Genomic DNA, 576,716 nt, shown 5'->3' on the forward strand with positions numbered 1-576,716 from the left:
GTTGAAAAAAGAAACTATCTAAAATATTTTGAGCGTTTTCTTGTTTGCTGGTGGTTTTAAAGGCATTTTATTGACAAGTTTGAAAATATCACCTCAGGCCCTGTTCACAGTGCTCAGTTGCATTGCAGAATAATTCTGCACATCCATATCTCCCAACTTTTTGAGATGAGAAAAAGGAACACTTAAGCCACGCCCCTGCCACACCCCTGGTCACACCCTCACCACACCTCTAGTCACGCACGCTATAAAGATTTCATAAGAAACATATGTTGTTTTATAATACAAACCACACTGGTCCTTTCTATCCTGGTTCATTTTTCTTGATACTGACATTTTAAAATGAGTAATATATCAATTTAAAGGTTGGGAATAAAGTTTAGAGTCAATCAAACACATTTTTAGTATAGAAATATATATTTACATAGAAAGAGGGACAAAGTCCTGAAAGAGGGACAAATGAGGAGGAAAGAGGGACACGGGGACAGGGCTCCCAAAAAGGGACAGTTGGGAGCTATGCATATCAACTCACTGCCCATTCAACTCTATGGGCCTGTTCACAGTAACGGAACGCGTTTTTCTAACTCGCTGCATGCAGGTTTTGTATTAAAGTCTATGGCCAGTCTTTATTGCTGTTCACAGTCATTATAATGCGTGAGTTCTGCATCTGACCACTATGAACCTAGCCTAGAAGAAAAGTGAGGAGAAAAAGTGAATTGCATGTGGCAGCGTTCCTCAGACCTGTCCTCGTGACTCCCTAACGGTGCATGTTCTGCAGGCAGCCTCCCCTACACCTCAGGTGGGGTAATTAGTGTCTCAGTTACATGGAATCCACCTAGCTGAGACACTTATTACCCACCTCAGGGGGTAATTAGTGGCAACCTCAGCTATGTACTTTTGTCAGTGCTTTTCCAAGCGCTTTCTGCGCAATTTTCGCTTAGAAAAGCGCTTTTATAAACGCTTTTCTAAGTGCTTTTGTTGAGCGATGATTTTTTTTCACTTCCTGCCGTCAGTCAGGAAGTGAACTCTTCGACCCGGAAATGAATAAATACAATGTATTTATGCATGAAAGCCCTCTGGAAATCGCAATTCAAATCGCTTTTTCAAGCCCTTAGCGATTTCCCTATACTTTCTATTGAATCACAAACATTTAAAAAATGGTGCAGGAGCCGTGTTTGCGATTCCATAGAAAGTGCATCGCTCATGTGACAACAATCATATTGAGCATCATTGCACGAGCGCTTTTAAGGGGATTTTCAAGAAAACACATTGTGTGTACCTACCATTAGGAAACTTCAGTCACAATCAGAGCAGGGACAAGGTCCTCCAGCACCCAAGGCTGAGACAGCAAAGTGCGCCCCTCCATCCCTCCCACCCCAGCCGTCACACACTGATTGCTATTAGACTAAGAGGGCCACAGGGCCCACAACCTCCCCAACACCTTAATATCTAGTTATCTGGCTTGCAGTAACTGCTATGTATCCCCTTTTCTTATTTCTTTCTGCTTCATACACAATTAGGAATGACAACTGAATGAATTGTGCGCCCCCTCCTACACTGCGCCCTGAGGCTGGAGCCTCTCCAGCCTATGCCTCGGCCCGGCCCTGGTCACAATCTATGCAAAAGAGCTTATCTGAGCTCCACGCCCAAAAAAGTTATGGACAGCACTGGCTTTTAAGCCCTTATCTCAAATGTCTCTTATTGTATCTTGTTTGTTTATGGTTTTCCTGCAGAGGAAAGTTGAAAAGATCATTATCTCTGCTCTGTGAAATCATTTAAACTGCTGAAGCCCCCACACGATCAACAGCGGTCTTTTATGCAGCACAATTATCAAACAACTTTTGTTGTGAAACAAGTTGAAACAACCAGAAAAAAAGTTGGTTGCTATTGTTCAAACAACTGATAAGGCATCAATCCAACAGTTGGATTGGTGTCTTTTTGCTAAATTGTACAAATGTCTGCATGCAATTACCAATGTTACCAGCAGAGGTCAGCAAAGACCACTAAGATCATGAAATTCAAAACAGGTATAAAGAAATTCAATCGAGATATTCCAAGTAAGCTTCCTATTGTCAAGTTCAGGATGTAATTCTATATTAACTGAAAAAATGTAAAGAAAATCTGTAACGAAAAAAACCTCCCCTGGGGGGGTACTCACCTCGGGTGGGAGAAGCCTCCGAATCCTATTGAGGCTTCCCCCGTCCTCTTCGGTCCCACAGCGGCAGTGATAAAGCTCCCTGAGCAGCGGGGATGGAAATATTTACCTTCCCGGCTCCAGCGCAGGCGCAGTATCGGCTCTCCGCTCGGAGATAGGCGAAAATAGCTGATCTCTGTCGGTCCGCTCTATTGCGCAGGCGCAAGTCTCCTGCACCAGCGCAGTAGAGCAGACCCGACGGAGATCGGCTACTTTTGCCTATCTCTGTGCAGAGAGTCACAACAGCGCCCCCCGCTGGAGTTAGAATAGGTAAATATTGCACAGCCTGACAAATTGTCGGCTGTGCGTTCCGTGGGCTGCAGCGAGACCGCCGTTGGACGGAGGAGGACGGGGGAAGCCTCAATGGGATCCAGAGGCTTCCCCCTCCCGAGGTGAGTACCCCCCAGGGGAGGTTTTTTCAGTACAGGTTTTCTTTAAAACTCATCTAATAAGAAATTGCTTATTCAGTTTTTTTAGTGCTTGCTGTCAGATTTAATAAGAGCATGTGATATGAAAAAATAAAATAATATTTCTGATGGTTTCCATCTTTACTGTTTATCTGTGTTGACATCACTTCTGCCCTTTTTACAGCTGATTTTACATATTACTGTCCCTCCCACAGCAAACATCACTTATGCAAGGAATACACCATGAGGTTTCTTTGGCAGATAGATGGCTCGATATATAATTTCCAACAGGTCCGTTCTGATTTTGATTATTTTTCTAATCGATTTTCTCATAGAAGCGAATGGAAATGGATAAGAAACAACGATTGAAAAAAACATCGGAAAATCGATCAGACCTGCCGAAAAAACTCATAGTGTATTCCCAGAATTAGATGACAGGCTTGCATCACTATGTAAACTCTTCAAAGAGTGATGGGGATTCCTTATCTTCTGGTCATCATAGTGTGCTTATCTTATTTAAAATGGGAAGTTTCTGTTATTTGCATTTTAAGATAAGCTTGTTACTGCAGCTAAAAAAAAAAAAAAAAAGATTTAGCACAACCCTGTTGGCACTGCAAAGTTCAGAGCAGTTCAGCAAAGGTACATAGACCAGAACAAAAAATTAGGGGACGTTCAGGGACCTATTTTAGAAAAAAAGGGTTTACCTATATATTATAATTAGGGGAACTACCGGTAACTATTTTTAGGCAATTTTGTATTTTTGGATGTTACAACCCCTTTAACCACTTCGCCATATCTGGACGCATATATCCGTCCAGATAGGCAGTGGTGCTGCAGCCGTGTGTTGCGCGCGATCGGGCGCGCGCCCGCGCGCGCCCCCGCTACCTCCCGCTGCCCTCCCGATCAGTGAATGGGAATATAATTCCCATTCACCGATCCAAGTCCCCGGCAGAAATACCGACGCTTTCTCATCAGAGAGCGTGGTATTTCTGCCCCCAGGAAACAACTTCTCTTCATTTTAGTTCCTAGATGCGACATCGTTCGCATCTAGGAACTTTTTGAATGTGGCCATCTTGTGGCCAAATAGTAAACTGCACCCACATACCTGTATTGAATAAAAAATACATTATTTTACATCTAAAATTGGCTATTTACCTCCCAAACTAAAATTACCCAAATACATTTTTGTATTAAAAAAAATAATAAAAAAAATTACAATAAAAAAAAAAAAACTACATAAATAGTTACCTAAGGGTCTGAACTTTTTAAATATACATGTCAAGAGAGTATCTTATTACATTTTTTTAAAATTATAAGCTTGTAAATAGTGATCGACGCAAATTGAAAAAATGCACCTTTATTTCTAAATAAAATATCGGCGCCATAAATTGTGATAGGGACGTAATTTAAATGGTGTAATAAGCGGGACAAATGGGCACATAAAATGCATGGGTTTTAATTACTGTAGCATGTATTAATTTTAAACTATAATGGCTAAAAACTGAGAAATAATGTTTTTTTTCCATTTCTATCTTAATCTTCCTGTTAAAATGTATTTACAGTAAAGTGGCTCTTAGCAAAATGTACTACCTAAAGAAAGCCTAATTAGTGGCAGAAAAAACGAGATATAGATCAATTAATTTTGATAAGTAGCGAATGAATGGGAGGTGAACATTGCTTGGATGCATAAGATTTTCGAAGCTGTAGGCTGAAGTGGTTAAACTACTAAATGTATGAGGCTTTGATGAAATGACTTTGGTAGGACATTTACATGTCTATGTACTCTGTAAAGTGCTGCAGAAGGTGTTATATACAATAAATACATAATAATAATAATAATAATAATAATAATAATAATATGGTAGGACATTAGACTATGACTATGATGGGATTAGATTGTGAGCTCGTCTGAGGACAGTCAGTGACATGACTATGTACTCTGTACAGTGCTGCAGAAGATGTCAGTGCTATATAAATACATAATAATAATATGGTAGGACATTAGACTGTGACTATGGTAGGATTAGATTGTGAGCTCCTCTGAGGAAAGTCAGTGACATGACTATGTACTTTCTGTACAGCGCTGCAGGAGATGTCAGTGCTATATAAATATATAATATGGTAGGACATTCACATCTTTCTCTCACCCTTTCAGCATCCTGCGGCCCAACCAGTAACCAAACCAAAGCGCCACCGGCTGGTGAAAGCGCTGTATGACTTCAAGGCTTTGGAACCGGATGAGCTCAGCTTCTACACCAACGACCTCATAGAAGTGCTGGACAGTCCCAATGATTTCTGGTGGCTGGGGAAGCTCGGCGAGAAGACTGGACTCTTTCCTGTTAACTATGTAATGACGAGCATGAACCGGTGACAGGCGGGGAATGTGTCCCAGAGGCGGAGTTTCCTTGCCCCAGAGGCGGGGTTTCCTTGCCCCGGAGGCGGGGTTTCCCCAGAATGGACTGATTTCTGCCCACACAGAGAATTTAGAAAACTTTATCATTCTGACAAACAAAATACAAAACAGCTAAGAGTGTCTACGAGAGAGGAGAGTTCCTGTGTTGTCATTGTGCTATTTATTGGGGTGGGTGGAGTCTTTGACTGTCACCTCATTTTTTTATTTTTTTAATGGATTTTTATTTTTTGCTGACCTGCTGTAATTGCATTAAATAAAACAGATACTCCAGACACAGAATTCTTGGATCTAGTTTATGCGCAATAATTATCGATATTCTATTCTTGGGCAGTGGTATTGCCAGTGGCGTAGCTAAGGAGTTGTGGGCCCCGATGCAAGTTTTACAATAGGGCCCCCCAAGCACTCTTTATATAACAATTGATAAGGCGCACCAAAACCTTCCAATGGCACCTACAGTGTCAGAGGCGCAAGAAGACGATGGGGATCAGTTTGTTTATGATTACTACTATTCAAAGAATCTATAGAAGTGATTATTATGAGCACAGGACCAATAGAGAGCTAATACTGTAGTTGAGGAAGGGCCCTTTGGGGCCCCTCTGGCCCAAGGGCCCCGATTCGGTCGCAACCCCTGCAACCCCTATTGCTACGCCCCTGGGTATTGCTAAACCTAACCGTATTGTCACACGACCCCTCCATCTACCCATGCCTAATCTAACAGACCCCCCACTAATGCCTAACCCTAACCAACCCTCCACTGTTGCCTAACCCTAACAACCCCCCACAGATGCCTAATTCTAACCAAACCCCCCCCCCCCCCCCCTCCCCAGATGCCTAACCCTATCCAACCCTCCACTGTTGCCTAACCCTAACAGCCCCCCACAGATGCCTAATTCTAACCAAACCAACCCCCTGCCAGATGCCTAACCCTAATCACCCCCCCCCCCCCCCACACACACACACACACACAGATCCCTGACCGACTCTAGCCCTTGACCGATACCTAACTGACCCTCCCACACATTTAGATATAAGGTATGTAAGTGGCTGTCTCAGTCCTGACAGGAAGTGACTACAGTGTGACCCTCACTGATAAGAAATTACAACTATGAAACACTTTCCTAGCAGAAATTGGCTTCTGAGAGCAGAAAAGAGATACAAAGGGTCAATAGTTCATAAATTTTAGCTCTGGCATACTTCTATGAATGTGTCATTGAGCAAAAACAATAAAACTGTTAAAAACTTAAAAAAGTAGATTTAAACATAAAATAAGACTGTGCAGGAGATATTTTTCTCTTTTTTATCTTCAATTTGCAAAAACTGCCACTTTTATTTTTACAACACCGTGCAGACAGCGAAGTCAGACTCAGTCCAAATTTTTACTACTGTTATTATTATAGTTATTACACATTTATATTGCGCTGACACATTAACCTCCGCGCTTCACAGAGAACACATAGCAGCAGCATCTCTAGCCGTCTTTCTTCGAGGCTCGCCATAAAATATACTTAAAGGGTACCAGAGACGAAGCACCCTTGTGTATTTTACCATACATATCAGTAAGAACATTAGAGAAAACACCTACCCTGCTCTCCGTTTCACCCTCACTGCTAAAAGTGTCTGTTATCAGCTGTGATAAGAATCCCGGATTGAGCATTTAGTCTGGCTTTGCTGGGAATGATTATAGCTGAGTCATTATAGCAGAGCCACAAGGGGGCAGGCTTGGGCTTGAAAAGACACCAGAGAAGACAGACTCCACTATAATCTTTCCGTAGCAAAGCTAGACTGAGTGCTCAGTGGGGGATTCTTATCAGAGGTGATAACAGTCTGATTAAACAGAGAACAATGAAACAAAGAGCAGATTAGGTGTTTACTGTCATGTTCCCACTGATTCATAAGGAAAAATACAAGAGGGTGCTTCTTCTCTGGTTCTCTTTAACATGTTTTATGGCCAATGTTTGGGGAGAAAACAACTTACCTGTAAATTTTTGGACTGTGGAAGGAAACTGGAGCAAACTCATGCAGTAAGCGGGAAAAGTACCAACCCCCCATGCAAATGGCCCCTGAAAGGCAGATAATAAGGACAACTGTAGAGAGAAGAATATGGAGGCTGCCATATTTATTTCCTTTTAACCACTAAGCGACCGTGTCACGCTGATGGGCATGCATGCAGCGCCAGCACCAGTACCACCTAATGCTGATCTGCATAAAGTCCTTGGGGGCGTGGTTTGCAGGAGCATCGGCGCACTCATCTCCGCTTCGATGACGCAGCTCCGTCTTCAGTCTCTGCTCGGAGACTGTTAGCCAGCGAAACCGCCGCCGTCTATTAACACAGTACAGTGCTGCGATCTAAGGCAGTGCTGTATTGGGGACAGCCGTCCTGGGGCTTCTCTCAGCCCCCTGTAGCTGTAATGTCCCACGCCGTCCTCCTCCAATCTGCCGTTCCCAATTATTTGTCTAACAACACGAATAGTGCGCGCTCCCGCTCCCGTCATCGGAAGCTTACTGAGCAGTACGAAGTTTTCTTATACTGTGCCTGCGCAGTAAGCTTCCAATGACACGTGCAGGAACGAGTACGTGTGCAGCCATGGCCGCGCAGCAGCAGTTGGATGGGATGCCGCGGTAAACCGGGGTGGCGGCGAGGAACGGCGGATTAGAGGAGGACGGCACGGGACATTACAGCTACAGGGGGCCGGTAGAAGCCCCAGGTAAGTGTCAGATTTTATTTTCAAACCCTCCCCAGAGAACCCCTTTAAAGCCAGAGGATCAAAAGCAGATGGATTAATATGTAACGAGGGCCCTAAGCAAGGTAGTAGATTTGGGGGTCCTTTTGGTAAACTGAAAACCTGTAACATAAAAAACCTCCCCTGGGGGGTACTCACCTCGGTAGGGGGTAGCCTATGGATCCTATTGAGGCTTCCCCCGTCCTCCTCCGTCCCACGCCGGTCTCGCTGTGCCCCTCCTAACAGCGGGGATGTAAATATTTATCTCCCCAGCTCAAGCGCAGGCGCAGTATCACAGATAAGTGGAAATAGCTGATCACTGGCGGGCCGCTCTACTGCGCAGTGGCTTGCGCAATCTCCTGCAAAACCCCGCCCCAGGACTTAATGCCGATTGGCATTACGCGGTCCTGGGGCTGCCACCCTCCCGACGCCGAATGGTGTTAGGCTGTTGGGAGGGGGTTAAAGTATACCTGAGACAAGTACACTTTAAGATTTTATATTTACCCAGGGCTCCCTCCAGCCCCATGAGCACTGAGGCCAGGGGCGGCGCCAGGGGGGTGTTTGGGGGTGCTCGAGCACCCCCTAGAATTGTCCAAGCACCCCCAAAGCACCCCCTGGAGTGAACTGACTTCAGGCGTCTAAAAGACGCCAAGTCAGTTCACACAGCGGCAGCACGGAGCAGCAGGCAGGGCTACGGTAAGATGGCCGCCCGGAGCCCTGTTCTGCAGACTTCGAGTCTGCAGTGCATGGCTTCGGGCGGCCATTTTCCCGTAGCCCTGCTCTCTGCATGCAGGCAGGAAGTCTCGTTGTGACGTCGGGAAGGAAGAGGATCGTGGGCGCGCGGGCGCTGCGCGCCACAATGAGGTCGGGACTCGGGACAGGAGGTCGGGAAAGAAGGTCTTCTGGCTGTAGGTGAGTAAATGGGTTTTTCTTTTCTTTTTCAGGTGATGCTGATTGTGCATATTGGGGTCATATCTGCTACGGATTGTGCATATTGGGGTCATATCTGCTACGGATTGTGCATATTGGGGTCATATCTGCTACGGATTGTGCATATTGGGGTCATTTCTGCTACCGATTGTGCATATTGGGGTCATTTCTGCTACCGATTGTGCATATTGGGGTCATTTCTGCTACCGATTGTGCATATTGGGGTCATTTCTGCTACCGATTGTGCATATTGGGGTCATTTCTGCTACCGATTGTGCATATTGGGGTCATATCTGCTACGGATTGTGCATATTGGAGTCATATCTGCTACCGATTGTGCATATTGGGGTCATATCTGCTAGCGATTGTGCATATTGGGGTCATATCTGCTACCGATTGTGCATATTGGGGTCATATCTGCTACCGATTGTGCATATTCGGGTCATTTCTGCTACGGATTGTGCATATTGGGGTCATATCTGCTACCGATTGTGCATATTGGGGCCATATCTGCCACCGATTGTGCATATTGGGACCATATCTGCCACCGATTGTGCATATTGGGACCATATCTGCCACCGATTGTGCATATTGGGACCATATCTGCTACCGATTGTGCATATTGGGACCATATCTGCTACCGATTGTGCATATTGGGGCCATATCTGCTACCGATTGTGCATATTGGGGTCATATCTGCTACCGATTGTGCATATTGGGGCCATATCTGCCACCGATTGTGCATATTGGGACCATATCTGCCACCGATTGTGCATATTGGGACCATATCTGCCACCGATTGTGCATATTGGGACCATATCTGCTACCGATTGTGCATATTGGGACCATATCTGCTACCGATTGTGCATATTGGGGCCATATCTGATAACGATTGTGCATATTGGGGCCATATCTGATAACGATTGTGCATATTGGGGCCATATCTGATAACGATTGTGCATATTGGGGCCATATCTGATAACGATTGTGCATATTGGGGCCATATCTGATAACGATTGTGCATATTGGGGCCATATCTGATAATGATTGTGCATATTGGGGCCATATCTGATAACGATTGTGCATATTGGGGCCATATCTGATAACGATTGTGCATATTGGGGCCATATCTGATAACGATTGTGCATATTGGGGCCATATCTGATAACGATTGTGCATATTGGGGCCATATCTGCTACCGATTGTGCATATTGGGGCCATATCTGCTACCGATTGTGCATATTGGGGCCATGTCTGATAACGATTGTGCATATTGGGGTCATTGGACGTGTTTTTTGTTAAAATCTGCTCACATTACGTGTATTTTCTTGAGAAAACCTGCACAATTATGTGAATTTTCTGGGAAAAGGGTCACCAAAACTTGGGCCCTCTGTCTTTGTGTTGCACTTTTAAAGGGAACCCGAGGTGAGAATAATATTGAGGCTGCCATATTTATCTCCTTTTAAGCAATACCAGCTGCCTGGCTGCCGTGTTGGTCCTCTGCCTCTTATTCTTTCAACCATAGACCCTGAACAAGCATGCAGCAGGTCAGGGGTTTCTGACAATATTGTCAGAACTGACAAGATTAGCTGCATGGCTTGTTTCTGGTGTAATTCAGTTCACTACTACAGCCAAATAGATCAGCAGGGCTGCCAGGCAACTAGTATTGTTTAAAAGGAAATAAATATGGCAGCCACCATATCACTCTCACCCTGGGTTCACTTTAAATTACAGTTAGCCCCGCCCTCATCCGGTCATGACCACGCCCATTTCTTCGCCGCGGCGCGTTTCGCGCGCCGCAGGTTGTAGCCACACCCATTTGTTGCCACGGCGCGCTTCGCGCGCCGCAGGTCGTCGGCTCCCCCGGAAATTGGTCCAGCACCTGCATAGCACCCCCTAAAAAAATTTCCTGGAGCCGCCACTGACTGAGGCGTTTCTGGCCGTCCTCTCAAGTGACTCCATTCGCCTGGTATTGGTTCCGGTAATCTGACTTATTGCGTTTGGGTAGGCAGACCTATGCCCAGGTGTGAAATCCCCAGATTTTTTCCTGGTTGTGCATTAGAAAAAAGCTGTTTCTTGTGTTGTGAAGTTTATTCATTCGCATTGAGTATTGCCTGTTTTGTTGGAGTTGACCAGCAGGGGTCGCAATTGCATATTCTGTATGTTTTCAGTTGCTCCTGTTCCAATACCACTGTTTCCTGTTTTCTTGCCATGGATATTACATGGTGTATCATGATAGGGACAAATTGATATCAGTCAGATTCGAACAAAATAATCAAATTGCCCCAAAAAATCAGTATGTTTGTGCCTGGCTTTAAATCAGACCTTAACTCAGAACTTTCTCTCTGCTCTAAAAGATAAGTAACAACATCATAAGAAAAACATTTCTTTGTTACAGCGGATACAAATCCTGCAATAAATCTGTAGTGTGTCTACTTCCTGCTTTCATGGAAGCAGAACTATTATTAACAGCCTGTGTTTTCAAATTAGCTGCTCTGCCAAGGCAGCCAGCTGACACAGTTAAAGGATCAAATTACAGTTGTGATTAGTCACAGATGAGGGGGAATTAGACAGGCTAAACTCTCTACATACATACAGGGTCTCTATGCTTTCCTTCTGTCCTGTGCAAGAGGTTAGGTCCACTTTAATGTCACTGAGAATTATGGGTCATGTCAGGAAATAGAAGCATGATATATACAGGACACTCCCTGTTTCTCCATAGTGATGGGAATTCCGGCTCTTCTCGGAGAATCGGATCTTCTGAATTGGCTCCCATTAAAGAGCCGGTTCTTACGGCTCTGAATCGGCTCTTCATTAAATATCAACAGACACCACTCAGAATCGGAGTAAAAGCCCCGCCCCAGTCTCCATGACAACTCCAGACTGCTTCTCTGACTGGGGCAATCCCTCCTGCTACTGCTCTGCTCCGCCCCATACACTCCTACAAGCTGTAAGAGGAGGACTACATCTCCCAGCATGCCTCAGCGCCCTTTATTACACAGCAAAGCAGAGCTGTGTGGGGCGGCTGAGGCATCGGCTCTTTCAAAACTGAGAACCGGCTCTTGTCGTTCGCAGCAAAGAGCAGTGTTGCCAACTCATCCCTTTAATTACTGACACACATGAATTATACAGGTTTTGTGGCTAGGTAGATGCAGTTAAGGCACTGATTATGTGCAAATAGCCCCAGAACCTGTATACGTTAGATGTGTCAGTAATTAAAGAGATGAGTTAGCAACACTGGCAAAGAGCCGGCTCGTTCGCGAACGACCCATCACTATTTCTCCAGTCTCAAGGGAAGACTGATTACTGCTGATAGACTTTTATGGCTGAGCATGCTTGTTAAGATAAGTCCAGCTCCAGGTAAACATGGTTGTTTGGCCAAAACTAAAGTTTGTTTTGATGTCACAATTGTACATGATGTCTAAGCAAGCATCACCTCTTCCCAGTCCCAGCTGGCAGTGATTATTCTGACTGATATGTTCACCGGTGTCACTTAACCCCTTCGGGACCTACACCCAGGCATTTTCCATGCGGGGTGTTTGTGGGGGACGGGCAGCCGGATCCTGCCTGGGGTTTGCTGGGCTGTGTCCATACTGCCTCCAGATGTCCCCCCTTTCACCAGCAGCCTTTACTCACCTCCCAGGCTCCAGCGATGAGCAGCTGTAGACACCTCCGCTGTCGCTGGCTTCCCGACTCGTACTGACACTAAGTTCTGGGTCTCGGCTTAAAGACGTCATCAACCTGGGACCTGGCACTTAGCGTCAATACGGCAGGGATGCCGGCCAGAGAGGAGGGGAGTGCCAGGATGGTGAGTGGATGCTCTTCCCCCCCCCCCCCCCCCCCCCTACTGCCGCAGCTCTATAAGTGATCACTATGATCCGCCGGCGATAGTAGTGATCACGTGATCAGCAGCCATACACGATGGGTCCCTTCACCCCCAAACCCACCCCTGCAAGACTTGGTCGTCAACTTGGTCGTAGATATTCTCTTCCTGGAGGCAGGGCCAACGGCTGCAGCCCTGCCTCTAGTCGCGTCTATTAGACGCGCATCGCCGCCTCTCCCCCACCCCTCTCAGTGAAGGAAGACTGAGAGGGGCGGGGGAGAGGCGGAGGTACGCGTCTGATAGACGCGCGGGAGGCAGGGCTGCGGCGGTTAGCCCTGCCCCAACCAGGAAGCGCTCCCCCGCTGCATGTAGGGGGATTTGGGGGTGAAGGGACCCCCGTTAAGCCGCGGGATAGCAGCGTTTTAGCAGGGGCACACATGCCCCTGCTATCTATGAGGTCTGAAGCGAGATTTATTCTCGCTTCAGACTCTCTTTAAATCTACGTCCAGTCAGGGCGGCAGCACCACCTGCTGGACGTAGATTCAAACTACGTCGTTCCCCAAAAGGTTAAGGTACCTATACATCTCTCGACATGGCGGCCAATCAACCATCCGATTCGAAAATCAGTGCCACTAGGTGCATGCCTGATTGACGATGCGACCAATTGCAGGCTGAAACTGGTGCATGTATCGATCGGACATGCAAGATGCCGGTCTGATGTGCTCAATCGGGTGTGCGGTGGTAACAGCAAACAATATTTGGTCAATCGACAAATGTGACAAAACCCGCTGTGCTGTTCCCCCAGTGTATAAATCTGCCCCCCGTGTTTTCATTTATACATTACCTGTCCTGTGTCACCCACCGCATTGTGCCCTTCCGTCTTCCATGTGCGCCTCACACGCTATCGGCATATATCGCACGACGCGTGTGTGACGTCGCATGTGCTAAACACTGGTGCAAATAGCAGAGGAAGAACCGGAATATGGATGGGCACTACACAGTGAGCGACACAGGACAGGTAATGTATAAATGCACACACAGGGGTACACGCGGGGCCCTGGGCCCCCTGCACCTGCATATGCTGTTCCTCCAGTAGTTTTTTTTTTTTTTTTTTTAGCTTTATTGGCTCCTGTTGCGCACAACAGGAGCCCGGAGTAAGCAAGGCTTTATGTACATGCACGGAAAAAGTGGAAGTGCATAAACGCCCCACAAAAATGTGCATGAGCAGCCCCGGGCCCCACAAAAGCAGGGCCCTTTCCGTTGTTCCCCCGGAGGGGATACTCCCCGTTTGCCTCCGGCGCAGGGGGCTTTGGGGTCCACCGACACCCGAAGGATTGGAGGACCCCGACTTGCCACGTGGTTGCCCACTGGCCAGGGTTGGCTCCCCCAAGAGGGAGCCTCTAGTCGGGGACCGAAGTCCCAAGGGGACTAGTCACCAGTGCCAGCAAGCTGGCCCCGACCTTGCGGCCGGCGTTATAAAAATTCCGCACTCTCCCTAGCCAAAAGGCCGGGGAGCTGTGTTAGTTGGCTAAGCATACTGGTAGTACAGACCTTAGCGCCTTACTCCGCCACGGGGTTCCTCCAGTACTTACCCCTGTTATCGGAGGGGTTCTGAACCAAGGCAGCAAGAGACCCCACTTCAGTGATAACAAGCTGCCCCCCTCCTTATCTACCCAGTATTCTATCTATAGCGACGGGACTGTTGCATTGATCAGTTCTCGGGGAAAGCGTACAGCCTACACTCCAAACAATCACAGCCACGCCACCGTAAGCTAAATATACAACAGCGAGTTTATTTAATAGGGAAGTACAAAGAACACTGGCAATAGCTCAGGAATCCATTCCACCCAGATTAACAAAAGGCGAAATCTCCCCAACTGTTCCAGATCCCAGAACTGATCCATGACTTATTAAATATGCAAATCTCTCTTGCCAATCTGAATATCACTACTGGAGATGGAGGACATGCAACTTGCATGCTAATTTAATGCAAATCCTGTGCAGCTTTAAACTGGGTCAATTGTGAATTTGGCTGGCATGATTCCATGTTGCATACAAATTGCATTAAATTTGCATAAGAATTTCTGTACCTTATTAGCCATGTTAAGGTGCCCATTAACAGTACAATTTTTTCAACAAATGTGATCTTTCGATGCGCTTTTAATGACCGAATTGTATCGAAAATTTGCTGTTTATGATGCAATCGACAAGGAACGATTCTTTGGTCGATTGCTAAATAGGATAAAATCGATCCGATGGTTGGATTTTATGATCCAGTTTGAAGAAAGAATCATTCAGTAAAAATGTAAACAGTCGATAATTGCCTTCCGTTAGTTACAATCGTTCAAATTGCGTCAAAAGATCGTATCTGATGAGAAAATTGTACCGTTTATGGGCACCATTAGGCCTCTTTCACAGTGGGACGTTGCGTTTGATGCGACGTTAAAGTCGCACAACGTGCCCCTAACGCAGCGCATGTAGGTTATGAAATTGGACGTTATTCTGCACTGAGTTATGTGTCTCTTGATGCGCCGCTTTCATCACATACTGATGGAATGAAAACGACGCATGCGTTACATTTACAAAAAAACAAAACCTTACTGAGCATGTGCAACACACACAACGCAGCAGATTTATTGCTAAACACACAGCATGCAGCACTTTCTAAATATTGCTACACGCTACACACAACGTAACGTGTGCACTGTGAATGTCGCACAGACTAAAATTTTATAACGTGCGACTTTAACGTCCCACTGTGAAAGAGGCCTGAGTTTTCTAGGTAGAAGAAAACAACATTTTGTAAAAGTAATATCTTTTAGTGGTTAACTGATGAGGTAAAAATTATGCAAGATGTTTTCAGGGATCTAGTCCCCTTCTTCAGGCATATTTCCAGATGTTAACTCAAGTAACACACTGTATGCAGCACAACTCATCTACCTGATTACTATTCACCTGCATACAGTGTATTAGTTCAGCTAACATCTGGAAATATCCCTAAAGAAGGGGATGGTTTCCCTGAAAACTTGTAAATTTTAACAATCAGTTAGCCATTAAAAAGGTATTACGGTTTACAAAACTTTATTTTCTCTACAGTGGCATAGCTAAGGAGCTGTGGGCCCCGATGCAAGTTTTACAATGGGGCCCCTCAAGCACTCTATACATAACAATTGATACGGCGCACCAAAACCTGCCAATGGCAACTACAGTGTCAGAGATGCAAGAAGGGGATGGGGAACAGTTTGTTAATGATTACCACTATTCAAAGTATCTATAGAAGTGAATATTATGAGCACAGGACCAATAGAGAGCTAATACTTTAGTTGAGGGAGGGCCCTTCGGGGCCCCTCTGGTCCAAGGGCCCGATGCGGTCACAACCTCTGCACCGCCTATTGCTACGCCCCTGTTTCTCTACATACATATTGCATTTGCATGAAAGCCAAAAGGGCTCCTCTTTGGGAGCCCTGTCCCTCTTTCCTCCTCATTTGTCCCTCTTTCTGTGTAAATATATATATTTCTCTACTAAAAATGTGTTTGATTGACTCAAAACTTTATTCCCATCCTTTAAATTGATATATTACTGATTGTAAAATGTTAATATGAAGGAAAATGAACCAGGATAGAAAAGACCAGTGTAGTTTGAGTTATAAAACAAAATATTTTTCTTATGAAATCTTTATGGCATGCGTGACTAGGGGTGTGACTAGGGCATGACCAGGGGTGTGGCAGGGGCATGACTCTTTCTCATCTCAAAAAGTTGGGAGGTATGAAAAAGGGAGGAGGGAAATGTGGGAGGAAACCAAGAGTTAATATAGTGTAGTAGGTTTGTGACATGGGAATTAAGACGACATGAATAATTATACTCACATCTGGGTGCCACAACAGTAGGCAGGTGAGGAGACCATACCTGACCTCACACGGGTTAAAAAGTCGCTCTCTGCAATTATGGACAAAACAGCAAAGGGATATACCTTCTGCACGAGGTGGTGTGATTATGTATATACCCGTCTTTCCCCGAAAATAAGACACTGTCTTATATTATTTTTTCCTTCAAAAGATGTGCTAGGTCTTATTTTTGGGGAGGTCTTATATACAGTATTTTGTTAAGGCAGCAAGATCCCCATTCCGAGATCCTCATTCCCCCACCTCCACTTTACCTTCTGATGACCCCTCATCCAAAAAGACAAATCCCCGCTCTCCACTGCCCGCAGATCAGCGGTGAAGGCAGCTCGTTACACTGTAACAGCACTTCCATGTACAGGAAGTAAACAGAGATGTCACTTCCTGTACACGGTAGTGCTGTTACAGTGTAACGAGCTGCCTTCACCGCAGTTTACCACTGAAATGCGGGTTGAATTATGCCGGCGGGCAACGGAGAACAGGGCCAGCAGACGATAAAGCAGTGGTGGGGGAATCATCAGCAGTTTACCGCTGATCTGTGTCTTGAATTACTAGTATGTCGGCGGGCAGTGGAGAGCGGGGATGCGTTTTTATGGATGAGGGGTCATCAGAAGGTAAAGTAGGGGGGGTGCAGACGGACGGGCTTTCCGCAGCCACTAGGGCTTATTTTAGGGGTGAGGCTTATAGTTCGAGTATGCTCGAAATGTGTAATAGGTCTTAGTTTAAGAGGATGTCCTACTTTCGGGGAAACACGGTAGTTTAGAGGTGCCAAAGTTAACTAAAATTATAGAAAACAGTTTAAAAAAAGAGAATATAAAGATAAACGTAACTCCTCTTTGCGTAAAAAAAACTCAATGCTTAGGTTTAGGCCCAGTTCACATTAGTGTTCTGAGCCAAAAGGATCCGGTAAGCGGTCTCAATCAATCAATGATTGATAGGATCCGTTTTCACTCAGCAAATACATACCTAATCTTCCACAGCAGGCGGCGGTAGAGGCTTCCTCTTCTTCCGCTGTGACTATTGTCATTTAGTCACATGACGCGGAAGAAGACAGAAGCCTCTACCGCCGGCTGCTACAGAAGATTAGGTATGTATAAACCCTCGCTCACCCACCTGCCGGCTGCTGCACCCTCCCCTCATCCTCCCGTCATTAGATTTGCGTCGGCCCATGCCCCCATCCCCTGTGGAATGGTCCGTTAATCTTCACTAGTGTGAAGAGACGTTCTGTTTCCATTGCCCCAATGCTGCTGCATTTTTTGTCCGGATCCGTTCCGCTAAGCACAACAATCCGGAAAATAAGGGCCTGCGGCAATTTTTAGGTCCGGGGATCGGAACGTATCCGTACCAGCGGACGCATGTGAATGGATTCATAGGTTAACATTGGATCCTTTCACATCCGTTCTGTTTGTACAGTATACGTTCCGGTTCCGATCCGCAAACAAAACGCTAATGTGAACCGGGCCTAAGAGCTGTCATTTGATTGATCCAAGTAAACAAAAACTCCCATCGATCTAGTTCAAACTCTTAACTTGTTCACACTACGAGAGCTTTTCTAAGCGCTTTGTGATTTTATAAGCTATGACTAATGTTTTCCTATGTGAGTGTTCTCACTAGAGTAATGTGATTTTGTAAAAATCCCCATAGCATTGCATTAGCAAGAGCTTTTAAAATCTCTAGCTTTTTAAAAGCTCTTGTAGTGTGAATCAGCCCTTAGGGCCCATGCACACTAGAGCGTTTTAAAGCGCTAGTGCAATGAAACCCTATGGGCAGAGAAAGAAAAAAAGGAACACAGCATAGCTATTTGTGTGCTAGGCACTGTCCATACCCATGTCTATCTCATTATGCCACATGTCACAGGTCACCTTGGGTATCCTTTAAAGGTTATGATGCTGTTGCATATCTTTTAGAGCAGAGAGGATGTTGTGAGTTCAGGTCCACTTTAACCCTAACCTACAAAGCTCTCCACAATCTCTGTATTCTATACTTCTGAAGACGGGTACATCTGTACTGTGCATGCTCAAGCCTGGACACACACTGCGCTGTACAGATCTGCTCATCCTCAGAAGTACTCAGGGACACGAGTACTTCCATAGTCTGCCCAAGGTGGGCCGAAGACATATTCCATCTGCTGGTTGAATAATTTCACTGGAGGGACATCGGGGGAACAAGAGGAGGGAGAGAGGACCGTGAATACTCTATGGGATCCTGAGCCTTCCCTCTTCTTTGATGAGTATCTAAGTTTTGTTTTGTTTTTGGTTTTTTTGAGGTCGCTTCAGGTTCAGTTTAAGGGCTGGTTCACACTTGTCGCTTTTTCAGTGCTTTGCAAAGCGTATCTCTATGGATACATTCACACTGCGATCAATCGAGTGAGTGAAGGCTCATACACACATCAGACCATAGTCTTTGAAAAATGAAAGATCACAGACCAATTTTACCCCCTTCCATGTAGCATGAGAGCCATACCTACACAGTCTATTCTATGGAGCTGAACTCCCCATCAGACAGAAATCTTTGCAAGATGCTGCACATAAAGATGCTGTACACATGCAACAGATCAGTATCTGCAAAAGATCAGTATCTGCAAAAGATCTGTTCCTGCAAAAGATCCGTTCCTGCAAAATGCATTCATAGTCTATATCTGCAGATCCTCATATACACCTTGTTAAACAGACATTCATCTGCAGATCAGACAATCATCTGCAGATCTGAAGATCCATCCTGGTGGATCTGATCTGCAGATGAATGTCAGTTAAACAAGGTGTGTATGATGATCTGCAGATATCATAGACTATGAATGCATTTTGCAGCAACAGATCTTTTGCAGGAACAGATCTTTTGCAGGAAAAGATCTTTTGCAGATACTGATCTTTTGAATGTGTACAGCATCTGTGTGTGCAGCATCTTGCAAAGATTTCTATCTGATGGGGAGTTCAGCTCCATAGAATAGACTGTGTAGGTATGGCTCTCATACTACATGGAAGGGGGTAACATTGGTCTGTGATCTTTCATTTTCGAGAGAGAGAGAGAGAGAGAGAGAGAGAGAGAGAGAGAGAGCGAGAGAGAGTGTGTGTGTGTGTGTGGCGGTTGGTGGTACCGGGCCTAGGGCACTAGGAAGTCCAAATCCGGCCCTGAACAGTGCAGCCACCATAACTCCACCCATAAAAAGTGTGACCACAACATCTGCTACGTGGGGGGAGTCTGTAGCGAAGGGATGGAGGGGGTGTAGCTGGGTCTTCCCCCAGAAGCTACGCCTCTGTCCGTGACACGGCAGACAAGGCCGAAGACTTACTGAACCGCCTCCAAACTAGGTCAGGCAATTTATCTTGGCAAGAAGCTGCCTTCTTGTCATTGTTAAAAAAAGAGAACTGCTCCAACAAGAAAGCTATTATCAGGGCACCGCATGTGCAAATTAATGTTCAGCTACCGTGACATCAGCAGAAATTAATAATGCTCTATAATAGATATCTCAAGTCCAGCAGGTTTGATTACTATTTCCGAGGAATAGCTCAAGGACAGAGTTCCGGTTTTAACATAGAACCAAGCGGCGGCGTAATATAAGGTCTGGTTGATGGCCATTCCATCTCAGCGGTCCCCCTGTGTGAATCCCTCCCCTGGCTTCCCGTTCAGTTTAGAATCACCTTCAAGATAATGTGTTAATTTTCCATAAGGCACTGTAGGCACGAGCCTACAGGCGCCTCATGATGGAAAGGCGGCTTAGTCCCCTCCCCAAGAGCCTCCTTCTCTCCTTCCATATGTCCCGAGCGGAGTGTAAATGGCAGGTTACTCACCCGGGTCTTGGCATTCTACTGACCAGATGTCCCTTTAGTCAGGGGGCACCTCCAGCTACTTAATACGGAGGTTCCTCTAGCTAACTACTACTAAGGGGCACCTATAGATACTTAAAGGATACCCGAAGTGACATGTGACATGATGAGATAGACATGGGTATGTACAGTGCCTAGCACACAAAGAACTATGCTGTGTTCCTTTTTTTCTTTTTCTGCCTGAAAGAGTTAAATATCAAGTATGTAAGTGGCTGACTCAGTCCTGACTCAGACAGGAAGTGACTACAGTGTGAATCTCAATGATAAGAAATTCCTCTTTTTATCTCTTTCTTGCTCTCAGAAGCCATTCTCTGCTAGGAAAGAGTTTTATAGTTGGTATTTCTTATCAGTGAGGGTCACACTGTAGTCACTTCCTGTCTGAGTCAGGACTGAGTCAGCCACTTACATACCTAATATTTAACTCTTTCAGGCAAAGAAAGAAAAAAAGGAACACAACATAGTTATATGTGTGCTAGGCACTGTACATACCCATGTCTATCTCCTCACGTCACTTCGGGTATCCTTTAATACTGAGGATAGACCTCAGATACCTATGACTGGCAAGGGAAATAGGGGAGAAGTGACAGCTGGGCCAGCCAGCACACTTGCGGTGCAGTTTAGCAGGGGTTTGCACATGGAGGGAGAAGTCTAGGGTGCCAGGACATTTGTGCCTATAGGCTCCTGTGATGTAAATCCAGGCCAGGTTTGGCCTACAAATCCCTTCACAACACCTCCCCGGCCTACATCTCTGAACCTGTCCACAGGTACACACCTGACCGGCCGCACACATCCATCCTATAAATGTCCTGTGTCTGAGCACTCACCCCATTACCATGCGAGTCTCCAGGATTTCTCAAGAGCTGCCCCTACTCTCTGGAACGCCCTGCCACTCTAATCCTCCCCTTCAAGCAAGCCCTCAAAACACACCTGCTCCTGCTGGCCCTACCATTCCTTATCAATGCCCTAAACCCTGCTGCTAAATAACGGCACATTGTCCCGTCCCCCCCGCGCCCCGATTGTGTGCCTACCCCTCAACCCCTGTATGTTTTTGTATAGGGTTCCCCTGCCCCTTCTGTTTCCTACTCGATCATGCACTTATCCCATTGAATGACTAAACTAGCTGGAATATTGGATCACCACTCCATGGACTTCATGAACCTAGCCTCTAACATTACTGTCCTCCAGCCATGCGTGATCGTATTGGTGTATTCCTGTGCTCCATTTTATTTTTTGTGACCTTAATTATTGTCCAGCACTGCCCAATAAATTGGCACTTAATAAAATTAATAATAATAAATTCACACGAGCGATTGGAATAACACCCAATTAAGGTATTTATGCAAAACAGGACATTACAGTATATACATAATTCATATCAGAAATAACTGTTGTTTCTCCCTTTCCCTGCTTACTGTAACTGCTTATTGGGGACAAGTGTGAATGTTGAATTTGGTGGCCTACGTCACACATCGGCCTATGATGGGGAGGAGTGGATTTGCGAAAGAGCGAATCACATTCACTAAACAGTTCATGAAACGACCCCATCTTCACAAAGCTTTGCAAATCTATAGACGAATACACACCCGGGCTTATTTATGCCAAATCATTACGGAATGCCTTTTGCAAGCAAACCATTTTGGAAGCTAACATCCACCATTAAGCTTGCAAAGAGAACAAAGATAGGGACAGCAAGAGCCAAATATAGTGTAGTATGTACTGGTGATCTGGGATGAAGTTGGTAGAGTAAATACAAATATACTCCACAAAGCAGGGTTACCTCAAAGGCAACCACTGTATAGGCAGGTGGGGAGATTAGACCTGACCCCACTCAGGATTAAAGCGGATCCGAGATGAAAAACTAACTATAACAAGTAACTTGTCTATATATGTTATCTAAAGTTTAGATAGTTTACACAGCATATCTAGCTGCAAACAGCTTCAAAAGTTTATGATGATTTATTCCTGTGATACAATGACAGCAGCCATGTTCTGTTTGTCACATTGTCACAGGCTGAGGGCTGGAGATGCTATCAGCTTGCCTGTGTGTGTAAATTCACTCCCCTCTCCTTCTCCCTCCTCCCCTCTGCCTCTGAAATCAATGGCTAGTAACCTCCTCCTGTCCAGACTGAGCTCCCATAACCCCTTGCTACAGTGCCAAGGCACTGTGAAAAGCTGTGGTTGAGGCTTGTTTGGTTTATAGGGAATTAGAGTATTATAATAAAACAAAAAAAGTATTTGGCTTGAGGAATGCCCTATAAACTATATGTAAGGAACGCAATTATGCAATGAGTAAAAGTTTATCTCGGATCCACTTTAAGAAGTCAATCTCCGTAGATCAGGAAAAGGATGAACAATGTAACAGGGATACAGAGGCGCCAGAAGAATAAAAATGTCTGAAAAGTATACAATTTGTGGAGTAGTGGTGGACTTACCTGCTCCAAACAGACACAAGATATGCCAACAAAGATTAGCAGAACAAATTTATTTATATACTCCAGGGGAAAGGCAACACGTTTCGCAGCTATGACCCCGCTTCATCAGGCAATAGGTAGGAGTAGGAACAGTGCAGGTCTGTAGCTGGGCCAAGTACCCCTGGAATATGTAAATCAATTTGTTCTGCTAAACTTTGTTGGCTGATCTTGTGTCTGCTTGGAGGAGGTAAGTCCACCACTACCTCCACAAATTGTAAACTTTTTAGACATTTTTATTCTTCTGGCGCCTCTGTATCCCTGTTACAACATCCAACATTAGTTCAACTGAATGCAAATTGCATGCAAATTAGTGCAACTGAATGCAAATGTTTATGCAAGTTGTTTTATCATTACTAGGGTTCCAGCTTGTTGTGAGTGTCTGAGTGCAGAGGGTTAATCATTATTTGCATGTGCGCGTAGCACAAAACAGAGATAAAATGTTCATAATATCAACCTGTACAATAGCAGTAAAGCCTTATTATGTGCAAATGTGCACACTATCAATCTTCACAGTAACAGTACTAATGCAGAATTGTGTGCAAATGTGCATAACATCAGCTTTTACAGTAACTGTAACAATGTACAATGTGGGAATGTGCACACTATCCATCTTAATGCAAACAATACTTAATGCACAAATGTGTACACGATTGGTACACACTACTATGCTGTCTAGACATCACATTAGGGTTATGCAGGGCTGTTTTTAGGCACAGGCAAACCAGGCAGATGCCTAGGGTGATAGCTGCAGGAAGGGGCATCACAGAGCAATTCTTAGCACACAGAACTTTATGGAATTTTTAAAGAAAATCTGTAATGAAAAAACCTCCCCTGGGGGTTACTCACCTCGGGTGGGGGAAGCCTCCGGATCCTATTGAGGCTTCCCCCGTCCTCCTCCGTCGCACGGCGGCAGAGAAAATCCTCCCAGAGCGGCGGCGATGTAAATATTTACCTTTTGGCTCCAGTGCAGGCGCAGTATCCGCTCTTCCCACAGAGATAGGCGAAAATAGGCGTGCTCCGTCGGGCCGCTCTACTGCGCAAGCGCAAGTCTCCTGCGCCTGCGCAGTAGTGCAGACCCGCTGGAGATCGGGTATTTTCACCTATCTCCGTCAGAAGAGCCGCAACAGCGCCCCCACTGGAGCCTGGAAAGGTAAATATTGCCCAGGGGAACTTTTTTTCAATACAGGTTTTCTTTAAGGCTAATTTCACACCAGGACGTTGTGTTAGAGGGGACGTTAAGGGCGCATAACGTCCCCCTAACTCAACGCCTGGTGGTGCTGAATCTGGACGTCAGAGTGAGCCGCGTTGTGCAGCTCACTCTGGCGTCAGTGATGCCGTGATGCGCACTCTTGTGCACATGCGGCATCACGTGGTCCCGCCGGCCAATCGCCGCACAGAGCGGCTGCTCCAGGAAGTAAACACTGCCAGTCATAACGTGCAGTGCATATTAATTAGCCATGTGCCTGGCCGCTCTCCGCTCCTCCCAAACATTACTGAGCATGTGCAAGCAGTCTAACGCGGCTCAGCCGCGTCCAAAGTACTGCATGCAGTACGTTGTCTTGTGACGCAGCGTTACAATGTAACGCAACGTCCGCACTGTGAACAGCCCCATTGATTTTTCATTACTGTGCGGTGGGCTGCGTTACAGGCTGCTCTAACGTGCGCCTGTAACGTCCCACTGTGAAACCAGCCTTAGTCTGGTACACACTTTCAATTGTGATTGGCCAATCACAGACCAATTTTACCACCCCCATGTGGAATGAGGGTTTACCTACACAATCTGCTCATGGAATAGTTGGTGGGTTCACCAGGTTTGGGTCGGTGAGGTGTGTCTGGCTTGGAACACAATTATGCAATGAGTAAAAGTTTATCTCGGATCCACTTTAAGGCTGCATTTCCACTTGTGCGGTGCGAATTGCCGTGGTAAAAATTCACATGCGGATGCAAATTTCACATGCGGGTCCATGCAAATTTTCATGCAAATTTTCATGCAAATTCGCATGCATCAAGATGTATGCAAATTTAACCATGGCAGTGCTGGTGTGCTTTTCCATTGTTTCTATGCGAATTTGCATGAAAATTCGCATACCCAAACCGCATGCGAATTTCCTATTAAATACAATGTATGCGAATCACATAGCGGTATGCGGTATGCGAATTCTGATGGCTCTGCCATGCAAATTTTTTCTGCACAGAAAAACGCAAAGGAATCCTGACAAGTGGAAACAGTCCTATTCAGTTGTATTGCTATGCGAATTTGCATGCGGAAAAACGCATGCGAATTCGCGATAGTGGAAATGGGCCCTAAAAGACTATCAAACTCTCACAACTGCTTGCTGCTGCCTGGCAACTGCTCGGCAGCGATTTTTGGGGCGTTTTTATTTTCCCCCATCCCGGTGCTCCACTGCGCAGGTCGATTTTGTGCAAAGCACTTTTGTAAGCGCTTTTGCAGAGTGATTCTGTTTTTTTCGCTTCCTGACATCAGTCAGGAAGTGAACTCTTTGACCCGGAAAAGAATAAATACAATGTATTCATAAAAGGGTGAACACAATCACCGGATAAAGCGATTTTGTGAGCGTTTTGCGTGTTTCCTATACCTTTAATTGAGGCAAAATTGCCTCAAAAATGGTACAGGCAGCGCTTTGGTGAGCGATTTGGAAACGAACCGCTCAGCTTTGAACTCTCATAAGGAATCATTTCACAAGTGTTTTTAGGGCGATTTTAAAAATCGCCTGCGCTTAAAAAAAGGGCAAAAAAACCCTAACGCCTCATCTATATGGTACAATTTTCCATCAGATCGACGGATCTATTAGAGCAAGGGTCCCCAAACGTTTTTGGTGGAGGGCCGGGTCAACATACTTCAGACTGCTGGGGGGCCGGAGTATACATAAAATTATGTAGAAGTCTTTGTGGACTAGACAGTGAAGTCAGTCCAATTGGACAGCAGTGTCACCTGCTGTGGAGTTGGATTGGAAACAAGTGAATTACTACTTTCTGGCTTCCATGTGGATGGGTGGAGAATCGGACATGTGGGAATCTTATCATCGAAGGCTTCTATCGGAATGATTCTCCGCAAAAAATGTAAAGGTACCCATACACTTACTCGATCTCCTGCCGATAGACAGCAGATTCGATCACTGTGATCGAATCTGCTGTGAAATCGATGCGCAAACCCTGACCGATTTCCGTCCGAAATCAATTTATCTCGTCGATCTGTCCACGCAGAAAATTTTGTTCAGTTGGCGGCGGGTCGGGAGTGCGTCGATAGCGGAGTTCGAATGTCCGACGACCAACTCTAGCGGCAATACATTACCTGTTCCGCGTGTCCCTGCTGTCTCTTCACCGCGCTGGGCTCTGGCTGGCTTCACTTACTTCCTGTCGGGGGAAGTTTAAACAGTAGAGCGCCCAGAGCGGAGTAGAGACAGCGGAGACCGGGGGACTCGCGCTGGCCGGATCAGGTAATGTATGCGGGGGACAGCGGTGGCAGCGGCAAGCTCCACAGATTGTGAATCGGTTTCATAGTTTGCAGTGTAGGCAGCCAATAGATCCCTCTTTGATCAGATTGGATCACAGAGGGATCTATCTGCTGGTCGGTCTGGTGGCAATCGACCAGTGTATGGCTGCCTATATGTGTATTCCCAGCATAAGGTTATTTTCTGTAAAGGTCATTATCTCCGCTGCATTGTCTTCTGGTCATCTCCTGCTTAGTAGAACAATGCTTAATTGCTAGGCAGATAGATAGTTTGATAGATAATTTCCAACATGTTGCAAATTATCTATCTGGCAGGTAAATCTAACCAAAAATCTAACAGGAAATTGTATGAGTACCTACCATAATAAATCCGACTAATAGATCCGAACTGATGGAAAATTGTACCGTGTAGATGAGGCTTTAGTGTGAAGGAGCCCTGACTAAATAGGAAGAGCAGAGATTTGAACTCTGGTCTCCTGTGGCATTTGCATGTGAAGTCTAGATAGTGACACAGCAGCAGCAGCAGGATGCAGCCTTGCTACGTGTTCTGTTTGGCTGCAGGAATAGGAGCAGCAGCAGCAGGCAGGATTATCAGGTGAGGGCAGGACTCAGGTGATCCCCGCCTGTCTGTAGAAATCAGCAGAGTGACAACATACAGCCGGGCAGAGCAGCGGCAACCATGGCCGAGTCACAGCAGCTGTGTCTGCGAGACGACCACATCAACGAGAGGACCATCGAGAGCATGGCCCACTTCTACTACAGCGAGAACCAGCGACGGTGCCTGGAGGTTCTGATGAGAGACGGGGTCCAGTCCTACCGAGAACACGTCAAGGAGAACAAACTCACAGACTTCCTCTCCACCAAGGAGCTGACGGACCTGAAACACGACTTCGAGAAATATGATACCCAGGAGAAGACAGAGAAAGTCAAAGCAACGAGCAAGCCTGGGGAGAAAGAGGAGTCCTTGCAGTACTGGCCGGCTCTGTCCGACACCGAGATCCCACCGCTGGACCTGGGCTGGCCGGAGAATGGCTTCTACAGAGGGGTCAACCAGATGCTAGTCTACACCCACCCTCCGAAGGAGAACGCGCCCACCATAAAGGCCGTGGTCAGGGAGCTCATACAGAAAGCCAAGAAGGTAGGTTCGCTTTTCTCTTAATTCATTGATTGGGGTATATTCACTAAACTGCGGTAAGCAAAATAATGTGCGTAAAGTCTTATAAATAGAGCGCAATGCATTGTGCGGTATCGGTCGGTTCACTTTGAGTCATCGTTTTACCTAATCAAATGTACCGGTACCAAGAAACCGATTTGTGAGATTCTTGTGGATTGTTCTGAAGTTTGCAGAAAATCTTGCAAACTGAATCTGCGTTTCAGTTGGGATATCAGTCGAAAGTTGATCAGGTGAAGGAGCAGTGAGAGATTGATGGTTGCATGGTATCGGTAGCAGTGTTTCCATCGCTTTAGTAAAGATTTGTGCTGAAAGGTGATTGATATTGAACTTTGCTCCGCAGTTAAACCATTATGATTCCCCATAGTTTTCCAACCAGGAAGGTATTGAATGTGTACTCCGTAAAGTGCTGCAGAAGAGGTAAGTATTGTATTAATACTAAATTACTATTATTATTTGCCACGCTTGGTTGTGAGTTTTTATCTGGCTTAAAGGATAACTGAAGTGAGAGGGATATGGAGGCTGCCATATTTATTTCCATTCAAGCAATACCAGTCAGGGCCGGTTCAAGTAACAATTGGGCCCTAGGGCAAGATTAGCCTGGGGGCCCCCCAACAGACACCCCCCCCCCCCTACCAAAAAGCGTCATTAGAGGCCCTTTGTTGCAGCCAAACTTCCCTCCTGGGCCCCTGAGCTGGCTGCTGACCCTCCCAACTTAACAGACTCTGCAGAGTCCCTGGGGAGCAACAGTTAAGATGGGGAGGGACAACTTGGGGGCCCCTACAGGCTCTGGGGCCCTGGGGCAATTGACCATTTTTTACTATGGTAGCTCCGGCCCTGATACCAGTTGCCTGGCAGCCCTGTTGATATATTTGACTACAGTAGTGTCTGAATCACACTAGAAACAAGCATGCAGCTAATCGTGTCAAATCCGACAATAATGTCAGAAACACCTGATCTGCTGCATGCTTGTTCAGGGGCTATAGCTAAAAGTATTAGAGGCAGAGGATCACCACGGCTGCCAGGCAACGGGTATTATTTAAAATGTAATAAATATGGCAGCCTCCATATACCTCTCACTTCAGTTGTCCTTTAAATATGCGCATGTGTGTAACAGGGATGATTCAATTGTTGCTTCAAAAAGGCCATTTACGAAATACCGATTATATTAAAAGTGTAAAGCCTGGTACACACTTTCAATTATGATTGGCCAATCCCTGACTAATTCGACCACCTCCATGGTGCTATTGAATACTATGAGCAGATTGTGAAGGAAAACCCTCATACTACATGGAGATGGTTAAATTGGTCAGCGATTGGCCAATCATAATTGAAAAAGTGTGTAGCGGGTTACGTTTACATTGGTGTGTTTCAGTGCGGTGTAACCGGCACTTTGTAATGCACCGCACTGCAATGCACCTCCTACGTGACAATCGCAGTGCGGCGGGGGCATTTTGGTATAACGGCATGCGTCATTATAACATACTGCATGCAGTGTGCTATTGCAAAACGTATGCGTTGACTGTGGCTAGAATCACAGTGGGACGTTGCGTTTTGATGCCACGTTAAAGTCGCACCGCAAGCTTACAACGCAACGCGCCCAAAAAGTGGCAACGCAGCATTACCGTCGCATACAGCAGATACAGTAAAAAATACAGGCAATGAAAAGTATGCTTCCAAGTCAGTACTGAGCATGTGCAAACAGTCCAACGCAGCTAATAACGTGTATAACGCACTGCATGCAGTACTTTTACTTAACGTGCAGCGTTAGACACCAACGCAACGTGTGCACTGAGAACGGGGCATTGATTTTTTATTGCAGTGTTATTCTGCGTTAAATGTTGTTTTCCCACTGTGAACTTAGCCTGACTCATACTTTTCATTGAATGTATTCGTTAAAATGAAACTTAAATGACAACTGAAGTGAGAAGAATATGGAGGCTGTCATATTTCTTTGCTTTTAAACAATACAAGTTGCCTGGCAGTCCTACTGCTGTATTTGGCTGCAGCAGTGTCTGAATCACACCAGAAACAAGCATGCAGCTAATCTTGTCAGATCTGACAATAATGTCAGTAACACCTGATCTGCTGCATGCTTGTTCAGGGGTTATGGCTAAAAGTATTAGAGGCAGAGGAGCAGCAGGCAACTGGTAGGAAATAAATATGGCACCCCTCATATACCTCTTACTTCAGTTGTCCTTTAAAGTGTCCTCCCAGGCTCCCTGGATCTTTTGCTAGGTGGCCCGGTAAATCAGCCATTAGGCGCAGTCCTGCCACGCACGCTCTTCCCATTCGTACCCACATGGCTGGGAGCGTTCTACATCTGCACATGTCTATCTCATACTGTCACATCATGTCACTTAAGCTTCTCTTTAATGTGTGCAACGCCAGTTTCCTGTTTCTGCTGTTACAGTCAGGGTAGAAAATAAAACGCCCACTGTGAACTTCGCCAAACTCCATCTAAAACGTGTCCCTGCTTAGTTCAGGCTAGCATAGGGCAGTGTTAGAACCAGTCTGTTGTGATTGTTGTCTGTGTCCCTGTTGAAGATCTTTGGATTTACTTCCAGGCCCTGTAATAGCTGGCAAGGGAACAGAAAGCCGGGGGAACGTCTGAAAGTTTATTGCTGTCACCAGAACAGGTGTTAGGGATAAATCTCACATTAGGAAAGCCGCCTCTGTGACAGCTCTGAAAACTGGGACGCCCCCCTCCCCCTGGAGAGCTATCGTTACTTCCTCGTGTCTGTGAGATGTGAGGATGAAACTCCTCAACAGATACACAGACAGCAGGAAAACCCGGCTTCTAAGCTTTCCGTTACTTTGTCCAAAACTTTAAAAAAAAGAAATAGTTTTGGAAGATTTTGTGCTTTCATTTTCATATTAGATTTTTAAGCTCTGTACATATGCAATATCGCGGTCGTTGGAAAGCAAGCGATCCCCGATGGTTAGCAATGAGCAAACATGAATTTAGCAACGACTGTCTCCCAATTCAATTGTCATCAGAAGGAGAATGAGGACCCGAAGGTGGGAAATTCGCAACGCGTGAGTCGTTTGACTGGATCAATCCTTTACCATAGTGCAGTACGAACACTCAGAGCTGGGACAAGGTCCTCCGGCACCCAAGGCTGAGACATGAAGTGCGCCCCTTCAGCCCGCGTACGTACGAAAAGGGCGTCGGGAAAAAAGGGCGCGTGGTATAAACGATAAATGGAAATATCGTTTATAGAAATATTGTGTAGAATTTCGTTTATAAATAGTGTTTTAAGAATTTATAAATCACTAAATAATGTGTATGAGATCGGCAATTCTTAAAACGTTAATCTTCCCTGTTTGTAAAGTGAAACTTATATTTACGTTTATTAAAAACCCTCCCTGTGCCTATCAATAACCCCTAGACCCCCTGTTGGTGCCTAAACCTAAGACCCCCCTGTTGGTGCCTAAACCTAAGACCCCCCTGTTGGTGCCTAAACCTAAGACCCCCCAGTTGGTGCCTAAACCTAAGACCCCCCAGTTGGTGCCTAAACCTAAGACCCCCCAGTTGGTGCCTAAACCTAAGACCCCCCAGTTGGTGCCTAAACCTAAGACCCCCCAGTTGGTGCCTAAACCTAAGACCCCCCAGTTGGTGCCTAAACCTAAGACCCCCCAGTTGGTGCCTAAACCTAAAACCCCCTATGGATAATAATGTTTTACAGACATTAATAAATAAAAAATGTAAAGAAAAAAATGTAAATTATTTTTGTGGGTGGATAATAATGTGTTAGAAATGTTTTAGAAATAGTGATTTAGTATCTTCATAAACGTTATTCGTCACGGGCTCATTTTGTAAACTTAAATCATCACAAACATAGTTATAAATCCTTAAAAATCTCCGGGCGCCGTTATAAATCCTTAAAAATCTCCGGCGCCTTATTTTCCCCGTTCAGCGCCCATTAAACGATATTTATAATGGAAGTGAATGGGGCGCCCTTTTTGTCCACTTGTCTCATGCGCCCAAATCTACTGCTTCCCTTCAGCCCTCCCACCCCAGCTGTCACACACTGATTGCTATTAGACCAAGAGGCGCCCCAGGTCCCCAAACTCCTCCAACACCTTAATCTCTAGTTATCGGGCTTGCAGTCACTGCCATGTATCCCCTTTTCTTATTTTTCTCTGCTTCAAACACAATAGGGGAATGATAGCTGAGTGAGTTGTGCGACCCCTTCAACACTGCGCCCTGAGGCTGGAGCCTCTCTCGCCTCTGCCTCGGCCCAGCCCTGCACTGATTGTCATCCAATCCGATCTTCCAGGATGGCTCGGCCTACATGGACAATGATGACTGCCTTTTACTGTTGTTGGGACAAATTTTTGAGACGATTTTCTGCTGACCTGTCGTTTATTGTTTGTTTCTGACAACAGAGTTATAGAGTTTGTACTGTGCTTTAGTAGTATTTTTGGGCTTGGTACGGCTAGCGGTGTTGAGTTCGTCTTGCACACTGCGATATATATGTCATGTCCAGGAGTAAAAGGTTTATTCTCGTCTCCATTAGCCAAGGACTCGGTATGCGCAGTACTAGTTTTAGCAGACATGCAATCGCTCTACTTATAAACTGCAGAAGGCAGCACAGTTACAGCAGCTCATCAAACATTTTTTCTAAATATTTTGTTGTTATTTTGTTGTGCGTTGCTACGCGCCTTTTGATTTATGTGCAATCATTTTTTCACACCTCTTTGTTTTATTGCATTTTAATATACAAACAATTCACACTGAAGCTATGTGAGCGATTCAGTATAACTGCTTGCTACAGCTGTGATGTCCTGTACATGTAGCCTATGGAGGAGGATGTATGCTTTAGGCTGCTTTCACAGTGGGACGTTACAGGCGCACATTAGAGCAGCCTGTAACGCACCACAACGCACAGCAATGAAAAATCAATGGGCTGTTCACTGTGCCCACGTTGCGTTACATTGTAAAGCTGTACGTCAGTTGAATGTGCTGCATGCTACGGCATTATGCGCGGCTAAGCCGCCTTAGACTGTTTGCACATGCTCAGTAGTGTTGGAGGAGGAGGTCTCCCCTCCTCCTCTGCCAGCCACGTGGCTAATTAATATTCACTGTACGGTGTGACGTGCAGTGTTTACTTCCTGGAGCGCCGCTCTGTGCGGCGATTGGCTGGCAGGACCACGTGATGCCGCATGCGTCCAAGAGTACGCATTACGGCATCACAGGACGCGTGAAGAGCCGTTTAACGCGGCTCAATGTAACGTCCAGCTACAACCCCGCTATGCGTTGCGTTAGGGGCACGTTATGCGACCTTAACGTGGCATTTAACGCAACGTCTTAGTGGGAAAGAAGCCTAACACACATTGCAACACCTGCATGTGCGCAGCAAGGCCTGGTGCCCACTAGGGATGATCAATGAGATGCAAATATTTCTGAGTTTATGCTAATTTATTGCACATACTGTATATGCAGTTTGAAAATGGACCAATCAATTTAAACCCAGGTTCAAATCGATTGGGCCATTTTCAAACTGCATATATTTGCATAAAAATGTGCATACATTTGCATAAACTCTGAAAAATTTGCATCTCATTGATCATACTAGTACCCACCAGTAGTGATGAGTGAAAAGTCAGATGTTCTTTTCTCATTCATTTCTGCAGAAATAATGTAAAATTCGACTTTCGAGTGAAAATACCATCGAAAATCATTTTGATTTTTGTATTTTCGTGAATTTTTTTCGCTAAATTAAACAATTTGAGTGCTTTTTGCAAATTTTTTACCTAAAAAAAAATAGCAATTTTTGGAATTTTTCACAGATTTTTCCCATTGGCCTATAGGCACAGGAGCCTATAGGCACAGATGCCCTGGCACCTTAGGCCTCGTAGGCCTCGTTCACATCTAGTTAGCCGAACGTAACGCATACGATCGCTGCGCTGCTGATCCCATCCATTGACAGTGATGGGATCAGCTCTGCCCTTGCGGGCAAAATGCAGGCAGCAGTACGCAAGCGTATCATAGCGCATCGTACTGCTGTGCAGCGCAGTAGATGTGAATGGTAGAAGGACTGTCTATGCCCTTCTGCCGTTCCTGCGTTTCAGCACATCATACGCGCTTCCATATCCACACGGAAGCGCGTATGATTTGAACGAGGCCTTAGACTTTGCTCTCCACGCACATACAAACCCCTGCTGAACTGCACTGCACGTGTGCTGGCTGTCCCAGCTGTCAATTCTCCCTTACTTCCCTTGCCCATCATAGGTAGCTAGAGGTGTTCATTTAGCATTAGGTAGCCAGGGGTACCCTGAGAATTAAAGAGAACGTCAAAATAACCATATACAGGTCATACTTACCTCCTGTGTAGTCTACTCCTCAATCTCTTTCTCCTCTCCTGCGTCCCATTTGTCCACTGTGATCAATGGATTTCTCCATACTTCATTTTAAAAATGGCCATAACCCCATTAACAGCTTCCTGGTCAGCACACTGTTAAACTCTAATATCACCCACTTGAGCCATAGGCAAACATGGACATTACCTTGCACATTCAGTTGTAACTGACAGCGGCTGATATATAACTGACAGCAACTGGTATATTTCAGTTCTGACAAAATCTTGTCAGAACTGGAAGTGATCACTGTAAGGAGAAAATGGTGAGCTTCTGAGAGGAACTGATGGTGAGGTAAGTATGTGATATTCATTTGCAGCTACGTCATGTGTTTATTTTAAATAATTTTCCTGCTTCAGGTTCCCTTTAAGTAGCTTGGGGTGCTTCTGACTGAAGGGAGACCTGGTGGGAGTGGAATGCATAGAGCTAGGTGAGTAACCTCTCATTTACGCTTTGCTCAGGACTCTCCATAAGGAAGGAGGGAGAGGAGTGAGCCGCCTTCCCATCATCAGGCGCCTGTAGGCATGTGCCTACACTGCCTTATGGTAAATCCTGCTCTGGCCATCATCATCTTCACACCCGTAACAAGTGTACTCACAAAACACCAGACCTGGAGGACCTCTGGATTGTTTTGTAGAAAGAGAATGTTAGAAATTGGAGGCCCTCCCACAGCTCTGCCCCTCAAACCACCACAACAACCCCCCAACACCCACTTACATCAGTAAGCCTTAAGGTGGTCACACACCATACAATTTTTTAAATATCTGTTCAATTTAAGAATTGCAATCAATTTTTTTGACTGATTGTAACATCTCAAAAATATGACCAATGTACCACACACCTATGTTCAATTTTTCACAAATTATGATAAAAAAATTATTGGAAACTGACAAAATTGCTGGGGTGTGAATATTAATAAATTGATAATCTAACACACACCGTACAATCTTTAAAAAGATTGAAGAAAAATATCTGGCATTCCTAAAAATGGAAGAAAACGGGAAATCCTATCGGATTTTTCAGTAGAATGAAAAACAATCGTTTTTATCGAATTGCCATCAAATCTGATCATTTTATTGTATCGTGTGTGGCCACCTTCAGGCGCCCATGACCCTGCCAGTGTTTCACCGGTATTTCCCCAGGCACCCAGTTGATTTTCATCCACTGCTCAGGGTCCTTTTAAACAATGTTTTGTGATATTGCAAAAGCGATTGTTGATCGCAAAAAAGTCAGCCGACAAAAACCTGCTGCTTTGGAATTCTTCTGATTTCGTTGTCCAATTATCCCAATCTCTCCCTTGTCAAAGTCACCCCTATCTGCGTTCGTCACCTTTTTTAATACTCCAAGCACATCACCTACATGAACTGGCTGCTGGTTCGCCGCACTGTATCCCACCTCTTGACAGGTGCCGCTGTAATGAGATAATTAACGCTACTCATTTGGCCTGTTGTAATACTGCGGTGGATCAGTGTGACTTTCCGTTGTGATAAGATAATCATTAGATGAATAAGCCTCTCCATCCGTCCGCCATCAGATTCACTCTGTTATTGTAGCGGTTGCGAAAGGTGTTAATTAGGTACAGTCATAGCTGCATGGAAAGTACCAACGCAGAGAGAGACACTTCCTCCTAGATTCATGCCTTCTAACTTTTTGAGATGAGAAAGAGGGACACTTAAGCCACACCCCTGATCACGCCCCCAGAACACCCCTAGTCATGCATACCATAAAGATTTCATGAGAAAAATATGTTGTTTTATAACTCAAGCCACACTGGTCTTTTCTATCCTGGTCCATTTTCTTCCATAGTAAAATTTGAAATTAAGAAATATATCAGTTTAAAGGATGGGAATAAAGTTTAGAGTCAAACACATTTTTCAGTAAGGAAATACATATATTTGCATAGTCAGATGGCGAGAGAATTGACAGAATGGATATCACATAGAGAACTTCCTTTACCTGTTTACAGGGAACCCAAAGTGAGAGTTATAAGGAGGCTGCCATATTTATTTCTTTGTAAACAATGCCAGTTGCCTGGCAGCCCTGCTGATCTTTTGGTATAAGTAGTCAAAGCCCTGAAACAAGCATATCGAGTAAAACCTGAGTCAGCTGAATCAGAGTACCTGATCTGCTGCATGCTTGTTCAGGGGCTGTGGCTAAAAGTATTAGAGACAGAGGATCAGCAGGACTCCCAGGCACCTGGTATTGTTTAAGGGCTTGTTTCCACTGTTGCGACGCGATTTCGCCGGCATTCCGACGCTTGTAAAAACGCATGCGGATGCGTTTTTACCCGCGATTTCGCATGGCAGGGTGCCATGCGAAATTAACCATGACACTGCCAGGGCAAAATAAAATTGAAAAAGGTGCGAAATCGCGGGTAAAAACGCATGTAACAAACGCATGCGTTTTTACTATTAAATACATTAGCGGCGATTCGCATGCATTCCACTCGCAGGCGAATTCGTTGGCTCTTTTGTGCGTTTTTTTACCGCTGAAAAAAACGCACCTCAACAACGCTACAGTGGAAACAGGCCCATCCACTTGCATTACATGTGCGAATCCGCATGCATTGGACGCATGCGGATTCGCGATAGTGGGAACGAGCCCTAAAAGGAAATAAATATGGCAGCCTCCATATCCCTCTCATCTCGGTTCCCCTTTAATATGTGCGCCTGCCAAGCAGTTTTGCAATACCTCTTCAGGGTCATGTAAATTTAACCATGTCCTGTAGTTATTTGCTTTACAGCCACTTGTCAGTTTCGTACAATGGTGATAAAATGTGGGTCATGTTTAGCCTGGCGGAACGCCCAGACTTTTTACCATGGAAATGATGTTTGGGTAAAGAGCTAAAGTGGACTCGAACTCTAGCCCAGCACACAATGAAGAGTCTTTATTACACATATAGCTGCTGAAGAAATTCACTGCTCTGTGTTCTGTGGCTGTTTAGCCAGATCAGCTTGTCTAATTAGTTTTTATCAGGAGCTGTGAATAGACTGCTGGAGCTCTGCAGAGGCAGCTCTTCCCATACAGTAAACACAGAGGCTTAACCCTATAAGTGACTTGATAGTGTAAGAGTGAAGGGCTCTGACACAGGAGGCCAGGGTTTGAATTACTGTTCAGTAAGCCAGCACCTATCCAGTGAGGAGACCTTGGGCAAGACTCTCTAACACTGCTACTGAGCATGCCCTAGTGGCTGCAGCTTAAAGAAAACAGAGATGTCGCCTTCCAAAAATGTTTTACTTACCCAGGGCTTCCTCTAGCCCCATAAGCATGGATGCGTCCCTTGCCGTCCTCCCGTGATCAGCCCCGGTAACTGGCTCAGTCGGGTCCAGTCTGGGTCTGCTGCTCATGCGCGGACCTCCTGCGCATTCACAGTAGACCCTGAGTGACGTCACTAAGCCAGATACTGGGGCTGATTGCCGCTAAATGGAGGCACTCGGGAGGACGGCGAGGGACGCATCCTTGCTTATGGGGCTGGAGGAAGCCCCAAATACGTAAAAAACCTTTGTGAGGCGACGTCTCTGGTACGCTTTAAGTCCTTTGAGTCCAATATAAAAGTTATTTGTCTTTCAGTGCAATTATTGACCGTGGCTTTATTTTTAGTTATTTTAAACACACTAAGGTCTCTTTTCCTCGAACTGTTGAGCTGTGTGCTCAGCAAGCAGTTGCCAGGCAGCAGTGAGCAGTTACCAGGCAGCGACAAGCAGTTGCCAGGCAGCAGTGAGCAGTTACCAGGCAGCAGCGAGCAGTTACCAGGCAGCAGCGAGCAGTTACCAGGCAGCAGCGAGCAGTTACCAGGCAGCAGCGAGCAGTTACCAGGCAGCAGTGAGCAGTTACCAGGCAGCAGTGAGCAGTTACCAGGCAGCAACAAGCAGTTACCAGGCAGCGACAAGCAGTTACCAGGCAGCAGTGAGCAGTTGTGAGAGTTTGAGAGGCATTTCACTGCCTAGAAACAGTTCGTGGAAAAGAGGCCTAAGTAAACCCTGGTACACACCTGCAGTTTTGATTGGTCAATAATTGGCCAATGTTATCACCTCCACATAGTATGATAGCTTGCCTACACAATCTGCTCATAGTATTCAAAGGGCCTGATTCACAAAGCTTTCCTGTTAAATTATCTCACCTTATTTATTAACTCCTGATTTACCTCTCCTTATTTGAAATAACTCATGGATGGTTTAGCTCTCCTTATCTATTTATCTCATGCATTAGCACTCCTTACAGTTAGGTCTCTTTTCCACGAACTGTTTCTAGGCAGTGAAATACCTCTCAAACTCTCACAACTGCTTGTGGCTGCCTGGTAACTGCTCACTGCTGCCTGGTAACTGCTTGTTGCTGCCTGGTAACTGCTCACTGCTGCCTGGCAACTGCTTGCTGAGCACACAGCTCAACAGTTCGTGGAAAAGAGGCCTAAAAAGGTGAAAAATAAGTAACCTTTGTGAATCAACCCCATAATCTGTCGGCCCACATACGACATGGAGGTGGTAAAAACTGGCCGATTATTGGCCAATCAAAATTGAAGATGTGTACCAGGTACACTTTGTGGATCCAGACCCCCTCTATGAGGTCAGAGTTTAGAGTTGTTTGCAGTTGTGAATTCGCACCTCGCTCGTCAGACTCACAGAGTACAGTTCAGGACTCAGGAAGAGGAAGTGTCAGGAGTTATTTTCGCTACAGTCAATGTTCGCTTTAAATACTTCAAATTCTGTTTGTTTAAGAAGAACTAAAGTCACATAAAGGAAGCGGAAAGTTCCCTGTAATTATAATTTGTAAACCCCCACCTTTCACAGTGGTGATTTAATAAACAAGCAAAAAAAAAGCAGATACCTAAAGGCGCGTAGACACGCCATACCGCCACAAACGACTGGTCTGTCAGACCCTCCCGCTGGGCAGACTTTCAGTCGACAGTAGTACGTGTGTACGCTCTGTCGGCAGACTGATAAGGCTGTTTCTGAACGGTCCGCTCAGCGAATAGTTCAGAAACGGCCTTATCAGTCTGCCAACAGAGCGTACACACGTACTACTGTCGACTGAAAGTCTGCCCAGCGGGAGGGTCTGACAGACCCGTTGTTTGTGGCGGTATGGCGTGTCTACGCGCCTTACGGAAAGGGAAGGCTCTGGGTCCTATAGAGCCTTCCCGCTCCTCTCCTGGCTCCCCCGGCAGCAGTCTCCAACCGGTGGGTCAGAGACTGCTCTCTGCTGCTGCTGTAGGCTTTGGAGATCTTGGGGAGCCTGTTTTGCCTCACGGGAAGGGTGTTTAAAACCCTCTAACTTCGCTCCCCACTGTAGTGGGTAAAATGAATTGCAGCAAAACATGAAAGGTTCAATAATAATATTTATTGAGCGACAATCCTGTTATAATAATTATCTAGGCTTGCAGAAACATAGTTACATTGTATTTGAGTAATTAGTGAGTACCAATATTCTTACCAGGTATTGTAACATCACCCAGAGAAGATCGGGGGACCTCAGCGACCTCGGAGGGGAAATACCTGGCTACACCAACAGAAGGCATGTCTGCTTGTCCTTCGAGAGTCCCCCCAACTCAAAAGCATCTTCCCTCCTTTATATAGACAGAATTCAACGCCTGCGCAGGCGCAGAACATGTTTCATCCATGCACCTGTGCAGATAAGGGTGCGTGATCACCATGTGCTTGTATCAGTGCGCCTGTGCAGACAAGGCACACGACTGCGTGATCACAACGTGCTTTAGAGGCGTCACAGAACACGTCTGACTATTTTTGTTTATTTCAGAACTTGCACATCATCTCATATTTTGACTAACATGAGAATATTATCTTTAGATAGCAACACTCTCATGGTCAATCTTCCATAAGAGTGTTATGATTAGAAATATCTCATAGCCAGTTTTCAATGGGAATGAACAAATGTGTTATTTTGAATTATAACTGCCAGTGTTGTAATGAACTATCATAGAACATCCAATACTAAAAGAAGCTAACATATATACCGTGAACAGTAATCTCCAATCAATGAATCAATGAATCAGACATTCATGTCACTTTTGTATCTCAGAGCCGGAGTGCTCCTGAAGATGGGCGGCTCCGTACCACGCATGTGTGAGCACGCTCTCTCACGTATGTGCAGAACCGGGCCGCCCATCTTCGGGAGCTCTTGGGTTCCTGGAGACTTCTGAAGCCTCCCGCGGAGGGATATTTGAATGGAGGAGCCTGCAGTGGAACGAGGGGATCAGGAGAGGAACGGGAGTGCTCTATAGAGCCCAGAGTTTTCCATTAAAATTGTAATCGTAATTATGTGAAATTTCGCAAAACCGTAATTAACACATCACAATTAACACTAATCAGATCTTTTCTAGATCTGTTTTACTGGCTTTAGAACTTTCAGTAAAGGAACATTCCGCAGAGATCACCTGCCAGAACTAAAGATGTCACCGCCTGTCATAAATGTCAGAATGTATATCTGACTGAGGAAAGATTTTACATTGGCCAAACAGTGACTCATTTATAAATCAATACTGTAAAAAAATAAGCAGCGTTATTTTGACTACAGGTCCTCTTATAAGGTGCGTACACACGTCAGGTTTTTCGAAACGACCGGTCGTTTGGACATCTGAACGACCAGTTGTTTGGACGTCAAATGGGGCGTGTGTGCAAACGGTCGTTCAGTTGATAACGCTAGTTTTGACGGATCCGCTTGGCGGATGGGTCAAATCCAGCCTTATCAGATGAACGGTTAATGAATGGTTAATAATCAGGTATATATCTGTATTCTTGGTGATACTGCAGATCACCAATAATCAGATTCTCTCTGTGTGCTGACACCGATCGTTACAGCAGTCCTGTTGCTCTTCTGGCATACGTAGTGTCTAAATCAAAACCCTGGAACACGCATATGGCTAATCCAGTTAAACCTGAGTCAGCTGAGTCAGAGTACCTGATCTGCTGCCTGCTTGTTCAGGGTCTATGGCTAAAAGTATTACAGGCAGAGAATCAGCAGGACAGCCAGGCAACTGGAATTGCTTAAAAGGAAATAAATATGGCAGCCTCCATATACCTCACACCTCGGGTTCCCTTTAAAGATTTACCTGTTTAATTGCCTGATATATTTCACCTCTTGACAGCTGTCCTCTTCACGAGATAATAATTGTTATTCATATTACCTTTCAGTGGTTTTGATGTTGTAGTTGATTTAAGTGGATTCATAAAATGCGAACAAAAACTTTGTGAATAAGGCCTCTTTTCCACGAACTGTTGAGCTGTGTGCTCAGCAAGCAGTTACCAGGCAGCAGCAAGCAGCAAGCAGTTACCAGGCAGCAGCGAGCGGTTACCAGGCAGCAGCGAGCGGTTACCAGGCAGCAGCGAGCGGTTACCAGGCAGCAGCGAGCGGTTGCCAGGCAGCAGCAAGCAGTTGCCAGGCAGCAGCGAGCAGTTGCCAGGCAGCAGCGAGCAGTTGCCAGGCAGCAGCGAGCAGTTGCCAGGCAGCAGCGAGCAGTTGCCAGGCAGCAGCGAGCAGTTGCCAGGCAGCAGCGAGCAGTTGCCAGGCAGCAGCGAGCAGTTGCCAGGCAGCAGCGAGCAGTTGATAGGCAGCAGCGAGCAGTTGCCAGGCAGCAGCGAGCAGTTACCAGGCAGCAGCAAGCAGTTACCAGGCAGCAGCAAGCAGTTGTTTGAGAGGCATTTCACTGCCTGTAAACAGTTCGTGGAAAAGAGGGCTAAGTCAGCATGAAATGCTTTAGGGCAGTGTTCCCCAGCCCTGTCCTCAAGGCCCACCAACACTGCATGTTTTGTGGAAATCCACAGAGGTAGTTAATCATAGACTTTAATGACCTCACCTGTGCATGTTTGTGTTTTTCTGCAAAACCTGTACTGTTGGTGGGCCTTGAGGACAGGGTTGGGGAACTCTGCTTTAGGGGGTACAGAATACATTCATCTTCATCGTGAACTTGGGAGGGGTTCTGCAGACCCCCCCACCCACAGGAAACATTCTTACTGTGTATAAGCTGACAGTGCAAGGCCAGCTTTAGGGACGCGTTTCATGAAGTGTATTTAGGCTTGAAACGCGATCTCTCCAGCTGAGGACTTTCCAGGCGCTGACTCATGTGACGGCTGAAATCACATGACGGCTATTTTAACTGCAGAAATAAACTGAGCTTACATCGCCTTTTGTTGTGCTGATGACGGAGGAACAAGGAAAGGGTCTCAAAAATGAGAGTTAAAGTTCACTGACGCTTTGGAAATTTTTCGAGTGATTTGCCTTCTTAAAGTGACCCTGAACACAAGAAGAAAATGCCATAATGAACTTACCTGGAGCTTTCTCCAGCCCCCCGAAGTTCAGGAGGTCCCCCGGCATCCTCTGGGCTCCTTCTGTTCTCCTGCTGGTGGCACTGTTAGCTGCGCAACCTTGCAGGGAGTCATGCGCAACAGTGCATGCTTGGCCCGTCTGCGTGCCCGTCACTGTCAGCGTTCTGCACATGTATGGTTCTCAAAAGAATGGGCCAGGCATGCGCAGAAAGCTCACGGCAATGGGCTTGCGAGCGAGACAGGGGCACAGACAGGCCACGCATGCGCAGTTGTGCACAGCTCCTGGTCGGGTTACACAGCTAATAGAGCCACCAGTGACAAAACAGAGGGAGCCCAGAGGATGCCATGAGACCTCACAGACTACGGGGGCTGGAGGAAGCCCCAGGTACGTTCGGTATGGCATTTTTAGTTGTGTTCAGGGTCCCTTTAAGACAGAAGGTATTTTGTGATGCTCACAATGAAACAATTTGGTCAACCAATGAAATTTGAAGGAAGGTCTTCCTGCTTCTGCGTGGCTCAGATCGCTGAGACCCATTCAGTAATTTACCTCATACGATATTTTTTCCAAATTCACTACAGTTTTAACACATGCGGTAATAGTTTAGTAATTTACCGAAAACTGCAGTAAGGTTTTTTCCTCATGTCATGAGTTATTTCCTTCGGTATTTGCTGGATTATTGCCGTGCAGGGAAAATGGGTGAAAGATGAGATACAGACAGCATGTTTTTATACTGACAAGTAAAGAGCAAGAAAACTGTCATTTGCCTGAATGTGAAGCGAGAGGGATATGGAGGCTGCCATATTTATTTCCTTTTAAGCAATGCCAGTTGCCTGGCAATCCTGCTAATCCTCTACCTCTAATACTTTCAGCCATAGCCCCTGAACAAGCATGCAGCAGATCAGGTGTTTCTGACATTATTGTCAGATCTGGCAAGACTAGCTGCATGCTTGTTTCTGGTGTTATTCAGACACTACTGCATTCTAATAGACCAACAGGACTGCCAGGAAACTGGTATTGTATAAAAGGAAATAAATATGGCAGCCTCCATATATTTCTCACTTCAGTTGTCCTTTAAAGGTGGCCAATGGCCATACATCTGTCGACTTGGCGACCAATCAACCGAGGATGTCGTTCGGATATGCTGCATGATGTCGTGCCACCGTGGTCGGTTGGTTGCACGGCGGTAATGACGAGCGCTATCAGGGCGAGCAACGAACATGACAAAATCTCCAGCGCTGTTCCCCCTAATGTCAAATGTTCCTCCCCCCCCCCCCCCCCCCGGTGCACTATACGTTACAGTCTGTGTCCGACCCAGGCTCCGGGTTCCGTCCTTCACACATGCGTCCACGTTACTACGTTACTCCGGCAACCATATGAGGCACATGTATGGATGAGGGACGCAGCCTGGAACCAGCAGCGGACACGGACAGGTAAAGTATAGTTCACCGGGGGGGGCACATTTGATATTGGGGGACAGTGTCAGCCTAACAAGGCCGATTCCTGAATGTTTTCAGCATGAAATCAATCGGGAATCGCCCTGTGGTGTATGGGCTTGCATACCTCCCAACTTTTTGAGATGAGAAAGAGGGAGACTTAAGCCACGCCCCTGCCACACCCCTGATCACACCCCTAGTCCCGCATACCATAAAGATTTCATAAGAAAAATATGTTTTGTAATACAAACCATCCTGGTCCTCTCTATCCTGGTTCATTTTCCTTCATATTAACACTTGAAAATTAGAAATCTATCAATTTAAAGGATGGGAATAAAGTTTAGAGTCAAACACATTTTTCAGTAGAAAATTACCCATATTTATATAGAAAGAGGGACAAAGTCCTGAAAGGGGGACTAATGAGGAGGAAAGAGGGACAGAGGGGCAGGGCTCCCAAAGAGGGACAGTTTGGGGCATGGGCAGATCTCTCTCTATTCAGATTCGATGAGAGAGATTTGTCTCTTGGTCCAATCTGCCCATCATCTCCTGACATACACGTCTTCTATCTCATCATGTCACATGTTGTCACCTCAGATACACCTTAAGGAAGCAAAATTCCCCTGGGCGAAACAGGAATTTTCAATAAAATATGATAAATGAGATTAAAAAACCGTGGGATTAATTACCCGACAGACGATTAATAAAACGTTGTTTGGTAGCAATCGTTAATCTTGCAAGTCAGGTTAGCCCTATGCAAAGTTCTGGTTCAGCCCAGGGGAGTTCACGTTTATCGTAAAGCGAAAGAAACTGACAACCTGGAATGCAGATAACATCAATACCGTGTCATCGGCTGCTCAGGTGGTTTTTCACAGAACTATTTCCTGAATGTACAGAAGAGAAACAGGAAATGCAGCTCGCAGCAATGCCTCTGGCTTTACTGTTAGAAAAAAAACATTAATAAAGCACTACTCCAGCAAAAAAAAGGTTTTTTCTTTGTTTCAAAAGCGTTCCCTGTGACTCCCTGAAACGCAGTTTAACTGCCAAAATAGTAGGAGGATACCAGCCAGCCTCCCTGCTTGCTATTTTGGAAGTTAGAGCAAAAGAGGAACTCCAGTGAAAATAATGTAATAAAAAAGTGTTTCATTTTTACAATAATTATGTATAAATGATTTACCGGTAGTCAGTGTTTGCTCATTGTAAAAGCTTTCCTCTCGCTGATTTACATTCTGACATTTTTTTCACATGGTGACATTTTTACTGCTGGCAGGTGATGTCACTGGAAGGAGATGCTGGTTGCCTTTTTGGCAGTTGTAAACCGCTGTTATTTCCCACAATGCAACAAGGCTCCCGCAGTATGATGTCAGAACCATGGTCCTGCCATCACCCTGTGGGAGGGGTTTCACCACAATATCAGCTATACAGACCCTCCTGATGATCCGTATGAGAAAAGGAAGAGATTTCTCATGTAAAAGGGGGTATCAGCTACTGATTGGGATGAAGTTCAATTCTTGGTTACGGTTTCTCTTTAAAGCAGCAGGGACAGCCATACTATCCCAGGAAAAAAAAACACATATATAAGTAGATAAGTACTTGTTTTACTTACATAACATGTATATTGTACTGTCCACTTTTTATTTCAGTGAATTTTAAATAGTAAATAAAGAGAATTCCGTTTCAGGCATTTGACACCTTTGTCTCTGATTGAATCCAATCCTGATGTCATTTCCCCCTTTACTATTTTTCTTCTCCTAGAAACTGCACTGTCATACCTAGCTTGCTTTGTAAACACATGTGAGCACAGCACAGATCAGATTACATCAGCTCACTGAACTGCCCACAGCCAATCAGTAAGGTGCAGGGTTGATGACAAGCTTCCTTCTTGTTGGCAATGGCAAAAATCGAGCCAGGCTGACTGAGATAAGATTTATTACAGCAGAAACATTTCTGAATAGATTGGAGTGCTTGCAATGCAGAGTGAGCTTGCAGGCTGAATATTAAACACAGAGCAGTGGGTAAATGGAATTTGATTTTGTGGCTGACAATCTCTCTTTAAAGTGGACCTGAACTCTTGCACTGGACAGACAGGAAGCACAGAGAAATGCACACTGTATGTATTTAGAGAGTTTAGCCTCCCTAATTCCCCGCTCATCTGTGACTAATCACAAGTTGTAATTTGATCTCAGCCGAGTCAGTTGGCTGCCATGGCAAAGCAGCTAATTGGTAAACACAGGTTGTTAACCCCCATGTCTGCTTCCACGAAAGCAGGAAGTAGACACACTGCAGATTTATTGCAGGATTTGTATCTGCTGTAACAAAGAAATATTTTCCTTTAAAGCTTATTATGCTGTTATTTATCTTTTAGAGCAGAGAGGAAGTTATGAATTCAGGTCCGCTTTAACAACTGCCGTTCAGGGAATGCTTTTGAAAACAAAGCAAACCCTGAGAATCTCCCATGAGCACATGGACTAGTCCAAAACCTGTCGGTTCTGTCAGATTTTAGCTGCCTCCTTTTTTTTCTGGAGTGGTCCTTTAAGAGAAAGTCGAGGAGTAGAGGACGCAGGTAACTGACACACCTCGCCCGCAGACTCAATGGCACGGATATGAATATTCATTTCATGCTGGTACTTGTGCTGTGCCGGCATCATAACAGACTCAGCAAAAAAGCTTTGTAAAAAGTCCTGAAGCATGAACTCCTAATCCCGAGTGTGGAGAGCGAGGAGAAATCCTTGGATGCGTCACTCCCTGCAGGCTACCTATTATTATTACTATTCAGGAACTAAGCAGAAGGTTATAATTACTTTCATATTCCTCTATGGCATCAGAATCTTTCCAAGGAAGAGGGTTATTTAGTAGTCATGTTTCACTTATTACTGTATATACTCGAGTATAAGCCTAATTTTTGGGCCCAAAAAAGTGGCCTAAAAGTGGGAGGTCTCGGCTTATACTTGAGTCACTACTCTTTGAGTAACCCCCACAGCGCTGTGCATGCACAGCCTATCCGCACGCCTATCTCAATTGTGCACCTGGTGCTGTGAGTGTTCTGTGCATGCGCGGGTCATTCTTTCGAGAACCCTGAATGCGCAGAACGCTAACGGTGAGGGGCACGTGATCGAGGCTGGTGCATGAATGGCCGTGCATGCGCAGTTGTGCACGACCCTTGGCTGGTGGCACAGGTAACACAGACGCCAGCGAAAGAATGGAAGGGGCCCAGAGGACAGCGAGGGACCTTGCAGGCTACAGGGGGGCAGGAGGAAGCCCTAGGTAAGTTCAGTGTTGCATTTTTTTAGTTCTGTTCAGTGTTTCTTTACATCTGCTTTGTAAATGTTTAAACATAAAATAAAACCATGGGGTATCTAAAAAATAAAGAATTCATTTTTTGGAGTTGAAGGCTGTTTATTGCATCAGTGTATTTTCCCCTCGGATTCACTTTAAGCCCACATTTCTTTCAGGGGATCCAAAGATTTGGGTGTGAAATCCAAATCACATAAAGGTAGTAAGTGTGTGAGCATCGTGTATAAAGATCCTTTAAAATCTGTGGGAAACGAGGACATTTCTAGCTATAGTAACATTTCTGGTTTGATACTCCAACTTTTTCCCAGAACTCATTCATAACTTTGTGCTTCAGGCAAAGCGTATGTAAAGCAGCTTCTAAGAAGCGTGTTTAGAATAACTACTTGCCATTCACATTCACTCATGTATAAGCAATCGAGATACAAGTTGTGAAAGCGTAGGTGTGAAGGTGTGATCGTGTGTAGGGCATTTTCACAACGTGTCAGATTCAAGGGGCTAAGGGTGCGCCTACGTTACTGAATCTGAAGATTTGGCATTTCCGCCAATGCTAATTACCGATTCTGCAGATTTCCGTTTTCTGAGTACTGTTTTTTTTTTGGGGGGGGGGTATTTTTTTTTTACTCTCTGATTGGCCAAATCCTTTCAAGTTGACTCTGCATTTTCCAATTGGTCCAATGCTTCCGAGTTCTGTGATTGGGATAAAATTACAGGATAATGCAGTGTTTCCGCAGAAAAACGTTTTCTGTTTTCCGATTTACAAGTAGTTGGGGGGGGGGGGGGAGGGGGTTAGTAATTTTTTGCTCTCTCTGATTGGCCAAATATTTCCAATTGGAAATGTGGAAAATTCATCTCCGCAAAATCCGGATGAGCATCTCTAACAAACACCAGAGAAAGCCATGAGTTGCACCGCGGAGAGGTGAATCTTTACCCTGAGCACGGGCAAAAGCCCATGGGCGTAACAATAGACCCTGCAAGGGATGCCTCCGCAGGGGGGCCCAGAAGCCACAGGGGGCCCCGTGGGGGAAAAGTTTGAGAGACTGACAACTAAGGGCATTGAGAGAAAACATATTCTGCTCTCGTACCATCTTTATATTGACTGCATGTGTCCACCACACAGATAAGGAATCATACACACTTTGGAATTTGTACACTGTTCCTGCTCCCTAGGGTTCGTAAAAAAACATCTGCTTCACACTGCAGCAAAGTTCTGATGACTTCATATACAACGTTACAAACAAAGGAGTCACAGGTTGAAAAAAAGTTGTAGGCCCAGTGCACACCAAAACCGCTAGCAGATCCGCAATACGCTAGCGGTTTTGGGAGCTGATTTCAGAGCGATTCTAGGTATGTTTAGAGAGGTTTTCTAAACATACCTAGCGGTTTTGGGAGTGTTTTTGTGTAGCAGATTTCATATATTGTTACAGTAAAAGCTGTTACTGAACAGCTACTGTAACAAAAATGTCTGGCAAACCGCTCTGAACTAGCATTTTTAGAGTGGTTTGCGTTTTTCCTATACTTTACATTGAGGACGAAACGCTTCCGAAAACCGCAAACGCGCAGCAGGAGGCGCGTTTGCGGCTTGGCAAAAACCGCAAACCGCCGGTGTGCGCCATCCCATTGCGATACATTAGACAAGTGCTTTTAGAGGCGGATGTGGCCGGCGGATCGCTCCAAAAACCGCTCGGTGTGCACTGGGCCTAGACTGGCCCTTATACAGCAATCCCTCAGAAGAGATTCCTAGATTCTTATCACACACAGGCTAGTGACCTTATGGTTTCTGATTACGGACACAGTGGAGTGGGTAAGATTGATGTCTGACTGTCGCTGCCTCATTGAGAGCTTGTTGTCTCCTACAGAGTCCACGATCCTGTAATAACAGTATCACTCAGTGACATTCTGAATGGTTTGCCAAAGTTACAGTGAATACTATATCTTATGTTCAGCATGACGTTGTTCCTCCATATAGCATGTGCTCTCATGTAGTAAAATAATACAGCTGTGTGTGTATGTATGTACTGGGAGCAGAGCTGCGACAAGGGACTTGTCGGCTTCAAGAGGCTGGAGGAAGCTCCCGGTAAGTAGATCTGGGGGTAGCATAGATTGCCTGATATTTCCTTTAAGTCTAAGTGTTTTATCTGCATGGGGAAAACACAATGGTCCTCAGTTTTCCTGTGCAGAAAGCGAGGGAGGTGGGAGTGGGGGGGACCATCCAAAGCTTCGCAGGGGGGCCCAGTGATGTCTAGTTACGCCCCTGCTTTTACATAGATACTAATTCCAGAGCATGGTTCTGCTCACGCAGGGCCTAATGCAGTGAAGTCGGGTAAAGTTGATGTGCGCAGGGGGCTAGCTTTCTATCTCTCACACGCTATTCTGGAATGATGGTACAAAGTCCTATAATTAAAACAACAAATCTGTAGATGAAGACGCCAAACAAGAGGCGGCATGCATTGAATCCCGCATAAAGCTTGGCTGTCTGACACAGATGATGTCAGGTAGTATAATCCCTCCTCAGTAAAAGAAGCTATAACAATTAGCCCTGGCAACGACGTGTCTCCCAGCGGTTACCGGTGCCCCGACATGCCCGTCTCTGTGGCAGCTTCCTGTTCTGCCGTCTCCAGGAAAGTCCCGTACCAGCCGGGCCTAGCAGATCAACCGTTCTTTCTCTATGCCTGGGAAGAATCTGAGCGATGGAGGAATGAGGGGCCGATCACACTTATTTGAATTTGCGAGCGGCGTGCGAAATTGCAATTATCAGAATTGGGAGAGAAGGGTCACACTTAGCAGAATCACATGAGTTTTCCCCATAGAACACATTGGAAAGCTCAGAAAATTGATCCAATATGGCCACCGAAACTGCTTTTTGATAGAAGGGTGGGGGGTCCAGGAAGGGGTGCTAGCTGATTGGCTGCTGACTGTGAGGTAAGGGGTCAAAGTTTAGCTCAATGATGATGTATAGGGACGAATCGAACACGCCAAATGTTCGCTGTTCACCGCAAATGCGAACAGCCGATGTTTGCAGAATACTTCTCGCCGGCGACCTCTTCGGGCCATCTCTAATGTACGCCTGCAACCACGTGGGGGGCGTGTATGGGCCGAGGACAAAGCCCGGAGCGAGCGGTGGACGAGCAGCGGACACGGACGGGTAATATATAGTGCAGAGAGAAGGCGCACAGCGCAATATGGAGTTGGAGGGATAAGGAGGAGAGCAATGCGCTTGGCCAAGATGATCCGGCAATCCAGATCATTCAGCAACACATCGGGGGTCAGATGTACACACACTCGATTCTCTAGAGGTTTCTCTGATTGGTCACCTTGTCTGGGAATGGGGGGGGGCGTAACAATAGACCCTGCAAGGTATGCAGCCACAGGGGGGCCCAGAAGCTGCAGGGGGCCCCATGAGGAGTAGATTCTTTTCCCTGTCCTGAAAAACTGAAGACTAAGGGCATGGAAAGAAAAGGCTTTCTGCTCTATGCACAATTTGTTCAAATGATGGCATCTGCTCAGCCACTGATAAGTAATCAAACAAAGTTTTGCAGACAAAGATTTGCAGACAGTCCCTATTCAGTGTGCAGCAGGCTCTTGTGTACGGTACCCTGCCCCCCCCCAGCCTCTCTGCCCCCTTCCCAAGTGCTGTGTACTGTAGTGATGCTGGTGAAGTCTGCAGAGCCAGTTCTGCTCCATCAGAGATGGACAGAGTGAATGTAATAAGCTGGGACTGGGAGCACATTCATCTGTCAGGTTTCTGCCTGCATTTTTCTGTAGTTTTCTGCACACCATGTGCGTCTATATGTGTGATAACATGCACGTTTTATCACAGAAGCTAATGTAATTGATACAAAAAATGCGTGCAGTGCTTCACTGCTGTCTGTAGCCAATTGAAAAACATTGGTTCTCAGTTTACCTGTGCAGAAAGCAAGGGTGGGTAGGGGGCCCCATCCAAAGTTTTGCTGTGATTTCTAGTTATGCCTCTGCTGAGAACCATCGGGTGTGTGTAATATAAGGGCAGCTTTCCTATCTAGAGATCATACTACACTAACATACAATGAATGCAATCAGCCTTGCGTAAGCAGAACCTACAATCCCCATAATAGAAACAAAATCATATCCTGTAATGCTGGGAATACACGGTTCGTTTTTGCCTTCGTTTAAACCTTCGATTCGTTCGGTAAACGAATCGAGTGTTGAAAACGTATGTGAAAATAGTCATAATCTCATTATAGTTTCGATTAATAGACCCCAAAAACGAACGACTAGTGATCGAACATGTTTGATATTATCTCTCTTTATCCATCTAATCGAGCCATTGGTAGGCTTGATGGCTGTTCAGATCGATTATATATTCGTTTATGCTAGTCCGTCCCTGTAAAAAGGGATTTTCGTTTCGTTTCTTTGCAGCCTTCGATCATTGGAAAAACGAAACCATCAGAATCGAAAAAAAAAACGAAACCGTGGGTGGTGATATTAACCGTATGACCGATTATTTCGGGATCGAAAAGGACAAAAGGCACAATCGAAACGAAGGTTTAAACGAAGGCAAAAACGAACCGTGTATTCCCAGCATAACACCAACAAATCCTATGCAGCAATTACGTTTGGTATTCAAATTGTGTTCCTAGAAAAAGGAATCAGATAAGAAAAACAAGTTTCACCAGATCTTAAGAGTAAAATGAGCACCTGGGCGCTCCTGGGTTAAAAAAAAAAGGAATCAAATAAACCTCCCCCTCAATACAAACGTCAGTCATCAGCTTTTCTCTTTGTAGATTCGTCACCAGATCTGTAAGAATGAAACTGATGACAGACAGGGGACTCTAGACAATGTAAACACATCATTATTGTCTATAAGATGATTTCTTTCAGAAATGGTTACATTTTTAAACATTTTACCCCACAGGCTATTTTACCTTTGCCGCCAAGAGCCATTTTTCCCCTGTCAGTGCTCCTCCCATTCATTGGGCCATAACTTTGTCACTGTTTATCACACCTAAATGATCTATACTTGGGTTTTTTTTCGCCACAAATTAGGCTTTTTGCAGGCGCTACTTGTTCTCAGTTATTACTTTATTTTCTTTTATGCATTTTATAGGGAAATTAAAAAAAAAAGAAAAAATACACTCTTTTTTCAATGCCATACCCTATAGCTTTGACCTCTTCCCGACCGCCTAACGCTGAAAGGCGTCAATTCCTGGGGTGGTGTTTTGTAGAAGATCGAGTGCGCCATTGCATGCGCATCCGCTCTGTCATCAGTCTCCCAGTGGCGATCGCCGCTAGGAGACTGTTAGACGGCGAAACCGTCTATTTACAGCGTACAGCGATGCGATCTAAGGCAGTGCTGTACTGGGGATAGCCTTGTCACTCGGCTGTCCCCTGGGGAGGCTCGAGCGATTGGCTCTCATAGGCTGATGGCAGGCGGGGGGGGGGGGGGGAGGGAGGGGAAAAAAATACTTGTTTTGAATGCAGTCATGTCGTGCAGTCCGTCATTCTGCTTGCATGCGCAGTATGCAAATGAGTTGGTTGTTTAGTTGGTTGGCGCACTGAAAATAAGTCCTGTAAACAGTTGGTCATGGGGTGGGTCATGTCATGTAGTTGGTCGTGCACTTTGTTGGACGTGTGTACGCGCTTTTGCAGTTAAAGAGAAACTCTGACCAAGAATTGAACTTTATCCCAATCAGTAGCTGATACCCCCTTTTACATGAGAAATCTTTTCCTTTTCACAAACAGACCATCAGGGGGCTCTGTATGGCTGATATTGCGGTGAAACCCCTCCCACAAAGAAATTCTGAGTATGTACTCTTGGCAGGTTCCTGTCTGTGAACCCTGTTGCATTGTGGGAAATAGCGGTTTACAGCTGTTTCCAACTGCCAAAACAGCAAGCAGCAGCTACATAACTTGCCAGCAGTAAAAATGTCACCATGTGATAAATGTCAGAATATAAATCAGGGATAAATCCTCCGCTGCCTCTATCCGCTGGTACCGGGTCCCGTCACTTCCGCCGGGCGCGGCCAACTGGCCCTGACTGGCCAAAATGACGGGACCCGGTACCGGCGGATAGAGGCAGCGGAGGACGGCGGCGTGGGAGCGATCCAGGCTTATGGGGCTGGAGGAAGCCCCAGGTATGTATAAATCTATTTATTCTTCGTCTCTGGTTCTCTTTTTGAATCAGCCCCATGTCACTTTAGGCGGGCTTTAAATAAGGGAAAGGCGGGCCAATCTCAGGAGGCGGGCACAGAATATTATATTACGTACCAACACAGATTACCGCTTGCTGGATATGTTTAGAGGGCGCAGAAACGGACGACGAGGGACGCATCGCTGCTCATGTGGCTGGAGGAAGCCCCATGACTACAATGACAAAAAAAAAATCACAGTTTGTTCAATCACGAAAGTCTACAGGGCATAGGCCTGAAACCTGATATGATTTGCTTAAAATCTCATACAAGACGCTGAATTACCGCCACCCAGAGTGATTGTCATCGATGGTGATTGGTTTAGATGACGGGTCTGAACCCTGTACAGACACGCTGTTTTTTATGATCTGTAGGAGAGAGAGGGGAATGAACAAGTGAAAACAATAGTGCTTGTACATCAATCATCATTCAGACATCTATCATGACCAATGGCTAAATGACAGCATGGGACAACTGTACTGACATTAGATTTTCACCCGAGTCAATCACAAATTATTCTCTCCTCGTTCCCACCAAAATCTGCTGCCTGAAGTGCAATCCGTGTGCAATTTACATGCAGCCGAGCTGCAGCGGTTGTAACGCCATGCGTGTCAAGCACTGACGTGCGGTGGTGTTACCAGGCGGCAGAGGACTGCCACATTTCGCATCTGAGCCTCAGGTGTGGCTCCATGGGAAGGGTGCCTGTACAGCACTGGTACCGAGCTCTAGCAAGCGCCCCTTCAGGAGAGCAGCTGGCAGGTGGTGAATTCACTTCCTGTCAGCTGCCCCGTCTAAAAGAGCCCTAACTTAGGCTGTTTAGATATGTGGATTGCTCCTCCCAGAGCATTCTGGGAAACCAGGTATATATTTTACTGGCTTCAGAACTTTCAGAAAACAAACCTTCCACACAGATCACTACACAGGACTTAAGCTACCCATACACTACTACGTCAATTTCCTGCCGATATACAGCAGATCACGGTGATTGAATCTGCTGTGAAATCAATAACGCAAATGTTGACCGATCGATTTCCATCCTAAATTGATTGATTCAGTCGATCTGTCCTGCTGGAAAATTTTGCTTGATCGCGGGCGTGTCGGGAGCGATTTGTTAGTGGCGATCAATTCAGAGATGGGGTCCATCTGAAAATGGCGCCTGCGAATAATAGCGCACAGTGTTGCTGCTAATTCTTTTTGCGCTTATCGTTATTTAACGATTAGCGGTTATTGGTTTACAGCTTATTGGTAATTAACGTTAAAACGTTATTGTGTTTCACCGTTATTTAGCTTTTTGCTAATTAACGGTAATAGCTTTTCGTACTTTTAACCTGACTTATCTACTTTCAAATCAGTATAACGTTGATCATATTTAATAAAACTTAACGTTATGCGAGGTAATTAAATTTATATGCTGCGTGTATAGTTAATTAACGTCCATAATATGTACGGTTATTTTATCGTTAATAACATGATTATATTTTCGAAATTTTTAATGACCTCTGATTTAAGTTACAGGAATTTCATTAACTTAATTAGCGTTCATTTCGCAATTATGATGGGTTAATTTAATAATTAAGTGAGATATAGGTACAATAATAGTTCTTCCCTTGGCGCAGTGCACATTCAAACTGTGTGAAAGTTATTTAACGATAAAAGCAATGTGCATTACACAGGAACCAAATAACATTAAATAACGTTAATTTTTTGTAAAAGAAATTTACAGATTACAACACGCACAGAACATTAGAAATTACATAACTTTTTTTTTTTTTTTAGAATTCTCGATCTATTGTGTCAACGTTATTTACCGTTTAGAGAACAGATCAATAGAAATATGTTTGCCGTACTAACAGTAAATAGCAATAAAACTGGCCGTCCTGATGGTAAATAACAATAAAACTTTGTTTAACCACTTTACCCCAACGCGTATGCATTTCTCCGTCCCTTTTTCCATCCTTTCACCACCAGGGACGGAGAAATGCGTACTTTCCTTTCCTGCTCGCTCTAGCGCGCACTCCCGCGGGTAAACACGCCGCCGCCCGCTCGAGCGGAGATCAATGAACGGGAAAATCCATTCCCGTTCGTTGATCTAAGCCCCGCAATGATCCGCTGCTTCTCCGATAAGCAGCGCGATAATTGTAAAAAAAAAAAAAAAAGTCCCCAGCCTCTTTGTACTTCCTGCAAGCATCCTTCCGGACGCTTGCAGGTCGCATAAACAAAATGTTACTGTGGCCATCTTGTGGCCAAATAGCAAAACTACAACCCTAAAGCATTTTTCACATACAAATAAATTAGTTTTACACACAAAAATTATGCAAATCGGCCCAGCAGGGCCTGAGCGGCACCCTCCGGCGGCTTACCCCGTGTCACACACGGGGTTACCGCCAAGGAGGTTAAAAACTATAAAGGCCAAAAACTGAAAAATAATACATTTTTTCCCACATTTTTTCCTATTTTCCCATTAAAACACATTTAGAATAAAAAAAGGGGGAAAATTGCTCTGGTGGTCAAGGGGTAAAACCCTCAGTTGTGAAGTGGTTAATAGTAGGTACTATTGATAAATATAGACACAGTGCACCCTCTTTAAAAAATGTCTTCTGTGCGCCATTATTATACCCTACTAACGGTAAGTAACGTTAAGCCTATCTATTACATGCGGCGCCATTATTATGCATAGGTGCTAGGCGCCATTTTCCTCTGATCCGTCAGAGATGACCAACGCAGCATAGCAGCAGCAATACATTACCTGTCCGCCGGTGCGAATCCCCGGTCCGTGCTGACACTTTCTACAGCTGGCCTGTCTTCTCTTCACTTCCTGTCTCCTCCTGTTACCCATTCGAAGTTCAAACAATAGAGCGCCCTCTACTGTTGTACTTCCGCTCGTCACAGGACAGGAAGTGAAGAGGAGACAGGCCAGCCAGAGAAAGTGTCAGCACGGACCGGGGATTCGCACCGGCGGACAGGTAATGTATTGCTGCTGGCCGGGGGAGCGGTGAGCAGGCGGCAGCTCCACAGGTTGTGAATCGATTTCAAGCTGAAATCTATTCAAAATGTGTGTGCCGTGTATGGACAGCTATTAGATCCCTCTGTGATCAGATTCGATCAGAGAGGGATCTATCTGTTAGTTGATCTGGTGGCAATCAACCAGTGTATGGCTTCCTTAAAGAGAAACCGTGACCAAAAATTCAACTTCATCCCAATCAGTCGCTGATGCCCCCTTTCCCATGAGAAATCTTTTCCTTTTCACAAAAAGATCATCAGGGGACTCTGTATGGCTGATATTGCGGTGAAACCCCTCCCACAGGAAACTGTGAGGACCATGGTCCAGGCAGTTTCCTGTCTGTGAACATCGTTGCATTGTGGGAAATAACAGCTGTTTTACTATTAAGGGCCCATTCACTCTTGAGCGGGAATTGCGCGATTCTCGCTCACCGCAAACCGCTTAGCACATGGTTTGCTATGGCATTGTTCTCACTGCCTCGATCGCAGGCGTTTTGCGATTAGCAATAATCGCAAACTCATTAGAACCGCTTATCGCGATCATTCTCAATCTCGTTAATCGCGGAAAAATCACTCCCACAAAACGCTAGCGGTATTCGCTAGCGTTTTGCGATTTTAGGTGTGAACGAGGCCTTACAGCTGTTTCCAACTGCCAAAAAAAAATCAAGCAGCATCTCCTTCCACTGACATCACTGGCAGCAGTAAAAATGTCACCATGTGATAAATGTCAGAATGTAAATCAGGGAGAGGAAAGATTTTACAATGAGCAAACACCGACTAAATAATGTATACATAAATACAGTATAGTTAAATAAAAAAATAAGCAATTTTACTATGTTATTTTCACTACAGATCCTCTTTATAAAATGCATACAGCAGTGTGTTTGTGTTTTAGAAAGAATGCCACAAACCGCTCAGAACGGGTATAATGCAGATACAGTACAGTGGGAAGGAGCCCTAAGGGCTCATGTACATCGAAAGTGCATAGAAAAATGTACATGTTTTTATGCTATTTGAATGCATAACCTCTTCAGGACCACAGGTTGTACCCCCCCCCCTGCCCCCACTGCAGCCTTAAGGCCTAGCTGCAGGGCCGCACAACTCAGCACACAAGTGATTCCCCCCTCCCCTTTTCTCCCCACCAACAGAGCTCTGTTGGTGGGGAGAAAAGGGGGGGGGGGGGAATCACTTGTGTCTGATCGCTCCCCAGATGTTTGTTTGTTTTTTAATAAATATTTATTTCCTTTATTTCATAATATTTTTCCCTATTTGTTATTTATTTTGTAATCCTCCCTCCCACAGCCAGCCAATCAGCGTGATCGGCTTTCATAGGCTTCGGCCTATGACAGCGGATCACTTTTGTGCCACCCAATGTCCCCTGTACATCGCTGCCATAGATCGCGGCGCTGTACGCTGTTAGGCCCCGTTCTCACTTGAGCGGGAAACGCGCGATTTCCGCTCAAGGCAAACCGCTAGCGGTTTTAAAAAAAAACGCTACAACATGTAACACATGGCAGTGTTCTCACGTTAACCGCAAACGTCATACATGCAGTGGTTTGCCGGCGGTTCACGATTAGCGATCACGATTAGCATGCATAGCACCGCTAATCATGATCGCTCCAAAACCGCCGCAGTGTCCAGTGATTTTTATACGTAATCGCAGGAAAATCACTCCGACAATATTACCACCGGCGTTTTGCGATTCTAGATGTGAACGGGCCCTTAAAAGATGGTGGTTTTGCCGCTGGGAGACTAATGGCGGAGAGGAGCTCCGTCATCCATGCGGAGATGCCTGCGCATCGGCAGGCGCGATCTCCTGCAAATCCCCGCCCCGGGACTTGACGCCAATTGGCGTTAGGCGGTCCCCAGGAAGTTAAAGTACAACTGAAGATAGAGGGATATGGAGGCTGCCATATTTATTTCTGTTTAAGCAATACCAGTTGCCTGGCAGCCCTGCTGATCCTCTGCCTCTAATACTTTCAGCCATAGCCCTTGAACAAGCATGCAGCACATCAGGTGTTTCTTAAATTATTACCAGATCTGACAAGATTAGCTGCATGCTTGTTTCTGGTGGTGTTCAGACACTACTGCAGGCAAACAGACCAGCAGGGCTGCCAGGTAACTGGTATTGCTTAACAGGAAATAAATATGGCAGCCTCCATATCCCTCTCACTTCAGTATTCCTTAATTAAAGGGGAACTGAAAAGAGCGGTATATGGAGGCTGCCATATTTATTTCCTTTTAATCAATGCCAGTTGCCTGGCAGCCCTGCTGGTGTATTTCTCTGCAGTAGTATCTGAATAACACCAGAAACAAGCATGCAGCTAGTCTTGTCAGATCTGACTTTAAAGTCTGAAACACCTGATCTGCTGCATGCTTGTTCAGGGGCTATGGCTAATAGTATTAGAGGCAGAGGATCAGCAGGGCTGCCAGGCAACTGGTATTGCTTAAAAGGAAATAAACATGGCAGCCTCCGTATACCTCTCTCTTCAGTTCCCCTTCAAAGCAGTAGGATCAGCCATACTATGCCAGGGAAAAAAAACACACATATAAGTAGATAAACACTTGATCTACTTACATAACACATGTATTGTACTGTCCACGTTTTGATTTCAGTGAATGTTATATAGTAAATGAAGAGAACTCGGTTCCTGGTGGGAACCATGTCTTTTGCCCACAGTTTAGGCTAAATCCTGATGTCATCTCTGCCCTTTACTTTTTTCTTTTCTCCTCCAATCGCTGAGTCACCTCAGCCTTGCTTGTAAACACAAGTGAGCAGGGGATCATGTTTCAGCTCAGCGGATCTCTGTCCCCCTCCCCACCCACCGCGCTATAGCTCCCCGAGATTAGCAATATTTGTCGCTATCTTGGAGGTAAACATAGGGCAGAGGGATTCCCTGTTCAAAATGCCCGCCAGGGGCGTTCCTGCAGGCTTTCCAGAGCTGCCATCAGGCATCTCTCTCTCCCTGGCCACGCCCCTGCTGCTCCCCCGCCTCCCTGCATGCTAAGAGAAATCTTCCTGCTTCCAGGGTCATGACCCAGAGGTCACAAAAGTGAAAGTGGGGCAGTGCGGCCCACAGGAGCGACGGGGAGCAGCGTGTATGGCGGCTACCTGATCCACTCAGCCCCCCGGATCAGGTAGCCTAGTTTTTTTTATGAGCCCACCTCAGGCTCTCTTTAAGGATGAGCAAAATTGCTGATGGAAAGTTTGTGATTTCTTTGCTTAACCTCCAGTTGTCCCTGATTTGTGGCCACAAGGATTGTTTCCCAATCCCCAACCGGCAATGATAATTGCATGCCTGTGCCGAGCTCCAGACATGTAGAGGCATTATTTAGCTAATCGGGTCACCTGAGGGTGTCCCTTTCTTTGCTGGTTTTAATCGGCTGTTTTTGGATTCAAGCAGATGGTGAAAAACCGGTCTGACATCTGATATAATCGTTATATCTCCAACAGTAATCTGGTATTGGCAAAGTCTTGTTTACTATCAGGTTTACAAGAAGCAGTACAAGACATAAACAAGGTCACTAGGTCAGCAATGACAGAAATAGCTATGCAAATATACATGATGCTATCAAATTACTGGTCAACTAACCTACATCAATCCAATCACTGTCATCATTCGTTATCCTAATTAAAATGCATCTTTTCAGATAAGCAACTAGGCAGGGAAATAAATGGAAAAGGAATATATTATAGATAAAAAGAACCCCCAGCATGCAACTGTTTGGCACTGACTACTAAAGGGCCAGTGCTCCTTAAAGGGAACCTTAACTGAGAAGGATATGGATTTTTCCTTTTAAAATAATACCAGTTGCCTGACTCTCCTGCTGATCCTCTGTCTCTAATACTTTCAGCCACAGCCCCTGAACAAGCATGCAGATCAGGTGCTCTGACTGAAGTCAGACTGGATTAGCTGCATGCTTGTTTCAGGTGTGGTATTCAGCCACTACTGCAGCCAAAGAGATCAGCAGGGCTGCCAGGCAACTGGTATTGTTTAAAAGGAAGCATCCATATACCTCTCAGTTAAGGTTCCCTTTAAGTATGTGATAACTCTAAACCATAACAGCAGAAAAAGTTTTGAATGCAGGATTAGCATCTTAACACTTAATACACTCAGACCAGTTGTTGCTGAAATTTTTGGTACTTATCCGTTAGCCGGGCGCATCCTCTAGGTGGCGACAAAACTCCACCAGAGTTAGGGCTGGTTCAGACGGACGTTTGCAGAGCGTTTACAGCCAGCGTTCAGGGCTTGGTGTTAAACGCTCCCATTCAAGTGAATGGGAGCGTTTGTACCAAGCTTTCAAGCGCGTTTACACAAACGCGGCGTTTGGGTCCCGATTTTCCCTGGCTTTCAAGGAGCCCCTGGAAGCTACATGTAGCTTCCAGGGGAGGTTAACCGCGACGGCTAATGTCCCCCTAGGGGAAGAAAAAACGCGACCGCATCCAAACGCACACGAACGCTGCTGAACGCGACGCCAGCAAACGCAACGCCTCCAAACGTCCGTCTGAACCAGCCCTTACATCTTTCCCTACTATCCATGTCGGCCTGGAGGGGGAATAGTAATTAGCGCCACCTGCCGGATGCGCCCGGCTAACGGATAAGTACCAAATTTTTTTATGGTGACAATCTCGCTTTAAGGGCCCATTCCCACTTGAGCGTTTTGCTGGCGATTTCAACAAAACACTCAAACGCTAGCGCTTTTCAAAGCGCTAGGGTGATAAGTCTATGGGCCTGTTCTCATTTGGGCGATTTGCGCTAATCGCCGCAAATCGCCTAAAAACGCTAAACGCAAACGCGTAACCTGCACCCTTTTTAGGCGATTTCCCGGCGATCGCGTTTTACTGCTATAGAAGCGCAAAACGCGATTGCTAAAAAATCGCCAGGTGTGAATGGTGATTTTTTGGCGTTAATTGCAAAAAAACGCCAGAGCAAAAGGCTAGCAAAATCGCTAGCGTTTTGCGATCAGCAAGTGTGAATGGGCCCTCAGTCACTTGAAAAAAAATTGGATTTGCATGTTCTAATCTGTGTTGTTTGAGAATTAGGAGGTTGAATTACATCAGCAAACACATGTCTGTTGGCTCAGTAAACAAAACTCTTTTGTTCTCACCCAGGTGAAAATATGTAGACAAACTGCAGTGCAGATGAGATGTGACATGTATCTGTTTGTGGAATAGAGAACACTCTGCAAAGCTTGTATAGCAGTGACAATGTGAAGATTCTGCAATTCACCTTTTATAATGCAAACTCTCTGCTTTGCCTCAAGCTGAGCTTAGGGCCCGTTTCCACTGTAGCGTTACGAAATCGCCGGCGAATCACCGCAGGCAAATCGCATGCGGGTGCGATTCCGCATGCGTTTTTTGCCGCGATTTCGCATGCGATTTCGCATAGGTAAGGCTGTATGCGATTTTAACCATGTCACTGCCTGTGTGAATTAACATGGGTACCTATGCGAAATCGCATGCGAAATCGCGGCAAAAAACGCATGGGGAAAACGCATGCGATTTCCCTATTAAATACATTGTGTGCGATTCGCCTGCATTCCACACGCAGGCGAATTCTGAGGCCCCTACCCTGCAGATTTTTTCTGCACAGAAAAACGTGCGGGGAAACGCACAAGTGGAAACAGTCCCATCCACTTGTACTGACTGTGCGGATCCGCATGCGTTGCCCGCATGCGGATTCGCGATAGTGGAAACGGGCCCTAAAAAGAACATATTTCTCTCCAGGGCAGCTGTGGATTTGCATAACTAAGTGCAGAGTGTTGTTCTGGGACTGCCTGTCACTCTGCACACCTCCTGTCAGCGGTATCGTCACCATAAAAATCAAATTTCAACAGCAACTGGTCTGAGTGTATTAAGTGATAAAGATGCTAATCCTGCATTCAAAACTTTCAAAACGTTTTCTGCTGTTATGATTTGGAGTTATCATATACTTTAGGAGCACTGGCTCTTTAGTAGTCGGTGCCAAAGAATTGCATGCTGGGGGTTCTTTTTATCTTTAATATATTCCTCCTCTACCCTTTATTTCCCTGTCTGCTGCTTATCTGAAACCTGATCCCCTACTCACTTGTGTTTACAAGCAAGGCTGAGGCGTCTCAGCGATTGGAGGAGACAAGAAAAAAAGTAAAGGGCAGAAATGACATCATGAGTTAGCCTTTACTGTGGGCAAAAGACATGGCCCCCACCAAGAACAGAATTCTCGTCATTTACTATATAACATTCACTGAAATCAAACGTGGACAGTATAATACATGTGTTATGTAAGTAGATCAAGTATTTATCTACTTATATATGTGTTTTTTTTCCCTGACATAGTATGGCTGATCCTACTGCTTTAAAGGACAACTGTACTGAGAAGAATATGGTGGCTGTCATATTTATTTCCTTTTTAACAATACCAGTTGCCTGGCAGCCCTGCTGGTCTATTTGGCTGCAGTAGTGTCTGAATGAGGGCTGTGGAGTTGGTGCAAAAATCATCCAACTCCGACTCCTCACTTTATGGAACCTCCGACTCCAGGTAGCTAAAATTGCTTCGACGACAACTCCTTTGTCTACTCTGACTTTAACTCCTCAGTTTATTTAAACCACAGACTCCAACTTCAGGTACCCAAAATTGCTCTGACTCCGACTACACAGCCCCGGTCTGCAGCACACCAGAAACAAGCATGCAGCTAATCTTGTCAGATCTGACAATAATGTCAAACACCTGACCTGCTGCATGCTTGTTCAGGGGCTATGGCTAAAAGGAGTACATTTGAAATCGGCGCCGGTAGACTTGGGCGCAGGATACAGCGGTATATGGCTGATCCTGCTTCTGCACAAGTCCGGGCCGATGTAATTACTATTCCCCCTCCAGGCCGCCATGGATAGTGGGGGAATGAAATAATTCGGCTTCCAGCGATTGCTGGAGGCCGAATTATTATGTTTTTAAGCAACCTCGGCTCTGTCTTCTGACGGAGCCGATGTTACTCACTGAGCACTGCAATAGGAGTGATTCCTATTGAAGTCTATGGAGGCGCCGGCTGCACCTAAATCTAGCAGCGCTGAAAAGCACTGCTCCGGCTTAAAGTATTAGAGGCAGAGGATCAGCAGGACAGCTTTCAGGTTTCTGGTGTGATTCAGACACTGCTGCAGCCAAATAGATCAGCAGGGCTGCCAGGCTACTGGAATTATTTAAACGGAAATAAATATGGCAGCCTCCATATTCATCTCAGAACAGTTGTCCTTTAAGAGACCAAAGTGCCATAATCCTCTATCATATTTCCTACATTTTCAAAGGTAAAGACTAGGGACACCTTTAAGACACTCCGTCTGCCACACCTCCAGCCACACCCCATGAAAAAAATGGGGTGATAAAAAATTTGCTCTTTTTTATTAATAAAAAAAAAAATTTTGCAGCAGTAATCAGATACCAGCAAAAGAAAAGGCTATTAGGCCTAGTGCACACCAAAAACCGCTAGCAGATCCGCAAAATGCTAGCAGATTTTGAAACGCTTTTTCTTATTTTTCTGCAGCGTTTCAGCTAGCGTTTTGCGGTTTTGATTAGCGGTTTTGGTGTAGTAGATTTCATGTATTGTTACAGTAAAGCTGTTACTGAACAGCTACTGTAACAAAAACGCCTGGCAAACCGCTCTGAAGTGCCGTTTTTCAGAGCGGTTTGCGGTTTTCCTATACTTAACATTGAGGCAGAAACGCTTCCACAATCCAAAATCTGCAGCAGCCCGGGAGTATGCGTTTCTGCAAAACGCCTCCCGCTCTGGTGTGCACCAGCCCATTGAAATACATTACCCAAGCGTATCCGCAGCCGCAAGCAGATCGCAAACCGCAGCGGAAACGCTCCGGTGTGCACTAGGCCTTAGTGACAAGAAAAGGAGGTAAAATTAATTTGGGTGCTAGGCTGTATGACCGAGCAATAAACAGTGATGGCTTTTTCACACTGCGGGCGATTTTTCAAAATCGCCCTGAAATCGCTTACACGATGATTCTGTATGAGATCGTTCACATATGAGCGGCTCGTTTGCGTTCTGCTTTGTAAAGCGATGCTTGAGCCATTTTTGAGGCGATTTCGCCTCAATGGAAGGTGTAGAAAAAAACGCAAATTGCTCACAAAACCGATTTGTGGAGCGATTGCGTTCGCATTTCTTTTCCGGATCAAAGAGTTCACTTCCTGACTTGCGTCAGGGTCCAGGAGTGAATTACCAAAACGTTTGGGAAAAATGCGTCGGAAACCGCTAACCACAAAAACGAATCGCCCACCCAAGCGCCGGGAATTGGAGAAAAAAAACACCTCAAAAAAAGCCCACCGTGGACGGACACGCGAGAGGAACGCAATGTGAACAAGGCCTTAAAGTTGTGAAGTGGCGAATTGTAAAAAATGGCCTGGTCACTAGGGGGGTATAAAGCTCTGGTCCTCAAGTGGTTAAAGAAACTCTGAAGGCTCCCTCAAAAAACCTGTTTTTACTTTAGAGCCATCTTTAGCATTAATGCCCTAGCTGAAATGCTTCATCCCCGGGGATGAACACTCAATCACCCCAAACTCCCCGGGGCAAATTACAGGGCTCCTTCCAGGTAGAGGCAGAGATTTGCGCAGTAGCTCCGTCTCTACTCACGTCAATCAGCTTGGATCGCCGCCTCTCCCCGCCCCTCTGTCTTATTTCACTGAGAGGGGCGGGGGAGAGGCGGCTTAGAGTTGGGCCGAACCTCCGATTTTAGGTTCGCGAACCGGGTTCGCGAACTTCCGCGGAAGGTTCGGTTCGCGTTAAAGTTCGCGAACCGCAATAGACTTCAATGGGGATGCGAACTTTGAAAAAAAAAATAATTATGCTGGCCACAAAAGTGATGGAAAAGATGTTTCAAGGGATCTAACACCTGGAGGGGGGCATGGCGGAGTGGGATATACGCCAAAAGTCTCCAGGAAAAATCTGGATTTGACGCAAAGCAGCGTTTTAAGGACAGAAATCATATTGAATGCTAAATGACAGGCCTAAAGTGCTTTAAAACATCTTGCATGTGTATACATCAATCAGGTAGTGTAATTAAGGTACTGCTTCACACTGACACACCAAACTGTTCACTGAACAGAACAGGTATGCAGTGGCGGGTTCACTAAACAGGTATACAGTGGCGGGTCCACTGAACAGAACAGGTATGCAGTGGTGGGTTCACAGAACAGGTATGCAGTGGTGGGTTCACAGAACAGGTATGCAGTGGTGGGTTCACAGAACAGGTATGCAGTGGTGGGTTCACAGAACAGGTATGCAGTGGCAGGATCACTGAACAGGTATGCAGTGGCAGGATCACTGAACAGGTATGCAGTGGTGGGTGGGTTCACAGAACAGGTATGCAGTGGCAGGATCACAGAACAGGTATGCAGTGGTGGGTTCACAGAACAGGTATGCAGTGGCAGGATCACTGAACAGGTATGCAGTGGTGGGTGGGTTCACAGAACAGGAATGCAGTGGCAGGATCACTGAACAGGTATGCAGTGGTGGGTGGGTTCACAGAACAGGTATGCAGTGGTGGGTTCACAGAACAGGTATGCAGTGGCAGGATCACTGAACAGGTATGCAGTGGTGGGTGGGTTCACAGAACAGGTATGCAGTGGCAGGATCACAGAACAGGTATGCAGTGGTGGGTTCACAGAACAGGTATGCAGTGGCAGGATCACAGAACAGGTATGCAGTGGTGGGTTCACAGAACAGGTATGCAGTGGCAGGATCACTGAACAGGTATGCAGTGGTGGGTGGGTTCACAGAACAGGAATGCAGTGGCAGGATCACTGAACAGGTATGCAGCCAGGAAAAGCTAAGCCTAACTAATCTTTCCCTATGAGAGACACACAGCAGCTCGCCCTACTCTCTCTAATGCAGGCACACGAGTGGCCGTAATGGCCGCCGCTGCCTGCCTTATATAAGGGGGGTGGGGCTCCAGGGGCTAGTGTAGCCTAATTGGCTACACTGGGCCTGCTGACTGTGATGTAGAGGGTCAAAGTTGACCCTCATAGTGCATTGTGGGGCGAACCGAACTTCCGGAAACGTTCGCCTGCGGGAGGCGAACGCGAACCACCGAAGTTCGCCGGGAACCGTTCGGCCCATCAGCGTAGATTGACGTGAATGGGGGCAGAGCTAGAGCCCAAAGCTCTGCCTCCCCTGGGCAGCAAAATCCAGACCTGGAAAGTTGTGGATTTTTGCCCTGTGAGTTTGGGGTGATCAATTGAGTATTCAGCCGCTGGAATGCAGCGTTTCAGGTGGGGCATTAATGCTAAACAGGTCTCTAAAGTAAAAACAGTCTTTTTGGGAGGCTTCAGAGTTTCTTTAAAGAGAACCCAATGCAGCCTGGAACCCAAAAGAGAGATACTTACCTAGGAAGACAGAAGTCTCTTGTTCCTCCTGATCCTTCCCATGTCTGCCTCGGGCTGACAGGCTCCAGAGGATTTCTTCTTCCTAGGTAAGTATCTTTTTTGGTCCCGACCTGCCTCGGGTGCACTTCAAGGGTATTGCCTTTGATGCAGGGTTTGAGCTTTTGACCAGGGTTCGAATCCTGGCTTAAGCCTGTACATAAAACAGTAAGGAGTCTGTGGGCAAGGCTCCCTAATGATCCTGGTAGTCCATGGAGCGCGCCCAAGTGCCTACAACTCTGAAGCGTTTTGAGCGCGCCAGGAGAAAAGCGCAATATAAATGTTCTGCGTCTTGTCGAATAGTAGAGGGTAGAAGGTGGTCCCTCGCTGTAAAGGCCGTACCCACTACGCAAATTTCCTGACGATTTGTCTGACGACAAAGCGACAAGCGATCTTTTCCACTATCTCGCAACGTGGGTACAGGCGGGCGATCTTGCGAACGTTTAGTGAGACGCGGCGATAACAACCATCACAATTGCATCTTTAAGATCCCCTACGGCCCCACGCAAAGCACCGCGATCCCATGACTTCACATTCTGGCCTGTGGTGCGACGTCGCAAGTACCCACCAGCCGGAAGATGGATTGTGGAATGTTCGTCACTACGTCCATCTTCCTCCGTCAGGTGGTGAGTATTTAGCTTTAGGCAGTGACCCCCCCTCTGCTCCTCCCGAGTGGTGATTAAAGAGAACTCACGGCGGTTCCTCGGGGGGGGGGCCTGATGTGACACAGAGGCGTGTTCTCTGCCTCATGACATGCTGCTCCCACTGCTCTCTGCCCCCCCCCCCCCACCACCACCACCACCGCGCTATAGCTCCCCGAGATTAGCAATATTTGTCACCATCTTGGAGGTAAACATAGAGCAGAGGGATTCACTGTTCAAAACACCCGCCAGGGGCATTCCTGCAGGCTTTCCAGAGCTGCCATTGGGCAGCTCTCCCTGACCACGCCCCTGCCGCTCCCCCGCCTCCCTGCATGCTGAGAGAAATCTCCCTCCTTCCAGCGTCATGACCCAGAGGTCACGAAAGTGAAAGTAGGGCAGTGCCGCTCACAGGAGCGGAGGGGAGCAGCGTGTATGGCGGCTACCTGATCCGCTCAGCCCCCCCCTGGATCAGGTAGCCTAGTTGTTGTTTTTTTTTTATTTAATGAGCCCACCTCAGGCTCTCTTTAAGGATGAGCAAAATTTCTGATGGAAAGTTTATGATTTCTTTGCTTAACATCCAGTTGTCTCCGATTTGCGGCCACAAGGATTGTTTCCCAACCGGCAACGATAATCGCATGCGCGTGCCTAGCTCGAGACGTGTACAGGCATTATTTAGCTAATGGGGACACCTGAGGGTTTGCTGGTTTTAATCGGCTGTTTTTGGATTGAAGCAGATGGTGAAAAACCGGTATGATATAATCATTATATCTCAAACAGTAATCTGGTATTGGGAAAGTCTTGTTTACTAACAGGTTTACAAGAAGCAGTACAAGACATAAACAAGGTCACTAGGTCAGCAATTACAAAAATAGCTATGGAAATATACATGATGCTATAAAATTACTGGTCAACTAACCTACATCAATCCAATCACTGTCATCATTCATTATCCTAATTAAAATGCATCTTTTCAAGAACAACAGAACACAGAACTGATTCTCCTATTTTTTCAAAACAGCAGCCTGTGACAAATCTGCCTTGCTGATCTGAAAAGCAAACAGAAGTAATGTTTGAACTTTCCAGCACTAAAACTTTATCTTTTCGCACTCTTTTTCAGCTGTATTGACTTCTTTTACACCTCAGGAAATTACTGAATTTGACAAGCCTTTCAACAAGCTCATTTGCCTAGATTTTTTTTTACCACTCGCTCTACAGGAAAACAGAAAGGAACTTCAGACAGTTCATTAGTAGGACAAGTACTACACGAACCTACTTATCTCTTCATGGGCCTGATCCATGTAGTGCCGTGAGCAGGCAGCACATGGCAATATTACCCTTCCTAGTGATGATTCATTCTATCTCTCTACTCTTGCTGTTTCCTATTTAACTTCTCCCTTCCAATGAGTCATGCTGTCTGCTCTCCTCTCTGCCAACTCCCTCCTTACGACTCCCTTCTAATGAGTCATGCTGTCTTCTCTCCTGTCTGCTAACTCCCTACTCACCCCCCTTCGCTTCTTATGAGTCATGCTGTCTGCTCTCCTCTCTGCTAACTCCCTTCTCCCCCCTCCCTTCTAATGAGTCATGCTGCCTGCTCCCCTGTCTGCTAACTTCCTCCTCACCCCTCCCTTCTGATGAGTCATGCTGCCTGCTCTCCTCTCTGCTTTCTCCCTCCTCACCCCCTTCCTAGTGACGAGTCTTGATGTTTACTTTCCTGTGTGCAGCGCTCTGTTCTTCTCAGGTTCACTCTGGAAAACACTGAACACACAGAGCAGCTGTCTGGTCTCTGCACACAGAGAGTAGACAGCATGAATAATAAGAAACGAGGAAGCATGGAGGGAAATAGTAGAGAGGCTGGACAGAGCAGAAGATCTTGCCATGGCTGAATTTCACAAGTTTTAGGGCTCATTCTCACTTGAGCGGGAATCGCGCGATTCTCGCTAAAGGCAAACCGCTAGCAGTTTTTAAAAACCGCTAGCACATGTAACACTATGGCAGTGTTCTCACTGTCGCGTTTGCAGTTAGCGTTAACCGCAAATGTGTTACATGCAGCCGTTTGCCGTCAATTCCGGAGTGATCGTTCGTGATTAGCAGTATAAACCGCTAATAGCGATCGCTCCCAAACCGCTACAGTGTCCAGTGATTTTTCCGCGTTACACGCGGAGAAATCACTCCCACAAAACGCCAGCGGTATTCGCAGGCGTTTTGTGGTTTTAGGTGTGAACAGAGCCTTAAGCAGGCTGAATAAGGAAGAGGATAATAAACGGCAGCAGTACTTTTAGTAAACACTACTCTGGATATAGCAGGGCATTCGACACTTGAATCCATTCCATAATAATGAAAAAAAAATATCTTTGCTTGCACTATATTTAAAGCGGACCTGAACTTCCGCTCTACTCTAAAAGATAAGCAACAGCATAATAACCTTTCAAGAAAAAAAACATTTCTTTGTTACAGCTGATACCAATCCTGCAATAAATCTGCAGTGTGTCTACTTCCTGCTTTCATGGAAGCAGACATAGGGTTAACATGCTGTGTTTACAAATTAGCTGCTCTGCGGCCAGCCGACACACCTGAGAGATCAAATTACACTGGTGATTAGTCACAGGTGAGGGGGAATTAGGAAGGCTAAACTCTCTGTAAATACATACAGGGTGCATTTCTCTGTGTTTACCTTCTGTCGTGTTCAAGAGTTCAGGTCCACTTTAATCAGTATTAGTGACAGTACTTCTATAAGAGTTCTATACTGTAGCTCCACTTAGCATACTGTATTAGGACATCCAGGCTAATATTGATTTATACGTTTGTCACCACTCCCAGTTTAAGCCGTAGAATCAATCAGCACCAGCACTTTTATCTCCCACATTTATCTGCCTATTTATTGTCTCTCTTGATCTTTGTCCCTTTTATGATGATTGTCATTAACAGGCTTCAGACTTTTGAACTGGCTATCATCTGGGGAATTTATGGAGTGACAGTCTATGATGCTGTTTGCATTGTAAAGTAACTTACAGGTAGAGTTATATGTTAAGCTGCAGCTATAAAAAATAAATCTGAAAGCAATAATAAACCACAAAAGCTAAACCTGAACTCTACGGACCACGCCCGCTATATTAATACTAAGGTGTCAGCTATGCAAACCTGTCCCATAACTAACAATAATAAGTGATAAAACTAGAGAAATGCAAAAAAAACTGTACGTATACCAATTATCAATATACCAAGGTAAATAGAGGGTAAAATCTCCTACCTTGAAGAAGTAATAGTCAGAGAGTCGGAGTTAGAATAAAAACATCTAAAAATTTTATTGTGCACATTCGACAACGCGTTTCACGGCTACAGACGCTTCCTCGGGTCAATAGTTGTGCCTTTTGCTAGGTACAGTTAGTCCTGGGCACCATTCGTCATTCGGCGCCCAGGACTAATTGTACCTAGAAAAAGGCACTACTATTGACCCGAGGAAGCGTCTCTCGTTGTCGAATGTGCACAATAAAAATTTGAGAAGTTTTTATTCTAACTGACTATTACTCGTTCAAGGTAGAAGAGTTTAACCTCGATCTACCTTGGCATATTGATCATTGGCATACGTACAGTTTTTTTGCTTTCACAGGCGCCTCCAGCTTTTCTCCAGTTTTACTAGTTACCAGGGCCGTGCCGAGGCAGAGGCGAGAGAGGCTCCAGCCTCAGGGCACAGTGTAGGAGGGGGGGCACACAACTCACTCAGCTATCATTCCTCTATTGTGTTTGAAGCAGAGAGGAATAAGAAAAGGGGATACATGGCAGTGATTGCAAGCCAGATAACTAGAGATTAAGGTGTTGGGGGCGCCTCTTAGTCTAATAGCAATCAGTGTGTGACGGCTGGGGTGGGAGGGATGGGGAGGGGCCTCTTAGTCTTATAGCAATCAGTGTGTGACAGCTGGGGTGGGAGGGTTGGAGGGGCGCACTTTGGTGTCTCAGCCTTGGGTGCTGGAGGACCTTGTCCCGGCTCTGCTAGTTACACCTACCTAGAGGCAGATACTTTTGGAAGACCTCCAAAAGTATTGACCTTTTTTGGAGCTGCGACCAACACCCTCACAAGGAACTAGGTCTGACAAAATCTTGTCAGAACTGGAAGGAATCGTTGTAAGAAGAAAATGGTGAGCTTCTGAGAGGAACTGACTGTGAGGTAAGTATGTAATATTAATATTCATTTGCAGGGACATCATGTGTCTATTTTAATTAATTTTACTAGGTTCAGGTTCACATTAATGGCTCTGAATTGTACCTCAATGTGTGTATGGGAATGTATCTGCTGAGGCCCATAAATTATAAATAAAAAAAAACGCACAGGGAAGTTGCTGGAACAGAGCACAGTGTTTGCATTCCCATTGGTTCCTTCTGCTGTGTCATGTGACCAGTAACAGAAGAAGACACCGCTCAATGACACAGCCTTCTTCCCTGCGTGACTCTGCGCTCCATCAAGCTGGCAGCAGGCTATACCGGCACCTGACCTGGCATCTGTTTTGTTTATATTCTAACTCATTCGAAGCTGACCCAAATATTGCATAATCTGCAATTACCCGGCCTGAGGAAGGACTATAATCATTTTCATTTACGGTACAGTCAGCTGTGCTGCTTCCGTTCAACCTTTAGATTTAATGCATATAGGATTGTAAACCTACATTTAGGCTCATGCACATCCAGGGGAGTAACAATAGCAGGATCATCCACCAGGCAACCTAGGCAGGTGCCTGGGGCCTAATGGCTGCCCCCCCCCCCCCTGCCACCTTCTCTGGCCGGTCTTTATTTCAGGTTACAAAAAGGACCACAAGTTGGTGCTAAATCAATTACCTTGCCTAGAGCCCCATTACATTTTAATCCATCTGTGATCATAGGGGGGGGCCCGGGGGCCTGTTCCAGTATGTAATTTACTCCAGCTCATTATTGCACATGTCATGTGACATAGAATCAAGAGCTGCATGGTGATTGACGGAACTGCACTAAAGAGGACCTGTCCTGCTGTCGAGAGCAGGTAACATATAACGCTCTGCTGCTGCTGCTCTGCATTACGTACAGAGGCAACTTTGGTCACCTAAAAAGATCATTACTGAGAGATTCAGACACCTTTCCTAAGTGTTTACAGGCGTCACTGGACCCTGCTAACTGGCGGAGAGCAATTGGGTATGTAGATAAACCATTCCTGATCGGTCAAAGGGGGTAAGATGGGCCCAGGAGTGAATAAAACGGAGATAAAAACAAATAAAAGCGAAAACAACAAACTCCTATATATAAATATAATGAATTGTTAATAAGCACAGGCAACGCATTTCGTGGTTCTCTGCCCACTTCATCAGGCCAAATAAAGTGCCAAAGGGCTTCAAAAGCCAGGTGCAGAGCTCCTTATCGCTGCTGCTATCTCCTGCCTACTTATACTCTCCTCTACCCTGGACATAGGACATAATGCACTGAAATATGGCCAGATAATAAGCTTGTGGAGGGAAAAAAAACACCCTAAATTATTAAAACTGGACATTCTGGCAGCCAGTACTGAAGATCAATCTGGGGCCTTAATGTGAACCTCCAGACTAAAAATCTTCTCAGCAGCACTGAAAAGGCTTGGTGTTTCTTTGACAGTTTCACAGCATCAGAACTTTATTTTTCTTACCCAAGCCTCATTTTTAGCTGCATGGAAGCTAAGCTCCGCCCCATCAAAGAAAACTGCCCGGGCATTTTTCCCATGATGCTGTGCAAAGTATGATGGGATTTCTGATGTTGTTGTTCTCGTTCTGCTGTTTTGTTTTTTATTTTTTTTTATTTGAGATTTGAAGCCTAGCATGTGCAGCTGGGAGGGGTGATCAGGACACAGGACAGTTGGAACTGTGTCTCATGCTCCCTGTTACCTCCTTTCAACTAAAAAGATGGCTGCCCCAATGAAAAAGATGGCTGCCCTTATGAAATCACAAACATTTGCCTGTTCTTTTAAAACAGGCCAGGTAAGAGATTATATTACCTATCTATTTTAATTAACATAACTAATGTAACTTAAAGCGGTATTGTCACCATAAAAATCAAATTATTAAGTGATAAAGATGCTAATCCTGCATACAAAACTTGCAAAACGTTTTCTGCTGTTATGGTTTGGAGTTATCACATACTTTAGGAGCACTGGCCCTAGTGCCAAAGAGTTGAATGCTGGGAATTATTTTTATCTACTGTATCATATATTCCTCCTCTTCCATTTATTTCCCTGCCTCGCTGCTTATCAGAAACACACTCTGATTACTTGTGTTTTCAAGCAAGGCTGAGGTGACTCAGTGATTGGATGTGTAAAAAAAAAAAAAAAAAAGTCGGTGCAGTTGTTAGTAGACACCTCAGTGGGAGTGTCTGAAGACTCTGGGAGGAGGGCAGATAATGAATACACAATGAGCAAGAGAAGGGAGGGGGGGAAACAAGAGTCAGGGAGGATATGATGTCAGCATTAGCTTGGCAAAATGGCCACTGCCTAGAATAGGATTTTCTGCTTTTACTTTGTAAAATTCACAGGAATCATTACGTGGATAGCACAATACATCTGTTATGTAAGTAGTAGTAGCATTTATCTACTTATATATGTGTTTTTTTTATTTCTACATTAGCATGGGTGTCGCTTGTTCTTTAATGACAGTATGTTTGTTTAGGCTGAAGTTCATCTTTAATGCTTTTGAGACCAGCTGGATACTCAAACAGCAGATCACAGAGGGGGGAACGGAGGATGGAGTAAATCTAGCTTAAAATCTCATTCACCCCAGAGCTTTTGAGGAATTTTCCAGGGCCGATTTTGGGCACAGACTAACCAGGCCTGGGGTGACATCTGCGACCTTTTGCAGCCTGTCCGATCGATACAAGTGACCGATATTGGTCATATCGTCTATCGGGCATGCTCTAGGAGGCACCAATTTTCATCTAATCGGATGGTCCATCTGTGGCCAAGTTGCCTGGTGTATGGCCACCTTTATAAGACTTTACCTTATGGAATACTTATAAACAACTGCTAGTGCCATTAAGACATAGATGAATGGTAATTTTCAGGCTGCATTTCCACTGCGAATCGCCGCGGTAAAAATTCGCATGCGGATGGATGACGATGTATGCGAATTTAACCATGGCAGTGCTGGTGTGCTTTTCCATTGTTTCTATGCGAATTTGCATGAAAATTCGCATGAACATTCGCATACCCAAACCGCATGCGAATTTCCTATTAAATACATTGTATGCGATTCGCATAGCGGTATGCGAATTCTGATGGCTCTGCCATTCGAATTTTTTCTGCACAGAAAAACGCAAAGGAATCCTGACAAGTGGAAACAGTCTTATTCGCTTGTATTGCTATGCGAATTTGCATGCGAAAAACGCATGCGAAATCGTGATAGTGGAAATGGGCCCTCACTCATAAATGATAATTACTGATTAACATAACATTCAGGTTGCCTGAATAGTATAACAATGAATGGCAGGTACTGTTCATGTACTCATTAAGCTGTAATTGTTTTGAATTGCTCTGTATGGACAGTCACAACTCTTCTGGATTTTCAGGACAATATTCCAACCTGTAAAACTCAGGCTTCACACAAACATTTAAAAAAAAAAAGTGGCCACACACCTTTCTTAACCAGGGCCGGATTTACCGTAAGGCACTGTAGGCATGTGCATACAGGCGCCTGATGAGGGAAAGGTGGCTCGCTCCCCTCCCTAAGTCCCGCCCTCTCTCCTTTCCTATGCAGAGTCCTGAACAGAGTGTAAATGAGAGGTTACTCACAAGGGTCTCGGAATTTTCAACAAAGAGATCTCCCTTCAATCAGGGGCACTGCTAGCTACGTAATACTCGGGGTACTCCTGGCTACCTAATGCTAAGGAGCACCTGTAGCTACCTATGATGGGCAAGGGAAGTAAGGGAGAAGTGACAGCCGGGCCAGCCAGCACGCTTGCAGTGCAGTTCGGTGGGGTCTGTAGGTACATGAAGGGCGGAGTCTAGGGTGCCAGGACATCTGTAGGGTCCTGTGATGTAAATCCGGGCCTGCTCTTAACATTTATATGAAGTATTTCTGGGTTGAGCCAGCGAGGTGTATCTGGCCTGGCAGTAATGCGTATATCGCCATAGACTTGTTTTGAGAAACAATATTTATGTATGTACAGTAACCTATCATTTGTCATTGCAGTTTGCAAAGCCAATTAATGTAGGCTACAGACTTCCTATTCATAAGTTGGGGGAGGGGACAGGCAACAGTCGTCTAGCCTAGCCGCGCCAAAATAGCCAGAAACGGCCCTGCATTTTCCAATTATGCAAATAGGACAAAGTCATATGAATAAATCGGGGAGAAATATTTTTTGCAGTGTAATAACCAGTGATTGGCACAAATTTCGCATCACCATAATTTTGCATCCTAATTCGCAATCACGATGCAAAATTGTAATACAAATTTTGGAGTAAAATCGTAATTAATTTCATTTGTAAACATAACAGGGGCAAACCCAGGATATTCAAGGGGGGTATTCCTGAAAGGTCTTCCTCAGCCACGCACAATACAGTATAATAATACGGTAGGACATCATGCTGGGTACACATACTGTAATGCAATTTCTCGTCTGACAGGATCTGACAATTATTTCCTAAATTTCTGATCAGCTCCCGATCGACAAAGAGATCGATCAGGAGCAGTTTGGATACAGATAATAATGAGGACAGTTGACATTGGTAAAGAGGGGGAGCAGGGCACAGTGCTGTGGTGTGCTCATACCTGGCTCTGTGCTTTGTCAAGTTTCTCAGAGCTGCTCCATGCTCTGTAAACCTGCTGCTGCTCCATCCAAAGTCAACTATGGTGGCAGGGAAAGAAAGTGCAGGCAGTAGAATGGTGCTGCGAGCTGCAGGATGCATGCACATATTCTGGTGTCTCAAGTTATGCCTGTCACCAGGCACTGCACCGGCCCTGGTCTGAGGGGGGATTCTGGGCAGCTGTAACCCCCCCCCCCTGCGTTTGCCTATGCATAATCAGGAATCAGAATTTTACAATGTTGCATCATTTTCGAGTAATTTTGTGTAGACTTTAGCTCTTAATAGCAAAACCCCCCATACATGCTATCATCACCAAAATTGCAACATAACAGTAAAAAAAAAAAAAAAAAAAAAAAAGATAGAAACTCCAGTGCTGGATTTAGCATAAGGCACTGGAGGCACAAGCCTACAGGCGCCTGATGATGGAAAGGCGGCTCATGCCCCACCCCGAGAACCTCCCTCCCTCTTTCCCTATGCAGAGTGCTGATGAGAGTATAAATGAGGAATTACTCACCTGACTCTGCATTCCAGTTGGGGGCAACTTAAAGGGATACTGTAGGGGGGTCGGGGAAAAATGAGCTGAACTTACCCGGGGCTTCTAATGGTCCCCCGCAGACATCCTGTGTTGGCGCAGCCACTCCCCAATGCTCTGGCCCCGCCTCCGGTTCACTTCTGGAATTTCTGACTTTAAAGTCAGAAAACCACTGCGCCTGCGTTGCCGTGTCCTCGCTCCCGCTGATGTCACCAGGAGTGTACTGGGCAGACACAGACCATACTGGGCCTGCGCTGTGCGCTCTTGATGACATCAGCGGGATCGAGGACACGGCAACACAGGCGCAGTGGTTTTCTGACTTTAAAGTCAGAAATTCCAGAAGTGAACCGGAGGCGGGGCCGGAGCATCGATGAGCGGCTGCACGGGCACAGGATGTCTGCAGGGGACCATTAGAAGACCTGGGTAAGTTCAGCTCATTTTCCCCCGACCCCCCCTACAGTATCCCTTTAATACTGAGGGTTCCTCTGGCTACCTAATGCTAAGGGACATCTGTAACTATAAGGAGTTAGGGCTCTTTTCCACTAAGGCGTTTGCGATGGCTGAATCGCAAAAACGCAAACTGCAAGTGGTTTTCCAAATTGCTACAGTTTGCTTTTAACATAGGAATCGCGGTAGGTCATTTCCACTACCGCAATTCATTTTTTGCCTGATTGTGATCTCGCGGCGGAACGATTATTGCCACGATTTTGCTATGCAATGCATAGCATAGCAAAATCGCGGTCGCAAACATCGGGAAATCGCCGGTAATTTTTTACCTTTTGCTGAATCGCAATCACTAGCGTTCAGCGTGAACGCTTGCGATTGCTAGTGGAAAAGAGTCCTAAGGGAAGTAAGGGAGAAGTGACAGCTGGGCCAGCCAGCACATTTGCAGTGCGGTTCGGTGGGGGTTTGTAGGTTCATGGAGGGCGGAGTCTAGGGTTCCAGGACATCTGTGTCTATAGGCTCCTCTGATGTAAATCCGGGCCTGTCTAACTCACTGCATGCAGGCTTTCTATTAATGTCTATGCCCAGTCTCCTTTACAGTTCACAGTCATTATAATGCGTGCGTTGTGCACTTAGTCTAAAAATATTTTTCCTTTGCATTTTTTTTAAATCCATTTTCTCAAAAACTACAAGGTCTTTTTGAAAAAAAATGGTGCCTCTTTCCCACCCTTCTCCTAAACATGTGTAGCAATATTTGTGACACTAGCAGGTATTATGTGCTAAAGATGGCCCAAAATTACACAACAATTAAGAATGGATTACACTAAATCAGTTGAATGTCCAAATCATAATTACGTATAGCCATAATTGCAAAAATGTACGCAAAATTTTACATAATCTTAATTAGCACAGTTAAGGATCATCACTAATAATCACTACACTAACGTCTCCTATACGGTTTCTCTCTCCGCAGGTCATCGCCATCGTGATGGACTATTTCACTGACCGGGAGGTGTTCAAGGATGTTCTGAACGCGGCGGACAAGAGGAGGGTTCCTGTCTACATCATCCTGGGGGAACACGGAGTCAAGCACTTCCTGGAGATGTGCGAGTTCATGCAGGTGTCCGGATTCATGTTCCGGGTAAGTGGAAATCCTACACCAGAGAGAAGCCAATAGGCTGCTGATGGGAAATTATAACCACTACAAAACAAAAATATTTCAGCAGCTTGCACTGGTTAAAGAGAATCAATCTGTAAGCTTAAAAACATCCCCTGGGGGTACTTACCTTATCTGGATCCTGATAAGGCTTCCCCATCCTCCTTTGTCCCAGGGTGGCACCGCTAGAAGCCCTGAAATGGTTGGCATGTAAATATTTACCTTCCCCGCCTCCAGCGCAGGCGCAGTAGTGTTTCTCTGCGCTCGGGCTCAGATGGAAATAACCGAGCCTGATCATGTCCGATCTACTCGCACCTGTGCAGTACCCAACTGGGTTTGGCTGTTTCCACATGAGCCCGATTGGAAAGCCACTGCTGCACCTGCGCTGGAGGCGGAGGAGGTAACTATTGCAGGCGCTACTGCACCACAGCTGACATCCGATGTTTTCTGAGGTTTTGGGGGAGACAGCACTGGATGGGGACGAGGACGGGGAAAGCCTTATTAGGATCCAGAAGCTTCCCCCTCCTGAGGTAAGTACCCCCCCCCCCCCAGGGGACATTTTTAAGTTGACAGATTCTCTTTAAATATTGATCAGAGGAGCTCTTTCCACAAATAAGGTCCTGTATTTTCTTATCTGACACGAATGGTAGAGCAGACCTACACTCAAAACTATTATTTTACTGTTGACCCGAGTAGACTGTGTTAAAGGACACCAGAAATCAGAGGTATACAGGGGCTGCCATATTTAATACATGTACATATTTAAAGGAATACTATCGATTCACATATTTTTTTCAATTGACACAGGAATTGTTTGGTAAGCGCTGCTAAGTACTGGTGTATACATTTTAGTAGCAACTTCTTTGTTTACTGTTAGCAAAATACATTCAAACTTTACTGAGGCCAAAACTGACGGCAGACTGAGCCACGAGGAGAGGGGAAATTCCCCTCACACTTGATCAGTTAACTCTGTGTAGCTCTGTGTGTGACAGAGAAGAGAGCTCCCAACAGCTGCAGCTCCTGTGTCCTGTGTTTCTGACTGACCTGTCTGAAGAGAGCAGAGGAAATGTAACTAATTGTCACAGCTTTTCATACTGTTTTTGCTTTCAGAGTTTGATATGTTTGATATTTGCTTTCTGTAGTCTGATATGCAACTCTGGCTTTGCATTGAAGCAGACACCCCTTCTGCAATTGATTTGTCCCAATATAGCTAAATCCAACCCTTAATAAATTACAGCTTTTGCCTCTGATATTTAACATGAAAAGTAGGAAAATGTTTACACAGCTACTTGGACATTATTTGCACACTGTCATTTTAGAACACTTGGGTATCGATAGTATTCCTTTAATACAGTAGTGGCTGGAAAGTGTAATGGTTAAGGGCTCTGCCTCTGACACAAGAGACCTGGGTTCAAATCGCTGCTCTGCCTGTTCAGTAAGCCAGCACCTATTCAGTAGGAGACCTTGGGCAAGTCTCCCTAACACTACGACTGCCTATAGAGCGCCCCCTAGTGGCTGCAGCTCTGGCGCTTTGAGTCCGCCAGGAGAAAAGTGCGATATAAATGTTCTGTGTTTGTTTGTTAAACAATACCAGTTGCCTGGCAGCCCTGCTGATCTATTGGGCTGCAGTAATGTCTGAATCACTCCTGAAACAAGCATGCAGCTAATCTAATCACACTTCAGTCAGAGCACCTGATCTGCATGCTTGTTCAGGGTCTATGGCTAAAAGTACTAGAGGCAGAGGAACAGCAGGACAGCCAGGCAATGTGCATTGTGTAAAAAGTAACTGTAATGAGAGTGATATGGAGGCTACCATATTTATTTTACTTTTAAACAATACCAGTTGCCTGGCAGTCCTGTTGATCTATTTGGCTGCAGTAGTGTCTGAATCACACCAGAAACAAACATGCAGCTAATCTTGTCAGATCCGATAATAATGTCAGAAACACCTGATGTGCTGCATGCTTGTTCAGGGGTTATGGCTAATAGTATTAGAGGCAGAGGATCAGCAGGACAGCCAGGCAACTGGAAATAAATATGGAAGCCTCCATATCCCTCTCGCTCCAGTTGTTCTTCAAATCTTGTGCACGCATACAAGGCATGACGCCAGAGAGGGTTTGGGACTCTGTATTTTGTACCCCATGTTTGTTTCTTACTTTGTACATAGCCACAGAATATGTTGGCGCTTTATAATACTCAGGGCCGGATTTACCATAAGGCACTGTAGGCTCGTGCCTACAGGCGCCTGATGATGGAAGGACAGCTCCTTCCCTTCCCCTAGCCCCTCACTCCTTCTCTATGCTGAATCCCGAGCAGAGTGTAAATGAGAGGGTACTCACCCAGCTCTCTGCATTCCACTGACCAGATCTCCCTTCAGTTGGGGACAGCTCTAGCTACTTAATACTGAGGGTACTGCTGGCTACCTAATACTAAGGAGCACCTGTAGCTACCTATGATGGGTAACAGAGAAGTTACAGCTGTCCCAGCCAGCACACTTGCGGTGCAGTTTAGCAGGGGTTTGTGGGTTCCTAGAGGGCAAAAGGTGTAGGACAGTAGTCCTTAAACTAAGGCCCGCGGGACGAATGTGGCCCCCTGTGGCTTTTTTACTGGCCCCCCATGCATAAAATGTATTACAGATGCGGTCAGCTACATCGTTAATTATTGGTGGTCTGCATACAGAATGAAGCCAGAAAGCAGTAATTTGCTGATTTCCAATCAAATTCCACATCAGGTGACACTGATGTCCAATTGGCTGCAGGTTGTCACCTGGGTATGCTTCAATGTCTAGTGCACAAAGACTTCTACATCATTTTATGTATACTCCGCCCCCCAGCAGTCTGAAGTATGTTAACCCGGCCCTCGATCCAAAACGTTTGGGGACCCCTGGTGTAGGACATCAGTGCCTATAGGCTCCTGTGGTGTAAATCCGGGCCTGATAATACTATAATAATAATACAAAGTCTTGGGAAAGTACTCTAGAGGTACACGATACACCAGCTATGCCTCCTAATCCAGCTGCTATAGTGAGAAGCCTGTGTGAACTTTGTATGTGCTGTGTTGGCTGTTGCTGTGGATTTTAAGGAAGTGGAAGTTATTTTTTACTGGAAGTCATGACACGTTCTATAATCTCTTATTCTATGAATTGCTGCGGTGGACTTTGCTTTATGGTGATAGCTGAGAAATGTATCAACACTTTCATTTTTCCAGAAGTCGACTTAAAGTGACCCTGGCTGGAGTGCAGGAGAGCGCAGAGAGCGCCCTCTGCTGTATTTGAAGAAAACTATAACGTCTTCCTGGGCTTCCGGGCACTGTTTCGCTAGATTAAAAGACGCTTACAGTGAGAGGGATATCGAGGCTGGTAGATACAGTATGTATCCTTCTAAACAATACCAGTTGCCTGGCAGTCCTGCTGATCTATTTGGCTGCAGTAGTGTCTGAATCGCACATCTGAAACAAGCATGCAGCTAATCCAGTCACACTTCAGTCAGAGTACCTGATCTGCTGCATGCTTGTTTAGGGGCTATGGCTAAAGGTATTAGACGCAGAGGATCAGCAGGACAGCCAGGCAATCTGCATTGTTTAAAAGGAAATAAATATGTCACCCTCCATATCTTTCTCACTTCATGTGTGCTTTAAAGCCTCCTACACACAATAGATTTACGGCCAATGCAGCTGGTTGGGGCCATCTCGAGGATCTAGCATATAGCGTATGTACAGGTGTCCCCCGAGGTTTGCCGGGTGTTTAAAGGGGAACTGAAGCGAGAGGTATATGGAGGCTGCCATGTTTATTTCCTTTTAAGCAATACCAGTTGCCTGGCAGCCTTGCTGATCCTCTGCCTCTAATACTATTAGCCATAGCCCCTGAAGAAGCATGCAGCAGATCAGGTGTTTCAGACTTTAAAGTCAGATCTGACAAGACTAGCTGCATGCTTGTTTCTGGTGTTATTCAGATACTACTGCAGAGAAATAGACCAGCAGGGCTGCCAGGAAACTGGTATTGGTTAAAAGGAAATAAATATGGCAGCCTCCGTATACCTCTTACTTCAGTTCCCCTTTAAGGGCCCTTTTCCACTAGCGGCGATTGCGATGCTGAATGGCAAAATCGCAAACCGCTGGTGATTTTTAAATCGCTACGGTTTGCCAAATAACATAGGAATCGCGGTAGGTAATTTCCACTACTGTTATTCATTTTTTACTTAATTGCAATTGCGCCGCGGAGCGATTTTTGCCGCGATTTTGCTATGCAGTGCATTGCATAGCAAAATCGCGATCGCAATTGCCGGGAGAATTTGGAAATTTGCTGAATCACAATCGCTAGCGTTTAGCGCGATTGCTAGTGGAAAAGGGTCCTAAGTGACAATCGGAACTATTGGTCCCCGCTACCCGGCCCTCAGATAATGCTCCATCGTTCCAGGCGCCATCATCCATTCTTCAAAGACACAGAACAGGAAGCTGGGCGGTTGCCTAGTAACACATCTGTACAGCGATGGGGTCCTGCAGGGTCAGGGCTGAACTGTGGGTGTGTTATGTACACACGTTTACTCGGTGCCTTACCAGTCTGTAGGGCTCAAGCACACGGCAAAGTCTGTGGATAAATCCACTAGATTAAACCACCAGGTAAGCTTTAGTGGGGGGAGGAGGGGGAACCACTAGGCCACCAGCTTTATAGGGAGCACATCGTATGTAAAATTGGGGCATGACTAAAGGTGTGGGGGTGGGGCTTAGTGTCCCTTTTTCCTGGCTCTAAAAGTTGGGAGGTATGTGTAATAATGGTAATCAGTGACTTTCATAACTTTTTGATAGTATGATTGTAGATTAAAAGAAGCCAGAATAGCAGAACAGTGGTGCTTGGATTACAACTGTTATTTTCTCCCCCTGCAAACACAGAATATACGAGTGAGATACGTCACAGGAGTCGGATTCTACCTGCCGTCCGGGAAGATCAGTGGCTCAATCTCACATAAATACCTCATGGTGGATGGAGATAAAGTGGTTTTCGGGACCTTCAGGTAAATTTTGTAAATCTTTAACGATAATATCAAACTCACACCTATAGTTTTTTTTGTTTTCTTATTTTCACTACGTTTGTTAATGCTGGACTAAATAAGTGGCCTTTGATCTGGATTTAAACACCTACAGGGGCAGAGATGTCCTGACTGAGGGCTGGTGCACACCAAAAACCGCTAGCAGATCCGCAAAACGCTAGCAGATTTTGAAACGCTTTTTCTTATTTTTCTATGGCGTTTTGCTAGCGTTTTGCGGATTGCTGCAGCGGATTTCAGTATAGTAGATTTCATATATTGTTACAGTAAAGCTGTTACTGAACAGCTTCTGTAACAAAAACGCCGGCAAAACCGCTCTGAACAGGCGTTTTTCAGAGCGGTTTGCGTTTTTCCTATACTTAACATTGAGGCAGAAACGCATCCAAAATCCAAAAAATGCCTCACAAAACGCCTCCCGCTCTGGTGTGAACCACCCCATTGAGATACATTGACCAAGCGGATCCGCAGCCGCAAGCGGCTGCAGAAACGCTGAAAAAGCCGCTCGGTGTGCACCAGCCCTGAGAGCTGGTGCACACCAGAGCGGTTCTGGAGCGTTTTTTAAAATGCTAGCTGTTTGAAAACCGCTTGGCTAATGAAACTGAATGGGCTGGTGCACACCAGAGCGGTTCGTTTTTTCCCCCAAACGCAAACTCGGGGGCTGCAGCATTGTTTAGATTTCTGTGGCGTTTCCGCCTCAATGTTAAAGTATAGGAAAGTGGAAAACTGCTCTGAAAAACGCTAGATCAGAGCGGTTTTCCAAGCGTTTTTGTTACATAAGCTGTTCAGTAACAGCTTAAGGCCCCATTCACACTTGAGCGGGAATTGCGTGATTCCCGCTCAGCGCAAAACACTATCGGCTTTTAAAAACCACTAGCCCATATAAGCCTATGGCGTTAACCGCAAACGCGTAACATGCAGAGTTTTGCCGGCGATGTCCTGTGACTTTTCCACGTTAATCACAGAAAAATCATTCCTGCAACACGCCGGCGTTTTGCGGTTTTAGGTGTGAATGGTGCCTTACTGTAACAATATATAAAAATCTGCTACACAAAAACGCTGCAAAAAACGCTAGTCATGTTTAGAAAACCTCTCTACACATGCCTAGAATCGCTCTGAAAATCTGCTTCAAAAACCTCTAGCGATTTGCGGATCTGCTAGAGGTTTTAGGTGTGCACTAGGCCCTGAGGGTGGTAAGGAGTTCCAGAGAGTAAGGGTAGCATGACAGAGGAATTCTGATTCCAAAAGTGATGAAGTGGACTCTGAGGCCGACCAAGTTATTAGAGCCTGCTGATCTGAGGTTGTAGGAGGTGTGGTGTGGTTGTCACACAAATCCTTCAGACAGTCAGAGCCTACGTTATGCTGCCTCTACCCTTTGGAAGGCCTTGCTAATCTTAATCAAGACAGCTCCAACCCTGGACATGTTTAAATCAAAACCGAAAAGTCACCTGTTTAGTCTGGTATTTATGTTAAACTTCCAGATGAGCTAAAAGTGAACCAGAGACGAAGCACCCTCCATGTATTTTACCATATACTGTATATCAGTGGGAACATTAGAGAAAACACCTACCCTGCTCTCTGTTTCATTCTTCACTGCTCGGCCTGCTTGTTATCAGCCCTGATAAAATCCTTGACTGAGCATTCAGTCTGGTTTTGCTCAGGAATCATTATAATTGAGTCAATATTGGTGAGCCACAAGGGGGCAGGCTTGGGCTTGAAAAGACATCAGACAAGACAGACTCAGCTATAATGATTCCGGAGCAAAGCCAGACAATGCTCAGTCAGGGATTTTATCAGGGCTGATAACAGGCATACTGAGCAGTGAGAGATGAAACAGAGAGCAGGATAGGTGTTTTCTCTAATGTTCCCACTGATATATATGGTGAAATACATGAGAGTGCTTTGTCTCTGGTTCACTTTAAAAGCGTTCAAGCATAATTAGTTGAACCCAGTCCCAAATGGGGAACAATGGTAAGAGAAACTGGGTCCTCGACCTATACACTAACCTGAGACCAAATACAAAGAAAAAGGTATTTTGAGTCTTAAGAGGACACAGAGGCATGCCCTGTGCACAATCACATGCTTCTGTGTCTCTGTATTGCCGCCTCTAGTCCCCCCGGGGTCTGCTGTGCCCCCCTGTCAAAAGCGCCAGCTAGCGACAATCTGCTTGTCACTAGCCTTCTATTTACCTGCAGCCTGTCATTCAATCCATGCTCCCCGCCTCTGTCCCTGCCACTGCCCGCCTCTGTGAGCTTCTTCTAATCGGAAGCTAAGCCACGACCTGGGAGGTACTTCCTGAGTCGTGGCTTAGCTTCTGATTGGAGGAAGCTCACAGAGGCGGGCAGTGACGGGGACAGAGGCGGGGGAGCACTGACTGAATGACAGGCTGCAGGTAAATAGAAGGCTAGCGACAAGCAGATTGTTGCTAGCCAAGCGCTTTTTACAGGGGGGAACAACAGACCCGGGGGGGGGGGGACTTCAGAAGAGAAGCTCTTTACAAATGTTTCGTTGTTGTTGTGGTGGTGGTGGTGGTGCAAGGATTTAAAGTTTAGGTCAATCTTGAAGGGGAGTTTTTTGAGTGACCAGTGAAGTGAACTGTGTTCCGTGGCAATAGTGGGGTTGATTTGTTAACAGCTGGCCAGTGGCATTCTGAACTAGCTGCAGATAGCGAAGGCCCTTCTCAAGGACTGTGTAGAGGATATTGCAATAGTCCAGTCATGATGTGATGAAAGTGTGCACTGGGAGGGTGAGAGCTTAATTTTTCTCAGAGATTAAAGCTGTTATGTCACTGAGCACTGACCTCCGATTATAAGAACTTCAGCAAACAGCACTTAACTTTCTACAGTCCAGAGTGTTTTAAGCTGCCTTCTGCATAGTCTACTTGGACTATTTGGAGGATGAGCACAACCAGTCTCTCTCGAGATTTGAACACCTGGTCTTGTTGGCCACTGAAGGCCCGTACACATGCCCAATGCATGTCGCCCATCTGGTGGGATCAGGAGCTGATATCCCTTGGGTGACATCGCTAAGCCCTGTTGCACACACATGCATTAGCTGTGTAGCTGACATTGCGCTGTGTTGCTATGCCGGGGGGTAATGGAGGGAGGAGAAGCGGCGCATGCATGACATCACATGGCTGCAGGGGAGCGGCGTGAAAATGGGATCGCAGGGAGGATCATCGTTGCTGAGGTTGGGTACATCTGTCTAGAGGATCACTCATGGGTTGGGCGTTGGGTGCCCAGTACACACCTGATTGTCGGCTGTGGTGGTCATTATCAGCCGTCTCAGCCGATTAAAGTCTGGAGTGCATTCGAGGCTTCAGAAAGTGATTATTAAGCGATGATTATCTCCTTCTCTTCCTACGATATCCATGATTCAAGAGATGCTGGGCCATCTTTTGCACTTGGAGAATTTGATTGTCGAGAGAGATAAAAAGCTCTCTAAAAGCTTTTTAGAACATGGAAACCTTTTATGGAAAAGCTATGCTCTAGGGAGAAGAGTGTCCATATTATGACTCCTCTGCAAGATACTACATGGTATTTGACTGAGAAGATAGCGGGATGGAAATCTGAGGATGTGAGATGAGGGAGGTTGGATGTGTGATATGTGCAAGTTGAATCGGTTTGGGATCAGGTGGGGCAACCAAAAGTTGGGCGTTAAGAGGTATCGCTAATGTCCATAGTTTAGTTTTGATCTTAATAAAGATGAAGACCACTGAAAGGGTTGATATGTACATTAAAATAACTAATTTATCACGTGTTTTTTGGAGGGGGGTTTTTTGTAATGGTTCAATTTGTGGACAACTATGATGACACTGTAACTTGCTTTGTAGGTTCACCTGGTCATCATTGCGGATTGATCGCAACATCATGACATACTTGTCCGGACAATACACAGAGCCCTTCGACTATGAATTCCGAGAACTCTACGCAATATCAGAAGAAGTCAACCTTTACAAAGAGTTGTCCTTAACTGATGTTCGGCCTAGCCCCATGGTGGGTTTGGCGGGTGCTAGAGCCCGTTCATCGACCGTGGCTCGTAAACTCATTAACCCTAAATACCAGTTAGTGGTGGGCAGGAGTCCAGCTCCCGGGGAGTTGTTAAGGTTTGGTTCTACAATACCCCCAATGGCTGGAGAGGACGAAGTAAGTGAGGGAGATCGGAGAATGGAAAAATTCCTTGAGGACCTGATAACTATAAAACAAGATGTCCCGGAAATTGTGAACCTAGATGACATTCCAAAAGGATCTCCCCTCCCGAAAAAGAAAGACACGGACAATCGGACTAAGTCACCCAAAAAGTTTAGCTTTAGCTTTCCAAGAAAAAAATCAGCCGTGAAGGAAGAAGAAGAAGGCTTTGTAATAGTGCCCAAGGCAAAGCCGTCGGGTCTAAGTCGGAGCAGCAGCTTCTGGAGTCAACAGGATGTGCGGGGATCAGGTGAGAAGTTGTTGGGTCACACTGGAGGCATGTGAATGTTGGTGGTGGGAGGGGTTCAGCCTTCACTTACCGCTCCCTCTGTTCAAAGATGTGTGCCTCCGTTCTCCCGTTACAGTCCACTTTTGCGGCTCCCAACCAGACCGTCCAGAATTCAAATATTGCACCCTCTGACATCGCTTAGACGCGCACTCTCGCTCCCGTCTCCACAGCATGAACTGCAGAGCGCACGCTGGGACGCCATCAATACTGGAGCGCGCGCACCTCTAAGTAATGTCAAAGGAGCATGGTCACGGGAGCAGAAAGCAAATACTGTGCATGCGCGGTGCAGTATTTCAATACTGGACGGGCTGGTCGGGAGCCGCAAATGTCTGGTCGGGAGCACAACATGTTTTTTAATCAATACAAGTTGGGCTCTGGTATCCTTCAAGCTCTGTTAAAGAATGGTAAGGGCCTATTTCCACTGCGTTCCACGTCCGTTTCTGAATCAGACACAGCACCCGTGCCGCTTCGCTAAAGTCATGCCATGCGGGGAAACATTGCTTATTCCATAGTAGTGGAAATGGGCCCTAAAGTAGAATTCAAGGGAAAAGTGACGCTCATGCTAACAGGCAAATAGGTGGTGTGCCTCTTTATAAACATACAAACAACCGTTAACCCTCTGCACTCACTCACAACAAGCAGGAAGGAACCTCTAGTACTAAAAACAACTTGCACAAATTTGCACTCAGTTGCATTATTTTGCATGAAATTTGCATTCAGTTACATAAAGGAGGATATTTACTTCCAAAAGGTTTTCATGCAAAAGCATTTCTTACTAAACCCTTCCACCAGCGAAGAGGTTCCTACGGGTTGAAAGGGTCCCTACTCTACTCACGCCAATCAGCGAAGCAAGCAAAGATTTCTTGCCCTCAAACTGGACATTCACACTGAGGCCTGTCAGGTTCTTCCACTCTAGGGAAGGGAACACGTGCATGCACATAAATCATTGTAAGATATCAAGGGAGCGACAAAATGCTATTGTAGAAATGGGCTGTGTTGGTAGAGGAGCAGGAGAGCTAAAGCATGCAGACAGATCACAATGGCTGCTGAAATACACACAAGCATTGGCGTAACAATAGGCCCTGCAAGGTCTGCCATCGCAGGGGGGCCTACAGGCTAAGAGGCCCAGCAGTGGCAGCTCCTTGTGCTAGTAGGCTGCACGTTGTGGCTACACAAAGTAGTGAAGAGGACCTGCCCTTCTGGAATTAGGTAAAGTATATGCTCGGTTGTGGCTGCCTTTACTCTGCATGGTCACAGTGGGGAGAATAGGCGTGTGGGGGGAGGGGGGGAGAAGAGGTTTCAAATTTTACTGGGGGACCCAGGCTGTGCAAGTTACACCCCAGCACACAAGCCAGGGAAGCCATGCTGTCCTCCTTAAAAATAGGCTCGAAATAATAAAGCCTCTGGCATATCTAACAAAAAAACGGCAACAACATTTTTCTTAAAAAAGGCTAACAATGTCTATTTTTTCCGCAATAGGTACCATCAGTCCTCTATCTACTACGAGCGAGAAGACCAAGCAAAACAAGTGCATTATATCCTGAAGGAAGCAGACTCTCGAGCTGATGCTACAAACCTATGGACTTCATTTCAGAAGGGTTGAAAATAGAAATTGAATGTTGGCACTTTCTGGAATCTCAGGAATAAAACCGCGTGAAAATACCAGCGTCGGTAATGGCTCTCCGAGGGTTCTGCATTTTACAGGATTCTCCCAGAAAACCAACAGCGGGGAACGTCAAGACAAACTGGTCGCAATCAGGAAAACCGCGGGACTCTACCATGCTGAAATTGCTACAAGTTCCACTCCCGTCCACGAGAAGGTCATCTTCTATAGATTGCAGAAGATACTCTTTGATTCTTTAGCCATACGGCACAGGAATATGTTCCATATTTGTAAACTGAATCAGGGAGAAGTAATTTAAGCGAGCCTGTTATGACAGAGACATATACTGTATACTGCCATTAATACATAAGGGTTTCGGTTATCCGGCACCGACAGGGAATGGATAGTACCGGATAAGTGTGTTTTCTGGTTGCTTGAGACACCAACTTCCAAGTTAACAATAGTCCTAGTTAAAGAGAACCCGAGGTGGGTGTGAAGAATATTATCTGCATACAGAAGATGGATCTGCCTATACAGCCCAGCCTCTGTTGCTATCCCAAACCCCCCTAAGGTCCCCCTGCACTCTGCAATCCCTCATACTTCACAGCCACGCTGCTGACAAACAGCTTGTCAGAGCTGGCTGTGTTTATCTCTATAGTGTCAGTCTGCTGCTCTTCCCGCCTCCTGCAGAACTCCAGTCCCCGCCTGCATCCCTTCCCTCCCTGCTGATTGGAGGGAAGGGACGGGGGCAGGGACTGGAGCTATGCAGGAGGCGGGGGAGCAGCTGAGACTGACACTACAGATGTAAACACAGCCTTACAGCACGGCTGTGATTTATGAGGGATTGCAGAGTGCAGTTGGACCTTAGTGGGGTTTGGGATAGCAACAGAGGCTGGGCTGTATAGGCAGATCCAGCCTCTGTATGCAGATAACATTCTTTAAACACACCTCGGGTTCTCTTTAAAAGTAGGCCTAGTTAATACGGTACTATACCCCACTCTGTATACAAACCATGAACTCTGTGTTAAATGTTGAAATACAGTCATTGAAAGTATATTTAAAGAGAACCTGAGGCGGCATCACAAAAATAAAAAAAATAAAAATACTACCTGCTCGATGCCGCCTCCCGGATGCATCCGCGCCAATCCACGCCGCTCTCCGTGGCTCCCGCTCATTCTCCGCAGACTCCGACCACCAGCAGACAAATCCAAGATGGCCACGACTTGGAAGTATTTCCTGGGTTATGGCCTAGGTGCCAATTGGAGGAGGTGATGACTAATTTCGTAATGAACCGTAATTTCATGTAATGACGAATTTACGCAAAGTTTCGATATATAATTACGGTTCACACGTAATTTATTACGCATTCTCCCATAAATTTTGCATTACGATTACGATGAAAAACGGCAAATTTTGATGCGAAATTTCGCAACACCACTGGGGGTGACAGCAGAGCCCGGGGGGGGGGGGGGGGGGGGGGGACGACTGGCAGCGGCATCAGAAGGACACAGAGGCATGTAACTGAGCAGAGAACATGCCTCTGTATCCTATAATGTATTATGGGATACACCTTGGGTACTCTTTAAAGGAGTGATCCAAGGTTAAAAAAAAAAAAAGATCCACTTACCTGGGGCTTCCTCCAGCCCGGGGCAGCCGTCCTGTGCCCTCGCCGCAGCTCCGATGGCTCCCGGTGCTCTTCGCCGGCGCAGCCGACCTCGCCAGGTCGGGTTCCGGGTCGGCCTCTTCTACGCTCCACCGCGCGGGTCACATGGTCCGGCCGATCTCATCAGGACGGTACTGCGCAGTAGTGTCCAGATGACGTCGGCCGGACCACGTGACCCGCACGGTGGAGCGCAGAGGTCGGCTCCGCTGGCGAAAAGGAACAGGAGACACAGGAGCTGCGGCGAGGGCACAGGATGGCTGCCACGGGCTGGAGGAAGCCCCAGGTAAGTGGATCTTTTTTTAAAAAAAAAAGCTTGGATGTGTCCTTTAAAGACCTCTATCACAAAGAAATGGTAAAATTTTAAATACACGTGAACACATACAAATGAGAAGTGTGTTTCTCCCAGAGTAAAATGAGCTATAAATTACTTTTCTGCTATGTTGCTGTTACTTGCAGCAGGTAATACAAATCTGACAGAACTGACAGATTTTCGGAGTAGTTCATCTCTTCATGGGGAATTTTCAGTATTTTGTTTATCTTTTACAAAAGCACTCCATGGAAAGGATCTACACAAAGATGCAGGCCGCCCCCATAAACTTCTCCCCTACCTGTTTGCACACTATTTTGGCCAACTGCTAATCACCAAGAACTTTTGAGAATAAAGAAAACCATGAGAATCGCCATGAGGAGATGGGCTAGTCCAAAACCTGTCAGATTTGTTGAATCTTTACTACCTTCTGTAAGTGACAGCAACACAGGAGAAAAACTATTTAAAGCTCATTTTACTCTGGAATAAATGTACTGTACTTCTTATGTATATGTGTATGTATGTACTTTAAATGATGTAATTTCTCATGATAGTGATTCTTTAACCTTGGGGGAGCCGTGAAATCCAGTCTTTACGCACAGCAGAGGCCACAAACAGCCTAAGAAGTTGCCCTCCACCTCTGCGAGTACTGCCGGCGATTTGAGCTGGTTGGTTGGGACCAGAGCAGGATCATCCACCAGGCAACCTAGGCTGGTGCTTGGGGCCAAGTGGGTGTCAAGGGGCGCACCGGCCACCTTCTCTGACCTCTGTTCACTTCAGCTTACCAAAATGACCACAGGGGGCACTAAATCTACTACCTTGCCTAGGGCTCCATAACATTGGAATCCATCTCTGTTAGAGACTGCTGGTTAGTTGAGTTATGGGTAACAGAGACTCTACTGTATTATTAGTTATTTATCCCCATGCCTTTATTGTTTAATAATCAAAAGATCAGGACAAGCCTATGGGTCTAGATCAGGCATGGGCAAACTTGGCTCTCCAGCTGTTAAGGAACTACAAGTCCCACAATGCATTTGCCTTAATGAGGCATGACTGTGGCTGTCAGACTCCTGCAATGCATTGTGGGACTTGTAGTTCCTTAACAGCTGGAGGGCCAAGTTTGCCCATGCCTGGTCTAGATTTACAGAACGCAGAACTAAAGGAAAAATGTTGTGTTTCTAAGCTTAAAGTGAACAAGCACCATTTTTAGCACCCAAGCCATCTCAATAGCACATTAAGTATGCATGTCAACTATGTGGTTCATTGATAAAAACAACTGTAATTTTACTTCTTTTTACATTTAAAAGTTTTTTGCAGAGGCGTTTATTACTATACTACCCGACCACTGAAGTCTCAGGCAGATAAGGACTCATGGAATTACTTTATTGCACTCATTAGCACAGCGCAAACAAAAGCTTTCATCAGTAGGGGGTGGGGTGGGTAGATTGTATACTGTGCTTCAAAGGGTTTACAGAAGTCACAGATGCTATTGTTACACCTTCCCCTGGATAAATAGGAAGCTTTCAGGGGAGGGGGGAACATGGCAGCTCCTATAGCTATTAGAAACCAGGAAAAAAAGTGGTGCTTGGTTCCCTTTAGATTGCGGTTTATAAAGCTGCTGTTTCACTTCCTTTGTACACCATTCACCTGATTGGATGGCTGGATGTCTTAGTCTTATGTAGCATTGAGTGCCATTTTGTTTTTCTGTTTCGTAAGACAATGAGGCTCAGTTCACACCGCGTAGCTCCGCTGCCCTGTGTTTTGAAGGGCCCGGCAGCGGTAGCAGCGTACAGTCAGCATTTCTCAGGATTTTGTACCTCTCTGACCAATACAAAGACAGCGGCCAGATCAGCTGATCTGATGTAACCTCAGGTGGTGCGTCAGTCAGACATCGGTGGTTTATATGGTCTTAAAGAGACTCTGTAACAAAAATTGCATCCTGTTTTTTATCATCCTACAAGTTCCAAAAGCTATTCTAATGTGTTCTGGCTAACTGCAGCACTTTATACTATCACTGTCTCTGTAATAAATCAATGTATCTCTCTCTTGTCAGACTTGTCAGGCCTGTGTCTGGAAGGCTGCCAAGTTCTTCAGTGTTGTGGTTCTGCTATGAACTCCCCCTTCTAGGCTCCGTTCTGCACACTGCCTGTGTATTATTTAGATTAGTGCCTCTTCTCTCTTATATTTTACAAGCTGGATAAATCGTCCTCTGACCTAGCTGGGCTTTCACATACTGAAGAATTACAAACAAGGGCAAAGCTGTTTGCAGGAAGAAAAGAGCAGCCTGACACTTCAGTGCATGAGAGATGCAGGGGGAAAGAAACACACAATGATCTCTTGAGATTCAAAAGGAATGCTGTATACAGCCTGCTTGTGTATGGATGTATTTTCTATGTGTGGACATACTGTACATCAACCTACTTCCTGTTTTGGTGGCCATTTTGTTTGTTTACAAACAAACTTTTTAAAACTGTTTTTAACCACTTTTAATGCGACGAGGAGCGGCGAAATTGTGTCAGAGGGTAATAGGAGATGTCCCCTAACGCACTGGTATGTTTACTTTTGTGCGATTTTAACAATACAGATTCTCTTTAAAGCCACATCTAATGATATATAAGGTGGCCTTCAGAGAGAGCTGCTGGAGTGAAAGCAAGGTAAACTGTGAACAATTTCTTGTACAAGTGACTATATATACATCCTACCTCACTATCCGCTTCCTGTATAGTTTCTGTTTCTGTGAAATTAGTATTCCTCTTTCAAAGTTTTCATTGGACTTTGAAACAAACAAATAGGGCTGATTCTAGTTGGATTGGTGTCCCAATTGGTGTTTGGTCAGCATTTGCGCACTGATTTCATAGCAGATTCGCAGTGATCGAATCTGCTGTATATCGGCGGGAAAATCGTTAAAGGATACCCGAACTGAAATGTGACATGATGAGATAGACATGTGTATGTACAGTGCCTAACACACTAATAACTATGCGGTGTTCCTTTTTTTCTTTCTCTGCCTGAAAGAGTTAAATATCAGGTATGTAAGTGGCTGACTCAGTCCTGATTCAGACAGGAAGTGACTACAGTGTGACCATCACTGATAAGAAATTCCCCTTTTTTACCTCTTTCTTGCTCTCAGAAGCCATTTTCTGCTAGGAAAGTGTTTTATAGTTGGAATTTCTTATCAGTGAGGGTCACACTGTAGTCACTTCCCGTCTGAGTCAGGACTGAGTCAGCCACTTGCATACCTTATATTTAACTCTTTCAGGCAGTGAAAGGAAAAAGGAACACAGCATAGTTATTTGTGTGCTAGGCACTGTACATACACATGTCTATCTCATTATGTCACATTTCAGTTCGGGTATCCTTTAAGTGTATGGGACCCTTTAGAGCATGGCTCTGTGCAATCCCCATCTTTGCAGCCTCCATGACACGGTGCATGTTATTACGCTATAACATGGTGTGGTTTATAGAGAAGATGCAGCCAGAGGTTGCACTCTGACAAAAGCTTTGCAGGGCCCTCAGGGAAACACAAGTTGAGGGGAGGCTTGGGGGCCTGTCAGCTAGCTTCTTTGCCATGGGGCAATTGTCCAGGTTGCCACAATGAGCCATAAAATAAATATATAAATGACCATATTGGTGCCAAGAGCTGTGGGGCGTTCCACTTACTTCCCTTCCCTCCGATACAGAGGCCCGCTTCCAGATCAGGTATTGTTGTGGCCACACGTTATGGATGATGGGATGGATACTCCTTATATGACCCCAGGCAAATGGGCCCAAAGGCTATCACCAAGCGGGGTCCAGGAAAGGGTTGTGACTCTTGTGAGGGCCCGTCAACTTTTTGTAAGGGGTCTTTGTGATTTGTAGTACAACCAGTCCAATTCAAGTGCAATATAAAGAAACAACACTTCAAAACTAAGGCAGCAGGGCCGTAACTAGAGGGGAGCAGCACCTGCTATAGCAGGGGGCCCCAGAGCTGTAAGGGGGCCCAACTACTACATCACTCCCTCTGATACAGGGGTCTATCCTGCAGATCATGTGTTTTGTGGCTACACGTTATGGGTGTGAAGAGCATTATGGCCACACTTGTTATATGACCCTTGTGAGATGGGTGTGGACATTAAGGGGCCCTACCAAAGTTTTGCTGGGGGCCCCGTGAATTGTAGTTACGCCCCTGTAAGGAAGATAAAAATTGAACTTTATCCCAATCAATAGCTGATACCCCCTTTAACATGAGAAATCTATTCCTTTTCACAAACAGACCATCAGAGGGCGCTGTATGACTGATATTGTGGTGAAACCCCTCCCACAAGAAACGTACGTACTCTTGGCAGTTTTCTGTCTGTGAACCTTGTTGCATTGTGGGAAATAGCTGTTTACAGCTGTTTCCAACTGCCAAAAACCATGCAGCAGCTACATCACCTGCCAACAGTAAAATGTTCACTGGAGTTCCTCTTTAACTTCTATTCAAATATGTAATTATATTAATAGCTTACTGAGGTATACCATCCATATACACACATCAAACTATTTCCTTGTCTAAAATTGCTTTTTTTTTTTTTTACAATGTTCATCAATGAATTATTTAGTCAGTGTTTGCCCATTGTAAAATCTCTCCTCTCCCTGAAATGTTATATATTAAAATGTACCACAGGTGGCGACGTCTTCTGTCCTGTCAGGTGCAGCTCTGCAGAATGTTTGCTTAGGCCTGGTGCACACCAAAACCCGCTAGCAGATCCGCAAAATGCTAGCAGATTTTGAAACGCTCTTTCTTATTTTTCTGTAGCGTTTCAGCTAGCGTTTTGCGGTTTTGTGTAGCGGTTTTGGTGTAGTAGATTTCATATATTGTTACAGTAAAGCTGTTACTGAACAGCTTCTGTAACAAAAACGCCGGCAAAACCGCTCTGAACTGCCGTTTTTCAGAGCGGTTTGCGTTTTTCCTATACTTAACATTGAGGCAGAAACGCATCCACAATCCAAAAAATGCCTCACCTCGGGAGTATGCGTTTCTGCAAAACGCCTCCCGCTCTGGTGTGAACCACCCCATTGAGATACATTGACCAAGCGGATCCGCAGAAACGCTGAAAAAGCCGCTCGGTGTGCACCAGCCCTGTCTGAGAATTCCGAAACCAGTGAAAAGAGTGCCTGGTCTCCCAGAATGCTCTGGGAGGAGAATGCCACATAGCTAAACAGCCTAGGCTGTGACATCACACGGAGGGCAGGGCTACATACCCACTTACAGCAATATATACTGTAGATATAGGAAGGGTTTCAGCTACTGAAACAAAAAAAACAAATACTGTAAAAGAGGTTATCCTGAATAATTGTATATGTCACTACAGTGCCTCTTTACCTATTTTCCTTTTTATTCCCCTTCAGTTTTGTAAATGTTGCATATTTCTGTTTTTATGTTTTTTTGTGTAAATAGTACGATTACGCAGTTTTTTTTTCTTTTATGCTTTAATAAAACAATATTTAAAAACTGTGAAGATGAATCTCTGAGTACTCTCATTTGAAATGAAAGAGACTTTTGATTGTAAACTCTCATCTGGGCATGAGAATTGGCAATACATACTTTGTGAAATCTCTACTTGGTTGTTCTGTTTTCTAAACATTTTATTAGAAGGTATAACAAATTAGAGTTATGCAGTAGTCAATAGGGAATCACAACACCTTAAATGTTTTATTCCAATAAGAACTTAGATCACAAGCTGAGAAAAACAGTATGTTCTGTTCACCTATCTTGTATTTATGGTGAATAGAGTTGTTTTAAAGGACGTATAGTTCCCATAAAATATGTGGTGTACTGTATGTGCAAGGGCTTAACTGATTTATTTTGCTAAACACTCTTCACAATCAAAATAATGAGTTTTCTACCCAGAGCCTTTTAGCCAGGCGTTCCGCCCAGTTAAGTTTGGCGAGCGCCCGCCTGTTTCCGCTGCCTGCCCGCCCGCATGCCTCACGATGCTAAGGAGAGACATGCTCCGCTCTCCTCCGCAAAGATCCCCCTACTCACTGCAATGTACACAGAGACCGTCAGATCAATCAGCGGCGCTGGTTGCGGACAGTGGCGAGAGCATGCAATGCCCAGTAACCAGGCCGTATACAGGAAGTGACATCACTGCTCACTTCCTGTATTTGAAGTACTGTACATGGCACGGCTAGCGGGCACCGCTCGCTCCCATCACCACTGTCAGCCACCAGCACTGCTGATTATTCCCCCCGCAATCCCCCGAGGTACCCAGTATGACCCCCGAACAACCCCATGTGACTTTCCCCACCCGGCTACTTTTCCTGGGGAGAACACTGAAAATATAAATCAAAACCAGGAGCTAGCCAGACGGCTTACGATGGAGGTTGAGGCCGTAAAAACTCAGATCAATTCTTATGGTCTTACTATGTGAGTGTGCACTTTTAATAGTATTACATTTTTGATTTGTTTTTACACTATGGAGGCTTTGAATCTTACTTGTGGAGGGGAGTTGCATCGGAAAACACAGTGGCGTAACTACAATTCATTGGGGCCCCCGGGAAACTTTGATGGGCCCGCCAGTGCTCCCACCTCTTCCCTTGCCTCCCCTTGGTGCCCTTCACAGCCTGGAGGCCCGTCTCACAAGGGTCATAAACCAAGTGTGGCCATAAGGATCTTTACACCCATAACAAGTATAGCCACAAAAACACCAGATCTGAAGTATAGTCCCCCTGTATCCGAGAAAGGGAAGGCTAGTAGTTGGGGGCCCCCACAGCTCTGGGCCCATCTGCAATAGCAGGGGCGTCTCCCCTCTAGTTACGCCCATGGCCGTATTTGAGGCAAGGCAATGAAGGCCATGGCCTAGGGCGTCAGCAAGCAAGGGGCGGGCAGTGGGCTGGCACACTAAGGCAAACATGTTAACTGCATCAGTCACAAAATATAAATTGATAAACAGGTTTAAAGAGAACCCGAGTTGGGGATATGAGGGGCAGATGGGACAAAGAGCCATGTTCTCTGCCTAATGACAAGGCTCTGTGTCCCCCAACTGCCGCTCTCTGCCACACCCCACCCACCACCGCTCCGCTATAGTCCCCCCCCCCCCCCCCCCCAGAGTTTAGCAACAAGATTTGTCGCTAACTCGGAGGTAAACAGAGGGGAGAAGAATTCCCTAATTAATACGCTTGCCAGGGGCGTGCCTACAGTGTTTCCTGAGCTGCTCCCTCCCCTGGCCACGCCTCCTGCCGATCCCCCGCCTCCTATGTGAGAGACAACACAGTCTCTCAGCGCAGCATTGTGACCCAGAGGTCACGCAAGTGAAAGTGGGCCATTGCAGCCCACAGGAGCGGCGTTTTTTGCGGCTATCTGATATGCATTGCTCAGCCCTGCGGATCAGGTAGCCTACTTTTTTTTTTTTTTTTTTTTTGAGCCCACCTCGGGCTCTCTTTAAAGTAGACCTACTTTAAAACTATTTATCGATTTATATCACAATTATATGATTATTCTTGTCTGTGGATGAAACTACAGATTGAAGACTTTTGTATATCGTTCTGCACTGTTTTGGAACATTAAAAGAAAAAATTCATTGCTATTTTTTGGATCTCTGATGATTTTTTTCCTTCATTTATATATCCTTGTTATGCAATACAGAGGGCCTTGATCACCCCAGAAGCGCTGTGGACCCAATCTTGCAGAGGGTCATACTAGAGGTCCATGTCCCATTGAGGGTGAGGGATATTTCACTGATAAGGCTTTCCTGGGTGTCACGGACTGTTCCTGTAAAGCTAGGAGAAAGTGAATGCACAGTTTGAAGCTGCCTTTCCAGTCACAAGAGACTATATGCATATGCGCTCTTATAAGTTAATTGACATAGCAGAGGCCGCTCTTCACAGGAATGCCCGCATTTAAAGTTGCACGCGTTGCTATGTGAGCAATGCGCCTAAGGCACGATTCTTACATAGCAACGAGTGCTGCTATGTACGGCATGCAAAGTGGCTGCTCCTTTGCATTAAAGGATACCAGAACCCAAAGGGTCTGGTAAAATGAAAGCAGCAATGGGTAGGGAGAGAAAATTAGATACTTACCAGTCTGTCGTTCCCCGCCGTCACCCGTGGGCCTTCTCCAATAGATGCCGGTGTCCGGGCGACTCTCCTGATCTCTAACCCAAACATACTGCGCCTCGCTTATGCCGTCGCATAATGATGGGCAGAAGTACGCACACTCCCCCGCCTCCTCCGTCCTAGCGTCTGCGCTCCACTGAAAAGCAAGCGTCAGACGCTAAGTGATTAGTGATGCTAAGTGACGCTTGCTTTTCAGTGGAGTGTAGACGCTAGGATGGAGGAAGCGGGGGAGTGTGCGTACTTCTGACTGTCATTATGAACGCAGGGGAAAAAATGCAGCATGCAGGACTTTTTTTAATCACATCAAAAATTGGAAACCCGAATCGATTCTGTAAAATTGTATCTGAAAATAAATGCAATAGTCATGCGACGTGCAGTAGAAAAGTCTTAGTAGAGGTGAGATTGTGCTGGTAGAGGCGCACAATGACTAGAGCCATGAAAATAAATCCCTTTCACACACCAATACAAACATAAACACATCACTATAAACACACACGCACGCACGCACGCACACACACACCCACACCCACACACACACGCACGCACGCACGCACACACACACACCCACACCCACGCACGCGCACACACGCACGCACACACACGCACGCACACACACACGCACACACACACCCACGCACGCACGCACACACACACCCACACCCACACACCCACGCACGCACACACACACGCACACACACCCACACACGCACGCACACACACACCCACACCCACACGCACGCACACACACACGCACGCACACACGCACACACCCACACCCACACGCACGCACGCAGACACCCACACCCACGCACGCACACACACGCACGCACACACACGCACGCACACACACGCACACACCCACACCCACGCACGCACACACACGCACCCACGCACGCACACACACACCCACGCACGCACACACACACACCCACGCACGCGCACACACGCACGCACACACACGCACGCACACACACACGCACACACACACCCACGCACGCACGCACACACACACCCACACCCACACACCCACGCACGCACACACACACGCACACACACCCACACACGCACGCACACACACACCCACACCCACACGCACGCACACACACACGCACGCACACACGCACACACCCACACCCACACGCACGCACGCAGACACCCACACCCACGCACGCACACACACGCACGCACACACACGCACGCACACACACGCACACACCCACACCCACGCACGCACACACACGCACCCACGCACGCACACACACACCCACGCACGCACGCACACACACCGACACCCACACCCACGCACGCACGCACACGCACACCCACACGCACGCACACACCCACGCACGCGCGCACGCACACACACACGCACGCACACACACACGCACGCACGCACGCACACGCACGCACCCACCCACACCCACACGCACGCACGCACACACACGCACGCACACACACACCCACACCCACGCACGCACGCGCGCACGCACACACCCACACCCACGCACGCACACACACACCCCCACGCACGCGCGCACGCACGCACTCACACACACACGCGCACGCACGCACCCACACACACGCTCGCTCGCACGCACGCACGCACCCACACACACACACATACACTACACACACTGTACACACACACGCACGCACGCACGCACGCACGCACGCACGCACACACACACACACACACACACACACACGCTCCTGCCGTTTACTTAGCTCCTTATCGCTCTCTGTGCTTGGATAGCCACCAATGTTTTCTGAACAAGCGAGAGTGTTGCAAGTACAAGTGATCCGCACGTTACAAAAACAAAGTGCCCCGCCTCCATGACGATAAACGGAGCTGGCCAATATCACTGCCTCGTATGCAAATTTAAATCAGATTTTATGCAGCTCGGAATTTGCCCAATCAGACGCACTTCCTGCTGCTTTTGACTGGCCCAGTGCCAAGCTGCATACAGGTTGGAATTAGTAATCCTTCATTGACCATCTCCACTGATAACTAGAGTCTGGCGTCAGTCAGGAAGTGAACTCCTTGCCCCGGAAATGAATAAATACAATGTATTTATTCATTAAAAGCACTTGGAAAATCGCTTTTTGCTTTTCCACTTTCTATTGAATCACAAAAGTTTGCTTTCCTAAAACAGAAAGAATTTGCGATAATTCAGGTTGGAGTGAGCTCGAGATGTCTCCCAGGCACCACTGCTGAATATATGCAAATTAACCATTGTATTTGCATTTGCATATATTCAGCAGTGGTGCCTGGGAGACATCTCGAGCTCACTCCAACCTGAATTATCACAAATTCTTTCTGTTTTAGGAAAGCAAACTTTTGTTTTTCTTAACATCTTAGTAAGGGGGCTTTTAGGACCATTGTAGTCCCTTACACACCCCAATGAGTTCTGGGTCACCATGAGCTTGCTGGTTAGTCTGTGCCTATTGAATCACAAATGCTCAGGAAGGTGCAGGAGCTGCGTTTGCAATTGGATAGAAAGCTTATCGCTCATGTGAACATTTTGCAGATTAAAATCGCGAGCGCTGAAAAAAAAAAGAAATCGCCCATAATGTGAAAAGCCCTAAGGGTACATATTACTCGATATTGCAGGCCAATCGACCTTCGGATTTGATAATTTTATCGAATCAGAAGAGTATCGGTACTGCAACACATCCAACCAATCGATATTTTGAGGGCAGGAGTGTCTTTCTTTGCTTCTTATTTTCAAAATTTGGACCAAACGCCCATTCCAACTTGCTTCCACATCACATGCGGCCAGCAGGAGCGGACAGCGCAGGTTTGCAGTGATCTGGTGCGTTCCCCATAAGCTATAATGGGGAAACGCATCCGCCTGCCCGGGATTATCGCGGACTGCACAGAAGTGCGCCCCACTTACCGCAATGGATCCCACGGATCCGCTGCAGAGTGACAAGTGTGAATGGCTCGTATATATACCATAGGAGTCATTCACTCTCCGCTTAGTATTGAGATAAAAATGTCCATTCTCCGCTCTAGTGGGAACCGAGCCTCAGCCACTGACTGACAGCAAAACAAAGCAATCAAGATTACACTTTTTCAACAAAAGTGGAACCACCTTGTGCTGGGAATACATGTTATGTTTTTCGCGTTTGATTCGCCGCACGATCTATTAGCCATTCGATCCTCTGCTCAGTTCTCTTATCTTCCGCTCGTTCTTCTTATCTTTTTCCCATTCACTTCTATGAGAAATCGAACGGAAAATCATACATGTCGGAATTTTATCATCGAAGGCGTCTACCGGAGCGATTCTTCGCAAAAAACGTAACGTGTATTCCCAGCATAAGGGCCAGTGCACACCAAAAAACGCTAGTGGATCCGCAAACGATAGCAGTTTTTGAAGCTGTTTTTCAGAGTGATTCTAGGCTTTGTTTTAGAGCCCAGTGCACACCAAAAACCTCTCGCAGATCTGCAAAACACTAGAGGTTTCTAAAGCAGATTTTCAGAGAGATTCTAGGCATGTAAAGGCCCCATTAACACTACAGCCAGGGCCGGCCCTTGACTTTTTGCCGCCTGAGGCAAACTTAGAAAAAATTGCCGCCGCCCCCTCCCTCCTCAAGCCGTGGGTGGGGGGCCGTCGAGCTGGAGGCGGTAGCGGGCAGGAAGGGGGTATTGGGCAAAGTGGCGGGGAGGGGGGTCGGATCCCCCTCCCTCGCCTGGGTCCCCCGATCTGCGCTCCCCCTCCAGCTTTAAAAAGTTAAGTAGCAGCCGCTACTAGTAAGAGGTAATGGGCAGGGATCACTCACCTCTTTCACGTTCCAGCGTGCGTTCCACTGTCGTCACTTCCTGCAACGCCACCCACTGTATTGTAAGTGGACGGCGTTGCAGGAAGTGATGTCCGTGGAGCGCATGCTGGAACGCGGAAGAAGTGAGTGATCCCCGCCCATTGCCTCTTACTAGTAGCAGCTGCTACTTAACTTTTTTAAGCTGGAGGGGGAGCGCAGATGGGGGACCCAGGTGAAGGAGGGGGGGTCTGACCCCCCTCCCCGCTGCTAGGCCCAATACCCACCTTCCTGCCCGCTACCCCTCCAGCTCGGCAGCCGCCCCCCCCGCACCCACGGACAGGCGGGTGCCGCCCCCCCAGAAGTGCCGCCTGAGGCAAATGTTTCACCCCGCCTCATGAGCGGACCGGCCCTGACTAGAGCGCTTTTCAGTTGATTTCAGCATCGCTGGAAATCACTAGTGTTTTGAAAAGCGCTTGGTCAATGTTAAAGAGGAACTCCAGTGAACATTTTACTGCTGGCAGGTGATGTAGCTGCTGCAGGGTTTTTGGCAGCTGTAAACAGCTATTTCTCACAATGCAACAAGGTTCACAGACAGGAAACTGCCAAAAGTTTGAACTTTTCTTGTGGGAGGGGTTTCTTGTGGGAGGGGTTTCACCATAATATCAGTCATACAGCGCCCCCTGATGGTCTGTTTGTGAAAAGGAATAGATTTCTCATGTAAAAGGGGGTATCAGCTACTGATTGGGATAAAGTTCCATTTTTGGGCGGAGTTTCTCTTTAAGTATATGTGGCTGTTCTCACTTACGTGTTTTGTGTTTTTCAGCGATTACCTGAAACGCAAACTCGTAACCTGCACCATTTCTGAGCGATTTTGAGCGATTAGCGCTTCAATGTTAAAGATAGGAGCGCTTCAAAATCACCCAAAAGTGCTGGGCTGTTCACAATAATCAGCGTTTTTCCAGCGCTTCTACTCAGTAAATATAGCAGATTAGCCACAAGACAAAGCAGATTACCCATAAAACACCTCTGTTTCCTGGCTAGCAGCCAACTCCTGGCTAGTGGCCATCTCCTGTAAAACGCTGAAAAACGCTATCCCATACAGTGAAAAGACACACAAAATACTATTGAGAAAAATGCCAGAAAACGCTTCAGCGTTCCCTTTTGCGTTTAGCGATTTGTAGTGTGAACATAGCCTTAGAGAGGTTTTCTAAACATGCCTAGCGTTTTCTGGAGTGAGTTTGTGTAGCAGATTTTATATTTTGTTACAGTAAAGCTGTAATTGAACAGCTTCTGTAACAAAAACACCTGGAAAACAGCTCTGATGTAGCGTTTTTCAGAGCGGTTTGAGCTTTTCCTGTACTTTACATTGAGGCAGAAACGCTTCTGCAAACTGCAAAAATGCTGCAGGAGGCACGTTTGCGGTTTGCTAAAAACATCAAACCGCCGGTGTGCACCATCCCGTTGAGATACATTAGCCAAGCGGTTTCACAGGCGGCAGCGGTTTTGAAAACGCTACCAAAAACGCTTGGTGTGCACCAGGCCTTAGAGAGAGTTTCTAAACATGCCTAGCTGTTTTTGGAGCATTTTTGTGCAGCAGATTTTATTTTTTTATTACAGTAAAGCTGTAACTGAACAGCTTCTGTAACAAAACCGCTCTGATCTAACACTTTTCAGAGCTTTTTTCCACTTTCCTATACTTTACATTGAGGCAGGAACCCGTCAGAAATCTCAAAAATGCTGCAGGACCCGCGTTTGCGTTTTAGGGAAAACGAGCAGCTCTGGTGTGCACCAGCCCATCGACTAACATTAGCCGAGCGGTTTTACCCCCAAAAGTGTTTTTAAAAAACGCTCAGGACCTCCTTGGTGTGCACCAGCCCTTTAGGGCCCAGACACACTATAAGCGCTTTTCTGAGTGCTTTGCGATTGATTTGAGCTTTTTAAAAATTTCTTCCATTCACTTTCATTAAAATCGCGTTAAAAATCGTGCAAAAACTGCCGCGATTTTTCACGTACGCGTTTGCGCGATCGTGGTGATTTTAATGCGATTTTTATGAAAGTGAATGGGAGAAATTTTTAAAAAGCGCTCAGAAAGCACTAATCAATCGCAAAGCGTTTAGAAAAGCACTTATGTGGATCCGGCCTCAATGAGGCTCGTATGGTATGGTATAAGTTACTGAATGCTGCCCTCTAGTGGGAACTGGAGGTAATAGTAAAAGACTTGTCACAGTCAGAAACTACTGAATCAATATTTTATTTTCGTGTATAAAGGTCTGTAATTACTTCAGATCTCAGTCAGTTAAATGTGCATGATATACCCTTAAAGAGGCCCTGACATATAATAGAATGAAGTAAATTATTCAGAATACCCACTTTTACATTAGTTATCCTGATTTTAGAATCAGAAATTCTTCCTATATCTATAAATAGCTTTATATTGTTAAAGGGAACCTTAACTGTAAAAAAAATAAAATAAAAAAAAATATGAGTTTTACTTACCTGGGGCATCTACCAGCCCCCTGCAGCCATCCTGTGCCCTCGCAGTCACTCCTGGCTCCTCTGGTCCCCCGCTGCCAGCTAGTTTCGTTGTTGCCGCCATACGTACGTTTTTACGCATCGCTGCTGATGCAGGAAGCTATTGCAGACATCAACTAGTACATTTTTATGCATTACGGGTGTAATGCGTAAAATTTTACGTATTACACCCGTAACGCGTAAAAATGTACTTGTTGAATTCTGCAATAGGTTTATGCACCAGCAGGGATGCCTAAAAATGTATGCATGGCGGCTGGCCGACTCCCAGTCGGCAAAAACGAAACTAGCTGGCAGCGGGGGACCGGAAGAGCCATGAGTGACTGCGAGGGCACAGGATGGCTGCAGGGGGCTGGTAGATGCCCCAGGTAAGTGAAACTCATTTTTTTCACAGTTAAGGTTCCCTTTAAGTATTTATTTGTAGTATCTGTTCTTGAAATTTTTGGGGGGACCTGGAGGGATGGCACAGTGGCAGTGTGTCCCGCCTAGTCATAATTCCCAGAGGCTGGTGGAATGGTTCTATACCATGGTCGAGGCTGAATGGCTGAGGGCTTTGCTTAGGCGTACTGCCCCTGGAAGTGGCACTCCAGGTGCACCTAAAAAAACCTGAGATGTGGCAGATCTCAGGCGGAAGTAGGGTGCTTTGGTCTGTACTGCCCATATGCATCGCCAACTAACGCAGCTCCCCGGCCTTTTGGCTAGGGAGAGTGCGGAATTTGTATCACTCCGGCCGCAAGGTCGGGGCCAGCTTGCTGGCACCGGGGACTTCGGTTCCCACCCGGCTCCCTCTCGGGGGAGCCACCCGGACCATGTGGGATGCCACATGGCCAGGCCCTTTGGGTAACCACTGGGCGCAGTAGGGGTCCTCCTCGGAGGACCCCAGGATCCTCCAACCCCTCGGGTGTTGGAGGATGCCACCCCCTGAGCCGAAGGCAAAGGGGGAAGGTTCCCTTCGGGGAACAACCGGAAGGGCCCTGCTGCATTGTGGGGCCCGTGGCTACTCGTGCACGTTTTGTGGGGGTGCTTTAGGGCACTCACGCTTTTTCCGTGCACGGGGCAAATAGCCTTGCTGACCGGGACTCCTGTTGCATGCAACAGGAGCCAAGACAAGCTAAAAAAAAAAAAAAAAAAAAAAAAATTATTTATTTATTGTATTTATAAAGCGCCAACATATTACGCAGCGCTGGACATTAGTTTAGGTTACAGACAATATTTAGGGGTGACATACAGCAATATGACAATACAGGAATACAAGAAAGACCAGATCACACAGCACAGTATCAACCTACCTTCCTTTCACATGCCATGCCCATGATGACGTCACAGCCTAGGCTGTTTAGTTAAGCAGAATTCTCCTCCCAGTGCGCTCTGTGGGACCAAGGGCCATATGCAATTAACAATTTCTCCAGAGTTTTCTCCTAGGTGATATATTCATACCTTGTTAATAAGATGCTTTTAACCTTCCTGGCGGTAACCCCGGAGGTTTTCTCAGGCCCTGCTGGGCCGATTTGCTTAATTTTTTTTTTGCTGCACGCAGCTAGCACTTTGCTAGCTGCGTCAGCATACCAATCGCCGCGGCCCCGCGCTCGATCGCCGCTATCCGTCGCGCCACGCCGCCCCCCCCCCCCTGCAGACCCCGTGCGCTGCCTGGCCAATTAGTGCCAGGCAGCGCTGAGGGGTGGATTGGGACTCCCAATGACGTCACAACGTCACTGGCGTTCTTTGAACGGGATTTCCTTATCGGAGATCGCCGCAGGCGATCGAAGTGGCCGCGGGGGGGGTGTCGCTGAGCAGCCCTGGGCTCGCTACATGATTTAAAAAAAAAAACAACAACAAAAAACTGCTGCGCTGCCCCCTGGCGCAAATTATTAGACCGCCAGGAGGGTTAAAGCTATAAGCAAGTAAGAAAATATTCAAAATCATTTTGACAGTACTTTTTCACCTACTTTTCGGTACTTTTTGAATTGTTGAAAAGTCATTTTAAAGTGAACCTTTAAGCCAGAAAAAAAAATGAGTTTTACTCACCTGGGGCTTCTACCAGCCCCCTGCAGCAGTCCTGTGCCCTCACAGCCACTCACTCATCCTCTGGTCCCCCGCTGCCAGCTAGTTTCGTTTTTGCCGACAGGCCCGTCACGACTGGCCATGCGTAGCTTTTTCCGCATTCCTGACTGTAATTAGCGCTATTGCGGGACGCAACGCGTACAAAAATACGCGTTGCCGCATATCTATGCGTGCGTAATGCGGCAACGCGTATTTTGTACATTTTTGTAATTACAGTCGGGAATGCAGAAAAAGCTAGTCCTGACGGGCCTATCGGCAAAAACGAAACTAGCTGGCAGCGGGGGACCAGAGGATTAGTGAGGGGCTGCGAGGGCACAGGACTGCTGCAGGGGGCTGGTAGAAGTCCCAGGTGAGTAAAATTAATTTTTTTCCCCTGGCTTAAGTGTCCCTTTAAAAAGAAGTTGAAAAATTATCTCTTTGGAGAAAATTCAGGAGAAAAAGTGAAATGCCCTGGGCCCATATGCAATTCCATTTTTCTCATGAGTTTTCTCCTAGGTGATACAACTTGTCATAAAATGTCTTTTAAGCCACCAGCAAGCAAGAAAATACTCAGAATAATTTTGGTAACACTTTTCCCACCAACTTTTGGGTATTTTTCAATTGTAAAATTGTAAAATGCTGAACATTTAGTTTAAAGAGGTTAAAATTATCTCCTAGACCTAGAAGAGAACTCAGGTGAAAAGGTTGATTGCATATGGGCCCGGATGTTTCTGCTCACTTTGGGACACACAGCATAGGGAAACATGGACATTACCTTGCACATTCAGTTGTAACTGACAGCTGCTGATACATAACTGACAGCAACTGGTATATTTCAGTTCTGACAAAATCTTGTCAGAACAGGAAGGGATCACTGTAAGAAAAAAATGGTGAGCTTCTGAGAGGAACTGACAGTGAGGTTAGTATGTAATATTCATTTGCAGCTATGTCATGTGTTTATTTTAAATAATTTTCCTCACTCTCCCTCCCTTTAAAGAGAACCTGAACTGAAAATGAAAAATCAAAATAAACATACACGCGTCATACTTAGTTCCCATATAATCTGCTCGTCGATCTTTTTTTCCTCTCCTGCGTCCTGTTTGTCCACTGTGATCAATGGAATTCTCCGTCCTACATTTTGAAAATGGCGATTACCCCATAACAGCTCCCTGGTCAGCACACTGTTAAACTGTAATATTGCCTACTTCAGCCATAGGGAAACGTGGATATTACCTTGCACATCATTTGTTCTTTCAGTTATAACTGACAGCAACTGATGTATAACTGATGGCAACTGATACATTCCAGTTCTGACAAAATCTTGTCAGAACTGGAAGGAATCCTTGTAAGAGGAAAATGGTGAGCTTCTGAGAGGAACTGATGGCAAGGTAACTATGTAATATTAATTTGCAGGAACATCGTGTGTTTATTTTAAATAATTATACTTGGTTCAGGTTCCCTTTAAAGAGAATCTGTACTGTAAAATTCTTACAATAAAAAGCATACCATTCTATTCCTTATGTTCTCCTGGGCCCCTCTGTGCTGTTTCTGCCACTCCCTGCTGCAATCCTGGCTTGTAATTGCCAGTTTTAGGCAGTGTTTACAAACAAGACATGGTTGCTAACCAGAGTGTGATAGGCTGAGAGGAGCTCAGTTTGTGACTCATGCAGAGCCTGCAGGGGGCCTGGAGAGGGTGTGTATAGCTTCTATCCTATCACAAGCAGAGCTGCACATTCCTGCCTGAGTGCCTGAGCCTGACAAAGCCGGCAGAGGAAAGAAGATTATATAACAGAGATAACACAGCCACTGTGCAACTAGGAAAGCCTGCAGTAAGACAGAGCACATTAGAACAGGTATAGGAACTTACAGTATAGGATAGAAGAAATAAGGCTGAACATTTTGTTACAGAGTCTCTTTAGGAGATTTGGGTCATCTGAGAAGATGGCTGAACCAATGTCAGATACTGGAATTATTTCTGGGACTTTTTAATCTGACTGTGCGGAAATTCCTGGCCTAATTAATGGTCCCTTTGTCCGCTTGTGATGAGGTAATGCCAGTGGAAACCATCTCACCAGAGGTGTGAGTTCCGTGGCCTTCTCTAGTGTCGTTAATTTATGTGTGTGAGAAATCGGGGAGATTTGTAAAGGTCAATAGTACAATCAACATTGACAGTGCAATCTTGATTGTAAAATCTTATTAAATTTCTGTAGTAGAAGGGAAGATACAATTAGCGTGGATCGAAAAGAGAAGTGCTGTATTGTGCTAGGTACACACCATACAATTTTCTGTTATGCTGGGAATACACGGTGCGTTTCTGAGGTGATTAGATGGTTCGATAGATAGATTCCGACATGTCCGATCTCCCTTTCCATCCTTTCGCCGCTCGATTTCTGATGAAAGTGAATGGAAAAAGAGAAGAAAAAATGAGCAGAAGAAAATAGAATCGACTGCAGAATCGAGCGGCAAGAAGAATCAAGCGACAGAAACAAACCGTGTATTCCCAGCATTAAGCCCAATCTGCACGATACGATTCTTTGTGCGATTCGGTTACGATTCTATTTACGATCCGATTAAATCCGACATGTCCGATTGGGATTCAATTTGATTCAATTCGATTTACCATTGCAAAACAATGGCAAATCAAATTGAATCGAATCCCGATCGGACATGTTGGATTTAATCGGATTGTAAATAGAATCGTTATTGAATCGCACAAAGAATCGTATCGTGCAGATTGGGCTTTAGATTTTCTGTTAAGGTAGCCATACACTGGTCGATTTGCCATCAGATCAACCAACAGATAGATCCCTCTCTGATCGAATCTTATCAGAGAGGGATCGTGTGGCTGCCTTTACTGCAAACAGATTGTGAATCGATTTCAGCCTGAAACCGATCACAATTTGTGGAGCTGCCCCCCCCCATACATTACCTGATCCGGCCGGTGTGAGTCCCCCAGTCTCCGCTGTCTTCTTCTCCACGCTGGTCTCCAGGGCTGCAGCTTCACTGTGCTTCCTGTCCGGGGAAGTTTAAACAGTAGAGGGCGCTCTACTGTTTAAACTTCCTCTCGGGACAGGAAGAAGTGAAGCCTGCCAGACTCGGAGCCCGGCCGGATCAGGTAATGTATTGCCGCTAGCGTTGGTCGTCGGACATTCGAACGCCGCTATCGACGCACTCCCGACCCGCCGGCAATCGAGCGAAATCTTCCGCATGGACGGATCGACGGGAACGATCGATTTCGAACGGAAATCGATCGTTCGGTCAGCGTTTGCACAACGATTTCACAACAGATTCGATCACAGTGATCTAATCTGTTGTATATCGGTGGGAAAATTGTATGGGCCCCTTTAGATTTACCTGCCAGATAGATAATTTCCAACATGTCGGATATTTTCTATCTTACCACCTATCTGCCGAGCAATTAGGCATTGTTCTACTCAGCAGGAGATCACCAGAAGACAATGCAGCAGAGATAATCACCAGTCTCTACCGAAAATAATCTTATGCTGGGAATACAAGTTACGTTTTTTGCGTCGAATTATTCCGATAGATGCCTTCGATGATAAAATTCCGACATGTCCGATTCTCCGCTCGATTCTGTTCTGCTCGATTTCTCATAATGTGTATTCCCTGCATAACAGAAAAACAGAATAATCAGAAAAATGTATGCTGGGAATACATGGCTCAATTCTGAGCCCTTTAGATGTCTCGATAGATTGTGTATGCCCAGCATTACAGAAAAATCGAACAGAAAATTGCCTGGTCTGTACTAGACATTATGCTGGGAATACACGATGAGATTTCTCAGTCGATTTACTGTCCGATCTTATTGCCGATTGATTTTCTTATCTTTTCTTATCAATTTCCATTCACTTCTGTGAGAAATCGATCAGGAAAACGATCGAACATGTCGGAAATGATCTATCGAACCATCTATCTAGCACAAAATCTAATGGTGTATTCCCAGCATTAGGCTTCCATAAAAAAACAGAACAAATTAGAATAGTTGAACAATAATCTTAAAAAGGAAATTGATCGACTTCAGAAAGAATGAAAAACTGTAAGGCCTGCTTTCCACTTGTGCGTTTTGTGTCAGATTTTTCTCTCAGAAAATTCGCATTGATTTGGCAACTATTGGAAGTGAACGGCGCTGTTTCCATTCAATGCGAATTTTCGTACACGTGAAAAAAATCTGAGGTCCTGCATCATTTTTCGGACATCGCGTATGATTCGCTACAATGCTTTGTATAGGCAATGCGAATTTTTGCGTTATTTGCCCGAAAATTCGCATTAGATCCATGGTTCCAGGAAGTTGTCAGCAGTCATGACTAAGCTGTTACTAGGCAGATTATTTTATATTTAACTAATGCGTAAACAATTACATGCATTCACCAAGCAGAAAAATCTTATACGATTATTTTGCAGGCAAAAATATCACGCTACAGTGGAAACGTAGCCTCAAACAAAATAAATATCTGAGCGATAAAGAGGATTGGGCCAGGGACATAACAATAGCCCTGCGACCTCCGCAGCCACTGGGGGGCCCGGGGGCTGTGGGGGACACTCCTCCTCCTTACCCACAGGCAACGTCGGACCATCAACTAATAAGTGATTTCCAGAGGAGGGGTGAGGCACATGAGAAATCTTGTATATGTAAATGTGAAGGGGAGGATAGATCCTGTGCAGATCTATTGGGGAGAGATACAGGGGAGACCCGGGAGAGAGATTGTGGAGAGAGGTTAGGGTTAAAAGTTTAACCACTTTGGTACCAGCAGCCTCTGCCCCCTTAATGACCAGAGGCTGCTGGTACGGTAAAACGGCGTCTCTATGACGGCAGAGCACTGTGAGCCGGGCAGGAGCCACTTTCATTGTCAATCAATGTAAGCCAATGGGATTGGCTTACAGTGATGATAGGGCCAGGAGCCAATGAAAACAGCCCCTGACCGGCTCACACATCTTTGCCGTCATAGAGACGGCAGAGCGAGCAAATTGCGGCGGGGATAGAGAGGCGAGAGTGGCGGTAAACGACGGGTACGCGTGGTCAATGCGACGTAGAGTCTACGTCCAGTCAGGGGTGCAGCACCACCTGCTGGATGTAGATTCGTACTGCGTCGGTCAGGATCCGGTTAAAGTGCATCCTTTGGTTGTTGGTAGCCAATGAAGAGCATGACAGAGAGGAGCAGCAGAAGAGGAGTGAGAAGAAAGATTCACGAGTCAAGCAGCTTTCTGTGCAGATTGGAGGGGTGCCAAGCTGGTAGTTAGTAGTCCACAAAGTAGTATATTACAATCCAGACAAGATATTATAAAAGCATGCACTAACATTTTAGTAGTGTCCTGGATGATAAAAAGCCAGAAGCGAGATGTTTTTGAGCTGGAGATGACAGGATCTGGTTAAAGAGTGAATATGAGGAACATTGTTATGTTATATTTTTTTTCATTAAAGGGATACTGTAGGGGGGGGGTGGGGGAAAATGAGTTGAACTTACCCGGGGCTTCTAATGGTCCCCCGCAGACATCCTGTGCCAGTGCAGCCACTCCCCGATGCTCCGGCCCCGCCTCCGGTTCACTTCTGGAATTTCAGACTTTAAAGTCACAAAACCACTGTGCCTGCGTTGCTGTGTCCTCGATCCCGCTGATGTCACCAGGAGCGCACAGCGCAGGCCCAGTATGGTCTGTGTCTGCGCAATACGCTCCTGGTGACATCAGCGGGAACAAGGACACAGCAACGCAGACACAGTGGTTTTCAGACTTTAAAGTCTGAAATTCTAGAAGTGAACCGGAGGCGGGGCCGGAGCATCGGTAAGTGGCTGCGCGGGCACAGGATGTCTGTGGGGACCATTAGAGGCCCCAGGTAACTTCAACTCATTTTCCCCCGACCCCTCTACAGTATCCCTTTAAGTTATACTCTACAACAATTCATGACTTATTTATCAGATCAATCTATCTCAATCTGCATAATTCCATAGCACATCTTCGTATACTGTAAAAACCTAACAGCGCTTTTCTGCCTACTCAGGAAAAGTGGACAAAATGATGAGAAATCTACGCGTTCTGCGAATGCACAATTCCCTGCTCCACATATGAGAACTGAATCGTATGAATTCCTGTTTTAATTATGAGATTTAAAATGCTGATGTTCAAAGAATGAAAGGTAGCGATGATTCTAGTAAATGTACATCTCTATCCCATAAATGCAATCCATTCCCAGCAACTTAGAATATTAACAAGTACACAACATGCAGGAGGAATTGACTGAAATGTTTGGTAGGAAATCTAAACGCTTCCCGGCAAATAGCATCCGCTCTCAAGTCCACACTGTTCTTTCTTTGATGGCAGTAAATAACCCTGTACTGGAGGAGGGGACCTACTGATTCCTTTACCAGTTTACCACTTTATAGCTAATGGCAAGCCAAAAACAAAACAAAAACAAAACACAGATACTCACCTAATAGACCTCTGTCGCTAAAATCTCAAAATTTAAAATACATGTAAACATATTCAAAGAAGTATGTTTCTTCCAGAGTTTCTTCCAGAGTAAAATGAGCCATCAATTTATTTTCTCCTATGTTCTCCTATGTTGCTGTCATTTACAGTAAGTGGTAGAAATCTGACATTACCGACAGATTTTGGACTACCCTATCTTCTCATGGGTGGTTCTCAGGGTTTTCTTTATTTTTAAAAGCACTTTAAGAGACTCTGTAACAAATTTTTCAGCCTTAGTTCTTCTATCCTATAAGTTCCTATGCCTGTTCTAATGTGCTCTGGCTTACTGCAGCTTTTCCTAATTGCACTGTCTCTGTAATTAATCTTATTTGCTTTCCTCTGTCCTGTCTGTCGGGCTAATGCTTGAATGTGTGGAATGTGCAGGGCTGCTTGTGATTGGTTAGAAGGGATACACACCCTCTGCAGGCCCCCTGCACACTCTGTATGACTCACACACTCTGTTTATGTGAGCCTATCACAAGCTGGTTAGTTTGTTTGTAAACACTGCCTAAAACTGTTAATTACAAGCCAGGATTGCAGCAGAGAGTGGCAGAAACAGCACAGAGGGGCACAGAAGAAAATAAGGAATAGAATGGTATGCTTTTTAGTGTAAGAATATTAGAGTACAGATTCTCTTTAATGAATGACAGTTGCTCTGTCCAACTGCCAAAAAAGTGTGCGGCGAGCAGGGAGGCTGGCCAGCATCTTTGTATAAATCTTTTTCAGAGAATGTCTTTATAAAGAATAAAGGCCATGCTGCGAATCCCCCATGAAGAGATGGACTAACCCAAGACCTGTCGATAATGTCAGATTTCTACTACCTACTGTAAGTGACAGCAACATAGGAGAAAAGTAATTTATGGCCCGTTTTACTCTGGAAGAAATGTACTTCTTATTTGTATGTGTTTTAAATTTTAAGATTTTCACGACAGTTCCTATATTGTTTATAGGGCATTCCTCAAGCCAAATACTTTTTTGTTTTTGTTTTAAATACTCTAATTCCCTATAAACTAAACAAGCCACGCCCATAGGTTTTCAGAGAGGCTTGGCAGTAGCAAGGGCTCATGGGAGCTCAGTCTGGGCAGGAGGAGGGGAAGGTGTTACTAGCCAGAGATTTCAGAAGAGAGGAGGGAGGAGGGGGGATTAGGTTTTTTTCACAGGCTGAGTGCTCAAGATACAGATAAGCCTGCCTCTGTGTAATGTTTACAAACAACATGGCTGCTGTCATTGTATCACAGGAATAAATAATCATATTCTACTAAAGCTGCTTGCAGCTAGATATGCTGTGTAAACTATCTAAACTTTAGATAAGATGTATAGACAAGTTACTTGTTATAGTTAGTTTTTCATCTCAGATCTGCTTTAACCTCCTTGGCGGTAATCCCGAGCTGAGCTCGGGGTATGCCGCCGGAGGTCGCCGCTCAGGCCCTGCTGGGCCGATTTACTTTCTGAAAAAAGCAGCACACGCAGCCGGCACTTTGCCAGCCGCGTGTGCTGCCCGATCGCCGCCGCTCCGCGGCGATCCGCCGCGTGCAGCGGCGAAAGAGGGTCCCCCCAGCCGCCCGAGCCCAGCGCAGCCGGAACAAACAGTTCCGGCCGGCGCTAGGGGCTGGATCGGGCGGCTCTGACGTCAGGACGTCGACTGACGTCCATGACGTCACTCCGCTCGTCGCCATGGCGACGAGGAAAGCGAAACAAGATAGGCCGCTCATTGCGGCCTATCTTGTTACTTTCGATTGCCGGAGGTGATCGAAAGTACGCTTCCGAAGCGCCCTCTAGTGGGCTTTCATGCAGCCAACTTTCAGTTGGCTGCATGAAATATTTTTTTTTTAATTAAAAAAAAACCACATTGCAGCCTCCCTGGCAAAATAAATAAACCGCCAGGGAGGTTAAGGACTGGGAAGGCCAAACATAAGGGCCTTTTCCCACTACACAGCTGAATCGCAAAATCGCAAATCGCTAGTGATTTTTAAATCGCTAGGGTTGCTACTTTGTCATAGAAAGCATGAGAAGTATTTTCCACTATAGTGATTCGATTTGGAAATCGCAATCGCTTTCCGGAGAGATTTTAAGAGTGATAATGCAATGCAAATGAAAAATCGCAATCGCATAACTGAAAATCGCAATCGCTGGCATTTGTGATTTGTGATTGCTAGTGGAAAAGGGCCCTAAAAACAGATACTCACCTAATGAGAGGGAAGGCCAAACCCCCCCCCCCCCCCCCCCCAAAAAAAAAATAGATACTCACCTAGGGAGAGGGATGGACATAAAAAAACAAAAAAACAGATATTCACCTAATGAAAGGCTCTAAGTCCTATAGAGCCTTCCCGCTCCTCCTACGGTCCCCGCGCTCCAGCGCTGGCTCCTTTGTTTGAAACCCCCACCGCTGGAGGCTTCGGAAATCTTCAGGAGCCCAAGTGCACCTGAACGCGGGCGGCTCTGTACTGCGCATGCATGAGTGCACGAGAGAGGGTGCCAGGACGGAGCCGCTCGTCTTTGGGAGCTTCCGATGACCTGGGGTCCTGATGACTTCCGAAGTCTTCTGTGCCGGTAGAGAGCAGCATTCGACCGATTGGTGGGATGCTGCTAACGGAGGAGCCAGTGCTGGAACAAGGGGGCCAAGAGAGCAGCGGGAAGGCCCAGAGCCTTCCCTCTCCATAGGTGAGTATCCGATTTTTTGGCTTCCCATTGACTTTAAGAGGAACTACAGTGGAAAAAAACGTAATGAATAAAATTCCTTTTTTTTTCAATATACATTTTTTAAATTATTTTGCCCACTGTAAAATCTTTCCTCTCCCCGATTTACTTTCTGAAATCACAGACGGCGCCGCCTTCAGTCCTGCCAGGTGCAGCTCTGTGGATTATTTTGTTTCAGAGAATTCTGGAGGCAGCGAAAATAATGCCTGGTTTCCCAGAATGCCGGAGGAGAATTTTCCATAGTTAAACAGCCTAGGCTAAACATCGCTGAGAGGGCGGGGCTACACACCAATATACAGAAATACATAGATATAGGAAGTGATTCTGATGCTGAAATCAGGGAAATGACTGGTTTCTGCATTCTGAATAATTTACGACAATCTACTATACTGTATGTCCCTGCAGTGCCTCATTCATTTGCAGCAAACTATTGTGCCAAGTGTATTATCAAAACCAAAATAAATAAATAAATAAAAATAACTTTTCACATTTCTTGCAATAGCAGAAGTTGTGAGGCCTGGCAGCCATAAATCAAATATAAATACAAAATGTCCAAGATTATTATCACATATCAGACCAGATCTCCCATGTTTTGTTTATAGATGAACCGTAATGAAATATATTATTAGATTATTAGGGATACTCATTTTTACCTTAATTATCCTGGTTTCAGTAGCCAATATGTGTCTTTTATCTGCATATTGGTATGCAACCCCACCCTCCAGTGACATGTAGCCACACCCTCCAGTGACGTGTAGCCCCTCCGTCCAGTGACATGTAGCCACACCCTCCAGTAATGTGTAGCCCCATCATCCAGTGACATGTAGCCCTCCCCTCCAGTGACGTGTAGCCCTCCCCTCCAGTAACATGTAGCCCTCCCCTCCAGTGACGTGTAGCCCTCCCCTCCAGTGACATGTAGCCACACCCTCCAGTGAGGTGTAGCCCCATCATCCAGTGACATATAGCCCCTCCCTCCAGTGACATGTAGCCCTCCCCTCCAGTGACAAGTAGCCACACCCTCCAGTGACATGTAGCCACACCCTCCAGTGATGTGTAGCCCCATCATCCAGTGACATGTAGCCCCTCCCTCCAGTGACATGTAGCCACACCCTCCAGTGATGTGTAGCCCCATCGTCCAGTGACATGTAGCCCCTCCCTCCAGTGACATGTAGCCACACCCTACAGTGATGTGTAGCCCCATCATCCAGTGACATGTAACCCCTCCCTCCAGTGACATGTAGCCACACCCTCCAGTGATGTGTAGCCCCATCGTCCAGTGACATGTAGCCCTCCCCTCCAGTGAGGTGTAGCCACACCCTCCAGTGATGTTTAGCCCCACCATCCAATGACGTGTAGCCACACCCTCCAGTGATGTTTAGCCCCACCATCCAATGACATGTAGCCACACCCTCCAGTGATGTGTAGCCACACCCTTCGGTGATGTTTAGCCACTCCCTCCATTGATGTGTAGCCCCACTGTTCAGTGACTAGTAGCTCCACCCTTCAGTGATGATGTGTAGCCCTTCCCTCCAGTGATGTGTAGCCCCACCCTTTAGTGACGCATAGCTTAGGCTTCGATTTCACACAGCATTCTGCCCAAGAGCATTCTGGGAGGTAATTTGATGTTCCTGCTCAGTTAGCTGAAGAAAGAAAAACATTCCGCAGTGATTCACATTGCTAGTCGATGCTGGTACCTCTAACTAAATCATTTCTAAATTAATATCGTTAAAGAAAAAAAAGCAATTTCAATCAATAGGGAGATAATTAAAATCGGCTGACAGTTTGCTGCTGTCAGTACAGAAATCACTCAGCCTCTGCATGCGCCAGTATTTTAGGCTCCCCCAAGTCCAGAGGCCTCTGCTAACTGAGGAGTGAGAGTAAGAAGGGTCAGGGGTCAGCCATTAGTGTCAGGGAGGTGTCGGAAATAACTGATGAATGGGGCAACAGATGTACAAAGTAAAGGTATGTGTCTGATCACATGTATGAGAAGAACAAACCCATACATTTTTATTTAAAAAGACATTCAGGGTTCTGGAACAGTTTTCGTCATCCACGATTGTCACACGCCGTTACATCTAAGCTCCTGATCAAGCACATTAGCCCAAGATTTCCCAGCAGCCAGCATGTACGATCGATCAATACATTCGGCCAATTTCATCCTAAAATTAGTGGATCCCGCATGCTATTGGTGACACTGCTTTTCATACGATTTGATAATAATTAATTGGATGGTTGATGGGCTGGAAAGTTGACAGTATGTGTGTCCACCTTTCTAATTACAATAATAGTGGATTCAAATTCCTTTGAAACCAGATTCAAAATAGCAGCACTCCTATGATACAGAACATCATAAAACAATAGGTCGCCATCTAGTGGACAAAGGGTAAAACACAATGAGGACAAAAAATCTACAAAATGGCACACACAAAAATTAAGAATCCTTAAAGGGAAGACCCGGGTTGTTAAAAAAAAAAGGAAAATCTACTTACCTGGGGCTTCCTCCAGCCCCTGGCAGCCGTCCTGTGCCCTCGCCGCAGCTCCACTCACAGCCAGTGGCCCGGGGTCCACTTTGTTGCAGATGCCGACCGGCATTTACTACACATGCGTGAGCGCGCCTGGAGCATTCTGCGTAGACACAGAATTATTGCACTTGAGCAGAACAATCCAGCCCACGGCGCAGCACTCGCACAGGAGCAGAAGATGCCGACGTGGCGAGGTTGGCATCTGTAACAGAGGGGACCCAGGACCACCAGCGGTGAGCAGAGCTGCGGCGATGGCACAGGATGGCTGCCAAGAGCTGGAGGAAGCCCCAGGTAAGTAGATTTTCTTTTTTTATTCTGCTCAGACCTTACATTAACCCCTTCCCGACCACCTAACGCCGATAGGCGTCGGGAAAGTGGCAGCCCCAGGACCGCCTAACGCAGATTGGCGTCAAGTCCTGGAGCTGTAGTTTAGCAGGGAACGCATGCGCGTTTGTTCCCTGCTGATTCACGGAGCTCCGCCATTAGTAAATGAAAAGGAAAGAAATCCCCTTTGGTTACATTCATACAGCACTGCTATCTAGTGCAGCGCTGTACAAGGGGCACTCGGCTGTCCCTTAGAGTGGCAGGGGAGAAAAGCCCTCTCTTAAGCTGATGCCTATGAGAGGAATTGAAGAGGACGGATCGCCATCCAGTGCTAGTTTAGGAAGTTAGAAAGTTCTCCGGTCCGGGGTCAACTGGGCATGCACGGCCCGGCGCCGTCTCGTTCACGTTGCCTGGAGCGTTCTGTGCCTGTGCAGTAGTACTGCGCAAGCACAGCCCACTCCTGGGGGCGGGATCAGGACAGAGGAGCCTGCCTGGCTAGACTGCACCAACCCCCAAATGTTTATGTGCCCCCCTCCTGCATTTATACATAACCATCACGTCATCCCCTGAGTGTCTGTGTTGTATTTCCTCATTGATGCCCCCTGTGGTTGCCGGCGTTATAGCATGTGGGGCACATACCTACCAACTTTTTGAGATGAGAAAGAGGGACACTTTAAGACACGCCCCTGCCCCACCTCTAATCATACCCAGCCACACCCCTAGTCACGCACATCACTAAAAATTCATAAGCTACAGTCTACAGATATTTTATTGTTCAAACCACACTGTTCCTTTCTATCATCACTAGATTTTCTTCATGTTAACAAATACAGTGGTTTGCAAAAGTATTCGGCCCCCTTGAAGTTTTCCACATTTTGTCATATTACTGCCACAAACATGAATCAATTTTATTGGAATTCCACGTGAAAGACCAATACAAAGTGGTGTACACTTGAGAAGTGGAACAAAAATCATACATGATTCCAAACATTTTTTTACAAATAAATAACTGCAAAGTGGGGTGTGCGTAATTATTCAGCCCCCTTTGGTCTGAGTGTAGTCAGTTGCCCATAGACATTGCCTGATGAGTGCTAATGACTAAATAGAGTGCACCTGTGTGTAATCTAAGGTCAGTACAAATACAGCTGCTCTGTGACGGCCTCAGAGATTGTCTAAGAGAATATTGGGAGCAACAACACCATGAAGTCCAAAGAACACACCAGACAGGTCAGGGATACAGTTATTGAGAAATTTAAAGCAGGCTAAGGCTACAAAAAGATTTCCAAAGCCTTGAACATCCCACAGAGCACTGTTCAAGTGATCATTCAGAAATGAAAGGAGTATGGCACAACTGTAAACCTACCAAGACAAGGCCGTCCACCTAATCTCACAGGCCAAACAAGGAGAGCGCTGATCAGAAATGCAGTCAAGAGGCCCATGGTGACTCTGGACGAGCTGCAGAGATCTACAGCTCAGGTGGGGCAATCTGTCCATAGGACAACTGTTAGTCGTGCACTGTGCAAAGTTGGCCTTTATGGAAGAGTGGCAAGAAAAAAGCCATTGTTAAAAGAAAAGCATAAAAAGTCCCGTTTGCAGTTTGCCACGAGCCATGGGGAACACAGCAAACACGTGGAAGAAGGTGCTCTGGTCAGATGAGACCAAAATGGAACTTTTTGGCCAAAATACAAAACGCTATGTGTGGCGGAAAACTAACACTGCACATCACTCTGAACACACCATCCCCACTGTCATATATGGTGGTGGCAGCATCATGCTTGGGGGTTGCATCTCTTAAGCAGGGACAGGAAAGCTGGTCAGAGTTGATGGGAAGATAGATGGAGCCAATTACAGGGCAATCTTGGAAGAAAAACCTCTTGGAGTCTGCAAAAGACTTGAGACTGGGGCGGAGGTTCACTTTCCAGCAGGACAACGACCCTAAACATAAAGCCAGGGCAACAATGGAATGGTTTAAAACAAAACTTATCCATTAGAATGGCCCAGTCAAAGTCCAGATCTAAATCCAATCGAGAATCTGTGGCAAGATTTAAAAAACTGCTGTTCACAAACGCTGTCCATCTAATCTGACTGAGCTGGAGCTGTTTTGCAAAGAAGAATGGGCAAGGATTTCAGTCTGTAGATGTGCAAAGCTGGTAGAGACATACCCTAAAAGACTGGCAGCTGTAATTGCAGCAAAAGGTGGTTCTACAAAGTATTGACTCAGGGGGCCGAATAATTACGCACACCCCACTTTGCAGTTATTGATTTGTAAAAAATGTTTGGAATGATGTATGATTTTTGTTCCACTTCTCACATGTACAGCACTTTGTATTGGTCTTTCACGTGGAATTCCAATAAAATTGATTCATGTTTGTGGCAGTAATATGACAAAATGTGGAAAACTTCAAGGGGTCCGAATACTTTTGCAAACCACTGTATATCAATTTAAAGGCGTCATCAATTAAATTATACTACCCTTAGTACTACTTACCCAGGGCTCCCTTCAGGCCCTGACAGCTGCTGCGCAGTACGTTCCGGACCAGGTGGAGGTGATTGACAGCGGTGCTCGCACAGGCGCAGTAGAGGATGACCTGGAGGTCGTCCTGCGCACCATTGGGGAACAGAGACCAGTGGAGATGCAGCAAGGGACATAACGGCTGCCTGGGGTTGGAGGAAGCCCCGGGTAAGTAGTACTGGGTGTAGCATAATTTAATTGATGACTCCTTTAACCACTTAAAGAGACACTGAAGTGTCAAAAAAGCATCTTTCTATTGAATAAAAGTGTTTAACATAATAACTAAACCGCCGGATTCCCAACGCTGTAAACTATCTAAATCCCCCCTTCCCCCCCCCCCCCCCCCCCCCCCCTCTCCCCCACAAAATCCACGACTTTCTTGGTCATGGATTTTGCTGGATTTTGCTGCCCTGTGCGCTTCCGTGTGAGGCAGGGCTATGAGCTGCAGCCCTGCCTCACACGCGTCTGTCAGCAGCGGATCTCCGCCTCTCCCCCGCCCCTCTCAGTGAAGGAAGACTGAGAGGGGAGGAGGAGAGGCGGAGATCCGCCGCTGACAGTCGCATGTGAGGCAGAGCTGCGGCTCATAGCTCTGCCTCACACGGAACGGATTAGAGCGGCGGGGATGCGGTGGTTTAGGTAGGGTTATTATGTTAAACACTTTTATTAAATAAAAAGAAGATCGTTTTTTTTGAGACTTCAGAGTTTCTTTAACCACTTGAGGACTGCAGGGCTAAACCCCCCTAGTGACCAGGCCATTTTTAGCAAAATTGGCCACTGCAGCTTTAAGGCCTCGCTGCAGGGCTGCACAACTCAGCACACAAGTGATCCCCCCCCCCCCCTTTTCTCCCCACCAACAGAGCTCTCTGTTGGTGGGGTCTGATCGCTCCCCCCATGTTTATTTTTTTTAAAATAAATATTATTGTTTGTCTTTTTAGTTTAAAAACCCCTGTTTCTTTAAGACCCTTCCCTCCCTCCCTCCCTCCCCACAGCCAGCCAATTATGGCGATCGGCTGTCATAGGCTTCTGCCTATGAGAGCCGATCGCTCTCTTGTCCCCCATGGGGACAGCCGTGTCACACGGCTGTCCCCAGTGCAGCGCTGCTGCTCATCGCAGCGCTGCGCCGTGTAAATAGACGGCGATTACGCCGTCTAACAGTCTCCCGAGCGGCAATAGCCGCTCGGAGACTGAAGGCGGGGCGGAGCTCCGCCCTCCGAGCATGAGATGCGCACGCACCATGCGCGCGATCTCATGCTAAACAGAGCCCCAGGACTTTACGCCAATTGGCGTTAGGCGGTCCTGGGGCTGCCGCCGCGGCCACGCCTACTGGTGTGACGCGGGCGGCAGGAGGTTAAGAACCAGCGGTCTCTGCCAGACCGCTGGTACCAGAAACAGCGGAACATTGACGAGTAACGACAAATCGCCGCAAATACCCACCGCAATCGGCGTCACCTCCACACGTCGGGAACCAGGGGTGCAGCTAAGGTTTTTGTGGCCCCATGCGGACTGTAGCAAGAGGCCCTATCCTGCGGCGCGCAAAGCGCGCCGTGGCAAAAAATGGGTGTGGTTATCCTGCATAAGTGGGCGTGGACATGACATGTGGGTGGAGCAGGAGGGCGGATTGGGGCGGGGCTGTTTGCGGGGGAAAAATGGATGTGGGGGTGATTGAGGCGCGCGTAGCGCGCCGAAAGATGGGCGTGGCCATGACATTGTATGGGCGAAGCTTAACCGTAGCACAGCAAATATAGCCAAATATGACCATTAAATAATAAATGCAGCAACAGTTACCCCAGACACCAGAAAATAAAAACGCAATTTGGGCCACATTTCAGCAGAAATCAAACGCAATTAGGGCACATTTTCAGCAGAAATCAAACGCAATTAGGGCACATTTTCAGCCGAAATCAAACGCAATTAGGGCACATTTTCAGCAGAAATCAAACGCAATTAGGGCACAGTTCAGCAGAAATCAATCGCAATTAGGGCACAGTTCAGCAGAAATCAAACGCAATTAGTGCCACATTTTCAGCAGAAATCAAACGCAATTAGGGCACAGTTCAGCAGAAATCAATCGCAATTAGGGCACAGTTCAGCAGAAATCAAACGCAATTAGTGCCACATTTTCAGCAGAAATCAAACGTAATTAGGGCACAGTTCAGCAGAAATCAAACGCAATTAGGGCCACATTTTCAGCAGATATCAAACGCAATTAGGGCACAGTTCAGCAGAAATCAAACGCAATTAGGGCACAGTTCAGCAGAAATCAATCGCAATTAGGGCCACATTTTCAGCAGATATCAAACGTAATTAGGGCACAGTTCAGCAGAAATCAATCGCAATTAGGGCCACATTTTCAGCAGATATCAAACGCAATTAGGGCACAGTTCAGCAGAAATCAATCGCAATTAGGGCCACATTTTCAGCAGATATCAAACGCAATTAGGGCACAGTTCAGCAGAAATCAATCGCAATTAGGGCCACATTTTCAGCAGATATCAAACGCAATTAGGGCACAGTTCAGCAGAAATCAAACGCAATTAGGGCACATTTTCAGCCGAAATCAAACGCAATTAGGGCACATTTTCAGCAGAAATCAAACGCAATTAGGGCACAGTTCAGCAGAAATCAATCGCAATTAGGGCACAGTTCAGCAGAAATCAAACGCAATTAGGGCCACATTTTCAGCAGAAATCAAACGTAATTAGGGCACAGTTCAGCAGAAATCAAACGCAATTAGGGCCACATTTTCAGCAGATATCAAACGCAATTAGGGCACAGTTCAGTAGAAATCAATCGCAATTAGGGCACAGTTCAGCAGAAATCAAACGCAATTAGGGCCACATTTTCAGCAGATATCAAACGCAATTAGGGCACAGTTCAGCAGAAATCAATCGCAATTAGGGCCACATTTTCAGCAGATATCAAACGCAATTAGGGCACAGTTCAGCAGAAATCAAACGCAATTAGGGCCACATTTTCAGCAGATATCAAACGCAATTAGGGCACAGTTCAGCAGAAATCAATCGCAATTAGGGCCACATTTTCAGCAGATATCAAACGCAATTAGGGCACAGTTCAGCAGAAATCAATCGCAATTAGGGCCACATTTTCAGCAGATATCAAACGCAATTAGGGCACAGTTCAGCAGAAATCAATCGCAATTAGGGCCACATTTTCAGCAGATATCAAACGTAATTAGGGCACAGTTCAGCAGAAATCAATCGCAATTAGGGCCACATTTTCAGCAGATATCAAACGCAATTAGGGCACAGTTCAGCAGAAATCAATCGCAATTAGGGCCACATTTTCAGCAGATATCAAACGCAATTAGGGCACAGTTCAGCAGAAATCAATCGCCATTAGGGACACATTTTCAGCAGATATCCAACGCAATTAGGGCACAGTTCAGCAGAAATCAATCGCAATTAGGGCCACATTTTCAGCAGATATCAAACGCAATTAGGGCACAGTTCAGCAGAAATCAAACGCAATTAGGGCACAGTTCAGCAGAAATCAAACGCAATTAGGGCACATTTTCAGCCGAAATCAAACGCAATTAGGGCACATTTTCAGCCGAAATCAAACGCAATTAGGGCCACATTTTCAGCAGAAATCAAACGTAATTAGGGCACAGTTCAGCAGAAATCAAACGCAATTAGGGCCACATTTTCTGGAGATATCAAACGCAATTAGGGCACAGTTCAGCAGAAATCAATCGCAATTAGGGCACAGTTCAGCAGAAATCAAACGCAATTAGGGCCACATTTTCAGCAGATATCAAACGCAATTAGGGCACAGTTCAGCAGAAATCAATCGCAATTAGGGCCACATTTTCAGCAGATATCAAACGCAATTAGGGCACAGTTCCGCAGAAATCAATCGCAATTAGGGCCACATTTTCAGCAGATATCAAACGCAATTAGGGCACAGTTCAGCAGAAATCAATCGCAATTAGGGCCACATTTTCAGCAGATATCAAACGCAATTAGGGCACAGTTCAGCAGAAATCAATCGCAATTAGGGCCACATTTTCAGCAGATATCAAACGCAATTAGGGCACAGTTCAGCAGAAATCAATCGCAATTAGGGCCACATTTTCAGCAGATATCAAACGCAATTAGGGCACAGTTCAGCAGAAATCAATCGCAATTAGGGCCACATTTTCAGCAGATATCAAACGCAATTAGGGCACAGTTCAGCAGAAATCAATCGCAATTAGGGCCACATTTTCAGCAGATATCAAACGCAATTAGGGCACAGTTCAGCAGAAATCAATCGCAATTAGGGCCACATTTTCAGCAGATATCAAACGTAATTAGGGCACAGTTCAGCAGAAATCAATCGCAATTAGGGCCACATTTTCAGCAGATATCAAACGCAATTAGGGCACAGTTCAGCAGAAATCAATCGCAATTAGGGCCACATTTTCAGCAGATATCAAACGCAATTAGGGCACAGTTCAGCAGAAATCAATCGCCATTAGGGACACATTTTCAGCAGATATCCAACGCAATTAGGGCACAGTTCAGCAGAAATCAATCGCAATTAGGGCCACATTTTCAGCAGATATCAAACGCAATTAGGGCACAGTTCAGCAGAAATCAAACGCAATTAGGGCACAGTTCAGCAGAAATCAAACGCAATTAGGGCACATTTTCAGCCGAAATCAAACGCAATTAGGGCACATTTTCAGCCGAAATCAAACGCAATTAGGGCCACATTTTCAGCAGAAATCAAACGTAATTAGGGCACAGTTCAGCAGAAATCAAACGCAATTAGGGCCACATTTTCTGGAGATATCAAACGCAATTAGGGCACAGTTCAGCAGAAATCAATCGCAATTAGGGCACAGTTCAGCAGAAATCAAACGCAATTAGGGCCACATTTTCAGCAGATATCAAACGCAATTAGGGCACAGTTCAGCAGAAATCAATCGCAATTAGGGCCACATTTTCAGCAGATATCAAACGCAATTAGGGCACAGTTCCGCAGAAATCAATCGCAATTAGGGCCACATTTTCAGCAGATATCAAACGCAATTAGGGCACAGTTCAGCAGAAATCAATCGCAATTAGGGCCACATTTTCAGCAGATATCAAACGCAATTAGGGCACAGTTCAGCAGAAATCAATCGCAATTAGGGCCACATTTTCAGCAGATATCAAACGCAATTAGGGCACAGTTCAGCAGAAATCAATCGCAATTAGGGCCACATTTTCAGCAGATATCAAACGCAATTAGGGCACAGTTCAGCAGAAATCAATCGCAATTAGGGCCACATTTTCAGCAGATATCAAACGCAATTAGGGCACAGTTCAGCAGAAATCAATCGCAATTAGGGCCACATTTTCAGCAGATATCAAACGCAATTAGGGCACAGTTCAGCAGAAATCAATCGCAATTAGGGCACAGTTCAGCAGAAATCAATCGCAATTAGGGCCACATTTTCAGCAGATATGAAACGCAATTAGGGCACAGTTCAGCAGAAATCAATCGCAATTAGGGCTGCAAAAAGAAAAGAATTTACTCATCTGGCAGGCTGGCACTGGCAGAAGTCTTCTCTCCCCGTCTCCTCTCCCGGCCGGCTCCTCAGGCGCGCAGTTCCCACGGAGCTCCCTCCCTGGCTCCCTCCTCCAATCTCCCATGCTGATTCATGCAGGGCTACGGGAAGATGGCCACCTGAAGCCCTGTCCAGAGCAGGGCTTCGGCGGCGGCCATCTTCCCGTAGCCCTGCTCTGCCAGTGCCAGCCCCGCGGGGCTGCGGGGAAAAAGTGACGTCACGCCGACGTCACGGAGCCGCCGAGGCCCCTAAGATCTTGAGGCCCCAAGCGACCGCTTGGTTCGCTTTATGCCTCGCGGCGCCCCTGTCGGGAACCTGGGCCACCCACTCTGCCATCTCTATTACGGCAGAGTCATGTGAGCCGCTCAGGAGCCGCCTATCAATGTAAGCCTGACCTGCTCACAGGGCTATGCCGTTTTAGAGACGGCAGAGCCAGTGAGCTGCAGCGGGAAACAGCGCGAGATCATCAGGAGCGACGAAAGCGGCGAGAATGCGCGGCGCGGGTGATTGAAATCTATGCCCTGCCAGCCAGGTAGCCACCAAAACAGGGAGTAGATTTCAATCATTGTGGTTCTAAAGTAGTTAAATCAGGGGTCCCCAAACGTTTTGGATCGAGGGCCGGGTTAACATACTTCAGACTGCTGGGGGCCCGGAGTATACATAAAATGATGTAGAAGTCTTTGCGGGCCAGACAATGAAGCATACCCAGGTGACAACCTGCAGTCCAATTGGACAGCCGTGTCACCTGATGTGGAATTTGATTGGAAACCAGCTAATTACTGCTTTCTGTCTTCCATGTGGATGGGTGGTGCCAGAACTGCTATTCCATAGGCAGACCACCAATATTTAAAGATGTAGCTGACCGCATCTATAAGTAATACATTTTATGTGTGTGGGGGGGGGGGGGCAGTAAAAAAGCCTCAGGGGGCCACATTCGGCCCACGGGCCTTAGTTTGAGGACCACTGCGTTAAAGGATACGAATAAAGTTTAGAGCCAGTTTGCAGTCAGTAGAAAAATACATATATTTCCATAGATCTGTACGAATCCTGAAAGAGCGACAAATGAGGGAGAAAGTTGGATTTGATTTCCAAAGAGGGACTGTCCCTCCAAAAAAAGGGACAGTTGGTGAGTTATGCATGTGACATCACACGATCCCCGCGTGCTAAATGCTGGTAGTCATGTAGGACCTGAATGTGGAAATACAGCACGGACACTCAGGGGACATCGTGACAGGTGAAGTATAGATGCACAGTCACCGGGGAACACATAAAATATTTGGAAGGGACAGGGGGGGGGGGGTTTGAGTTGCGTTCGTATTTCACGATTATTGCACCCTGGTCCAGCGCACACCCAATTAACTACAACAGCCTGAGATTTCCCATCGAATATCCAATGTTTCAGCACCAAAGGGGATGATGATGTGCAGGGACGACCCCTTGAGTCACAGGGAATCTTCAATAAATCCCAAAGGTCCGCAACATCTAAAATAAAATTCTTCATTAAAGCGCTTTACAATAAGGGCATCACCATAAAAACAATGGGCCAGATTTATCAAGAGTGTCTGAGACAAAATATTGGTAGGTTTTTAGAAATTGATGCAGAACTGTCTCAGGCATCTTACGAAATTGCTAGATAGTGCAGATTCCTTCTTAAACTGTTGTATAATAGGAGGAGCTAGTAAGGTCTCTCAGACAGTGCAGTGTGTGAGGGGAATTGCTGTTGCTGAGGTAACCAATACATCTGCTGTATTGATAACAGCAGGCTCTGAGGAGGAATTCAGCAGGGGGGAGGAGCCCTTCACATATCATGTCTAGCCTGCACTCTGCAATCATGTCTATCCTGCAGTTCTACACCTGTAGAACTGCTATCAAGCACTTCTTAAAGCCAATGGGTACCACTTTAAAAATAAAAAAGTCAGATACTCCCCTAAGGAGAGGGAAGGCTCGGTCCTAATGAGCCTTCCCTCTCCTCTCCCGGTGCCCTCGGTGCTGCGCTGGCTCCCCCGTTCGCGTCCGCCGCCGCAGGGACTTCGGAGGTCTTCGGGAGCACTCGGGCTTCCGAAGACAGGCCGCTCCATACTACGCACGCGCGAGTGCGTCACAGAGGGCGCTCGCGCATGCGTAGTTTGGAGCGGCCCGTCTTCGGGAGCCCGAGTGCTCCCGAAACCTCCCTTCGGTGGCGGAAGTGGCAGTATTTGACCGAACTGGTTGAATACTGCCACGGGGGATCCTGAGCGGGACCGGGAACCGGGAGAGGAGAGGGAAGGCTCATTAGGACCGAGCCTTCCCTCTCCTTAGGTGAGTATCTGACTTTTTTATTTTTAAAGTGGTACCCATTAGCTTTAATCTGTGCCAGTTTAGGGATGGATTTGCACTTTGCTTAGCTGTAGTGCAGCTCTAGAAATTCATGCTAAATTGCCACTATTACCTAGGATTTAAGAAGGTTCTTATTATCATGCAGAATTGTTCTCCCTGCTGGTTGAAACAGATTAAGAAGAAAAAACTCGGTAATGCGTTGATAAATGTCCCCCATTGTTCAGTCTGCTTGATGACGCACAGGCGTGTTTTTTCTCAAATCATCGCAGAGTATAATGAACATATCACACATCTCACCTTGTAAAGCTACTAGGTGGACGAGATGGAAGACTGCATCTTGCATGATGCGATTAGCATACTGAATATTCACATGTCATCATCCACCAATTAGGAGCAGATTGGAAAACCTGAAATCACAATAAAGTATAAACAACAAAATGCATTTAGGTCACAAAGATCAGTGTGCATACATAGAGATAGTACGTGTATACAGAACTCCAGTACACAGCGCTTCAATCCAATTTAATGGAGAAATCGCTGTATTGATGTCATAGTATCCGCCTACGTCAACCTCTAGTGTGTGGACAGTCAGTAAAACCAAACCGCCACACCCACAAATCAAGGGGATTCGGAGGGGACCTTCAGAGTCTCTTCTGCATCTCTTCAGCGCAGTGATCGGCTTAGACTGTGCATGTGCACGAGTCTCTGCCTCAATAGGTGCCCCCAGCAGTGCCTGCTCAGACAGAACTCTGAAGGTCCCCTCCGCAGGCTTCCAGTGTGTAATGCGGTGACGTCACCTGTCAATATGACAGGCGCTCCCGCTGAGTGTATGAGCGGCTGTGTCAGCACTCGTGTAATGCGGACGATCAAGGCAGGGGTCAGAGCAGTTTACATACTTTGAAACTGCCATTTGTACACCCCTATTCAGGTTAGTTTGTCCCACGTCGCCAATACAGTAGGGGGGGGGGGGGGGACTGAATGAATAATGTAAGTTTTTATTACTCATACTGCACATTATATAAAAATAACTGCTGGTTACCTCTAATCTTATTACACCAGCACTTAAGGTAGCTATTTAAAAAAATAACGATTCGTGACACTGGTCCTTTAAGACTAAAAAAAATAAATAAAAAAAAGAGTTTTACTCACCTGGGGCTTCTACCAGCCCTCTGCAGCTGTCCCGTGCCCTCGCAGTCTCGCTCGGATCCTCCTGTCCCCACCTGCAGCTACTTCCGTTTCCAGCGACAGACCTGGGAACGCGATTGATTCTTCACATTCCTGGCCGCAATAGCAGTATAGAGGGCGCTATTGCGGCCAGGAACGCGAAGACTCACTCGCCTTCCCAGGCCTGTCGCCAAAAACGGAAGTAGCTGCCAGTGGGGACAGGAGGATCTGAGCTAAACTGCGTGGGCACTGGACAGCTGCAGGGGGGCTGGTAGAAGCCCCAGGTGAGTAAAACTCATTTTTTTTAAGCCTTGGTGGGGTTCTAAGAATGATATCCGCACACAGAGGCTGGGTCTGCCTATACAGCCCAGCCTCTGTTGCTATGTAGTGTCCCCCCAGATCCCCCCTGCTCTCTGCTATGCGCCCATAAATCACAGCCGCGCTGTCAACACGCAGCGGGCTGTGCTTACCTATGTAGTGTCAGTCTCGACGCTCTCCCCGCCTCCTGCATAGCTCCAGTCCCTGCTCGCGTCCCTTCCCTCCCCGCTGATTGGAGGGAAGGGACACGGGCGGGGACCGGAGCTTTGCAGGAGGCGGGGGGAGCGGCGAGAGTGACACTACATAGGTAAACACAGCCCGCTGCGACACGCTGCGTGTCGACAGCGCAGCTGTGATTTATGGGGGCATAGCAGAGCGCAGGGGGGGCCTCGGGAGACACTACATAGCAACAGAGGCTGGGCTGTATAGGCAGACCCAGCCTCTGTGTGCGGATATCATTCTTAGAAGCCCCTGCTAAAACGCCGCTATCCCACGGCTGAACGGGGGTCCCATACCCCCAAATTCCCCCCCTGCAAAATATACGACCAAATTGGTCGTAGATTTTGCTGCTCCTAGAGGCAGGGCTAACGGCTGCAGCCCTGCCTCACAGCGCGTCTATCAGCGGCGCATCGCCGCCTCTCCCCCGCCCCTCTCAGCGAAGGAAGACTGAGAGGGGTGGGGGAGAGGCGGAGACACGCGCTGACAGACGCGCGTGAGGCAGGGAAGCAGTGGTTAGCCCTGCCTCTATGCGGAAGAGATCCCCGGCGAGGACGGAGGGGATTTGGGGGGTAAGGGACCCCCGTTGTGCGGCGCGATAGCGGCGGTTTAGCAGGGGCACACATGCCCCTGCTGAATATAAGAGAAGGAGCGAGTTTTATACTCGCTTCAGTCCTAACTAAACAGCCGCATCCCTGCGGCTGTAAACTATCTAAATACCCCCAAACTCCCCGGGGAACACTACGGGGGTCGCTTCCGTGTGAGGCAGGGCTGTGAGCTGCAGCCCTGCTTCACACGCGTCTGTCAGCGGCGGATCTCCGCCTCTCCCCGCCCCTCTCAGCGAAGGAAGACGCGTGTGAGGCAGGGCTGCAGCTCATAGCCCTGCCTCACATGGAAGACTAGAGGGCAGCAAGATCCAAGACCAAGAAAGTCATGGATTTTACAGGGGAGAGGGAGGGAGCGTTAGGGGGGATTTAGATTATAGCCACGGGGATTCGGCGGTTTAGTTAAAGAGTAACTGTCAGGCAAAAACAAGTAATTTTGATCTATGTTCCCCTGTGTTAAACAGTGTGGAAGGAAGCCAAATATCAATACTGAAGTTAAAAAACTCTCTTACTTTATTGTGGGCTGAATAGCAGCATTCCTTATCTCCAGGCTGATTAGGAGGACGCATCAGACTGAAAAAGCTGCAGTCAGCCTGCAAAGCAGTATGGGAAGGTCTTACTTCCTCTCTACTGCCCTCCCTGCACCACCCCTTCATCTCCCTATCCAGCCCTGCTGCAGCCTCATTGGCTGGTCCCTCTCTCCTTCCCTCCCCATCCAGACACCCTGAGTGACAGCTGCAGGCTGCCGGCGGCAACCCCCCCAAATCCTACCCAGCGTGTGCCACCCACGATCGGCGGCACCCCCCCCCCCCACGATCGGCGGCTCATCCACCCCCCCCCCCCGAGTGAGGCCCGCGATCGGCGGCACAACCCCAAACCCCCCGCGAGTGACATCAGCGATCGGCGGCACCCGCGTGACTGACATCTGCCCCCCTCAAATAAAAAACCTTTTTTTAGAGACTTCAGAGTCTCTGACCCTTTAAGCCATGCCCCTGATCACGCCCTCACCACACTCCTAGTCACGCATACTATAAAGATTTCATAAGAAAAATATGTTTTATAATTCAAACCACATACCTCCCAACTTTTTAAGATGAGAAAAAGGGACATTTAAGCCACGTCCCTCACACCCCCATCACACCCCTAATCACGCATACCATAAAGATTTCATAAGAAATAATGTTATTTTATAATTCAGACCACACTGGTCCTTTCTATCCTGGTTCCTTTTCCTTCATAGTAACATTTTAAAATTAGTAATATATCAATTTTAAGGATGGGAATACAGTTTAGAGTCAATCAAACACATCTTTTAGTAGAGAAATATATATATTTACATAGAAAGAGGGACAAAGTCCTGAAAGAGGGACAAATGTGGAGGACTGAGGTACATAGGAATAGGGCTCCAAAAGAGGGACAGATGGGAGCTTTGCTGCTCTCCCTCCACTTCCTGCCTCTCTCTCTCTCTCTCTCTCTCTCTCCCCTTCTTATTCCCTTCCCTCTTGTTTCCCTCCCCCTTCTCTCCACCCTTCCTCTCTCCTCCCTCCCCTATGGCCCCTTAGTCGCTCCTCCCACCTCTCACCTCCTCCCTCTCTTTTGCGGTTGGCAACTAAAAACACTCTTGCAATGACGTCACTCCCGCAGTAACAGCCCACAGAGAGGCTCGGAACGCACACCCCCGTACGTCATGGCGTCAAGCCACTCTTTTAGCGCTCAGGCCTACGTCGCGACGGGCGTGACCTCCGTACAGCCAATGAGACGCGGCGGCGAATGAAAACGCTGGCCTCGGAGAGTGACTTGCTGCTCAGCCAATCGGAGGCACAGGAGCGGCCGCCTGTGGCCAATGGCAGCGGCGGGCGGGCGTGACCGCGGCGAGTCATGTTGTGGTGTTGCTGCCAGAGGGCGGGGCGGCTTGTGGTGCAGTCCGGCAGGGAGCGCGGAGTTGGCGGAGGTGAGAGCGGCTGTGAGGCTGCAGATGAGGCCTGTGTGTGTGGCTGCGGGCCCGGGGAGGAGCGGGGTAGGAGGCCCCGGAGTGTGTGGCGGGGGGAGAGCTGGAGGGAGGCGAAGTGTGTCTGACTGGAGAGACGCGGCGTTCTGGAAGCATCTTCGCTGCAGCCCTGCGTGTCCCTCTGCACCCCCCTCTACACCCTGCGTGCCCCTCTGCAGCCCCATATATACCATGAATAGCCAGATATCCTTCTGTATTATACCTCACAGCTGCCTATATACACCCTGCATAGCCAGACATCATGCAATATACCCTACAGCTGCCTATCTACACCCTGCATAGCCAGACATCATGCAATATATACCCTACAGCTGCCCATCTACACCCTGCATAGCCAGATATAATGCAATGTACCTCATATCTGCCAATCTACACCCTAATATGCAATATATACCCTACAGCTGCCCATCTACACCCTGTATAGCCAGATAGCCTGCAATGTACCTCATAGCTGCCCATCTACACTCTGCATAGCCTGCAATGTACCTCATAGCTGCCCATCTACACCCTGCATAGCCTGTAATGTACCCTACAGCTGCCCATCTACACCCTGTATAGCCAGATAGCCTGCAATGTACCTCATAGCTGCCCATCTACACCCTGCATAGCCTGTAATGTACCTCATTGCTGCCCATCTACACCCCGTATAGCCAGATAGCCTGTAATGTACCTCATTGCTGCCCATCTACACCCTATATAGCCAGATAGCCTGCAATGTACCTCACAGCTGCCCATCTACACCCTGTATAGCCAGATAGCCTGCAATGTACCTCACAGCTGCCCATCTACACCCTGTATAGCCAGATAGCCTGCAATGTACCTCACAGCTGCCCATCTACACCCTATATAGCCAGATAGCCTGCAATGTACCTCACAGCTGCCCATCTACACCCTATATAGCCAGATAGCCTGCAATGTACCTCACAGCTGCCCATCTACACCCTATATAGCCAGATAGCCTGCAATGTACCTCACAGCTGCCCATCTACACCCTGTATAGCCAGATAGCCTGCAATGTACCTCACAGCTGCCCATCTACACCCTGTATAGCCAGATAGCCTGCAATGTACCTCACAGCTGCCCATCTACACCCTGTATAGCCAGATAGCCTGCAATGTACCTCACAGCTGCCCATCTACACCCTGTATAGCCAGATAGCCTGCAATGTACCTCATAGCTGCCCATCTACACCCTGTATAGCCAGATAGCCTGCAATGTACCCTACAGCTGCCCAGCTACACCCTGCATAGCCAGATACCCTGCAATGTACCCTACAGCTGCCCAGCTACACCCTGTAATGTACCCTACAGCTGCCCAGCTACACCCTGCAGTGTTCTCCCCAGACTCTTTTAGCCGGGTGCTCCACCCGGCTAGATTTGGTGACCACCCGGCTGTCATCGGCTCACCGCCTCACCTCCTCCTATGCTGTAAGCATAGTTGCCCCGCATTTTCATCTCTCCCCACCCGGCTAATTTTTCATGCCACCCGGCTACTACTTCATGCCACCCGGCTGGAAAAAAATTCTGGGGAGAACACTGCCCTGTAATGTACCCTACAGCTGCCCATCTACACCCTGTATAAGCCTGTAATTTACCCTACAGCTGCCCATCTACACCCTGTATAAGCCTGTAATGTACCCTACAGCTGCCCATCTGCACCCTGTATAAGCCTGTAATGTACCCTACAGCTGCCCATTTACACCCTGTATAAGCCTGTAATGTACCCTACAGCTGCCCATCTACACCCTGTATAAGCCTGTAATGTACCCTACAGCTGCCCATCTACACCCTGTATAAGCCGGTAATGTACCCTACAGCTGCCAATGCAACTGCCCATACAGCTGCCCATCTACACCCTGTATAAGCCTGTAATGTACCCTACAGCTGCTCATCTACACCCTGTATAAGCCTGTAATGTACCCTACAGCTGCCCATCTACACCCTGTATAAGCCTGTAATGTACCCTACAGCTGCTCATCTACACCCTGTATAAGCCTGTAATGTACCCTACAGCTGCCCATCTACACCCTGTATAAGCCTGTAATGTACCCTACAGCTTCCCATCTACGCCTTGTATAAGCCTGTAATGTACCCTACAGCTGCCCATCTACACCCTGTATAAGCCTGTAATGTACCCTACAGCTGCCCATCTACACCCTGTATAAGCCTGTAATGTACCCTACAGCTGCCCATCTACACCCTGTATAAGCCTGTAATGTACCCTACAGCTGCCCATCTACACCCTGTATAAGCCTGTAATGTACCCTACAGCTGCCCATCTACACCCTGTATAAGCCTGTAATGTACCCTACAGCTGCCCATCTACACCCTGTATAAGCCTGTAATGTACCCTACAGCTGCCCATCTACACCCTGTATAAGCCTGTAATGTACCCTACAGCTGCCCATCTACACCCTGTATAAGCCTGTAATGTACCCTACAGCTGCCCATCTACACCCTGTATAAGCCTGTAATGTACCCTACAGCTGCCCATCTACACCCTGTATAAGCCTGTAATGTACCCTACAGCTGCCCATCTACACCCTGTATAAGCCTGTAATGTACCCTACAGCTGCCCATCTACACCCTGTATAAGCCTGTAATGTACCCTACAGCTGCCCATCTACACCCTGTATAAGCCTGTAATGTACCCTACAGCTGCCCATCTACACCCTGTATAAGCCTGTAATGTACCCTACAGCTGCCCATCTACACCCTGTATAAGCCTGTAATGTACCCTACAGCTGCCCATCTACACCCTGTATAAGCCTGTAATGTACCCTACAGCTGCCCATCTACACCCTGTATAAGCCTGTAATGTACCCTACAGCTGCCCATCTACACCCTGTATAAGCCTGTAATGTAACCTACAGCTGCCCATCTACACACTGTATAAGCCTGTAATGTACCCTACAGCTTTCCATCTACACACTGTATAAGCCTGTAATGTACCCTACAGCTGCCCATCTACACCCTGTATAAGCCTGTAATGTACCCTACAGCTGCCCATCTACACCCTGTATAAGCCTGTAATGTACCCTACAGCTGCCCATCTACACCCTGTATAAGCCTGTAATGTACCCTACAGCTGCCCATCTACACCCTGTATAAGCCGGTAATGTACCCTACAGCTGCCAATGCAACTGCCCATACAGCTGCCCATCTACACCCTGTATAAGCCTGTAATGTACCCTACAGCTGCTCATCTACACCCTGTATAAGCCTGTAATGTACCCTACAGCTGCCCATCTACACCCTGTATAAGCCTGTAATGTACCCTACAGCTGCCCATCTACACCCTGTATAAGCCTGTAATGTACCCTACAGCTGCCCATCTACACCCTGTATAAGCCTGTAATGTACCCTACAGCTGCCCATCTACACCCTGTATAAGCCTGTAATGTACCCTACAGCTGCCCATCTGCACCCTGTATAAGCCTGTAATGTACCCTACAGCTGCCCATTTACACCCTGTATAAGCCTGTAATGTACCCTACAGCTGCCCATCTACACCCTGTATAAGCCTGTAATGTACCCTACAGCTGCCCATCTACACCCTGTATAAGCCGGTAATGTACCCTACAGCTGCCAATGCAACTGCCCATACAGCTGCCCATCTACACCCTGTATAAGCCTGTAATGTACCCTACAGCTGCTCATCTACACCCTGTATAAGCCTGTAATGTACCCTACAGCTGCCCATCTACACCCTGTATAAGCCTGTAATGTACCCTACAGCTGCTCATCTACACCCTGTATAAGCCTGTAATGTACCCTACAGCTGCCCATCTACACCCTGTATAAGCCTGTAATGTACCCTACAGCTTCCCATCTACGCCTTGTATAAGCCTGTAATGTACCCTACAGCTGCCCATCTACACCATGTATAAGCCTGTAATGTACCCTACAGCTGCCCATCTACACCCTGTATAAGCCTGTAATGTACTCTACAGCTGCCCATCTACACCCTGTATAAGCCTGTAATGTACCCTACAGCTGCCCATCTACACCCTGTATAAGCCTGTAATGTACCCTACAGCTGCCCATCTACACCCTGTATAAGCCTGTAATGTACCCTACAGCTGCCCATCTACACCCTGTATAAGCCTGTAATGTACCCTACAGCTGCCCATCTACACCCTGTATAAGCCTGTAATGTACCCTACAGCTGCCCATCTACACCCTGTATAAGCCTGTAATGTACCCTACAGCTGCCCATCTACACCCTGTATAAGCCTGTAATGTACCCTACAGCTGCCCATCTACACCCTGTATAAGCCTGTAATGTACCCTACAGCTGCCCATCTACACCCTGTATAAGCCTGTAATGTACCCTACAGCTGCCCATCTACACCCTGTATAAGCCTGTAATGTACCCTACAGCTGCCCATCTACACCCTGTATAAGCCTGTAATGTACCCTACAGCTGCCCATCTACACCCTGTATAAGCCTGTGATGTACCCTACAGCTGCCCATCTACACCCTGTATAAGCCTGTAATGTACCCTACAGCTTCCCATCTACACACTGTATAAGCCTGTAATGTACCCTACAGCTTCCCATCTACACCCTGTATAAGCCTGTAATGTACCCTACAGCTTCCCATCTACACCCTGTATAAGCCTGTAATGTACCCTACAGCTGCCCATCTACACCCTGTATAAGCCTGTAATGTACCCTACAGCTGCCCATCTACACCCTGTATAAGCCTGTAATGTACCCTACAGCTGCCCATCTACACCCTGTATAAGCCTGTAATGTACCCTACAGCTGCCCATCTACACCCTGTATAAGCCTGTAATGTACCCTACAGCTGCCCATCTACACACTGTATAAGCCTGTAATGTACCCTACAGCTTCCCATCTACACACTGTATAAGCCTGTAATGTACCCTACAGCTTCCCATCTACACACTGTATAAGCCTGTAATGTACCCTACAGCTTCCCATCTACACCCTGTATAAGCCTGTAATGTACCCTACAGCTGCCCATCTACACCCTGTATAAGCCTGTAATGTACCCTACAGCTGCCCATCTACACCCTGTATAAGCCTGTAATGTACCCTACAGCTGCCCATCTACACCCTGTATAAGCCTGTAATGTGCCCTACAGCTGCCCATCTACACCCTGTATAAGCCTGTAATGTGCCCTACAGCTGCCCATCTACACCCTGTATAAGCCTGTAATGTACCCTACAGCTGCCCATCTACACCCTGTATAAGCCTGTAATGTACCCTACAGCTGCCCATCTACACCCTGTATAAGCCTGTAATGTACCCTACAGCTGCCCATCTACACCCTGTATAAGCCTGTAATGTACCCTACAGCTGCCCATCTACACCCTGTATAAGCCTGTAATGTACCCTACAGCTGCCCATCTACACCCTGTATAAGCCTGTAATGTACCCTACAGCTGCCCATCTACACCCTGTATAAGCCTGTAATGTACCCTACAGCTGCCCATCTACACCCTGTATAAGCCTTTAATGTACCCTACAGCTGCCCATCTACACCCTGTATAGCCAGATAGCCTGAAATGTACCTCACAGCTATCTACAGTCTCTATATCCAAATATCATGCATTATACCATATCATGCTCTACAGCTGCCTATATACACCTTATATCATGCATTATACTTCACAGCTTCCTGTATACACTATATATAACCTATTATACCCTGCATCTGCCTGTATACTCCCTATGTCTTACATTATACCGCATAGTTGCCCATATAAGACAAATACAAGACAAATAACATTTATATTGCGCTTTTCTCCTTGCGGACTCAAAGCGCCAGAGCAGCAGCCACTATGGCGCGCTCTATTGGCAGTAGCAGTGTAAGGGAGACTTGCCAAAGGTCTCCTACTGAATTAGTGCTGGCTTACTGAACAGGCAGAGCCGAGATTCGAACCCTGGTCTCCTGTGTCAGAGGCAGAGCCCTTAACCATTACACCATCAGCCAACTGCTGATTATATAACATTATATATAATCTATTATACTCCACAACTGCCTATATGCAGCCTATATAATCCATTATGCCTCACAGCTGCCTGTATACACCCTATATCATGCATTATACCCCACAGCTGCTTGTATATATACTATTATTGATATATAAATCAATAATAATATACTTTATATAATCTGTTTTATCCCACAGCTCCTTATATACTATATATATCATGCATTATACCGCACAGCTGCCTATATGCACTATATATAACCTATTATACCTCACAGCCCCCTACATATCCTGTATTGTACTTTGCAGTTACACAGGCACCCTACTGCTGCTTATATTATGCATTATACCGTACTGCTGCCTTTATACACTCTATATAATCTATTATACTCCACAGCTGCCTATACACAACATATATCATGCGTGTTATAACCCACTGCTGCCTGTATACACTCTATATAAACTATTATACCTCACAGCTGCCTGTATACACCCAATATTATGCATTCTACCTCACAGCAGTCTGTATACACTATATATTATCTAATATACATCACAGCTGCTTATATACACCCTATTTAATCTAATCATATATCCTAAACCAAAACTGCCTTTATACACTATGGTATATATTATGTTATACCCCACAGTTCCCTATATACACACTTTATAATTCATTATATCCTACTGTTGCCTGTATATAATCTGTTATACCCCACAGCTGCTTTTATACACTATTATATTAATCTGTTATATCCCACAGCTCCCTATATACACCCTATATCATGCATTATATCCCACAGCTGCCTGTATACGCTATTTATAATCTTATACCCTACAGCTGTATAAATGCACCCCATAGCATGCATTATACCTCACGGGTACCTATATACATGAAATATAATGTATGTGATAATTCCTTGCCAGAAGACACTCTCCGCTTGTGTCTTGATTCTGCTTCCACCTCCCTCCGTTTGCTGAACAGACACGTCGCCCTGGCAACAGCTGAGTCACTTCAGCAGAGGGAGGGGCAGAGTGAAGACACAGGCAGAGAGGGTCTCTAGGCTCGTACACAGTAAAGTCGACTGGGGCAGCCGATAAAGACCACCTCAGCCAACAATCAAGCGTGTGTACGGCAGCCACCAACCCCAAGTGATCACCCGGCCGATCTAGTAATGTATATGCTGCTGCGGCTGATCTACTTGCCCGATTGGCAGCTAACTGGTTTGAAGTAACCGCTCCCCCGCCCACTGTGTGACGTCGCTCGTGCCCCACTTTGTTGTCCCTCTGCACATCTCCCTCCCTCCCCCCCCCCCCCCCCCCCCCCGCTCTACAGCTCTCTGAACTGAAAATAATCACTTTAACACAAATGGAATACTTGGGGATGCTGTCAAATGTTTTGTGTACTTGAGAGTAGTTACTGAAATGTTCATGTTGAGTTTCAGAGTGTGGCATTGGTGTCAGAGGGGGTGATGAATACAGTATAGAGTATGTACATATACTGTTGTTCTTTTTGGTAATCTTCTATGTTCAGGTAGGCATCTCCAACCAAGAGTCTTTGTTGTACTTGTCGTGGCGCGTACCCTACCTGACCTCTAGAGGCTTCCACTATTTGGCCTCTTACGTTTGTTACGTCACACAGGCGAGAGGAATATGGAGGCTGCCATTTGTATTTCCTTTTAAACAATACCAGTTGCCTGGCAGCCCTGCTGATCAATTTGGCCGCAGTAGTGTCTGAATTACACCAGAAACAAGCATGCAGCTAATCTTGTCAGATCTGACAATGTCAGAAACACCTGATCTGCTGCATGCTTGTTCAGGGGCTTTTGCTAAAAGTATTAGAGGAAGAGGATCAGCAGGGCTGCCAGGCAACTGGTACTGCTTAAAAGGAAATAAATATGGCAGCCTCCATATACCTCTCGCTACAGTTGTCCTTTAAAGGACATCTGAAGTGAGAGGGATATGAAAGCATGTCAGGAAGGGAGTCTAACCATAAGTCGTGATAGAAGCTATTCAATAGGTAAGACAGATGCAGGGTGCCTTATATAAATACCGCTGTGAAGGCTCACATAAAATAAAAGCAGAGGAAATAAGAGATTCCTAAGTCAACATAACCTGATACACAGAATGCGGCAAATAAGCCGCCCAAATATTGACAATTGTGAACTGGCTCTATGTTTCACCCCTCCTTTCAGGCAGAGTGCTCCTCTTGTGAAACTTAAAGGTAACCTGAGGTGAGAGGGATATGGAGGCTGCCATACAGTGTTCTCCCCAGCCTCTTTTAGCCGGGTGCTCCAACCGGCTAGTTTTGGTGAGCACCCGGCTGTTATCAGCTCACCTCCTTCTGAGCTGTGAGCAGACTAGCGCACAGAAGCACCAGCCCTGCATTCTCTCATCACTCCCCACCCGGCTACTTTTTCTTGCCACCCAGCTGGAAAAAATTTCTGGGAGAACACTGCCATATTTATTTCCTATTAAGCAATACCAGTTGCATGCCTGTCCTGCTGATCCTCTGCCTCTAATACTTTTAGCCATAGCCCCTGAACAAGCATGCAGCAGATCAGGTACTCCTGACTCAGCTGGCTCAGGTTTTACTGGATTATGCTTGTTTCAGGGTTTTGACACTAATGACAGATCAACAGGCCAGGCAACTGGCATTATTTACAAGGAAATAAATATGGCCGCCTCCATTTCCCTCTAACTTCAGCTTCCCTTTAAAGAGAACATAAAATAGAGCCGGACATGACAGACAACCCGAGGTGAGAGGGATATGGGGGCTGCCATATTTATTTAATGATGGACGGTTTGGGGAGGGGGAGTGTTAGGGTTAAATACTTACCTGTTCTGGCATCCTCTCTCTGGCCAGGAGATCTCTCCACCCCTTCGGAGGTGTGGCCCTGGTCACTTTTTTCCCCACAATTGCTGCAGAGGCTCAGGCCACTCCCATCTGTGTTGCCCCCGGCTTGGCAGCTTAATTGGTGGTTACCGAGCTGAGGGCGGGCCACGGTAACACAGACTAATATTTCTGACCAGCTTCAGAATGATCAGTGTTCTCCCCAGGCTCTTTTAGGCGGGTGCTCCACCCGGCTAGTTATGGTGACCACCCGGCTGTCATTGGCTCACCTCCTGCTATACTATACAGCAGACTTGTGCAGAGAAGCACCAGCCCTGCATTCTATCATCTTGCCCCACCCGGCTACTTTTTCCTGCCACCTGGCTGGAAAAAAAAAATCTGGAGAGAACACTGACCATGGCTGTGACTTTGTGCCTGAGGAAGAGGGCGGAGCATCACTTGTGCCCCAGTTATGTTGGATCAGACAAGTAATTACCCCTGAGACCCCTTCATCCTGCAGCATTAAAGGACCTCTGAAGTGAGAGGGATACGGTGGCTAAATATGGCCCTGCCGAGGAGAACTCACGGAGAAGCATGTGATCAGCTGATAGATTTGTAAGGCTCTGATTGCTCGTTATCATGTGTTAAACCAATAAGTCATCACAGCAAATCAGAACGGAGCAGTTATATTCAACGCAGGAGATTTTGGTGCAGCCGGCGCCTCCATAGACAGTAATGGGAATTTCAGCTATAGCGGCGCACAGGGAGTAAGTTCAGTGCCGTCCGAATACGGAGCTGAAGTTACATTTTAAAACGCTATAGTTCGGCCTGCAGCTGTAGCCGGAAGCTCAAATATATAATACCCTGCTATCCACATGGACCTGGAGGGGGGATAGTAATTTACGCCCCTGGGACTTGTGCAGCAGCAGGATAAGCCATATCGCTGTATCCTGCTCCCAAGTCTCCCGGCACCGATTACATATGTACGCAATCAGAACCGTACAAATCTATCAGATCAAGCAGTATACCGTGCCACCCGCAAAATCTGTTTAATATGACGAGCAAAGTCAATCAGTTCTTGATATGAGGTTTTGCGGCAGATGGGGTTCCAATGAGTAAAAAAATGTGAACACAATTTCTGCTGTGCTCTCCACTGTGTTAGGTCATATCTAGATGATAAAAAAACAGCACATAACGATACACAGCTGTGTTCCCTCAGGTCTATCTGGGCAGGTTATGGCGTTCAGTCTCATGCTGGGCATACATGGGTCGACCCGGCAGCTCGATTAGCCGCCGGATCGACTCCTGCCTCGTCCCCGCGGGCGCTTCCTTATCTTCCGCTCGACTCCCCACTATTGTCCATCCGCGGGGATCGAGCGGGGTATCGATCCGACGGGTCATCGGACCTGTCGGAAATTATCATCTGGGAGCATCAGCGGCTCGATACACGGTACAGAAACGTACCGTGTATCCCCAGCATCATCCAGCAGGTGCTTAGGTTGTGGCCGGCAAGTTCCTTGTTAGTGACATCAGACACGCCAACTCTGCCCAACACGTTTAATCCAATGGACTCATCAGGGGCTAACGTGGCTGGTGCATCAATACTACTGAAATCTATCAGCTGATCCCATGCTTCTCCTGGAGTTCTAGGCAGGACCATCCCTAAAGTCCCATCTACACCATTCAATTTTTGGTCCGATTCGATTCATTGATTTGATTAGATTCAATCCGACATGTCCGATCGGGATTCAATTTAATTTGCAATTCTTTCGCAATGGCAAATTGAATCGAATCCCGATCGGACATGTCGGATTGAATCGAATCAATGAATCAAATCAGTCAAAAATATGTATGAATTAGACGGTGCTTAATGGTGGCTGCCATATTTATTTCCTTTTACACACCAGTTTTCTGGCCGTCCTGCTGATCATTCCGGCATCCTTAGTATCTGAATCACACACCTGAAACAAACATGCAGCTAATCTTGTCAGAAACCTGATCTGCTGCATGCTTGTTCTGGGTCTTTGGCTAAAAGTATTAGAGGCAGGGGATCTGCAGGACAACCAGGCAATGTGCATTGTTTAACCCTCCTGGCGTTATAAAAAAATTCGCCAGGAGGGAGCGCAGCAGTTTTTAAAAAAAAAAATTTTTCCTATATCATGTAGCGAGCCCAGGGCTCGCTACATGATAGCCGCTGCTCAGCGGCATCCCCCCGCCCTCTTCGATCGCCTTCGGCGATCTCCGATCAGGAAATCCCGTTCAAAGAACGGGATTTCCTGGTGGGCTTCCCCCGTCGCCATGGCGACGGGGCGACGTCACTGACGTCGGGACGTCATTGGGAGTCCCGGGCCACCCCTTAGGCGCTGCCTGGCACTGATTGGCCAGGCAGCGCACGGGGTCTGGGGGGGGCGTGCGGCGCGACGGATAGCGGCGATCGTGCGCGGGGCGGCGGCGATCAGGGTGCTGGCGCAGCTAGCAAAGTGCTAGCTACGTCCAGCAAAAAAAAAAAAATTAAACAAATCTGCCCAGCAGGGCCTGAGCGGCACCCTCCGGCGGCTTACCCCGAACTACGTTCGGGGTTACCGCCAAGGAGGTTAAAGCAGGAGGATCAGCCATACTATGTCAGGGAAAAAAACGCACACATATAAGTAGATAAACACTTGATCTACTTACATAACACATGTATTATACTGTCCTCATTTTGATTTCAGTGAATGTTATATAGTAAATTAAGAGAATTATGTTCCTGATGGGAACCATGTCTTTTGCCCACAGTTTGATGCTAAATCCTGATGTCATTTCTGCCCTTTACTATTTTTTCTTTTCTCCTCCAATTGCTGAGTCACCTCAGCCTTGCTTGTAAACACAAGTGAGCAGGGGATCGTGTTTCAGATAAGCAGCTAGGCAGGGAAATAAATGGAAGAGGAGGAATATATTATAGATTAAAAGAACCTCCAGCATGCAACTGTTTGGCAATGGTTATTAAAGAAACTCTGAAGCGAGAATAAATCTCGCTTCAGAAACCGCCGCTATCGCGCCGCTAAACGGGGGTCCCTTCAACCCCAAACCCCCCACTGCAACACTTGGTCGCAGACTTGGTCGCTCCTGGAGGCAGGGCTAACGGCTGCAGCCCTGCCTCCAGTCGCGTCTATCAGCGGCGCATCGCCGCCTCTCCCCCGCCCCTCTCAGTGAAGGAAGACTGAGAGGGGCGGGGGAGAGGCGGAGATACGTGCTGACAGACGCGCGTGGGGCAGGGCTGCGGCGGTTAGCCCTGCCCCAACCAGGAAGCGCTCTCCCGCTGCACCGAGGGGATTTGGGGGTGAAAAGACCCCCGTTTAGTGGCGCGATAGTGGCGGTTTAGCAGGGGCACACATGCCCCTGCTATCTATGAGGTCTGAAGCGAGATTTATTCTCGCTTCAGACTCTTTAAAGGGCCAGTGCTCCTAAGGTATGTGATAACTCCAAATCATAACCGCAGAAAACTTTTTGAATGCGGGTTTAGCATATTTACCACTTAATACACTCAGGCCAGTTGGTGTTGAAATGAAATTTGATTTTTATGGTGACCCTCCCGCTTTAAAAGGAAATAAATATGGCAGCCCTCATATTCCTCTTACTCCAGCTCCCCTTTAAGGCAGAGCCTTTTTATATATATAGATAGATAGATTGATAGATAGATAGATAGATAGATAGATAGATAGATTCAAATCCACTTTTCGCCAACCACTAGCAAGCAACGCTGGGATTTAGATTTCCTCAGCAGGCGATAAGCTGGACTGCAGAAATCTGATAAAATGTCAGGAATACAATCTGAAGCACGAAACCAAGAGGGCAGATCAGTATACCGGCAATTTAAAGCTGTACTAAACCAAAGTTTCTGTGTGACTAGTTCCCATCTGTACACTAAATTATAGGGCTTGCTGCATTTCCCTTTGCAGTAATGTGCGTTTTGAGGTCATGCCCTTTAATTAGGGTCTATTCACACCATGTTTTTGCCACCTCACTCAGTGTAAATGGGTTTTGAAGCTCACCTGAAGTTACACTTGGTATGATTGGGTAAATCTATTCATGTAGTACCAGTCCTGCCTAGAGCTTGCCTGTGTTCCTTAGTTTTTCATTTTTCACTGCAAAGGGTTAATAAAGCAGTTCTGCCCAGTAGCACGCAGCTGCTCGCACAGAAGCCACTTCGGCTTACTGTGCAGGTGCAGCCATACCAGACATGGAATCACTGTGCGCATGCGAGGGGGAGCACGGCCCTGATCAGATTACTGTCAAAGCATTGTCGGTAATGTTTGGAGGGGGTGCGAGAGGTAGCGGGGGACTTTGGTATGCCGAGGGAAGCCTCATTAGGAACCAGTGGCTTCTATTGCCTTAGGTATGTATGTGAATATATTGTACTTAAAGTAAACCCAAGATGAAAAAGAATAAAAAATATATACATAATTAAGGCTTTCTTCAGCCCCCTTCAGGCTCATTGGTCTCTCCCCGTCCTCTCAGGCTGTCTTAATCCTCCGCCAGGGGGCCCAGTCATTCTGCCGGTCGGGGGAAACTGTGCATGCTTTACCGCGCATGTACCCCATCACGCTCCCGTCATCGGACTGCGCTTGGGCCGACATTCCCCCACTGTTTTAATTACCGGGCTGCCTAGCGGAGCATCCAGGTGGCCTGGGAGGACAGAGAAGGACCAATGAGCCTGAAAGGGGTATGGGTATTTATTTTTGGAAAACATATGGGGAGGGGACAGCACTAGATACCAGGGAACTGTATAGGAGAGGGAGGAGGGCACTAGACATAAGGAAACTGTATAGGGGGGGAAGGGGGCCACTAGACACCAGGGAACTGTATAGTGGAAGGAGGGGGCCACTAGACACAAGCGAACTGTATAGGAGAGGAAGGGGGCCACTAGACACCAGGGAACTGTAAAGGGGAGGGTGGGGGGCACTAGACACCAGGGAACTGTAAAGAGGAGGGAGTGGGGCCACTAGACATCAGGGAACTGTATAGGGGAAGGTGGGGGCTACTAGACATAAGGGAACTGTATAGGGGAAGGTGGGGGCTACTAGACATAAGGGAACTGTAAAGAGGACCACTAAACATCAGGGAACTGTATAGGGGATGAAGGGGGGCTATTAGACACTAGGGAACCTTATAAGGGAGAGAGGTGGCCACTAGACATTGAGGTCGGCCCGCGACTTGCTCTCAGAGCTCAATTTCGGCCCACTTTGTATCTGATTTCGACATCCCTTTTCTACCGGAATTGGCACTTGTTAGTTTGAGATGTTGTTCAAGGTTAACACTGGACCATACCTCGCTCGCTCTAGAGCTATGTACATACATATACAGATACAGTCCTGTAATGATAAAATTCCTGGAAGCTACAGATCCATTTTTTTAAACCATAGTTATTGGTAAAGTTTGAATAGTGAATTGTCTGCTTGTAACCGGAAAAAGATCGATCATGTTGGTGAAATGGTTAAATCAGTGAGCGCATGTGTATTGTATGGGCGCTCGCATGTTTGTGTGTGTGTGTGTTTCTGCAATCAGCATCCTTTAGGTCACCCTCCCTATTCTCTGGCAGGTCACAGGCTTGTTCCATTGCTTAGCTTTTGTTTTCTTTCTGTCCCCAGGGCTTTTGTCTCTTGCTCTGTACGCTGACTGTACCCAGGGATTGTCACCTTGCTGGCTGTTGTCACACACAGAACTGGTGAGAGGTATGATCACGCACTCACACCCCACGGGGCACATCAGCAGAACCATTCATCCCAGCGCACAGATACACAATGTCACTAGCAGGGTGGTGTTTTTATGAGTATTTCTAGAAGACTTCGACATGACTACCGAATAGAAATAAAAAGTCTTGTGTTACCATCACTGAAACAATTGTTGTGCTGATCCCTTTTTATTTTTTCCCTTTTCTAGTCAGGTTTCCACGTGTGTGTTTTTGTGTCAGATTTTTCTCTCAGAAAGGGCCTGATTCACAAAGCGGTGCAAAGTGTTTGCACGCCTGTGAAAAGCCCTTTATCATGCCTAAACTCAGTTTAGGCGTGATAAAATGAAACTCGCGCGAAATCCTGCGCGCAAAGTTTTGCGCGCACGGTGCAGTGCGCGCGATGCGCCCATTAAACCCTATGGGCGCTGCGCGTGGAGTTGCGCGATTGAGCGCGCAAAACTTTGCACGCGATAAAGAGCACAAAACGGTGCTAACTCAGCGGTGCAAAGCTTATCACGCCTAAAGTCTTTTAGGCGTGATAACTGAGTTATCACCGCTTTGTGAATCAGGCCCAAAATGTGCATTGATTTGGCAACTAATGGAAGTGAATGGGGCTCTTTCCACTCAATGCGAATCTTCATACGTGTGGAAAAATCTGAGATCCTGCATCATTTTTCGGACATCACGTACAATGCTTTGTATAGGCAACGCAAATTTTCGCGTTATTCCAGCGAAAACTAGCATTAGATCCATGATTACAGGACGTTGTCAGCAGTCATGACTAAGCTGTTACTAGGCAGATTGTTATATTTAACCTCTTGACGACCAGCTAACGCCGATCGGCGTAAACTGGTAGTCTGCGGGTTACCATGGAAACGGAGCGGCCTTTCCATGTCAGTTCACGGAGGGTGTCTCCGTGAACAGCCGGAGAGCCGCCGATCGCGGCTCGCCGGCAAAATGTAAACACGCGGGGAAGAAATCCCCGCTGTTTACACCGTACGGCAGATCGGCGATCCCCGGCCTCTGATTGGCCGGGGATCGCCGGCATCTGATAGGCGGAAGCCTATCCTTCAATGCGCAGGACGGAACTCCGTCCTGCGCATTACGGAGAGAGGGAGGGAGCGAGCCCCCCGCAAAACGCAGATGGCCGGCGGCGATCAGACCCCCCCGGCAGGACATCCCCCTAGTGGGGTAAAAAGGGGGGAAGTCTGATCGCCCTGGCATAATACTGATCTGTGCTGCGGGCTGGAGAGCCCACGCAGCACAGATCAGCCAATACAGCCCTGGTCGGCAAGTGGTTAACTTACACATATGAAAATTCGCAAAAAAAACGCATACAAATTTACGTGCAAATTTTCACCAAGCAGAAAAATCTTATAAAAAATTTTTTTGCAGGTTTTCATGCTACAGTGGAAACGTAGCCTTAAAGGGAACCTGAAGTGAGGATAATGAGGCTGACATGTTCATTTCCTTGTAAATAATGCACATTGCCTGGCTGCCCTGCTGATCCTTTGCCTCTAGTAATTTAAGCCATAGACCCTGAACAAGCATGTAGCAGATCAGGTGACTGAAGTGTGACAGGACTAGCGTCCTGCTCGTTTCATATGTGTGATTCAGACACTACTGCAGCCAGAAAGATCAGGGCAGCCAGGCAACTAGTATGTAAAAGGAAATAAATATGGCAGCCTTCATAGGTCTCACACCTTGGGTTCCTTTTTAAAGTGGACCTGAACTCTTGCACAGGACAGAAGGAAAATAGAGCAATGCATCCTGTATGTATTTAGAGAGTTTAGTCTCTAATTCCTCCTCATCTGTGACTACTCACCACTGTAATTTGAACTCTCAGCTGGCTGCCTAGGCAGAGCAGCTAATTTGTAAACACAGGATGTTAACCCTGTGTCTGCTTCCATAAAAGCAGGAAGTAGGCCCACTGCAGATTTATTGCAGGATTTGTACCAGCTGTAACAAGTTTTTTTTTTTTTTTATCTGTAAAGGTTATTATGCTGTTGTGTATCTTTTAGAGCAGAGAGGAAGTTCTGAGTTCAGGTCCACTTTAAAGAGCACCCAAGCCGATGCTAGGGGTCAGAAATGCATATGTGTCTAAGGAGAATGAAGCATCTGGGTCCTAATGAAGCTTCCCACAATGTCCTCCGGCCCCCTGACATTGCCTGGGACCCTCCAGCTGATCGGGGCCGCCCTTCCCTTCTGGCACCATGGAGCCGCTCCTGCTTTACGGCCGTGCTGGTGCTTGAAGAGGGGCCTGGCCCGATCACATTACAGGCAAGCGTTGTCGGTAGTCTTTACAAGGTCCACACTTGGCAATGGGGGTCCGGAGGACGACCAGATAAGCCTCATTATTCCAGAGGCTTCAGCAAGTATGCGATTTTGTACACATTAAAGCAATCCTGTGTCTAAAAAAAATTAAACGTACGAAACTGCATGTACAGATGTAACGAATCCTAATAAGGATGTGTCTGCTGGTTTTTTTTTTGTTTTTTTTTAATATGTAGTCTGTGTATTGTCCTAAAGGAAATCTGATGTGAAAATAAACTTATGATTTGTACGTGTAATACAGCTAAGAAATAGAACATTAGCAGCAGACACATATACGTCTAATACTGTATTGTTTCCAGTACAGAAAGAGTTAAAGGGAACCTAAACCGAGAAGGATATGGATTTTTCCTTTTTAAAACAATACCAGTTGCCTGACTCTTCTGCTCTTCTAATACTTTTAGCCACAGCCCCTGAACAAGCATGCAGCAGATCAGGTGCTCTGACTGAAGTCAGACTGGATTAGCTGCATGCTTGTTTTAGGTGTGTGATTCAACCACTACTGCAGCCAAAGAGATCAGTGGGACTGCCAGGCAACTGGTATTGTCTAAAAAGAAACATCCATATCCCTCTCAGTTTAGGTTCCCTTTAAGAAACTCCAGTTGTTATCTATGCAAAAGAGCCACTGATCTCTCCAGGACTTTCAAAGTTACAGAGAGCTCTGTCTTCTGAAGCTTATTATCGCAAGTGTCTGTCACTGTATTTTGTTTGCAGGAATATAAAATACAGTGACAGACTTTTGAGATAAGCTTCAGAAGACCGAGCTCTCTGCGACTTTGAAAGTTGGAGAGATCAGTGGCTCTTTTGCATTGATAACTGGAGTTTCTTAACTCTTCCTGTACTGGAAACAATACAGTCTGTGGTGCTGTATATTACTGTGTTACTCTGCCCTTCCAGTGAAGTTTTGCTTAGGCTATTTGGTTATGCAGACTTCTGCCCCAGTGGACTCTGGGAGACCAAGTGTTGTTTCTGCTCACTTCGGAACACACTGATTGTTGCTCTGTCCTGCTAGTCTTCTTCCCACAGAATAAAAATGCAGCACAACTGACAGCCTGTGTTCATTACGTCCGATGCTTTTTCAGCTCTAGGGAAAAGAGGTTATAGCTGTGTTTGTTTTTTTTTTTTTTTTTTTTTTCTTCTTTTTTTCTGTTCTACTCATTATAATATTACAATGTATTATTTGTGAGTATTCGTACATGTCTTAGAGCAGTGATGACTAACCTTGGCACTCCAGCTGTGGTGGAACTAAAAGTCCCATGAGGCATTGCAATACTCTGACAGCTCTAAGCATAACTCGGGGAGGCAGAGGCATGAAGGGATTTGTAGTTTTGTCACAGCTGGAGTGCCAAGGTTAGCCATCACTGTCTTAGAGTAACTATAGTGAATATTGCATTATAAATGTAATCCTCATAGTAGCTCATACTACTCTAACACAGGACTGACTGGGTAAATAATTTACCAGTTTTCCGTGTAAAACCTCAATCTTTAAACCCCGCCCATCTGTCAAAACCTAAACTTCACGGATGAGTCTGGTGCTGTCTGGCCACACCCAGCTCGGCGGCCATCTATCAGGCCTCGGCTGCTGAACTGGGGGCGGGCCATGGCAACACAGGTGGGGGTGGCTACAGAGCTCTAAATCTCATGCAAGGCTTAAAGAGAAGGTCTAGGAGGATTAAAAAGCAAAAATCTACTTATCTGGGGCTTCATCCAGCCCATGACAGCCGTCCTGTGCCCTCACTGCAGCACCGCTCCCCGCCGGTGGCCCGGAGTCCCCTCCGGTACAAAATATCTCCTGCACTTCAGCGTTCGGGTCATGGGGTCGCACTGACATCTCCTGGACTGTACTGCGCAGGTGCAGGTGAGGTCGGCATCTGCACCGGAGGGGATCGGGGGCCACCGGAGCTGTGGCGATGGCACAGGACGGCTGCTAGGGGCTGGAGGAAGCTCCAGGTAAGTAGTTTTTGTTTTTTAATCTTCCTGGACCTTCCCTTTAAGCTAACAGGGGGCGGCATTTAAGATTAATGTCTGTTTCACAGCGAACGGGTGAGTTGATTACCTGTTTCATCGCTAGGGTCATTTAAGGATTACCTTAACTGTAATAGATTGCCCAGCAAGCTCATGGTGAACCAGAACTTCTAGGAGTTTGTAACGGGGCTGAAAAGGACCAAAAAGCCCTCCTACATCAGAAGGTATTTGTGATAACTCAGGTTGGAGTGAGCATATGTCTCCCACAATGGATCACTGCTGAATATGCAAATCATCCTTTGTTGTCCCTGAAAGCTAACCACACCTCCAGAACCCCTGGAATGCAATGATGTGTCAGCTTTTTAGTTTTACAGAGCCACAATAATCCAACATGCATACAGACTGTTTCGGATTGGTTGATCCTCATCAGTGGAGGGCATGGATTATTATGGCTCTATGGAGTAGAACTTGAAACACCCAGAGTGACAGATTTGCCCAGCAAGCTGAAGGCGAACCAGAAAGGGGCTGAAAAGTGCCAAAAAGCCCTCTTACTAAAATGCTATACAAAACAAAAGTTTGACTTCTTAAAACAGAAGGTATTTGCGATTATTCAGCTTGGAGTATGCTTAAAGAGGAGCTGTCAGCCATACTATCTCAGGAAACAAAAAACGAATATATAAGTAGATAAATACTAGCTCTACTAACATAACATATGTATTGCACTGTCCATGTTCCGATTACTGAGAATTTTGTAAAGGAAAAGTAGAGAATCCTATTCTAGACAGTTTCCATATTTACTGTGGCTATTTTGAAGCCAGTCGAAAGCTAACCACCCTTAAGGTGGCCATACACTGGTCGATTTGCCATCAGATTCGACCAACAGATAGATCCCTCTCTGATCGAATCTGATCAGAGAGGGATCGTATGGCCACCTTTACAGCAAACAGATTGTGAACCGATTTCAGCCTGAAACCGTTCACAATCTGTTGTGGTGGTGCTGCTGCTGCTGCCCCCGCCCGCCCGCATACATTACCTGCTCCGCCGGCGCGACTCCAGTCCCCCGGTCACCGCTGCTCTGTCTGCGCTCTGGTCTCCAGGTCCGGCATGCCTCACTTCTTCTAGCCCGGCAGGAAGTTTAAACAGTAGAGGGCGCTCTACTGTTTAAACTTCCTGCCGGGCTAGAAGAAGTGAGGCATGCCGGACCTGGAGACCAGAGCGCAGACAGAGCAGCGGTGACCGGGAGACTGCAGTCGCGCCGGCGGAGCAGGTAATGTATGCGGGCTCTATTGCGTCGGTCGTCGGGCACTCGAACGCCGCTAGCGATGCGCTCTTTACCCGCGGGCGATCGACGGTTATTTTCCGCACGGCACGATCGACGGGATCGGACGAAATGGATCGAAATTCGGCGTGTAGCGTGAACGATTGGCAGCAGATTCGATCCCAGTGATCGAATCTGCTGTCGAAACGGGCGCAAATCGGGCCAGTGTATGGCCTGCTTTAGTCTCTTCTGCCTGATCTGCCGCCCTTCACTATAGAAAGTACATTGTTTCAGCCTGAGAAATTTTGGCCAATCAGAGAGGAACAGAGGTGTGGGAGGGGAAAGCAGGAGGGAAAGAGGCTTCCGCCAATCAGGCTGCATTAGTTAAGTCTGAGGGGAAGTAGAGAAGCAACAAAGGACAACCCAGCATGCCCTGCAACTTCTCTTTGTGTACCAAATTTTCTGTGTACCAAATAAGTCGGGTAAACTGGGGAATGATAATTAATCTACAAGAAAAGTAATAGTGATTTTAGCTTTTGGATTGCCTGGTTAGCATCCTTATTACGTGTTTACCAGATCAAAATAAAGAATTGATTTTATGCCCGACAGTTGCTCTTTAATGTAATCTTCACTGTACGTACTCCTTTAAGGCATTCAGATGACCATTGTTAGTGTCTTAAACCTGCGTACGCAAAACACATCACAGAACAAAGTTCCATATAAGCCAATGACCCAGAACCAGGATGTAGACTAGGTGCCCTGACTGAAGTTGGGACACGCTGACCGCAGGTCCATGATTCAGATATGAAGACAAACGATCAGCAGGACAGCCGGACAACCTACGTTGTTTAAAAGGAAAGTAAATATGGCAGCCTCCATATCTGTATATGGCAAATGCTATCTCACAATAAGCCACCCCTATTATAATCAACCAATACAATGTAGAAAACAAATCTATGCAGGGATTATAGGCCAGTCAGCAATACTATCAATATATTATAAAATATATAACATTTATTGAACACCACTGAAAGCCAGGTACATCAGTAAAATATGGATTCCGTAATCATGTAAATGAACTGTACAATGTGCAGCCTAACGCACGTTTCGTGGATTCACTGCTACTTCTTCTGAGGCATGGCATTGTGAGTAGATACCCATGAAGATGGAGATAAAAACCATAGTATCATACAAACATTGCACTGAAGTATCCTCCCAGATGCTCTCCATGTAGGGTAGGGCAGAGAGGTCGAGGTCCAGAAAGTAATCGGCAAATTGCTAATGAGTATCCTATAGATGGTAGCTGTCTGTGTCCCAAGGTGGAGTGCAGCATGAGTGCTTTAAAGAGAACCCGAGGCGGGTTTGTCAAAGCACATTAGGACACAGAGGCTCGTTCCGTATACAGTGACCTGCCTCTGTATCCTTCCATTATGCCTCCAGCCCCCCCTCCCCTCGGGCTCTCCTGTCCCCCACTAAAAAAAGTGCCAGGTTAAGCCCCGGGGCTTACCCTAGTTAGCTTTGCCCGGGTCAGGTGTTCTCTAAGTTCAGAACTTTAGCAGACAGGGCTGGGTGTAGAACTGTATAATTTTTGTTAATGACTTGAAGGTGACGCTTGTCATTATCCAGCAATAGAGACTGTCCTGAGAGTTTCCTGGCTGCACTGCTGGTTTTGTAGCTGTTATGCTTTCTAGTGTGTTCACATAGAAGGTGCTCTGACTTTCCACACATACACCTTTCTGTTTGCACCTCGTGCTATTTTCAGAAGGTAATCTGTCAGTTTCTATAGTAAAGAGTGTCGACACTGCTGGCTCACCGCTTAAAGAGAACCTGAGACTGGGGGATTAAAAAAAAAAAATAAATGTACATACCTGGGGCTTCCTCCAGCTCCCTCCAGGCTGATTGGTACCTCGCTGGCCTGCTCCGCCTGGTTTTTCTGCAATTAGCCCCAGAAAGTCCTCTGGGGAGTTTGGGGAGTATTGTGCATGCGAGGAGCGAGCCGGCCGGATTATGCCTACGCCAACTGGCCCAAACCGGGGCAAATTGCGGAGGATCCACACTGCGCAGGAGGACAGCAAAGGAGCAATCAGCTGGGGGGGGGGGGGGGATGCGTGGGTTGGAGCTGGAGGGAGCCCCAGGTATGTATAATTTTTTTAAATAACTCCTCCCCTCCCTTCCATGGTTTCAGGTACACAGACCATGATCACAAAAATAGTTACATTTATAATGCATATACGATGTACGTTTGTCCCGGAGTTCAATGCACTATAAAAATGTTTTTCTCTATGTTGCTGATACAGTAGGTGGTTAAAATCTGAAAGGTTTTGATTAGGCCATCTCCTCATGGGGGATCTCAGGGTTATCTTAGATTTCAGGAGCTCTTAGGCCTAGTGCACACCAGAGTGGTTCGGCTGCTTTTTGCGATCCGCTTGCCGATGCGGATCCGCTTGGGTAATGTATCTCAATGGGGTGGTGCACACCAGAGCGGGAGGCGTTTTGCAGAAACGCATACTCCCGGGCTGCTGCAGATTTTGGATTGCGAAGGTGTTTCTGCCTCAATGTTAAGTATAGGAAAAACGCAAACCGCTCTGAAAAACGGCACTTCAGAGCGGTTTGCCAGGCGGTTTTTGTTACAGTAGCTGTTCATTAACAGCTTTACTGTAACAATACATGAAATCTACTACACCAAAACCGCTACACAAAACCGCGAAACGCTGCAGAAAAAGAAAAAGCATTTCAAAATATGCTAGCGGTTTTTGGTGTGCACCAGGCCATACTAAATGGCAGTTGCATGCATGTGAGTAGGGAGGTCATCCCACATCTTTGTACATCCACACAGTAGCCGAGTGAGAGAACAGGTTTCTCCTTAAAGGGAATTTAGCACCTGTCATTACATTTTTATTTTTTTAAACAGGCCTCCATATAAGGATATATTGGTAATAGTGTGTGGTGGCGGCGTGGCACAGATTGGGGTGAGCATCTTTTCTGTATGTAGATGCAGGTGAACAGAGGCGCCAATAGGATAAAACAATATAAAAAAAAGTTTAAAATATGGATGAGGTGGAGGTGGACTACCAGCCGCTCCAAAGGATACAAACAGACATCCTTTAGATCAGGGGTCTCAAACTCAATTTACCTGGGGGGCCGCAGGAGGCAAAGTCAGGATGAGGCTGGGCCGCATAAGGAATTTCACAATCGCGGCGCATCGCCGCCTCTGCCCGCCCCTCTCACTCTTCCTTCACAGAGGGGCGGGGAGAGGCGGCGATTGACGTCAGGAGGGGCAGAGCTGAAGCTGAAAGCTCTGCCCCTTCCAGGAAATGCCGGCGGATTGCCCCCCCCCCCCCCCGGGCGATTTAGGGGCTCTGCAGCCCTCGTTTAGCGGCGGGGATGCGGCGGATTACTTGGGAGCACTGAAGCGAACTACAAAGAAGCTTTTGCCGGCAAGGGCCACAAAATATTGTATCGAGGGCCGCAAATGCGCCGCGAGTTTGAGACCCCTGTCTTGGGGTATAACACACAAGGTTTTATTTATTGCACTCGACTCTAATTTTCGTCAATGCCCTTCAAGTGTTCTCCAATTTTTTATCCACCACTACAAACCCTCCCATCCCTCCTATACCCCAATCTAATACCCACATTTCACCTCCCTTAAGGTGCGTACACACGCACTACTAAAGAGGACGGGTCCGTCAGACCCTCCCGCTGGGCGGTTGTTCTCCCGACAGTAGTGCATGTGTACATTCTATCTGCAGACTGTACACGCACTACTGTCGGGAGAACGACCGCCCAGCAGGAGGGTCTGACGGACCCGTCCTCTTTAGTAGTGCGTGTGTACGCACCTTTACCCAGCTGGATCTGGTTGAGACACCCCCCGAGGTATAAACAATACCTGAACCCCCCACCTCCAGTACCCGCATTCCCCACTCCTTAACCTGCTTGGTTCATTTAAAACTCTCTCCTGGGTATAAACAATGCCTTGAATCCTCCCACCTCCTTTTTAACGCCACTAGCACTCATATTACAATATGCTTACAATACACATAGGACTCGATTCATCAAGACTTATCGAATCCATTACCGACAGCTCGGTAAAATACTGAACTCGATAAGTTGATTTCAGGATTCAGCAAAGTTATCTACAGCTGTTAGCGAGCATTCGGTAATGATGCGGTAAAACGGAGGAAAGTGCAATTCATGAAAGTGGGTGTGGTTTAGCATTACATTTAGGATTAGTTATCTCCTTCACTGCTCTGTCGTTATTCCTGTCAGATCATTGCTGACAGAGAAGATGGAGCCATTTGAAGTAGTTATGTATCAGCTGAGAGTGATTCAAAGGTGCAGAAGGGCAAGAATAAGGTCTAGAACATATCAATTTGCAAGAGAATGGATTTGTTTGCTATAACAGGACATCTGCATTTCTCTTGAATCATCTTGTAAGAGAACACAGGCAGTGCCAGGGTAACTAATTTGCTAGCTGCACTATATTTTTTCTGAAAAGGCTCCTATCAAGCCGTAGCTGGTGAAATTGTGGGATTGTTTCTCGCCACTCCCAGAATCCTGGTCCAGGTGTTACGCCCTATTCAGAATGTTGCTACGTAGTGTTCAAAGGACTGCCTTTTTACCCACAATTCCACGGGAATCTTATGGCCTTGTGTAAAATTATTGCTGTAAAATGGAAAGATTGACACGTTACCGTATGGTTATCGATATTTTATCGAAGTCACACCGAATGCGGAAAAACCTTGATGAGTACCACTAGAAATCGATAAACTTCGAATTCGGTAATTTAACGAACTGGAAAAAGTTATCGCAAAGACAATGATGAATCGAGGCCTGAGTATACTATACCATCGCTGCCAAGAGTATAGTACTTTATATCCCAATACCCTTATACACCTACCAAATTTTATTTTTATTTTTTAATAACATTTTATATAATTTTTAAATGTATCACCATATTGCATTTTTGCGAGCAATTCTTACTATAAAACGTGCAACAGTAGACATCTATTTGCGTATTTATGTATTTTTCTATTGATTATATGTACTATTATAGCTCTGAACTATCACAAATATTATACGGATGATCATCTGCAATTGATTATTAATATACGTATATACAGTGTTGGCTGTGTCCAAAACTAAGCTATGTCTGTCCCACAGCTTTATACTCCTAACTGAACTGCCTGATGAAGTGGGGTCACGCCCACGAAACGCGTTGCAATATTGTGGAGTGTAATAAATACATCCTTGTGTGTTATACCCTAAAGGGTGTCTGTTGTTAGTATCCTTTGGAGCGGTTGGTAGTCCACCTGCACCATGTCCATATTTGAAACGTTTTATTGATTTCTCCTATTGCACCTCTGTTCTCCTGCATCTGGTTCCAGTCCACCCTTGGTGGAAGGGCGGAAAACGTTCCACGTTTCTTCCTGATCTACAGAGAGCGACTTCTTAATCCTGAGTGGGGACAGGTTTGTTCTCCCCACCTGTCGTTACAGTGGTTGTCTAAGAGGTAACCCTGCTTTTGGGGTATCGCTTACGTTTCATTCTTCCTTTACTGATCCAAACATACTGCACTATATTGGGCTCTTGGTGTCCCTTTGTTTATCTTTTCTGTATGGGATACACCATCTTCTCGACTGTGCTGCACTTTCGATTTTCATGGAAGACGTGTGCCCACCACAATGCATGCTGGGGGATGTAGTCTCTGAGTATGAGTACATCTCTGTACTCGCATCCACTGACCACATCTCCTGGTATGTTTTGGGGTATGTGTACGCATGAAAAGTTTGGGCTGTCCGTGGAGGCCAGAGGTGAAGTCCACTGCAGGTAAGTATTGACGCTCACCTTGGTTCGCTATCTTAGTGGACCTGCATGAAATGGCCCTGGCCTTTACTATATCTTCCAAAAAAAAGGCCTCTGCCTTTTCTATATATCTGGTATAGAAAAGGCAGAGGCCTTTTTCTGCAAGGTGGCAGGGCTACACACTGAAACACGGCTGATACAGGGTTCCGGTGTATATTATTATACAGACGACATGATGGGACATTCACGTTGGCAATGACCGGCCGAGATGGCCGACTGGATAGTGTCTGCTTCCTAGCAAGGATCTTTTGTTCCTAAAAGCAGATGCCATCTTAAAGAGGATCTGTCACATTAAAAAATTCCCTTGGGGGTTACTCACCGCAGGAGGAGGAAGCCTCTGGATCCTATTGAGGCTTCCCCCGTCGTCCTGTGTCCCACGGTGGTCTCGCTGCTGCCCACTGAACAGTGGGCGTGTAAATATTTACCTTCCCTGTTCCAGCGGGGGCGGTGTTGCGGCTCTCCGCTCCGAAATAGGTATAAATAGCCAATCTCAGTCAAGTCTGCTCTACTGCGCAAGTGCAGGAGACTTGCGCCTGCGCAGTAGAGCGGACCCGACTGGGATCTGCTGTTTCCGCCTATTTTCGAGCAGAGAGCCGATACTGCGCCTGCGCTGGAGCCGGGAAGGTAAATATTTATACGCCCGCTGTTCAGTGGGCAGCAGCGAGACCACCGTGGGACACAGGACGACGGGGAAGCCTCAATAGGATCCGGAGGCTTCCCCCACCCGAGGTGAGTACCCCCCAGGGGAGTTTTTTTCATTACAGATTTTCTTTAACATTCCTAAGATTTGGCTATCATCAAATGCCTTTAAAGAGTAACTGTCAGGCTGCAGAAGCTAATTTAAACCTCTATTCTCCTGTGTTAAACAGTTTAGAAGGAAGCCCAAAAGCAATTAGTGAAGATAAAAATCTCAGTTACCTTTGATGTGTGCTTATCAGCAAGTCTGTTATTCTTAAGAAGACGCAAGCCGCATACCATACTGCAAAGCATTCTGGGGCTCTCCCCTCGGCTGCTAATGAGACGTTACAGCAGCTTGTAATCGCGTAGCACTGATAAATCTCGGGCAGAGTACACTGCAGGAGTCAGCTATTGTTCCTAGCCACATGGCTCATTAATATTCACTGCACACTGTTATTTAGTACAAGCTTATCTGTGATCAGGAAGCAGGCATGACATGACGACACATTTGACAGAAAAACATGGAACCTGCCATGAGCTGTCAGGAGCATCTATCTCTGCATATACTATATACAAATTCTGTGAAATCCAAACGTGGACAGTGAAATGCATATGTAATGTAAGTACAGCCAATCTTTAGCTACTGATATATGTGTTAATTTTCTCTGAGACCTTATACCTAACAGCTCCTCTTTAATGTTACATACATTCTATCAACACTATTATTATATGCAAATTAGAGGAGGTGGAATCAGAAACTCGGCGTTTGAGCCGGATCATTTTTGTACTGACTGCGCAGCACAGCTACAGGGGCACGAGGTATTGGAACATTACTACTAAAGATAAGCAAGATGATATTTTTATAATGTGACATTTTCCTGGAGCATGCGGGTAAGTTAACACTTGCTTCTGCTGCCAGTGGCCCCCACAGGTTCTGGGACAATTTCACATTTTACAAAACTGACCTCGGTCATCCCTCATTACTACTACATGTATAGTCCAAGCTGCTTAGTTGAAATGTAGATTTATTCAGATAACGCAAGCCATTGCGTCTTTTCTTACAGAATTGAGTTGCCATAAAATGCTCTTTATGAGATGATTTGGTCATTGTTTGGTTTATCACATTTATGCACCATTTTTAGTATCGGGATAATGTGAAGGTCATGTAGCCGGCCTTGATTCTGTTCTTTCCATGGAGATCTCTGAAAAGCCGAGAATGACGTACTGAGCTCTTGTTAGTTACGAGTTAGTCTCATGGAAACCAAACTGACTGTTGGCGAGATTTTTGATTGGTAGGATGCTGATGGATTTGGCCTCGTTGACATTACACGCATTGCCGTCCGTATTTTGGCAACGCGTGTAGGAGGCAGATACGCACAAACATCAGAGGTGCATGGACTGCACTGTCTGATCACACTGTATGCGCTCCTAACCAGTGCGGTCCGCGAATGCATGCTGCACGCACTTTTTTAGCAAAATGCGCGCCTGACCTATTTTACTACAGTGAATGGGATCAGCCACACAACGCATACAAACGCAGATGGTGTGCGATCGTACGCGTTGTGTTCTGATCGCATGGTCATCTGCGTGTGATAATGTGAACGAGTCCTTTGTGTTTGTTAAAGAGGATCTGTAACATCAAAACATCCCTTGGGGGGTACTCACCTCGGGTGGGGGAAGCCTCCGGATCCTAATGAGGCTTCCTACGCCGTCCTCCGTCCCTCAGGGGTCTCGCTGCAGCCCTCCGTGCAAGATGACGTCAATATTTACCTTCCTGGCTCCTGCGCAGGCGCTCTGATGGCTGTCGGCTCCGAACTACACGGAAATACCCGATCGCCATCGGGTCTGCTCTACTGCGCAGGCGCAAGTTTCCGGAGCCTGCACAGTAGAGCGGATCCGACTGAGATCGGGTATTTCCGTGTAGTTGGGAGCCGAAAGCAGCCACAGCGCCCCCGCTGGAGCCAGCAAAGGTAAATATTGAACTGACAGTCGGCACAGTCGCCGGCTGTTCGGAGGGCTGCGGCGAGACCCCCGTGGGACAGAGGACGGCGTGGGAAGCCTCATTAGGATCCGGAGGCTTCCCCCACCCGAGGTGAGTACCCCCCAGGGGATGTTTTTGATGTTACAGAGTCTCTTTAAAGAATGTTAAAAACACACTTAGGAAGTGATGAAGGTTGGTTGTGTCGGTTGCAGGTATTTTGCTTAAGGGCCGGTTTACACTAGAGCAGACGCATATTGGACATGCAGCAATTTCACCATCCGCTTCAGTCGCATGTCCTGCGTCGATCACGTCCGCCTGTACGCATCGCCACTCACGTGTCCAACCTCTTCCTAGGTACACAGCACAAAAACCAGTTCATAAATTGCAAAACACTGACGTCAGCGATTGCAATTTATGATGTGATCAAGGCCTAATGGACCATCTCATTGGTGCTGACCATGTGCCAGTTCATGAACCGAACAGCTCGCGCACAAGTGGTTACTTTTACCGGGCATGCACAGCAGTGATGCGCTTGTACACAAGTACTTGCCAGTATGTGACTGCGGCGCCCACCTGGAAGCTGCTCTGGGGTCTGCACCATTTAAAGTTGGTGTGTGGAAACATGCTGACTGGCAAAAGAAAAGCAGCGGCAGGGCGATTCTAGCATGTCCTATTTTAGTTGGGGGAAATTTTTTGTAAAGTCCAAGTTTGGCTTTAAAGCATACCTGAAGTGGAAATAAATACTTTCCTCAGTAGAGGAAAGCCTGTGGATAGTCCAGAAGCTTCCCTGATCACCCTGTGGCTCTGTGTTCCACTGCTGGGCCCCTCTAAGCATATTCGACAAAAGCATAATGCATAATCTTTAGTGGCTGCGCTCCCATTGGTGTATGATCCTGCTGGTACTGCGCAGGCATGAGTACGGTCAGCACATGCTCAGCAGCACCAAGCCACTCGTGGACTGCTTTTTACTACTTTCACAAGTTTCTCTGTGCCGCTGGGCATGCATGGACTGTACTCAAGCCAGCGCAGGACCATTACGCTCGTACACAAACCGGATCATGGCCAGGGAGGTCAGGAGAGTCCGGGCCAGTGTTGGGCTCGGGAAGATCAGAGATGCCTCTGGAGCAGGAACCTTTTGTTAGTAGTGTTCTCTTAAAGAGGAGCTGTCAACCATACTATCTCAGAAAAAAAACATAAGTAGATAAATACTTGCTCTACTTGCATAACATATGCATTGCACTGTCCACATTTTGATTTTAGTTAGATTTATTTTTTTTTTACAAAAAAAAGTCTTTGAATTCTCCATTGTAACTGGCTATTTTGAAGCCAATCCTGATGTCATTTCCTCCCTTACTCTCCTCTGCCTGATTGTGTATGCATTGCCCACCCTCCACTATAGACAGTGCATTGTCTCAGCATGAGAAATATTGGCCAATCAGAGAGGAACAGAGGTGTGGGAGGGGAAAACAGGAGGGAAAGAGGATTCAGCCAATCAGGCTGCATTAGTTAAAAGAATACTGTGGGGGGAGTCGGGGGAAAATGAGTTGAAGTTACCCGGGGCTTCTAATGGTCCCCCGCAGACATCCTGTGCCCGTGCAGCCACTCACCGATGCTCCGGCCCCGCCTCCGGTTCACTTCTGGAATTTCAGACTTTAAATTGTGAAAACCACTGCGCCTGCATTACTGTGTCCTCGCTCCCGCTAAGGTCACCAGGAGCGTACTGCGCAGGCCCAGTATGGTCTGTGTCTGCGCAGTACACTCCTGGTGACCTCAGCGGGAGCGAGGACACGGGCGTGCAGGCGCAGTGGTTTTCTGACTTCAAAGTCTGAAATTCCAGGAGTGAACCGGAGGCGGGGCCGGAGCATCGGTGAGTGGCTGCGCCAACACAGGATGTCTGCGGGGGACCATTAGAAGCCCCGGGTAAGTTCAACTCATTTTACCCCCCCCCCCCAAAACCATAGTATTCCTTTAAGTCTGAGGGGAAAGTAAAGAAGCAAAAAAGACAACCCAGCATGCCCTGCAACTTCCTTTGTGCAGCAATGTACCAAATAAGAGTCAGGTAAACTGGGGAATGATCATTTATCAACCAGAAAGGTATGTGATTTTTAGCTTTTGGATTGCCTGATTAGCATCCGTATTACTTGTTTACCAGATAAAAATGAAGAACTGATTTTTGATTTTATGCCCGACAGTTACACTTTAATACAATTTATAAAAAACATTATTTTATAGGTGTAATATACGTTTTTATTGTGCCCGATCAGGCATCTTATCAAATTGTCTACATAACTGATAGATTTGTCAGTCAGGAGAAAAGATTTAGATTTTTATTTTTTTTTTTAATTGATCAGTTTGTCCAATAAATCTAAAAATGAAAGTTTTTGGTTGTGCCATGTTATGCAACCTTAAAGTGATGCTGAAGTGAAAAAAAAAGTATGGTGTAATGATTTGTATGTGTAGTGCTGATAATTAACAGAACATTAGTAGCAAAGAAAATAGTCTCACATTTTAATTTTTAGAGATATAACTTTTACTTTAACATTGCATAATTCTGTCACATTGGCAATTACAAGCCACATTGGATTGTAAACTATGAAATAAGCAGAGCTAATGACTTTCAACTTCGTTGCAGTAACATTCTTATCTAAATCTGTGTCTTAAGGGGCCCATACACCTAACTATTTTCCCGCCGATATACATCACTGTGATCGAATCTGCTGTGAAATCGTTGCACAAACGCTGACAGAACGTTTTCCGTCCGAAATCAATCGTTCCCGTCGCTCCGTCCGTGCGAAAGATTTCGCTCGATCGCCGGCGGGTCGGGAGTGCTTCGATAGCGGCGTTCGAATGCCCGACGACGGATGCTAGTGGCAATACATTACCTGCTCCGGCCGGCGCGCGTCCCCTGGTCTCCGCTGTCTCTTCTCCGTGTTTCGGCTCCTGCAGCTTCACTGAATTTCCTGTCCCGGCAGGAAGTTTGAACAGTAGAGCGCCCTCTACTGTTTAAACTTCCCCGGCAGGAAGTTCAGTGAAGCTGGAGGAGACGAACACTGAGAAGGGACAGCAGAGACCAGGGGACGCGCGCCGGCCGGAGCAGGTAATGTACTGGGGGGCCCGGGAGGCAGCGGCAGCTTCACAGATTGTGATCAGGCTGAAATCTGTTCACAATCTGTTTGCAGTAAAGGCAGCCATACGATCCCTCTCTGATCAGATTCGATCAGAGAGCGATCTATCTGTTGGTCGATCTGATGGCAAATCGACCAGTGTATGGCTACCTTTACTGTTTCTTTGATGTATAAGTTCTCCAGAAAACAGCCTCAGGGCCCTTTTCCACTAGCAATCGCTAGCGTTCACGCTGAACGCTAGCGATTGCTGAATCGCAAAACCGGCGATTCCCCGACGTTTTGCGCCCGCGATTTTGCTATGCTATGCACTGCATAGCAAAATCGCGGCAATTATCGCTCCGCCGCGCGTTTGCGTTCCCGGCAAAAACGAATCGCGGTAGTGGAAATGACCTACCGCGATTCCCATGTTAAAAAGCAAACCGTAGCGATTGTAAAATCGCTAGCGGTTTGCGTTTTTGCGATTCAGCCAGCGCAAACGCGCTGGTGGAAAAGGGCCCTTAGAGAAGCTCTTTTGAATACATAACTGAAGTATCTTAACTCTTTCTGTACTGGAACCAATATGAGACGCATATCTGTGCCACTAATGTTTTGTTTCTTAGCTGTACTACCCATATAAGTGATTATCTCATCAATTTATTTTCACTTCATGTTCCCTTTAAAGTGTGTGACACAAACACAATATGCTGCGTCAGTTAAAGGAAACCAGACACCAAGGATACTTACCTTTTTATACATACCTAGGGCTTCCTCCAGCCCCATCCGCATGGATCGCTCCCGTGCCGCTGCCCGCTCCGGTATCGGGTCCTATAACTTTCTCCAGTCGCGGCCAGTCTGCGTAAGAGAAGTGCGCCCTGTACGTATCTCTCCAGCCGCTGCTGCTAGAGACAGACGTAAATAGCGCACTTGTGTCAGACTGGCTGCGACTGCAGGAAGTTGCGGGACCTGCTGCGGGCAGGCGGAGGACGGCAATGTGGGAGCGATCCATGCGGATGGGGCTGGAGGTATGTATAAAAAGATAAGTACAGTATATTCTGGCGTATAAGACCCCCCCCCCCCTCAACTTTTACAGTTAAAATATAGAGTTGGGGATATACTCGCCGTATAAGACTACCCCTCTTCCAACGCATACCAAATAAAAAATTTTAAAAAAATCCTATACTGGTGCTATGTATGAACGGATGCTGGTGCTGCACTGTATGTGGTACCCAGTATATAACCCTATACAGGTGATTGATTGACTGGTTGGATTGGTCAGCTCTCCCTGTCTCCCTGCATCAGAGCGGTATGGAAGAATAGGTCGCGCAGTGCCCATAAAACACGCCTCTTTCACTCTTCTGGCCCCACCCTTGTATCCTTCTCTGCCTCTCAGATCTCGCACATGTGCGCCTGCGCCGCTTTACTACAGTCCTCAGCAGCGAGATCTAAGAGGCGGTAACAGGATAGGGCGTATCTCCCGGCATCAGACACCCGGCGTATAAGACGACCCCTGACTTTTCAGAAGATTTTCAAGGGTTAGAAAGTAGTCTTATACGCCAGAATATACAGTATGTTTCGTCTCTGGTACACTTTAATATGTTTATTGGCATTCCATTTTTATCACCTTTGAATTGTTTGCATCTTACTGACCGTCTCATCCTGTGACTTATTGTTTACTTCTTGCACGCTGTAACTCGTCTTCTCTGCTTTGTGTCCGCAGACAACATCCGCGTGTGATTCTGCGCCATTTTGCACACCGTTTTTCTTTCCCATGCAGACGAATGAGGGAGAAACACTTGAAGAAAGCTGTCCCAAGGTCAGTGTGTTGGAGGAACTGTGTGCCGTGCATTCCGCTGATAGCTGAAAAAGAAACCCTCCCTGCGCAGCCTATGGACGCATAGTCTCAATTTGTGAAATAAACCCTTAAAAATTCATTACTTATTCACCATCATAGCCAGTGTTCTGTAATGTCAAATATGTTTATGGAGGAGGCGTCTGTTTCTTTTTTTACCTTTTTGTTGCATTAGAATAAAATATTCTCGTCACTCCTGCTCAGGTTTGAAGTAAACCAGAGACAAAGTAAATAAAAAAATTGATACTTATCCTCCCGCCCCATAAACACGAGTCCCACGCCATCCTCCCGTGGTCTGCCGGTCAGCTGCGATCAACCCCGGTAACTGCGTCAGTCTTGATCTACTGCACATGCAAGGTAGGTCCGCGCTTGCGCAGGAGACCCAGACTGGACCCGACTGAGTCAGTTACTGTGGCTGAACGGCAGACCGTGGGAGGACGAGTTTATGCTGCTGGAGGAAGCCCTGTGTATCATTTTTTTTTTCATTTACTTTTCTCTAGTACACATTAATGTTGCTCCAATGATCTGAAAGAGCACCTGAAGTGAGAGGGATACGGAGGCTGCCATATTTATTTCCTTTTAAAGGGGAACTTCAGCCTAAACAAACATACTGTCATTAAGTTACATTAGTTATGTTAATTAAAAGAAATTATGTAATATAATCTCTTACCCACCGTTTTAAACAAACAGGCAAATGTTTGTGATTTCATGGGGGGCAATCATCTGTTTCATGATGGCAGCCATCTTTTTGGTTGAAAGGAGGTGACAGGGAGCAGGAGACACAGTTCCAACTGTCCTGTGTCCTGATCACCCGTCCCAGCTGCGCTCGCTAGGCTTCAAATCTCAAATTCAAAATAAATTTGCACCAAAACAGCAGAACGAGAACTACATCAGCAATCCCATCATGCTTTGCACAGCATCAGGGGAAAAATGCCCGGGCAGTTTTCTTCTGTGCAGCTAAAAATGAGGCTTGGGTAAGAAAAAGTTCTGATGCTGTTAAAGAAACACCAAGCCTTTTCAATACTGCTGAGTAGATTTTTAGTCTGGAGGTTCACTTTAAACAATACCAGTTTCCTGGTGGTCCTGCTGATCTCTTTGGCTGCAGTAGTGTCTGAATTACCCATGTTTGTTTCAGGTGTGTAATTCAGTCATACTTCAGTCAGCCTGCTTGTTCAGGGTTTATCGCTAAAAGTATAAAGGTGGACATACATCAGGCGATTTGGCGGCTCATTGACTGGGGGGGCGGGGCACATTCACCATTATGGGGGCAGCATCAGGGCAGCGATTTCAGATTTGATCAGAGAGCGATCTGTCTCTTGGTCGATCTTCTGATGTATGGGCACCTTTAGAGGCAGAGGATCAGCAGGACAGCCAGGCAATGTCCATTGTTGAACAGGAAAAAACATATAAGGCAGCCTCTATTTCCCTCTCCCTTCAGGTTAACTTAATTGTGCAAGAAAAAATGAAATCGTCACTCGAGCGTCTCAACCAATTCAAAAAAATGTAGAAAAATCGTTATTCATGCAAACGCACGGAAGCACATTAGGGAGGAGCTTTTGCAGGGCTTGAGGCCGGCCTCCTGGTATGCTTATCTACAGGAAGGGATTATGAGCCTAGCGGTTTGAGCGCAAGGTTTGCATCCTGATTGACAACATGCGCGCTGCAGCTACTGTATAGATGGATGCGAGGAGGTTTTGCAAACCATACCAACTGTAATTAAAGGGGCACTACAGCAAAAAAACTGTAAAATATGTGCAAACCTATACAAATAAGAAGTACGTTTCTTCCAGAGTAAAATGAGCCATAAATTACTTTTCTCCCATGTTGCTGTCACTTACAGTAGGTAGTAGAAATCTGACAGAAGCAACAGGTTTTGGACTAGTCCATCTCTTCATAGGTGATTCTCAGCAAGGCTTTTATTCTTTATAAAGATATTCCCTAAAAAGGATTTAAACAATGATGCTGGCCAGCTTCCCTGCTCGCTACATAGTTTTTTGGCAGTTGGACAGAGCAACTGCCATTCACTAAGTGCTTTTGAAAATAAATATATCCCTAAGAATCCCCCATGAAGAGATGGACTAGTCCAAAACCTGTCGCTTCTGTCAGATTTCTACTACCTACTGTAAGTGACAGCAACATAGGAGAAAAGTCATTTATGGCTCATTTTACTCTGGAAAAAACATACTTCTTATTTGTATATGTTTGCACATATTTTACATTTTACAGTTTCTCGCTGTAGTGCCCGTTTAAAGAGGAACTTCAGCCTAAACAAACATACTGTCATTAAGTGACATTAGTTATGTAAATTAAAATAGATAGGTAATATAATCTCTTACCCACCCTGTTTTATACGAACAGGCAAATGTTTGTGATTTCATGGGGGCAGCCATCTTTCTTCATGGGAGCAGCCATTTTTTTTGTTGAAAGGAGGTGACAGGGAGCAGGAGACACAGTTCCAACTGTCCTGTGTCCTCCTTTCCCCTCCTAGTTGCTAGGCAACGAGAACATCATCAGAAATCCCATCATGCTTTGCACAGTATCGGGAAAAATGCCCGGGCAGTTTTTTTTATGGGGCGGAGCTTAGTTTCTGTGCAGCTAAAAATTAGGCTTAGGTAAAAAAAAACAAAGTTCTGATGCTGGGAAACTGTTAAAGAAACACCAAGCCTTTTCAGTGCTGCTGAGTAGATTTTTAGTCTGGAGGTTCACTTTAACTGAGGAGACCACCCAGCTTGTGTGACACTCCAGAATACAGGACTTGGAGGAGTCGTTTGTTTGCACGGCTCTACTTTCTGCCGTTGGTTTAGGCCTTAGACACACTGCAGAGAACTTTTTTATCCGTCACCGCTGCATTTGCTTATTTAAACAAAGCGCTCCCATTAACTTGCATAAGAATCATGTGAAAACCGATATGATCACGATTTTCCCCCCCAAAAAAATCTGTTGATGCAATTTTTATGCAAGTCAGTGGGAGCGTGTTTTTTTGTTTTTTTTATAAACGCGAATGCATGGCTGACGGATCAGAAAGCGCTCTGCAGTGTGTATCAGGCCTAAGATTGATGTGATGTGGACTTTGTGCTATTGAGGTGCTATGCTTATAGGCAAAACCTAAACCTTAGCCAAGTATAGAGTTTAGTCAGCTCTGCATTGGAACTTCCATACTGTGCTAATTAGTAATTACACCAGAAAGGAAATGTGTGCATCAACCAAGTGAACCTGACTAATCTGGCTTTGCAAATTTGGCCTATTGGCTAATCACGAGACATTGCTCATGCAAATATGCATTTGCTTTCGCATGCCAAAATATGCAGGGTCAAAAACCAACACCGCAAAGCAGTCGCCCTGCGGGAATTAGTTCATGCTACATTAGCACTATCCAGGGGCGCCACGAGGAGGCTTCCCAACTTCCATACTGTAGCATATTTTGAGCTTGGCAAAGCAATTCTGTTTGTGCTTAGTGGATTAGTCTAGTCACTGCGTTTCCCAAGCCTGTGACAGAATATACCGTACAGCGACATTAGATATTAGAGACACTGAAGCGAAAAAAATTGATATAATGAATTGTATGTGTGGTATGGATAATTACTAGAACGTTAGTAGCAGGGCGTTGGAGTTGGAGTCGGGGCAATTTTGGGCACCCGGAGTCCGAGTTGGAGTCGGAGTCGTGGTTTTAGAAACTGAGGAGTCAGGAGTCGGAGTCGCATGATTTTTGTACAAAATCCACAGCCCTGTTAAGTATTAGACTAAGGAGTCGGAGTCGAGGAGTCGGAGCCTGAGCAATTTTGGGCACTCGGAGTCGTGGTTTCAGAAACTGAGGAGTTGGAGTCGGAAGCTGCTGCAAAAGACCCCCTTCTTTTTTTTTTTTTTTTTTTTTGTGGCCCGCTGCTGTCCGCGTATAAGCCCATCCGTACTGTGCATGCTCCGCAGAGGAGAAAGCCCTGCATGGGTGGACTTGTGCTTCTGGGCAGGAGGGACATATCCTTGTACATGTGCATTTTGGTTGCGCTTGTACACTGACTTGAGCCACAGGCAAGAGCGGGTATCCAGCAAGCTGTTGTCGGGCTTCTTTCACACTGTAAATCGCAATTCTGATTTGCAATTTTCACTGGATGCTAGCAACACTAGAAGAAAAATGCAGGAAAAAAACTCAGCATGCAGGACCATTTTATTGCACCAGACTCGGAATTGCATGTAGCGTAAAAGAGTCCTAAAATATGCTTAGAGGGTCCCGGCACTGGAGCAGTTTGAGCCATTTGAAGCACAGAATTGTGACACTGCCAGAAAATAATACTGTAGGGGGGTTGGGGGAAAATGAGTTGTTACCCGGGGCTTCTAATAGTCCACCGCAGGCATCCTGTGCCCGCGCAGCCACTCACCGAAGCTCCGGCCCCGCCTCCAATTCACTTCTGGAATTTCAGACCTTAAAGTCTGAAAACCACTGCGCCTGCGTTGCTGTGTACTCTCTTCCGCTGATGTCACCAGGAGTGTATAGCACAAGCCCAGTATGGTCTGTTTCTGCGCAGTACGCTCCTGGTGACATCAGCGGTAGCGAGGACATAGCAACGCAGGCGCAGTGGTTTTCAGACTGTAAAGCCTGAAATTCCATAAGTGAACCAGAGACGGGGCCGGAGCATCGGTTAGTGGCTGCGCAGGCACAGGACGTCTGCGGGGACCATTAGAAGCCCCGGGTAAGTTCAACTCATTTTTCCCCGACCCCCCCCCCCCCCCCCCCCCCCTACAGTAGTCCTTTAAGTTTTTGTGATATATGTTTATATACGTTACTATATAATAGACCAAATGAAAAGTTTTCTGATTCATTCATGCAGTGCTGAAGTGGTTGGTATACAAAGTAAGAAAAGACACCAGTAAGGTCATAAGTTCTTATGACGCTGTAATAAATGCAATGTTGATTTTTAGACTCTCTAGTCTCTTTATTTAAAGCGGTATTGTCACCATAAAAATCAAATTTCAACAGCAACTGGTCTGAGTGTATTAAGTGATAAAGATGCTAATCCTGCATTCAAAACTTTTTCTGCTGTTATGGTTTGGAGTTATCACATACTTTATAAACACTGGCACTAGTGCCACACAGTGCCAAAGAGTTGAATGCTGGGAGTTCTTTTTATCTATAATATATTCCTCCTCTTCCATTTATTTCCCTGCCTAGCTTTCTTATCTGAAACACCTCTGCTCACTTGTGTTTACAGGCAAGGCTGAGGTGACTCAGCAATTGGAGGCTAAGACAGTGTAGTTCCTAGTATACATTTCAGTGGGAGTGTCTGAAGACTCTGGGAGCAGGGCAGCTAATGAATACACAATGAGCAAGTAAAGGGAGGGGGGAAAACAAGAGTCAGAGAGGATATGATGTCAGCATTAGCTTGGCAAGATGGCTACTGCCTAGAATAGGATTTTCTGCTTTTCCTTTATAAAATTCACAGGAATCATTACGTGGAAAGTACAATACATCTGTTATGTAAGTAGAAGTAGTATTTATCTACGTATATGTGTTTTTATTTCTAGGCTAGAATGGGTGTCGCTTGTTCTTTAAAGGGCGTGAATGGGGCGGGTAAGGAGAGGGTGATGGGAGGGAACATAGCAGCAAGTCCGCCTCTTCCTGTCTGAAGAATTGACTTTACCCAAAAGTCAAATTTTTCAGGCAGTGATTACAGTGACTGGAAGAAAGGAGGTGAGTAACTGGCAGCATACAGAGGTATGTGGCTCCAGAAGGAACATACCTCCTTGCTTCCCTTAGCTAGCTTTGGCTCGGGTCAGGTGTGCTTTAAGGGGGAATAAACCATTCCTCTCCTGCAGCATCCAGCCGGCAGCCCCAGCTCTGTTAGCCGCATGAATGGCGAGTTAAATCCTCTGCGCTGAGCATGTGACTTTGTGTAGTGTAATTAGCAGCCTTGCTGGGAGTATTGGGCTTTCCCATCCCCGGCAGATTGGAGTTCGCTCAGGCGTGTAATCTTGTTTGGCTGACATGATATTTTTGAGTTACTTAAATATGTTGTTCAGGCTTTACCGTGTAACGTCCGGAATGGTGTTTACTCTCTCGCTGTGGCAATGATCTGCGCAAGAGGAAAAGGGTTTCGCTAAACTCTCATTACGTTCTATGCAGCCTTGTATATTTACGATGAATTGTTGGTGTAACAATCAATACCTGCTCAAACACTGACGGGGAATCTCTGCTGAGCTGTCAGTCACAGCTTTTATTTTTAAAAAGTATAAAAAAACAAAACTGAGGCCTCAATTCACTAAGCTTATCTCCTGTCTTTAAAGAGACTCTGTAACATGAAAAAGATCCCCTGGGGGGGTACTCACCTCGGGTGGGGGAAGCCTCCGGATCCTAATGAGGCTTCCCACGCCGTCCTCTGTCCCACGGGGGTCTCGCTGCAGTCCTCTGAACAGCCGGCGACAGACCCGACTGTCAATTCAATATTTACCTTTGCTGGCTCCAGCGGGGGCGCTGTGGCTGCTTTCCTCTCCGAACTACACGGAAATACCCGATCTCAGTCGGGTCCGCTCTACTGCGCAGGCGCCGGAAACTTGCCCCTGCACAGTAGAGCAGACCAGACGGCGATCGGGTATTTCCGCGTAGTTCGGAGCCGACAGCCGTCAGAGCGCCTGCGCAGGAGCCAGGAAGGTAAATATTACGTCACAGCTGCACGGAGGGCTGCAGCGAGACCCCCGTGGGACAGAGGACAGCGTGGGAAGCCTCATTAGGATCCGGAGGCTTGCCCCACCCGAGGTGAGTACCCCCCAGGGGATTTTTTGAGGTTACAGATCCTCTTTAATAACTCTTCTAGAGTTGTTACCATGGTGATAAGGCATGTAGTATTCAGGAAACATTTTACCTCAGGCAAACCTAAAGTTAACTCTTCTGTCTTTAAGTTAACTCTTCAATCCTTAAAATAACTCCAGAGTTAAAGACAGGCTGTTTATTAACTGCATGTGAAAATAACTACAGAGGAGGTAAATTAACTACAGAGGAGGTAACGTACGGAATGAAGAGATAAGATAACTCTCTCTTATGTGGAGGTAAGTTTTCTCTTGCCTTATTATCTCCAGCATGATCTTAGTGAATTGAGGCCAATGTATGCGGTCATGCTGAGTGACAAACCCAAAACAAACGTGCAGATCATTTATTCTTGCTTTTTCATGACTTAAAGAGAACCTGAACTGAAAATAAAAAGTCAAAATAAACACACATAGGTGATACTTACCTCCCATGTAGTCTGCTCATCAATCTCTTTCTCCTCTCCTGCGTCCTGTTTGGCTACTGTGATCAATGGAATTCTCCATCCTCTATGTTGAAAATGGCCATTACCCCAAAACAGCTTCCTGGTCAACACACTGTTACGTCGCCCACTTGAGCCATAGGGAAACATGGACACTACCTTGCACATTCAGTTGTAACTGACAGCAGCTGATATATAACTGACAGCAACTTGTATATTTCAGTTCTGACAAAATATTGTCAGAACAGGAAGGGATCACTGTAAGAAAAAAATGGTGAGCCTCTGAGAGGAACTGGCGGTGAGGTTAGTATGTAATATTCATTTGCAGCTACGTCATGTGTTTGTTTTAAATAATTTTACTCAGTTCAGGTTCCCTTTAAAGTGGATCCAAGATAAACTTTGTCATTGCATAATTGTGTTCCTTTTCTATAGTTTATAGGGCATTCCTCAAGCCAAATACTTTTTTCGTTTTAATCCTCTTCCCTATAAACTAAACAAGCCTCGCCCACAGCTCCTTTTTGCCTTGGCACTGTAGCAAGGGCTTATGGGAGCTCAGTCTGGGCAGGAGGAGAAGGAGGAGGTTACTAGTCATTGATTTCAGAGGGAGGGGGGAGGAGAGGGGACTGAATTTACACACAGGCAAGCTGATAGCATCTCCAGCCCTCAGCCTGTGACAAACAGAACATGGCTGCCCTCATTGTATCACAGCAATAAATAATCATAAACTTTTGAAGCTTTTTGCAGCTAGATTTGCTGTGTAAACTATTTTTGATCCGCTTTAAAGTGAGCCTGACGTGAGAAGAAACGTATGAGATTATTCATTCTAAATGTAGTTTGGTTGATAAATGGAACATTAGTAACATAGTCGTTTTTTAAGATTTGTATTTTTGTTTTAATGGCTTAATTTTTAGGATTGTGTCAGGCTGTCACAGTTGCGGTTTTGTTTCCACATTCTGTCTTATTAAAGTGAACTCTAAGTGAGAGTTTTTTTTTCATGGAGGCAGCCATATTTCCTTTTGAGCATAACCAGTTGCCTGGCTGTCCTGCTGACCCTTTCCTCTCAGCCATAGCCCCTGAACAAGCATGCAGCAGATCAGGTGTTTCTGACATTATTGATCTGACAAGATTAGATGCATGCTTGTTTCTGCAGAGAAATAGACCAGCAGGGCTGCCAGGCAACTGGTATTGCATAAAGTGGACCTGAACTCTTCTATTGGTCCATTTCCAATCTGACATTTGCATAAGACTATACTTCGCTCAGAATCTATTGACCGTCACTACTAGGCAGATTGGGGAACATCTACACTTTAGATTTCAAGCCAAAACAATCTTCCACCCTTGGAAAGCTTAACCACTTTATCGACCTTTACAGTATATCTACGTCCTCTGGGACTTCATCTAAGCCACGAGGACGTAGATATACGTCTTGTAGCTGAAGCAGTGCTGGATTGGGCTTGTTCCTATGCACTATTTGATGCAGTACTAATTTTGTGAATGGGAGTAAATGTTCCCTGAACCAATAAGATTGATTTTTACTATTACAAATACTTTGTATTTTTTTTTTACTATGAACTGAAAAAATAACACTGGCGTTATTTCAGAATCCAATATCTTTACCATAAATTGTGACAGGAACATAATCTAAGTTTTGTGATAAACATTAGAAATACCTGAACAAAATTTGTTTTTTTTATTTACAGTTGTACTTTTTATTTTTAAATCGGAATTGGTAAAACTGAGAAATGTTGTTCTATTTTTTTTCCCTCTTTTTCCCATTAAAATGCATAGAAAAAAGAACTTTGAGAGAAAACATGCCATACAATGAAAGCCTAGTTTGTAATGAAAAAAATTGTATTTAATTTAGGTGTCATAAGTAGGGATAAAGTTATTGCTGATTAATAAGGGCCATAGTTAAAATGTAAAAACTGCTCCGATCCATAAGTGGGAAACGAGGTCTGGTTGTGAAGTGGTTAACATGTGAATGCAGCATTATAGATGTGCAAACGAGTTGTAATGCTAGGCACAGACTGAGATTTTCTGTCAGATGTCCGTCAAATTGATTATTTCCGTCACGTCTTATCTGATTTTCCGTTCACTCCTATGGAAAATCGATTGGAAATCAGATCAGACCTGTCGGGAATAATTGTTCTGGCAGTAAATCTGACAGAAAATCTCATTGTGTGTGCCTAGGTATCTGCTGTTTTAACATTTTTAATTTGCAAAATTGTAATTTAAATGAAGTGTTTTCTGTGCCTTTTTAAAACATGTTTAAAGTGCATCCGAGATAAAAAACTTTTACTCATTACATATAGTTTATAGGGCATTCCTCAAGCCAAATACTTTTTTTGTTTTGTTTTAATACTCTAATTCCCTATAAACTAAACAACCCTCACCCGCAGCTCCTTTTGTGCATTGGCACTGTAGCAAGGGATTATGGGAGCTCAGTCTGGGCAGGAGGAGGAGGTTATATTGAATTCAGAGGCAGAGGGAGGAGGAGAGGGGACTTAATTTACACGCAGGCAAGCTGATAGCATCTCCAGCCCTTAGTCCAGGCATGGGCAAATTTGGCCCTCCAGCTGTTGAGAAAGTAAAAGTCCCACAATGTATTGCAGGAGTCTGACAGTCAGTCATGACTCATAAAAGAAAATGCATTGTGGGATTCGTAGTTCCTTAACAGCTGGAGGGCCAAGTTTGCCCATGCTTGCCTTAGCCTGTGACAGTGTGACAAACAGAACATGGCTGCCCTCATTATATCACAAGAATAAATAATCATAATCTGTTGAAGCTGTTTGCAGCTAGATTTGCTGTGTAAACTATCTAAACTTTAGATAAGATATATAGACAAGTTACTTGTTATAGTTAGTTTTTCATCTCGGATCCGCTTTAATTTTTGGGAATATATAAAAAAGCACTCTTTGCTGTGATATAAACCCAATAATAAGTGAGAGAATTGTCAGTGAATTACTCCGGAGGACAGGATGCACAGATTGCTGTTGTGAAAAAGACACAGATGGATATATTCATGTCTCACTGATCTGCTTCGAGATACCTAATGCCTGTCACAGAGCATAATCCATTAGTTTAACCCAATGTGTAAGTGCTAATCTGTTAGCACATTTGTGGCCATTCTCTGCAGACCCAGAACAAACCTCACTCATGTCCAGTGCACACCAAAAACCTCTGCAAATCTGCTAACGCTAGAGGTTTTTGAAGCAGATTTTCAGAGGGATTCTAGGCATGTGTAGAGAGGTTTTCTAAACATGCCTAGCATTTTTTTTGGAACATTTTGTGTAGCAGATTACATATATTGTTACAGTAAAGCTGTTACTGAACAGCTTCTGTAACAAAAACGCCTGGAAAACAGCTCTGATCTGGCGTTTTCCAGAGCGATTTGAGCTTTTCCTATACTTCACATTGAGGCAGAAACGCATCCGCAAACCGCAAAAGTGCTGCAGGACCCACGTTTGCCGTTTGCTAAAAACCTCAAACCGCTGGTGTGCACCATCCCATTGAGATACATTAGCCAATCGGTTTCACAGGCGGCAGCGGTTTTGAAAACACTGCCAAAAACGCACCAGGCCTCATGTTTTTTCAAGTTTTCAATTTCACAGAACTTTAATTCGCCTCAAAAAAATATTTTTATGTTTACATTGATCAACTGAAATAGTCTTGTGTGCCAAACTGAAAAACAGATCTTTGCGTAAGAATTTAAAGCAAATCTCAAGCGAAAACAAACTTACGAGATGATGAATTGTATGTGTGTAGCGATTGGTGTAGCAAACAGACGTCTGGTTATTGTGTGATCTGCAGTATCACCAATAAATCAGACACTATACCTGATTATATGGTGATCTGCAGAATCACCAATAATGCAAGTATAGCTAACAAGGTAATAACAAGTGTTTGGTGCTTGGTGCAACAGTAATACTGATTAGTTTTGGCAGAACCTCACCAGAGGAGCTGGTGGGAACTGACAGCAAGGAACCTCACCAGTGACAAGGGCTCACTGGTGAGTGGAGTGGTCAGACAGATCGGTTCGGCAACAGACAGGAGGATACAGTACAAAATCGGCAGGCAAAAGAATAGAGATATTTCAGGCAGAATCAGCAACAGGATCAGATGGGCAAAGGTACAGTATCAGATAGCGTAAGAGTAGTCAGGAGAGAGCCAGAGTCATACACAGATAATCAAGCAATAATAACAGTAGTAATAATAATTTCTAGTCTTGTGTGATATCCCTGGTTTCCTCCCAGATCAAAGCACACCAGAACTATCTAAGGTCTGAGTGCTCACACTAAGCATTCGCAACAGCAGACAGTGTGCAAGTAATTCCCGGAGGCTTAAGAAGCGGAGGAGACCCCCTCGGCCACGCCCATCAGCCAATCCAAGCTGCCAAAAGTCTCCTCTGACGTCAGCCGACCGGCAGGTCAGCTGACGCGCCTCCTCCCCGCATAAAGGTCCTGTCTGTGTGCATGCACGCGGCAAAGCCACTCTATGAGCCACTGACAATCCCCTCGGCGTGCTAGACGCCGGGGGGACAGGCGAAACGCCCGACAGGGAAACCGAAGCAGCTGCGGGGGCATCCTGACTGCCCGCAGCTGCATCTCCACAGAATGTTACAATGCGTAGTACAGATAACGAATAGACCAATAGTAACATAGAAAAAGTTTCATTGTTTTCCAGTACAGGAAGAGTTAAAACACTTGAATAGTTATCTATGCTAAAGAACTTCTCTGAGCTATCCAACCAACTTGGTCAAACTCGGTCCGGTTTTCTAAATAAAAGTTCCCATACACTTACTCGATTTTTCGCCTATACACAGCAGATTCGATCACTGTGATCAAATCTGGTGTGAAATCGATGTGCAAACGCTGACCGATTTCCGTCAAAAACCGATCGATCTGTCCGCATGGAAAATTTTGCTTGATCGCCGGCAGGTCGGGAGTGCGTCGATATCGGCGTTCGAATGTCCGACGACCGATGCTAGTGGCGCATGTCCCTGCTGTCCCTTCTCCGCGCTAGGCTCTGGCTGGCGTCACTTCCTGTCGGGGGAAGTTTAAACAGTAGAGCGCCCTCTACTGTTTAAACTTCCCCCTGATAGGAAGTACAATGAAGCCCAGAGCGGAATAGAGACCGGGAGACTCGCGCCAGCCGGATCATGTAATGTATGCTGGGGGCAGCGGCAGCTCCACAGATTGTGTATCGATTTCATAGTGAAAACAATTCAAAATCTGTTTGCAGTGTAGGCAGCTAATAGATCCCTCTTTGATAAGATTCGATCACAGAGGGATCTATCTGCTGGTCGATCTGGTCAAATAACTACAAAACTGAGCCAAAAAGCCAGAGAACAGTCAGACACAAGTGGCTCAAAAATTCTGGAGAGGTAAGCCAACCATGTATTTTTGGTGTAGAACAGGAGTGGAAATCCCCCCGCAAGCCTTATTGGTGGTTGTAGATCTTTTAACCTGAAATTTGTGAGTGACGCTCTTAAAGGACTACTGTAGGAGGGGAAATGAGTTGAACTTACCCGGGGCTTCTAATGGTCCCCGGCAGATGTCCTGTGCCTGTGCAGCCAGTCACCGATGCTCCGGCCCCGCCTCCAGTTCACTTCTGGAATTTCCGTCTTTAAAGTCGGAAAACCGCTGTGTCTGCATGGCTTTGTCCTTGCACCCGCTGATGTCACCAGGAGTGTACTGTGCATGCCCAGTATGGTCTGTGCCTGCACAGCATGCTCCTGGTGACGTCAGCGGTGTGCGAGGGTACGGCCGCACAAGCGCAGTGGTTTTCCGACTTTAAAGTCTGAGATTCCAGAAGTGAACCGGGGGCGGAGCATCGGTGAGTGGCTGCGCGGGCACAGGACATCTGTGGGGGACCATTAGAAGCCCTGGGTAAGTTCAGCTCATTTTCCCTATACCTCCTTACTGTAGCCTTTTAATTTCACATGATTTTGGTGTTTTATTAATTTTCACTGTTGGCTCCTGTTTTTTTCGTTTTGTTTTTTGTTTTTCCCCCTTGTGTCTTTTTGGTCCACTTATTTCATTGACCACATCTCTCGAGTGTAGCTAACATTGCGTTTCGGTTCCTCTCTCTTACATAAAGCTGGGACGGTAGTGCATGTCGTTTCATATCTCGGCCACAGAGGCTTGTAACTCCCTCAGAGCTGTCATTGGACTCTCTCTGTGGCTTTCCTTACTCATCCTTTCCTTTGCACAATCGCTCGTTTTTGGTTGGCAGCCGTAGAACCGTCGCCTACTCTTTCTGTTGGTTAATGATTGACTTCGCTCTACTCTAAGGGTTATTCAGTGACTTGGATATTGTCTTGTTTTTATCCCTTGGCTTGTGTTTAAATGGAGTAGTTCGGAGTGCATTTTGCCACCTTGGTGTAGGTTATACCAAGACACTGGCTCACCATTCAGTGAGGCTTATTTGTGCTACGGTCAGATTGGACCAGATTGGCGAGTTTTCTCTCTCTAGGCACATTAATAAGGTTTGGGCGCCCATTTCCCTGTCAATAGGGAAGGCCATTCCATGGAACGCTTTTCGTACCACAGCATGCCTAGAACAACTCGTAAGACCCGACACTTTGGATTCTGACACAATGGCCCCAATTCCACAAGCAGTTTAGACTAGTCTACTGATGGTTTGGTGTCATGTTTTAGACCTGGTCTAAAACATTCGGTAATTAGGTCGGTAAAGCAGGGGAAATGATCAAAAGATGCAATTCACAAAGGCAAACAAGGAGTAACCACACCCACTTTTTCTGACCGAGATTAGACCAGCTGATTTCTGGCGGTAGAGTAATTCTGTGAGGTATTTTATACGTGAGGATGGAACCTTTTGAATTAATTATGCAGGAGATTAATTGTATCCAGAGGAGAGCTCATCAGAAGGATGTCGGTCATAGCTACTCGTTTGGGAATTGCATCTTTTGATAATTTCCCCTGCTTTACCGACCTAATTCCCGATTGTTTTACACCAGGTCTAAAAACAGGTCTAAAACATTTGGTAGTTATTAGTGAATTCCCTCTTGATGCAACTGATTTACACCAAACCATCAGTAGACTAAAAACCATCAGTAGACTAGTCTAAACTGCTTAGTGAGTTGAGGCCAATTTGTCTGTTTTCAAGTCACCCAAGGTTTCGGAGTCACATTGAGTTTATGTCCGGTCTATAAGGAGTAACTAAACTGAAAAACAAGAGCAGTTTAACTTACCTGGGGTTTCTTCCAGCCCCCTGCAGTAACGTGCCCGGTAGTGACATCACACCGTGGGTGGGGTAAGTTGGGAGACCCATGCTCTTAGACATTTGCCATGACGGTCGCTGGTGGTGAGTGGTGGAGAGCTCGGCCACCTCAGCAGAGCTTCATCTGGCGTATGTTCGGAGCTTTACCCTTGCCCATTTTAGTTGCTTCCAATACACAACTATCAAGAACGAATTGTTCCCTTGCTGCTTTAACCGTCTTGGGACCCTGCGGTAGTTAGAATCTACACCGTGTCTGTGGCCAGATACTGTTAGAGACTCGGAGATGACAAAATTTACAGCTCGGATACTTACCCTGGGCTTCCTCCCCCCCCCCAAAAAACACGTCTAAGTCCCACGCTGTCCTTCCACGGTCTGCCGTTGAGCTGTGGTGAGCTCCGTTATCAGGCACAGCATCAGCAGTCCGGGTCTACTGCGCATGCCCGGGAGGTCCTCGCATGCGCAGTAGACCCGCACTGGCATCGACTGAGCCTGGTAATGGAGCTCACTGCAGCTGAATGGCAGACCACGGGAGTACAGCGTGGGACTTAGACGTGTTTATGGGTGGGAGGATGCCCGGGTAAGTATCAGAGCTGTGCCTTCTTTGTCTCTGAGCCTCTTTAAGGGCTTTACCTCTGCCACAGGAGACCTGGATTCAAATCTTGGCTCTTCCTGTTCAGTAAGCCAGCCCTTATTCGGTAAAGAGTCCTTGGGCAAGACTGACACTGCTACTGCCCATAGAAAGTGTCCTAGTGGCTGCAGCTCAAGTGCTTTGAGTCTGCCAGGAGAAAAGTGCATTATAAATTGTCTTGACCTATTATTTGTTCATATTTTAATCTGTGACAAACCCACAGAACTGTGATATTTCTTAAAGAGAACCCGAGGTGTGTTTAAAGAATGTTATCTGCATACAGAGGCTGGATCTGCCTATACAGCCCAGACTCTGTTGCTATCCCAAACCCCCCTAAGGTCCCCCTGCACTCTGCAATCCCTCATAAATCACAGCCGTGCTGTGAGGCTGTGTTTACATCTGTAGTGTCAATCTCAGCTGCTCCCCCGCCTCCTGCATAGCTCCGGTCCCTGCCCCCGTCCCTTCCCTCCAATCAGCAGGGAGGCAGGCGGGGACCGGAGTTCTGCAGGAGGCGGGGAGAGCAGCAGACTGACGCTATAGAGATAAACACAGCCAGCTCTGACAAGCTGTTTGTCAGCAGCGTGGCTGTGATTTATGAGGGATTGCAGAGTGCAGGGGGACCTTAGGGGGGTTTGGGATAGCAACAGAGGCTGGGCTGTATAGGCAGATCCAGCCTCTGTATGCAGATAACATTCTTCAAGCCCACCTCGGGTTCTCTTTAACTGATGAGTTGTGTAAAGCAATGCCATGTTGCTGGACTAATGTGGATGGAAGTTGAAGAACTCTCCTTCGTCTTCAGTAAATCTAATATGTTCGTAGTATGTTGTATGTGGTGCTTTGCTGTACAATGATCTTACAGCAATCAAATTTAACAAACTAAAGCGGTGTAGGCACTTCCTTGGATGAAATAGTGATTATTTTGGGAGAAATTCTCACAGACGTACAAGTATAACCCTGAAGTTGAGTAAATCATTAGTGATCAATAGTTCTACAATACTGACGAACCATTATTTTTCCGGAAGGACCTTCTATTGAAGTTCCCAAAGACCCTCCAGTTTGTTCTTTACCTTGGAACCAAAGATTCTGGGTTCCCCGCCATTGAAAATAACAAGCAGGTCAGCCAAGAGCTGAGCAGAATGCTTGTACAGCTCTTGCTGCAAAACAGTCATGTGAAACTATCATTTGAGGCGAGGGGAACCTCAAGTGTGTACATATCTCTATCTCCAACGCTCAGTTTACCGTTGCCGAGAGAGAGAGCAACACGGGCCTCTCTTTGGTCATCGTTTTGTTTTAGTTTTAAGCTTCTTGCATTGACAACTTAGTTAATGATTGGTTACCTGTTGCCTTCATACAGGTCTGTACAGGTCCTAAAAGTAAGTAGTCAGGCCTTTGTTAAAAATGATTGCCTGCTCCTAATATTTTGTCAACGAAGGTGGCTTCTAAAGCATTCCTTACTGGCTTCTGGAGTGGACCAACTGTCTTCCGAATTCTATAGGAATGTGTTCTTTCATTGACACTGACTTCAGGTATCAAGAATAACTAGTCAGCATTTGAAAATTTAGCTTTAGGTAGAATTTAAGGTGCTAGTTTAGTTGAGGGAACTCAGTGGGGAATCTCGTAGACCAATGGTGCTCCCTGCTTGTGGCAATTTGGTCGCAACAAATTTGTAATGGGTTTGGTTTACCATGAGCTTGCTGGTTAGTCTGTGCCTCTCGGATTTACAAGTCCTACTCCATAGAGCCAAATTAATCCATGCCATGCACTGATGAGGATCAAACAATCCGAAACAGTCTGTATGCATGTTGGATTATTCTGGATCTGTACTAATTAACAAGCTGACACATCATTGCATTCCAGCGGTTCTGGAGGTGTGTTTAGCTTCTAAGGGTAACAATGGTTAATTTGCATATATTCAGCAGTGATGCACTGGGAGACATCTCGAGCTCACTCCAACCTGAATTAGGGCCCTTTTCCACTAGCAGTCGCTAGCGTTCACGCTGAACGCTAGCGATTGCTGAATCGCAAAGCTAAAAAATTACCGGCGATTTCTCGACGTTTGCGGGCGCGATTTTGCTATGCTATGCACTGCATAGCAAAATTGCGGCAATAATCGTTCCGCTTCGCGTTCCTGTAAAAAAACGAATCGCGGTAGTGGAAATGACCTACCGCGATTCCTATGTTAAAGAGCAAACCGTAGCGATTGTAAAATCGCTAGCGGTTTGCGACTTTCAGATTCAGCCAGCGCAAGCGCGCTAGTGGAAAAGGGCCCTTATCGCAAATTCTTTCTGTTTTAAGAAAGCAAACTATTGTTTTCTTTAACAAATTTGTAAGAAATGGAGGATCGAGAGAAACACCAGGACTTCCGCCCCTTCAGACACGGCACTCTCTTCATCTTCTACCTCTGCTCATACAACTTTTGTAAAAATATTGAGTTAGTGGCATGGATCCTGTTTTATGCTGGGTCGCCTATTTTCTACAAATTACTGGTTGTTACCGAATTGTAGCAAGCAGGTAGTGCCCACTGGGTTCCCTCAACGAGACTAGCGCTGAAAGTCATGTTGGTTAGAATAGCTTTACTAAGGGAAGGAATGTGCTACTCCAACTTCTTAAAAGGGACCGTGAACAGTGGAAGGAAAAAAAACAAATGTGGACTTACCTGGGACTTCCTCCAGCCCCCATAGCCAACGAGGTCCTTCAGCTTCCTCTGGGTCTCCTCCGTGGTCCTGCTGGCGGCTCTGGTAGGTGCACGTCTTCGGCCAAAGTCATTCATGCGCATCCCGTCCATGCGCCGGTCACCGTCAGGGTCCTGAGCATGTGCGGTTCAGTCTTTTGAGAACCACGCATGGGTGACTTTGGCCGACGTTGAGCATCTACTGGAGCCGCCAACGGGACCACGGAGGGAACCCAGAGGAGGCTGTGGGACCTTTCGGGCTAATGGGGGGCCCCAGGTAAGTCCAGATTTGTTTTTTCTTCCACTATTCAGGGTCCCTTTAATATGCTCGATTTTTGGTTATAAAGTATTTAGTGAAAAAATTAATGATGGGGGGCGTGGCTTGCTGATGGCGCGAGCAGGACGCTCATGAGCTGAGCTCCGCTTCACCGTCGCTCCCAGGCTACAAACAAGCACGTTTCAGCTCACTATTTCGGTCCCACATGGGCGGTAGGAGAAGCAGGAAGGAGCGGAGACACTCTGGACACTCTCGTTCCCCCAAAATCCAAAGTTACTTTCGTCCAACCACCCGCTCGCTGAGCGCCACTGAGGGCTCCAAGATGGCGGAGGGGCCTCCCATACAGAACAAGGCCGCAACCATGCCTAACACCGAGCAGATACCGGAGGATGACATTCCGGACCCTCCCTCCCCTCCACGGTCTGAGGGCTCGGTCTCATCTGTGGACGCGGACCTCCATGATTATATCCGCTCTCTCCCGACCAAAGACGACCTGGAGAAATACGTCAGCAGAATCGAGGCCACCTACCGCAGGGAGTTGGAGGAGGTCAAGACGGAGATACGCCATATTGGACACAGAGTGGAGGAATCGGAGAGAGAGATTGAGAAGTTGGCAAAGAAACAGAAAGATCAAGATGCAATCTTGGAGAGACACACTAACCAAATTAAAGATATCTACATGAAGATCGACGACCAGGAGAACAGGCAGCGTCGCAACAACCTCCGGGTCAGAGGGATCCCGGAATCCACCAAGGTACAGGACTTAATTCCTACACTAACGGGCATATTCAATATGTTTCTCGGAAACCCCAGTGACTCCCCCATTGAAATGGACAGAGCTCACCGCACTCTGGGCCCCGTGAGCACAAACCCCGACCGCCCAAGAGACGTAGTATGCCGCTTGCACTACTACAAGATAAAGGAAGCTATCTCGCTGGCTGCAAGGGATAAGGGTCACGTCGACTTCGATGGCGCCAAAATCTCCATCTTGGCAGACCTCTCTCGCCTCACTTTGCAACTACGCAGGGCGGTTCGCCCGCTCTTGGAGGCCCTTAGGGCAAAACATATACCTTACCGTTGGGGATATCCTTTCCAGCTTCTGGTGCACCATGCAGGGAAATCAGCTGCCTTTTCCTCGCCAGATGACCTTACGAAGTTCCGGGAGATCCTGGGCCTACCACCGGTAAAGTTGCCTGCCTGGCCCCTGGACCCCCCGTCTCCTGAGACGCCCCCGGAGGCTCTACAACAGAGAAGCGAATGGCAGACTGCTGGCCGCAACAACAGGAGAAGACGTAGATCCTCAGATAGAGGCTCCGGTCCAAGCCATCCTCCCTCACCGCGTCAGGGGACGCCATAAGGGCCTTGCTGCCTGAGCTGCCGCCATCTCGGAATTCCGGGACAAGATAAGTACTTTGGCACACTACGTGCGTTTGTCTGTTTATCTGGCCTTTCCCCTCCTATATGTTTCTCCATACAACCCGATGGTCCCCTGGACCGGGCCCGTACTATATCATCGGCTATTCTATAGGAGGATGGTCTCACAGACTCAAGGCTCCAACAAACAGTCACTGCCTGTCCTACCAATAGGCCTCTTTAGGCGGACTCATCCCATTGAACGGTTAATCAACTAGGGCCCTTCTGTTCAGACTCCTTTTAAGTATACATTAGAAGGTTCCACTACGTTTGGTTTTTCTTTTGCTTTCCCTCTTACCTTCACGGCCACAAGCATTACCGGGCCTGATGTTTAGACTCTCGGTCCTGGCCTCCACCCCACACGGACTCACCGTTTGAGCTGTGCGAACTTTTCCACTATCTCGCTTGCCTGGGAGCTCAGGTGTCGTAACCTTGTGTGTTATCGGTCTCCTCGCTCCCAACCATTACAGTCTGGTCTATCTAGACTTTCCACTAATTGTGATTTCTAATCTCAATATGTTCATTATGTTGTGCATTTTGATATTCTACGTTGCTCTTGTTTTATATATATCTCATTTTCCCTCAGGAAACAGGTTGCTTACACTAATTATGCTCTGTACATGGAGAGGTCTTAGACCCCACATGGCCAAACGGTACAAAGAGGTTCACGAGTGCTACACTAAGCTTCATATATCCCAGAAATGGCAGCTGATGTGAGAGGAGCTTCAGGGGGGGAGATGTGTGGATGTGCCTCCTTTAATGTGAAAGGTTTTAATAACCCTACCAAAAGATCCCAGATATTACACAGTATGCATAAAGCCAAATTTAAGATCTTAATGTTACAGGAAACTCACTTCAGATCAGATAACTTTCCTATGATTAAGGACCGGAACTACACCACATGGTTCCACAGCACCTTTCCAGACTCCAAATCTAAGGGTGTCTCTATTGGCCTCCACAGATCTCTCCCCTTCTCAGATGTTGAAACTCTAATAGACCCCTTGGGCAGATATATCTTTGCCCACCTGAAAATATGCAGCAAACAGTACACAATTGCATCCCTCTATCTGCCTAACCAGAACCAGGGCCAGACCCTCCTGAGATACCTTGCCAAACTAGAAGGATTCGCCAAGGGCCAAGTGATCTTAGGAGCAGACCTGAACCTTTGCTTAAACCCTGACATCGACTCTTCTGGGGGTCACTCGAGCATACCCTCACACATAAGCACAAAAATTAAAAATAAACTACTGGCGCTCAGGCTGGTGGACTGTTGGAGAGTATTTCATCCCAGGGATAAAGACTACACCTTTTTTTCAGCCCCTCACGGGGCTCTCAGTAGGATAGATGTTGTCCTCCTCTCCCACAGTCTACTAGACAAAGCCGTCTCATCCCATATTGGGGTTAGATTATGGTCTGATCACGCTCCGGTCTCATGTGTGCTGGACCTGCTGGGAGGATCTAGGAGCTCATTCACATGGAAACTAAACCCCAATCTTCTGAAGGATCAGGAGTGCCTAGATGATGTAGGTAGAGCAATAAAAGACTTCATTAGGGTCCATGAGTCTGATGACACCCTGGATACCTTTAAATGGGAAGCATTGAAGTGCACCATTAGGGGGGTCCTTATATCCCATGGGGCCCGATTAAAGAAGGTAAAGGGGGCTAGGTTATCTCAATTGTTTGCTGAAATCACGGATCTAGAGGAGAAACTTAAAAAGGACCCCGCCAACTCTCAACACTTGACCCTACACCTTAACGCTTGTAGACAATCGGTCCTATCCATACTCGATGAGCGTACATTGGCTCAAAGGGAGAGATTCAAAGGGGTCCTATACGAGAGAGCTGATAAGTGTGGCACTATTTTGGCAAGATATCTCCATCCTAGAAAAGGGGCTACATATATCCCTTCCATTGCCACAAAACGAGGTCCCCAGGTACACAGGGCTAACCAAATTGCAAACACTTTCAAAGCCTACTATGAGGAGCTATACAACATCAAAGGGAAGTTCTGTGATATGAGTCCACAAGAACTGTCCCAAAAACTGATAGCATACATACAGAAAACTGCACTTCCAACTCTGGACGAGGCCACCGCTAAAAGCTTGGAGGAGCCATTCTCAGAGGCAGAAACCCTTTCTGGTATTGGCATGCTCAAGCCCGGAAAGTGCCCCGGACCTGATGGCTTCTCTGCTGTCTTTTACAAACGTTTTGCCTCTGACCTGGCCCCCCTGATGACTAAGGCGTTTAATGCCATTTCTGAGCACAATCCCTTCCCATACCAAGCCCTACAAGCACACATCGTGGTTATCCCTAAGGAGGGCAAGGATCCCAATTCCTGCAGTAGCTATCGCCCCATCTCCCTTATTAATCTAGACATTAAAGTGTTCTCCAAGATAATAGCTGAAAGGCTGAAACCCAGCTTACCACACCTCATACACACGGACCAGGTGGGCTTCACACCCTTCCGTGAGGCAAGAGACAACACCTTAAAATCTATCTCAGTAATTCACAGAGCCCAGAGGGACAAAATTCCCCTGTGTGCCCTCTCAGTCGACGCGGAGAAGGCGTTCGACAGGATTCATTGGGGATTTCTGAAAGAGACTCTTAAACAAATAGGCCTGGGCCCTTCTCTCCTTCACAAGATCATGGGACTATATAGCTCCCCCTCTGCTAAGGTCAGAGTAAACGGAATCCTGTCGGACGCCTTCCACATTGGCAACGGAACAAGACAGGGATGCCCCCTATCCCCTCTGCTATACATACTGTGTATGGAACACTTTGCCAACGCCTTGCGAGCCAATCCTGATATTAGGGGCCTACCCTACGGAGGCCATGAGACCAAACTTTCTTTATACGCAGATGACCTGCTTCTCTACATATCAGAACCCTTAACTACGCTACCCTGTTTCCTCAAAGAGGCAAGAGAATTTGGGGCCCTTAGCAATTTTAAGATTAACATCTCCAAAACGGAGGCTCTTAATATTTCCTTGTCCCCGGATACACTGCAGCATATCAAAACTTCATTCCCTTTCAGGTGGGTCTCAGGAGCCTTGAAATACCTGGGGATCCTCCTCCCATCTGACCTCACAGCCATCTTTGAGCTAAACCTGCCCCCTCTAATGGATAAAATAAATAAGGATTTAACAACATGGAGTAAACTTAACCTTTCCTGGTTGGGACGGGTTAACGTGATCAAAATGGATGTCTTGCCAAGATTGCTATATGTTTTCCAAGCCATCCCGGTTGAGATCCCAAGATCCTTCTCCAAAGGCCTTAAACAAAAAATTAGCTCTTTTCTCTGGCAGGGCAAGAGGCCTAGGACTAATGCCAATCTTCTTTTCAGGGCCAAAGAGGATGGTGGGGTGGGGCTACCTAACCTTACCGCATATCATGACGCTGCAGTCCTAACACTGGTACTCGACTGGTTCTATGGTAGGGACCAAAAACAGTGGGTTAGCCTGGAATCCAGCTTAGACTCATTTGATCAACGGGCTCTCCTATGGACCTCCAAGGCTAGGAGGCCTGCCATTAATACGCTCCAATTCTGGTCGGGGAGGGTCTTCAGCAGATGGGATACCCTGTCCAGAAAGTATAATCTATCACCCACCCCCAGCCCCCTTACATCCATCCTAGATAACGCAGATTTTGGCCCTGGGGTGCTCAGGAAAGATTTCCTAGGTAGGGGACGAGATGACTGGCCGCAAATCAGACATTATTTGGAACCCACCTCCCTACAACTACCAGAGAAGTGGAGAAGTTCCGAGGAGGCCGCACCCCCAGATTGGCTCCTCGTTATTCAGCTCCGCCACTTCTACAACTCCTTATGCTCCCAAGGAAACGTACATAGGCGACTATCACCGTTTGAGGAGCTTTGCTCCAGGGCCTCCAAGCCCCTTCACATGCTCTCTCAAACTTATAAAATTTTAATTGCCGACTGTGGGGACCTGGCTCTCCAAAAACTACAGGAAACCTGGCATAGGGATATTGGTAGAGAAATAGATCAAGAAGACTGGGACAAGGCGTATGTCTTATCTCACAAAATGTCTCCCTCGGTACTAGCCCAAGAAAGAAATTTCAAATTATACACCAGATGGTATAGAGACCCAGCCAGACTAGCTAAATTTGATACCAATACCCCTGACACATGTTGGAGATGTGGGTTGGAGGTGGGCACTTATTTCCACATATGGTGGCAGTGTCCTTCCATACGTCCCTTCTGGCAGAAAGTATTCGACATGCACAAAATCCTATATCTACAACCTATGCCCTGCACCCCTGAGATTGGTTTACTTTCCATTATTCCAGGGTCACTTGCAGTAGCCAAAAAATCCATATTTAGATACCTTCTGATCTGCGCTCGGCTGCTTATTGCCAGAAACTGGAAACGCCAATCTGCCCCCCCGATTTCAGATCTGATCAATCAGATGAACCACATAAAGAGAATGGACGACCTCCTCTTGTCTGCCCAGGACAAATATCACGTCTTTACCTTAAGATGGTCAGTATGGATGGACTTCTGTGACACAGACGCCCTCCCCACCTTCCTAGCATAAGCACTGTCCCAATCTAGCCCCCCTCTCGCTGATGTCATACAGACAAACCTCCCCTCACTCATTGCATTAAAGCACAGTGTTCCTCTGTTCAACTCACACAGTTTTCCCTTGCAACAGTACCATAGGTCTTAGTTCATAAGTTATGCTATGTATATTTTTCATTCATCTGCTTCCTGAGATGACCCTGCTTTCCCCTTTTTCCTTTTTCCCTTTCTCTCCCCTCCCCTCCCCTCCCCCCTGTTACCTCCCTCCCTTACCCCCTTACCCCCCTCCCCCCCTTCAATTGAAATATAAATGTTAAATGATGACGGTGACAATATGTTACACACCAGATACATTTTATTATGCAATTTTATATGCAAATTGTTGTCATTTGTATTTTGAAACTTTAAGCTTAATAAAACTGATTGATGAAAAAAAAAAAAAAATTAATGATAAAAATGAAGACCATGTTGGTTGACAGTATTGCCAGTGTGGGGATCACGTGATGTAGAATGGGTGTGAATGCTGTTGTAGGTTTTAAGCAGCATTGCTGATACTAAGTTAGCAACAGTGCTTTGGTTACTGGATCAGATCCGAGAACCCTGAGAATCCCCTTTGAGGAGGTGGACTAGTCCAAAACCTGTGTTTGAATATTATTGGGAATGAGCTCCGGACAAAAGGGGAGCTCTAATTGATATAGCGATCCACACACTTAAGCACATCACTATGCTCAGAGTAGTACCAGGTTTCTGTATAGAAGGATCGATTTAGATAAAGTGAAACCACAAACCAGTGATTTGTTTCCAAAATGTAAGTTTCACTCTTTATGATATTCAAAAATAACTTTTATCTTCAAAGAGGTAAAAAAGTTTTTTTTGTAGACAATAGTAAAAATACTTCATGTTATAGACATAGATGATCAATGAGTTGAGCAGATTGTAGAGACTGTATGATTTGTTTGATGAAATAAAGTATTTCAGCTATTTTTGATTTAGGCTACGACACTGGTCCGTTTCGGGTAATTAACCCTTCGTCAGGCCTTTACAAAGCAAAAAAGAATATCTTAACCAAAAAATATGCACAGTCTAGAAGACCATAAATAAATAAATATTTTGATTTTGGGGTATCCCAACCAGACACAACCCGGTACCTGACTGATGGCTGGCATAGAGAGGATCAGCTGCAAACACTGTGTATATGAAATACTTTATTTTATCAAACAAAGCATACAGTGTCTATGATCTGCTCAACTCATTGATCATCTATGTCTATAATGCGTAGTATTCTTACTGTTTACAAAAAAAACTTTTCTACCTTTTTGAAGAAAAAAGTTATTTTTGAATATAATAAAGAGTGAAACTTATATTTTGGAAACAAATTACTGGTTTGTGGCTTCACTTCATCTAAATCGATCCTCCTATACAGAAACCTAGTCCAAAACCTGTCAGTTCTGTCAGATTTTAACTGCTCACTTGTTTTGCTACAGCGAATCTTTTAGCTGATTTGGAAAGGCTGTTCTTTATCTTATTGAAGCAAAGTAGTTCTCAAACTGCCTCACGAGCCCAAGATGTGTTGTAATATTGACTGGACACGGCAGGCAGGTAAATGATCAATATGAGGGAGATATCAATACTACTGACATTGTTTTGTACTTCTTGGACAGCACACCTATCTTGCTTCAACGGCTGTGCCAGGTCTAGCCTGTATGGCTGATACAGACTTAATGCAAACAAAAAAGTGAAGATGACCAGCACTTGCCAATTCTTAAAAAGCAGGGTATTTATTCACAAAAAAAGTGAACAAAAAATAGCCATGACATCTGGACTCCCAGAATGTAACTATAGCTCTTGAGAGTAGATATAGCTCTTAGCTGCAAATAGTAGCATGAGGACTTCCTCCAGAATAGGTTACGCCTCCATTGCAGCCCAATTCCAATCACAACGGACTGTCGCCGTTTCGAACGGATAAACCGCTCTTTGTCAAGTGAAAGCATGCTACTATTTGCAGCTAAGAGCTATATCTACTCTCAAGAGCTATAGTTACATTCTGGGAGTCCAGATGTCATGGCTATTTTTTGTTCACTTTTTTTGTGAATAAATACCCTGCTGCTATAGTGCCAGGCACCTCTACACTACCCCAACACCTGCTGCTACAGGGTCGTGCACCCCTACACTACCCCAACGCCTTCTGCTACAGTGCTGTGCTCCCCTACACTACCCCAACACCTGCTGCTACAGTGCCAGGAGCCCCTACACTACCCTAACACCTGCTGCTACAGTGCCGGACACCTCTACGCTCCCGCAACACCTGCTGCTACACTGCCAGGCACCCCTACACTACCCCGACGCCTGCTGCTGCAGTGATGGGCACCCCTGCACTACCCCGACGCCTGCTGGTACAGTGCCGGGCATCCTTACACTACCCCAACACCTGCTGCTACAGTGCCAGCTACCCCTACGCTTCCCTGACGCCTGCTGCTACAGTGCCGGGCACCCCTACAGCACCCCAACGCCTGCTGCTACAGTGCCGGGCACCCCTACAGCACCCCAACGCCTGCTGCTACAGTGCCGGGCACCCCTACAGCACCCCAACGCCTGCTGCTACAGTGCCGGGCACCCCTACAGCACCCCAACGCCTGCTGCTACAGTGCCGGGCACCCCTACACCACCCCAACGCCTGCTGCTACAGTGCCGGGCACCCCTACACCACCCCAACGCCTGCTGCTACAGTGCCGGGCACCCCTACACCACCCCAACGCCTGCTGCTACAGTGCCGGGCACCCCTACACCACCCCAACGCCTGCTGCTACAGTGCCGGGCACCCCTACACCACCCCAACGCCTGCTGCTACAGTGCCGGGCACCCCTACACCACCCCAACGCCTGCTGCTACAGTGCCGGGCACCCCTACACCACCCCAACGCCTGCTGCTACAGTGCCGGGCACCCCTACACCACCCCAACGCCTGCTGCTACAGTGCCGGGCACCCCTACACCACCCCAACGCCTGCTGCTACAGTGCCGGGCACCCCTACACCGCCCCAACGCCTGCTGCTACAGTGCCGGGCACCCCTACACCGCCCCAACGCCTGCTGCTACAGTGCCAGGCACCCCTACACTGCCCAAGCACTACCCCAACACCTGATGCTACAGTGCCGGGCACCTCTACGCTCCCCCAACACCTGCTGCTACAGTGCCAGGCACCCTTACTGTACCCCAACACCTGCTGGTACAGTGATGGGCACCCCTACACTACCCCGACGCCTGCTGGTACAGTGCCGGGCATCCCTACACTCCCCGACGCCTGCTGCTACAGTGCCAGACACCTCTACGCTCCCCCGACGCCTGCTGCTACAGTGCTGGACACCCCTACACTACCCCAACACCTGCTGCTACAGTGCCAGCTACCCCTACACTCACCTGACGCCTGCTGCTACAGTGTCGGGCACCCCTACACTACCCCAACACCTGCTGTTACAGTGCCTGACACCTCTACGCTCCCCGATGCCTCCTGCCACAGTGCCAGGCACCCCTACACTATCCCGACGCCTGCTGCTACAGTGCCAGGCACCCCTACACTGCCCCAGCACTACCCCAACACCTGATGCTACAGTGCTGGACACCTCTACGCTCCCCGATGCCTGCTGCTACAGTGCTGGGAACCCTACACTACCCCTGCTGCTGCTATAGTGCTGGGCACCCCTACACTACCCCGACGCCTGCTGCTACAGTGCCGGGCACCCCTACACTACCCCAACGCCTGCTGCTACAATGCCGGGCACCCCTACACCACCCCAACACCTGCTGCTTCAGTGCCGGACACCTCTACGCTCCCCGACGCCTGCTGCTACAGTGGCGGGAACCCTACACTACCCCTACTGCTGCTACAGTGCCGGGCACCCCTACACTACCCCAACGCCTGCTGCTACAATGCCGGGCACCCCTACACCACCCTAACACCTGCTGCTTCAGTGCCGGACACCTCTACGCTCCCCGACGCCTGCTGCTACAGTGGCGGGAACCCTACACTACCCCTACTGCTACAGTGCCGGGCACCCCTACACTACCCCAACGCCTGCTGCTACAATGCCGGGCACCCCTACACCACCCCAACACCTGCTGCTTCAGTGCCGGACGCCTCTACGCTCCCCGACGCCTGCTGCTACAGTGGCGGGAACCCTACACTACCCCTACTGCTGCTACAGTGCCGGGCAACCCTACACTACCCTGACGCCTGCTGCTACAGTGCCGGGAACCCCTACACTACCCCAACACCTGCTGCTACAGTGCCGGGCAGTCCTACACTACCCCGACGCCTGCTTCTACAGTGCCGGGCACCCCTATGTTCCCCAACGCCTGCCGCTACAGTGTCGGGTACCCCTACACTACCCCAACGGCTGCTGCTACAGTGCTGGGCACCCCTACACTCCCCCAACGCCTGCTGCTACAGTGCTGGGCACCCCTACACTCCCCGACGCCTGCTGCTACAGTGCTGGGCATCCTACACTCCCCCAACCCCTGCTGCTGCAGTGCCGGGCACCCCTACACTACCCCGACGCCTGCTGCTACAGTGCCAGAAACCCCTACACTACCCCGACGCCTTCTGCTACCGTGGCGAGAACCCTACACTACCCCTACTGCTGCTACAGTGCCGGGCAACCCTACACTACCCCGACGCCTGCTTCTACAGTGCCGAGCACCCCTACGCTCCCCAACGCCTGCCGCTACAGTGCCGTGTACCCCTACACTACCCCAACGGCTGCTGCTACAGTGCCGGGCACCCCTACACTACCCCGACGCCTGCTGGTATAGTGCCAGGAACGCCTACCCTACCCCAACGCCTGCTGCTACTGTGCCAGCTACCCCTACACTACACAAACGCTTGCTGCTACAGTGCCAGGCACCCCTACACTACCCCAACGCCTGCTGCTACAGTGCCGGGCACTCCTACACTACCCTGACGCCTGCCGCTACAGTGCCGGGTACCCCTACACTACCCCAACACCTGCTGCTACAGTGGCGGACACCTCTACGCTCCCCGACGCCTGCTGCTACAGTGGCGGGAACCCTACACTACCCCTACTGCTGCTACAGTGCCAGGCACCCCATACACTACCCCAACGCCTGCTGCTACAGTGCCAGGCACCCCTATACTACCCCAACGCCTGCTGCTACAGTGCCAGGCACCCCTACACTACCCCGACGCCTGCTGCTACAGTGCTGGGCACCCCTACACTACCCCGACGCCTGCTGCTACAGTGCCGGGCACCCTACACTACCCCTGCTGCTGCTACAGTGCTGGGCACCTCTACGCTCCCTGACGCCTGCTGGTACAGTGCCGGGCATCCCTACACTACCCCGACGCCTGCTGCTATAGCGCCGGGCACCCCTACACTACCCCGACGCCTGCTGCTACAGTGCCGGGAACCCCTACACTACACCGACGCCTGCTGCTACAGTGCCGGGAACCCTACACTACCCCTGCTGCTGCTACAGTGCTGGGCACCTCTACGCTCCCTGACGCCTGCTGGTACAGTGCTTGGCACCCCTACACTACCCCGACGCCTGCTGCTACAGTGCTGGGCATCCTACACTCCCCCAACCCCTGCTGCTACAGTGCCGAGCACCCCTACGCTCCCCAACGCCTGCCGCTACAGTGCCGAGCACCCCTACGCTCCCCAACGCCTGCCGCTACAGTGCCGGGAACCCCTACACTACACCGACGCCTGCTGCTACAGTGCCGGGAACCCTACACTACCCCTGCTGCTGCTACAGTGCTGGGCACCTCTACGCTCCCTGACGCCTGCTGGTACAGTGCCGGGCACCCCTACACTACCCCGACGCCTGCTGGTATAGTGCCAGGAACGCCTACCCTACCCCAACGCCTGCTGCTACAGTGCCAGCTACCCCTACACTACACAAACGCTTGCTGCTACAGTGCCAGGCACCCCTACACTACCCCAACGCCTGCTGCTACAGTGCCGGGCACTCCTACACTACCCTGACGCCTGCCGCTACAGTGCCGGGTACCCCTACACTACCCCAACACCTGCTGCTACAGTGGCGGACACCTCTACGCTCCCCGACGCCTGCTGCTACAGTGGCGGGAACCCTACACTACCCTTACTGCTGCTACAGTGCCAGGCACCCCATACACTACCCCAACGCCTGCTGCTACAGTGCCAGGCACCCCTATACTACCCCAACGCCTGCTGCTACAGTGCCAGGCACCCCTATACTACCACAACGCCTGCTGCTACAGTGCCAGGCACCCCTACACTACCCCGACGCCTGCTGCTACAGTGCTGGGCACCCCTACACTACCCCGACGCCTGCTGCTACAGTGCCGGGCACCCTACACTACCCCTGCTGCTGCTACAGTGCTGGGCACCTCTACGCTCCCTGACGCCTGCTGGTACAGTGCCGGGCATCCCTACACTACCCCGACGCCTGCTGCTATAGCGCCGGGCACCCCTACACTACCCCGACGCCTGCTGCTACAGTGCCGGGAACCCCTACACTACCCCGACGCCTGCTGCTACAGTGCCGGGAACCCCTACACTACCCCGACGCCTGCTGCTACAGTGCCGGGAACCCCTACACTACCCCGACGCCTGCTGCTACAGTGCCGGGAACCCCTACACTACACCGACGCCTGCTGCTACAGTGCCGGGAACCCTACACTACCCCTGCTGCTGCTACAATGCTGGGCACCTCTACGCTCCCTGACGCCTGCTGGTACAGTGCTTGGCACCCCTACACTACCCCGACGCCTGCTGCTACAGTGCCGGGAACCCCTACACTACCCCGACACCTGCTGCTACAGTGCCGGGAACCCCTACACTACCCCAACGCCTGCTGCTACAGTGCTGGGCACCCCTACACTACCCCGATGCCTGCTGCCACAGTGCCGGGCACCTCTACGCTCCCCCTGCTGCTGCTACAGTGCTGGGCACCCCTACACTATCCCAACGCCTGTGGCTACAGTGCCGGGCACCCCTACACTACCCCAATGCCTGCTGCTACAGTTCTGGGCACCCCTACACTATACCTGCTGCTGCTACAGTGCTGGGCAGCCCATCTATCTCCCCCCTCCCCTGCTACAGTATTGTTTTTTATCTCATTGAAGCAAAGTAGTACTCAAACTGCCTCATGAGCCGAGATGTGTTGTAATATTGACTGGACACGGCAGGCAGGTAAATGATCAATATCAGGGAGATATCAATACTACTGATATTGTATACCATTGTAAAATCATCCAAAGAAAAAAAACCCAGGGAAATATAGTTCACCCCATTTAATATGGTGTATCTGGCGTCCCTGTCCTGACCTGCACCTTGTGGTTCATTTACGCTGTACGCGTTTCTGAATCCAGAAATCCATTATGACAGCCCATGTTGGGATTAATGCTTGCGTGCCAGTTTCCTACCGCCTGACATCGCCCAGGAGTTACCTGCGACTGTTCTCCTTGGTTAAGTATATCAAGCCTGAGTACCCCCTGGAACCATTAGAAGTACCCCCTGGGGTACGCGTACCACATGTTGAGAACCTAGATACTAGAACACCCTACACATAACATGTCCATTTCACCAGAGTCCTTCAGCTCTGGTATCCTTGAAGGGCCCATTCACACTCAAAAGCGCAAAACAGTAGCGCTTAGTACTACCGTTTTGCGCAAGTGATTTTACCACGATTAGCGCAGTAAAATCGCTGTACACTTCTGCAGTGATCGCGATCAGAGCTTATTCAAGCACTGTACCATGATCACTCGAGAATAGCGGCAAAAATGCTGCAGGTAACGCATTTTGCGATTTCCGTTAATCGTGAAAAGCCCACCATAGACCGCAATCGCGGCAGTGAGATCACTGCTATTAGGTTACTATTGCGTTATCGCTTTGGCTATTAGTGGGAGTCGCCCACTAACCGTCCTATTGAGAACGGGCCCTGGTGAATGTGAGAACGCGCATTCATTCAAAAATTGCACTGAAAATCGCTATGCGGTAAATATTGCGTTTTATGGTGCAAACCGTGGTGCTACAGAAAATGTCAGAGCTATAAAAATGCATCATGATAATAGTGGAAACTAAGAAATTACAGAATTTAACTTTATTTTTTAATTTTTTTAAACATTGTAATTGCGTTACATTTTTTATTTTATATTGTCACCTTAGATTTTGTCATTTTATCTGCTTTCTATACATAAATTTTCTATTGTCAGTCTGTACAAGTGGAGCTTGGTAAAGTCAATGCAGAAATCCCTAGCAAACAGCTGAACACAACAGTGGTAAAAAGCCGGTCTCTGTCTCTTTAAGTCTGGCCAGCCCCTCCTCCTCCTCTGCTGGCCCTCCTGATTGACAAGTCTAGCCCTGGTCACATGACCTGCCTCTATTTGAAGGTCACAAAAAAAGCAGCTTCCTTCAGAGAGAGGGAGAGAGAAGCTAGAGGGAGGAGGAGAGAGAGAGATCAGAGAACGATCAATGCAAAATGGCTGCCAGTCCCTGGTTTATGCACACTTACCTTTAACGAAAAAGAAGCAAAAGCGCGTTTGGAATTTGTTGTTGTTGTTTTTGAATTTACGTCTATTTTTATTTCGTGTATTTTTCATTATTTTTTTGTACTGGATTTACCTTGTATGCCTCAAATCGCTGGATTATAGCACAGTTGCACTTTATAAGGTCAGTGCTGCTTTTAATTCTACATTTTGCTGCGTCTCTCTCTCTCTCGATGTTCTGTATTTCGTGCTTTGCTTTTCAGGCTGGGTTTTCACAAAGCTCGGAGAGAATCCCGTCTTGTAACCGTCCGCGGTGTATTTATGTCGGGTTTTCTGTCACCGTACACATTGTTTATACAGCAGATCCCCGTAGCTGTGTAGAAACCTCCCGGTAGCCTTGCTGCAGTCTAGATCTGCCTTCAATCCTGTATTTAAAAAACACACACACACAAAAACAAAAACTTTGTGGTATTTGCAAAAAAAAAAAAAATGTAATTTTATAATGTACACATTTTTATTTTTGTCTCGTCACTGTAAAAATATTTTTGTTTAATTATAACTTCATTCCTGTGCTACAGTATATATAGAAATATTGATAGCGCTCACCTTGCAGCTATTTTTGCATCAGCTATTTTTTTATTTTTATCATTTATATGTATATTTTATACAGCAATTTTTTTTTATTTTTTTTGCTGCCGAGAATTAAGCGTCTTCTCGGTTTCAGACAGGTCCTCGCCTGCCACACAAACAAAAGCATTCTGTTATTTTTATTTTTTTATTTTTCCCCCCTTCCATTCCAAAAATGAAAATTGCACCAGTGAAATCTTGCTGAAAATATCAACGGATTTGCATTTTGAAAGCCACGGAAGGCCTAACAGGAGGGGAGAGGGAAGGAAGGAGGGGGGGAGGAGGGAGCGAGCTTGAATACAGTGGGGGTTGGGTGCTTTTCTCTCCCCCCTCTTGAATGCGTACAAGGCTACTGTATATATGCAAGCTGCAGTCATCTGCAATGTTTTTGATCTGCATCTACTCCGGTTTTTATTTTTAAAAGCCTGGATGGGTGTGTTTGTGCTCAGAGCTTGGCAAAGGTGCTAATTATTGTTTGAGAGCAAAGTGTCACATAGGATTACATTTCTCCTCTCTGTGTGTGTACTTTAACCCTTCGCTTTCTGACAGGGATCTCCTTACTGCATTTTCTTTTCCCGTAGATGTACAATTACGTAAATCCGTTGCTGCGGTATTTATCTCTGAGAGCGATTAGCGATGTGAACGGTTTTCTTATTTTTTTGTATGTATTTATATGGTACTGAGACGACATTTTCTGTAGGGCTAGGGAGAGTAGGCCACGGGATATGTCGTGTCCCTCAGAGGAGCTCACAGCCTAATCCCTGCCACGGGCTTAAAGGGAACCTGAGGTGACAGGGATATATGAAGGCTGCCATGTTTATTTCCTTTTAAACAATACCAGTTGTCTGGCTGTCCTGTTTCTCTAATACTTTTAGCTATAGCCCCTGAACAAGCATGCAGCAGATCAGGTACTCCGACTCAGCTGACTCTGGTTTTGCTGGATTAGCCATATGCTTGTTCCAGGGTTTTGACTCGGACGCTAATGAGGGCTGCCAGGCAACTGGCATTGTTTACAAGGAAATATGGCAGCCTCCGTATCCCTTGCACCTCGGGTTCCCTTTAAGGCAATACAGACTTGGAACCTTGGTGTGGACTGGTGTTTCTGTTGTATGTCAATTCTTCATTACCAATTACCGGTAATAAAGCATCCTGATAAACTGGTATTATTATGTACCTCGTTGAAGGCCCTGCCAATTGCAGCACTGACTGGCAGACATTCAACGTGTTTGTAAGGGGAAAAAAAAACACTGGGAACTATCATCTTGTATAACCATTGCTGGAAGTGTTACAGACCTTTCAGCTGATTATAGATGATACAACTGAATCTATGATGTACCACTTGCATTTAGTTAATGGGCCTGTTGACTTGAATATACATTTAACTCCCTATTATTATTATTTTGTATTTACTGTATATAGCGCCGAAATTTTCCACAGAGCTGTACAAAGTATATTTTCTTGTCACTAACTGTCCCTTGCAGGAGCTCACAATCTAATCCTACCATAGTCATAGTCTAATGTCCTACCATATTATTATGTATTTATATAGCACTGACATCTTCTACAGCACATTACAAAGTACATAGTCATGTCACCGACTGTCCTCAGAGGAGCTCACAATCTAATCCTACCATAGTCATAGTCTAATGTCCTACCATATTAGCGCTGCGTAATATGTTGGCGCTTTATAAATACAATAAATAATAATATTATAATTATGTATTTATATAGCACTGACATCTCCTGCAGCACATTAGAGTATATAGTCATGTAACTTTCCTCAGAGGAGCTCACAATCTAATCCTACCATAGTCATAGTGTATTGACCTACCATATTATTATTATGTATTTATATAGCACTGACATCTCCTGCAGCACATTCCAGAGTACATAGCCATGTCACTGACTGTCCTCAGAGGAGCTCACAATCGAATTCTACCATAGTCATATGTCTATGTATCGTGTAGTGTATGTATTGTAGACTAGGGGCAATTTAGGGGGAAGCCAATTAACTTTTTTGTATGTTTTTGTGTTATGGGCAGAAACTAGAGTGCCCGGAGGAAACCCACACAGACACGGGGAGAACATATAAACTTTATCATCGTGTCTCCATGGCAAAAGGTTGTCACATGTCTGGCAGCCATCATGTAATATGCTGCCCCGTCCCGACGATATGTCATGTGACGCCCTGTTGCCATGGAGGCGTGATGATGGACGGGCGATCAGGTGAGTTTTAAGTCTCCCCCGTTACCACCCACTTGCTACTTTGCAGAGAGGGGAAGTGGGGAGGTCCGGCCACCTGTCAGCAGGCCGGAGTAACAGCACAAGTGAGCCTAATCCAGTTCGCCGGCCGTAGTTTGCCCAGCGCTGGGCTAGAACCAATTTTTTCCTAGGGGGTATTTTGGATGGAACCATGTGAACATGTATAGAACATACAAACTCAATACAGATAGTGTCACGGTGGGGTTAATTTACAAAATATCTTGTGAATTATCTCTATTACTTTTCACATAATATATCAATTGACTTTTTAGCACCTTTGAAGCCAAAATATTACTTATAAAAGTTGGGGAAGGGAGGGAAGGTTGGGGAAGTGGGGAAGGGAGGGAAGGTTACTTGCCTCAGTAGTTGGAAGGTAAGCCTTGTAAAGTCCTCAGTTCCAGCGACGAGCCCCTTTTCATCTTCTGGGCCCTCTCCCGCTTGTGAACACGCTCACCTTGACTGGACTTTCGCGAGTAAGATCAGCGCATGCCTAGTAGAACGAAACCAGTTGTGTGCAGCTTTTTACAGCACTTCATTCCACCGGGAATGTGCGAACCATGTCCATGGCTAAGAGCGAGGCCACAAGAGACCTATTCAACAAAGCTGTAGCTAGAAAGACCCTGCACTGGCATGGTGGGCTGTAGGAGGATCCAGGAAGCTCTTGGCCCATCCAGACACTTCCCACCACTGTGAATAGGGAGATGAGGCACTGTTCCTGCTATTGGTTTCCTTTAATCCCAGGTCACATAGAGGTATGCAGTGGGGGTGACAGCCCGACAGCTGTTTCGCCACCTATAGCCTCTGAGGAAGCCTATATTATGCGAAACCGCTGTCACCCCCACTGCATATCCCCATGTCTGTGTGAACCGTGATTAAAAGCAACCAGTAGCCGGAACAGAAAAGTCTTGTCTTCGGAGTACAAGTCTGGATTGATAGCCATCCTTCCCCAGCTGCATCTTGTGCCGGTCTTTTTCTCTCCTCTTTTGACTTCCCACTACCGATGCAAGTATCTAAATTTTTTTTACAATTTACTTCCAGTTTCCTTTAAAGCAAACCCGAAGTCAGAAATTCACTTTAGTATTCATACATGCCTATATAGAGGAAAAGCCCTGGATACCATACCGCCTTCACGGTCCTCTGTCCGTCCCGTCGTTCCTGTGCTGCTCCTGGCTGAATTTACTTGTCCTTCTAGGTTTCCGGCATTCATCAGGCAGCCTACGGAACCACTTGTATTCCCGAGTCGTTCCAAAGAGAAATGTATCAGTACTGCGCATGTACATGCCCCGGCTCACACGTGCGCAGCATGGATGCGCTGGTCTTCAGAATTACTCAGGACGTGAGTACCGGTAGTTCCAAAGCCTGCCCTAGGAGTGCCAAAGACCTAGGAGGAGGAGTAACTTCAACCGAAGGCAGGAAGGACAGCATAGACCGGGAATGCTCTATACCAGGGGTGTCAAACTCAAATACAAAGGGGGCCAAATTTGTACACTGGGGCCTAGTCACGGGCCAACCTCAATGTCTACTAGCCACCTTCCTCCCTTATAAAGTTCTCTGGTGTCTAGTGGTCCTACCTTCCTTATACAGTTCCCTGGTGTCTAGAGGCTCCCACCTTCCCCTTTACAGTTCCCTAGGGTTTAGTGCAGGGGTGCCCATTAGGTAGATCGCGAAGGACTCCTTGGTAGATCCCGACCGCACTATATTTTCCATTCTGTATGTACAAGTGTGCCCCTAAAATTGTACATAGGTAGATCATTTTGACTTGCTAATTTTTCGAAGTAGCTCACAAGCCAAAAAAGTGTGGGCACCTCTGGTTTAGTGCTTTCCCCCTACCTCCCCCATATGGGTTCCCTGGTGGTCTAGAGTGGGGCAAACATAATGCAAAGTGGGTAAACCACTTGAGGGCCAAATTTAATGGCTCTGAGGCCCAGATTTGGCCCACGGGCTGGAGTTTGACATGTATGCTCTATACTATCCAGAGCCTTCCCTCTACCCTCAGGTGTGTATGAAGCCTGAAGTCTGTTTCCTGACTTCAGGGTCCTTTTGACATACTTCTTGGTCGCAGGTCGCTTAAAAGGTTTTATATAGATAAAATGAGAATTCATGAAATACTGTAATTGTGACTCTACTTCGATAATACTTGAATTTAGTAAATTTACGAGCGGCACTTGGGCTCTCTAAAAGCGGCATTATTGCCACGACACGTCTGGCCGCTCGGTGGACTCCCCATTACCTGCGGGCAATCTTCAGTTTCCAGCTATATCCTGTATACCCCGGGGCGACGTATCTTGCGGTTTACTATTGCTTGTGCACATTGCACTATACACTTGGTTGGCACTTTACTTACGAAACACTGCCATTGTAAACCTACATCATATACAGTGTTCTCCCCAGGCTCTTTTAGGCGGGTGCTCCACCCAGCTTGTTTTGGTGAGCACCCGGCTGTCATCTGCTCACCTCCTCCTCTGTTGTAAGCAGAGTTGTGCAGAAAAGTGCCAGCCTTCCATTGTCTCCTCTCACCCCACCCGGGTATTTTTCTATGCCACCCGGTTACTTTTTCATGCCACCCAGCTGGAAAAAAAATTCTGTGGAAAAAACTGATATGTTTGGTACTGCAGATACCGGTACTCTGAAACCCGGGTTACCTAGTCAGAGCAGGGTCAGATCAGGAACTGCATGACTAGGTATATAGTTCAAATCTCGGCTCTTCCTGTTCCGTAAGCCAGCACCTCTTCAGTAGGAGACCTTGGACAAGATTGACACTGCTACTGCCTATATAGCGCGTTCTAGTGGCTGCAGCTCTGGTGCTTTGAGTCCGCCAGGAGAAAAGTGTGATATAAATGTTTGTCTTATCTATTATTAACGGATATACACTATTGAATTGTGTCCTCTTATTATTGCTCCTTGCATTATATATCATTATGCAGGCAGGTGGTTACTAACAGGGCTGTGGAGTCGGGGTTGGAGGCGGAGTCGAGGAGTCGGAGTCGGGGCAATTTTGGGCACCCGGAGTCTGAGTTGGAGTCGGAGTCGTTTATTTCATAAATTGAGGGGTCGGGAGTCTGAGTCGGATGATTTTTGTACAAAATCCACAGCCCTGTTAAGTATTAGACTAAGGAGTCAGTCTGAGCCATTTTGGGTAGTCAGTCGGAGTCATGGTTTCAGAAACTGAGGAGTCGGAGTTGGAGTCGGAAGATTGTTGTACCGACTCCACAGCCCTGGTTACTAATATGCTTTTTAAAGTGTACCAGAGATGAATAATACTTACCGTTTTATACATACGTGGGGGTTCCTCCAGCCCCATCTGCATGGATCGCTCACAAGCCACCGTCCTCCGCTGCCTGCAGCTGTGCTATCTGGTCCAGTTGCAGCCAGTCTGCGCAAGAGGAAGTGCGCTCTTTACATGTATCACCAGTGATCACCGGAGAGATACGTAGAGTGCGCACTTCTCTGGCGCAGACTGGCCTACGACTGGAGTAAGTTACAGGACCAGATACCGCAGCGGAGGACGGCGGCGTGGGAGTGATCCGTGCAGTTGGGGCTGGAGGAAGACCCAGGTATGTATAAAACTAATTACTTTACAGTGTTCTCCCCAGAATTTTTTTCTAGCCGGGTGGCATGAAATAGTAGCCGGGTGGCATGAAAAAGTAGCCGGGTGGGGCGAGTTGAAAATGCAGGGCAACTGTGCTTACAGCATAGGAGGAGGTGAGGAGGTGAGCCGATGACAGCCGGGTGGTCACCAAATCTATCCGGGTGGAGCACCCGGCTAAAAGAGCCTGGGGAGAACACTGACTTTAGGTGTTTTTATATTGATGTATACTGTATTATGAATCTTTGGCTATGACAAAGTTTTGTGACTGTTTCTGGATACTCAGTGATGCTATTTTGTTTTTGACCCCTTTTTGGGGCACTGAATTGAACTCATTCTCTGTACACCTTGGCTGCAGTGTGGACAGGGGGTTGCTGGTGGTGGGGACTGGTTTGGTTCGTGTGACGTAGGGCAGCTGTGAAGGTTGTGCTGAGTAGTAAGTACAGATTAAGAAGAAAAGGGCCTCATACCAGGTCCATTCCGGTTCCCAAGCTGCTCTGCACTGGTGTTCAGAGAGAGACCTGCTGAACAGATCTCATTAGGTTTGCCCGGAATGTACCTTCCAGTGTAATCTAGCTTGTCAAACACCCACAACAATCCGCTTCCAGGGCCGTCTGCTGCGGCTTTCTTTTTAAGGTTGATTTTTGTCCATAATTGTTCCGTGACGTGTGTTTTCATGACTTGTGTAAGCAGTTTGAACGCAGCAACGATGGAGCGATAATATAGCTAATTAACTGGCTTTTGTCGGGTGAACATGCAGAGTCCGGGGTAGAACGGGCTTGCCAATTTCACTCTGTGAAGAGAAAGTGGTGCCAGCATGGGTGAAGTTTATCAAGTACTGTAAATGTAGGATTTCTTTATGCTCGGTGAAGAGGGTTCTTGGAGTGCGTTCCGTTCACCTGCTGGGTGCTGAAAGGATGTGCTAAGCTCAGTGACTCGGTACACGCCAGTGCCAAAAACACGCCGTCGCAAAGAAAGGTGCCTATGGTGCGTAATGAGCTCCGGCACTTGGCGTCAATGGCGGGGCCAGTGTCTACAAGAACATTTTTTTAAAAATGCATTTATTTTTTTTAATTGGCGTAAGGCAAACCTGAAGTGAACTAAAAACTTATGATAAAATGAATTGTAAATGCAGCATGGGTAACGAATAGAACATTAGAAACAAAGACCAGTGTCTCAGAGTTTCATTTTCAGCTGTATAGCTTTCTGCATCATTCTGTCATAGTTGCAATTTTAAAACCACACTCTGTATTTTAAGCTTTAAAACAGAGCAGAACTAATGACCCTTTGAACTTCCCTGCAGTAAAACCTTATCTCAATCTCTCACTGTTTCTTGGCGGTTTATAGTGAACCAGAGACGAAGCACCCTCATGTATTTTACCATATCTATCAGTGGGAACATTAGAGAAAACACCTACCCTGCTCTGTTTCATCCTTCACTGCTCAGCCTGCTTGTTATCAGCCCTGAGAAAATCCCCGACTGAGCATTCAGTCTGGCTTTGCTCAGGAATCATTATAGCGGAGTCATTATAGCAGAGCCAGAAGGGGGCAAGGTTAGGCTTGAAAAGACATCAGAGAAGACACTCCGCTATAATGATCCCTGAGTAAAGCCAGACTGAATGCTTAGTCGGGAATTTTATCAGGGCTGATAACAAGCAGGCTGAGTAGTGAAGAATGAAACCGAGATCAGGTAGGTGTTTTCTCTAATGTTCCCACTGATATATACGGTAAAATACATGACAGTGTTTTTTCTTTGGTACACTTTAAGTGTGTCAGAAAACAGGACTGTATTGGACCCAGAATAACTCAGAAAAGCTCTTTTGGATAGATAAAAACTGATTTATTTTGTTTTAACTTCCTGTACTGGAAAACTGAGACTCTTATTTGCTATCAATGTACTATTTCTTAGCAGATTTACACATACAATCGATTATCTCCTACGTTTTATTCTTGCTTCAGGTTTGCTTTAAAACAAGACAAATAACATTTATATCGCGCTTTTCTCTTGGTGAACTCAAAGCGCCAGAGCTGCAGCCACTAGGGTGCGCTCTATAGGCAGTAGCAGTGTTAGGGAGACTTGCCTAAGGTCTCCTACTGAATAGGTGCTGGCTTACTGAACAGGCAGAGCCGAGATTCTAACCCAGGTCTCCTGTGTCAGAGGCAGAGCCCTTAGCCATTACACTATTCAGGCTTAGTTCCAGGGGTGTTTTCAGTGGTATTTCCCAGATTGTATGGTGAGAGAACAGAACCTCCGTTGAGTCTTTATTGCTTTCCTGTGTACCAATGTGGGACTATTTCCCCCACTACCTGTCCAGACAGGATGATGGGACATTTCTCCTAGATTGGCAGAGACTACAACAAACTGAAACATGTGGAGGAAAGAGTTAGGCCAGTTCACACGGTTGGCTGCTGGGGTCTGTGCACGATGTTTACCACCAGGGTCCACCACGTCCAACATTGAGATGAATGGCAGGGTTTATCTCGATTTGTTTGCTGTCCTCTGCAAGTGCTGTGTTTGATTGAATTTTCTGAGACAGTGCAGGTAGCTTTTGGCGTCGACTGCAATCACGGTTCAGTGTCTTGCTAGAGGCTCAAAATGTGACGAGGAATCTTCAGAAAACGATGCTCTGTAGCAGAAATGTGTTCTACATCGGCAAATCGAGTAGCTGGAAGCCCTGCAGCTTCATACACACGAGGACTGTGTCCTAGCAAGTTTAAGGAAGTCTGTTGCCTGACAAGGATCGGGACTTGTTCCTTCAGGCAACAGTCTCTAGCGCACCGCACTGCCATTGGTGTGTCAGAGTGGGCGTGGAGAGTGGGAAGACTAATGTCCTCAGCTAGCACTTGTCCACTCGATCTGCCAGGCAGATTGCTCGCTGAAGGGCATTGCGGGTTGCTGATTTGCAGTACACACTCTATATTCTCACCCCTGCAGAGTTTCATCTCTCATGTGTACATAGATCACCAGCTAGTTTGCATGTTTGATTTTGTTTGTGTAGGTTTCCTGTTAATCCCAGTTTCCTCCCCTCTCATAATAGTAGGTTTATTTTCTTCTGTAAATTGTCCATAGATGATAGTAGGGACATTAAACTATGGTGTGTTAAGGAAATTGTAGTACAGCAGTGGTGGGGACATTAGGCTGTGACCACGGTCGGGGCATTAGGCTGTGACCACGGTCGGGGCATTAGGCTGTGACCACGGTCGGGGCATTAGGCTGTGACCACGGTCGGGGCATTAGGCTGTGACCACGGTCGGGGCATTAGGCTGTGACCACGGTCGGGGCATTAGGCTGTGACCACGGTCGGGGCATTAGGCTGTGACCACGGTCGGGGCATTAGGCTGTGACCACGGTCGGGGCATTAGGCTGTGACCACGGCCGGGGCATTAGGCTGTGACCACGGCCGGGGCATTAGGCTGTGACCACGGCCGGGGCATTAGGCTGTGACCACGGCCGGGGCATTAGGCTGTGACCACGGCCGGCGCATTAGGCTGTGACCACGGCCGGCGCATTAGGCTGGGACCATGGACATGTCATAGGCACATTAGGCTATAACCATGGTGGGGGCATTAGGCTATGGCCATGGTGGGGACTTGTGAGCTCCACTGAAGAACAGTGATAGGAGTTATTCAGTGTATCCTGTAAAAAAGCACTGTGCAACATGTCCGCACAACATACATACAAAATAATTTGCAGTTCCCAGGACTAGTGATTTGCAGGTTAAAGACAAAAAGTTCCAGAAACAGGAAGTGAGGTTCATAACAAAATTCGCTCTACACTCCCAACAACTTACTAACCATTTCTACTTGGCAGGAAATCAGATGTGCGTAACCTACTATTGCATAAGGATAACACATTTCTATAGGCGGTAGAACCTGTAAGGTACCACATGCTGCCCCTGTGTCTTTAGCAGGGATGAGCCTTCCACCTATTAGCTCTGATTTTATCGTTATTTGGGTTTTCGTTTTCATTCAGGGCTATAAATGGAGTGTTGTTGTATTGGTCATATAATTGTATTTCTGCTTTTTAGGAAATAGTCTTGCCAGAGACTTGATATTGTCAGACATCTAAGACTTACGGTGGTTTGAGAACCACAACTCTCGCCCATGTCAACATACTAAATGTTCTGCTGTACAAACCACAGAGGGGAGGCGGAGAGAGCTTTCAGCACCTCGCGTTACCTCCTCCTCCTCATTCCAGCTCTGTAATATCGCAGAAGCACATTTCCAGACCTGATGATTGACAGCGTTCAGTTCAGCTGTAATTCATGACTCAATTTTTATCATCCCCCCCCCTTGTTTTTGCCCTTCTTCGTGTTATTTTCGGTAGCACAGAGCAAGGATCAAAACCGCTTTCAGGGGCAGGGCTGTGGAGTCGGTACAAATATCCTCTGACTCCCAACTCCTCAGTTAAAGTGGACCTGAACTCGGAACTCCTCTCTGCACTAAAAGATACACAACATCATAATAACGATTAAACAAAAAACATTTCTTTGTTACAGCTGATACAAATTCTAAAATAAATCAGCAGTGTGTCTACTTCCTGATTCATGTTGTTTACAGCCTGAGCTTTCAAATGAGCTCATCTGCCATAGGCAATCTTGTGACACGGGGGATATAAGGGAAGACGCCGAGAGCCCAGTAGAGTGTAGTATGTACTGTAAATTGGGTATGGAAGGTAAGTATAGGTAGGTTATACTCACAGACAAGGGTTACCGTCTAGGCAAACACTATGAAGGCAGGTGGGGAGATTAGACCTGTCCCCACACAGGATTAAGAAGTCGCTCTCTGTAGATCGGGGGAAAAGGAAGAATTCCCCTCCACCAGGGGTGGAAACAACTGCAAAAGTAGTACAGAGGCGCCAACAGGGTAAAAACAATATTTCTTTAAAATGGACAAAATGAAGTAGTTAGCGGTGGACTTGCCCCTCCAAAACAGACACAAAAAATGTAAGCAAAAATCAGGTTATTTACATACTCAAAACTAGGTGCAACAAGTTTCGCGGGTATATCACACTTCCTCAGGCAATACATAGGAGCATATCCCCAATGCGCTGAGGCGCCAGGCTACGTACCCGACCGCATTGGTGATATGCTCCTATTTATTGCCTGAGGGAATTACACAGGCTAAAGGCTTTAACCTCCCTGGCGGTAAGCCCGAACTGAGTTCGGGCTATGCCGCCGGGAGGCACCGCTCAGGCCCCGCTGGGCCGATTTGCATAATTTTTTTTTTGTTACACGCAGCTAGCACTTTGCTAGCTGCGTGTAACCTCCGATCGCCGCCGATCCGCCGCTATACGCGTCGCCGCAGCCGCCCCCCCCCCCCAGACCCCGTGCGCTGCCTGGCCAATCAGTGCCAGGCAGCGCCGTGGGGTGGATCGGATTCCCCTTTGACGTCACGACGTCGATGACGTCATCCCGCCCCGTCGCCATGGCGACGGGGGAAGCCCTCCAAGAGATCCCGTTCTTTGAACGGGATCTCTTGATCTCTGATCGCCGAAGGCGATCGGAGGGGCTGGGGGGATGCCGCTCGGCAGCGGCTATCATGTAGCGAGACATTGTCTCGCTACATGAAAAAGAAAAAAAAAAATTAAAAAAAAAACGTATTTGCTGCCCCCTGGCGGATTTTAATAAACCGCCAGGGAGGTTAAATACAGTCATGCAGGGTACATTTCTGTTATGTTTTCCTTGTGTCCAGTGCAAGAGTTCAGGTCCACTTTAATGAAACTTCCAACTACAGGTACCCAAAATTGCTCTGTCTCAACTCCAACTCCTTCTGCTGGGAATACACCATGAGATTTTATGGCAGATAGATGCGGAGCAGTGCTTTTCAGCGCTGTTAGATTTGGGCGCACCCGGCGCCTCCATAGACTACAATAGAAATCGCTCCTATTGCAGCGCTCGGTGAGTAACGTCGTTGCTTAAAAACACAATAATTCGGCCTCCAGTAATCGCTGGAAGCCGAATTATTTCATTCCCCCACTATCCATGGCGGCCTGGAGGGGGAATAGTAATTACCACGGCCCGGACTTGTGCAGAAGCAGGATCAGCCATATACCTCTGTATCCCAAGTCTACCGGCGCCGATTTCAAATGTACTCGATAGATGGTTCGATAGATAATTTCCAACATGTCCGATCTATGAGAAATCGAAAAACGTTCAGTAAATGTGCTGAAGAATCTCATCGTGTATTCCCAGCATAAGTGTAATACCAACTAGGGCTGTGAAGTTGGTACGAAAATCATTCGACTCCTCAGTTATCTGAAACCACTGACTCCAGGTACCCAAAACATTTTCAGACTCCACAGCCCTCGATACGGTGAACCGCTATGTATTCTGCTCAAATAAAAACCGGTCCGAATATTTCAGACTTTAGAAACCTCCTTCTCCCCTCCCCCCCCCCCCCCCCTCCTTCTTCCCAAAATCTGAACCTTCTCCAGCAAATCTGCCTTCTTGCTGTGTGGCCAGAGAATTTGCGGTTTATTGTGTCTCAGTTCTTCTAGAGAACTTTAATATCCTGAAGTATTGACGGGTTTGATCTTCCGCACTTCAGAAATCTGTGGTTTTCTTTAGCTCCACAACTCGAAGGCTTCCAATCTCCAGAGCACGGTGTGCTGTGTGGTCCAGTTGTTGCAGCCATGTTACTGCTGGAAGGACCATAGCGCCGACCTTACAAGCATAGTGCCAATGGAAATTGTGAAGTAATCACCCGTCCTTTCCGGGGAAAGAAATGCTGCATTTTTTTACAGAACGTCATCCATGTCAAGTGCTCCTTGTCTCAGACTCTGCATACACAATGCAAATTCTGATTATTTTTCTTTAGAACAGTATCCATTTCAGACTTCAGAAACCTTTTAAAACTTAAAAAAAACACATATATAAGTAGATAAATGCTTGTTCTACTTACATAACATATGTGTTGTTACTGTCCACGTTTTGATCTCAGCAAATTTTATATAGTAAACAAAGAGAAAATGAACACTTCCCGGCATTTCCAATCTCTGATTGAAGCCAATCCTGATGTCATTTCCTCCTTTGCTTTTTTCCCCCCATCCCATAGAAACTGCACGGTCATATCTAGCTTGCTTTGTAAACACATGTGAGCACAGCCTAGATAAGGGGTCAGGAACCATTTTGGCTGAGAGCCATGAACCCCACATATTTTAAAATGTAGTTCCATGAGAACCCTACAATATGTTTCAATACAAATAAATGTGCATTTTATGTAAGACCCAACACTTTTAACGTACAATAAGTTTCTGAATTCTTTTTAATAACGTTATTGCTGTTGCTAACCATTGATGAATAAAGTACTTCTTATTGTTAATAGGACTTCTGGTGCTGCATGGTTTTGCTAATGCCTTTGTAGTCTGGTTGATACTGACGTGGGGGGGGGGGGGTCTGATTCAGTTTGTAGGGTGACAGGCAGCCTATTGGGCCAATCAAAGTGTGGGGCTCTCATCCCACAGTCACTGGCGACGGGCTAGAGCAAGACAATTGGAGTGGCTGTTAGTTTTGGGGGGAGCAAGAGTAAGTTAGTAGTGCATGCTACAGCAGTAGGGTGCTTACTTTGAAAATCTCACTCCCTCTGCAACACTCAAGCTCAAGCAGTGTAGCTTAATTAATCAACCTTCTACTGATTTGTCTGCAAGCCAAATGCAGCCATCACAACAGCCACATCTGGCTCCTGAGCCATAGGTCCCCTACCCCTGGCCTAGATCGTATTTCAGCAGCTTCTGCAAAGGGTTCAAGTGTATTTCCCTTCTCAGCCTCCTGTCACACTGAACTGCCCTCAGCCAATCAGTGAGGAGCAGGAATGTGGGAAAGCATAACAAGCTTCCCTCTCCCTGAAAATGTACCAGAAAGAAGCCAGGCTGACTGAAATGAGATTCATTACACCATTTATGATTATTTTGGAATGCTTGCAATGCAGGGTCAGGATGTAGACTACCTAATAAACACAGAGCAGTGGGTACATGGAATTTAATTTTGTGGCCGACAATCCTGCTTTAACACAGGACAAAGATCTCAAAGACTGATTAGGACAGGAGATGAGGGCAGATGGGGAACCCCTCAAAGTAAATACTTGACCAGGGAAAAAAACATGGAGGCAAAAGTTACAATTAGGAAGCCTGCTTGATGTCTCCAACTTGTAGCTAAAGTGCTTCTTGATTTAATGAAACATAATGAGATATTTTTCTGATTGACGACGTGGGAAAAACTTTCTGAAGCTCCCCATTATGCAGGTTTATAAAAAGATCCCTCATCTGTGTGATGGGGAGGAAGCCAGCGTAGGCTTAGCAATTATTGTGAAGTTGGTGGCCTCCATCTGTCGTAGTAAACATAGTTGTGAAATACTGTGGAGCGCATACATCGTATGTGGAAAAACAGTGACGTGGATGCTTCCTAACTGATGCCTCCACAACACTTGGAGGCACTCTTTTTTTTAACAATTCAATTTTGAGTTTTCAAGAAAACACGTACAAACAAGTACACGCAGGTACCCAAAAGGACAGTAAGTAGATGAACTACAGTTGTATACAATATGAACGTACAAGGGAATTAAATCGTAAAAGGAGGATAGCTGTAAGTATCTTATGCAGTATATACATACATTCAATACAGTATGAACAAAGCAGGATTACATATTAAAGTCTTTGAGACATACACAAGGATATCCAACATTATTACATCCCTTGAGTTGGTCAGAGTTGCTTGAACTATACCAACTGCAGAGACAAGTTGAGAGGAGTTAGGGAGAGAGACATTGGCCTCAATTCACTAAACTTATCTCCTGTCTTTAATAACTCTTCTAGAGTTGTTACCATGGTGATAAGGCATGTAGTATTCAGGAAACATTTTACCTCAGGCAAGCCTAAAGTTAACTCTTCAGTCCTTAAAATAACTCCAGAGTTAAACACAGGCTGTTTGTTAACTGCATGTGAAATTAACTACAGAGGAGGTAAATTAACTACAGAGGAGGTAAATTGACTACAGAGGAGGTAAATTGACTACAGAGGAGGTAAATTGACTACAGAGGAGGTAAATTAACTACGGAGGAGGTAAATTGACTACAGAGGAGGTAAATTGACTACAGAGGAGGTAAATTAACTACAGAGGGGGTAAATTAACTACAGAGGGGGTAACTTAAAGGATACCACAACTGACATGTGGCATAATGAGATAGACATGGGTATGTACAGTGCCTAGCACACAAACAACTATGCTGTGTTCCTTTTTTTCTTTCTCTGCCTGAAAGAGGCAAATATCAGGTATGTAAGTGGCTGACTCAGTCCTGACTCAGACAGGAAGTGACTACAGTGTGACCCTCACTGATAAGAATTTCCCACTTTTTTATCTCTTTCTTGCTCTCAGAAGCCATTTTCTTCTAGGAAAGTGTTTTATAGTTGGAATTTCTTATCAGTGAAGGTCACACTGTAGTCACTTCCTGTCTGAGTCAGGACTGAGTCAGCCACTTACATACCTGATATTTACCTCTTTCAGGCAGAGAAAGAAAAAAAGGAACACAGCATAGTTATTTGTGTGCTAGGCACTGTACATACCCATGTCTATCTCATTATGCCACATGTCAGTTGTGGTATCCTTTAAGGAATGAAGAAATAAGATAACTCTCTCTTAGGTGGAGGTAAGTTTTCTCTTGCCTTATCTCCAGCATGATCTTAGTGAATTGAGGCCAAAGAGAGGAGAAATAGGGGGGAAGAATTAGGACAGGAAAGTGAAGATAGTAGTATGTTTCCAGTGCTTGCCTCTGTAACCAGGACTAGTAAACATTACATTTAACCTAGTTCCTTAGTTTGAACAGGAAGAATACTAATTCGCTAGTGAGGTCAGTCCTCTGGGCCGGAGGGGAGGGCTTCCATATTGTTATACCAAGGGGCCCAGATTTTCATTTGGAGGCACTGTATTATTATAAAGTAGCTCTTACCCACTCTGGCGTGGTTCATGGAGTGTTGGCTGGCAGTTGTCTTATTACATGCGCACAGCTCACAATACCTTTCTTACTTTCTTTATACTGTTTTTCACTCTTGACTACCGCACTGGCTAATCAGGTATTGCAGAGAAATGTTTAACCCATTATTAGCTTCAATAGAGGTATCTCGTGTGAGATAAGTGCACTGCTTTTCACCTCAGTCGGCAGAACACGTCGTGCTGTAAATTCTTGGAATGCTTTGATGTCTCTCTGCTAGCAGAAAATATAGAAACAAAGCAGAAGTCATATGTTATTGTCTCACACTGCCCCCTAGTGACAAGTGGCCATAAATACACATTGCAGCAGTACTAATTAGAAGCAGGGAAATGTAACAAACAAGAAATAAAATGTCTAAAATAAATTGGCTTGGAACACTTGCAAGCCTCTAAACAAATTGGCTGCTAAAGGGGCTATATGATTGATGTCAGTTTTCAAGTCCAGACCAAATATTTTTGATAGTTAGGAATAGTCAATGAGATGCAAGTAATTGATGTGGGGTTATCTAAAATGCATGCATCTTATACATTGACCAATTGAATACCACATTGGTGGTATTTGATTGGTCCATTTACAAGCTGGAGACATTTGCATAATCCTGGATTTCTATGATAATCATTGGAATGGTGGTGTAAGAAATTAGTTCCCCCTCTCCCTTTTTATCTCCTAAACTGTGCTCCCTACAACCCAGCCCACAATGGCTTTGTATTTTACCGGGTGATGTTTAAAGGGATACCGTAGGGGGTCGGGGGAAAATGAGTTGAAGTTACCTGGGGCTTCTAATGGCCCCCCACAGACATCCTGTGCCCGCGCAGCCACTCACTGATGCTCCAGCCCCGCCTCCAGTTCACTTCTGGAATTTCTGACTTTAAAGTCAGAAAACCACTGCGCCTGCATTGCCGTGTCCTCGCTCCCGCTGATGGCACCAGGAGCATACTGCGCAGACCAAAGACCATACTGGACTTGTGCAATACACTCCTGGTGACATCAGCGGGAGCGAGGATGCAGCTGCGCAGGCGCAGTGGTTTTCAGACTTTAAAGTCGGAAATTCCAGAAGTGAACCGGAGGCGGGGCCGGAGCATCAGTGAGTGGCTGCATAGGTACAGGATGTCTGCGGGGGGCCATTAGAAGCCCTGGGTAAGTTCAACTCATTTTCCCCCGACCCCCCCCCCCCCCTACAGTATCCCTTTAAAGCCAACAGTACCTGCAACAGTGTTCTCCCCAGGCTCTTTTAGCCGGGTGCTCCACTCGGCTAAAGCACCCGGCTGTCATCGGCTCACCTCCGCCTATGCTGTAAGCAGAGAAGCACCAGCCCTGCATTCTCTCCTCTCGCCCCACCCGGCTATTTTTTCATGCCACCCGGCTGCATTAAAATACTGGGGAGAACCCTGTGCAAATGATTAAAGCAGTCATGTTTATTAGATTCAAGCACTTTATTGTCATTGTGCAACACTGCAAAATTACTTTTCATGACAGCCGCACGGTGCATATAAGGAACATGATGATAGTCATAAAGGTAGAAATAGAGGAACTATACAGGTATGCCAGGTATTTCAAATAAAGGACAACTGGAGGGAGAAGAACATGGAGGCTGCCATATTTACTTCCTGTTAAACAATACCAGTTGCCTGGCAGCCCTGCTAATCTATATAGCTGCAGTAGTGTCTGAATAACGGGGAAAAAATATTCTACCATCTTGCTTCAATACAGAAAATATTCACTTATCTGGTTTTAGAATTGACTTTATTTTGGAGCGTTGGTTGGGCTTTAAAAAGTTGCCTGTAAAAGTTTTTTGGCCGTAGGGGCGGGAGACAACTTTTAGCGATTAGGATCTGAGAGCATCCTGTCCCTGTCTGGGCCTCAGCACATGATGACCAGAGTTCATTGGATTTCCCAATGGTCCCCTGGTGACCTCAACCTGCTATTGTGGCCGCAGTAGTTGGTGTACTCTGTGATTTCCTGTGTTGTGGCCAAATTCCACATTTAATCCTACCTTGCAGAGCACAAGCACAAATGCACATTGGGAAGAGAACATCAGTTACTCCGTGCTTGTATGAAACATTGCTAATCTCAATTGAGTGAGTATACTGAAAATATGTGCCATAGCATAAGCCCCACCCACCGAGGAAGGAAAAAATCTGTAATTAAGCCAAGCACTTTGCTCCTCGCATATCTATTCTTCTTCCTCTGCCTGTACGGGAAGTATGAGCTTCACTGTGCCACATCCCTGATGCTAGAGTTAATCAAAAATTCTAAAAACAATCAGCACAAATGATCAAATCTGTCTTAAAGGACACCTGAGGTGAAAATAAACTAATGAAATAGACAATTGTATCTATCTTCCTTCTCCTAAAAAGGACAAGCTCAATGACACATTCATTGAAGTATGCCAGAGCTCAAAGCTATGAACTGTTGATCCTTTTTATCTCTTTCCTGCTCTCAAAAGCAATTTTCTGCTAGGAAAGTGTTTCATAGTTGGAGTTTCTTATCAGTGAGGGTCACACTGTAGTCACTTCCTGGGCTGAGTCAGCCACTTACATACCTGATGTTTAACCCTTTCAGGCAGAGAAAGAAAAAATTGGAACACAGCCTAGATATTTGTGTGCTAGGCACTGTACACGTGTCTATCTCATCATGTCACATGTCACCTCTGGTATCCTTTAAAGAGAAACTTAAAGGGAACCTTAACTGAACAGGGGGTAAAGAGTTTCACTTACCTGGGGCTATTACCAGCCCCCATGCAGCAGTCCTGTGCCCTCAGCGCCGCTCTGGAATCCTCTGGTCCCCCGCTGTCACTTAGTTTCGTTTTTGACGACTCACCAGTCGCCGGCCGCCATGCGTATTATTGGACACATTCACCAATGCAATTAGCGCTATTGCGGACCGCACTCCGCACGCGTAGATATGCGGCAACGCGTATTTTTGTACGCGTTGCGGTCCGCAATAGCGCTAATTGCATTGGTGAATGCGTCCAATAATACGCATGGCGGCCGGCGACTGGTGAGTCGTCAAACGAAACTAAGTGACAGCGGGGGACCTTAAGGTTCCCTTTAAGTGACATAAGATAGACGTGTATGTAAAACGCCAATTACACAGATAGGCTGTGTTCTTTTTCTTTTTTCTCTACCTGAAAAAGTTAATATTCAGATATGCAACTGACAGTTTCTCTCCAGTCAGAACCTAGTCAGACTATAGTGTGTCTCATTGGTACAAAATTACAACCATAAAACACTTTCCTGGCAGGGAACTGGGCTTCTGCGTGCAGGGGATAGATAAAGCTCAATAGTTCATATATTTAAACTTTGTTAAAGAGACACTGAAGCGAAAAAAAAAATATGATATTATGATTTGTATGTGTAGCACAGCTAAGAAATAAAACATTAAGATCAGATACATCAGTCTAATTGTTTCCAGTACAGGAAGATTTAAGAAACTCCAGTTGTTATCTCTATGCAAAAAAGCTATTAATCTCTACGACTTTCAGAGTCGTGGAGAGGGCTGTTTTCTGACTTTTATTATCTCAACTGTTAGTTAATTTTTTACTTTTTCTCTGCCAGAGGAGAGGTCATTAGTTCACAGACTGCTCTGAAAGACTCATTTTGAATGCTGAGTGTTGTGTAATCTGCACATATTATAGAATGATGCAATGTTAGAAAAAACACTATATACCTGAAAATAAAAATGAGAATATTTTCTTTGCTGCTAATCTTCTAGTAATTATTCATAGTACACAACCAATTCATTATATCATATATTTTTTTTTTCGCTTCAGTGTCTCTTTAAGCACGGCACAGACTGCATCATTGAGCTGAGACAAAACAACAAATCTGCATTTTTAAACATAACCTAAAACTGTGGGGTATCTAAAAGTGGTTTTTAGGCCTAGAATGATAGATAAAATTGTTTATCGAATTCGTCTATTTTCGCTTAAAGGACAACCAAGGTGACCTAATGAGACAGACATGTGTATGTACAGTGCCGAGCATGCAAATAACGATGCTGAGTTCCTTTTTTTCTTTTTCTGAAAGAATTAGAAATCAGGTATGCAAGTGACCGTTTCTGTCCAGGTCAGACTATAGCATAACCCTCACTGATAAGTTATTACAGCCATAAACCACTCTCCTGTTTGTAAATGGCTTCTGAGAGCAGGAAAGTCATGAAAAGGGTCAATAATTCATATATTGGAGCTCTGGCATACTTCAATGAAGATGCCATTGAGCAGAGACCATGAAACAGTAAAAACTTAAAAACTAGATTTAAATATAAAATAAAACTGCGGGATATCTAAAAAGTCATTTTTAGGAGGAGGAGGATAGATGCAATTGTTTATCTTATCTCATCAGTTAATTTTCACCTCGGATGTCCTTTAAGCATTACTTTTAAAATGATTGGGGCTAACTATTAAAGTTCATGCACACACGTTGTTAAATTAGGCGAAGGTGGCCGCTCAAGACCGCCTCTGCCGAGAACCTAGTTTTTGTGGGACAGCTCTCCTCGATGTGTCACGAGAGGTCCAGATCATCTTGGCTGAGCGCTGCCCGTCAACATTATACTTCCTTCTCACCCCCTCCTGCTTATCGTTTCTCTGCACCCTTCTTACATAACTGTCTGTACAGAATTGGGCCTCAAACTATCGTAGGAGGGATCGACTTCCTGGCCCTGTGGACAACAATACTGTCATGAGTGAACCTAGCATTAGAGTATAGACCCCTTAAAGCAAGATTGTCAGCCACAAAATCTAATTCCATTTACTCACTGCTCTGTGTTTATTATGTAGTCTACATGAAGTCTGCATTGCAAGCATTCCAATATAATCATAAATGTTTCTGCTGTAATGAATCTTATTTCAGCCAGCCTGGCTCTGTTCTGGTACATTGCCGGGTAGAAGGAAGCTTGTTACCTCCCACATTCCTGCTCCTCACTGATTGGCAGTTCAGTGTGACTTGAGGCTGAGAGGGTAAATAGTCTTCACCCCCTCTACAGAAGCTGCTGAAATACAATTTATGCTGTGCTCACATGTACAGTATTTACAAAGCAAGCTAGATATGACAGTGCAGTTTCTAGGGTGAAAAAAAAAGGGTAAGGGAGGAAATTAGATCAGGATTGGCTTCAGTCAGAGGCAGTAAAGATGGAAAATGCCAGACAGAACTGGGATCCAACAAGTATGCCGAGTGTTTCATTATAAAGCGCCTGTTCTGAGTGTACTGCTGTTGACACTAGAAACTGTCTTTTCACACCCCCTGTGCAGGTCAGAATGACAGTTGTGTACAGCCGTGTGCGCGCTGATCTTGCAGGTCATTTGTAAAAATGACAAGATGTGTCTACGGACAGCTTCCAATCTTTATTGATTATGTGTATAAAGCTTATCCATTTATGGTTCCTGGACAGGAGTCCAGCACTAAAATCATGCACGAGCTTGTGCACTCTTCTAATAGTGAATTATTGGTGCTACCAGCAATCATTCACATAAAGTTAGGAGGAAAAAAAGTTTTTTTTTGTTTTTTTTTAAAGTGACAGTGAGACCATTTAGAAATGTTTTTTTTTTTTTTTCTTTTTTAAGTTTTAACCCCTACCAGACTAATAAAACCCCGTTGTGTCGCCTATACTTGGCCTTAAGATTGCTTGACACCTGTAAGGGCTGCCACATATAGCGATCGGACGTGATCACTAGGGCAATAGCTCGGAGGCCCAACGCTATATAGAGGCATCAAAATGTTTTTGCCTAGCAATGCATCTATACAGCACTGGGGACCCCAAGCTATGCGCACTGGAGATCGCATGCAATCGCTAGACGCACAGGATGGCAATAATGGTGCGCTACATGCCCAGTGATGAAATATGCCATGTACGGTATTGTTTTAACTGGGCCAAATGTATTTTGAGGTGTTTTACAACTGTGGCATGAAATTAGGAAGGGGAAACATGAAAAATGCGTAATTTCTGCTTTTACGCCTACTTTTCCTCGCTAAAGCACCTGTGAAATTAAAGAGGAACTCCAGTGAAAATAATGTAATCAAAAAAGTGCTTCATTTTTACAATAATTATGTATAGATGATTTAGTCAGTGTTTGCCCATTGTGAAATCTTTTAAATCCCTGATTTACATTCTGACATTTATTACATGGTGACATTTTTACTGTTGGCAGGTGATGTAGCTGCTGCATGCTTTTTTTGGCAGCTGTAAACAGCCATTTCCCACAATGCAGCAAGGTTCACAGACAGGAAACTGCCAGGAGTACGTACTCAGTTTCTCCAGTTTCACCACAATATCAGCCATACAGCGCCCCCTGATGGTCTGTTTGTGAAAAAGGAATAGATTTCTCATGTAAAAGGGGGTATCAGCTACTGATTGGGATTAAGTTCAATTCTTGGTCGGAGTTTCTCTTTAAGAAATATTTGGATAAAATATTACCGAAAGAAAGCCTAGATTGTCCTGAAAAACCTAACAATGTATGTATCACATTAATGACATAAGTAATAAGTTACTGCTGTATCAATAGTGATACAGCTGATAAGCCAAACTTATCAGGAACATTAAAGGGGTTCTGTGGAATGCTGAACAAAACAAAAACTGACACCTGTAGCTGTCATGTCCCGCGCCGTCCTCCCACGATCCTCCGTTCCCCACCGCCGCTGCCGGTCTAATGATTCCTCTAACGAGGCTGTCGCTCGTGTCTCTGGAAGCGTGCTGCGCAGGCACAGTATGTGAAAACTTTGTACTGCCCCTGCGCAGTAAGCTCCCGGAGACGCGAGCCGGAGCGCGCACTATTTGTCTTGTAAGACAAATAATTGACCGGTGCCGGCGGGGAACAGGTGATCGGATGAGGACGGTGCTGGACATGACCGCTACAGGCGGCTGGTAGAAACCCCAGGTAAGTGTCAGGTTTTTTTTTTTGTTCAACACTCCACAGAACCCCTTTAATCCCCGGAACCTGAAGTGGTTAATGTTAGCTGGCTTCCCAGGAACCTTATCAACACCTAATGTTGCTGCCAAAAAATGTTCACTTCTTATCTGGTGTCAAAAAGTATACGGTGCCCAGAAGATAACCACAGAGCTGACTGGCTTCCCATGCAAAACAGCTGCATGAAGGGAAGAAAAATGCAATCTGTTTGTTTTGCCGATGTGTTTGTACCTTGCAAGTATTGTGGAATTCTTTTTGTATAGTACTGTAACCTGCATGCTTTAGTTTTGTGTCTAATGTTCCAGCGTGCTGCAGTAGGTTAAAGAGGAGCGGTCAGCCATACGATCTCAGAAAAAAAACATAATTTATAAGTACATAAATACTTGTTCTGCTTACATAACGCATGTATTGCACTGTCTGCATTTTTGATTTTAGTGATTTTAATATAGGGGAAAAAATGAGGCGGAGAAAAAATCCTTCTTAGCATCTTCCATCTTCACTGTGTCTGTCTTGAAGCCAATCCTGACATCATTTCCTCCCTTACACTTTTTTTTTTCTCCGTTTCCTCCTCTGCCTGATTGTGCATGCATTTCCCACCCTCCTCCCAGTCTTCAAAAACTCCCACACAGGGTCCATGGGTTCCTATTCCACACAAAAGCACGGTCCACAGGTCCTCTTCCTCCCGACAGCAGCGTGCATTCGACCTGGGCTTCTTCCCTAGAAAACACTGGCAGCTAGAAATGTCAGTGTCCCTCTGAAGTGGCATGATACATTTTGGCCAATCAGAGAGGAACAGAGGTGTGGGAGGGGATAACAGGAGGGAAAGCGGCTTCAGCCAATCAGGCTGCATTAGTTATGTCTGAGGGGAATAACGATTAGAAGGGGAGGAAAGTAAAGAAGGGAAAAAACCCAGCATACACTGCAACTTCCTTTGTACAGCAATGTACGAAACAAGAGCCAGGGTACCTGGCGAATTATATTCTGTGGGAAAAAAAAAGTAAGCATGATTTTAACTTTAGAATTGCCTGGTTAGCATCCTTATTACTTGATTAACAGGTAAAAACTGTATACACCTACCGATTTGGCGGCCGATTGACCGTTAGGCTGATTTGGCGATTCCATAATTATTGAATCGAACGAAAATCTGCACTGCAACAAGCATGCTGAATCTAAGGACGAAATTGTTTGAATTTATCGATCGGACATGCGGGTAAATCTGGGGCTAAAATCAGGTGGACAGCGGTAAAGGGGTGCGATATTGCAAGCAATGAAACCCCCGTCCCCTGTCCCTCCCAAATGTTGTTTGTACCCCCCCCCCCCCCAAATGTCCATACATTAAAATACTTTACCTGCCACGCCTCTCGCTAACTCTACCTGCCAGGAACCATGAATGTAGATACTTGTAAGTCGGCAGCAACTGCGCCTGTGTGCCCAGGGCGACGTATAGCTTTCTTCGTTTTCCAGCCCGCGATAAGCAGCTGCGCTAATTGCGCAGTACGCTATAGCGAGCCGGAACTCGACTGCTGCTCAGGCCGTCTACTTGCAAGTCAACGGTAATGAGAGTAGCTGGCGGCGACAGAACGGAGGACCGGCACAGGACTGGACGGCTGCTGGGGGCTTGGAGAAGCCCCAGGTAAGGGAAACGGTTTGTTTTTGTAGGACTCTTCAGTTCCGCTTTATTGAAATGTTTTCACTATTTTGGCACCCATTCAGTCCGTACCCCTTAGAGGCCTCTGAGGCCAGTTATAAGCAAGCGCTAGACTTCCTTCCAAGTTGGAAATTACACACCATGCGTGTCTGATTTCAGTTAGCTTCCAGCGTGTTTAGGAGTGACTTTATGCAGAGGAGGAATAGTTTTAAACTTTCAAGAATAAGTTGTTTTGATTTTTTATTTTTTTTTATGGGTGGTGGGGGTTGCTATTAAGTGTTTGTTTTTATTTAAAGCCTTTGCAATGGGGACAGGTTCACTTTAAGGTAACTTTTAACTCTGTGTCCAAAGTTTTTACGAAGGACAAATGTCTGTGGGATTAGCTGACAGAATGAGTGTTTGGGAACATTTTTGTGGCTTTGGGAAGGCATCGGTGGGTATAGCGTTTTGAGTCCACCGCAGTGATTTTCCTTGGGCAATCTGCATCCAGGTTTTGGGAAAGTGCAGATCATCCATAGCATTAGGCGACGGCGAACGCATGGAGTTAGCTAAGATGTATAGGACTTGCGTCTTCAGAACACACAATGAGTCATCGGCCTCCCACAGATCTAGAACTAGGCAAAAGAGCGAGGAGAGATGTTGGCTGGCTGTGGATTGTTCTGTAGAATATGTTTTTGTGCTTTAATGTAAACATGTGGTTATTGAATTAAGTTTGAAAAGGTTGAAGAAACCAGTGCCGAGCTCTATTCTGCAAGTGACTCTGCGGGTCTCTAATGCTGTACTGACGATATGTCCAGTGATGGCTGAGAAATGCTTTCTGTGCCTTTTTAAAGTGGATCCAAGATAAAAAACTAACTATGGCAAGTAACTTGTCTATAGATTGTATCTAAAGTTTAGACAGCAAATCTAGCTGCAAACAGCTTTCAACAGTATATGATTATTTCTTCCTGTGATACAATGACAGCAGCCATGTTCTGCTTGTCATCATACACAGGCAAGCTGATCTGCATCTCCAGCCCTCAGCCTGTGAAAACATCACTCCCCTCTCCTCCTCTCTCTGCCTCTGAAATCACTGGCTAGTAATTTACTCCTCCTGCCCAGACTGAGCTCCCGTAAGCCCTTGCTACTAAAGCTGAGTGCTAAGGCACTCTGGAGAAGCTGTGGGTGTGGCTTGTTTAGTTTATAGGGAATTAGAGTAGTAAAACCAAAACAAAAGTATTTGGCTTGAGGAATGCCCTATAAACTATATGAAAGGAACACAATTATGCAATGAGTAAAAGTTTTTCTCGGATCCACTTTAAGGTTGCTTCCACACAGGGACGTGCGCCTGTAACGCTCCCCCAACGCACAGCAATGTAACACAAGTGGGCTGTTCACACAGCCCACGTTGCGTTACATGTAACTCTGCACGTTGTTGGGAAAGTGCAGCATGCTACGGCGTTAGAGTGGCTATAGCCGCGTTAGACTGTTTGCACATGCGCAGTGGGGGGCGGAGAGGAGGCGGGGAGAGCCAGCTACAGTAGCCGCGCACATGGCTACTTAATATTCACTGCACTGGCGGCCGCTGATTGGCTGGCGGGACCACGTGATGCGGAGTGTCTCGCTCCGCATCACGTGGTCCCGCCGGCCAATCAGCGCCGCTCTGGGAGACCTTATAGGGATAGAGCCGCCTAACGCTGATCATCACTCAGGGCTACGGCCTACTACAGTGCTCTTAGCCACGCAGATGCGCTCCAATACAAGATACGAACGCTGCAAAATCGCTTTGCAATCAGTGTGCAAAAGCAAATTTTCAGCTTTTTTTTTTTATTTATTTTTTTTTTTTTTCTACCTGAGCAAAAAAATCGTAATTGCTGTGCAAACGCAAGCACTAAAACAAACTGCTTCAAAAATCACTGTACAAAACAAGTGATTAGCGTCCTGTAGTAGGCGCCGAGCCTAAACGTAGCCATTCACTGTACAATTTTTTGCCCAGTTAGACGTTGGAACACCGAGAAACGTCTAACCGATTATGAGTTGAAGTGGATTTCAGCATTTATGATAATTACGATTGAAAGAATGAACTACAATTTTGTTATTTGGACAATCGGATATTCGATTGTAATATTGATCAAAAATAAAATTGTAGAGTTTATGGCCAGCTTTAGATCCCACGTGCCGGATCAGTAAGCGAACTCATGGTTGGGACACCTGTACAAACGATAGATTCTTGGCCAAGAGAGCCTAACCGAGAAAAGTCTAGGTTTGGTAGTTACGGTAACACTCCCATATTCATGTAAACGTGAACTCTGACCTCTCTGCAACAATGTAACAAATTCTACTCCCCATAAGGTCACACGGCAACCTGTGTAACGAAGGATGAGTTGTATACAGGCAGGATAAGATGACTATATGCTAGTATTATCCATGAGTAAATATAGAGCACTCAGACAATGCTGGCCTCCCAGAAGGCAGCATACAAATATGACATTCTGACTTCAGGGGATTTAGGACTTTCTACCACTAAGGTCAGGAGAGCGTCACCACAGCCAGACACTCGACAGTACATAGACTGAGGAGAAAGCTTCATCTTACAGATAGTTCTCTTTTAAGTGGATCTGATCTCTTGCACAGGACAGAAGGAAAACAGAGAAATGCACCCTGTATGTATTTAGAGAGTTTAGCCTGTCTAATTCCCCCTCATTTGTGTCTACTCACAACTGTAATTTGATCTCTCAGCTGTGTCAGCTGGCTGCCTCAGCAGAGCAGCTAATTGGTAAACACAGGATGTTAACCACTATGTCTGCTTCCATGAAAGCAGGGAGTAGACACTGCAGATTAATTGCAGGATTTGCATCGGCTGTAACAAATGTTTTTCTGTAAAGGTTGTCATGCTGTTCTGAGTTCAGGTCTGCTGTAAGAATATTCCCCTGTGCCAGTAATGGGATGTTTAAGTTAATAGTGTTGATAATCACACTATAGAAGGGTTTTTTTTTCATGTTTTTTAATAATTATGCATAAATGACATCTTCTACAGCACTTTATAGAGTACATAGTCATGTCACTGACTGTCCTCAGAGGATCTCACAATCTAATCCTACCATAGTCATAGTCTAATGCCCTACCATATTACTATTATGTATTTATATAGCACTGACATCTTCTGCAGCACTGTACAGAGCACATAGTCATGTCACTGACTGTCCTCAGAGGAGCTCACAATCTAATCCCTACCATAGTCATAGTCTAATGTCCTACCATATTATTATTATGTATTTATATAGCTCTGACATCTTCTGCAGCACATTACAGAGTACAGAGTCATGTCACTGACTGTCCTCAGAGGAGCTCACACTCTAATCCTACCATAGCCATAGTGTAATGTCCTACCATATTATTATTGTTATGTATTTATATCGCACTGACATATCCTGCAGCACTTTACAGAGTACATAGTCCTGTCACTGACTGTCCTCAGAGGAGCTCACAATCTAATTCTACCATAGCCATAGTGTAATGTCCTACCATATTAATATTATGTATTTATATAGCACTGACATCTTCTGCAGCACATTACAGAGTACATAGTCATGTCACTGACTGTCCTCAGAGGAGCTCACACTCTAATCCTACCATAGCCATAGTGTAATGTCTTACCATATTATTATTATGTATTTATATAGCACTGACATATCCTGCAGCACTTTACAGAGTACATAGTCCTGTCACTGACTGTCCTCAGAGGAGCTCACAATCTAATTCTACCATAGCCATAGTGTAATGTCCTACCATATTAATATTATGTATTTATATAGCACTGACATCCTCTGCAGCACATTACAGAGTACATAGTCATGTCACTGACTGTCCTCAGAGGAGCTCACACTCTAATCCCTACCATAGTCATAGTCTAATGTCCCACCATATTATTATATATTTATATAACACTGACATCTCCTGCAGCACTGTACAGAGTACATAGTCATGTCACTGACTGTCCTCAGAGGAGCTCACACTCTAATCCTACCATAGCCATAGTGTAATGTCTTACCATATTATTATTATGTATTTATATAGCACTGACATATCCTGCAGCACTTTACAGAGTACATAGTCATGTCACCGACTGTCCTCAGAGGAGCTCACAATCTAATCATACCAGAGTCATAGTCTAATGTCCCACCATATTATTATTATGTATTTATATAGCACTGACATCTTCTGCAGCACATTACAGAGTACATAGTCATGTCACTGACTGTCCTCAGAGGAGCTCACAATCTAATCATACCAGAGTCATAGTCTAATGTCCCACCATATTATTATTATGTATTTATATAGCACTGACATCTTCTGCAGCACATTACAGAGTACATAGTCATGTCACTGACTGTCCTCAGAGGAGCTCACAATCTAATCATACCAGAGTCATAGTCTAATGTCCCACCATATTATTATTATGTATTTATATAGCACTGACATCTTCTGCAGCACATTACAGAGTACATAGTCATGTCACTGACTGTCCTCAGAGGAGCTCACAATCTAATCATACCAGAGTCATAGTCTAATGTCCCACCATATTATTATTATGTATTTATATAGCACTGACATCTTCTGCAGCACATTACAGAGTACATAGTCATGTCACTGACTGTCCTCAGAGGAGCTCACAATCTAATCATACCAGAGTCATAGTCTAATGTCCCACCATATTATTATTATGTATTTATATAGCACTGACATCTTCTGCAGCACATTACAGAGTACATAGTCATGTCACTGACTGTCCTCAGAGAAGCTCACAATCTAATCCTGCCACAGTCATAGTGTAATGCCCTACCATATTACTATTATGTATTTATATAGCACTGACATCTTCTGCAGCACTGTACAGAGTACATAGTCATGTCTCTGACTGTCCTCAGAGGAGCTCACACTCTAATCCTACCATAGTCATAGTCTAATGTCCTACCATATTATTATTATGTATTATATAGCACTGACATCTTCTGCAGCACATTACAGAGTACATAGTCATGTCACTGACTGTCCTCAGAGGAGCACACAATCTAATCCTACCATAGTCATAGTCTAATGTCCTGCCATATTATTATGTATTTATATAGCACTGACATCTCCTGCAGCACTGTACAGAGTACATAGTCATGTCACTGACTGTCCTCAGAGGGGCTCACAATCTAATCCTACCATAGTCATAGTCTAATGTCCTACCATATTATTATTATGTATTTATATAGCACTGACATCTCCTGCAGCGCTGTACAGAGTACATAGTCATGTCACTGACTGTCCTCAGAGGAGCACACAATCTAATCCTACCATAGTCATAGTCTAATGTCCTGCCATATTATTATGTATTTATATAGCACTGACATCTCCTGCAGCACTGTACAGAGTACATAGTCATGTCACTGACTGTCCTCAGAGGAGCTCACACTCTAATCCTACCATAGTCATAGTGTAATGTCCTACCATATTATTATTATGTATTTATATAGCACTGACATCTCCTGCAGCACTGTACAGAGTACATAGTCATGTCACTGACTGTCCTCAGAGGAGCTCACACTCTAATCCTACCATAGCCATAGTGTAATGTCCTACCATATTATTATTATGTATTTATATAGCACTGACATCTCCTGCAGCACATTACAGAGTACATAGTCATGTCACTGACTGTCCTCAGAGGAGCACACAATCTAATCCTACCATAGTCATAGTCTAATGTCCTGCCATATTATTATGTATTTATATAGCACTGACATCTCCTGCAGCACTGTACAGAGTACATAGTCATGTCACTGACTGTCCTCAGAGGAGCTCACACTCTAATCCTACCATAGCCATAGTGTAATGTCCTACCATATTATTATTATGTATTTATATAGCACTGACATCTCCTGCAGCACTGTACAGAGTACATAGTCATGTCACTGACTGTCCTCAGAGGAGCACACAATCTAATCCTACCATAGTCATAGTCTAATGTCCTGCCATATTATTATGTATTTATATAGCACTGACATCTCCTGCAGCACATTACAGAGTACATAGTCATGTCACTGACTGTCCTCAGAGGAGCTCACACTCTAATCCAACCATAGTCATAGTGTAATGTCCTACCATATTATTATTATTATGTATTTATATAGCACTGACATCTCCTGCAGCACTGTACAGAGTACATAGTCATGTCACTGACTGTCCTCAGAGGAGCTCACACTCTAATCCTACCATAGCCATAGTGTAATGTCCTACCATATTATTATTATTATGTATTTATATAGCACTGACATCTTCTGCAGCACATTACAGAGTACATAGTCATGTCACTGACTGTCCTCAGAGGAGCTCACAATCTAATCATACCAGAGTCATAGTCTAATTTCCCACCATATTATTATTATGTATTTATATAGCACTGACATCTTCTGCAGCACATTACAGAGTACATAGTCATGTCACTGACTGTCCTCAGAGAAGCTCACAATCTAATCCTGCCACAGTCATAGTGTAATGCCCTACCATATTACTATTATGTATTTATATAGCACTGACATCTTCTGCAGCACTGTACAGAGTACATAGTCATGTCTCTGACTGTCCTCAGAGGAGCTCACACTCTAATCCTACCATAGTCATAGTCTAATGTCCTACCATATTATTATTATTATGTATTATATAGCACTGACATCTTCTGCAGCACATTACAGAGTACATAGTCATGTCACTGACTGTCCTCAGAGGAGCACACAATCTAATCCTACCATAGTCATAGTCTAATGTCCTGCCATATTATTATGTATTTATATAGCACTGACATCTCCTGCAGCACTGTACAGAGTACATAGTCATGTCACTGACTGTCCTCAGAGGGGCTCACAATCTAATCCTACCATAGTCATAGTCTAATGTCCTACCATATTATTATTATGTATTTATATAGCACTGACATCTCCTGCAGCACTGTACAGAGTACATAGTCATGTCACTGACTGTCCTCAGAGGAGCACACAATCTAATCCTACCATAGTCATAGTCTAATGTCCTGCCATATTATTATGTATTTATATAGCACTGACATCTCCTGCAGCACTGTACAGAGTACATAGTCATGTCACTGACTGTCCTCAGAGGAGCTCACACTCTAATCCTACCATAGTCATAGTGTAATGTCCTACCATATTATTATTATGTATTTATATAGCACTGACATCTCCTGCAGCACTGTACAGAGTACATAGTCATGTCACTGACTGTCCTCAGAGGAGCTCACACTCTAATCCTACCATAGCCATAGTGTAATGTCCTACCATATTATTATTATGTATTTATATAGCACTGACATCTCCTGCAGCACATTACAGAGTACATAGTCATGTCACTGACTGTCCTCAGAGGAGCACACAATCTAATCCTACCATAGTCATAGTCTAATGTCCTGCCATATTATTATGTATTTATATAGCACTGACATCTCCTGCAGCACTGTACAGAGTACATAGTCATGTCACTGACTGTCCTCAGAGGAGCTCACACTCTAATCCTACCATAGTCATAGTGTAATGTCCTACCATATTATTATTATGTATTTATATAGCACTGACATCTCCTGCAGCACTGTACAGAGTACATAGTCATGTCACTGACTGTCCTCAGAGGAGCTCACACTCTAATCCTACCATAGCCATAGTGTAATGTCCTACCATATTATTATTATTATGTATTTATATAGCACTGACACCTTCTGCAGCACTGTACAGAGTACATAGTCATGTCACTGACTGTCCTCAGAGGAGCTCACAATCTAATCCTACTATAGCCATAGTCTAATGTCCTACCATATTATTATTATGTATTTATATAGCACTGACATATCCTGCAGCACTGTACAGAGTACATAGTCATGTCACTGACTGTCCTCAGAGGAGCTCACAATCTAATCCTACCATAGTCATAGTCTAATGTCCTACCATATTATTATTATGTATTTATATAGCACTGACATATCCTGCAGCACTGTACAGAGTACATAGTCATGTCACTGACTGTCCTCAGAGGAGCTCACAATCTAATCCTACCATAGTCATAGTCTAATGTCCTACCATATTATTATTATGTATTTATATAGCAGTGACATATCCTGCAGCACTGTACAAAGTACATAGTCATGTCACTGACTGTCCTCAGAGGAGCTCACACTCTAATCCTACCATAGCCATAGTCTAATGTCCTCCCATATTATTATTATGTATTTATATAGCACTGACATCCTCTGCAGCACATTACAGAGTACATAGTCATGTCACTGACTGTCCTCAGAGGAGCTCACAGACTAATCCTACCAGAGTCATAGTCTAATGTCCTACCATATTATTATTATGTATTTATATAGCAGTGACATCTTCTGCAGCACATTACAGAGTACATAGCCATGTCACTGACTGTCCTCAGAGGAGCTAACACTCTAATCCTATCATAGTCATAGTATAATGTCCTACCATATTATTATGTATTTATATAGCACGCCCAACTTTTGTGGTTGTTGTTTTGGCTTTAACAAATACTTTTCCGATGACCGTTGCATTTGCCTACTTGTGAGGATTTCACAGAAATGTCACACTGTACAGTCCCTACACTCAGATTAAATCCTGCAGTGCCAAAGAGAAAATAATTCTTGGCTCATTTGTGATGACGTGCCGCGCGTATACCTTCTGTGCTTGTATATAAAGACATTGCTTGCTTATCAAGTTGCTTTTCTTGCAAAGCGCACTCAGTTCAAGGTTTTACTGTATTATTTTGGGTTTGTATTACCTGGTTTTCATCCCCTAGTGTTTGGATCTTGAAGTGGCAGCTCAGGACATATACTTGTAGATATGTGAAAGACTCACAAACATTCGTCAGCCCAGGAAAAGTCAGGGAATTTGTGGGGAATAGTTGCGTTGGCGGTGTCCTAGCAGCAAGAAGAAAGATTGACGGCAACAAAAGTTCTGGTTACCGCAGCTGAGATTTCACTTCTTCCCAGGCCCCCGGCCGCTTCACGAGGCTGGCAATCACAAGACGCACACTGCGCTCACAGGCAAAAAAAGGCTGGAGGATATGTGCATTGCATTGTCTCTGCCTCCCCAGTGTCCTGCAGCCTCTGTTCTGAGTCTGCGTATCCTACGTGGTACTGCAGACGGGCTGAGAGATGGCACTTGGACTTATTAAAGTGGACCTAAACTCAGAACTTCCTCCCTGCTCTAAAAGATAAGCCACAACATAACCTTTAAAAGAACATTTCTTTGTTACAACTTATAGAAACCCTAAATAAATTGACTTCCTGCACATTCCTGGGAGCACAGAAAGAGTTAACCTTCAAAGTTTACATATTAGCACAGAACCACAGCTCACAGCCATGATTCACACTTGCTGATAATAGCTAATTAGACAGACTGATCTCTCTAAACACTTACAGAGTGAATATCTTAGCAACTATGTGTTGGTATGCTGTGCAAGTGTTTGGTTCCACTTTAACCACTTCAGTACCACTCTTGCCCCTTTAAAGGGAACCAGAGAGGATTCAATATACATACCTGGGGCTTCCTCCAGCCCCATACGCACGGATCGCTCCCACGCCGCCGTCCTCCGCTGCCTGGATCTGCCGCCACCGGGTCCCGTCATTGCCGCAAGTCGGCCGGCGGACGCGGCCAATTCTCCGCATTACAGGGTGCTCTCTCTCCATACAGATACGCATGTGGCTGATTACTGCGCTGCCGCATGCGTACATGTATGGAGGGAGCCCCTGTGATGCGGACAATTGGCCGCGTCCGCCGGAAGTGACGGGCCCGGTACCGGCGGATCCAGGAAGCTGAGGACGGCGGCGTGGGAGCGATTCAGGCTTATGGAGCTGGAAGAAGCCCCAGGTATGTATAAAATCATTTTCTTTTTTCAACCCCCCGTTCCTCTCTGGTTCCCTTTAAGGACCAGAGACTGCTTGTACCAAAAATGGGGCTTACTGACATCACGCTGCACGGACCTGTCGCTCTCACCGTTCACCCGTCCCTGAAGCCCACTTGCTCTGCTGTCGCTGGGACAGCAGAGCTCGGTGAGCCGGTCAGGAGCTGATTTCATTGGCTCCCGACCCTGTGGTGATCACAGGGTCAGATTGGTTCACACTTATCACAGGGTCAGGAGCCAATTAAATCGATCCTGACCGGCTCACTGAACTGCTGGCAAGGGCGAGTGTGGTTCAGCAATGGGAGAGCGGCGCGATCTGTGGTAGTGGCAAGTCCGTGCGGTGGGCTAATTGAAATCTACGCCCTGGCAGGTATAACAGGTCCCTAACAGATCGTAGGTTTCAATTAGCCTGGTCCGGAAGCGGTTGTATAGAACACAATTTCAGTAGAAAATAAGCCTTGTACACGCCACTCAATTCTCACTTCCTATTCGAGCGAGGGGTCAGATTGATGACATCCAGATTGAAGGAAGCGTGTTCGCATTGCGATTTTTGTATGCAATCGCTCCTAGTGGAAAAGCACCCGAAGTCTTTTTGCGAAGACCAAACTAAACCCACATACGAACGCTTCGCCCCCTGCTCAGTGAATATTTGTGTGTTGTCGCTTTTAGTACAATCATTAACATTTGATGTGTTAGGAATAATGATTCCTTTTCTGCACCTTTCAACGTTTCGGGGGATTTTAAACTATTCAGTGCATTGTTTATTACAGCTTGGAGAGCGACTCTCTAATTATAGTTCTGACGTGCTTTATTTTGTCGGGAATTGAAGTGTAAGCAACACCTTTGTTTGTGCTTTATATCTTGATTGCTTTTTTTCATACTCTTTTGTTCAGCATCATCAGCTACTCTTTTATTGCGTTCAGCAATGTAGTTTTGTGGTTAAGACATGTGGATCAAATTCCTGTTGTATTTATTCAGATGAAGTATTGCAGAATAAATGACATGGGGAGCCGTGTACATCTAGATGCTTGTAGTACCGTATATTCCGGCGTATAAGACGACCCCATAACTTTTCCAGTTAAAATATAGAGGTGGGGATATACTCGCCGTATAAGACTACCCCTCTTCCAACGCACAGCAAATTAAAATAAAAATAAAAAAAATCATGTACTGGTGCTGTGTATGAACAGATACTAGTGCTGTACTGTATGTGTTACCCAGTATATAATAGTATATAGTCAATTGACTTGTTGCATTGGTCAACTCTCCTTAAAGGGATACTGTAGGGGGGTCGGGGTAAAATGAGCTGAACTTACCCAGGGCTTCTAATGGTCCCCCGCAGACATCCTGTGCCCGCGCAGCCACTTACCGATGCTCCGGCCCCGCCTCCAGTTCACTTCTGGAATTTCTGACTTTAAAGTCAGAAAACCACTGCGCCTGCGTTGCCGTGTCCTCGATCCCGCTGATGTCATCAAGAGCGCACAGCGCAGGCCCAGTATGGTCTGTGTCTGCGCAGTACACTCCTGGTGACATCAGCGGGAGCGAGGACACGGCAACGCAGGCGCAGTGGTTTTCAGACTTTAAAGTCAGAAATTCCAGAAGTGAACCGAAGGCGGGGCCGGAGCATCGGTGAGCGGCTGCGCGGGCTCAGGATGTCTGCGGGGGACCGTTAGAAGCCCCGGGTAATTTCAGCTCATTTTCCCCCGACCCCCCTACAATATCCCTTTAAGTAGACTGGTCAGTTCTCCTTGTCTACCTGTTCAGCAGGGAGATCTAAGAGGCGGTAACAGGATAGGGCATATCACCCGGCATCAATGACACCCGATGTATAAGACGACTCCCAACTTTTCAGAAGATTTTCAAGGGTTAAGAAGTAGTCTTATACGCAGGAATGTACAGTATATGTACAGAAGTCTATATATAAGATGTCGCCTAATCCTTAACATGCAGTGGTCAGTAGGGGTGATCAGTGAAATGCAACTGAGTTTATGCAAATATTTGTTAGCTATTTACTTGCAAATGTATGCAGCTTAAAGGACAGTTAAAGTGAGAAGTATATGAAGGCCACCATATTTATTTCCTTTTAAACAATACCAGTTGCCTGGCAGTCCTGTTGATCTATTTGGCTGCAGTAGTGTCTGAATAACACCAGAAACAAGCATGCAGCTAATCTTGTCTGACAATAATGTGAGAAACACCTGATCTGCTGCATGCTTGTTCAGGGGCTATGGCTAATAGTATTAGAGGCAGAGGATCAGCAGGACAGCCAGGCCACTGGATAAATATGGCAGCCTCCATATCCCTCTCATTACAGTTGTCCTGTAAGAACGTTCATTTCAGCCAAGGAAAATCTGAAGTGTATATAACAGGGCTGTGGAGTCGGAGTCGTGGAGTCGGAGTCGTGGAGTCGGGCAATTTTGGGTGCCTGGAGTCGGAGTCGGGAAAAAATGCACCGACTCCGACTCCTAATGAATTTGTAACTGTAATTAAAATAGAAAATAGGATAAAATGTTCTATTTCTCAGATAATAGTCATTAAAAATAATGTATATATACAGTATATATACAGTAATAGCTGTGCTTAGTCCACAAAAATGAAATAAACCAATCAAAATTAGTTACTTGTGCTGCTTCAAAAAAAGCAGTCACCGTATTTTTAAGGACAGATATACATATCTGATTGTGACTGTATATATGATGTGTACACAGGAATCTCTTATATATGTTACGACCAGAACCCGAAGTGTGGCCACTTCGCGTTCTGGCCAGCCACTTTGGGTTCTGGCCGGCCAATGTGCGAAGTGGCCGCAGCGCAGCGGCCACTGTTAGAAATGGCATGATGACACATAAGTTACAATGTATTTTATGGCCGTCTTGCTGCGGCCAAATGTATTAGAAGTCTCGCACTGCCTCCTCTCCTCCTCCCCCCGCCTCTCTCTTCTCCCTGCCTCCTATACCACATACAGAGCAGCCGGCGGGGACACACGCGGAAGTTGGTCAATTTCCTCTCCCTGCCTCCTATACCACGTACGGAGCAGCCAGCGGGGACACGCGTGTCCCGGAGAGTCGTTCGTTGCAGCAGGGCAGCAGAGCGGGGAGGCTGCAGACATTGCTTCTGCCAGCACCCGCTCTGCAGGAACGGCAGGATTCCCCTGCCGCGACAAACGACTCTCCGGCTGCATGTCCCCGCCGGCTGCTACGTATATTGTATAGAGGCAGGGAGATGAGAGAGGCGGGGGGAGGAGGAGAGGAGGCAGTGCGAGACTTCTAATACATTTGGCCGCAGCGTGACGGCCATAAAATACATTGTAACTTATGTGTCATCATGCCATTTCTAACATTGGCCGCTGCGCTGCGGCCACTTCGCACATTGGCCGGCCAGAACCCGAAGTGGCTGGCCAGAACGCGAAGTGGCCACACTTCGGGTTCTGACCGTAACATATATACTAAATAACATCTATGCTGTAAGAATAAAGCCTGATGTGTAGCCCTGTCACTAATAGAGATGGTCAACAAGATGGAAATAATTCTGCATTGATGCTGATTTATGCAAATGTATGCACTACCTTTGCTGATGAAATCAAATAATTTGATGTGTTGTTAAAATTTGGTTTGGTGACTACAAATTAAAGGGTAACTGAGATGGATGAAAAGTAAAGTTTTATACATACCTGGGGCTTCCTCCAGCCCCCTTCAGGCTAATCAGTCCCTCACTGTCCTCCACCACCCGGATCTTCTGCTATGAGTCCTGGTAATTCAGCCAGTCAGCGCTGTCCGGCCGCATGCTGCTCCCACAGCCAGGAACATTCTGCACCTGCGCAATAGTGCTGCACAGGTGTAGTATGCTCCTGGCGGCGGAGTGTGTGCATACGCACTACGCCTGACTGGCTCAAGTACCTGGACTCATAGCAGAAGATCCAGGTGGTGGAGGAGGACAACGAGGGACTGATTATCCTGAAGGCGGCTGGAGGAAGCCCCAGGTATGTATAAAACTTTAATTTCATCTGTCTCAGGTTTACTTTGTTACACAGTAGTACTATACTCTACATATGCACTCCCCACAGAGCTGCAGGGAATCCACTGAGAATGCTGTGCACATTGAACACAGAGGTGTTGTCTGTTTACAATCTCCTCATTCCCCTGCAGAGTACCTGCACATCATTCTTACATGTACCCACGCTTACATTGCCTAGGGCCTGATAGATGTTCTTTGTTCCGGTTTGTACCTTTTACAAGTACTCTTACCAAGGACTAGTTTTAGTCTAAAGGGAATAAATATAGTAGTCTACATATCCTTCTCACATCAGTTGTCTTGTAAAATTCCTAAGCGTTGGCAGTTAAGAGACGAATTTCATGTTACATACTTTTAATCAACAAAATTGTAATATGCAAATTAGAGGAGTCGGAGTCGGTGGAATCCTAAACTGAGGAGTCGGAGTCGGTGGATTTTTGGACCGACTCCACAGCCCTGGTATATAAAGCTCTGGATCAGGCATACAACGAAGGAGAATAGCTCTGTGCCATTCAGTGACGGAGATGATGGGTGACATGCAAATGCTCCAGGTTTGCATGCAGCTTTGATTTCACTCAAGCGATTGCAGGAGCTGAAGGTTGTTTTTTTTTTTTTTTTTTTCGGATGAGTTCCAAGTGGTTTGTAATCCCGGACTATTTGCATTATCATCAATCATATATTTTTTTTTTTACACTATTGTAAAACTTTATTAGGCAAGAAGAGGGCATACAGAATGAATAACCGCATCCAAACAAGAAGTGACTAAAATTACATACAAAAAAAGTAGAATACGAACAGTTAATCAGACTAGATGGCAGCAAATATCTTATGATGGGCGCTGCTGTCCAAAGCATGTCCAATGCCTTACATATAACACCCCCCCCCCCCACCCCCACCCACACCCCCCCGTCGTGCATCCTGCAGCTGCCCGCGGATGTGGGCGTGGCCAGTACCTTAGGGCCTGAGCCCACTAACGCAGTTGTATCCGCCTCTGTCCTCTTTTCTGCATCTGTAACATTGATGTGTAACTGAAAAGCAGACACAACTGTGTCAGTGGGCTCAGCCCCTTACAGATAAACTCCCCCTCCTCAGAGTGTCTCCTGCAGCTGCCTGTGCATGTGGGCGTGGCCAGTACCTTACAGATAACCTCCCCCTCCTTGGAATGTATCCTGCAGCCGTCCGTGGATGTGGGCGTGACCAGTGCCTTACAGATAAACTCCCCCTCCTCAGAGTGTCTCCTGCAGCTGCCTGTGCATGTGGGCGTGGCCAGTGCCTTACAGAGAACCTCCCCCTCCTCGGAATGTATCCTGCAGCTGTACGTGGATGTGGGCGTGGCCAGTGCATTACAGATAAACCCCTACTCCTCAGAGTGTATCCTGCGGCTGGTTGTGGGCGAGTGAAGTTAGGCCCAGTTCACATTATAAATCGCTAGTGCGGAGCGCTTTAGAGCTTTTGTAATCTATTTTGTGTGGCGATTAGAGCTTTTTTTTCTGCAGTCAATCAGGAAGTGAACTCTTTGACCTGGAACTGAATCTCTTTTCCAAGCGTTTAGCGATTTTCCTATAGCAGTGATGGCTAACCTTGGCACTCCAGCTGTGGCGGAACTACAAGTCCCATGAGGCATTGCAATACACTGACAGCTCTAAGCATAACTCGGGGAGGCAGAGGCATGATGGGATTTGTAGTTTTGTCACAGCTGGAGTGCCAAGGTTAGCCATCACTGTCCTATACCTTGCATTGAATCGCAGATGCTCAGGAAATGGTGCAGGAGCCGGGTTGGATAGAAAGCTCATCCTCATGTGAGAACACTTACATAGAGCAACATTGCAAACGCGCTTTTAAAGCGATATTAAAAAGCGCTCATAGTGTGAACCAGCTCTTGGGCCCCATTCACACCGAAAACCACAAATGGAGTGATTTTTCTGTGATTAAGGTGTAAAAATCACTGGACACTGCAGCGTTTTGGGAGCGATCGTGTTTAGCGGTGCTATGCATGCTAATCGCAAATCGCCGGCAAAATGCTGCATGTCACGCGTTTGCGGTTAACGCTAACCGTACACGCGGCAGTGAGAACACTGCCATAGGCTTACATGGCTTACACTGCCATAGGCTTAATGTTCTCCCCAGAAATGTTTTCCAGCCGGGTGGCATGAAAAAGTAGCCGGGTGGGGCAAGATGAGAGAATGCAGGGCTGGTGCTTCTGTGCGCAACTCTGCTTATAGCATAGGAGGAGGTGAGCAGATAACAGCCGGGTGCTGACCAAAACTTGCCGGGTGGAGCACCCAGCTTAAAGGGCCTGGGGAGAACACTGGGCTTACATGGCTTACACTGCCATAGGCTTTGCGCTGAGCGGGAGTCGCGCGATTCCTGCTCATAGTGTGAACCAGCCCTTATTCTGGTTTGTGATAAATGTGTGTTTTGTGTATGTTGCTGGTTTTATTTTCAGTGGACCCAAACATATGCTCATCTCACTTCCTAGAGACACGCCATGGCAAATTACCAGCATAATGGTAATCTCATCCATTTACTGCAGCAACCTTGGCCTCTCTTAGTAAAGAGAAGAAAACAAAACGCTGCAGTAAATTGACAGATTATTCTGCAATTTTGTGTAAACATCATTTACACTCACAATTCTGTGCTTTGCCGTGAGAGCTCACAGGAAGACAAGTGATAAATTACCAGCCGAAATTCACTCTCTTCTTCTCACTAGCCACAGCTCCAAAATTATATTCAGACTCGATTTTTGAGGTTTCTCTGCATCAGTTTAAAGCGGACCTGAACTCAGGACTTCTGCTCTAAAAGATAAGCAACAGCATAATGACCTTTAACCAGCTGAGCGGTCTGGACGAGCTCAGCTCGTCCAACACCGCCAGCGGCTGCCGCTCAGGCCCTGCTGGGCCGATTTTAATGAAATAAAAAGCAGCACACGCAGCCGGCACTTTGCCAGCCGCGTGTGCTGCCTGATCGCCGCTGCAGCGCGGCGATCCGCCGCGTGCAGCGGCGAAAGAGGGTCCCCCCAGCCGCCCGAGCCCAGCGTAGCCGGAACAAACAGTTCCGGCCAGCGCTAAGGGCTGGATCGGAGGCGGCTGACGTCAGGACGTCGGCTGACGTCCATGACGTCACTCCGCTCGTCGCTATGGCGACGATGTAAGCAAAACAAGGAAGGCCGCTCATTGCGGCCTTCCTTGTTTATTATGGGCGCCGGAGGCGATCGGAAGAACGCCTCCGGAGCGCCCTCTAGTGGGCTTTCATGCAGCCAACTTTTAGTTGGCTGCATGAAATAGTTTTTTTTTTATTTAAAAAAAACCCTCCCGCAGCCACCCTGGCGATTTAATCAGAACGCCAGGGTGGTTAAACAAAAAAAAATCTTTGTTACAGCTTATAGAAATCCTGCAATAAAGCTGCAATGTGTCTTCTTCTTGCTTTCATGGAAGCAGACATATTGTTAAAGAGACTCTAAAGGCTCCTAAAATTCCACTTTTTATTTAACAATCCCCCTCTACACTATCACCCCATGTAAAATGCCACTATCCCACAGCAGAACACTGTTTAACCACCCCAAATCCCCAGGGCAATGTTGGGGGAACGCTTCCTTGTAGAGGCAGGCTCTGCCTCTACTCATCAATCCCCGCCTTTCCCCGCCCCTCTGTCTTCATTCACTGAGAGGGGCGGGGGAGAGGCGGAGCTCAGCGCTGATTGATGCTAATGGAGGCAGAGTTACAGCAGTAGGCTCTGCCTCCCCGGGCAGCAAAATACACCACCAGGAAAGCTGTGGCTTTTTACCCTGGTGTTTGGGGGGTTAAATACAGCATTCTGCCGCGTGGATAGTGGCGTTTTACATGGGGTGATAGTGTAGAAGGGGATTGTTAGGAATTTTAAGAGGCTTCAGAGTCTCTAACATCCTGTGCTTTCAAATGAGCTTATCTGCCATGGTTGTCATGTGACACAGGGGAGAGATCAAATTACAGTTGAGATTAGACACAAATGAAGGGGAATTAAACAGGCTAAACTCTGTAAATACATACAGGGTGCATTTCTCTGTTTTCCTTCTGTCCTGCGCAACAGTTCAGGTCCACTTTAAGTGTACGTTTTTTTTCCTCCATTCATTGCATAAACGTCCCGTGTTTGTTTGACATCTTGTTTCTTGGTTTGAGGATGGTGACTGCGTTGGGTTGCTATTTGCTAACTAGCGAGCATTCCATGGCATTCTGAGTCACTCCGTTGGCAACACACTGTATACAAATACTGACAGACCTCAGTGGCTGAGCATGTGCTTCATCACAGAGCAGGCCTCAGGCAAGCAGCACTGGAATCTGCACTTTGCCTCTTTTCTACTTAAAGGACCTCTGTCACAAAAATCTTAGAAATGTTAAATACATGTAAACCTATACAAATAAGACGTACAGTTCTTCCAGAGTAAGATGAGCCATAAATTTCTTTTCTCCTATGTTGCTGTCACTTATAGTGAGTAGTAGAAATCTGATACTACCGACAGGTATTGGGCTAGCCCATCTCCTCATAGGGAGGGGGGGGGGGGGGTTCTCAGGTTTTCTTTAATTTTAAAAGCATTTAGTGAATAGCAGTTGCTCCATCCAACTGCCAAAATAGTGTGCAGTGAGCAGGGAGGCTGGCCAGCATCTTTGTTTAAATCTTTTTCAGGGAGCGTCTTTATAAAGAATAAAGGTCATGCTGAAAATCTCCTATGGAGAGATGGACTAGCCCAGAATCTGTTGGTAATGTCAGATTTCTACTAACTACTGTAAGTGACAGCGACATAGGAGAAAAGTAATTTATGGCTCATTTTACTCTTGAAGAAATTAACTTTTTATTTGTATGTGTTTTTAAATTTTAAGATTTTCGCGACCGTTCCTCTTTAAAATACACAATCAGTTTAAGGCCTCTTGCACACTACATGCGATTAAGATTTCGATACTTAATAGTTTTTCACATGCGCTTCCGATTTTTAATCGGTACTGCATGTTGCGTTTTTTTTCTGCATTTTTCTTTTGATTGCATCCAGGGAAAATCGGAATGGCAGATCAGAATCGCAGATCGGATTTGCAGTGTGCAGGGAGCCTCAAGGAGATTTTTTTTTTTCATTTCTTTTTGGCTTGATTGGTTATAGGAAGTGTAATAGAATAACATGAAATGATCTCTCCTCCCAGCCCTTATCTTTTGTTACAGTTGTCACTACACTAGAATCCAGGCAGTTACATTTGACGCTACTAATTAAAGGGGCCCATACACTGGTCGATTTCAGCGATTGATCGATTCTATGGAATCGATTGATCAGAAATCAAATTAATCGATCGATCGGTTTGTGGCCTATTTCGATGGATTTGATCTGTCTGACAGAATGGAAAATCTAGGTCGATTTGCTGCTGCCAGCAGACCGATCGTCCATAGAGTTGCATTGGATCTAATGGTCAAATAATGCATTTAGATCGATTTCCAATAGATTTCATTCTAAAATGTATTGGAAATCTGTTCCTAGTGTGTGGCACACATCAGATAGATTACTGTCAGATTCCGACTTGACAGGCATCTGACACACATCTGATGGTCAAATCTGCTGATAATCTGTGTATGGCCACTTTAAAGCTGGCCATACACTGGCCCGATTTACCGCCGTTTCGACAGCAGATTCGATCACTGGGATCGAATCTGCTGCCAATCGTTTGCGCTACACGCCGAATTTCGATTCATTTCGTCCGATCGCGCCGTGCGGAAAATTACCGTCAATCGCCCGCAGGTGAAGAGCGCATCGCTAGCGGCGTTCGAGTGCCCGACACAATAGAGCCCGCATACATTACCTGCTCCGCCGGCGCGACTGCCCCCGCTCGTCTCCGCTCTTCTCCGCTCTGGTCTCCGGCATGCCTTCACTTATTCCTGCCCGGCAGGAAGTTTAAACAGTAGAGGGCGCTCTACTGTTTAAACTTCCTGCCGGGCAGGAAGAAGTGAAGCATGCTGGAGCCGGAGACCAGAGCGGAGACGGAGAAGAGCGGAGAGAGACCCGGGAGTCGCGCCGGCGGAGCAGGTAATGTATGCGGCGGCGGCAGCACCACCACCACAACAGATTGTGAACGGTTTCAGGCTGAAATCGGTTCACAATCTGTTTGCAGTAAAGGTAGCCATACGATCCCTCTCTGATCAGATTCGATCAGAGAGGGATCTATCTGTTGGTCGAATCTGATGGCAAATCGACCAGTGTATGGCCACCTTTAGGCTAGGTGCACTTTTGTATGCGTGGAAATCGTGCATATTTTCACATGCTCGTTCATATTCATCCACAGAAGCAAAGTCTAAACAATGGAACATGCGCAATGTCTCAGAAAATGCTGCAGGCTGTCCAAAATGTTTCCATTGTTTCCTGGTCACTTCGGGTTCTGGACAGTCAAAACTAGAGGTGTCCGTCTCATTGCGGCCAATGTTAGAAATGGATTGAATCCTGGCGGCTCCTGCTTCCCCGGCTCTGGCTCCTCCCTCTGCCCCCCTCCTGTTGAGTTCTGGCAGGTGATGTCACTGGAAGGAGATGCTGCTTGCTTGGCAGTTGGGAACAGCTTTTACTTCCCACAATGCAACAAGGCTCCCTCAGTGTGATGTCAGTACCTCAGGGCTATGCTGACATAATTTGTGGGAGGGGTTTCACCACAAAATCAGCCATACAGCGCCCCCTGATGGTCTGTTTGAGAAAAGGAATAGATTGCTCAGGGATCAGCCACTGATTGGGATGAAGTTCAATTCTTGGTCTGGTTTCTCTTTAAAGCGGATCCGAGATGAAAAACTAACTATAACTTGTCTATATATCTTATCTAAAGTTTAAATTTAGTTTACACAGCAAATCTAGCTGCAAACAGCTTCAATGGTTTGTTTATCCCTGTGATACAATGAGGGCAGCCATGTTGTGTTTGTCATCCATTACACAGGCTGAGGGCTGGAGATGCTATCAGCTTGCCTGTGTGTAAATTCAGTCCCCTCTCCTCCCTCCCCCCCTCTGCCTCTGAAATCTCTGGCTAGTAACCTCCTCCTCCTCCTGCCCAGACTGACTCCCATAAGCCCTTGCTATTGTCTGAAAATGCCAAGGCACTGTGAAAAAGCTGTGGGTGTGGCTTGCTTAGTTTATAGGGAATTAGGGTATTAAAACAAAACAAAAAACGTATTTGGCTTGAGGAATGCCCTATAAACTATATGAAAGGAACACAATTATGCAATGAGTAAAAGTTTATTATCTCAGATCTACTTTAATGCATTGCATCCCATTTTGGCAAATGGGACACAATACAACTCAATGCAACACAATTAACTGGACCTGAACTCAGAACTTCCACCCAAAGGGGTTGTGATGCCTTACCATGCCATCCAAAAGGGAAATATAAATTGTTCCTGTAGTTGAAGAATACGCACCTACTTTACACCGGTATAGTGGCCTACTTTTCAGACAGGAGTGAAAGAGGCTTCAGCCAATCAGGCAGCATTAGTTAAGTCTGAGGGGAAACAGAGAAGCAAAAAACCCAGCATGCCCTGCAACTTCCTTTTTGTGTACCAAATTTTGTGTGTACCAAATAAGAGTCAGGTAAACTGGGGAATGATCATTTATCGACAAGAAAAGTAATAGTGATTTTTAACTTTTGGATTGCCTGGTTAGCATCCTTATTATTTGTTTACCAGATAAAGATAAATTGATTTTATGCCCGACAGTTACTCTTTAAAGGAGCTCTGTAGTGAATATATGAAGGCTGCCATATTTATTTTATATTAAACAACGCACATTGCCTGGCTGTCCTGCTGATCTTCTGTCTCGAATACATTCAGCCACAGCCCCTGAACAAGCATGCAGATCAGGTGCTCCGACTGAAGTGTGACTGTATTAGCTGCATGCTTGTTTCAGGTGTGTGGTTCAGACACTACTGTAGACAGACGTCAGCAGGACTGCCAGGCAACTGGTATTGTTTAATTGTAAATAAATATGGCCGCCTCCATACTCTTCTCACCTCAGATGTACTTGGGTAATTTAAATCGTCCTGCAGCAGAAAAACCCGAGGCAGGACGAATGCGCTGCAACTTTCCGCCGTGCGGTTTCTGCTGGAGCTCTGAGCCGACTGACATTTTCTCAGAAACCTTTGCAGCGGGACGACATGAATGGCGACGGCAGCAGCTGCCAGCGGGCCGAATGCACAACGCTGATGAGTGCGAAGTGTTTGTGTAACGCACTGTTGTGCATCCGGCGTGAGCCTGAGGATTATTATATAGAGAGACTGTACAAATGACTGGAAAGGTCATCTCAAAAATGGCATATTTTGTTTTTGAGAGGGTCACTTTAACAGTAAAGTTACTGGACTCTTCTGCCCGCGTGTTCAGCTGAGTGTTTAATATTTCCTCAGGGTGACATTTCAGACTGCTGTCAGTTGCCAAGTGGTAACCAAAGCCTGTGTGCGAGCCGCTTCTCCCGGCCTGTCTGTCTCAACAGCTTTCCAACCACATCACCACACTGCTAGGAGACCGCTCCTCTGCCTGGGCTTAGTGCTGTCCCTTGTGTCAGGGGGCTGTGTAGGCTGTGATATATACTGCTAGTCCTTATACTTCAGAAGTTAAGGCGCTTTGGTGTGTTTGTTTGTTGTTTTTATTTTAGTTGTCCTGTTTATGTAGATTACGAAATATCGGATTGTTCCTGTGGAGTTGTGGCAAGACTTTAAACCATACTTAATGATCTAGCACTTTTTCTTTTGCCGAGATTCAAACTAGTCTAATAACAGGCGCCTGCCTCATCTCCACCGAATGTGTGATCCTGTAGATGCTTTCTGGATTGTCACCATAAAAATCAAATTTCAACAGCATCTGGTCTGAGTGTATTAAGTGATAAAGATACTAATCCTGCATTCAAAACTTTTTCTGCTGCTATGGTTTGGAGTTATCACATACTTAAGGAGCACTGGCCCTTTAATAGTCTGTGCCATTCATTTGCATGCTGGGAGTTCTTTTTATCTAGAATATATTCCCCCTCTTCCATTTATTTAGCTGCCTAGCTGAAGCACGATCCCCTGCTCACTTGTGTTTACAAGCAAGGCTTAGGGGACTCGACGATTGGAGTAGAAAAGGGAAAAAAAGTTCAGGGTAGAAATGACATCAGGATTTAGCCTCAAACTGTGGGCAAAAGACATGGCCCCCACCAGGAACCAAAATATCTTTATTTACTATATAAAATTCACTGAAATCAAAATGTGGACAGTACAATACATGTATTATGTAAGTATATCAAGTATTTATCTACTTATGTATGTGTTTTTCCCTGGCATAGTATGGCTAATCCTACTGCTTTAAGGTGTCCATACATCCAGCGATGATGGGCAGATTCAACAGACAAATCTCTCTCTGATCAAATCTGATTAGAGAGACATCTGTCACCTGCCCATATACCGTAAGCCGTTTCACAATCCATTTCATGCTGAATTCAATCCGTAATCCGGCTTGTGATGCCGTATCCACCGCCTCGCCGGCCTGACTCCTCTCTAGGTGCACTACCTGTCCACGTGCACTGCTGGCTCTGTCCATACACGCACCCCATGTGACTTCACACGCGACCACGTTACTCCAGCAACCATGTGGGGTGCGTGTATGGATGGAACCAAGAGCCAGCTGTGCACGTGGACAGGTAATGTGTAGTGCACTGGGGGGAGCACATTAGGGGGGACAGTGTCGGGTTTTCATTGCATTCGTCACGATATCGCTGTGCACTGAATCGACCACGATGGCCAGACATCTTTAGGGAAACTTTTTAGCCACCTCCTGCTGCCAGGCTGCCCTCCCAGGTCTGCCCCATATAATGTGGCATTTTTAGGGGTTGTCCAGTGCTGTCTGCTAGCCAGGCAGTCAGTATGTATTATCTAAAATATACAAAACATATAAAAGCGCTCACAAATATTAATGATGCAGTACAAAACGTTGTTAAACAGTAAAGAAGCCCGTTAGAGCAAATAAGGACTGGATTAACACCAGCAAAGTTTGGCGGAGCGCTAGCCTAATTAGGCAGTTCGAGGTATAGATCAATTTAGGAAAACAGCGCTTCAAAAGTCCAGTCCCTCAGGCCTTAATAAATCTTCACAATAGTAGATATGCAATTCATAGGAAAGGGCGAGTAGTAGATTAGTACCACTCCCCCCCCAAAGCAAAACTACTCACCAGATGGAGCGGCCTGAACGGGCCCATCTACGCTTTAGGGATATGGGCCACCCCTCAGCCTCTCCCGGCAAGTCTCCTCCGCTGCGTCCCCCAGAAGTGCAGTGGCTTGAAATAAAAGCAAAAAACCGCTTCACATAGCGTAAAAGGGGGGGAAGATGTCCCGCATTTATTCAATAAAATTGAGTTTAAAAACAGAGCCAGCAGAAACTAATGCGGTGTGGGGCTAGTCAGTGATCGGCAGGAGTATGTCTACATGCCGCAGACCGATCGCATAAAACCCGAAATGGAAACCGCCATTTCCATTTCGGGTTTTATGCGATCGGCAGGAGTATGTCTACATGCCGCAGACCGATCACTGACTAGCCCCACACCGCATTAGTTTCTGCTGGCTTTGTTTTTAAACTCAATTTTATTGAATAAATGCGGGACATCCTCCCCCTTTTACGCTATGTGAAGCGTCTTTTTGCTTTTATTTCAAGCCACTGCACTTCTGGGGGACGCAGCGGAGGAGACTTGCCGGGAGAGGCTGAGGGGTGGCCCATATCCCTAAAGCGTAGACGGGCCCGTTCAGGCTACTCCATCTGGTGAGTCGTTTTGCTTTGGGGGGGGACTGGTACTAATCTACTACTCGCCCTTTCCTATGAATTGCATATCTACTATTGTGAAGATTTATTAAGGCCTGAGGGACTGGACTTTTAAAGCGCTGTTTTCCTAAATTGATCTATAGTATGTATTATCTGATCACCAGATCCTAACATCAGTACCGGGCAGTAACACGCAAACCTGCCCTTTACATAAAGATTGACAGGCCTGCTTCGGCATCTCAGAAATGTGCATTAGATGTAGTTTCCGTCATTCCTCATCTCTACATACTGCAGCGAGTTAGCTGCGCTGAGGCCTGCGCCGCTCTGTTTGCTATCAAAACCAACCAATCCGTCTCCAGCTGCTAAACAGGAATTCTGAGCAGTCATTCTGAACAAAATGGCTCCATATTGGCTACGAGTCAGACCATAGCCGGGATATCGGTATCGGTGGATGAATGTTCTCTTTATAAAATAAATATAGCAATTTTTAGGTCCCTCCCAAGTTGTTCTTAAAGTGGACCTGAACTCTTGCGCAGGACAGGAGGAAAACATAGAAAAATGCACCCTGTATGTATTTAGAGAGATTAGCCTGTCTAATTCCCCCTCATCTGTGACTAATCATAAGTGTAATTTGATCTCAAAGCTGTCAGCTGACTGCCTCGGCAGAGCAGCTAATTGCTAAACACCGGATGTTAGCCCTATGTCTGCTTCCATTAAAGCAGGAAGTTGACACACTGCAGATTTGTTGCGCGCCAATATTCAGAAATATAGCCCTGCAGAAAAGCGACTCCTGCTGTTATGCAGATGGGGGGAGCAAGGAGGCAGGGAGATACTACATGCCAGTGTTCTAAAAGTTTAAATTTCGTTTTGGTTTGTTTAGATGCTTTTGAGGTGAGCGTCTTATTCATAGCAGAGACATAATGCAACTCCTAGAAGCCAGACCATACTAGCTGCTAGAGCTGCACAGCTTTACAATCCTCAGACCATACTAGCTGCTAGAGCTGCACAGCTTTAAAATCGTCAGACCATGCTAGCTGCTAGTGCTGCACAGCTTTACAATCCGCAGACCGTACTAGCTGCTAGTGCTGCACAGCTTTACAATCCGCAGACCACACTAGCTCCTAGAGCTGCACAGCTTTACAATCCTCAGACCGTACTAGCTGCTGGAGCTTCAGTGTTACAATGGTCAGACCATACTAGCTGCTAGTGCTGCGCAGCTTTACAATCCTCAGACCATACTAACTGCTAGAGCTGCACAGCTTTACAATCATCAGACCGTACTAGCTGCTGGAGCTGCACAGTGTTACAATGGTCAGACCATGCTAGCTGCTAGTGCTGCACAGATTTACAATCCGCAGACCATACTAGCTGCTAGAGCTGCACAGCTTTACAATCCTCAGACCATACTAGCTGCTAGTGCTGCACAGCTTTACAATTCTCAGACCATGCTAGCTGCTAGTGCTGCACAGCTTTACAATTCTCAGACCATGCTAGCTGCTAGTGCTGCACAGCTTTACAATCCTCAGACCATACTAGCTGCTAGAGCTGCACAGCTTTACAATCCGCAGACCATACTAGCTCCTAGAGCTGCACAGCTTTACAATCCGCAGACCATACTAGCTGCTAGAGCTGCACAGCTTTACAATCCGCAGACCATACTAGCTGCTAGAGCTGCACAGCTTTACAATCCGCAGACCATACTAGCTGCTAGAGCTGCACAGCTTTACAATCCGCAGACCATACTAGCTGCTAGAGCTGCACATTCTATACAAGCCGCAGTGAATGAAATGCAGACCGGATCTTCTGGCCTCCTGGGCTTTGAGTTATGATCTGGTTTGGCGTGTGGTGACCTCAGACGATGCTAAGTAGAGCGAGGAAACTTCCGTGTCTGCCCTGCACATTCGGGTGTGGTTACTTCTGATTCCTCTGTAATCTGCACTCTACAGACACATCTGTAGCAGCCGTGATAAGATGAACTGGGATCCCAGAATATGAACGGAGTGGGCAAGTCGGCGTCTAATATTAAAGCCCCATACACACGCTCAACAGCGGTCTTTTATGCTTTCACAACTTTTGTTGTGAAACGAGTTGAAACACCTAAAAGTATTTTGCTATTCAAAGAGCTGATAAGACTGATAAGTCAATCTAAAGGCAGCCATACACTGGTCGATTGCCACCAGATTGACCAGCAGATAGATCCCTCTGTGATCGAATCTGATCAAAGAGGGATCTATTGGTTGCCAACACAGCCGATTGAAACCTATTCACAATCTGTGGAGCTGCAGCTATCACCCCCCCCCCCCCCCCCCCCCCCCCCCCCCCCCCTGCATACATTACCTGATCCGGCCGGCGCGAGTCCACCGGTCTCCGCTGCCTCTTCTCTGCTCTGGGCTCCAGCTTCACTTCAATTTCTGTCCGGGGAACTTTAAACAGTAGAGGGCGCTCTACTGTTTAATGAAACTTCCCCCGACAGGAAGGGGAGCCATGGAGCGCAGCGCGGAGAAGAGACGACAGGGACACGCGGAACCGGTAATGTAATGCCGCTAGCGTTAGTCGTGGACATTCGACCGCCGCTATCGACGCACTCCCGACCCGCCGGCAATCGAGCGAAATTATCGACGGGAACGATCGATTTCGGACGGAAATCGATTGGTCGGTCAGTCAGCGTTTGTGCTATGATTTCACAGCAGATTCGATAACAGTGATCGAATCAGCTGTATATCGGCGGGAAATAGTATGTGTATGGGCCCCTTTACTGTTGGATTGATTCTTATCAGTCTTATCAGCTCTTTGAACAATAGCAAAATACTTTTGTTAGGTGTTTCAACTTGTTTCACAACAGTTGTGAAAGCATAAAAGACCGTTGTTGAGCGTGTGTATTGAGGCTTTTAGGTGCACACCATACAATTTCCTGGCAGATTTACTTGCCAGATCGATTTCCAAAATTTCCGATCTGAAATTCAATAGATTTTTCTATTTTCCAACTTTTTAAAATCATTTTTCGATCCTTATTTTTTATCGATTTGCGTTCAGTTCTATGAAATTTGATTTAAAAAAAAATAAAATATCGGGTAATTGAAAAATCGATCGAAATTCAGATCGGGCGTGTTGGAAATCGATCTGGCAGGTAAATCTGCGAGAAAATTGTATGGCGAGTACCTAACATAAAGGCCGGTACACACCATGCAATTTTATAATCGATTATGTCCGATCGATAACTGGGTTGATTTTCATAATACTACTGCACAAAATTGATCCTGATTTTGGTCTGGAGCAGAATAGACTTGCCGGAAGTCATCGGGCGGGAAATTGCTTGGTGTTTATCTAGGGCAGGCAATGGGCAAACTTGGCCCTCCAGCTGTTACAGGGGAACTTCAGCCTAAACAAACATACCGTCATTAAGTTAGATTAGTTATGTTAATTAGAATAGATAGGTAATATAATCTCTTACCCACCCGTTTTTAAAAGAACAGGCAAATGTTTGTGATTCATGGGGGCTGCCATCTTTGTCATGAGGGCAGCCATCTTTTTGGTTGAAAGGAGGTGATGGAGCAGGAGACACAGTTCCAACTGTCCTGTGTCCTGATAACCCCTCCCAGCTGCACACGCTAGGTTTCAAATGTCAAATTCCAAATGTAAAAAAAAAAAAAAAAAATTGCACCACGATAGCAGAACGAGAACAACATCAGAAATCCCATCATGCTTTGCACAGCATCAGGGGAAAAATGCCCGAGCAGTTTTCTTCTGTGCAGCTAAAAATGAGGCTTGTATAAGAGAAACAAAGTTCTGATGCTGTGAAACTTAAAGAAACACCAAGCCTTTTCAGTGCTGCTGAGTCGATTTTTAGTCCGGAGGTTCACTTTAAGGAACCACAAGTCCCACAATGCATTTCAGGGGTCTGCCAGCCACAGTCATGACTCATAGGCAAATGCATTGTGGGACTTGTAGTTCTGTAACAGCTGGAGGGCCGAGTTTGCCCATGCCTGGCTAGGGTAAGGCCGGTACATGCCATGCAACTTTTCCCTCCGGTTGACAAAACGATCAAATAATTCCAGCATGTTCAATCTGTTTCCAATCAAGAAAGGGATCGATTTTTGCGCACTATCCATCTCAAAATTGATCCTTTCTCAATTGAAAGCAGATCGGAAATGGTAGAAATTATGGATCAATCCATTGATCGTCTGGCAGGAAAATTGCATCGAAATTTCCTCCCAATGCCGCTAATCTCTGCTTTTATAATGGGCGTCTATGGAGGGCTTCCTTCTTTACGCCCTTTTGTACCGGCAACGCCGTTCACATTCTGCAATTTTCACTTCAGATCCCGTTTCAGATTGAGAAAATGATTGGATCGGCCCACAAAAAATGTGTACGTCTCTATATTTTCCACGTGACCTTAGAAGTCGGCCAGACCACATTTGAATTTATATTTTAGTCATGTGATGCTGCCGAAAATGTTGTTGTTTAGGAAATGAATCTGCATTTTGTATCTAATGAAATAATTTCTTGTTTTCCTGTTTAGAGAGAAGGAGCCAGACAGGGAAGAACAGTTAATGGAAGACAAGAAAAGGAAGAAAGAGGATAAGAAGAAGAAAGACGCTGCTCAGAAGGTGAGCTGATTCTGATGGGTCCTATCAGCAGGCTTGCTAAGTGAGGCCATACGCATACGTATTGACCCCCGGCATTCTCACTGCATATCGGCCACCAGTGCCACCCGCTCACAGTTGCCATGCCGTTGTCCCGGGCTGGGGGGGGGGGGGAGGGGTTGACACCTGGGCATAGCGGCCACCAGTGCCACCCGCTCACAGTTGCCACGCTGTTGTCCCAACTTGGGGGGAAGGGGTGACACCTGGGCATAGCGGCCACCAGTGCCATCCGCTCAAAGTTGCCACACCGTTGTCCCGGGCTGGGGGGGGGGGGGTGACACCTGGGCATAGCGGCCACCAGTGCCACCCGCTCACAGTTGCCACACCGTTGTCCCAACCTGGGGGGAAGGGGTGACACCTGGGCATAGCGGCCACCAGTGCCATCCGCTCAAAGTTGCCACACCGTTGTCCCGGGCTGGGGGGGGGGGGGGGTGACACCTGGGCATAGCGGCCACCAGTGCCACCCGCTCACAGTTGCCACACCGTTGTCCCAACCTGGGGGGAAGGGATGACACCTGGGCATAGCGGCCACCAGTGCCATCCGCTCAAAGTTGCCACACCGTTGTCCCGGGCTGGGGGGGGGGGGGGGGGGTGACACCTGGGCATAGCGGCCACCAGTGCCACCCGCTCACAGTTGCCACACCGTTGTCCCAACCTGGGGGGAAGGGGTGACACCTGGGCATAGCGGCCACCAGTGCTAACCGCTCACAGTTGCCATGCTGTTGTCCCAACCTGGTGGGAAGGGGTGACACCTGGGTAGTAGCAATCGAGGCTCCAGCCAGTGGGGCCGATAAGCGTTTGGGATGCGGAGAGGTGGCTGGCGACACCCTCTCCATGACCCCACCCCATGCCAGCATGCTCCTCGGCAGCCAGCCGCTCGCTTTACTTCCTGTTTCCTGCATGTCGCGTAATGACATGCAGAGGTTGAGCAAGCGGAGAGCAGCTGCTTATTAGTATGGATGCATCAGGGTCAGGTGAGATTCACTCACAACACAAACCGCACAGCAGAGGGGCCCATGGAGAGAATGGGAGGAATGTCGGCCCCCCTCCCTGAGGGATACCATCAGGCAAGCTATATGGGTGGGGAGGGGGGGTACCACCAGGGATGCCACATGGGGGGCGGGGTACCACTAGCGTGCCACCGCCTCAAACCGGCAACTTGGAAATATTCCAATCAAATGCAGCAGCTACATTTGAATTGTACAAGAGGAGAGAGAACCGAGAGCCCAATATGGTGTAGTAGGTTTTGGCAATTGGTAAATGTGAAAGAGTAAAAGTTATACTCACAAGCCAGGGTTACCTCCAGGCAACCACTGTATAAGCAGGTGAGGAGTTTGACCTGTCCCCACTCAGGATTAAAAAGTCGCTCTCTGTAGATGAGAAAAAGGGTATCCCCCTCCACCAAGGGTGGATGTAAAGTGCAAAATAAGTAGAACAGAGGCGCCAACAGGATAAAAACAGTAGTTAAAATGTTAAAAATTCGCTGAGGAGGCTATGGTGGCTCCGCCCCCTCCAAGCAAACACAGAAAACTGTGTAATGTAATCAGAACAAATTTATTGGTACACTCCAGGGTATAGATATACAACGCGTTTCGCGGGTATGAGCCCGCTTCCTCAGGCAGTAGAAGTAGGAGTACACTAATGGGGGGAAAAAAGGAAAACAAAGGCACGTGTTGGTGTGTGGTAAGACAAACATGCTCAAGTGATGATTGATCTGCTTGTTATTAAATATGCGTTATTCGCTAACAAAAAGACTATAGTGGAGCATTAACATGGTTAATATGCTGCGGGGAATTTGGGGTTAAGGAAGTACGTATGGATTGACAGGGGATTTGGGGAGGGGTGGGGGTTAGGCAAACTGGGAATGGGAAAGGAGAGGCTGAGACAGTGTGGATTATGATGGCAAGGCGAGGTGTGAGAGGAGAGGAACATATGTTAATCTGGTGGGTAAACATGATTAGGAAAGAACAAAACAAGAAGCAAAAATCTGAAACAGTCTATCTCTAGGGGAGGGATGGGGCCTTTTAACCCCCCCCCGTTCGCATCTGAACAGTAAGTGTGAGGGTAAACATGAATAGAAAGGCACAAAGGCCTTTGTGCCTTTCTATTCATGTTTACCCTCACACTTACTGTTCAGATGCGAACGGGGGGGTTAAAAGGCCCCATCCCTCCCCTAGAGATAGACTGTTTCAGATTTTTGCTTCTTGTTTTGTTCTTTCCTAATCATGTTTACCCACCAGATTAACATATGTTCCTCTCCTCTCACACCTCGCCTTGCCATCATAATCCACACTGTCTCAGCCTCTCCTTTCCCATTCCCAGTTTGCCTAACCCCCACCCCTCCCCAAATCCCCTGTCAATCCATACGTACTTCCTTAACCCCAAATTCCCCGCAGCATATTAACCATGTTAATGCTCCACTATAGTCTTTTTGTTAGCGAATAACGCATATTTAATAACAAGCAGATCAATCATCACTTGAGCATGTTTGTCTTACCACACACCAACACGTGCCTTTGTTTTCCTTTTTTCCCCCCATTAGTGTACTCCTACTTCTACTGCCTGAGGAAGCGGGCTCATACCCGCAAAACGCGTTGTATATCTATACCCTGGAGTGTACCAATAAATTTGTTCTGATTACATTACACAGTTTTCTGTGTTTGCTTGGAGGGGGCGGAGCCACCATAGCCTCCTCAGCGAATTTTTAACATTTTAACTACTGTTTTTATCCTGTTGGCGCCTCTGTTCTACTTATTTTGCACATTTGAATTGGTCTGTTTCTAAGTTGTAATGTGCTTGGGCTGAGTTATTAGCATGTTGGTGAGTATGCCCTAGTGACATTGTCTTCTGCCTCTTTTTTTTTACCTTTTTTGTTGTTTTTTTTAGCATGTATGTGATAGCTATTACCTCAGAGGAATATTTCCAATTTCTATATACGTATAAAGTGTCTCCTCGTGTTCAAGCTCTTCATACTCGGACATGCAGGAAATGCTGCCACCAAACAAGCAACTTCACCAAAAGATAATGGTAGAGGGCGGGAGAATATTCACAGCATAGCAAAGTGAGCAGTTAAAGCGGATCTGAGATGAAAAACTAACTATAACAAGTAACTTGTCTGTATATCTTATCTAAAGTTTAGATAGTTTACTCAGCAAATCTAGCTGCAAACAGCTTCAACAGTTTATGATGATTTATTCCTGTGATACAATGAGGGCAGCCATGTTCTATTTGTCACATTGTCATAGGCTGAGAGCTGGAGATGCTATCAGCTTGCCTGTGTGTAAATTCAGTCCCCTCTTCTCCTCCCTCCTCCCCTCGGCCTCTGAAATCAATGGCTAGTAACCTCCTCCTCCTCCTGCCCAGACTGAGCTCCCATAAGCCCTTGCTACTACCAAGGCACTCTGAAGCTGTGGGCGGGACTTGTTTAGCTTTATAAGTAATTAGAGTATTAAAACAAAAACAAAAAAAGTATTTGACTTGAGGAATGCCCTATAAACAATATGAAAGGAACACAATTATGCAATGAGTAAAAGTTTATCTCGGATCCACTTTAAAGCACATCTGAAGCTCGTTCCCTCCAGTGCGGAAGACAGAACAGCCTAACAGGACTGAGCAGTATCTGTGTACATGAATTATCGGTAGAGTCTCACCAGAGTGCAGTAGATATATAGATATCACTGCGAGGTCAGATGATGGCCTGTCTGAACACGCCTGCAGAAAATGCAGATCTGCTGCCTCCTAGTACATTTTTCACCTGTGGCAACAGGTTTTTACGGCGTTAGTGACGGACAGGCCTGGGTTTAGGCAGCCCATCTCTCAGGATGTGTTGCACAGTAGTGTTGTCCGGATCATGAACGATTCGGATCTTTGATCCGAATCTATTTTATGAGTCGATCATCCGAATCATCAAAATGAGTGATTCGGATCGCAAAAGGGGCGGGGCCAGGAGCGACACGCCCCCTCTCAGCGGGCAGCGGGGTCTTGGAAGCAGAGCAGAGATGGATCGCTCTGTTGGAAGGGAGCCAGCCTTGCAGGGAGACAGATGAGAGAGAGGGGACATGGGTGCCACTGCCAGATCTGTGTAGAGCACACATACTGGCTATAACGTGCTGCCCATTATAGGCTGGCTGTTCCGTAGTGCTGCACAGTGATCACATTGGAAGCTTTTGGCTCAGCACAGCTCAGTAACTTTGCAGGCACTGTGATTGAAAGGCAATATAATCCTCCTGCACTCGGCACTAAACAGCTGCACTTATCTTCTGGGAATGCTTTCTTTCACTGTGCGACCTTTTCTTTCAAAGTGTACAGATGAACATATAGGTGAAATATATGTAAAGCATATGACTTCAGCATGTGGGTATTACGTGCAAACATTTCTGCTCTCTGCTCGTCCCTCCTCCTTTCTCTGTCCATCTTCTCCCCTTCTCCTGTCCACAGACCTGTCCTGCTGTTCATTTCACCCCCGAATGCTTCCGGTAGTAAAATGATCCGAGATTCGGATCAAAGATCCGGATCTCTTCAATGATCCGATTCGAATCATCCGGATCATTGAAAAGATCCGAACTTCCCATCTCTATTGCACAGTTGAGACAGAAGGTGTGGCCTCTACTGATGGGCGGGTTCCTCACAATGCAATGAGGTTCAGAGATAGGAAACTTGTCAGGACCATGGTCATGACATCACTCTGTGGGAGGGGGGGGGGTATCACCACAACATCAGCCATACAGAACCCCCCCCCCCCCCCCCCCCCCCCCTTTACATGAGAAAATAGACTTCTTATGTAAAAGGGGGTATCAGCTACCGATTGGGATGAAGTTCAATCAGTTCCTCGTTAAATGTGATCATATTTTAGAAGCTATATAGGGCAGAATGAATATTGAGAGAAAGCTATGGCTGTGCAAGTTTGCATCAACTTATAGTTATTAGCATCTCATTGCCTATTGAAAGGTTGAATCCCCCCTTCCCTTAGGCGCCAACATCTGGTTGTGAACCCCATTGGAGGACACTTGTTGGTGTACTCAGTAAAGAGCTGTGTCATTTCAGTATAAGAGTACTGGAATTAATGATAATAGCATGAGGGTTATCGCTGGCCATGACTAGTATTGGGGTTTGAATTATCTGGAACTCTGCACTTCAGCCCCATGCAAGTGGGAGGGGTCACGGGGAGTTTGTTCGCGCTGCGCAGTGCGCTTACCCGGATTATGATACTTCCTCCTCCTGGCTTGGAAGGAGGAAGTATCAAAGGAAGCATCGTAGTCACATGAAGCGCATGTAAGTGACCTCCCCGTGACCCCATCCAGCGCAGTGCTCCAGATAATTTGAGTTTCTTAATCAAACATCCCAGTTTTGAACACCAATACTAGTCATGGCCATACTGAACTCTCTGTACCGCAAACTCCTTACCAGGGATAAGTCGTTTAGCCTTGCACTAAATGCTGCCGATTACCTTCTCGGCTGTGGAACTGGTGGTTATTGTATTATTTATATAGTGCCAACATCTTCTATACCGCTGTACATAGTGCAGAACAATATTGGGGAACATATATACATGAGAAGTTCAAGACCCTTTACAATAATGACATCCAAGTACAGACATAGTTAATATGTAGTTTTAGATGTCACTAGAATTAGTACACATATGATAAATTATAACAAAATAAGAAACAATATGAGGCTGTCCCTGACCTTTTGAGCTTACAATCTACAGGGTAGTGTGTTATGCTGGGAATACACGATAAGTTTCTTTTTTGGCAGATTTACTGCCTGATCGATTATCCGATCTATTTCCATCCACTTCTATGAGAAAATCGACCAGAAAAACGATCGAACCTGTCGGAAATTATCTGTCGAGCCATCTATCTGCCAAAATAACTCCTGGTGTACTCCTGACGTTAGTGAAGAAGTAAGCAGATGAAGCTGTTAGCCTCCACTGCAACCTACAACAAATGATAGGCTTGTCTGAACAGGTGTGTTTTGGGAGAATGTTTGAAGGTTTCTAGGCTTGGAGCATGATAGGCTGTCGGAGAGTTTGAGGAGAGGGGAAGCTCATGAGAAGTCGTGGGATTGAAAAGAGTTGACCAAGCTAGAGGACAAAAGGGTCTCCTGGGAGAAGCGAAGGTTTTGGGCGGGGGAGAGATCTGGAGATTGAGGAAATCTATGCAGGCTACTATACAGGCTCGTTCTGTATGATAGGATGAGGAATTTAAACGGGATACTTTGGGTAATTGGCAACCAATGGAGAGATTGGCAGAGGGGCAGCCTCAGAGAAGCGGTAAACACCATTTGCAGTCCAGCGATTAAAGGGGCACTACAGCGAAAAACTGTAAAATTTAAAATATGTGCAAACATATACAAATAAGTACTTTTTTTCCAGAGTAAAATGAGCCATAAATTACTTTTCTCCTATGTTGCTGTCACTTACAGTAGGCAGTAGAAATCTGACAGAAGTGACAGGTTTTGGACTAGTCCATCTCTTCATAGGGGATTCTCAGCAAGGCTTTTGTTCTTTAAAAAGATATTCCCTAAAAAGGATTTAAACAATGATGCTGGTCAGCTTCCCTGCTCTCTACACAGTTTTTTGGCAGTTGGACAGAGCAACTGCTATTCACCAAGTGCTTTTGAAAATAAATAAATCCCTGAGAACCCCCTATAAAGAGATGGACTAGTCCAAAACCTGTTGCTTCTGTCAGATTTCTACTACCTACTGTAAGTGACAGCAACATAGGAGAAGAGTAATTTATGGCTCATTTTACTTATTTGTCTGTTTGCACATATTTTACATTGTACAGTTGTTCGCTGTAGTGCCCCTTTAACTTTGGATCCTGGCCCAAATGTACCACTGCGTGCAGCTCCAGAGAGAGAGAGAGCAGCAGCCTGACAAATACAGATGACACGCCTGTCACACTGTGTATGTGTCACCCTTTTTAAAACATGGTCAAAGAAATTGTGCCTGCCTGGGAGATCTATTGACCTCATGACACTAGAACTGTCCAGGCAGCACTCTGCGCTCACAGCTCTGAAAGCATTAAGGACATTTTCCATGACTCCACACTATTTGTCTTCACTTGTGCTGGCTCAAGCCGTTTTCTGTGCTGGTCGTTCAGCTGCTGCTTCTAAACTACCGTTAGACTTTATATTTGGAGGGTTTTTTTTTGTTGTTTTTCATTTGGAGGTTTGTTTTTTTGTTATTTTTCGATTTTAATTTGTTTTTTTTGTCTTCCCAGGTCACAGAACAAAAAACCAAAGTGCCCGAAGTGACGAAACCAAGTTTAAGCCAAGCGACGGCCGCCAGCCTACCTGGCAGTTCCCCCTCGCCACCAGTCAATGGTGGCAACAATGCCAAAAGGGTGGCAGTGCCGAACGGACAACCGCCCAGCACCGCCCGCTACATGCCTCGGGAGGTGCCACCGCGATTCCGCTGCCAGCAGGACCACAAAGTGTTACTGAAGCGTGGGCAGCCCCCTCCGGCATCCTGTATGCTGTCGGGGGGAGGAGCAGGGACACCCCCCTCCTCCACTGCACCAGGGGCGGGCCCAGGCAACGCACAGCTGGGGACGGGGGCACTGCTGCCGGGGGAGAGTGGACCCACAACAGGTGAGCTGGCTATGCTGTCTTACAGGGGCTGCTCAGGGTCACAGGAATGTATGAAAATGAAGTGTTAGGACCTTCGTTAAAGTGTAACTGTCGGGCATAAAATCAAAAATCAATTCTTTATTTTTATCTGGTAAACAAGTAATAAGGATGCTAATCAGGCAATCCAAAAGTTAAAATCAATATTACTTTTCTTGATGACAAATGATCATTCCCCAGTTTACATGACTCTTATTTGGTACACAGAAAATTTGGTACACAAAAAGGAAGTTGCAGGGCATGCTGGGTTGTGGTTTTTTTTTTTTGTTTTTTTTTTTTTTTGCTTCTCTACTCCCCCTCAGACTTAACTAATGCAGCCTGATTGGCTGAAGCCTCTTTCCCTCCTATTTTCCCCTCCCACACCTCTGTTCCTCTTTGACTGGCCAATATTTCTCACGCTGAGACAATGCTCTTTCTGTAATGGAGGGCGGGCGGATATTAGATCACGACTGGCTTCAAATTAGCCACAGTAAATATGGAAACTGTCTAGAATAGGATTCTCTACTTTTCCTTTATAAGATTCACAGGAATCATAACATGGGCAGTGCAATACATCTGTTATGTAAGTAGAGCAAGTATTTATCTACTTATATTTTTTTTTTTCCTGAGATAGTATGGCTGACAGCTCCTCTTTAAGGTTCCTGATGCCTTGTGTGTTTCTGTTTGAAAGGAACTTGAGGTGAGACATATGAGGTGAACCTAGGTAGAGGGAGTTCAGGGAGGGTTTGGAGGCGCCGGTAGGAAGGCAGTATAAATGACACTCTACACGGCAGTAGCAATAGTAGGGGTAAAAAAAGTGTGGTCCTACCTTTATAGGTGTCCCATTACGGGAAGTATACAAATGGAGGTATATAGTTAAAAATTTGATTTTATTGGTGCACAAGACAACGCGTTTCGCAGCTAAAGCCGCTTCCTCAGGTCAATAGCTGTGCCTAAACTCCTGAGATGCAAAGGACCCGGGTGCCCGTGGAAAGCAGTGAAACGCGTTGTCTTGTGCACCAATAAAATCGAATTCTTTTAACTATATACCTCCATTTGTATACTTCCCTTAATGGGACACCTATAAGGTAGGACCACACTTTATCCTTACTATTGCTACTACCGTGTAGAGTATAATTTATACTAACTTCCTACCGGGCGCCTCCAAACCCTCCCTGAACTAGCCAGTACCTCTACTCTTAGGGGAAGATCGATGTCGGAAGGTTTTCGACAGATCTATTTTTTCGGAGTTGGGACCAGTAACAAAGGCTGAGAGGGGACGATACTTCCCCATATGCGAGAACGAGTGGTTGCCTCACCCAGCAACCCACTTTTGTGAGTATTCTACTTTCTGTACTTGCAAAATGTCCTTGTCTACTAACGATATTGCACCAGATTGGGCTCCCGGACCTCCCTGTGTTTCTTTTCCTCTACCTTTCTAGGTAGAGGGAAGCCCCTGTCTACTCCCATGTCCTCCTCATACCCATCGATGCCGTGCACTGACCCTCGGAATATATTCTACAAGACTCTGGCCTCAATTCACTAAGATCATGCTGGAGATAATAAGGCAAGAGAAAACTTACCTCCCCACAGTAAGAGAGAGTTATCTTATCTCTTCATTCCTTACGTTACCTCCTCTGTAGTTACCTCCTCTGTAGTTATTTTCACACGCAGTTAATTAACAGCCTGTCTTTAACTGTGGAGTTATTTTAAGGATTGGAGAGTTAACGTAAAGACAGAAGTTAACTTTAGGTTTGCCTGAGGTAAAATGTTTCCTGAATACTACATGCCTTATCACCATGGTAACAACTCTAGAAGAGTTATTAAAGACAATAGATAAGCTTAGTGAATTGAGGCCATTGTCTGTTTTCCAGGCCAAGCTCCCCTTTGCCACAAGTGGCTCTGTGCTACTGCACAGTCACTCGCCACCATACTCCCGCCTGTGCAGTACTGCTACACTCATTCACCAGGGGTAGAGGAGCTGTGGACTGTCAGAGGGCCCAGCCAGCAGTGGTGACGTGGAGGAGGAGATGAGACCCCTCACTATCCAGAGTACTCCCTCTACCTAGCAAAGTATTTAAAGGACAAATGAAGTGATATTTATTTCCTGTTAAACAATACCAGTTGCCTGGCTATCCTGCTGATCTCTTTGGCTGCAGTAGTGTCTGTATAACACCAGAAAGGGCAGCACGGTGGCGTAGTGGTTAGCACTCTTGCCTTGCAGCGCTGGGTCCCCAGTTCGAATCCCAGCCAGGTCAACATCTGCAAGGAGTTTGTATGTTCTCCCTGTGTCTGTGTGAGTTTCCTCCGGGCACTCAGGTTTCCTCACACATCCCAAAAATATACAGATAAGTTAATTGGCTTCCTCTAAATTGGCCCTAGACTACAATACATGCACTACACACCATATATACACAGACATATGACTGGTAGGGACTAGATTGTGAGCTCCTCTGGGGGACATTTAGTGACCAGACAATATATACTCTGTACAGCGCTGCGTAATATGTGGGCGCTATATAAATAAATAAATAATGCAGCTAATCTTGTCAGATATGACAATAATGTCCGAAACACCTGATCTGCTGCATGCTTGTTCAGGGGCTACGGCTAAAAGTATTAGAGGCAGAAGATCAGCAGGGCTGCCAGGCAACTGGTATTGCTTAAAAGGAAATAAATGTGGCAGCCTCCATATCCCTCTCGCTTCAGTTGCCCTTTAACTTTTTGGTTATGGCTGTGTGTGGCTTTAAGATTTCTGTTTTTGGATGTCAAACTAATCACAACTGTGCACGGCACCATAGACTGTCTGTTACAGGCTGCGATCTTCTCAGACCGATTCTGTCTGTGCCACAGCCTCGTGCACTCTGACTTTGCAGTAGAAGCCACACTTGCAGAGCCTGAAATGAACTTTCTCTGCTTCACTATTTTGCTTAAAGGAGTCATCAGGCAAATAATAGGAAAGCCTATTTACTTACTCGGGCCTTTCCTCAGCCCCTCGCAGCTGTCTGTCCCACGCTGAGAGCTCCATTCGCAGCTGCCGGCCCGGGGTCCCCGCGCGGTGCAGAGGACGACCTTGAGGTCCTCCTTAATGCACCTGCGTGAAGCGCCGCTGTCAATCCAGCCCATGTTGTCTGCGGCGTACTGCGCAAGCGCAAATCTACAACTTTCCTATTATTTGCCTGGTGATTCCTTTAAGGCAGAACTTTTAGCTGCAGCTCACACATAAAAGACATTTGAGCGCTGTGATTAATCTGCCATCAGATGGTATTTTTAGATCTGTCCCTGGAGATGTACTTTATGCAAATAGTAACAGCCCAGTAGTAGGAGCACACAGACAGCCGAGGAAGAGGAATTGAGTCATCCAGCCACTCTCAGGTTTGTTTAGAATACAAAACTGCGGTGTCCTTTTAAGCTAGTGGTGGGTGTGGCACAGGGGGAAGGGGACTGAGCAGTTTAGAGGGGGGGGTTGACCATAAAATTTGCATTATAGGACCCCGAATCAGGGGAAAAAATGATTGCACGAAGCCGATGGTGGGCTAGATTGCCTCCTCCTAAAGGTTGCCATACACTGGTCGATTTGCCATCAGATCGACCAACAGATAGATCCCTCTCTGATGGAATCTGATCAGAGAGGGATCATATGGCTGCCTTTACTGCAAACAGATTGTGAATCGATTTCAGCATGAAACCGGTCACGATCTGTGAAGCTGCCGCCGCCCCCTTCCACCGTTTATATTACCTGCTCCGCCGGCGGGTATCCCCGGTCTTCGCTGTGGTCTTCTCCACACTGGGCTCCAAGTCCGGCTGGCTTCACTGAACTTCCTGCCGGGAAGTTTAAACAGTAGAGGGCACTCTACTGTTTAAACTTCCTGCCGGGACAGGAAATTCAGTGAAGTCAGCCGGACTTGGAGCCCAGTGCGGAGAAGACGACAGCGGAGACCGGGGGATACGCGCCGGCGGAGCAGGTGATGTATTGCTGCTAGCGTCGGTCGTCGGACAATCGAACGCCGCTATCGACGCACTCCCAACCCGCCGGCGATCGAGCAAAATCTTCCGCACGGACGGATCGACAGGAACGATTGATTTCGGACGGAAATCGATCGTTCTGTCAGCGTTTGCGCAACGATTTCACAGCAGATTCGATCAGTGATCAAATCTGCTGTATACTGGCGGGAAAATCGTTAGGTGTATGGGCCCCTTAAGTCTCCAGAGGCTGTTTGTTGTCCTCTGTGTACCCATACCCGATCGTCTTACCTCTCAAGCCTTCTGAAAGTTCCTCCAAGCTTTGCCAAGCGATTCTAAATCATGCATGTGCGAGTTTTGAACTGCACATGCTCAGTGAAGGAAAGCACTTGTGGATAAGCTCTTTGGCTGTGCGTGCGTGGCTTGGAATTCCCACCTGCGCGCTTTGGAACTCACATCTGCATGCAGTTCTCAATCTCGCAAAGCCACTTGGAGGAACTTCCGTAAAATTATTAAAAGGGCACCAGTTGAATACTTGGAGGGAGTGGGAGGAACCTTGAAGACAATGAGTTGGGACACTCGGGAGGAGATAATCTAGCCCACCACGGCACAGGGAGGTGGAGGCACCCAATATATCTTAGATATACTCTAAAGGGTTAAAACAGAAGAGCAATATCTTTCCTCTTCAGATAAAAACACCAATATAGATTTTTTTCTCAAGCACTATTGAAAGGTTGACAACACGTTTTGCAGGTCCTTGCCCTCTTCTTCAGGTCAGTAATAAAGACAAGTGCCTTTTCTTATGACTGTGTGGAGCATGGATGTCTCTAGAGACTGTCACTGTGTGGCGTGTAGAGGCACCCACACTTCACACAGTCATAAGAAAAGGCACTTGTCTATATTATTGACCTGAAGAAGACGGCAAGGACCTGCAAAATGTGTTGTCAACCTTACAGTCGTGCTTAAATAAAATCTTTTTGAAGTCCTACTGGTGTTTTCACCTGAAGAGGTAAGATACCTCTGTCCGTTTTACTTAAAGGGATACTGTAGAGGGGTCAGGGGAAAATGAGCTGAACTTACCCAAGGCTTCTAATGGTCCCCCGCAGACATCCTGTGCCCGCGCAGCCACTCACCGATGCTCCGGCCCCGCCTCCGGTTCTAATGGTCCCCCGCAGACGTCCTGTGCCCGCGCAGCCACTCACCGATGCTCCGGCCCCGCCTCCGGTTCACTTCTGGAATTTCTGACTTTAAAGTCTGAAAACCACTGCGCCTGCGTTGCCGTGTCCTCGATCCCGCTGATGTCACCAGGCGTGTACTGCGCAGACACAGACCATACTGGGCCTGCACTGTGCGCTCTTGATGACATCAGCGGGATCGAGGACACAGCAAAGCAGGCGCAGTGGTTTTCAGACTTTAAAGTCAGAAATTCCAGAAATGAACGGGAGGCGGGGCCGGAGCATCGGTGAGCGGCTGCGCGGGCACAGGATGTCTGCGGGGGACCGTTAGAAGCCCCGGGTAAGTTCAACTCATTTTCCCCCGACCCCCCTACAGTATCCCTTTAACTTGTCTCCTCCGTTCACCCTGGGGCACCTTGAAAATATTTTAAAGCCGTGAAGGGCGCCCTCACCCCAAAAAGTGTGAGAACCACTGTTGTAGGCATTTCAGGGCACTATTGCAGAGGCAGGAGAGGGATGGGAAATGGCCGGATTTTTGTTTGTTTTTCTCGGCCAGCCAATGTGGACGAGAATCACAGATGTTTGAGGCTCTCTTATAAGCCATGGTAAGCATTGCCATCAATAACATTAATGGGACATATGTCCACATTACTAACCCACGTTCCTGTTTCCATACAAGCAGTATCCTCTTTCTTACTTAGAGGTAGTGCTGTATTCTGCGTTCTTTTGCACACAGGGTCATGTTTTAGGAAGTTGCAGTTCCGTTTAGCATTTGGGATAGCTGCGTCCCCTCCCCTGCTTGTCTTTTGCACACAGGGTCATGTTATAGGAAGTCGTAGTTCCGTTTAGAGTTTGGGATAGCTGGGTTCCCTCCTCTGCCTGTGGCAGGATAGATCTGGACTGTATTCGGCGTTCTTTTGCACACAGGGTCATGGTTTAGGAAGTTGTTGATCCGTTTAGAGTTTGGGATAGCTGCGTCCCCTCCTCTGCCTGTCTTTTGCGCACAGGGTCATGTTTTAGGAAGCTTCAGTTCCGTTTAGAGTTTGGGATAGCTGCGTCCCCTCCTCTGCCTGTGGCAGGACAGATCTGGAGCACAAAGGTTCCTTTCTGTGGGATGCCAGCAGTGTACACGATGTTCTGGAATAGCATTTCAGGCTGGAAGAATCCCTTTCACATGCTGAGGCCTCTAGAGGGGCAGCCCTTCAAGTGTCCAAACTTCTGGCCAGACATCCGTAGACTCCAGCGTAGGTCTGCAAGCTTGGCTGCCGTCCCTCATGGGGAAGTGTGTGTGCGCGTGTATATATATATATATATATATATATATATATATATATATATATATATATATATATATATATATATATATATATATATATATATATATATATATATATATATATATATATATATTCCTGTACTTGTTGGCACTTGATAAATCAATAATATATTTATTCCTGTAGGGGTCGGTCCACACTTGTCAGGTTGCAGATCGGAATGCGTTTTAAATGGTTAAGTTTTTCTAAAAACTGATCCGTTTTTCAAAATGTTGTGCTTTTGCAGCATGCGTTTCCAGTCCGTTTGTAAACATGTCAAAAATGTCTCCTTCCTTCCTGGATTTTGCAAGGGGGGGGATTTTGCAGGGGGGATTTTTGAGGTAAAGACTCCTCATTCAGCCGCGGGATAGCGGCGTTTTAGCTGGGGCAAGCATGCCCATGATGATTATAAGCTAAAAAGCGAGTTTTTAACTCTCTTCAGACTCTCTATAAGAGCTGGTCCACACTAGGTCCGGAAACGTATCCGTGGCTGCGTTTTTCAAACCTGATGAAAAACGGAGTCCCGGATACTAATGTTTAAAATAGCAGCCAGCCTCACCCAAGTAAAAAACGGATCCGTCTGTGTTTGCGGGGACCCGTTTTCAAAACCTGAACGGAAGGTCCGGACCTGCTGCATTTTCACGCAACGGATCAGGACCACGGATACACGCAGGGGTAGTGAAAGCAATGAGAAAACGCATCTCCAACTCCACAGACAAAAAACGGATGTGAAAACGGATAGCCTGAGCTTTATGATTGGCCCAAAAAATCCTCCCACTCCTTCCTAATGATAGAGACGTTTTCTGTCAGGGAAAAACCTGAACGGAAACCGATACAAAACTGATGCAAAACTGATGCACTTTCATCAGTTTGCGGTACGGTGGGTACTTCCCCTGATCCGGACTGCAGTGTCCGTCCTGCAACCGGGTCTAGTGTGGACCCAGCCTAAGTGAGTATCTGTTTTTGTATTTTTAAATTCACTTCAGATTCCCTTTAACCACTTCCGTACCAGCAGTCTCTGCCCCCTTACAGTGGATCCAAGATAAACTTTTACTCATTGGATAATTGTGTTCCTTTCATATAGTTTATAGGGAATTCCTCAAGCCAAATACTTTGTTTTGTTTTAATACTCTTAATTCCCTATAAACTAAACAAGCCTCGCCCAAATTTTTACACAGAGCCTTGGCACTGTAGTAAGTGCTTATGGGATCTGGGCAGGAGGAGGTTACTAGCCATTGATTTCAGAGTCAGAGGAGAGGGGACTGAATTTGTCACATTACACACAGGCAAGCTGATGGCATCTCCAGCCCTCAGCCTGTGACAAACAGAACATGGCCGCTCTGATTGTATCACAGGAATAAATTATCATAAACTGTTGAATCTGTTTGCAGCTAGATATGCTGCATCTAAACTTTAGATAAGATATACAGGGAGTGCAGAATTATTAGGCAAGTTGTATTTTTGAGAAATAATGTTATTATTGAACAACCATGTTCTCAATGAACCCAAAAATTAATATCAAAGCTGAATATTTTTGAAAGTAGTTTTTAGTTTGTTTTTAGTTTTAGCTATTTTAGGGGGATATCTGTGTGTGCAGGTGGCTATTACTGTGCATAATTATTAGGCAACTTAACAAAAAACAAATATATAGCCATTTCAATTATTTTTACCAGTGAAACCAATATAACATCTCAACATTCACAAATCTACATTTCTGATATTCAAAAACAAATCAGTGACCAATATAGCCACCTTTCTTTGCAAGGACACTCAAAAGCCTGCCATCCATGGATTCTGTCAGTGTTTTGATCTGTTCACCATCAACATTGCATGCAGCAGCAACCATAGCCTCCCAGACACTGTTCAGAGAGGTGTACTGTTTTCCCTCCTTGTAAATCTCACATTGTATGATGGACCACAGGGTCTCAATGGGGTTCAGATCAGGTGAACAAGGAGGCCATGTCATTAGTTTTTCTTCTTTTATACCCTTTCTTGCCAGCCACGCTGTGGAGTACTTGGACGCGTGTGATGGAGCATTGTCTTGCATGAAAATCATGTTTTTCTTGAAGGATGCAGACTTCTTCCTGTACCACTGCTTGAAGAAGGTGTCTTCCAGAAACTGGCAGTAGGACTGGGAGTTGAGCTTGACTCCATCCTCAACCCGAAAAGGCCCCACAAGCTCATCTTTGATGATACCAGCCCAAACCAGTACTCCACCTGCACCTTGCGGGCGTCTGAGTCGGACTGGAGCTCTCTGCCCTTTACCAATCCAGCCACGGGCCCATCCATCTGGCCCATCAAGACTCGCTCTCATTTCATCAGTCCATAAAACCTTGGAAAAATCAGTCTTGACATATTTCTTGGCCCAGTCTTGACGTTTCAGCTTGTGTGTCTTGTTCAGTGGTGGTCGTCTTTCAGCCTTTCTTACCTTGGCCATGTCTCTGAGTATTGCACACCTTGTGCTTTTGGGCACTCCAGTGATGTTGCAGCTTTGAAATATGGCCAAACTGGTGGCAAATGGCATCTTGGCAGCTGCACGCTTGACTTTTCTCAGTTCATGGGCAGTTATTTTGCGCCTTGGTTTTTCACACGCTTCTTGCGTCCCTGTTGACTATTTTGAATGAAACGCTTGATTGTTCGATGATCACGCTTCAGAAGCTTTGCAATTTTAAGAGTGCTGCATCCCTCTGCAAGATATCTCACTATTTTTGACTTTTCTGAGCCTGTCAAGTCCTTCTTTTGACCCATTTTGCCAAAGTAAAGGAAGTTGTCTAATAATTATGCACACCTGATATAGGGTGTTGATGTCATTAGACCACACCCCTTCTCATTACAGAGATGCACATCACCTAATATGCTTAATTGGTAGTAGGCTTTCGAGCCTATACAACTTGGAGTAAGACAACATGTTTTTATTACATAGTGAATTTTCTGCACTCTAGTCAGGGATTCTCATAGTTTCTCAGCACGGGCAGCTCCTTCCCCCCTCAAACAAGCTGAAATTGAGAGCAAGAGACCTTTCTGTAAAAGGAATTAACAAAGCACACACACAGAGCCTGGAGGGGGCGTGCATAACTTCTCCCTATCACAGCAGAGGCAGCACATTCCTTTTTGGCTCAACAAAGCTTGACAATGAAAAGAAGATTAGCTATATTACAGAGACAGTGCAACTAGAAAAGGCTGCAGTATTCCAGATCACATTAGAACAGATATAGGAACTTATAAGATAGAAGAAATAAGGCTGGAAATTTTGTTACAAAATCTCTTTAATGAAGTTTTGGAGACAGTTCAGTGTAAATTGGTTAACAATCTCGATAACGCAGAGTGACATATGTATGTACAGTGCCTAGCACACAAATAACTATGCTGTGTTCCTTTTTTTTCTTTCACTGCCTGAAAGAGTTAAATATCAGGTATGTGAGTGGCTGACTCAGTCCTGACTCAGACAGGAAGTGACTACAGTGTGACCCTCACTCATGCACCTTTATTTCTAAATAAAATATTGGCGCCATAAATTGTGATAAGGACATAATTTAAATGGGGTAATAACCGGGACAAATGGGCAAATAAAATACGTGGGTTTTAATTACAGTAGCATGTATTCATTTCAAACTATAATGGCCAAAATCTGAGAAATAACCAATGTTTTCCATTTCTTAATCTTCCTGTTAAAACGGATTTAAAAAAAAAAATTCTTAGCAAAATGTACCACCCAAAGAAAGCCTAATTAGTGGCGGAAGAAACAAGATCTAGATCAATTAATTGTGATAAGTAGTGATAAAGTTATTGGCGAATGAATGGGAGGTGAAAGTTGCTCGGATGCATAAGGTGAACAACACTGTAGGCTGAAGTGGTTAAATTATAACTATCATTGCAGTTATACTTTAAAGAGGAACTCCAGTGAAAATAATGTAGTAAAAAAGTGCTTCATTTTTTACCATAATTATGTATAAATGATTTAGTCAGTGTTTGCTCATTGCAAAATCTTTCCACTTCCTGATTTACATTCTGACATTTATTACATGGTGACATTTTTACTGTGGGCAGGTTATGTAGCTGCTCCTAGCTGTTTTGGCTGTTAGAGACAGCTGTAAACAGCCATTTCCTGTCTGTGAACCTTGTTACATTGTGGCAGTTTGCCCAGAGTACCGCGGTCCCAGAGCTTCTTGTGGAAGTGGTTTCAGCACAAAATCAGTCATACAGCTCCCCTGATGGTCTGTTTGTGAAAAGCAATATATTTCTCATGTAAAAGGGGGTATCAGCTACTGATTGGTATAAATTTAAATTCTTGGTTGGAGTTTCTTTTTAAGATTACTTCATTTTAAAACCACATTCTACCAGAGGACGTGAAAATAAGTCACTGCAATCTCCTCTCTACTAAATCCTAGATAACACTGTTCATCTCTGGGATGATAAAAAAAGGCCAGAGAGTTGAAAAGGAATAGCCGCAAACTCCCCTCCTTTCCCCAGGAAATTTAGCACAGGACTAGAGAGTAAACACGTGTAAACTAAAAAAAATTGCAGGAAAAGAGTGACGTAGCAGTGAGTAAAGTATAGAGTCTGTGCCTGATACATGATGAACACAAATTAACTGTTTTAATACACAGGAGAGATAGATAAATAGAATGTGTGGGTTTAAATGTACAGTAGAACTGTTTACATTAAAACTATAATGGATGAATTTGGATACATACTGTATTTTTTCATGTTTTCCTTATTTTCCCTTTAAAATGTATAACAAATATTACTTTTTATTACTAAATATAAAAATTTGCCCTCCCAAAAAAGCCTAATATGTCCTGAAAAAAAATATAGATCATTTAGGTGTGATAGGTAGTGATAAGGTTGTTGCCAAAGTAATCAGAGCTGTGCTGAACTGTGAAAACAACCTCAGTAGCTAAGTGAGGCTAAGTGAAGGAGTTGGGGGGAGGTCTAGCTTTAAAGGATGCCCGAGGTGACATGATGAGATAGACGTGTATGTACAGTGCCTAGCACACAAATAACTATGCTGTGTTCCTTTTGTTCTTTCTCTGCCTGAAAGAGTTAAATATCAGGTATGTAAGTTGCTTACTGTCCTGACTCAGACAGGAAGTGACTACAGTGTGACCCTCACTGATAAGAAATTCCAACTATAAAACACTTTCCTAGCAGAAAATGGCTTCTGAGAGCAGGAAAGCGATAAAAAGGTCAATAGTTCATAGATTTTAGCTCTGGCATACTTCAATGAATGTCATTGAGCAAAAAACAATAAAACAGTTAAAACTTAAAAAGTAGATTTAAACATAAAATAAAACTGTGGAATATCTTAAAAAGTCCTTTTTAGGAGAAGGAAGATAAATATAATTGTTTATTTCATTAGTTTATTTTCGCCTCAGTTGTCCTTACTCATTGCCCTTACTTGCAATGAGATAATTAGCTTAAAGGGATACTTAAGTCAGGGCTAAAAAATTAGGTTAACTCACCTGGGGCTTCCCTCAGCCCCCTGCAGCTGATCGGTGACCTCGCAGCCACGGTCCGATGCTCCTGGATCCGCCGGCGACGACTTCCGGTTTCGCCCTCACCGGCCGACAGGCATGGGAACGCGAGTGATTCTTCGCGTTCCCAGCCACAATAGCACCCCCTATACGGGCCGCATTAGCAGTATAGGGGGTGCTATTGTGGCTGGGAACGCGAAGAATCACTCGCGTTCCCATGCCTGTCGGCCGGTGACGGCGAAACCTGAAGTCGTCGCCGGCGGGTCCAGGAGCATCGGACCGGGGCTGCGAGGTCACCGATCGGCTTCAGGGGGCTGAGGGAAGCCCCAGGTGAGTTAACCTCATTTTTTAGCCCTGACTTAAGAATCCCTTTAAGGTTCTGCCAATGTCAGTATTTTAGCTCAAGAAGTGAGACGGCTGAGGCAGGAATAGATTCCAATAAGGACATGGTAAACATCAAGATTTTTGAAATTTTATTTTTGATCCAATTTTACCCACCTGCCTTTGCCCAGCCTTCTAAAGTAGACCTAATTTTATAGTTTTGGTTAATTTTAATACATTTAGGAAATAAACGAGTGTCTTGTTCTGCTTTCTAGCTAATCACTTTCCCGTTTTCTTTCACTTCCTAGATACATCGTCAGGGGCAGCTGCTACTTCAAATTATGCAAATTCCACGTGGGGCTCGGGAGCCCCCTCCAGCAGTGGCCCCACCGCAAATCCTCCCCACACCTGGGACAAAGTGATTGTAGACGGGTCGGACATGGAAGAGTGGCCTTGCATAGCTGGTGTGGACGCAGAGCCCCCTTCCGACAACGCCACAGACAACAACAGTGCCTCGAACCCAGCCTCGGAGAAGGGACCCCCACAAGGAAGCGCCACTAGCCACAAAGGAAGGGGGGGCCAGGGCCAGCAACAGCAGCCTGGCAGCGAATGTATCCAGGGGGTATGGAAAGCAGACCCCAAGGCAAAGCCCGTCCCGTCTTCCAACCCTGCTACAGAGGGAGTTAATAGACTGGGGAACTGGAGGAGCATGGGTGGTTCTGAGAGAACAGGGGCTGCCTCTGGTTTCAATAACTTTAACCCAAATACCAATCCGTCTGCCTGGCCGGCCCTGGTTCAGGAAGGCAGCAGGAAAGGAAACCCAGAGTCAGATGGCAGCTTCTCCAGCGCACAGCTTGTCCCTACGGGTCCGACCTCTCGGGAGCAGCAGTCAAAGATGGAAAATGCGGGTGCCGGTTTTGCAGCCTCTGGCAGGGAGACGGCCACAACACATCACACTGACGGACCAAAAAATGGAAACACTAACTCTACGAACTCAAATTCTTCAAACACCCTTGAGAACAAGGGAACGGCCTTTGGGGCGGGGTCAGGGGATGCTTGCCGGGGTTCTGATCCCTCTGCTCAAAGCACTGGAGATAGAAAGAATGGAGGTTTGGGCTCTTGGGGGGCAACGAGGGGGCAGTCTGTTTCGGGAGATGCCAACTGTGGGATCGGTAACTCTGGAAATAATGGACGAGAAAGAGAGGATGCGAGGAAGGCGTCTTCATCTCATAGGCCCAATGGGTCCAGGGGAGAATCTTGGGACAGCAAAAGTGGTGGAAATGGTTCTTGGGGATATGGCCCACAAACAGATCCCAGTGAAGTGAAATGGGGTGAAGGGAACAAACTGATGGCTGGAGGGGTGTCTCAGGGAGAATGGAAGCAGCCGTCTGGGCACGAGGACTTAAAGGTTGGAGAATGGGGTGGGTCGAACCAAGGAAATTCTAGCACTGGAGCATGGGACAATCAGAAGGGCCACTCACTATCGGAGAACCAGGGCAATGCATCATCAACGTCCTGCTGGGGCCGGGCCCCCAGCTCTGCAGGAAGTGAGGCAGGGGGACAAAGCACTGGAAGCAATCCTAAGGCTGGGGGTAGTGGAGACAGCCTCAACTCTGGCAGTCGGCGCTCACACAGGTCTGCTCTCCCAGACAGTCAAGCAGTCTTGCAGACCATGCTGAATCGAACGGACTTAGATCCCCGAGTACTCTCCAACTCGGGCTGGGGGCAAACCCAGATAAAGCAGGATGCAGCATGGGATTCTGAAGAAGTGACTGCTCGACCTGAAGGCAAAGCAGACCGTGGGACTGAAGGATGGGAAAACACATCACAAGCAAAGAGCTCAGGGGGCTGGGGGGATGCCCCCAGCCAAAGCAATCAGAACAAGTCTGGTTGGGGAGATTCTGCCCCCGTTTCGTCTGGTCAAGAATGGAAGGACACCAAAGCATCCGGCTGGAGTGACTATAAAAATGGCTCAACTGGTGGTGGTGGTGGTTGGGGTGGGGGCGGTAATAATGGGGGTGGGGTTGGTGGACGACAGGATGAAAAGGCAGGTCCTGGATGGAACAATGATAATGGTGCAAGCGCTGAGCAGGGTTGGGGCTCTCGACAACCTGCTCCTGGAAGCGGCTGGTCAGCAGGAAAGAACGGATGGGGAGGAAGCAACAGTGAGGACATTGAGCCTCCCAAAGGCCCTGGGGGCTGGGAAAGCTCAGGAAACAAAGCTTCCTCCGGTTGGGGGGATGTGGGTCAGAATGATGGTGGTGGATCCTGGAACAATGGGGCCAACTCTAACTCAGCACCTCGAACTGGCTGGGAGGAGAATAAGAGGTCCCAAGGAGGTGGAAACTGGGGAGAGCCAGCTAGGCCTCCGATTCCTTGGAACAAACAGCAGGAAGCTCCACAGGCAGCCCCACCTTCTGGCTCCTGGGGCTCCCAACCTCCTCCACCTCCTGGAAATGGTAGGCAGCCACCCAATCCAGGGTGGAAGGGTGGACCTACGCCAACAGTGGCCAAGGATGAAGAGCCAAGTGGCTGGGAGGAACCGTCACAACAGACCATCGGCCGTAAAATGGACATTGACGATGGTACAGCTGCTTGGGGGGACCCTAACAATTACAATTACAAGAATGTTAGTTTGTGGGACAAAAACGCGCCAGGTAACTCTGGACAGATGCCAAGGGAGCAAGCAATGCCTGGACCTATAGCCAGCAAGGGAGCACCATCAGGTATGGCACAATCCTGTTTATTCCTACACATAAGTTTACATGCCTGTGTTTCTTGTTTGTTCTCTAAATGTAGGAGATCGAAAAAAGTGTCTAAACAAAATGAGTGTTGTTTGAAGATAATGGTCGACACCACATCCAAGTATAAATTGGCTTTATTGAAGATCCATAAAATGCTGCGTTTCCGTTACTGCCCGCTGTTTTGGGCCATTGCTGAGCGGCTTCTAAAAGGGCATGTTAAACGAAACAGCGGGCTGTAGTGGCTACACGTCATTATATGGAGCTTCAATAAAGCTGATTTATACTTGAATGTGGTGCCGACCATTATCTTCAAACAAGACTGATCTTCACCATGTTGGTACAAGGGGTTGGTTCCAGCACAACCACAGAGGATTGCCGAGGTGCTGTTCCATGTTTCTTTAACAAAGCAGTGTCCAGGTGAAACTCGAAAAATGATATTGTGCAAAAGTCCATCTACAGGTAGTCAAGACTTACGAATGCCTGAATTACTAACGGACCGCCGATACGAACGGCATGGATTCTGTGTTTCCATGGGAACAAGTCAAAAAAAAAATTCAAATTGGACTTAGTTTTTGAGAAAATCGATTAAAAAAAAAATCAAGGAAAAATTGGCTTTTGAAATTGTGTAAACAGGTCCAAAGGGCAGAGGTGACACAGAAGGGGACACTGGGGGCACTTTAAAGGTGAAACCAATATATGAAATACTCATTACATGTAAAACGTGATTGCAAGCCTTTATATTTGTTATAATTTTGATGATTATGGCTTACAGCTTATGAGAACCCCAAAATCAAAATCGCAGACCATTAGAGTATTGTGAAAATGTTCAATATTCTCGGCACAAAGTGTCAGACTCTAATCGGCTAATTCATCCAAAACGCCCGCAAAGGGTTCCTGTTTCATATTTCAGTCTCCCCTTTAAAGTTGCATTACTGAAAACAATGGACTTTTGCATGATATTCTAATTTATAGAGTTATCATTTTATTGCTCTTGCAAATTCTATGCAGTTTGGAATTGAGCTAATAGAAGTCTGCAGGAAGTGTGGATCATTTCCAAACTGTATGCAATAAATTTGTGTGCAAGTCAGAATTAATAGCATCTCATTGACCAGCTCGCATGAGAAGTGCAGTTTGATGCTGGCTGGACTGGAATACCTCATTTATTTGTAAATGATTCAGCTGTCTGTCTTAATGCCTGTACACAACTAAAGCCGTTTCATGCAAAGCCTGGTACACACTATCAATTATAATTGGCCAATCGGCGACCAGTTTACCATCTCCATGTAATATGACAGTTTACCTACACAATCTGCTCGTAGTATTCAGTATCCCTTGACCCACATACTACACAGAGGTGGTAAAATTGTTCAGTGATTGGCCAATCCTAATTGAAAGTTTTTACAGGTTTAAGGATGCTAAGATCATTAAACCAAGGTTGACAAAAATTGGCCCACAGAGCAAAAAGTCTACTGAAATAGGACCTGATGCTCTTGATCTATTCAGGTGACATGTGTGGCCTTTCATGGGCTGTCTTGTATCTATAGAGAGAACTAATAAGTATGCCCCGTGTGTCTTTGTACTGCACCTGTGCGAGGTGTAACACAAGCAAAATAATGAGTTTATCAGTCATACCTTCAGATACGGCCTATTACAAGCAGGCTTCCTATAGGACAGCGCCCGTGACAAGTCTCCAAACACCATATAGGCACTACTCCTAGGAATGGAGGCCACAAGTGTGAAAGTTATAAACCCCAGTAGTACTGGAAAAGTATTTATTCAAAACAAAAAAGACAACGCATTTCACGGGTACTAGTCCGCTTCCTCAGGTCAATACAGTGCCTTGTAGCAGAGTGAATATGGTATGGGCGCCTCTGAATATCAGAAGATTAGAGGTGCCTGTACCATGTTCAATCTGCTGCAAGGCACTGTGCATTGTTGACCTGAGGAAGCAGGCTAGTACCCATGAAACGTGTTGATGGTCTGTTTTGAATAATTTTCCAGTACTGCTTTTTTATTTTTATTTTTTTTTTGTCTTCAGGAGCGATAAGAGATTACCTCTCCTTTTTAATTACTAGAAATCTGTAGAACATTAGGACTCTTACACTTGGGACGCCTCCATTCCTATGAACTCAGATAAACTTCCCCAAAAACTACATACCCAGGAGAGCGTCCATCCAGCTTCTGACAGGACCTGGAAAACCGAGCAGGGACGGTTAATTTCCCACTGGCTTATTCGGTGGAGCTACATATACTTACAACTTTCCACTCCATTTACGATACTGCACCATTGGGCCCTTGGTCTCTCTTTTTGCCTCAGTATTCTTGAGTATGAGGTTACTACAAGGATCATGGAAATGAGACTTCATGTCTCCTGTTTAAGGTATGCAAATCTTTCACGATTGTAACGGAGATTGGGCTCCTCGTACCCTTGTCGCCTGCAATGTTTTTGTTCCGTCGGGTGGTTGGTAGGCTGCAGCTGCTGGACATGACACCTTGTGGATAAGGAGAATACTAGGAGTACAATCTCCGTGAAAAATCGTGAAATGTTATGGATATCCTAAAGCAGAGTTCCCCAACCTTGTCCTCTCGGCCCACCAACCGTACATGTTTTGCAGAAAACCACAAACGTGCACAGCTGAGGTCATTAGTGTCTCAGCAGAGCTGATTAGCTACCTGTGTGGATTTCCACAAAACATGCACTGTTGGTGGGCCCTGAGGACCGGGTTGGGGAACACTGCAGGGGTGTTAAACATGCCTCAGTTAAGGAAATCTGATGACAATGTCTGACTTTGTTTTGGGCAGCCAGGAGACGTTGAACCTGTATGACGCATGACTATCTATGATAATCTCCAACAGATGTTTGTAAACATGATCAGATGGCAAGATATCTCTGCTAACAATGGCCTCAATTCACTTAGATCATGCTGGTGACAATAATGCTACGTACACACATGCGACAACGATCGTTCGTTATCAACGACGAACGAACTTTTAATTGATAAAAGAACGACCTAAGTAAAGTTATTTTCAAAAGGTGTGTAACGATCTGATCGTTAGAAGGAACGTTACATCAAGTAAAGCAACTATTGCGCCTGCGCATAAAAATGAAAAGTTCCATGGAGAAATAGCAAAATGCGCATGTCATGCCTAGTACGAACGACCGTTACCAACGATGTACTACTTTTGCAAACGATCAGCGTTGGGAAAAATCCGCCAAGCTAGATCATTCGTTTTGCACGATCTAGCTCGTCCGTCGTTAGACTTAATGGTCGTTGGCTGCTTTTTTCCAAACGATCGTCGTTTGAAAGGATCGGGGAACGATCGTTTCAAACGACTATAGTCGCATGTGTGTACGCACCTTAAAGGGAACCTTAACTGAACGGGGGGTAAAGAGTTTTACTTACCTGGGGCTATTACCAGCCTCCTGCAGCAGTCCTGTGCCCTCGGCGCCGCTCTGGAATCCTCTGGTCCCCCGCTGTCACTTAGTTTCGTTTTTGACGACTGACCAGTCGCCGGCCGCCATGCGTATTATTGGACGCATTCATCAATGCAATTAGCGCTATTGCTATTCTGCACGCGTAGATATGCGGCAACGCGTATTTTTGTACGCGTTGCGGTCCGCAATAGCGCTAATTGCATTGGTGAATGCGTCCAATAATACGCATGGCGGCCGGCGACTGGTGAGTCGTCAAAAACGAAACTAAGTGACAGCAGGGGACCAGAGGATTCCAGAGGGGCGCCGAGGGCACAGGACTGCTGCAGGGGGCTGGTAATAGCCCCAGGTAAGTGAAACTCTTTACCCCCCCCGTTCAGTTAAGGTTCCCTTTAAGGCAAGGGAAAAACTTATCACCACACATCCATCGGTATTTTCAGTGTTAATTCACTAAAGAAACTTGCCTTATTAATGTGTAGTGATACATTTTCATAGAGTGTTATCTTCAGTTCTTAAAGCGGTATAAAACTCTGACATAATAATCAATAAAAACATGTTTTCCTACTTTTTATATCCCATACATTTATATTTGCTTTTGTGCATAAGTATTATTATTCATTTAGAAATTACAAATTGTCAAAGTACTTTTTTTTTTTTTTGCTCTGAGAGCTGCCGTTGCATTTTATTCATAACTGGTGTATTCATATTCTAATGCATGCAGAAATGCTTTCTGAGTATCAGTCTGTGTTCTGGAGTGTCTAAATTGCCAGAGAATGTTAACATTCCTCAATTGATAAAATTAAGTAAACACAAGATAATGTTATCTCCAGTTCTAGTAAAAAAAAATGGTGATAGTATATAATATGCTGTAAATAATCTTTTAGGGCAAAGAAGAATTGCTGGGTTTCATACCACTTTTAAGTTTATCACCGCTGTAGTTATTCTTACATGCAGTTGGTAGGGAGGGGAGGAACACACACAGGTAGGATGTAGCTCCGCCCCTCCTGCTAGGATGATTACAGCCAGCCTGCAGGTGCAGTGTTTGGAAGCCAGGGAAGGAGAGAGAGAGACTGAGCCTGTTTTGTTGTTGTTTTCCTCTGTGTATGTGTACATATGCTTGATGTCTCTCTCTTTCCCCCCTCCCTGTGTACCTGCTGTGTATAGTTCTTTCTATACAGAATCCTAATCCCCTTGTGTATAAACTACTAAAAAAAACAAATCAGACATTTCACAATCCTGCACTTTTCATTGCAGTCTGTAGTGACACTCCATTTAAAGGGAACCTTAACCGTTGAGCAGAAAAAAGTTTCACTTACCTGGGGCTTTCCCAAGCCCCCTGCAGCCGTCCTGTGCCCGCGCAGCTCCTCCAGTGTCCTCCGCCGTGGCTTAGTTTCGTTTTCGGCCGACTGCCAGTCGTCCTCCGGCAACACGTCCTATTCTTCCGCATTCCCCGCCATAAAGCGCGTCATGCGCAGGCGCAAAGCCTGCGCTTTTCCTCGGGGAATGCGGAGGAATAGGACGCGTTATCGGAGGACGACTGGCAGTTGGCCGAAAGCGAAACTAAGCCTCGGGGGGGGGACCGGCATAACCTGGTCTTTGTTTTACGGGCACTATCTCCTTCTGCATAACTGGATATTGGCCACGAAGCCCTTGGCACAAGTTTGCTTACTAATCAGATGATTTTAATTGGCAGGCTACAAAGTATTGGCACCTAATGGAGTCAATAATGAGTTGGTCTCGCCTGTCTGTAGTTACTTATTTGGGTTGAAAAAGATACGTGCATCGAGTTCAACCAGAGAACAAAATACAACACCAGCCTGCACCCTCACATATCTCTGTTGATCCAGAGAAAGGCAAAACAAACCCTTACAAGGCATGGTCCAATTAAGCCTAGAAAGGTAAAAAAAATTCCTTCCCGACTCCAGATGACAATCAGATAAAATCTCTGAATCGACACGACCGGAAATTACCTAGTAATTATAGCCATGGATGTTCTTCATTACAAGGAAAGCATCTTGGCTCACCCTAAACTCATATATAGAATTTGCCATAACTATTTACTGTTGTAATGCGTTCCACATTTTAATGACCCTAATGGTAAAGAACCCTAAATGGCAAAAACTTTTTTTTTATTCCTCTATAGCACATCATGTCCCCCAGTCTTTTACAAAACCCTAAACACAAAAAAAGCTCATCTGCTAAGCTTTTATATCGCCCCCTGATGTATTTAATCCCCTCTAAGGTGTCTTTTCTCCAGACTGAATAAACCCAATTTATGTAACCTTTCTTGGTAAGTGAGACCTTCCATCCCTCGTATCAAATTTTGTTGCTCGTCTCTGCACCATATCTTTCCTGTAATGTGGTGCCCAGAACTGAATCCCATATTTCAGATGTGGCCTTACTAGAGAGTTAAACAGGGGCAATATTATGCTAGCATCTCGAGTTTTTATTTCCCTTTTAATGCATCCCAAAATTTTATTAGCTTTAGCTGCAGCTGCTTGGCATGGAATACAATTACTCCTAAAGGGGCCCATACACTTATACTATTTCCCACCGATATACAGCACATTTGATCACTGTTATCGAATCTGCTGTGAAATCGTTGCGCAAAGGCCGACTGAACGATCGATTTCTGTCCGAAATCGATCGTTCCCGTCGATCTGTCTGCGCGGAAGATTTCACTCTATCGCCGGCGGGTCGGGAGTTCGTCGATGGCTGCGTTCAAATGTCCAACGACCGACGCTAGCGGCAATACATTACCTGATCCGGCCGGCGCGTATCCCCGCTGTCACAACTGCTCATTCTCCGCTGGGTTCCGGCAAGCTACACTTCTTCCTGTCCCGACAGGAAGTTTAGACAGTAGAGCACCCTCTACTGTTTAAACTTCCCCAGACCGGAAGTGAAGCTGGAGCCCTGGAGCAGAGCACGGAGAAGACAGCGGAGATCGGGGGACTCGTACCGGCCGAATCAGGTAATGTATGCAGGGGGGAGGGCGGCGTCAGCGGCAGCTCCACAGATTGTGATCGGTTTCAGGCTGAAATCGATTCACCATCTGTTTGCAGTAAAGGCAGCCATACGATCCCTCTCTAATCAGATTCGATCAGAGAGGGATCTATCTGTTGGTCGATCTGATGGCAAATCGACCAGTGTATAGCCACCTTAACCTCCCTGGCGGTAAGCCCGTGCTGAGCACGGGCTATGCCGCGCAGGAGGATTTGATTTGCATGATTTTTTTTTGTGCAACACACAGCTAGCACTTTGCTAGCTGCGTGTGCATTCTGATCGCCGCCGATTACTCACCGCGCCGCCCCCCCAGACCCTGTGCGCTGCCTGGCCAATCAGTGCCAGGCAGCGCTGAGGGGTAGATCGGGACTCCCAGTGGCGTCATGACGTCATGTCGCCATGGTTACGGGGGAAGCCCTCCAGGAAATCCCGTTCTTTGAACGGGATTTCCTGATTGGAGATCGCGATCGAAGAGGGTGGGGGGGGGGATGCCGCTGCACAGCGGCTATCATGTAGCGAGCCGTGGGCTCGCTAAATGATTTAAAAAAATAAATAAATAAAAACTGCTCTGCTGCCCCCTGGCGGTTTTTAATAGACCGCCAGGAGGGTTAAGGCCTCCTCCGAGTTTGATTCTTCCATCTGTATCCTGTTTATTTCATACTATGCTAGAGCGTTGGTATGACCAAGATACACGACATTACATTTTTGCAGCATTGAATTTTATCTGCTGTTTACTTGCTTATATAGCCATCCTATCCAGATCCTTCTGCGATGTCACTATCATCCTGTGTGTTGATAATCTTCCACAATCTGTATACTCTACTATCATACTATAATATCTTATCTGAAAGGTTCCTTCTTCCACAGTCCCTTCCTGAGTTTCTTTGATGTGCAGAGAAAACCTTTTGTGATTGTTGAAGGTGGATGCTTTGCTTGATGCTAAAGACGTCCTAGTTTCTTGTATGTCTCCGCCTCCTTTACCTACGTAGTGTAAACACCCTTGTATAAGCCCGCTTTTTTAGTACCTGAAAAACAAGCAAAACATTTGGGTGTCGTGTTACCCACAGGTCAGGCTTGGAGATCGTAGAATATTCCATTTGCTTTAAAGTGGACCTAAACACTTGCACAAGACAGAAGGAAAACGTATAGAAATGAACCCTGTATGTATTAAGAGAGTTAAAACTCATTCCCCCTCATATGTAATTTGATATTTGTAATCACTAGTGTAATTTGATTTCTCAGCTGTGTCAGCTTAGGAATCTTGGCAGTCTTCGGCAGAGCAGCTAATTTGTAAACACAGGAAGTTAACCCTCTGTTGTCTTCCTGTTTAGTTCCCCCTCATCTGTTAAAAATCACATCTGTAATTTGATCTCTCAGCTGTGTCAACTAGCAGTCTCGGCAGAGCAGCTAATTTGTAAATACAGGGTGTTAACCATATGCCTGCTTCCATGAAAGCAGGAAGTCGACACACGGCAGATGTATTTCAGGATTTGTGTCAGCTGTAAGAAATAAATGTTTTTCTTTAACGGTCATTATGCTGTTGCTTATCTTTTAGAGCGGAGAAGACTTCTTATAAGCAAGTTTTTCAATTGTTGGGTGGCTAAGAAAGTACTTGATTGGTCAGGTGTGATAACCTCTCCTGCGTGAGAACTCGGGAGGAAGTTACTGAATCAGGCCTTTTTGACTCATTCTAAAGCTATGCACACACGTTCGATTACCGTGGTTACATAACTAAACCTCACCGCTCGAATGCTTGTCTGACAGTGGTATGACATATTTGAAATCAACAACAGCATAACCATGGTCTGCCAGTGGATCATTAAAGAGAACCCGAGGTAAGATTTTATTATGCTAGTGGGGCACAGAGGCTGGTTGTGCACACTAAGACCAGCCTCTGTTGCCCCATGGTGTGCCTCCAAAAACCCCCTGCGCGCCGCTATCCCCTCCGCAGTGCTGGCGACACGCAACGTTTCACCAGCACAATGTTTACCTAAGCGCTGTCAGCGCCGCTCCCCCGCCTCCTCTGTATCAACGCTACCCGCCGTGTCCCTTCCCTCCCGCTGATTGGAGGGAAGTGACGCGGGCGGGTAGCGCCGATACAGAGGAGGCGGGGGAGCGGCGCTAACAGACAGCGCTTAGGTAAACATTGTGCCAGCACTACGGGGGGTATAACGACGCGCAGGGGGGTTTTGGAGGCACACCATGGGGCAACAGAGGCTGGTCTTAGTGTGCACAACCAGCCTCTGTGCCCCACTAGCATAATAAAATCCCACCTCGGGTTCTCTTTAAAAATACAAGATTTCAGGAATAAAATCTATTTTCTAAATTATAATAATAAATAGCAGCTTTTTTTCAGCTGCATGATGACAAATATAAAATATTTTACATTTATTGGAGGAACCCCTCCCTTCCTTTCATATTGCCGGGACAGAATCCGGCAGACTGGTGGAGTAGGAGGTGTCCGGCAAAGGAGGAATTGCTAATGGCTGCCACCTGTATAACCCTAGTTATGAGAATTGTGAAAAGCATGCACTGAAATGCTCATAGGCTTGAAGGAGTGTTTATTTATCTTTGTATGTGTCAGAGTGGTGCAACTAAATATTTTGAATTAAAAAAGTTTGGTTTGGGTCCGCTTTAAGGCCAGGGTCACACTTAGCAGAATCGCATCAGTTTTCCCCATAGCACATAGTGCAAAGTGCATACGATTCTGCTAAGTGTGACCCTAGGCTAGCGGAAGTAAAAAAATGAGGTCCGGAAGTACGTAGCACACAGGTTTTGAATGGAATGATCTTCTATCATCCTCCCATACCTGTGTTTTCTACCGACTACCACAAATCTTGTCCGGGTGGATCCATCAGGATTCATCGGTCTATTGGATGATAATCCTGGTCTGGCAGGGTCATTTAGTGATCATTTTGCTATGCCATTTCCACGATTAGCATTCATTTCCCAACAATTTCAATAGTGTGTGTAAATGAGGTTTAAAGCAAACCTGAGCTGAAAATTAAGTCACAATAAACATACACCCATCATACTTACCTACCGTCTAATCTACTCCTCAATCTTTCTCCTCTCCTGCGTCCTGTTTGTCCACTGTGATCAATGGAATTCTCTATTCTAAAAATGGTCATTACCCCATAACCGCTTCCTGGTGTGCACACTATTAAACTGCAATATCGCTCACATGAGCCACAGGGAAACATGGACATTACCTTGCTCATCAGTTGTCCTTTCAGCTATAACTGACAGCAACTGATATATAACTGACAGAAACCGATAAATTTCAGTTTTGACAAAATCTTGTCAGAGCTGGAAGAAATAGTTGTAAGAAGGAAATGGTGAGCTTCTGAGAGGACTAGACAGCGAGGTAAGTATGTATTATTCATGTGCAGGGACGTGGTGTTTTTTGTTTTTTTTTAATAATTTTACTCAGCTCAGGTTCCCTTTAACTGCTTATGGAGTGCCTTGAGAATGGTTGTAGGTATTTTGTCAGTGATTATACTGAACATCTGCGAGTCTGTAAGATTACAGGGAGCGTTTGTGTGTGGGAGGGTTGTCCTTCAGAAACTGACATCTTGCCAAGAGTTTCCAGTTTCCCGTCTAGCTGTTACAGGTTTGTACTTCATGTTCTCACCCCGATGACTAAGATACCCAGCGAATGCGTAGATCTCTATGAGCAGGCCTACATACTGTATTTCAGAGCTTTACGCATTCAAGCGTTTAATTCCCACTTATTTATTTTAGCCACCGGATTGGCAGGGCGGGCGGAGCTCGAAATCTAGAGCAATTTCTGTGTGGAGAGTCATGTGATCAGTTGGATCAGGTGGTTGGGTGTGTAAGATTTTGATTCGCTGGTCATAGTCATGTGGTGAAGCAGGACATTCTTGCTCTTTAGGTATTCAAGAGCTTACCTACACCATCTGCTCCTAGTATTCTGAATTTGTTGACCCTCCTACTACACAGAGGTGGTAAAATTGGTCAGTGATTGGCCAATAATAATTAAGTGTACCAGTCTTTACTATTAAAGGGACACTGAAGTCTAAATTGTTTGCCTTATTTTTGTGTGCAGCCAGCTTCAGCATTACATTCCAAGCGGATTTGTGCATTACTTCGGCAAAACAAGGTATTTATGCCCAAGACACAGCACAGCAAGGTTCCACGAGCTTGCAGATCTTCCTTCCTGGAAGAGGCAGAGCTGTGCGCTGTAGCTCCGCCTCTTATCTAGTCAATTTCCCCCTCTCCCCGCCCCTCTCAGTCTTCTTTCACTGAGAGGGATGGGGAAAGGCGGAGAGTTACTGGATTAGAGGCGGAGCTACAGTGCACAGCCTCTCCCGGGCAGCAAAATCAGTGACTTGTAAAGTCGTGCAACCTAGCTGGGCTATATCTGGGGCATAAATACCTCATTCTGCCGCGGTAATGCAGCAAATCCATGTGGAACGTAATGCTGAAGCTGGCTGCTTACCTCAATAAGGTAAAAAAGAAAATTAGACTTCAGCGTCTCTTTAAAAGTGGGTCTGAGATTACTTAGGCCCTCATAGAAAGCGATGTACGTAGATTTTCATTGGCTGATAGTGAGCCAGAAAGAGGTGTTGTGGAAAGATCGTTTGGAAATCTAAAGTGTTTACAGATGTCCATTGACGACACGACTAGATAACTAAAGCTTGGTACAGACATCAAGTTTTGATTGGCCAATGTTAGCACTTCCGTACAGTCTGAGGGCCAACAGATTATGAACGGATTGTGCAGGTAAGCTCTCATACTATAGTTGATTGGTTGTGGTCCCTGTATCAGGACACCTCCTGCCTGTCCTCCCCCGTCCCCTCTTCATTGACCAGACCAGGTTGCAGGGCAGCGTGTCTGTACTTCAGTCATTCACAGAAAGATCCTTTTTTTTCAGTAATCTGTTATTGAAAGTGTGAGCACAGCTTTAAGGACAACTAAAGGGAGAGGGAGATGGAGGCTGCCATATTTATTTCCTTTTAAAAAATACCAGTTGCCTGGCAATCCTGCTGATCCTCTGCCTCTTAATACTTTTAGCCACAGCCCCTGAACAAGCATGCAGCAGAGATCAGGTGCTCTGACTGAACTGTGACTAGTTTAGCTGCATGCTTGTTTCAGGTGTGTGATTCAGACACTACTGATGGCAAAGAGATCAGCAGGACAGCCAGGCAACTGGTATTGGTTAAAAGGAAATTAATATGGCAGCCTCCATATACTTCGCAATCTAGAGTGTATCAGCCCGCCTCTGGGATAAATAGATTATACTGGGGAGTCCTGTCAGGGCTAGAGGTCCATCACTCCTCCTTGACAATCCAAAGCAAAAAACGTTCCCGATAGGACTCGACCCTCCACAGATGTATATCCAATCTTTTATTGCATATCAATGACAGTAGTACAAGAGCATAGCAACAGCAAGACGTTTCGGGCGGAGGCCCTTTCTAAAATGCATTTTAGAAAGGGCCTCCGCCCGAAACGTCATGCTGTTGCTATGCTCTTGTACTACTGTCATTGATATGCAATAAAAGATTGGATATACATCTGTGGAGCCTCCATATACTTCGCACGTCAGTTTCCCTTTAAGAGGTTGATTATTCATTTGATATTCTTTTTTGTGACCTGTTCAGTAGAGTTATTATAGACTATGGCCTCAATTCACTAAACTTATCTCCTGCCTTTAATAACTCTTCTAGAGTTGTTACCATGGTGATAAGGCATGTAGTATTCAGGAAACATTTTACTTCAGGCAAACCTAAAGTTAACTCTTCTGTCTTTAAGTTAACTCTCCAATCCTTAAAATAACTCCAGAGTTAAAGACAGGCTGTTTATTAACTGCGTGTGAAAATAACTACAGAGGAGGTAAATTAACTACAGAGGAGGTAACTTAAGGAATGAAGAAATAAGATAACTCTCTCACTGTGTGAAGGTAAAGGTGGCCATACACTGGTCGATTTGCCATCAGATTCGACCAACAGATAGATCCCTCTCTGATCGAATCTGATCAGAGAGGGATCGTATGGCTGCCTTTACTACAAACAGATTGTGAACCGATTTCAGCCTGAAACCGTTCACAATCTGTGGTGGTGGTGGTGGTGGTGGTGGTGCTGCCACCGCTTCCCCCCCATCCCGCATACTTTACCTGCTCCGCCGGCGCGACTCCCGTGTCTCCGCTCTTCTTCTCCGTCTGCGCTCTGGTCTCCAGGTCCAGCATGCTTTACTTCTTCCTGTCTGGAGGAAGTTTAAACAGTAGAGTGCCCTCTACTGTTTAAACTTCCTGCCGGGACAGGAAGAAGGGAAGCATGCCGGAGACCAGAGTGGAGACGGAGAAGAAGAGCGGAGACCCGGGAGTCGTGCCAGCGGAGCAGGTAATGTATGCGGCTCTATTGCGTCGGGCACTCGAACACTGCTAGCGATGCGCTCTTTACCCGTGGGCGATCGACTGTTATTTTACGCACGGCGCGATCGACTGGATCGGACGGAATGGATCGAAATTCGGCGTGTAGCGTGAACAATTGGCAGCAGATTCGATCCCAGTGATCGAATCTGCTGTCGAAACGGGCGCAAATTGGGCCAGTGTATGGCCAGCTTAAGTTTTCTCTTGCCTTATCTCCAGCATGATCTTAGTGAATTGAGGCCATTGTCTGTGTCATCTGTGTCCTTACTGGTGCGATAATGGAATGTCTTCTGAAGAAGGTAGGCGTGAAGTCCAGCCCTCCTACGCCTGTGATATGTAACCGCAGAGCGCTCTTTACACCAGATACTGTCACCTACATCAGGCCAGCGCTAAGATCTGCCCGCCTGCGCTCTGAATATAGAGGCAGGAAGTGGAGAGTCTGGCGTCTGGTTTTATAGACCCCCGGATAGAATAGACTTTTGGCAGATCAGATATGAGATCAATTCTCCGCACGGTGCATCAATTTCTGGGCTGTGGGGATTTCTTTTTTTGTCGTCCAAGCCGATCTCTCCCCCAGCCTTCTTATTAGGATCTTTCTAAAAGACAGACTTCATATACTGTCTATATCTGTTGTACGGACCTCAGTAGGGCTTGAGCACACTGCTGCATAGCTAATCAGCCTAGGCTAAAGCTACGTACACACATGCGACAACGATCATTCGTTGTGAACGGCGAACGAACTTTTAATTGATGAAAGAACTACCTAAGTAAAGTTAACTGTTAAAGGTGTGTAACGATCTGATCGTTAGAACGAACGTTACATCACGTAAAGCAACTATTGCGCTTGCACATAAAAATGAAAAGTTCCATGGAGAAATAGCAAAATGCGCATGTCAAGCCTAGTACGAACGAGCGTTTTCCAACGATGTACTACTTTTACAAACGATCGTTCATTTTTAACGATCTAGCTCGTCCATCGTTCGATTTAATGGTCATTGGCTGCTTTTTTTTAAACGATCGTCGTTCGAAATGATCGGGGAACGATCGTTTCAAACGACAATAGTCATATGTGTGAACGCACCTTAAGCATCACTGGGGGGGCGAGGATACATACTAATATACAGCAATATTTAGATATAGTGTTTCTGGTGCCGAAACCAGTCAAAGTGGGTTCCCTAAGTAATTGCCTGTAACGTCTCCGGGTTTCTTGAGGCTTGACCGGATGCATTCTTGTAGTATGAGAGCTTACCTACACAATCTGCTCATAGCTCTGTAACATGTATAAGCTATAGGCGTGCTGCACACCAGCGACTCTAAATGTAAGTTTGGCTTCAGGGCATAAAGAGATCATTTGTATATTCAGCAGTGGTGCATTGTGGGTAACAGTCTTCAGTCGGTGGGCTTTTCGGTCTTATTTAGTCCCCTATACTTTCCTAGTTGTTTTGGGTCACCCCGAGCTGCTTGGGTGTTCTGTTAACGGCAACTTTTTAAATATATGGTTTAAACTCCTTTCAAGATCCTCTCTGGTTAAAATAAAGTGTTCCTGCAGTGCATTGCTGCTTCCATGCAGGGGAGGGGTTATGATTAGGGGCGGGAGGTAGGAAACCAGGGTGTGCCATTAAAGAGGATTCATCAGTAGAATTGAATGCAAGTTGTGTGCAATTTGAAATTGAGCATCATTAGCAAGAGATGCGTTTGAGTGGCCTGATTCCAAACTGCATACAATTTGCATTAATTTTACAAGCAAGCCAGTTATTAGCAGCTCATTATTTATCTCTAGGGCCAGTGCACACTAAAAACCACTAGAGCAGGGGTCAGGAAACTTTTTGCCTGAGAACCATAAATGCCACACATTTTAAATTGTAATTCCCTGAGAGCCATACAATATGTTTCAAACTGGGACAGTAGGGCTAACGTCCCTGTTGCCATGGTGATGTGTATGCAGTTGATTCCGCTGGGAAGCGGAAGTGTCAGACATGTCTTCAGCTTCTCTTGGGTTTCAGCAACATCAGCAATTTCCCCGAGAGCCAGACAGGAGAAATACCGACTAACAGCTTGTACAATTAGCTAGCTGACTTGGGAGTTGATACACTTTGTAGGACATCCCTGCACTTTGGCCCTATACGTTGCCTGTCAAGTGACAGGCCTACAAAGTGGGTCCTACAAAGTCATTGGACCTGACAGGATCCAGGGTGGGACAATTGGAGCGGCTGTTAGTTTTGGGGGGAGGGTGAGTAAGTTAGTAGTGCATGCTGCAGCAGTAGCGGGCCTACTTTGAAAATGTTACTAGCGTTGCCACACTAAGCTGAGCTGCTTGAGCAGTGTAGATTAGTGAATCAACCCCTACTGATTTGTCTGTGAGCCGGATGCAGCCATCAAAAGAGCCACATCTGGGTCCCGAGCCATAGCTTCCCTACCCTTGGTCTAGCGGAACCGCAAACGCTTAGTGGGTTTTGAAGAGTTTTTCATAGCGATTCTAGGCATGTGCAAGCGATTTTCTAAACATGTCTACCATTTGTTAGTGTTTTTGTGTAGCGTTTTTACATTTTGTTACAATACAGCTGTAACCGAACAGCTACTGTAACAAAAATGCTTGGAAAATCACTCTAGCACTTTTCAGAGCGGTTTTCCACTTTTCTATGCTTAACGTTGAGGCAGAATCGCCTCAGAAATCAGCAAAAATGCTGCAGGACCCGAGTTTCCGTTTGGTGAAAAAAAGCTCATGGCTCTGGTGTGCTCCATCCCATTGAAATACATTAGCCAAGCGGTTTTCAAAACACAAGCAATGCAAGTTGTGAGCTGATGCAGGATTGTGCACATTTTAAATGCAAATGCGTGTAGCTTGAAAATGGACCGATCAGATCCCATCAGTGGCGTAGCTAAGGAGCTGTGGGCCCTGATGCAAGTTTTACAATGGGGCCCCCCAAGCACTCCACACATAACAATTTATATGGCGCACCAAAATCTGCCAATGGCAACTACAGTGTCAGAGGTGCAAGAAGGGGATGGGGAACAGCTTGTTAGTGATTACTACTATTCAAAGTATCTATAGAAGTGATTATTATGAGCACAGGACCAATAGAGAGCTAATACTGTAGTTGAAGAAGGGCCCTTTGGGGCCCCTCTGGCCCAAGGGCCCCGATGTGGTCGCTACCTCTGCACCCCCTATTGCTACGCCCCTGGAACCCATTAAAGAGGAACTCCAGCCTAAACAAACATACTGTCATTAAGTTACATTAGTTATGTTAAAGGAATACTATCGATACCCAAGTGTTCTAAAATGACAGTGTGCAAATAATGTCTAAGTAGCTGTGTAAACATTTTCCCACTTTTCATGTTAAATAGCAGAGGCAAAAGCTGTAATTTATTGAGGGTAGGATTTAGCTATATTGGGACAAATCAATTGCAGAAGGGGTGTCTGCTTCAATGCACAGCCAGAGTTGCATATCAGACTACAGAAAGCAAATATCAAACATATATCAAACTCTGAAAGCAAAAACCATATGAAAAGCTGTGGCAATTAGTTACATTTCCTCTGCTCTCTTCAGACAGGTAAGTCAGAAACACAGGACACAGGAGCAGCAGCTGTTCTCACTGTCACACACAGAGCTACACATAGGCCTCGATTCATAAAAGTGCCTGCGAGCGGGGAAAGTCGAGCGGGGAAACACCGCTGTCGGTATTTCCGCCTTCAGGGTGGTAATTCATAAAAATGTTGCCTGTTGTGACAGGCGTGCGGAGATACTCCGCTGTAGGCAGGCGTTAGGCTGTCGGGAGACATGCGGAAGCCGGAGAAGCAGGCGGAATCCCTCCGTGCGGTGTTCTCTCTGCAGCTGCTTGGGAGGTCTGTCCCATTCACTGCAACGGACTCCGCACGCTTCTCGCCACATCAGAGGTAGCGGTAATACCCGTCCGCATACCGCTACCTCTAATTTTTATGAATTGACCACTTGTTACTTTTGCTGTGATAATCACCGCGCAAGGCGGTGATTTATCACTTTGCTCGCGAATGTCGGCTTTTCATGCGGAAAAGCCTTTATGAATACAGATCTTGCTGTGTGGTCGGTAAAGTGTGCCGTTTTCTGCATTCCCGCATGCGGGAATGCTTTATGAATCGAGGCCATAGAGTTAACTGATCAAGTGTGAGGGGAATTTCCCCCTCTCCTCATGGCTCAGTCAGCCTCAGTTTTGGCGTCAGTAAAGTTTTTAAAAGTATTTTGCTAACAGTAAACAAAGAAGTTGCTACTAAAATGTATACACCAGTACTTAGCAGCCCTTCCCAAACAATTCCTGTGTCAATTGAAAAAAAAATGTGAATCGATAGTATTCCTTTATTTAAAATAGATAGGTAATATAGTCTCTTACCCACACTGTTTTAAAAGAACAGGCAAAGGTTTGTGATTTCATGAGGGCAGCCATCTTTTTGGTTGAAAGGAGGTGACAGGGAGCATGAGACACAGTTCCAACTGTCCTGTGTCCTGATTACATCTCCCAGTTGCTAGACCACGAGAACAACAACATAGGAAATACCATCATGCTCTGCACAGCATCAGGGAAAAAAAGCCCGGGCTTTTTTTCTTTGATGGGTGGAGCTTAGGTAAAAATGCAGCTAAAATGATGCTTTGGTACGAAAAACAAAGTTCTGATGCTGTGAAACTGTTAAAGAAACACCAAGCCTTTTCAGTGCTGCTGAGTAGATTTTTAGTCCAGAGGTTCACTTTAAGTTGGAATTTAATTTGTCCGTTTTTATTAAGCTGCAAACGTTTGCACACGGTAACCGCTGTCCTGCTCTGCATGCACAGTTTGTTTGGCTTTTTTGTATGTTTGTATCCAGCTGATCTTGTGGGCTGGACGGATTAAAGTTTCTTTGCACTGAATTTTGAGGGCAATTTCAGGACACCTGAAGCAAGAGTGATATGGAGGCTGCCATATTTACTTCCTTTAATGCAAGCATGCAGCTAATCCAGTCACAGCTCAGTCAGAGCACCTGATCTGCTGTATGCTTGTTGAGGGGCTGTGGCTAAATGTATTAGAGGCAGAGGTTCAGCAGGACAGCCATGCAATGTGCAATGTTTACAATGAAATAAATATGGCAGCCTCCATATCCCTCTCACTTCAGGTGTCCATAAATTGCCCTTAAAATTCTCTGTTCAAATATTACTGTATGTACAGGATATTTATGATGATGTGAGAAATCAAACATTTTATCATTTTATCTTTTAAATACAGTTTAAATGTATTAGGAGTCGGTGCATTTTTTTTCCGACTCCATCTGGGGCAGCACGGTGGGGTGGTGGTTAGCGCTCTCGCCTTGCAACGCTGGGTTCTCTGTTGGAATCCCAGCCAGGTCAACATCTGCAAGGAGTGTGTATGTTCTCCCCGTGTCCGCGTGGGTTTCTTCCAGGCACTCCGGTTTCCTCCCACATTCCAAAAACATACAGATAAGTTAATTGGCTTCACCTAAAAATTGGCCATAGACTATGCATACATAGACATATGACTATGGTACGAACTAGATTGTGAGCCTCTCTGAGGGACAGTTAGTGACAAGACTATATATATATATATATATATATATATATATATATATATATATATATATATATATATATATATATATATATATATATATATATACACACTCTGTACAACGCTGCGGAAGATGTCGGCGCTATATAAATACTAATAAATCTACCCAAAAATTACTCCACAACCCTGTATAGTACAAAGCAGTAAAATATTCATGAGACCCACTTTATGTAAAATAACCTGGTTTCAGAAACGCTTCCTATAGCTGTATATTGCTGTATATTAGTATGCAACACCGCCCTCCCAGTGATGTCACAGCCTAGGCTGATTAGCTTTGTGGAATTCTTAACCCAGAGCATTATTCTGGGAGTCCAGGTATATTTTGTACTGGCTTTGGTACTGTCTATAAACAAACATTCCGCAGAGTTGCCTCTGACAGGACTAAAGATGTCGCCAGCTGTAATAAATTTAGGAATGTAAATCTGGGTTAGAAAACATTTTACAATGGGCAAACCCTTGACTAATTTTAAAAGGTAGTTAAAAAAAAAAATTAATTCATTTTTTTCACTACAGTTCCTCTTTAGGTCTCTTTCACAGTAAAACGTGGCGTTTTGATGCAACGTTAAAGTCACAACGCAAATTACAACACAACGCAGCTTATTGCCCCGTTATCGTTGCATACAGTAGAGCATAGAGGCAATGAAAGGTATGCTTCCAGGTCATTACTGAGCATGTGCAAATAGTCCAACACAGCTAATAACGTGTATAACGCACAGCATGCAGCACTTTCTAATAATGCTACATGTTACATTAGGGCCTGTACACACTGCTGCGCTTGTGCTGCGTTTTTAGAAAAACGCAATTGCAGTGCCTGCTGCGCTTTTTTAAGCGCAGCACTTGAAACACGCATTAAAAAAACGCAATGCGATTCCATTGCGTTTTTCAGAAGTTAGTATCCCAAAAGACTGCATGTTCCTGATTCCTGTTGAAATGTAAAATAGAAAAAAAACAAAGGATTCTTTAGCCAATCAGCAATTACTAGAAAAACGCAGCAGTAGGGTATTGTACCATGTTAGAAAAACGCAAACGCATCAAAAATGCAGGCAAAAGCACCTGCATTTTTAAAACTATATGCACTTGCGATTTTATTAGTGTGTACAGGCCCTTACACACAAACGCAACGTGTGCACTGTGAATGTCGCACAGACTTAGTTTTGCTCTGCGTTAGTCTGCGTTAAAAACTTTTCCTAACGTGCAACTTTAACGTCGCACTGTGAAAGAGGCCTCAAGGTTTGGAGTAGTCTGGAGTTAGTAATTTGTACCACTCAGCAAAATAATACTTCAGAGCAGTAATCGGGGATATGCTTTACAGCTCCTGTGTGCTTGGTGTTCTGCATGTGGGCGATCTGTAACTAAATTTTATTCTGTTAAGGGATTACATTTCCTTTTTGCCTGTTTGTTGTTTCCTGAGTCGCCTTGCTAGAAGTCTGCTCTTTATATTGGCAGTTCAGTTCTGTAAGAGTACCGTGTACGGAGCTCAGTTTGGCTATAAGAACATGTTCTTGTCTTTTTATTTGGTCACCAGCAATCCCCCAGTTATTTTCAAGAATCCACCCCCTGCCACGCAAGCCTGCACGCCACAGACACGTATGACCTCTGCATGCCCCCGTGACCACCGAAGTCCCACCCCTCTCCTTTACAGGAGTGGGTGGCGGCTTGTGTTTTGCAGAGGACCCGAGCTTGGACTCGGCAATTTTATGCAACCAAATAACAGTATTTGTACCTTGTGTGGCAGCAGGTTATGTGGTTTGGTTACTGATCTGCAGGAAATCATGTCGTAATGTTTAGGGTCCAGTTACTGTCTGCTCAGACAGGGTCGTTTTCTGGCATAGGCAAGCCAGGCAGATGCCTGGGGAGACACCTGCAGGAGTGGGCTCCTTAGAGCTATTGTTAGCACGCTTTGCTTATACGATTCTAATACCTAACAGTTCCATGAAGAAAGACAGGGATGGAAAATGTAGCACCTAAACAGGCACTACTGATTACTATAACAACGAAGACCTGAACAGCATCACAATGCAGGGTGCTAATTGAACTCTAATTATTTTTGATTAGGTCTGTATTGATTGTTGCCACTCTTCTGGATTTCCAAAACAATATTCAGACTTGTCAAGACCCAGGCTGCACTTACACAGTATAATGGTTTTATAAAGTGGCTGCATACCCTTGATTAGCAATGAAGGGTTTGTTATACGGGTTCAGTGAGTGTTTGGCCATTAAGGTGTATCTGACCTGGTATCTGCATCCTTTAGAGGAACATCATTTCTGCATATAATATGTCACTTTGATATTGGCACCTGCCTGCAAAACAAATAAATGTAGGCTGAGATCTTCCTATTCATATGACCTGGGAAAAGGGGACAAAAGGCACCTTGTATGGGGCACCAGAATGGCCAGGAACGGCCCTCTTCTCAGATATACGTGAAGAGGACTGCCGTGCTGAGATACAGGAGCAGTCGAGAGGCGGACAAACTGGGCGTCAGCCGCACGTATAAAAGTGGTAGCCATGGCCGGCCTTTGACTGGAGCGGTCGCTCAGGCCGCCACCTCTCAAGGGTGCATGTGCACAGGACCGTGTCGCCCCTCGCTGCCCCGCTGTCTCTCCCCGTCTCCGCTCTGTCTGTAATTAGAGCGGGGCCACAAGAAAATGATCGCCGATGTCCACAAATGCGGCCATTTTCTTGTAGCCCCGCTCTAACTACAGATGGAGCGTAGGCGGGGAGAGAAGACTGATGTCAGCACTGGAACGTGGAAGTCATGTGAGTCATTCCTAATCCGCTGCCGCAGGAGGAGGAGACTGGGGGCAACTATACTACCTATACGGGGCAAATATACTACCTACACTGGGGGCAACTATACTATCTATACTGGAGGCAACTATGCTACCTATATGGGGACAACTATACTATCTCTATACTGTGGCAACTATACTACCTATGCTTGGGTACCTATACTGAGCACACCTACACCTGACTTTTTATACTAGGGGTACCTATGCTTGGTTACCTATACAGAGGGCGCCTACACCTGACTTCCTGTACTGGTATTCTGGGAGCTTCTATGCTTGGCTTACCTATATTGGGGGCACCTACACATGAGATCCTATACTGAGGGCACCTATACTTGGCTATCTTCAAAAAGGTAGGGAACCACTGTTCTAGGAGATATCTCAGGAGAAAAGGTGAATTTCATATGGACCCATGTGTGTGCGCGCAAAGAGGGTGGGGGCACATCAAAATTAGGTTTCACTCAGGGCGCTGTGAATCCTAAGGCCGGCCCTGGTGGTAGCTCCATGAAGTTGACCGCCCTACAAGCAGCACAAATAAAAATTCCATCATCTTTGGTTAATCCTACATTTGTGCTACAAAAATGAGATTTATACTGCTTTCAGAAATAATAGCGATTATTTTAATTTTTAATTTTTTTTTTGCCAGACGGTACTGGTATGGGTGAATAGGGCTGTGTTTGTGCCCATTTGTGTTGTGAAAGTCATCCTTCCATCTTATTACAGTTTTTGAGATATAAAAAGTTTTTATAATGGTCAAAATTTCACTCAGCCGCTGCCGCCCTCTACAACAGTGTTGGTGTGAGTGTACTTTGGATTTTTACAAAAGCTTTCATATGTCAAAAACTATGTACAGTGATATTTGCAGCATAAATGTGGCACTACACAATCATATCATCAATTTTTGCAGCATAAATGGGCGCAAACCTACTGCTAAAGCCTTGTCCAGAAAGGGAGAATTTAAAGGGAACCTGAAGCGAGGAAAATTATTTAAAATAAACACATGAGGTAGCTGCAAATGGATATTACATACGAACCTCACCGTCAGTTCCTCTCAGAAGCTCACCCTTTTCTTCTTAGGCCTGGTTCACATTAGCGGTCCAGGTCCGGCTTCCCCGGAACGCTCCGTACACAGCGGATGGTGAATGAATACATTAATCAATGTATCCATTCACATTCGTGCGCCGTCCGGATCCGGTCCGGGAACGCAGCTCCGGGACGGTCCGGCTTTTATTCCAACATGCGCTATTTTTCAGTCCGTTCCGGTGCGGCTGTGGACCCGGGCCGGATCCTGACCCGAACATGCGGCCCATGCTGTGCAATGAGAAACGGATGTTTCTCATCACACTGGCAATAAGACCGGATGCTTCCAGCACCGGTCCTATGCCACTTGGGGGGCCCGGACTACACGCCGGTATCCCCCATGCTTGCAGTGCCTTTCTGGCACTGCAATGTATCTAGTTCCGGCCACTTTATTGTAGCCGGAACTGATACATTCTGGATCCGCAACTGGTGGCCACCGCAGAGACCCGTACGGTCTCTTTGCGGCTCCCGGACACTTGCGGACTCGAACCGCAAGTGTGAATGGGGCCTTACAGTGATCCCTTCTAGTTCTGACAATATTTTGTCAGAACTGAAATATACCAGTTGCTGTCAGTTATATATCAGCTGCTGTCAGTTACAACTCAATGTACAAGGTAATGTCCATGTTTTCCTATGGCTCAAGTGGGTCATATTACAGTGTAACAGTGTGCTGACCAGAAAGTTGTTAGGGGGTAATGACCATTTTTAAAATGGAGGATGGAGAAATCTATTGATCACACTGGACAAACAGGACGCAGGAGAGGAGGAAGAGATTGATGAGTAGACTACACGGGAGGTAAGTATGACCTGTGTATGGTTATTTTGACTCTTTATTTTCAGTTCAGGTTCTCTTTAAGAAAAAAATGAGCTGACTCCTCTTTCAGATGACGTTTGCAAATCTAAAGCACAAACAAGGGCTTAAAATAACGATAAGCGAACAATCCACAATGTTCGGCCATTTTGAACAACCAATATGACGTATCACTCATGGGTAGAACTGCCTTGGCACAGCTCTCCTGCAGTCTATTCACAGTTGATCTGGCTAAACCAGGGGTGGGCAAACTACGGCTATGAAGGAGGCCCAACCCCAGAGGGATGCATTCCCCTCCTCTAACCTTCTACTTAAACGATGTGCAGCACATGTACAAGAAGTAACTCAATCTCAGGTTCCAGCAGCGATTGACATGGCAATGACTGGGTCATGTGACACCTCTGGGGCGAGTGATTGGGTGAGGTAAAAGCGAATCGCTGCTGGAAGCCTGGAGAGGTAGAGTAGCAGCAGGCTGCATTCTTGAGGAATGCGGCCCAATCAGAAAAAAGGTTTTCCCACCCCTGGGCTAAACAAACACATAACCTAGAGATGTGAATTTCTTCAGCAACTATGTGTGTAATGAAAACTTTTCATTGTGTGTTGTGCAAGAGTTCTACTTTAACATTTGTGCTCTTGTTTTTATAGTTTGGAGCAAAAACAAAGGTCCCCCGGCTGATAACGGAACAGCAGCGTGGGGTGAGCCATCGGAACCGGCTTCTGGATGGGGAGGAGGAGGAGAAGGAGAAGAGACTGGACCCCCGAACCCGGGCTGGGGAAACGCACCCCCTGTAGCTCCTAGTGCCATGAAAACTGGTAAGCCAAAAGATAGATGGCTACATAAAGTTTGTGTGAAATATCACTTTTCTTTAGAAAGTTCAAGAAACGCATCTTTTTTTTTTCTAAATTATTTATGCAATTCAATATTATTTTCCTAGCTTGCAGCTAACTGTAGGTTTCCAAAACTGGCATTGAGCTCAAACTGAAACCATGGCAAGAGGGATCTGTTTGGAGTTCAGCAGGGAAATGTAACAAAAATTTAAAAAATGCTAAAATTTGCCTGGAGCACTTGCAAGCCTCTAAATACATTGGCTGCTTAAAGAGGAACTCCAGTGAAAATAATGTAATAAAAAAGTGCTTCATTTTTAAAATTATGTATAAATGATTTAGTCAGTGTTTGCTCATTGTAAAATCTTTCCTCTCCCCGATTTACATTCTGACATTTATTACATGGTGACATTTTTACTGTGGGCAGGTTATGTAGCTGCTCCTAGCTGTTTTGGCTGTTACAGACAGCTGTAAACGGCTATTTCCTGTCTGTGAACATTGTTACATTGTAGCAAACTGTCAAAAGTACCGCGGTCCTCAGAGCTTCTTGTGGGATGGGTTTCACCACAATATCAGTCATACAGCGCCCCCTGATGGTCTGTTTGTGAAAAGCAATAGATTTCTCATGTAAAAGGGGGTATCAGCTACTGATTGGGATAAAGTTAGATTCTTGGTTGGAGTTTCTCTTTAAGGGGTAAACTGGCAGATGAATAACATCAATTCCTTACTTCTACTTACAGCAAGAGCTTTACCCCCATTTACAACATGCATACACTATGCAGAATAGGCAGGAACTGCTCATACCCTGAACTGAAATGCGGTTTTAATTTTATTTTTTAAATCTGTGCAGGTACAAAATCTATGCAAGACGGCTGGGGAGAGAGCGAAGCGCCGGGGCCAGGAACCCGTCACAGCAGCTGGGACGAGGAAGAGGAAGGTGGAGTCTGGAACAGTGCAGGATCTCAGGGAAGTGGCTCCTCCCACAACTCAGCTGGGTGGGGCCAGGGAGGAAAGAAACCACAGATTAAGGTGAGGCCTCCTAGTGTATGTGTTGTGTAAATGTGGAGTTGCCCGGAAGAACAATGGTGGCTGGGAAGAGTTTGTTGCCGCAGAAAGGACAACTGAAGTGAAAGGAATATGGAGGCTGCTATATTTAATTTTAAACAATGCACATTGCCTGGCTGTCCTGTTGACTTTTCATGCATCAGTAGTGTCTGAATCTCACACCTGAGGCAAGCATGCAGCTAATCCAGTCAAACGTCAGTCAGAACACTTGAAAAGATCCAGAAGGTCCGCACACTCAAAAAGTAAACTTCCAAGTTTTATTCAGACAATGTGACAATATTCCATTCCAAAAAAGGTTTTTGGAATGGAATATTGTCACATTGTCTGAATAAAACGTGGAAGCTTACTTTTTGAGTGGATCTTTTCGTTTGACTTACATGGGTCCTTGCACCTCAACCGTGGTGTGCAATCTTGCATCGATCTGTGGAGTCGATCTGCTGCATGCTTGTTCAGGGGCTGCGGCTAAAAGTATTAGAGGCAGCAGATCAGCAGGACAGCCAGGTAATGTGCATTGTTTAAAAAGAAATACAAGTGAAACTCAAAACCGTTAGAATACAGTGCACAAGTCCATTTATTTAAGTCATTAACTTAGCCACTTCACCCCAAGGCGGTTTTTACCATAACGGACAAGAGCGATTTTCCCCTTTCAGTGCTCATCCCTTTCATTTGCCAATAGCTTAATCACCACTAATCACAATGAAATGATCTTTATCTTTTTTTTTTTTTTTTTCACCGCCAATTAGGCTTTTTGGGGTTATTTGTTATCAGTAATTACTTTATTTTCTATGCATTTTAAAGGGGAAAAAATGAAAAAATACACTATTCATCCAATTTCATCCCCCATAGTTTGAATATAAACACTGCTACTGTACATAAAACCCACACATTGTATCTGCCTATTTGTCCTGGTTATCACAAGATTTTAAATATGTCCCTAGTACAAAGTATGGTGACAATATAGTATTTGGAAATAAAGGTGTATTTTTTCATTGGTGGGGTTTTTTTTTTTTGTTTTTTTTTTTTTTTTTTTTGCACTGTTTGCACGTAAACGGGATTGGATGTGCACAAGAATGCAAGTGCGGGAATGCGCACAGCGGCAGCAGCACTGTCTGACTTATTAAAATGTCCTGGAGCCATTAAGAGGCTCTAGCAGGACATTTTTATAAGTCAGCATGTCATTGAGTGGTCAAATATAAAAGGGAAAACTAATATTTGAAATAGGAACCCTTTGCAGGGGTTTTGGATGAATTTGCTGATTAGAGTCTGACACTTTCAGCCTACAACCATCTCACAATAGTCTAATGGGCTGAGATTGGGATTTTGGGATTCTCATAAACTGTGAGCCATAATCCTCAACATTATAACAAATAAAGGCTTGGAATATCTCACTTTGCATGGAATGAGTCAATTTCATATATGTTTCACCCTTTAAGTTGAATTACTGAAGAAAAATGGACTTTTGCACGATGCTCACATTTTTGGAGTTTCACGTGTAAATATGTCGGCCTCCATATCCCTTCTTCTTGTTGTAGTTTTCCCATATTTCATAATGTATTTTAAAAGTGATTGTTTATTGTGAATGGTGACAATGTCTCTTCTCTTTTGCAGGGTCCCCTTAAAGGGGGGAACAATGATTCCTGGATAAACCCCATGTCTAAGCAGTTCTCAAACATTGGATTACTGGTAAGAGGCCCGCGTATAGACTCTGTATTCTGTCCCTCTGGTAGATTTGCCGTGATCAGTAGTGGGCGGCGCAAGGGAGGGTTGGAAGTGCCGGAGACTCGATTGGAAAGGTTTTTGACTGCTTTGTTGAAAGTCCTGCCCCTAGCAATGGTCATTGAGAGTCTAGTCATTCCAGAATGGTTTTGGGACAATCAGAAATGAATTGTTTGGCCTAATGCACACCAGAACGGTTCTGCTGCAGTTTACGATCCGCTTGCGGGTGCGGCTCCGCTAGGGTAATGTATTTCAATAGGCTGGTGCACACCAGAGCGGTAGGCGTTTTGCAGAAACTCATACTCCTGGGCTGCTGCAGATTATGGATTGCGGAGGCGTTTCTGCCTCCAATGTAAAGTATAGGAAAAACGCAAACCGCTCTGAAAAACGGCAGTTCAGAGCGGTTTTGCCGGCGTTTTTGTTACAGACGCTGTTCAGTAACAGCTTTACTGTAACAATATATGAAATCTACTACACCAAAAACGCTTCACAAAACTGCAAAACGCTAGCTGAAACGCTACAGAAAAAGAACAAAAGGTGTTTCAAAATCTGCTAGCATTTTGCGGATCTGCTAGCGGGTTTTGGTGTGCACTAGGCCTTAGTTTGGTCCAATTCCCGGCTGCATTCAATTTTCTGAAGATCACCTGAATTAATGTGACACAAATGAGATAAGAGTCTGTGAGGTCCAGAGGGGAAAACATTAGATACGGCTTACAGGTCCCCCACCTGTGTCGAGTGCTAGCAAGCCGGGGCAGCAAACAGGTGGTGAATTCACAGCCTTCAGCTGCTCATGCAAAAGATTTACGATCAGTTTTTCTGAATGACTTTAACATTTAAAAAACCTGACAATGTATCACACACACATCTATTCAATTATTCCACAATTATGAACACAAAAAAAAAGAATTGGAACCTCTGAGAAAATTGCTTGATTGTATATATTAAATTAAAAATCTACCCTGCACCATTCAATGTTTCATAAAAATTGATCAGAATTGACATAAAATTGGATTATTGTATTGTGTGTGGCCACCTTTAGGCCCGGAACCCACTAGGAGAGCTTTTCTGAGCGCTTTGTGATGTGAGAAACTCTTGCTAATGTAATGCTATGGGTGTGATCCCACTGGAGCGATGTGACTTTATAAAAATCCCCCATAGCATTGCATCAGCAAGAGCTTTTCAAATCACTAGCGCTTAGAAAAGGCAGCTAGTGGGTTTGAGCCCTTAAAGAGAACCTGAGGTCTGTTTAAAGAATGTTATCTGCATACAGAGGCTGGATCTGCCTATACAGCCCAGCCTCTGTTGCTATCCCAAACCCCACTAAGGTCCCCCTGCACTCTGCAATCCCCCATAAATCACAGCCGTGCTGTGAGGCTGTGTTTACATCTGTAGTGTCAATCTCTGCTGCTCCCCCGCCTCCTGCATAGCTCCGGTCCCTGCCCCCATCCCTTCCCTCCAATCAGCAGGGAGGGAAGGGATGCAGGCGGGGACTGGAGTTCTGCAGGAGGCGGGGAGAGCAGCAGACTGACACTATAGAGATAAACACAGCCAGCTCTGACCAGCTGTTTGTCAGCAGCGTGGCTGTGATTTATGAGGGATTGCAGAGTGCAGGGGGACCTTAGGGGGGTTTGGGATAGCAACAGAGGCTGGGCTGTATAGGCAGATCCAGCCTCTGTATGCAGATAACATTCTTCAAACCCACCTCAGGTTCTCTTTAAGAGTTTGGTAGAGACACAATTTGGGAAACAAAACACCTGGAACGATTTTCTGGCAAGCTGTGCGAGTGTTGGGAAAATTCTGGTTCTGTTTTGATGGCATTTTTTTAAATATAACTTGAGGCCCCTTTCCCAGGGTTTGGGTGGAGTCCTTCCTTAGCATAATGGTCAGTATGCATTTCTTGTTCCTGGCCAAACCATGGCTGCACTTTGCCATGCAAATGACAGGAACCGTGACTGTGTAGAATGCCTTGCTTAGCTCTGTGGGGTCGGAGTGCTGCCGTCTCATCCAATCTCTCATAGGTGAAGCTGTGAGGACTTGACGTATTTATAGATCCGCCCCCTGGAGGCCGAGCAGCAGCTGTATATCATCTTAAACTTAATCCGAACCTGTTATTTAGGTGGATTGCTTTAATAACGGCTCAGCCTAGCACTTTGCTTGCTTCTGTACTATTTATGCTGTATTCCCTGATGAAGGCTCTGTGGGGTACAGCTGCAGCGTGTACAGCATGAGGTGTGTGAAGCCAGAGAACAGATATCAGTGGCAGATGCTTATCTCTTTATTAGATAATTCCTCTGGGGACATTACTTTAAAGGGGCCCATACACTGGTTGATTTCAGCCATTGGTCAGTCGATTCTATGGAATCGATCAGAAATCGATTCTATCAAATATATCGATCGATTTGCAGCCGATTTCTAGCGATTTTGATCTGACAGGATGGAAAATCTAGGTCGATCGGCTGCTGGCAGCCGATCGATGGCCCATTGAGTTGCATTGGATCTAATGGTCCAATGATGCAGAATGATAATGAAAAGAAAATCTGTCCCTAGTGTGTGTGGCACACATCAGATTCAACTTGACAGGTATCTGACAGAAATCTATCTGATGCAGGAGAACAGAGGTGCCAAAAGGAAGCTAAATGAGCTTAAAAACCAAATTCTTGGTAAATAGAGGAGGTAGTGGTGGACTTACCTCCTCCAAGTAGACACACAACAACTGTAGTAAACACAGTCAATATATTTTATTTATGAACTCCAAATATGCAACGCGTTTCGCAGGTTTGATCCCACTTCATCAGGCAATAACAACGGAGCAATAGCATATGTGGTCAGTAGAAGAGCCAGGCACTGCTGTCATTCACTTTATTTTGTGATTAAGCATATTGAACATGATAAAAAACGTGCATAAATAGCAAAGGATGGCACATACCTGAAGTGGACGTGGTGCGGTGGGTGTAGAGGCTGAGGAGCCTGACGGCCGTTTCGCGCTATGTGCTTCTACGGAGGCTGCAAGTTCATGCTGTGTCCCAGGCCTACAAAGGACATCTGCACAGCCGTTCTGTTACTCCCTTCCACTTTTATTCTTTCCAGGGTCTCAATGGTTCCTCTATTTTCCCACCACAGCTGCTGACCTCATCACACATGGACAGTCTGGCATTAGCCTGAGTAAAGTGAGGGGTGAAAAGGGGCGGGCAGGGGGTGTGGTTCCACCTGCAGGATCAGCAGCTGTGGGGGGAGGAGCCATGGAGGGCCAGTACTTTTATTGGACAAGCGCAAGGTTTTCTGTTCGCAGCTTCTTAGCTTTATCCTGATTTGTTACAACTTGACTTCTTCAAGTTTAGACTTAGTTGGACTTTGTTCAGCAGCTGGCAGCGTAATTCTTACAGGAAACTAGGGTCGTAAAAGAAAAAAGACACAACAGTGCTGCAATATGTAATATGGTTCCCACCCTTCCTCCTTCCGTTGTATCACACATTGTGGGTTTGGCTGTTTTTCTGAAACGCATAAAAGTTATTATAGTGCCACTTAATATATTTCCTGACTTTCTGAATGCATGGGCAATTAATTCATGTCTTCTTATTCAATCCCGCACAGAGCCAAGTGGATGACTCGTCTGCTAGTAAGATGGACCACCCTGTTGGTAAGTGTTGCGATCCGTAGTCCCGTGTCGGCTGGAAGTATGAGCGTTCTTAAAGGACATCTAAGGTGACGTCAGATAGACGTGTGTATGTACAGTGCCAAGCACACAAATAACTAGGCTGTTTTCTGTTTTTTTTTTTTTTTTCTTTCTCTGCCTGAAATAGTTAAAACATCAGTATGCAAGTGACAGAACCCTCACTGATAAGGAATTGCAGCTATATAACACTTTTTTAGACGGAGGATAGATACAATTGTTTTTCTTATTAATTTTCACCACGGATGTCCTTTAAGAAAGTGCTAGACTATCACAGAACACAAATCTTACGAGAACTTTCCTTCTGTTTGACCCTCAGGTGTTCTTCCAGAGAAGAAGTTTGAGGCAGACAAGAGGGGTGTAAATCTCGGGGATTTCAATGACATGATGCGGAAGGACCGGTCTGGCGGCTTCCGTCTTCCCAATTCCAAAGAGATGGGAGCCGCAGACAGCGGGCCATACTTCGAGAAGGTGAGAAGGAATTGTGGTTGGCCTCAGAAAAGGGGCGTTTACAGGAATGAGCTTTTATTACGCTAAATATGGTTTTAGGCTATATAAAGAGAAACCAAGGCATAATATTTGACAAAAAGTAACGACTTAAAGGACTTACGAGGCCAAGAGGAGTAAAAAAAAGTGAATTACTTGCATGGTCGTTTCAGGCACGGAGGACGCCGTCCGCGCCCTCCGTGCCGCTCTGCCGGGTCCCCCCGCTCATTATCCCTCCGGGCTGGCTCCCGACCCCACGGCCCGGGTCGGGCTCTCCTGCCTCTTCAAAGATGGTCGCTTCCTCTGGCTGCACTGCGCAGTCCGCCTGGCCGCGAGTGCGGCTGCGCAGCCCTAGGGCCAACCCCTCTGATCCACGCTACGTAGCGGCACGGAGGGCGCGGACGGCGTCCTCCGTGCCTGAAACGACCATGCAAGTAATTAACTTTTTTTTACTCCTCTTGGCCTCGTAAGTCCTTTAAGGAGAGAGAAGGATCCTCCAGAGGCTGTCCATGCTGTCCTCTGCCGCTCGCCGGTACCCTCCTTGAAGAAACACGGTCACAAAAAAATGTAAAATTTAAAATACATGAAAACACAAATAGTATAATCCTCTCAGAGTAAAATGTGCTGTAACTTACCTGTCTCCTATGTTGCTGTCACTTACAGTAGTCGGCAGAAATCTGACAACTCACAGGTTTTGGACTAGCCCATTTTCTCATGGGGGTTTCTCAAGGTTTTCCTTATTTTCAAAAGCACTTAGTGAACGGCAGTTGCTCAGTCCAACTGCCAGAATAGTGTGCAAACAGGTAGAGGGGGCGGCCTGTATCTTTGTATAGATCCTTTCCAGGGAGTGCTTTTGTAGAAAATAAAGTAATGAGAATTCCCCATGAAGAGATGAAATAGTAAAAACCTGTCAGTTCAGTCAAATTTCTACTTTTCTACTATCACTACTGTGAGTGATGACAACATAGGAGAAAAGTAATTTATGGCTCATTTTACTCTGGAAGAATCCTACTTCTTACTTGCAGGTTTACATATATTTTAAATTGTTCATGATAGTGGTCCTTTAACATCAGGCAGGGCCGCACTCCTCTTCTTGCTCTGGCGCAGTATGGCTGTGCTTGTGCCTGAAGAGGGGCGTGGCCTGGATGTGATTACAGACAATCCGTTGTCGGTATTTTTCTGGGAGTCCTCACTCAGCGGGGGGGGGGGGGGGGGGGACTGAGGGATGCCCTGGGAGGGTCTCCATAGGATCCGGAGGCTTTTCTCTTCTTGGGCAAGTATAGATTTTTTTGTACCCGAGGTTTGCCTCAGGTACACGTAAATGTCTTCCATGGCGATCATTAGATGCCCTGTCTAGTATTGCGTTTCTCCAGTACGTGTTTGCAGTGTTAGTGTTCTGCTGTAGTTTCAGGTCTGTTGCCATCCGAATAGCTCCGTTTCCCATATATTTGTTCTGAGTTGCCAACTGGCAACTTCTTCGGGTCCTAAATATATTCAGGGATTGCGAGAAGACTTTTAAAGAGGAACTTGCTGAGTAGATAGAAGTGGGGGGATAAATAAATCAAGAAATTGCAAAGAGAGATGTTACACGGCAACTGACGTGAGCGGGATATGGAGGCTGCCATATTTATTTCCTTCTAAGCAATACCAGTTGCCTGGCAGCCCTGCTGATCCTCTGCCTCTAATACTTTTAGCCATAGCCCCTGAACAAGCATGCAGCAGATCAGGTTTTTCTGACAATTTTAGTCAGAACTGACAAGATTACCTCCATTCTTGTTTCTGGAGTGATTCAGACACTGCTGCAGCCAAATAGATCAGCAGGGCTGCCAGGCAACTGGTATTGTTTAACAGGAAATATATATGACTGCCTGAGGCCAAGCTAGTAAACGACTTGACACTTCCCTCAGGCTATCTTCAGCCCCCTTCAAGCCATGGGCTCCCTCACTGTCTCCCCGGCCACTCGGTTAGTCCAGTAGCTTGGCTCAGAGTCACTTCAGTGCACGTGTGGTCCAGCCGCACGTGCTCCCGTGACTAGGAGCGTTCTGCAGGTCATCTTCACTGCTAGCGTACATGGGGGGGAAAAGAAACTCACTAACTGCCATTACTTATACACACTCCCACTGATAGAGACTAAAGGGGCCCACACACCTAACGATTTTCCCACCGCTATACAGCCGATTCGATTATAGCTGACAGAACGATTGATTTTTCGTCTGAAATCGATCGCTCCCGTCAATCCGTCCATGCGGAAGATTTTTCTCGATCGCCGGTGGGTCGGGAGTGCGTCGATAGCGACGTTCGAATGCCCGACGACCGACGCAATACAGCGGGTATAAATTACCTGTTCCGCCAGCGCGACTCCCCTGGTCCCCGCTGTCCTTTTCGCGCTGAGCTCCGGACCGCTGCAGCTACACAGAACTTCCTGTCCCGGCAGGAAGTTTAAATAGTAGAGCGCCCTCTACTGTTTAAACTTCCCCTGGACAGGAAGTTCAGTAGCTGCAGGAACGGCCCGGAGCGGAGAAGAAGACAGCGAGGACAAGGGGAGTCGCGCCGGCGGATCAGGTAATGTATGTGGGGGGGGGGCCGCAGCTCCACAGATTGTGATCGGTTTCAGGCTGAAATATATTCACAATCTGTTTGCAGTAAAGGTGGCCATACGATCCCTCTCTGATCAGATTCGATCAGAGAGGGATCTATCTGTTGGTCGAATCTGATGGCAAATCGACCAGTGTATGGCCACCTTTAGAGAGATGATAAAGGTATCAACTGGAGTGTTAGTCGGGTGACTTTTGTACCGACTCCACAGCCCTGCTAAACACAGTATAAAATAGATACCTAAAACCATTTGTCTGGATTTCAAGGTAGTGGAAGTGTTAACGCAAAAGATTTTCACTTAATTTAGCTGCAGGTTGATAAGATTAGGTTCCAGCAAGAGTTATCCGATTGTGTCGTAATGCTGGGAATACACGATGCGTTTTTGCCGCTCGAGTCTCTTCCGCTCGTTTTTTCTTATCTTTTTCCATTCACTTCTGTAAAAAATCGAGCGGTAAAACGATCGGACATGTCGGAAATTATCTATCTGCTGGAAAAATGCATGGTGTATTCCCAGCATTAGTGTACTATGCTAATTAATGCAGAAATGTTTCTGCTGTATGCAGAGGAAACCAGAGAACTTTCTCTCCTTTATTTGCTCACAAATTAGTTAATTGATGTCTACCTAATTATTTGTCCTGCAGCCTATTATCAGTTACCCTCAGTAAGTGTAAATATGCATTCCAATGTCATCAGAGCAGTCTTCTAGTGTTGCATACTGTATTCTTTTCTTTTATTTTATTTTTTCTTACAGTGTAATGTTTTAGAGCAAAAATTGAATTTTGAGATTCACCTCAACTTAATATTTCAGTTTGCATAGTAAGCATGCAGCTACTGCTGCAATGTTCTCTCTGGGTCTCTTAACCTCCCTGGCGGTATGATAAATGCGGCTGCGCGGCCGCGGGAGGGTTTTTTTCAAATAATTTTTTTTTTTTTTTTTAGCATGTAGCTAGCCTAGCGCTAGCTACATGCTTACCCCCTCCCTGCGGCGTCCCCCCCGTACCTACCGATCGCCGCCGGCGCTGCTTGCCCATAAGGAAATCCCATTCTGAACGGGATTTCCTTGAGGGCTTCCCCCGTTGCCATGGCAACGAACGGAGTGACGTCATCGAATCCCGATCCACCCCATAGAGCAGCCTGGCCGCGATTGGCCAGGCTGCGCAAGGGGTATGCAGGGGGGGGCCTGTTTCCGCGGCGTATCGGCAGCGGGCGGCAGCGATCAGACCAAACACGCAGCTAGCAAAGTGCTAGCTGCGTGTTTGAAAAAAAAAAATGTATGTAAATCGGCCCAGCAGGGCCTGAGCGACACCCTCCGGCGGCTTACCCCGTGTCACACACGGGGTTACCGCCAAGGAGGTTAGGAGAAGTGATGTCTTCTGGGAGAGGAGGTGTGGCCAAACTGCTAAACACCATCCCTTCCTGTCAGGATGCAGAAGGGGATGTGGCCAAGCTCTCACTTGCCCCCCCCCCCCCCCCTTCTTGCTGGAGGGGATGTTTCTGACTGCAGGGGGTGTGGTTCTAGCAGAAATATCAGTAGCGGTCTGAAATAGGGAATCTGATGACTGACTGTGCCGCAAATTGTAAAATTAAGGTATTTGCAGCCTCTTCAAACTTTCTTCCGCTCCTCATATTTCTTTTTGTTCCAAAAATTATCAAAATAATTCATCTGTCATGTTGGAAAGATCTTGCTTGAAAGGGCTCGGTCGGAAGCCTCCCCCCCATGTAAATTGTGTAACAAATCCCCACTCCCAAAATACTTTTTTTTCTCTCACTATGAAGAGAACGTTGCGATTGTTCTCTGGTCGTGACTTTGCAGAAAAGTCACACCGCATATTTACCCTGAACAACGTCCGTATGGTAAGGCATACAGTACCATGCAGTGGCGTAGCAATAGGTGTTGCAGAGGTAGTGACCGCACCGGGCCCAGAGGGGCTCCATGGGGCCCTTCCTCAATCAAACTATTAGCAATTTATTGGTCCTGTGCTGGTAATAATCACTTCTATAGATGCTTTGAATAGTAGTCATCCTTAACAAACCGTTCCCCATCCCATTGTTGCGCCGTATCAAGTGTTACGTACAGAGTGCTGGGGGGCCCCCAATGTAAAACTCGCATCGGGGTCCATAGCTACGCCACTGGTACCATGAAAGCATACTTCACTGCCAGTGTAAATGCGCACATTATTCTGCAAATGTACTGCATCCACAGCATTGTCCCAACGGAACCGGTCGCGTCGCACCGCGATTAATGTGATGGCTCCATAGGACTAACAATGCAGATACGTTGTGATGCTATGATTTTGTCCATTGCGTCGTGTAAAGATTATTTTTTTTAACAAAGTTGGAATTTCACTTTAACCCCTTTAGCAGCCAATCTAATTTGAGGCTTTTAAGTGCTCCAGGCCAATTTTATTTTAGAACATTTGTTTTTTTATTACTTTATTGCTTTATTAGTACTGCTGTAATGTGTATTTATGGCCACTTGTCACTAGGGGGCAGTGTGAGACAACAGAGGACTTCTGCTTTGAGTTTCTGTATTTTCTGCTACTAGAGAGAGATCAAAGCATTCCAAGAATTTACAGCACAACAAGTTCTGCCGACTGAGATCACAAGCAGTGCACTTATGTCACACGAGATAACTCTATTGAAGCTGCTAATGGGTTAATGAGCTTTTTCAGATTTGGCGAGCCAGTCAATAAACAGGTTGGAGCAGGTTTGAAGGGTCAGCTGTTGTGGGGGCGGGGTTTGTAGTATATTATGATTTGGGTCTGTTTTGCATTGGAAAAATTTGAATGAATGTCGTTAAATTCCTGACTCAATCACTGACACATCTATTCATTTGCACTCAACGGAATTTCTCTGTGTCTGTCTTTTCCTTTTCCCCGCCTTCTGCTGCATCACTAACCAACACCCAATGACTGGCTTTAGCTGACTTTGCCTTTCTCCAATCAAGACGGGTGCCTTGGGGACGAGGCTCCGTGCTCTCCCTTTTCTCCCTCCCCCAGCTACAAGCTATCTCCCTCCGGCTCCTCGCTCCCTTCCGTGGGCCTGGGGGCTATCGGTTCGGGCCTCAACCCCCAAACCCTCGCTGCTAGACAAGTAAGAGACCTTGTGTGCTTTTCCATCACCCTCAGGGCCTGGCTGTCCTGAGCTGCTGCAGTAGCTGTGCCTTGGTATGCTGATCCCTAACTTCCACTGTCGGGGTGCATTGATGATGTATTTCAGAGGGCTGGACAGAACTCAGAATCCAGATTTCTACAATATCACTTTTTCCTTCTTTGGTCTTTTTCTTTTCACTCACTGGATGTGTCCGATATTTGCCTTCTCAAAATGGAACTGCAAATATCTAAGTTCAGGTGACCAAGGGGGTCATTGCAGATATTCAGCTACATGTGCGCAAAGGGGTAATTGCAGATGTTCAGCTACATGTGCGCAAAGGGGTAATTGCAGATATTCAGCTACATGTGCGCAAAGGGGTAATTGCAGATATTCAGCTATATGTGCGCAAAGGGGTAATTGCAGATATTCAGCTATATGTGCGCAAAGGGGTAATTGCAGATATTCAGCTACATGTGCGCAAAGTGGTAATTGCAGATATTCAGCTACATGTGCGCAAAGGGGTAATTGCAGATATTCAGCTACATGTGCGCAAAGGGGTAATTGCAGATATTCAGCTACATGTGCGCAAAGGGGTAATTGCAGATATTCAGCTACATGTGCGCAAAGGGGTAATTGCAGGTATTCAGCTACATGTGCGCAAAGGGGTAATTGCAGATATTCAGCTATCTTTGGGCAAGAGGGTAATTGCAGATATTCAGCTACATGTGCGCAAGAGGGTAATTGCAGATATTCAGCTATCTGTGTGCAAGAGGGTAATTGCAGATATTCAGCTACATGTGCGCAAAGGGGTAATTGCAGGTATTCAGCTACATGTGTGCAAAGGAGCAATTGCAGATATTCAGCTATCTTTGGGCAAGAGGGTAATTGCAGATATTCAGCTACATGTGCGCAAGAGGGTAATTGCAGATATTCAGCTATCTGTGTGCAAGAGGGTAATTGCAGATATTCAGATACGCATGAGAAAGAGGGTAATTGCTGATATTCAGATACACAATGAGAAAGAGGGTAATTGCTGATATTTAGCTATGTGTATTCAAGAGGGTAATTGCTGATATTCAGCTACACGTGCGCAAAAGGGTAATTGCAGATATTCAGCTACACGTATGCAAATATTCAGGTACACATGCGCAAGAGAGTATTTGCAGCTATTCAGCTATGGGGGGGCGGAGAAGGGGTATCCTATAGTCCATCCCTGCAGCTCACTGACTGAACATGTACTTTCTGTTGGAAAGCCAGGCACATAGCCAGAGCTGCTGGTGGTAGAATGCTTATAGCCTCTTTACCGTACATAGACATGTAATCTAACGTGCTGCCAGCTGTCAGTCTGCTTTGGCCTTCAGAGATGCCGGGAATGATGTGATCTGGTTCTATGGCAGATTTTTCAGCACCCAGTTAAGTCACTGAGAACCAGAAACACCACAGTCTTGTAGAGGTCCTTCAGGCCCTACAATCTTGGTGGCTTTCCATGACATTGTAACTGGCGCTACACTGTAACACTCAGGGCCTGTTTCCACTACATGCAGAAAAACTGACGCCAATGCATGTCTGGGCCTGTTTCCACTAAACGTGATTTTTCTGATGTAGATTTTCCCATAGGCATTCATTGGAGTCACTTTTTCTGCATCCATTCTGCATCCAATCTGCGTGTAGTGGAAACAGACCCTCACTGTATTGTTAACTGTTATTTTTGATAAGACACAGTGGGCTCAATTTAGTAAGGCTGTGATTTCCTCACTGGCGAGATTATACAGACTGCAAAATAGCACTTTCTTAAATCCACTCAGGATGTTCAGTGAGATGCAAATAATTACAAATTAAGGCACTATGATACTAATTTACTTTGCTGCTTGAAAATAAGCCAATCAAATCCTACCGAGGTGGAATTCGATTGGTCCATTTTCCAGCTGGATACATTTCCAGAGCACCAGTGTGCCCATCAGACAGGGCGGTTTATGCACTTTCTGCTGTCCTCGTGTATCACATGCTGAGCTGCGTTGCAATGCAGTGACATCTCAGGCCCTCAGCCTCATACACACACATACAAGGACTGTCACTTGCAGGATCTGGGTAACTGTAATTTGGTCATTGGTTCAACATCCGTAGAATCTTTCAGAGCTGTCCTTGCTGGAAATATTCCTGTAGAAATGACACAGACCCTTCCCCTTCTCTGTAGCCCTTTAAAAATGTACAAAACAGGCTCAAAAGGCTTCAGTTCCACATAAGTGTTCAGTCTCTTCACAGGTGAGGTAAAATAACAGGCTTAGAGTTTACCACATAACATAACTTGTGAATTGATTCCATGCTTCGTTTTGTATTTTAAGAATTGTCTTTATTTTAGCACCACAGGTGTTAAAATGAGAACAAACAGCTTAGTGTGTATATGAGTGGCGTTTAGACTATTCCTAATATAGTGGCCTATCCTAAGAAACCTCACGCACTGCTGATGTGATCCGGGCAAAGATTACAAACCTTAGGCCTCGTTCACATCATACACGCTTCCGTGCGGATATGGAAGCGCGTATGATGTGCTGAAACGCAGGAATGGCAGAAGGGCATAGACAGCCCTTCTACCGTTCACATCTACTGCGCTGTGCAGCAGTACGATGCGCTGGGAAGCGCTTGCCTACTGCTGCCTGCATTTTGCCCGCAAGCGCAGAGCTGATCCCATCACTGACAATGGATGGAATCAGTGGGCAGCGGCGCAGATGGCGTGCGATCAGATGCGCTGCGTTCGGATCACTCGCCCATCTGCGCTACTTAGATGTGAACGAGGCCTATAGATTCAAACGCTTTATTGTCATTGTTTAACACAACAAAATTACTTTTCCATGACCTTATAGAAAACAATTTTAAAATACATAGTCCACGTTTGCTGGATTGCTTGTAATCTCCAAAATTATAAACAATTGTTCAACCTTAGGAGAACTGGGAGTTGAACATGATTTCATCAGCAGTTCTGGGGGTTTGCCTGAAGGGCGGCGCTGTCTTGAAAATGTTTGTAGGTGTCAGTGGCCTTTATTGTTCTGCCCAGCCTTAGTCAGCCTTGTGGCATTTTTACGCTACAGGTAAAAAAACAAAACAAAAAACACTGAATCCAAAATAAAGTGCAATTTTACAGCTCCTTGTAAGTGGAATTGATTTCAATAATCTGATCTAATTGATTAGATTTTTTTTTTCCATTAGTGGCCACAAACGATTGGACGTACAAAAAATTGTTCATAAACGTTCGTTCAGCAAATTGTATCGTTAGTGGCCACCTTTATAATATCTGGTAATCCTGGTGAACGTTATCTTATGCAGATGGTAGTAATATCTTACATAATGTGGTGATGTTTATGCTTCCTGTAGCCTGTTACACAATAACCACAACAATGTATAGAGTCTGTAGAATGATGCGGTCTTCCATACTAGGGATGTGAAAGTGAACTTGTGTCCGTTTTATTCATACAGCGAGATTCAAACCTGAGTTCTACAGTGTTCCCGCCCCTTCTTCTCTTATTTAAAGAGGAACTCCAGTGAAAATAATAATAGTGGCAAAAAGTGCTTTATTTTTACAATAATTATGTATAAATGATTTAGTCAGTGTTTGCCCATTGTAAAAGCATTCCTCTGCTTGATTTACATTCTGACATTTTATTACATGGTGACATTTTTACTGCTGGCAGGTGATGTCACTGGAAGGAGATGCTGCTTGCTTTTTTGGCAGTTGGAAACAGCTATTTCCCACAATGCAACAAGACTCTCACAGTGTGATGTCGGTACCTCTGTGCTGTGAGGTGCAGACATCACACTGTGGGAGGGGTTTCACCGCAACATCAGCCATACAGCGCCCCCTGATGATCCGTTTGTGAAAAGGAATAGATTTCTCATGGGAAAGGGGGTATCAGCTACTGATTGGGATGAAGTTCAATTCTTGGTTACGGTTTCTCTTTAAGGTACCCATACATCTAGCGAAAGACAGATCTCTCTGTGACCGAATCTGATCGGAGAGAGTTCTATTGGCTTCCATTAACCACAAGCCGATTCCTGATCAATTTCAGCATGAAATGTTGCGGGAATTGGCCTTGTGACGCTGCTCCTGTCCCCATATTTTTTTTTTAAACTCCGCCTCCTGTTGCCTCAAGCAGTTATACTTTACCTGCCATCATCCTTGTATTTCCGCATTTGTGCCCCCACCTGGTTGCCGGTGTTATGGCATGTGTGACATCACACACGAGCCTCCAAAGCTTTATGCCAGTAGTCACAAGGGGCCCGTATCTGGAAGTGCAAGTACAGTGGCAGGTAAAGTATAACTTCACTGGGGGGGTGGTAAATAAAACATTTGAGGCAGTGGCTGGGGGTTTCCGTTGCGTTTGTCTATCGCACATCCCGATCGAGCACTTGACCAATTCCACCTTGAAATTGGTCACATCGTTTACCATGCATGCGGTTGTCAGCACAGATTTGGATACTATTTGATTATAATTATCGAATCGGATGGTCAATCAGCCACCAAGTTCAGTAAACGATGGGCACCTTTAGACCCTCATTAGCCGTCTATTATCATCTCTAGTCATGTGTTCTTGGTGACAGTATTAGTAGGCACTTATTTAGTGGCAGCCAATAGGAGCAGCTCAGTGAAGGAAGGGTGGCGGGCAGAATGTAGGACACAGGCCTGGATCTCACTCTATGAAGGTCTGGACGCAGGTTCACTTTCAACATACAGGTTTTACAATCTGCTGAAGTTGTGATTTCCCAGCCACTGAATGCTTGACTCTTCTCCTGTCTGTCTAGGGTGGCAATCACGGTCTGTTCGGGAACAGCGGTGCACAATCGCGAGGCATGCACAACCCTGTGCCATCGCTCAACTCTTCTCCCAACCTCCGGGCACAAGTGCCTCCCCAGTTCCTCTCTCCACAGGTGAGCTCAGTCTTGTTCTTTCGTGCTTCTCAACGTTCCACTAAAACCCAAAATGGAACAAGTTATTCTGTCCAGCATATTACTTCTGTACAGTCCCCTGCTTACGCTACTGGCTGGATAGTGTACTGGTTAAGGGCTCTGCCTCTTATGCTGGGTACACACTGAGATTTACTGTCGGATCGATTATTTCCAACATGTCTGATCGATTTACGAAATGGTACACACCATGCAATTTCCAGTCAGATAGTTGGGCCAAATCGATTTACGACCATTCCAATCTGATTTCTGATTGATTTTCTGATCACTTTTATACAAAATCGATCAGAAATCAGACTGGATCTGTCAAATAATCGCTTCGAACGATCAGACGGGAAGTTGCATGGTGGGTACCAGGCATTATACACCTGTGTATCTGGGTCAAGCTGGCCATACACTTATAGATTTCCAACCAATGTTCCAAAACTATTGATTCCTTTCTGAAAAAAAAAATAATTCTTCCCATACACTGCACGTCAATTTCCAATAGATTCCAGCAGGGGGTCTGTTGAAAATTGATCAAAGTGCAGAGTTGCATGTTTCAATGCAGTGCTAAGCTATAGGCCATTGATCTGCCAATGCTGTGGCCCCGCCCCCAATAGTTTTACATTTTTCATCTTGTCTGATTGATACTTTTGATCGATTTTTAGGCAATAGCACAGATGAATCAAATCTACAAATCCATGAGTGTATGCAACCTTTAGCTTATAACATTTTATCATAGAAACTGATTACCCCTTTTTTTTTCTTTCCTCAGGTCTCGGCCTCGATGCTGAAGCAGTTCCCTAACAGTAACATGAGCCCAGGACTGTTTAACATGGGGCCCCAACTCTCTCCGCAGCAGATTGCTATGCTGAGCCAGCTGCCTCAGATACAGCAGTTCCAGCTGGTGTGTATTACATCTGCCTTTATTTACCATGTATATACTCGAATACAAGTCGTCCTCGTGTATAAGTCGACTCCTATTTGATCCTCTTAAGCTGGAATGTTTTATTGACTCAAGTATAAGTCTACCCAGCAAAGTTAATGGCTGCACTTGGGGACCAGGAGGCGTTAATGGTCCCACTGCATACAGTATTGCAGACATTAACCCCTCCTTTCCCTTAAGTGCAGCCAATACCTCCTACAGGTCCCCAAGTGGTGCAATTATTCACTCCTCTATGCAGCTCAGTATTTGCCCTTTCCTTGTTAATTGTTCTGACCAGGACTGTCACACCTGTGCTTTCTTGGCATTTCCTTTCCTCAAAGTGTCACTTACCACCGGGTAAATTCCTGCAAATGGGAATGTCACAATTAGTACACACATTACTCAGTGTTGCCTGTGACTCGTGTATATGTCAACCCCAATACTTTTATTTAGTGAGTCAGACCTAAATTTCTAGACTTATACTCCAGTATATACACCGTATATCTGTGTCTGTTTATGTACTATCGCGTTTCAATAATACTGTATCCTCTGTGCTGCACAGTGAACTTTGTGCTGGAATAATAGCCTAACTGGGGATAGAGAGAGCTTGCTAGTTTCATCTCTGCAATCCAATTTATAACCTGCTAACAGAATGGTGTATGAATGAAGTATTGGTAGAAAAAGACACTCGCAGAGCTGCGCTGGCTGATGGTTTAGCAAAAGCTTGGCACTGGGGAGTAGCAATAGACCCTGCAAGGGATGCTGCCGCGGGGGGCCCCGTGGGGGGAAGTTTCTTTTCTCTGACGTAATAGATTAACAACTAAGGGCACAGAGAAAAAAAAACTCTCTGCTCTCTGCACAATTGTTCTAATGACTACATCTGCTCAGCCACTGATAAGGAATCATGCAAAGTTTTGCAGACAAAGATTTGTAGACAGTCCCTATTCAGTGTAAAGCAGGCTTGGCTCTTGTGTACAGTGCCCAGCCCCCAACCTCTCTACCCGCTCCCCAAGTGCTCTGTACTGTAGTGATGCTTGAGGAGTCTGGGCACGGACAAAACAAATTTCTGCTCTCTGCTCAATTGTTCTAATGACTGCATCTGCTCAGCCACTGATAACAAATCATACAAAGTTTTGCAGACAAAGATTTGTAGACAGTTTAAATTCAGAGTGCAGCAGGCTCTGTTTTTACCTGCATGAGGAAAACACATTCAAGTGTGCACCTGCGGAAGGGCCCCCCCCATCCAAAGAGTTTGTCTGCAGCAGAATGTAGATTAGTGGGTTCCTGGCACAAGGACTAGCCTGGAAGGATGTAGGGAAAGAGTTAACGTGGTCCCTGCTCAGGTTGGTTCATGATTATGTTCCTGCCGCTTCCTGTTTGGCTGATGTCAGCGCGTCCAAGCTGAGCGACGCAGCGGCTTTGGGTTACCGGCTGGAATCCGGGGAAGGGGGAGGCTGCAAGTCTGGACAAAGTACTTGTCATACAGGAAAGCGGCAGGTCTCCTGCCTCCGGCGTTATTACGCTCCACACACTGACAGGCGGCTTAACTCGTGCGGAACAAAGGTCTCATTCTCCACTTCCTCTGCCACGCTTCTGTGCGGCTTACGGCTGTACTGCTGAGTGCTTATTTACAGCAAAGCGTGCGGGGATCATGCTGGGGGAGGGGCATTAGGGTTAAGGTAGCCACACATCCAGCGATGATGGGCAGATTCAACCAAGAGACAAATCTCTCAGATCGAATCTGATTAGAGAGCAATCTGTCAGCTGCCCATACACTGCAGACCAATACAGAATCAGAATCGTTTATTTCGCCAAGCATAACAGGGTTATGCCCGGAATTGGATTTGGCACAATACATAGCTCAAGAGGAAGACCTATGTAATAGGTTCACATGCATGCAAAAGACATCAAGAGGGACAACAATAACCCTTTACATAGTTCGAACATAACGTGACATAGCAGATCATCCTGTGGTTCCTGTCCGCACACAAGATAACTAAAGGACCAGTCTTACATAGAGTTAATCAGTCCTGTGTCGTGGACACAGTGATTGGGAGAGTCCCAGCTCAGACCGTGGCTCGCTGAGGGAGGTGGGAGTGCAGATTGGGAGTATTTGGAGGGAGTTTAGGAGCCTGACAGCCGAGGGGAAAAATGAGTTCTTGTGTCTCACGGTCTTTGTTGAGATGGCCCTGAAGCCTCCGGCCCAATGGGAGCGGATCGAAGTAGCTGTTTGCTTGGGTGGGAAAGGTCGTTAGCAATCCTCAGTGCCCTAGATCGCAGCCTTGTGTTGTGTAGGTGGGCAAGTGAGGGGAGGGGTCTCCCAATGATCCTCTCCGCCAACTTGATGACCCTTAGTAGTTTGTACTTGTCGCTGTCTGTGGCGCCAGCATGCCAGACCAAGATTGAAGAGCAGAGAATCGATTCAATGGTGGCTGAGTTTGTAAGAATCTCCTGGACCATGCCAAATTTCCTGAGTTGGCGTAGGAAGTAAAGTCTCTGCTGGGCTTTCCGCTGGATACCTGATTGATTTCAGCGTGTAATCTCTAGGGAATCGGCCACGTTCACCGCCTCGCCGCTGTTCCGCTAATGTATAAATGTATATGGATGTGTTTTTATACATTACATCTCGCAGCATGTCTGACCGATTAATGCAGCCAATTTCAGCCTGAAATTGGTCACATTGTCCATGGGGCATGCACCTTTGCGGCACCGATTTTCATCCGATTATAAGAATCGGAATCAGATGGTCGATCGGCCGCCAAGTCACCTGATGTGTGGCCACCTTTAGGCTTTAGGCCATTATAAGCGTTATTAAGCAGATTATAATAGGGAGTGAAATTAGGGTTAGATGTTGGGAAGGAGATTATATATTATAGTGGAGGTCAGGACTAGACGTTAGGGAGGGGTTTTGTTGGGGGGGGGGGGTTAGGGTTTAGGGATAGATGTTATGCCTGGTACACACCATGCAATTTCCCGTAATGTCATGAGTGGAATGACTTGTTTAGAATGGTTGGTTCCTGAACGTGCTGACGTTGGATTTGCTTGTTTTGCAGGCCTGCCAGCTCCTCCTACAGCAGCAGCAACAGCAGCAGCAGCTGCTCCAGAATCAGAGGAAGATCTCACAGGCCGTGAGGCAGCAGCAGGAGCAGCAGGTGAGTCTTCTGATATTACACCGCCTGCGGATCTGCTTATTGGCGATGGGCAACGAGATACTCAGAACTCCGCCTTGCATGCAGATTGTATGCAGCTCAGAACTGGGGCAGCCCTACCCACTTCCTGACATTTACATTAAGCCCTGTACACACCATGCAATCTTCACTTCCGATCCCAATCGAGATCCTAATTTAGATCCTAATCAAGCGAGTGATCAGACTGATATTCATATCTGAGATCGGCTATAGAAGAAAATTAGCGCACACATGCAATTTTTCTAAATTCTGATCCCATTTACAATAATTTTTCTGATTGGTTATCGATCGCAAGGACATACACACATAACGGCCAGTTTTCGATAGATATTCTCCAGCCTGTCCGATCTGCGTCTGATTGTGTAATACTTTAAATGCACGTTTCGATCCAGTGGCCGATTAGCCACCGAATCGACCGGCGCTTCCCCGTTCGTCCGCGCGGATCGATTACCGCTCGTCCCCGCCGGCACTCCTTATCAGCCGCTCGATTCCCTGCCATTGTCTGCCGATGGGGATCGAGCAGCGTGATCGGACCAGCTGAATATTATCAGCTGGCCGGATCAGCTGCTCGATACACGGTACAGAAACGTACCGTGTATCCCCAGCATTAGAGAACGGTTTTAAGCTTGGGATTGGTCGCGGGCAATCAGTGGGATGGGGATATATATATATATATATATATATATATATATATATATATATATATATATATATATATATATATAATTTGTCCAATGCGATTGTTTTTTCAGTTGGAAGTAGTATCTGAAGTGTATATTGCATAGTAAGCATCAGCCTTAAAGAGGAACTTCAGCCTAAACACACTTACTGTCATTAAGTTACATTAGTTATGTTAATTAAAATAGATGGGTAATATAATCTCTTACCCACCCTGTTTTAAAAGAACAGGCAAATGTTTGTGATTTCATGATGGCAGCCATCTTTTTGGTTGAAAGGAGGTGACGGGGAGCATAGGACACAGTTCCAAATGTCCTGTGTGCTGATAACTCCTCCCATTTGCTAGGCAACAAGATTAACATAGGAAATCCCATCATGCTTTGCACAGCATCAGGTGAAAAATGCCCCGGCAGTTTTCCTTGATGGAGCGGAGCTTAGCTTCTGTGCAGCTAAAAATGAGGCTTGGGTAAGAAAAACAAAGTACTGATGCTGTGAAACTGTTAAAGAAACAGCAAGCCTTTTCAATGCTTCTGAGTAGATTTTTAGTCTGGAGGTTCACTTTAAAGGTGCCCATAGATCTACTGATGGATGGACAGATTCACCGTGAGACAGATCTTTCTGCTCAAATCTGATGGGAGAGATCTGTTGCCCTCCCTTGTGACTTCAGTCTGGCCACCCCCAGGTGTAAAATGTCCTTCGTGTCTTGGGTTGTAGCAGCCAAGGCCCGACTTATACGTTGGCCGTTGTGATATCAAACTCTGTTACCACCACGCACACCCAAATCGAACATTTTCGACTGAGATTTTTCCAGCATACTCGATTGATGCATTCCACCGATTTCTGCTTGAAATCGATAGAATCATAGATCTAGCAGACATGTTGTGGTGCAGATTTTCATCCAATTCGATTGAACTATCAAATAGTATTTTCGGTAGGCCACAGGATCGCTAAATGTTTGGCCACCTCAACTTTTCACATGATTATTTGCTCTTCTGACGATCTCACAAGTTCTTTGTCTGCTAAAGTCAAGGTACCCCATACATCTAGCAATTTTGGCGGGTGATCGACCAACAGACAGATCTCTCTGATTGAATCTGATTGGAGAGAGATCTTGTGGCCACCAGGCCGATTCCTGATCGATTTCAGTACGAAACCTTGCGGATATTGGCCTTGTGACACGGCCTCGTTTCCCTAGCTGCTGTTCCCCTAATGTTTTATCCCCCACAGACCCCCCAATGCTGTAATACTTTACCTGCCACCGTCCTCGTACTTCCACGTTTGCGCCCCCATGGGGTTGCCGGTGTTATAGCACATGGGGTTAGTGTGTGATGTCACACACGTGCCGTGTGCCGGTAGTCACAGGTGGCTAGAATGCGGAAGTATGGCGGACACTAGCGGGCGGTGTGACAGGTGAAGTATGACTGCACCTGGGGAAGGGGCCAATGTACATTAGGGAGGCATCGGCCAGGTTTTTTTTTTCCCGCGTTCATTGTTTGCGATTATTGCACGCAGTTACCGCTGCACCGATCGCGCATGTCAGCCTGAGATTTTTCAGCGTATCTGATTGATGCGTGTGACCAATTTCAGCCCGAGATCAGTTGCATCGTCGATTGGGCGTGCACGTGGCGGCACAGATTTTCATTCGATAATAATTATGGAATTGGATGGTCGATCGGCCACCAAGCCTAATCTATGGGCACCTTTCAACCTTTTGTTTTCTCTTTATCTTTTTTCTGCTACTTCTGTAGCTTGCGGTATTTCCAGCTGTAGACCATCCGTTCCCCGTGTAACCCAGATGTGTGTACCTTTATTCCCTCTCCGCAGCAATTAGCACGAATGGTAAGCGCACTCCAGCAGCAGCAGAGGCAGCCAGGCATGAAGCACTCTCCCTCCCATCCAGCCGGACCCAAGTCTCATCTGGATCCCGTGGGGATGTCCGACATGCAGTCCAAGGGACACGTGCCAGGATACGGCTCTGGTCAGTAGCGGTGCAGTCATTAAATTTAATAGCAGAGTTTCCCCAACTCATAGTCTGCATCAGGTGTGATCCTGTTATGCTGGGAATACACGGCTCGATTTTGAGCCATTTAGACGGCTCGATTGATAATTTCCGACATGTCCGATCTCCCGCCCGAGCGTTTCCACGCTCGATTTTGCATAGGAAACAATGGTAAAAGAACAGAAAAATGAGCAAAAGAAAAGCAAATCGACTGTGAAACAGAGAGTGAAATCAAGCGCAAAAATCGAGCCGTGTATTCCCAGTATTACTCTGTAGCATCTGTTGGTTCCCTCGTGTCTATAATGGTGCTGCAGAGAGCAGCCCAGCAGGAATCTGTCTTTGGGATCGGCCACGAGGTTCTTAAACAAGGCGCATATCTTAGAGGAACTTTTACCTCAGATTGAGCTTCATCCCAATCAGTAGCGAATACCCCCTTTCCCATGAGAGATATTTACCTTTTCTTGAATAGAGCATCAGGGGGCTCTGTATGGCTGGCATTGTGGTGAAACCCCTCCCATAGTGTGATGTCATAACCATGGTCTTGACAGTTTCCTGTCTGTGAACCTCATTGCATTGTGGGAACTGACAGTTTTTCCAACTGCCAAGCCAGCAGTATCTCCCTCTGTGCATAGAACTCTCAGTAAATGAACATTCCGAACAGATCACCTGGCAGAACTGAAGATGTCACCATGTGATAAATGTCAGAATGTAAATCAGGGAGAGGAAATATTTTACAATAGGCAAACACTGACTAAATCTATAAATGAGTATTGTAAAAAAAAAAAAGACATTTTATTCATTGTTATTTTCACTACAGGTCCTCTTTAGGATGGCCATACACATCGATTTATTCAAACTCTATGCCTAGTGTGTGGCAGTAATAAATCCCTATCAGAATTAATCTGACAGGGATCTATCTGATGCCTGAATCTGGTGGCTAGAAGTTTCGATGTGAGTTCATGTCCTGGCCGAGAGAAGTACTCACATAGATGCACTACATTTCCCAGCATGCATTGTAGCAATCAGAGGTACGCAACGCCGCAGGGAGCATTAATCTGCGGTCTTTGCCTGGGCATATCCCATACAGGATATGTGGTGCACACCGACCCCCTGCCCGCCCAACAGTGCACTCTATTACGAGCCGTCCTGGTCTCTTGAGAGGGATATGGAAGCTGCCATATTTATTTCCTTTTAAGCAATACCAGTTGTCTGGCAGCCCTGCTGGTCTATTTGGCTGCAGTAGTGTCTGAATAACACTAGAAACAAGCATGCCGCCAATCTTGTCAGATCTGAGAATGTCAGAAACACCTGATCTGCTGCATGCTTGTTCAGGGGCTATGGCAGAAAGTATTAGAGGCAGATGATCAGCAGGGCTGCCAGGCAACTGGTATTGCTTAAAAGGAAATCAATATGGCAGCCTCCATATATGCAGATCACTCCATAGATCCTTATTTTCATTATTTGGTCACTAAGGCCTCGATTCGTCAAGACTTATCGAATCAAATACCGAACTCGATAAGTTGATTTCAAGATTCATCAAAGTTATCTGCAGCTGTTAGCGAGCATTCGGTAATCATTCGGGAATGATGCGATAAAACGGAAGAAAGTGCAATTCATGGAAATGAAAGTGGGCGTGGTTTAGCGTTACATTTAGGATTAGTGATCTCCTTCACTGCTCTGTCGTTATTCCTGTCAGATCATTGCTGACAGAGAAGATGGAGCCATTTGAAGTGGTTATGTATCAGCTGAGAGTGATTCGAAGGTGCAGAAGGGCAAGAATAAGGTCTAGAACCATATCAATTTGCAAGAGAATAGATTTATTTGCTATAACAGGACATCAGCATTTCTCCTGAATCATCTTGTAAGAGAACACAGGCAGTGCCAGGTTAACTAAATTGCTAGCTGCACTATAATTTTTCAGAAAAGGCTCCTATCAAGCCATAGCTGGTGAAATTGTGGGATTGTTTCTCGCCACTCCCAGAATCCTGGTCCAGGTGTTAAGCCCTATTCAGAATGTTGCTACGTGGTGTTCAAAGGACTGCCTTTTACCCACAATTCCACGGGAATCTTATGGCCTTGTGTTAAATTACCGCTGTAAACTGGAAATATCGACATGTTACCGAATGGTTACCGCATTATCGAAGTCACACTGAAGGCGGAAAAACCTTGATGAATACAACAAGAAATCGATACACTTCTAATTCGGTAATTTAACGAACTGGAAAAAAATGATCGCAAAGACAATGATGAATCGAGGCCTAAGATTTGCAGTCACAGGGTGAGGAGTTGGAATCTGAGGTCTTGTTTCACAGCAGCGACACCAGAAGGGTTGTCCTGCTTTGTCTTTTTATATGAAGTAGTTTTGACTGGCTCTTCCACTTGTGATCATGGAACGCAGAGGGAGCAGCTTTGCAGAATGCAAAGAAAACCGCAGCAAAGTTGTAGCTGCTGCTGAAAATACGCAAAGTCCTTGCTTCTGTCAAAAGGTGAAAGCTGGTAGTTTGCTCTGAGCATCTACACTAGGTGTCATTGGGCCAGATTTATCAAGAGTGTCTGAGACAAAATATTGGTAGGTTTTTAGAAATCCGTGCAGAACTGTCTCAGGCATCTTAAGAAATCATTAGGTAGTGCAGATTCCTTCTAAAACTGTTGTAAAATAGTGTGAGGGGAATGGCTGTTGCTGAGGTAACCAATACATCTGCTGTATTGATAGCAGCAGGATCTGAGGAGGAATTCAGCAGGTGGGAGGAGCCCTTCACATATGTCTAGCCTGCACACTTCAATCATGTCTAGCCTGCAGTTCTACATCTGTAGAACTGCTATCAAGCACTTCGTAATCTGCGCCAGTTTAGGGATGGACTTGCACTTTTCTTAACTGTAGTGCAGCTCTAGAAATTCATGCTAAATTGCCACTATTACTAGGATTTAATAAGGTTCTTATTATCATGCAGAACTGTTCTCCGTGCTGAATAGAACAGATTAAGAAGAGAAAACTGTTGGTAATGCGTTGATAGATCTTCCCCATTGTGTTTGTACCTGTCTGGGTCAGTGAGGAGGCGGGAGCAGGACACGCAGTGATGTCATCATTCCTATTTACTGATAGAACTGTTAGTAACTAGCTTTGCTCTGTTTTCCAGGCTTTGGCTCCAGCGGAATGGATTATGGAAAGGAAGCCGGTGCTGAGTCTCGTTTTAAGCAGTGGACATCAATGATGGACGGGTTGCCTTCCTCTGTCTCCCAAGATGTCAGTTTGCATAAGAATGGTACGGCTCCTCTCTCTCATGCTATTCTGACGGATAGAATTGTTGGAATTTAACCACTTAATGACAAGCTGACTTATAAAAACGTCCCGCTAGATCCTCTTAACGGCTCACAAACGTTTTTATAAGTGAGTGCTGCTGCCGCTGTGCGCGCTCCCGCACGTGCGTTCCTGTGCACGCGAGATTAGTGAGGGGGAAAAAATAAGCCATAGAAAAAATACACCTTTATTTCCAAATACTATATTGTCACCATACTTTGTACTAGGGACATAATTGAAATCTTGTGATAACCAGGACAAATAGGCAGATACAATGTGTGGGTTTTATGAACAATAGCAGTGTTCATATTAAAACTATAGGGGATGAAATTGGAGAGCTAGTTTTTGTTTTTATTTTTTCCTTGTTTTTACTTTTAAACTGCTTAGAAAAATAAAGTAATTACCGAAAACAAATATCAACCCCAAAAAGCCCAACTGGTGGTGAAAAAAACAAGATATAGATCATTTCGTTGTGATAAGTAGTGATTAAGCTATTGGCAAATGAAAGTATGATGAGCGCTGAAAGGGGGAAATCGCTCTTGTCCGTTAGGGTAAAAAACTGCCTTGGGGTGAGGTGGTTAAAGTAAACAAACAAAATTTCAGGCTAGGTGCACAGTGGTCAGTTGTATGTGTTATAATGCGTTATGAGTGTGAACTGCAATGGACACTGGACATAGACTTTAATACAAAGTCTGCATGCAGCGACTTAGAATAACGTGATCAGTTACTGTGAACAGGCCCAGTGAGCTGACATGCAGAATTATTCTACAACACAACTGACCACTGTGAACAGGGCCTCATATTTACATCAGTCAGGGGAAGCCTTTAGATCCTCCAGGACACCTGGCCGCAATCCTCTACCTCTTCCTGTCCGTGTATGAGCACGGCTGCACTTCAGAGCTGTACCGGCACGGATTGCCTTACGTGGCAGGCGGGGTGAGGGGGGAGAGCTCTGCTCTCTGCCAGATCGATCCACCAGGCTTATCGCTGGCAGAAACATCGGGGGCCGCTGTAGACACTAGATTCTCAGCAGAGGTGATCATTATTAGCCTCCTCAGTCGAGCTTCATCTAGTGTGTGTAGATTTACTAAACTGCGCCAAGCAGAATTACGTGAGTGAAGTCTAAGCACATGATTAGTAGAATGTAATGCATTGCGTGTAATAGCATATTATTATTATTATTTAGTATTTATATAGCGCCCTCATCTTCCACAGCGTTGTACAGAGTATATTGTCTTGTCACTAACTGTCCCTCAGAGGGGCTCACAATCTAATCCCCACCATAGTCACATGTCTATGTATGTATCGTGTAGTGTATGTATCGTAGTCTAGGGCTAATTTAGGGGGAAACCTGTTAACTTATCTGTATGGTTTTTGGATGTGGGGGGGGGGGGTGATCAGAGTGCCTGGAGGAAACCCACACAAACACAGGGAGGACATACAAACTCTTTGCAGATAGTGCCCTGGCTGGGATTAGATCCATGGACCCAGCACTGCAAGGCGAGAGCTCTAACCACTACGCCACCGTGCTGCACAACGTATCACATTCTGCTCTTCATCATGCAGACTTTTTGTACGTAATTCTATTTACACCAGTTTAGTGAATATACCCCCTAGATTATTATATACAATCCTAAAGATTTTTAGCAGTGATCAGAATTGGCAAGTTCTCATTTACACAGGTGCATATTTCACTGCACAATACTACAAACAACTCAAAAGCATACATAGAAGTTAACTGGCTTCCCCCTAAATTGGCCATAGACTACAATACATGCACTACATGATACATACATAGAGATAAGACTGTGGTGGGGATTAGATTGTGAGCTCCTCTGAGGACAGTCAGTGACATGACTATGTACTCTGTAATATGCTGCAGGAGATGTCAGTGCTATATAAATACATAATAATAATATGGTAGGCCATTACACTATGACTATGGTTGGATTAGAGTGTGAGCTCCTCTGAGGACAGTCAGTGACATGACTATGTACTCTGTAATGTGCTGCAGGAGATGTCAGTGCTATATAAATAATAATAATAATATGGTAGGCCATTACACTATGACTATGGTTGGATTAGAGTGTGAGCTCCTCTGAGGACAGTCAGTGACATGGCTATGTACTTTGTAATGTGCTGCAGGAGATGTCAGTGCTATATAAATACATAATAATATGGTAGGACATTACACTATGACTATGGTAGGATTAGATTGTGAGCTCCTCTGGGGACAGTCAGTGACATGACTATGTACTCTGTAATGTGCTGCAGAAGATGTCAGTGCTATAGAAATACATAATAATAATATGGCAGGACATTGGACTATGACTATGGTAGGATTAGACTGTGAGCTCCTCTGAGGACAGTCGGTGACATGGCTATGTACTCTGTAATGTGCTGCAGGAGATGATTGCGCAATATAAATACACAATAATAAGATGCTCCCTCCAGGGAATGCCTCAGCACCAATGATGGACATAAATCAAGGCTACCATTTGATTTAATTTAGCCTCCGCCTGGCATTGATTTTCCACACACAGCGAGGAAGTGGTTTCTCTTCATTATTCCAAGTGGCAGAGCTGTCAGGTATTGATCGGCGGGGAAGTTTTCGAGGAAATCCACTTAGTACAGTGTGCGTTCAATATCTATGGCTACCTATTTACCGGCGGGGGATTTGATGATTCCTCTGTATACAGAAAGCCTGTGTGCTAGAGGAGAATAATGAGTGTATTTATACTTACCTGGGGCTCCCACGCCATCCGCTCCGTTCTTTTGCTATCCCGCCTGTAATCCGGCCAGCCTCGCTCTTCTGCGCATTTGCGGCTTGGCAGCACATGACTACCGTCGCACTCCTGCAGACGCGACACGATTGGCCAGATTACCGGGGGGTATAACAGGTGAACAGAACTGCCGGAGATGACAACTAGGGAGCCCACGCAGCTCATAGGGCTGGAGAAGTGTAAATCGAGTAGAGTTGGCATTTGAATTCAGAAACCTGAATTATGCCGCACTTCAGCACCAAAGCTAGTGGACTGGGCCAAGCGGCTGCAGTCCACATTCCAAGCCCGAAGGAGGAAGCATTGTAGTCATGTGACACGCGGGATGAACCGTCTGTGGGTGACCTCTCCGTGACCCTGTCCACAAGCTGGGGGGGGGGGGGGGGGGTTGGCATAATTTGGGTTTCCAAATGATCCCGAATTCCATCTCCAACACTTATCATTTTTTTCCTCCCTTTTTGTTTTCTGCAGGTTCAATAGCTCCCCCTGCAAAGAATCGTGGTGGCTCCCCGTACAACCAGTATGACATGATGTCTGGGGACAGCGTGGGGCTGCATGGAGGGCCGACTGGTGAGAGTTGGCTTCCTGCCAAATCCCCTCCGTCTAACAAAATGGGAAACAAGTCAATCAATACCAGCTGGCCTCCAGGTGAGCACTGCTGAGCATGGTCAGTCTGTGGACAGACCCTTGTCCTAACCTACAAAATAATATCATAGTTGTACAGCCTTGTGACTACAGGGGTCGCAACCACCTCGGGCTTACTTAAAGGATACCTGAAGTGACATGATGAGATAGACATGTGTATGTACAGTGCCTAGCACACTAATACCTAGGCTGTGTTGCTTTTTTTCTTTCTCTGCCTGAAAGAGTTAAATATCAGGTATGTAAGTGGCTGACTCAGACAGGAAGTGACTACAGTGTGACCCTCACTGATAAGAAACTCCAACTATAAAACACTTTACTAGCAGAAAATGGCTTCTGAGAGCAAGAAAGAGATAAAAAGGGTCAATAATTCATAGATTTGAGCTCTGACATACTTCAATGAAAGTGTCATTGAGCAGAGAATGAAACCGTAAAAACTTAAAAACTACATAAAATAAAACTGTGGGATATCTACAAAAAAGTCATTTTTAGGAGACGGAGGATAGACAATTGTTTTTCTCATCAGCTTATTTTCACCTCAGATGTCCCTTAACTAAGGAAATAAAATCACCCAATATTGGGTTCATGTGAGGGTCACGCTGTAGTCACTTCCTGTCTGAGTCAGGACTGAGTCAGCCACTTACCTGATATTTAACTCTTTCAGACAGAGAAATTAAAAAAAAAGGAACACAGCATAGTTATCTGTGTGCTGGGCACTGTATATACACATGTCTATTTCATCATGTCACATGTCACTTCGGGTATCCTTTAAGTGTACCCAAGGTGACGTGTATGTCTAATGCCAAGTATACAAATAACTAGGCTGTGTTCCTTTTCTTATTTTTCTGCCTGAAAGAGGTAACATTCAGGTATGCAAGTGACTCTCAGGACTATAGCCTAATCCTCACTGACAAGGAATTACAGCCATAAAACTCTTTCCTGGAAGAGAACAACTTTGGAGCGCAGGGGATAGATAAAAGTCAATAGTTCATATATTTTGGCTTAGAACTCTTTGACTGTGTGGAAGTCTGTATCGTTTTGATGAGACACTACAACATGAAATCTATTTTTTTAATTTGATACACGGAAAATACAACTGTGGAATTCTAACAAAAAAAAAAACACATTTTTTTAGGAGTAGGAGTATAGATACAGTTGTTTCTCATCAGTTTTTCACCTTGGGTTTCCTTTCATTACACATGGGGCACACATTGTAACCTGGGTGACACCAAGACAAAGTGAGGGAGATTCCATGCAGCAGGTGTCACCCCCTGACCACAATAACATGGCCAGGCTTCTGCCTCTGCACTACTCTGATCATAATTTAAAGCAAACCTGTCACTTTAAAAAGTGATTTATATTTCCTCGCGGACTCAAAGCGCCAGAGCTGCAGCCACTAGGTGGCGCACTCTATAGGCAGTAGCAATTTTAGGCCAGAGCTGCAGCCACTATAGGCAGTAGCAGTGTTAGGCCAGAGCTGCAGCCACTAGGGGGTGCTCTATAGGCAGTAGCAGTGGTAGGCCAGAGCTGCAGCCACTATAGGCAGTAGCAGTGTTAGGCCAGAGCTGCAGCCACTAGGGGGTGCTCTATAGGCAGTAGCAGTGTTCGGTCCAGGGCTGTTGAGTCGGTCCAAAAATCCTCCGACTCCTCAGTTTAGGATTCCACCGACTCCTCTAATTTGCATATTACAATTTTGTTGATTAAAAGTATGTAACATGAAATTCGTCTCTTAACTGCCAACGCTTAGGAATTTTACAAGACAACTGAAGTGAGAAGGATATGTAGACTACTATATTTATTCCCTTTAGACTAAAACTAGTCCTTGGTAAGAGTACTTGTAAAAGGTACAAACCGGAACAAAGAACATCTATCAGGCCCTAGACAATGTAACTGTGGGTACATGTAAGAATGATGTGCAGGTACTCTGCAGGGGAATAAGGAGATTCTTCCTCTATTACACATTCTTCATGCACTGAACCAGGTTTATGGGTGACAGACAACACCTCTGTGTTCAATGTGCACAGCATTCTCAGTGGATTCCCTGCAGCTCTGTGGGGAGTGCATATGTAGAGTATAGTACTACTGTGTAACAAAGTAAACCTGAGACAGATGAAATTAAAGTTTTTTACATACCTGGAGCTTCCTCCAGCCACCTTCAGAATAATCAGTCCCTCGTTGTCCTCCTCCACCACCTGGATCTTCTGCTATGAGTCCAGGTACTTGAGCCAGTCGGGCGTAGTGCGCATGCACACACTCCGCCGCCAGGAGCATACTACACCTGTGCAGCAGGTGCAGAATGTTCCTGGCTGTGGGAGCGGCATGCGGCCGGACAGCGCTGACTGGCTGAATTACCAGGACTCATAGCAGAAGATCCGGGTGGTGGAGGACAGCGAGGGACTGATTAGCCTGAAGGGGGCTGGAGGAAGCCCAAGGTATGTATAAAACTTTACTTTTCATCCGTCTCAGTTACCCTTTAATTTGTAGTCCCCAAACCAAATTTTAACAACATATCAAATTATTTGATTTCATCAGCAAAGGGAGTGCATACATTTGCATAAATCAGCATCAATGCAGAATTATTTCCATCTCGTTGACCATCTCTATTAGTGAAACAGCTACACATCAGGCTTTATTCTTACAGCATAGATGTTATTTAGTATATATAAGAGATTCCTGTGTACACATCATATATACAGTCAAAATCAGATATGTATATCTAATACGGGGACTGCTTTATTGAAGCAGCACAGGTAACTAATTTTGATTGGTTTATTTCATTTTTGTGGACTAAGCACAGCTATTACTGTATATATACTGTATATATACATTATTTTTAATGACTATTATCTGAGAAATAGAACATTTTATCATATTTTCTATTTTAATTACAGTTACAAATTCATTAGGGGTCGGAGTCGGTGCATTTTTTCCCGACTCCGACTCCAGGCACCCAAAATTGCACGACTCCACGACTCCGACTCCACAGCCCTGGTTAGGTCAGAGTTGCAGCCACTAGGGGGTGCTCTATAGGCAGTAGCAGTGGTAGGCCAGAGCTGCAGGCACTATGGGGCACTCTATAGGCAGTACCAGTGTTAGGCCAGAGCTGCAGCCACTAGGGGATGCTCTATAGGCAGTAGCAGTGGTAGGCCAGAGCTGCAGCCACTAGGGGGTGCTTTATAGGCAGTAGCAGTGGTAGGCCAGAGCTGCAGGCACTATGGGGTGCTCTATAGGCAGTAGCAGTGTTAGGCCAGAGCTGCAGCCACTAGGGGGCACTCTATAGGCAGTACCAGTGTTAGGCCAGAGCTGCAGCCACTAGGGGATGCTCTATAGGCAGTAGCAGTGTTAGGCCAGAGCTGCAGCCCCTAGGGGGTGCTTTATAGGCAGTAGCAGTGTTAGGCCAGAGCTGCAGCCACTAGGGGGTGCTCTATAGGCAGTAGCAGTGTTAGGCCAGAGCTGCAGCCATAAGGGGGAACTCTATAGGCAGTAGCAATGCTAGGCCAGAGCTGCAGCCACTAGGGGGTGCTTTATAGGCAGTAGTAGTGTTAGGCCAGAGCTGCAGCCACAAGGGGGCACTCTATAGGCAGTAGCAGTGTTAGGGAAGAGCTGCAGCCACTATAGGCAGCAGTAGTGTTAGGCCAGAGCTGCAGCCACTAGGGGTGCTCTATAGGCAGTAGCACTGGTAGGCCAGAGCTGCAGGCACTAGGGGGCGCTATATAGGCAGTAGCAGTGTTAGGACAGAGCTGCAGCCACTAGGGGTTGCTTTATAGGCAATAGCAGTGGTAGGCCAGATTTGTAGCCACTAGTGGGTGCTCTATAGGCAGTAGTAGTGTTAGGCCAGAGCTGCAGCCACTAGGGGGCGCTCTGTAGGCAGTAGCAGTGTTAGGCCAGAGCTGCAGGCACTAGGGGGTGCTCTATAGGCAGTAGCAGTGGTAGGCCAGAGCTGCAGGCACTAGGGGGCGCTCTATAGGCAGTAGCAGTGTTAGGCCAGAGCTGCAGCCACTAGGGGTTGCTTTATAGGCAGTAAAAGTGGTAGGCCAGAGTTGCAGCCACTAGTGGGTGCTCTATAGGCAGTAGAAGTGTTAGGCCAGAGCTGCAGCCACTATAGGCAGTAGCAGTGCTAGGCCAGAGCTGCAGCCACTAGTGGGTGCTCTATAGGCAGTAGCAGTGTTAGGCCAGAGCTGCAGCCACTATAGGCAGTAGCAGTGCTAGGCCAGAGCTGCAGCCACTAGGGGGCGCTCTATAGGCAGTAGAAGTGTTAGGCCAGAGCTGCAGTCACTAGGGGGCACTCTATAGGCAGTAGCAGTGTTAGGCCAGAGCTGCAGCCACTAGGGGGCACTCTATAGGCAGTAGCAGTGTTAGGCCAGAGCTGCAGCCACTAGGGGGTGCTTTATAGGCAGTAGTAGTGTTAGGCCAGAGCTGCAGCCACAAGGGGGCACTCTATAGGCAGTAGCAGTGTTAGGGAAGAGCTGCAGCCACTATAGGCAGTAGTAGTGTTAGGCCAGAGCTGCAGGCACTAGGGGGCGCTCTATAGGCAGTAGCAGTGTTAGGCCAGAGCTGCAGCCACTAGGGGGTGCTTTATAGGCAGTAGCAGTGTTAGGCCAGAGCTGCAGCCACTATAGGCAGTAGCAGTGCTAGGCCAGAGCTGCAGCCACTAGGGGGCGCTCTATAGGCAGTAGAATTGTTAGGCCAGAGCTGCAGTCACTAGGGGGCACTCTATAGGCAGTAGCAGTGTTAGGCCAGAGCTGCAGCCACTAGGGGGCACTCTATAGGCAGTAGCAGTGTTAGGCCAGAGCTGCAGCCACTAGGGGGCACTCTATAGGCAGTAGCAGTGTTAGGCCGGAGCTGCAGCCACTAGGGGGAACTCTATAGGCAGTAGCAATGCTAGGCCAGAGCTGCAGCCACTAGGGGGCGCTCTATAGGCAGTCGAATTGTTAGGCCAGAGCTGCAGTCACTAGGGGGCACTCTATAGGCAGTAGCAGTGTTAGGCCAGAGCTGCAGCCACTAGGGGGCACTCTATAGGCAGTAGCAGTGTTAGGACAGAGCTGCAGCCACTAGGGGGCGCTCTATAGGCAGTAGAATTGTTAGGCCAGAGCTGCAGTCACTAGGGGGCACTCTATAGGCAGTAGCAGTGTTAGGCCAGAGCTGCAGCCACTAGGGGGCACTCTATAGGCAGTAGCAGTGTTAGGACAGAGCTGCAGCCACTAGGGGGGTGCTTTATAGGCAGTAGTAGTGTTAGGGAGTCTTACCCAAGGACTGGACAAGCACTGGATCAATAGAGGCGAGGGGAAGCCTCTGGAATATCTAGGTGAGTAGCTGTGGCTGCAGGCCAAACAGGAAGTGATGCTCTCTGGCACTCACTTCCTGTGCCTGGAATTTAAGTTGCGCGGAAGTATATTGAAAAAAATATGCTTCCGCACATGTGCACCACGACGCTAACACCCTACATTTAAAAAAATATCCATCGCCATAGACTTGCATGACTTCCGGTTCGCCGCACGTTGCCACGTATGTTGCCCAGCAACCTGCTGTTGTTTTAGCGGCGAATCGGGTGCTTCTAACGGGACACACTGCACTAGGTATGAAATGCCCCATAGACTTGCACTGACGTAGCGGTTGCCTGCTGCCAAATAGACCAGCGCACCGCGCTAGTGTGAAGGGGACCTCAACGTAGCATTGTAATGTTATATTTCGCAAGACGCACGCTGACCTATTTTCTCTTCTTTTCTCTCCAATGTTCCCCTGCAGAGTTTCAGCCTGGCGTGCCATGGAAAGGAATTCAGAACATCGACCCAGAATCCGACCCTTATGTTACCCCCGGCAGTGTGCTGGGGGGCCCAGCCCCATCTCCCATCGTAGATACTGACCACCAGCTACTGCAGGACACCCCTACAGGCAAGTCGTTTACCCAAAACATTTATGTTCAAAATTTATTTTCACAATAGAGAATAACTCCAGTGAAAGCCGTATGTATTATAATGTAGATCGGTGGCATTGAAACATGAAAAATAAGATCGGGTCGCCTTTTTTCATCCCCCTAGGGTCCAATTCTTCCCTCAACACCTCGCTGCCTTCACCCGGTGCCTGGCCCTATAGTGCCTCTGAGAATATCCACAGCACTTCAGGTAACTCTGCCAGTCCTGGTGTCCTATTCACCATGGTGTGTAAGCCTACAGCTGCTAGTAACAGCAACTGGAGGGTAAAGCCTAGTACACACATGCAATTTTGATTGACCAATCATTGGTCAATTTTACCACCTCCATGTAGTATGGGGGTTTACCTATACAACCTGTTCATAGAATTGAAAATCTGTTGGCCCTCATACTACATGGAGGTGGTAAAATTGACCAATGATTGGTCAATCAAAATTGCATGTGTGTACTAGGCTTCACTGTCCCATTACATGAACTGTTAAAAGGCCATTTCTATTCTATGTGTTGTGTGAAATGCTTTTACCAGCAGGGTTTGGCCAGTATGTGGAAGGGTAACAATGGAACACCTTAACCACTTCAGGACGAGATCTATTTTCACATATCAGCACTGCTCCCATTCATTTGTCAATAACTTTATTACTACTAATCACACCTAAATTATCTATATATTGGGTTTTTTTCAGGACAAATTAGGCTTTTAGTGTGTAAAAATTTTGTTTGGTAATTACCTTATTTTCTAGGCATTTTAAAGGGAAATTAAGGTAAAAAATAGAAAAAAACACACCATTTCTCAATTTACATCCAATATAGCTATTATAATAAACCGTGCTAAGTATAAGTTAAACCCACAAATTGTATTTGCTCATCCATCCTGGTTATTACAACATTTAGATTATGTTCATTTGCTTTCTCATTGTACACTATCAATGATTATGAGACCTTATTTGCAAAAATAATAGTAATATACCCTCATGGCATACATATTTAAAAGCCAAGTTCCTAAGGTAACAATACATGCTTTTTCTCTTAAATTCTGTCACTTTGTTTTCATTTTACAAGTCTTTTAGTTTGGTAGAGAATATGCGAAAATGTAATTGCTTTTGATTCAGTTTGTGACTACAAAGAATACACAAGACATGGGCCTCAACCCTAAAACTCTCAACTCCATTCTACAACTTATCAGGGCTAAAATGTTATCACATCTTGTAGTTTTGCAAAGACTTTGTTGACCTTTGGGGTCAGAACACTAGAGAAGAAGCGTCTGTGCTCTCACAGCACTGATTGACATGGAAGGGGCGGGGAGAGGAGGGGAGCAGGCAGCGGAGAGCCTGTTAGAAGGCTCTGGTAGGCGGGGAAGGGGCCTTTTTTGCAAGCATTCCTTAGCCTGCAGTAGGAAGGCCCTTCCCTATAGTATACGGACATTAAGAATGTCACCAGATTCGGGGGGAGGGGCTAGTGGGGCGCAGCAGGCACGGAGAGCAGCGATTTGGGCACACAGAGGCATGTCCTGCAGATGGGAACATGCGTCTGTGTCCCTTTTTTAGATTTAATAACCCACCTCGGATAATCCTGAAACGGAGGGAGTAAGAGGATTTTTACTTATATTATATATAGGTGTAGAGGACAAAAAAACAGAATAAGTGAGTCTATAGAGCAGGGACTTCTTGTGGATGTTTTCCTCCCAATTATTGTGTCCCTGCTTTTGTCCCCCATGTGTCAGTCTCTTTCCCAGTCTAGGTCCCCTATGTGTCAGCCTCTGTACCTATGCAAGTGGATGTGTACTGGTAACCTCCACATTTATGTGGACTGAATATAGCTTTATGTGATGGGGGGCTTTCTGCATTTTTAAGAGACCACATACTGGTCACTCACTGGTGGAACAGCAGCTAAACTTGTCTTTTGTTTTCTGTACCATATAAACATGATTTGTAAGTCATAGTGAGTCTTCTCTTTCCAGCACTCTCAGCAAAGTTTGGGGACTACAAATCCACCTGGTCACCAGACCCCATTGGACACACCCCGTCACATCACTCAAATAAGATGTGGAAGAATCAGATGTCCAGGAACAGTCCTGGGCTGCCTCGCCCCCCTCCAGGGCTCACAAACAACCCCAAAGCCACCAACTCCCCGTGGAACAGCACAGCACCTCGTTCTGTAAGAGGGTGGGGTGGTCAGGACTCCAGGATGCAGTCCGGTAAGATGTTTCAGAATCTGTGTTGTGGGATGGAACCAGGCGGAGGATGTACCGCCCTATGGTATTTAGTGATTGTTTGCTGCCATGAAATGAACTATAGAGGAGTGGGCTGGTCAGGACTCCAGGATCTGTGTTGTGGGATGGAACCAGGCGGAGGATGTACCGCCCTATGGTATTTAGTGATTGTTTGCTGCCATGAAATGAACTATAGAGGAGTGGGCTGGTCAGGACTCCAGGATCTGTGTTGTAGGATTGTAACAGGCAGGGGATGTACCGCCCTGTGGTATTTGAGTGTATTCTGCCATGGAGTGAACGATAGTCAAAATTTTCTCTCTGCTCCAAATGATTAGCGACACTCTAAAATCCTGGAGCTAGCCGGCAAATGGCAGCAACCAGCATATGGAGGTACACTCCGCCAGAAAGCAGACCTAAAAATGACGGCATCTAAAAAGTAAAATACTTTTATCCCTTCATTTTCATTACTAATATTTATCACTTATGTAATTGGGGAAGCCGAGGTGAGAGGGATATGAAGGCTGACGTTTGTTTCCTTTTAAACGTTGCACCTTGTCTGGCTGTCCTGCTGATCCTCTGCCTCTAATACTTTTAGCCATTGACCCTGAACAAGCATGCAGATCAGATGTTTGACAAGCTTAGCCACATGCTTGTTTCAGGTGCTTCACTCGGGGAGGGGAGCCAGTTACTACCTGTTGGGGCATGTAGTAGGGGCTGCATGGAGAGGGGGAGGCTCTGAGGAGGACTATCCTGAAAGCAGACCTGAACTCAGAATGTCCTCTCTGCTCTGAAAAATAAGCACAGCATAATACAGTAATCTTTAAAAAATAAAACATTTCTTTGTTACAGCTAATATAAATCCAATCAGATAAAATGTAATTGTATTACAAATATAATGATCCGATCAGATCATTTCCATCTGCACCAATCCAGCATTTCCTACCCCCGGCTTATATGCGAGTCGATCATTTTTTCCTGTTTTTTCAGGTAAAAGTTGGGGGGTCGGCTTATACGCGAGTATATACGGTATAGAGATAAGCAGCATTTCCAATGCCGGGTAAAATTGGGTGTTCTAAATAATTAATGATGATCTGCTATATGTTGTTATGGTTCCTCCTTACAGGGTACCGGAAGGAAAAAGGGTTATAATTAAAAGTTTACCTTAGTAATGTGAAACCTCTGGACTATCCTGAGGCATCCTCCTTGACCCCACCAATCCAGCGATGGGACCCTCCAAGCATATTTGACAAGGTCTTGTCAAGTATGTTCATGCGGCCATGCTGCTGTTAGTGTACAAGTGCGGTTGCACTGCACAGGCGCTACGGCATAGTACCATAGGGACACTTGTGCCGACTCCATGCTACTGGGCAGGCACAGCCCGTACTTTTGCCTGTGCGGTGCAGCCACACTTGTTCATGAACGGGAGCACAGCCATGAAGAAGGGGGTCCAGGGGAGCAGAGGTCGGGTAAAGTAGGATTGGAAAGGCCTCTGAACCATTCAGAGACTTCCCTCTACAGAGGTAAATATCTAACTTTTTTTTTCTTTTTTTTCTTCAAAGTTTGCTTTAAAGGATAACTATTGATTAACATGTTTTTTTAAACTGGGATGTGAATAGCTCGTCTATGTGTTCCTAAGTACTGCTCCCCAAACCAGTGAATCATGAGGGGAGGGGGGAATCCCTCTCCTTACATCTGTTAACCCTGTGTGTACTTTATATCTTTTGCAGATGACTGGTCTCACTAGCTTATACTGCAGCTGTAGTTTTGTCTCTCTGAATGGGTTGTTCAGATTTTAGGTTTGGCTGTCTGAGGAGAATAATGCACTGACATGCGCAAAGTTAGCAGGCTGAAATGTATCTACCAGCAGCATAAATAAACATTCTCTTTTGTGTGTGAAACACGATTCCAAGGCAGGATTTTCCTACTGAAGGGTGTTTTTTTTTGTTTTTGTTTTTTGCTGTACTCTTCTGAGAGATGCAGAGACCAGCACTGGCTACATTGTCACTTTTCTCACAAAACACTGACTCCCCTTTGCTAATAAATCCTTTCAATGCAGCTAAAATCTACACACAATGAATTACAGCTTTTGCCCCCTGACATTTAACATAAAAAGTAGGAAAATGCATTCACAGCTACTTAGACATAACTTGTACATTGTAATTAAGAACACTTGGTTATTGATAGTTTTCCTTTAAATTCAACAACCCATATTCTCTTACTTATGGGGGTTTCTTTTTTTTACAGCCTTTGTGTTCTTTCATCGGAATCACATTTGTAAATTGCTTGTATGAGTAAGCGGGTAGTCAACTATCCACATTCATGATCCCAATATTGGGTGATTTTATTTCCTTAGTTAAAGGACATCCAAGGTGAAAATAAACTGATGAGAAAAACGATTGTGTCTATTCTCCGTCTCCTAAAAATGACCTTTTTTTTTAGATATCCCACTGTTTTATTTTATATTTAAATGTAGTTTTTAACTTTTTACTGTTTCATTGTCTCTGCTCAATGACACTTCCATTGAAGTATGTCAGAGCTCAAATCTATGAATTATTGACCCTTTTTATCTCTTTCCTGCTCTCATAAGCCATTTACTGACAGGATAGTGTTTTATGGCTGTAATTACTAATCAGTGAAGGTCATGCTCTAGTCTGACCCAGTCAGACCCGGACAGAAACTGTCACTTGCATACCTGATTTGTATCCCTTTCAGGCAGAGGAAGATAGAAAGGAACTCAGCCTAGTTATTTGTGTGCTAGGCACTGTACATACACACGTCTATCTCATCATGTCACGTCACCTCGGTTGTCCTTTAAGTAATAATTTAAAAACTGTCAATTGTTTACCCAGAACCTTTTATCACCATTCTATTTTGTCTAAAATCAAAAGCCATTTGTTCAGAAAAACGTGCAATCATTTATGGAAATCAGGAAGGGTCAAGAATACTTTTTCGCACATGCTGAACACGTGTCAGGCTGGTGCTAGCGGAAATTCTTTGTTCTGTTTTCACAGGATCTGCCTGGAGTGACGGGAGTTCTGTGCGTCCAAGTTACTGGCTGATCCTTCTCAATCTTACGCCACAGGTATCCGCAGGTGTTCTCTGTAATGAAAAGATTTGCGCACACCGTTATTGCTTAGCGGCACTTAACAATGTTCATGGGGTGTTTCTGTTTGTCATCCTTTAGATCGACGGCTCCACCCTCCGGACGATCTGCATGCAGCATGGTCCCCTGCTGACATTCCATCTCAACCTCACCCAAGGCACAGCTCTCATCCGATACAGCACCAAACAGGAGGCAGCCAAGGCCCAGAATGCCCTGCACATGTGAGTCCGAGCCACATATACATTGCAGATGGAAGTCTGTAAAACAAATCGTTATCTGTTCTCTTTGTCCAACTAGATTTAACCAAAGACTTCTACCTCGTACAAAGGGAGTGCATTTAACCTCTGGGATAGGTGTGAGGCTCTCGGCCTCTGCTCACGAGGTTATGCCATGTTCAATAACTCAGCACCACGGCCAGTTATACTTGCCCAGCCCATATAAATGCAGCGGGTAGCGTTTCCTGCCCGTATAAATACAGCATGGCACAGGAAGCGCTTTACTACTTATCTAATCTGACGCTGGATGAGGTCTCTTCTTGCACCACTGAGTAGCGCTGTATGCTGACATTTTCTGGGTTCTGACATGTGACCGGGACCCGGAGTATGATGTCATCATAAAGTGCCACTGGGGAAAGAGGAGGCCCAATGCGGCATACCCATAGAGATTGAGACCAAGAGGGGGTGGGCGCAACCAGATGTTAGTGAGCAGGGGTGGCTAGTCAGCCCACTCCTACAAGTCTGGGACAGCAACACACCACTTCTCTAGCGATACTACTAATGGACCGTAAGTGAGGTCAGTAAATCACCCCCAAAGCACACACATAAACAACCCAACATGTTTCACCCAAGAAGGGCTTCGTCAGGGGTACACATAATATATACAGTGCAGGGTATAAAACAAAAAGTAATAATAAACCCCCATCAAACAAATAAACTGTCAGCAGTTAGCCTAATGGTGCCCATATCTGGTACAATTTTTTTTTTTTCCCCGAAAAGGAAGCAAATCATTTGGGCGCCAGCCCCTAGTGGACAAAATGGGTGCCGCCATTTACACCAATATAAAGTTGCAGCAAGCTGGTGCTGAAGTGGAAATTTGGGCACTCGATAACATGGTTTTTACTGTCAACCTTTGCACTAAAATAGTAGAATATCTGTAAATTTACCAATATTCTACTGTCGGGTTTCTGGGCGCCCTTTTTGCATGTTTGCCTGAAAAATGTATGTAAATGTATAACCTTCTTCTAAACAGCAGCAGGATTAAACTCTACACATGACTGGGAAAATAAAGTCACCCTCACAATAAATGTACTGTAATACCTTGTCCTGTATCTGAAGACTGCCACTATGGTAAATACTTTTTACTTTTCTTTATATTCACCCAGGCTGAGTGTCTGTCTAAAGGTGGCCACACACGATACAATAAAATGGTCCGATGTTACGGCAATTTCACAAATATGATCGGATCTCCCGAAAAAAATCAAAAGCTTGTTTTTCATTCGACTGAAAAATCCGATCAGATTTCCATTTTTTTTTTTTTTCGTTTTTATCGAACCGAAGTGCTATACATTTTTCTTCAATGTTTGTAAAGATTGTATGGTGCGTGGTAGATTGTCAATTTATTTATACATACCCTAGCAATTTTCCAAGTTTCCAATCATTTTTATCATAATTGGGGAAAAATTTACCACGTGTGTGTGTGTGGTACATTGGTCATTTTTTTTTATCTTACAATCGGTCAGAAAAATTGACTGCAGTTTTTGAATTGAACAGATATTTGAAAAATTGTATGGTGTGTGGCCACCTTTATGCTCACTTTTGCCTAAAAATGGCATTTGTTCTAAAATCGTGCCAAAAGTTGCTATCGCTAATAAAAAAAAATTCTCGGCTTTAGAAACAAGGGACTGCAGGATCCAACAGGTCATTGTATATATAAATTTAAAGATAACCTGAACTGAAAATTAAAAGTCAAAATAACCATACACAAGTCATACTTAACTCCTGTGTAGTCTACTCATCAATCTCTTCCTCCTCTCCTGCGTCCTGTTTGTCCACTCTGATCAATGGAATTCTCTGTCCTCCATTTTGAAAATGGCCATTACCCCATAACAGCTTTCTGGTCAGCACACTGTTACACTGTAATATCACCCACTTGAGCCATAGGGAAACATCAGTTGTCCTCTCAGCTGTAACTTACAGCAACTGATATATTTCAGATCTGACAAAATTGTTGTCAGAACTGGAAGGGATGATTGTCAGAAGAAAATGGTGAGCTTCTGAGAGGAACTGATGGCGAGGTAACTATGTAATGTTCATTTGAAGTTCCCTCATGTGTTTAAAATAATTTTACTCAGTACAGGTTCCCTTTAAGTTCCAACGCGTATAATGCGTAATAATTATTTATTGGTGGGGCAATGGTTCATATACATTTTTAACCACCCTGGCGTTCTATTAAGAACGCCAGGGCAGCTGCATGAGGGTTTTTTTTAAATAAAAAAAAAAATATTTCATGCAGCCAACTGAAAGTTGGCTGCATGAAAGCCCACTAGATGGCGCTCCGGAGGCGTTCTTCTGATCGCCTCCGGCGCCCAGAATAAACAAGGAAGGCCGCAATGAGCGGCCTTCCTTGTTTTGCTTAGATCGTCGCCATAGCGACGAGCGGAGTGACGTCATGGACGTCAGCCGACGTCCTGACGTCTGCCGCCTCCGATCCAGCCCTTAGCGCTGGCCGGAACTATTTGTTCCGGCTGCGCAGGGCTCAGGCGGCTGGGGGGACCCTCTTTCGCCGCTGCTCGCGGCGGATCGCCGCAGAGCGGCGGCGATCGGGCAGCACACGCGGCTGGCAAAGTGCCGGCTGCGTGTGCTGCTCTTTATTTCATGTAAATCGGCCCAGCAGGGCCTGAGCGGCACCCTCTGGCGGTAATGGACGAGCTGAGCTCGTCCATACCGCTAAGGTGGTTAATCTATAGCATTCACTTTTTATTTTTTTACTATTTAAAAAACAGTGTAATCTTCCTTAAAGTGTACCAGAGCTGCTGAAAGTAAAACGTTTTATACATACCTGGGGCTTCCGCCAGCCCCGTAAGCTCGGATCGCTCCCACGCCGCCATCCTCCACTGCCTGCAACTCCAGTACCGGGTCCCATCACTTCTGTCCGTTGCGGCTAGTCTGCGCAAGAGAAGTGCGCCCTCTACGGCTGTTGGAGAGCTACACAAAGAGCGCACTTCTCTTACGTCAGTCTGGCTGAAGTGACGGCACCCGATACCGCAGCTGCAGACATCGGAGGTCGGTGGCGTGGGAGCAATCCAAGCTTATGGGGCTGGGAGAAGCCCCAGGTATGGATAAAACTTTTTACTTTCAAGCAGCTCTGGTACACTTTAAAATAGTAGATGACAGAGCAGTGACCGTGTAGTGTCAAATTGATGCCATTTCCCCATCTTAAAGTGGAGCTGTCAGCCATACTATCTCAGAAAAAAAATCACATATATAAGTAGATAGATACTTGCTCTACTTACATATGTATTGCACTGTCTACATTTTTGATTTTAGTGGTTTTTCTATAATAAAAGAGAAAATCCTATTTTTCCATTTTGTCTGGGTCTATCTTGAAGTCAATGCTGACATCATTTCCTTCCTTAAACAGTTTGTGTATCACTGCCCGCCCTCCTCCCAGTCTTCAGACACTCCCACCCAGCTCTCCAGTAGAAAGTGCATTGAGAAATATTGGCCAATCAGAGAGGAACAGATGTGTGGGAGGGGATAACAGAAGGGGAAAGAGGCTGCAATCAGGCTGCATTAGTTAAGTCTGAGTGGAAAGAAAAAAAGAAAACCCAGCATGCCCTGCAACTTCCTTTGTGCAGCAGATGTACCATATAAGAGGCAGGGAAACTGGGGAATAATGTTTTATGGAGAAGAAAAGGTGATTTTTAACTTTTAGATTGCCTGCTTAGCATCCTTATTACTTGTTTACTAGATAAAAATAATTGATTGATTTTTTTTTTTATCCTATGCCCGAAATTTACTCTTTAAAAAGTTTCACATTGCTGCTTGTAGCTTTATTCATTCCTACAGGTTTTTAAATCTAATTGAAAATTGATATTACCCTGTTCTACTGTAAGTTAGAAGACCTTTAGCTGCAGACAATGAGCCATTGTCCTTTTTTTGTCTTCTACATTTCTTGTGGAATTGAATAACTGCACCTGTGCAGGAAGAGTCATCTCATTGCACAGCACCAGAGGGAGATTTCACCCTCACCAAGCACTGATATTTACTGTTTCCGCATGCGCTCATGGTTGTTTATCTCTCCTCCTCCTTGTAGGTGCGTTCTGGGTAACACGACCATCCTGGCAGAATTTGCAACGGATGAAGAGGTGAGCCGATACCTTGCACAAGCTCAGCCACCAACACCTTCTGCTCCTGGCGCAGGCTGGCAGCCATTGGAAGTGGGACAGAACCATCAGGCTGAACCGGTAGGGCCAGCCTTGAACCTTTTCGGAGGGACCACAGGGCTAGGACAGTGGAGCAGCGGCGGCGGTGGTAGCGACCTGCCAGGCGTTTCTCTTTGGGGTACTCCAAGCTACACATCCAGCCTGTGGGGGGTGCCCAGCACAGAGGACGCCCACCGGATGGGCAGCCCAGCCCCTTTGCTACCCGGTGATCTTTTGGGAGGAGGGACCGATTCAATATGAACTTTGAACTTTCAACTCTGACCTCGTGACCTTTCAGAGCAGCAGCACTAACTTGACCTTTCTGTGTTTTTTTATTTTTCAAAATTTTTTGTCTCTTCAATTTTTTTTTCCCTTTTTGTTTTTTCCAAACTTGCAATAATACATTTTTACCTAAAAAGAGAAAGGAAAAAAAAAAAAGAAAACCGATAGCTAAATCAGGTGGGTGCAAGTTAAGACTTGATCGCCAATGTTACAAACCTGCGGTCACTTTCAAAGTGGTTGTATTTTTTCATTTTTTCTTTCTTTCTTGTCTTTTATTTTTATTTGTTCGTTTTTAAGTCCTTATTTTTTTCTCTCTCTCTCTTTTGTGCTCGCAAATTCTTTCCTCCCCCAGTCGGAGATCGGAAGAAACAGGGGAGGAAGGGATCCTGAAAAAAATGGGTCTGGGGAGGGAGGGATGTAGAAGATGAAAGAAAAAACTAAAAAAAATGGACAAAAAACACATATCAGTCTTGAAATACTTGAATAATGAAAGCCAATGTTGAAAGACAATGTGAATTTACAAAACCTACCATTTAACAGTCATTTTGTGCTGGGAGGGAAGGGAGCGCAGAGTGGGTTTTTGTTTTTGTTTTACTTTTTGTTTCATTTTTTATTTTTAAACCATGGCATTTTTGGGACTGCTGAAAACAAATTAAGTTGGTGCAAGAAAAAAAAAAGTTATTACTGAAGATGCAAAGAGGAGGGGTATTTAAAAAAAAAAAACGAAACCGGTTTGCTGCCAGAGCGGACTGCAACATGTTGCACATTAAGGCGCTATAAAAGTTCACGCTGGTAGCAAAGTGTTGTAGCCACCCACAAAGCTGTTTGTATTCAGGGTAAGTGAGTGGTGGTGGGGGGGGAAATGCTCCTCCGACCTGCATTTATTTAACATTTCAAGGCAACGATGTGGCAACACAGCACCTGTTTCTTTTCCAGCATGGGGCGGAGGGAAGATGTTCTCGTGGCTGACAATAATAATCAGTTCTACCAAGCTGATCTTGTATACTGTGACTGTCCTCTCTTTTATAATGGCTGTCTGGCCCATCCTCCTTACTGACTGTGTAAGTGACACGCCTACACAGAACTCATCATCGTGTAAATACCCAAGATTACGCTTGTGGTGGTCCTCAACTGTTCGCAGACCAAGCTTGAAGAAGACCGACAAAGTCAGCAAGCCAGAAGACCATGTCCAACCGTTTACCCTCCCCCCACTTAAGGGTTTTGGTTTTTGTTTTTTTAATAAAGTCCTTTTTTTTTTTTTGTTTTTTTTACTTTTGCTCCTCTGACTAGTGCATATGACAGTGCATTAAATCAGTAGGATCTCCATGTCTTCTTTGCTGCCAGAGAGGCTTATTACTATGTTCTGGTAACAGAAGGTTCAATGTCTAGTCCAAAACGTCTGAGATCCAGATCTCCTACTGGTGGCACTTAAAAAAAGATTTTTTTTGAACGTCATTGTTGCATGACAGTCTGGGTTGGTTGGTTGTGTGTGTGGGCGTGTGTGTGTTAAAATGCAATTGGAAAAGCCTTGTGGACTCCAAAAAATAAAAAAAAAAATGCAAAAACAGCACTTGACGCGCACGAATAGGCTTAACGGATGATTAGAACGTTTTGTTGAAGATCACTTTGTAGCATCGGATGTGTAGTTTTATGGCAGGCTTCATTCACATGCATTTTCTACGTGCTGCAAGCCTTGCACTGATTCTGTGACGTAAAAAAAACTTTCACACCTGCTCTAAGATTTATTTTTTATTTTATTATTTTTGCTTTTATTACTGCCTTAGCTAAAAGTTAGCCCCCCTCCTCTCCCCCCATGAGTTTTCCAAGCACAGTCTTATCATGGTTATTGGGCTGTATCGGGTACTTTTGGCGCTGTCGTTGTCCCGCAGATCGCACTGATTTTTTTTTTTTTGTACCGCTCGTCCATACGATATATAGAACAATTTCAGTGCAACGCGTCCTGACAGCACTAACGAAATGCCACCATGTGAATCGAGCTTGGGAGGGAACAGGTCTTACGGGTGGAGCCTTGCTATTCAGATTTCGGGCATGCAAGAACAGTTTCAAATGACTAACGAAATGACGATACCAGTTAGGTTAATCTGCTGCTAAAAAAAAAAATACATTGCTCCTTTTTCATAAACAGGCATAATACCGATCTCTGCACCTTTTTTTAAGAAAAAAAAAGAAATAAAAAAATTGCCATTGAACTGTTTTGTTTAAGTAAAAAAAATGCAACTTTCAGATACTTTGCTTTTACAATGAGTGTTATCATAAAGGGTAAAATAATATTATAAACTTTTTATTATTTTTTTTCTTTCTCTTTGTGCTTTTTTTGTGTAAATGTCATCAAACCTGTAATACAAGTTTGCACTGGGTTCCATTTTTCATGGTCTGGTTTTTTTCTTTTACTCTTCCTCCTATTTAAAATCATTAAATGGGTAACACGCCTACTGAGAAGAATATAGAATCCCCAAAACATCCTGATAATTTCACCAGCTTAACGACCTTTAGCTGCCTGTCTTAGTGTTAATACTGATTTGCTTTGGTGTTTAAGTGACTGTTGAAACTATAATTTTATGATATGTGTATCATTCAAACCAATGTAATCAGCACTCTGGGTAATACTATTAAGTAAGCAAGTAAGCAGGCCAGGTGTGCTCTGTTAAACAGTACTTTTCTTCTGAACCAAACAGCAGACATCTTGATACCTTGACACAATGGGCGGTCCATGAGATACTGGTAACTACAACTTAATTATACATTTATGGCACTTGGAAATAGACTAATCAAAGGCCACAGCAGTGGCTGAATACTGTAATGCTTAAGGGCTCTACCTCTGACATAGGAGACCCGGCTTCTCTGCTCATCCTTTTTCAGTAAGCCAGCACCTATTCAGTAAGGAGTTCTTGGGCGAGACTCCCTAACACTGTTACTGCCTACTGAGTGACCTCTAGTGGCTTTTTTGCAAGCGCTTTGAGTCTGACCAGAGAAAAGCGCTGTACAATTACTGGAATTATTACATCCTTGGTCCATTTCCAAGTTGCATAAATTTAGTTGAAAATTTGTGACAAGTGGCTGTTATTGGCTTCTGATCGGCTATCCCTATTTGACGCACACTGGTGAATATTGATGCACTGGACACCAGTGACTTTAACGAAGCATTGATCTTTGTAGAAGGAGAAGAAAGATGGTCTTAAGTCATAGGTTTACTTTCAACACACAAAATGGCTGCCATACATGTTAAAGAGGAATATAACCCTGCATTTCAACTTTGCTCTAAAATATTATTTACAGCATATTCTATGCAAAAAGCATTTTTTTTTTTACTAGACCAGCATTGGAAGGGTTAAACACAGACGTTTCAAGTTCCGTGGAGAGATAGGCAGAAGTTCAGATTGTTACATTCTATGTATCTATTGATAAACAGTTACACGCTCTTTGGCAGTCCTCCAAGCTCCTTCTGAGTCAGAGAGATGAGTCATTCAACACTTAGATACATTTCTGTAAACAAAATGTATCTCTTTTCAGCTTCGGATGCGTCTGCAGAAATCTAAAGGAACTTTAAAGCCCTGTGTAACCCTTCCAATGCTGGTCTAGTAAAAAAAAAAATGCTGGTTGCATATAATATACTGTAAATAATGTTTTAGAGCAAAGTTGAAATGCAGGGTTATATTCCGCTTTAACTAGATTCTTTGTAGGTATAATTTTTGTGATTGTAGAATGAGTTACGTCATTGGTTGTGTATTCATGATTTCACGGGATTTCACAGCCCTGATTTGCTCACCCTGGTCCTTTTTAAAGAGATTCTGGACATTGAGTCAAAACAAAAATAAGGGTAAGGGGTGTCTTTTAGGCCGTTTTACTTACCAAATTGGTATGTAGCCATAGCTTAAGGAGAGGGATCTTCTGGGAAACAGTTTAATTAAAGAGGAACTCCAGTGAAAATAATGTAATAAAAAAAAGTGCTTCATTTTTACAATAATGATGTATAAATGATGATTTAGTCAGTGTTTGCCCATTGTAAAATCTTTCCTCTCACTGATTTGACATTCTGACATTTATCACATGGTGACATTTTTACTGCTGGCAGGTGATGTCAGTAATAGGAGATGCTGCTTGCTTTTTCGGCAGTTTGGAAACAGCTGTAAACAGTTATTTCCCACAATGCAGCAAGGTTCCTACAGTGTGATGTCAGCACCATGGTCCTGACATCACACTGTGGGAGGGGTTTCACCACAATATCAACCATACAGAGCCCCCTGATGATTTATGCGAGAAAAGGAAAAGATTTCTCATGGGAAAGGGGGTATGAGCTACTGATTGTGATGAAGTTTAATTCTTGGTTACGGTTTCTCTTTAAGGCTTGCCTTCACCCTATTTTGTTTTTTCTGATTAATCAGAATTGCTTTAAAGTGAATGTTTACCAATTTAAAAATAAAAAAGTCAGATACTCACCTACGGAGAGGGAAGGCTCGGTCCTAATGAGCCTTCCCTCTCCTCTCCCGGTGCCCGGTCCCACGCAGGGTCCCCCGTAGCAGTATTCGACCAGTTCGGTCAAATACTGCCACTTCCGCAGCCGAGCAGGGAGCTTTCGGGAGCACTCGGGCTCCCGAAGATGGGCCGCTCCATAGTATGCATGCGCGAGCACCCTCTATGACGCACTCACGCGTACGTAGTATGGAGCGGCCCATCTTCGGGAGCCTGAGTGCTCCCGAAAGCTTCCTTCGGCTGCGGAAGTGGCAGTATTTGACCGAACTGGTCGAATACTGCTACGGGGGATCCTGCGCGGGACCGGGCACCGGGAGAGGAGAGGGAAGGCTCATTAGGACCGAGCCTTCCCTCTCCGTAGGTGAGTATCTGACTTTTTTATTTTTAAATTGGTAACCATTGGCTTTAAATTAATGAATGCTACAAAGATCCAAAAATGGTTACATTTTCCGTATTGAGCCGGTGCACTATTAGCTATCATGGCTATTAGGCTGTGTCGGCTACTTGTGACTGCATGCTGCCACAATGTCAGAAATATCACCCAGTGGCCTCAGACGTACGTCATATGTCCGGCTGGAAGGGAAGATCATCCAAATTAAGCTACTTGATTGGCTTGCTCTTCCTCAGTCTGCTGAACTCATCCAAGGTGTGACAACGTGAGGTGCGAAGTCCATCTTGCATATAGATTGTATGCAGCGTGGAATTAGGCCAATCAAAAGCAATTGGAATTATTAGCATGTCATCGACCATATCTCTACCTTGCCAAACGCAAAGCAATCTTTACGTAAAGGGGGAAATATCCTGGACTCCTGTTAGGAGGGCAAAGTGGATAATGTGGCAGGCCGATATCTTTTTACTAAAATGTCCACTTCCTTGAAGTGGAAAATTAAATACGAGCTATTAATTTAAAGAGTACCTATGATCTTAAAAGTTAATGCTTACCTCAATAGGAGGAAGACTCTGTATGGTTCGGAGGTCGTCGCCCTACACCCTGCACTGCGATGGGACGCTCTAAACAGTCCTTGAATTTGAAGTAGTAGATTTCTTGCGGCCCACGCGCCCCTTCGTGTATGAGCACGGCCGCACTGTGCAGGTGCAAATTACGGTCTGCACAGTAGATCAGAGCCACTCATGCACTGCTTTTTTTTCCTTTGCCCACCAGCGGCTCCGCACTACTGCGCAGGCGCGAACCCATTGACACATGCGCATTGCGCTGTGCTTGTACATGGGAGGAAGCACGGCTACAGCAGCTTGAGGGTTCACTGGGGATTGGGGAAACTTCTGGAGCATGCAGAGTCTTAAGGCTCGTACACATGCCTGACTGCAGCCAACGACGGGTCAGTTGGCACCTCCCGCTGGGCGGGTTTTCAGCAGACAGTACAGCGTGTGTACAGTCTGTCGGCGGACTGATAAAGCTGTTTTTGAGCGATCCGCCCGGCAGATCGTTCAGAAACAGCCTTATCAGTCCGCCGACAGACTGTACACACGCTGTACTGTCTGCTGAAAACCCGGCCAGCGGGAGGTGCCAACGGACCCGTCGTTGGCTGCAGTCAGGCATGTGTATGAGCCTTAACACCTACTGATGTAAGTAGTTAACATTTTGGGTTTGTTTTTAAGTTACAGGTTTTCTTTAAATGGCACATGATGTACATTTGAGCTTTAGGTGCCATTGTGTTATTTTATTATCTTGCCAGCCTTGTTTGTATTTAGCAACCTTTAATGCACGAGTGTAAATTTCGGCGCCAGTCTACTTTAGGAGACCCAGCAGGAAACCTCATAGGGAAATTCTGCTTACGTGATTGGGTGGACAGCACCCACTCCAACTGCTTGATTTCCGATAGGTCGTAGTAAACTATGCCCACACTGTTTGCCCAATCACAATGCTTCTTGCTGTAGAGGGTGCTGTGATTAGAGAACTGTTCCCTATGAGGTTTCCTGCTGTGTCCCCTGAAGTAGACTAGTGTCGGTATTTCTTCTGTCCTTTCATTGTCCATAAAGCAGAAGTACTTTTTGGTTTCCACTGGGAAAGATTGTTGAGTGTATTTTCTGTAACCTGTCCATGCAAGTCTCTTGCACGTTTGTAGGCATGGTCAGTGAGAAGCTAATAATGCTGTTGATGCTGCGGCCGCTGCACTGGATTGGTCCATTTTCAGGTCCAATAAATGTACCTAAATATAAAAAAAAGTTTTACTATCTCATTGACCATCGGCATTTGATTCCTGCCCTTTACTTAGAGTGATATGAACCAGTTTACACTGTGCTTTTTGACGTAACCTCTTTGCAGGAATTTGAGTCTAGCAGCCATAGTGCCAGAATACAGCCTTGCATTGGTGGCTTTGGCCTACTGTAACAGTCACAGATTTAAGCACACTACATCTTCATTCTGAAGGCCACCTCAATAGCCAATCTCTACAATGCCTTCCCATTTAAGCGTCTCACGCCGGCAGGTCAATCATTGCTTTTGTTTGTCCTTTTCGAGTACCGTGTTTACCGACTAAAGCATTTTAATCTTCACTGGTTAACAGCAGCTTGGTCGTAACCTCCACTTGCCTTATGCTGCCTCTCGGTGACAGTTTGACCTTATGTAGGCCAAACATTTTCATTACCGACACTAGCAAAAGATCGCAACCTCCATCAGTGTTCCTTAGGGTGAAATGGGCTGTTAGAACGAAATATTGGCTTTTCGGTATACACTTTTTTATTTAATAGAGACCTCGCGTATTTCTGATTTGTGTTCCCGTTGGCCTTGCTCTATAGGCAAGCTTTTATTGGCTAGAACGTACCTTAGATCTTCTTTAACCAAAGCAAATTATGCTCGATTGCTTCATCACTTATGTTCCTTGTTGACACGTGTGTTTCACAGAATACCGATATCCGTGGCATTAAAACCAATAGACATAAAGGCGCAATACCTTGTGGCCTCCTTTGGCTTCTTTAATATAGAAAATACTCGCTAACTTCCTCCAGTTTTCCCTCCGTCCTGTTGGTGGCGCTGTAGCCCTATAGTGAGATTGCCGTCTGTAGTCATGACGACAAAATGCAATCCCACCAGAGGGAACCAAAGCTTTTAAGGACCAGAAGAAGAATGGCTGCTAACGTCTGGGTCCTAAGGGGAGGCGAGTTGAAACGCCACCACACTGCCGCTGTCTCCCTATACATCCCGGGGGGCTACCATGAGTCAGGCTTGGGATTTCCGCTCCTGGCTGCTTTTTTCCACCCTGAGCCTGACTTGGGGTTACCACCAGGAGATGCTTGTCATACCTTGTACCTCCACATGCCAGTAAAAGTTATTTTTTGGGCCAAGCCAGTATGACTTATCGGAAGTCGCTACAAATATAAAATTTTGATATGTAGTTAATATATATCTACAAAAGGAAGGGGGGGGGATTTAAAAAGATTTGCATCCCAGATTTTTGCAGGCGACACAAGATGAAGGTACTGGATGAATTCTATCTTTCTAGCGAATCGTGAATTGGTCTCTGTTGACCTGTATCTATGCATTGCTGCAAGTTGTTTAGTTAGCGGCCCCGTAAGTCAGCGGTATACGGCTTTCAGGCTTTGTTGACTAAACTTGTGAGCGTCTGTGTGTTTGTGACGTGAGGAGAAACCTCTGTGAAAGAGTTTTTTTCTTGGTTTGGCGACTTGAACTTCTAGTGTTAGGATTGTCTATCTTTTGGTTGTACGTGTTTAGAGACTGAAGTGATGACTCCAGATATGGACTATCTGGCGTGAGGCGTATATGCAGTAAAATCACAGCAACCAATGTGCATTTATTATGATTGGTTTGACTTGTACTTGTCCGACCAAGGTGACCAACCTTACTCCTTTTTGTTCCTGTACAGTACTAGTGGTCTTGTTTACATAGTTTGCTTTATAGTTGTCCGTGTTGCACTTCCTGGAGGTATCACTAGATTATTGAGAACGTCTAGACATTTGCAAAGGAGAAAACAGCCTTCCAGTCATGCATTCTTTAAAAGGAGTCTGTAAAAACAAAAATCAGCCCCTGGTGGATACTTACCTCTGGCGGGGGAAGCCTCTGGATGCAGATGAGGCTTCCCCCATCCGCCTCACCTTCTGGAATCCAGCGCTGGCAGCCTCTGAACACAGGCAAATTGGGGTGTAAAAAGACATACGTCCATCGAGTTTAACCAGAGAACAAAGTACAACACCAGCCTGCTCCCTCACATATCCCTGTTGATCCAGAGGAAGGCGAAAAACCCTTACAAGGCATGGTCCAATTAGCACCAAAAGGGAAAAATTCCTTCCCGACTCCAGATGGCAATCAGATAGAATCCCTGGATCATATTTACCTAAATATGTACCTTCCCACCGGTTCCAGGGCAGTGGCAGCTGATCAGTGTTCTCCCCAGAATTTTTTTTCCAGCCGGGTGGCATGAAAAAGTAGCCAGGTGGGGCGAGATGAGAATGCAGGGCTTGTGCTTCTGTGAGCAACTCTGCTTACAGCATAGGACGTGGTGAGACGATGACAGCCGGGTGGTCACCAAAACTAGCTGGGTGGAGCGCCCGGCTAAAAGAGCCTGGGGAGAACACTGAGCTTTCCAGTGGGCTCTGGTGAAAATAGCCCAGCCCGATCGGTATTGCTCGGGCAACTGTATTTTCGGGGGCCGCCAGCGCTGTATTCCGGAGGGTGAAGTGGATGGGAGAAGCCTCATTAGGATGCAGACCCTTCCACCTCCCGAGGTAAGCACCCCCCCGGGCCTGTTTCTTTTTGTTACAGTTTTACTTTAATCATTAAAATAATAATCTTGAGCCCCTCCAGCCTTATAAAATCCCAGCTCTGAGCTGTTCCGAATGCTCCATTACTGCCTTGGTTTGGCTGTAACACTCATCAGATTTATTTAATATAATTCATGGAGCGTAAGGCAATCCTGGATAACCAGCCCTGAGTAAACTAATATTACTTTTTGAGGTATTATTTTACTCCGTCTTCCCTCTTGGGTAAGCCTGCTTAAAGCGGACCTGAACTCAAAACTTCCTATCTGCTCTAAAAGATAAGCAACAGCACAATAACCTTTGCAGAAAAACATTTCTTTGTTATATCCTATTACAAATCCTGCAATAAATCTGCACTGTCTACTTCCTGCTTTCATGGAAGCAGCCAGCTGTAATTAGACCACTCCCATTGTGATAACTCAAATGACACATGCCACACCTTCTCCCTACACACCAAAGAAACTGAGAACTTTAGGAGTGGTCCACACTATCCGAGCATGGCTTCCAACAACAAACGAGCTGGTCAAAATATTCAATTTAATTGGTCTGAAGTGAAATCTACGTATGACCAAGAAACAATTTGACATGATTGTCGATATCAGTCGGGCTTGCGCATGTCCAGGTGTTTGGGTGTTACAAGCTAACAATATAGTGTCACAGGAACAGGTAGCCCACCCGGAACTTTCTAGGAACAAAGGATCGAGTAGAAGGACCAGTGTACATGTGTAAATGAACTTGGCATTCCCTTCCAATCGCCAAACAGGAAATTGATTGGCGTTATTGACTGCCTGTTTGGTTGGTTTGGGATCAGTCAGTGAGTACTGAGCTATAGACTGCAGAATAATTTGCTCAGCCCCACCTACACTGCTCACCGGATTATCGGGGTTGGCACTGTAGAGGGTAATTTATTATCATGTTATTAAATGTCTACATTGGAACTTCACCTTTTCATCATCACTGATTTCATTCCTCAGAGTAGTATTTGTTTAAAGCGGACTTGAACTCAGAACTTCCTCTCTGCTCAAAAAGAGAAGCAACAGCATAATAACCTTTAAAGAAAAACATTTGCTTTGTTACAACTGAAAAAATCCTACAATAAATTGCAGTTTGTCTACTTCCTACTTTCATGGATGCAGACATATTGTTAGCATCCTGTGCTTTCAAATGAGCTTATCTGCCGTAGCAGTCAGCTGACACAGGAGAGAGATCAAATTACAACTTGTGATTAGTCACAGATGAGGGGGGAAATTCAACAGGCTAAACTCTCTAAAAACAGAGGGTGCATTTCTCTGTTTTCCTTCTGTCCTCTGAAAGAGTTCAGGTCCACTTTAAAGTTACAGTTCACAGCTGATCTACACAAAGTATCCTAAATCCACCTAATTTCAGCCATTTTGGAAAAGCAACTGAGAATTGGTTACTAGCGTTAGGCCTCTTTTCCACGGACTGTGAACTGTGTGCTCAGCAGGCAGCAGTGAGCAGATAGCAGGCAGCAGCAAGCAGTTGTGAGTTTGAGAGGCATTTCACTGCAACAGTCCGTGGAAAAGAGGGCTTAGTATAATATCCCCCTATTAACTAAAAGAGAGGCGTTTGCTCTTCCTTGTGTTAAAATATCAGGTTTATGAGAATTCCAGATTTTTTTTTTACATTCCCTTGCAATGGATTTGGTATTTTACATGAAATTACACATAAGAGATAAATGTCTCTTTAGTAATTCGGGCTCATTATGTAACAGCACTGCATGGAACTGTAAAAAATTTGACTCTGAAAATGTCTGTACGCTTTACAAATAAGCATCACATTATTTTAATGTCCGGTCCACTTTGAGTGAAGAAGGGCTAAGATGACCAGTGGGAAATATGGTTTGTAGAGGTTTGCGACCCAAGTAGGCTTTCTTCAGAGGTTTCACATGTTGTGGCGCTATTTGGTACCATCAGCTGAGATTGTCTAGAGGTTCTGCCCACGACTGTGAAGCATGAGGTCTTGAGTTTGATTCCCAGGTCAGAGAGAAAAAAAATAATTGCTACCATTAGGAATGCTTTGCATAGTGACGATCATTACTAAACAGTCTTCCTCTCAGTGCTTGGGGGTCTCTCAATACTTTGAAAACAAGTTCTAGATGTAAGAATGAACGGTGTTGATGAGTTGCTCCAAGGAAGACTTCTACTGTCCATGCTTGTGTAGCTAATCCCACTGATTTCAGCCTTCAAATGCATTTTGCTGATTTGCTGTACATGATGAGCTGGGTTACTAGACCTTTTAAGACATGTATACATTGTCCACCTCAAATCACCCCATCTTATCATATGACCACTGTTTTACATGATATCTATTGTGACTGTGTTATCAATGCTTCTGTATCTAGGCTTGTCTGAGAGAATGTGAATGTCTTGCAGTGTCTCATCAATAGTGGTTGGAGAAGTTCATACTGGTCACTTTGGTTCTCTACTCTAGCCTATTGCTTCCCTGAGGAGTGGCCTTCTATTAACCACTGGAATTTTTAGGACACAGCTCCACCTTCTGTGGACCTGCTGGCTTGGCCAAAACTTGTGTTTCCTAGCTGTGCTGTTTAGTCATACCTGGTCATGAAGTTTGATGTAGTCTTGGATAAAAGCATCTAAATGGTTTTGGTGCTACATTGCCGCCTCATGCGGATGCAAAAGAGCCTCTAAAATACGAAGTCCCTGTTTCCATTACTACTTTGTGTCTTGTGGGAGGAGGTTCTGTATACCGTATCCTCCCATATTTGTTTACAGTTCTTTTAAACCAAGCTATCTTAAACCTGGGAAGTAGAAACCAAGAACGTGTTGGCAAAACACGCGAGGAGTGAAAATTGCATGTTGTGCTGATCAATCGTTCCAAAGGTTGTTGAAGTCCACTTGAAAGCGAGTTGTCTTGTCAATTGGTAAAGCCACATATCAATTTAAAGGCAAAATCAGTGGGGTTGGTTTGACTAAACTTTAACACAAAACAATGGAGTTTGTGTCGACTTTAGCAGGTCTCTCTTGAACTTTTGCCGTTTACATAAATTTTTGCCAATGATGTGTTTTCTAATTTCCCATCGTAGGCTCGGCTTGAATTAATTACAATTGCTGTCGGTGTACTTAAAATGTAAGTTCTACCACCATGTCCATTCCTATACTCTGCAGTTCATTGCCTGGCCTTGCCAGAGTCTTCATCAGTTTACAGTGTTTTCTGGCTCTGTTCCAGTCTACTTTGGAGTAGAAAACTGCAATTTAGCAAGACACAAGCATCATAATTTCATACTCCTGCTGCTACAGTTATGCCTAGTGTTCAGCAATTTGTGTTATTGCTTTTCTTTCAGTTAATGGAAGAGTAAGCTGCAGTTGTGTGACACGCGGACAACGCACCTGGGTGCAATCCTTTGTCACTTACAGTACGTACACATTGCCTGGCAACAACAAATACTACTCTAAGCTAGCCCTTCAAACTTGTTATGAGTTAATGATGGTCAATGAGAGGCTAGTCTGTCCTTCATGCAAATTTAATGCAAATCGCATGCAGCGTTGAGCCATTCAAATGCATCACCTGTTTGGTCGATTTCCAAGCTGCTTAAAATTTGCATTGTTTGCATGCCTGCTGAAATATTAGCATCTTGCTGAGCATCTCTACTTAGGACATGCAGCTTATTTGTCTTCTGGCCTGATGATAAAAGTAATACAAGGGATAGCACATGGAGATGAATGATGATTCATCCCTGTCCATTGACCGTGCCAAGGTAAGGCTAGGTACACACCTTCCATGACTGCCTCTGGCAGGGTTTGGGTCTTGGTCTCTCAGGCAAATGTTTGGTGGCCAATGCTGTACGAAAATGTCGCTAGCCTCAAGTGGGTAGGAGGGTGGTCTACGTGTTGTGGGCAGTGAATCAGGAAGGGGTAAGGAGAGAGGACAATGTAGTCCACCTAGGCTATAGGACTAGATGATCCAACAATCCTGAACTCTCCCTACTGATGGGTTTTATCGCGAGGCCTTGTACACATGCTAGATTCTTGTCAGAAGAGGTCCTAAACCATCTGAGATGTGTATAAGGCTTTAGGAGAACCTAGTATAGGAGACAACATAACTGTGGTGATAAGTGCACATCACCAACTGACGTAGTACAGAAGTGCGTCTGCATTGCTTACCTTTAAAAAACAATATCTATAAGGGCTCATTCACACTACACAACGCAAGCACGAACACGATTTCGTGCTTGCGCTGCCATCGCACGGTCAACGCACGGAATGCACGTCGGGGAGCGCTAGAGCGCAGACGCCGGCAGCCGTACCCGTCGGGAAACGTGTGCGTCGTGCGATTTTATGTCCCCAGAAGCGTTACATCGTAACGCATGGAAACGCACACCTGTAGTGTGAATGGTAACCTAAAAGTCTATGGACTTTAATGTTGCCATGTAAATCGTACACTATGTGCGTTGCGTTAAAACTTACAGCGCAGCACATAGTGTGAATGAGCCCTAAATGGTCTGCACAAACATTGTTTCTCTCTCTCGTACCTTTTATGTGATGTGCGTCTGTTTCAGCCTGTGGTGGCTTTAGAAACCCCTAAATTGTCCCGACTCATGCGATTGTCAGCTACAAGGAGCAATACTCGCAACCTTCATTGAAGATTGGTGTATGTCAACTATATGGAAGCACCTCTAATGAGAATTGTTTACCATAGAAATGTCCTTGACAGGCTTATGTTTACCCTTGTGCAAGGATCACATGGTAGCTTTATTTTGGTAGGATTTAAGACAATGACATTAAAGAGACTGTATTGTTTTTGTTTTCTTTTTTTCTAAATTGTATTTATATATTCGGTATAATCCAATAACTTTTTTTTTTTTTGTGATAAAATGCACATTTAATCAGATGACTAGCTGTCCACCTGCTGGTTTGAGTTTTGACCTGTACAAATTGTACCATTCGGGTTCTGTGTACTAAAAAAGTTCTTAGTAAATTATAAGAATTTTAAGTATCGGCCGTCAATTTAGTAAAATTTGGTGAACTTTACAGTTTAGTTTTCGACTTACAAAACTAGCATGCCAAACCAGCTCCACAAAAGAAACCTTTGTAATTAATGTTTTAAATATAAAGCAAACCTATACTTGATGCCCACTTCTATATTTTTTTTTTATTCATTTTGCTAGTGAAATCAACACTAAGAACAGAACAGGGAAAAAAAATCTTTGAAATTTACCTGCTGTGCAATGTCAGCCTGTCCCCTGAAACAATGGCCGATCACAGAAAAGTGTTTTACTTCTGAGTTTGTTTGTTTTTTTCCTCCTGGACAGAATTCGTTTAAACAGAAAGTGGCAGTAAGTCCAAATTGCTTCAAGGACCTTGACCTGTGTCAGGTTTTGTGGATTCGGTTTGATGGCCCGTAAAAAGTTGTTTATTCCTAGGAAAAACTATTAATTTTGTTAAAACAAATCTGTTTAAAAGGAAAAAAAGAAAACTATACTTTCTCATTAATGTCCTAAATCTCTGTCACTGTTATGGTATTATTGTGATGGTGCTATTAATATCTTCATTGAAGAGAAAATCAATGTAATACTCTTTACAAACGTTGCATGCTTTTGACCTGATAGGTTTAGAACGCTGACCCGCTGTCATTAGGTCATCTTGTTCTGATGCTGTGTATTGCAACTTCAGTATTTTGTGTTTATTTTTTGGGGGAAGTCTTTGTTTGGAGACCTGTTGCAGGGAGGCATGCAAACTCTTACACGTGCAAGGATAACTGATCTCAAGCGTTGCAGAACCAAAATGTCTTTCCAAAATGTTTGCATTTGGCACTGTTCTGTAGTTACGTGGCAGCTTGCGACCTCATTAGTGTCTGCCGCTGTCCCCCATAGAGTATTGCAAGTTAACTTCCGTACCTGATGGACAATTTCGAGAAGAAGCCAGTTGACTTACCAATAGGTTGTTGAGTTGTAGAAGAAACTGTGAACAATCAGAGGATGACCGTGCCAATGAGTAAAACGTACAAACTGCGTTCACATAGTGTCCTTTCCAGCCTACAACTGCAAAACGAGTGTGCTAATGTTTTGTTTTTAAACCGTGAAATACCTCTATGGTCATCAACCATTTTAGGTTCCAGAAGATTCGGTTACACCTAGATAGGCTTTAGTGAAGAGATGAAGTTGTGGCCATGGTGAAGGCAGACGTTCTTCCAGAGTTTAGACTGCAGCATTAGTGACTCGTTGAGTAATGTTTTAGCCCCTAGAGTTTGATCAACCCTGCTGGTTGTTTAATTAACTGCCAAATTGTTGATTTTAAACACTGGATTTTAACTGGCTCAGTTTTTCTATTAAAGAAGTTGAAGGGAGATGCATCTGGACTGATATATTTTTTTCCATCTGCTGTTCTGGCCTCTGTGTTTCATACAACCGTAGGTAGATAGTGGTGAAGTGTTATGCTTGGGTACACACAATGCAATTTCATATCTGGGTAATTCGACAGGAAGTTGCGTCATTTGTCGAACAGGAGCAGATTGGACATGGACATCGTCCAATTCCCAGCGAGTGGACGGAAAAGGCATTGTGTCTACCCAGCATTATGTTGGGTCTAGTGACAGGGGTGGTTTTTAGTTTAACTGTAAGATTCCCAGTAAAGGATTCCTCTCGTTAGTTTCCATTGTCTAACATGGCATTGCTGCCAGAAGAGCAGCACAATGTCTCCTTGTTGGCAACACTGTGCTAGCACATGGAAGTTAAAGTCCTAGTCAAAAGCAAGAGGTGGGCTGTGGAGAAAGAATTCTACAAGTGACGGTCAGCGAAATGCTAAGAATTCTAAATCTTAACAGGCGTTATGCAACATCTGCTTTTGTTTGGTTATTTCCAAGACGCATACGTTTGGCATCAACTTGAAACGATTTGCATGTCAATCAACACCCTTAGGCGCTGTATTGCCATATAGAGGAGATCTTGACGTAAACACTTTTAAGTTCTGCCAATATGTAATAGCTCTCTGCATGGCTTTGTCATTTCAGAAGCTTGACTGTATGTGCTTTAACTTCAAAAGAACCCTCAACACCAAAAGACTACAAAACTCAAATCTTGAACACCTAATTCAAGGAAGCTATCTCGTATTAAAGTAGATTGGTATTCGATAAGAAAGAGCCTGTAGGGAGGAACCTTATGCTCTCCTCACCTTACAACACTGGTTCCCGAAAAATACTCTTTAGAGAGCCAATGTCTTATTTTGTAGGACTTCTGATGTACACTGGGCGACATGGCCCAATATCCCGTCATCAATATGCTGTTCATATTCGGTATGAAGGTAGTGGCTTTGCCATAGCTGGTGGAAAGAGGAGGTCCAATCAGTGAACAGTGTTTGTTGGCTTCTTCCTTTCAATCTCCACAGCAACCTGTAGACAACTTTTAGATCTTGTAGGATACTCATTGGGAAATGGTCTGTACAGGGTCAGCTGAGTGTGGAGACCTCTTCCCACAAGAGTTCTGCCGCAAATGCTCAATCCTTTGTTTTTGTCCCATCCCCATCCCCACACTTGCGTTATTGTTCTTTTGTGTACCATTAAACTCAGGAACATCTCCAGCTCAGGGATGAGCAACATCTATCTCTTCGTTTAAGGTTGATCTCGATCTCTTATGCCTCGTCTCTTTCCAGAGGGTTGCTCTTCCTTGATATACAACCTATAGGTTAAACAGGAACTGCACATCTGTTGCCATTAGATATGCAAAGGATGTATGGATCTAGAGCCCAGGGTACTGTATAGAGCCAGAACCTATTAGTTTGATTGTGGCTGCCTTGATAAATTCTAGAAGTGACTAATTAAAGGATGACACTTATAGGTGTGGGCTAGATATCTTGGCCGCCGCCTTTTAATGCCCTTCGACATTTTTGAAGGTTAACTCTTTGCTTCCTGTTGTTGAAGCTGCATTTCAATCTGCTCTGTTAATAATATATTCCAGATCATCCATTATAAACACTTGTTATATTGGTGCAGTCCTGTGTGTGGGGGGGATAATGGGTGGGCTAGTACTTAAAAGAGAACTATCGCAACAAAATTCTAAAATTTGAAATGCATGCGTATAAAATGTACATATGTCTTAGAGTAAAACGCACTATAAGTATTTATTTCCCTATGTTGCTGTCCCTTACAGTAGGTAGTAAAAATCTGACAGATTTTGGACTGGTCCATCTCCTCATGGGGAGATTCTCTGTATTACTTTTGTTCGTTATGAAAGGACGCCCTGGAAAAAAATCTATACGATAATGTCGGCCGGCCGTTCTACTCACACACTTATTTTGGCAGTTGGACTAAGCAACTGTCATTCAGTAAGTGCTTTGTAAAATACCTGAGAATCCTCCATGAGTAGATGGACTAGTCCAAAAACCTGTCAGGTCTTTCAGACATTTACTGACTACCATAAGCGACAGCAACATAGGGGAAAAAAGTAATTAATAGTGCATTTTTCTCTTGGAGAAATCTACATTGTCCATGTATGAATTAAAATTTTTACAATTTTTGTCCTTTTATGAGAAGATGGCAGTCAATCATCACTTTACTACAGCCTCTAACTGTCATTGCTGCTACAGTTGTCTTTGGCTATGTTTTAGGTGGTGTGTAAACATTTCCTATATACGTGAAAAGCAATGCTTGCACCTACAAGTTACCTCACTCCGAGATGTTTACGTATTCGTGAATAAGCTTTCAATGATGGCATCTGAATATCCAGCGATGCTTTTCCAGCCAGATATAATGCATGCTTTACTGATCTCTTGGAGTTTTGTTTGTCCCCTTTGTCCACATTAAGCACAACAGTTCTTTAGCTCCTAGACCAGTGATGGCTAACCTTGGCACTCCAGCTATGGTGGAACTACAAGTCCCATGAGGCATTGCAATACTCTGACAGCTCTAAGCGTAACCCGGGGAGGCAGAGGCATGATGGGATTTGTAGTTTTGCCACAGCTGGAGTACCAAGGTTAGCCATCACTGTCCTAGACAATGACAATCTTTTAGTCCTGGTGTTACACAAGTGAAAGTGCACCTGCGTATTTGAGATCCTCCTTCGTGACACCCTTTTAGTTCCATATGATGCGAAACGGTCATGATCGAGCAAGTGTCATCTGTTACAATTTACTTTTCTTCCTCAGAGATGGTCAGTGAGATGCTTAGAATTATGCTTTGCCTGGAAATGTAATACAAATTGTAGGCCGCTTGGCGATGGGCCTATCAGATACATTTCTTAACCGTATTGGTCAACCAAGTCTGCTGAAATTATTAGCATCTTATCGTTGATCTCTTCATACTTTAATCCTTCTAAATTTGTAAGGGCTCCTTAAGGCGTACCCGAGACGACATGTGACATGAGATAAACGTGTATGTAGAGTGCAAAACGTATTAACTGGGCTGTTTTACTTGTTTTATTTTGCTGCTTGATGAAGTTCATTTTTAGGCAGGGAAGTGTCTCGTCAGTACCTCGTTGGGAATATAGTAAAGATTACTGATAAGTAAAAATACAGCCATAAAGGTTTTCCTGGCAGAAAACAACATCCGAGAGCAGGGGAGAGATAGAAAAAGGTCAATAGTTCATGTATTTTAACTGTGGGACTCTTTAATAGACGGTCACTGAGCAGAGACAACAAAACATTCAATCTACTTTTGTAGATGTTTAAATATAAAATAAAACAATGGGATGTCTTACAAAAAAAAAAAAAAAATTAGGAGTAGAAGGATAAATACAATTGTATCTCATTCGTTTATTTTCACCTCGGGTTCACTTTAAACTTATACTGTGTTTGCCGCTGCACATTGGTTTAAGTGATCTTAAAAAAGTAGATATCCATTTTCACGTATTTAATTTTATATTTAATATATATTCATAGCAGCCCTTTCGCAAATTCATATGTCTGTTTTAAATGTCATGCTAAGCATTCCATATCTGTTGATGGTATCCTATAATGGATGCATTCAAACAATGTTTTGGAAGGACTTGGAACTGTTTTCAATTGGAGAGATTCACACTTGAACTAGACCACCAAGTGCCATATCAAAAATTAGCTACTCAAGCATGCTTATTAAATGTGATGCTTTTATAAACTAAAGAGGATACACAAAGGCAATCAATTTAATTTGATAAAATATTCAGACTCTTAAGACATATAAGTTAACCAATTTACTTATTCGCCTAAGTTTTCTCCTTGGTGATACGTTTCACACCTTAACAATAAAATGTCTTTGAAGCCACCAGTAAGCAAGAAAATATTCAGAATAATTTTGACAGTACTTTTTCACCTACTTATTGGCACTTTGTTTTTCAATTGCAGAGTACTAAAAAGTTATTCTAAACAGAAGATGAAAAATTATCTCTTAGTAGAAAGCTTAGAAGAAAGAGTACATTGAATAAGGCCCGTGATATCTGAAGCCTCATGGTTAGAACATTCTGGTCAAACTACTCCTAAAGTGAGCAATTTCGGGATTTATTTTTAGGATTCTAAATCGTTATTCTGTCCCTTCTATTCACTCTTCTGCCTGTGCAATTCGAAAATGAATTGCTACTTATTACCATAGCCCCAACTAAAATACTCTATAGTGCTTTAATTATTTTGCTTGAGTCTAATAATTGTTTAATAGAAAACTTAAACAGAACACCGGCAGATTTCATTCTCGTAAACCTCCGCTGTCAAAAAGTTCTTTAGGAAAAACCTAAATTTTTAACTTTCTGTAAGAGCTGCTGCCATCAGTTTTTCTCACTTCTGCCTCGTTTTTAGAATAAATATGAATTATGATAATTTGGCGTACATTAACATGATATAACAAGATTTCTTCTATTTCTTTTGTCGTGTTCCCTGGACATTTCTTTAATGCACTCGATCGACTACTTCCTTTAGAAAATGACTCTATCATGGCCTTAAACGGGGTAGTCTCCAGGTATCTCGCCTCCTGACTTGTATATCTCTGTGTCACAGAAACTTCAAATGATCAGTTTCTTCCATTTATTTTAACACAATAGTTGACAGACATATTGGCCTCAATTCACTAAGCTTTATCAAACACTTTATCAAGCGTTTGATAATTTACCTCATGAGTAAAATCTAATTTTGAATTCACTAAAGTGTTATAGATTTATTGAAAGGTTTATCGATAAAACATTAGATAAATCTATAACACCTTAGTGAATTCAAAATTAGGTTTTACCCATGAGGTAAATTATCAAACGTTTGATAAAGTGTTTAATAACGCTTAGTGAATTGAGGCCATGGTTTTTGTTTTTTCTTTCTACAACTTTGCCAGATCTACAGAAATACCAGCACCCTCTGTGACTGATGATTTGATTATCAAATCAGAATTCAAACAATCCTAAAACTTGTATCTTCAGATTTGATGTTGCTGTGGTCCTGTTTTTTTTGGTTATTTTTGGTTGCTTTCTACATGGTTGGCAAAAAGTAGGTGTGGCTTAATCTGGCTTTAACAGCATCAGCAGTTAACAAAAGGAATACGCACCTGGGCCAATAAAATATCACTGTCTTCAAAAATGTACTATTTTTGGGTTGATGTTTCAGATTTTGATGATGAATTAAACTTTAGCCAAATTGGACATTCTGACGGATGTCTCTTAAAGTTCACAGTTGAACCAGTAAAGCATGAACTAAATAGGCCTTTCTGGAAATTTAAAAATGGCATATGGCTTTTATATGTGTAATTGTATTGTGCCTGTTTTTTTTAACTATTCTTTAATTGAAATTCAATTTGGAAAGGTTCATAAAATAAAAAAATCTAGGAGGAAGAAAGATATTTTTTTAATGAGAAAAATAATACATCAAAATTGCTGATTACAATTTTGCATTCTTTGAGTACTGTGAATATTTGAGTAATATAACATGATTTATTTTTTTTTCAAAATAAAACAAAGAATTAGCCTGCAAGGTATTTGTACCAGAAAGAAGTTTCAACACTCTACACATTTCACACCATTTATTAGTTTGCAACAATCTAAAAATCATAGCTAGTTGACAATTTAAAAATATGTATTCTATTTAATTTGTGTTTAAATACACAAGACTGCAGACTTTTTTTAGGCGTGATCTCAGTACATCAGTAGTAATAAAACATGCATTTTTATGTACCCATTTCACCAGTTTCTGAAAAAACATCAGGGGCAATAATTATTGTTACTAGTAAAACAGTTCATGGTAGGGGCATTAGATTTTTTTTTCACATGGTATGGACAGCAGCAGGTCTTGGTATCAGTCAATTGCATATTGAATGATGGTATGAGTCCCTGAAGATTTCAGAGGGTGGCTATTAGATAAAGTTGTGTTTTGTTTTTCTTGTGCTCACAGTATAAACTCTCACTTGTTTTGTATGAGCTGATCTGTGAACGAATAGTGTTGGCATCAGCTGAAATGTCTAAACTTACCTCTCGGCTCGGTTCGCCTCTCGGAGATGGTTTACTGAAATTGATCGCTGTCATTTCCCATACACTGCCAAAATGTGTTGGCCATACAGCATTGAAATCCCGAGAGAGACGAAATTGTGGCTGAAGGATACCTTTATATGATTGCTTGGCATTCTATAGCCCATTCCTTGCATTGACATATGGTTGTTTATCAAAATTATCATTCACGGGCTGTTGTCCTTGAGGATGAATGGAAAGGACAAGCTGTCTTATCACTTCTACTTCAACCCACCTACAGCTAAGGACATGTGCAACGCTTTGATATTACACAAACTCCATGATACAGGATAGGGGTGGGCTTAAACTGACTGCCCACTGTTTACAATCCATTTATGGACAAAAAGTCAGCGCAGTCCCACCCCAGTCCTATTCCTTAGGTTTGCAATACATCCTTAACCATTAACTTTTATGTACCCTTTTCCCTGCGCTGCCAAAGGTATTATTATCTTTTTGTAAGCTTTTAATGCAGTTACTGTTTGAGTGTGTCTAAAAAATATACCTTTTTTTTTTTTGCCGGATATTGTGATGGTTTATAGACCAAATGTGTCTTGAATTCTGGACGGATGTTCAAGGTAACATTGCTTGTCATTTAGACTCTACTTAAAGGTGTCTTAAATCATTTCTGGATTCTTTTTTGCTTGCATTAAACAAAAAAGTACATGAAGTAACTGACATCTGTAATTATTTTACACTCTGTTGCATTTATTTTTATATACATTTGTTAGGCTACAGTAAAAGAGTCTTTGTGGTTCTGAAGGAGGTTGCTTCGAGCTCAGGGCTCTCCTTGCTATTTCTGGAATAAGTATGAGCAGAAACAAAAAATGGGTGAGTTGCAATAGATAAGGGAGCAAAAAAATAAATGAATAAATTAAGCAACTACAAAAACTGGGATGTTAAATAAGCTCTGGTGGTTCTGATGAATCTATTTTTGAATCTTTAGTGTGACATGTTTTTGATTTTTGCGGGTTGATGACAGCAGCAGTCTAATACTTAAATATTGGAGCTTCTGTTTAAGAGTTCATGACTGATTTTGTTTCGTGCCACCTCCAGGAGGTTAGAAGTAGACTGAAATGTCTTTAAATGTACTACAGTGATCAGCTAACAAAGAGAATAGTTTGATATAAATATTATTATTTTTTCTTTGCTGCCTGTTGATATATCTGAGCCTCTTGGCAGTACGTGATTTACAAGAACTTCTCAAAAGCCTTCGTCAGAATTCAGTGTTTCAGTTTTAAGCTATACTTGAAGGAGCTCTGCTCTGTCTTGCAAAGCATTGTGGGTCCCAATTTTTCCAAGTATTGACGAATCCTTAGAGTCCTTCCAGCCCATTGACCTTACTAGAAGCAATGCAACGCTTAGCAATCTCAGTCCACCAAAAACCTTTTTGCTTCCAAGCCCGGGAAAGAAAGCAGGCTTTTGTCTTGTGAGAAGGATTCCTGTTTTGATAACCTGTTCATCAATCGGACGATAAATGCTCGGTGGTCAATCACCCGTTTTGTGTTAAATTCAACAGGTAAAAAAAAAAAAATGAAAAAAACAAACACTCAGTACGGCACTTAGCGACATCACCAAGACCAGTTGAATTCCTGACTGCCTTGTTGACTGGTTATGCCAAATTTTGTCCAGAGACACCGTTGACAAAATCAGGTTCTTCAACAAGTTTTTGATTTTCCTCAGGCTAAAACGTTGGATGTATTTCACGTGTAATCTTATATTTTTTTCCGCAGCCTCTAAAAACCAACTTAGACATTTCAGCCTATCCATCCAACGCAATGCCCTCGATATTTTATATGTAATGTTTCTGCAGACCATGTTTAAAAAGAAAAAATCTAAATAGTATTGTGGTACTTACAAGAAGGAATTTTCTGTTTTGTCAGTTAATGCAAACTAAAAAAAAAAAAAAAATTGTTTAAACTCTATATTAAGTTGTGTATAAGCTGAGACTGTAGTCTTTATTTTACAAATTTTTGTGTTTTGCAGCAGCTGGTACTGTATCCATTACATAAGACTTAAGAGGCAAAATACCCAGGTTATTGGGATGAGGGGTGGGGTACCAGGAAATTTTTTTTTCTGGATGCTTTGGTTAATGTCTGTGTAACTTCTCAAGAATACCTGTCAAATGTTATATATTTATCCATTCTCTACCAGCGGGCTCCTGAGAGTAAGGGCATCTCTGGTAGACAAGGGATTTACATGTGGAGTCTTCTGAAAATTATTTTATTTTGTTTTTGTTTTGTTTTTTTGGTTTAATTTTTCAAAAGGGGGGAGGGAACAGGGGCGGGAGCTTTTTAACAAGCTTATTTTTTTTTCTTGTTTTAGAAAATGTTTGATTGTATTATGTGCAACTCTGTTGCTTCACATTATAACTACGACAAGATATTTTTTGGGGGGGCGGGAAGGGGAGTTCTTGGAATACAAAGTCTATTAAAATGTGTTTGGCTGCTAAAGCATTAATTAAAATTGTCTCCTGTGTTTGTTTTCATTTCTTTTTATCAATTTAGTTTTCATGTTTAGATGATATTATTTAACCTGGCTGCTGTAATACCTCCAAAGTGAACATATTGTTAACAGATCTATCACGACCATGGATCTTATAAAACATTAGGCCTCAATTCTGGTAGCTATGTGAGGTAAATATTTTTTTATTTTTTTTGTAGGTAAAATACCTCATGCGGTATTTTCCTCTCTTTTTTTTTTTTCTTTAGCAATTCTGAAAGACTTGTTCATTTCCGAACATGAGGTAAATCATGAGCTAAATGCATAAAGTAAGGTAAAACATAAGGTATTTCAGCGGTAAGCATGCAGTAAATAAATAGTAGTCTTTAATTGTCTTCCATGTTAGGATAGTCTTTGGAAGATTTTTTTTTTTGAGGGGGGGAAAGGTGTATTTGATTATGTAGCAACCTGTGAAACGTTTAGTTATAGGTATCCCTTATAAAAAAAAAACACAATCCAGTAAATATTTGGCGTTTTATTTATAATATTCTTTTCTATTACACAGCCTGCATCGAAACGACACTAAAACAGCAATAGGAACTCCACTAATAACTGCAAAATGCATACAAATTTACTTTACCTCCAGGTACAGGCAGGTCTTAAACTGATCGGAAAATTATGTGCTAATGCCCCCTAATTTCCATAAGAATAGCTATTTTAAAGTGACTCTGTAACCTCAAAAACATCCCCTGGGGGGTACTCACCTCGGGTGGGGGAAGCCTCCGGATCCTAATGAGGCTTCCCACGCCGTCCTCTGTCCCACGGGGGTCTCGCTGCAGCCCTCCGAACAGCCGGCGACAGACCCGACTGTCAGTTCAATATTTACCTTTGCAGGCTCCAGCGGGGGCGCTGTGGCTGCTTTCCGCTCCGAACTACACGGAAATACCCGATCTCAGTCGGGTCCGCTCTACTGCGCAGGCGCCGGAAACTTGCGCCTGCGCAGTAGAGCAGACCCGACGGCGATCGGGTATTTCCGTGTAGTTCGGAGCCGACAGCCGTCAGAGCGCCGGAAAGGTAAATAATGACGTCATCTTGTACGGAGGGCTGCAGCGAGACCCCCGTGGGACAGAGGACGGCGTGGGAAGCCTCATTAGGATCCGGAGACTTCCCCCACCCGAGGTGAGTACCCCCCAGGGGATCTTTTGATGTTACAGATCCTCTTTAAGTAAATTACCTCATGAGGTAAACATGACTGAAACCTACCAGAATTGCTAAATGTGGTATTGAATTACCTCATGAGGTAAATTACCTCACATGAGGTAATTTATTTGATAACCCTACCAGAATTGAGGGCAATGGGCTGCGGTAATTTACCGAACTTCAAAGGCAGCTGTGAAAATCTTTATGAATTAGCACACAAAGGTTTAAAATACCGAATGCGGTATTTTCCCTCCCAGATTTTTTTTACCGCAAAGCCTTTTATGAATTTGAGGCCAATGTGTCAGAGCGGGGAAAGGAGCCACTAGCTGCACACACAGGAGGCGGACGTGCCAAAGCAGCTGATCAGTTTCAAAGTAAAAACAAAAGGTGGGAGGCCTGCTTCCCATAGTTCCACCCCTGACTTACGATCCCTGGTTACCATGCTTCGAATATACCTTTTGTGGAGGAAGGAGGTGATGCAGTAGAAAAGGGGCAGAACACTCAGAGCAGGAGCCGCGGTATGTAAGCCAGCGATGTGAGATGACAGCCGGGTGCTCATTCAAATTAGCCAGGTGGAGCGCCCAGCTAAAAGTGGTTGGAGAGAACACTGCTGTATCAGATAGAAGTATTTTCAAATGCAAATGTTGAAGGAAATCTCCAGGGTATGTTCAGTAAGTTTCTTGGAACCCATGTAAAGCAACCCATCCCTGAGAATCTCTATTTAATTTTTTTTTAGAGGACCAAACATTATAGAGGAGCTGTCAGCCATACTATGCCAGATAAAAAAAAAAAAACTACATATATAAGTAGATAAATACAGGCTCTACTTACATAATAGATGTATTGCACTGTCCACATGTTGATTTCAGTTAATTTTATCAAATAGAAAAAGGTAAATGGAGAGAATTCGGTTTGCTGGCAGGGGCCATCTTTAGTCCCTCCAGCTGAAGCCAATGCTGAGGTCACTTCCTCCCTTACTCCTCCCTACAGCAATAGCATTAGCATCCATAGGAACCCCCCCAGCCCTGCTACTATATCCATAGGGATTCCACCTGCATTTCCTCTCAACCCTGCAGCATCCCCGCTCGTCCCACAGCATTACAGCGCTTAGTGGGGAAGAATAAATGCAGCTCCATCGCCTGGAACCATGTTGAGGCGAGACTGTGTGCGCTGCATATATTCTTCCCCCGCCAATCTCTACAATGCTGCGGGACAGCTCCAAGCGGGGATGCTATAAGGTTGAGTTTAAATGCAGGGAAACCCTGTGGAAATGGTAGCAGGGCCGGGGGGGGTCCCCTTGTATGCAGAGGTGCCCACATAATTCGTCGGAGATCATGCCTGTCGGCTGGAGTGCGGGGAGGGGGCGGACTGGCAGACTGAGAGGCAACCAATGAATGGAGTAGGTGGGAGAGTGAATCAGGCTGAACTAGCTGTGTCTGTGGAGAAGGGGAGGAAAGTAGAGAACTCCCATCCTGCACTGCTACTTTTGCGGGTGAATTCTGCCTACTAGAAGAGCTGGGGACATGAGGATTTTACCCCCTTGCCGGTCTAATTCCCGCTGGCAAGGGGGCAGCGCAGCACTTTTTTTTTAATTTATTAATTTTTTTTGTCATGTAGCGAGCCCAGGGCTTGCTACATGATAGCCGCTCAGCAGCGGCATCCCCCCACCCACTCCGATCTCCTCCGGCGATCAGAGTAAGCAGGAAATCCCGTTCAGAACAGGATTTCCTGCTGGGCTTCCCCGGTCGCCATGGCGACGGAGCGGGATGACGTCACCGACGTCGGGGCGTCAGAGGGAATCCCGATCCACCCCTCAGCGCTGCCTGGCACTGATTGGCCAGGCTGCGCAAGGGGTCTGGAGGAGGGGGCGGCGGATCGGCGGCGATCGGATGTTACAAGCAGCTAGCAAAGTGCTAGCTGCATATAACAAAAAAAATTATGCAAATCGGCCCAGCGGGGCTTGAGAAATCCTCCTGCGCAGGTTACCCCGAGCTGAGCTCGGGATAACCTGCAAGGAGGTTAATAGCTGCAATAAAAAAGTAAGATTGAAATTAGGCATTGCCTTTTCAACATACATTTTATATGTTCAACAGATAGAAATAAAGAATTTTATTTGGTTTCATGCCTAACTGTTACTCTTTATTAAATAGTACTTGCTTTAAAATCAAGTCATGCCAGGCTCTCTTAGTGATACAGGACAGGAGGGGTCTGGGCAACCCCGGGCCGTCCAAGAGGCGGAGTGAGGCAGGTTCCTCAGGCAGCAGAAGTGGAGGGTGGCACCCATCGGGGGGGGGGGGCTAGCAGTCAGGAAGGGGGAGCAGCAGTGTGGAGGGGAGGTCAGAACCTTCCTCCCTCACCCGGGCTCTCCCTGCAGTTATTTTCGTGTAACGCACCTGGTTGTATGGATACCGATTTGCTGAGGGCAGCAGCTCTTGCGGCTTATTAACCAGAGTCCCTGGACTGGAAACAGGAATCTCCGGTGAACAAGGGGCAGGAGTGCTCGCAGGTCCAACAGCGTGATCTGGTAGGAACTGGAGACTCCCGCGAAACGGGTCTGGTACTGCAATGACCCGTTAACCTTTTCCATTGAAATTCATTCAGGCAGGTGTTTTTTGTTTTGTTTTTTTGCCAAAGCCCTGGCCACCCTGTCTGCTTTGTTGTGACAAGCGGAGGAGGGGGGGCAGAGCGTTACCTGATATTCACAGAGGCATTTCATTGTGCACAGGTCATGCCTCTGTCCTATTAAGAATTAAAAAATCTGCCTCTGGTGCTCTTTAACCTCCTGAGCGTTACACCGCTCAGGAGGTTTAGCCAGTTTGTGTCCCCAAGTTAATAAATGCGATCAAATGGGTGTAAAACGTTTAGCTAGCATTAGGCTAGCTAGTACAAATGTCCGGCACCGGTAACGCTCAGGAGGTTTAGCCAGTTTGTGTCCCCAAGTTAATAAATGCGATCAAATGGGTGTAAAACGTTTAGCTAGCATTAGGCTAGCTAGTACAAATGTCCGGCACCGTCCCCGCCGCTCCCCCGTTTATACATTACCCAGCCTGGATCCAGCGATCGGCGCAGTCTTTCTTCAGCTCCAGTTTTCACTATGGGGAGGATCGCACATGACGTCATGCGCAAACCCGATCCTCCCCATAGAGAGACCGGAGCTGTGCGATCGCTGGATCCAGGCTGGGTAATGCATTAACGGGGGGATCAGCAGCAATCGGGGGGAGCTGGACACTTGTACTAGCTAGCCTAGTGCTAGCTAAACGTTTTACACCCATTTGGTTGCATTAATTATGCATGGGGGACTCCTGGGGCCAGCAGGGTCAGGCATACCGCTAAGGAGGTTAAAATGGATCCGAGGTAAACTTTTACACATTGCATAATTGTGTTCCTTTCCTATTGTTTATAGGGCATTCCTCAAGCCAAATACTTTTTTTGTTTTAATGCTCTAATTCCCTATAAACTAAATAAGCCACACCCACAGATTCAGAGAGCCTTGGCAGTAGCAAGGGCTCATGGGAGCTCAGTCTGGGCAGGAGCAGGGGGAGGTGTTACTAGCCATTGATTTCAGAGGCAGAGGGCAGGAGGGAGGAGGCGAGTGGATTAGGCTGATGGCTCAAGATGCAGATAAGCCTGCCTCTAAGTAATGTTTACAAACAACATGGCCGCTGTCATTGTATCACAGGAATAAATAATCATTTTTTATTAAAGAATTTTGCAATTTTGTTTGGCCTTTGCACTCTCTAAGTAGCCATACAGCGTTCTTGTGCACAGAGCAATATCTACAGGTATTTTCTATTAAAGCTGTTTGCAGCTAGATTTGCTGTGTAAACCATTTAAACTTTAGATAAGATATATAGACAAGTTACTTGTTATAGTTAGTTTTTATCTCGGATCTGCTTTAACCTCCTTGCCGGTCTAAAAAATCCGGCAAGGAGGCAGCGCCGCACTTTTTTTTAAAAAAATTTTTTTTAAATCATGTAGCGATCCCAGGGCTCGCTACATGAGAGCCGCTGAGCGGCGGCATCCCCTCACCCACTCCGATCGCCTTCGGCGATCAGAGTATGCAGGAAATCCCGTTGAGAACGGGATTTCCTGCAGGGATTCCTCGGTCGCCATGGCGACGGGGCGGGATGATGTCACCGACGGGGACGTCACAGGGAATCCCGATCCGCCCCTCAGCGCTGCCTGGCACTGATTGGCCAGGCAGCGCAGAGGTCTGGGGCGGGGGGGGGGAGCGGATCGGCGGCGATCGGAAGTTACAAGCAGCTAGCAAAGTGCTAGCTGCTTGTAACAAAAAAAAATATGCAAATCGGCCCAGCGGGGCCTGAGATATCCTCCTGTGCAGGTTACCCCGAGCTGAGTTCGGGATAACCGGCAAGGAGGTTAAGCAGGGTTCCAATTCCTGCCCCAATTTGTACCTGAGGGAATTTGTTCTTACCTTGCCCTACCTTCGGCCGAAAAGTTTCACATTTCTATTGCTCCTGCTGGCACACAGATTGTCATTCCCGCTGCTATTGTGATCCCTTTTACCTTTGCAACAACTGTTGTTTTCCGATAATCAACAAAGCCCCAGCCAGTCAGTAGTCATTGGTGTTCCATGATGCAACAGAGAGTCCATCTCAATATCCCCCCCCCCCCCCCCCCCTAAGAGAGGATGCTGTAAATACATGTCCCATAATCCCAATCTCCAGGCTCTGAAGGTGCATACACACATCAGACTATAGTCTTTGGAAAATGAAAGATCATAGACCAATTTTACCACCCTTCATGTAGTATGAGAGCCATACTCTACACAGTCTATTCTATGGAGCTGAACTCTCCATTAGAAAAAAAAAATCTTTGTAAGATGTTGCACACAAACATGCTGCACACACTCAAAAGATCTGTAGCTGCAAAAGATCTGTTCCTGCCAAAAATCCATTCCTGCAAATTGCAATGATGGTCTATGAGATCTGCAGATCATCATACACACATGATTTAACTGACATTCATCTGCAGATCAGATCCACCAGGATGGATTTTCAGATCTGCGGATAAATGCTTGATCTGCAGATGAATGTCAGTTAAATCATGTGTTTATGATGATCTGCAGATCTCATAGACTATCATTGCAATTTGCAGGAATGGATTTTTGGCAGGAACAGATCTTTTGCAGATACTGATCTGTTGCGTGTGTACAGCATCTTTGTGTGCAGCATCTTGCAAAGATTTTTTTCTGATGGGGAGTTCAGCTCCATAGAAAAGACTGTGTAGAGTATGGCTCTCATACTACATGAAGGGTGGTAAGATTGGTCTGTGATCTTTCATTTTCAAAAGACTATAGTCTGATGTGTGTATAAGCCTTTAGTCTCCTGCCTCACTCCCATTCCAATCTCCACTGCCGATACAAAGTTTCTTCTTGGCAATGAAGACTGGAAATGCAATTTTTAAGAAGTCCTTACTACTGTCCCAGTATCCAAAACTGCAGGAATCGAATGCCACCTTATTCAGTTAATGTTAAAGGACAATAATTAAAGTTAACTAAAATTCTAAATACCACATATATTTCCAGTATTTACTAGCAAATAGCAATACAAAGGCTTTTTTTTTTTTTAAATCTTTTTATAACGTATGAGAAGAAAATATGACATTTACAGAGAACATTGTTCACTGTGGGCATTACTACTGAGGACTGTGTCCAGAACATCCGGCATACACCGGGGAGCCAGTACAGGCCATTGCCTAGACTGTCATTGGTCCTGGGGGCGCCATGTTGTTGGATTAGGCCACTCCCCCTGGATTAAGTCATGCCCCTGACTAAGCCCCACTCCCACGCGTGTTCTATTACTTGCTTTTGCTGCATCTGCTTAGCGTTAGTTACAGGCAGCTGCCACTGTGTCCCTCTGTGCCTTGTACATCCTTTCCCCCCCTTTGTGCCTCCTTCTGTCTCCATGTTCCTCCTTCAGTCCCCCTGTGCCACCTCTGCCTCCTTCTGTCCCTGTTCCTCCTTATGTCCCCTTGTACCTTTCTTTGTCCCCTGTGCTACCTCTTCTTCCTTGTTCCTCCTTCAGTCCCACTCTGCCTCCTTCTGTCCTCTTGTGCCTCCTTCTGTCTCCCTTTGTGCCTCCTTCTGTCTCCATGTGCCTCTTCAGTCCCCTTGTGCCATCTCTGTCCCCTGCACCATCCTCTGTCCCCCTGTGCCTCCTTCTGTGCCCCTTTGTGACTTCTGTCTCCCTGTGGCTCTGTCTCCCTGTGCCTCCTTACATCCCCCTCTGCCTCCTCCTGTCCCCCTTTATGCATCCTTCTGTTCCCCTTTTTGCCCCCTACTTTCTCCCTGTGCCTCATTCTGCCTCCTCCTGCCCCCTTTAACAATTTTTTGGGGTAAAACACTGCCATATCCTTTATTGGGGGGGGGGGCAGGGCGTCACTACGGGGGGTATGGGTGGTTGGAGGCGCCACAGGTGTTCTCGCCTGGAGTGACAAAATGGCTAGAGGCGCCCCTGGGCATACATAAATCATCTTCACTAGCAGTAATCCTGTGAGTAAAATGTGTTTAGAATTAAAGAAAGCAGACATATAGCTTCAAATGTGTGTAAATAGTCATCAGCTGCAGCTTTGTGTGCCTGAGCCGGTCTCTCTGCCTTGCAGTGTGAAGTGAACAGTTTACAGCCAGGCTACAGTTCAGCTTTGCCTCCCCGATGGCGAAACAAATTTGCTACGTTCAGCTGGTATAAATAAAGCAATTTTTTTTCACACACTCTGTGCTGAGAGACCTCTGAAAAGCATTCTAGTGTTGCTGGCTAAAAGCTTTATAAGGTGTGCGGGGTATAAAGAAAAACAGTTTCTTTGATAGTTGTTCTTTAAGTAAAAATGCAACATCCTGCCAACCTTGCATCCGTGAATACCTAATCCATCTCTACATTGCACACATATTGCACTCCTTTCATGTTTTGCTTCCCAATTCAAGAATACATCTGGTGGTCACATGGTGGAGAACGCAAAGAAGCAGATAAAGAAAGTGACTGACCCACCCCTACCATACCTGCTCCTGGGCCAAGCCGCAGCTTCTGTAGATAATTCTACACCTCCTTGCTTCCATCCCTTCTTTCTCATGTGAAACAGCCTATTACATCATAGTTTGTTGTTGCAGTCTGTTGTAGACTAGATTGCTACTAATTTTATTATAATCAAATTAAATAATGAAGAAGGACAACTTATCTAATGGAAAAAAAATGCTTCTTCCTTTCGTGTTTTGCCCCCAAGGACTTCGTCAGGAGACTACTGGAAAGATAACTTTGTTCTGATAACATAGGGACCAGCTGCTAGCTTTTGCTTGCCAATGTGCTGCAGAGCTGTGGCAAACCATGATCGCATACTGCTGCCAATCCGCCAGTCAACACACTCTTGTCAGCATGGACTGGTTAAAGTACATGCATGTGTCTTTCAGAGGTATACCTAGCTGAAGGTTCTATTTTCAGTGCCAATAATATTTCTTGGAGTATTCTCAGCCTCCTACCTTAAGAAGAACCCAACGTGTGAGACCTATGGAAGCTTCCATATGTATTTATTTTTAAATAATATCTGTTGCCTGGCTGTCCTGTTAATCTTTCTGGTCAGTAGGGTCTAAATCACAAAGCAGAAACAAGCATGCAGCTAATCTTGTAAGATTTTTGTCAAACACCTGATCTTCTGCAGGCTTGTTTCGGGTCTATGGCTAAAAATATTAAAGGTAGAGGATCAGCAGGACAGCCAGGCAATGTGTATTATTTAAAAGGAAATAAACATGTCAGCCTCCATATACCTCGTGCCCTGGGTTCCCTTTAACTGTATCCACCTGTCAAATGTTCTTAGGCCTGAATCAAAGGTGACCGTTTTATTACGTCTTTAGCTTCTTCAATGAAAAGTTCTTAAAGAGAATCTGTACTGTGAAAATCTTACATAAATAAACGTACAACCCTGTTTGTTGTTTTCTCCTACCCCCTTTGTGACATTTTCGCCACTCCCCGCTGCTTTCTTGGAGATAAAACCACTGTTTTATTCATGGTTTTTGTAAACAATGAAGATGGATGCCAAACAGGAAATACATCATCAGAGTAGGTGCCTGTTTGCAGAGGCTCCTCTCAAGAGTGACTTGACTGCTGGAATGTTACTCCCACTTGTTGCCTTAGCTGCTTGTCTGAGGTCCGCACTGATCGCTCTGCACTAACAGCTGTTCACAAGGTCACAGCTCTGTAAACCTCGCAGACAGGCTGGCTGGGAGCAGAGACCTTGCCTGTGACTCATACACACAGGAGAGTGGAGGGGGCTTGGATAACTTCTCCATATCACAGCAGAGGCAGCACATTCCTCCCTGGTTTGACAAAGAAAAGAAGATTAGATATATTACAGAGACAATGCAACTAGAAAAGCCTGCAGTTATCCAGACCACATTAGGACAGGTATAGGAACTTATAGGTTAGAAGAAATAAGGCTGAACATTTTGTTACACAGTCTCTTTAAAAAGGAGGCTTGCTTCAACAGTTAAAAAAAAAAATCATATAACCCAGCTCACATGAATATACTACATGCAACTAGAGATGAGCGTAATGACCTAATTACGATTTCGTGAAATTTCGCGTAATTAGTGTAATTACGATTATGGCCGTAAGTACATAATAGTAATGAAGATGGATTTCGCGAAATTTCGCGTAAGCGTAATTTTCGCATTACAGTCGTATCATGCCGTAATTTCGCTTTAAACGCTACCGTAATTTCGCGTTAAACCGTAACGCTCCGTATAATAGAAAAAAGCCGCCGACTTTAAGGGTTAATAGCAAAGCCCCCTTAAATGCTAAGAGCCTCAAATTTGGAGAATATATTAAGGAGATCAGGAGGAATAAGAGGAAAAAATTTTTTTTCAAAAAGACCTTATAGTTTTTGAGAAAATCGATGTTAAAGTTTCAAAGGAAAAATGTAAACATTTAAAAACCCGCCGACTTTAACGGTTAATAGCAAAGCCTGCTTAAAGTTTAGGAACACCAAATTCCCAGGGTATACTAAGGGGATCAGTGGGAATAAGAGGAAAATTTTTTTTTTCAAAAAGACCTTATAGTTTTTGAGAAAATCGATTTTTAAGTTTCAAGGGCGAAAATGTCTTTTAAATGCGGAAAATGTCAGTTTTTTTTGCACAAGTAACAATAGTGTATTATTTTCATAGATTCCCCCAAGTGGGAAGAGTTTTACTTACTTCGTTCTGAGTGTGGGAAATATAAAAAAAAACGACGTGGGGTCCCCCCTCCCAGACCTCTTTAACCCCTTGTCCCCCATGCAGGCTGGGATAGCCAGAATGCGGAGCACCGGCCGCGTGGGGCTCCGCACCCTGACTATACCAGCCCGCATGGTCCATGGATTGGGGGGTCTCGGAAGGGGAGGGGCAGCCAAGCTTTCCCCTCCCCCTCCGAGCCCTTGTCCAATCCAAGGACAAGGGGCTCTTCTCCACCTCCGATGGGCGGTGGAGGTGGAGGCCGCGATTTCCTGGGGGGGAGGTTCATGGTGGAATCTGGGAGTCCCCTTTAAAAAGGGGTCCCCCAGATGCCCACCCCCCCTCCCAGGAGAAATGAGTATAGAGGTACTTGTACCCCTTACCCATTTCCTTTAAGAGTTAAAAGTAAATAAACACACAGACACTTTGAAAAAGTATTTTAATTGAACAAAAAACATAACCACGAAAAAAGTCCTTTAATATTCTTAATTAACCATTAATACTTACCTGTCCCTTTAAATAAATGATCCCTCGAAATAGCCTCGGAAATGTTCTATCAGTTACAATGTAACAAAGTTATTACAATGTAACAACTTTGTTACATTGTAACTACGCCGCGCCCGACGTCACTCACCGCCGCCGCCGCCGCCGCGTCTGCACTGACCCGAGAGCTCTGAGCTATAGCTCAGAGCTCTCTAAAGCATCTTTGTATTTTGGCTCCAAGGAGCCCCATTGGTCCTTAGCAGACCAATGGGGTTCCTTCTGATTTGAAGGAACCCCATTGGTCTGCTAAGGACCAATGGGGCTCCTTGGAGCCAAAATACAAAGATGCTTTAGAGAGCTCTGAGCTATAGCTCAGAGCTCTCGGGTCAGTGCAGACGCGCGGCGGCGGTGAGTGACGTCGGGTGCGGCGTAGTTACAATGTAACAAAGTTGTTACATTGTAATAACTTTGTTACATTGTAACTGATAGAACATTTCCGAGGCTATTTCGAGGGATCATTTATTTAAAGGGACAGGTAAGTATTAATGGTTAATTAAGAATATTAAAGGACTTTTTTCGTGGTTATGTTTTTTGTTCAATTAAAATACTTTTTCAAAGTGTCTGTGTGTTTATTTACTTTTAACTCTTAAAGGAAATGGGTAAGGGGTACAAGTACCTCTATACTCATTTCTCCTGGGAGGGGGGGTGGGCATCTGGGGGACCCCTTTTTAAAGGGGACTCCCAGATTCCACCATGAACCTCCCCCCCAGGAAATCGCGGCCTCCACCTCCACCGCCCATCGGAGGTGGAGAAGAGCCCCTTGTCCTTGGATTGGACAAGGGCTCGGAGGGGGAGGGGAAAGCTTGGCTGCCCCTCCCCTTCCGAGACCCCCCAATCCATGGACCATGCGGGCTGGTATAGTCAGGGTGCGGAGCCCCACGCGGCCGGTGCTCCGCATTCTGGCTATCCCAGCCTGCATGGGGGACAAGGGGTTAAAGAGGTCTGGGAGGGGGGACCCCACGTCGTTTTTTTTTAATATTTCCCACACTCAGAACGAAGTAAGTAAAACTCTTCCCACTTGGGGGAATCTATGAAAATAATACACTATTGTTACCTGTGCAAAAAAAACTGACATTTTCCGCATTTAAAAGACATTTTCGCCCTTGAAACTTAAAAATCGATTTTCTCAAAAACTATAAGGTCTTTTTGAAAAAAAAAATTTTCCTCTTATTCCCACTGATCCCCTTAATATACCCTGGGAATTTGGTGTTCCTAAACTTTAAGCAGGGTTTGCTATTAACCGTTAAATTCGGCGGGTTTTTAAATGTTTACATTTTTCCTTTGAAACTTTAACATCGATTTTCTCAAAAACTATAAGGTCTTTTTGAAAAAAAATTTTTCCTCTTATTCCTCCTGATCTCCTTAATATATTCTCCAAATTTGAGGCTCTTAGCATTTAAGGGGGCTTTGCTATTAACCCTTAAAGTCGGCGGCTTTTTTATATTATACGGAGCGTTACGGTTTAATGCGAAATTACGGTAGCGTTTAATGCGAAATTACGACATGAACGAAACGCGAAATTTCGCGTTGAAAATTACGCTTACGGTATTTTCAGTTACGATTTTAATGGCAATTACGCTACTGTAATTTCGCATCGTAATCGCAAATTTCGCATGCGTAATTTTAGTAATGCGAAATTTCGAAAATTTCAGCTCAACTCTACATGCAACCCCCCCCACCCCCAACAAAAAATTCCACAAATCCCCATTGGTATGATGTTGCAACAGGGCCAATCTCATATCCCCATAGATATAATGCTGCAACATGGCCAACATCATATCCCCATAGATATAATGCTGCAACATAGCCAACCTAATATCCCCATAGATATAATGCTGCAACAGGGCCAACCTCATATCCCCATAGATATAATGCTGCAACATGGCCAACCTCATATCCCCATAGATATAATGCTGCAACATGGCCAACCTCATATCCCCTTTGATATAATGCTGCAACATGGCCAACCTCATATCCACATAGATATAATGCTGCAACAAGACCAACCTCATATCCCCATAGATATAATGCTGCAACAAGGCCAACCTCATATCCCCATAGATATAATGCTGCAACAAGACCAACCTCATATCCCCATAGATATAATGCTGCAACATGGCCAACCTCATATCCCCATAGATATAATGCTGCAACATGGCCAACCTCATATCCCCATAGATATAACGCTGCAACATGGCCAACCTCATATCCCCATAGATATATTGCTGCATCAAAGCCAACCGTAGATCTCTATAGATAGAATGCTACAACATGGTGTGAGAGAACGTGGAAAAGCCGCCGCGTGTGCTGATAGCAAGGTGGCTGATTCCGCGTCCAATGCGGTGGTTTGCACGCGGAAGCGTGCGTCTGGTGTGGCTGAGTCTGTTAGTGCACACAGGCTTAGAAATACGCACGCGCGTGCTGAGAGGCAGAACTTTTATGATGGGCAAGGGGGGATCAGCTGACCGAGCCGATCAGCTGACCCCAGAGCTGGTAACTATTAGTTGATCACTTAGGGGTGGTGCCAGAGAGCACTACTCCATATATAGTTACTGCTGCCCAGTCACAAGTTGTCTGCCGTTGCGAACACTACGTGGAAGCACTCAGACCTTAGTCAGATCCAACAGTGTGTTTGAACCAGGAGGACCTGGGAATTCACACTGAGCCAGTTAACTTGTATTATTGCTCTGTTATATGTTAGACTAGTTCCAGGGTGTAGAGACCACGGACCTCACACCCAGACTAGGGAACTTGTATTATTGCTCTGTTATATGTTAGACTAGTTCCAGGGTGTAGAGACCACGGACCTCACACCCAGACTAGGGAACTTGTGTTATCCTTCTGTTATTACATCAGACTAGTTCCAGGGTGTAGAGACCACGGACCTCACACCCAGACTAGGGAACTTGTGTTATTCTTCTGTTATACATCAGACTAGTTCCAGGGTGTAGAGACCACGGACCTCACACCCAGACTAGGCATTGTTTGATATCTGTTATGACTTATTGCTTTCCTGACTATTCCTCTGATCTCTGATTCGGTACCTTGCATATCTGATATTCCGTTGCCAAACCCTGCTTGCCTTGGATACCGAATCAGCTTTCTGTCTTTGTACTTTGTCTGTCCGTGTGTTGCCGACCTGGCTTGCCCGATCTCGAGAGCTATCTCTCCCCTTAAGAGATAGTCTCTAGATCAGATAGTGACATCCACCTTCTGGTGTCACTTACCCTCTGGTCCTTCCTACCTCCAGCCTGACTCCCCCCCCCCCCCCCCTTGGAGAGTCTCAGGCTGCTGGAAGGTTCCTGTACTCTCTAAAGCAGTATTGCCTATACTGCCTAAGATCACCTGCTCATCAGGTGTGTTTCTCAAAGTATTACTGTTACGTCTTATATACATAGGTGTCCAGAGGTTAGTAATATATCTGTATTATCGGTGATTCTGCAGATCATCAATAATCAGGTATATATCTGTATTCTTGGTGATACTGCAGATCACCAATAATCAAATTCTCTCTGCGTGCTGACACCGATCGTTACACATGGCCAATGTCATATCCCCATAGATATAATGCTGCAACATGGCCAACCTCATATCCCCATAGATATATTAATTAATACAGATTAAAGGGGCACTATGGCGGAAAATTGTAAAATTTAAAATATGTGCAAACAGACAAATAAGAAGTATGTTATTTCCTGCGTAAAATGAGCCATAAATTACTTTTCTCCTATGTTGCTGTCACTTGCAGAAGGTAGTAGAAATCTGACCGAAGCGACAGGTTTTGGACTAGTCCATCTCTTCATAGCAGATTCTCAGCAAGGCTTTTATTCTTTATAAAGATATTCCCTAAAAAGGATTTAAACAATGATGCTGGCCAGCTTCCCTGCTTGCTACACAGTTATTTGGCAGTTGGACAGAGCAACTGCCATTCACTAAGTGCTTTTGAAAATAAATAAATCCCTGAGAATACCCTATGAAGAGATGGACTAGTCCAAAACCTGACGCTTCTGTCAGATTTCTACTACTTACTGTAAGTGACAGCAACATAGGAGAAAAGTAATGTATGGCTCATTTTACTCTGGAAAAAATGTTCTTCTTATTTGTATATGTTTGCACATATTTTACATTTTACAATTTTTTCGCCATAGTGCCCCTTTAATTGTGGAACCTAGGGGAACCTATACCTAGCTAACCTGTAGTGGGGCGCCTATACCTGGCTACTTATACTGGGGGCACCTATACCTGTCTACCTATACTGGGGGCACCTATACCTGCCTAACTTGTAGTGGGGAGCCTATACCTGGCTACCTATACTGGGGCACCGATACCTGGCTACCTATACTGGGGGCACCTATACCTGCCTAACTTGTAGTGGGGAGCCTATACCTGGCTACCTGTACTGGGGTCACCAATACCTGGCTAACCTGTAGTGAGGATCCTATACCTGGGTACCTATACTGGGGGCACCGATAACTGGCTAACCTGTAGTGGGGAACCTATACCTGGCTACCTATACTGGGGTCACCAATACCTGGCTAACCTGTAGTGGGGAACCTATACCTGGCTACCTGTACTGGGGTCACCAATACCTGGCTAACCTGTAGTGAGGATCCTATACCTGGGTACCTATACTGGGGGCACCGATAACTGGCTAACCTGTAGTGAGGATCCTATACCTGGCTACCTATACTGGGGGCACCTATACCTGCCTAACTTGTAGTGGGGAGCCTATACCTGGCTACCTGTACTGGGGTCACCAATACCTGGCTAACCTGTAGTGAGGATCCTATACCTGGGTACCTATACTGGGGGCACCGATAACTGGCTAACCTGTAGTGGGGAACCTATACCTGGCTACCTATACTGGGGTCACCAATACCTGGCTAACCTGTAGTGGGGAACCTATACCTGGCTACCTGTACTGGGGTCACCAATACCTGGCTAACCTGTAGTGAGGATCCTATACCTGGGTACCTATACTGGGGGCACCGATAACTGGCTAACCTGTAGTGGGGAACCTATACCTGGCTACCTATACTGGGGTCACCAATACCTGGCTAACCTGTAGTGGGGAACCTATACCTGGCTACTTATACTGGGGGCACCGTTACCTGGCTACCTATACTCGGGGCACTTATACCTGGCTACCTATACTGGGGGCACAGATAACTGGCTAACCTGCAGTAGGGAACCTATACCTGGCTACCTATACTGGGGTCACCAATACCTGGCTAACCTGTAGTGAGGATCCTATACCTGGCTACCTATATTGGGGTCACCAATACCTGGCTAACCTGTAGTGAGGATCCTATACCTGGCTACCTATACTGGGGTCACCAATAACTGGCTAACCTGTAGTGGGGAACCTATACCTGGCTACCTGTACTGGGGTCACCAATACCTGGCTAACCTGTAGTGAGGATCCTATACCTGGCTACCTATATTGGGGTCACCAATACCTGGCTAACCTGTAGTGGGGAACCTATACCTGGCTACCTATACTGGGGGTACCGATACCTGGCTACCTATACTCTGGGCACTTATACCTGGCTACCTATACTGGGGGGCTAAATATGGCATCGCAAATAACATTCTTGAGTCCACGGGGCGGTGCAACTTTTACACCCTCGCCCTGTGTGCACATGAGCCTAGCAACTGCCCTGAGTTGATGTGTCCTTTAAAGAGAATCTGTATTGTTAAAATCGCACAAAAGTAAACATACCAGTGCGTTAGGGGACATCTCCTATTACCCTCTGTCACAATTTCGCCGCTCCTCGCCGCATTAAAAGTGGTTAAAAACAGTTTTAAAAAGTTTGTTTATAAACAAACCAAATGGCCACCAAAACAGGAAGTAGGTTGATGTACAGCATGTCCACACATAGAAAATACATCCATACACAAGCAGGCTGTATACACCCTTCCTTTTGAATCTCAAGAGATCATTTGTGTGTTTCTTTCCCCCTGCATCTCTCATGCACTGAAGTTTCAGGCTGCTCTTTTCTTCCTGCAAACAGCTTCGCCATTGTCTGTAATTCTTCAGTATGTGAAAGCCCAGCCAGCTCAGAGGAGGATTTATCCAGCTTGTAAAAGATAAGAGAGAAGAGAGAAGCTGCTCTAATCCTAAATAACACACAGACAGTGTGCAGAGAGGGGCCTGGAAGGGGAATTCATAGCCGAACCACAACACTGAAGAACTTGGCAGCCTTCCAGACACAGGCCGACAAGTCTGACAGGAGAAAGATACATTGATTTATTACAGAGACAGCAGGGTTGCCAAGCGTCCGTATTAGTACGGACAGTCCGTACTAATGACCCTGAAAATCCACTGTCCGTTCCTGTCCGTATTTTGTAACAGGCGTCCGTCCAAAAGTGCAGTTTCTGCAGTGCCTCTGCCTCATGCGCATGTGCGCATCGCTATAGAGAGCTGCTCATCACCGTGCGGCTGAAGCAGGAGTCCTCATCTTTTCCTCCTCCCTCCAATCTCTTACAACCATCTCTGCAACCAATAGAAAGTGAGAGCCTGAGGCAGCCAAGCTAGCGTCACCCCCACAATGCCCTGTGCCCATCATTCATTGCTTCCTGGAAAGGGAAAAAGCACCAGGCAGCGGCCATGCACTTGAACACTGCTGAGTACCACGTGGGGGTCCAGAGAGATTCCAGGAGCTGCTGGACGCTCACCCTGTGTTCTCCCCAGCCTCTCTCCCTCCAGCATGGCACGGAGCATTGCTAGTTGCTACAGCCAGTTGAGCCATGTAACGTGTGTGGCTCAGTCAGGACTCAGTACAGCCGCTGCTCGCTGACTCTCTCGTTGAGGATAGAGAATGAGTGTGATTTCATGCTTGAGAGGTCTTTCAGTCAGGGATGGAATGTGTGCCACTGCTATTCACTGTATTCTCCGTTAACTGATTTATTAGCTTAGCAGCTAATAGAAGGGGAAACTGAGCCGCCACTCCAGGCATGAATACAACTGCTGAAGGGAGAATCCGAGCAGGAGTCAGGACAGCTGATTTGCTGTCACAGGGCACTGCACTTTTTCACTTTGGAAAATAATAATAACACCCCCCCCCCCCCCCCCAAAAAAAAGGAAAAAAAATGAGCAGTGCACAGCATGCTGCGTCAGGGACAGGCTGTCTGCGCCTGCAATGTTTCTGCACTGAAAGTGAAGAAGTACAGTGCTGACTGTGACAACAAATCGCCTCTTCTGACTCCTGCTCTGTTTCTCCCTTTCGCTAGCTGCTGGATGTGGCAGGCAGTGTTTTCCCTTCTATTAGCTTCAGAACTCACCTGTACTTCTATTAAATATTATTAAAAATAACTGTTTTATATCCCCTCAAATCAGGGTTGATCAGTGATCACATCAATCAATGACAACCTCATTCCCTGATATAAAGTCATATCTATGTATATCGCCTTTAATACATTTGTGGTCGTGCTGATCTACTTTAGGGGACCCAACAGGATAATTCATATGGAGATGCAGCTAATATAATTGGGTGGACGGCACCCGCTCAAACTGCTTCATTTCTAATAGGTTGTAGTAAACTAAGCCCACACTATTCCACTAATCACAACTCTTTGCTGTAGAGGCTACTGTGATTAGAGAACTGTTCACAATGAGGTTTCCTGCTAGTGTAGCGCTTTTTTTTCTTGATCCATGTAGCTTAAATTTTTTTTTAAAAAAAAACTTTTAAAAATGTGACCTTTCCTCGCTGAAAAAGTGCGCTGCTGACTCCGCCCCCCATGTCCGTCCAAAAGTTTGTGTGTCCTGCTTTTTTGGACCTTTTGTCCGTAAAAAATTAGAAATTAGGTTGGCAACCCTGAGAGACAGTGATAGTACAAAGTGCTGCAGTAAGCCAGAACACATTAGAATAGCTTTTGGAACTTGTAGGATGATATAAAACAGGATGCAATTTTTGTTACGGAGTCTCTTTAAGGACAACCTAAGTGAGCGGAATATGGAGGCTGACATATATCCTTTTAAACAATGCACATTGCCTGGCTCTCCTGTGTCTCTGAGGGCTGGTGCACACCAGAGCGGTTCTGAAGCGTTTTTTAAAACGCTTGCAGGGGGAAAACCGCTTGGCTAGTGAAAGTGAATGGGCTGGTGCACACCACAGCGGTTCGTTTTTTCCACAAACGCAAACTCGGGGGCTGCAGCATTTTTTAGATTTCTGAGGCGTCAATGTCAAAGTATAGGAAAGTGGAAAACCGCTCTGAAAAACGCTGGATCAGAGCGGCTTTCCAGGCGTTTTTGTTACATAAGCTGTTCAGTAACAGCTTTACTGTAACAATATTTGTAATGTGCTACACAAAAATGCTGCAAAAAACGCTAGGCATGTTTAGAAAACCTCTCTAAGGCCCCATTCGGTACTTATCCGTTAGCCGGGCGCATCCGGCAGGTGGCGCTGTTGATGTTAATTCCAATCATAATTACTTCATGTCAACCTGTGAATGTAAACCGCCGGATGCGCCCGGCTTAAACAGATCAAGCCGCCGGCTTGCTTCGTGTCTCGCTCTTCTCCCCCTCTTGCCCTCTCTCCTATAGAACACTGGGGAGGGGACATGCGTGTCCCCCCAGAGTCGTTCGTCGCAATGCCGCGACGAACGACTCTGGGGGGACACGCATGTCCCCTCCCCAAGGCTCATACGAGAGAGGGCAAGAGGGGGAGGAGAGCGAGACACGAAGCAAGCCGGCGGCTTGATCTGTTTAAGCCGGGCGCATCCGGCGGTTTACATTCACAGGTTGACGTGAAGTAATTATGATTGGAATTAACATCAACAGCGCCACCTGCCGGATGCGCCCGGCTAACGGATAAATACCCCCCATTCACACTTGAAAGTGCAAAACGCGTGAAATCGCGGAAAAATCACTCCCGCAAATTTTTTTATTTCACGCGAAAAAATCACTGGACACTGTGGCGATTTTTCCGTGGTTGAGTTTAGCTCTTCTATAGCACTGAAATGTGATCGCCGGGAAATCGCCTGAAAATGGTGCAGTCGACGCGTTTGCGTTTCGCGCAAAATGCCCAAGTAAGAACGGGCCCATAGGGTTTTATTGCTGAAATCGCCGGCAAAATGCTCTAGTGTAAATGGGCCCTAAACATGCCTAGAATCGCTCTGAAATCTGCTTCAGAAACCTCTAGCGTTTTGCGGATCTGCTAGTGGTTTTTGGTGTGCACTGGGCCTAATACTTTTAGCCACAGCCCCGGAACAAGCATGCAGCAGATCAGGTGCTCTGACTGGAGTCAGACTGCATTAGCTGCATGCTTGCTTCAGGTGGGTGATTCAGTTGCCAGGCAACTGGTATTGGTTACCATAGCAGCCTTCCTATTTTTTCACTTGGCCTTTACTACAGGTGTGGGCGTAGCTGGAGGTGTGGTAAGAAATGTGACAGAGGATGAAGGCGTGACTGGAGGCGTGATGTTGGTAGTTGGAGGCGTGGCTGACGGTGTGGGCGGGTCGCACAGATGAGAAAGCCAGGAGAGAGATGGAGATTGGAGAATGAAACGCGCGGCGCATGCGGAAGGATCCCGAGGACAGCCAGTGACGTCAGAGCGGTTGCCTTGGAGCCTGTTAGAACGGAACCTGCGCACTGAAAGATGGCGGACGGCAGGCGGGACACGTGATGCGTGACGCGAGTAGAGGGAGGAGGAGTCGTGGTAATTTGGCGTGATGCGGGAAAGGGGAGGGGTGGCTATGCTGGTGAGGCGTGACGTGTGTCAGGAGGAGGAGCCATGCTGGTGAGGGGCTGGCAGTACCCTGTAAGCCCCGCCCCTCCCTGTGAGCGCCGCGCAGCAGGCATGGAGAGCGGAATGAGCGCGGAGGGAGCGGGTCGGGTGGCGGGGAGCGCCTCTCCGCTGGCTGCGGGGCCGGAGGAGGTGCAGCGGTACCGCTCCCCGCTGGTGTCCCGCTATGCCAGCCGGGAGATGGCCTTCAACTTCAGCGACAGCAAGAAATTCCAGACCTGGCGGCGCCTCTGGCTGCTCCTGGCGCAGGCCCAGCGGGTAATGTGACCAGGGGGGAGCTCTGTGTGCCAAACCATGTGCCTGGGGGGAGTTCTGTGTGCCAAACCGTGTGCCTGTCGCCTGCATACATCACTGTCACATGCATGGGGTGCTGGGGGAGCTCTGTGTGCCAAACCGTGCCTGTCACATGCATACATCACTGTCACATGCATGGGGTGCTGGGGGAGCTCTGTGTGCCAAACCGTGTGCCTGTCACCTGCATACATCACTGTCACATGCATGGGGTGCTGGGGGAGCTCTGTGTGCCAAACCGTGTGCCTGTCACCTGCATACATCACTGTCACATGCATGGGGTGCTGGGGGAGCTCTGTGTGCCAAACCGTGTGCCTGTCACCCGCATAAATCACTGTCACATGCATGGGGTGCTGGGGGAGCTCTGTGTGCCAAACCGTGTGCCTGTCACCTGCATACATCACTGTCACATGCATGGGGTGCTGGGGGGAGCTCTGTGTGCCAAACCGTGTGCCTGTCACCTGCATACATCACTGTCACATGCATGGGGTGCTGGGGGAGCTCTGTGTGCCAAACCGTGCCTGTCACCTGCATACATCACTGTCACATGCATGGGGTGCTGGGGGAGCTCTGTGTGCCAAACCGTGTGCCTGTCACCTGCATAGATCACTGTCACATGCATGGGGTGCTGGGGGAGCTCTGTGTGCCAAACCGTGTGCCTGTCACCTGCATAGATCACTGTCACATGCATGGGGTGCTGGGGGAGCTCTGTGTGCCAAACCGTGCTTGTCACCTGCATACATCACTGCCACATGCATGGGGTGCTGGGGGAGCTCTGTGTGTCGGTCACTGTGCCTCGGTGAAGCTCTTTGTGTCAAGCTGTCTGTCACTCCAATGTCACCCGCACATGTCACATGCATGGGGGGGGGCTGGGAAACCGTGTGTCTGTTGCGCCACTATCACCTGCACACATCACTGTCCCATGTGTGGGCTATAGATGGGAAGTCATGCAGCCTCACTTTAGTTCATTGTTTTCCCTCCAGAAATGAGGCTATACTGACCCTCCCCTCTGCGGGCGATGGGCCTTCGTACAGGGAGAGGCAGATTTGGAAGTTAATAAGTAAACTGTTTATGCATTTTATTTATTTTATTTTTTTACTAAATCCTCGCCCTCCTCAAATAATCTGAGACCAGACCCAGCTCATCCAGCTCAGTGGTGGCTGGTTAGTGTAATGGTTAAGGGCTCCGCCTCTGACACAGGAGACCTGGGTTCAAATCTCGGCTCTTCCTATTCAGTAAGGAGTTCTTTGGGCAAGACTCCCTAACACTGCTACTTCCTACTGAGTGGCGGCCTCGCAAGTGCTTTGAGTCCGATAGGAGAAAAGCGCTATATATTAAAAAAGGAATTATTATTCTTATCCACTGGGCAACCTAGGCAGCCTCTATCGGGGCCTCAGGCTACTCTCGCTGTAGAGCAGTGCTTTGTAACGGCCGCATTGAGAAGCATATCATCGCATTGGCTCTGATGAAGTGTGGTCTTACGGCTCATACACACGTCCAACATAATGCACAACATGACCAACCATACAACAAGTCGTTTACATGACAGGTACACACTCACAACAACCAACTGACTGCAATGCTATGCGTGCGAGCTAAATGCCAAACTGCACAACATGTCCACATTCAAAACCAACAGACTTGTCCAAAAGACTTTTACACCTGTTCCAACCTGCCTGAGAGTTGGGCAGATTGATCCACCGGTTGAATCTGGCAAACAACCTGTGATCAGTTGGTCGTCTTATTTGCCAGCCATACACACGCCCAACTTATCTTCCAAGAGACCAAGTTTCGAAGATAGTTGGGGAGATTGATTGGACGTGTGTATGAGCTTTTATGCCTGGTACACACCATGCAATTTCCCGTCCAATCGGTAGGTCGAATATTTCCGACATGTTCTATCTAATTTCCGATCAATTTTGTATAAAAGTGATTCGGAAAATCGATCAGAAAAAACAGAAATCAGATCGGACCTGTTGGAAATACGTTTTCGGAAGAGAACAGAGGCGCCAGCAGGATAAAAGGTAATAAAAGTTTTAAAATTTGCTGGGAGGCAGTGGTGGACTTACCTCCGGAAAGCAGACCCCAAATACTGTCTGAATTAAACAAATAAATGTATTATTGGTACCCCAAAAAGATGCAACGCGTTTCGCAGGCACAGCCTGCTTCATCAGGCAGTATTTTTAACATTGGTATCCGTGGCTACGTTTTTCGTCCGGGACAAAAAACGTAGCTACGGATACGTTTTTAAATCAAGTGTGAACTAGCCCTAAGATAGAGGACAAACAGTAGCTCGTCAGTAGCACGAATAGCACCTCTGTTGGAAATAAGACATGTCCCGTCTAGCTCATGGTAAGTTGCATGGTGTGTACCAGATATTATGCTAGGTACACACCAAACAATTTTGTGTTAGATTGTTTGATAGATAATTTCCGACATGTCCGATATTATTTTCGATCGTTTTTCTGATCGATTTCTCATAGAAGTAAATGGAAATAGATAAGGAAAGATAACCGAATCGAATCGGAAATCGATTGGATGGAAAATCGACCGAAAAAATGCATCGTGTGTACCCAGCATTAGGAAATGTAGCATCTGTGCATGGATCTAGTGACTCAGGTCTGTAGCGTGTGTGATAATGTGATTGGTCAGGGAGAGTGCATGCAAATGGAATGCTATCTGTTATTTGGAATTGAGCCAATCAGAATTGGCAGGGGGTACATTTGATTGGCCATTTCTGAGCTCAGTGCATTCCTCAGCCCCCACACCTAGAATCGGTTTACAGCGTACAGTGGATGTTGCTATGTGCTTTTTGTTCTCTTTGTTAATTGAAGGCGTCCTCTGCGTTTGGGGACGTTTGATGACAGGATGTGATGCAGACACACCAGCGAGTGGGTGGGTGATTCCCCGGACCTGTCATTACAAGCAGCAGGTGCTATAGGATAATGTGGGGGCTGCTGATGTGTGCCAAATGCCAGTCTCCGCTTCAGAGGCTAAATACCGCTTAATCCTCTGCAGCAGTGTGCAGACAATCCAAACCCTACTGATGATCGACAAACTGTATATACTCGAGTATAAGCCTAATTTATGGGCCAAAAAAGTGGCTCAAAAGTGGGTGTCTCGGCTTATACTTGAGTCACTGCCCACAGTGCCCCCACTATATGCACAGTGGTGAGTCATCTGAGGGAAACCACACACTAGACATTTCCATGGGAGGTCCCTGCTAACCTCATCTTGAGTTGTAGCCTTGGAAGGAATACAGGAACAGTGTCTACTGAGCGGTGAGAATCCTCGCATTCCTTTATCAAGCTTTAGAGACATGACTATGTGGCTCTGCATGCCAGCCTAAACTTTGCAACAGTTCTCTGCATGTCCATCTCCATTGTAGGCCTATGTTCTGGCTTATTATTGTAATCTGCTGAATTTTATGCTGATTTTCTAATATATGGTAGTGGCTGGCCATGGCTGTGAGTGGTGCTGTAGCTTTTGCTATGCCCGGATTATACTCGGGTCAAACATTTTTTCCACATTTATTTTTGTTTGCTTGTTTTCTTCTTTTTAAGTAAAAAATAAGGTGTCGGCTTATACTAGAGTATATACAGTAGATATTCCCAATGTAACACAGGGATACGGAGGCTGAGATATTTATTTCCTTTTAAACAGTGCAGATTGCCTGCCTCTAATACTTTTAGCCGTAGCCCCTGAACAAGCATGCTGCAGATCAGATGCTCTAACTGAAGTCTGACTGGATTTAGCTGCATGCTTGTTTAAGGTGTGATTCAGACACTACTGCCGCCAAATAGATCAGCAGGGCTGCCAGGCAACTGGCATTGTTTAACAGGGAATAAATTTGGCTGCCTCCATATACCTCTCACTTCAAGATCCTTTTAAGCTTGGTAGACCTCCAATTTTGATTGGCCGATCACTGACCAATTTTACCACCTCCATGTAGTATCCGGGCCAACCAGTTGTGACTACTATGAACACATTGATTGTGTAGGTGTGTAGATAAGATCTCATGCTACATGGAAGTGGAAAAATTGGCCAGCTAAAATTGGATGTGTTTTGCAATCTACTGCTCTGACTGCAGTGTACTGGATTAGATGCATGCTTGTTTCAGCTGCCAGTTGTCTAGCGGTCTTCCTGGTGTCGTTTCAAAGCAAATGAGTATGGCAGCCTCCATATCCCTCATTCAGGGGCCTTTTATTGCAGACCTGAACTCAGAACTTCCTCTAAGCTCTCAAAAGATAAGTAACAGCATAGTGAAACAAAATCAGGATGCACAACAGGAAGGCCAATAAAAGATTTTTCAGGACTGGGACAAGAATGTCGGAATACTCTTCCACTGGTCAGGAGTAAGTGGGCAAGTCTGATACGTTCAGGTGACCTATTAGCAAGAACTGTAGATACCCCCACTGGTAATAGTGTCCGTGACACATGGTCAGTGAGATGCAAATTTATGCACGCTGGGAATGCGCTAGCCAAATGCACCAGCTGCTGCATAACCACATTACGACCAGCTAACGCCGATAGGCGGTGGCTGGTCGTTTGTGGATTTCCATGGAAACGGCCGCTCATGTCATGTCTCCGTGAACAGCCTGCGAGCCTCCGATCGCAGCTCGCAGGCTAAATGTAAACACGCGGGGAAGAAATCCCTGCTGTTTACATCCATACGGCAGCAGCGCCGTAAAGGAGATCGGCCGGGGATCGCCGCCGTCTGATAGGCTAAAGCCTATCGTGGGCGGCACAGGATCTCTGTCCTGTGCCACCCACAGCTAGAGCGAGAGGTAGGGAGGGAGACGGAGGGAGGAAAATAGTTTAGGAACCCGCCTCCCCCGCACGCCCGGCCAAACAGAGCGTCGGCGATCAGACCCCCCCCAGCAGGACATCCCCCTAGTGGGGAAAAAAGGGGGGGGGGGGAAGTCTGATCGCCCTGCCTCATTCTTGATCTGTGCTGCAGGCTGGAGAGCCCACGCAGCACAGATCTGTTAAAGCAGCCCCGGTCCTTAAGTGGTTAATTCGGATCTGAACTCAGAACTTCCTCTCTGCTCTGAAAGATAAGAAACAGCATAATAACTAGAGATGTAGCGAACGGTTCCAGGCGAACTTTGGTGGTTCGCGTGCACCAGGCGAACTTTTGCGGAAGTTCGATTCGCCCCCATGATGCTCTATGGAGCATAACTTTGACCCTCTACATCAGTCAGCAGGCACATTATTGCCAATCAGACTACACTCACGCCTGGAGCACCACCCCCCCTTATAAAAGGCAAGGTCCTTGAGCCTTTTTACTCACTCCTCTGCCTACACTAATTAGTTAAGGGACAGCTGCTACACACTCTGTTAGGGAGAGTTTAATTAGGCTCTTGTACATTACTCACTACCTCTACCCTCCTACCCTTCTAACTATTCCCTCCTACCGGAGGGAGGAGGGTCTCGTCTGCCAGAGAATTATATTATTTTAAAAGCCAGTTTACATACCATAGCTAAGAATTGAACCCAGGTCTCACTGTGTGGTGGGCAAGCACCCTAACTGCTGTACCACAACAGTACTAACTGAAGCTGGCCTTGCATTTACCATTTATGCTCAATCCAAGAGAAACATTAGGCTACTTACAGGGAAACTTAACTGAGAGTGATATGGATGTTTCCTGTTAAACAATACCAGTTGCCTGGCAGTCCAGCTGATCTCTGTGACTGCAATAGTGGCTGAATCACACCCTGAAACAAGCATGCAGCTAATCCAGTCTGACTTCAGTCAGAGCACCTGATCTGCATGTTTGTTCAGGGGCTGTGGCTAAAAGTATTAGAGACACAGGATCAGCAGGCGATTCAGGCAACTGGTATTATTTTAAAAGGAAAAATCCATATCCTTCTCAGTTTAGGGGTCCCTTTAAGGATTTGTAGCATAAAAGCCAACTCACATTGGCTGGGTATTGAACCCGGGTCTCAATGTGTGGTGGGCAAGTACCTGAACCGCTGTACCACAACATTACTAACTGAAGCTGGCCTAGCATTTACCATTTATGCTCAATACAAGAGAAAAATTAGACAAGACAAATAACATTTATATCACGCTTTTCTCCTGGCGGACTCAAAGCACCAGAGCTGCAGCCACTAGGACATGCTCTATAGGCAGTAGCAGTGTTAGGAAGACTTGCCTAAGGTCTCCTACTGAATAGGAGGGAATAGGTGGAAGGGGAGGAGGGGAGGCCTAAAATAGGGGCTTATGTGAAAACTAGATTTTTGCCTGGGACTTTTGATGTGTATTTCACTCAATCATGTCTGCCTCCAGGTATTAGAGCCCTCGAAACATCGTTTCTATCATTTTTTCCAGGCGTCAGAATTTTTTCTATTTTTCAAAGTTCGCCTCCCCATTGAAGTCTATTGCGGTTTGCGAACTGAACCTTTCGCGGACCGAAAATCGGAAGTTCGCGACATCTCTAATAATAACCTTTACAGAAAAAACATTTCTTTGTTACAGCTGATACAAATCCTGCAGTGTCTACTTCCTGCTTTCATGGAAGCAGACACAGGGGTTAACATCCTGTGTTTACAAATTAGCTGCTCTGCCGAGGCTGTGAACTGGAACAGCTGAAAGATCAAATTACACTCATTTACAGTCACAGATGAGGGGGAATTAGACAGGCTAAACTCTAAATACATACAGGGTGCATTTCTCTGTTTGCCTTCTGTCCTGTGCAAGAGTTCAGGTCCACTTTAATGCCAGTACAGTATTGATAGTGTGCTTCTCTGTCCACATTGCTGTGCAGCCCGGAAGATACTGTAGCCTTGCAGCCATGCACAAGCAAGTAATGTACATACATAGCACACATGCACAAGCAAGTCACAGATGATAGGTTATTCCCTCAGTAATCAGGCAGCATATTCTACAGGAAGCATAGGTCTCACCAGTAGATGCAACTTGCGATCTCTAGCCCCCAGAATAGTAAGCAGGCTACAAGTGGCTACCAGCCCACCCACAGACCACTGCTCATGGATCTCTGACTGATGTATGACACATGGCCCGCCCACTTTCCACTATAGCCGGATACGTAATACCGCAGGGGACAAAAAACAGGTTTACTATAACAGTTCTATTATACCCGGGTTTGCTATACCAGGCATTACTCTCCTATACTTATAATGGTGCTTGGCCGGGCCCTAGACATTTACCATACTCAAAGTTCTATATCAGAGTTTACTATAAAAGAAAACCTAATAAAGAAGCCAGCTGAGTGGTCCAGAGGTACTGGTCATCTGCATGTGAAGCATGAGGTTGTGAGTTTATACTGTAATGTAATTTGTGAGTAGCCATAATATATATAGATGCCTAGACTATCTGGTGGCTGGCTAGTTGTGACTGCCTTAAGATGCTGTTATTGATGGCTGTAGCCGGGACATTAAGAAGCTGGTTATTTTCAGACAGGCAGGGGATGGTATTTATCTGTAGTCTATCTTTAGTCTCCAGGGTATTTTTTTTTTCCTCCCCCACTTGACCTTTTTGCTGTGCAGATAGCCTCAGCCAGCCGTAGACTGAGATGTTCTGTCCCTGTGCTGTGACGAGCTAATCCATGTCACTGTAGTTGTGTGAAAGTGCTGTGATCTCATTTTTATTCCTTTAAAGAGGAACTCCAGCAGCCTAAACAAACATACTGTCATTAAGTTACATTAGTTATGTTAATTAAATAGATCGGTAATATAATCTTACCCACCCTGTTTTAAAAGAACAGGCAAATGTTTGATTTTATGAGGGCAGCCATCATTTTGGTTGAAAGGAGGTGACAGGGAGCATGAGACACAGTTCTAACTGTCCTGTGTCCTGATCACCCTCCCAGTTGCTAGGCAACGTGAATAACAACATAGGAAATCCCATCATGCTTTGCACAGCATCAGGGAAAAAAGCCTGGGCTTTTTTTCTTTGATAGGTGGAGCTTAGCTAAAAATGCAGCCAAAAATGATGCTTTGATAAGAAAAACTGATGCTGTGAAACTGTTAAACTCCAAGCCTTTTCATTTCTGCTGAGTAGATTTTTAGTCTGGAGGTTCACTTTAAGGCTCATATGCTGGATACACACCATAAGTTTTTCGTCTCGATAGATGGATTCGATTGTCCATTTCCGACATGTCTGATATTCCTTCTGATCGATTCTGTGCTCGATTTCTCATAGAAGTGAATGGAAAAAGACAAGAAAAACGAGTGGCAGATAAGAGAATAGAGCGGAAAAAGTGATCAGGTGGAAAATCGAGCGGAAAAAACGTATTGTGTGCACCCAACAATACACACGCTGAACAAAAATCTTTTAAATGCACAATTATCAAACAACTTGAGACAACTTTTGTCAAGTAAAAGATGTGCAAAAGACAAGGCGTCATCACTGATAAGAGGCGACCAATGACTGATAAGACGCAGCTCAAATCAATCCAACAGTTATGCTAGGTACACACTATGAGATTTTATGGTCGATTTACTGTCAGATCGATTATTTACAACATGTTGTATTTGCGTTACGATCGATTTCCGAGTATTTTCCGATCGATTTCTGTTAACTTGAATATGAAATCGATCGGAAAATATTCGGAAATCGGTCGGAAAGCAAATCGAACATGTTGGAAATAATCGATCTGACAATAAATCGACCATAAAATCTCAGTGTGTACCCAGCATTAGATTGACTTGAGCTGCATCTTATCAGTTGTTGGTCGCCTCTTATCAGTGATAACGCCTTGCCGTTTTCACAAAAGTTGTCCAACTTCGTCAAGTTGTTTGATAATTGTGTATTTAAAGGAGAACTGTAGTGAGAGGTGTATGGAGGCTGTCATATTTATTTCCATTTAAGCTATACCAGTTCCCTGGCTATCCTGCTGATCCTCTGCCTCTAATATTTTCAGCCATATCCCCTGAACAAGCATGCAGCAGATCAGGTGTTTCGGACAATTTTGACAGATATGACGATATTAGCTGCATGCTTGTTTCTGGTGTGATACAGCCACTACTTCAGCCAAATAGACCAGCAGGACAGCCAGGCAACTGGTATTGTTTAACAGGAAATAAATATGGCAGCCTCCATATACCTCTCACTACAGTTTTCCTTTAAAAGACTTTTAAGCGCGTGTATGAGCCTTTAGGCCTTGTTCACACTGCGTTCCGTACGCACAACGTTCCACGTTGGGCTGTTTTTGAGGCGTCTTCCCCCCCCCCCAATTCTCGCCGCTTGGGTGGGCGATTTTGTTTTTGTGCTTCGTGGGTTTCTAAGCGTTTTTTTTCTGAGCGGTTTTGTAATTCACTCCCTGACACAAGTCAGGAAGCGAACTCTTTGACCAGGAAAATAATAAATACAATGTATTCTTAAAAATGCGAATGCAATCGCTGCACAAAGCAATTTTGTGAGCGTTTTGCTTTTCTCCGATACCTTCCATTGAGGCGGAATTGCCTCAAAAATGGCACACGACCCGCGCTGATATGAACCTTCACATAGACATTCATTGCACAAGCGTTTGGGCATTTTTAAAAATCGCCCGCGTGTAACAAAAAAACCCTGAAACCGCCTGCAGTGTGAAAAAGCCCTTAACCTCCCTAGTGTTCTGGACGAGCTAGGCTCGTCCAGAGACGCCGGAGGCCACGGCTCAGGCCCTGCTGGGCCGATTTAAATTTTTTTTTTTTTTTTTGAAACACGCAACTAGCACTTTGCTAGCTGCGTGTTTCTCCAATCGCCGCCGATCCGCCGCTATCTACCGCGTAATAGGGCCACCCCCCTCCTCAGACCCCGTGCGCTGCCTGGCCAATCAGTGCCAGGCAGCGCTGAGGGGTGGATCGGGACTCCCTATGACGTCGATGACTTCATTCCGTTCGGGGAAAGCCCTCAATGAAATCTCGTTCAGAACGGGATTTCCTGATGGGCATAGGCGCCGGCGGCGATCAGAAGGGAGGGGGGTATCATGTAGCTAGCGCTAGGCTAGCTACATGATTAAAAAAAAAAAAGGTATAAAAAAAACCATGCGCAGCCGTACGGCTGCGCATAATCAAAACGCCCAGCAGGTTAAAGTGGATCCTGAGATAGTGGAAAAGAAATTATACATACCAGGGGGCTTCCTCCAGCCTGATCAGTCCACTCCCTCACCATCCTGAGTCGCAATTCACCCCGGAAAATCCTCCAGTCAGCGCAGGCACAGTTCGTCCATGAGCGCCCCCCTGTCGTGCTCCTGTGGCTGAGAGTGTTCTGCGCCCGCGCAGTAATACACTCCCGGCCTCAGGAGTGCAATGGGGACTCGCATGTGCAGTGCACCTCGGACTGAAGGACTTTCGGGATGAATTGTGCAGGCTGCAGCGGTGGAGGGCGGCCTGGGAGTGATCTGCATGGAGGAGGCTGGAGGAAGCCCCAGGTATGTACACTTACCTGGGGCTTCTTCCATCCTCTGTGCTCCAGGGTCCTGCTGTCAGCCCTGTAGTGGATCACCAACCCGCCGGTTCAGCAGCTTCTGCACACTCGCCTGTAGATCAATCACATTTTACCAGCATGGGCAACTAAAAAATAAGGGAGAAATTCTATGACATTTCTCGATTGTAAGAGAGTACAAAACCTTTCACATTCTATAAAAGCAATCGTTTTTATCGAAAAAATTGTAAAATGCAATATTTTATTGGATTGTGTGGCTACTTCTACAAAGATGGCCAAAGAGATGCATTGAGGCCCGGAACCCACTAGCAGTGCTTTCTGAGCACCAGGGATTTGAAATGCTCTTGCGAATGTGAAAGATGTGTACAATTTGCATTGTTGGCATGCAGCCTGCAGTTATTGGCTCTGTTGCCCTATGGCAGTGATGGCTAACCTTGGCACTCCAGCTGTGACAAGACTACAAAATCCCATCATGCCTCTGCCTCCCCGAGAGCTATGCTTAGAGCTGTCATAGTATTGCACTGCTTCATGGGACTTGTAGTTCCACAGCTGGAGTGCCAAGGTTAGCCATCACTGCACTATGGCTAGTTAGGAAATGTTCATTTTATTTGCCCCCTGAAGAGAGCGGATGGCTTCTGGGTTGCCGAGGTTACATCACAGCGTTTGTTTATTAGATACGGTAACATCATGTGGATTCTGGTGAAAGGAACTATTGAAAGGCAGCTGCATCACATGGGTTAAATCTGTAATTGTTTCCTGTCTCGTGTGCTGACTATCTGCATCACCCTATAATCTATTCTCTTTCTGCCTCGAGATCTCGTGATTAGATCTGCTAATTTTACATAAAGGACTCCTGAAGTGACAGAGATATGGAGGCTGCCGTATTTATTTCCAGTTCATACCAGTTGCCAGGCCCTCCTGCTGATCTGGCACACTCGTTGGCCTGAATAGGTGTAGGGATTAAGTATAAAGTACATTATTTGTACTGTCACTTTAAGTCCATTGGGGTGAATGGAGAATAAGGGGGTTTGGGATGAATTATGAAGTTTGGAGGCTATTATGTTGTAGGTATAAGTATTAATGATGCACTGTCACTTTAAGATCATAAGATGATGGTAAGAGGGTTTTGGGTAAGGAGTCCACGTATGTTGCTAAGTGGTAGAAATGTTGATGGATTATAAGGTAATAGGAGGGTTAATGCACTTTAGTAATGTAGAAACATTGGTATTTATACAGCAATAGTGTTTGTAATATGGTAATTATGAGATATAGGACATGGAGTGTATTAATATGTATATTGCACAAGGTTGAACTAGTATGGCTGTAGTGGAGATTATGTATATGTCATGGAAGGCATTCCGCGCGCATTGAGGTCAGTACGCCACCTGGTCTCCTAGCAGCAAGAGAGGGCGGTGTTGCGGGAGGTCCTGGAGGCGGAGTGGGCGTGGTTTTAGAGTTTTAGGGAAGACGTCAACCGCTGTCCTCCAGCCCCTGAATGAGTCACGACGGTGACGAAACGCGTAGGGCGGAGCGTGAGGTACGCGGTGACGTCATAACAAGGCAGCAAGGAAGTGGGAGACCCGGTGGCGTGCGCTCCATACCGCGGATCGAGCAGCCGCTGTGGAACCACTGTCTGAAGCTTGCATCACAATAAAGACTGGAATTGCTTTTATGAATACCTGGCTGACCGGAATCTGTTTATACGCTGTGTGGCAAGACGCGCTTCTGGTGAGTGGGGCCACATAGGGGGAGCCGAAGCTAACTCTTCCCAAGGTGGTGGCACTACCCCCAGGAGTGCATTCACGTGGTGTGGACTTATATTTAAAGTAGCAATACTTGGCACTATGTGCACTTGTCTGTGATTATTTATAGGGTGGCGATCCTCCGTGAGAGGTATTGGAGCGCAGTAATACTGATCCATTTGTCTTTTGTGAAGGTGAAGTGACCTTTTTCGTACTGCGAACCCCTGTTGTTTATAAATTCACCATTGGAGCGCAGTGATTTATTGAAGATTGGTAAATCTGCCTTTAACCACTTTACCCCCACAGGTACGGATATCTCCGTCCCTTTTTCCACCCTGTCAACACCAGGGACTGAGATATCCGCAGCTCCCGCCACTGTCCGCGCTCGTGTACGCCGCCGCCCGCTCGCCCGGAGATCAATGAATGGGAAAAACCATTCGTGTTCGTTGATCTAAGCCCCCCAGCAATGATCGGCTGCTTCTATGAGAAGCAGCGATCATTGTGAAAAAAAAACTATTTCCCAGCCTCAACACCTCCTGCAACGTCCTTCCGACGCTTGCAGGTCGCATAAACAAAAAGTTACTGTGGCCATCTTAGTAAAACTACACCCTAAAGCATTTTTCATATACAAATACATTACTTAAAAAAATACATAAATAGTTACCTTAGGGACTGAACTTTGTAAATATTTATGTCAAGAGGGTATAACACTGTTACTTTATAAACTGCGGGCTTGTAATTAGGGATGGACGCAAAACTGAAAAAATTGCACCTTTATTTCCAAATAAAATATTGGCGCCAAACATTGTGATAGGGACATAATTTAAACGGTTTTATAACCGGGACAAATGGGCAAATTTCATGGGTTTTAATTACAGTAGCATGCATTAGTTAAAAACTATAAAGGCAGAAAACTGAAAATAATGAATTTTTTCCCACATTTTTTTCTATTTTCCCATTAAAACACATTTAGAATAAAATTCTTGGCATAATGTCCCACCTAAAGAAAGCCTAATTGGTGGCAACAAAACAAGATCTAGTTCATTTCATTGTGATAAGTAATGATAAAGTTATAGACGAATGGAAGGAGCGAAAGGTGAAAATTGCTCTGTGCTCAAGGGGTAAAACCCCTCAGTTGTGAAGTAGCTAATACGTTTAGCCATAGCCCCTGAACAAGCATGCAGCAGATCAGGTGTTTCTGACATTACTGTCACATCTGACAAGATTAGCTGCATGCTTGTTTCTGGTGTTACTCAGACACTACTGCAGCCAAATAGATCAGCAGGGTTGCCAGGCAACTGGTATTGTTTAAAAGCAAATAAATATGGCAGCCTCCATCTCACTCTTGCTTTAGTTGTCCTGTAAGTTTTCATCCACACAGGCTTCTGGGGGCAATAACATGACTGTAAGCTTATCTGACGGGGGGGAATAGGTGGAGGGGGGGGGGGCTTAGTAACATGACTGTAAGCTTATCAGGGGGGCAGAAGGCCTGGGGACAAGTGTATACTCCTCAGAGGCGGGGACTGATGTACATGAGTTTTATTGGCAGTACCGTAAATAAATATAGGGAAAGCATTATTAATAATCGTGTGTTATTGGATGATGTTTTGTTCTTGTTTATTATGAAATGTTTGACTCTGTGCAGACTGGAATCCTCCCTAATAAAACCCCGGTGTGTGTGTATATATATACAGTGTGTGTGTACAGTGTGTACTGTGTGTGTGTGTCTGCTTGCATGTGCCGCACTGACAGTCGTTGGGACAGGAGCAGGACAGCCAGGGGACCGAGCAGGGATGCGCGCTGACTGGATGGTGGTGACAGACCTAGAGCCCATTATTAAAGTCGCTGATGGCTCGATTGATAATATCCGACAGGTCCGATGACCTGCTGGATAGATAGCGGGGAATCGAGCGGCTGATAAGGAGCACCGGCGGGGACGAGCGGGAATTGATCTGCGCGCACGCGGCGGGAGACGATCCGGCGGCTAATCGTCTGCTGGATCGACCCGGGTATGCCCAGCATAACAGACAGTTTCAGATCAGAATCAGGGCCAGCAGGGGCGGTATAACAAAACATGTGCATCTAAAGGGATGTCTGGATGCCTCGCAATATCCTCACTGCACAGAGCAGCCTGTAACGAGCTGTTACCGCAAAGCTTTTTCTCAATGGGCTTCAGTAATTTACCGGATTTCTATCGCACCTGTGAACATTTTTATGAATTGGCACACAAGTCTAAAATACCAAATGCGGTATTTTCCCAAGATTTTTCTTTCGCACAGCCTTTTATGACTTGACCCCAATATGTGTTTACTGGGTGTATTTCTGTCATGCAGAGTCTGGGGCTCCCGATAACCGAGGAGCAAATCCAAGAAATGGAGGCCAACCTGGAGAACATCGACTTCAAGATGGCGGCTGAGGAGGAGAAGCGCTTGCGGCACGATGTCATGGCTCACGTGCACACCTTTGCACACTGCTGCCCCAGAGCCGCTCCCATTATCCACCTGGGGGCCACTTCCTGCTACGTGGGGGACAATACTGTGAGTATAGAGTGTCTGTCTGCTCACCTCCAATGTTCAGAGCAAAGTCACATCTTCCGGGCTAAAGGAACACCTGTTCCCATTCACCAATCAAAGTGCCTGTGATCAATGAGATGACGGTGGTCATTGACTAAGTGAAAGTAAAAATGCACAACACTTCCTGTGTACTGTTCACAGGAATAAAGAGGGGACCTCTAGTGGCCAAAAAATAAAGGCCCATACATACATACATTACATTTAATAAAAATAAATCCACAATTAACACCTTACCTCCCCCCATATCCCATGTGGGTTTTATCTACAGTATAACACATTGGCCTCAATTCATAAAGCATTACAGCATGCGGTAATGCTGAAAATAGCAGGCTTTCCAGAGCACTTAGCAATGTGTCAATTCATAAAGGCTGTCACCACATTAAAAACTGAAATTACCGAGCAGTGAGGTAAATTACCGACTTGGCTGTTATTACCTGCAACATATGTCAGTAATTTGTCAGCAAATGTCAATTCATAAAGCCTTCAACAAGCGGTAAGCCTGACGATAGTTACCGACACCTCTGGTGAGGTCTTAACAATGCAAAGTGCAGGGAGCCGAAAGTCTGTGCAGGGAGCCGAAGTCTGTGTGAGTCGTCTGTGCAGGGAGCCGAAGTCTGTGTGAGTCGTCTGTGCAGGGAGCCGAAGTCTGTGTGAGTCGTCTGTGCAGGGAGCCGAAGTCTGTGTGAGTCGTCTGTGCAGGGAGCCGAAGTCTGTGTGAGTCGTCTGTGCAGGGAGCCGAAGTCTGTGTGAGTCGTCTGTGCAGGGAGCCGAAGTCTGAGTGAGTTGTCTGTGCAGGCAGCCGAAGTCTGTGTGAGACATCTGTGCAGGGAGCAGTCGTCTGTGTGAGTCGTCTGTGTGAGTCGTCTGTGTGAGTCGTCTGTGTGGAATCATAACAGCTTGTAACTAAAGAGCGCTATCGCCACACTTCTGCTGTACCGATCAATGAGCTGCGGTAATTTACCGAACTTCAAAGGCAGCTGTGAAAATCTTTATGAATTAGCACACAAAGGTCTAAATTACCAAATGTGGGATTTTCCCTCCCAGATTTTTTTTTTTTTTTTTTTACCGCAAAGCCTTTTAAGAATTGAGGCCGCTCGATTTTAAAACTATAATGGCTGAAAATTGAGAAATTATTTTTATTACTATTAAAATGCATATAAAATAAAATAATTCTTAGCAAAAAGTACCACCCAAAGGAAGCCTATTTGGTGGCCCCAAAAAAAGTTATGGATCATTTTGGTGTGATAAGTATCGAAAAAGTTATTGGCAAATGGGAGGAGCGCTGAAAGGTAAAAATGGCTCTGGTCCATAAGGGGAACACCACCTGTAGTGGTCAAGTGGTTAATCGGTGGAAAGCATTGATCGGACATATTGAAAAATCTCAGTGGAAAATGCCCGATCAGGTAACGGTGTCCAAGATCGCGACAATTTACTTTGCTTCGGACCCCAACCGCTTACTAATGTTAGTCCACGACTTCTATGCGTTCAGTCTGTCTTATTTAAAAAGTTTTTTTTTTGTTTTTTTAATCTCCTGAAAGTGTGCTTTAAACAGCTCTTTTTATATACTGATCACAAGAATTCCTTCTTCCTGTTTCAGGACCTCATTGTTTTGCGGGATGGTTTTGATTTGTTGCTTCCAAAGGTGAGAATTTCTTAGCTTGTTTATTCGGCTCGGTAGAAGTTAAACCTGTTGTTTGACCTTTTTCATCATTCCATATCTGTGTGATTTCAGCTGGCTCGAGTGATAAATCGTTTGGCAGATTTTGCAGAAAGATACGCAGATCTTCCAACGTTGGGCTTCACCCATTACCAGTAAGTGGATCGGCGACCGCTGCAGAACGTAAGTGGCGGTCCGCATCACAAGAACCTGTGAAGGGGGCAGACCAGCCGCTTGAATTAAGAGCGTTCACCGGCGTGTGTTGCTTTTGTTGTTGTTGTTTATTGGATTTATATAGCGCCAACATATTATGCAGCGCAGTACAATACATAAGATCTGAGACAACGATAACATGAGTGACCGGCAGCACAATACAAGCTGATAAGATACACAATACAGTACAATGCCAGATCATACCCTGGAGTGGTTGTCCCAATATTACATGCTCACGGTATTCTGGGTAGAGCAATCAAGTATGATGTGCAAAGAGAGGGCCCTACTTTTAAAAAGAATTTGAGGTGAGGGATATGGAGGCGGCCATAGTTATTTGTTTGTAAACAATGCCAGGTTCCTGGCAGTCCTGTTGATCTTTTGGCAAAAGTAGTGTCTGAGTATTAACTTTGTAACAAGCATACAACTAATCCAGTTACACAGCTGAGTCAGAGTACCTGATCTGCTGCATGCTTGTTCAAGGTCTATGGCTAAGAGTATTAGGCCCAGTGCACACCAAAAACCTCTAGCAGATCCGCAAAATGCTAGAGGTTTTTGAAGCAGATTTCAGAGCATTTCTAGGCATGTATAGAGAGGTTTTCTAAACATGCTTAGCGTTTTTGGAGCGTTTTTGTGTAGCAGATTTCATACATTGTTACAGTAAAGCTGTTACTGAACAGTTTCTGTAACAAAAACGCCTGGAAAACAGCTCTGATCTAGCATTTTTCAGAGCGGTTTTCCACTTTCCTATACTTTACATTAAGGCAGAAACACCTCAGAAATCTAAAAAATGTTGCAGCCCTCGAGTTTGCGTCTGTGGAAAAAACGAGCCGCTGTGGTGTGCGCCAGCCCATTCATTTTCACTAGCCAAGCGGTTTACCCCCTGCAAGCATTTTAAAAAACGCTCCAGAACCGCTCTAGTGTGCACCAGCCCTTAGACAGGATCAAGACAACTGGTATAATTTAAAAGGACATAAATATGGCTCCATTTCCCTCTCTCGGATTCCTTTTAAAATTTAGAAGATTATCATTTAGAATTTATATAGCGCCAACATCTTCCGCAGCGCTGTACAGAGTATATTGTCTTCTCACTAACTGTCCCTCAGAGGGGCTCACAATCTAGTGGCTACCATAGTCCTATGTCTATATTGTGTAGTGTATGTATCGTAGTCTAGGGCCAATTTAGGGAGAAGCCAATTTAACTTATCTGTATGTTTTTGGGGCTGTGGAAGGAAACTTGAGTGCCTGGAGGAAACCCACACAGACACGGGGAGAACATACAAGCTCTGTGCAGATAGGGCTCTGGCTGGGATTCCAGCCGGGGACCCAACGCTGCAAGGTAATCTCGGTACTAGCTTTGGAGGTTGGCAAGTATAGGTCCATATAAATGGTGCTGTATACAACACAAAGTGCTCTCATATAGGATTTGCCTGCTCTAAGCCTGACTAGTAAAGGTAATACTTTTGTATTCGTGGGACTCTATCATCTACTGGATTGTGTTTGGGGGAGGGGGGGCTTGCATGGAAATCTGATCTGGGCTGCTGTGGTCTCTCCATTGGTGACCGCTATGGTCTCTCCATTGGCGGATGCTGCTGTGGTCTCTCCATTGGCGGATGCTGCTGTGGTCTCTCCATTGGCGGAAGCTGCTGTGGTCTCTCCGTTGGCGGACGCTGCTGTGGGCTCTCCGTTGGCGGACGCTGCTGTGGTCTCTCCGTTGGCGGACGCTGCTGTGGTCTCTCCGTTGGCGGACGCTGCTGTGGTCTCTCCGTTGGCGGACGCTGCTGTGGTCTCTCCGTTGGCGGACGCTGCTGTGGTCTCTCCGTGGCGGACGCTGCTGTGGTCTCTCCATTGGCGGATGCTGCTGTGGTCTCTCCATTGGCGGAAGCTGCTGTGGTCTCTCCATTGGCGGACGCTGCTATGGTCTCTCCATTGGCGGACGCTGCTATGGTCTCTCCATTGGCGGACGCTGCTGTGGTCTCTCCGTTGGTGACCGCTATGGTCTCTCCGTTGGCGGACGCTGCTGCGGTCTCTCCGTTGGCGGACGTTGCTGCGGTCTCTCCGTTGGCGGACGTTGCTGCGGTCTCTCCGTTGGCGGACGCTGCTGCGGTCTCTCCGTTGGCGGACGCTGCTGCGGTCTCTCCGTTGGCGGACGCTGCTGCGGTCTCTCCGTTGGCGGACGCTGCTGCGGTCTCTCCGTTGGCGGACGCTGCTGCGGGCTCTCCGTTGGCGGACGCTGCTGCGGTCTCTCCGTTGGCGGACGCTGCTGCGGTCTCTCCGTTGGCGGACGCTGCTGCGGTCTCTCCGTTGGCGGACGCTGCTGCGGTCTCTCCGTTGGCGGACGCTGCTGCGGTCTCTCCGTTGGCGGACGCTGCTGCGGTCTCTCCGTTGGCGGACGCTGCTGCGGTCTCTCCGTTGGCGGACGCTGCTGCGGTCTCTCCGTTGGCGGACGCTGCTGCGGTCTCTCCGTTGGCGGACGCTGCTGCGGTCTCTCCGTTGGCGGACGCTGCTGCGGTCTCTCCGTTGGCGGACGCTGCTGCGGTCTCTCCGTTGGCGGACGCTGCTGCGGTCTCTCCGTTGGCGGACGCTGCTGCGGTCTCTCCGTTGGCGGACGCTGCTGCGGTCTCTCCGTTGGCGGACGCTGCTGCGGTCTCTCCGTTGGCGGACGCTGCTGCGGTCTCTCCGTTGGCGGACGCTGCTGCGGTCTCTCCGTTGGCGGACGCTGCTGCGGTCTCTCCGTTGGCGGACGCTGCTGCGGTCTCTCCGTTGGCGGACGCTGCTGCGGTCTCTCCGTTGGCGGACGCTGCTGCGGTCTCTCCGTTGGCGGACGCTGCTGCGGTCTCTCCGTTGGCGGACGCTGCTGCGGTCTCTCCGTTGGCGGACGCTGCTGCGGTCTCTCCGTTGGCGGACGCTGCTGCGGTCTCTCCGTTGGCGGACGCTGCTGCGGTCTCTCCGTTGGCGGACGCTGCTGCGGTCTCTCCGTTGGCGGACGCTGCTGCGGTCTCTCCGTTGGCGGACGCTGCTGCGGTCTCTCCGTTGGCGGACGCTGCTGCGGTCTCTCCGTTGGCGGACGCTGCTGCGGTCTCTCCGTTGGCGGACGCTGCTGCGGTCTCTCCGTTGGCGGACGCTGCTGCGGTCTCTCCGTTGGCGGACGCTGCTGCGGTCTCTCCGTTGGCGGACGCTGCTGCGGTCTCTCCGTTGGCGGACGCTGCTGCGGTCTCTCCGTTGGCGGACGCTGCTGCGGTCTCTCCGTTGGCGGACGCTGCTGCGGTCTCTCCGTTGGCGGACGCTGCTGCGGTCTCTCCGTTGGCGGACGCTGCTGCGGTCTCTCCGTTGGCGGACGCTGCTGCGGTCTCTCCGTTGGCGGACGCTGCTGCGGTCTCTCCGTTGGCGGACGCTGCTGCGGTCTCTCCGTTGGCGGACGCTGCTGCGGTCTCTCCGTTGGCGGACGCTGCTGCGGTCTCTCCGTTGGCGGACGCTGCTGCGGTCTCTCCGTTGGCGGACGCTGCTGCGGTCTCTCCGTTGGCGGACGCTGCTGCGGTCTCTCCGTTGGCGGACGCTGCTGCGGTCTCTCCGTTGGCGGACGCTGCTGCGGTCTCTCCGTTGGCGGACGCTGCTGCGGTCTCTCCGTTGGCGGACGCTGCTGCGGTCTCTCCGTTGGCGGACGCTGCTGCGGTCTCTCCGTTGGCGGACGCTGCTGCGGTCTCTCCGTTGGCGGACGCTGCTGCGGTCTCTCCGTTGGCGGACGCTGCTGCGGTCTCTCCGTTGGCGGACGCTGCTGCGGTCTCTCCGTTGGCGGACGCTGCTGCGGTCTCTCCGTTGGCGGACGCTGCTGCGGTCTCTCCGTTGGCGGACGCTGCTGCGGTCTCTCCGTTGGCGGACGCTGCTGCGGTCTCTCCGTTGGCGGACGCTGCTGCGGTCTCTCCGTTGGCGGACGCTGCTGCGGTCTCTCCGTTGGCGGACGCTGCTGCGGTCTCTCCGTTGGCGGACGCTGCTGCGGTCTCTCCGTTGGCGGACGCTGCTGCGGTCTCTCCGTTGGCGGACGCTGCTGCGGTCTCTCCGTTGGCGGACGCTGCTGCGGTCTCTCCGTTGGCGGACGCTGCTGCGGTCTCTCCGTTGGCGGACGCTGCTGCGGTCTCTCCGTTGGCGGACGCTGCTGCGGTCTCTCCGTTGGCGGACGCTGCTGCGGTCTCTCCGTTGGCGGACGCTGCTGCGGTCTCTCCGTTGGCGGACGCTGCTGCGGTCTCTCCGTTGGCGGACGCTGCTGCGGTCTCTCCGTTGGCGGACGCTGCTGCGGTCTCTCCGTTGGCGGACGCTGCTGCGGTCTCTCCGTTGGCGGACGCTGCTGCGGTCTCTCCGTTGGCGGACGCTGCTGCGGTCTCTCCGTTGGCGGACGCTGCTGCGGTCTCTCCGTTGGCGGACGCTGCTGCGGTCTCTCCGTTGGCGGACGCTGCTGCGGTCTCTCCGTTGGCGGACGCTGCTGCGGTCTCTCCGTTGGCGGACGCTGCTGCGGTCTCTCCGTTGGCGGACGCTGCTGCGGTCTCTCCGTTGGCGGACGCTGCTGCGGTCTCTCCGTTGGCGGACGCTGCTGCGGTCTCTCCGTTGGCGGACGCTGCTGCGGTCTCTCCGTTGGCGGACGCTGCTGCGGTCTCTCCGTTGGCGGACGCTGCTGCGGTCTCTCCGTTGGCGGACGCTGCTGCGGTCTCTCCGTTGGCGGACGCTGCTGCGGTCTCTCCGTTGGCGGACGCTGCTGCGGTCTCTCCGTTGGCGGACGCTGCTGCGGTCTCTCCGTTGGCGGACGCTGCTGCGGTCTCTCCGTTGGCGGACGCTGCTGCGGTCTCTCCGTTGGCGGACGCTGCTGCGGTCTCTCCGTTGGCGGACGCTGCTGCGGTCTCTCCGTTGGCGGACGCTGCTGCGGTCTCTCCGTTGGCGGACGCTGCTGCGGTCTCTCCGTTGGCGGACGCTGCTGCGGTCTCTCCGTTGGCGGACGCTGCTGCGGTCTCTCCGTTGGCGGACGCTGCTGCGGTCTCTCCGTTGGCGGACGCTGCTGCGGTCTCTCCGTTGGCGGACGCTGCTGCGGTCTCTCCGTTGGCGGACGCTGCTGCGGTCTCTCCGTTGGCGGACGCTGCTGCGGTCTCTCCGTTGGCGGACGCTGCTGCGGTCTCTCCGTTGGCGGACGCTGCTGCGGTCTCTCCGTTGGCGGACGCTGCTGCGGTCTCTCCGTTGGCGGACGCTGCTGCGGTCTCTCCGTTGGCGGACGCTGCTGCGGTCTCTCCGTTGGCGGACGCTGCTGCGGTCTCTCCGTTGGCGGACGCTGCTGCGGTCTCTCCGTTGGCGGACGCTGCTGCGGTCTCTCCGTTGGCGGACGCTGCTGCGGTCTCTCCGTTGGCGGACGCTGCTGCGGTCTCTCCGTTGGCGGACGCTGCTGCGGTCTCTCCGTTGGCGGACGCTGCTGCGGTCTCTCCGTTGGCGGACGCTGCTGCGGTCTCTCCGTTGGCGGACGCTGCTGCGGTCTCTCCGTTGGCGGACGCTGCTGCGGTCTCTCCGTTGGCGGACGCTGCTGCGGTCTCTCCGTTGGCGGACGCTGCTGCGGTCTCTCCGTTGGCGGACGCTGCTGCGGTCTCTCCGTTGGCGGACGCTGCTGCGGTCTCTCCGTTGGCGGACGCTGCTGCGGTCTCTCCGTTGGCGGACGCTGCTGCGGTCTCTCCGTTGGCGGACGCTGCTGCGGTCTCTCCGTTGGCGGACGCTGCTGCGGTCTCTCCGTTGGCGGACGCTGCTGCGGTCTCTCCGTTGGCGGACGCTGCTGCGGTCTCTCCGTTGGCGGACGCTGCTGCGGTCTCTCCGTTGGCGGACGCTGCTGCGGTCTCTCCGTTGGCGGACGCTGCTGCGGTCTCTCCGTTGGCGGACGCTGCTGCGGTCTCTCCGTTGGCGGACGCTGCTGCGGTCTCTCCGTTGGCGGACGCTGCTGCGGTCTCTCCGTTGGCGGACGCTGCTGCGGTCTCTCCGTTGGCGGACGCTGCTGCGGTCTCTCCGTTGGCGGACGCTGCTGCGGTCTCTCCGTTGGCGGACGCTGCTGCGGTCTCTCCGTTGGCGGACGCTGCTGCGGTCTCTCCGTTGGCGGACGCTGCTGCGGTCTCTCCGTTGGCGGACGCTGCTGCGGTCTCTCCGTTGGCGGACGCTGCTGCGGTCTCTCCGTTGGCGGACGCTGCTGCGGTCTCTCCGTTGGCGGACGCTGCTGCGGTCTCTCCGTTGGCGGACGCTGCTGCGGTCTCTCCGTTGGCGGACGCTGCTGCGGTCTCTCCGTTGGCGGACGCTGCTGCGGTCTCTCCGTTGGCGGACGCTGCTGCGGGCTCTCCGTTGGCGGACGCTGCTGCGGGCTCTCCGTTGGCGACAGCTGCTGCGGGCTCTCCGTTGGCGACAGCTGCTGCGGGCTCTCCGTTGGCGACAGCTGCTGCGGGCTCTCCGTTGGCGACAGCTGCTGCGGGCTCTCCGTTGGTTACCGCTATGGTCTCTCCATTGCAGGCCGGCTCAGCTGACCACGGTTGGAAAACGAGCATGTCTGTGGCTGCAGGACTTGTGCATCGATCTGGGCAATCTGGAGCGTGCCAGGAATGATCTCCGGTTCAGAGGGGTGAAGGGTACGACTGGAACGCAGGCCAGCTTCCTGCAGCTCTTCGATGGCGACCATAACAAGGTGATTTATATACGTTTGTCTGTTCTATGTAAAGCGGACCTGAACTCAGAACTTCCTCTCTGCTCTAGAAGATATGCAACAGCATAATCACCTCTACAGAAAAACATTTCATATGCTGCCATCAATGTATGTCGGCCTTATCATGTATTTTTTTTATTTTTTGTTTTGTTTTTTTAGGTGGTTGAACTGTTACACTTTTTTCTTTTCCTCTTTTCGACTCTTATTGTACTGCTTAGATCAGGGGTAAGGAACGTATGGCTCAGGAGCCGGATGTGACTCTTTTGATGGCTGCATCTGGCTCACAGACAAATCAGTAGGGGATCATTCACTAAGCTACACTGCTGAAGCAGCTTAGTATGGCAGCGCAAGTAACATTTTCAAAGTAGGCACACTACTGCTGTAACACTAAGGGCCCATTTACACTTAATCAGTTGGTGTGCGTTAGTACGCGGTTTTTTTTCATAGCAGTGCATTATGGAAAAGATTTCAGGTAAAACGCATTAAAGAGGAGCTCCAGTGAAAATAATGTAATTAAAAAAGTGCTTCATTTTTACAATAATGATGTATAAATGATTTAGTCAGTGTTTGCCCATAGTAAAATCTTTGCTCTCCCCGATTTACATTCTGACATTTATTACATGGTGACATTTTTACTGTGGGCAGGTGATGTAGTTGCTACTAGTTGAGAAGGGCCCTTAAAGTGGACCTAAACCAAACATTTTTTTTCATTCAGAATATTTAGTTGCATCACTCTGACACATCCAAAGATAAATAAACACTCCTTCAAGCCTATGAGCATTTCAGTGCATACTTTCCACCCTCCTCTTTTCATAACTAGGGTTATACAGGTGGCAGCCATTAGCAATTCCTCCTTTGCTGGACACCTCCTACTCCACCAGTTTGCCGGAAAAATCCCGGCAATTTGAAAGGAAGGGAGGGGTTCCTCCAATAAATGTAAAATATTTTATATTTGTCATCATGCAGCTGAAAAAAAAGCTGCTATTTATTGTTATAATTTTAGAAAATAGATTTTATTTCTGAAATCTTGTGGTTTTAATTTGGGTCCACTTTAATCCCCAAGGTGAAATCTTCACTTCTGCCAGCAGGGGGCAGTCCTCTACAGAATGTCATTGTTGGGATAGTTGACAAGATACTAATAATTTTTGAGTTAAAAAAAAAGTTATGCCGTTTAGAATATGTTATGAGTGTGAACTGCAATGTAGACTGGACATAGACTGTAATACAAAGCCTGCATGCAGCCAGTTAGAATAATGTGATCAGTTACAACGCAACTGGGCACTGGGAACTGTCCCTTATACCTGATGTTTAGCACTATTTAACTAAACAAATCCTTTGTGTCTCTCCTGAGCAGGTGGAAGAGTTGGACAGGATGGTCACCACTATGGCTGGATTTAAAAGGTAAGTTCTAAAAGTTTCATTTTACCTTAAAGAGAAATTACAGTGAAACTAACATATGAAATAAAATTTATTTTCTTACAATACTTATATATAAATTATTTACTCAGTGTTTGCCCATCATAAAATCTTTCCCCTCCCTGATATACATTCTGACATTTATCACAGGTAGTGACATACTGTATACAGTCCTGTCAGGTGCAGCTTTGCAGAATGTTTGGCTACTGAGAGTTCTAAAGCCAGTGCAAACAATGCCTGGCCTCCCAGAATGTTCTGGGAGGAGAATTCCACATAGCTAATCAGCCTAGGCTAAGCATCACTGGGAGAGAGGGGCTACATACAAATATATACAGCAGTGTATAGATACAGGAAGTGTTTCTGATGCTGAAACCAGAACATCTACCATAAAAGTGGGTAACCTGAATGATTAACTGCATTCTTCTGTATGTCACTACAGTGCCTCTTTAAAGTGCATCTGAAGTGAGAGGAATATGGAGGCTGTGCAGAGATGAGACAAGAGATAGAAACACACTCAAAAACAGGGAGGGCTCACCCAAGCAGAGTAGTGAGAGGTCGCACCAATTTATGTGCGCTGGACAAACATCCATAGATGGGGCCAGTTTTCAGGTATACGTCCCACTGATGCCGGGGAACCACGCATGCAGGGGGTCCCAAGTCGTGCCCCCCAACCCCAAGCCTCACCTTCATCGGAGCATTTGGCTCTGATGTGCCTAAGCCCATTATATGGAGTGAACCAATTAGCTTACCTGTTTGTTTTTGGGATGTGGGAGTAAGCCAGAGTGCCCGCGGGCGCCTTCACTCTACTCCTTATGCTGCCAAGGCATTTGTTGTATTGACCTGAGGAAGCGGGCCATGACCAGCGAAACGTGTTGTCAATTTTTTTTGAATATTCAGCCCAGAAGCAGCGGCAGACATGGACAGGTAAATTATAGTGCACCAGACAGGCACATTTCACTTGGCAGGCCAGTGCCGGGGGTTTCGTTGCATCGTCGATCGGGCATGCACTTGGCACCGATTTTTCATCTGATTGGATATTTATTGAATCGCATGGTCGATCAGCAGGTCTGCAGGCCGATTATGTACTAAGAACGCAGCTGGTCAATGAGATACTGATCATTCTAAGTTCATTCAGAGTTTACGCTAATATTATTTAACTTCGTGTTCCATTCGATTGGTCCATTTTAAAGCTACATAAACTTGACATCAACTGAGAAATTTTAGCATCTTCATGACCATCCCTGGTACCCACCAACCTACTTTTATCTGTTTTGAGAATCATTTTCAGGATGGTACAAAAAAAATCTTAAGTATAAGAAAAATGTGGAGGTTGTGAAATTGTAGAATATGAAGAATATGAGTCCAGTGCAGGCACCAGCAGGCATATGATGCAATTCAACTTTATTCCATCCTCAACATACAAGACCGTGGTTGCATAGTGTAATAGCCTATTCCATTATGCAACCACTGTCTTGTATGTTGAGGATGGAATAAAGTTGAATTGCATCATATGCCTGCTGGTGCCTAAACTTTACTTTTGCTTCATATTCTACAATTGATTGATGGGTCTGGCAGCACAGTTTTTTGCACCGGTTACCCTCAACGATCTGCCAGTCATCTAGTGTCTATCCTTTTTTGTCTTCCACAAGTTGTGAAATTGTGTTTATTGCTTTCATAGTGTTAAAGGACATCCAAGTTGAAAATTAAACTGAGAAAAACAATTGTATCTATCCTCCTTCTCCTAAAAATGCCTTCTTAAGATATCTGTTTTATTTTATATTTAAATCTGGTTTTTAGCTTTTTACTGTTTTTGTCCTTACTCAATGACTCCTTCATTGAAGTATGCCGGAGCTCAAATCTATGAATTATTGACCCTTTTTCTCTTTCCTGTGCCAGGAAGCCATTTGCTGTCAGGAAAGTATTTTATGGCTGTAATTATCAGTGAGGGTTATGCTATAGTCTGACCCAATCCGACCTGGACAGAAACTGTCACTTGCATACCTGATGTTTAACTCTTTCAGGCAGAGAAAGGAAAAAAAGGAACACAGCCTAGTTATTTGTGTGGTAGGCACTGTACATACCCATGTCACACGTCACCTCTGGTATCCTTCAAGGTTCTCATGTTTGTCTCGGTTTCAGGGCATACATAGTGACCGGTCAGACATACAGTCGCAAAGTTGACATCGAAGTCTTGTCTGTTCTGGCCAGCTTGGGAGCCACAGTCCACAAGGTAGGTCCCTCTTCAACTCCGCCACCTACTAGGGAGGAATAACTTTATTTCCAGGGAATAACATTTTAAAGCAAACATAAGGTGAAAAACTTTTTTTTTTTTTTTTTTTTTTTTGTTTAACAAAGAAAAGAATGTAATTGGGCACCTTAAAAAATCTTGAGTCATCGCCATACAAAATGTCAAGGGGAAAAGACTTTAAAAAGTTATACTTGCCTGAGTATTGGGAAGACTCTGTATGGACCGGGGGCTTCCTGTGTCTTCCCTGAGCCCCCCGCCGGCGCTCCCCGGGGCCCGCCTCTTCTTTGTTAGACTGGTTTTCTTGTGAATTCAGTCTTGAGATCGGTGATAATCGCTGCTGGTAATTTCTGCCGCTGTATTCCCCGCACAATGTTCATAATGACAGCGTCTGGCAGCTCTTTATAAATAGACGTGACATGAGCCCTGCAATAAGCGGCGTCTCCCAACAGGTGCGTTCCTTTTGTGTCTGACGGGGATCTCCAGATGAGGTTGTCTAATGCCTCTCGCATCTGATTTAGAGCATTAAAGAGGACCTGTAGCGATAGAGAGTGAGAGATGCACCAGCTGCTGCATCTAACTGGTCCATGTCCTAACTGTCCATATTTGAATAATGGTGTTCTCCCCGGGCTCTTTTAGTCGGGCGCTCCACCCGGCTAGATTTGGTGAGCACCCGGCTGTTATCAGCTCACCTCCTTCTCTGCTGTAAGCAGAGTTGTGTACAGAAGCACCGGCCCTGCATTCTCTCGTCATGCCACTCGGCTGGAAAAAATGTCTTGGGAGAACACTGGAATAATATGCATAGAAATAAGCAAGCAGTTTTCATCAACTCAGAACTATTAGCATCTCATTAACCATCCCTTCCTATTATTGTTGATTTATCAAGCGCCAACATATTCTGTGGCGCTGTACAAAGTAAGAACCAAACAGGAAGTACATAATAGAAAATGGTGTACACCAATATACAAAATAATTGTTAATGACAGTGACTCGAGTAACACGACTAATAGAATGTATATCAAAATCCAAGACACAAAAGAGTGAGAGCCCTGCCCTTGCGAGCTTACAATCTAAAGGAATGGGGGGAACAAGAGGTTGGATAGTATACAATATTGATACCTATGATACCTAGAGGCAGTGTGTTTTTTAGGATACCCACTAGGAGTGCCGTTTGGCCTTATGTCAAAGGAGGAAAGACCTAAGATAGTTTATGCTTTATGGGAAAATGAGTTTTGGGAGAGCGTTTAACCTCCCTGGCGGTATGATGATTTCCAGATTTTAGGCTCTAAAAGTAGTTTGCAGGCTTTTCACCCCTAAAACTGCAAAACAATCATGCCACCAGAAAGCCTGCAGCATCCCCTCCCTGGGATCCAGCGCTGCAGTTCTCCCTCCATACTCCGGGTGGCTCTGTAACCCTGTAGTGAAATTCCCCTCTGTCGTCCTAACAGGCAGCAATCTCACCAGGGGGATGCTGAGCCTCGGTGGAGAGGAAGGAGAATGACTTCCGGCATCTGGATCCCCGGGAGGTGTGAGAAAATGCGCGCTGCACTCTGCATAGACCTTGCGGCGGACACCATGATTCTGGCTTGGGGTTACCGCTCTGATTTCCAACCCTGAGCCTGACTCTGGGTTGCTGCTCAGGAGCGAAAACTAGATCAATGGTTGGAGAGTGACTGATGTGTTGTAGAAGGGCCTTCCAGAGGAGGGGTGAAAATGTGAGAAGTCTTGTATATGTGAATGTGAAGAGGTAATTCCAGAGGAGGAAACAGAAGGTCCTGTGCAGATTTGAGATTGCAGTTGGGTTGGTATCTGGAAACTGGTGAGGAGATGTACCGGATAGAGAGAGATTGTGGAGAGCTTTGTAGGTTAGGGTTAGGAGTTTGAACTGGTTCCTCTGGTTAATTGGCAGCCAGTGAAGAGCTTGACAGAGAGGAGCAGCCGAGGATGAGCAGGAAGACTGATTCATGAGCAGAGCTCTGCCCACAACTAAGCCCCTCCTTTTTTCTTTTCTTCTTTAGATATGCACAGATATCCGATTACTTGCCAACTTAAAAGAACTGGAGGAGCCGTTTGAGAAGGAGCAGATTGGTAAGTGTGTGTGTGGTAAGGTATTGCACAGATATAGGTACGGATGTCTCCTGCAGTAAGATGTGACGGTGACTGCGCCCCCTTTCCCTGGCAGGTTCCAGCGCAATGCCCTATAAGAGGAACCCCATGCGCTCTGAGCGCTGCTGCAGTCTGGCCCGCCACCTTATGACGCTGATCATGAACCCTCTGCAGACGGCCTCTGTACAGTGGTTTGAACGGACGCTGGACGACAGCGCCAACAGGTACCGCCAGCAAATTCACAAGCGAGGTATAAAATTCCTCCTAATCTATACATGGCTGATCCAGGATCTAGGCCTGTGGAATTTCTTTTAACGGAGGATGCAGGGAATAGAGGATAGTGTGCGTAATTGGGTACAAAATTTGGCTAGAGAGCGTAGTAGCAAAAGGATCACACTTACATGGACCAGTGTTGGGCAATATAGTCCCACAAGGCTTTGTATTAGACCTGCTCTCCTCAAGTCATTTGTTGGAAAAATAATTTGTCCCTATGGTCATTTTCAATCAACAAAAGTGAACAGAAAATTTTCTGACGCGCTTTTGGTGAAGAACATCAACCTATTGGGTAGGCCTGAACGATTTTAGGAAAAGATTGAATTGCATGATTTCTGCCAGAAATTGCGATTTCGATTCAATACACGATTTTCTACTCAACGATGGATCAGATCGCTCTGACCGTCCATGACACAAAACCTCAACGTGTGTGAACCCAGGCTTAACCCAGGTGTAGAATTTAGTAATAGGTGCCCCTTTTATGCAGCTTATTACTCCTGGAAGAAAAAAAATATATATAAGGCAGCACAGTGGCGTAGTGGTTAGTGCTCTTGCCTTGCAGCGCTGGATCCCTGGTTCAAATTCTAGCCTGGTCCTAGCCCTGCGAGGAGTTTGTATGTTCTCTCCATGTCTGTGTGGGTTTCCTCCGGACACTTTGGTTTCCCCCCACATCCAAAAAAACCTACAGATAAGTTAATTGGCTACTGAAAATTGGCCCTATACTATGGTACATATATAGACATATGACTATGGTAGGGATTAGATTGTGAGCTCCTCTGAGGGACAGTTAAGTGACAAGACAATATACTCTGTACAGCTCTGCGTTAGAGATATCGAGATAGAGATATTTATATTCTATATTACTATACATTTCTCAGTACTGTGTGACATGACAGCAGTGACTCCCCATGTAGCCTATCAGGGTGACATTTTCAGTGTCAGTCACTGTCACCCAGGCACGCAGCAGCACACACCACAGGGCATGCAGAGAGATGACCACAGTAATAGTAGTTTGCTGACTGTCCCCTGCCAGGAAGAGAGCAGACAGAAGTGTTAATTACTGCGTGAACGGCTCGGCTCCCCGGGCAGCGTCTCTCAGGCTCTTCTCATTTTCCGGGCGAAGGGGGGCGGGACAAGCCATCCTTCCTGTGTATGCCTGTCTGCCCCATTCACCAGCCTGGCTGTCACCCGGAGAGGGAGGGGGTATGATCCAACTCATTAACCCCCTCACTGGCCTCCTCTCCAGCACCTACAGGGAACATTTCTGCTTTTGCTATATGCGACTGAGGAGGAGGGAGCCGGAAGCAGAGCAGGAATCAGCAGCTGTAAAAACCGCAACTCTGACGATCTCAAGATCGTCACACTGCTGATCACGATTTTCGGTTTAAAACCGAAAATCGTTCAGCCCTTCTATTGGGGACCGGCTGCCAACCCCTCCTAAGGACCAGGCATTTTTGCATGGGGGAGGGAGCGCGTTTGGGGGGTCAGGCATCAGGATCCTTAGTGCTGCCTACTGGGTATGGTGTCCCCCCTATAGCTGTGTCAAGCCCCCCCCCGTAGCCAGCAGCCATCACTCACTTTCCAGGCTCCAGCGATGATCCGCAGTGGACCCCTCTGCTCTGGCCTGCATCTCTGCTCCTACTGCCGCTCAGGTCCGGGTCGCGGCTTGATGACATCATCAAGCTAGGAACCGGCGATGAAGTCAGAGGGCGGAGAGATGCCGGCCAGAGCGGAGGGGGGCGCTGACCCTCGGGGGAACAGGTAGGTGAGTGGATCCTCTTCTCTCCCCCCCCCCCCGCCCCGCCACCCACCGCCACAGCTGTCACAGTGATCACTACGATCCACTGGTGATCATAGTGGATCACTTGATCAAGAGCCATACGCGATGACTTCTAATCACTGAGTGGAGATGTCAGTAGTTAATCTCTCCTCTCGGATGCGCACGATCACGTCAGGAGCGGAATGGCGGGTGGCATAAATCCTACACCGCATCAGGCTCGAACGCCCACAAGTGCGGTGTAGGATCTACTATGGGGGTCCCCAAAAGGTTAATGTTGGTAGGGGCAGAGGTCAGTGAAATACTCAGAGTAATTGAGTCCCACGAGAGCTGGGGAAACCTTGAAATGATCAACAGACTTATGGGGGAACACTTTGTTGTTTAGTCCTGTGGGACTTTTTGCGGGCCCCATGGATCAGAGCACACCAAGCCACTCTATCCTCTACTGGCACTGGGAGTTTGTCCAAGCTGATGTTTGTTGCCTCCAGGATACTATCTAACCATCTCATTCTCTGCTGTCCCCTCCTCCTTTTCCCCTCCGTCTTCCTCAGCATCAGGGTCTTCTCCAAGGAGTCCCGCCTTATCTTACTGTATCATTGGCCTCAATGCTGGTAGCTGTGTGAGGTAAATATTTTTTGTAGGTAAAATACCTCATGAAGCATCTACCTCTTTATATAGCAATTCTGAATTGTTTTCTCCATTTCCGAACATGAGGGATAACATGAGGTAAACGCATAAAGTGAGGTATGAATAATAGTAGTCTTTAATTGTCTTCCATAAGTTAGGATAGGGGGGGGGGGGTGTAGGTGTATTTGATTATGTAGCAACCTATGAAAAATATATTTATAGGCAGCCCTTATTTAAAAAAAAAAAAAAAAAAAAAAAATATAAATATATATATAATATATATATATATATATATATATATATATATATATATTTTGTGTGTGTGTGTTTTATTTCCACTACTCTTTTCTATTACACAACCTGAATAGGAACTAACTCAACTAAAAACTGGAAAATGCATACAAATTGGCTTTACCTCCAGGTACAGGCAGGTCTTAAACTAATCGGTAAATTATGTGCTAACATGCCCCCTAATTTCCATGAGAATAGCCATTTTCGGTGAATTGCCTCATTTTACCTTGTGAGGTAAAACATGACTAAAGGGGCCCATACACTCAGCCGATTTTTTGACCGATCGATCCCAATCGATCGGTCGATCGATTGCAAATCGGTTGGCCAATCGACCGATCGAAGGCCGATTTCGATCGATTTCGATGGATTTCCATCGAACTGGCAGGGTGGAAAATTTAGGTCAATCTGATGAGATTGCTTATCAGTTTGCATTGGCCTTAATGGAAATCTGATGGCAAAAAAATGCCATCAGATCGAATTTCAATAGATTTCAAACTGAAATCTATTGGAATTCTATCCTGGTAAAAAATGTTCTAAAAACACATCAGATAGATCATCAGATGCATTTCTTATCTATCTGCTGCCAATCTGACGAGTGTATGGGCACCTTAAAACCTACCAGAATTGCTAAATGTCATTACCTCATGAGGTAAATTACCTCACATGAGGTAATTTGTTTGATAACCCTACCAGAATTGAGGCCATTGTGCCCCTGGCGTATGCGCGTCTCATCACCTGCTGTTCTTCCTCTACAGGCGAGTGAGTTTAGCGGAAGCCTTTCTGACGGCAGACATAGTTCTCAGCACTCTCCAGAACGTCACTGAGGGGCTTGTGGTTTATCCGAAGGTAAGCTATAAAGAAACGTGTGACAGCGGTGCTGATGACACGGATGTGGGTGAAGATTGTATTTCTCTCTTCATATCTCAGCAATACAGAAATCAGATTTGCAATCCATCCCCTGCACCTGTTCTACTCGGCGTGGAATAAAACTGTACATTGGCTGATGTTGAATTACCTGCATTAATTACCCGCTTTAATCGAGGCAGGATTATCTCTCCACTCAGTCGTTTCTGAGCGTGTGCGTTGTGTTCTGTGACAATGGACAATTTCATTGGAATGCATCGATATTCCTTTGGTATTTTCACATTGAGTCCGGTGTGTTTAACACTTTAGCAGCCAGTTTTTTAAAAGGCTTGCAAGTGCTCCAGGGCAATTTTATTTTAGCACTTTAAAAAAAATAAAAATGTCTTTGTTAGATTTCCTAGCTTCGAATTAGTAGCGCTGTAATGTGTATTTATGGCCACTTGTCACTAGGGGGCAGTGTGAGACGACAATAGAGGACTTCTGCTTTCAGTTTTTGTGTTTTCTGCTAGTATACAGAGAGATCAAAGCAAGCCAAATATTGCATTATCTTAAAGTGATATAACGCCTTTATGGCTGTTAACAGATTAATGGACTGCAGTTAAATGCAAAAATGAATGTTAAATGCATCCTATGTTATCAATATGATGCATTCATGCTGTCAAATGGAATGCAGATGCACTGCAAAATGGCGACACTAGTACATTTTTCCGCAGCCGCAACTCAAAAAGCTGGACGCAAGGCAATCCTATGGGAACTGATAGTGTCCATTGCCACTAGGCATCCTGCCACACGCAAACCGCTACCTGTCCCATGGAGATTTGGTGTTATATCTTGGCTCTTCACGTCCCTGCTTTTCCCAGTGACCAGGAAGCTTAAAGAGGAACTCCAGCCTAAACAAACATACTGTCATTAAGTTACATTAGTTAGATAGGTAATATAATCTCTTACCCACCCTGTTTTGAAAGAACAGGAAAAGGTTTGTGATTTCATGAGGGCAGCGATCTTTTTGGTTGAAAGGAGGTGACAGGGAGCATGAGACACAGTTCCAACTGTCCTGTGTGCTGATCGTCCCTCCCAGTTGCTAGGCAACGAGAACAACATAGGAAATCCCATCATGCTCTGCACAGCATCAGGGGAAAAAAGCCTGGACAGTTTTCTTTGATGGGTGGAGCTTAGCTAAAAATGATGCTTTGGTAAGAAAAACAAAGTTCTGATGCTGTGAAACTGTTAAACACCAAGCCTTTTCAGTTCTGAGTAGATTTTTAGTCCGGAGGTTCACTTTAACGCTTTCTGTTGGTTTGCTAAAAAAAAAAAAACAATGGGAATACGCCTGCAACAGAGAAAATTCTCACTTGCTCATGTGGATCAATGAGAATCCGCCCTGTTGGGTAGGATTCAGGTGGGGGATGTTGGATTTGTGTTAGAAAAAAAAAATCGGGAAACCCCATGCTTCCTGTTCTCCCCGGACGAGCGGAGACCGTGCAAGTGATGAAAACAGCGTCGAAAGTACCAGCGGATGGGTGAGAGTATGCAAATGCAGCATCCAGTGAGCACAAAGCATTTATATGTAGCTGGGGCTTCCTCCAGCCCCCTTTAGGCCATGGGCATCCTTGCTATCTTCCTGGGCTGCTTTGATACCCTGCTGGCCAGCCCGGTAAATGTTGCAGTCATTCTCTGTTGCAATCTGCTACGCATAAACTGCTCATTTGGGAGCCCGACACAGGTAGAAGCTGAAGGGGTTACTGCATTGCATTTCGTGGTTATAGATGATCCATGATTAGGGTTAGGCAATTAGGTGGAGGTTTTAAGGTTAGGCTCCCAGAACAGGGTTAGGTTAGTAGTACATAGTACAATATCAGTCTGATCTATCAGTCCCATCTGATACGTACTCTGTAGGACATCTGCCCAAATTCAATGAGAAACGGTTTGCACCTCTATAAATGTATTGCAGTTATTACTGATAATACAGTCATGGTCAGATTGTGTGGATTACAGCTGCTCATGTCTCTTCTTGCTCAGGTCATTGAAAGAAGAATCCGTCAGGAGCTGCCCTTCATGGCCACAGAGAACGTCATTATGGCAATGGTGAAATGTGGGGGGAACAGGCAGGTAAGGTCTGTTTTGTTTAAGGAGAAAATACTGTTGGTAATGCTTTGATAAACCTGGCCCAGTGAACGCAGAGGTGTTTTCTATCATCTGTAAATGTGGTTCAGATTGTGCATGAAGAATGTGTAATAGAGGAAGAATCTCCTCATTCCCCTGCAGAGTACCTGCACATCATTCTTACATGTACCCACACTTACATTGCCTAGGGCCTGATCCATGTTCAGATTGTGCATGAAGATTGTGTAATAGAGGAAGAATCTCCTCATTCCCCTGCAGAGTACCTGCACATCACTCTTGCATGTACCCACAGTCACATTGCCTAGGGCCTGATCCATGTTCAGATTGTGCATGAAGATTGTGTAATAGAGGAAGAATCTTCTCGTTCCCCTGCAGAGTACCTGCACCTCATTCTTACATGTACCCACAGTCACATTGCCTAGGGCCTGATCCATGTTCAGATGTGTAATAGAGAGAGAATCCCCTCATTCCCCTGCAGAGTACCTGCACATCATTCTTACATGTACCCACAGTCACATTGCCTAGGGCCTGATCCATGTTCAGATGTGTAATAGAGGAAGAATCCCCTCATTCCCCTGCAGAGTACCTGCACATCACTCTTACATGTACCCACAGTCACATTGCCTAGGGCCTGATCCATGTTCAGATGTGTAATAGAGGAAGAATCCCCTCATTCCCCTGCAGAGTACCTGCACATCACTCTTACATGTACCCACAGTCACATTGCCTAGGGCCTGATCCATGTTCAGATTGTGCATGAAGAATGTGTAATAGAGGAAGAATCTCCTCATTTCCCTGCAGAGTACCTTCACATCACTTTTACATGTACCCACAGTCACATTGCCTAGGGCCTGATCCATCTTCATTGGAAAAATCCCCCCCCCCCCCCCCCTGTATCAGCTGAGTTCTGGTGCATAGATCTGCTTCCTTGCAGAGTATGGCACCAGCCTTTTCTATATCCGATATAAAACGGGTAGAGGCCTTTTTCTGCAAGGTGGCAAGGCTACACGCTGGAACCCAGCAGATATGGGGCTCTGATGAATCTCGTTATGCAGACAACATACTGGGGCATTCACATTGACAATGACAGGCAAGGATGGCTGATGGTACTAGCTGCTGGCGTGCGCTGCGCAGGACAGGAATATATGTACCATCTCTGTTCAGAGTGCCATCCAATCACAGCAGGGCATGGGGGCGTGTCTGGGACAGACACGCCTTATACAGCGGACAGCTTGGAAATGGTTATTATAGCGTAGATGGAATATGTAGTTCTGTGAGGGACGCTGCCCCTCTGACTCTTCCACCCTTCTCCTTGCTCTGCTGCCTCCCGGGATAAATGCACGACGGCTGGAAACATGGCGTGCACACCTGTATGTGCCTCTACATTCCTCATTGTGGGGCTTTTCACACGCATACCGGGAGGGATCGTAATGTTTTAATTATCACTTTTTAAAAACACAAAAATTGGACAGAGTCTAATTTGTGGTTAAAGCGGACCTGAACTCAGAACTTCCTCTCTGCTCTAAGAGATAAGCAACAGCACAATAACCTTTACAGAAAAATATTTTTGTTACAGCTGATACACAACCTGCAATAAATCTGCAGTGTGTCTACTTCCTGCTTTAATGGAAGCAGACATAGGGTTAACATCCCGTGTTTACAAATTAGCTGCTTTGGCGAGGCAGCCAAGATTCCTGCGCGGACACAGCTGAGAGATCAAATTACACTTGTGATTAGTCACATATGAGGGGTAATTAGACAGGCTAAACTCTCTAAATACACACGGGGGGGGGGGGGGGGGGCATTTCTTTCTGTTTCCTTCTGTCCTGTGCAAGAGTTCAGGTCCACTTTTTCTTTCTTTGCTGTATTTCCTTTTCTCCACTGACATCTCTCTTGTGTTTTAGGACTGCCACGAGCGAATCAGAGTGCTCTCTCAGCAGGCTGCCTCTGTGGTCAAACAGGAGGGCGGAGACAACGACCTGATCCAGAGAATCCGATCGGACCCGTATTTCACCCCCATCCACTCCCAGCTGGATCAGCTGCTTGACCCCAAGTCTTTTATCGGCCGTGCACCTCAACAGGTGAGACTTCTAACTGCCAGCTCTGCCGGTTATTGGCAGTGTGTTTGTGTAATGGAGCCAGTAAAAGCAGCTGTGGCGCTACCATCTGGTGTACTCTGTAGCTAGTGGGCTGTTTACGATGTTGGTGCTAAGCAGAGCATCAGAAGAGTGTCCTGAGATTTATAATGGTACCAATACGCTAAGCTGCGTTTTTTTTTTTTTTGTTTTTTTTTTTTTTTCCACTTATGGAAGCGATTTCCATTTTGTGACCTGAAATTTGCCAGCTGTGTGACCGTCCTATTCATGATTGCATAGTTCGGCTGGAGACACACTGCAAAGCGCTTTTTGTATTTTTTTTTTTCTCATTGCCTTGCAATAAAGAGAACCTGAACTGAAAATAAAAATTTAAAATAACCATACACAGGTCATACTTACCTCCTGTGTAGTCTACTACTCATCTCTTTCTTCTCTCCTGCATCCAATTTGTCCACTGTGATCAATGGAATTCTCCATCCTCCATTTTGAAAAATGGCCATTACCCCATGTGTAATATCACCCACTTGAGCCATAGGGAAACATGGACATGACCTTGCACATTCAGTTGTAACTGACAGCTGCTGATATATAACTGACAGCAACTGGTATATTTCAGTTCTGACAAAATATTGTCAGAACTGGAAGGGATCACTGTAAGAAGAAAATGGTGAGCTTCTGAGAGGAACTGACAGTGACGTTAGTATGTACCGTAATATTCATTTGCAGCTACATCATGCGTTTATTTTAAATAATTTTACTCACTTCAGGTTCCCTTTAAAATCCACAGCAAAGCGCCAGCTATTTAACTGCGATTTTAATGCAAGTCAGTGGGAGCGTTTGTTTCAAAAAGGATCCAAAAAAAACCTGTTGTGACAGGACCCTTCGTTTGGTTGAAAAAAAGACATCGGATGCCTCAGCGTGAATCTTAGGGGTTCATAGAGCATGGAATGCTTGCTAACTAAAGGCTGTACAGGTAGCGTAGGGACCCTTTTTACGAGGGAACCTCAGTGCTGGTGAGATAGTCCAATACAGAATGATGTAACATGCACTCAGTTTCGGAAAGGCTGTACAGGTAGAGTAGGGACCCTTTCTACAAGTGAGCCTCAGTGCTGATGAGATGGTCCAGTACAGAATGCTGTTGCATGCAATCAGTTTTAGAAGCGAATATACTCTATTTTTGCTACGAAGTACAATTTTGCCACCTAGGTGTTTTTGTTGCTACCACAGATGCTGATTGCTGTGTGTTTTTGAGTGCAGAGGGTTACAGTGCCCCATACATTACTCGCTATTGTGGCCCAATCGGCCTTCCAATTCAATAAATGAGTTGAATTGGAAGAGAATCTGTGCTGCAACATAGTACAGGATTGACCGATGGACCATGTAACGGTCAATCGAGTGATTTATGGCCACCTTTTAAAAGATACCCGAAGTGACATGTGAAATGAGATAGACTGGTATGTACAGTGCCTAGCACACAAATAACTAGGCTGTGTTCCTTTTTTTTTTTTTTTTTTTACTTTCACTGCTTGAAAGAGTTAAATATCAGGTATGTAAGTGGCTGACTCAGTCCTGACTCGGACAGGAAGTGACTGCAGTGGGACCCTCACTGATAAGAAATTCCAACTATAAAACACTTTCCTAGCAGAAAATGTCGTCTTATGTAAGAAAGAGATAAAAAGGGGAATTCCTTATCAGTGAGGGTCACACTGTAGTCACTTCCTGTCTGAGTCAGGACTGAGTCAGCCACTTACATACCTGATATTTAACTTTTTCAGGCAGAGAAAGAAAAAAAGGAACACAGCATAGTTATTTGTGTGCTAGGCACTGTACATACACGTCTGTCTCATCAGGTCACATGTCACTTCGGGTTGAGCAACTGCCATGAAGGATGCTCTTGCTTGTGTTGTGTCCTGATAAGAGCTCTATGGTGGATAGCGGCCTCGGATTGACGCTGTACATCTTCCTCTCTCCGCAGACTGTGAAGTTCCTGACTGAGGAGGTGCTCCCTCTACTGGCGCCCTATCAGAATAAGATGGATGTGAAGATTGAACTGGATCTCTGAACTGAACCACAAAGATATATTTATTTTGGGAATAAAAAGAACAGATGAGTTGCTGTGTTTTTATTTTGTGAATCTTAGAAGTTTGCTGAAGGTATCTACGATTATTCAGATTGGAGTGAGAATATGAGATCTCCCACAATGCATCACTGCTGAATATGCAAATCATCCATTTGTTCTTGAAAGCTAGCCACACCTCCAAATTCACTGGAATGCAATGATGTGTCAGCTTGTTAATATTACACAGCTACACTAATCCAACATGCATACAGACTGTTTGGGATTGGTTAGTCCTCATCAGTGCATGGCATGGATTGATGTGGCTCTATGGGGCAGGCTATTGTAGTGACAATTTTGTTTCCCTTCTAGCTACTATTTACAGACACGTGGTTGGGATTTGCTGTGGTCAGTGGCAGATCGGAATACGGTTTCTGTCCCTTCCTACATTCAGTTCACCCTAAGTAAAATCTATAGTGTTAAGGCTGGTTCAGACGGACGTTTGGAGGCGTCGCGTTCGTTGGCGCAGCAGCGGCGGGTTCTCAGCAGCGGATGCAGTCGCATTTTTCTTCCCCTAGGGGGACATTAGCTGTCGCGGTTAACCACCCCTGGAAGCTACATGTAGCTTTCAGGGGCTCCTTGAACGCCAGGGGAAAATCGGGACCTGAACGCCACGTTCGTGTAAACGCGCTTGAAAGCTTGGTACAAACGCTCCCATTCACTTGAATGGGAGCGTTTAACCCCAAGCCCCGAACGCTGGCGGTAAACGCTCTGCAAACGTCCGTCTGAACCAGCCCTGAAGGGGAGAGACTTATAGAAACTGACAAATGTAATACCATTTAAAGGGACTCCGAGCACCTCTCATGGGTATGCCTTTAAGCCAGTCGTGCTATGACCCCTCTGGAGGAGCCTCTTGCAATGGCCATGCGTGTCACTTCCTCTTCCTGCTTCATTCAGTGATGCACTTCTCTAACAGAGAAGACGGGTGACCCAGACGTTATAACATAGCCACGATTTTTAAATTGAAATCGAAAACTATTTGGTGTAGAATGGCGATCCAGGCATCAAATGAAAGAGTGCACAAGCTACAGAATATACACAATATATACTCTGTACAGTGCTGCAGAATATGTTGGTGCTATATAAATACTTAAATCGAAATATACTCAGTCAATGTAAATAAAAAAAACACCTAAGGAGAGGGAAGTCTCTGGGTCCTATAGAGCTTTCTTGTTCTCATCCCGGTTCATGCGTTTCAGCGCTGGCAGCAGTATTCCACCAATTGGTTGAATTTTGCTCTGTGCCACCATGCGGGAGGCTTGAGTGCTCTTGAAGACAGGCGGCTCTGTACTGCACATGTGCGAACACTCTCTCTATGGCTACCTTAACTCGCTGCATGCAGGCTTTGTATTAGTCTATGCCAGGCATGGGCAAACTTGGCCCACCAGCTGTTAAGGAACTACAAGTCCCACAATGCATTGCAGGAGTCTTACAGCCACAGTCATGACTCATAAAGGCAAATGCATTGTGGGAATTGTAGTTCTGTAACAGCTGGAGAGCTGAGTTTGCCCATGCCTGGTCTATGCCCAGCCTCCATTGTAGTTTACAGTCATTATAACAAGAGCCTTATGCACCTGCGCCTGTGAATCCAGTCTGAGGGCTGGAACCCACTAGAGCGATTTCCCTAAACGCTCAGCTAATGTTAATGGATAAGCCAAATTCCACTGGAGCGATTGCGATTACCAAAACGCAGGACATGCAGCATTTTTAGCGGTTAGCATTCCTGCAATGTAAAGTCTCTATAAACGCTGCGTAATCGCTCTCAAAACCTACACAGAGCGATTTTGCTAGCGGTTTTGCATTACTGCACACTGTAAAAAAATTAATTGAAAGGACCAATCAGAATTAAAAATGCTAATCGCTACATAATGGCTGGCAAAAAGCTGACATTTTTTAAAAACAATACCAAAATCGCATGAAATTGCTTACAAACTGCTCATTTAAAATGCAAGCGATTGCGCTTTGTAGTGCGTTCCGGGCCTGAAACTGTTTGGGAAACATTTGGCATATAACTGATTTCTGAAAGATTCCATTCTAAGGCCTGGTGCACACCAAAAACCGCTAGCAGATCCGCAAAATGCTAGCAGATTTTGAAACGCTTTTTCTTATTTTTCAGTAGCGTTTCTCCTAGCATTTTGCAGTTTTGTGTAGCGGTTTTGGTGTAGTAGATTATATATATTGTTACAGTAAAGCTGTTACTGAACAGCTTCTGTAACAAAAAACGCCTGGAGAACAGCTCTGAAGTGCCGTTTTTCAGAGCGGTTTGCGTTTTTCCTATACTTAACATTGAGGCAGAAATGCATCCGCAATCCAAAATCTGCAGCAGCCCGGGAGTATGCGTTTCTGCAAAACGCCTCCCGCTCTGGTGTGCACCAGCCCATTGAAATACATTACCCAAGCGTATCCGCAGCCGCAAGCGGATCGCAAAACGCAGCCGAACTGCTCTGGTGTGCACTAGGCCTAAGTGAAAGTCTTTTCTGTACCATTTTATCAAATTATCCCCAGTTTCTACAGCGGTACTGATCTGCTGGAGTAGAATGGGAAATTTTTATTGTAGCTGCTCCACCTTCATCAGTACAACACCCATTCTCTATAGAAAAGAAAAAAAAAATTCAAGTAGAGAGCAGTAGCCTTGGAGACTTGAATGGTGAAATTCATAAACACTCCTACAGATATGCAGTTTACTGCCACTGCTAAGAGCTGATAAACTGAAGGTCAAACCATAACTGTATAGCATTAAATGCTCGTTAACCCTTACTATGCCGCAGTAAAGGTGGCCAGGCGTGAACTTGGCCCTTCAACCATCTGATTCGATAACTATCGAATCGGATGAAAATCTGTTTCACCACGAACATGCCCGATCGATGATGCGACCATTTGCGGGCCAGAATTGGTGCATGTATCGGTCAGACATGCTGCAGGATGTAGGGCTGATTTGCTGGATTGTGTGCATGGCAATATTGGGACAAGTGACACATGCAATGGGAACCCCCCCAGCGCTGACCCTCTAATGTAAAAGACGGAAGAGAATTTAGCAATAGATCAGAGGTGAAATATAAAAAAAAATCACAAAGATGTTTAAGGCTGGTTTCACACCAGGACGTTGCGTTTTAGGGGACGTTATGGTCGCATAACGTGCCCCTAATGCAACGCCTGGTGCTCCCTGCTTTGGACGTCGGAGTGAGCCGCGTTGTGCAGCTCACTCTGGCGTCCGTGATGCGCACTCTTGGACGCATGCGGCATCACGTGGTCCCGCCGGCCAATCGCCGCACAGAGCGGCCGCTCCAGGAAGTAAACACTGCACGTCACTGAGTGCAGTGAATAATAATTAGCCATGTGCCTGGCCGCTCTCCGCTCCTCCCCAACGTTACTGAGCATGTGCAAACAGTCTAAGCTCTGCCGCTAACAAAGTACTGCATGCAGTATGTTATATTATGGCGCAGCATTACACTGTAACGCAACCTGGGCACTGTGAACAGCCCATTGATTTTTCATTGCCGTGGGGTGCGTTACAGGCTGCTCTAACGTGCGCCTGTAATGTCCCACTGTGAAAGCAGCCTTGAGGATTCCCCCTCTCACCCCAAAATACTTGTGACGTCCAATCAGATCTAAGGCTGCTGCAAACTAGAAATGGCAAAACGCTAGTGCTTTGTGTCAGCGTTTTGTTGGTGATTTACGCTGCGTTCTTTGGAGAATAAGGTAACTTGCATACTATGTATTGGAGCCAAAACGTGCACACAATGCTGCAAGTCCTGCGTTTGCGATTTTCAAACACAATCACTCTAGTAGGCTCAATGCCATAGATAGACTAAAGATGGCCACACACCAGGGGCGTAACAAGAAGTCAACGGGCCCCCTGCAAGAATTTGAGCGCCCCCCCCCCCCCCCCTGGGGCCCGCCCAGGGCTGTTTTGGGGGGGGGGGGGGGGGGCAGGAGGGGTCTCAGCATGAGGGAAGAGTTTTAACAGGAAGTAGAGTGACAGACTTACAGATTGGAAGCTTTGGTGGTGAATAAAGGTATGTAGAGCTGCTGCCAGTAATATATGCAGGAGGGAAGAGCCCGAGGTGAGGGAGGGAGGGGGACTGTCCCCCCTCCCTGCCGATGTGCAAAGCTCTCCCCTAATGCTGTGACCCTGCCCCCAAAAATGGCCTGAGGACCCTCACCCGCGGGTGCAGGAGCTGCTTCCCCTATTGTTACGCCCCTGCCACACACCATAAAATTTTTTAACCCTCCTGGCGGTCAATTAACCTTGAGGACCGCAGTGTTCAACCCCCCTAAAGACCAGGCAATTTTTCATTAACATGGCCACTGCAGCTTTAAGGCCAAGCTGCAGGGCCGCACAACTCAGCACACAAGTGATCCCTCCCCCCTTTTCTCCCCACCAACAGAGCTCTCTGTTGGTGGGGTCTGATTGCCCCCGTAATGTTTGTATGTTTGATTATTTGATTTTTATTTTTTTTTCAAAAATGTTTTTATTTAAATTCAGTGTAAACCCCCCTCCCTCCCCCCGCCAGCCAATCCCTGTGATCAGCTGTCATAGGCTTCAGCCTATGACAGCCGATCACCTCTGCTGCTCAGGAGGGCACAGCCGTGTCACAGGGATGCCCCCAGTACAGCGCTGCTGCTGATTGCAGCGCTGTACATGTAAATAGAGGGTGATTATGCCGTCTAACAGTCTCCCGAGCGGCAACCGCCACTCCGCTCCGCCCACCAAGCAGGAGATGCGCGATCTCCTGCAAAACAGCCCCAGGACTTAAAGCCAATTGCCGTCAGGCGGTCCTGGGGCTGCCGCCGCATCCACGCCCATTGGCGTGACGCGGGCGGCAACAGGATAAAACCGCCAGGGGGCAGCGCAGCACTTTTAAATTTTTTATTTTTTTTTTCTAAATCGTGTAGCTAGCCTAGCGCTAGCTACATGACAGCCGCTGTGCAGCGGCATCCACCCTCTTCGATCGCCTCCGGTGATCAAGCCCGTCCGGAAATCCCGTTCTGAAAGGGAATTCCATTAGGGCTTCCCCCATCGCCATGACGACGGGGCGGGATGACGTCACCGACGTCGTGACCTCAAATGGAGTCCCGATCCACCGCTCAGCGCTGCCTTGCACTGATTGGCCAGACTGCGCATGGGGTCTGGGGGGGTGGCATTGCGTAGCGAATCAGCGCAGAGCGGCGGCGATCAGGCACTGCACGCAGCTAGCAAAGTGCTAGCTGTGTGTAATATAAAAAAAAAAAAATTGTGCAAATCGGCCCGGCAGGGCCTGAAAAATCCTGCACGGCATAGCCCGAGCTTAGCTCGGGCTTACCGCCAGGAGGGTTATTAATATCCAGTTCAAGAATAGCAATCAATTTTTTCTGACTGATTGTAACAATTCAAAAATCTGACCAATGTACCACACACTTATGTTCAATTTTTCCCCAATCATGAATAAAATAATTGAAAGCTCAGAAAAAATTTTATTGGAACTGTACATGAAGTAATTGTCAATCCATTACATGCCATACAATTCTTGATAAAGTTGGTCTGAAATTTACAACATGTCCAATCTGCAATAAAAAAATGGAAATTCAATTGGATTTATCAATCAAAAACAAAAGCTCTTGATTTCTTGGTACAGCTTATTGAAATTAGGGAATTGGTGAAATATTGGATCTTTTAGGGCCCGTTTCCACTAGAGCGAATCCGCATGCGTTGTCTGCATGCGGATTCGCATAACTAATACAAGTGGATGGGACTGTTTCCACTTGTCAGTTTTATGGTGCGTTTTTCTGTGCAGGATTTTTCTGCACTGTAGGGCCTGCAGAATTCGCCTGCATGTGGAATGCAGGCGATTCGCAGGCAATGTATTTAACCACTTTACCCCCGCGCGTACGTATTTCTCCGCCCCTTTTTCCATCCTTTAAAAACCAGGGACGGAGAAACATGTACTTTCCGCGTTCCCGACGCTGCCCGCGCTCCCGCTCGTAAACACGCCGCCCGCCGCTAGTAAACACGCCGCCGCCCGCTCGCCCAGAGATCAATGAACGGGAAAATCCATTCCCGTTCGTTGATCTAAGCCCCGCAATGATCAGCTGCTCTCCTATGGGCAGCGCGATCATTGTGAGAAAAAACTCAGGTGTCCAGCCTCCTTATTCTTCCTCCAAGCTTCCGGAAGGAAGCTTGGAGGTCGCATTAAAACAAAAAGTTACTGTGGCCATCTTGTGGCCAAATAGTAAACTACACCCTACACATTTTTCACATACAAATAAATGACTTTTACACATAAAATTAACTCATTACCTCCCACACTCCCCATTTTTTTTTTTTTGTAATTAAAAAAAAATTAAAAAATTTACAATTAAAAAAAATACATAAATAGTTACCTTAGGGACTGAACTTTTTAAATATTTATGTCAAGAGGGTATAACACTGTTACTTTATAAACTATGGGCTTGTAATTAGGGATGGACGCAAAAATGAAAAAAATGCACCTTTATTTCCAAATAAAATATTGGCGCCAAACATTGTGATAGGGACATAATTTAAATGGTTTTATAACCGGGACAAAAGGGCAAATACGTTTCATGGGTTTTAATTACAGTAGCATGCATTATTTAAAAACTATAATGGCCGAAAACTGAAAAATAATTATTTTTTTCCCCACATTTTTCCTATTTTCCCATTAAAATACATTTAGAAAAAAATAATTCTTGGCATAATGTCCCACCTAAAGAAAGCCTAATTGGTGGCGAAAAAACAAGATATAGTTCATTTCATTGCGATAAGTAATAAGAAAGTTATAGACGAATGAATGGAAGGAGCGCTGAAAGGTGAAAATTGCTCTGGTGCTCGGGGTAAAACCCCTCAGTGGTGAAGTGGTTAATAGGGGAAAACGCACATGCGTTTTTTGCCGCGATTTCGCGTGCGAAATCGCACTCAAACGAATGTACATTGAGCCAGGCAGTGACATGGTTAAAATCGCTGATAGCCTGCCTATGCGAAACCGTGGCAAAAATCGCATGCGGAATCGCATCCGCATGCGATTTTGTCAGCGGTGGAATCCCAGCGATTCGCACCGCACTAGTGGAAACGGGCCCTTAATTGTATGGTGTGTTGCCACCTTTACACTTGCAAAGTGTTTTTTAAAGGGGCTGGTGATTCTCCAAACTCCGATCGACCATCTGATTCGATTATTATAATCGGATGAAAATCGGTGCCACCAAAAGTATGCCTGATCGACGATGCAAACCATTTCGGGCTGAAATTGGCTTCCTCTCCCTGGTGACCCTCCCAGCCTGGGGGCCCATCTCACAGGGGGCATAAAACAAGTATGGCCATCATCACACCCATAACAAGTGCAGCCACAAAACATCTGATCTGAAGTATAGTCCCCTGGATGGGAGGAAGGGAAGGTTAGTAGATGAGGCCCCTCCCAGCTCTGGGCCCCCCTGCGATCGCAGGGTCTGCTCCCCTCTAGTTACGCCCCTGTGTTGACTCTTTTCTGTATCTGCTGTAAGGTGTAAAATAAGTCAAGTATCTCATGCTTGGTGAGAATATTGGCAGCAGTGAATCATATTTTGCATTCTGTGGTCACAAGAATCGGCAACTAGTATTTCTAGTTCATGTTTTTAAAGTGACAGTGAAGCGTAAAAAAAAAAAAACGTATAATGAATTGTATGTGTAGGAAGGATAATTCATAGAAGATTAGTGGCAAAGAGCATATTTTTATTTATATAGTTTTTTTTTTTTTTTTAATAACATTGCATCATTCTCTAATATTTGCAGTTTACACACTACTCAGCATTGTAAATGATGAAACAGAGCAGAGCTAATGACCCTTTGAACTTTTCTGCAGTAAAACCTTAGACAGCCAAGGAACAGTGAGAGACAGGTTTAGATAAGAACTTCAGAAAACAGCACTGTATAACAAGTTTAAGGCTACTTTCCCACTAAGACGTTGCGTTAGGGGCTACGTTAAGGTCGCATAACGTGCACCTAACGCAACGCATAGTGGCGTTGTAGCTGGACGTTACATTGAGCCACGTTAAAGAGACTCTGAAGCGAGAATAAATCTCGCTTCAGAGCTCAAAGTTAGCAGGGGCATGTGTGCCCCTGCTAAACCGCCGCTATCGCGCCGCTAAACAGGGGTCCCTTCACCCCCAAATCCCCCCCCCCCGCAAGACTTGGTCGTACATTTGGTCGCTCCTGGAGGCAGGGCTAACCGCCGCAGCCCTGCCTCCAGTCGTGTCTATCAGCGGCGCATCGCTGCCTCTCCCCCGCCCCTCTCAGTGAAGGAAGGCTGAGAGGGGCGGGGGAGAGGCGGAGATACGCGCTGACAGACGCACGTGGGGCAGGGCTGCGGTGGTTAGCCCTGCCCCAACCAGGAAGCGCTCCCCCGCTGCACCGAGGGTATTTGGGGGATCAGGGACCCCCGTTAAGCCGCGGGATAGCGGCGTTTTAGCAGGGGCACACATGCCCCTGCTATTTATGAGGTCTGAAGCGAGATTTATTCTCGCTTCAGACTCTCTTTAAATGGCTCTTCACACGTCCTGTGATGCCGTGATGCATACTCTTGGACGCATGCGGCATCACGTGGTCCTGCCAGCTAATCGCCGCACAGAGCGGCACTCCAGGAAGTAAACACTGCACGTCACACCGTGCAGTGAATATTAATTAGCCATGTGGCTGGCCGAGGAGGAGGAGGGAAGACCTCCTCCTCCAACACTACTGAGCATGTGCGCACAGTCTAACGCGGCTTAGCCGCGCATAACGCCGTAGCATGCGGCACATTCAACTGACGTCCTGCGTTACAACGTGGGCACTGTGAACAGCCCATTGATTTTTCATTACAGTGCGGTGGGCTGCGTTACAGGCTGCACTAACATGCGCCTGTAACGTCTTACTGTGAAAGCAGCCTAACGAGATAACAAGTTTTTTAACTCTTCCTGTACTGGAAAACAGTAGGAGACTCATATCTGTGCTACAAATGCTCTGTTTCTTAGCTGTACTACACATACAGTTCATTATATCATAAGTTAATTATCACTTCAGATTCCCTTTAAATCCAAACCACATGGTTAAGTCACATTATTATTTAGTACGTATATAGCACCATCTTCCATTATAGCACACCTGAAGTGAGAAGGATATGGAGGCTGCCATATGTATTTCCTATTAAACAATACCAGTTGCCTCGCTGTCCTGCAACCTATTTGGCTGCAGTAGTGTCTGATTCACACCCCTAAGACAAGCATGCAGTTAATCCAGTCACACCTGATCTCCTGCATGCTTGTTCAGGGTCTATGGCTAATAGTACCGTATTAGAGGTAGAGGATCAGCAGGACAGCCAGGCAACTGGTATTGCTTAAAAGTAAACAAACATGGCAGCCTCCATATCTCTGTCACTTCAGGTGTCCTGCAGCCTGCCCTAGGCTAACGTCATAAATAAAGTCTGTAAATCACTGCGGCTGTGGGGATTTCTGGCACCGTGTGATCAGCTTTCTACCTGAACGATGTCTAGTCTGAAAGGTGGTGCAATTAGTGAACAATCGTTTTTACTGCAGGATGAAGTTTCAGCATTGCACAATCACGGGAGATCAGTTTCTCACTCAGGCAAGTCTTTTGTATAACAGCTCTGATGCGTGACGATACCAGTGCGACACAGACGCAGGACTCTGTGAGAAACCAGCCTCTGGAGTCCTGGCCTTTTATAATGTGTTAGGCCTTGTTCAGATTATAAATCGCAAGCGCTGAGCGCTTTTGTAAGCGCTTTTCCCTGTGCTTTCAGATCGATTTGCGCTTTGTTTTATTTTTCCTTCTTGAAGACAATCAGGAAGTGAACTCTTTGACCTGGAACTAAGAAATTACAATAGATATATTTTTTTTAAAAGTGCTCACCAAATCACTTTTCAAAGCGCTTTGTGATTTCCCCATACGCAAACCGCTCAGGAAATGGTGCTGGAGCCACTTTTGCGCCCGGAAAGAAAGCTCATCGCTCATGTGAGAACACTCACCCCGAGCTACATTGCACAAGCGTTTTTAAAGCGCTTATAAAAATCGCCAGTGCTTAAAAGGAAATCGAAAACGCTCTAAAGGAGCCCATACACCTAACGATTTTCCTGCCGATATACACTGTGATCGAATCTGCTGTGAAATCGTTTCGCAAACGCTGACAGAACGATCGATTTCCGTCCGAAATCAATCGTTCCCGTCGATTCCCACCAATCCGTCCGTGCAGAAGATTTTCCTCGATCGCCGGCGTGTCGGGAGTGCGTCGAGAGCGGCGTTCGAATGCCCGATGACCGACGCTAGCGGCAATACATTACCTGCTCCGGCCGGCGCGAGTTCCCTGGTCTCCGCTGTCACTTCTCCGTGCTCGGCTCCTCCAGCTTCACTGAACTTCCTGTCCCGGCAGGAAGTTTGAACAGTAGAGCGCCCTCTACTGTCTAAACTTCCCCGGCAGGAAGTTCAGTGAAGCTGAAGGAGCCGAGCACGGAGAAGGGACAGCGGAGACCGGGGGAGTTGCGCCGGCCGGAGCAGGTAATGTATGCGGGGGGGGGGGGGGGCGGCAGCTTCACAGATTGTAATCGGTTTCATGCTGAAATTGATTCACAATCTGTTTGCAGTAAAGGCATTTACATTGGGGGTACAGAGCGGGTGAGAGAGCGTCGAGATGGCGGATGCGGCGTCACAAAGCCGATTCCCGAGAGATTTCATGCTGAAATGAATCGGGAATCGGTCTGTGGTGTATGGGCAGCCAACAGATCACTCTCCGATCAGATTCAATCAGAGGGAGATCCGTCTCTTGATCAATCTGCCCATACATCATCTGATGTGTGGGCATCTTAATACCTCTAATTGCATCACCTCCAATTAAAGGGTATCTGAAGTAATATGTAACATGAGATAAACGCAACACATAAATAGATAGGGCTTGATTCACAAAGCGGTGCTAACTGTTAGCATATCTAAAAGAGCTTTTCGCACACTAATTTGCGCGCAAAACGCATCGCGCGTGCACTGCACTCTGCATGGCACTCTGCGCGAAGTGCCCATTAAAGCCTATGGGACTTTGCGCGCGGTACTTAGTGCGCGATCTGATTGAGAAATCCGATGCTAACCTACTTAGCACCCTGGTTAGCACGTCTAAAGACTTTAGACGTGCTAAGTAGGTTACCACCGCTTTGTGAATCAAGCCCATAGTCCTAATCCTACTTAGAACTCAGCCATTCTCTATCTCATTTTTGTTCTTGGTGTAAGGGTTAAGAATTCAGAGCTGTAAATCACTGTTTGTCCACAGCTGGAATGCAGTCAGCTGTAGTGTGCAGGTGGCTATACACTGATCAGACTATGGGCTGAGACCCACTAGACTCATATGAGAGAACTCGCCGCCGGGAGACTTGGGCGCAGGATACAGCTGGTATATGGCTTATCCTGCTGCTGCACAAGTGTCGGCGGCGTTAATAACTATTCCCCCTCCAGGTCCACGTGGATGGTGGGGAACGGTGTGATTCGGCTTCCAGCTATTGCTGGAGGTGAATTACAGTGCTTTAAAAGAACTTCAGCTTTGTCTTCTGACAGCGCCGAAGTTACTCACTGTGCCTGCTATGCCGTAATTCCTATTACTGTCTATGGTGGCGCCCGCTGCGCCCAAATCTCCTGCGCTGTAAATACAGCACTCGCACTAGACATCTCAAATCACTCTAAAACATTAAACACTCGCATTTTGTCACCACAAACAGGGATTTCTGGATTGATTTCGGGGAATTGCGATTTCAGCAAATCGCTGTAGTGTAATCCTGGCCAAAGGCTTTCATAAGCCAAGCACTTTGGGAATTGCCAGTGATTCCTCAAAAGCGCAAATTACGTTTGAAAACGCGCCAGAGGGCCCTGACCTACAGTATGTCTGATTTACATTCCGGATAGTCCATGAAGATGTTTGATCAGAGCTCCACACACCGAAATCGTTGATCCCAACCCCCCTCTCCACCAAGCTGATGATGGTGGGCATGATCACTAAGACCCCTTTTCCACTTGCAATCACTAGCGTTCGCGCTGAACGCTAGTGATTGCGATTCAGCAAATGCCCAAAATTTTGCGGCGATTTTCCGACGTTTGCGATCGCGATTTCTCTATGCTATGCACTGCATAGCAAAATTGCGGCAATAATCGCTCCGCCGCGCGATCGGGTAAAAAATGAATCGCGGTAGTGGAAATGACCTACCGCGATTCCTATGTTAAAATCAAACTAGAGATTTGAAAAATCACTAGCGGTTTGCGGTTTTGCGATTCAGCCATCGCAAACGCCGTAGTGGAAAAGGGCCCTAAGTCCTTGTTCAAATGTAAAATCGCAATTGCTGACGCCAGCGTTTTGCGATTTTGTGCGCGATTATTTTTAGCGCTTACCTGCGTGTTGCGATTTTTTTGTAAAGCTCATTTCTAAGCGCTTTTGCTGAGCGATTTGTTTTTTCACTTCGTGGCGTCAGTCAGGAAGTGAACTCTTTGACCCGGAAAAGAATAAATACAATGTATTTATTCTTAAAAACGCTGGGGAAATCGCTGTACAGAGCACTTTTTCAAGCGTTTTGCGATTTCCCTATACCTTCCATTATAGGCAAATTGCCCCAAAAATGGTACAGGCAGCGCTTTGGGGGAGCGGACCGGAATGGAACCGCTCAGATGTGAACTCTCATAGGGAATCATTGCACAAGCGCTATTAGAAAAAGCCAAAAGCGCCCTTGGTGTGAATAAGCCCTTAGATCATAGTATAATGGAAGTGGTATTGATTCTTGTACAAACATCTTAATCAGTGTATGGGCCCCGAACACACAGGCCCTGTGTGTTGCTCTGCGGGGGGCGGAGGGACGAGGGAGCGTCTTAATGGGGTGCACAATGAAGTTGGAGGTTTCTGGGGGTGAGTTGAACCGCCAGGCGGATTGTTTGGGCGTCCCGGGCCGGGATTGGGGCTCCTCTGTACACACGTCTGATTATCATCTGAGGTTGGTCGTTATCGGCTGCCCCAGCTGACTTTAGTCAAGCATGTGTACGAGGCTTCAGCAATCTGTCACTGAGGAGTCTGTCACCCAGGAAACTGTCAGTGAGATGTCAGTAAGCAGTGTGACAGTGAGGAGTGTGTCAGTGAGGAATGTGTCAGTGAGTTGTCAATGAGCAGTGTGCCAGTGAGATGTCAGTGAGGGAGAGTGTCAGTGGGCAGTGTGTCAGTGAGCAGTGTGTAAGTGAAATGTCAGTGAGCAGGGTGTCAGTGAGCAGTGTCAATAAGTTGTCAGTGAGAAGAGTGTCAGTGAGATCTCAGTGAGCAGTTTGTCAGTGAGGGAGAGTGTCAGTGGGCAGTGTGTCAGTGAGCAGGGTGTCAGCGAGCAGTGTCAATAAGTTGTCAGTGAGAAGGGTGTCAGTGAGATGTCAGTAAGCAGTGTGACAGTGAGGAGTGTTATGGTGAGCGGTCAGTGAGCAGTGTGTCATTGAGGAATGTGTCAGTGAGTTGTCAATGAGCAGTGTGCCAGTGAGATGTCAGTGAGGGGGAGTGTCAGTGGGCAGTGAGCAGTATGTCAGGGAGATGTCAGTGAGCAGTGTGTCAGTGAGATGTCAGTGAACAGTGTGTCAGTGAAATGTCAGTAAGCAGTGTGTAAGGGCGGAATGTGTCAGTGAGTTGTCAATGAGCAGTGTGCCAGTGAGATGTCAGTGAGCAGGGTGTCAATGAGATGTCAGTGAGCAGTTTGTCAGGGAAATGTCAGTGAAGAGTGTCAGTGATGTCAGTGAGCAGTGTGCCAGTGAGATGTCAGTGAGGGAGTGTCAGTGAGCAGAGTGTCAGTGAGCAGTGTGTAAGTGAAATGTCAGTGAGCAGGGTGTCAGTGAGCAGTGTGTAAGTGAAATGTCAGTGAGCAGGGTGTCAGTGAGATGTCAGTGACAGGGCCGTTTCTTGCCCCGTTCAGCCGGTTCTGCTGAACGGGGCGCCGATGAGTGACAGATTGGGGGGCGCCAGGCCGTCCCTGTGGCCGCCGCCACTGCTCCCCCTCCCTCCCTCCTGGCGCCTCACTCAGACCTCGATCAGGCGGCGACCAATCGTGCGGGCGCTAGGACCCAGCGCCCGCACTATGCGGAAGTGACATCACTTCCGCATATAGAGCGGTTGCGTCCGGCGCCCGCCGGTACTGGTCGGGTCGCCGCTGATCCTGAGGTCTGCAAGGTAAGGGGGGAGCGGGAGCGGCGGCTGGGGGCTCCCTGTCACTTACTGCTCAAACGGGCTCCCTGTCACTCACTTCCTAAAGGGGCTCCCTGTCACTCACTTCCTAAAGGTACTCCCTGTCACTCACTTCCTGAAGGTACTCCCTGTCACTCACTTCCTAAAGGGGCTCCCTGTCACTCACTTCCTAAAGGGGCTCCCTGTCACTCACTTCCTAAAGGTACTCCCTGTCACTCACTTCCTAAAGGGGCTCCCTGTCACTCACTTCCTAAAGGTACTCCCTGTCACTCACTTCCTAAAGGGGCTCCCTGTCACTCACTTCCTAAAGGTACTCCCTGTCACTCACTTCCTAAAGGGGCTCCCTGTCACTCACTTCCTAAAGGTACTCCCTGTCACTCACTTCCTAAAGGGGCTCCCTGTCACTCACTTCCTAAAGGGGCTCCCTGTCACTCACTTCCTAAAGGTACTCCCTGTCACTCACTTCCTAAAGGGGCTCCCTGTCACTCACTTCCTAAAGGGGCTCCCTGTCACTCACTCACTTCCTAAAGGGGCTCCCTGTCACTCACTCACTTCCTAAAGGGGCTCCCTGTCACTCACTCACTTCCTAAAGGGGCTCCCTGTCACTCACTCACTTCCTAAAGGGGCTCCCTGTCACTCACTCACTTCCTAAAGGGGCTCCCTGTCACTCACTTCCTAAAGGGGCTCCCTGTCACTCACTTCCTAAAGGGGCTCCCTGTCACTCACTGCCTAAAGGGGCTCCCTGTCACTCACTGCCTAAAGGGGCTCCCTGTCACTCACTGCCTAAAGGGGCTCCCTGTCACTCACTGCCTAAAGGGGCTCCCTGTCACTCACTGCCTAAAGGGGCTCCCTGTCACTCACTGCCTAAAGGGGCTCCCTGTCACTCACTGCCTAAAGGGGCTCCCTGTCACTCACTGCCTAATGGGGGTCCAGGCTGGCTACATGTACTGGGGAAACTGGCTGTTTGTCATTATGTGCATTTACTGGTGAAAAGCTGTCTCTTATTATGTGCATTTACTGGTGAAAAGCTGTCTCTTATTATGTGCATTTACTGGTAAAAAGCAGTCTCTTATTATGTGCATTTACTGGTGAAAAGCTGTCTCTTATGTGCATTTACTGGTGAAAAGCGGTCTCTTATGTGCATTTACTGGTGAAAAGCGGTCTCTTATGTGCATTTACTGGTGAAAAGCGGTCTCTTATTATGTGCATTTACTGGTGAAACGCTGTCTCTTATGTGCATTTAGTGGGGAAATTTTGTCAGTAAAAATAATCTTTTGTCAGTAAATGTTTAGGTATTTGTCAGTAAAAAATAACGTGAAAGGTTGGCAACACTGGCAGGCTGCGCGGCGCAACGGGAAAGATACAGGCAGCCCACCTCACGCTTGGGCTTGGCGGGGGGAGGAGCCAACGACAGCGAGCGAGAGTACGGTGGCCGCAGGCAGCCATAAATACGCAGTGTGTGACTGCGTCGCACTCGCAGAGCCTCTCAACCTGAGTCAGTCCAGAGACTAGCAGACTGCCAGGCAGTCAAAGCCAGCCAGGAGCAAGCCCATGGAAGAGGGGTAGGAATGGGGTACCACATGCATGCGTAAAGAGGTGGAAGGTGTGGGTGTGATTAGGCAGGACATGGGTGTGGTTATGTGGTTGGGCGCGGTTAATTTAACCACTCCCATAGGCGCCAGAGAAAATCTCACCCCTGTGTGCAGCAGCAGTGTGCGGCGGAGCCCAGCCCCAGAAGGTGGAGTCTTTTTGGCCAGTTGGACTCGGGCTCCTCGCTGCCACTGCTGCTAGCGGGTGCCTTGGCCCTTGCTGCCGCTGCCCGCTAGCACCTCCATGGTCCCCTGCCCGGACCCCCACCGTTCCTGGCCCGGCGCCTTCTTCCAGTTCCACCTGCCATGAGATGGACCTCATGGTAAGTAGGCAGTAAGGCAGGCAGTCTATGTACAGCACTGCCTCTCTCTTTCTGATGTGGCTGCTGGGGGAGGGGGGCGCTCTTTTTGCCCTGGGCTGGTGGTCAGAACCCACCATGGTGATGGTCTAACAGTGTGACTCCCTGGCTGGGGGTAGGGGGGCACTCTTTTTGCCCTGGGCTGGTGGTCAGAGTCTGACCACCAACCAGCCCAGGGCAAAAAGAGTACCCCCCTTCCCCAGCCAGGGAGTCACAGTCAGACCATGGTGGGCTCTGACCACCAGCCCAGGGCAAAAAGAGCACCCCCCCTACCACCCACAGCCAGGGAGTCAAAGTCAGACCATGGTGGTCTGACGGTCAAACCACCATGGTCTGACTGTGACTCCCTGGCTAGGGGGGGAGAGGGTCACACTTTTTTTCCCTGGACAGGTGGTCAGACCACCATACTGTGACTCCCTGGCTAGGGGGCGGAGGGGGTCACTCTTTTTTTCCCTGGGCAGGTGGTCAGACGCAGAGTAAAAAAATTAAAAATAAAATAAAAATGGTGAGTTGGTTTCAAGAAGCCTTTTGACATGATTTCACTTAGCAGCTTTGATTGGGGGGGGGGGGGGGGGCAATTTTTTGACTCTCGAACTGGGTGAAATTTAGCCTAGAAACTGCCCTGGTCAGTGGGCAGGGTGTCAATGAGATCTCAGTGAGCAGTTTGTCAGGGACATGTCAGTGAGCTGCCAATGAGCAGTGTGTCAGTGAGGAGTAATGGGCAGCCTGGTATTGGCACATGACGGCTATCATATAATATAGTCAGTATTCCAGGCCAGCCTTCTTCTCCCATAGTGAGATCAGCACAGGGCTGGCTGCAGCGCACACACTCTAATCTCCCCGCCCCGCCCTCCCGGTGTGCTGAGCCCAGCGCATGCGCAGTGCCGCTCCAGCTGATGTGCGTAACGCGCATGCGCGGTGGCGTATCCGTGATAGAGAATCCGGGAGGTGCGGGCGCCGGGCGGGCAGATGGGGAGCCGAGAGACTGGAGCAGCGGCGGAATGTGGCGGAGAACGGTGGCCTGCAGGTGGGTCCCGTACAGCCCCGGGGGCAATATATATTATAATGCAATATACTGTTAATGCATATTATCAGCAGCTGTGCCTGTCACATTATAATATATAATATCACCCATCATATAATGCATGATAGGAGCTGTGCCTGTCACATTATAATATATAATATCACCCATCATATAATGCATGATAGGAGCTGTGCCTGTCACATTATAATATATAATATCACCCGTCATATAATGCATGATAGGATAGGAGCTGTGCCTGTCACGTTATAATATATGATATCACCCGTCATATAATACATGATAGGAGCTGTGCCTGTCACATTATAATATATAATATCACCCGTCATATAATGCATGATAGGAGCTGTGCCTGTCACATTATAATATATAATATCACCCATCATATAATACATGATATGAGCTGTGCCTGTCACATTATAATATATAATATCACCCGTCATATAATGCATGATAGGAGCTGTGCCTGTCACATTATAATATCACCCATCATATAATACATGATAGGAGCTTCACCCATCATATACCGGTAATACATGATAGGAGCTTTGCCTGTCACATTATAATATATAATATCACCCATCAGATAAAACAAGATAATAGCTGTGCCTGTCACGGTATAATATATAATCTCACCCATCATATACAGTGGAGAAAAACATTATTTGACCCCTCACTGATTTTGTAAGTTTGACCAATGACAAAGAAATGAAAAGTCTCAGAACAGTATCATTTCAATGGTAGGTTTATTTTAACAGTGGCAGATAGCACATCAAAAGGAAAATCGAAAAAATAACCTTAAATAAAAGATAGCAACTGATTTGCATTTCATTGAGTGAAATAAGTTTTTGAACCCCTACCAACCATTAAGAGTTCTGGCTCCCACAGAGTGGTTAGACACTTCTACTCAATTAGTCACCCTCATTAAGGACACCGGTCTTAACTAGTCACCTGTATAAAAGACACCTGTCCACAGAATCAATCAACCAAGCAGACTCCAAACTCTCCAACATGGGAAAGACCAAAGAGCTGTCCAAGGATGTCAGAGACAAAATTGTAGACCTGCACAAGGCTGGAATGGGCAACAAAACCATTAGCAAGAAGCTGGGAGAGAAGGTGACAACTGTTGGTGCGATTGTTCGAAAATGGAAGGAGCACAAAATGACCATCAATCGACCTCGCTCTGGGGCTCCACGCAAGATCTCACCTTGTGGGATGTCAATGGTTCTGAGAAAGGTGAAAAAGCATCCTAGAACTACACGGGAGGAGTTAGTGAATGACCTCAAATTAGCAGGGACCACAGTCACCAAGAAAACCATTGGAAACACATTACACCGCAATGGATTAAAATCCTGCAGGGCTCGCAAGGTCCCCCTGCTCAAGAAGGCACATGTGCAGGCCCGTCTGAAGTTTGCCAATGAACACCTGAATGATTCTGTGAGTGACTGGGAGAAGGTGCTGTGGTCTGATGAGACCAAAATAGAGCTCTTTGGCATTAACTCAACTCGCTGTGTTTGGAGGAAGAAAAATGCTGCCTATGACCCCCAAAACACCGTCCCCACCGTCAAGCATGGGGGTGGAAACATTTTGCTTTGGGGGTGTTTTTCTGCTAAGGGCACAGGACAACTTAATCGCATTAACGGGAAAATGGACGGAGCCATGTATCGTGAAATCCTGAACGACAACCTCCTTCCCTCTGCCAGGAAATTGGAAATGGGTCGTGGATGGGTGTTCCAGCACGACAATGACCCAAAACATACAGCAAAGGCAACAAAGGAGTGGCTCAAGAAAAAGCACATTAAGGTCATGGAGTGGCCTAGTCAGTCTCCGGACCTTAATCCAATAGAAAACCTATGGAGGGAGCTCAAGCTCAGAGTTGCACAGAGACAGCCTCGAAACCTTAGGGATTTAGAGATGATCTGCAAAGAGGAGTGGACCAACATTCCTCCTAAAATGTGTGCAAACTTGGTCACCAATTACAAGAAACGTTTGACCTCTGTGCTTGCAAACAAGGGTTTTTCCACTAAGTATTAAGTCTTTTATTGTTAGAGGGTTCAAAAACTTATTTCACTCAATGAAATGCAAATCAGTTGCTATCTTTTATTTAACCTCCTTGGCGGTAATCCCGAGCTGAGCTCGGGGTATGCCGCCGGAGGTCGCCGCTCAGGCCCTGCTGGGCCGAATTCCATTCTGAAAAAAGCAGCACACGCAGCCGGCACTTTGCCAGCCGCGTGTGCTGCCCGATCGCCGCCGCTCCGCGGCGATCCGCCACGTGCAGCGGCGAAAGAGGGTCCCCCCAGCCGCCCGAGCCCAGCGCAGCCGGAACAAACAGTTCCGGCCGGCGCTAGGGGCTGGATCGGGCGGCTCTGACGTCAGGACGTCGACTGACGTCCATGACGTCACTCCGCTCGTCGCCATGGCGACGAGGAAAGCGAAACAAGATAGGCCGCTCATTGCGGCCTATCTTGTTACTTTCGATTGCCGGAGGCGATCGAAAGTACGCTTCCGGAGCGCCCTCTAGTGGGCTTTCATGCAGCCAACTTTCAGTTGGCTGCATGAAATATTTTTTTTTTAATTTAAAAAAAAACACATTGCAGCCTCCCTGGCAAAATAAATAAACCGCCAGGGAGGTTAAGGTTATTTTTTCTATTTTCCTTTTGATGTGCTATCTGCCACTGTTGAAATAAACCTACCATTGAAATGATACTGTTCTGAGACTTTTCATTTCTTTGTCATTGGACAAACTTACAAAATCAGTGAGGGGTCAAATAATTATTTCCTCCACTGTAATGCACGATAGGAGCTGTGCCTGTCATATTATAATATATAATATCACCCATCATATAATACATGATAGGAGCTGTGCCTGTCACATTATAATATATAATATCCATCATATCATGCATGCATGTAATCAGCACATAATACACGGGAGCTGTGCTTGTTACATTATAAGATCACCAATCATATAATGCAAGATAAACAGGTGCTGTGCTTGTCACATTATAATATATAATAGTATCCATCATATAATGTATGAATGGATATAATCAGCAGATAATACACAGGAGCTGTGCCTGTCACATTATAAAATATAATATCACCCATCATATAATACATGATAGTAGCTGTGCCTGTCACATTATAATATATAATATCCATCATATAATGCATGTATGGATATATTCAGCAGATAATACACGGGATCTGTGCTTGTCACATTATAATATATAATATTATCCATCATAAAATGCATGAATGGATATAATCAGCAGCTGATAGACAGGAGCTGTGCTTGTCACATTATAATATTATCCATCATATAATGCATAACAGACAGGAGCTGTGCTTGTCACATCATAATATATAATATTATCCATCATATAATCAGGGCCGTGGAGTCAGAGTTGGAGTCGGTGGTCTCCTAAACTGATGAGTTGGAGTCTGATAGTTTTCATACGGACTCCACAGCCCTGCATATAATGCATGCATGGATATAATCAGAAGCTAATAGACATGAGCTGTGCCTGTTACATTATAATATTCTCCATCATATAATGGATATAATCAGAGGCTGATACAGGAGCTGTGCTTGTCACATTATAATATATAATACTAGCTGAAGACCCTGTGTTGCCCAGGTTTGTGTTTGGTAGTTGTTGGGTCTGACTACTCTTTCTAACCTTAACACACAATAACTCAATGACTAAGTTCTTGAGCTTTGGGGTTCTTATTTAGTTTATTTATTGTATTTATAAAGCGCCAACATATTACGCAGCGCTGGACATTAGTAAGGGTTACAGACAATATTTAGGGGTGACATACAGCAATAAGACAATACAGGAATACAAGAAAGACCAGATCACGCAGCACAGTATGAGTACCAGGTAATGCTTAGTCAGGGCTGGGGCACACCGAGCGGCCCTTTGAGCGTTTCTGCAGCCGCTTGCGGCTGCTGATACGCTAGGGTAATGCATTTCAATGGGGGTGTGCACACCACAGTTTTGCAGAAACTAATCCTCCCGGGGTGAGGCATTTTTTGGATTGCGGAGACGTTTCTGCCTCAATCTCAATGTAAAGTATAGGAAAAACGCAAACCGCTCTGAAAAATGGCAGATCAGAGCGGTTTTGCCGGCGGTTTTGTTACAGAAGCTGTTCAGTAACAGCTTTACTGTAACAATATATGAAATGTACTACACTGAAATCCGCAGCAGCAATCCGCAAAACGCCTCAGAAAAATAAAAAAAAAAGTGTTTTAAAATGTGCTAGCATTTTGCGAATCTGCTAGCGGGTTTTGGTGTGCACCGGGCCTCAGTCACTAGATGGGAACATGGAGATTAGGCAAGTCCAGTTCACTCAGATCCATAGCATGGGTGTACGGTAATGGAGGTGTGTGAACAGGTAGGAGACATAAGGAGGAGGACCCTGGCTGAAGGCTTACAATCTAGAGAGAGAGGTAGGGACAGAAAAGGTAGGGGACCAGAGTTCAGCTGTGGGATTAGAGCTCTTGTGAATGTGAAGGGTGGTAGGCCAGAGTGAAAAGTAAGTTTTTAGGGCCTTCTTAAAGATGTTGAAGGTGAGGGAACCCCTAATGGGTAGAGGTAGGGAGTTCCATAGTGTTGGAGCAGCTCATGAGAAGTCCTGGAGGCGTGCATGGGGCAGGGTGATGCAAGGGGGGGGGCGGTTCTTGGCATTGATAATATGAGAATGGAAGCAGCTTAAATTTTCCCATTGAAATCAAGCAAACAAATCTGATTGGCTGTTTGTGGCTCCGCCCCCTTTAGTGAATTTGCACCCCAGTCACCCAATGACCGACTGGGTTTGAGGCCTCTGCCATTAACAGTGTAAAGGTGGCCAGTGGCCACTAACGGTCCAATTTCTAGCGAAAAATTGTTTGAGCGATCGGAAATTCTGATCGGAATAAAAATCGTTCACTACACCATCAACAAACCAATCTTTGCCTCCTATCTATCACAACCAACAAGAACAATCCATATTTTGGTTTGACAAAAATCCAATCTGATGACTATTTTTATAATCGTTCATAATCAATTATGCCCATCAACTGAGATTGTTTACAACCAATCCGATCAGAATTTCTGATCGCTCAAACGATTTTTCGCTAGAAATTGGACCGTTAGTGGCCACCTTAAAGCGGACCCAAACCAAACAATTTTTTTAATTCAAAATATTTAGTTGCACCACTCTGAAACATACAAAGATAAATAAACACTCCTTCAAGCCTATGAGCATTTCAGTGCATGCTTTTCACCCTTCTCTTTTCATAACTAGGGTTATACAGGTGGCAGCCATTAGCAATTCCTCCATTGCCAGACACCACCTACTCCACCAGTCTGCTGGATTCTGTCCCGGCAATATGAAAGGAAGGGAGGGGTTCCTCCAATAAATGTAAAATATTTTTTATTTGTCATCATGCAGCTGAAAAAAAGGCTGTTATTTATTATTATAATTTAGAAAATAGATTTTATTTCTGAAATCTTGTATTTTTAATTTGAGTCCACTTTAAGAATGGCAGCAAGGTAAATATTCCCCTTCCAAACCTATTGGTGAATTTAGATTGGCTGTTGTAGGCTCCACCCACTTTCCTGAATAATAATCCCAGTCATACAGTGACTAACTGGCAAGTTTGAAGCCTCTGCCAACAGAATGGCTGCAGTTTACATTTTCACATGTAAAATGAATGGCTGAAATTTGATTGACTGTTTTATGCTCCGCCCACTTTTTCTGGATTTGTAACTTCAGTCACCAAGTGACCACCTGTGCCAAGTGTGGGGACTCTGGCTTGATTACTGTGAGAATGGCAGCCTTTTACATTTTTTCCATTGGCATGAATGGGTAAGATCTGATTTGCTGTTTGTAGCTCCGCCCACGTGTGCAAAGGGGGGGGGGGGCGAAACCCCCAGAACATGTCGTCCCAGGTAGTAAGGGATCTGTGTACCAAGTTTTGTTCAAATCGGTCAAGCCGTTGTCGAGTGATCGAGGTACATACACACGTCCGATATATTCCTTGCATATAATCAACACCTGATTACGCCTGCAGACCGGCGAGCAATTCTGGATGGATTTTGGTTCTGCTCACAGCAGATTCGCTTCCTGCAGAGCCAGAATATCACCTCAAGCCCGTCTCTTAGCAACAGCAACCCAAACTGAGTCCACAAAGTCTGGTTGCCATGGTTTCAGAGAAGAGTCGTTTGAGCTTACAGCCTTTTACAGGAACTTCTAACTGGCTGCTGATTGCCATGAAGAGATCATTTTTTATTAATATTACAGCGCCTATTAGGGCCTGAGCCCACTAACGCAGTTGTGCGCAGTTGTGTCCGCTTTTCAGCAACACATCAACGTTACAGATGCTGAAAAACGAGGAAAAACGGACAGAAGCGGACACAACTGCGCACAACTGCTTTAGTGGGCTCAGGCCCTAATGGAAAAATCTTCCAAACGATTGTCTGTATGATCTATCGGATCAGGTACGGTTAATGGTGCCGATTGAAGAGGAACGATTGTTCTGTCAATCGCTCTGAATATCTGAAAGATTATTTTGAGTGGTCAGATTGGTGGCAATGATCCAATTGGATGGTCGATCGTTTGGGAAATTGTAACGTTAGTGGGGACCTCTGTGTCACTGGTGATGTGTGATGAGCAGGGCTGTGGAGTTGGTACAAAAATCATCCGACTCCTCAGTTTATGAAACCTCTGACTCCAGGCACCCAAAATTGTCCCCACTCCTCGACTCCACAGCCCTGGTGGTGAGGATGGCGCGGTCTGGCGGTGGAGGGGTTAATGGGGACCTCTGTGTCACTGAGGATGGCGCGGTCTGGCGGTGGAAAGGTTAATGGGGACCTCTGCGTCACTGATGAGCGGTCTGGCGGTGGAGGGGTTAATGGGGACCTGTGTGTCACTGAGGATGGCGCGCTCTGGCGGTGGAGGGGTGAATGGGGACCTCTGTGTCACTGAGGATGGTGCGCTCTGGTGGTGGAGGGGTTAATGGGGACCTCTGTGTCACTGATGATGGTGCGGTGTGGATGGCGCGGTCTGGCGGTGGAGGGGTTAATGGGGACCTCTGTGTCAGTGGTGATGCGCGGTGTGGATGCTGCGGTCTGGCGGTGACGTCGGCCGGTGAGTCACACTGTAATCGCTCTCCTCTATCTCTGCAGACTGATATGTGGGCTGTTGGCCATCTGCTCCATTCATATCAGCTGTTACGCTCACATACTGCCTGCAGCTCACCGGTTCCATTCTGCAGAAGGGCAACCGCTCATTTTATCCAGTGTATTCAGCTCTGAAGCCGCTCTGAACTCTTTACCTGCTGAGAATCCTGATCTTTCTGCTCCTAAATACACCATGAAGTGAGAGGTACTGTATATGGAGGCTGTTGTGTGTATTTCCTTTGCCTGGCAGCCCTGCTGATCTATTTGGCTGCAGTAGTGTCTGAATCACACACCTGGAACAAGCATGCAGCTAATCTTGTCAGACTTCAGTCAGAAACATCTGATCTGCTGCATGCTTGTTCAGGGTCTATGGATAAAAGTTTGAGGCACAGGATCAGGACAGCCAGGCAATCTGCATTGTAAAGAAAAACCTTTCTTTGTTACAGCTGATATAAATCCTGCCATAAATCTGCAGTGTGTCTACTTCCTGCTTTCATGGAAGCAGGCACAGGGTTAACATCCTGTGTTTACAAGTTAGCTGCTCTGCTCAGGCAGCCAGCTGACACAACTAAGAGATCAAATTACACTGGTGATTAGTCACAGATGAGGGGGGATTAGACAGGCTAAACTCTCTAAATACATACAGGGTGGATTTCTGTTTTCCTCCTGTCCGGTGTCCAGGTCCACTTAAACTGTCTTGCAGAGGAGCTCACAATCTAACCCCTACGATAGCCCTATGTCTATGTATGTATTATAGTCTAGGGCCAATTTAGGGGGAAGCCAATTACCTTATCTGTATGTTGTTGTTTTTTTTTTGGGGGGGGGGGATTAGAGTGCCCGGAGGAAACCCACACAGACACAACGGAACATGGGAGGACATACATACTCTGTGCAGATAGTGCCCTGTCTGGGACTTGAACCAGGAACCCAGCGCTGCAAAGCGAGAGAGCTAACCACTATGCTACCATGCTGTCATTCCATCACTATTACGGTATATATATCCCCAATGTTTGCCTGGTGTCAGAGTATGATTGGGCAGTCATGTTTGGGCATCAATCTTCGGCAGATTCGATCAGTGATTGAATCTACCAGGGAAAATCTTCTAGTGTATGGTCTCAAAGTCCCATACACACGCTCACCAGCGGTCTTTCATGCTTTTTTAACTTTTGTTGTGAAACAAGTTGAAACACCTAAAAAAAAAAGTATTTTGCTCTTGTTCAAAGAGCTGATAAGTCTGATAAGTCAATCCAACAGTTGGATTGACTTCTTATCAGTCTTATCAGCTCTTTGAACAATAGCAAAAGACCTTTTTAAAGAGACTCTGTAACAAAAAAAAAAAACGTTCCCTGGGGGGTACTCACCTCGGTAGGGGGAAGTCTCAGGGTCCCAATGAGGCTTCCCCCTCCCCTGTAGCTGTAGGCAGTCCAGCGCTGGCTCCCCCGAAGTCTCCCGCAATCCTCCCCCGACAAGCCTGACAATGCTTGTTATACTTACCTTTCCCGTCTCCAGCGGGGGCGCTGTTGCAGCTCTCAGCATGGAAATAGGCGGAAATAGCCGATCTCTGTCGGGTCCGCTCTACTACACAGGAGACTTGCGTCTGTGCAGTAGAGCGGGCCGACAGCGATTGACTATTTCCGCCTATCTCCGAGTGGAGAGCCGATACTGAGCCTGCGCTGGAGCCGGGAAGGTAAATATTTACATCTCCATTATTCGGTGGGGCACAGCGAGACCGCCGTGGGGCCGAGGAGGACGAGGGAAGCCTCGATGGGATCCGGAGGCTTCCCCACCCGAGGTGAGTACCCCCCAGGGGAACTATTTCTAGTTACAGGTTTTCTTTAAGTTGTTTCAACTTGTTTCAGAACAAAAGTTGTGAAAGCCTAAAAGGCCGCTGTTGAGCGTGTGTAAGGGCCTTCACTCTATTCTGCATGATAATGGTAATGCTCTCTTGGCAGCAGTAAATACGGAGCTGGAAGCCACCAGTGTTATGTCAGGAAGTTGAGGAGAGGCGAGTTGATTAGGAAATGCCTCTTGATGTTTGTGCTGGCTGTTATGTCCTCTGTTTCCTCATCATTATATCGCTGTGGTAGCAGAGAGAGCGGCGACCGGACACGAAATGCGGTCCTGTGAGTGAGGTCAGTGGAGAAACCCGTCCTTTTATATATGTGCTGCTTTATTAGCGGATCTCAACCGATGAACATTAACCACTTCCCTACCCTGGTCATTTTCACAGTTCAGCTCAGCTCTGATCACTTTGGCAATAATAACTGTATCAATAATCATCACAACAAAATGATCTATATATTGTTTTATTCAGGACAAATTAGGCTTTTTGTGGTTATTTGTTTTTAGTAATTACCTTATTTTCTATGCATTTTAAAAGGAAAATAAGGAAAAAAAGTGAAAAATACACAATTTATCCACTTTCATATATTATAGCTTAGATGTTAACAGTTCTATTGTACATTAAACCCACACATTTTATGTGTCTATCCCTCCTGTTTATTTAAACAGTTCAATTGTTTTGATACTGTATTAGATGTAACAATTTTAAGTAATGTATACAATCTGCTACTGTCTGCTCCTGGAATGTGTATTTTACACTTGTTTACTACCGTAATTAACTCTGCCATTGAATTCCCTGGGAGGAGGAGAAGGGATTTGCTTTCCTTTTCAACTCTGTAGTGTTGTTATCAGGTCAAAGATAAATAAACAGTGTTTTCTAAGATTTTGTAGGCAGAAGAGTGCAGAGACTTATTTTCACGTCACAGGGACAGGAAGTGGTTAATCTTTAAAATGTGCCAGCCTATTACACAGCGCTGTGCTAGGAACTGAAATATTTCGAGGGACTGCCGAAAGATTTCATGCTGAAATCAAAAGGGAATCGGCCTGCAGTTTATGGCAGCCAACAGATCTCTCCAATCAGATTTGAAATTATTAGCATGTCATTGTGACGTGTTGTAGGGTCCTCCGATGTCTTCCTACTTTTGCCATTAGGACGGCTTCACCCTGACAATCGAGCGCTTTTTCCGCTACCGCTTCCAAATTGTGACATGAAGCGGATTTGTGCTTGTGAATTCTCCATAGGGAGACGCGGCTCTAGCGATTTGCTGATCACTGGCTATCGCCCCCCTATATGTGAAGCAGCCCTGATAGATGTATCTTCAGCAGCCTCAGGTGGGTCTCCTGCTTGTCACTTGCCGGTAGATGGCAGTCACAGGATTCGGCTGTTTTTAGCTGGAGTGGGTGACGTCACGTGGGCGGTTTCCCTACAGATGCCACTGGCAGAGTGACGTCAGGAGGGGAGAGCCGCCTGATAGGAAACTCAGCCTGATGGCAATCTGTACCGTTATTGCCGGTGCTGTGTCTGATTGCGCTGCCATAAAATGTACGCTGCCTCGCATGCGCCGTACGATCCTGTGTTGCTAGACTTCCTAGTCTGTGATGCTGCCGGCGATATTTCCACAGCCACGCCTCCTACACTCCCCACATGACCCCCCAAATGACCCTGTCTGTCAAATTGCAGCTCCCTAACCCTGGCCGAAAGAGGAAGTGCGCGGTATTGAGTCGTGGAACGCGTCCGAGCATGTGATACGCATAGAAGTGCCCGGACATCTGGGTAATTAATCTCTTGTCCCCGTGCACACACTGGAGGCAATTAAAGAGAACCCGAGGTGTGTTTAAAGAATGTTATCTGCATACAGAGGCTGGATCTGCCTATACAGCCCAGCCTCTGTTGCTATCCCAAACCCCAATAAGGTCCCCCTGCACTCTGCAATCCCTCATAAATCACAGCCGTGCTGTGAGGCTGTGTTTACATCTGTAGTGTCAGTCTCAGCTGCTTCTCCGCCTCCTGCATAGCTCCGGTCCCTGCCCCCGTCCCTTCCCTCCAATCAACAGGGAGGGAAGGGATGCAGGCGGGGACTGGAGTTCTGCAGGAGGCGGGGAGAGCAGCAGACTGACACTATAGAGATAAACACAGCCAGCTCTGACAAGCTGTTTGTCAGCAGCGTGGCTGTGATTTATGAGGGATTGCAGAGTGCAGGGGGACCTTAGGGGGGTTTGGGATAGCAACAGAGGCTGGGCTGTATAGGCAGATCCAGCCTCTGTATGCAGATAATATTCTTCAAACCCACCTCGGGTTCTCTTTAAGCCTTATTAGACTAACAGATTCAGCAAATGTTCTACCCGTGAGCCCATCACTAGTCCCGGCCCAGATATTGTTCCTCCAACCCCGTAAGCAGTATGGTTATAGTTATAGTCTAATGTCCTACCATATTATTGTGTATTTACCGTATATAGCACTGATCTCTTCTGCAGATCCTTACAGAGTACATAGTCAGACTCATGTCACAGACTGTACTCAGAGGAGCTCATACTCTAATCCTACCATAGTACTATAGTCTAAAATCCTACTGTATTATTATGTATTTATATAGCACTGACATCTTCTGCAGCACTTTACAAAGTACATAGTCATGTCACTGACTGTCCCCAGAGGAGCTCACAATCTAATCTCTACCATAGTCATAGTCTAATGTCCTACCATATTATTATAATGTATTTATATAGCACTGACCTCTTCAGCAGCACATTACAGAGTGCATAGTCATGTCACTGACTGTCCTCAGAGGAGCTCACAATCTAATCCCTACCTTAGTTATAGTCTAATGTCCTACCATATTATTATTATGTATTTATATAGCACTGGCATCTCCTGCAGCACTTTACAGAGTACATAGTCATGTCACTGACTGTCCTCAGAGGCGCTCACACTCTAATCCTGCCATAGTCATAGTCTAATGTCCTACCATATTATTATTATGTATTTATATAGCACTGACATCTCCTGCAGCACTTTACAGAGTACACAGTCATGTCACTGACTGTCCTCAGAGGAGCTCACAATCTAATCCTAGATCCTATGTCCTCCCATATTATTATTATGTATTTATATAGCACTGACACCTTATGCAGCACTTTACAGAGCACATAGTCATGTCACTGACTGTCCTCAGAGGAGCTCACACTCTAATCCTTCCATAGTCATATGCATACATAAATATAGTAAAGCTTAGCCTATGCTAATTAGCCATGTGAAACTTTCCTCCCCTAAACATTCTGGGAGACCAGGTATATTTTGTACTGGCTTCGGAACTTTCAAAGTAAACTAATATTCCGCAGAGATCACCTGACAGGACTAACATTCCGCAGAGATCACCTGACAGGACTAACATTCCGCAGAGATCACCTGACAGGACTAACATTCCGCAGCGATCACCTGAAAAAGTTTTAGAAAGTAAATCAGGGAGCGGAAAGATATTTCAAGAGGCAAATGTTGACTAAATTATTTATAAATGAATATTGTAAAAACAAAAATGCAATTTTATTGATTACATTTCTTTCACTACAGGTCCTCTGAGGTTTGGCCGACTTGACTTTGTCAGTTTTTGGGGGTGATTTTAGAATCCTCCGTTCTCAGTCGGTTGAACCCTCCTGGATGCCCTGCGTGGTATCAGCGGCGGATTGTGACAATAACACGCCGTAATAAGCGTATATTGTTCCAGCCTGTTCGCCATTACGCACGCCAGGGCTGGGAATAGACAGCTATTTTCTTATTGCCGGGTCCTGGCTCATTTCCACCGCCGATAGCCGTGCCTGCAGATGCCAGCGGCGCCTCGATATCACTGCGCCCGGAATATGCCCTCTGCAGCCACTCAGGCATGTGAATCAGCAGAGAGAGAGATAATCTAATCCTACCATAGTCATAGTGTCATGTCCTACCATATTATTATTATGTATTTATATAGCACTGACATCTCCTGTAGCACATTACAGAGTATATAGTCATGTCACTGACTGTCCTCAGAGGAGCTCACACTCTAATCCTACCATAGTCATAGTCTAATGTCCTACCATATTATTATGTATTTATATAGCCCTGACATTTCCTGCAGCACATTACAGAGTATATAGTCATGTCACTGACTGTCCTCAGAGGAGCTCACACTCTAATCCTACCATAGTCATAGTCTAATGTCCTACCATATTATTATTATGTATTTATATAGCACTTACATCTCCTGCAGCACATTACAGAGTACATAGTCATGTCACTGACTGTCCTCAGAGGAGCTCACAGTCTAATCCTACCATAGTCATAGCATAATGTCCTACCATATTATTATTATGTATTTATATAGCCCTGACATTTCCTGCAGCACATTACAGAGTATATAGTCATGTCACTGACTGTCCTCAGAGGAGCTCAAAGTCTAATCAGGCCATAGTTATAGTCTAATGTCCTACCATATTATTATTATGTATTTATATAGCACTGATATCTCCTGCAGCACATTAGAGTACATAGTCATGTCACTGACTGTCCTCAGAGGAGCTCACAATCTAATCCTACCATAGTCATAGTCTAATGTCCTACCATATTATGTATCTATATAGCACTGACATCTCCTGCAGCACTGTACGGAGTACATAGTCATGTCACTGACTGTCCTCAGAGGAGCTCACAGTCTAATATCCCTACCATAGTTATAGTCTAATGTCCTACCATATTATTATTATTATGTATTTATATAGTGCACATCTCTTCTGCAGCACTTTACAGAGTACATACGGTAGTAATGTCACTGACTGTCCTCAGAGGAACTCACAATCCAATCCTATCATAGTTATATGTCTACGTATGTATCGTAGTCTAGGGTCAATTTAGGGGGAAGCCAATTCAATTATCTGTATGTTTTTGAGATGTGGGAGGAAATCGGAGTGCCCAGAGGAAACCCACGCAGCCATGGGGAGAACATACAAACTCTGTGCTAACCTCAACACCACAGTGGTGCCCGGTTCTCATTCATTGCTGGTTTCAGGAAGGAATCAGCGTGTTGGGGACAGATAATTATCAGATCCTGAGTACAGCAGAGGTAGCGTGCTGGTTGTGGACATTACACTCGCATTGCGTTTACCGAGGGTGGTTGTTGCTGAGAACTGGTTTGACGTGTTGCCGGAGGGCAGTAACCAGGGCGATGGGGTCTGACAGGTGCTGTTTGAGCCACTAGCAGTGTAATTTCCTTCTCTATGTTTGCTCTCAGATGCTCTCCTTGTCCTGACAATTTTTCCAACACCTGTTAAGCTTGTCGCCATCTCCCTTCATAACCGCAGGAGTACGCCAGAGGTGAGATCGCACGGGTCAGCGCCGCTATGAGGATTGCACGGTCAGGACTGAATCTGCTTCTAAACTGTCCCAAACTTTTCCAACAACTTTTGATCGACCTTGTTTAGGGGCATGGATGAAACCGCGCAAAAAATCAAATTTAGTCTGTAGTTTGATTCAAATCAGAGAATGCAATGTAAAGGTTGGCACACAACATACAATATTTGTTTATATTTCTTATTTTGCACTGTCATGAGCCAGCCCATTGATTTTTCCATCGGATCTATTAGACGGATCATTTGCAACCGGTCCAATCGGATTGCGTTAGATTTTGCAATAGATTTCGGGTACTTATCAAAGCAAAATCTTTTGCAAAATTGATCTGAAACAATTTGGACGTCTACACACGATGCAATTTCTTATTAGATCTATCTAATAGATCCGTCCATCTCAGGGGTCAGGAACCTTATTGGCTGAGAGAGCCATGAACGCCACAGATTTTAAAATGTAATTCTGTGAGAGCCACACAATAGGTTTCAAACTGGGACAGTAGGGCTCACATCCCTGTTGCCATGGTGATGTGTACGCAGTTGATCCCGCTGGGCAGCGGAAGTGTCAGACACGTCTTCAGCTTCTCTTGGGTTACAGCAACATCAGCAATTTCCCAGAGAGCCAGAGAGGAGAAATACCGACTAACAGCTTGTACAATCAGCTAGCTGACTTGGGGGTTGATTCCCTTTGTAGGATGAGATCCTCGCACTTTGGCCTAATAAGGCTGCTTGTCAAGTGACAGGCAGCCTATTGCGCCAATCAAAATGCGGGGATCTCATCCTACAAAGTCACTGGACCTGACAGGATCCGGAGTGGGACAATTGGAGTTGCTGTTAATTTTGGGGCAGCACGAGTAAATTTTTACTTGTGCTGCTACACTATTTTATTTGCGCTGCTTGAGCAGTGTATCAGTGAATCAACCCCTACTGATTTGTCTGTGAGCCAGATGTAGCCATCAAAAAAGCCGCATCTGGCTCCCGAGCCATACGTTCCTTACCCCTGGTCTATCTGATGGAAAATTGTACAGTGTAGATGAGGCTTAAGGCTCGTACACACGCCTGACTGCAGCCAACGACTGGTCCGTCAGCACCTCCCGCTGGGCGGGTTTTCAGCAGACAGTACAGTGTGTGTACAGTCTGTCGGCGGACTGATAAGGCTGTTTCTGAACGATCCACCTGGCGTGTTTATCAAATCCTATTAGGACATAGAGGCATGTTCTGTGTACAATGACCAACCTCTGTGTCCTTCTATTGCTGGGGGGGGGGGGGGGGGGGGGGTAGGTTAGGGTTAGGCAATAGGGGCAGCAATAGGGTAAGATGGTAAAATGGTATAATTTACCAATATTGTGCTATTGTATTACCCATTGCCCAATAGTAAAATACAATCGGATAGCATGCTGGTAAGGCTGTTGCCTTAGAGGTGGGATTTGAGCCTTTGACCAGGGTTTGAATCCCGGCTCAAGTCAGAATATGAAACAGTAAGGAGTCTTAGGGCAAGGCTCCCTAATGATCCTGGTCGCCTGTGGATCGGGCCCTAAGCAGCTGCAGCACTGAATCGCTTTCGCGTGCACACAGATATCCAATTTTGATTGGAGAATCGCTGACCAACATTACCAACTTCCTGTAGTATAAGGGTCAACAGAGTGTGAATACTATGAACGTGTTATGTAGGTAAGATCTCATACTACATGGAAGTAATAAAATTGGCCAATTATTGGGCAGTCAAAATTGGATGTGTGTATTAGGGGTACACGCATCCACAGGTGTTTTGTCCACCTAGGACAACTACAGTGGGGCCGGTGCTCCAACAGTGTATCCTACACGTCGAACTAACCTACATCCCATAGACTTTTACTATCCCTTCCCCTCCCCCAACCCTAACCCTCCTGCTATACGTTTGATAGTGGATGTAGGCAAATTCGTCGTGTAGGTTATCACGTCGGAACACCGGAAGAAGCCCCGGGTAAGTTAAAATGGCTACCTAAGGGTCTGTACCCAAAACGCAATTTTTTTTCACGATATCACACAACATAATTTAATGAAATATCAACGATGTTTCACAGCGTGCACCACCCGTGACGATTGTTCACCTTTGACCGTCAGCTGTGTAGGATTAAATCACAGAGGATCGTTTCAATCCCCATTGCCTTTTGCGAATCTTGCCGCTATCGTGGAAACTATCATTTACGTGACCGTTCGTTTACGACGATGCCGACGACGCTTGGCGTTACGGCTGTGGATACTCAGCTTTAGTGTCACTACAGGTTTCCTTTAACACTTTATCCTGGCTCATCAAGTTCATGTTTGCGTTGCCAGATTTGAAGTCGCTGTTTGTCTCAGCGAGAAATTCGCTTGAAAAGTGAAGAGGGAGTTGCGAGTTCTTGTGAAATGTCCGGGGTAATGGCTTGTTGTGAAATGTAGTAGGAAGTTGCGCTGATGGACGTAGGGTCGGTGAGTCGCTGGTTCAGTCTGACTAGCTCGGGGAAATATCTGCAGGTTTTTCTGCACGGCGAGGGGGAGGGTGGAGATCCGGGAGAGTAAATATCAGGATGTGCTGCTGCTGCTGCTGGGGGAATTCTTTCTTGTGACACACGGTCGGCGGTGGAGAGGAGCATCGATGGCTGAGGGGGACCTCCTGCGACACAGGTGGGCAGAGAGTCTGGGGGGGGCCTTCCCTGTCTTAGGTGAGTCTCTGAGGTGGGGAATTGTTTTCCGGGCGGTTATAGCCTCCAGCTGTGAGGTTCCCACGCTGCTGTGACAGAGCTGTTACTGTAGCTGCATTCACTACTCTGTATGCTCTGTACGATTTCACACTGGCCATACACTTAGCAATTCTCCTGGTCAATGAAATCTGCTGGCGATTGATTCACGGGGCTGATAAACTTTTAAGACGATTTTTGAGCAGCTGATTGTGCTGGAGGGGGTGGCAGCGAGGCTGTAACGGCTGTATGGTATCGTACCAATTGTTCACAGTCCGATCGATAATGGATAAGGCTGCTGATGAGTCATAGTACTCATCAGCGCCATGCGATCGAACGCTAAACGTATTGGGCTGTTATTGTCTTGTGTATGCCCAGCATGATTGTTGTATGCGCTCTGGTGATTTGCTGTGTGAAGGGAGGTCTGCCCGTTCTGCACACACTATTCAATCAGGTCATCCAATCTCAGTCTGCCGGACGGTTTGATATATAAATCTAAGCGTACAATGCAGGAAACTGCAGAGGTATTCCAGTGACTGGAGATTGAGTAGCGATCGTTTTGCTGCCTTGCACAATTGATACCGATTTATATGCCAGACATCACACTGATCAAAAATCGATTGGAACGCCATTACCAATAATGTTGCGCCAACCGATGCAGCATAAAGTTATGCAGCTGCCGATCCCTTAATGCTTTCACCATGTTCTATTAAAAACTTTTCCTGGTCTGTGTTTGGCCAACTTTTCGGTCAAAATGGTGAAAAGAAACGTTCCATTTTTTTAATCTATTTTCGTTCCATCGTCAGCTTATTCTGGTAAAAGAAAACGTTGCTTGGTCTTAAAGTGCCCATTAGCGGTACAAGCTCTTGAACGATCGACTGTACGTTCAAATTTGATCTGGGGACATCCGAGGTGAAAATACACTGATGAGAAAAACAATTGTATCTACTCTCCTTTACCTAAAATTACTTTTTTAGATATCCCACAGTTTTATTTTATATTTCAATCTAGTTTTTAACGTTTTACTGTTTCATTGTCTCTGCTTAATGGCACATTCATTGAAGTATGCCAGAGCTCCAATCTATAAATTATTGACCCTTTTTATCTCTTTCCTGCTCTCAGAAGCCATTTACTGACAGGAAAGTGTTTTATGGCTGTAATTACTTATCAATGAGGGTTATGCTATAGTCTGACCCGGTCCCAACCCGGACAGAAACTGTCACTTGCATACCTGATGTTTAACTCTTTCAGGCAGAGAAAGAAAAAAAGGAACACAGCCTAGTTATTTGTGTGCTAGGCACTGTACATACACATTGTATATCTCATTATGTCACATGTCACCTCGGGTATCCTTTTAATGGAGTTTCAGAACGATTCTTTGAGGCTACTTTAGCACTTGCGGGCGGCGCTGTGCATATGAATGTGTCGGCACAGTCTGCCACAGAATCATACGATTGACATTTTGTGCGCTGTGATGTGAAGGGGCGGGGCATCACACCCCAAATGCACGGGTCAGGTGTAAAACCGGCCGTATGGTGCCCATACATGGTACCATTTTTTTCATTTTTTTCCGATTAGATAATTTTGTTTGATTATTCCATTAGATCACATATAAAGATTTTTCCAACATGTCCGGAAAAAAAACAGAGATAGTCGTTCGCTTTTCTTGATCGAAAAAAAAAGATTATTTTCGATTCAATCGTTTTGAATAAACAGGATTGAATGTTTTTATTGTACCGTGTATGGGCACATGAGTCTGATCAGATTGCTTATCATTTCCCCTCTGGTTGGCCGATACAATCGTTTTCGATTGATCATATTAGACAATAGATCGTTTGGGCGATTGTATTGTTAAAGGACACCTTTAAGCCCAATCTACACAATACGATTCTTTGTGCGATTCGATTACGATTCTATTTACGATCCGATTAAATCCAACATGTCCGATCAAGATTTGATTTTCCATTGCAAAACATTGGCAAATCGAATTGAATCGAAATCGAATCCCAATCGGACATTTCGGATTTAATCGGATCGTAAATAGAATCGTAATTGAATCGGACAAAGAATCGTATCGTGTAGATGGGGCTTAAGCCAACCTTGAGAATTTATTAAAAGCCTTGCAAAGCGTCTGTCTAGCTGTAAGACTGAGCGCGTGAAAAAAGAGTGGATGTAACAGCTTTCGGGCTGGTTCAGACGGACGTTTGCAGAGCGTTTACTGCCAGCGTTCGGGGCTTGGCGTTAAACGCTCCCATTCAAGTGAATGGGAGCGTTTGTACCAAGCTTTTACGCGCGTTTGCACGAACGCGGCGTTCGGGTCCCGATTTTCACTGACGTTCAAGGAGCCACTGGAAGCTACATGTTGCTTCCAGGGGCGGTTAACCGCGACGGGTAATGTCCCCCTAGGGGAAGAAAAAACGCGACCGCATCCAAACGCAATGCAAACGCTGCTGAAAGCCCGAATGCATTGCCGCCGCGACGCCAACGAACGCGACGCCTCCAAACGTCCGTCTGAACCAGCCCTAAATCAGGTATAGAGCTCTCTGTGGTCACAGCATTGTCTTCACAAAAAGACAGGGACTCTTTTGTAGCCGTCTTACAATGCAGAGGATGAGGTCAGTCATATTGCTTTGATCAGGAGGTCTCTTGTATCGCCATACAGAGTAGGTAAGAGACCGGAGGGGGGACATGATCGGATTGTCCATCTCTGGAGCCGCACCTGTCGCCCTGCTCAGTGACACGTCACTGACTCTACACACAGGGACATTGTCACCCTGTCCACGCAGCTACAAATGGCCCCGATTCCGTCTGGATTTACTGCCATATGATTCCTGTCACTGAGGAGTAAATTATAGTCTTGTTTGACTCGTGACCCTCCCTGCTTGGCTGCTGCTGCACCACCCTCTGTTTTATGTGCTGGCGTACACCTGATTACCGCCACCCAACGCTTGCTCTACCGACCGTGTCCCAACGAGATAAGGCATCGTTTGTTTATCGTTTTCTGGGGGTGGGAGAGAAGTTTGGTAGGATTAAGTGCAGCGTTTGTGCATTCATGTCTGATATTATGTATTTATATAGCACTGGCATCTTCTGCAGCACTTTACAGAGTACATAGTCATGTCACTGACTGTCCTCAGAGGAGCTCACACTCTAATCCTACCATAGTCATAGTGTAATGTCCTACCATATTATTATTATGTATTTATATAGCACTGACATCTCCTGCAGCACATTACAGAGTACATAGTCATGTCACTGACTGTCCTCAGAGGAGCTCACACTCTAATCCTACCATAGTCCTAGTGTAATGTCCTTCCATATTATTATTATGTATTTATATAGCACTGACATCTTCTGCAACACATTACAGAGTACATAGTCATGTCACTGACTGTCCTCAGAGGAGCTCACAATCTAATCCTACCATAGTCATAGTCTAATGTCCTACCATATTATTATTATGTATTTAAACAGCACTGACATCTCCTGCAGCACATTACAGAGTACATAGTCATGTCACTGACTGTCCTCAGAGGAGCTCATAATCTAACCTTACCATAGTAATAGTCTAATGTCCTACCATATTATTGTGTATTTATATAACACTGCTTTCTGCAGCACATTACAGAGTACATAGTCATGTCACTGACTGTCCTCAGAGGAGCTCACAATCTAACCCTACCATAGTCATAGTCTGTCCTGCCATAATATTATGTATTTATATAGCGCTGACATCTTCTGCAGCACATTACAGAGTACATAGTCATGTCACTGCCTGTCCTCAGAGGCGCTCACAATCTAATCCTACCATAGTCGTATGCATACATAGATATAGTAAAGCTTAGCCTAGGCTGATTAGCCATGTGGAACTTTCCTCCTCGAGCATTCTGGGAGACCAGGTATATTTTGTTTTGGCTTTGGTACTCTCAGTAAACATTCCGCAGAGATTACCTGACAGGACTAAGATGTCACTATCTCTGAGAATCAGGGAGCGGAAAGATATTTCAATAGGCAAATGCTGACTAAATCATTTATAAGTGAATATTGCAGAAATAAAAATGCAGTTTTATTGATTACATTATTTTCACTACAGGTCCTCTGAGGTTTGGCCAACTTGACATTGTCAGTTTTTGGGGGTGATTTTAGAATCCTCCGTTCTCAGTCGGTTGAACCCTCCTGGATGCCCTGCGTGGTATCAGCGGCGGATTGTGACAATAACACGCCGTAATAAGCGTATATTGTTCCAGCCTGTTCGCCATTACGCGCGCCAGGGCTGGGAATAGACAGCTATTTTCTTATTGCCGGGTCCTGGCTGATCTCCACCACCGATAGCCGTGCCTGCAGATGCCAGCGGCGCCTCGATATCACCGCGCCCGATATATGCCCTCTGCAGCCACTCAGGCATGTGAATCAGCAGAGAGAGAGAGATAAGCGGGGGACGACTGTCATCTGCCTTCCGTCTCCCACACCTCCCCCCTCTCTCAGTTTACACACCGGTTGCCAAGGCGATGGTAGCCCGGCAAGAAAAACCAGTCTGACCCCTTTCGGCGTGCCTTTTATGCCATTTTCTCAGCTGAATAATCCTTAACCCTTTCCCTCCGCCTCATCGGATGATTCGCACTCCCAGTGAATTCAGGGATTTATTTGGTTGGCGTTTTAGGCGACGGGTTTAGCGAGAGACACCGGCGTATATTCAGGCGTAGAGTTCGGTCGTGTGTGGAGCGTTATTAGGAAGTATCGGCAGTTCTATAAACTCTCGATAGACTCCGGGGCAAGGATCGTAAACTCTGCCCTATTGACACCATAATAACTGGAAGGTCCCACATGACACGTGTTTATGGAGGAAACATACACTGCTACTTCATAAAAAGATTCATACTCGTTCAGGGCAATCGATTTCCAGCTGGCCCAGAGCAGCTTCGTATAAAGAGGGCAATCGCGGGCTTTCATTCGCTGTCATGGCGTAATCATTTTATAGGGGAAGGCGTGGAAGATAGCCCTATGGTTCATGGCCTCAGCAGTTGTGCGACAATGAAAACCTACCTGGAATTAATTCCTATCGCCCTAATAAATTAAATTCTGTGGCGTTTTGAGGAAGACGCGGAACCAATCAGAGGGGTTACAAAAAAGTTTACAACTTTAAAGGACAATTGAAGTGAGAGTGATATGGAGGCTGCCATATTTATTTGCTTATAAGCAATACCAGTTACCTTATCCTGCAATAAGTCTGCAGTGCGTCTACTTCCTGCTTTCATGGAAGCTGACATGGGGCTAACATCCTGTGTTTACATATTAGCTGCTCTGCCAAGATTTATGAGCTGACACAGCTGAGAGATCAAATTACACTTGGGATTAGTCACAGATTAGGGGAAATAGGCTAAACTCTCTAAATAAAAACAGGGTGTATTTCTCTGTTTTCCTTCTGTCCTGTGCAAGAGTTCAGCTCCACTTTAAGGGCCCGTTCACACTGGGACGATGTGCAGGTGTTCACTGCCAATCACTGGCAATCACTAGCACTTTTAAAAGTATATGGCAGTGATCTCTCTGCCGTGATCGCTGGCAATTTGCAGTAAATTCAAACATAGTTCATGCAGCGTTTTTTTGCGATTTTAGAGTGATCGCGATTGAAATCTTAAGGGGACTCCGAGCACCTCTCATGGACATGCCTTTAAGACTCCGACCAGTACTGCAAAGCACTTAAAGATGCATACATTTCTATAGCTTGTGCTCTCCTCTTTCATTTGATGCATGAATTGCCATTCTACACCAAATAGTTTTCGTTCGATTTCAATTTAAAAATCGCGGCTGCCATCTTGGCTATGTTATAACTTCCAGGTCACCCCTGTCTTCTCTGTTAGAGAAGTGCATCACTGAATGAAGCAGGAAGAGGAAGTGACACGCATGGCCATTACAAGAGGCTCCCCCAGAGGGGTTATAACACGACTTTGTTGGAAGTCGCCTGGCTTAAAGGCATGCCCATGAGAGGTGCTCGGAGTCCCTTTAAAGTGAACCCGAGGTGAAAATAAACTGATGAGATAAACAATTATATTTATCCTCCTACTCCTAAAAATGACTTTGGTAGACATCCCAGGATTTTATTTTATATTTAAACATTTAGAAAGTAGATTGAATGTTTTGTTGTCTCTGCTCAGTTGCAGTCTATTAAGTGTCCCTAAATGAAAATTCACGAACTATATTGACCCTTTCTCTCTCCATCTGCTCTCAGAAATATGTAGAAAATGTATTTCGCCACAAAAAACTTTTATGGTGGTAATTTGCTCATCAGTGATGTTTACTATATTCCTGACAAGGTACTGACAAGGCAGAAGCTGTCATTTCCAGCCTTAAAAATTAACTATTTCAGGCAGCAAAATAAAACAAGTAAAACAGCCTGGTTATTAATAGGTTTAGTACTGTACATACACATGTTTATCTCATCATGTCACATGTCGCCTCGGGTACACTTTAAGTGAATTGTGATCTCTCAAAAAAAGTTGAAAATGTCCAATAAAAAATACTCGTCGGAAAAAAATCCCCATCGAAAAACTAGTGATTTCGCGATCTTCAGTGTGAATGGGCCCTAAGGGATCAGAGTTGTCTGGTCCCGAAAGGGTTAATGTGAGCCTGTGCCTTCTGTATTGTGGTAATGAGAAAAGTAAATAATCAGAGGTTCCCTTCCGTGAAAATTGCCAGACAGAAGGATTTTTATTGTTCTGAAAGGAACACCCTAAAAAAAATAACCAGTTACCAAAAGTGCCGGAAGAAGGTCCCTCCCCTTCTGGCCTTAAAATCCTCCCTATTGGACCTTTAATGAATTTCTCCTCCCCCTCCGACAAGTTACAGATTTCCCTGAGAGTTCTGCTGACATCTCCTCCAGTCTCTGGTTCTGCTGAGCATTTAACAGATTTCCCAGCAGGTAACCTGTGACTACATGTCTTATCATATCCTCCGCTTATACTCCTGCAGGTTTGCTTTAAAGGGAACCTAAACTGAGAAGGATATGGATTTTTCCTTTTAAAATAATACCAGTTGCCTGACTCTCCTGCTGATCCTGTGTCTCTAATACTTTTAGCCACAGCCACTGAACAAGCATGCAGATCAGGTGCTCTGACTGAAGTCAGACTGGATTAGCTGCATGCTTGTTTCAGCCACTACTGCAGAGATCAGCAGGACTGCCAGGCAACTGGTATTGTTTAAAAGGAAACATCCATATCCCTCTCAGTTTAGGTTCCCTTTAATACTCAGAACAATGGGAGGGGCTTGAACAATATGAAGTGGGATGTAAGCTATAAGGAACTTTCCTCCTTAAAGGGAACCCGAGGTGGATCTTCGGTGGGCAGATGGGACGCAGAGACATGTTCTCAGCCTCATGACATGCCTGTGTCCCCACACCGCCGCTCTCTGTTCCCACCACCGCGCCACAGCCCCCCGAGTTTAGCGACAAGATTTGTCGCTAACTCGGAGGTAAACAGAGGGGAAAGGAATTCCCTGTTTAAAACGCCCACCAGGGCCGTTCCTACAGGGTTTCCTGAGCTGCCATTGGGAAGCTCTTTCTCCTTGGCCACGCCTCCTGCCGCTTCCCCACCTCCCTGCACACTATGAGAGACAACACAGTCTCTCAGCGCAGCGTCGTGACTCAGAGGTCATGCAAATGAAAGTGGGCCATCGCAGCCCACAGAAGCGGCGTTTTTTTGCAGCTACCTGATCCGCTCAGGTTTTTTTGGGTTTTTTTTGCCCACCTCGGGCTCTCTTTAAAGTGGACCTGAGCTCTTGCTCAGAACAGTAGGAAAACAAAGAAATCCAGTCTGTGTGTGTTTAGAGAGTTAAGCCTGTCTAATTCCCACTCATCTGTGTCTAATCACAAGTTGTAATTTGATCTCTTCCTGGTGACAGCTGACTGCCACAGCAGAGCAGCTAATTTGTAGACACAGGATGTTAACAATAGGTCTGCTTCCATGAAAGCAGGAAGTAGACGCACTGCATATTTATTGCAGGATTTGTATCCGCTGTAACAAAGAAAAGTTTTTTTTTTCTTTAAAGGTTAGTATGCTGTTGCTTATCTTTTAGGTAGTTGTGTGTGTGTGGTTCGGTAGCTTTTAGAGCAGAGAGGAAGTTTTGAGTTCTGGTCCGCTTTAAACGACCACTATTGTGAAAAATTGTAACATTGAAATCATAAGAAGTACATTTCTCCCAGAGTACATTGCACCATAAATTACTTTTTTTGCTATGTAGCTGACGCTTTACTGTAGGCAGTTAAAATCTGTCTGGGTTTGGACTAGTCCTTCTCCTCGTGGGGGATTCTCAGCATTTCCTTTTAATCTTTAGTAAACGCTGTATGGAAAGGGTGCCGACTAATGATACAATCTTCATTGTGCAATCTTAACACTTTTATGTGAACTTGTATTATTGGGACTACCACCCCAGTACATGATACGGCATTGTGTATCTTATTATAGCTTATTATCTGTATTGTGCTGTCGGTCACCCCTGTTATCATTGTCTGTTACCTTATTTATTGTACAGCGCTGCGTAATTTGCTGACACTATAAAAAATCCAATCAATAATAATAATATTATGAGGATCTAGAGCAGGAGTAGGGAAGCTATGGCTCGGGAGTCAGATGTGGCTCTATGATGGTTACATCTGGCTCAGACAAATCAGTAGGGGTTGATTCACTAAGGCCCCGTTCACACTTGCGTTTTGGCATGCAAACGGTCCGGATCGTATCAGGACCTGATCCGGATTGGAACCGTACGGTTCCGATCCGGATCAGGTCCGTTTGCATAAGGACTGCTTCAGGCTGTCATCCGGATCCGTGGCCAAAAAAACCCCCAAAATACCTTAAAATTTGTTGGGGTCTGCAGAAGGTGCACCTGGTGCACCTGTAGAATCAGGTCCTCCGCTGTTTAGGCCTCACCTCCACCTCTGACATACTGCCAAAACAGCTCCAGCACTGCTGCTCCACTCCAGACATGCTGGGCCCATGTGTCCCCCATCCGAAATGGCCGCTATGATACGCATAGGAAGTGGGGTAGAACGTCAGGTGTTGTCTCCAGTGTGTTCTGTGCTTCCATTTCCCATTGGTTTTCTATATCCGGATGGTGCAGTCAGGCTCAGGTCCGGGTGCGTGGACCGGATGAGCCGGATCAAAAAAATAGCGCATGTTGGAAAAGTGTCCGGAGTCCGGATCCGGTCCGGCGCCGTACAGTACGGAACGTACGTATGTGAACGTCTGCATAGCCTTTGCATTGCTATGCGGAACGTACGTTCCGTTTGTACAGTATACGGTCCGGATCCTGTTCATCACAGGCAAAGAAAAACGTGGGCACCAGTAAAATGCACACCTCTGTGTTTAATGATGCATTGCAGGCAACATTCCAACAGATCTGACAGCAAAAAGGCAATACTTCACCCCATCCAGGTGCACCCAGCATAGAGACCCCTTGGTCAACAATTGTTTCACATCAGAGATGCATCATCAAGGACCCTTCAGATCTTGGCAGCGTGGGACAGGAGCTCCACGCCAGCAAGACAGCGCTTCCCTTTTAAAGGACTTCCGGGTGCGCTCACATGATCCCACCGGCCAATCAGATTGTCCTGTACGCATGACGCGGCCGCATGCGTACAAAAATACGCATGCGCATGCGGCATATATGGGTTGGCTGCCTCCCACGGCTGAATGTCGCATGCCATGCGTCCATTCATCCGCGTGGGATACATCATGCTGCCAATCCCTAGCAAAAAACTTTTTGCTAATTAGTACAGGGTTACTGACTGACCAGGGGGAGCAATGGCCTGGCGGCCTGTGCACACAACCTGGAAGAATACTCAGGATAAGAGGCACGGTAGCTCATACATATAAGCAATTACAGAAACCATTATCGAAAGGTGAAAAAAGGTCACCAAGTGTAATGAAACAAGAAAAGCAACGCCACAGATTCAGCCCAAGAAGGAAGTATATCAAGGAGATCCATATTGGAATTAGCTCGACCATTCGCTTTACCCTCCCACTTAGATAGCCCCTCCCATGCAAAGACCCTCCCTCAAATATTCCCTTACAGCAAATTTATAAATGCATATCTAATATTTACATTAGGAGCAAGAAAAACCTATGTCATTTTTTATCTACCTTTCAAGGAACACAGCAAGGTCATTTTTATCATTGAAACCTAACGGACCCATGGCCTCGGTTTCAGAGATTAGGTAAGCTTCTCGCTGCAACAATATTTTCTCACGGTCCCCTCCCCTTTTGGGATTCTGGACATGCACCAAACCCACCATTCTCAACAGTGAAGGGTTGCTGTCGTGCGCTACACTAAAATGCTCGACCAGCCTAGGTACTCCTCCTTCACCTTTTCTTATAGACCTGATGTGTTCCACAAGTCTTTCACGCATAGGACGCGTGGTTTCACCGATATAATATCGAAGACAGGGACAGAAGAGCACATAAACGACAAATGCGGTTCTACATGTAATAAAGTGTTTGATCTGGACGTCCAAATGTCCTAACCTCACGTTAGATGCTCTCAGCATATGGCTACAAGTGGGACAAAAACCACAAGGGAAACTACCCATAATTCTTCGATTGTTTAGCCAATTGTCCTGATGCTGTTGAATCTGCTCGCTTTGAGTAACCACAGAACCCAGGGTAAACCCCTTTCTGTAAGCTATAGTAGGTGCCTTAAGCACCTTATCTCCTAATCCTGTGTCACGTTCTAAGATGGACCAATTTTTGGAAATAATTTCCTTAATTTTTCTTGACATAGGTGTGTAATCAAACACAAAGATGAAGTTATCATTGTCTTTTGCTCTCACTTCTGGGGATTTCTGGTCTTCCGCCCCCTCCAGCAACTGGTTCCTATCCTGCTCTCTTACTCTCTCCAGAGCTCTATCAAGGACGGCAGCCTCGTAACCTCGCTCTAAAAATCTCTGGTACATCTCACCTGACTGTAATTCAAAATCCTGTTCATTAGTATTATTTCTTTTTAACCTCAAAAATTGGCCATAAGGGATGGCTGATTTAACATGGGGGGGGTGATAACTGTCGTTATGTAGCACCGAATTTGTCGCTGTGCTCTTCCTATACCCCTTAGTTATTAGGGTATCCCCCTGTACCTCCAGTGTTAAATCAAGGAAAGCGACCCGATCACCTCCCCATTCACCTGTGAACCGCATATTCAACACATTATCATCCAGGTACTGCATAAAACGGTCGAACCTGTCCCTGGTGGACGCCCAAATGACAAGCACATCATCCACATACCTCGACCATGTCCTCAGATCATATCTATAGGGATTTCTTTCCCCATAGATATACTCTGCTTCCCATTTCGCCAGAAACAGATTAGCGAAAGTTGGAGCTACCGCTGTTCCCATTGCTGTACCAGCTATCTGTTTATACCACCTCCCCTCAAATCTGAAGGCATTGTGATCTAAGACAAACGAAAGGCAATCACCCAGAAACCGACTTTCTGCGTCAGTTTTCCAACCACAGTCATGTAAGTGTTTCGAGATACGGTCTGGATCCGATCAGGCAGATTCGGACAGGGAACGCTAATGTGAACCGGGCCTTAAGCTACATTGCTCAACCAGCGCAGCTTAGTGTGGCAGCGCAAGTAAAGTTTTCAAAGTAGGCCCGCTACTGCTGTAGCATGCACTACTAACTTACTCACGCTCCCCCAAAACTAACAGCTGCTCCAATTATCCCACTCTGGATTCTGTCAGTCCTGTGACTTTGTAGGATGAGATCCCCGCACTTTGATTGGCCCAATAGGCTGCCTGTCACTTGACAGGCAGCCTATTGGGCCAAAGTGTGGTGATCTCATCCTACAAAGGTAATCAACCCCCAAGTCAGCTAGCTGATTGTACAAGCTGTTAGTTAGTATCTCTCCTGTCTGGCTCTCGGGGAAATTGCTGATGTTGCTGAAACCCAAGAGAAGCTGAAGATGTGTCTGACACTTCCGCTGCCTGGCGGATCAGCTGTATACACATCACCATGGCAACAGGGAAGCCCTCCGCTGCGTATGCGCACTGTGCTAGTTTGAAACATATTGTATGGCTCTCACGAAATTACATTCTACAATGTGTGACGTTTATGGCTCTCAGCCAAAAAGGTTCCTGACCCCTGACCTATTTATTCAAAGTATACTCACTCTTCTTATGCATAGATTTGGTAAGATTGTACCTTCAATGTGATGTTAGAAGCTCATTATATGCAGCAATAAAGCAAATGTTTTTTCTGTTTGCAAAAGTTGCCAGTAAAAGCAAAATGTAAACCTTCATGTGACGGAATTCCCAATGAAATGAAATGCTAAACAGTCAGTAAAATAGTTTACATTAAATAAACTGTTCAATGGGAGATTATTCGACCAGATCAGCTGATAATCTCGTATCTGAGCGTTGGTGAGAATCGCAGAAACGCCGGTTCCATTTACTGCTGAACTCTGCGCGGATCTCTCCACGAGGTGTCCGCTGTTTGTGTCATTCTACAGACAATAGACTTGATCGGTGGATGGCTGGCATGTCTCTCTCTGACGTCTCTGGCTGTATTTACAGTCATGGAGAAAGGACATATCTATAATAGAGTGAGTCACGCAGTTCTGGCTGTATTATAGTAGTGACAATAGTTGTGGGAATGGAATTGCTGCAGATCTGTTATGTCTTCCTATTAATACTGGCATTGAGGATGTCGGTACATAAACAGAAAAAGTGCACCTGTCCGGTGACTGCATTACTCCTCCCTCTATATTGGAAGAGATCCTCCTAAAGGTGGCCACTAACGTTCCAATTTCTAGCGAAAAATCGTTCGAGCGATCAGAATTTCACTGAGAAATGCATCCTGTGTGTATTTAGAGAGTTTAGCCCAGGGGCGTATCAATAGCCATAGCAACTGCTATGGGGCCCTGGAGCAGAGGGGGCCCCAGTGGTAGTTGATGTATTCACTACTAACTTTCTTGTGTTTCTCCCCCTCTGACTTTGTCTCAGTACCCATGGACTGTGTGCAGTGCTGACTGCATGATAATGTAAATTGCCCAATAAACTCACATCCATAGGGTAGGGGCAGGTGGCATTGCTTAAAGCGGATGCAAGATGAAAAACGAACTATAACAAGTAACTCGTCTATATATCTTATCTAAAGTTTAGATAGTTTGCTCAGCAAATCTAGCTGCAAACAGCTTCAAAAGTTTGATTATTTATTCCTGTGATACAATGAGGGCAGCCATGTTCTGTTTGTCACATTGTCACAGGCTGAGGGCTGGAGATGCTATCAGCTTGCCTGTGTGTAAATTCAGTCCCCTCTCCTCCTCCCTCCACCCCTCTGCCTCTGAAATCAACGGCTAGTAACCTCCTCCTCCTGGCCAGACTGAGCTCCCATAAGCCCTTGCTACAAGGCACTGGAGAAGCGGTGGGCGAGGCTAGTTTAATTTATAGGGAATTAGAGTATTAAAACAAAAAAAGTATTTGGCTTGAGGAATTCCCTATAAACTATATGAAAGGAACACAATTCTGCAATGAGTAAAAGTTTCTTGGATCCATTTTAACAGTGCCCACGTCTGAGGGCCCCATACTCTCTAGATACGCTACTGGTTTAGCCTGTCTAATTCCCCCTCATATGTGACTAATCACAAGTTGTAATTTGATCTCTCCCATGTCACCTGACTGCCACGGCAGATAAGGCAGATAAGCCCATTTGAAAGTACAGGTTGTTAACCCTATGTCTGCTTCCATGAAAGCAGGAAGTAGACACCGTGCAGACTTATTGTAGGATTTGTATCAGCTGTAACAAAGAAATGTTTTCTGTAAAGGTTATTATGCTGTTGCTTATCTTTTTAGAGCTGAGAGGAAGTTCTGAGTTCAGGTCCACTTTAAAACACATTCATGTTCTGGAGATAAGGAGTCCATAACTGTTTCGTACGAGTAACAGAACTTCATCAGGACCAGTTCCTGAAGATGCACCATTATGAGCACGAAATGGTTACTTGGAATTTCGATGGAAGGCAAAGTAATGTTTTTATGTGGTTTTAGAAGATGTTCAGGATTTCTTTGGTTGTTAGACTGTTTTGCATTGATGATATGTTTGCTGAATGTTAGCCTGGAGGCTAGTGACCTGTCTGTACGGTGTCGGCTCTGCACTGTCACACAAGGGATTGAGCAGCGATGTTGGGTGACAGAAATCCCCCCGTGTGTAGAGCCTCTACCCTGCGGCATAAAAGCACACCTGTCTCGTGAGGTGACCTTTTCGCCCGTCGGAGCGTATTAAGGTGTATTAAGGCTCTATGTATTATTGATTTGTGCAGAATCTGTGTGGTGAGTCAGTATTTGCCAAGTGAGTCACCGGAGAGCTTGTGTGCGGCAGGCAAGCCCTGAGGGTGCAAACATTGAGGGACACGAGCTCCGCTCCAGAACCACAACCCTCGGGCCTTGGCAAGCAGCGTGTCACCTGATCAAAGCGTTCAGTGACAATGAAACTATTCTCTATTTCCAACGCAGATCCCCCGATGCCAACGTGCCTCCTCTGACCAGACGCTGCCACCAGGAACACTGAGTGCCAACGAGTCCTCCACGGATCTCCAGAAATAACCCTGACTCTTCAGTGTCCGAGGGGACGCCACACACCGAGCCAACACTGTGTACTCTGCCACCATGTCAGGTAAGGGAGGCCGAGCCTGCTGACTCCTCTTCTCAATGCTTTACCCATATCTTTATTGTCTGCCAACACTGTGTACTCTGCCACCATGTCAGGTAAGGGAGGCCGAGCCTGCTGACTCCTCTTCTCAATGCTTTACCCATATCTTTATTGTCTGCCAACACTGTGTACTCTACCACCATGTCAGGTAAGGGAGGCTGAGCCTGCTGACTCCTCTTCTCAATGCTTTACCCATATCTTTATTGTCTGCCAACACTGTGTACTCTGCCACCATGTCAGGTAAGGGAGGCTGAGCCTGCTGACTCCTCTTCTCAATGCTTTACCCATATCTTTATTGTCTGCCAACACTGTGTACTCTGCCACCATGTCAGGTAAGGGAGGCCGAGCCTGCTGACTCCTCTTCTCAATGCTTTACCCATATCTTTATTGTCTGCTAACACTTTGGTTATGAAAAAGTGAATTCTATGCTTTTGATTCTTTTTTATGTAATAAGTTGTTATTATTACTACAGTAGAATCCCGTTCTAGTAAACTCTGATATAGTCATCTCAGTCCCCAGGTGCCAACCATGCGCCGGTACGTATATTGGGCAGCACGGCGGCATAGTGGTTAGCTCTCTCACCTTGTAGCGCTGGGTCCCCGTTTGTATCCCAGCTAGGGAATTACCTGCATGGACTTTATGTTCTCCCCGTGCCTGTGTGGGTTTCCTCCGGGCTCTCCAGTTTCTTCCCACATGCCAAAAACATACAGAGAAGGTAATTGGCTTCCCCCTAAATTGGGCCTTGATACATACATTACACGATATATACATAGACACGTGACCATGGTAGGGATTAGATTGTGAGCTCCTCTGCAGGACAATTAAAGCGGACCCAAACCAAACTTTTTTTTTTTTTTATTCAAAATATTTAGTTGCACCACTCTGACACATACAAAGATAAATAAACACTCCTTCAAACCTATGAGCATTTCAGTGCATGCTTTTCACCCTTCTCTTTTCATAACTTGGGTTATACAGATGGCAGCCATTAGCAATTCTTCCATTGCCGGACACCACCTACTCCACCAGTCTGCCGGATTCTGTCCTGGCAATATGAAAGGAAGGGAGGGGTTCCTCCAATAAATGTAAAATATTTTATATTTGTCATCATGCAGCTGGAAAAAAGCTGCTATTTATTATTATAATTTAGAAAATAGATTTTATTTCTGAAATGTTGTATTTTTAATTTGGGTCCACTTTAAGAGACAAGACAATATACTCTGTACAGCGCTGCGGAAGATGTCGGTGCTTTATAATTATTAAATAATACCAATATACAATGCATCACCAATCCTGATATAGTAATCTTCTGATACAGTAAAGCACTTGGCCAGGTCCTGTAGAGTTTACTATAAAAGGATTCTACTCTATATAGTAAACTTGGGTCAAAAAGCACATACTTGCCTAAGGAGAGAGTAGCCTCTGGATCCTGTAGTGGCCTCCCACACAGTCCTCCGGACCCCATTGCTGCTTGCAGACCCCCTAAATATTAAAAATAATGCTTTCTTGGCAATCTGAATGATTGCATCATTTCTTGAAAGGACACCTGAAGTGAGAGAAATATGGAGGCTGCACTATTTAATTCCTTTTAACCACTTAAAGGAATACTATCGATTGAAACAAAATTTTTTTAATACTCTATATTAGTGTACACATTACCACTAGTGCTAGGGGCACTTTATTTATTCACCCAGGTCTCTCTCTCGCTATCCCTGCTTAAAAATTCATTTCTCACACAGCTCATAGTAGTTTGGGTCACCCTGAGCTGCTTGGTTACTCTGTCACACAGCTCACAAATATATTTCACTGTGTCACTCACAGCATGCAGCAGACATGAGGAGAAACAGGCTGATCTGAGGTGGTAACAGGTAACTAAATGAGCTGGAATATTGCTGGAATATAACTAGCTATACCAGGAGTCTGTGTTTACACTCAGACTGGCTGCCTGCTTGTGGTGATTCACTCCAGGCTGCATCCACTTTACAAGCTGCTGAGAGGGGCAGATCACTGTTTACAATTAGCATTATTAGTATCTTTATCAGTCAAGAGAAGCAAAGATAATAAACACACATTGCTAGAATCTTTAACCCCTTACCACCATATCAACAAGATTCTTTCAGCAAGGTGATAATTAAACTATAAACTGAGGAGTTGATAGCATCTCCCCTTTGCAGAGACATGGTCTAGCCCCCTGGGAGCTCAGTATTAGATACATTTTGTATCCAACACTGACGCCAAAACTGATGGAGGATTTTACAGCTGAGAGGAACAGCTGTGTGAGGAATTAAATTGCTCCTAGTACTTGCCCTAATGTGTGCTACAACATACAGCATTTACAAATAAATGCATACATCAATAGTATTCCTTTAAGCCCACCGGGTTGTTTATCTTTTGCATCCCAGCAACTTTCACCTCCCATTCATTTGCCAATAACTTTATCACTACTCATCACAATTAATTGACCTATATCTTGTTTTTTCCGCCACCAATTAGGCTTTCTTTGGGTGATACATTTTGCTAACCATTAATTTATTCTAAATCCATTTGAACAGGAATATTAAGAAAGAAATGGAAAAAAAATAATTATTTTTGGCCATTGTAGTTTGAAATGACGACATGCTACCGTAATTAAAACCGGTGTGTTTGCCCATTTGTCCCGCTTATTACACCATTTAAATTACGTCCTTATCACAATGTATGGCGCCAATATTTTATTAGGAAATAAAGGTGCATTTTTTTCAATTTGCGTACATCACTATTTACAAGCCCATAATTAAAAAAATATATATTAATATACTCCTTTGACAAAAAGTTCAGACCCTTAGGTAACTGTTTTTTTTTTTTTTTTTTTGGAATTGTAGTTTTTTTAAAAAAAAAATGTATTAAAAATTTTATTTGGGTAATTTTTGGTGTGGGAGGTAAACAGCTAATTTTAAATGTAAAAAAATGTATTTATTTAATAAAAAAATGGACGTGGGTGTAGTTTTACTATTTGGCCACAAGATGGCCACTGTCAAAAAGTCCTGGAAGCGTGATCATACACTTCCAGGAAGCATTAGGACGACGGGAAACTCTTTGTGACGCAGAAAAACAGCAGCCTCTGAAAAGAGGCTATGTGTTTTTCTGCGCGGGGCTTCGATCAATGAATGGGATCTACAATCCCATTCATTGGCCCAGTGCACACCGAGCGGTTTTTGGAGCGATCCGCCGGCCGCATCCGCCTCTAAAAACGCTTGTCTAATGTATTGCAATGGGATGGTGCACACCGGCGGTTTGCGGTTTTTGCCAAGCCGCAAACGCGCCTCCTGCTGCGCGTTTGCGGTTTTCGGAAGCGTTTCGTCCTCAATGTAAAGTATAGGAAAAACGCAAACCGCTCTGAAAAACGCTAGTTCAGAGCGGTTTGCCAGGCATTTTTGTTACAGTAGCTGTTCAGTAACAGCTTTTACTGTAACAATATGTGTAATCTGCTACACAAAAACGCACGCAAAACCGCTAGGTATGTTTAGAAAACCTCTCTAAACATACCTAGAATCGCTCTGAAATCAGCTCCCAAAACCGCTAGCGTATTGCGGATCTGCTAGCGGTTTTGGTGTGCACTGGGCCATAGATCGCTGGGCTAACGGCCGGCTGCGGGAGCGCATACAACCTGCGGGAGTGTGCGCAGCCTATCTGGACGAGAATGTTGATCCAGATAGGCTTAAGTGGTTAAATAATGCACATTGCCTGGCTGTCCTTCTGATATTTTATATATCAGTAGTGTCACTGGCCATCACACACTGGCTAATCCAGTCAGACTTCAGTGAGAAACCCCTGATATGCTGCATGCTTGTTCAGGGTCTATGGCTGACAGTATTAGAGGCAGAGGATCAGCAGGACAGCCAGGTAATCTGCATTTTTTAAAAGGAAGTTAATATGGCAGCCTCCATATCCCTCTTACTTTAGTTGTCCTTTAAATAACTGGTCAATCGGCGTGGCAGATATTTTTTCTTCATACATACGATCGCAACTGGTTTCGATGTTGAGAATAGTTTGTTGTTCTTTAATGCTGAGTATTGCTTAAATATGCTCTTTTTCTTTTGATCTAAACAGTCTTATTGAAAATACAATTGTCGTGCTCAGTATGACTCCAGTTTGTTTAGGGGACCTTAATGATCGGCCTATGTGGCCTTCAGACTAGGGATGGTCATTGAGATGTTTATAATTATGGCTTGCATGCGAATGTAATATAAACTGTATGCAGCATGTACTTGCATCAATCAAATGCTGATAATTTTGGTGGGCTTAAAGGACAACTGTAACGAGAAGGATATGGAGGCTGCCATATTTTACTTTTAAACAATACCAGTTGCCTGGCTGTCCTGCTGATACTCTGCCTCTAATACTTTCATCCATAGCCCCCGAACAAGCATGCAGCAGATCAGGTGTTTCTGACATTATTATCAGATCTGCCAAGATTAGCTGCATGCTTGTTTCTGGTGTAATTCAGACACTACTGCAGCCACATAGACCAGCAGGGCTGCCAGGCAACTGGTATTGTTTAACAGGAAATAAGTATGGCAGCTTACATATCCCTTTCACTTCAATTGTCCTTTAAGTCTGTGCTGCAAGCAATTTATTCGCATCTCCCTGGCTATCTACTCCAGATATCTCATGGTGACCCGGCTGTGTAGGTTGTAACCGTCCTCCTTTATAATTCTTCCCCAAAGGGCTTAACCGACGAGATGAGTGGAATAACTGGCATATTTGGGGCTTGTTGCTTTATTTGGAAGCTGTGTTGTCACCGCTTGAAGAGGGTTTTTTTTAGCTTTCGTGTGTTTTTTGTTGCTAAAGAACAGCTGTCCCTAGTTATTTGATCGTCACCGCGAGGCCGCATGACGCTGCGCGTTTTATAATTCCCTTTCAACTCTCACAGGTGAGATCATTAGAGATGCTCTAATAAGGACAGGCTGGCTGTGATGTCGCAGTTATGAGATTCTCACAAAGGCATTCCTGGCACTCGTTCAAATGAAATCCTGACAAAGGGAAGAACGTTTTTCTGCAAATCTCACAGTTTGCATATTTCCGTCTATTCTCACCAGGCAGGTTGCCGCAGTGTTTGGAGTCTGTATGCCCAATTTTAGCAGCTGTTAGGGCCCTTATTCACTAGCTTGTTTCCTTCCATTCCCACTAACGTGATTTCACCGCAATTGCGATTGTGATTCGTTTACGATTTCCAATGGGAGAAAAATACCCTGTCGAAAACATTTTGGAATCGTGGGGGGAAATTGCGTAGCGGCACAAATGCTATGCCATACAAGTTATAGGAGTGCAAACGTACCAAAGATTGCGCTGATCGCGATTCAGGGACAAGCAAATCACACTAGTGGAAAAACAGCACTGCAATTTACATGTTAATCGCAGTGCTCTTGCAATCTGCAAAATGGGGGCGATCTGATTTTCAGATCCAATCGTGCCTAATGGAAAAGGGCCCTATACCTGATCTGTTGTGTCGAGTGCAATTATGTCCAACCCACCAGTCTTAAAGAGACACTGAAGCGAAAAAAAAAATGATGATGATTTGGTTGCATAGAATGGATAATTACTAGAACATTAGAAACACAGAAAATATTCTCATTTTTATTTTCCGTTACTGTTTTTTTGCATCATTCTCTAATATTTGCAGTTTACACACTACTCAGCATTCTAAATGATTTTACAGAGCAGGCTAGTGACCTGTCCTCTGCTGGAGAAAAAAAAATACAGTGACTGACAGTTGATAAGCTTCAGAAGATAGAGCTCTCTGCGACTTTGAAAGTGGTGGAGCTCAATGGCTCTTTTCAATAGATAACTGCAGTTTCTTAAATCTTCCTTTACTGGAAACAATATTAGACTCCTATCTCTGCTCCTGTGTGCTCCCGCTTCAGTGTCTCTTTAAAGCACACCTGAAATAAGAGGGATACCAGTTGCCTATCCCTCTCGCATCACTTTAAGGCCTCTACAGGTAATTATTGTTGTCTGGAATAATTGTTGGTGATTGCTCCGGAGACCGTTATAGGAACGATCTATGTACACTGCACGGCAGCCTGCTCTGTGCTATGGAGAGGGGAGTGGGGGATGAGCAGCGGCCAAGCTAGATGCGCCAAAAACAGCTCTCGTTCATACATTAGTGATTTTATACAACAGGTCACTAAATTGCTTTGAAGGGGGAGGCGGTCCTGGATTTGTGCCTGGCTTTCAGGGGCATAAAGAGATGATTTGCATATTCTGCGGTGATGCATTATGGGTGATCTTTCTTGCTCACATAAAGCTGCATGAGTGCAAATACCTTCTGTTTTGAACCAAACTTGTGAGATCCACGGGAGAGAAAGTGAGATACTTACCTCAGTAGAAGGAAGCCACGCCTTCCTCCCGACCACCGATCCAGCGCTAGGACCCTCAGAAGTGCACAGTCACACTACAGTACGTGAACGAGCGCAGACGCACTGCACAGGCCCAGGATGGCTTGTTCGGGTTCGCACCTGCGCATTAAGGCCGAGCTCGGTCAAGCTCTTGTTGATGAGCTTTGGGGGGGGGGGGGTCCAGCTCTGGAATGGTGAGGGAATCGGACGTATTCTGTTGCTAAGCGGGGGGCAGAGGGCCTGCTCTGTACATATTTTACATGGGGGAGAGGCTGGTCAGGTGTCCGTCAGGTCCAGCTGAACCCGTTTGAACGAGATCAGGTGGCCGCAGTGCAGCATAGATCTCTGCTAGATTCAATCGTTATGATTGGACCAGCCGGATATCGATACCACAAGTCCAGTAATGTATGGGCACCCTCAGCCTTTCATTAATTTACCTTTTTATTTTGTAGGGAGTTACACGCCATCTCCGGGCGGTCCGTTCTCCGCCCTGACGCCAAGCATGTGGCCGCAGGACATCCTCGCCAAATATACGCAGGTAAGAGCAGACCTGCTCGTGGAAGGACCAGTATTGGAGTGGGATACAGTGGTATGCCATGTTACACACATATATGTCTGTATTGTGTTTGCAGAAGGAGCAGTCTGTAGAGCAGCCAGAGTTCCGATACGACGAGTTTGGATTCCGAGTCGATAAGGAAGGTAAGATGGAACTATTTCAGTTACCCTCTCAAAATGAGTTCGGAAAAACATCCTGCCAATTTTTGCAGATGTGGAGAATGTCAGTGAGATCCAAATTTGGGATGGTCCATGTGGTGAAAATCCTTCAGAGTTGATGAAAAAATTTGCAGCTTGAAAGTGGACCAATCAAATCCCGCCAATGTGGAGTTTAGTAGTTTTCAAGCTAAATTAGCGTAATCCTGCATCTCATTGACCATACCTAATGCCGAGATCTTGCCAGTTCGACCATTGGATAAATTGTCAGTGGAAGTGTCCAGCCAAATTTTTTTTATCTGCAGATGTCTGGCCAATTTTACCGGTTCCATGTAGTACGAGCGTTTACAGTCTGTGCATACTATAGTATTCAAAATCTGTTGGCCTCTTCTACTACACAGGGCTGTGGAGTCGGTACAAAAATCTTCCGACTCAGACAGTTTATGAAACGACTCCGACTTCGGGTAACCAAAATGGCCCCGACTCCGACTCCTCGACTCCGACTCCTTAGTCTAATATTTAACAGGGCTGTGGCTTTTTTTACAAAAATCACCCGACTCCGACTCCTCAGTTTATGAAACTCCGACTCCAACTCAGACTCCGGGTGCCCAAAATTGCCCCGGCTCCTCGCCTCAACTCCGACTCCACAGCCCTGCTACTACATGGAAGTGCTACAATTGGCCAGTCACCTGCAAATTAAAATTGGATGTGTGAACAGAATCTTACACTGCACGGGGGGAGGGGGGAGGGGATGGTGTCAAAATTGCATACAATTTGTGTTTAATCTTCATGCGTGCTGGTTTTGCTGGCCTCTCGCTCGCTCTCTCTGCACTCTTGTCCCTTCGATGTCTTTTGTGATCTTATTTTGTGAATTGCAGACGGTGCTGAGCCCAATTCCAGCAAGCTGTTGGGTATCCCGCTGACTGAGGACCCCCAGCAGAGGCTGAAGTGGCAGGCCCACCTGGAGTTCACCCACAATCACGATGTAGGAGATCTGACGTGGGATAAAATCGATGTGACTCTGCCCCATTCTGACAAGCTGCGCTCCCTGGTGCTGGCCGGCATCCCCCACAGTATGAGGCAACAGGTAACCCCCACAGGATGAGCCAATGATAATATTTACTTTGTTAGGATGAGTCTGTGATTAGTGAAATATATGCAAGTCATGTATTTGATTCGATAGCTGTCATCTGCAAAAGATATAAAGCACACACAGGGTTAACAGATGTAAGGAGAGGGATTCCCTCACCCCCCTCATGATTCACCAGTCAGACACCCATCACCTCAGTGAGTTTCAAAGAGAATTTTAGAACATGAAAGGAACAGATGAGCGGAGAAAGATATATACAACTATACTTAGGAAGAACTAGACAACCTATACCCATCTAACTTAAAAAAACATGTCAAAGCTGACTTGAACTCAAAACTTCCTCTCTGCCTTAAAAGATAAACAGTATAATAACCTTTACAGAAAAACATTTCCTTGTTACAGCCGATTCAAATCCTGCAATAAATCTGCAGTGTGTCTACTTCCTGCTTTTAAGGAAGCAGGCAAAGGGTTAACATCCTGTGTTGACAAATTCACAGCTGACAGCTCAAATTACAATTGTGATTACATGCAGCTGAGGGGGGAATTATACAGGCTCTTCACTCTAAATACAAACAGGATGGATAAATGTGTTTTTCTTGTGTCCCGTGCATAAGTTCAGGTCTAATTTAATAAATTATTGTCCTTTAATTCATGAGGCTGACCTGTTGTTGCTGCTTTTCCTCAGCTGTGGATGCGGCTGTCGGGCGCCCTGCAGAAGAAGAGGAATTCTGAGATGACGTACAGAGACATTGTACGGAACAGCTCCAACGACGAGACTCTGGCAGCCAAACAGGTACTGACAGACACTGCCGGTCACTGCTTCCTTCCTGTGTCTGCCGCTCTACCACCACGTCCCTGTACAGTTCTCCAGCACATTTTCATGTGTAGGGCTTATGGTGGCCATACATGGTACAATTTTATTCATCCAATCATACCATTTCTATGTAATATAAGGGACTTGCCTAAATTGTCCTTTCAGTATATGCACTTAATTTACCCTTATACTACATAGAAATGGTAAGATTGTATGAAAAAAAAATGTACCATGTATGGGCACCCTTAAGGTGGTCACACACCTTACAATTTTTTTAAATAGCTGCTCAGTTTAAGAATTGCAATCAATTTTTCTGACCGATTGGCCATATTTTTGAAATGTTACAATGTACCACACACCTATGTTCAATTTTTCCCCAATTATGATAAAAATGATTGGAAATTCTGAGAAAATTGCTTGGGTGTGTATATTAATACGTTGACACTCTAACACACACCATACAATCTTTAGAAAAATTGAAGAAAAATTTCCAGCATTCCGGATCGATAAAATCGAAATAAAAAAAATAAAAATTGTATCGTTTTATTGTATCGTGTGTGTGGCCACCTTTATATTACCGCTGGCCAATCAGATTCACTTCCGGGGGATTTTGGATTGGCCCAGTTGTGAGCTGCATATAATGTATGTTATATTTGAATGAAAACCTTAATTATCCACTTCTTGTTGAATATCCCCAGTCATAACGCTTTAACACTTTCCATAAATTCAAAATATAAAACTTTTTGACTGTACCGTAATTTCACTTTAAAGGGATCCTTAACACAAGAAGAAAAGACAAAAAAAACAAACTGAACTTACCTGGGGCTTCCTCCAGCCTCCTGTAGCCCATGAGGTCCTTTGGTGTCCTCTGGGCTCCCTCCGTTCGACCGCTGACTGCTCTCAAAAGTATGAACCACACATGTGCAGAGCAGTAGGATTAGCCATACTATGCCAGGAAAAAGCACCTATATAAGTGGATAAATACTTGATCTACTTGCATAACACATGTATTATACTGTCCATGTTTTGATTTCAGTGAATTTTATATAGTAAATGAAGAGAATTCTGTTCCTGGTGGGAACCATGTCTTTTGCCCACAGTTTAGGCTAAATCCTGATGTCATTTCTGCCCTTTACTTTTTTTCTTTTCTCCTCCAATATCTGAGTCACCTCAGCCTTGCTTGTAAACACAAGTGAGCAGAGGATCAGATTTCAGCAAGTCAGCTAGGCAGGGAAATAAAGGGAAGATGAGGAATTATAGATAAAAGAACCCCCAGCATGCAACTGAATGGCAATGGCTATTAAAGGGCCAGTGCACCTAAGGTATGGCATAACTCCAACCCATAACAGCAGAAAAAGCTTTGAATGCAGGATTAGCATCTTTATCACTTAATACACTCAGACCAGTTGCTGTTGAAATTTGATTTTTATGGTGACAATCCCGCTTTAAGGCGACGGGTGCGCGGGCAAGTGCGAAGTCGCGCAATCGGAGCCACCAGTGGTCGAGCGGAGATGACTAAGAGAGAAAAACATCCCTGCCTATTCCCTTTAATTTCACTCCCAGCATAATTTGAGTATAAATTCATAATGATTCAGTAGTAGTTCTCTTGCATGTAACATGTTGCTTCTTTGCTCTCTTGCCTGTCAGATTGAGAAGGACCTGCTGAGGACGATGCCCAGCAATGCTTGTTTCTCCAACCTGCAGAGCGTTGGGGTGCCCCGGCTCAGAAGAGTGCTGCGCGGACTGGCATGGCTGTACCCAGATATTGGGTATTGTCAAGGCACTGGCATGGTAGGTGGCAGGAACTGACTGTCCACACTGCTGCTTGGTATACCCCATCCCCATGACCGCAATGGTCCTTTTACACTGTATCTGTTGCTCTCATTTATAACTGAAAGGAAAACTAATTTAATTTTCAACGTAATGTTTTCCTATGGCTTAGTTCACACTATGGCCTCAGTTCACTAAGGGCAGTTCAGTAAAATTATTTGGGTCGGTAAAATGCCACATTCAGTATGTACATTTTTTTTTTCTAGTTTCACTAAGATTTCCCGCATGCGGTAGAAGTCCAGTAGTATACCAAAAAAAAAAATATGGGGACAGCTGATGGAGGCGTGTCCTGCCCAGGCTGATGGGTGTGTTTTGCGCTGGCTAATGGGTGTGTCTTGCGCTGGCTGATAGGGGTTTGTCTTGCCAAGGCTGATGGGGGCGTGTCCTGCCCAGGCTGATGGGGGCGTGTCCTGCACAGGCTGATGAGGGGGCGTGTCCTGCACAGGCTGATGGGGGGCGTGTCCTGCACAGGCTGATGGGGGGCGTGTCCTGCACAGGCTGATGAGGGGGCGTGTCTTGCACAGGCTGATGGGGGGCGTGTCTTGCCCAGGCTGATGGGGGGCGTGTCTTGCCCAGGCTGATGGGGGGGCGTGTCTTGCCCAGGCTGATGGGGGGCGTGTCTTGCCCAGGCTGATGGGGGGCATGTCTTGCCCAGGCTGATGGGGGGCGTGTCTTGCCCAGGCTGATGGGGGGCGTGTCTTGCCCAGACTGATGGGGGGGCATGTCTTGCACAGGCTGATGGGGGGGGCGTGTCTTGCACAGGCTGATGGGTGTGTGTCTTGCACAGGTGGCCGCGTGCTTGCTGCTGTTTCTGGAGGAAGAGGACGCCTTCTGGATGATGTGCGCTCTCGTGGAGGATCTCATGCCGGCCTCTTACTTCAACACCACCCTGCTGGGAGTTCAGACGGACCAGCGAGTGCTGAGACACCTCATTGTTCAGTATCTTCCTCGCCTGGACAAGCTGTTACAGGAACATGACATTGGTGAGGGCTCCTTGTATGATCTGTGGATGGAATGTGTTTATATATAATACTTCCTGATGCTGCCACTGAGAGCCGACCTCAATGTGCAGGCATGTACTTGCTTCATAGTATAATGCCAAATCCTGACGCACCCACATAGAGGTGGCTGCAGGAACATTTCCTTGGAAGGAAGGGGGGGGTCTCAATGTGGGCACAGCAGCCACCTGATCCTCCGATACCTGACCCTCCCCAGCTGTTCGCTGACCCTGACTGACCCTCCATCCATATCGTGACCCTCCCTGGCAGTACTCTGACCCTGTCTGACCACCCCCAGCCATACTTCTTTGCCCTTCTGACCACCTGACCTTCCCCAGCCATACTCTGACCTTGCCTAGGCATTCTATGACTCCTCCTGACCACATGAGCCTCCCCAACAGAAACAGAAAAAAGATGACTGGGTCTTCACCTGGATTTTAGCAATTATAGCAACGTTTATTGTACTGTACTGATCACCTGACCCTCCCCATCCACGCTATGACCCTGTCTGACCACCTGAGTCTCGCCAGCCATACTATGACCCTTCCTGACCCTCCCCAGCCATACTCTGACCTCCTGACCCTCCCCAGCCACGCTATAGCCTCGTACTCACGAGACACAAATGTTGCCAGTCGCAAAAAAAAAAAAACCAGCAGCGACAGCTCGTCTCCAGGTCCCTCTGTGCTGCAGCCATACACATGGCGCACAGAGGGACAGAGATGCAGCGGAAGCTGTCGCCGAAGGTTCCTCCCCCCCGCCGGAAGCTCCGTCGATGGTAAGTGTGTTGCTGTCGCTAGTCTGCATACACACGGCGGACTAGCGACAGTTGCGGCGAAGTTGCAGCAACAGCTGTAGCAGGCGATTGACTGCGCCAATCACGGGCGACTGTTCGGGGCGCACGCATCATACACACGGGCGACCTGTCGCCTCAACACGCGCGTGCCACGTGGTTGCGGCGACAGTTGTAGCCCGTGTGTATGGGCCATATGACCAATGTCTGACCACCTGACCCTCCCCAGCCACGCTATGACCCTGTCTGGCCACCTGAAAAGTTTTTTTTTTTGAGTTTTTTGTTTGGGGGGGGGGGGGGGGGGGGTGTTTATAATCAACCATCATGTCCCTTAGATTGTAAGCCTATTTGTTAGGGCCCACCCAGTGTGCTCTTTTCCGCCACCATATGGACTCAGTGACTTGTCTGCTATATTTATCCCTACATTGCAATCTGCACACCATCGGTTACATCACTCTTTTGTATATAGTTGTTGGATGCTGTAATGTCTCTGTGTAACATTGTAACTGCATAATATGTTACCACTGTAAATAAAGTTTAATAATGATATCGATAGTGCATGCATTCACCATGCTGATCTGTTTAGGTTTGTTTTGAAGCTTCTTTAATGCCTTATGCCTTTAGTTTGACCTATAAGTTACTACCTTCCCCCTTTTGCTTGTGTCGCCTGCAGAGCTGTCGCTCATCACGCTGCATTGGTTCCTCACGGCGTTCGCCAGCGTGGTGCACATTAAGCTGCTGCTCCGCATCTGGGATCTGTTCTTCTATCAAGGCTCTCTGGTCCTGTTCCAGACCACTCTGGGGATGCTGAAAATAAAGGTGAGGCCAGATCCAAAAGACATGCAGCCCTTGTCCAATGAATACACTGAAGAGACACTAAAGCAAAAAAAAAAATTAAACAAAATCTTATGATATAATGAATTGTATGTGTAGGACAGATAATTACCAGAACATTAGTAGCAAAGGAAAGAGTCTCATTTTTATTTTCAGCTTTTTTTAATAACATTGCATCATTCTGTCATATTTGCAATTCACAAAACACACTCTATATTTTAACTATGAAACAGAGCAGAGCTTATGACCCTTTGAACTTCCCTGCAGTGAAACCTTATCTGAAGCTGTCTCTCACCGTTTCTTTGATGTATGAGTGCTTCAGAAAACAGGACTGTATTCACTTAGTGGATTGAACAGCTCAGAGAAGCTCTTTTGCATAGATAACTGAAGTTTTTTCCTAATTCTTCCTGTACTGGAAACAATATTAGACTCATATCTTTGCTACTTATGTTCTATTCCTTAGCTGTACCACACATACAATTCACTATATCATAAGTTTATTTTCACCTCAGATTCCCTTTAAAGCACACCTGAACTGACTCCATAATTATTGAAAGGCACATGACAGTGTTTGTTATGGGGTCCGAATACTTAACAGTTCCCGGGTTTGGATGGGCTTCCCTCCATTGCGCAGCTTTGCCCCCTGTTTGTGGCAGAACAGAAGTGGCGTATGCTCTGTCCTCTCCACGATCCCTGTATGTCCGGGCTCCCATCCAGCTGTGCACAGCGGCAAGTCTAAAGTGAGCATGCCCAAAAGTTTCCCGGTCGTGGCTTCTGCGCACAGCCAGGCACGAGAGAGAGAATCCATGGAGCATGGACTGGATAGAGCATGCGCCGCTTCTTCAACTCTTGTATGACTGGCTCCTGTCTAAGCTACAAAGTGTGTGTGTGTAGGGGGGGGGGGGTGCTTCCAAATCCAGGGACTGGTAAGTATTAAAGGGAACCAGAGACGAAGCACCCTTGTGTATTTTACCATATATATCAGTAGGAACATTAGAGAAAACACCTACCCTGCTCTCTGTTTCATCCTCACTGCTAAAAGTGTCTGTTATCAGCTGTGATAAGAATCCCGGACTGAGCATTCAGTCTGGCTTTGCAGGAAATAATTATAGCTGAGTCATTATAGCAGAGCCACAAAGGGGCAGGCTTGGGCTTGAAAAGACACCAGAGAAGACAGACTCAGCTATAATCTTTCCGTAGCACAGCTAGACTGAGTGCTCAGTCAGGGATTCTTATCAGAGGTGATAACAGTCAGATTAGACAGAGAACAATGAAACAAAGAGCAGATTAGGTGTTTACTGTCATGTTCCTACTGATTTATAAGGTAAAATACAAGAGGGTGCTTCATCTCTGGTTCTCTTAAGGACACAAATAAGCCTTTGGTTTTGACTTGATCTTCCTGTTTGCAGGAGGAAGAGCTCATCCAATCGGAAAACTCTGCTTCCATTTTCAACACACTGTCAGATATCCCGTCCCAGATAGACGAGCCGGATGTGCTGCTGCGAGAGGCCATGATGATCGCAGGAACTCTCACCGACATTATGATCGAAGCCCAAAGACGCAAACATCTTGCCTATCTCATTGCCGATCAGGGCAACCTGCTGAACTCCACCGCCGCCGTCACCAACCTGTCCAAGGTGAGGCCTCTGTGTGATGATCGCAAAAGCCTTAAAGAGAACCCGAGGTGGGTTTGAAGAATGTTATCTGCATACAGAGGCTGGATCTGCCTATACAGCCCAGCCTCTGTTGCTATCCCAAACCCCCCTAAGGTCCCTCTGCACTCTGCAATCCCTCATAAATCACAGCCATGCTGCTAACACACAGCTTGTCAGAGCTGGCTGTGTTTATCTCTATAGTGTCAGTCTGCTGCTCTCCCCGCCTCCTGCAGAACTCCAGTCCCCGCCTGCATCCCTTCCCTCCCTGCTGATTGGAGGGAAGGGATGGGGGCAGGGACCGGAGCTATGCAGGAGGCGGGGGAGCAGCTGAGACTGACACTACAGATGTAAACACAGCCTCACAGCACGGCTGTGATTTATGAGGGATTGCAGAGTGCAGGGGTGGACCTTAGGGAGGTTTGGGATAGCAACGGAGGCTGGGCTAGCAACGGAGGCTGGGCTACATTCTTTAAACGCACCTCGGGTTCTCTTTAAAGGATATATGAGCTTAAAAGGAAAAGTGAATCCTTACTTACCTGGGACTTCTTCCAGCCCGGTAACAGTCTGTGTTCCTCTCGCTGCAGTTCTGCTGCCCCCCATTACGGCGCTATCCCCTCTGATAAAATCACCGACTGAAGCTGTGGTTGTGGGCTTCTGCGCATGCACGTCCTCTCAATCACGCTCTCCTGGCTGGGAGCAGAGGATCAGTAGGACATGTCAACTGGTATTGCTTAAAAGAAGATAAATATGGCAGCCTCCACATCCCTCTCCAGTTGTCCTTTAAAGAGAGCCCGAGGCGGGCTTAAAAAATGAAAAAAAAAGTAGGTTACCTGATCTGCAGGGCTTGGCCCACTTTCACTTTTGTGGTCACCACGCTGCGAGGAGAGAGTGTGTGTCTCTCGTAGTGTGCAGGGAGGCGGGGGAGCGGCAGGAGGCGTGGCCAGGGCGAGATTGCTGCCTAATGGCAGCTCAGGAAACCCTGCTGGAACGTCCCTGGCGGGCGTTCTGAACAAGGAATGCCTCTCCTTAATGTTTACCCTCGAGATAGCGACAAATATTGTGGCTAATCTTGGGGGGCCATAGGGCGGCGGGGGAGAGGGGGGGCAGAGAGTGGCAATGTGTGGGAAACAGAGGCATGTTATGAGGCAGAGAACACGCCTCTGTGTCCCATCTGCCCACCTCGGGTTCTCTTTAAAGGGGAACTGAAGAGAGAGGTATATGGAGGCTGTCATGTTTATTTCCTTTTAATCAATACCAGTTGCCTGGCAGCCCTGCTGGTCTATTTCTCTGCAGTAGTATCTGATTAAAACCAGAAACAAGCATGCAGCTAGTCTTGTCAGATCAGACTTATAAGTCTGAACCACTGAAACACCTGATCTGCTGCATGCTTGTTCAGGGGCTATGGCTAATAGTATTAGAGGCAGAGGATCAGCAGGGCTGCCAGGCAACTGGTATTGTCTAAAAGGAAATAAACATGACAGCCTCCATATACCTCTCTCTTCAGTTCCCCTTTAAAGCGAACCAGAGACAAAGCACCCTCTTGTATTTTACCTTATAAATCAGTGGGAACATGACAGTAAACACCTAATCTGCTCTTTGTTTCATTGTTCTCTGTTTAATCTGACTGTTATCACCTCTGATAAGAATCCCCGACTGAGCACTCAGTCTAGCTTTGCTACAGAATGATTATAGCCGAGTCTGTCTTCTTTGGTGTCTTTTCAAGCCCAAGCCGGCCCCCTTGTGGCTCTGCTATAATGACTCAGCTATAATTATTCCCTGCAAAGCCAGAGTGAATGCTCAGTCCGGGATTCTTATCACAGCTGATAAGACACTTTTAGCAGTGAGGATGAAACAGAGAGCAGAGTAGGTGTTTTCTCTAATGTTCTTACTGATATATATGGTAAAATACATGAGGATGCTTCGTCTCTGGTTCCCTTTAAGTTGAAGGATGCAGTGAATGCTGGTGTCTAAAACAAGATATCCATCAGGGCTGGCTCACATTTACGAGCGCTTTTTTGAGCACCAGTGATTTGTAAATCTCTTGCCATGACTTTTCCTTCAGCCATGTGTTTTTTTTTTTTTGGGGGGGGGGGGGGGGGGTTTAAATCCCCCATAGCATTACATAAGCAAGTGCTTTACAAATCACTAGCACTTAGAAAAAAGTAGGTAGCGTGAAACCAGCCCTCAGCAGTCTGGAAGGACAGCCCTGCCGAACGCTGGAAAACATCACAGTATCTGACCTCTACTTCTTATTGAAATTAGAGCTGTGCCAATGGGAACATTATCCAATCTCTATAATCTTATCAGATCTGACAATAATGTCAAACACCTGATCTGCTTCATGCTTGTTCAGGGGCTACGGCTAAAAGTATTAGAGGCAGAGGCTCAGCAGGGCTGCCAGGCAACTGGTATTACTTAAAAGGAAATAAATATAGCAGCCTCCCTATCACTTTCACCTCCATTGTCCTTTAATTCACATGGAAGGTAACGGGCAGATCCAACATGCTTGGATCTGCGGTGTCAGGGGCATAAACAGTCCCGCTATCCCTCCCCCCCCCCCCCCCCCCCCCCCACCACCACCACCACCCACAGTGGGCAAGAAGTATGTTACTAGGATTCCTGTCTGTCTGCCGCACTGCACTCCTGTCCACACTCACTGCGTCACCCATTGCCTTGCATTACTGCATGATCCTTGCAGTAGGCTCGGTCCATGCTGCAGACTTTGCAATGGCATTGTGGTGGTTTGGATACCACTGTGCAAGTCTCCATACGCTTGCATTTCCCTTGCGATGAGCTGTGGCATGGAGGGTACCGCGGTGCGACTCACGGCCTCCAATGTGCAAGGGGCCTGAAAGGAATTGGAAATGTGGTTACAGAGGTTAGATGTTCCTTGGCTGTGGCCACAGGTGGCGCCCTCCTCTCCTAAGACTCTAACGTGTCTGTGGCGCCCCCCTCCCTTATGCATTTCCAAGAGATCTGGCGTACTGGGTCATTCCATCCAAGTGCAGGCCAAGGCCATTATTCTTCTCTTAAAGAGACACTGAAGCGAAAAAAAAATTATGATATTATGATTTGTATGTGTAGCACAGCTAAGAAATATAACATTAAGATCAGATACATCAGTCTAATTGTTTCCAGTACAGGAAGAGTTGAGAAACTCTAGTTGTTATTTCTATGCAAAAAAGCCATTAAGCTCTCCGACCAAGTTAGTCGTGGAGAGGGCTGTTATCTAACTTTTATTATCTCAACTGTAATTGAAATGTTTACTTTTCCTCTGCTAGAGGAGAGGTCGTTAGTTCACAGACTGCTCTGAAAGACTCATTTTGAATTCTGAGTGTTGTGTAATCTGCACATATTATAGAATCATGCAATGTTAGAAAAAACACTATATACCTGAAAATAAAAGTATGAGAATATTTTCTTTGCTGCTAATCTTCTAGTAATTATTCATAGTACACAACCAATTCATTATATCATTTTTTTTTTTTCGCTTCAGTGTCTCTTTAACCACTCCCACTCCATTATGTACCGCATGCTGTCCCTCCTTCCTGCTCCATAGCAACAGTATGCGTTGCTAGTCTCTAGGCTAGTGCCCCTCTTCCCCAACTAAATCCTTTGATGCCCCATGGCCAGGGAGCCCATCAAACAGGCAGCATATGACAAGTCTGGTCACCATGACTCCCCAGCTATAACAAGTATGGCCACAACACTTGATCTAAAGGGGGTTGCTGTATAAAAGGTAACTAGCGGGGGGACCCTGGGCCCCACTGCAAGTGCTGCCACCCCTAGTTGTTAGAAATGTGTTTGTATAATAGCATAATTTTGAGAAACACTTGCTCATGTGACGCTTCTGACGTGTATTTTGGCAGATCATGAGAAGACAGAGTCAGAGGAGGAAGTCCGGCATCACAACTCTTCTCTTTGGTGAGTAGTGGGGAGTTTATACTTTAACTGAATTCAAATTCCACCGTTTGTTGACAAACATCTGCAGAAGACTAGAATGAAACCTACAATCACTTGGCCCCTCCTCCACGATCCTTACACCGTCCAAAGGCTGGACGGCATCTGTTATTGGTTCAGGGAATATCGGGCATTACACGATTAATCGAATCTAGCAGATATTGAGATCTAAAAATGATAAATCTTAAATAATATAAACCAAAAAAGTAGATAACTGAAAGCATTAAGAAATGCTGGGATCTCCCCCAATGATTAGAATTCATCATCTTAAACCTAAACAGTGTCCTAGCATGACCTGTTTACTTAAAGCAAACCTGAAGTGAAGATAAGCTTGAGATAATGAATTGTATGTGTAGTACGGCTAAGAAATAAAACATTAGCAGCAAAGATGTGAGTCTCATATTTTTTATTTTCAGTTATGTAGGTTTTTTTTTGTTTGTTTTTTAAAACATTCCATTATACTGTCACAGTTGCGGTTTTAAAACCACACTTGCAAAAATAAGTGAAGTTGTTTTTTTTTTTTTTTTTGTAACTCTTCCTGTACTGGAAAACATGAGACCTTTTTTTTTCTTAGTTACTAATGTTCTATTCGTTATCCGTACTACACATACATTTCATTGTATCATAAGTTTGTTTTTTTTCCGCCTCAGGTATGCTTTAGTGGCATGTCCCACAGTTGTAATGTGTAATATTTCTTTTTCTTGTCTTGCACAGGTGACGATGACTATGAGGCTATGAAGGCCAAGAATATCAAGCAGACCGCGTTGGTCGCAGATTTGCGGGAAGCCATCCTGCAAGTCGCCCGACATTTCCAGTGCTCGGATCCGAAAAACTGCAACCTTGTGAGTGGGCTTGTAGTACCTGTATGCCTGCGATACCGACAGCGTCTCCACCGCCTATAGCGCACCAGATACACAGGTCTGCCGAATACATTAACTCCACCGGCCTGGTAAAGTGTGGGTCCCCTTGTGCCGCCAAAACCGATCTGACTCATCCCGGCCCGGACGCCACAAGACTGGTGGCCAATGTCTGGCTATTGTAAATGTTTAAAAGGAAATAAAAGAAGCTAAGCCCCACCTCCTGCAATGCCCCGCCTATCTCTGTGTATTCAGTGATACCTGCTATAGATACAACAGTTCTGTTATTCTAAACGGTTTTGTTAAAGGATACCCGAGGTGACATGTGACATGATGAGATAGACATGTGTATGTACAGTGCCTAGCACACTAATAACTATGCTGTGTTCCGTTTTTTCTTTCTCTGCCTGAAAGAGTTAAATATCAGGTATGTAAGTGGCTGACTCAGTCCTGACTCAGACAGGAAGTGACTACAGTGTGACCCTCACTGATAAGAAATTCCAACTATAAAACACTTTCCTAGCAGAAAATGGCTCCTAAGAGCAAGAAAGAGATGAAAAGGGGAATTTCTTATCAGTGAGGGTCACGCTGTAGTCACTTCCTGTCTGAGTCAGGACGGAGTCAGCCACTTACATACCTGATATTTAACCCTTTCAGGCAGAGAAAGAAAAAAAGGAACACCGCATAGTTATTTGTGTGCAGTTGGCATTGTACATACACATGTCTATCTCATCATGTCACGTGTCAGCTCGGGTATCCTTCAAGGAACTACAAGTTCCACAATGCATTTGCTAAATATCAGGTATGTAAGTGGCTGACTCCGTCCTGACTCAGACAGGAAGTGACTACAGTGTGACCCACACTGATAAGAAATTCCCCTTTTTATCTCTTTCCTACTCTCAGAAGCCACTTTCCTGCTAGGAACCTGTTTTATAGTTGGAATTTCTTATCAGTGAGGGGTCACACTGTAATTACTTCCTGTCTGAGTCAGGACTGAGTCAGCCACTTACATACCTGATATTTAACTCTTTCAGGCAGAGAAAGAAGAAAAGGAACACAGCATAGTTATTTGTGTTTTAGGCACTGTACATACAACTCTATCTCATCATGTGACATGTCATTTCGGGTATCCTTTAAAGTACATAAATCTGTTTATTGCATAACTCTTTAGATATCTTTCAAACGTTACCCAACCAGTTATCCATATACACTTTATCACACCATGTTTTTTTGTTGTTGTTGTTTGAATAAAGTTTCCTGTTTGACCCCTCCCCCTCTCCCCTCCCCCCCAACAAAAAAAAAAAAACAACTTTCCAGCCACCGAGTAACCATACATTTGGATTCCTCTCCCAGGACCTGACGCCGGACTACTCCATGGAGAGCCACCAGAGAGACCACGAGAATTACGTGTCCTGTTCCCGAAGCAGACGCCGCAGGGCTAAGGCTCTCCTGGACTTCGAGCGCCACGACGATGACGAACTCGGCTTCCGCAAGAATGACATCATCACGGTATGTTGAGCGGATCTCAGAATCGAGGAGGAAAGAGGTAATGTGATGTGTAATATAATCGGAGTTTTCTTCTTTTGTAGATCATCTCTCAGAAGGATGAACACTGTTGGGTTGGAGAGTTGAATGGTCTCCGGGGTAAGTGACAACCTGGAAGCAGTTATCTCTGTTACGGTACTTTTATAATAACAGTAATGTTGATAATACTGATTTTGGTGTGCATAGAAAATGAATAGTAGAAGTTTAAAAAGATATAACTTTATTAGAATATAAAAGGAACTGTTTATTCTAAAAGTATTGATATACTCCACTGACTAAAGGTGGTCACACACCATACAATTAAAAGATCCAATTTTTCACCAATTCGATAATTTGGATCGGTTGTCCCATAATATCGAAAGCTTATCTTTGTTTTTTCGATCCATAAATCTGATCGAATTTTGAAGATTGGACATGTTGGAAATTTCAGACCAACTTTATCAAGAATGGTGTGTGATGGATTGTCAATTGCTTGATGTACAGATCCAATCAATTTTTTTCTGAGCTTTGAATTATTTTATTCATGATTGGGGAAAAATTACAACATAGGTGGGTGGTACATTGGTCAGATTTTTGAATTTTTGAATTTTTTGAATTTTTACAATCAGTCAGAAAAATTGATTGCTATTCTTGAATTGAACAGATATTCAAAAAATTGTATGGTGTGTTTGCTGGGGAAAATGTTGTGAATTTTACATGTTATAGGTTATCACAGCACTTTATTCTTTGTACTCCTGAGGAAGCCCTTTAGGGTGAAACATGTTGAGTGGGGTGTGGGTGTCACTGTGCATATGAGCATGTTTATTGTAGTTTAATCCTAGCATTTGGGTGCTTACTCCTGATTCATGTGTGTGCACTGGAGATGGGTCGGTGCTGCTTCCCTTATTAACCACCCTGGGTGGTGGCGCAGCAGTATTTTTTTTTTTGTTTTTATCATGTAGCAAGCCTAGCGCTAGCTATATGATTCCCTGCCCCTCCCTGCCGCATCCCTCCCACCCGTCCGATCGCCGCCGGCACGCTTGCCCATATGGAAATCCTGTTCTGAATGGGATTTCCTTTAGGGCTTCCCCCGTCGCCATGGCGACGAACGGAATGACGTCATCGGCGTCGTGACGTCAGAGGGAATCCCGATCCACCCCTCAGCGCTGCCTGGCACTGATTGGCCAGGCTGTGCCGGGGTCTAGGGGGGTGGCCAGTTACGCATCGGGTAGCGGCGGATCAGCGGCGGCGATCGTCCCCAACACGCAGCAAGCAAAGTACTTGCTGCGTGTTTTAAAAATAAAACATTATCAAAATCGGCCCAGCGGGGCCTGAGCGGCGCCCTCCGGCGGTAATGGACGAGCTCGTCATTACCGCCAAGGAGGTTAAGAAGTTGCTACGGCATTGCCTGACCACCCCTGGATACCACACACCAGTCTCTGTGGATCGAGGTCTATATACACCCACATATATAACACACACACATACACACACACACACACACACATATACACACACACACACCACATATCACACACACCACATATCACACACACCACATATCACACACACATACACATACATACATACACACACACACACACACACACACACACACACACACACACACACACACACACACACACACACACACACCACACACACACACACATACATACATACACACATACACACACACACACACACACACACACACACACACACACACACACACACACACACACACACACACACACACACACACACACACCACACACACACCACACACACACCACACACACACACACACCTACACACCACACACACACACACACACCTACACACACACACACACATACACACCTACACACACACACACACAATACATACACACACACACACAATACATACACACACACACACACATACACACACACACACACACACACACACACACACACACACACACACACACACATACACACACACACACACACACACACACACACACACACACACCTACACACACACACACACACACCTACACACACCTACACACACACACCACACACCACACACACACCACACACACACACACCTACACACACCTACACACACACACACCTACACACACACACACACACACACACACACACACACACACACACACACACACACACACACACACACACACACACCCTGAGAAAGCATTTACAGGGCTGGAAGGGGTTGACTTCCCTGCTTTACTCCCGGTTTTGATATGTAGTCTTGTTGGGTGTGCACCTTATATTCATACTTTTGGAACAAACAGTTCCTTTTAACTATATTCTAATAAAGTTTTAACTATTTAAAGTTGTACTATAGGTCAGTGGTTCTCAAACTTTTTGGGGTGAGGGCACCTTGATGGCTTTGAAACTTTTTCAGGGCACCCCTGGGCAAAAACTACCGAAATGCTGTTATGACTTAATAGGCACCATCCTCCTCCAAGTTGCTAGTGATACTAATTAGTCATCACCCCCCCCCCCCCTTCCTTCCCAAGTAGTCAGTGGACCCCCATTAGGCAGCATTCCCCACCCATTGTATATCAAAGTGCGGTTGCATTATCTGTTGGCAATGCACAATGGGTGGGGAAGAATGCAGAGGCACCCCTGGGAGATGCTTGAGGAACACCAGGGTGCCGCTGCTCCTAGTTTGAGAACCCCTGCTATAGGTCATCTGAACGGAGTTGGTTTGCATAGTCTTTATTCCCTGTGCACATTTACACATTGTTTGCTGTCTTATTTAGTTTTGGTTTGTGTAGCCATACTGGCAGATCTCCAATTATGCCAGGGATGTTTTTTAAGATGGTCTCGTGTAATTTAAACTTTTCATGAGCTAAGAAAAGAGTCAGTACAGTTATTGTAGAGGTGAGTATAGTTGCCTGTAAAACGCGTAACTTGCTTCAAGCTGAAGGGCAGAAGTAGCTTGTTATCTTGACATAAATATTGGCTCCCCTTCAGCTGGGATTGAAGGAAACAAAACAAACACAATATTGGCTTAGGACTCACATTTCTACCTTTTTGTTGACTTTATTTCCAGTTTTTGCTTGTTTTTCTTCTCAATGATGATCTTTATGGATTTTAATCGCTCTGTTAACTCTTCAGGCTGGTTTCCTGCAAAGTTTGTGGAGGTTCTCGATGAAAGAAGTAAAGAGGTGAGACAAGAAATGTTTCAGGATTACCTTGCGGTTGTATAAAACGGGATACCAGAGTTGGTGTTTTCAAGCTGAATTGATCTATCTCCAGGCAAAAACTAAATTCTTTCAGAGAGTTTTGATGTATATAATTGAAAGTGTGCACAGCCCCGCCATCAGGGGGGTACAGCCGATACAAGAGTGACGGGCCCCGCCGCTAGGAGCTCCCAGGGGGGGGGGGCCCGGGCCCTCTGCTCACTTACTGCAACTGCTACAGGCCCCCTGCGGCTCTACTACACGCCCCCTGCTCCCGGCTTGTCACGTCTCATGTGTGATAGTGTTGTCCGGATCATGAACGATTCGGATCTTTGATCCGAATCTATTTTGGGAGTCGAATCATCCGAATCATCAAAATGAGTGATTCGGATTGCAAAGGGGGCGGGGCCAGGAGCAACACGCCCCCTCTCAGCGGGCAGCGGGGTCCTGGAAGCAGAGCAGAGATGGATCGCTCTGTTGAAGGGGAGGTTCACTCTAAGGGCGCTTTCGCCTTTTTTTCTTTTTTAAGCGCCAAAAGCACTTGTGCAATGATTCTCCAATGAGAGTGTTCGCATCTGAACGGTTTGATTCCGATTCGCTCACCAAAGCGCGGCCTGTACCATTTTTGGGGCGATTTGCCCTGAATGGAAGGTATAGGGAAATTGCAAATCGCTTGAAAAAAATGCTTTGTATAGCGATCTCCCCAGCGCTTTTAAGAATAAATTATTGTGTAATAATTAATAATTACATTGTAACATTTTTTTTACCTGGTCAAAGAGTTCACTTCCTGACTTGCGTCATGAAGTGAAAAAATAAATCGCTCTGCAAAAGCGCTGAAAATATCGCAAGGCGCTGGCGTCAGCAACTTCGATTTTAGATGTGAATGAGGCCTAGTTGTCTTTTTTTTTTTGTAATTAGTTATCGGAAGTAGAGAAGATATTATGTGGCGGGTATCTAGGACATTTGGGGCGGGTATCCAAGGCATGCGGGATAAGCTAAATCCTCGCTGGTTTTCTACCGTTCACTGTCGCCAATTCTGATTGCACGTTTGTGTTCCTCTCGTAGTATTCGATTGCCGGGGATGACTCTGTAACAGAGGGCGTCACCGATTTGGTCCGGGGAACCTTATGCCCGAGTATTAAAGCGATATTTGAACACGGACTGAAGAAGCCGTCTCTGCTGGGAGGACCGTGCCACCCCTGGCTGTTCATTGAGGAGGTGAGTGTTAGCTCATGTGGTTAATATAAATAACTGCACGATAGAAGCCATAGGATCCAAAACACATCCGTCACTCTCCAACCTTTGAAATCTTTAAAGGGGAACTGTAGTGAAAATAACATCATGAAAAATGTGCTTTTTTTTTCATACAATACTCATTTATACAGGGAGTGCAGAATTATTAGGCAAGTTGTATTTTTGAGGAATAATTTTATTATTGAACAACCTTGTTCTCAATGAACCCAAAAAACTAATTTAATATCAAAGCTGAATATTTTTGAAAGTAGTTTTTAGTTTTTTTGTTTTAGCTATTTTAGGGGGATATCTGTGTGTGCAGGTGACTATTACTGTGCATAATTAGACAACTTAACAAAAAACAAATATATACCCATTTCAATTATTTATTTTTTCCAGTGAAACCAATATAACATCTCAACATTCACAAATATACATTTCTGACATTCAAAAGCAAAACAAAAACAAATCAGTGACCAATATAGCCACCTTTCTTTGCAAGGACACTCAAAAGCCTGCCATCCATGGATTCTGTCAGTGTTTTGATCTGTTCACCATCAACATTGCGTGCAGCAGCAACCACAGCCTCCCAGACACTGTTCAGAGAGGTGTACTGTTTTCCCTCCTTGTAAATCTCACATTTTATGATGGACCACAGGTTCTCAATGGGGTTCAGATCAGGTGAACAAGGAGGCCATGTCGTTAGATTTTCTTCTTTTATACCCTTTCTTGCCAGCCACGCTGTGGAGTACATGGACGCGTGTGATGGAGCATTGTCCTGCATGAAAATCATGTTTTTCTTGAAGGATGCAGACTTCTTCCTGTACCACTGCTTGAAGAAGGTGTCTTCCAGAAACTGGCAGTAGGACTGGGAGTTGAGCTTGACTCTATCCTCAACCCGCAAAGGCCCCACAAGCTCATCTTTGATGATACCAGCCCAAACCAGTACTCCACCTCCACCTTGCTGGCGTCTGAGTCGGACTGGAGCTCTCTGCCCTTTACCAATCCAGCCACGGGCCCATCCATCTGGCCCATCAAGACTCACTCTCATTTCATCAGTCCATAAAACCTTAGAAAAATCAGTCTTGAGATATTTCTTGGCCCAGTCTTGTCGTTTCAGCTTGTGTGTCTTGTTCAGTGGTGGTCGTCTTTCAGCCTTTCTTACCTTGGCCATGTCTCTGAGTATTGCACACCTTGTGCTTTTGGGCACTCCAGTGATGTTGCAGCTCTGAAATATGGCCAAACTGGTGGCATCTTGGCAGCTGCACGCTTGACTTTTCTCAGTTCATGGGCAGTTATTTTGCACCTTGGTTATTCCACACGCTTCTTGCGACCCTGTTGACTATTTTGAATGAAACGCTTGATTGTTCGATGATCACGCTTCAGAAGCTTTGCAATTTTAAGAGTGCTGCATCCCTCTGCAAGATAGCTCACTATTTTTGACTTTTCTGAGCCTGTCAAGTCCTTCTTTTGACCCATTTTGCCAAAGGAAAGGAAGTTGCCTAATTATGCACACCTGATATAGGGTGTTGATGTCATTAGACCACACCCCTTCTCATTACAGAGATGCACATCACCTAATATGCTTAATTGGTAGTAGGCTTTCGAGCCTATACAGCTTGGAGTAAGACAACATGCATAAAGAGGATGATGTGGTCAAAATACTCATTTGCCTAATAATTCTGCACTCCCTGTAAATAATTTAGTCAGTGTTTGTCCATTGTAAAATCTTTCCTCTCCCTGATTTACATTTTGAAATGTGTTATGAATTGTATCATGTGGTAACATCTTTAGTTCTGCCAGTTGATCTGTGCAGAAGGAGATGCTGCTTGTTTGGCAGTTGGAAGCCGCTGTTATTTCCCACAATGCAACAGGGTTCTCAGATAGCAAACTGTCAGAGGGCCATGGTCATGACATCACGCTGTGGGAGGGGTTTCACCACAATATCAGCGATACAGATGTCTCTGATAATCTGAGACCAGGTAAAGATTTCTTGCGGGAAAGGGGGTAGCAGTTCCTGATTGGAATAAAGCAGAGCTCCCCAACCCTGTCCTCAAGGCCCACCAACAGTACATGTTTTGCAAGAAACCACAAACCTTCACAGGTGAGGTAATTAGTGTGTCAGCAGAGCTGTTTACCTACCTCTGTGGATTTCCACAAAACATGCACCGTTGGTGGGCCTTGAGGGACAGGGTTGGGGAACACTGGAATAAAGTTCAATCCTTTGTTAAATTTCCTCTTTAACCTCCTTGGCAAGCCGCGCAGGAGGTTTTCTCCGGCCCTGTTGGGCCGCTATCCGTCGCGCCAGACCCCGTGCGCTGCCTGGCCAATCAGTGCCAGGCAGCGCTGAGGGGTGGTTCGAGACCCCCAATGACGTCCCGACGTCGGTGACGTCATCCCGCCCCGTCGCCATGGCGACGGGGGAAGCCCTCCAGGAAATCCCGTTCTTTGAACGGGATTTCCTGATCGAAGCGGGCGGGGGGATGCCGCTGAGCAGTGGCTATCATGTAGCGAGCCCTGGGCTCGCTACATGATATAAGAATAAAAAAATAAATGCTGCGCTCCCTCCTGGCGATATTTTTTATACCGCCAGGGGGGGTTAAAGAGAAACTGAACTGAAAATGAAGTCAAAATAACCATACACAAGTCATACTTACCTCCTCCTCTACTCCTCAATCTCTTTCTCCTCTCCTGTGTCCCAATATGTCCTCTGTGATCAATGCAATTCTGTCCTCCATTTTGAAAATGGCCATTACCCCCTAACAGCTTCCTGGCCAGCACACTGTTAAACTGTAATATCACCCACTTGAGCCATAGGGAAACATGGACATTACCTTGCACATTCAGTTGTAACTGACAGCAACTGATATATAACTGACAGCAACTGGTATATTTCAGTTCTGACAAAATCTTGTCAGAACTGGAAGGGATCACTGTAAGAGGAAAATGGTGAGCTTCTGGGAGGAACTGACGGTGAGGTTAGTATGTAATATTCATTTGCAGCTACGTCATGTGTTTATTTTAAATAATTTTACTCAGTTCAGGTTCCCTTTAAGCACTCCCTTAAAACTCCATGTTTGCTACAAGCACACGCTCTGACTTAGGCCATTTCCCTCCAGCCTCTGGCCAAGTTGTGCTCCTTACTAAAGTATAACCTAAGAATAAACTCCCTCTATGTATACATATTGTACATTATTGTTTTCCCTATTCCTTTAGATTGTAAGCTCACAAGGGCAGGGCTCTCTCACCTATTTGTGTCTTGGACTTTGCTATATATAATGTACCAATGTGTATACCATTCCCTTTATTATTGTGTACGTTGATTCCTTACTCTGTGTAGCGCCATGGCAAATGCTGGCGATTATACAATACTGAGGCCAATAACAAAATGGCCACAGATAACGTTTATCGTGTATTCCTCTCCGTAGGCCGCCAGCCGGGAGGTGGAGAAGGACTTTGACTCTGTGTATTCACGCCTGGTTCTCTGTAAAACTTACAGGTAAAAACACATTCAGCTTTGAGACAATTAGATATGTATAATTCTGGATTGTATACAACTCGAGGAGGCCAACAGTGGCCAGAAGCTGATCTCTGTCCAGTCCATGTTCCAATCAATATTTGTTTTTTATTCGGAAGTGCTTTGGCCAGGGTGAGGTTCTCAGCAGCTAGCGGAGTACATGGCAGATTTGGCCCCAGTATTAGGAAGACCCCCTGTCCAGTTTATCTAGCCAGATGTGGCCCCCAGCATTAGACAGCCCCCTCCCCTAAATGTTTTCACACAACCTGTAACCGGTCGTGCACTATTATCTCAAGCGGACAGACGTTTCCATCTGGGGTAACTGGGCATCTCAGTGTTTCATGCGAGAAATGAGTTACTTCTCACATGATGGAATAAGGGGGCATTTGTAAATTATACTGTAGAAGGAAGATACCTGCGTTGTGCGCCTTAACTCCTAACTTCCCGACATGAGAAAGCGGGACACGCCCTGACACACCTCTAGTGACGCCCCTGACACACCCCTACTCACAATGCCACAAAGAATCAATGACTAGAAAGTGATTGATAAAAAACAAACAACCTGTAATGTCCAACAGGTAGTGATCAGTATTTCTAGTGGCAGACAGGTGGCGCTAGTTATTTATTTTTACCAGGCAGATAATTCTCAGTGAATTCTAGCAGCAGGGAAGTAGTGACAGTTACTTCTCCCTCCTTAGTCACATGATCACCAGCACTGCAGCAACACAGACTCCTCTGTGGGCAGCAGGGATGAGCTGAGCTTCCCACAGGCCCTCTCACTGCTGGCACCATGTGTCCATACAATGTAAGTGCAGGCTCTGACTGGCTGATTGAATGCAGAGCCCTGGGTGGACACCAGGTGGCAGCAGTGAAAATTAATGCAGTCGGCTCTGCTTTTCTCTTATCACTTACACCTACACCAGCGAGTGGCTCTGCATTTATGTGAAGCACGGTTGCAGCAGGGCCAGAGAGACGACAGAGATCGAGACTTTGTGAGCAGGAGGCGGGAAACGGTACAAGGGGCGGGATCCAGCACAGTCCCGCCCAAATTGGAACGGTTGTGACCTGTGGGTGTGCTTCTAGGACAGGGAGAGCTGCTGAGGAAGGGAGGTCTTTGATAAAAAAAAATTAGCCTGGAGAGGAGCTGTAATAATCAGCTGTGTTACGTATTTAGTTATTTGGTAACCTCACCATCCCCCTTCCTGCTGAAGATAATTTGCATGCTGGGAGAATGTTTGGATCATCGCTAGAAATCATGTGACTTAGCTGTAGCCCTGTGTGAGCGTTCTGTGTCACTTCTACACGTCTAAATATATACATGTTCTCTTGCAGATTAGACGAAGATGGCAAAGTGTTAACTCCAGAAGAGTTACTCTATCGAGTACGTATTGTCCAATTAAAAGGTTTGATAAAACGGCTCCTGCATTTTGATTGGTCTGTTTCCAAGCTGCATAAGATTTGCATCAACTTAGAATAATTGGCATTTTATTGACCACCCATAGTTTATAGTATTGAGAGTTGCGGTAAGAATTTAAAGGACCAGACCTTAAACTGCACCTGAACTTGTGCACAGCACTTTATTCCACATATAGTTTTTATTAGCAACTGTGAATAGACTACAGGAGAGCTCTGCTGAGCAGCTCTCTATATAGTGAACACTGAGGCCTAACCCTTTCAGCGCTTTCTGCAAAAGTGAATCCAAGTAAAACTTCAGGTTTTTTAGGATCTCCATAAATTGCGATGAAGATTTTTTTTTCCTTAAAGGTTATCATACTGTGCCTAATCTTTTAGACCCCACAAGCCGTGTATACGGAACTTTATCGTCAGTCCAAAGGCAATTTTAACTTTAGTTTTACTGCACTTCATGCGCAGTTCGTAGTTAGCTGATCAGATGTAGGGATGGGCAGTGAGATGCAAATAATTCTGATTTGATTCAGGATCATGCAAATTTTGTGTGCAAATTTCTGCAAAAGAGCCCCTTTTGTGAGGGAAGTATAGAGGTTGCCATGTTTATTTCCTTATACACAATGTGTTCCCCAGCTGTCCTGTTGATATGTTTGGCTGCAGTAGTGTCTGAATCACACACCTGAAACTGGAGGCATAAAAACGTCCGGTTTGAGCACCACTAATGCTACAAGGACATGTCCTCTTAATCCGTGGCGGGTGACACACACCCCCACCCCCCAAATCCACCAGGAACGTAATTTAAATGCTGTGATAGCTGGGAAATATGTGCAAATAAAATGTGTAGGTTTTATCTAGAGAAGCATTGTTTATTTATGGGCTGGAATGAGAGAAATGGTTTATTTTTTCGTTTCCCCCCCCCCCCCCCCCTTGTATTTCTTTGTAAAATGCATAGGAAATGAAGTAGTTACTGAAAACAAGTAACATCTGCAAAAAGCCTGATTTGTGGCGAAAAAAACAAGATGTAGATTATTTAGGTGTGATAAGCAGTGGTAAAGTTATGGCTATATGAATGGCAAGCGTGCTGAAAGGTGAAAATGGCTCTTATGCTGGGCATACACGGCTCGATTTTGCCGCTTGATTCTCCCGCTTGATCGATTCCCCGCTCGATTCTGCAGGCGATTCTCTTATCTTCCGCTCGTTTTTCTTATCTTTTCCCATTGTGCTCATTGCGTAATCGAGCGGCGAACCGATCGGGCGGGAGATCAGACATGCCGGAAATTATCTATCGAGACATCTAAATAGCTCAGGATGGAACCGTGTATTCCCAGCGTAATGGCCCGTACTCACGGGCTGCAGAAGTGGCCTGTCGCCAGCACACGTGAGCGTGCTAGCGACAGGCCGGCGACAGCTTCTCTCCAGGTCCCTCCGCGTACACACGCGGAGGGACCAGCGGCGAGACCGAAGCTGTCGCCGACGTTCCTCCTCCCCCCGCCGGAAGCTCCATTTACCTCTATGGAGGTTGCTGTCGCTAGTCCGCGTACTCACGCGGACTAGCGACAGTTGCGGCGGAGGTGCGGCGGCGACTGTTGCCATGCGATTGAAACTTTCAATCGCATGGCGACAAGAGCGACGGGCGACAGTTCGGGGTGCGCGCGCGTGCAACGGCCCATACTCACGGGCGACCTGTCGCCGCAACACGCGCGCGCCGCGTGTTGAGGCGACAAAAGTCCCTCGTGAGTATGGGCCATAAGAGTAAAATAGCCGGTGGGGTAAAAGACCACTATCACAAAAAATATATATACATTTAAAATGTGTGCACATACTAATAATAAAAAGTGCATTTTTTCTCTGACTAAAATGCTCTGTAAATTGCTTTTCTCCTAGCTTCCTGTCACAGTATGCAGTAAAAATCTGAGAAGATCTGACATGTTTTGGACTGATTCATTTCCTCATGGGGGTTGCTCAGGATTTTTTTTTTTTTTTTTTTAATTCTCAAAAGCATTTACTGAACAACATTTGATCCGTTCAATTGCCATAATACTGTGCAAATCAGTAGGAAAGCTGGCTGACCTGTTTGTATAAATCCTTTCTAGAGAGTGCTTTTGTAAAGAACAAAGGAAACCCTGAGAATCCCCCATGAGGAGATGAACTAGTCCAAAACCTGTCAGACCTGTCTTAGTTTAATTGCGTACTGTAAGCGTCAGCAACGTAGGAAAAAGGTAATTTTACTTTTATTAACGTGTCCACATGTATTTTAGGTTTATGTATTTTTTAGTGATGGTGGTCCTTTAAAGCGGACCTGAACTCAGAACTTCCTCTAAACTTCTACTCTAAAAGATAAGCAACAGCATTATAACCTTTAAATAAAAACATTTGTTACAGCTGATACAAATCCTGCAATAAATCTGCAGTGTGTCTACTTCCTGCTGTCATGGAAGCAGACATAGGGTTAACTTCCTGTGTTTACAAATTAGCTGCTCTGCAGCCAGCTGACATAGCTAAGAGATGAAATTACAGTTGTGATTAGTCACAGATGAGGGGGAATTAGACATTCTAAACTCTCTAAATACATACAGGGAGCATTTCCCACTGTTTTTTTTTCTGTCCAGTGCAAAAGTTCAGGTCCACTTTAAAAGGAAATAAATACGGCAGCCTCCATTCAGGTGTGCTGGAGTGCCTGCATTGTCATGTTATGTCACATGTAGTTCTCTTTCTCTTCCTGTAGGGGGTGCAGTCTGTGAATGTGAGTCATGACGCCACTCATGCACAGATGGATGTTAAGCTGCGCTCTCTCATTTGTATTGGACTGAAGTGAGTAACTGAGAGACCCTCCTACTGTATTTCACTTCTCTTCTCCTAGTCCTGCTGTGGCTGTATTATTTAGCCCCACCCATGTTGGTTGTTACAACATTATTAGTTAAACTGCAGTATAGTAATGCAACCAGGATGTCACTGTCTGTAAAATGTGATGATGATCTCTATGGCATTGTTGTTTCCTGTATTCACGCTGTATTCTCTCTGTTCTAAGTAAGCTGCATGTCCTGATGGTGGTGTGTAATATATCTTATCTCTGCATGTTTTTCTTCAGTAAAGAGTTCTAATTTGTTATGGGTGTCTATCTGCGTGTTCAGAACACTCTGCTCCATCAGGCCAGTCTCATGCTGCATGTACTGTCTGTAACTCTACCTCCGCATGCTGGTCATGTGACGGAACAGTCATGTGACCATCAGAGGGGGACAGATGTAGCAGTGATCTGGCCCAGGACTCAGTGGTACAGAAACGATGATGCCAGGAGTACAGGCAAATACGTACATTCTCCAGCATGCTGCCATCATGTGAGGGCAAGTTGGGGGCAACTGTGATTTCCTGCAAACTAAAAGGCTTTTTCCTATGTATATGTATGGATGATCGCCAACTGCTAGAATCCATGTAAAATAACAATGCAGTCAGTTTATGCACAATGGGATACATATAGGAGTGTATAACGCCACAGTGTTGTCTTCTGTTTGCAGTGAGCAGGTGATCCACCTGTGGCTGGAGGTGCTGTGCTCCAGCCTGCAGACCGTGGAGAAGTGGTACCAGCCGTGGTCTTTCCTCAGGAGCCCGGGGTGGGTGCAGATAAAGTGTGAGCTGAGGTGAGTATGTTACATAGAAGAAATGACGCTCCATGTTCTGTAATCTGAGGGCACTGTGACCTTCTCATTGGATTTATTCCATCACACATGAAGCCAACGTCTCATAAATGTTCAGTGTTACCAGAAAGGTTGGGCCTGGCAACGCTTCCAAAGCTACATAGACTGTAGATCCTCAGGAAACCATTACATACACAGGGGGCGATGAAAGGTTGGCCTGACAGTCGTTTTGTCAGAAGCCAGTATGTAGATTACAGCCTCTGATGAAGATTATTGGTCTCTGACAAAGCATAGACTGTCAGGTGATCATACGTGAGACAATGGCCTTCAGCTCGACCATCAGATAGATCCCTTTCTGGTTAAAGGGACCCCAAGCAGTAATTAAAATCAAAACTTTCACTTACCTGGGGCTTCCTCCAGCCCACCGTAGGCCGCAAGGTCCCCCGCCGTCCTGACTCTTCTGCGGGTCCCGCTGGCGGCTACGTTGCCGGCGACACCCGGGCCGGGTGACTTCCTGGTTTTGAATGCTTGGAGCCCGCTTCGCGTCATCGTCGGTGGCCGACGTGACAGTGCTGAGCATGCGCATTTTTCTAACTCTGAACCACGCATGCTCAGTAATGTCATGCCGGCCGGCGCAGTGACACGAAGCAGGCACCAAGGATTCAAAACTAGGAAGCGTCTGCCCGACACCCGTCCCGGGTGTCGCCTGCAACGAAGTCACCAGCGGGACCCGCAGAAGAGCCTGGAGGATGGCGGGGGACCTTGCGACCTACAGTGGGCTGGAGGAAGCCCCAGGTAAGTGAAAGTTTTTATTTTAATTACTGCTCGGGGTCCCTTTAAATCTGATCAGAGAGGGATCTATTACCTGCCCACACACTGATTTCCGATAGTGTCTCCCACCGGGCCCCGAGTGTGGAAGCAGCTCACCTCTCCACCACGTGCCTCCTGCAGTGTCTTCTTTACACCACCAGTGGCACCTGAACTCCATGAACCCCGTCTCATGTACGTGAAGTCAGTACATGGCTACAGTATAGGCCGTCCAGGCGGCAATGGAACGAAGACTCTAGAGGAGATACGTGGCATGCACCCGACCAAGCTGTGATACTACAAATACTAGAGGTGGGACATTGAATCCACTAATCCCTCGAATCTTGTGAAAGATTTGAGATTCGCGGATTCAAATCCTGACGTCATTTCCGCGATTCGAATCTGACTGATCAGTCTCTCTCCCCCCGCATAGATACATAGTTTGGTTGCAAGTTGATTGCGTCATCAGCAGAAGCCCAGCACTAGGAGAACAGTGAGGAAGAAGAGAGACCTCTGTTCACATATTTAATATAGACAGTAGCATAGCTGTAACCAATGAAGCGACATGCAGCTTTATATATATATGTGTTCCACAGATGATGGTTATAGTGTCTAAAGGTAGCCATACACTGGTCGATTTGCCATCAGATCGACCAACAGATAGATCCCTCTCTGATCGAATCTGATCAGAGAGGGATCGTATGGCTGCCTTTACTGCAAACAGATTGTGAATCGATTTCAGCATGAAACCGATCACAATCTGTGGAGCTGCCGCTGCCCAATACACCCCCCCCCCGCATACATTACCTGTTCCGGCCGGCGCGACTCCCTCAGTCTCCGCTGTCTTCTCCTCCGCTCTCAGCTCCAGCTTCACTTCCTGTCCAGGGAAGTTTAAACAGTAGAGGGCGCTCTACTGTTTAAACTTCCTGTCCGGGCAGGAAGTGAAGCCAGCCCGGAACCCGGAGCTCAGGGGACTCGCGCCGGCCGGATCAGGTCATGTATTGCCGCTGTATTGAGTCGGTCTTCGGGCATTCGAACGCCGCTATCGATGCACTCCCGACCTGCCGTCGATCAAGCGAAATGTTCCGCACGGACGGATCGACGGGAACGATTGATTTCGGACGGAAATCGATCGTTCTGTCAGCGTTTGCGCAACGATTTCACAGCAGATTCGATCACAGTATTCGAATCTGCTGTATATCGGCGGGAAAATCGTTAGGTGTATGGGCCCCTTTAGAACCGCAACAAAAGTCCAAAATTTCCTGGCGATTTCCTGACATTTGCACTGCATAGCAAAATCGCGTAAAAAATTGCTCCGGCGCTATCGCGATTTAGTAAAAAGTGGAAATTACCTACCGCGATTCCTATGTTATTTAGCAAACCGTAGTGATTTGTGATTTTGCGACTCAGCAATCGCAAACGTTCTAGTGGAAAAGGGCCCTAATACACACTAGATTCCACCCCTGTAGCTGCAAGACCATTAGATGTGATCTATTCTTGTATAAATCTCAGCTTGAGTTCTCGCTTATACTCTGTACTGGCTGCAAAGAAACTCCGCTAATGATAGATTCTCATTTCTCTCCAGGGTTCTGTCAAAGTTTGCTTTCAGTTTGTCTCCCGACTGGGAACTGCCTGTGAAAAGAGAGGTGAGTCCACAGCAGTCCAATCATTAATATAGCGGCATTGCCCAGAGCCATCGAAAGGACACCTAAAGTGAAAGGTATGTGGTGGCTGCCATGTTTATTTCCTTATAAACAACACCAGTTGCCTGGCAGTAGTGCTGATCTCTTTGGCTGCAGTAGTGTCTGAATCACAGACCTGAAACAAGCGCGCAGCTAATACAGTCACACTTTAGTCAGAGCACCTGATCTGCATGCTTGTTCCGGGGCTGTGGCTAAAAGTATTAGAGGCAAAGGACCAGCAGGACAGCCAGGCAATCTGTATTGTATAAAATGAAATGCATATGGCAGCCTCCATCTCCCTTTCACTTCAGGTGTCATTTAAAGGCCCAGTTCACCCTCCCAGATTTGTCATTGTTAGGAGTAATGGCACAATCCCTTCACAATGTAACTGAGTGGGATCTTCCACCAGGCAACCTAGGCAGGTGCTTGGGGCGTAATGGGTGTCAAGGGGCCCAACTGCCACTTTCTCTGACCTCTCTTCACTTCAGCTTGCCAAAAGGACCATAAGCGGGCCCCAAATCTACTACCTTGTCTATGGCTCCATTGCATCTTAATCCATCTCTGCATTAGTTACACATTTTCTGATGTTCGGTGCAACTTTTACAGAGAAATTCCCTCTGTGCCAGATCTGAGTCATGTGACTGAGTCTTCCAAAGTATAGAGCTGTCAGCAGAGTGGGGCTTCCTTCCACTACACAGGGGCATCACCTGGCCCTCCCACACTCCTCCCTTAGGTGGGCGGGGTCAGCTCACAGGATAAGGTGGCCCCTCCCAGATTACATCCTGTGGGAGAGAGGGAGGAGTTTGGACAGAACACCGGCTGCTGTACAGTATAACCAAGTTGCCTCTGAAGTCACCCATGGGACTTTGCCTTCCGCTACCCCTGCAGAGATGAGGAATACATGGAAAATATACATTTCTGAACAGAGCCTAGTATAGATAACATAGAATTCATCAATATTTCCATTTACCTGTCTGCGTTCTGAGATCCAGTCCCTTTTTATGAGGGGTGTGAACCTAATCTTAGACCACTCTAGATGAAGATGACGAGAGGGTGAAAGACTGGGACATCAGCAGCCCAATCTATAGTGTGGGGTGGGGTGTCTAGCGAATGGATACTCACAAGTCAGGGTTGCATCCAGGCCACCACAGTTTGAGCATCTGGGAGGGTATCATCCCCACTCGGCCTTTGGAGGTCAGAAGGAGGCCGTTCTCAGAAAGGTGATGATTGATGTGCAAGTATGAACAAGAAAATCTAACAAAATCCCACCCACCACCACCCAAGGGGTATAAAACAACTATCAAAAAGTCTGAAAAAGGCAAGTGTTGGTCTTATCTTAAGGATACGCTCAAGTGAGATTCAAAAAGCTTAAGGTCAGACAACGCGTTTCCTGGTTGTACGAACTTTTCAAGTCAATATTGAGTGCCTCTTCCATGCAGTTACTCCCAGCTCAGCACATCCTCAGATAGGCAGTCAACAGGGATGAGCGAGAACGTGCTCGCGAAAAGCAAGAACTTCCTGTAGAGTGCGGGAGATGAGAGCAGGAAATGGGGGTTAAACATCCCCTCCGACCTGCATTCCGGTGCGCTCCATTTGCATACACTTCCGCACTTAGAGCCGGAAGGGTAAGGTGATGGAATACACCAGATTGCATGTGGTAGCCAGGGGAGTTAACCCCGCATTACCTGCTCTCGCCTCTCGCACTTTGCTGGAAGTTCTCGTTTTTTGCAAGTTCATTCTCACTCATCCCTAGCACTCAGTATTGACCTGAAGAAGTGGTCGTACGATCGTGAAACGTGTTGTGTAACCTTGTGCTTTTTTTTAATCCCACTTGAGTGTGTCCTTAAGGCAAGACCAACATTTGTCTTTTTGTTTATACATCTTGGGGGCCTCTATCTCCAGCAATGTTGGTCATCTTGGACAACAATTATCCTAGTTTGCCTTTGATGGAGAATTTTATGTATGTTATGATTGCAACTTGGATCTCCAATTCAAATTTAAATTATTTTTCAGGAAAAGGAGAAGAAACCACTGAAGGAAGGTGTTCAGGACATGTTGGTGAAGCACCACCTTTTCAGCTGGGACATTGATGGATGATGAGGGTTGTCCTCTTCTGCAGACCCTTTTCAGCTAGGACATTGATGGTTGATGAGGGTTGTCCTCTTCTGCAAACCCTACTCAGCTGGGACATTGATGGTTGATGATGAGGGTTGTCCTCTTCTGCAGACCCTATGGCGTCTGACAGAGCTTCACTCCTGCCGTGCACTATTCTGTTATTCTTCTACTGCCAAGAACTCTCTCTCTCTCGAGAAACTCTTGTGGATACTCCGATCTCCGGAGTTTCAATCCAGCTTGAATGTAGTTTGATGCAACGGGAGGAATCCGAGGTCACGAAACACTGGAGAATTATTTTGTTGCTTTTTATGGTTCAGCTGAACTAGTCTCATTCTGTCTCTTTAGTTGGCCAGACAGAGTTCGTTTGGCTCACAAGACTGGATGGTCCATCTCCGTATATATCCTATAGCTGTGTGTATATATATATGAATAATATATAATGTGTATATTTTGAGACCAGTACGTAAATGTCTGCTTTTTGTCTACACATTTCCTACCTCCTCACATTTGAGTCCACCACCGAATCACACCTTCCAGACTATCGATGTGTGATCTATGCAGGTGAATGTTAAGGCAAGCACTGTGACTGAGCTCCTTCAGGGATGATGTAGGTCATTCCTTCGCTTCAGTGTTCTCATTCCTTCGCTTCAGTGTTCTCATTCCTTCGCTTCAGTGTTCTCATTCCTTCGCTTCAGTGTTCCACCTCCACTTTTCTCCAATTAAGTGGTAAAGAAGTGGAACGTCAAGCAGGACGTTTGGCTAGTTTTTTTGAAGTCCTGTTCCAACCCAGAGCTGACCACTGAACCATGGGTGGTCATAGACAGAAAGTTTGACCAATTATCAGATGCTCGAACTTTTACAAGATGAATGTATAGATATACAGTATCATCTCGTCATAATAAACTCAGGCATAGTAAACATTCAGGGATAGTAAACTACCTCTCCAAGTCCAGACCAATCTCCATTATAAGTCTATGGGAGCAAAGCCCGGTATAAAAAAACCCAGATATAATAAAACTCTTGTTGTAGTAAACATTTTTTGGCTGGGTAGTGCATGGATTATATGTCAATGTGAAACCCATGGTCTGCTGCCACAGGATGGTATGCACTCCTGGGTATCTCTTCCCTTGTTAGCAATGATGCTCCTGATAGCATGTGGCGCGCAGTACAGGCTACTTTCACTTGCAGGATCAGAGTGGGTCGTCTCATTGCAAAACTAAGGAGAGTAGAGGAGAGTGCTAAGTCCCGCCCACAGAGGTATTGGAGCCACTCGCATTACAGATACAGATGATTGGCCCAAGTGTGAGCAGAAAGTCTTGGAGGACATGTGATGCAAGTCCCGCCTGCGGAGGTATCAGACCCACTCACAGGAAGCGAGCGATTGCTGTCTCCTTTTAGTGATGGCTGCGATTTTTATAGAGCCCTGGATACCGTACCGGCAGTTTGTCCAACCGGGCTATGCAGCCCTAAGGTACACTTAACCTTGTAGTCCACCAAATGTGCATATGCTTGTACTGTACCTCCAATGGGAGGAAAGAATTGCTCCTTTGAAGCAGAGAATGTACATGAAACATATGACTATGGTAGGGATTAGATTGTGAGCACCTCTGAGGACAGTTAGTGACAAGACAATATATACTCTGTACTGTGGAAGACGTCAGTGCTATATAAATAAATCTGATGGAAATTGCATGGTGTGTAGCAGGCATTAGGACACTAATGAAAAAAGGGTACCGTGATTACCATGTGTTTGGTGTGCCCTTGCAATTGGCAAATTGAGGCGATCCAAAAATGCAAAAGCAGTCAGTGGAAAAGGGCCCTAATGCTGGGAATTCATGGTTTGTTTTTTAGCCAGATAGATCATTTCTGACATGTACGATCTCTCATTTGATTGTTTTGTCTCTTAAAGGGGAACTTTGGCCTAAACAAACATACTTTCATCAAGTTACATTAGTTATGTTAATTAGAATAGATAGGTAATATAATCTTACCCATCCTGTTTTAAAAGAACAGGCGAATGTTTGTGATTCATGGGGGCTGCCATCTTTGTCATGGGGGCAGCCATCATTTTGGTTGAAAGGAGGTGATGGAGCAGGAGACACAGTTCCAACTGTCCTGTGTACTGATTACCCCTCCCAGCTGCACACGCTAGGCTTCAAATGTCAAATTCAAAATGTGAAAAAAAAAATTTGCACCAAAACAGCAGAAAGAGAACAACATCATAAATCCCATCATGCTTTGCACAGCATCAGGAGAAAAAAGCCTGGGCAGTTTTCTTCTGTGCAGCTAAAAATGAGGCTTGTATAAGGGAAACAAAGTTCTGATGCCTTGAAACTGTTAAAGAAACACCAAGCCTTTTCAGTGCTGCTGAGTCGATTTTTAGTCCGGAGGTTCACTTTAATTCCTGATTGAGGTGAATGGAAAAAGATAAGAGAATTGAGTGGAAAAAAAACGACCTGTGTATTCCCCGCATTAGGCTATTTTTCATACACCAATCGGTAACATGATTAAAGCCAATGGTGACTTCAATGACTTGTCACAGTGGCAGCTGTATAGGGTGGGGATACATTAGATGGTAAGAAAGTGGTCAGTTCTGGAAGATGATGGCTTGGAGGCAGGAAAGCATGGACCAGCTCATGGATCTGAATGACTTGGTTGAATTGTGACGGCCAGATGACAAGGTGAGAACATTTCCAAAACTGCATATTGGGAAGACTCCACAAAACCTGATATGTTGAAGGGAACCTGAAGTGAGAAGAATAAGGAGGCTGCCATCTTCACTCTCTAATAAACATTCTAGTTGCCTAACTTCTGTGCCTGTAATACTATAGGGTGTACCTGAGATTGGCCGGGTTGACTTTTATTTGCCAGGGACTTCATCCAGATTCCCCCCCCCCCAGTCTCAGATGTGCTGCTGTCAGCTGGGAGTGTAGTGTGCAGGTCATACAGACTTGTTACTGCGCATGCACAGAATGACGCTGACCACAGATGGTGGCCGGATGGTGTAATGGTTAAGGGCCTCTGACACAGGAAACCTGGGTTCAAATCTCTGCTCTGCCTGTTCAGTAAGCCAGCACCTATTCAGTAGGAGACCTTAGGCAAGTCTCCCTAACACTGCTACTGCCTATAGAGTGCATCCTTGTGGCTGCTGCTCTGGCGCTTTGAGTCCGCCAGGAGAAAAGCGTGATATAAATGTTATTTGTCTTGTCATGTGACTGGAGCAATGAATGCGACCTGAAGAACACAGAGAGCTTAAAGGGAAACTGAAGTGAGATAAACATGGAGGCTGCCATATTTATTTCCTTTTAACTTCTTGCCGACCGCTCCACGCCGTGATCGCAGCGACAGCCCCAGGACAGCTCCACGCTGATCGGCATCAGGAGCGGTGGGTGGAGATTAGCAAGGATCACGGGCGCATCCCCACTTTAGTTACGGAGCTCTGCTCTGTAAGCAGGCTACTAGCACGCAATCGCAGCTAGCATGCTGTAGAAGGAAAACCTTTCTTTATACAGCGCTGCTATCTAAGCTGTCTCCTTACAGCAGCACTGTAAGGGGACAGCTTAGTGACAAAGCTGTCCCCAAATGTGATCCCCTCTCCTAGGCAGATGCTTATGAGAGGTGATCAATGATTGGATCTCAGGGTGAGGGTGGGAAATAAAAGAAAAATAACAATGTAATGAAAAAGAAAATTAATAAAAAAAACCATCACACCAGCAATCAAATGCCACCAACAGAAAGCTCTGTAGGTGGTAAAGGAGGTAATATTAATTTGTGTGCGAGGTTATACGACCCTGCAGCGAGCTGTTAAACCTGCAGAGCACTGAATTGTGAGAGCCCATTTCCCCGCAGGCAAATCGCACGGGGAAACTCTGCCATGGGGTACAATAACGCCACTGGCCAAATTGCTTGCGCTGCATGGCACTCATCTACGTAGCAGCAGACCCGGAAGTGCCAGACGAGTGTGGCTCAAGTAAAAACAGTCCCTAAAAAAAAAAAAAAATCGCCTGGTCACTAGGGGGGTGTAAGCCTGTGGTCCTTAATTGGTTAAAGACTATGAAGGGCTGTAAGAATCCCCTGGTAAGCAAGTTAAACCACCCACTCACCAGCCCCCAGTCTCAGGTTTATTTAAAGTGGATCCGAGATGAACTTTTACTCATTGCATAAATTGTGTTCCTTTCATATACAGTAGTTGATAGGGCTTTTATCAAGCCAAATACTTTTGTTTGAATGCTCTAATTCCCTATAAACTGAAGAAGCCTCGCCCACAGCTTTTCAGAGAGCCTTGGCAGTATCAAGAGCTCATGGGAGCTCAGTCTGGGCAGGAGGAGGGGGAGGTATTACTAGCCAGAGATTTCAGAGGGAGGAGGGGGGATTAGGTTTTTTTCAGAGGCTGAGTACTGTCATTTTATCACAGGAAGAAATAATCTTATTCTATTAAAGCTGTTTGCAGCTAGATTTGCTGTGTAAACTATCTAAACTTTAGATAAGATGTATAGACAAGTTGCTTGTTATAGTTAGTTTTTCATCTCAGATCCGCTTTAAGTTACTGGCCCAGACCAAGTATGCAGATCAGATGCTGTGACTCTTAAAGAGACTCCGAGCACTTCTCACAGGCATGCCTTTAAGGCTCCGACCAGTACTGCAAAGTATACATACATTTCTGTAGCTTGTGCTCTCCTCTTTCATTTGATGCCTGAATCACCGGTCTACACCAAATAGTTTTTGTTTGATTTCAATTAAAAAATCCCAGCTGCCATCTTGGCTGTTATAATTTCCGGGTCACCCCTGTCTTCTCTGTTAGAGAAGTGCATCACTGAATGAAGCAGGAAGAGGAAGTGACACGCATGGCCATTGCAAGAGGCTTCTCCAGAGGGGTCATAGCACGACTTTGTTAGAAGTCGTCTGGCTTAAAGGCACGCCCATGAGAGGTGCTCGGAGTCCCTCTAAGCCTGGTACACACATCCTATTTTTATTGGCCAATGACTGCCCGATTTAACCACCTTCATGTAGTATGTATGAGGGCTTAGCTACACAATTTGAGCATAGTATTGAATATCTGTTGGTCCCCATACTACATGGAGGTGGTAAAATTGGTCATTGGCCAATCAAAATAAAGTGTGTGTACTAGGCTGGAGTCCACACAAGGAATGCTGGATAGGGAACAGTTAATGAGATGCAAATAATTCTGAGTTGGGCTCGGTTCACATTGGCATTTTATGCCAAGCAGATCCAGTCTTTGCTTCACTGGATCGATAGCTAGCTAGCTACCCATGTCCCCCAAGTGCCTCTGGTCCCCGCTGATCGCCGCCAATCACCTCCGGTATACATACCCTCCCCAAAGGGGGATCCCGCGATGGCACAGCCTCACAATCAGCACCTGACTTCATTAGGGGGAGGATCGGAACTGCACATGATGTCATGACGTCAAGTCTGATCGTCACCATAGCGATGAGTGAAGCTGCGGCTCTCGCGGACGGATGAGTGTTGCCGGCGGTGATCGGGGGGTCAGACCGGTACTGGGGGGCACAATTAGCTAGCCTAGTGCTTGCGAACATCAAAAACCACCTCTAATTAAAAAAATTTGCTCCTGCGGACGCAGCCGCCACATCTGCGTACCACCAGGGAGATTAAACCCCCCTCCCAGGTGACCAGGGTATTTTTTACAATCTAGTGCTCTGCAGCGTTAAAAGCTCGCGGCAGAGCCATATAACCTCGCACACAAATGAATCTTGCCCCCCTTTTGTTACCAACAACAGAGCTCTTTGTTGGTGGCATCTGATTCGGGTTGCAACTTTGTTTTTTTTAAATTAATTTATAACCTCTTTTAAAAAAATTAATGATTTTTTTTTAAAATTCCTTCCCTCCCACTGGAGAGCCAATCAGCGTGATCGTCATTCATAGGCATCAGCCTATGAGAGGTGACTGTAAGCCTCTGCTGGGAACAGCTCAGGGACAGAGGTGTCCCCCATACAGCGGCTGCTTTAGATCACAGCGCTGTACAAGCGTTAGAAACATTTTATTTATTATTTCTATCAGCCTGCGAGCCACTATCACAGGCTAGCAGGCTGATGTCAGAGCTTTGCTCCATCCTTCAACTTCCATGCACACCATCCCCTTCAAACCACTCCCCCAGGACTTGATGCCAGTTGGCGTTACGCGGTCCTGGGGGAGTGAACTTGCAGCCACCGATTGGCGTTAGGTGGTTAAAATGCCTGCCACATGTTTTACACGTCGCGGAAGCATACTTTAGCAGTACACTTCAATTTTTCATTTTTTTTTTCAAACTCGGCAGTTATGTGACCCAAATGAGAAAATAGTCATATCCATCCTAAGCGAGTCTCTGGGTTGCATCATAGTCTGACCTTTTTTTGTAAACTTTTTCATATTTTAATCAGATTAATTTATTCAACTCTAATGCAACCTATGGTTATACTGTATATGAATAACCCTATAACCAACCAGGAGGCTGCCATATTTATTCTTTTTAAGTAATAACAGTTACCTGGCTGGCCTGCTGATCCTCAGCCTTTTATACTGTTAGCCACAGACCCTGAACAAGCATGCAGAAGATCAGGTGTTTGGCATTATTGTCAAATCTGACAAGATAAAGCTGCATGCTTGTTTCTGGTGTGATTCAGACACTACTGCAGCCAAATAGACCAGCAGGGTGCCATCTGTAGTCAGGGGGATATGGAGGGTGACATTTTCTTTTAAAGAGGAGCTGTTAGGTATAAGGTCTCAGAGAAAATAAACACATATCAGTAGCTAAATATAGGCTGTACTTACATTACATATGCATTTCACTGTCCACGTTTGGATTTCACAGAATTTTTATATAGTATATGCAGAGAATGATGCTCCTGACAGCTCATGGCAGGTTCCATGTTTGTCTGTCTCCTATGAAGCCAAATGTGTCGTCATGTCCTCCCTGCTTCCTGATGACAGAAAAGCTTGTACTGAATAACACTAGTTTGCAGTGAATATTAATGAGCCATGTGGCTAGGAACAATAGCAGACTGCTGCAGTGTACTCTGCCAGGAGATTTATCAGTGCTGTGTGCTGGACTGAGTTACATGCTATTGTTACTTGACCCTGTAACTTCTCATTAGCAGCCGAGGGAAGGGCCCCAGAATGCTTTGCAGTATGGTTTGCGGCTTGCGTCCTCTTAAGAGCTTGGGTCTAACAGCTTTGCTGATAAGCACACATCAAATGAAAGAGTGATTTTTATCTTCACTATTGCCTTTTTGGCTTTCTTCTAAACTATTTAACACAGGAGAATAGAGGTTTAAATTAGCTTCTGCAGCCTGATAGTTACTCTTTAAGCAATACCAGTTCCCTGGCTGTCCTGCTGATCCTTTGCCTCTAATACATTTAGCCATAGACCCTGAACAAGCATTCAGCAGATCAGGTGCTTCTGACATTATCAGATCTGACAGGATTAGCTGCATGCTTGTTTCTGGTGCAATACAGACACTGCTGCAGCCAAATAGATCAGCAGGGCTGCCAGACAACTTGTATTGTTTAAAAGGAAATATGGCAGCCTCCATATTCTTCTCAGTTCAGTTGTCCTTTAAGCAATGCCACCTGTCCCTACCATATGGAATAGGCAATGCGCATTCCTATGCAATGTACACTGCAACAGCCTATAGGCACTGAAATAAAGTCAGAGGGGTGGAGAAACAGGAAATGAATAGTTAATACATCAATTACCACTTGGGCCCCCTATGGTCCCAGGTCCCATAGCACTTGCTATAACTATTGATACGCCCCTACCAAACAAAAACAAAAAATGATGAACACTTTTCTGGACGGGAGCACAAAAGCACCACTTGGCCGCGATAAAATGAGTCGCCCCGAGCCAGTAATCTGCAAACTTGGCTCTCCAGCTGTTAAAGTGGATCCGAGATAAACTTTTACTCCTTGCATAATTGTGTTCCTTACGTATAGTTTATAGGGAATTCCTCAAGCCAAATACTGTTGAAGCTGTTTTCAGCTAGATTGCTGTGCAAACCATCTAAACTTTAGATATACTGTAATATATAGACAAGTTACTTGTTATAGTTTTTCATCTCGGATCCGCCTTAAGGAACTACAAGTCCCACAATGCATTGCAGGAGTCTGACAGTCACAGTCATGATTGATAAAGGCAAATGCATTGTGGAACTTGTAGTTCCTTAAAGGGAAGGTTCAGGGAGGGGATTAAAAAAATAAATTTCCACTTACCTGGGGCTTCCTCCAGCCCGTGGCAGGCAGGAGGTGCCCTCGCCGCCGCCCCGCAGGCTCCCGGTGGTCTCCGGTGCCCGACCCGACCTGGCCGGCCTCTTCTGCGCTCCATTTCCTGGCACTTCTGCGTCCCACACCGGCGCGCTGACGTCCGCCGGGCTGTACTGCGCAGGCGCAGTAGTTCTGCGCATGCGCAGTACAGCACGGCGGCCGTCCGATGACATCAGCGCGCCGGCGTGGGACGCAGAAGTGCCAGGAAATGGAGCGCAGAAGAGCCCGACCTGGCAGCCGGCCTGGCCAGGTCGGGCACCGGAGACCACCGGGAGCCTGCGGAGCTGCGGCGAGGGCACCTCCTGCCTGCCACGGGCTGGAGGAAGCCCCAGGTAAGTGGAAATTTATTTTTATTTTTTTAATCCCCTCCCTGAACCTTCCCTTTAAAGGATACCCGAACTGACATGTGGCATGATGAGATAGACATGGGTAAGTACAGTGCCTAGCACACAAATAACTAGGCTGTGTTCCTTTTTTTCTTTCTCTGCCTGAAAGAGTTAAATATCAGGTATGTAAGTGGCTGACTCAGTCCTGACTCAGACAGGAAGTGACTACAGTGTGACCCTCACTGATAAGAAATTCCCCTTTTTATCCCTTTCTCGCTCTCAGAAGCCATTTTCTGCTAGGAAGGTGTTTTATAGTTGGAATTTCTTATCAGTGAGGGTCCCACTGTAGTCACTTCCTGTCCTGTCAGGACTGAGTCAGCCACTTACATACCTGATATTTAACTCTTTCAGGCAGAGAAAGAAGAAAAGGAACACAGCATAGTTATTAGTGTGCTAGGCACTGTACATACACGTCTATCTCATGTCACATGTCACATCGGGTATCCTTTAACAGCTGGAGAGCCAAGTTTGCAGATCACTGCCCTGAGCCATCCGTCTGAAGCGCTCCTGAACGAGAGAATGCCGATATAATGAAAACTGGACAAAGACACAAGTTAAACCGGGATGAATTTATTGAACCAGTAAATGATCTGAACAGAGCAGATTTGAGCTGTTTCTGCACACAGTGATCATTCTCAAATCATATGAACCTCCACACACTCCATCAGGATCTGGGGAATTCTGGTCACACCAGTTTGGTTCTTTGGACCGAATCCTCCACGTTTTACGTCCTTCTGAAGCCAAATTATAGAAACAACTAACTAGTCCAGATGGCGGAGAAGAAGCATTCAACGGTTCTAGAGCTGGTCAATCAGATGCTGAGGTTTCCAAACTGCATGCAAATATAATTCAAACAGTAAGAACCTGGCCAATGAAATGCCCTTACTGACGCTTTATATCACCCCCGACTCCAATCTGCATACAATTTGTATGCGAGCCAGAAATATCAGCATCTCAGCGACCATCTCTATTTCTATCCAACCTGAACAGAAAGCAAATAAGGCTACGACAGTCCGGCTGTCCACATTACGCAGCTCACGCCCTCGCCGGGCCCTGTTCACCGGATCGCACGGTGAGCCTGGTTATGACTTTAGTGTAATAATGTTATGGTTGCTATGGAAACAGATTTTACTTTCACCATCAAGAAAAGTGAAAATCTTACTTACAGAAACGTTTCCCTCCATTCCCTTTATACACATTCTCTGCATCAGTGTTAGACTTTGGCCTGTGACATCTACAGACCACCAGTGCTGATCAATGAGATGCAAATATTTCAGAGTTTATGCAAATTTATATGCAGCTTAAAAAATGGACCAATCAATTCAAATCTGGGTGGGACTTGATTGGTCCATTTTCAAGCTGCAAATATTTACATAAACTTGGAAAAATTTGCATATCATTGACGACCCCTACAGAGATCTAGTCACTATTAAAGTAAGCCTGTATGGATTAGGTCCCTCCCCCAGTACACAGCTGGTACCGTCAGTGCTTGGCACACCCCCCTGCAGGAATCTTGCACTCTGAGGCTACCTGTATTCATAAGGCTCCTCCCCCAGTGCACAGCTGGTACCGTCAGTGCTTGGTACAGCCTCCTGCAGGAATCCCGCACTCTCAGAGGCTACCTGTATTCATAAGGCTCCTCCCCCAGTACACAGCTGGTACCGTCAGTATTGGCACACCCTCCTGCAGGAATCCCGCACTCTCAGAGGCTACCTGTATTCATAAGGCTCCTCCCCCAGTACACAGCTGGTACCGTCAATATCTGTATAACCAATAGTCCCCCCCCCTTTTTTTTTTAAATGTAACTTTATAATATGATTTAAATAGAATAACTGACAAAACAAGCGTATATGGCCTAGGACTGACTCCTTATTAAACAGAGCCAAGTAACATGAATGCTGTAACTCTCTAGGGATTTAAACCTGTGGAATAAAAAAAAAAATAGATAAGCTATTTACAAATAACGTAACATTTGAGATTCCTCTAGTGTGAAGGCCACGTGCTTCAGAGATTATTATCCTAACCCTATTCTAATTCTCCCTACTCAACTATCGCAGGAAAGTAGTCTGTGTACCCCAAACTTTTCAACGATTAAAATGCTGCGTTACGAGGTTACTTCAAAACTTTTCATATGCGGATGCCTACTTATCAACCCTTCCAGAAATAACCCCCCAGTATGCATTGTATGGATAGCGGACTGCGTGTGGGACAGACTGAGATCTTACTGTTATTACTATACATACACAAACACCAGCAATGCATATCGTTAACCACCACATTTCACTGCACGCTACTGCAGATAGGACACACCATGTGATTTCATATTAGGCAGCATGCCACCTCGGTAAGGGTGAGAAAAAAAATGTCTGCAGCCAGAGGATACGCGGACAGATATCCTCACTTGGTCCGGCTGCAGGGGTGTTAGCCGTGATAAGGTGTCTTTGATTGAAGGGATTACATGCTAATGTTCTATTTCTATACAGCCTGGACTTGGCCAATCAAAAGCAACTGTATCTGACTGGCCCAATCCCAAGCGGCATACCGACTATATTCCTTATCTCTGTTGTAGTGTAGAAATAGAGAATGATGAAAGTACAGGAAAGTAAATATAGTGATAAAAACACACCCTTTTATAGGAAAGCACGAAAAATACCATGTATCAAATCAAAAACAAATATATATAAGCATATCCCATCAAAACACAACCAACACTTGATGGCACAGTGTGGAAGAGATTCTGAATACGCTGCTGAAATCACGTGGACAGTTCTGCCTACAGCGTGATGAGCATTTCGTGCACAGTATCCACTTCTTCAGGTGTGAACAGATGGCGTAAAACCACATGATCGAGTCAGTGCTTTATTGTAGGCAATGCTGAGCTTACCATTTCTTCACAAGCCAAATAATGGTAAATAGCATAACTTAGTTATGTAATTGTAATGATGAGCAGGCCGACCTAAGCAAATTGCCATGGAGCAGTCCTAACCAACCTGGTAATCCACTCATAGGCTGGTGTGCCGCTGCAGCTGCCCTCATTACAGGATCACCACCTGGGTTTGGAAACATGCCGTTTGATTTCTCTCTAAATCTATTTTGGCTTGTGGGGGTCGTAAGCTTCACATTACTTACAAAGTAAACACCGAATGGAACATTTGATTCACTTTACTGATCCGTCATCCTCTGAAGAAGTGGACACCGTTCACAAAACTTGTCAGGCTGTTGACAGAATTGTACACACTATTTTAACTGCTTATTCAGAAAATAGACTTTTCCAAGTTGTGCCATTGACTGATAATTTTCTTTTGATAGAATAGGTTATAAGTCTGATAAATGGCATATTCCGTGCATACCAGTAACACTTTTTGGGCATTTTTATCATTATTTTCCTCTGTTCACAGACCTCATTTAGAAGCTCTCAACCCCCACCAACACCCGGACCAGGCAGAGGCATGTATCCATGCGTTCTATAGCTGCAACCATTTAGTTTCGAGTTATTGCAGATCTAGACTTTTTCAGCCTTAAGACTTGTTGTTTGACCCGGGACTGAAGGCGATTCTCACGGGTGCTGAAGTGGCCCGGGGGGTTCCAGGCATCCCTTCAAATATTTGTCGATTTCCTGAGATCCCAATCCAGGGTTATCGGGGCTTTATAAGCATTGGAGAGGTGTTCCAAGTCTTCATTTATGTAAACAGAACACTGGAAAAGGGGCTTGTGTGTAAGCGCAAAAAGGAGCATAGTCCCAAATCTGTGGAATCTCCTTATAACGTTCAGTTAAATATCCCTCCCGCGTCGCTCGAAGCTTGGGGCGCCAGTTATCAGAGCCGCGCCGTGATTGGGGGGTTACAATTTATAGAGCGTTTGCAGCAGGGTGTGCCGAGCCAGTGCATGGGACTCCAGTGCCATGTTTGGCCTGCAGAGAGGGGAGAAAAACAAACATGAATGAGAAAACTCCTTTGAGGAATGCAGAGGAACATAGTTATCAAGCCAAATAGGATTTTTTTAAAATGTATACATAAACCCAGGGTTGTCAAACTCAAGTACAAAGTGGGTCGAACACTGTACACTGTGACTTAGTCACAGTCCAACCTCAATGTCTACTGGCCACCTTCCTCCCTTATAAAGTTCTCCGGTGTCTAGTGGTCCTCCCTCCCCTATACAGTTCCCTGGTGCTTAGTGCTTTTCCCCTCCCCATATGGCTTTTCTGGTACTCTAGGGTTTCACCTCCAAAATAGCTTCCCTGATGGTCTAAAAGGGCCAAACATAATGCAAAAGGTGGGGAAACCACTTCAGGGCCAAAATTTAATGGCTCCAGAGGGCCAAATTTGGCCTGTGGGCCACAGTTTGACATGTATAAGGGCGTTTTCACATGAGTATTGAACCAGCATTAGGCATAGTGCCTAGCGTTAGTTGCTCAAGCGCTTTACATTCAAATAAACGGACAGTGTATCTTAAACATCAGTACTGGCTTTTCTTGATATTCACCGAAAATCATTTAGCATTGTCTAATTGCGTCGCTGCCAAAAGCCTGTGTGACCAGGCCTAAAGAAGCCTGTAAATTATATTACTACAAATGGCCAACAATATATTAACCACTTCAGCCTACAGTGTTAACTTTATGCATCGGAGCAACTTTCACCGCCCATTCATTCGCCAATAACTTTATCACTACTTATCACAATGAAATGATCTATATCTTGTTTTTTCTGCCACCATTTAGGCTTTCTTTGGGTGGTATATTTTGCTAAGAATTTTTTTTTTCTAAATCCATTTTAACAGGAAGATTAAGATAGAAATGGAAAAAATGCATTATTTCTCAGATTTTGGCCATTATACTTTGAAATGAATACATGCCTCCATAATTAAAACCTACGTATTTTATTTGCCCATTTGTCCCCCTTATTACACCATTTAAATTATGTCCCTATCACAATGTATGGAGCCAATATTTTATTTGGAAATAAAGGTATTTTTTCAATTTGCGTCCATCACTATTTACAAGCTTACAGTTTAAAAAATTATACTAATATACTCCTTTGACATGCATATTTAAAAAGTTCAGACCCTTAGGTATCAATTTGTTTTTTGTTTGTTTGTTTTTTAAATTGTAATTTTATTTTTTATTTTTATTAGTGTCATTTTTGGTGTGGGAGGTAAACAGCTAATTTTAAATGTAAAATGTATTTATTTAATAAATGGTGCATGTGGGTGTAGTTTTACTATTTGGCCACAAGATGGCCACAGTCAAACAGTCCTGGAAGCGATCAATCTCACTTCCAGGAACTAGAATGAGGGCGGGAACTTTTTATTTATTTTTTTTTATGCAGAAAGACCACGGCCTCTGACAGGGCCATCGGTTTTCTGTGGGGGACTTAGATCGATGAATGGTTATTATATTCCCATTCATTGCTCCGTGGGCTAACGGCAGGCAGCGGGAGCGCGCTCCTCAGGCAGCCGCACAGCCTATCTGGATTAACCAATTCGTCCAGATAGGCTCAAGTGGTTAAGGCACATCTAAACTAAGAGGGATATGGAAGCTGCCATATTTGTTTCATTTTAAGCAATACCACTTGTCTGGCTGTCCTGCTGATCCTCGGCCTCTAATACTTTTAGCCATAGACCATGAACAAGCATGCAGGTCAGGAGTTCCTGTCTTGATTAGCTTGTTTCAGTGTGTGATTCACACTGGACCAGAGCAATTTTCACATTTCAGCGCTCCTCCCATTCATTCGCCAATAACTTCATCACCAATCACAACACAATCTATATCTTGTTTTTTTCGCCACTAATTAGGTTTTAGTGGGAAGAATAAGGGGGAAAAAATGGAAAAAAATTAATTTCTCAGTTTTGGCAATTATAGTGTTAAAATAAAAAGTGTGCTGCTGTGGATAAAACCAACACATTTGCCCATTTGTCCCACTTATTACAAAGTTATGGTGACAATATTTTTATTTGGAAATAAAGGTGTATTTTTTCCCCATTTTGTGTCCAGCATTTATTACAAGCCTCCTTATTTGCAAAAATAACAGTAAAATACCCTCATGACATACATATTAAAAAAAGAAGTCCCTAAGACATCTATTTATGTATTGTTTTTAAATGTCACTTATTTTTAATATTTTATACAAGAGAGTTTTATTTTGGTAACTATAGGAGGGGAGGTAAGGTAATGTATGCAGGGTGTATTTTAACTATTCGGCCACTAGATGTCCGCTCACTTTATCTACCTGTGCGCACTCTTAGTACGCTAACAGGAAGTAATGCGTATGTTCTTACTTTAAGTTTGCTAATAACATTGCTCACACTCACTGATCTATGTATTAACAGTCGGCGACGAGAACGTGCGTTTCAGGAGCCGTATATCTACGCCCCTGTGCAGGGACTGAATTCCCGCGGAGCGTAGATATACTGCTGCAAAAGGAAATAAATATGCTCGCCTCCTTATCCTTCTCACTTCAGGTTCATTTATAGATTTGCATAAAACTTGAATCAACTATTACGGTACGGAACTGGAGCAATCAAATGCGGTAGCTGCTACATTTGATTAGTCTATATCCGATCTGCATAAAATTTACATAAACTTAGCAATTATGGAATTAGACCACCCCTGCAAGAAATATGGACCGTGTATTTGGCTCAGCACACGGACTTACTTTGAAACGAAGGCCAGCAGAACGGGGGCGAGAGACTTCAGGAAGTAGTCCTGCTGCACCAGGTGGTTCAGGGTCAGCAGCGGCCCATACAAGTGCGGGATGGGTTTAATCTTCTCTTCACTCTACAGAAACACAAGCAACAATTATGCTCAGAGGCGCTTGGCTGAGTTACAGACCTTGTTGTATATGCTCCGCCCTTATTGCCTGAAGAAGCGGGGTCAATCCTGCGAAACGCGTGGTACGATCTTGTGAAGTGTATAAATAAACTGCTTTATTGATATTACATCAATATTACCGTGTGTCTGGTTGGAGGAGGTAAATCCACCACTGCCTCCTCTATTTTTAAACTTTTTAGATACTTTTATTATTTTGGCGCCTCTGTATTCCTACAACAATTATGCAAGGTCAGCGACGCTTTCACATCAGTTATAGCTCCTTATGGACAGACAGTTTGTTCTGAAATGTAGGAAGATTCCCACTAAACAGGTGTGATTAACCAGATCAGTCTGCGGGTATTTTTCAACTTGTGCATCAGAGCAAATTTCTCCTCCCATTCATCAATAACTTTATCACTAATTATCACAATGAATTGATCTATTGATCTAATTTTTAATTGTAATTTTTTTCCCATTAATTTTATTTGGGTAATTTTTGGTGTGGGAGGTAAACCATTAATTTTAAATGTAATAACGTGGGTTTATTTTTGTAAAAAAAAAGGGTAGATGTAGTTTTACTACATCTTCGGTCCGTCCCTCGGCGCCTCCCACGATGCGTTCCACGCGGCGGTCATTTGATTACAAACACTTCCTCCTTCTGGATTGAAGGAGGAAGGGTTTGTAATCACGTGACCGCATCGTGGATTGCATCGTGGGAGGCGCCGAGGGACGGACCGAAGAAGACGTCAGATAGGTAAGATTGACCCCCCCTGCCCAGGTGATTGTCATTAATAGGGTGAAATCTGGATAGCAACTATCCTGATTCACCCGAATTCGAGCCAATCCCTGTCTGTAACGTCCCCAGCACTCGCCCGCTTTTAGTTCCTATTTGCACAGCGCGCTGCGGAGCTGCGCTGTGTGTGGCCCTGCACTAATTTAGCTCAGACCGATGGTGTACACTATCATTCTGAGCTAAATGCACAGATCTGTGGCTCTGCAGCAAGCCATGAAAGCTGCAGAGCCCAAATTTGTAAAAAATAGCTTGGTCACTGGGGAGGGAGGGTAAAGCCTGTGGTCCTCATGTGGTTAAAAGGAACCTGAAGTGAGAGTGATATGGGGGCTGCCATATTTATTTCCTTTACACGATACAATACCATTTGCCTGGCTGCCCTGTTGATCCTCTGCATTTGCAGATGCATGGCTTGTTTCTGGTGTCACAATTGCAGCAGATCAGCCGGACAGCCAAGAAACTGGTATTGTTTAGCAGGAAATATACCAGGAAATATACCTCTCACTTCAGGTTCCCTTAAAAGAAACCAGAGCTAACCTAAAGAAAAGATTCTATACATACCTGGGGCTTCCTCCAGCCCCATACGCACTGATTGCTCCCATTGCTCCCATGCTGCCATCCTCCGCTGCCCGCATCTAGGAGAACTGGCTCCCGTCAGTGACGTCATCGGAGCCGGACTACGCAGGAGAAGTGCGCCCTCTACGTACCTCTCCATGCACTGCTGCAGAAATACGCAAAGAGCGCACCTCTGCTAAGCTAGACTGGCTCCGACTGGCAGCAGCGTGGGGTGCCGGTTCTCCTAGATGCGGGCAGCGGTGGATGGCGGCGTGGGAGCGATCGGTACGTATGGGGCTGGAGGAAGCCCCAGGTATGTAAAGAATTTTTTTTAGGTTAGCTCTGGTTCTCTTTAAAGTCTATACATTGCAGGGAAATTTTCCATGTTCTTCAAAATGTTAAAAACTGAAAAATAGAGTAAGTAGGTGGCTATCCTGTCTCTGGAGGAAAGTACTTCAACTGATGCTTCTGATGGGGCTCTGGGATCGGTATACCAGCGTTTCTACCATGTAGAGTACTCAGGCAGCGGTACCAGCAGCGGCATAACGAATACCGTATGTGACAGGTACTGAGCGAGTGCCGAAGCAAAAACAGAGCGGGTAAAAAAGGATGCGATTCTAACAAACTGATCCGTCTGAAGCGGACCTGAACTCAGAACTTCCTCTCTGCTCTAAAAGATAAGAAACAGCATAATAACCTTTACAGAAAAACCTCTGTTACAGCGGATACAAATCCTGCAATAAATCTGCAGTGTGTCTACTTCCTGCTTTCATGGAAGCAGACGTGTTGTTAACATCTTGTGCTTTCAAATGAGCTTATCTGCCATGACAGTCATGTAACACAGCTGAGAGATCAAATTACAACTTGTGATTAGTCACAGATGAGGGGGATTAAACAGGCTAAACCATCTAAATACATACAGGGTGCATTTCTCTATGCTTTCCTTCTGTTCTGTGCAAGAGTTCAGGTCCACTTTAAACAAACTTTTTTTTTTTTACAGAGGATCAATTTTACACCCGGTAGTGTGAACCCATCCTAACTTGTAAAAGTCATGGTTGACGCACCAGAGCGTGCTGAAGACTGGCCATACCTTCAGGAGACCCATGCGCACCAGTACGTTGGTAATGAACATGTCTGGCTGGAAAAGTGAACTGTCAAATGCTTTCTTCATCAAATCATCTGAAAAGAAAGCAAAAAGTTAACATCTTGAATGGAAGACCGTCCAGCAGGACTAAGGTGGACACACATTGTACAATAAAATTATTCCATTTTACAGCAATTCGGTAAAAACAAAATTGGTTGTACAGGAAAATCTAAAGTTATTATTATTTTTTTTTAATACAAGTCAAATCGGGAGTGGTGAATTTTTCAGATACATTTTTATGAAAACTGAATGGTGTAGATTCTCTATTTCTTAATGTACAGATGCAAGCAATTTTTTCCACAGTTTCTTTTTCCAAAATTGTGGAAGTTAAAGAGAATCTGAAGTGAGATTAAAACTCGCTTTTCACCTTTTATTCTACATGGGCATGTCTGCCCTTGCTAAAACGCCGCTATCCCGTGGCAGAACTTTACCCCCCAAATCCCCTCCGTAGTGCCCGGGGATCACTTCCTGTAAGGCAGGGCTAATGGCCGCAGCCCTGCCTCTCAGTGCATCTATCAGCGCTGATCGCCGCCTCTTCCCGCCCCTCTGTCTTCCTTCCCGGAGAGGGGCGGGGAGAGGCGGAGAGCCGCCGGCTGATAGACGCGCATGGAGGCAGAGCTACAGCCATTAGCCCTGCCTCCATGAGCAGCAAAATCTACCACCAAGTTGGTCGTGGATTTTGCAGGGGGGGGGGGGGGGGGGGGAGGATTTGGGGGGTAAAGACTACTCGTTCTGCCGCGGGATAGCGGTGTTTTAGCTGGGGCACACGTGCCCATGTGGAATATAAGCTAAAAAGAAAGTTTTCTGTTTCAATATTTTTATTAAAGTTTTCAAATAAAAAAGTTTTACAAACATGGTTGCACCGTTCATGCAACCCATCAAACAGAGAGACACAATGGCAAATTACAGATAGGAGGAAACACAAGCAAATACAGCAAGGGTTTGAATAGTCTTGCCATAGGCATCACACTCCGTATTATGTAATAGCAACAGACGAACCTTCAAACCTGTGCCATAGATGTCTCAGGATTCCTAGTGGCTCCTGTTGGGCTAAGGTTTAGCTTAAAGGGATCCTTAACTGAACGGGGGGTAAAGAGTTTTACTTACCTGGGGCTATTACCAGCCCCCTGCAGCAGTCCTGTGCCCTCGGCGCCGCTCTGGAATCCTCTGGTCCCCCGCTGTCACTCAGTTTCATTTTTGACGACTCACCAGTCGCCGACCGCCATGCGTATTATTGGACGCATTCACCAATGCAATTAGCGCTATTGCAGACCGCAACGCGTACAAAAATACGCGTTGATGCATATCTACGCGTGCGGAATGCGGCAACGTTGCGGTCCGCAATAGCGCTAATTGCATTGGTGAATGCGTCCAAAAATACGCATAGCGGGCGGCGACTGGTGAGTCGTCAAAAACGAAACTAAGTGACAGCAGGGGACCAGAGGATTCCAGAGCGGCGCCGAAGGCACAGGACTGCTGCAGGGGGCTGGTAATAGCCCCAGGTAAGTGAAACTCTTTACCCCCCCGTTCAGTTAAGGTTCCCTTTAAATACTTGAAATAGCAAGATTAGCCCATAGATAAAGAGAGGGTTGAAAGAGAAAGTAAAGAAAGAAAAGGGAAGAAAGGGAAGAAGAAGAGAAGAGTCCTGTCGTCCACTAGGGTCTGTAGCCAGATCTCAGCAATTATCTGTTCAAGGTAGGCCAATAAACATTCTCCAGGGATCCCATATCTCGGAAAACCGTTTAACCTTATCCTCCAGCTGACTGGCCATCTGTTCTTGGATCAAGAAGGCCGTCACTCTGTTTTTTACTTCCTCAAAGGATACAAATTGGGTCCTCCAGGCCTTGGCAATAGTCTGGGAGGCAGCCACAAATATAAAGTGAGCTAAAACATTTTGGGATTTGATGAGATAATCAATTTTATGGTGCAATAGAGCTGACCAGGGATTCCTGGAAACCGTTTTGCCAAATAGCGTGGACAGAACTCTGAAAATTCTACCCCAGAATCTAGACAACAATCTCGCTTCAGAGTCTCTTTAAACACACGTATGTAGTACATTGGTCATATTTTTCAAAATGTTATAATCAGAAAAATTAACTGATTCTTGAATTGAAAAGATTTTTTTCTCTTTTTTACAAATTGTATGGTGTGTGGACACCTTTATGCCCCCTCTACACCATACAATTCCACGTGCGATCGAATTAGATTGGATCGAATTCAATTAGATAGATTAAATCCGACATGTCTGATCGAATCCCGATGGGACATGTCGGATTTCAATCGATCCAACTGAGTACGATTGATCGCACACGGAATTGCACAATGTAGAGGGGACTTTAGGCTAAGCAGCTTCTTACCAATAGTTTCTTGCACGGCCACTTTTATGGCCTGATCGTCCCGGTACACGGAGGAGATCTGGAGAAACGCCTGCACCACCTTCTCCGTGTCTGAAACGTCCGTCTGCAACACAGAGGAGGACTCAGATCAACAATACAATCAATGAAGATTACACCTTTCCCGAAACATTGAAATGCCAGCCATGTACATCCTAAAGCTGGCCACTAACGGTCCAATTTCTAGCGAAAAATCAGTTGGAGCGATCAGAAATTCTGATCGGATTGGTTGTAAATGGGCACAATCGATAATGAACTATTATAAAAACAATCGTCCAATTGAATTTTCTAACCAAAATTTGGATTTTGGTCGTGATAGATAAGAAGCAATGATTGGTTAGTTGATGGTGTAGGGAACGATTTTTGGTCCGAGCAGAATTTCAGATCGCTCGAATGATTTTTCCCTAGAAATTGGACCGTTAGTGGCCACCTTAACAGTAACCATAGAAACTAATGATTGTTCACTGGGGTACATGTAGGGGTTTCTTGTGTGTGGGCGCGTTTTACAAACAGACAAAAAGCAAAGGAAAATTTTAGTTGTGGAGAGAAGTTCAGTCTATCTTACCTGGGGCTTTTTTCAGTCCCCAACTGAAGGGCAAAAAATCAGATCCAGGAAATTATAGACCTGTAAACTTAACATCAGTTGTATGCAAACTATTTGAGGGGTTACTAAGAGATACTATACATGACTTCATAGTAGAAAATAATCTTATTTCTCAGCATCAACATGGGTTTACTAAAGACAGGTCCTGTTTGACTAACATGCTCAGCTTTTATGAGGTAGTGAATGCTAATATGGATATTGGGAATGCTGTAGATGTGATATACTTGGACTTTGCAAAGGCCTTCGACACTGTTCCCCACAGAAGTCTGGTGCAAAAGTTGAGGATGCAAGGACTGGGGAAGAGTCTGTGTTCATGGATAGGGAACTGGCTAATGGACAGAAAACAAAGAGTTGTGGTCAATGGATCGTACTCAAAATAGGAGACTGTTGGCAGTGGGGTCCCACAGGGGTCTGTTCTGGGACCAGTGCTCTTCAATTTATTTATTAATGACCTAGTAGATGCAGTAGTGAGCAATGTTGCTATTTTTGCAGATGATACAAAATTGTGCAGAATCATCAACTCTCAGGAAGATAGTGTCATATTGCAACAGGATCTGGATAGGATGGCTATATGGGCACATACATGGCAGATGAAATTCAATGTTGACAAATGTAAAGTCATGCATTTTGGTCGTACCAATGGTCTAGCACCATACAAAATAAATGGGATACAGTTGGGGACATCAAACTTGGAGAAGGACTTAGGAGTACTCATTGACAACAAGTTAAATAATCATACTCAATGCCAAGCAGCTGCAGCGAAAGCTAACAAAATTTTGGGATGCATTAAAAAGGAAATAAAAAAACTCGAGATGCTAGCATAATATTGCCCCTGTTTAACTCTCTAGTAAGGCCACATCTGGAATATGGAATTCAGTTCTGGGCACCACATTACAAAAAAGATATTGCAGTTTTAGAGCAGGTGCAAAGACGAGCAACAAAATTGATACGTGGGATGGAAGGTCTCACTTATCAAGAAAGGTTAGATAAACTGGGTTTATTTAGTCTAGAGAAAAGACGCCTTAGAGGGGATCTAATTAACATGTATAAATACATCAGAGGGCAATATAATAGCTTGGCGGATGAGCTTTTTGTCCCTAGGCCTTCTCAAAGGACTAGAGGACATGATCTGCGCATGGAGGAAAAACGTTTTAGCCATTTATTTAGGAAAGAGTTCTTTACAGTTAGAGTGATTAAGATGTGGAATGCATTGCCACAGGAAGTCGTTATGGCAAACTCTATACCTGCATTTAAAGGGGGCTTAGATGCTTTCCTTGCATTGAAAGACATCCATGGCTACAATTACTAGGTAATGCCTAATGATGTTGATCCAGGGATTTTATCTGATTGCCATCTGGAGTCGGGAAGGAATTTTTCCCTTTAGGGGCTAATTGGACCATGCCTTGTAAGGGTTTTTTCGCCTTCCTCTGGATCAACAGGGATATGTGAGGGAGCAGGCTGGTGTTGTACTTTATACTGGTTGAACTCGATGGACGTATGTCTTTTTTCAACCAAAACAACTATGTAACTAGCTTAAAGAGGAAATGTTGCAAAAATCATAAAATTTAAAACACATACAAATGAGAAGTACATACTTCCCAGAGTAAAATGAGCCACAAATTACTTTTCTCCTATGTTGCTGTCACTAACAGTAGTTAATAGAAATCTGACATTACCCACAGGTTTTGGGAAAGCCCATCTCTTCATGGGGGATTCTCAACAATGCCTCTATTCTTTATAAAGACATACCCTGAAAATGATTAATACAAAGATGCTAGCCAGCCTCCCTGCACACTATTTTGGCAGTTGGACGGAACAAATGACATTCACTAAGTGCTTTTAAAAATAAAGAAAACCCTGAGAACCTCCCCTATGAGAAGATGGGCTAGTCCAAAATCTGTTGGTAATGTCAGATTTCTACTACTTACTGTAAGTGACGGCAACATGGGAGAAAAGTAATTTATGGCTCATTTTACTCAGGAAGAAGGGCACTTATTTGTATGTGTTTTACATTTTAAGATTTTCGCGACAGTTCCTCTTTAAGGTCCCCGGCTGCCCTCCCAATCCCCTCCGCCGAGCTGCTGTCAGTCCTGGTAAAGTCTATGACTAGCCCAGTCTCTGACTATTGCGCATGCACACCCCAGGCTACACACCTTAACAGCTCCCGCGCATGTGTAGCTGCGAGGTTTGTGAAATGTACAAGTGGGCAGGCCGCGCCCAGCTGAGGGAGCACAACTGAGAAGGCGCACACAGCTTGGACTGCGCATAGGGTGACAGCGGCACAAGTGCGGGGACAACGAGGACCAAGAGGGACCTGAAGGACAACAAGCAACAAGGGAACTGGAAGAAGCTCCAGGTAAGTTAAAGGAGCACTATCCCAAAAAAAGTAGGTAGTTAAAAATCGGACAGAACCGACAGGTTTTGGACCAGTCCATCTCCTCATGGGGGATTCTCAGGGTTATCTGTTTTCAACAGCATTTCCTGAACAGCAGTTTGAGGGTAGGAACACACTAGGCAGAATTGCATGTGCATTCTCCACTATGTACTATGGAAAATGCATATGCGATTCTGCCTAGTGTGTTCCTAACTGCCAAAATAGTAAGATACCAGGCAGCCTCCCCACTCACTTGTGCACTATTTTGGGTTCAGTTAGACTTTGCAACTGCTGTTCAGGAAATGCTGTTGAAAACAAAGAAAACCCTGAGAATCCCCCATGAGGAGATGGACTGGCCCAAAATCTATCCGGGTCGGTACTGGGTCAGACTATAGTATAACGCTCACAGCCATAAAATTCTTTCCTATCAGTAAATGGCTTCCCGGAGCAGGAAAGATAAAAAGGGTCAATAATTCATAGATTTGAGCTCTGGCATAGTTTAATAAAGGAGTCATTGAGCAGAGACAATGAAACAGTAAAAACTTAAAAACTAGATTTAACCACTTTACCCCCAGCGGTACGAATTTCTCCGCCCCTTTTTTCCCTCCTAAAAAACCAGGGACGGAGAAATCCGTACCTTCCGCGCTACCGCTGCTGTCCGCGCTCCCGCCGCTCGTGCGCGCGCACCCGCCGCTCGTGCACGTCGCCGCCCGCTCGCCCGGAGATCAATGAACGGGAAAATCCATTCCCGTTCGTTGATCTAGCCCCCGCAATGATCTGCTGCTTCTTTCAGAAACAGTGAGATCATTGTGCGTCTCCCAGCCTCCTACTGCTTCCTGTAAGCGTCCTTCCGGGGGGGGGGGGGGGGGGGACAGGCGGCAGGAGCAGCTCAGCAGATGGTGAATCGGTTTCAGGCTGAAATCGATTCACAATCTGTTTGCAGTAAAGGCAGCCATACGATCCCTCTCTGATCAGATAGGGATCTGTCAGCTGGTCGATCTAATGGCACATCGACAAGTGTATGGCCACCTTTAAACTATGTAAATTGCCATTGAGAAAGTCCCAGAGAGCTCTGACTTCTGAAGGCGGTTATCTCAACTGTACTGTGTTTTTCTTTTGCAGAGAACAGTTCAGGACAGGTCAAAAGTTCACTTGCCTGCTCTGTAAAAACATTTAGAATGCTGAGTAATGTGTAAACTGCAAATATTTGAGAATGATGCAATGTAAAAAAAGAAAAAAAAAAAAAGCTGTGTAACTGAAAATAAAAACGAGAATTTTTTTTTGCTACCAATGTTCTAGTAATTACCCGCACTACACAACCAATTCATTATATCATAATTTTTTTCGCTTCAGTGTCTCTTTAACAACTTCAGCCTTCAGTCGTTTTCACTTTATGCATCCGAGCAATGTTCACCTCCCATTCATTAGCCTATAACTTTATCACTACTTATCACAATGAACTGATCTACATCTTGTTTTTTCCGCCACCAATTAGGCTTTCTTTGGGTGGTACATTTTGCTAAGAGCCACTTTACTGTAAATGCATTTTTAACAGGAAGAAGAAGAAAAACGGAAAAAATTCATTTCTCAGTTTTCAGCCATTATAGTTTTAAAATAATACATGCCTCCATAATTAACCACTTCCCTACCACATGTTTTTACCACTTCAAGACCAGAGCAATTTTCACATAATGCACCTCCCATTCATTTGCCAATAACTTTATGACTACTTAACACACTGAAACGATCTATATATTATTTTTTGCGGGACAAACTAGGCTTAATTTGGACAATACTTTTTGCTAAGAATTATTTTATTATATATGCATTTTACAGGGAAGAAGAAGAGAAAAATTGCAAAAATTTATAATTTCTTAGTTTTCAGCCATTGTAGTTTAAAAAAAAAAAAAGTGCTATTGTAGGTAAAACAGTCAAATTTTTTTTGCCCATTTGTCCGATTTATTACAACATTTAAATTGCGTCCCTAGTACAATGTATGGCGATAATATTTTATTTGGAAACAAAAGGTGTATTTTTTCAGTTTAGTGGTTTTTTTTATACTATAAACATAATTATAGGCTTTTATTTACAAAACCAACATTAATATATCGACATAACATACATATTTAAAAAGTCCCTAAGGTAACTATTTATGTAGGTTTTTTTATGTTGTAATTTTTTTTATTTTTGATTTACAAGTTTTATTTTGGTAACTATGGGTTAGGGGTGGAAGGGGTTTAACAATAGTAAATATTTAAATAAATGTCTGAATGTAAGAGTGTATTATGGTATATTGGGGTGTATATGGATGTATTTTACTTTTTGGCCACAAGATGGCACTACACTTAGCTCACTGTCTGCTGTTTACAGCAGATAGGAACGAAACTGTAAACAGTTTCCTTGGGGTTATGAATGAGAGATGCTCTCTCTCCCATTCATATCGGCACGGGGATCAGGGCTGAGAATGGATTATTCTCATGCCCTGAACACAGAACGGGGATGCGGCGGAAACGGCGCTGGAATCGCGATTGGCGGCGGTGAGTAAACAGTGCGTATATATACGCCCCTGATCTGCTAGAGGTAAACACAGGGGCGTATATATACGTAGCAGAAATCTGGAACTGGTTAAAACTCACAAATTGTATTTGCCCATATGTCCCGGTTATTACAATAAATAAAAAAAAAACTCCTGCGCTGCCTCCTTGCCGGAGGAATTGAACCGGCAAGGAGGTTAAAAAGTTTAGACCCTTAGGTAAATATTTACTTTTTTTTTTTATATTAAACATTTTAGTTGGGCATTTTTTGGGAGGGTGGGATGTAAACAGTACTTTTATAATTTAAAATGTGTTGAGTTTTATTTTTTTACTTTTAGTTGTAGTTTTACTTTTTGACCACAAGATGGCGGCCATGAGTTTGTTTACATGACGTCACTAAGCGTAACATACGCTTAGGAGGGACGCAACAGCCATAAAAAGCGGAGCTTCTGAGAGAAGCTGTCGCTTTTTCTGCGGGGGAGAGGAATCAGTGATCGGGCACCATAGCCCGATTCACTGATTCGTGGGCTAACGATCCGCGGCCGGGAGCGCGCGACCGGCCGCGCGATCGGCCGCGGGAGCGCGCGGACGGCCTCCTGGGCGTAGCTAGTACGTCCAGGAGGCCAAAGTAGTTAAGTAAAGATTTCCTTTAAAGGAGTTATCAGGCTTTTTAAAAGAAAATAAGTGCCATTTACCCGGGGCTTCGTCCAGCCCAAAGCTCCCAGCATGTCCCTCGCCGCAGCTCTGCTGTCAGCCGTTCGCTGCAGATCCGCCGTCAGCCATTCGCCGCCGCCTCCTGGCGATGAAGTCAGGCCAACCTGGAGGTCGGCCTGTGCGAGTGGCACTGTCAAATCACAGCTACGTGGTTCGGAGAGTACTGTGCGGGCGATGATGTCATCGCCATGGCTATGACAGTTTCCTGTCTGTGAACCTTGTTGTATTGTGGGAAATAACAGCTGATGCCGACTGCCAAGCAAGCAGTGTTTTAGTGGGTGTGTTTTTAGATAAAGGCAGTTCAAGTTTGCCAGCAGTAAAGATGAGGACCTGCAAGTTCGAATCATTTTTTGATCTATCTTAATTTTTTTACTTCTAATTTTGCTATGTCTTTAGCCCCCCCCCCCCCCCCCCCAAATATTTTTCGGTAAAGTACCTCTTTAAAGTGAACCTAAAGTCAAGTGAAAAAAAAGAGATTAGCTCACCTGGGGCTTCCATCAGCCCCCTGCAGCCAGGTGGCCGCAATAGCAGCATAGGGGGCGATATACAGGCTGGGAACGCGAAGAATCACTCGCGTTCCCGTGCCCGTCGGCCGGTGACGGCAAAACCAGAAGTGTTCGCCGGCGGGTCCTGGACCATCGGAGCGGGGCTGCGAGGGCACCAAGCGGCTGCAGGAGGCTGAGGGAATCCCCAGGTGAGTAAATCTAATTTTTTTCACTTGACTTTAGGTTCACCTTAACATCTTGAGGAATAGGAGGGTACCGTGGCTTTATTTAAGACAACGCCTATGGGGGATTTATAAATGCCTCTTGGCAAGAATACCATCATCCCTTTACGATAGCCAGCTACTCATATCAGCTATCCCACTATCTGCACGGAATTAGTATGTTCCTCCCATGTCTGTATAGGTTTCCTCCGGGCACTCCGGTTTCCTCCCAAATCCCCAAAACATAAAGATAAGTTAATTGGCTTCCCCCTGCATTGTCCCTAGACTACAATACATACACTACATGATACATACACAGACATGTGACTATGTTAGGGATTAGATTGGGAGCCCCTCTGAGGGACAGTTATGTTCCAAGACAATATACTCCGTACACCGCTGCAGAAGATGTCGGCGCAAATACACAAATAATAATAATAATAATAATATATTGGCATTGCTGTTCAGCTGCAGTATTCCACTCCATTTTTAGTTTCAAAAAGTTTTTATTCAGTAGAAAAAACAACAACAAAAAAACATGACACTTGAGAAAATAGACAGTGCAATAGTGAGTACCCACACAGGGGCTCAAACATGAGAATAGAAAACATTCAGTAAGCTTAAAAAACAAAACAAAAATAAATTACAGGGCCTCGTACTGAAGATTTACATCATAAAAGGGGAATCAGGGAGGGGGAGAGGGAAAGGGCGGCTCAAGGGTGCTTCTGCCAATCGAGCCGAGGGGGTGGGGTATGAAAAGGAACAAAACAACAGAAAAAAAAACATAAGGAAAACATCCAAAACTACTCCACAGCCGGTCCATAGAAAAAGTTCGATCTTCCCCCTAAGGCTGAAAACAACACCAAAAAAGTAAATGATACATGTGGAGTTAAAGTGAGTAAGGTGGGGAATTTAAAAATGTAAAACGTATGAGAGGCCCCGGTTGTCCTGCCAATCAATCCACGTTCCCCCGTTTTGAAGAAGTTGGGGAGCGTCTTCTTGATTTTAGCTAAAATGTGTTGGTTTGACATGACAGTGCTCAGGGCACGAAGCACGTCAGTATCAGATAGGCGAGACGTCTCCAAGTTACTTCCCAAATGTTTTTTAGCCAGAGAAACCACATGCTGTATAAATCTATGATAGGGCCCTTTTCCACTAGCAATCACGCTGAACGGTAGTGATTGCGATTCAGCAAATGCACAAAATTTCGCGGTGATTTTCTGACGTTTGCGATTTTGCTATGCACTGCATAGCAAAATCGCGGCAATAATCAATCCGCCGCGCGATCGCGATTAGGTAATAAAAAGAAACGCGGTAGTGGAAATGACCTACCGCAATTCCTATGTTAAAAGCAAACTGTAGCGATTTGAAAAATCACTAGCGGTTTGCGGTTTTGCGATTCAGCCATCGCAAACGCCGTAGTGGAAGAGAGCCCTTAAGGATAGTTTACTTTGTGCGGTTTGTTACCTAGGAGAATGACCGAAGGGTCCAGTTGGTAGGTATACGAGATTATAGTACATATTTGATTCCATAGTTTACCCAAAAAGAACTAAAGGAGTCACACCAGATGCGCCAAAAGTCGAAGGTCGGAATCTACGTAACCAGGCAATAACACTCAAGGAGGAGTTTTAACACCTAGCCGACCGCTCCACCCCAAATGGCGTGAACGCGGCGGCAGCCCCGGGACTAAGTCCTGGGGCGGAGTTCTGCAGGAGATCGCGCATGCTGATGCTCGCTGGGAGGGGGGTGTAAAGCCTGTGGTCATTAGGTGGTTAAGCCTCATACCCACCAGGTGATACTTGTGGCGATTTTACCTGCTGTTGGGCAGCATAGTTTACCATAAGCATGTTAAAAGATGTTGCCCAATCGCGCAACGTTAAGCGACGGACACGGCGGATCGGATCTTTAAGCTACCCAATGATGGATAAAGAGGTTTCTATATTAGAGTAATATATACTGTTCTTGGTCAACATGGAGCAACAATGTGCCCACCGTTCAGTAGTAATGCCATAGCCTATGTCCGATTCCCACCTTCTTTGAAAGATACGTTTTTGGTCGGGCTGTAATTGGGTTAAAACAGCAAATAAGCAAGACACACAGCCTTTATGGAGCATGTAATGTTTACACCATGTTTCAGAGGTAGTATAACAGATTCAGATTATCAGGATTTGAGGATCGCAAATAGTGAAATATTTGATGAGCACAGAAAAGCTCAGAAAGCATCATGTTGGTCTCTCTAGCCAAATTAGACTTGGTTGTGATCTTAACCACTATTACCCCCAGCTGTACGGATTTCTCCGTCCCTTTTTCCACCCTGCTACCACCAAGGGACGGAGACATCCGTACCTGACGCCGCTCCCGTCGCTGTCCGCGCCCCCACCCGCTCGGAGATCAATGAACGGGAAAAACCTTTCCCATTCGTTGATCTCTTCCCCCCGCAATGATCAGCTGCTTCTACGAGAAGAAGCAGCGATCATTGTGAAAAAAAAAGTTGCCCAGCCTCCCTGAACTTACTGCAAGCGTACTTCCTGTATGCTTGCAGGTCGCATAAACAAAAACTCACTGTGGCCATCTAGTAAAACTACACCCTAAAGCATTTTTCATATACAAATACATTAGTTATACATTCAAAATTAACTCATTACCTCCCACACTTCCCAATTTTTTTTTTTTGTAATAATAAAAAAAATAAAAATACAATAAAAAAAAAAATACATACCGTATATACTCGCATACAAGCCGAATTTTTGACCCCCAAAAAGGGGGTCAAAAGTTGGGGGGTCGGCTTGTATGCGAGTCTGGTGCTGGTGCTGGTGGTCCGAGACCCCCGCACTGTCACCCAGCCTCCCCCCCCGCGGCCGCCGCTACCGCTGCAATTACCTGTCCGGCGCCGCTTCTTCTATTCCCCTCCTGTCCGGCTCCGTAAATCACTGCAGCGCTCTTCACGGCGGCTGCAGTAGAGAGAGAGAGCGGTTCCCATAGCAACCGCCGCTACAGGAAGCCGCGCTCTTCGCTGCTTCCTGTCTGATCACAGCAGCCACCGTGAAGAGTGCTGCTGTCCTACGGAGCCAGAGAGGAGGGGAATAGAAGAAGCGGCGCCTGCTAAGGTAAAAGCAGCGGCGGCCGCGGGGGAGAGGGGAGGCGGGGGGGCACTGGGGCACTACCTAGCGATACTGGGGCACTATACTAGCGATACTGGGGCACTACCTAGCGATACTGGGGCACTATACTAGCGATACTGGGGCACTATACTAGCGATACTGGGCACTATACTAGCTATACTGGGGCACTATACTAGCTATACTGGGGCACTACCTAGCGATACTGGGGCACTATACTAGCGATACTGGGGCACTATACTAGCGATACTGGGCACTATACTAGCGATACTGGGGCACTATACTAGCGATACTGGGGCACTATACTAGCGATACTGGGGCACTATACTAGCTACACTGGGCACTATACTAGCTATAATGGGCACTATACTAGCTATAATGGGCACTATACTAGCTATACTGGGGCACTATACTAGCGATACTGGGGCACTATACTAGCTATACTGGGGCACTATACTAGCTACACTGGGCACTATACTAGCTACACTGGGCACTATACTAGCGATACTGGGGCACTATACTAGCTATACTGGGGCACTATACTAGCTATACTGGGGCACTACCTAGCGATACTGGGGCACTATACTAGCGATACTGGGGCACTATACTAGCGATACTGGGGCACTATACTAGCGATACTGGGGCACTACCTAGCGATACTGGGGCACTATACTAGCGATACTGGGGCACTATACTAGCGATACTGGGCACTATACTAGCTATACTGGGGCACTATACTAGCTATACTGGGGCACTACCTAGCGATACTGGGGCACTATACTAGCGATACTGGGGCACTATACTAGCGATACTGGGGCACTATACTAGCGATACTGGGGCACTATACTAGCGATACTGGGGCACTATACTAGCGATACTGGGGCACTATACTAGCGATACTGGGGCACTATACTAGCTATACTGGGGCACTATACTAGCGATACTGGGGCACTATACTAGCGATACTGGGGCACTATACTAGCTATACTGGGGCACTATACTAGCGATACTGGGGCACTATACTAGCTACACTGGGCACTATACTAGCTATAATGGACACTATACTAGCGATACTGGGGCACTATACTAGCTATACTGGGGCACTATACTAGCGATACTGGGGCACTATACTAGCGATACTGGGGCACTATACTAGCTATACTGGGGCACTATACTAGCTATACTGGGGCACTATACTAGCGATACTGGGGCACTATACTAGCGATACTGGGGCACTATACTAGCGATACTGGGGCACTATACTAGCGATACTGGGGCACTATACAAGCTATACTGGGGCACTACCTAGCTATACTGGGGCACTATACTAGCTATACTGGGGCACTACCTAGCGATACTGGGGCACTATACTAGCGATACTGGGGCACTATACTAGCGATACTGGGGCACTATACTAGCGATACTGGGGCACTATACTAGCTATACTGGGGCACTATACTAGCGATACTGGGGCACTATACTAGCGATACTGGGGCACTATACTAGCTATACTGGGGCACTATACTAGCTATACTGGGGCACTATACTAGCGATACTGGGGCACTATACTAGCGATACTGGGGCACTATACTAGCTATACTGGGGCACTATACTAGCTATACTGGGGCACTATACTAGCGATACTGGGGCACTATACTAGCTATACTGGGGCACTATACTAGCGATACTGGGGCACTATACTAGCGATACTGGGGCACTATACTAGCTATACTGGGGCACTATACTAGCTATACTGGGCACTATACTAGCTATAATGGGCACTATACTAGCTATAATGGACACTATACTAGCTATACTGGGGCACTATACTAGCTATAATGGGCACTATACTAGCTACACTGGGCACTATACTAGCTATAATGGGCACTATACTAGCGATACTGGGGCACTATACTAGCTACACTGGGCACTATACTAGCTATAATGGACACTATACTAGCTATACTGGGGCACTATACTAGCTATACTGGGGCACTATACTAGCTACACTGGGCACTATATTAGCTATAATGGGCACTATACTAGCTATAATGGGCACTATACTAGCTACACTGGGCACTATACTAGCTATAATGGGCACTATACTAGCTATAATGGGCACTATACTAGCTATACTGGACACTATACTAGCTACACTGGGCACTATATTAGCTATAATGGGCACTATACTAGCTATAATGGGCACTATACTAGCTACACTGGGCACTATACTAGCTATAATGGGCACTATACTAGCTATAATGGGCACTATACTAGCTATACTGGGGCACTATACTAGCTACACTGGGCACTATACTAGCTATAATGGACACTATACTAGCTATACTGGGGCACTATACTAGCTATACTGGGGCACTATACTAGCTATACTGGGGCACTATACTAGCTGTACTGGGGCACTATACTAGCTATACTGGGGCACTATACTAGCTGTACTGGGGCACTATACTAGCTGTACTGGGGCACTATACTAGCTATACTGGGCACTATACTAGCTATACTGGGCACTATACTAGCGATACTGGGACACACTAGGGGAATAAGGCGGCCAGCATTTCCTACCCCCGGCTTATATGGGGGTCAATCATTTTTTACTGGTTTGTTAAGTAAAAGTGGGGGGGTCGGCTTATATGCGGGTCGTCTTATATGCGAGTATATACGGTAAATAGTTACCTTAGGGACTGAACTTTTTAAATATTTATGTCAAGAGGGTATAACACTGTTACTTTATAAACTATGGGCTTGTAATTAGGGATGGACGCAAAACTGAAAAAAATGCACCTTTATTTCCAAATAAAATATTGGCGCCAAACATTGTGATAGGGACATAATTTAAACGGTTTTATAACCGGGACAAATGGGCAAATACATTTCATGGGTTTTAATTACAGTAGCATGCATTATTTAAAAACTATAAAGGCCGAAAACTGAAAAATACATTTTTTTCCCACATTTTTTCCTATTTTCCCTATTAAAACACATTTAGAATAAAATAATTCTTGGCATAATGTCCCACCTAAAGAAAGCCTAATTGGTGGCGAAAAAAACAAGATATAGTTCATTTCATTGTGATAAGTAATGATAAAGTTATAGACGAATGAATGGAAGGAGCGCTGAAAGGTGAAAATTGCTCTGGTGCTTAACCCTCCTGGCGGTATGAAAAATTCCGCCAGGAGGCAGCGCGGCAGTTGTTTTTTTTTTTTTTTTAAATCATGTAGCGAGCCCAGGGCTCGCTGCATGATAGCCGCTGCTCAGCAGGATTTCCTGGAGGGCTTCCCCGTCGCCATGGCGACGGGGCGGGATGACGTCACCGATGTCATTGGGAGTCCCAATCCACCCCTCGGCGCTGCCTGGCACCGAATTGCCAGGCAGCGCATGGGGTCTGGGGGGGGGGGGGGGCGAGCGCCGCAACGTATAGCGGCGATCGGGCGCGGGGTGGCAGCGATCAGTGTGCTGGCGCAGCTAGCAAAGTGCTAGCTGCGTCCAGCAAAAAAAAAAAATTAAGAAAATCGGCCCGGCAGGGCCGGAGAAAACCTCCTACGCGGCTTACCCCGAACGTTACCGCCAGGAAGGTTAAGGGGTAAAACCCCTCAGTGATGAAGTGGTTAAAGAGGAGCTCCAGTGAAAATAATGTAATAAAAAAAAAAAAAGTGCTTCATTTTTACAATAATTATGTATAAAGGATTTAGTGTTTGCCCATTGTAAAATCTTTCCTCTCCCTGATTTACATTCTGACATTTATTACAAGGTGACATTTTTACTGTTGGCAGGTGATGTAGCTGCGATATGCTTTTTTGTAAACAGCCATTTCCCACAATACAACAAGGTTCACAGACAGGAAACTGCCAGGAGTACCACGGTCCTCAGAGTTTCTTGTGGGAGGGGTTTCACCACAATATCAGTCATACAGCGCCCCCTGATTGTCAGTTTGTGAAAAGGAATAGATTTCTCATGTAGAAGGGGGTATCAGCTACTGATTGGGATGAAGTTCAATTCTTGGTCGGCGTTTCTCTTTAAAGTGATCCTTAAAGAGACTCCGTAACAAAAATTGCATCCTATTTTTTATCATCCTACAAGTTCCAAAAGCTATTCTAATGTGTTCTGGCTTACTGCAGCACTTTCTACTATCACCATCTCTGTAATAAATCAACTTATCTCTCTCTTGTCAGACTTGTCAGGCCTGTGTCTGGAAGGCTGCCAAGTTCTTCAGTGTTGTGGTTCTGCTATGAACTCCCCCATCCAGGCCCCTCTCTGCACACTGCCTGTGTGATATTTAGATTAGTGCAGCTTCTCTCTGTTCTATTATCTTTTACAAGCTGGATAAATACTCCTCTGAGCTGGCTGGGCTTTCACATACTGAGGAATTACATACAGGCACAGCTGTCTGCACTCTGCAGGAAGAAATAGCCTGACACTTCAGTGGAAGATAGCTGCAGGGGGAAAGAAACACACAAATGATCTCTTGAGATTCAAAAGGATGGCTGTATACAGCCTGCTTGTGTATGGATGTATTTTCTATGCGTGGACATACTGTACATCAATCTACTTCCTGTTTTGGTGGCCATTTTGTTTGTTTATAAACAAACTTTTTAAAACTGTTTTTAACCACTTTTAATGCGGCGAGGAGCGGCGGAATTGTGACAGAGGGTAATAGGAGATGTCCCCTAACGCACTGGTATGTTTACTTTTGTGCGATTTTAACAATACAGATTCTCTTTAAGTCTAACATAAAAAATGAGATTTACTCACCTGGGGCTTCCCTCAGCCTCCTGGCCACAAAAGCAGCTTAGGGGGCGATATTATGGCTGGGAACGCGAAGAATCACTCGCGTTCCCATGCCTATCGGCCGGTGACGGCAAACCCGGAAGTGTTCGCCGGCATGTCCTGGAGCATTGGAGCGGGGCTGAGAGGGCACCGATTGGCTGCAGGGGGCTGAGGGAAGCCCCAGGTGAGTAAATCTAATTTTTTATGTTAGACTTAAGGATCACTTTAAATGCTCTAAGAGAACGTCCAACAATATACAGGCCTTTTTCTACCCACCAGGCAAAAGAACACTCATCCATTTTTAAAATAAACCCGAGATGAGCTTACTGAAAGATTTGATACTTATCCAGGGCTTCCTCCAGCCCCATGAGCAACGATGCACCCCTCGCCATACTCCCGACTGCCTCTGTTCAGTGGTAATCTAATTCAACCGCGCCAGTCGAGCTCTTCTGCACATGTGTGGAGGTGTTGCGCATGCGCAGAAGAGCCCGACTGGCACAACGGAGCCAAATTACCGGCCGAACGGAAGCAGTTGGTATCAGTATCAAGTCTTTTAGTAAGCCCATCTTAGGTACACTTAAGCTGCGTGATTTTTCACAAAATGTGCATTAGCGCAGAATTATTGACATCTCACCGACAGTTCCTATAAAGACATACTATACATAACATACCTGGGCAGCTATCGTGGAACGCTTTGGTCCCATTCGCAGGAGTTTTTCTGGGGAAGGGAAGCTGAGGAAGGCCGATGCATCGATAGTTGGAAGAGGTGACTGAGCCGGTGCCAGTTCCTGATGGGAAAAACATAAGCACAATCAATGCCTCCAAACCAAGGAGCCGCAACATTCCTACAGATCACTGGTTTACCGCACCTCACTAAGGGGCTTTTCCTGTTAGACTAGAGCAATTTTCACATTTTAGCGCTCCTCCCACTCAATCGCCAATAACTATCACTACTTATCACACCGAAATGATCTATACTTTTTTTTTTCCCCACCACAAATTCAGCTTTCTTTGGGTGGTTCTTTTTGCAAAGATTGTTTTAAGTTATATGCATATTAAAGGGAATAATAACCCCCAAAAATGTAATTTCTCAGTTTTTAGCCATGGTAGTTTTAAAATAATGTGGTATTGCAGATAAAATCAACACATTTTATTTGCCCAAATGTCCCAGTTATTACAAAGTGACACTTAAGCCTGTCATAAGAAATTTTTACTTACCAGGGGCTCCTAGTCCTGTGCCCTCGCAGTCACTTGTGGATCCTCCCGTCCCCCATCGACAGCTAGTTTTGTTTTCAGTGAGAGGCCCCAACAGGCCTGTCCACGTTTTTTCTTTGCATTCCCGTTTACAATAGCGTCCTGTGCAGGACAATTATTACGGCTGGGAACGCAAAGAAAGAGCCGCATGGCCAGTCCTGCGCAGGTGCAGGAAGCCTGTCGGCTGAAAATAAAAACTAGCTGGCGGCGGGGACAGGCGGATCTGTGAGTGGCTGCGAGGGCACAGGACGGCTGCAGGGAGCTGGTAGAAGCGCCAGGTGAGTAAAACTGATTTTTAATGACAGGCTTAACTACTTTGGCCTCCTGGATGTAGTAGCTACGCCCAGGAGGCCATGTGCGCGTCCGCGCGCTCCCTGCTGCGGTTCGTTAGCCTGGCAATCAGTAAATCGGGCTATGGTGCCCGATCACTGATTCCTGTCCCTCGCTGAAAAAGCGACAGCTTCTCTCGGAAGCTGCGCTTTTTCTGGCTGTAACGTACCCCATGTGTCGCTCTAAGCATGCGTTACGCTTAGAGTGACGTCATGTAAACAAACTCATGGCCGCCATCTTGTGGCCAAAAAGTAAAACTACAACTAAAAGTGAAAAAAATAAAACTCAAGACACATTTACATTATAAAACTATGGCTTACATCCCACCCTCCCAAAAATACCCAAATAAAATGTTTAATACAAAAAAAAAACAAAAAAAAATACATTACAATAAAACAAAACATGTAAATATTTACCTAAGGGTCTAAACTTTTAAAATCAATGTAAAGATGAAATATTTCAAAAAAAAATTTCATTTTAAACTTGTAAATAGTGATAGATGCAAAACGGAAAAAAATGCACCTTTATTTCCAAATAAAATATTGTCGCCATACTTGGTGATAGGGACATAATTTTAACGGTGTAATAATCGGGACATATGGGCAAAAACAATACGTGAGTTTTAATTATGGAGGCATGTATTATTTTAAAACTATAATGGCTGAAAACTGAGAAATAATGAATTTTTTCCGTTTTTTTTTTTCTTATTCTTCCTATTAAAATGCATTTACAGTAAAGTGGCTCTTAGCAAAATGTACCCCCCAAAGAAAGCCTAATTGGTGGTGGAAAAAAGATATAGATCAGTTCATTGTGATAAGTAGTGATAAAGTTATAGGCTAATGAATGGGAGGTGAAAATTGCTCGGATGCATAAAGTGAAAACGACTGAAGGCTGAAGTGGTTAAAGAGACTCTGAAGCCAAAATAAATTCTTTTTTACCTTCTATTTATGTTAACCACTTCAGGACCACAGTGCTAAACCCCCTGAAGACCAGGCTATTTGTTTAACTGGCCAATGCAGCTTTAAGGCCAAGCTGCAGGGCCGCACAACACAGCACACTAGTGATTCCCCCCCTCTGTTGGTGGGGTCTGATTGCCCGCCTCCCCCCCTCCCCCGTGTTTTATTTTTTTGGGGGGCAAATAGTTATGCAATTTTTTTAATATCTTACTATTTTTTTTTAAACCCCTCCCTCCCCCTTAAGCCAGCCAATCATGGCGATCAGCTCTCATAGGCTTCACTCTATGAGAGCCGATCGCTCTCTTCTCCCTCAGGGGGACAGCTGTGTCACACGGCTGTCCCCAGTACATCGCTGCTGCAGATTGCAGCGCTGTACTTAGTAGAAAGACAGCGGTTTTGCCGTCTAACCGTCTCCTGAGCGGCGCTTACCGCTCGGAGACTGAAGACGGGGTGGAGCTCCGCCCCCGAGCAGGAGATGCATGCGCAGCCTGCATGCGATCTCCTGCAGTAGCCAGCCTCATGACTTGACACCAATTGGCGTTAGGCGGTCCTGGGGCTGCCGCCGCGGTCACGCCCATTGGCGTGGAGCAGTCGTAAGGTAGTTAAGCAGTATCAGTAGACCTGAAACGCTGTTTTCCCGCGGAAGAATGAAGGGTTTATACCCCCCAAATCCCCAGGGCAAATTGTGGGCAGAGCTTCCTGTAAGAGGCAGAGCTTAGCGCTGTAGCTCTGCCTCTACTGTAGTCAATCTCCGCCTCTCCCCGCCCCTCTCATTCTTCCTTCACAGAGAGGGGCGGGGAGAGGCGGAGATCCGCGCACAGATTGACTTCAGTAGAAGCAGAGCTACAGCTAAGCTCTGCCTCTACTGGGTAGCAAAATCAACGACTTAGAAAGTTGTGGATGTTTCCCCCGGGATTTGGGTGGTCTAAACCTAAACCCGTCGTTTTGCCGCGGGAATGGGGAGTTTCAGGTCTACTGATACTGCTTAACATATATAGAAGGTAAAAAGAAGACTTTAGAATGGCTTCAGACTCTCTTTAAGGATCCCTTTTTAAGTCTCTAGTACAATGTACGGCAACACACTGTTTTCGGATTTCTCATTGTAGGCTATCAATAATTACAGGCCCTAATTTGCAAAGTTTGGATGGTCAATTGAAATAAATAATTCTAAATTGATGCACGGCCACAAACAATAAGAGGTCCCCGGCCAGCAGCGGTTACATAGTTATTTGGGTTGAAAAAAGACATACGTCCATCGAGTTCAACCAGAGCGGTGGGGTCATGGACTACATGGGAAGCCTCTGGACCATCTGAAGACTTCTCACTATTAAGGATGTAACTTTTTCTTTTTGAGAGTTAGAGGTTTATCAATCCATATTCACAGATTCCAAAACATTCTGGAAGTGTTGCTGACACAATGATAACACAATTCAAATAGTTACATTTGGAGGAAGTTTCTTTGGAGTCTCCAGTTTCGGTTGATCTTCCTCCTCTTCATCACCTGCTTCCTCTTCATCTTCTACCTCCTCATCTTCTTCCTCACCCTCCTCATCATCGTCGTCGTCATCATCGTCTTCTTCGTCGTCATCATCATCATCATCATCGTCGTCTTCATCCTCCTCCCCTTCATCATCACTAAAAAAAAAAAACCAAAAAAAAACAAAGATCAAAAAAATCCAGGTAAACCTGTACAGCTACAACAACAACAAAACTGTACATAAAAACATTTTGTAGTAAGCACTTGCAATTAAAGAAAAAATAAAATAAAAAAAGAAGGAACACAAGGACATTCCACAGGGATTCACCTTGCCAGCAGTGAAGATGTCGGCATCACTGATAAATTGAAAAATGTAAATCAGGGTGAGGTCATATTTTACAGTGGGCAAACTGACTGAATAATTTATAAATTAATATTGTAGAAAAGAAAAAAAAAAGTTATTTTATTAAAATTATATTTTCGTATGGGATGTCCAGTGGAGAGAGACCCCAAGATGTGCCTTCTCAGCATTCTGCTGGATAACTCCCTTCAATTCAAAACTGCACTAAAGCCTTTGTTTAAAGAGACACTAAAGAAAAAGAAAAAGAACTAAAGACATTAGGAGCAGAGACGAATATTAATACTAATAGTCTAATATTGTTTCCAGTACAGGAAGAGTTAAGAAACTCAAACTTTCAAAGTCTCAGAGAGCTCTGTCTTCTGAAGCTTGTTATCTTAACTGTCAGTCGCTGTATTTTCTTTTTCTTTCCAGATGGCAGTTAAAAAGTAAACTGCAAATATTAAAAATGATGAAATGTTATAAAACACTATATAACAAATTAAAAATATAAGAAAATTTTCTTTGCTACTAATGTTTAGTAATTATTTGTACTAAACAACCAATTCATTATATCAGGATTTTTTTTCGCTTCAATGTCTCTTTAAAGAGACACTGAAGCGAAAAATTGTTTATGATATTATGATTTGTATGTGTAGCACAGCTAAGAAATAAAACATTAAGATCAGATACATCAGTGTAATTGTTTCCAGTACAGGAAGAGTTAAGAAACTCCAGTTATCTCTATGCAAAAAAGCCATGAATCTCTACGACTTTCAAAGTCAAGGAGAGGGCTGTTATCTGACTTTTATTATCTCAACTGTAAGTGAACAGTTTTCTTTTTCTCTGCCAGAGGAGAGGTCATTAGTTCACAGACTGCTCTGAAAGAATCATTTTGAATGCTGAGTGTTGTGTAATCTGCACATATTAGAGAATGATGCAATGTTAGAAAACACACTATATACCTGAAAATAAAAATATGAGAATATTTTCTTTGCTGCTAATCTTCTAGTAATTATTCATAGTACACAACCAATTCATCATATTTTTTTTTTCGCTTCAGTGTCTCTTTGAGGCCTGGAACCCACTAGCAGTGCTATTCTGAGCGCTTGTGATTTGAAAAGCTCTTGCTAATGTAATGTTCTGGGTGTGATCCCACTTGAGCGATGCAATTTTTTTTTTTTTTTTTTTTTTAAATTCCAAACAGCATTGCATAAGCAAGAGCTTTTCAAATCACTAGTGCTTAGAAAATCTCTGCTAGTGGGTCCCAGGCCTTACAGAGACTTTTTTGGCGCCAGGCAGGAGATTGCTTTGAGATGGCTTCCTTCCGAACCTCCAACCATGGCATAGGAACCATGGGTAAGAAAAAGAGAATTGATCACTCTGACTAGTACAGATTGCCCAGCAAGCTTGTGATGAACCAGAACTACAAGGAGTGTGTAAGGGGCTAAAAAAGTCCAAGAAGTCTACTTACTAAAAAAACCAAGCGGAACAGAATTTTGCCTTCTCAAAGGACAATGGAAGTGAGAGGTATGTGGTGGCTGCCATATTTATTTTCTTATAAGCAATACTAGTTGCCTGGCTGTCCTGCTGATCCTCTGCCTCTAATACTTTTAGCCATAGCCCCTGAACAAGCATGCAGCAGATCAGGCGTTTGACATTGTCAGATCTGACAGATTAGCTGCATGCTTGTTTCTGGTGTGATTCAGACACTACTGCAGCCAAAGAGACCAGCAGGACAGCCAGGCAACTGGTATTGCTTAAAAGGAAATAAATATGGCAACCTCCATATCCCTCATTTCAAGTGTCCTCTATAGCAGAAGGTATTTGTGATTTTTCAGGTTGGAGTGAGCATAGGAGATGCCCCACAGTGCAATTTGTGACGGTTTTAGGTGGTTTGACCCCTGGAAATGAACAACCTCTTACCTTAGAGAACACAGAACGGAGGTCATGTTAAAACCGTCCAATACTTCCTGGATATGGTCACAGCCTTCCTCTCCAAAATTGTTTCCTGCAATACAAACACAACAGTTTCACACTCTGACACTTAATCTTTATTACACACACGGAGACACACACGGACACGGACACACACACGGACGGACACACACACGGACGGACACACACACGGACGGACACACACACGGACGGACACACACACGGACGGACACACACACGGACGGACACACACACGGACACACACACACGGACACACACACACGGACACACACACACGGACACACACACGGACACACACACGGACACACACACACGGACACACACACACGGACACACACACACACGGACACACACACACGGACGGACGGACGGACGGACGGACGGACACACACGGACGGACGGACGGACACACACACACACACGGACACACACACGGACACACACACACACGGACGGACACACACACACACGGACGGACACACACACACACGGACGGACGGACGGACGGACACACACACGGACACACACACACAGTGTGTACCATTTAAATCCAGCCGTTCCAACTCAGACACACACGGACGGACACACACACGGACGGACACACACACGGACGGACACACACACGGACGGACACACACACACGGACGGACACACACACACGGACACACACACACACGGACACACACACGGACACACACACGGACACACACACACGGACACACACACACGGACACACACACACGGACACACACACACGGACACACACACACACGGACACACACACACGGACGGACGGACGGACGGACGGACGGACGGACACACACGGACGGACGGACGGACGGACACACACACACACACGGACACACACACACGGACACACACACACGGACACACACACACGGACGGACACACACACACACGGACGGACGGACACACACACACACGGACGGACGGACGGACACACACACGGACACACACACACACAGTGTGTACCATTTAAATCCAGCCGTTCCAACTCAGACTTTTCTTCCACGGATTCTGCCAAAGCAATCGCTGCGTCGCGCCTAATCTCGCAGAACGATAGGTTGAGTTCCTAAAAACGCAAACAAAAAGATAAATCATCGTACACAACAAACATTACAATAGGTCCTAAAACCGAGACCATAGCCAACGACTCACTCCGCCCTGGTTCACACGTTATTACGCAATGCAATTTTCAGAACAATGTTTGAAGCAATGTCATTTTGCAGCATTTCTACAAGCGCATTGCTCTGAAAAATGCTTCATGCAGTGTGGTTGCTATCGTCAACAAATCACAGCGCTGCAGTGAGACCACCGTCATAGGGTGACACTGAACTAATGCTATCCTGTCTATATATGTATATAGACAGATATAGATATAGATCGATCGATCGATCAACATATAGACAGTTTTTTTTTTTTATTATTTTTACACATTCATCTTATCTGTGGTAAGCATTACATACTTCGAGATATTATATGATTGTGTAATGAGCAGACAAGAATATAATATAATATAATCTATATATATAAAATCGGATGTATGTGTGTGTGTGTGTGTGTGTATGTGTGTGTGTGTGTGTGTATGTGCCGCGATCACGCGAAAACCGCTTGACCGATTTGAACGAAACTTGGTACACAGATCCCTTACTACCTGGGATGATAGGTTCTGGGGGTCTCGCGGCCCCCCTGCACATGTGGGCGGAGCTACAAACAGCCAATCAGATTCCACCCATTCAAGTCAATGGAAAAAATGTAAAAGGCTGCCATTCTCACAGTAATCAAGCCAAAGTCCCCACACTTGGCACAGTTGGTCACTTGGTGACCGAGGTTACAAATCCAGGAAAAGTGGGCGGAGCATAAAACAGCCAATCAAATTTCAGCCGTTCATTTTAAATGGGAAAATGTAAACTGCAGCCATTCTTAGACTGTTAATCGCAGGGTTCTCAAACTTGCCACACTTGGTCACTGGGTGAATGCGATTAAGATTCAAGAAAATGGGTGGAGCCTACAACAGCCAATCAAAATTCACCTATTGATTTTCAAGGGGAATATTTAAACTGCTGCTATTCTTACACTGTTAATGGCAGAGGCTTCAAACTTCCTACAGTCGGTCATTGGGTAACTGGGGTCCAAATTCACTAAAGGGGCGGGCCACATACAGCCAATCAGATTTCCTTAGTGGATAAACTGCTTCCATGCACACATTTTTGATGCCAGGAACCTGAAAGCTTACAAACTTGGTCATTGAGTTACTGTGTGTCAAGGTTACAAAAAGTGGGTGGAGCCAAAACAACTTTTACTGGGAAAATATAAACTGCAACCCTTCTTACACCGTTAATGGCAGGGTTCTCAAACTTTGCACAGTTGGTCATTGGGTGACTGAGATTAAGATTTTGGAAGGTGGGTGGAGCCTACAACAGCCAATAAAAATTCACCTTTTGATTTTCAAAGGGAATATTTCATCTGCTACCATTCTCTTATACTGGTAAAAGCAGATGCCTCAAACCTGGTACAGTTGGACACTGGGTGACTAGGGTCCAAATTCAGGAAGGGGGCGGAGCCACAAACAGCCAGATTTGTTTATTTTTCAATGGGAATATACAAAGTATTGATACCAAGGACCCCAAAGCTGATAAACTTGATAATTGAGTGACTGTATGTCAAGGTTAGAAAAAGTGGGCAGTGCCAACAACTTCATTTTTTACATTGCAGGGTTCCCAAACTTTACACAATTGGCCACTGGGTGACTGGGATGAATATTCAGAAATGTGGGTGGAGCCTACAACAGCCAATCAAAATGAACCTATTGATTTTCAAGGGGAATATTCACATTGCTACCATTCTTACACTGTTAGTGGCAGAGGCCTCAAACCTGATACAGTCAGTCATTGGGTGACTGGGGTCCAAATTCACTATAGGGGTGAAGCCACAAACAGCCAATCAGATTTGTTAGATTGATTTCAGCCATTCTGTTATTGGCAGGGTTCTCAAACGTGACACAGTTGGCCACTGGGTGACTGGGACTAATATTCAGAAAAGTGGGTGGAGCCTACAGCAGCCAATCAAAATTCACCTTTTGATTTTCAAGGGGAATATTTACATTGCTGACATTAATGCACTCTTAATGGCAGAGGCCTAACATCTGCTACAGTCAGTCACTGGGAGACTGGGGATTAAATTCTGAAAGGAGCGGGCCAAAAACAGCCAATCAGATTTGTTTAATTTCAATGGTGAAATGCAACTTATTGATGCCAAAGCTCATAAACTTGGTCATTAAGTGACTGTATGTCAAGATTAGAAATAGTGGGCAGAGCCAAAAACAACTAACTTTTTACATGGGGAAATGTAAACTGCAGCTTTTCTTACACTGTTAATGGCAGGGTTCTCAAACTTCACACAGTTGGTCACTGGGTGACTAGAATTAATATTCGGAAAAGTAGGTGGAGCCTACAAGAGCCAATCAAAATTCACCTATTGATTTTCAAGGGGAATGTTGAAACTGCAGCCATTCTCGCACTGTTAATAGCAGAGGCCTCAAACCTGCTACAGTCGGTCGTTAAAGAGAACCTGAACTGAAAATAAAAAGTCAAAATAAACATGCACAGGTCATACTTACCTCCCGTGCAGTCTACTCCCCAATCTCTTTCTCCTCTCCCGTGTCCCATTTGTCCACTGTGATCAATGGAATTCTCCGTCCTCCATTTTAAAAATGGCCATTACCCCATAACAGCTTCCTGCTCATCACACTGTTAAACTGTAATATCGCTCACTTGAGCCATAGGGAAACATGGACATTACCTTGTACATTCAGTTGTAACTGACAGCTGCTGATATATAACTGACAGCAACTGGTATATTTCAGTTCTGACAAAATATTGTCAGAACTGGAAGTGATCACTGTAAGGAGAAAATGGTGAGCTTCTGAGAGGAACTGACAGTGAGGTAAGTATGTAATATTCATTTGCAGCGACGTCATGTGTTTATTTTAAATAATTTTACTCACTTCAGGTTCCCTTTAAGTGTTTGGGGTTCAAATTCAGTAAAGGGGCGGAGCCAAAAACAGCCAGATTTCTTTGCTGGATAAACTGCTTATATTAGCACAATTTTGATGCCAGGAACCCAAAAGCTCACAAACTTGGTCATTGAGTAGTGACTGTGTGTCAAGGTTACAAAAAGTGGGTGGAGTTAAAAACAGATTTTTCTGGGACATTGTAAACTGCAGCCCGTCTTCACTGTTAATGGCAGGGTTCTCAAACTTAGCATAGCTGGTTACCGGGTGACTGGGATTAATATTCAGAAAAGTGGGTGGAGCCTAAAAATGCCAATCAAAAATCACATGTCACTTTTCAAGGAGAATATTAAAATTGCTGCCATTTTTGCACTGTTAATGGCACAAGCCTCAAACCTGGCACAGTTGGTCATTGGGTCACTGGGGTTCAAATTCAGAAAAGGGGACAGAGCCACAAACAGTGAATCAGATTTGTTTCATTTAATGGGAAAATACAAATTATTGATGCCAAGGACCCCAAAACTCACAAACTTGGGCATTTAGACTTTGTGTCCAGGTTACAAAAAGTGGGCGGAGTCAAAAACAAATTTCACTGGAAAAGTCTAAACTGCAGCCCTTCTGTTTATTTCAGGGTTCCCAATCTTTGCCCAGATGGTCACTGAGTGACTGAGATTAATATTCAGGGAAGTGGGTGGAGCCTATAGTAGCCAATCAAAATTCACCTGTTTCTTTGCAAGTGGAATATTTAAATTGCTGCCATTTTTACACTGTTAATAGCAGATGCCTCAAACCTGCTACAGTTGGTCATTGGTTGACTGGGGTTCAAATGCTGGAGAGGGGTGGAGCCACAAACAGCCTATCTGATTTGTTTAATTTCTATGGAAATATACAAATTATTGATGCCAAGGACCCCAAAGCTCACAAACTTGGTCATTGAGTGTTTGTGCGTTAGGGTTAGAAAGTGGGCGGAGCCAACACCAGTCAAATACATACCCGGGCAACGCCGGGTCATCAGTGGGTGAAGACAAATACAAATTTCACTGAGAAAATGTAAACTGCAGCCATTCTGTTAATGGCAGGGTTTTTAAACTTTGCACAGTTGGTCACTGGGTGACTGAAATTAATATTCAGAAAAGTGGGTGGAGCCTACAAAAGTGAATCAAACTTCACCTGTTGTTTTTCAAGGGGAATATTTAATTGCTACCATTCTTGAACTGTTAATGGCACAGGCCTCAAACCTGGTACAGTTGGTTATTGGGTGACTGGGGTTCAAATTCAGAAAAGGGGGTGGAGCCACACACACCCAATCAGATTTGTTTCATTTCAATGCAGATTATTGATACCAAAGACCGCAAAGCTCACAAACTTGGTCAGTGAGTAATTGTGTGTTAGGGTTAGAAAAAGTAGGCGGAGCCAACACCAGCCAAATACATACCCGGGCAACGCCGGGCAATCAGCTAGTAATAATAATAAATATATATATATATATCATACACATACACACAGACAGGGAGATACTGCTTGCTTTGCACTTGGTGCAGTCTGATTCCCTTGTCTACCAGTACTAAAGAGGATGACCCGCAGGCTCTTGGTGGATCACACCACATGAACAAATTACGTGGTGAATATCAATTTCCAGGTTTTTTTTAATGTGCTTGGAAGAACAAATCGAGAGCCCAATATGGTGTAGTATTGTTAAGTTGGTTGTGGTTTAAAGCAAAAATCTTAGATATACTCACAAACATGGGTTACCTATAGGCAACCAGTTCAAGTGCAGGTGGGGAGTATTAGAACCTGACCCCACTCAGGTTATTAAGATGTCGCCCTCTGTAGATAGGAAACGGGGTAGCACCCCTCCACCGAGGGTGGTATCAAGATTTCAGCAAGGCTTGGTGTACAGAGGCGCCAGAAAAGAATAAAAACGTCTAAAAGCCGTCTAAAAGAGGGGGATGTTCAGGTAGACTTACCTCCCTCAAAAATATAAAACTAACTCAATTGAGTTCTATATTTTCGAGGGAGGTAAGTCCACCTGAACATCCCCCTCTTTTAGACGGCTTTTAAACATTTTTATTCTACTCTGGTGCCTCTGTACACCAAGCCTTGCTGAAAGGGTTTTTTTATTGTGTGTGTGTGTGGTATGTATGTGTGGTATGTGTGGTATGCGTGTGTGTATATATATGTGTGTGTGTATATATGTGTGTGTGTATATATGTGTGTGTGTATATATGTGTGTGTGTGTGTGTGTGTGTGTGTGTGTGTGTGTGTGTGTGTGTATATATGTGTGTGTGTATATATGTGTGTGTGTATATATGTGTGTGTATATATGTGTGTGTGTGTGTGTGTGTGTGTGTGTGTGTGTGTGTGTGTGTGTGTGTGTGTGTGTGTGTGTGTGTGTGTGTGTGTGTGTGTGTGTGTGTGTGTGTGTGTGTGTGTGTGTGTGTGTGTATATATATATATTTGTCATTAACTGTAGTGTATGTATTGTAGTCTAGGGCCAATTTTAGGGGGAAGCCAATTAACTTATCTGTATGTTTTTGGGGTGTGGGAGGAAACCGGAGTACCCGGAGGAAACCCACGCAGACACGGGGAGACCATACAAACTCCTTGCAGATGTTGACTTGGCTGGGATTCGAACCGGGGACCCAGCACTGCAAGGCGAGAGCGCTAACCACTACGCCACCGTGCTGCCCATAGACATTAATTTAGGTTACAGACAATATTTAGGGGTGACATACAGCAATATGACAATACAGGAATACAAGAAAAACCAGATCACACAGCACAGTATGAGTACAAGGTAATGCTTAGTCACTGGATGGGAGCATGGAGATCACACAGCACAGTATGAGTACAAGGTAATGCTTAGTCACTGGAGGGGAGCATGGAGATCACACAGCACAGTATGAGTACAAGGTAATGCTTAGTCACTGGAGGGGAGCATGGAGATCACACAGCACAGTATGAGTACCAGGTAATGCTTAGTCAGTCACTGGATGGGAGCATGGGGATCAGACAGCACAGTATGAGTACAAGGTAATGCTTAGTCACTGGATGGAGCATGGAGATCACACAGCACAGTATGAGTACAAGGTAATGCTTAGTCACTGGAGGGGAGCATGGAGATCACACAGCACAGTATGAGTACAAGGTAATGCTTAGTCACTGGAGGGGAGCATGGAGATCACACAGCACGAGTACAAGGTAATGCTTAGTCACTGGATGGAACATAGAGATCACACAGCGCAGTATGAGTACAAGGTAATGCTTAGTCACTGGATGGGAGCATGGAGATCCCACAGCACAGTATGAGTACAAGGTAATGCTTAGTCACTGGAGGGGAGCATGGAGATCACACAGCACAGTATGAGTACAAGGTAATGCTTAGTCACTGGATGGAGCATGGAGATCACACAGCACAGTATGAGTACAAGGTAATGCTTAGTCACTGGATGGAGCATGGAGATTAGGCAAGTTAGGTTCACTCAGATGCATAGCATGGGTTCACAGTAATGGAGGTGCATGATCAGGTAGGACACAAAAGGAGGAGGACCCTGCCCAAAGGCTTACAATCTAGAGGGAGAGGTAAGGACACGAAAGGTAGGGGACCAGAGTTCAGCTGCGGGTTTAGAGCACTTGTGAGGGGTAGTAGGCCAAATTGAAAAGGTGAGTTTTGAGGGCCTTCTTGAAGGTGTTGAAGGAGGGGGCTGCCCTAATGGGTGGAGGTAGGGAGTTCCATAGCGTTGGAGCGGCTCTTGAGAAGTCCTGGAGGCGTGCATGGGACTGGGTGATGCAGGGGACGGTCAGGCGAAGTTGACTTGATTTATTTTTTTACCCCTACTAATACTATCTTAATCTAAAATTTCCTCTTATGACATGTTCCTCTCTGGAATGTTACGGTGTACACACCCTTCACTTACAGCTAGAGCAGGGCTGGGCAATCTACGGCCCGTCTGTGATTTGGATCCGGTCCCCGACAGAGGGCCGGATTCCTCTCCTCCCTCCCTGCAAAGTGCCATGCATTGTGCAACAACTGAGTGCCTAATCGCACTTTCCAGCAGTGATCTCCATGGTCACAGCAGCATCAATTGACCCACTGGCAGTACCAGCATGTCACGACACCACTGTAGCCATGGAGACTGCCGCTGGAAGATTGGGCGAGTTACACCTATCATAATGCATCGCTTGCAACTCTGCAGGGAGGGAGGAGAAGAGTGGCATGCAAGGCCAGTAGAGGAATGCAGCCCACAGCCAAAAAGAACTCTTTGCAAGATGCTGCACACAAAGATGCTGTACACATGCAACAGATCAGTATCTGCAAAAGATCAGTTCCTGCAAAAGATCCGTTCCTGCAAAAGATCCGTTCCTGCAAATTGCATTCATAGTCTATGAGATCTGCAGATCATCATACACACCTTGTTTAACAGACATTCATCTGCAGATCCATCCTGGTGGATCTGATCTGCAGATAAATGTCTGTTAAACAAGGTGTGTATGAGGATCTGCAGATATCTACTATGAATGCATTTTGCAGGAACAGATCTTTTGCAGATACTGATCTGTTGCATGTGTACAGCATCTTTGTGTGCAGCATCTTGCAAAGATTTCTATCTGATGGGGAGTGCAGCTCCATAGAATAGACTGTGTAGGTATGGCTCTCATACTACATGGAAGGGTGTAAGATTTCTGTCTGATGGGGAGTGCAGCTCCATAGAATAGACTGTGTAGAGTATGGCTCTCATACTACATGGAAGGGGGTAAGATCTCTGTCTGATGGGGAGTGCAGCTCCATAGAATAGACTGTGTAGGTGTGGCTCTCATACTACATGGAAGGGTGTAAGATTTCTGTCTGATGGGGAGTGCAGCTCCATAGAATAGACTGTGTAGGTATGGCTCTCATACTACATGGAAGGGGGTAAGATTTCTGTCTGATGGGGAGTGCAGCTCCATAGAATAGACTGTGTAGAGTATGGCTCTCATACTACATGGAAGGGGGTAAGATCTCTGTCTGATGGGGAGTGCAGCTCCATAGAATAGACTGTGTAGGTATGGCTCTCATACTACATGGAAGGTGGTAAGATTTCTATCTGATGGGGAGTTCAGCTCCATAGAATAGACTGTGTAGGTGTGGCTCTCATACTACATGGAAGGGGGTAAGATTTCTGTCTGATGGGGAGTGCAGCTCCATAGAATAGACTGTAGGTATGGCTCTCATACTACATGGAAGGGGGTAAGATTTCTGTCTGATGGGGAGTTCAGCTCCATAGAATAGACTGTGTAGGTATGGCTCTCATACTACATGGAGGGGGGTAAGATTTCTGTCTGATGGGGAGTGCAGCTCCATAGAATAGACTGTGTAGGTGTGGCTCTCATACTACATGGAGGGGGGTAAGATTTCTGTCTGATGGGGAGTGCAGCTCCATAGAATAGACTGTGTAGGTGTGGCTCTCATACTACATGGAAGGGGGTAAGATTTCTGTCTGATGGGGAGTGCAGCTCCATAGAATAGACTGTGTAGGTATGGCTCTCATACTACATGGAAGGGGGTAAGATTTCTGTCTGATGGGGAGTGCAGCTCCATAGAATAGACTGTGTAGGTGCGGCTCTCATACTACATGGAAGGGGGTAAGATTTCTGTCTGATGGGGAGTGCAGCTCCATAGAATAGACTGTGTAGGTGTGGCTCTCATACTACATGGAAGAGGGTAAGATCTCTGTCTGATGGGGAGTGCAGCTCCATAGAATAGACTGTGTAGGTGTGGCTCTCATACTACATGGAAGGGGGTAAGATTTCTATCTGATGGGGAGTGCAGCTCCATAGAATAGACTGTGTAGGTGTGGCTCTCATACTACATGGAAGGGGGTAAGATTTCTGTCTGATGGGGAGTTCAGCTCCATAGAATAGACTGTGTAGGTGTGGCTCTCATACTACATGGAAGGGGGTAAGATTTCTGTCTGATGGGGAGTGCAGCTCCATAGAATAGACTGTGTAGGTGCGGCTCTCATACTACATGGAAGGGGGTAAGATATCTGTCTGATGGGGAGTGCAGCTCCATAGAATAGACTGTGTAGGTGTGGCTCTCATACTACATGGAAGAGGGTAAGATCTCTGTCTGATGGGGAGTGCAGCTCCATAGAATAGACTGTGTAGGTGCGGCTCTCATACTACATGGAAGGGGGTAAGATTTCTGTCTGATGGGGAGTGCAGCTCCATAGAATAGACTGTGTAGGTGTGGCTCTCATACTACATGGAAGGGGGTAAGATTTCTGTCTGATGGGGAGTGCAGCTCCATAGAATAGACTGTGTAGGTATGGCTCTCATACTACATGGAAGGGGGTAAGATATCTGTCTGATGGGGAGTGCAGCTCCATAGAATAGACTGTGTAGGTGTGGCTCTCATACTACATAAAAGGGGGTAAGATTTCTATCTGATGGGGAGTGCAGCTCCATAGAATAGACTGTGTAGGTGTGGCTCTCATACTACATGGAAGGGGGTAAGATTTCTGTCTGATGGGGAGTGCAGCTCCATAGAATAGACTGTGTAGGTGTGGCTCTCATACTACATGGAAGGGGGTAAGATTTCTGTCTGATGGGGAGTGCAGCTCCATAGAATAGACTGTGTAGGTGTGGCTCTCATACTACATGGAAGGGGGTAAGAGTTCTATCTGATGGGGAGTGCAGCTCCATAGAATAGACTGTGTAGGTGCGGCTCTCATACTACATGGAAGGGGGTAAGATTTCTGTCTGATGGGGAGTGCAGCTCCATAGAATAGACTGTGTAGGTGTGGCTCTCATACTACATGGAAGGGGGTAAGATTTCTGTCTGATGGGGAGTGCAGCTCCATAGAATAGACTGTGTAGGTGCGGCTCTCATACTACATGGAAGGGGGTAAGATTTCTGTCTGATGGGGAGTGCAGCTCCATAGAATAGACTGTGTAGGTGTGGCTCTCATACTACATGGAAGAGGGTAAGATCTCTGTCTGATGGGGAGTGCAGCTCCATAGAATAGACTGTGTAGGTGCGGCTCTCATACTACATGGAAGGGGGTAAGATTTCTGTCTGATGGGGAGTTCAGCTCCATAGAGTAGACTGTGAAGGTATGGCTCTCATACTACATGGAAGGGGGTAAAATTGGTCTGTGATCTTTCATTTTCCAAAGACTATGGTCTGATGTGTGTACCCACCCTTACTCTCAGCAGTCCACACACCGATATTCACTAACAGCAAACACTAAAGTACAACGTTCAATGAAGACCCCCAGCGTACCTTCAGCTTATGTAAGCCCTCTTTCAGGGCGGTCGCGATAGCCAGCGCTCCTTTAGATCGCACCAGGCAGTCCCCAAAATTGATCTGCTCAACTTGCCTCAAGTTCTTCAGAGCCTAATCAAAACAGAAGTAAAGATCACTACACCTACCAAAGCCGTGAAAAAGTTAACAGACCGAATATCATCACTCAGGCCTAACGTGACCGGGCATAAGCGGAGACCTACCTCGGCCATAGCGATGCCACCCTTGTCTGTGAACGTATTGTCATTCAGGTTAATGACTTTCAGTAGCGGGTTAGATTTAAAGGCTTCGGCCAGCGCGGTAATTCCAGGGTGATTAATGCCATTCTGAGGCATGTGCACTTCCTCCAGGGTTCCAATTAACTGCAAGAAAATCAAGAGAATGCGGATAAAGTAAAAAAAATAAACTAGAATGACAGATAAAGCAAACCTGAAAGATAAGGAAAAAAGTTTGACTTCCACAAGTCATTTGACAGTAAAGTTGAAGATTGTTTAGACTAGACTAGAGGATCCCAGCACAGGAGGGGAAAACGAATACACCTAGTCCCAAGTATCCGCCACCGGCAGGGACCGGCCGGATACACGTGCTTGCCTAAAATGCCCCCCCCCCCCCCCCATACTTACCGAGCCTCCAGCAACGTCTAGCTGCCTCTCTGCAGCACCTTGCAGGCTTCCATCTTTCCCTGTGCACGGAAGCTGGCATGTCACCTGACCCACGCTGGGTCATCTGACATGCCGACTTACATGGACTGACGCTAGGAGCTGCAGAAAGGCTGCTAGGCGTCGCTGGAGGCTTGGTAGGTATTTTACGACCCTCAAAACCTGCAAAAGACAGCCCCCGCTATCCATCAGGCATGCCGGTTAGTTGAGACTTCTGGATAACAGGTACTCTGCTGTATCAGGGAAGCATCTGTACCATCCAGAGCCTTCCCCTTACTGAGGTATTTATCCCATTTTTTTTGTGATAAATCCCAACTTCCAGTATGCTTTACACCCACTGATAAAACGTAATCTGCAAGCAGTCCATACCCGAAACGCTTCCGCCAAAGCGGTTGCTCCATCATTTTCTAAGCGATTCCTTCCGGCCACAAAGACCCGCAGAGCCAGCGGTTTGCCGAGAGAACTGGACTTCTTATGGCATTCTGTCAGAGCGGCGGCTAGAATCTGCAGGAAAAAACCAAAAGCAAAAAGGAGAAATGACAAAAACTGAAATGACAAAACGGGCGCATCGGCCAAAGTTTCTCATTCTGGTACAAAGACATGCCCTGAAGTTTTTTCACTTGTCATACTCAGCAGGATCGGGATCAGCAGGATGCCAGTCAACTGGTATTGTTTAACTGCCCAATGACTGCTCCACGCAGATTGGCGTGAATGACTGCGAATGGAGATTGCAGGAGATCGCATGCGCCGATGAGCTCCGTCATCAGTCTCCCAGCGGCGATCGCTGCTAGGGGCTGTTAGACGGAACACTGTACAGCACTGCGACATAAGGCAGCGCTATATTGGGGACAGCCGTAGGATGTGGCTTTCCCCCCTGTAAGCAGGGAAGTGATCCGCTGTGATAGGCTGAAGCCTATGACAGCCGCTCACGCTGATTGGCTGGCGGGGGGAGGGAATTACAAAAAAATATATAAATAAAAAAAAATACTCCACGATAAATTTAAAAAAAATAAGCAATCTTGGGAGCGATCAGAGCCCACCCACAGAGAGCTCTGCTGGTGGTCAGAAAAGGGGGAGGAATCACTTGTGTGTCAAAGTGTACGGCGGGCCTGCAGCGAGCGCTTAAAGCTGCAGTGGCCTATTTTGTAAAAAATGGCCTGGTCACTAGGGGGGGTTTAAGACCGCAGTCCTCAAGAGGTTAAAATTAGCAGCTTTGATACTTATCCCTTTTGAAATAAGTGCACTGCTTGTGACCTCAGTCGGCAGAACTCGTTGTGCTGTAAATTCTTGGAATGCTTTGATCTCTTTCTACTAGTAGAACATATAGAAACCGACAGCAGAAGTCCTCTGTTATTGCCTCACACTGCCCCCTAGTGACACATGGCCATAAATATGCATTACAACAGTACTGATTGGTAGTAAGAAAATGTAAAATAAGAATTTTTTTTTTTAAAAAGTGCTAAAATAAATTGGCCTGATGCACTTGCAAGCCTCTAAATAAATTGGCTGCTAAAGGGTAAAAGGAAATGCATATGGCATTGTAACAGTTCCTCCTTCTGCACCATCCCAAATTGCTTTGCCTTTAAAGAGAACCCGAGGTGGGTTTGAAGATTATCTGCATATAGAGGCTGGATCTGCCTATACAGCCCAGCCTCTGTTGCTATCCCTCATAAATCACAGCCACGCTGCTGACAAACAGCTTGTCAGAGCTGGCTGTGTTTATCTCTATAGTGTCAGTCTGCTGCTCTCCCCGCCTCCAGTCCCCGCCTGCATCCCTTCCTTCCCTGCTGATTGGAGGGAAGGGACGGGGCAGGGACCGGAGCTATGCAGGAGGCGGGGGAGCAGCTGAGACTGACACTACAGATGTAAACACAGCCTCACAGCATGGCTGTGATTTATGAGGGATTGCAGAGTGCAGAGGGACCTTAGGGAGGTTTGGGATAGCAACAGAGGCTGGGCTGTATAGGCAGATCCAGCCTCTGTATGTAGATAACATTCTTTAAACACACCTCGGGTTCTCTTTAAAAACAACAAAACTGACCCTCTTGTCAAACACAGACTCGCTGGTCTGTAGAGGCATGTCTGGGTTCTATGCAGCTTTACCATGTTCCCTAAAATACTCCTTTACAGAAAATCAGGCTGCAGGGAGCTACTTCAAGTCACGCCGTAGTCACAATAAGTTCCATTCACAGAAGTAACCGAAACCACGCCCCATAACCACACCCCCCACATGACCTGCACAGCCATGCACTGGAGGCTGCGTTATGGTCACAGGGATGGACGCCTCCTCTCAGTTTTTCCCTTTACAGCTAGACATTTGCGCAGTTACCTTTCCTCCTCCGATGCCCATGCCGCAGTTGTTGAGCTTCAGCTCCTGCAGGGTGAAGCAGGAGGAGCTTTTCAGCAAGGCCTCGAACCCCCTCACTCCGTCTGGCCCAAAAGCGTTATCGCTCAGATCGAGTTCTGTGAGCTGCGCTCCTGCGGTTATCAGGGCGTCGCCAAGTGAAATCTGTAGGCAAAATGGAGAATAGTGAAGACAGCCTCATACCCACTACATAAAAACAAACAGCAAACTCTCTTCCAGATGTCCACAGACTGCTTAGCCATTATTCCCCCTACCCCACCCCCCTTCCATGTCCCCCTTTTCCCCACCCCCCTTCCATGTCCCCCTACCCCACCCCCCTTCCATGTCCCCCTTTTCCCCTTGCTTTGGCAATACCTGTAATGAATCTTGGTCATGCCAATAAAGCTATCTTTGATTTGAAATAAGGATAATAATAATAATAATAATAATAATAATAATAATAATAATAGGTAGTAGTGGTTGCTCATTCATTTTTCACCTACCTCAGTGCTCTGTATACATTGACCTCTTGCGGTGATTGCCATTATTACATAAAATTCCCATCCTTCTTACAGCCCACCCTCCCTTGCCCCTCCCTCTTGATTTCAGAGTTTTCATTTGGATTCTGTTATTGCGATTAATAAAGACTACCG

The 576,716-nt window shown here is 45.7% G+C and overlaps 6 protein-coding genes and 1 long non-coding RNA gene across 19 annotated transcripts in view; 5 read left to right on the forward strand and 2 right to left on the reverse strand.

The window, feature by feature from the left end:
* The window catches only part of GRAP2 (GRB2 related adaptor protein 2), a 504,271-nt gene extending 498,993 nt beyond the window's left edge, over positions 1–5,278 (forward strand). For all 4 annotated transcript variants that reach the window (XM_068252025.1, XM_068252023.1, XM_068252024.1 and 1 more), the window contains one exon: positions 4,754–5,278. In XM_068252025.1, coding sequence (XP_068108126.1) covers positions 4,754–4,969 — 216 coding nt within the window. In that variant the 3' untranslated portion in view covers positions 4,970–5,278. The remainder of the gene's footprint in view (positions 1–4,753) is intronic.
* A 21,444-nt stretch (positions 5,279–26,722) lies between these two features.
* FAM83F (family with sequence similarity 83 member F) lies at positions 26,723–89,385 on the forward strand. The gene is made up of 5 exons (XM_068252022.1): positions 26,723–27,289; positions 77,623–77,790; positions 82,693–82,814; positions 86,677–87,281; positions 88,800–89,385. Exons 1-5 carry the CDS (start codon positions 26,831–26,833, stop codon positions 88,862–88,864), a joined length of 1,419 nt encoding a protein of 472 aa, XP_068108123.1. The 5' UTR covers positions 26,723–26,830; the 3' UTR covers positions 88,865–89,385.
* A 20,134-nt stretch (positions 89,386–109,519) lies between these two features.
* On the reverse strand, positions 109,520–133,646 carry LOC137531972 (uncharacterized). Of its 2 annotated transcripts, none has more exons than XR_011023824.1 (3): positions 133,597–133,646; positions 130,009–130,118; positions 109,520–109,693 (listed from the first exon to the last, which is right to left on the reverse strand). It is a non-coding gene; the product is annotated as an uncharacterized lncRNA (long non-coding RNA). The 2 variants fall into 2 exon arrangements; XR_011023825.1 differs by lacking the exon at positions 109,520–109,693 and adding an exon at positions 110,830–110,930.
* A 233-nt stretch (positions 133,647–133,879) lies between these two features.
* TNRC6B (trinucleotide repeat containing adaptor 6B) lies at positions 133,880–350,264 on the forward strand. Of its 2 annotated transcripts, XM_068252030.1 has the most exons (24): positions 133,880–133,965; positions 148,449–148,532; positions 167,428–167,523; positions 254,292–254,379; positions 261,639–262,008; positions 274,578–276,995; positions 300,753–300,920; positions 301,783–301,961; positions 303,606–303,680; positions 307,305–307,350; positions 307,703–307,854; positions 313,387–313,557; positions 318,352–318,477; positions 319,271–319,402; positions 322,474–322,572; positions 325,111–325,264; positions 328,423–328,548; positions 331,835–332,011; positions 337,751–337,897; positions 338,044–338,127; positions 339,893–340,129; positions 343,156–343,226; positions 343,329–343,468; positions 347,562–350,264. In XM_068252030.1, the coding sequence occupies exons 3-24, from the start codon at positions 167,489–167,491 to the stop codon at positions 347,929–347,931; spliced, it is 5,565 nt and encodes a 1,854-aa protein (XP_068108131.1). In that variant the 5' UTR covers positions 133,880–133,965; positions 148,449–148,532; positions 167,428–167,488; the 3' UTR covers positions 347,932–350,264. The 2 variants fall into 2 exon arrangements, with proteins under 2 accessions (XP_068108131.1, XP_068108132.1); XM_068252031.1 differs by lacking the exon at positions 313,387–313,557.
* A 42,446-nt stretch (positions 350,265–392,710) lies between these two features.
* ADSL (adenylosuccinate lyase) lies at positions 392,711–432,244 on the forward strand. Its single transcript, XM_068252033.1, has 13 exons — positions 392,711–392,998; positions 407,500–407,703; positions 409,337–409,381; positions 409,472–409,551; positions 416,126–416,297; positions 417,670–417,716; positions 419,871–419,961; positions 421,995–422,064; positions 422,159–422,306; positions 425,806–425,896; positions 427,934–428,023; positions 429,943–430,119; positions 432,110–432,244. Exons 1-13 carry the CDS (start codon positions 392,729–392,731, stop codon positions 432,194–432,196), a joined length of 1,572 nt encoding a protein of 523 aa, XP_068108134.1. The 5' UTR covers positions 392,711–392,728; the 3' UTR covers positions 432,197–432,244.
* Positions 432,245–449,319: 17,075 nt separating this feature from the next.
* Positions 449,320–521,936, forward strand: SGSM3 (small G protein signaling modulator 3). Of its 7 annotated transcripts, none has more exons than XM_068252034.1 (22): positions 449,320–449,420; positions 481,010–481,169; positions 488,035–488,120; positions 488,215–488,281; positions 489,172–489,380; positions 490,069–490,176; positions 491,845–491,988; positions 492,815–493,010; positions 494,489–494,634; positions 496,059–496,286; positions 500,174–500,228; positions 500,979–501,106; positions 502,475–502,630; positions 502,711–502,765; positions 505,789–505,838; positions 506,919–507,071; positions 510,515–510,585; positions 511,936–511,984; positions 514,736–514,821; positions 515,523–515,645; positions 518,035–518,095; positions 520,145–521,936. In XM_068252034.1, the coding sequence occupies exons 2-22, from the start codon at positions 481,163–481,165 to the stop codon at positions 520,226–520,228; spliced, it is 2,262 nt and encodes a 753-aa protein (XP_068108135.1). In that variant the 5' UTR covers positions 449,320–449,420; positions 481,010–481,162; the 3' UTR covers positions 520,229–521,936. The 7 variants fall into 7 exon arrangements, with proteins under 7 accessions (XP_068108135.1, XP_068108138.1, XP_068108139.1 ...); XM_068252037.1 differs by lacking the exon at positions 449,320–449,420 and adding an exon at positions 455,228–455,291; XM_068252038.1 differs by lacking the exon at positions 449,320–449,420 and adding an exon at positions 456,785–456,809.
* A 7,524-nt stretch (positions 521,937–529,460) lies between these two features.
* RANGAP1 (Ran GTPase activating protein 1) overlaps positions 529,461–576,716 on the reverse strand; it is a 79,554-nt gene continuing 32,298 nt past the window's right edge. For both annotated transcript variants that reach the window (XM_068252045.1, XM_068252044.1), the window contains exons 5-16: positions 576,049–576,228; positions 574,089–574,223; positions 573,264–573,422; positions 573,040–573,153; positions 562,736–562,835; positions 561,710–561,794; positions 559,412–559,604; positions 556,101–556,217; positions 540,558–540,660; positions 538,147–538,235; positions 535,557–535,678; positions 529,461–532,816 (exon numbers count right to left, since the gene is read on the reverse strand). In XM_068252045.1, coding sequence (XP_068108146.1) covers positions 532,747–532,816; positions 535,557–535,678; positions 538,147–538,235; positions 540,558–540,660; positions 556,101–556,217; positions 559,412–559,604; positions 561,710–561,794; positions 562,736–562,835; positions 573,040–573,153; positions 573,264–573,422; positions 574,089–574,223; positions 576,049–576,228 — 1,467 coding nt within the window. In that variant the 3' untranslated portion in view covers positions 529,461–532,746. The remainder of the gene's footprint in view (positions 532,817–535,556; positions 535,679–538,146; positions 538,236–540,557; positions 540,661–556,100; positions 556,218–559,411; positions 559,605–561,709; positions 561,795–562,735; positions 562,836–573,039; positions 573,154–573,263; positions 573,423–574,088; positions 574,224–576,048; positions 576,229–576,716) is intronic.

Source organism: Hyperolius riggenbachi, chromosome 9 (assembly GCF_040937935.1).
Source record: "Hyperolius riggenbachi isolate aHypRig1 chromosome 9, aHypRig1.pri, whole genome shotgun sequence".
Lineage (NCBI taxonomy): Eukaryota > Metazoa > Chordata > Amphibia > Anura > Hyperoliidae > Hyperolius > Hyperolius riggenbachi.

Excerpts from the sequence above, each read along its gene's own strand:
- ADSL (XM_068252033.1), top strand. The coding sequence starts at position 392,729 with ATGCTGGTGAGGGGCTGGCAGTACCCTGTAAGCCCCGCCCCTCCCTGT. Across the intron at positions 422,065-422,158 it reads GTTTGAGAAGGAGCAGATTG|GTTCCAGCGCAATGCCCTAT; the intron begins GTAAGTGTGTGT and ends TTTCCCTGGCAG. Across the intron at positions 425,897-427,933 it reads GGCTTGTGGTTTATCCGAAG|GTCATTGAAAGAAGAATCCG; the intron begins GTAAGCTATAAA and ends CTTCTTGCTCAG.
- SGSM3 (XM_068252034.1), top strand. Across the intron at positions 491,989-492,814 it reads ATTGTCAAGGCACTGGCATG|GTGGCCGCGTGCTTGCTGCT; the intron begins GTAGGTGGCAGG and ends TGTCTTGCACAG. Across the intron at positions 505,839-506,918 it reads TCGATGAAAGAAGTAAAGAG|TATTCGATTGCCGGGGATGA; the intron begins GTGAGACAAGAA and ends TTCCTCTCGTAG.
- TNRC6B (XM_068252030.1), top strand. The coding sequence starts at position 167,489 with ATGAGGGAGAAACACTTGAAGAAAGCTGTCCCAAG. Across the intron at positions 303,681-307,304 it reads TCTCAAACATTGGATTACTG|AGCCAAGTGGATGACTCGTC; the intron begins GTAAGAGGCCCG and ends AATCCCGCACAG. Across the intron at positions 343,227-343,328 it reads TTCTCAATCTTACGCCACAG|ATCGACGGCTCCACCCTCCG; the intron begins GTATCCGCAGGT and ends GTCATCCTTTAG.
- FAM83F (XM_068252022.1), top strand. The coding sequence starts at position 26,831 with ATGGCCGAGTCACAGCAGCTGTGTCTGCGAGACGACCACATCAACGAG. Across the intron at positions 27,290-77,622 it reads TCATACAGAAAGCCAAGAAG|GTCATCGCCATCGTGATGGA; the intron begins GTAGGTTCGCTT and ends CTCTCTCCGCAG. Across the intron at positions 77,791-82,692 it reads TGTCCGGATTCATGTTCCGG|AATATACGAGTGAGATACGT; the intron begins GTAAGTGGAAAT and ends CTGCAAACACAG.